The 498,430-nt window shown below is 42.7% G+C and overlaps 118 protein-coding genes and 1 non-coding gene across 119 annotated transcripts; 61 read left to right on the forward strand and 58 right to left on the reverse strand.

Annotated features, from left to right (window-relative positions):
• Nucleotides 1-2,055: 2,055 nt before the first annotated feature.
• INS49_015386 (uncharacterized protein) lies at nt 2,056-4,208 on the forward strand (the record flags this gene model as incomplete). Its single annotated transcript, XM_043176067.1, has 4 exons — nt 2,056-2,298; nt 2,461-2,693; nt 2,965-3,061; nt 3,264-4,208. The coding sequence occupies 4 exons, from the start codon at nt 2,056-2,058 to the stop codon at nt 4,206-4,208; spliced, it is 1,518 nt and encodes a 505-aa protein (XP_043019522.1).
• A 236-nt stretch (nt 4,209-4,444) lies between these two features.
• On the reverse strand, nt 4,445-5,864 carry INS49_015387 (uncharacterized protein; the record flags this gene model as incomplete). Its single annotated transcript, XM_043176068.1, has 3 exons — nt 4,445-4,682; nt 4,750-5,639; nt 5,772-5,864. 3 exons carry the CDS (start codon nt 5,862-5,864, stop codon nt 4,445-4,447), a joined length of 1,221 nt encoding a protein of 406 aa, XP_043019523.1.
• Nucleotides 5,865-7,688: 1,824 nt separating this feature from the next.
• INS49_015388 (uncharacterized protein) lies at nt 7,689-8,135 on the forward strand (the record flags this gene model as incomplete). Its single annotated transcript, XM_043176069.1, has 1 exon — nt 7,689-8,135. One exon carries the CDS (start codon nt 7,689-7,691, stop codon nt 8,133-8,135), a length of 447 nt encoding a protein of 148 aa, XP_043019524.1.
• Nucleotides 8,136-8,582: 447 nt separating this feature from the next.
• INS49_015389 (uncharacterized protein) lies at nt 8,583-10,213 on the reverse strand (the record flags this gene model as incomplete). Its single annotated transcript, XM_043176070.1, has 2 exons — nt 8,583-9,828; nt 9,906-10,213. 2 exons carry the CDS (start codon nt 10,211-10,213, stop codon nt 8,583-8,585), a joined length of 1,554 nt encoding a protein of 517 aa, XP_043019525.1.
• A 2,368-nt stretch (nt 10,214-12,581) lies between these two features.
• INS49_015390 (uncharacterized protein) lies at nt 12,582-14,851 on the forward strand (the record flags this gene model as incomplete). The annotated part of the gene is made up of 2 exons (XM_043176071.1): nt 12,582-14,157; nt 14,214-14,851. The coding sequence occupies 2 exons, from the start codon at nt 12,582-12,584 to the stop codon at nt 14,849-14,851; spliced, it is 2,214 nt and encodes a 737-aa protein (XP_043019526.1).
• A 374-nt stretch (nt 14,852-15,225) lies between these two features.
• Nucleotides 15,226-17,187, reverse strand: INS49_015391 (uncharacterized protein; the record flags this gene model as incomplete). The annotated part of the gene is made up of 4 exons (XM_043176072.1): nt 15,226-15,286; nt 15,358-15,421; nt 15,536-16,974; nt 17,036-17,187. The coding sequence occupies 4 exons, from the start codon at nt 17,185-17,187 to the stop codon at nt 15,226-15,228; spliced, it is 1,716 nt and encodes a 571-aa protein (XP_043019527.1).
• Nucleotides 17,188-20,167: 2,980 nt separating this feature from the next.
• Nucleotides 20,168-20,932, forward strand: INS49_015392 (uncharacterized protein; the record flags this gene model as incomplete). Its single annotated transcript, XM_043176073.1, has 1 exon — nt 20,168-20,932. One exon carries the CDS (start codon nt 20,168-20,170, stop codon nt 20,930-20,932), a length of 765 nt encoding a protein of 254 aa, XP_043019528.1.
• Nucleotides 20,933-22,176: 1,244 nt separating this feature from the next.
• Nucleotides 22,177-24,045, forward strand: INS49_015393 (uncharacterized protein; the record flags this gene model as incomplete). The annotated part of the gene is made up of 5 exons (XM_043176074.1): nt 22,177-22,594; nt 22,672-22,785; nt 22,869-23,651; nt 23,707-23,924; nt 23,986-24,045. 5 exons carry the CDS (start codon nt 22,177-22,179, stop codon nt 24,043-24,045), a joined length of 1,593 nt encoding a protein of 530 aa, XP_043019529.1.
• Nucleotides 24,046-24,725: 680 nt separating this feature from the next.
• Nucleotides 24,726-25,226, forward strand: INS49_015394 (uncharacterized protein; the record flags this gene model as incomplete). Its single annotated transcript, XM_043176075.1, has 1 exon — nt 24,726-25,226. The coding sequence occupies one exon, from the start codon at nt 24,726-24,728 to the stop codon at nt 25,224-25,226; it is 501 nt and encodes a 166-aa protein (XP_043019530.1).
• A 1,266-nt stretch (nt 25,227-26,492) lies between these two features.
• On the forward strand, nt 26,493-28,967 carry INS49_015395 (uncharacterized protein; the record flags this gene model as incomplete). Its single annotated transcript, XM_043176076.1, has 5 exons — nt 26,493-26,950; nt 27,018-27,245; nt 27,455-27,463; nt 27,540-27,617; nt 27,674-28,967. The coding sequence occupies 5 exons, from the start codon at nt 26,493-26,495 to the stop codon at nt 28,965-28,967; spliced, it is 2,067 nt and encodes a 688-aa protein (XP_043019531.1).
• A 777-nt stretch (nt 28,968-29,744) lies between these two features.
• INS49_015396 (uncharacterized protein) lies at nt 29,745-31,415 on the forward strand (the record flags this gene model as incomplete). Its single annotated transcript, XM_043176077.1, has 3 exons — nt 29,745-29,921; nt 29,989-30,244; nt 30,349-31,415. 3 exons carry the CDS (start codon nt 29,745-29,747, stop codon nt 31,413-31,415), a joined length of 1,500 nt encoding a protein of 499 aa, XP_043019532.1.
• A 387-nt stretch (nt 31,416-31,802) lies between these two features.
• INS49_015397 (uncharacterized protein) lies at nt 31,803-34,298 on the reverse strand (the record flags this gene model as incomplete). Its single annotated transcript, XM_043176078.1, has 7 exons — nt 31,803-31,970; nt 32,027-32,103; nt 32,303-32,789; nt 32,916-33,045; nt 33,132-33,286; nt 33,784-33,808; nt 34,276-34,298. The coding sequence occupies 7 exons, from the start codon at nt 34,296-34,298 to the stop codon at nt 31,803-31,805; spliced, it is 1,065 nt and encodes a 354-aa protein (XP_043019533.1).
• Nucleotides 34,299-34,985: 687 nt separating this feature from the next.
• Nucleotides 34,986-37,261, reverse strand: INS49_015398 (uncharacterized protein; the record flags this gene model as incomplete). The annotated part of the gene is made up of 2 exons (XM_043176079.1): nt 34,986-36,325; nt 36,400-37,261. The coding sequence occupies 2 exons, from the start codon at nt 37,259-37,261 to the stop codon at nt 34,986-34,988; spliced, it is 2,202 nt and encodes a 733-aa protein (XP_043019534.1).
• Nucleotides 37,262-40,972: 3,711 nt separating this feature from the next.
• Nucleotides 40,973-42,509, forward strand: INS49_015399 (uncharacterized protein; the record flags this gene model as incomplete). The annotated part of the gene is made up of 4 exons (XM_043176080.1): nt 40,973-41,011; nt 41,080-41,208; nt 41,276-42,373; nt 42,429-42,509. 4 exons carry the CDS (start codon nt 40,973-40,975, stop codon nt 42,507-42,509), a joined length of 1,347 nt encoding a protein of 448 aa, XP_043019535.1.
• A 19,963-nt stretch (nt 42,510-62,472) lies between these two features.
• Nucleotides 62,473-63,082, reverse strand: INS49_015400 (uncharacterized protein; the record flags this gene model as incomplete). The annotated part of the gene is made up of 2 exons (XM_043176081.1): nt 62,473-62,786; nt 62,872-63,082. 2 exons carry the CDS (start codon nt 63,080-63,082, stop codon nt 62,473-62,475), a joined length of 525 nt encoding a protein of 174 aa, XP_043019536.1.
• Nucleotides 63,083-64,318: 1,236 nt separating this feature from the next.
• Nucleotides 64,319-65,091, reverse strand: INS49_015401 (uncharacterized protein; the record flags this gene model as incomplete). The annotated part of the gene is made up of 3 exons (XM_043176082.1): nt 64,319-64,459; nt 64,541-64,708; nt 64,780-65,091. The coding sequence occupies 3 exons, from the start codon at nt 65,089-65,091 to the stop codon at nt 64,319-64,321; spliced, it is 621 nt and encodes a 206-aa protein (XP_043019537.1).
• A 1,201-nt stretch (nt 65,092-66,292) lies between these two features.
• Nucleotides 66,293-67,336, forward strand: INS49_015402 (uncharacterized protein; the record flags this gene model as incomplete). The annotated part of the gene is made up of 3 exons (XM_043176083.1): nt 66,293-66,593; nt 66,673-66,792; nt 66,867-67,336. 3 exons carry the CDS (start codon nt 66,293-66,295, stop codon nt 67,334-67,336), a joined length of 891 nt encoding a protein of 296 aa, XP_043019538.1.
• A 1,348-nt stretch (nt 67,337-68,684) lies between these two features.
• Nucleotides 68,685-73,730, forward strand: INS49_015403 (uncharacterized protein; the record flags this gene model as incomplete). Its single annotated transcript, XM_043176084.1, has 5 exons — nt 68,685-69,426; nt 69,701-70,470; nt 70,550-71,010; nt 73,181-73,275; nt 73,474-73,730. 5 exons carry the CDS (start codon nt 68,685-68,687, stop codon nt 73,728-73,730), a joined length of 2,325 nt encoding a protein of 774 aa, XP_043019539.1.
• A 799-nt stretch (nt 73,731-74,529) lies between these two features.
• INS49_015404 (uncharacterized protein) lies at nt 74,530-75,883 on the reverse strand (the record flags this gene model as incomplete). Its single annotated transcript, XM_043176085.1, has 3 exons — nt 74,530-74,990; nt 75,054-75,617; nt 75,730-75,883. 3 exons carry the CDS (start codon nt 75,881-75,883, stop codon nt 74,530-74,532), a joined length of 1,179 nt encoding a protein of 392 aa, XP_043019540.1.
• A 706-nt stretch (nt 75,884-76,589) lies between these two features.
• INS49_015405 (uncharacterized protein) lies at nt 76,590-77,810 on the reverse strand (the record flags this gene model as incomplete). Its single annotated transcript, XM_043176086.1, has 1 exon — nt 76,590-77,810. The coding sequence occupies one exon, from the start codon at nt 77,808-77,810 to the stop codon at nt 76,590-76,592; it is 1,221 nt and encodes a 406-aa protein (XP_043019541.1).
• A 3,623-nt stretch (nt 77,811-81,433) lies between these two features.
• INS49_015406 (uncharacterized protein) lies at nt 81,434-82,994 on the reverse strand (the record flags this gene model as incomplete). Its single annotated transcript, XM_043176087.1, has 2 exons — nt 81,434-81,673; nt 82,914-82,994. 2 exons carry the CDS (start codon nt 82,992-82,994, stop codon nt 81,434-81,436), a joined length of 321 nt encoding a protein of 106 aa, XP_043019542.1.
• Nucleotides 82,995-83,173: 179 nt separating this feature from the next.
• Nucleotides 83,174-83,914, forward strand: INS49_015407 (uncharacterized protein; the record flags this gene model as incomplete). Its single annotated transcript, XM_043176088.1, has 2 exons — nt 83,174-83,554; nt 83,720-83,914. The coding sequence occupies 2 exons, from the start codon at nt 83,174-83,176 to the stop codon at nt 83,912-83,914; spliced, it is 576 nt and encodes a 191-aa protein (XP_043019543.1).
• Nucleotides 83,915-85,205: 1,291 nt separating this feature from the next.
• On the forward strand, nt 85,206-87,664 carry INS49_015408 (uncharacterized protein; the record flags this gene model as incomplete). The annotated part of the gene is made up of 3 exons (XM_043176089.1): nt 85,206-85,432; nt 85,549-87,224; nt 87,348-87,664. The coding sequence occupies 3 exons, from the start codon at nt 85,206-85,208 to the stop codon at nt 87,662-87,664; spliced, it is 2,220 nt and encodes a 739-aa protein (XP_043019544.1).
• A 523-nt stretch (nt 87,665-88,187) lies between these two features.
• INS49_015409 (uncharacterized protein) lies at nt 88,188-90,318 on the reverse strand (the record flags this gene model as incomplete). The annotated part of the gene is made up of 2 exons (XM_043176090.1): nt 88,188-89,561; nt 89,620-90,318. The coding sequence occupies 2 exons, from the start codon at nt 90,316-90,318 to the stop codon at nt 88,188-88,190; spliced, it is 2,073 nt and encodes a 690-aa protein (XP_043019545.1).
• A 4,869-nt stretch (nt 90,319-95,187) lies between these two features.
• On the forward strand, nt 95,188-96,802 carry INS49_015410 (uncharacterized protein; the record flags this gene model as incomplete). Its single annotated transcript, XM_043176091.1, has 2 exons — nt 95,188-95,356; nt 95,430-96,802. 2 exons carry the CDS (start codon nt 95,188-95,190, stop codon nt 96,800-96,802), a joined length of 1,542 nt encoding a protein of 513 aa, XP_043019546.1.
• Nucleotides 96,803-98,400: 1,598 nt separating this feature from the next.
• INS49_015411 (uncharacterized protein) lies at nt 98,401-99,452 on the reverse strand (the record flags this gene model as incomplete). Its single annotated transcript, XM_043176092.1, has 3 exons — nt 98,401-98,406; nt 99,014-99,342; nt 99,413-99,452. 3 exons carry the CDS (start codon nt 99,450-99,452, stop codon nt 98,401-98,403), a joined length of 375 nt encoding a protein of 124 aa, XP_043019547.1.
• A 2,106-nt stretch (nt 99,453-101,558) lies between these two features.
• On the reverse strand, nt 101,559-101,821 carry INS49_015412 (uncharacterized protein; the record flags this gene model as incomplete). Its single annotated transcript, XM_043176093.1, has 2 exons — nt 101,559-101,586; nt 101,643-101,821. The coding sequence occupies 2 exons, from the start codon at nt 101,819-101,821 to the stop codon at nt 101,559-101,561; spliced, it is 207 nt and encodes a 68-aa protein (XP_043019548.1).
• A 4,867-nt stretch (nt 101,822-106,688) lies between these two features.
• On the forward strand, nt 106,689-108,744 carry INS49_015413 (uncharacterized protein; the record flags this gene model as incomplete). Its single annotated transcript, XM_043176094.1, has 3 exons — nt 106,689-106,980; nt 107,055-108,315; nt 108,387-108,744. 3 exons carry the CDS (start codon nt 106,689-106,691, stop codon nt 108,742-108,744), a joined length of 1,911 nt encoding a protein of 636 aa, XP_043019549.1.
• A 578-nt stretch (nt 108,745-109,322) lies between these two features.
• Nucleotides 109,323-112,160, reverse strand: INS49_015414 (uncharacterized protein; the record flags this gene model as incomplete). Its single annotated transcript, XM_043176095.1, has 1 exon — nt 109,323-112,160. One exon carries the CDS (start codon nt 112,158-112,160, stop codon nt 109,323-109,325), a length of 2,838 nt encoding a protein of 945 aa, XP_043019550.1.
• A 1,167-nt stretch (nt 112,161-113,327) lies between these two features.
• On the forward strand, nt 113,328-114,338 carry INS49_015415 (uncharacterized protein; the record flags this gene model as incomplete). Its single annotated transcript, XM_043176096.1, has 2 exons — nt 113,328-113,369; nt 113,448-114,338. The coding sequence occupies 2 exons, from the start codon at nt 113,328-113,330 to the stop codon at nt 114,336-114,338; spliced, it is 933 nt and encodes a 310-aa protein (XP_043019551.1).
• A 950-nt stretch (nt 114,339-115,288) lies between these two features.
• INS49_015416 (uncharacterized protein) lies at nt 115,289-115,648 on the forward strand (the record flags this gene model as incomplete). The annotated part of the gene is made up of 1 exon (XM_043176097.1): nt 115,289-115,648. One exon carries the CDS (start codon nt 115,289-115,291, stop codon nt 115,646-115,648), a length of 360 nt encoding a protein of 119 aa, XP_043019552.1.
• Nucleotides 115,649-116,727: 1,079 nt separating this feature from the next.
• Nucleotides 116,728-118,314, forward strand: INS49_015417 (uncharacterized protein; the record flags this gene model as incomplete). The annotated part of the gene is made up of 1 exon (XM_043176098.1): nt 116,728-118,314. The coding sequence occupies one exon, from the start codon at nt 116,728-116,730 to the stop codon at nt 118,312-118,314; it is 1,587 nt and encodes a 528-aa protein (XP_043019553.1).
• Nucleotides 118,315-119,687: 1,373 nt separating this feature from the next.
• INS49_015418 (uncharacterized protein) lies at nt 119,688-120,459 on the forward strand (the record flags this gene model as incomplete). The annotated part of the gene is made up of 2 exons (XM_043176099.1): nt 119,688-119,735; nt 119,863-120,459. 2 exons carry the CDS (start codon nt 119,688-119,690, stop codon nt 120,457-120,459), a joined length of 645 nt encoding a protein of 214 aa, XP_043019554.1.
• Nucleotides 120,460-151,611: 31,152 nt separating this feature from the next.
• Nucleotides 151,612-153,504, forward strand: INS49_015419 (uncharacterized protein; the record flags this gene model as incomplete). Its single annotated transcript, XM_043176100.1, has 3 exons — nt 151,612-151,687; nt 151,788-152,924; nt 152,984-153,504. 3 exons carry the CDS (start codon nt 151,612-151,614, stop codon nt 153,502-153,504), a joined length of 1,734 nt encoding a protein of 577 aa, XP_043019555.1.
• A 448-nt stretch (nt 153,505-153,952) lies between these two features.
• Nucleotides 153,953-154,405, reverse strand: INS49_015420 (uncharacterized protein; the record flags this gene model as incomplete). Its single annotated transcript, XM_043176101.1, has 2 exons — nt 153,953-153,957; nt 154,045-154,405. The coding sequence occupies 2 exons, from the start codon at nt 154,403-154,405 to the stop codon at nt 153,953-153,955; spliced, it is 366 nt and encodes a 121-aa protein (XP_043019556.1).
• Nucleotides 154,406-172,643: 18,238 nt separating this feature from the next.
• On the forward strand, nt 172,644-174,436 carry INS49_015421 (uncharacterized protein; the record flags this gene model as incomplete). The annotated part of the gene is made up of 4 exons (XM_043176102.1): nt 172,644-172,691; nt 172,748-172,897; nt 172,981-174,114; nt 174,173-174,436. The coding sequence occupies 4 exons, from the start codon at nt 172,644-172,646 to the stop codon at nt 174,434-174,436; spliced, it is 1,596 nt and encodes a 531-aa protein (XP_043019557.1).
• Nucleotides 174,437-174,682: 246 nt separating this feature from the next.
• INS49_015422 (uncharacterized protein) lies at nt 174,683-175,711 on the reverse strand (the record flags this gene model as incomplete). Its single annotated transcript, XM_043176103.1, has 1 exon — nt 174,683-175,711. The coding sequence occupies one exon, from the start codon at nt 175,709-175,711 to the stop codon at nt 174,683-174,685; it is 1,029 nt and encodes a 342-aa protein (XP_043019558.1).
• A 927-nt stretch (nt 175,712-176,638) lies between these two features.
• On the forward strand, nt 176,639-177,439 carry INS49_015423 (uncharacterized protein; the record flags this gene model as incomplete). The annotated part of the gene is made up of 2 exons (XM_043176104.1): nt 176,639-177,101; nt 177,201-177,439. 2 exons carry the CDS (start codon nt 176,639-176,641, stop codon nt 177,437-177,439), a joined length of 702 nt encoding a protein of 233 aa, XP_043019559.1.
• A 372-nt stretch (nt 177,440-177,811) lies between these two features.
• INS49_015424 (uncharacterized protein) lies at nt 177,812-180,008 on the reverse strand (the record flags this gene model as incomplete). The annotated part of the gene is made up of 4 exons (XM_043176105.1): nt 177,812-178,750; nt 178,812-179,134; nt 179,313-179,888; nt 179,960-180,008. The coding sequence occupies 4 exons, from the start codon at nt 180,006-180,008 to the stop codon at nt 177,812-177,814; spliced, it is 1,887 nt and encodes a 628-aa protein (XP_043019560.1).
• A 2,745-nt stretch (nt 180,009-182,753) lies between these two features.
• Nucleotides 182,754-183,866, forward strand: INS49_015425 (uncharacterized protein; the record flags this gene model as incomplete). Its single annotated transcript, XM_043176106.1, has 3 exons — nt 182,754-182,795; nt 182,854-183,732; nt 183,789-183,866. The coding sequence occupies 3 exons, from the start codon at nt 182,754-182,756 to the stop codon at nt 183,864-183,866; spliced, it is 999 nt and encodes a 332-aa protein (XP_043019561.1).
• An 841-nt stretch (nt 183,867-184,707) lies between these two features.
• Nucleotides 184,708-186,235, reverse strand: INS49_015426 (uncharacterized protein; the record flags this gene model as incomplete). Its single annotated transcript, XM_043176107.1, has 4 exons — nt 184,708-185,038; nt 185,100-185,199; nt 185,249-185,657; nt 185,702-186,235. The coding sequence occupies 4 exons, from the start codon at nt 186,233-186,235 to the stop codon at nt 184,708-184,710; spliced, it is 1,374 nt and encodes a 457-aa protein (XP_043019562.1).
• Nucleotides 186,236-187,235: 1,000 nt separating this feature from the next.
• Nucleotides 187,236-189,711, forward strand: INS49_015427 (uncharacterized protein; the record flags this gene model as incomplete). The annotated part of the gene is made up of 6 exons (XM_043176108.1): nt 187,236-188,222; nt 188,286-188,295; nt 188,466-188,526; nt 188,667-188,922; nt 188,989-189,049; nt 189,119-189,711. The coding sequence occupies 6 exons, from the start codon at nt 187,236-187,238 to the stop codon at nt 189,709-189,711; spliced, it is 1,968 nt and encodes a 655-aa protein (XP_043019563.1).
• A 2,376-nt stretch (nt 189,712-192,087) lies between these two features.
• Nucleotides 192,088-192,734, reverse strand: INS49_015428 (uncharacterized protein; the record flags this gene model as incomplete). The annotated part of the gene is made up of 2 exons (XM_043176109.1): nt 192,088-192,606; nt 192,663-192,734. The coding sequence occupies 2 exons, from the start codon at nt 192,732-192,734 to the stop codon at nt 192,088-192,090; spliced, it is 591 nt and encodes a 196-aa protein (XP_043019564.1).
• Nucleotides 192,735-196,341: 3,607 nt separating this feature from the next.
• On the reverse strand, nt 196,342-198,261 carry INS49_015429 (uncharacterized protein; the record flags this gene model as incomplete). Its single annotated transcript, XM_043176110.1, has 3 exons — nt 196,342-197,608; nt 197,661-197,732; nt 197,792-198,261. 3 exons carry the CDS (start codon nt 198,259-198,261, stop codon nt 196,342-196,344), a joined length of 1,809 nt encoding a protein of 602 aa, XP_043019565.1.
• A 27,191-nt stretch (nt 198,262-225,452) lies between these two features.
• On the forward strand, nt 225,453-226,859 carry INS49_015430 (uncharacterized protein; the record flags this gene model as incomplete). Its single annotated transcript, XM_043176111.1, has 1 exon — nt 225,453-226,859. The coding sequence occupies one exon, from the start codon at nt 225,453-225,455 to the stop codon at nt 226,857-226,859; it is 1,407 nt and encodes a 468-aa protein (XP_043019566.1).
• Nucleotides 226,860-227,092: 233 nt separating this feature from the next.
• Nucleotides 227,093-228,435, reverse strand: INS49_015431 (uncharacterized protein; the record flags this gene model as incomplete). The annotated part of the gene is made up of 4 exons (XM_043176112.1): nt 227,093-227,415; nt 227,469-227,529; nt 227,613-227,862; nt 227,963-228,435. 4 exons carry the CDS (start codon nt 228,433-228,435, stop codon nt 227,093-227,095), a joined length of 1,107 nt encoding a protein of 368 aa, XP_043019567.1.
• Nucleotides 228,436-229,050: 615 nt separating this feature from the next.
• On the reverse strand, nt 229,051-230,305 carry INS49_015432 (uncharacterized protein; the record flags this gene model as incomplete). Its single annotated transcript, XM_043176113.1, has 5 exons — nt 229,051-229,250; nt 229,434-229,628; nt 229,798-229,958; nt 230,010-230,115; nt 230,173-230,305. The coding sequence occupies 5 exons, from the start codon at nt 230,303-230,305 to the stop codon at nt 229,051-229,053; spliced, it is 795 nt and encodes a 264-aa protein (XP_043019568.1).
• Nucleotides 230,306-231,375: 1,070 nt separating this feature from the next.
• Nucleotides 231,376-233,323, reverse strand: INS49_015433 (uncharacterized protein; the record flags this gene model as incomplete). The annotated part of the gene is made up of 5 exons (XM_043176114.1): nt 231,376-232,597; nt 232,654-232,688; nt 232,751-232,865; nt 232,934-233,120; nt 233,197-233,323. 5 exons carry the CDS (start codon nt 233,321-233,323, stop codon nt 231,376-231,378), a joined length of 1,686 nt encoding a protein of 561 aa, XP_043019569.1.
• A 1,010-nt stretch (nt 233,324-234,333) lies between these two features.
• INS49_015434 (uncharacterized protein) lies at nt 234,334-237,317 on the reverse strand (the record flags this gene model as incomplete). The annotated part of the gene is made up of 5 exons (XM_043176115.1): nt 234,334-234,437; nt 234,546-235,630; nt 236,417-236,509; nt 236,572-236,921; nt 236,970-237,317. The coding sequence occupies 5 exons, from the start codon at nt 237,315-237,317 to the stop codon at nt 234,334-234,336; spliced, it is 1,980 nt and encodes a 659-aa protein (XP_043019570.1).
• Nucleotides 237,318-238,054: 737 nt separating this feature from the next.
• On the reverse strand, nt 238,055-239,853 carry INS49_015435 (uncharacterized protein; the record flags this gene model as incomplete). Its single annotated transcript, XM_043176116.1, has 2 exons — nt 238,055-238,294; nt 238,369-239,853. 2 exons carry the CDS (start codon nt 239,851-239,853, stop codon nt 238,055-238,057), a joined length of 1,725 nt encoding a protein of 574 aa, XP_043019571.1.
• A 2,029-nt stretch (nt 239,854-241,882) lies between these two features.
• INS49_015436 (uncharacterized protein) lies at nt 241,883-244,336 on the forward strand (the record flags this gene model as incomplete). The annotated part of the gene is made up of 8 exons (XM_043176117.1): nt 241,883-241,904; nt 242,075-242,158; nt 242,244-242,288; nt 242,342-242,820; nt 242,890-243,628; nt 243,735-243,841; nt 243,993-244,038; nt 244,200-244,336. The coding sequence occupies 8 exons, from the start codon at nt 241,883-241,885 to the stop codon at nt 244,334-244,336; spliced, it is 1,659 nt and encodes a 552-aa protein (XP_043019572.1).
• A 1,075-nt stretch (nt 244,337-245,411) lies between these two features.
• INS49_015437 (uncharacterized protein) lies at nt 245,412-246,438 on the forward strand (the record flags this gene model as incomplete). Its single annotated transcript, XM_043176118.1, has 2 exons — nt 245,412-246,311; nt 246,382-246,438. The coding sequence occupies 2 exons, from the start codon at nt 245,412-245,414 to the stop codon at nt 246,436-246,438; spliced, it is 957 nt and encodes a 318-aa protein (XP_043019573.1).
• A 3,152-nt stretch (nt 246,439-249,590) lies between these two features.
• On the forward strand, nt 249,591-252,210 carry INS49_015438 (uncharacterized protein; the record flags this gene model as incomplete). The annotated part of the gene is made up of 9 exons (XM_043176119.1): nt 249,591-249,912; nt 250,003-250,247; nt 250,315-250,323; nt 250,386-250,557; nt 250,655-250,758; nt 250,805-251,025; nt 251,084-251,376; nt 251,449-251,574; nt 251,636-252,210. 9 exons carry the CDS (start codon nt 249,591-249,593, stop codon nt 252,208-252,210), a joined length of 2,067 nt encoding a protein of 688 aa, XP_043019574.1.
• A 150-nt stretch (nt 252,211-252,360) lies between these two features.
• Nucleotides 252,361-253,023, forward strand: INS49_015439 (uncharacterized protein; the record flags this gene model as incomplete). Its single annotated transcript, XM_043176120.1, has 3 exons — nt 252,361-252,390; nt 252,450-252,543; nt 252,602-253,023. 3 exons carry the CDS (start codon nt 252,361-252,363, stop codon nt 253,021-253,023), a joined length of 546 nt encoding a protein of 181 aa, XP_043019575.1.
• A 1,541-nt stretch (nt 253,024-254,564) lies between these two features.
• Nucleotides 254,565-262,021, forward strand: INS49_015440 (uncharacterized protein; the record flags this gene model as incomplete). Its single annotated transcript, XM_043176121.1, has 10 exons — nt 254,565-254,979; nt 255,094-256,287; nt 256,701-257,305; nt 257,379-257,732; nt 258,323-259,168; nt 259,510-259,725; nt 260,738-261,355; nt 261,398-261,549; nt 261,599-261,887; nt 261,944-262,021. 10 exons carry the CDS (start codon nt 254,565-254,567, stop codon nt 262,019-262,021), a joined length of 4,767 nt encoding a protein of 1,588 aa, XP_043019576.1.
• Nucleotides 262,022-263,086: 1,065 nt separating this feature from the next.
• On the forward strand, nt 263,087-263,796 carry INS49_015441 (uncharacterized protein; the record flags this gene model as incomplete). Its single annotated transcript, XM_043176122.1, has 2 exons — nt 263,087-263,124; nt 263,181-263,796. 2 exons carry the CDS (start codon nt 263,087-263,089, stop codon nt 263,794-263,796), a joined length of 654 nt encoding a protein of 217 aa, XP_043019577.1.
• A 98-nt stretch (nt 263,797-263,894) lies between these two features.
• Nucleotides 263,895-264,870, reverse strand: INS49_015442 (uncharacterized protein; the record flags this gene model as incomplete). Its single annotated transcript, XM_043176123.1, has 4 exons — nt 263,895-264,258; nt 264,303-264,524; nt 264,609-264,622; nt 264,859-264,870. 4 exons carry the CDS (start codon nt 264,868-264,870, stop codon nt 263,895-263,897), a joined length of 612 nt encoding a protein of 203 aa, XP_043019578.1.
• Nucleotides 264,871-266,341: 1,471 nt separating this feature from the next.
• Nucleotides 266,342-267,941, forward strand: INS49_015443 (uncharacterized protein; the record flags this gene model as incomplete). The annotated part of the gene is made up of 2 exons (XM_043176124.1): nt 266,342-267,095; nt 267,172-267,941. 2 exons carry the CDS (start codon nt 266,342-266,344, stop codon nt 267,939-267,941), a joined length of 1,524 nt encoding a protein of 507 aa, XP_043019579.1.
• Nucleotides 267,942-271,489: 3,548 nt separating this feature from the next.
• On the forward strand, nt 271,490-271,814 carry INS49_015444 (uncharacterized protein; the record flags this gene model as incomplete). Its single annotated transcript, XM_043176125.1, has 2 exons — nt 271,490-271,501; nt 271,587-271,814. The coding sequence occupies 2 exons, from the start codon at nt 271,490-271,492 to the stop codon at nt 271,812-271,814; spliced, it is 240 nt and encodes a 79-aa protein (XP_043019580.1).
• Nucleotides 271,815-272,697: 883 nt separating this feature from the next.
• INS49_015445 (uncharacterized protein) lies at nt 272,698-274,703 on the reverse strand (the record flags this gene model as incomplete). Its single annotated transcript, XM_043176126.1, has 6 exons — nt 272,698-272,857; nt 272,922-273,004; nt 273,069-273,130; nt 273,317-274,217; nt 274,303-274,461; nt 274,536-274,703. The coding sequence occupies 6 exons, from the start codon at nt 274,701-274,703 to the stop codon at nt 272,698-272,700; spliced, it is 1,533 nt and encodes a 510-aa protein (XP_043019581.1).
• Nucleotides 274,704-298,623: 23,920 nt separating this feature from the next.
• INS49_015446 (uncharacterized protein) lies at nt 298,624-299,532 on the forward strand (the record flags this gene model as incomplete). Its single annotated transcript, XM_043176127.1, has 1 exon — nt 298,624-299,532. One exon carries the CDS (start codon nt 298,624-298,626, stop codon nt 299,530-299,532), a length of 909 nt encoding a protein of 302 aa, XP_043019582.1.
• A 615-nt stretch (nt 299,533-300,147) lies between these two features.
• Nucleotides 300,148-300,593, reverse strand: INS49_015447 (uncharacterized protein; the record flags this gene model as incomplete). Its single annotated transcript, XM_043176128.1, has 2 exons — nt 300,148-300,341; nt 300,410-300,593. The coding sequence occupies 2 exons, from the start codon at nt 300,591-300,593 to the stop codon at nt 300,148-300,150; spliced, it is 378 nt and encodes a 125-aa protein (XP_043019583.1).
• A 350-nt stretch (nt 300,594-300,943) lies between these two features.
• Nucleotides 300,944-302,288, forward strand: INS49_015448 (uncharacterized protein; the record flags this gene model as incomplete). Its single annotated transcript, XM_043176129.1, has 2 exons — nt 300,944-301,187; nt 301,321-302,288. 2 exons carry the CDS (start codon nt 300,944-300,946, stop codon nt 302,286-302,288), a joined length of 1,212 nt encoding a protein of 403 aa, XP_043019584.1.
• Nucleotides 302,289-302,877: 589 nt separating this feature from the next.
• Nucleotides 302,878-303,543, forward strand: INS49_015449 (uncharacterized protein; the record flags this gene model as incomplete). Its single annotated transcript, XM_043176130.1, has 2 exons — nt 302,878-302,966; nt 303,015-303,543. The coding sequence occupies 2 exons, from the start codon at nt 302,878-302,880 to the stop codon at nt 303,541-303,543; spliced, it is 618 nt and encodes a 205-aa protein (XP_043019585.1).
• A 1,165-nt stretch (nt 303,544-304,708) lies between these two features.
• On the forward strand, nt 304,709-307,213 carry INS49_015450 (uncharacterized protein; the record flags this gene model as incomplete). Its single annotated transcript, XM_043176131.1, has 1 exon — nt 304,709-307,213. One exon carries the CDS (start codon nt 304,709-304,711, stop codon nt 307,211-307,213), a length of 2,505 nt encoding a protein of 834 aa, XP_043019586.1.
• A 1,038-nt stretch (nt 307,214-308,251) lies between these two features.
• On the forward strand, nt 308,252-309,541 carry INS49_015451 (uncharacterized protein; the record flags this gene model as incomplete). Its single annotated transcript, XM_043176132.1, has 2 exons — nt 308,252-308,377; nt 308,918-309,541. The coding sequence occupies 2 exons, from the start codon at nt 308,252-308,254 to the stop codon at nt 309,539-309,541; spliced, it is 750 nt and encodes a 249-aa protein (XP_043019587.1).
• Nucleotides 309,542-310,527: 986 nt separating this feature from the next.
• On the forward strand, nt 310,528-312,478 carry INS49_015452 (uncharacterized protein; the record flags this gene model as incomplete). Its single annotated transcript, XM_043176133.1, has 3 exons — nt 310,528-310,696; nt 311,240-311,834; nt 312,109-312,478. 3 exons carry the CDS (start codon nt 310,528-310,530, stop codon nt 312,476-312,478), a joined length of 1,134 nt encoding a protein of 377 aa, XP_043019588.1.
• Nucleotides 312,479-314,888: 2,410 nt separating this feature from the next.
• Nucleotides 314,889-318,982, forward strand: INS49_015453 (uncharacterized protein; the record flags this gene model as incomplete). The annotated part of the gene is made up of 5 exons (XM_043176134.1): nt 314,889-314,997; nt 315,078-316,202; nt 316,791-316,935; nt 317,137-317,561; nt 317,625-318,982. The coding sequence occupies 5 exons, from the start codon at nt 314,889-314,891 to the stop codon at nt 318,980-318,982; spliced, it is 3,162 nt and encodes a 1,053-aa protein (XP_043019589.1).
• A 1,054-nt stretch (nt 318,983-320,036) lies between these two features.
• On the forward strand, nt 320,037-321,270 carry INS49_015454 (uncharacterized protein; the record flags this gene model as incomplete). The annotated part of the gene is made up of 2 exons (XM_043176135.1): nt 320,037-320,460; nt 320,594-321,270. 2 exons carry the CDS (start codon nt 320,037-320,039, stop codon nt 321,268-321,270), a joined length of 1,101 nt encoding a protein of 366 aa, XP_043019590.1.
• Nucleotides 321,271-321,742: 472 nt separating this feature from the next.
• INS49_015455 (uncharacterized protein) lies at nt 321,743-323,003 on the reverse strand (the record flags this gene model as incomplete). Its single annotated transcript, XM_043176136.1, has 3 exons — nt 321,743-322,179; nt 322,298-322,505; nt 322,581-323,003. 3 exons carry the CDS (start codon nt 323,001-323,003, stop codon nt 321,743-321,745), a joined length of 1,068 nt encoding a protein of 355 aa, XP_043019591.1.
• A 2,692-nt stretch (nt 323,004-325,695) lies between these two features.
• INS49_015456 (uncharacterized protein) lies at nt 325,696-326,779 on the reverse strand (the record flags this gene model as incomplete). Its single annotated transcript, XM_043176137.1, has 3 exons — nt 325,696-325,963; nt 326,034-326,496; nt 326,563-326,779. The coding sequence occupies 3 exons, from the start codon at nt 326,777-326,779 to the stop codon at nt 325,696-325,698; spliced, it is 948 nt and encodes a 315-aa protein (XP_043019592.1).
• A 1,544-nt stretch (nt 326,780-328,323) lies between these two features.
• Nucleotides 328,324-338,648, forward strand: INS49_015457 (uncharacterized protein; the record flags this gene model as incomplete). Its single annotated transcript, XM_043176138.1, has 16 exons — nt 328,324-328,378; nt 328,505-328,916; nt 328,987-329,019; nt 329,429-329,648; nt 329,721-329,844; nt 330,406-330,477; nt 330,547-330,822; nt 330,884-330,900; nt 331,007-331,966; nt 332,039-332,518; nt 332,643-332,682; nt 332,878-334,344; nt 335,384-336,289; nt 336,835-336,840; nt 337,425-337,606; nt 337,674-338,648. The coding sequence occupies 16 exons, from the start codon at nt 328,324-328,326 to the stop codon at nt 338,646-338,648; spliced, it is 6,225 nt and encodes a 2,074-aa protein (XP_043019593.1).
• A 510-nt stretch (nt 338,649-339,158) lies between these two features.
• On the reverse strand, nt 339,159-340,154 carry INS49_015458 (uncharacterized protein; the record flags this gene model as incomplete). Its single annotated transcript, XM_043176139.1, has 1 exon — nt 339,159-340,154. One exon carries the CDS (start codon nt 340,152-340,154, stop codon nt 339,159-339,161), a length of 996 nt encoding a protein of 331 aa, XP_043019594.1.
• Nucleotides 340,155-341,323: 1,169 nt separating this feature from the next.
• On the reverse strand, nt 341,324-344,565 carry INS49_015459 (uncharacterized protein; the record flags this gene model as incomplete). The annotated part of the gene is made up of 3 exons (XM_043176140.1): nt 341,324-343,375; nt 343,505-343,671; nt 343,839-344,565. 3 exons carry the CDS (start codon nt 344,563-344,565, stop codon nt 341,324-341,326), a joined length of 2,946 nt encoding a protein of 981 aa, XP_043019595.1.
• Nucleotides 344,566-345,404: 839 nt separating this feature from the next.
• Nucleotides 345,405-346,889, forward strand: INS49_015460 (uncharacterized protein; the record flags this gene model as incomplete). The annotated part of the gene is made up of 1 exon (XM_043176141.1): nt 345,405-346,889. One exon carries the CDS (start codon nt 345,405-345,407, stop codon nt 346,887-346,889), a length of 1,485 nt encoding a protein of 494 aa, XP_043019596.1.
• A 236-nt stretch (nt 346,890-347,125) lies between these two features.
• INS49_015461 (uncharacterized protein) lies at nt 347,126-347,740 on the reverse strand (the record flags this gene model as incomplete). The annotated part of the gene is made up of 1 exon (XM_043176142.1): nt 347,126-347,740. One exon carries the CDS (start codon nt 347,738-347,740, stop codon nt 347,126-347,128), a length of 615 nt encoding a protein of 204 aa, XP_043019597.1.
• Nucleotides 347,741-349,532: 1,792 nt separating this feature from the next.
• Nucleotides 349,533-349,766, forward strand: INS49_015462 (uncharacterized protein; the record flags this gene model as incomplete). Its single annotated transcript, XM_043176143.1, has 1 exon — nt 349,533-349,766. One exon carries the CDS (start codon nt 349,533-349,535, stop codon nt 349,764-349,766), a length of 234 nt encoding a protein of 77 aa, XP_043019598.1.
• An 866-nt stretch (nt 349,767-350,632) lies between these two features.
• Nucleotides 350,633-351,956, reverse strand: INS49_015463 (uncharacterized protein; the record flags this gene model as incomplete). Its single annotated transcript, XM_043176144.1, has 2 exons — nt 350,633-351,591; nt 351,689-351,956. The coding sequence occupies 2 exons, from the start codon at nt 351,954-351,956 to the stop codon at nt 350,633-350,635; spliced, it is 1,227 nt and encodes a 408-aa protein (XP_043019599.1).
• A 1,533-nt stretch (nt 351,957-353,489) lies between these two features.
• Nucleotides 353,490-357,592, reverse strand: INS49_015464 (uncharacterized protein; the record flags this gene model as incomplete). The annotated part of the gene is made up of 9 exons (XM_043176145.1): nt 353,490-353,933; nt 354,031-354,235; nt 354,306-354,461; nt 354,529-354,747; nt 354,823-354,955; nt 355,023-355,738; nt 356,495-357,120; nt 357,247-357,352; nt 357,435-357,592. 9 exons carry the CDS (start codon nt 357,590-357,592, stop codon nt 353,490-353,492), a joined length of 2,763 nt encoding a protein of 920 aa, XP_043019600.1.
• Nucleotides 357,593-358,472: 880 nt separating this feature from the next.
• Nucleotides 358,473-359,619, reverse strand: INS49_015465 (uncharacterized protein; the record flags this gene model as incomplete). Its single annotated transcript, XM_043176146.1, has 3 exons — nt 358,473-359,021; nt 359,091-359,354; nt 359,434-359,619. 3 exons carry the CDS (start codon nt 359,617-359,619, stop codon nt 358,473-358,475), a joined length of 999 nt encoding a protein of 332 aa, XP_043019601.1.
• Nucleotides 359,620-365,593: 5,974 nt separating this feature from the next.
• Nucleotides 365,594-367,042, forward strand: INS49_015466 (uncharacterized protein; the record flags this gene model as incomplete). The annotated part of the gene is made up of 2 exons (XM_043176147.1): nt 365,594-365,678; nt 365,832-367,042. 2 exons carry the CDS (start codon nt 365,594-365,596, stop codon nt 367,040-367,042), a joined length of 1,296 nt encoding a protein of 431 aa, XP_043019602.1.
• An 827-nt stretch (nt 367,043-367,869) lies between these two features.
• Nucleotides 367,870-369,020, forward strand: INS49_015467 (uncharacterized protein; the record flags this gene model as incomplete). Its single annotated transcript, XM_043176148.1, has 2 exons — nt 367,870-368,161; nt 368,323-369,020. 2 exons carry the CDS (start codon nt 367,870-367,872, stop codon nt 369,018-369,020), a joined length of 990 nt encoding a protein of 329 aa, XP_043019603.1.
• Nucleotides 369,021-369,573: 553 nt separating this feature from the next.
• On the reverse strand, nt 369,574-370,618 carry INS49_015468 (uncharacterized protein; the record flags this gene model as incomplete). Its single annotated transcript, XM_043176149.1, has 2 exons — nt 369,574-369,885; nt 369,971-370,618. 2 exons carry the CDS (start codon nt 370,616-370,618, stop codon nt 369,574-369,576), a joined length of 960 nt encoding a protein of 319 aa, XP_043019604.1.
• A 749-nt stretch (nt 370,619-371,367) lies between these two features.
• On the forward strand, nt 371,368-372,550 carry INS49_015469 (uncharacterized protein; the record flags this gene model as incomplete). Its single annotated transcript, XM_043176150.1, has 2 exons — nt 371,368-372,048; nt 372,128-372,550. 2 exons carry the CDS (start codon nt 371,368-371,370, stop codon nt 372,548-372,550), a joined length of 1,104 nt encoding a protein of 367 aa, XP_043019605.1.
• Nucleotides 372,551-374,775: 2,225 nt separating this feature from the next.
• On the forward strand, nt 374,776-375,582 carry INS49_015470 (uncharacterized protein; the record flags this gene model as incomplete). The annotated part of the gene is made up of 1 exon (XM_043176151.1): nt 374,776-375,582. One exon carries the CDS (start codon nt 374,776-374,778, stop codon nt 375,580-375,582), a length of 807 nt encoding a protein of 268 aa, XP_043019606.1.
• Nucleotides 375,583-376,873: 1,291 nt separating this feature from the next.
• INS49_015471 (uncharacterized protein) lies at nt 376,874-379,079 on the reverse strand (the record flags this gene model as incomplete). The annotated part of the gene is made up of 5 exons (XM_043176152.1): nt 376,874-376,893; nt 376,952-377,097; nt 377,160-378,035; nt 378,094-378,705; nt 378,823-379,079. The coding sequence occupies 5 exons, from the start codon at nt 379,077-379,079 to the stop codon at nt 376,874-376,876; spliced, it is 1,911 nt and encodes a 636-aa protein (XP_043019607.1).
• Nucleotides 379,080-380,620: 1,541 nt separating this feature from the next.
• INS49_015472 (uncharacterized protein) lies at nt 380,621-381,218 on the reverse strand (the record flags this gene model as incomplete). The annotated part of the gene is made up of 2 exons (XM_043176153.1): nt 380,621-381,019; nt 381,126-381,218. 2 exons carry the CDS (start codon nt 381,216-381,218, stop codon nt 380,621-380,623), a joined length of 492 nt encoding a protein of 163 aa, XP_043019608.1.
• Nucleotides 381,219-381,733: 515 nt separating this feature from the next.
• Nucleotides 381,734-382,717, forward strand: INS49_015473 (uncharacterized protein; the record flags this gene model as incomplete). Its single annotated transcript, XM_043176154.1, has 1 exon — nt 381,734-382,717. One exon carries the CDS (start codon nt 381,734-381,736, stop codon nt 382,715-382,717), a length of 984 nt encoding a protein of 327 aa, XP_043019609.1.
• Nucleotides 382,718-382,988: 271 nt separating this feature from the next.
• Nucleotides 382,989-383,229, reverse strand: INS49_015474 (uncharacterized protein; the record flags this gene model as incomplete). Its single annotated transcript, XM_043176155.1, has 2 exons — nt 382,989-383,027; nt 383,089-383,229. The coding sequence occupies 2 exons, from the start codon at nt 383,227-383,229 to the stop codon at nt 382,989-382,991; spliced, it is 180 nt and encodes a 59-aa protein (XP_043019610.1).
• A 70-nt stretch (nt 383,230-383,299) lies between these two features.
• On the reverse strand, nt 383,300-385,178 carry INS49_015475 (uncharacterized protein; the record flags this gene model as incomplete). Its single annotated transcript, XM_043176156.1, has 4 exons — nt 383,300-383,862; nt 383,918-384,370; nt 384,437-384,563; nt 384,618-385,178. The coding sequence occupies 4 exons, from the start codon at nt 385,176-385,178 to the stop codon at nt 383,300-383,302; spliced, it is 1,704 nt and encodes a 567-aa protein (XP_043019611.1).
• A 1,014-nt stretch (nt 385,179-386,192) lies between these two features.
• Nucleotides 386,193-387,831, reverse strand: INS49_015476 (uncharacterized protein; the record flags this gene model as incomplete). Its single annotated transcript, XM_043176157.1, has 3 exons — nt 386,193-387,019; nt 387,132-387,429; nt 387,610-387,831. 3 exons carry the CDS (start codon nt 387,829-387,831, stop codon nt 386,193-386,195), a joined length of 1,347 nt encoding a protein of 448 aa, XP_043019612.1.
• A 2,047-nt stretch (nt 387,832-389,878) lies between these two features.
• INS49_015477 (uncharacterized protein) lies at nt 389,879-390,597 on the reverse strand (the record flags this gene model as incomplete). The annotated part of the gene is made up of 2 exons (XM_043176158.1): nt 389,879-390,134; nt 390,197-390,597. The coding sequence occupies 2 exons, from the start codon at nt 390,595-390,597 to the stop codon at nt 389,879-389,881; spliced, it is 657 nt and encodes a 218-aa protein (XP_043019613.1).
• A 1,894-nt stretch (nt 390,598-392,491) lies between these two features.
• On the reverse strand, nt 392,492-393,798 carry INS49_015478 (uncharacterized protein; the record flags this gene model as incomplete). The annotated part of the gene is made up of 2 exons (XM_043176159.1): nt 392,492-393,306; nt 393,417-393,798. The coding sequence occupies 2 exons, from the start codon at nt 393,796-393,798 to the stop codon at nt 392,492-392,494; spliced, it is 1,197 nt and encodes a 398-aa protein (XP_043019614.1).
• A 929-nt stretch (nt 393,799-394,727) lies between these two features.
• On the reverse strand, nt 394,728-396,056 carry INS49_015479 (uncharacterized protein; the record flags this gene model as incomplete). Its single annotated transcript, XM_043176160.1, has 1 exon — nt 394,728-396,056. The coding sequence occupies one exon, from the start codon at nt 396,054-396,056 to the stop codon at nt 394,728-394,730; it is 1,329 nt and encodes a 442-aa protein (XP_043019615.1).
• Nucleotides 396,057-397,453: 1,397 nt separating this feature from the next.
• INS49_015480 (uncharacterized protein) lies at nt 397,454-398,937 on the forward strand (the record flags this gene model as incomplete). The annotated part of the gene is made up of 3 exons (XM_043176161.1): nt 397,454-397,575; nt 398,043-398,584; nt 398,642-398,937. 3 exons carry the CDS (start codon nt 397,454-397,456, stop codon nt 398,935-398,937), a joined length of 960 nt encoding a protein of 319 aa, XP_043019616.1.
• A 2,400-nt stretch (nt 398,938-401,337) lies between these two features.
• INS49_015481 (uncharacterized protein) lies at nt 401,338-403,521 on the forward strand (the record flags this gene model as incomplete). The annotated part of the gene is made up of 9 exons (XM_043176162.1): nt 401,338-401,622; nt 401,704-401,838; nt 401,888-401,937; nt 401,992-402,033; nt 402,084-402,216; nt 402,297-402,727; nt 402,781-403,076; nt 403,137-403,193; nt 403,250-403,521. 9 exons carry the CDS (start codon nt 401,338-401,340, stop codon nt 403,519-403,521), a joined length of 1,701 nt encoding a protein of 566 aa, XP_043019617.1.
• Nucleotides 403,522-404,799: 1,278 nt separating this feature from the next.
• On the reverse strand, nt 404,800-405,945 carry INS49_015482 (uncharacterized protein; the record flags this gene model as incomplete). The annotated part of the gene is made up of 2 exons (XM_043176163.1): nt 404,800-404,870; nt 404,967-405,945. 2 exons carry the CDS (start codon nt 405,943-405,945, stop codon nt 404,800-404,802), a joined length of 1,050 nt encoding a protein of 349 aa, XP_043019618.1.
• A 662-nt stretch (nt 405,946-406,607) lies between these two features.
• INS49_015483 (uncharacterized protein) lies at nt 406,608-409,384 on the forward strand (the record flags this gene model as incomplete). Its single annotated transcript, XM_043176164.1, has 2 exons — nt 406,608-406,896; nt 407,097-409,384. 2 exons carry the CDS (start codon nt 406,608-406,610, stop codon nt 409,382-409,384), a joined length of 2,577 nt encoding a protein of 858 aa, XP_043019619.1.
• Nucleotides 409,385-410,670: 1,286 nt separating this feature from the next.
• INS49_015484 (uncharacterized protein) lies at nt 410,671-413,568 on the reverse strand (the record flags this gene model as incomplete). Its single annotated transcript, XM_043176165.1, has 1 exon — nt 410,671-413,568. The coding sequence occupies one exon, from the start codon at nt 413,566-413,568 to the stop codon at nt 410,671-410,673; it is 2,898 nt and encodes a 965-aa protein (XP_043019620.1).
• A 2,271-nt stretch (nt 413,569-415,839) lies between these two features.
• On the forward strand, nt 415,840-419,995 carry INS49_015485 (uncharacterized protein; the record flags this gene model as incomplete). The annotated part of the gene is made up of 6 exons (XM_043176166.1): nt 415,840-416,041; nt 416,097-416,853; nt 416,915-417,990; nt 418,048-418,677; nt 419,389-419,888; nt 419,951-419,995. 6 exons carry the CDS (start codon nt 415,840-415,842, stop codon nt 419,993-419,995), a joined length of 3,210 nt encoding a protein of 1,069 aa, XP_043019621.1.
• A 24,704-nt stretch (nt 419,996-444,699) lies between these two features.
• Nucleotides 444,700-445,683, forward strand: INS49_015486 (uncharacterized protein; the record flags this gene model as incomplete). Its single annotated transcript, XM_043176167.1, has 2 exons — nt 444,700-444,926; nt 445,074-445,683. The coding sequence occupies 2 exons, from the start codon at nt 444,700-444,702 to the stop codon at nt 445,681-445,683; spliced, it is 837 nt and encodes a 278-aa protein (XP_043019622.1).
• Nucleotides 445,684-445,777: 94 nt separating this feature from the next.
• INS49_015487 (uncharacterized protein) lies at nt 445,778-449,059 on the reverse strand (the record flags this gene model as incomplete). Its single annotated transcript, XM_043176168.1, has 5 exons — nt 445,778-446,380; nt 446,461-446,797; nt 446,857-447,936; nt 448,059-448,519; nt 448,589-449,059. The coding sequence occupies 5 exons, from the start codon at nt 449,057-449,059 to the stop codon at nt 445,778-445,780; spliced, it is 2,952 nt and encodes a 983-aa protein (XP_043019623.1).
• Nucleotides 449,060-450,034: 975 nt separating this feature from the next.
• INS49_015488 (uncharacterized protein) lies at nt 450,035-451,956 on the reverse strand (the record flags this gene model as incomplete). Its single annotated transcript, XM_043176169.1, has 5 exons — nt 450,035-450,484; nt 450,554-450,856; nt 450,938-451,201; nt 451,266-451,666; nt 451,749-451,956. The coding sequence occupies 5 exons, from the start codon at nt 451,954-451,956 to the stop codon at nt 450,035-450,037; spliced, it is 1,626 nt and encodes a 541-aa protein (XP_043019624.1).
• A 3,825-nt stretch (nt 451,957-455,781) lies between these two features.
• INS49_015489 (uncharacterized protein) lies at nt 455,782-457,467 on the forward strand (the record flags this gene model as incomplete). The annotated part of the gene is made up of 5 exons (XM_043176170.1): nt 455,782-455,928; nt 456,016-456,459; nt 456,522-457,172; nt 457,222-457,301; nt 457,422-457,467. The coding sequence occupies 5 exons, from the start codon at nt 455,782-455,784 to the stop codon at nt 457,465-457,467; spliced, it is 1,368 nt and encodes a 455-aa protein (XP_043019625.1).
• An 881-nt stretch (nt 457,468-458,348) lies between these two features.
• Nucleotides 458,349-459,505, forward strand: INS49_015490 (uncharacterized protein; the record flags this gene model as incomplete). Its single annotated transcript, XM_043176171.1, has 3 exons — nt 458,349-458,610; nt 458,665-458,908; nt 458,968-459,505. 3 exons carry the CDS (start codon nt 458,349-458,351, stop codon nt 459,503-459,505), a joined length of 1,044 nt encoding a protein of 347 aa, XP_043019626.1.
• A 1,060-nt stretch (nt 459,506-460,565) lies between these two features.
• Nucleotides 460,566-461,356, forward strand: INS49_015491 (uncharacterized protein; the record flags this gene model as incomplete). The annotated part of the gene is made up of 4 exons (XM_043176172.1): nt 460,566-460,590; nt 460,661-460,799; nt 460,862-461,004; nt 461,058-461,356. The coding sequence occupies 4 exons, from the start codon at nt 460,566-460,568 to the stop codon at nt 461,354-461,356; spliced, it is 606 nt and encodes a 201-aa protein (XP_043019627.1).
• Nucleotides 461,357-461,575: 219 nt separating this feature from the next.
• Nucleotides 461,576-462,046, forward strand: INS49_015492 (uncharacterized protein; the record flags this gene model as incomplete). The annotated part of the gene is made up of 2 exons (XM_043176173.1): nt 461,576-461,787; nt 461,854-462,046. 2 exons carry the CDS (start codon nt 461,576-461,578, stop codon nt 462,044-462,046), a joined length of 405 nt encoding a protein of 134 aa, XP_043019628.1.
• Nucleotides 462,047-462,275: 229 nt separating this feature from the next.
• Nucleotides 462,276-464,293, reverse strand: INS49_015493 (uncharacterized protein; the record flags this gene model as incomplete). Its single annotated transcript, XM_043176174.1, has 7 exons — nt 462,276-462,457; nt 462,520-462,715; nt 462,786-463,217; nt 463,320-463,519; nt 463,586-463,728; nt 463,799-463,960; nt 464,022-464,293. The coding sequence occupies 7 exons, from the start codon at nt 464,291-464,293 to the stop codon at nt 462,276-462,278; spliced, it is 1,587 nt and encodes a 528-aa protein (XP_043019629.1).
• A 288-nt stretch (nt 464,294-464,581) lies between these two features.
• On the forward strand, nt 464,582-465,275 carry INS49_015494 (uncharacterized protein; the record flags this gene model as incomplete). The annotated part of the gene is made up of 2 exons (XM_043176175.1): nt 464,582-464,879; nt 465,235-465,275. 2 exons carry the CDS (start codon nt 464,582-464,584, stop codon nt 465,273-465,275), a joined length of 339 nt encoding a protein of 112 aa, XP_043019630.1.
• Nucleotides 465,276-466,047: 772 nt separating this feature from the next.
• INS49_015495 (uncharacterized protein) lies at nt 466,048-470,406 on the reverse strand (the record flags this gene model as incomplete). Its single annotated transcript, XM_043176176.1, has 7 exons — nt 466,048-467,757; nt 468,845-468,963; nt 469,023-469,275; nt 469,338-469,577; nt 469,669-469,755; nt 469,833-470,339; nt 470,398-470,406. 7 exons carry the CDS (start codon nt 470,404-470,406, stop codon nt 466,048-466,050), a joined length of 2,925 nt encoding a protein of 974 aa, XP_043019631.1.
• A 567-nt stretch (nt 470,407-470,973) lies between these two features.
• Nucleotides 470,974-471,879, reverse strand: INS49_015496 (uncharacterized protein; the record flags this gene model as incomplete). The annotated part of the gene is made up of 2 exons (XM_043176177.1): nt 470,974-471,436; nt 471,533-471,879. The coding sequence occupies 2 exons, from the start codon at nt 471,877-471,879 to the stop codon at nt 470,974-470,976; spliced, it is 810 nt and encodes a 269-aa protein (XP_043019632.1).
• A 697-nt stretch (nt 471,880-472,576) lies between these two features.
• INS49_015497 (uncharacterized protein) lies at nt 472,577-474,488 on the reverse strand (the record flags this gene model as incomplete). The annotated part of the gene is made up of 6 exons (XM_043176178.1): nt 472,577-472,758; nt 472,850-472,944; nt 473,014-473,407; nt 473,489-473,932; nt 474,088-474,324; nt 474,389-474,488. The coding sequence occupies 6 exons, from the start codon at nt 474,486-474,488 to the stop codon at nt 472,577-472,579; spliced, it is 1,452 nt and encodes a 483-aa protein (XP_043019633.1).
• Nucleotides 474,489-476,203: 1,715 nt separating this feature from the next.
• Nucleotides 476,204-476,636, reverse strand: INS49_015498 (uncharacterized protein; the record flags this gene model as incomplete). Its single annotated transcript, XM_043176179.1, has 2 exons — nt 476,204-476,322; nt 476,417-476,636. The coding sequence occupies 2 exons, from the start codon at nt 476,634-476,636 to the stop codon at nt 476,204-476,206; spliced, it is 339 nt and encodes a 112-aa protein (XP_043019634.1).
• Nucleotides 476,637-478,925: 2,289 nt separating this feature from the next.
• INS49_015499 (uncharacterized protein) lies at nt 478,926-480,416 on the forward strand (the record flags this gene model as incomplete). The annotated part of the gene is made up of 2 exons (XM_043176180.1): nt 478,926-478,971; nt 479,074-480,416. The coding sequence occupies 2 exons, from the start codon at nt 478,926-478,928 to the stop codon at nt 480,414-480,416; spliced, it is 1,389 nt and encodes a 462-aa protein (XP_043019635.1).
• Nucleotides 480,417-481,728: 1,312 nt separating this feature from the next.
• INS49_015500 (uncharacterized protein) lies at nt 481,729-483,905 on the reverse strand (the record flags this gene model as incomplete). Its single annotated transcript, XM_043176181.1, has 2 exons — nt 481,729-483,582; nt 483,645-483,905. The coding sequence occupies 2 exons, from the start codon at nt 483,903-483,905 to the stop codon at nt 481,729-481,731; spliced, it is 2,115 nt and encodes a 704-aa protein (XP_043019636.1).
• A 2,123-nt stretch (nt 483,906-486,028) lies between these two features.
• Nucleotides 486,029-487,120, reverse strand: INS49_015501 (uncharacterized protein; the record flags this gene model as incomplete). The annotated part of the gene is made up of 1 exon (XM_043176182.1): nt 486,029-487,120. The coding sequence occupies one exon, from the start codon at nt 487,118-487,120 to the stop codon at nt 486,029-486,031; it is 1,092 nt and encodes a 363-aa protein (XP_043019637.1).
• Nucleotides 487,121-487,998: 878 nt separating this feature from the next.
• On the forward strand, nt 487,999-489,679 carry INS49_015502 (uncharacterized protein; the record flags this gene model as incomplete). Its single annotated transcript, XM_043176183.1, has 2 exons — nt 487,999-488,367; nt 488,459-489,679. 2 exons carry the CDS (start codon nt 487,999-488,001, stop codon nt 489,677-489,679), a joined length of 1,590 nt encoding a protein of 529 aa, XP_043019638.1.
• Nucleotides 489,680-490,259: 580 nt separating this feature from the next.
• Nucleotides 490,260-493,176, reverse strand: INS49_015503 (uncharacterized protein; the record flags this gene model as incomplete). The annotated part of the gene is made up of 3 exons (XM_043176184.1): nt 490,260-490,699; nt 490,786-492,801; nt 492,858-493,176. The coding sequence occupies 3 exons, from the start codon at nt 493,174-493,176 to the stop codon at nt 490,260-490,262; spliced, it is 2,775 nt and encodes a 924-aa protein (XP_043019639.1).
• Nucleotides 493,177-493,914: 738 nt separating this feature from the next.
• On the reverse strand, nt 493,915-494,001 carry INS49_015504. The gene has a single exon. It is a non-coding gene; the product is annotated as a tRNA-Cys (tRNA).
• Between the last annotated feature and the right edge of the window lie 4,429 nt (nt 494,002-498,430).

The raw sequence follows: 498,430 nt of genomic DNA on the forward strand, positions 1-498,430 counted from the left end.
AGGCCAGCAGGCAGTCTCGCAGGTGACAGACGAAGAGTCAGGGATGTGCGTGAGAACAGAGCGAGATGTTACCGTCGCCGTCGCCGTCGCCGTCGCTGTCGCTGTGCCTTGACAACAGGAGGAGCAATGCAGGTTAGAAGAGGAAAGAGTCAAATCACCAGCAACGACGATTCAGCCGGACAGGCAGGCAGACGGCCAGAAAAAGACAGCGGCTGCTGCTGATCTATTCCGGGTGGTGGGCGTCCCTGTTGTCTGGGTAGCCGCCAGGGTGGGTTCATTGGCATCGTGATTCGAGGACGGCGCTTCGCACCTTGCCGGCACCCCTGGGCGTTCGTCCGATTCACGCGTTGGTGCAGCGCGCCTGCGGACGGGTGCCTGGTGCCAACCGCCCAAAGCGTCTCTCTGCCAGATCACCAGTCTGCCATAACAGCTTGTATTCTCCACTGCATCGCTGGCATGGCTCATACGGGCTGAGTATGCAGTGGATTGATTGAGTTGGGGAGGACATATCTAGACCGCAGTGCCACCCCGACGCGGCCTCGCGCTCATCCCGTGTTCTGCACCAAACATCGAACTAACTATCCCATCAAGGACTTCCTGCTTGCACCTACCTGTGCCCCCTCACTGGTACATTGTACTGCGGTAGCTGCGATCAAGGCCTCGAAGCTCTCAACGGTAAGCGGGGATACCTTGGGAATCTCCATGCTGGAGTGGACCGGATGTTCGTGGAGGCTGCCGTCACACAGATCAATCAGGCGCCTTTGCGTCTGATAGCGGTTGTCGAGGATGGTTGCAGCGCTCACGGCCTGGGTGGCGGTCGACTTTTGGGCCTGAAACTGGAGCGGGAGCTTAAACGCCAATCGCTCTGTTCCCTCGCATGTGCTTGGTATTGACCCCTGGTTGGCGACAGGGTGGTTATGTCAGCTCGATTGGCGTACCACTGAACGTCTGCCATCGGTCATGAAATTGCATGAGCACAAAGCATAAGTCAAATGTTTGAGAATTTTGCAGTCTACCTTTAACCACAGACCGTTTTCTTTTCATCTGACACATGTACAGACGAAAACACACAGTTGAGGTCGCTCCATACGCTCCATTGCTTGTGACAGGAATTTTGGGGGGGGGGGGGTTGTTATGTCTTGGATCCCATCTTGGAGAGGGTTCGGGTATGCCTCGACAGTCACACACCGGATGAGGTGAGTCGAGGCGAGCTGTGAGACATCACGGTTCAACGCTCTCCCAAGTGGTGACATCGAAGTCATGGTGCGAGTCACATCCTGGATTGGTCCAACTATCGCTGGGAGGATACGACGCACTTCGTACCACAGCAGTCGCTGAGCCATCCGGGTCAGTTACCCACGTCGATAAGTTGCCAGCGCCAGTCAGCGTCCTGCTAAGCAGGTCATCGCGGTGGCATGCTCCCTCATCGAGATCTAGCTGAGCTTTTCAACGGGATCACCAAACCGCCTTATCAATTTTGAGCTCCAAAACATCTTGTGTAGGCGGCGGTGACCACTTCTTCCTGTGATCACTACCGTGCCTGGTCCCTTGAATGTCGGATAGCCACGTTGTTTTACTGCCCGCGAACAGGTCATAGCCACATCATCATCAGCCCTGATGATCTCTTTGTCTTCCCTTCGTGAGCCTACATCCTGAACACTCAGAGTTGAGTAGTATAGACATACGCATAGATTATGACGTTTACTTGTCTCTTGTTTGGTGTGTGCCCTAATCGGGCCATGGACTCATGAGCCAGCTCCCTGCTTGAGCACGCCGCACTGAGGAATGCTCCTGTCTCAGACCCTTCCGCCCTCAACCACCAGTCGCTAAGACATTCCCTAGGAGCATCGCTTCCAACCTCATCACGGCTCGAGGTCACTGCTCGATCCGGAACTCATCACTATGAAAAACAATCTTTTTTGGGAGGGCTTCCCTCGAGCGGCGGGGCTCTCCCAATCTCCTTTCCTCTCGAGCTGGCGAGCGCTGCATCTCAAATCGGATGCTTTCTACAGCCTTGACATGTTGGGCCTGGTAAGTGATTGAGTGCTCAACAACATGGAAGTACAGTCACCATCGCCAACAGCCAGCACCTACGACTGTGTCTACGACAAGGACAGCGACCAATACGTCCTGGAGCAGTCCCCGTATGCGCCGCCCACGAAGCTGCACTGGGTCGTGCTCGCGAACCTGGTGCTGCTCTTCATCTTCTGCTTCATCACCATCCTCACATCCGGGCTCGTCTTCGGCCACAACGTCGCCTCGAACGACTGCCTCGGCCAGAGCTGGGTCATGTTCTCGGTACGTCACATCTCACAACGTCCCCGCGGCTGCTTTTGGATAAACCACACCACCCTGCATGAACAGCAGGCCGGACAACAAACGGCTGCATCCTGCATCCTGCAAGCCGTATGCTGTCTCACGGGGAAAAACTTTGGTTAACTAACCCCCTTTTGTAAACAGTCAATCATGGGCTTCCTGTATGTCGCCCTCCACCTGCACGCCGCGCGTAAGGGTGAGCTGGTCAGCCACGTCCACCATCCCACCTTCCAGCAACCCCTCCAGTCCTCCGCCATTGTCGTCGCGCGCATCGACATTGTCGCCTGGGCGGTTTCCCTCATCATCGTCTCTGTGTCCGTCTCAAAGGACGCCGCGGCCGTCTCCTGCGTGAATCTTGTTGCGTGTGCCTCTGCGACGTAAGTCCCACCTGCCTGCCCTACAGGGCTGTTTTTTGGGGGGGGAGATGGGGGCCAAAGCTTGTGATACAGTGGAATTGTGGATACTTGCATCTAGATCCCTGAGGAAGGCCCACCGGTTGATCCGGGGATGTCGATCATTGCAGCAGGCTGGGCTGGGCCTTGGCAACGGGCAACGGGCAAGCAAACGAGCAAATGGAGTGAATTAATATAAGATGGAGAAAGAGTGAGAGGGAGAAAAGGAAAGGCTAACAGACAAAATTCCTCACAGACCTACACTGATCTTCCTCATCTGCGTCGCGGAAAAAGCATCGCGACCGTTTGATCTCCCCTACATCACCGCACGGTACTCTCGAGCCCCGAGCGTCGTCACCTGCCGTGTCTCCGCCCTCATGGCAGCGATGGCGTCGATGCCCGAGGTCACCTCCGAAGACAGCATCTCCCGGCGCGGGTCGGCCGTCTCACGGCCCCGCAGCCAGAACAACATCCACGGCCAACGGGCAAACTCCCACACCCAGCACGCGGCAGCCATCGCGGCGGCGACCACCGCAACCAATGCTGGTGCCACAGCAGCAGCAGGGGCGGGAGGCCCACCTGGGCGGGCCGAGGGCTCCCCCGACGAGCCTGAAGGACTCCCGCTCCTGGTCCTTCACACGCTACGACGACAGGACCAAGAAGCAGCTCGCCGACTCGGTGAGCGAGGCGTCGCAGACCTCAGACACAAGGCCCCGCCTCGGTGGGCCGAGGCCGCTGGCCACAAGTGACATCGCGGTCAAGACGGGAGTGTTGCCGCCGCCGATGTGCACGGAGCCCAAAGAGGCACGGCAGCAACCTCAACAACAACAACAGCATCACCAGCAACAACAACAGCAACAATCGTACCAACAATACAGCACAGATCCCGAGAAAACAGGCTCGGAAAACGGCGGAGGCGGCGGCTGGAAGAGCGACTGGTGGGCCCTCCGGACGGTAGCGGGGTGGGTCAGCCCGGCGGGGAGCGGGGCCACGACGCCCGTGTCGACACCCGGGGTGGGGCCGGGCCCGGGGCCGCTGGGCAGTCGGTCGAGGGCGCGGCTGTCGACTGTGGCGGAGGACTGGGTGCCTGCGGGTGGTATCAGTGGTGGCGGTAGCGATGGCGGCAACGGGAGCTATCACCATGATGCCTCCTCGTCGCCTACCCGGCCTCCACTGCTGAGGCAACCGAGGGACCAGGGCCACTACGACGTGCACTCCGTGGACAGGGCGGCCATTCCGACGCCTCCCCCGCCTTCGGCGGTGGCGGGGACTGGTGGTAGCAGACCGGTGCGAGCGCCGACAGCAGCAAGGGTGAGGCTTATTCGGGCTCAGGAAGCGTTGAAGTCGCAGGCGAGGGCAAAGTCCGGGCCGACGGTGATGCTGACGAGGCCGGTGCATCTGACTGGTGACCGCAGAGGGGTTGGCGAGGAAGACCGACTGGCGCCCGCGAGACCGCCGCTGCAGAGTAGCTTGAGCATTCCGGGTTCGTACGTGGAGTAGGACCAAACCAGGCAGAATGTGAAGTCAAAACGGGGGAAGCAAATGGTGTGGTTTCGCAAAGCATAGCAACAAATAATTCCAGCCTCCGTGGTGATGGCTCTCTATAATCTATACCCATGACGCCGTGCAATGCTACAAACCAATCAACCACACAGCTGCAAAACCAAAAAAAAAAAACACAACAAGGCGAAGCATCCACCTGCCAGCCACCGTTTGACAATCGTGCCCACCATCACCTAGGTGAAGAAGTGCGACCCGTCCTGCAGCATGCCGATCTCGGGGCACCACTCCATGGCCTCCTTCTTCTGGTACTCGGTCAGCCAGCGGAAGGGCTGGTGGTAGCCGAGCGGCTTGTCATAGTAGACCGTCTCGACGGCGAAGGTCATGGCGACCTCCTGGTCCGGCAGGTGGGCGCCCCGCTCCTTGAGCTTCATGTACAGCCACTGGTCCTCGAACTTCATCCACGCCGGCTTCCTGGCTGGTGGTGGGGCTTCTTTGCCCTCTTCGCGCATCGCAACTTTGTCGTCTGCCCTGCCTTCACCCCGGCCTGAGCTCGGCTTCTTTCTTAGGGGGTTCATCCTTCTTGGGTTCTGCTTCCTTCTTTGGCGGCTCCCCCTTGGATGGTTCCTCCTTAGGCGGCTCTTCCTTCTTGGGTGGTTCTTCCTTCTTAGGCGGTTCCTCCGTCTTGGGCGCCTCCACCACCACCTCATCGGCAGAGTCCCTAGCAAAGTCATTCGCCGGGTCCCTCACGACCTCGAGCACCAGCTTCGGGTTCCGCAGGCTCAGCCCCCCGTTGTAGCCCACGCCGTACTGCGGCGCGACGGGGGCGCCGACGAGGTCCCACTCGAGGAAGTCGTCGATCGCGCGGCCGCTGTTCCCGCAGACGACGCTGTCGGCCTGGAAGACGAGCACGCGGCCGGCGCTCTCGAACTGCTCCCAGAACCAAGGGCGGGTCAGGAACACCGAGACGGATCGGTGGTCGGGGAAGGTCGTGTCCGCGGGCAGGAAGTAGATGTGCAGCCGCCGCTCGGCCATGAGGCGCCGCAAGGCAGGGCTCGCGGGCTCGACCCACTTGTCCTTGCGCGTCAGGAGGACCACCGGCCATTTGGGGCCCAGCACTGCTGCGAAGTGCAGGATCACGGGGACGAGGTTCGGCACGCGCGCTGGGTCGGTTTCCATTATCACGGCGACGTTGTCTGGGAATGGGACCTCAGGGGGAGGAGGCGGTGGGGGCGGCGGCGGTGGCGGAGGGGGGTTGAGGGCGTGGTGCAGGGCGTCGACCACGAAGAAGTCGTCGCCTGTGCCGACTATCGGGGGCCCTGGGGGAGGTGCAGTGTTGGTCGGGCTCGAGGTGGTCTCGGTGGTGGTTGTGTGTGAATCTTGCTGCTTGGCGCTGCTGCCGACGGGGATGAGGCGGAAGGTCGAGTTGGCCTGCGCATTGGGGTCGTGTCTGTTAGTATTGGTGATGACGGGCTTGTCAAGAGGGAGCGAAGGGGGGAAAGGGGGTCCCAAAAGGGGGGGGGGACGAACGCCAGAGTTGAAGAGTCGCGATGTTCCCAGGACCCAGATGACGACGAGGGCGGCTCCTGCCAGGACGACGAGCCTGAAGCCGCGGGTGCGGGCGACACTGAGGCCATACTCGTCCACGCCTACCATATTGTGCTGCGTCTTGTCATATCATGTCGTGCTGGACTGAGTTCGGATTGGAAGCCGTGAATGGTGTGGTTCTTCGAACACGTTGCTTGGATCTGCAGCGACGTAAGGTTTGGGGGGTGGTTTGGGTTCCGTACAGTGCTCGTGGCGGTCGGAGGATTGCGCGGCTTGTGAAAAGGGGTGGAGCTGTCCCTGTCGCATCAATCCCTCATCCAGCATCCATCAACCAAACCCACCCGGCCGCGGCCCGGGTAGCACGGCAGCACGGATGCTAATTTTGGATCATTATGGCCAACTGCGTCTTTGAAGATGAACTTATTAGTTCTTTTATTTTTCTCGTCCCTGCTCATTCACTATACCTTGGTATTCAAAGGTAACCCCTTATCCCGATTCTGTTTATGACATCTGCGGAGCAATATTCCTATCCCCGAGTCTTTCCCCTTGCTAATACAAAAAATTATATCAGTATGGTCTAGCTCGATAATCAATCTGTTGCCAGGCTCTAAATGAAATATATATGCTTCACGTGCACGTTAAATTATAAACTCCTCTGAGGTTCACAACTTCAGCAGCGTACCAGGTAGTCCAAGACACACGTCTTTATGGGCTGCGACCGACCGCAATATACATGCACGTATCATCCTGAGAAGGAGGGCAGACTGAGAATGTCCAAACTAGCCGTGACCTCAATTCTGACGGACCGGTGCCAGGTGCAAGTCTTGAAGTCAGGCGTAGTTCACGCCGCTCTGCCTGAAGCATGGGAGCAATGTAGACGATTTCGTAAGCGGATTCCAGCGCTGTCGCGAAAGAGCAGTATTCGAAAGGTATTTGGCATTACCTCGGTCAGGTGCTCAAGCTATTCGCTACGTGCAGGTCATAGTAATGGATTGTGAACAGACAGACAGGCCGTGTTGTTCAGCCCTTTTGCGCTGGAGCCATCCGTTAGCTTTGCTAGGTATCTGCTTCTATCTTCACGTCCTGACCGCAACGTTCTTCTTTAATTTCCATCGTGCAATCTCAACCATCAACCATTGCACAATCCTCTGGGGATACGCTGAGGAGATAGCACCGCCCATTCTCGAGCGTGTGGCACAGGGAGAAACGATGGGTGGGACATCTGTGCGGAGGATAACTAGAAGATTCGATGAGGAGGTCATTCCCCAGTCCCATCATCCTGTCCATTGGGTCGGCACTCCATCGTCAACTCATTCAGGAGCTCCCCTCCTCGAAGAACCTCCCACCAGCTACTCAACCTCGGCATTCACAGCTTGGAACCACTCCGCTAAATGGCACCGATCGCAAGCTCGGGTCTCTTTCCTGCTGCCTCTATTCGTCAAAATATTCGTCAGAGATCTCACAAGGTCATCGCGAAATCTAGTGACAGGGTCTGGTTTGGTAGGACTAGCGAGCGCTCGTATCAGGCACATAGCACCAGCAGGGCTGAACAGGTGAACCGCTCTCATAGTAACTCCCTAGTGAGCCATAGCGGAAATTGGCCGTGGCACCGGTAACTTTCGTCCATCCTCTCTGCGGCCTAGGCATATGTTTCGTCTGCTCGTATGCCTCTCTTTGGAGCCTGTCGAGGAGCGTATGCTAATGATAACAGCCCGCATGGACTCTGCATCGTCTGGACCCAAATGCAAACGGCGCTTTCTCCATAGCCGATGCTCGCCCATAGGCCACAAGTAAACAGACCGGAATCGAGTGACGACGCATATATAGATAACCGCTCTCCTCGTCGTCGTGAGTTTGATTTCTTCTGATCTCTATCCATCACTGTCTACTACAACTACGCTTTCCTCCTCTCGAAACATCCTTCTGTCCACCATGAAATCGTCTTCTATTCTTTCCACCTGTATGATGGCGTTGGCTGCCACTACAGCTGCTGCTCCCACCGATGCAGATGTTACCCCTGTGACTGTGCTCAATGCCACTGCCCTCGATGATCCTAACGACATCCCAGTTTGGTGCGAAAGGAAAAATAGTATGTTGGGACTCAGTTGGCGCTGGAACGTCTACATCAAAGGTGTCGACGATCAGCCTTGGCCCCCTCTGTGCGACAAGTTCTGGAAGAATCTCAAGAAGCATGCGTTCTTCTGCGGGGTCTCTCGTGGATACTGCGGACCTGCAGGGCACCCTCAAGACGGCTTGAACCACATTCTCAACTGGGCGTTCGACACCCCCCTTTTCTGCCAGTCGTGGCACGTTTCTGCTGCATATTGGGAGGCAACCGATGACAAATACGGAAAGATGGACGAGAGGAAGTGTAAATAGGCACCGTGGGGCCGAACAGATGCAGTCTCTTTAACACTGCAAGGCTACATACCGCCAAGACGGCACAAGCTGCAATACAGTTGTCGATCGCCTATCTTCCGAGGAGGAATGTGGGATACTATGGGAGTTGTGCCTGTACTTAGTTATGCTATATTAATAATATAATACAAAAAAAATATTGTGGTTTCTTTATGGTCTTACTTGAATAGTCCAGCACCTAGGCAGACATGAGACAGTAATCCGCTGGTTAGATGGGGTTACACTTGGTCGACGAGATGGACGAGATGGGATGAGGATTTTTGAGATGATCAGATGTGCAGCCCAACACCCAAGACAGACTATGGAGACGCCCAAAAGCAATGCACAAGTTAGATATGTACCAGAAACACCACCCCCTCCTCCAAAAGCATGCCAGACCATCCATCCACATCACCGCCCGCCCCAGCCCTAAGCCCGCCTCCTGACCCCAATCTCCAGCCCCAGGGGCTTCCTCAGGAACCCCTCGCGCGTCTCCATGACCTCCTGCCGCAGGAAGACGTCGTACCTCCTCGCCCACGTGGCCACGATCAGCTTCATCTCCATCTCGGCCACGTTGCGGCCCACGCAGGCCCGGGGGCCGTGGCTGAAGGGGATGAAGGCGTTCTTCTGCCGGGGCGTGACGGCGTCCCACCGCTCGGGCCTGAACTCGCCCGCGTCGGGGCCCCAGATCTCGCGCGAGTGGTGCATCGTGTACGAGGGGACGGACAGCACCGTCCCGGGCGGGAAGTAGTGGCCCCGGATGGTCACGCCGCGGGGCGCGTCGGCGGGGATCTGGCGGGGCAGCCCGATGCCGCTGGTCGAGTGGTGGCGCAGGGCCTCGTTGACGACGTTCTGCAGGTAGGGCAGGTGGGCGACCTGCTCGTACGTCGGCACCGTGTCCGGCCCGCCGGGGATGGCCTCGTCCAGCTCGGCCTGGAGCTTCTCGATCACGCCGGGCGTGCGCGCGACGTGGTACAGCAGGGCGCAGGACGAGTTGGAGGTGGTGTCGGAGCCGGCGATGAGCTGCGTCAGGGCCTCGGCGGTGAGCTCCTCGCGGCCCAGGGGCTCGCCCTTGTCGTCGCGGCCCTCCATCAGGCGCGCGAGCAGGTCCTTGCGGTCGATGGGTGGCGGGTTGTCCAGGCGGCCCTTGACGCGCGCGATGGCGATGCCCGCCAGCTGCTGCACGGCGGCGGCGCCCTGGCTGAAGAAGGGGTCGGGAAGCCAGGGCGCCCAGGGCTTGAGCTGCGGCAGGCAGCCCAGGGCGGCGCTGACCTCGCCGCGGCGGTTGAGGATCTCGATGGCGGGCGCGTAGATGGGCTCCGACTCGGGGCTCGCGCGCACCTCGGCCAGGTCCTCGCCGCGCTCCAGCATGCCGAAGGGGGCGCCGAAGGCCAGGTCGCCGATGACGTCGAAGGCGAGGTAGTTGAACCACTTGAGGCAGTCGAGGTGCGCCGTGGGTGTCTTTCCCGGGCTGCTGTTGTTGGCGTTGTTGGCGACGAGGTCGTCCCACCGCCTGACAAACAGCTCCAGGTTGGAGTGGATGTACGGCTCGAACTGCGAGATGGACTTGAGCGAGAAGGTGTGGCTGACGATCTTGCGCTTTCGCGAGTGCTCGTGCCTGTCGCGGGTGTTGAACAGCCCGCGCTGGATCGACACAAATGCGTCGTAGAAGTCGCTGTCGTGCACGGTGTGAGTGAGTGTGGGCTGTACATGAATCAAGACAAAAGGCACGCCGGATGAGATGCTCCTTACCTCTTCAGGAAGCCGTTGCCGTGGCCGTAGATGACCTGGATGGCCTCGTCGTCGGCCACACTGACATGATTGGGCTGGATGCGCACCACCGGTCCCAGCTTCTTGTGCAACTCATCGGCGGTCAGGTAGCGGTCGCCGCGCCGACACACATAGAGCAGCCAAAGGTTTGAGAACTGGGCGGGGAACGGCGCGGGGATGCCTCGAAGGTCGGCGTATGTGACAAGGTACGGATACAAGTACCAGGCGACGAGCAGGACTGGGGCTGCGAGGAGCGCCCACGGCGAAAGGAACAGGTTGACTATGGCCATCTCAAGTGTGGGAAGGGTATCTCAGGTGTGATGTGTCCGCCAGGAAACCATGCCGTCGAGATGGAATGGCTTTGGCGTTGGAGAAGACATCCGGGGCGCGTCAAGTATTTCAATACGGCTCAACCATCACGGCCCACCCCTGCTCCGCTCCGGGATCTGCAAATGGCTACCCGGGCCCCAGCCTTTTTCACCTGTCCCCTGAGTCGTCCCCATACCCCCAAAGCAGCGGTGTTTAGGCTGTCCGTCCAGTCAGAAGAGCGCTATTTGCACCATGACAGGTAACGTCTCGGGGGTTCAGCCCGTGGCTGTGGGAGCCTCTCGGGACCGGCAGCCAACAACGGCATCCAGCCACAGCATACGACGGCCACTCGCCCGTTCGGTCTTCGCCCTGCTCACATGCCACGACGTGCTTCGTAGCCTTCGATTCCACACACGCACACACGCACACACGCACACACGCATACGTTGTCTTTCTGCATGTTCTGCCAGCTGTGAGACGTCGGATTCGGATCGTGGCCCGCGGATGGCGCATCCGGAAGCTCTGGCACAGCCAGCAACCTCGAACAGAGTTGGAGGTGCGGGGGAGAATCGCCGGGCCCCACGGCCGGATCTGTCAAAAGGCACTTGGGCAGGCCTGTCCCGTGGGGTCTGGTCCCTTGGCCGCCCCAGCCCGGCATTCAGGTACGGTAGCTGGGAGGCGACGTATATAGGGATTTCGGTGGCTGTCGTGCACCGCCTCGCGACGCGAACATCCTTCGCTCGCGCTCTCGCTTTTTTAGCACTGTGTCCAGGCCCTCACTGACCGCCGCTGTTGGTATTTTTTGCGGCTCCACCCTCAAAGCCCTGATCGGTGAATTAGACTACGTGTAAGGCAAATGCTACATGACTACGTCATTTGGACGGGTGCTTCGTCGGGAGAGCGGCGCGCAGTAGCCAAAACGTGGGAAGGCCGATGCGTCGTTATTCCCGGAGCATTGAGCACTTGACAGGTGAATTGCCTCAACAAACACACCACCTTGTAGAATATTCATCTCAGTGCGACTTTTCAATTCATTCCACAATGCTGCACGGTCAATGGCCTGGACAGATCTATTGTCAGATTCAGTACCCATGGATTGAATTTTGTACCGCATGTGAACAAATCCTTAATTGGTACAATAAGCCCCAAGTCTGGTGACTGTGTCCCTCGGTGCAGATGCTATTTATACACAAAACTACTTTGTACAAGGATTAGACGTAGACATTTGCGGCTGTCTCAACGGCATACGCTCACGTGCAACTACTGTCGTGCTTTGCTCTTCCATACACTGGGTTTCTGCAGGAGTGGAGACGACTTCAGCTTCTCACTATTATACTCATTTTCCGTCATCAGACCCGCATGAAAGCCACGAGAGATCATGTGCATCGACGGAATATGCAGTAAGCAGCGCTCAGCAATTTGTTGTAGGGGCTGCTAAGCACATAAGATGAGTAGCATCCATGACTCGGATTGCACACATCATCTGCATTTTAGGTTCATCCATATATGTCGTTCGGGCCGTGATGTGTTGTAAAAGGGCCGAGACTAGGTAAATCGTATGCTTAGGGTGCTGTGGCATATTTGATAATCTCAGCGCTCAGCCAAATTGACACCATACAATCCATTCCAGAAGAGGCCAGCTCAGCAATTGGCGAAGCATATGAACACTGATCTTCACATCTGGTCAACATTTATGTGCCTGTAGTCCTCGGTTTTGCCAAACGGTCGCACTGCAGACGTGGAGAGATGTTCTCAGTTTAGGCTTGGCGAAAGAATTTCAATCTCCATGACTGTTGGGAACCATCACCGGAGCTCCGGGACCGAAGATGACCTGAGCGCGTCAGCTTGCGACACATAGCACGGTAGAAGTTAGAGGTGCGCAGCATGCTTTGATAGTTCGGACGGGATTCGTATAGCATGTGGTATCGGACAGTCCGCCATCCCACCAGACGTAGCGTCGCACCATCAAACCGACCAGCTCACCCCTGTGTTTGAGCCTCTAGCGGCCTCAGATGCACTCATCCATTGACAGTTGGCTAGTGCAGCGGCCAAGGAGGTCTCTTGTTTCCTGCGCCGAGGAGATTTTTAAGGTTCGCCCTTTCTCCAAGCTGGCCACACGTTTTGCTGTTGTGTTACCGGTACGCGACGCGGACGTGCTTCATGCATTAAATGCACACGCCTGCAGGCCCCGGTTTCCTTCGACGACGACATCTCATGCGGACCACACCGGGAATCAATGGAAACCCCCCTCGCGCCCACAACATACCCCCGAGGCCGTAAAGCACATAAACTCTTCCGCCTCTTCCGGGGCCGTCGCGGACCCCGCGGACATCAAGTCCAGACGCATTGATGGATCAGCCCGACCATAACGGCCCTGTCGATGCGACAGACGACCCGGAGACCATCCCGCGCTCCGAGTCGCGTCTTAAGAGGCTGTCCGGTGCGGCCGCGAACCGCCTGTCAATACCATTCTCTTTGTTCTCATTCAGGTCCTCCCGCACCTCAGATAGCGACGGCCAGAAGCTCTCCAAGCAGCAGAATGGCAGGGCCAAGAGCTCTCGACCGAGTGAGTCGTCCACCCGGTCGTCCACAGCAACCGCAGCCCAGCCAGACGAGCAAGATGCCGTCGGCTCGCTACCCGTCCTGCCGGTACTTGGGACGTCGCGCGGGGGCTACCTCAGATCGTTGCTGTCGTTATTCTCAGATGGGCACGACAACGACGGCACGTCTACCCAGACGGCTACGCCAGCATCAGAACAGACACCCATGACCGACATCAGCCCATGGCCACGGAGTCTCGGACTTTACGAGTATGACCTGAACTCACCCGTGATATACAGGTTCTCCAAGAACCACCAGCTCTACATCGGATGGCCTGATGTCGTGAACCCGCCAGCAGAGGCGCTCGTGGAATTCGAGACGGAGACTTTGCCGCTGCTGCAACAGGACCTGCAGGGGATCTGCGCACACCTCAGCCAGCAGGACATACGGATCACGTATGAGCTCCGCATGTCCGGCCACGCGAGCCCAGCGACCGGCACGGTGACCCTGGCACCCACGGTGTGGATCCTGTACAGGTCATGCACACTAGCAGGCAACGTCGTCACGGCCGCCGCGCTGAATCAGGTCGCCCTGGGCCTGGACTACCTGCAGACCGACATCGAGATCCACGAGGGCGGCGGGCGGATCGAGGCGAGCAGCGACAGGAAGCTGGTCGACGTGGACCTGGGCGACGCCAAGGACAGCATCCAGCTGTCGAACGGGGCCGTCCTCTCCGTGCACGTCGAGGACTGCCAGCAAAAGGACACGGCGTGCGGCGCGCTGGTGTGCGTCACAGTCCAAGAGGACAAGTTCCGCACGCAGCAAGGGCTCTGCCGCATGGGCGGGCTCCTCAAGGTCAACGGCAAGTACGTGCTGGGGGTGACGACGGCGCACGCGATGCTCGACAGCAGCGGCATCTTCAAGGACTCGTTCGACGGCGCGGCGGCGGGGGACGACGACCTGCGCACGCCCAAGGGCAAGGCCGTCGACCGCGACGCCATCGTCCTCGAGGTCAGTGATGTCGAGGGGTGGCAGGCGGCCACGCGCGATGCGGCTATCGACTTCCTGGGCATCTCCATGAACTCCCGCGGGGACGTCGCCCTCAACCGCTCGCGGCCCCAGAATGCTACCGACTTTGCCATGCTGCGCCTGCGCGACCTGCCCGGGTCTGTCCGCAACCGGTACGTGCCCCCTGGGTCGGAAGAGCCTGTCAGCATCAACTCGACCGCGTCGGCTAGCTCGTCCGCGCTTGACGAGGGGCCGGTGTATATCCTGTGTGGTGGGGGCCGCGTTGCTGACGCGCAGCTTGTATGGGGCTCGGTGTGCTTCATCATCCGGGGGAGGAATTTCCGTGTGCGGAGGGTGCAGACATCCCAGCCGCTCGGTACGTGTCTCGTCCCAAATATTCTCATTGTGATTATGCTAACCCGAGTTCCGTAGGCCCCGGTGCGTCGGGATCATGGGTAGTCAAAGGCGAAGTCCTATACGGCGTCATCATAGCCGTCTACAAAGACGAGCCCTTCGCCCTGATGATGACAGCAGAGAGGCTGTTCGAGAGCATCCTGGGCTCGGCCTTCTCCATCCGCACCGTCGAGCTCTGGGACGGCGTCCTGCCCGAGGCCGACAAGTCGGAGCGCGTGGGGCGGACGCGCTCCGCGACGACGACGGCGACGACGGAGGCCTCCTCCTCAAAGACCGTCGTCTCGAAGCGCGACTCGAGCACCCGCACCAACGGCACGGAGTCGTCCCGCCCCTCGACGCTGACGCGCAACTCGACGACGCAGGTGCGCGACTTCCAGATCAAGGAGGACGGGAGCGTCCAGGGCGAGGGCGCCGGCGGCGACCCGGCCGAGGTGCTGGGCTTGCACCCGGCGCTCCGGGGCCAGGACGCGCGGGAGAAGAGGGCGGCGAAGCGGGCTTCCAGGAGTAACAGGGCGAGCAGGATACTGGCCCCGACGGCGCAGGTCAGGAGCTACCTGGACAAGAAGCTGCCGATACTGGTGCGCCGGGCGAGCAAGGACAAGGGAAAGGGTAAAGGCAAGAAGGTCGCCCGCGGGACGCCGTCGGAAGGCACATGAGCGAACAGAGAGCGGCGACTAGGGATACCGGGAGTGCTTTGATGGTTTTTGATACCCATACCAGACGGGACCGTCGAGGTTTCCACCGGCAGTCTGTGTATTATTTGCAAAAAGGGTCAGGTTGCGATGTTTGTTTTCAATACTGCTTTCGAGTTGTTCAGTCTTGTTGGGGGCGGCGCAATACACCTTGACTCTATGGCGTTTGGGCTGTCAGGAAGTCGGGCCCTTGATACCATATGTGAGCAGCACCCGGCGGGGGGTGTAGGAATCAGGACAAAAAGTATATAACTATGCCAGGCCTTTCGAGCGAGCATTTACAATTTCAGAACTTTCTATGCTTTCTAGTTCTCTATATGGCACTCCTGACTGAGAATCTACTCCAGCTCCTGATCCTCGCCCCGAAACAGTAGAATGTAACCGGCGCGCAGAGCATCACTATGCACAAGAACGCTAGCAGTGAAGTCCCCCACGGTATGCCGAGATGATCGTACATGATGTTCGCCCACAGCGGGAACGAAGATGCAATCAGGGACCGGATGATGACATGTATCGACATGGCCGAGTTGGCGTCTAGCATGGGGTAAGTACGTGTTAATCACCTGCCACGGAGTCTAGAGCGGTGTATTTCGGACCGTCCAAAGCACAACAGACGGGGAAACGTAAAAGGAGAAGATTAGAGCTTACGATGTTGATAGACATCCACAAGGTACACGATGCCCGTGATGAAGATGAGCAGCAGGCCGTACCCGATCATGTAGCTCGCGATGACCTGGCATATCCAATGCACGTTCCCCGACCAGCCGAACCAGAACAAGGAAGGCGGGAGAAGACCAGCCCCGAGGACCATGGGAGGCAGACGCCACTCGGGCTCCGTCATGCCATTGTTTGCGATGACTCGCCTCTTGTAGTACGTCACTGTGTACAGCGAGCAGGTGAGGAACGCCGACACAACTCCCAGGAGCACCGCGAGGAACGGGACGTTGCTCATCGGGACGGACCAGCCCCGCTGCTGGTACGCGGCCGGGAAGGCCTGGAAGGACAGGTACAGGATCCCGTAGACCAGGGTGAGATAGGCCGTCAGGATGACCAAGATGGGCTCCTGCACGATGATGCGGACCGGCTTGGTGAGGTACCGCTGGATAATGTCGTGGAACTCGATGGGTGTCTCCTCGGACTTGGCGTGCAGTGCCCAGTTCCTCGTCTCGAAGCGCAGCCTCTTCGCCTTGAGCTGCAGGATCTTCCGGCTCGACGTCTCCCTGACGGTGAACAGCGCAGCGAGGCACAGGACCCCGGCGAAGATCAGGGTCACCCAGGCCGTCCACCGCCAGTGGGCCTCATAGGAGAGAAAGGCCCCGGCAACCGGAGCGATGGTGGCGCCGAGGTTGATGGACATGCCCGAGGAAGCCAGCGCCACGCCCCGGGGGATCGGCTCGTACAGCTCAAAGTACGTCCCAGACACAACAGCAAAGGCGCCGCTCCCGAACGCGCCCGAGAAGAACCGGCATGTCAACACGGTCCGCACGTTGCCGCCCAGCGCGATCGGGATCTGGAACACAGACATGCCCGCCACGGCGACGGCCAGCGGCAGCAGGTGGCCGAACAGCTCGGACACGGGCCCGAAGAAGATTGGGCCCGCGAAGAAGCCCAGGATCCAGAGCGCGACGCCCAGCTGGCCCACGACCAGGGGCACGCCGAAGGCCTCGGCGAAGACGTGCTCCGCGGGCGCGAAGACGCTCGACCCGAAGGAGACGCACGTGATCATCCCGGACGTGACCACCACGAAGAGGACCTTGCGGCGCGCGGGCCAGTTGCGCGGGCACTCTGGGTCGTCCGGCCCGTCCCAGCCGACGACGTCGCCGTCGCCGTCGCTGTTGGTGGTGCCGCCGTGGTGGCGGGGCTTCTCGGCTGGCGGGTGGGCGAGTTTGTTCTCGTCTGGTCCGTAGCCGGGCTCGGGGTCGTGATCGGACTCGCCAGCCGTGTCGGGGCTGGAATCGGCGGCATCGCTCAGGGGCTGACCGGCCGGGGGCGTGAGGTCTCCCGCTAGGGTCGGCGCGGCGGAAATCGGTGTGTCCATGGCGGCGGTGACTGCTTCATGGCCCGCTTCCTGGCAGGCGTCATTGAAGCTCTTCGACTGGGGATAAACCGTATAGCATTCTTGGAGCCTTGTTCGGCCCCCTTTCCCACCCAGGGGGACCAGTCGGCTTTTCTAGTCCGGCGATGTCGGTGGAGCCCCGGGTCGGCGGCAATGATTTGTGGAGCTCGGCGGGCGGGTTTGCCACGGGTATAATGGGGCATCGGACGTCATGCTCGTGATGTTGGAATGAGCTCATGAGCATCGTGTGATGTTAGTCTGTGGGATTCCTTGGGAGTCGAGGTACCGATGAGAAGAATCTGACAGAACCTCATGGGTTGATTGAGTCTTCTGTATACTTCAGCGTGGGTGTAAAATGTAAAACTGGGCCAAAAACTTTTTGCGAACTTCGCGTGTTCATGTGCAATCCTAGTTTACTTTTCGAGTAGGCCTCCAAGTGCCGAGTACTAGTAGATGCTTGGCTGCTGATCGACTTGTCGGCGCTACTGCTGCAGGTCCTCGAGCTCGCATCGAGTCACGCCGAGGTCACATATCGGAGCGGTATCGCAAGGACACAGCAGGCACTCAGGCAACTTCTTGGGGGGGCCAGACCGGCTCAATGTGATGATATCCGAACACTCATACCAAGGCTTTCAGCCAAGTCCGTGTCCACCACTAAAGTCCCTTGGGCAGTGACCGGCTTCATCGTGTTGGGCCTGTGGCAAGCCGTAAACAGCTAATGATGTGTCAACATAACCTTCATGAACTGAGATCTACAAGGTCAGCCGCCATGGCAAACGCTTGGCTTCAATACCGATTACAATGTAACTAGCAGCCGTCCGTCCCTACTCAAATAAATCTGTCATTCGCTCAAGACTAGACACGCGAGAGAATATCATAATGTCTTCAGTAGCAAGACTGACATGATCTGGAATAAAAGAAGGCAGCCCAACGTTGCCATCGGAATCAACACACGATGTGTCCGACATGCGGTGAGAGGTGGCACCTGGATCCGTTAGAAGAACGAATCTTAGCTCTGCGATGGTTCATGGAAACTTAGCATACTATTGGCGAGAGGATTCTCGTCGTCCTAGTTTAATTAAGCGGATTGTAACAGTCACTGGAACGTGCTGAGTGAAAGGGGTCTAGAGTCACTAGTTACAACAACCAAAATAGATGAACCAAAACCCGTTCCTCAGTTTCAGGACCTTGGGACATTGACTCAAAAGTGACCCAAGGCTCATTCATTGGCCTAGTCTTGACAGGATAGCTGATTTCATTTCTGTGGAGTACAGCTATGATAAGCGCTGGAAAGACATCTGATCATGTGAAATGAAGAGCTAGGGAGAAGCGGTGGGCTGTCATTCGAAAAGGTGAAACTGGTGCAGGTTCGTAGCTAGCGGCCGACAGTAGAACAATTCCTTCCTATGTCCCAACGCAGTTGAGTACGAAACATTTGCAACTAATGAAAATGCACTCTAAACATTGAAATCCAGAAAGATGTTCAAGCAGCATCGTGATCGATCAGCAGTAAGGTAGAGATGAGTTGGCAGCTGGTCTGTCTATGTTGAACCTGAGGAGAACAGCCATCCTCAAAAACTGTAACGTTACAAATCATTCACGTGGAAAGAAATTCCGTTCTGAAAATTGTCAGTGACTTACGCACTAGGATGCGATTGTCAACACTGGATAAGATCGTAAAAGTATTATAAGATTATCAGGATTGTGAACGGCACCACCTACAATTCCATGCCATGCTACACAGTCGAAACAAGCACGCAATTGTTTGTCACCTATTATTAGAGCCCTTGCCCTGGACCCAGTCGCCCCTTTCCCCTGCCCACAAGATAACCGAAACACGAAGGAGCTTAACCACAATTTGACTTGCCGGGGTTGAGATTGTCGAGCTCGGTGTTTGAAGCTGTGGCTGTGAGGTCGGCCGGCCCTGGCCAAAAGGACATCGCCGTATATGTAATGAAATGTATGGTTGCTGAGTGAATGGATTATCGTAGCATGTACAGATTACAAAGAAAATTCAATTACAAGTCGGAAGAAGACCATTGCGAGATCATCAGTGTCTCTCGTTTGAGCGCATATCGATCCTGTCAGTGCGTTCCTGGGACCCCGCTATTTTGGTCGTTGTAACGGTCCAGGCCTTCAGTGCTAAGCGACACAATATGTGTTTACATGCACACGAAGGCGAGATACGGCAAACTCGGAAGAAGGCCGCACGCCTCAGGGATAATGCTGTTTAATTGCGCCACAGCAGCGTGCACGCATAATCGGCTGTATAGGACCTTACCCCGGACTCTTCCATGTCCGCGATAGTCGGGGGCTTTTGCAGCCATGTGCACCGTATCTTGATCTCAGCCGAATGGTTCGTCTCCCATCGGATCTGTAATCTGACCGCTTTCAGTGCAGTTGGGCCCGAGTCAGTGCTCGGTGGTATCAGAGGCCTGAAACCTGAGAGCGGATCAGGGTGGTTCGTCTCAATGTCCTGGAAGGCTAAGAATGGCAGAAGATCTGGGGGGCGAGTCATTGGCCAACCTTAAAACAAGGCTGTGAGCCGGCCGACCCTAGCGTGCTTGAGTGGGCCCTACGCATGCCGGATCCCTGGGGGCAAGGTTCAGCGAGCCGGTCTGTTGGGAGCCCGCTCGATAGTGTACAAACCCGTTATCTGCGCCGGGCGCACGTTGTGAGCGACTCACGAGGCTTGCCCTCCCCACGCATCACATGGTCCTGGACCCCCCCTGGACCCCAAGGCTGAGCCCCAAGGGGCGAGTCCAAGGGGATCCCAGAGCACCAGAGCTCTCGTCCAACGACATTGGAGCTGCTGGAGGCGTGGTCGCTGGGAGCACGGGCATGACTCGATTCAAGATCTACGAAATGTGGGCAATAAGCAAGAGAGCTGTACGGAAGCGGGCAGGGAATGGAGCTGACAATGCCTTCATTTCGCGCTCTCGGGGTCAGCAGAGTCAGATGAGTTCTGTCAAGGATGTGAGCTTCGTCCGACCTTCTCCTTATTTAACGAGCCGGAGGGACGCATGGTTGATCGAGGCTTGTTTGATAGCCAAGCCGCCCTCTTCCATTCTCTAAAGATCACATTCTCTTCAGCATACAGTCTTTTTTGCTTGATTGCTAGGCAATTCACAGTCTTTCTCGGTCTGTGCATCACTCGATACCCCCTACCTCACGAACACATCCAACAGTAGCGCCAGCCGCAAAACCACACAAACATTCTCACGATGCTTTTCACGAACTCAGCCGCCATCTTGGCCCTGGTTGGCCTCGCCGCCGCGGCCCCGGCCAAGCAGGAGCCCAGGATCCTCTTCCACGATGATGTCATCCTCCCCCGTGCCGACGGTGGCTTCGACGTGATGAAGGACTGGGAGTATACCGACCTCGAGCGCCGCATGGAGAAGGAGGCGCGCGCCCGGGCCGAGGAGTACAAGCGCCGCGCCCTGGCCGGCGAGACCATCCCCATCGGAGCCAACGTCGGCGAGAACGAGATCGGCCTCGACCGCCGCTGCGACGAGCTCAACGAGATGCAGGTGCTGACCGACACCGAGTTCACCAACTGGGACGTCGCCATGTCGCCCGTCATCGGCGCGACCGGCGGCCAGGCCACCGTCGCCGTCACCAAGGGCTACTCGGTCTCCAACTCCATCACCGTCGGCACGGGCGCCGACTACACGGTCGAGAAGGACCTCTTCAAGGTCAGCATGAAGATCGACTACTCGCACTCGTGGACCACGTCGGACTCGCAGACCTTCACCTACTTCATCGTCCCGGGCCAGTACGGCGTGGTCGTCAGCAACCCCCTGACCAGGAGGATCACCGGCAACTTCGTCAAGGGCTGCACCGACTCCCCCACGTACGAGGCCTTCACCTCCGACTCGTACTCGGACCAGACGTACAGCGACATGACATGGGTCCAGGGCCCCATCAGGCTGTGCAACAGCACCACCTACCCTGTCCCCTTCTGCACCGGAAACGGCAAGCACAACTGAGTGTCTTTCTTGCTCTGACGGGCGCTGCGTGGCAAGGAGCAAAGACAGGAGTGGCTTTTTGATTTCTGCAGCATTTCACAAGCTGCTCCCTTGTCTATCTGTCTTGGGCGGATGAGGAGAACGATCACAACTTCACTTGGCAATATTCTTCAGCCAACATGTACATGGTTTTGATGCGTATGATGTATATATTCCCAGCCGGAGGCTGATATCAATGACATAGCAAGCAAGCAAGCAAGCATTTGTTTTCTGCATTCTAGTTACAATGGGTCCCTCCAGATGTCGTGATCTATGGTAAATGAAATTCCTCGGCGCAACACACGAACTGACTAGAGGTCGTCGGCTTGGCCCCACCCCGCAAAAGCTTGGTGTGGATATGGGACTATCACGCGTGCCTGCCTTTAATTTACTTGGTACCCCCCTCCGACCGGGTGGAGTGGGAGGGAGTTCATCCATTTGTCCATCTCCTGGAGTGATCCGGTTCCCGGGTCTTCCGCTGCCGTGTAGATCTCGGGCACTGAGCCTTTGGACCACACAGTGGTGACATCAAAAACCGGCATGTGAGAATCAGAGAATCTTGGAACTTGTGCTCCAATTTTCAACGATAGAATCAACATCGTAGTAGTGTAGAGATAACCGTTGCTCAAAAAAGCCAAGAAATGATCGACGCGCGGCGCATGAGTCCTGCCTGGATGGACCCCCTATGTCCCATGCTTGGATCCCCTGTCCTTCAGACGGCAGCTCCCCACCGGCGAGGCAAGGACAACCATCTCAACTTAGCATTGTCAAATATGAAGCTTGATTAAATATACGAAAAGAGCTTATGACGAGCGAACAGATCGTCCCATTTGAGTATGTTAACTCTGTGATCCCAATGTGGGTAATCTGCCTCGAGGTCTTGGAAAACGCGTACAAGACCTGCTCACTTGACAGGCCATGACTTGCAGGATCAGCCGTGACATGACTGGCTGCAAGCCGCATTAGCCGGCGCCTGGCAGAAGTGCCCCCACGGCGGGATGTTGCCCTGTGTGTGCCTGTGACCACACAGTGTAGCGCGTGGCGTCACCAGCGGGCCGGCCACCCGCAAACAGCTGACTCGGATCCGCGACACCGGCTGGAATAACTGCTGTCCTTTCAGGGCCTCACCACCTCCCGTCCGCCCGCGCCTGCGCCCCCCCCCCCCGGCCCTCTTTCCCTCAACTCTAATCCCCCGGTGCTACCTTGGCGGGCCCCCATGTGTGAGCATGGACGGGACAGCAATCACCGATACGGACGGCACCACCGCGGAAGAAGAAAACGAGACTCGGCGTGCCGGTGATCACGAGAGCGAGGACCGGTCCGCGGCGGCTGGGGATGGAGGAGTCGACGACGACGATGACGAGGGCGCCGGCGCCGGCGCCGGGTACCAGCCCCTCTGGGTCAGGCTGGCCTGCATCGGGCTCGACTTCCTCACGCAGACGTACGACCAGATAAGGATCGTGCCCGAGATCGTTCTCTTTGAGCAGTACGTCTGCCGATCCCACTACGCCGGCGACGGCGGTGGCGGTGGGCACGGCTCCCTCCCGGATGTGAGGATCCCGCACGAGCTGTGCAAGAACCCGGATGTCCAGTACCAGCTGGCGCGTCTCAGGAGCTGGAAGGCCCTCTTTGACGGAATTGCGAGTAAGCTTACTTGCGAACCCGGGTTTTGGCCCTCGGAAGGTGGCTGTCAAGTCAACTGACTGACAATTTTTCCGCAGTCCTTGTTACCGCCATACCCATGGGTGTCCTGGCTGACAGGGTCGGGCGAAAGAAGGTTATCGCGTCAAGCGTGCTGGGACCCATACTGCAATTATGCTGGATCCTCCTTGTCTGTAGGTCGATCTTTTCTGTTTCCGTACGGGGACGCGACTCCATGGCAAGCAAAGCAAGCAAGCTCACCACCACGGCACGCCAGGCATGGGAGGACTCCAGGAGCGAGGCATGAGTATGATCTGGGCCGGGTCGGCCTTCCTCCTCATGGGCAACCTGTCGTCCGCCAACGCCACCATATACGCCATGGCGGCAGACTCGTGCCCTCCCGCGCAGAGGAGCCGCTACTTCTACTACCTGTACTCGACCTTCCTCGTCTGCGAGCTGTTTGCCCCAGCCCTCGCCTCGGTCACCATCGAGAGGAATCTCCTGATCCCTTTCGGCGTCGGCCTTGCCTCTCTGCTAACATGCTTCCCGATCCTGCATGTAATGCCAGAGACGCACAAGGTGCGCGAGTCGCCGGTGACAACCAGCAGTCGGCGCTCCTCGAGCTCGTCAGACAAGGACCAGAGCGAAGCCCGCGAGACGGACCGGCTCCTGTCCTCCCCGGCGGACCCCGCAGGTGAGCCAGACGTGCGGCCCCGGAGGAGCCTCTTGTCGGTGGTCAGGAACAGGAACATCCTGCTCGCCCTCTTCGTGCTGTTCATCGGCGCCCTCAGGCAGGGGACCGTGTCGGTGCTGCTCCAGTACGCCGCGGTCCGGTTCGGGTGGCCGACGTCGCGGACGGCGATGCTGGTCTCGGTCATCGCTGCGAGCAACATCGTCCTGTTCCTCGTCATTCTCCCGCAGACTGTTGCCTTTCTCACATCCAGGTGGCATATCATGCCGCAGCTCATCGACTATAATGTTGTCTCCATCAGTCTCGTTATCCTGACGGTCGGCGCGACGTTCATGGGCCTCGCATCTTCGATGCACTGGCTCATCTGCGGTAGGTGGAAATTTGTATTGCGTGCCAGTTTTCGCATGGTACTCACACGGCTCAGCTACCCTTTTCTTCGCAACCGGATACGGGACCAGAGTCGCGGTGCTGTCCCTCGTCACGTCATGGACGGACGAGGACACCCGCGCGAGCACCTTTGGCATTGCTCAGATTGTCGAAGGCATCGGCAGAATGTGTGGCGACCCCATACTACTCAGGATATTTGCCAAATCCATGCGTATGGAAGGCCTCCTGCAAGGCTTGCCTTTCTACGTTGCCGCGGTAAGTACTTGCGCGTAAGCAATCAGCTTGTTCTGTGGACGGCGCTGATGACTATCAAAAGGTCGGTTTCGGTCTGGCTGCTGTAGCATGGCGTTTCGTGAGACTGGCATTGATAGCATAGGACAGTTAACGAGAACCAGACTCGGACATACTGTCACATACAATTCTGTGGCCCTTCAAGTATACCAGACATGTAGTTTATGTCGTATTGAAGCTGAACAGAGCTATAGAAAAGGTTGGTCACCGATCACAAACACAGTAATCAAGTGGCAATGTCAGTGCTATTTTGCAGTTCGACGAATTCCATTGGCCATGAAATCTAACCACGCATGTTCACCAAAGAATTATCGCTTCAAGTTATCCCTTGGTCCCAATCCGATTCATTCTCTTTCCTAGCCTTGTGTTATGCCTCGAGCTGGCTACCACGAGGCCGTTTTATTGGGCAAACGGACAGTGCTAGTTTATTCTAAATCTGTAGTGAATTTTGACCAGATCCGGGTCGCTAATTCGCGACATAAGGATTTCCCTACAGGGGAACAAAAAATTGAGTTCCCTGAACCCTTGACCTAGATGTACGTCGCAACTGCGAGCCGTCCAAACTGTGTCGAGTGTCCGGTTTCACCTGAAAGTTCGACGACGGAGCTCCCCCAAGCTCGCATCCGACCTCCCCGCCATCACTTATAAAGACCCCACGATGTTGCGGGACAAATTTGTGAAATTTGCAGCATGAACTCCATTTCTTGAACGTGAAGACAATTGATACGGAACAACATCAAGAAGAACTCTCGTATTTTCAGCACCATGAGCGGGACACTCGATCTCAGAGACCTTCCCGAAGTCTACTGCAAGGCCTGGGCTTCACGGGACCCGACAGAACTGCTTGCCCTCTTCTCTAAGGACTCGTTCATGACAGACCATGGCGCGCAGATCCACGTCCCCTTCCCCTACTTGGAACGCCACCACAAGCACTGGAACGGCGCCCATGACGACTTTGAGGTCTGGTTGGACAAGCAGTACCCCGTCTACTGGGCCGAGCTCGACGACCAGGGGAACGGGTACTGCAGCTTCAGGACGGTCAACAAGGGGGTGTTCGTCAACGACCTGGGAAGACGCAAGGCCACGGGATTACCGTTCCAGTATTCGGGCGTTATTGATCTGAAATTGAAGGGAGGCAAGATCGTGCAGGCTGATGAGTGGCTGAGGGTACCCTTTGAGGACAGCGTTTCACCGGACAAGTATATTACCATTTCGGAGGAGAGTTTGAAGGGTGTTATGAGGAAGGATCTCCATAAGTCCGAATAGGCTACAGCAGAGGGGCGTGCACAGTTCTGTATCAAGTTGGACTTTTATTCACATTTTCATAGGATCCTATCCCGGTATCAATGGTCTCTGTGTCACCGAAAACCGACGTTGAAATCCTTCCATTGGTTGAATAATCTCATCAGCCAAATGAAGAATTCAGCCTTAGGAATACTATCTCATTGGAAGATTCCGGCACGACTTTTTCGTAATACCAAAGCACCGATAGGGGATAACAACTCCGCTTGGAAGGCTAGGGATGAGCCCGTGGCAGGTAACGCGCGCTCGTCGCAGACGGCGCAATTCGGTACTCCCATACATGGTGGTGCCGAGCTTGTGCCACAATCACCCATGTTCCCGCTAATCTTCGGCCTCTTTGAACGCTCAGCGAGACCATCAGGGGCAGCTGCCTTGGACGACTGGCCGCTTGTAACTTCCCCAGTACTACGATTGAGTGACATGACCTCTTCAATCGTTCAGTTTGAAGGGCCTCAGTCAGAAAATGAGGATTCATTTTGATATGTTTTGGCATATCGACTTGCCAAAATGTGATGTGCTGACTTCTCACCGCTCTCTCTAGAGCGGTGGCAGACTTCTTTGTTCGGGTGCAGTTGCCTCAGCCAAATGCTCACCTTGACGTGGCCGCTTTTAGCTTGACTGATTTATGACTTATGACTGGGGTGGCCAGTCCGTCAGACCCTCTGGCGCTACAGAAATGCTGCGGCCCGTTCCATGCGACTTGTCTCTCCTGCTGGACCTACGTGAGCTTGTGGGGAAGACACGCGTGTCTCAGAACAAGGTGTTGATTCCGCTCAGCTGAACGCCAAAATGAAGATCGAACCCATTTCGGTCGGCTGAAATGTATGTCTTGACTGTCACCAGAGTGATTACGGCCGCCAGCAGGTAACAGGAATGCATGTAGTATCTTTATGAGCTGCGCCACGATGTGGTAACTCACCGAGACTGAAACACGATTGGTTCAAGAAATTGTCTTAATAACTGGAATGGCCTGATATGACTTGTTCCCGAGAGCTGAGCTGTGGGACTACATATCGATTCCGTTGGGAAAGCAATAATGAGGGGAAGAAGACAGTGTCGCTGAGACTCTTGTTGGGGGGGGGGGGGGGGGGGGGGCAGCTGAATTAATATAAGAAGGGGCAGTTTGGTTCCCCTCCTCTGAATGATGTTTGCATCGCTTCAAGTCATTGAGAAGGTTACCAGAGAGCAAAAGTATATCAATCAATTCCAAACAAACACACACCGTCCACCATGTCGCTCAATGACTCTTACAAGGCCCAATGGGCGCGGTACGTTGCCCGGCACAAGCTCCAGCGAGACCTGGAAGCCACGGTGGCGAGGGTGGATGAAGACCAAGAAAAGTTCGGGAGCCTGCCCCACAACTCGGTCTCGGCCCTCTCCAAACTCACGGAAGTTGCGACCGGCGGTGGCCTGATCCCGGAGCACCACGGCCGTTTCAAGGTCGGCATCGTCGGCGGAGGAGTCGCGGGGCTCTTCACCGCCCTCATCCTGGACTGGCTCAACAAGAACCTGGGAAAGGACAAGGGGGAGGAGTACCTTGACATTGACTACGAGATCCTGGAGGCTGCCGACGAGGACCGCCTGGGTGGTAGGCTGTATACGCACAGGTTCAGCGACCTTAAAGGGGGCGTTCACGACTATTACGACGTTGGCGCCATGCGCTTTCCCGAGAACGATGTCATGAAAAGGTGCGTGTCTTGTCCATACAGTCCCTTGACTTGTCTTGGGGTTGCCTACTGATGCTTCCTTGCCTAGAACTTTCCAACTCTTTGAGATGCTGGGCATCGAGAAAGGAAGATTGGGCGACAGGAAGAAAGCTGATGATCCGCCCAAACTCGTGCCTTACTCCCTCAAGGACGAAGAGCAGCCGTCATACTTCAATGATCTTCGTCGCGTAGGCGACCCATGGGAAGGACCACGGAAAATGGCTGACCCGTTCGAACTCAACAAGGGAGTGGCCGAGTGTGACCAGATTCCTACCCCGTACGTCTGCACATTCGGCATCTAGAGTTCAAAGGATTTCACACTGATTACATTCTAAAGCCTGCTGGGTGTAGATCCCGCGGCCTTGTTCGAGAAAGCTATCGAGAAGTACATCGAGACAGTGAAGAGTGGTCTTGATAGAGCCAAAAACACCAATGCCCCGACTTCTGAAGAGGAAAAGAAATTCTACCATATGCTGATGCTCTCAGACCGGATGAGTGCTCGCCAATTCCTTCTCTCGTAGGTCGAAACCCTTTGTGTTGTATGCTCAACTATTCTGACATGATCACACAGAACGAAGAACCCTGGAGGCATCCCAGATGGACCAGGGTATAACTACAGCACAATTCAGTGGATTGAGACGGCTACTTTGTGAGTCCTTCGTTATGGCTCAGCCGACAGAAAGCTCTAACCTCTGTGGTTTTCAGTGGTACTGGCTGGTATGACCAGTCCTTGACTGAGGCCGTTCTAGAGTCCCTCGACTTCAACACGCGCAAGGAGCCGAAGAAGGAGGAGTGGTGGTGTGTGGATGGGGGCGCTCAAAGAATCGCGGAGCGGATGCGGGGGAAGCTCGGAAAGCCCAATGCCATCAAGTTCAACACCCAGGTCACGGCAGTCGAGTCCAACTTCAAAATCAACAACACCGTCTCCGCGGAAATGACCTTGAAGGTCAAAGACACCAGCACAAAGAAGGAGGAGAAAGCCGATGTAAAGTGCCTCACCGTTCTGAACTCAACGACCCTCGGCTCCATGAACCACATGGACTTGTCCAAGACAGGTCTGTTTTGGGACACGAAACAGGCGATCCGCTGTCTTGGCTACGGTGCCTCGTGCAAAGTCGGGATGAAGTTCAAGACGGCCTGGTGGAGGGAGGCGCCGTATAACATCAAACAGGGCGGCCTGGCCCGCACCGACCTCCCGCTGCAGGTCTGCGTCTACCCTTCGTACAATGTCAACAACGAAGTTGACCCCGTCAAAGAGCCCAATGTCCTCCTCGTGTCGTACACCTGGGGCCAGACGGCACAGCGGCTGGCGAGCCTGATCCCGTCCAGTAAAGGCGATTCTGATGCCGAGAAGGAGCTCCGGAGCGTGCTCATCCACGACCTGACCCTCCTCCACTCCCAAGGCCCCAGCGACACGGAGGCGTACAAGAAGACGCGGGCCCGCATCGCCGGAGATCTCATGGAGGTGCACGGCTACGATTGGTACCGCGACCCCCATATGGCCGGCGCCTTCGCGTTCTTCGGCCCGTGCCAGTTTTGGGACCTGTACCCAGCCATCACCAAGCCCAACTCGTTTGGCCAGCTGTACTTTATCGGCGAGGCGGCCTCGGCCCACCACGCGTGGGTCGGCGCCCTCGAGAGCGTCGTGCGCGCCGTGTGGCTCATGTTTGACTGCCTGCACCAGGGCAGCAAGAATGACGCGAGGCGTGGTGCGAACAAGGACGAGGGCTTCGCGCCATACGCGGAGGCGATGAAGCTGCTGGAGGAAGGTCCAAAGTCTGCCCCGGAAATCCCGCTGCCCTTCTACCCCCTGCCAGCGGAACTGCCGAAGCGTTGTAAAGACACGGAGAAGAAGCGGGCTGATCAGCTAGTTGATCACCCTGAGCTGGACGACAACAGCCGCGAGGTCCCGATCAAGTATGGTGCTGCTGTTGTTGCTCTGAGCATGGTCGAATCGACACTGAATCACATCGCGAACAGTCCTCAGAAGAGCACTTAACAGGTAGTGTCATGGTCAGATTTTTTCTCCCTAAAGAGAATCAGACTGGAAACCATTCGCCATGAGAAGCTAAAGCCATGAACGATAATCCGACTTGATTTGAATCACAGTCACTCAAGACCCTGTGTGCCTGAGAGCAGAGAATCTATCCCCTCCCATCATACTGATATCGGCGGATCATAGAAGTTTGAGACTACGCAGAGATTCTGGGTATACCTTGAGTGGCTTTGAAGACTCTCGAAGTCGCAGATCAGTTGTGTGAGGCTGCTGTATCACCTTGTGAACGTATTTGTGTAGTCCGACAAATATCTTGTCCTTTCTGATAGTCGAGGATGGTGAAAGGGGCCAGGGATTAGCCTCGGCCATCTCCGGCCCACCAGCGCAGCGCTGATAAGCAGCAGCTAGCGGTGGATCTGGAGCCTGGGCAGTGGAACACACAACACACCACGGACCACTGACAGCACACCTTCCAGCAGCCGCAGCCGAGTTCCGGCGCGAGCCCAATCCGTGAATGGCCCAGGTGATAGCAGGGGAGAACGTTACGTCGGAGTCCGCTTCGGGTGTCTTGCCTCCGATGTCACGGAGCCGCGACCGACACAGAGATAACAGCAGGCCGGCCCGGCAAAACCTTGTGCTTGGACGATGGCAGCTGCTGAAAGATTTTCCTTTTTTCACCCCTCCAAATTCTGGCTGAACAGACGTCGACAGCCTGGCTACAGGTACGAACCACTTGTGGGAGAAGACCTCGACGACGAGCTATCACCGCCCGCAGACATTATGGTCAGCCAGCCCAGACACGGCGGCGATGGTGGCGATGCCGGTGCCATGGCCAAGCAGGTTCTCCGGAAGATTGACAGGAGACTTATCCCACTGCTGTTCGTGACCTACGCGCTCAACTTCATGGACAAGACCATCCTGTCCAGCGCATCGGTGTTCGGACTCAAAGATGACACAGTTCGTCCAATGCCCCATCACTGTGCTTCAATGGACCAAAAACCACCAGACTAACCATGGCCAACAGCACCTCCAAGGCCAAGACTACAGCTGGGTGTCGTCCGTCTTCTATTTTGGATATTTCGCCTGGACCTATCCCACCACTCTCCTCATCGCCCGCCTCCCTGTCGCGCGGTACATGACCGCCAACACGCTGTTCTGGGGCGTCATCGTCGGCGTGACAGCGGCATGCTCCAACTACGGCGGCCTGCTCACCGTCCGCTTCCTTCTCGGTGTCGCGGAGGCCACAATAACGCCCGCGTTCATGTTCATCACCACGTCGTGTTAGTACCATTCTTCTCCTGCTACACATCCCCGATCTTTGTGCTTTAGAATGTTCCAGAATGTATCACTTTGGGATCCGTAGCAGGTGACTAACAGGTACTAGGGTACACCCGCGATGAGATCCCCTTCCGCACCGGCATCTGGTTCTCGGGCAACTCGATCGGCGGGATGGTAGCGTCCCTCTTCGCCTTCGGCGTGGGACACATCGACGACTCCGTCGGGCCGTGGCGGTGGATGTTCGTCATCCTGGGCGTGGCCACGTTCCTCTGGGGCTTCGTCCTGTGGCTCGCCCTCCCCAACAGCATATCCACCGCGGGGTTCCTCACCGAGGAGGAGAGGCAGTTCGCCACGGACAGGGTCATCGTCGCGGGGACGGGCCGCACCGAGAGGACGGCCTGGGACTGGGCGCAGGCGCGCGAGTGCCTCGTCGACCCCAAGACGTGGTTCATCTTCGGCCTCGAGATCCTCACGCAGATCCCCAACGGCGGCACGCAGAACTTTGCGAACCTGGTCATCAAGTCCTTCGGCTTCACGAGCCTGCAGAGCACCCTCGTCAACATCCCCTACTCGCTCGTCTCGGGCGGCGTCATCATGTTCACGGGGTGGCTGGCGGGCAGGTTCCGGCAGGCCAACTGTATACTTGTCGCTTGTGTTGTGCTTCCCTGCATCGCCGGCTCCGCGCTCATCTACTCGCGCTCGCATGTCTCCGGGGGCGTGCAGCTGTTCGGCTATTTCCTGCTTTCGACGGGCCCCTCGGCCATGCCCCTTGCCTTGTCACTTGTCCAGGCGAACTACCGCGGCGTCACAAAGAAGATGACCATGACGGCGCTGCTCTTCCTCGCTTACTGTGCCGGAAATATTGCTGGCCCGCAGTTCTTCAAGAGCGCCGAGGCGCCAACGTACAATACTGCCTTCAAGACTATCATGATCTGCTACTCTCTGGTCGTGCTGCTGGCGCTGGGGCTGCGGACGTACCTTGGCTGGACAAATGCCAGGAGGGCGAGGCAGGAAGGGTTCGAAGGCAGTGCTGGGTCTGCTGGGGCGGTGGGCGGTGGCAAGGTCGTGGATATTGCCGGGGATGCGAATGCTGTGAACGAGGTTGAGCTGAGGAGTGAGGACTATGAAGATGTTACAGACTGGCAGACACCTGGGTTTAGATATCGTCTCTAAGGTATGACACATGTAGACGGGTTTGGAAGGAATCTAGGTCATGTATAACGTCAGCAGAGCAATGCCCGATATCCCACATTTTACACTACCTGTAGGCTCAGTGCCCTTGTGGTATTAGTCTGAACACCACCCAAATCACAAACTTTTCATCTCGGTTCGACGCATGACGAGTGATTTATATCTGTGCTCTATATAAGCGCAGGATTAAAGTATGTGCATTGTGTCTAGATTGTTCCATGTTGGTTTAATGTATATCCACCCATCGGGAGCATCGTCATAAGCAATATGTCAAACTATATACAACATCTTGAAAAACAAAGCATCGCAACCAAAGCACCACTATAATATATCCAAGAACGTCAAAAACAATTCACCAATAGAGCCGCCTCATACGTAGACGTAGCAGAAGTCGTTGGCGGTGGGGTCAAGCAGCTCGCCGAGCAGGTGCGCCTTGCCCTCGGCGACAAAGCCGAGGTCCTGGACGTCCTCGGCGGTGCCGTTGCGGTGCGGCGCGGCTCGGTCGAGTTGTTCATGGTGAAGGCGCCGTTGACGGCGCTGGTCCAGTCGGCGATGCGGGAGGCCGGGTCCTGCATCTGCCACAGCCACCACACGTGGTCGATCTGCCCGTGGTGCAGGTAGAAGGCCGGGTCGCCGGGGGAGACGAAGAAGTCCCTGCCGGGGTCGCCGCCTATGTGTGTTTATCGTCAGTGACGTGTTCTTCTTTTTCTCATCTGAGGACCAAAAAAGGGGGGTGGGGTCTTGGAGGGCGAGGGAACATGGCGCAAACTCACCCATCGAGAAGTGAATACCGCCGTGGACTCCCAGCTCCGGGTAGAGCGGGTCGCCCTACATGAGCCACTCGAACGACCAGATGTCCTGGGGCTCACGCAGGAGGGTGAGCACGGAGCTCGAGTTCGCGAAGCGCCTGTTGGCGTCGTCGGTGAGGCTGCGCTTCAGGCAGCGCGGGTTGTGCTTGTACGGGTAGCTCGAGTTGTCAGAGCCGCCGTTGATGGTCGTCAGGCCGCTGGGGCCCAGGTTGACGGTGTAGTTGACAAAGGGGCCCGAGGTGACGCAGCCGCCGCCGGTGCCGGCGGAGAGGTAGACGGCGGCGTCGCCCTGGTCCTCGTTGACGACGATGTAGTCGTCCTTGGTGTAGTTGAGCGAGACGCCCTTGCCGCTCATCGAGGTCGCGCTGCCGTCGAAGATGGGCGAGTTGGCCAGGCCCTCCTCGGCGGTGCGCGCCCAGTCCCAGTAGGGGAGGGCGCCCTTGTAGCGGCACTCGTTGCGCAGGGCCTGCTCATGCTCCCAGATGAACCACCGGTGCCATCCTAGAAAGCTGGCGGTCTGGTGGATGGTGAATGTCTGGTTGATATGCTAGTGGCGGAATACGTTAGCAGGAGCGCGCGCTTCTTTTTTTCCTATCAGATTGTGGGGGGAAATATAAGCCCGACTATATATGTGAGACCGTTCGGGCAGGGAAGACTATTCGTTCATGCATACCGTAACGACAAAGTCATCGAACCTGGACATGGCACCCTCGGCAAGGCTGGACGGCGTCTTGGCCTCCTTGCTCTGAAGGCACAACACGGCATCTGTATAGGCGATACGCTCTTCCGGGGTGAGATCGTGCCTGCATATGTAGAGGTTAACTCTAATCTTTCTCGCTGATCACCGACAGGGTTCATGGCACTTCTTCCCCCCTAGTGGAAAACTTACCAAGACTTGCGAACCGACACCTTATCAGCCGTGCATGTCGAGTTCGGAGACAACCGAGATAGAGCAACGCTGTGTGCGTGCTCGCCAAAGTCGCCGATCGAGGCGTTGAACCGGTTGAATCCTGCCTCCTGCCTCTTGACGAGCGCCGGACCTGCCTGCGAATTTTTAGACGTAGTCGCGGCTACTTTACGGAATCAGGTCCGGCCAGGGCGAGGGCCGCACCAAGGGCTTGCTGTGTGAGTTGCATCTCGAGAGCGGGTCTGCTAGCCTGGACACTGGCGATATGTTGTCTGCCAAAAGAACGAAGGACTGGGCTGGGCTAGACTAGACTGCAAGGCGACGGAGGCGAGACCGGGGAGGAACGGGGTGAGGAGGAAGACATGTTGAAGACATCGCTGGCATCACGCCTCGCTTATATATGAAATTACATTACGGCGCAGACTCTCCACAGGCAGGGCAGATTCTTCTCCCACCCCACAGGCCATGGACACGCTCTATATCCACGACGGCCAAGTCTAGGTGCAATGTCTATTTTAACAGCGGTGTTGGGGGCAGAGCGCCGGCGCCTGCTTGGGTGCGCCCGGGGGAGAAACACACTACTTAGTTGTTTCTTCTCTTGAGTCGTGCGCCCGGCGAAACATTGAATACAAACCAGGTTCCACCGGCCGCACTCAAAGCTTAGCATATCCGCTCGGGTCAGGGGCAGCCAGACGGGCGGGTCGGGTCGGCCACTTCTTCCCCCCCCCCCCCCCCCCCCCCAGGCGCAGAGCCGGCAAGAGCGCTCGCTCATTGGGATCGTCGCTTCTTCGCCGGGCCCTCGTCGTGTTGTGGGCGGCGAATATGGCGGAAGGCTTTGTCATGGGCCTGACAGGAGAGGGCTGTCCCTGGGGGCCTTCGGCTGTGCAAGTGGAGACCGAGGCCCGGCCAGATGTTCCCAGATAAGCTTGTGTGTTTAAATCCAAGGATCCAAGGCTTGGACTGGATGTGGAATTCTTCTTATTTTTTTATGGAGTCAAGACGCGTCCGACTCCCGGAGACTGGGCGAACTTCGGGCGAATTGTGACAGCAGCGAATAGGTCCCAGGACGGGATAAAACTGGTTGCGTCCGGATTCCAGAGCGCCTATACGCCTCGAAGAGTCTCACCTCGGACCCTCTTGCTTGGGCATTCGCGCTGGGGTGTGTGTATTAATAGGTGCCCTCGAAACGACTACTCACATGTCTGTCACACAAACCAATATGAACGTCGAGCCATCGCACCCCGAAGTTACACAGCGTTTCTTCAGTCCATTCATCCCGAGTTGACGTCAAGTGCCACGTGAACGAGGAGCTTGTTCCGGCCCAAGAGGGCCAATCACGACACATATGGCGGACATGGAAGGGGGAGGGGGATATGCCAGTACATGGTGGCTTCGTTCGGTCGATATAAACAACAGTGACACGCAACAAGACACACGTCGTGCGGTATCAGTATTTCCACGGGCTCGGTTCCGTATTCCGGCTCGTTCCTTCAACGACCTCGCGTATATGTATCCACAACAGTCAGACCCCTCCCGTGCATGCAGCCGTCCATTCCGCTCCATCCGCAGGGGAAACAGTGTCCCTGAGCCAGAGGTAGAAAGATCTTTTTTGTCTTTTCGGTTCGTAATAGATTTGTTTTTTTTGTCTTTGCCTCACTCTCCCCTCCCCTTTTCTTCGCTCCATAGGAGACGTTTCGCGAAAACAAAAGAGAACAGAATAAGGGTATGTTCGCAGTGAAAAAAGAGCTCAAGTCGTCATATATGCAGCAAGATCGCTTTCAAATCGTGGCGGTTGATTGTTCGTTATTCTCTTACCAGAGGTCTGGGAAAACAGTATCAGCCCATCTTGACATCACCATCGAAACCGACCCCAGCGAACGGGACAGTCTGTGGCTGCTGCTGTTGCTGATGCTGGTCCTGATTCTGCTCTTCCCCATGGCCCTCCGTTGGCTGGTTCTCATCCCTCTTCTTCCTGCCGAGCCGGTCACACCACTCTTCAGCGCTGACGATTGTGCCGTCGAGCACGCCGCTCACCTGCGCCATCATGTCCAGTCCTTCCTTGGCTAGGACCAGCACCCGCTGGGCGCCATCACGGACCTCCTGCTCCTTGCCCTCCTCAGATGACGAGGCCTGGTTGCTGTTGGCATTGCTGCCCGACTCTTGTGTAGCGATGCGGAACCGCTGCGGCAGAGAGGTGAGGTGTCTCCGGACCAGCGCTCGTGCGTTGTCTGGGAGTGCGCCGCCTGCGTACTTGGACACAGTCTCGATAACACCTTGCAGTGTCTTGAGAACTTCTGATCGCAGAGCATCGATCCGCGCTCCAATGGCGCGTCGCGCCTGTTCGTCGTCCCGTACTGCAGACGTGCCTGCCGCGTCGTTCATGGCGTGGTCCTCCAATTGAGGGTGGCTCTCATATTTGTCCAACGCATCTTTGAGGGCGCTGATCACCCTGCCGATGTGGTCGTTGGCCCATCGCAACCAGCCTAGACAGTACTTGAGGCTGCGCAGGCTTTCCTCACTCATAGCAATGCTTAGCCCAGAGGTGGACATGATGAGCCGGGACTGCCACGCCGTAGGGGTCGTAGATGACGGTCTCGAGGTTGTCGGTTCTGATTTCTCATTTTGAACTGCACCTGCGTCCTCTGTATAGGCCGGGCTCCGAGCGTCGTCATATGCCGGCAATGTGTCGACCGTGCTCATGGAGAGCCTCCGATCCTTGGTGGTGAAGCCGTAAGGGTCCATCTGGCCTTGCGTATCTGCACCATTTGTACTGTTGTAGGCAGGAACCCCAGAATCCCGCCGCGGGGCGGAAGTCGAATTACCCCTGCTGCCAACTTTTCTCCGCTTGTGGCTCTTCTCGCCCGTCTCCAGGTCCCCGGACGACTGATGGCGACCCTTACCGCGAAAGAACCACCTAACGCCGCCTTCTATACCGGTGAGATGAAGGCCGGAGCCGACGACGCCCTCGATGTAGTCAACAGGTGTTTTGATAAACCCGGGAGAAAAGTTCTTGGTCGTGTTATATGCGGAGACGGTGCCCTCGATTGGCTTCGCGAGTACAGAGCCCGACGTCATGACGAGCGACAAGAGCGGCTCGGGCGGACCAGGCGTGCCAAACATATTCGAGGGCGAGTTGGGCATTGGGGTATTCTTGTTCTGGGGAGACGAGACGAAATCTTGAGGCATGGCTTGTCAGAGATAGGGTTCCTACCGAGGGTGGGGAAGATGGGACGAATGATCATGCACTCACCGGCCTTGAGGTCCCCGAGGGCCTCGGCTGCCATTCGCACGTCCGGATCGTCCAGACTAACACTACTTGCTCGACCACCTACGGGCTCTGGGCTCAAGGGCCCCCTCGTACCACTGCTCAAGCTGTCGAGATCCATCTTCGCAGGCGAGCCAGCCGACTGGACATTATTTCCTGTATAATACGCCGAGTACGGGTTCCCAGAGGGCCACGGCCGTGGTCGTGCGGGAGGTGAGAAGGATGTGTCGCTTGCTCCTGTTGATGACGAGAACCTGAGGGAGGCCGACGTCGGCGGGCCTGCCAGATAGGCCAGCGAGGGTAAAGAGTTCACGCCGTGGTCGCTGCTGGCGTTTAACTGCAGAGGCGCAAGTTCGTTGGAAGGGGGCTGTGGGAAGCTCAAGGTCGTAGGGTCGTGGTTATGCTGGGCGAATGCGTACGAGGGCGGCGAGTAGGCTGGGAGTTGACTGAGGGGCCGAGGGGACAGGGAGGACGACTTCGAATGGCGGTGGGGGTGGTGGTTGTTGCTGTTGGCGGCGCTCGAGGCGTAGAAGGGGCTCGCGCTGGGGTTGGTGTACGGCGGAGACAGCGTCAAGGACGAGGAATGCGGTTGGTCGGGCGGCGGTTGAAATTGCTGGAGAGACTTGTGAAATATGGGGTCTATGGCGCTATGCGATGGGTTGCCGTTGCCGATGCTGTTGAAGTCAAAATCGACGGGAGGTGGGAGCCGCATGTGATTCTGACTCTGCGCCTGGGTCTGGGTCTGAGCTTGAGCCTGAGCCTGAGCCTGAGCCTGAGGAGTTTGGTGGTGAGGGAGTTGTTGGTGTTGGTGTTGCGGCTGCTGCTGCTGCTCCATTTCCATTTCCATGTTGGCCGCCTCTTGGTCCGCCCGTGCTTCAGCTGGTCTGGGCTCTTGCAACGAAGCAGCCGAGCCCAGCGAGATGCGAGGTCGGGTCCGTTGATTCAGGTTAGGCCAGGAACAGTCCGCCAAGGGGGGGTTTTCTGGTCACGACTAAGTCGTCATTTCAAGATGACAGGCGCGCTCGGTCGAGAATGGACGGAACCGAGGAAGCGCAAGGCACTGACTCGAGGATGCCTAGGTCGACGAACGATGAAGAACAGAGCAGAGCCGACCAAGGTCAGACCATACCAGAGTCGTGGGGAGAGAGGATAAAGTGCGTGCACCGTAGTGTGACAGTGGGAAGCGAGAACGAGCGCCCAAGGAAAAAAGGCTGCAAACGCAGAGCACACCACAACACAGTAGACCTAAAAGGTAGATAGGGTCAGGTAAGACACGCCAGACAGGGCCGAAGAGGCAAGGGAAGGATTTCTGGCGATAGCCGGCCAAAAAAGGTCCCAAGGGGTTTGTCAGGAGAGGTTCTGGCAGACTGGTGCTGCCCTGCCTTCGTTCTCCCACGAGCTGCCGATGCCGAGCAGGGCTATGCCGGGGAGGGGAGGGTCTGCATAAAACCGAGTCTAACCATGTGCCCGGTTGGCTGGAGCGGATGGTGGCGCAACGCAAGCACACGACGCTGCAGGCACTCACTCACTGACAGGAGAAGGAGTGAAGAAGAGGGAGAGAGAGAGCTTTTTTTTTTTTTTTTGGTCTGGCGCTGGTTCTGTGTCCCGAATACGGTGTTACAATATAATGTCAAGTCTTATGAGTTCAGGCAGTCAGCCCGATTTGGCGTGCTTGTCGCAGTTTTGACATCAGATAGACTACCCACGCACCCAGGTGCCTACTTCTAGTCAGTCAGTGCTGCCTCCCGAGGTCTGCTGGCTCTACCTGCCAGGCCTGTCCAAAGCCAATTGATGCGACACGCCCCTGCAGAGTGGGCTGAAGGCAAAACACGCAGTCGACCCTTCCCTGCCTCTTCACGGTCGACGGATGGCTGGCAGGTGCTGGGTGCGGGATCTGCTGTCTGCCATGGCGCAGATAGACTGACTTTAAGTTAGACAGATACAGTAATAGACAGACGGATGCAATAGTCGTCCTCCCCAGCCATTCCAGCCAGCCAGCACCCGTCATCCCCAATCTCCGGCTGGGTTCTGGGTGGGGTTTCGCTTTCGTCCCGGCTACTCACCGTCTGCCCGCCTGGCCCGCCTGCCATGGCACTCATGGATCACCCAGCTTGGGGCCTGTTTTTCCTCCCGCCTCCGCCCTAACAGGACTCCAGTCAGCGCCGGGCCGGCAGATGGGCCATCTTCTACGACCGCGTACCTTACAGCGCCGCATGACCATTCCAAGAATTTTTTTTCTTTCTCTGGGGCCGAGGCTGCCGTCATGGCCCCGCGATGTCAGACCAGCACTGATCCCATAAGCCAGTGAGTTGTCCTGCACATGCTGCGGATAAACCACAGGGCTTATCCGTACACAGGCGCGATCACATGCTTGCTGCTTGTTCACAGGTTGCACAAGGATTCGTGGACGGCACGGAACGGATATCTCCAACTCTGTTCGCATTGACGATGCAGAATCAAAGCCTGAACAGGAACTTAAGAAAAAGACCCGACGGCTGCTACACTGTCCCTGCGTGGCGACAGAGTTTGACCCCTTGCCGCAGGGGAGGGGAAGAGACGATGGAAGAGACGATGGACGTGGTTGTTGCGACGGGATGGGGGAATGGATTGGCAGACACGCACATGTCAGCACATGTCCAGCTGAGGGTGGGGGGTGGGCTGCCGTGGAAGAGATGATTTGGTGGCTGCAGACCCCTCTCACCATCCTCCGAAACAAAAACGGGCACCCCAGCACCAGAAGGAATCCTTCCCTTAGCCAAAATGGCCCGCTCTTCTGCCGTCACATGCTCGTCGGGAGCCGCCCGTCAAGGACGACCCTGTCTCACCGGCTGCAGAGCTTATTGGGTGCGCCCTGCTGGTCCTGGACCGATCTCAAGGCCCCTTGCCGACTTGCATATGATTTCCCAGGTGTGTCACAAGCAATTCTTGGGCACAGCTGCTTCTCTCTGTCCTTCTCGACCCCCCCTCCGCTCCACTGGGAGCCACTCGGGCTGAACTTCGGCTCCGGCGTTTGAACCAAAGTCTGTGTCACCAGGATCTAGACAGGAGTGGAGGATGAACATTTTTCAAGGTCGATGCCGCACACGCGCGCGCATGCCCGAGTCCGCGATTGCAAAAGATGCCCAATTGTCTCCGGTGATGGACGGCTTGTGATTGATCGGGGCGCCGTTGCTGCGAACAGACTGCAGAGTTTGACAATGCGCCATGTTAGGCCTACTGCACTCCGCAAACTACTACTTTGTTCAGCACTGGTTTTGATAGTGTAGACATACTGCACCCCCACGATGATGCCTGAAACATGGTTCATGTGATGTGATGATGTCAAAGTGCCAGCTAGGCGGGCCACCAGCAGGCTAAATGCAACAGGACGACCCCTTTGCACGTCAATCGTGGCGCCCACGAGCCCAGATTCGGGTCGGCGGCGTGAGCGGAGGCTGGAGAAGTTCGACGGGCTTGGACGGGCTGACTATAGACAGACTATCCGGCCATTGCCCGTCTCATCATCTTTCCCCTTTGGCACTGGGGCCGGCCCAGCCTGAGGAAAGATCTACCACCGTACTGCGTGTGACGAGTGACCCGTGACCAGAGGAGAAGCTGCTGTGCGACGCAACGGCGCAGAGAGCATCGGCATCAACCAACAGCCGGTGCAGGCACCTCACCGCTTGCAACAACCACACAACTGCATGTCACCCAGTCCAGCCCAGCCAAGCCCAACCCACCCCTTTCGGGCCGCCGGTTTGTTTGTTGAGCCCCGAGGTGCTGCCATGTGCTGCAGATACGTACTGTTTGTGTTTGCAGTGCACCTCAACCCAACCTGTCGGTGAGGCGACGTGAAATGTTCGGTGCCTCTGACACCGCCCAAACCACGGTAGAGTTTAACGTTTGGGCAGTTCTTAATGGCACCGCAGGGAATCCATCCTTCTCCGCCCCCATAATCGCAGAATTCACCAACGTCGGCACTGTTGATATCGAACAAGACGCCCGAATCTGGCGTGTCGCAATGTGATGGGCTGCACTGTCAAGAGGGGGCGTTGAGGGAGGAAGGGAAGCAGGTCGGAAGGAGAGAAGCAGCCGAATTTTCTTTTTGATGTCTTCGCTCCCCAACGCAAGATCGGAGGAAGGAGCCACCGTTCCGTTGTGCACGGACCACATAATGGCTCGTGCACACAGCAAGCTGAGACCTGGACGTGGACAGATGTCTGGACTGGACCTCCTGAGCCGCGCCCAGCTGCAGTCGTCCCCTGGAAGAGGCTTGGCTGGCCTTGCTTGGGAGGTCCATACCAAGCTAGGGTCGCGATAGCAGCCTCGAAATCCACTCCAAGTCAACATCAGCCCAAGTTGTCCATCACCATTGACGACAGTCCCGAGCTTGCTACTGCTCTACCCAATCCCGCGACGGCTCGCTAAATTTCCCATCCGCATGGTATAGGCCTCCGTAGCAGCCTGCTTCCTCTGGCCAGCGCGCCGTTCCTAATACTCTCGTGCCCCTCCCTGCCTTGTCCATCGCCTCGACGACGACACACACGCCCCCTCGATAAAAGCGACTCCAGCTTCCACCATGGCTTCTGCCATCTTTTTCCTGGACTTGAAGGGCAAGGTCCGTCCACCAGAGCTTCGGTACTTGTCCTGAGTCAATGTCTTGGAGCTGATAGCCATGCCTCGCAGACCCTCCTGGCCCGGAACTACAGAGGAGATATCCCCATGTCCGCCGTGGAGAAATTCCCTGTGCTGCTTAGCGAAGCAGAAGAGGAGTCATCAGCAGTACCGCCCTGCTTTTCACATGAGGGAATCAACGTATGCCGCCGCCCCTCGTGATCTGCCAGCTCCCCCAGGCCTGCGATTGACTGACAGTACGCTACAGTACCTTTACATCCGCCACAACAACCTCTACCTCCTCGCGCTGACGAAACGAAACACGAATGCCGCCGAGATACTTCTCTTCCTGCACAAGCTCGTCGATGTCTTCACAGAGTACTTCAAGGCCCTGGAGGAGGAATCCATCCGCGACAACTTCGTCATTATATACGAGCTCCTCGACGAAATGATGGACTTTGGTTACCCCCAGACGACCGAATCCAAGATCCTTCAGGAATACATCACCCAAGAGTCCCACAAGCTGGAGATACAGGCACGACCGCCCATTGCCGTTACGAACGCCGTGTCATGGAGATCCGAAGGAATTCGGTACCGCAAGAACGAGGTGTTCCTCGACGTCGTCGAGAGCCTCAACCTCCTCGTCTCTGCTAACGGCAACGTGCTGCGCTCCGAGATCCTCGGCGCCATCAAGATGAAGTGCTATCTGTCCGGCATGCCTGAACTGCGGTTGGGACTAAACGACAAGGTCATGTTCGAGACAACGGGGCGGACCACGCGAGGCAAGGCCATCGAGATGGAAGACGTCAAGTTCCACCAATGCGTTCGGCTATCACGATTCGAGAACGACCGCACCATCTCCTTTATTCCACCCGACGGCGAATTCGAGCTCATGTCCTACCGCCTCAACACCCAGGTCAAGCCCCTGATTTGGGTCGAGTGTGTGGTTGAGAGCCACTCGGGCAGCCGCGTAGAGTACATGGTCAAGGCTCGAGCACAGTTCAAGCGGCGCAGCACGGCAAACAACGTCGAGATCATTGTGCCTGTACCGGAGGATGCCGATTCACCCCGGTTCCGAACAAACATCGGCAGCGTACACTACGCACCAGAGCAGGCCGCCATTGTCTGGAAGATCAAGCAGTTTGGAGGCGCTAAGGAATTCCTCATGCGGGCGGAGCTAGGCCTTCCAAGCGTGCGCGGTGACGATGAGCATGGCGGTGGAATGACTGGTGGCTTCGGAGGAAGCATGGGTGGTGTAGGGGGCCCGGGTAAGGGTGCAAAGAGGCCAATCCAGGTCAAGTTTGAGATTCCTTACTTCACGACGAGTGGAATCCAAGTGCGCTATCTGAAGATCACGGAACCGAAGGTAAGATACCCCAGGAAGAGGTCCACTTTGAGGGCCAAGTTGACATGACCAACAGCTCCAATACCCGTCCTTGCCATGGGTCAGGTATATCACACAGTCAGGCGACATCGCAGTGAGATTGCCGGATGTTGTGTAGAGAAGACGTGAGATTTTGTCGCCACCCCTTCCCACAAACAATGGCCGACACTCGATACACGGTTCAAGCTGCGCCGCACGTCAGCGATCCGACTCGTCTCTCCCGGCCATAGCAGCCGCTAGAGAGTTGCATCCCCACTTAATATGGTTGGTCGCATCTACGTATTGGTCCTCGGCGGCAGTGGGACAGATGTTCGAGCAGATACACGCGAGGGGGATTCTGCTCGTGGGAAAGGCCGTTGTCGAAGCACAGTCAGGCGAACAGCGTTTCATTGACACGCAAAACATCTTACCATAAACACCAATGACGGTGATGATGGATCGGCGCCACTATGCAAGATTATTCATGAAAATGCGCTTAGAAATCAAGACCACGATTTACTGCTCCAAGGCAGTCCTCTGATCCTGCCTTCTCCGGGACACAAACTCCACAAGTAATGACTGCACACTTCCAAACCAACACCCTCTCATCCCTGCTGAGCTCTGAGGTTGATAAGCGTGCCTGGCCCGAATTCTCGCTGTCAACGCTTAGATCAGGGTTTATTGTTTAGAAGATTACTGAGCTCTGCAGCTGTCCAAATAGAGCAAACAAAAGCCCGCAAGTATTGTGGTCTCTGATAGTCCGAAGGCTAGAGCTCGCGGCGAGCCCACTCCGGCCCCGGACGCCCACTCGCAACGCCATGCTGTCGCCGAAGGTCTACGTGTAAAGGATGTTTGTACAGTGCCCAGCTGCTACACACAGACTTGCTCTGGCAGTCGAGAACCGTGCCCACAACCACAGCCCAGGTGGGCGGTCAGCACTGGCGAAGCCTTGGGGAGGGCATTGCAACGGTGTTTTGGGGCCCTCGCGGTTCTGGTAACGGAGGGGGAGGGGGCGGCACTGGTGGTGGGAGAGGAGTCGCCGCCTGATCTGCTTAAGATGTGTTCGAGCCTTGATCTCGGTGGCTGTTTGTTTTCGTTGCTCGATCTTGTTGTGTCAAGCACCGGGGCTCAGAAACCCATTGTGTGTTCCGTTGGGAGGTTATGGACTGGAAATTGGGGATCCCAGGATTTGTTTTTAGATTGAGAACTCGGTATCCGCGTAAAGGTGTCAATCATAAATGACCCTCCGGCCTGTTCGGGAACCAGTGTTCGTGGGTTCTTCGAGCTGCTAAATGAGTCATTGTCACTGAAGAAGTTGATAGATGTATGATAAGAGCCTGGGATCCTTCTTTACAAGTCAGGTGCCTCCGCTCAGACGAGGGTTTAGCGGTTGTCCAGGGGTAAAACATGTGGGATGCACGTGGAGTGTTGGGGGCATCTATGTGAGATAAGTAAAACCCATCACCCACTTTATGACACGTGAGATAAACTGATGCTGAAGGTGGAGCGGCGAATATCTGTATAAATATCTCTGAGCGATGAGGGTTGTCCGCGGGGTCCGTCGTAACAATGGCGATAGTTGTGCTCATGGTCGAGGCGCTTCTGCTCCTCCTGCATGTCCTTCACAATACACCCACATCTAAATCGTCCTCCATTGGATTTTCGCTGTCCATTCGTCCCGCAGGGAACAACATACTAGTAGCTGACAACACTAGCGGGAGGAACTCATTAACAGGGTTGATATTAGTTAAATTAGTTTAGTTAATTTTAAAAATTAATTAAATTAGTTTAGTTAATTTTAAAAACTAACTAATTTATTTTAATTAATCTTATTAATTAAAACTAAATTAACTAATTAAAAAACTAACTAAATTAACTAAAAAACTAAGAAAAAAAGCGGGGCTAATATTAATTAAAATTTTAAAAATATTTAAATAATTATAAGCCTATTAAATACTAAGAAGAATATTAAGAAAATATTAAAAAATATTAAAAGAATATTAAAAGAATTAAAAGAATTAAAAGAATTAAAAGAATTAAAAGAATTAAAAGAATTAAAAGAATTAAAAGAATTAAAGAATTAAAAGAATTAAAAGAATTAAAAGAATTAAAAGAATTAAAAGAATTAAAAGAATTAAAAGAATTAAAAGAATTAAAAAAAAAACTTAAAAAAAGTTGTTTTTAAGGTAATTTAAACCCTTAGCTATTAATATATTATACGGCATATAATCATAAGCAAGGGATTTACGTTGCATTTACATATTATAAGATTAATAAGCATTATTATAATTATCACGGGCAATTATTATGAATTTTATTAATGCTATATATTATTATATTATATATATTATAAAATTATAAAATATATATAATTTAGCTTTCTTATAAGTGCATATAATGTATAATATATAGCATATAATATATTTACGCCCCCCCTTTTCCCCCTTACCCTTAGCGTAACTACTTATATAAAGCGATTAGTTTCTTAATAAGTTTTTAGGCTAGCTATATAAAAAATATATAATTAAATTACTGTTTTCTTTTATATTATATATATAATATTTATAAAATAGCTTATCTTTTTAAAAAAATAAAAATTTTAATATAAATAAGATTTACCTTATATAAAGATATTAAATATATATTTATAAAATTATATAAGAATTTTAAAAAAAAATTTTAATTATAATAATATTATTTTTATATTTATATATAATTATTTAAAAATATTAAAAACACTTTTTTATTATATTTATTAAAATTTATATATTTTTATAAATACTTTAATTTTAAAAATAGCTATAAGGCTTATTTAAGCTTATTTACCCCTATAAATACTTTAACTTTAAAAGCAGCTATAGGGCTTATTTAAGCCTATTTGCCCCTATAAATACTTTAACTTTAAAAGCAGCCATAGGGCTTATTTAGGCTTATTTACCCTTATAAATACTTTAACTTTAAAAGTAATTATAAGGCTTATTTAAGCTTATTTACCCCTATAAATACTTATTTATTATATAAATTTAAATATTATATATTTATATTAAACCTTTTTAAATTAATAAAATAAAAATAGCTTTTTAACTTTTAAGGTAATTATTTATTTAAATTAAATAGTTTTAAAAGCTAAGATTTCATTATAAGAAATATATATATTATTTAATTTAAAATTATATATATTTAAATAAATATATAATAAATATATAAAAATTATCCTTAAATTAAGTTTTATTTATATATATATTAATATTATTTAATGTTATGGTTTGGGCTTTGCTCATTGTAATTAATTAGTGGGCTTTAGCCCTATAAGAATAAGCTTTAACGCAAGTATAAATGGAAAGCAAACCTTTTCCTTTATACTTTAAATATAAACCCTATTTAAATACTTTATAATAAATAACTTAAGGCTAGCTTATAATATATATTTAAAATCTTTTTGCATTATAAACTTATAATATAATTATATAAAACTTAATATAGCAAGATTTAAAAAGAATAATAATAGCCTATTAAGCTCTTCTTTATTTAAAAAAACTTTTATTTTAAGAATACTTAGTAACTTAGCTAATAAAGATAAAAATTAAGTTTATAATAAATAGGGAAGCAATTAATGCTAAAAGGGCTTAATTTTTTTATATATTTAATTAATTAAAAACTTTTTATAATTAATTTTTACCTTATATTAATTTTATAAAAATATTTAAGGAATAATTAAAAAGCTTTTTAAAAAAGGTTTGCTTTGCATTTAAAAACCCTTTTAAATAAAGGCATGCTAAGCTTAGCTTAATTGCATTATAATAATATTATAAAAAGGAAATAATAAAATTTTTTACTTAATTTAATTAATTAGCTTATATAATAAAGACTTAAAATTAATTAAATAAATATAAAATATTATTAATAATTAATAACTTAATCTTTATAATAAAAACTTAACTTAATTATAAGAAATAATTAAATATATTTAAAGCTTTTTATTTTATTTTATAATAATATAAGGGTATTTTTAATATTATAATAAGAAAGGATAATACTTAACCTTAAAATAATAAAGTAATAAATATTAATATTATAGTAATTTTAATAAGTAAAGTTAAGTATTTTATATATAATTAATTTAGCTATTATAAGCATAATTACCTTAATTATTATAAAAAAATAAAGATATAGTTTTTATTAATTAAGATTAATAAGGGAAAGGAGTTTATTTAAAGGGGTGTAAAATTTTTTTTATAAGATAAGGCTTAAAAATAATGCTAATTTAACGCTAACTTAAACTTAAAATAAATTAATTATATATTAGCTAATTTAATATTATAGAAATACTTAAAATTTAAGAAATTTTTGTTAATAAAGTAAATTGCTTATAATTAAGCATTAATTAATTATAAATTATATAATAAATTTATAGTTTTAAGGTTTTAAATAAGGAAGTTTATATAAAAGGCTTATATTAAAGGATTATAAAAATGCTATTAATTTAATCGCTAGCTTATACTTAAATAATTATTTTTTATTAGCTTATTTTAATTAATATATTAAATTATAAAGGCTAAGGTATATTAATTATAAATAATAAGCTAAGCCTTTAATGCAATTAAAAGGCGCTAAGATATAATTAAATAACTAGGTAAAGAGCAATATTTAATTTATAATTAAATTATAATATTCTTTATTTTTTATTATATAATTATTCTTTAAAGCCTGCTATAAAAACTTAAAAAAAAGAATATATTATAATTTAGGCTTTGCTTATTATAATTAATTAATAGGCTTTAACCTTATAAAAATAGGCTTTGGCATAAATATAAATAAAGAGTAAATCTTTTCCTTTGCATTTTAAATATAAACCCTATTTAAATACCTTATGGCAAACAACCCAAGGCTAGCCCATAATATTTAAAAACATTTTAATTTATTTATAAAATATAATATTATATATTTCTTTAAATAAATATTTAGCCTATTTAAAGGAATAAATTAGCCAATTCAAAAAAATAAACTATTTATATTTTTTTAATTTTTAATATATATAAACCTTTTTCTTTTTCCTTCCTTTCTCTCTTTTCTTTTCCTTTATTATTATTTTATCACCACCAAGAAAATTACTTACATCTTAATATTCACGCCTTAACATAAGGAATTCTTTTATTTTTAAATATTTTAAATATTTAAAATATCTTTTTTCCCTTTATCTCTTAAAAATTCTTCTTTAATAAGTCCATGTTTTATAAATAAATCTATAGCCTTTATTAAAAATAATATTTCTTTTTTTAAAGATACTTTATAAATATCTTAAAATAATAAATATAATTCTCTTAATTATTAACTCCCTTTATTTAAGCAAACAAGAATTTATATTTTTAAATATAAATTATTTACTTAAACTCTACTCCTTATTTAAGAAAATTAACCTTAAAGAATTAAAGTTAAGTATAATAAATAAGATATATATTTATTTTTCTTTAAAATATAATTTAATATAAATAAAATATATTATTATATATTTTATTTATATTTAATTATATATTATATTAAACTATGGTTAGCTAAGTATAGCATATAGCTATATTTTAAATTAATATTAATAATAAGAATATATTTAATAATATTCTTTAAAAATACCCTAATTATATAATTAATATATAATATATAATTTAAGAAAGATATTATATTTTTTAATAATATAATAATAACTTACTTAGTTTTTTAATTAATAAATTAATAATTATAATTATTTATAAAAAGATACTTTAAAGGGATTTTAAGCCTTTAATTATTAATGGCATTATAAAAGTAAATACTTAAATATTGCTTATAATAATATATTAATGGAAAATAAAAATAAAAGTAAGTTTTTCTTTAAAAAGAAATATTTTATAAAATAAAATTTAATTAATTATTATAAGGCTTAATAATATAGCTTTTCCTTTAAATTTCTTTACTCTTTTAAAAAAGAAAACCAAAGTTAAATTTATAAAAAATAATACTTATAAAAAGATTTTAAACTTTATTATTAAAAATAATTTAACTTTTAATATTTTAAGTTTTAAATCTTTTTAAAATTTATTATTATATTTAAATTTATATATATTTCTTTTCTTTTAATAAAAAGAAATAATTTAACTTTATTTTAAGGATGCTCTAAAGATAAATTATCTTAAAATTAAAAGTATTTTAAATAATACTTTTAATTTTAATTTAATGTATTTAAATTTAAATTTAAAAGAAAATATTATTAATAATGATAAATTTTCTTTTAATTTTAATATTTAAACTTTTAAATTTAATACAGCTTATATAAGAATAATAATTTCTTATATTAATTCTAAATTTCAATTAATTTATAAATTAATTAGATTTTAAGAATTAAAAGAGAGATATATTGGCTTAATTCTCTTTAAAGAATTTCAAAAGATTATTAAATATTATTTAAGTATAATATTTAATAGCATTTTTAAGTATTTAATTCTTTTTATATTTTAAATATAAATAATTAACTTTTTATTATAGCTTTATAAGAGATAATGCATTAAATAATGATATATTTATAATAGCTTTTAAAGAAGAATTTAATTTTAAATTAAACAAGCCGTTTAAAAACGATATTTATTATATAATATATATTATTAATTTAATAGCGCAAGATAGTTTAAAAGAATTTACTTTAAATTCCTAAATTAAAGAATTTTTTAAAGAATATTTAAGGGATTTAAATGCAGCCCTTTTTATAAATAATATTATTAAAAATAATAAATAATTTCATATATTAAATATTATAATATATTTATATATATTAACTTTTATTAAATCTTATTACTTATATAAAATAAATAATAATATTAACTTAATATAATATTAAGATTAATAATTTATTATTTAAGGGTATTAAAAAAGCTATATAAGCATAAGCCTTGCCAAAAAGCTATAAAATTACTTATATTTTACTTAGTATTTATTCCTTTTTTTTAAAAAACTATTTAATAAATATTTATTAATATTTCTTTAAATACTCTTACGCGCTGAAATTTTATATATAATATGTTAAAGGGTTTTTTAATTTTAAAAGAACCTTTAAATTATATTAATAGAAATACTTTTAATAATAAATATAAAGAAATATTCTTTAATTTATTAAAATTATTTATTTTAACGCAAATTATAAAGACTTTTAAAGTCTTTTTTAAGCTCTTTATTAAGTTATAAGGATAATTATATATAATTATTCTTAAGGGTTTATTATATATATATATTATATATAAAAACTTTAATAACTTAATAAAGAAGTATAAAAGAAAAAGAGAAAAAAACCTTAAGTTTATAAGTTTTTAATTTTTTTATTTATTTATTAATTTTATAACTAATTATATATATAAAAGAAATATTTATTTAACTTTATTAATGCTATTTATATTAACATTAAAAAATTAAAGAAATACTTTCCTTAGAAAATAATTAAAGAAAGAATAAAAAATTATAAACCTTTTATTCTTTCTTTAATTCTTAACCCTAGGATTAAAATAAGCCATTTTTAGCTTAATAGTTTATTACGCTTTTATTTTAATATAAAAATAAATATAAAAGCTTTTTTAAAAGCTAAATATTTTAAGTAAGTTTTTTTTTAAAAGTTTTATATTATATATAATTATATTAATAAATAATAGGCTTAAATTAAAGCTTTTTAGTTTATTAAAAAATAATATATATAATTCTTTTTTTAAGAATTATAATGGGCTTGGGCTATTGCCCAAGCCGTAATGCATGCCCGTGTTAGGCCTATATTGCACCCAACCCTTTTATATAATAAGGCATATACTTAAAAGATAAATTTAAAGTTAAGCCCTTTTAAGGCTTAACTTACTTTTTAAATATTGCAATTTATAACTTCTTTTAAATACCTTTTAGCAAATACTTAAGGCTAACTTATAATATTAAATTATAATTTTTAAATTATATTAAAAAGAATACTTATATTATAAAGGTAAATAACCTTATACTTAAGATATTAATCTTTTTATAAAATGTATAGCTAAGGATTTCTTAACTTATTTTAATATTAAGCTATAAAAATGCTTAAAAAGCGCCTTAGCCCTTTTAGCTATTTATAATAATGCTTATTAATATTAATAGCAATGCTACTATATTTTTTCTTATAGCAATACTTTATTAACTTATAAAGCTTAAAGTATATATAAATCCTTTTAATTTACCCTTAATTTAATATAAGTTGCTTTTAATTAAGCCCTTATTTAATAATAATTAAGATAGCTTTTTAGCTTAAAAGATTATAATATAATATAAGCTATAAATTAATATAAACTTTATTAAAAATTTTTAAAAATATTAAATCTTTTTATAAAGTTAATTATTTATTAAGGTATAATTATATATTATAGCATTTTATAAGTAAGATAAGCTTTAAAATAGCTTTAGCATAAATAAGTTTTTTAAATACTTAAAGCATTACTATAAAAACCTATATTAATAAATAATTACTTTAATTAAGCTTAAAATATTTTAAATATAAAATTATAATAGTTTTGCTTAATTTTATATTTAATTTAAATAATTAATAATATAAGTTAAGGGCCTTAAGTAATTAAGCAAAGTAAAGCTAAATTACTTTTATAGTTAGCTTTCTTTATAGCTTTATAATAAGGTTATTAAGGTATTAATTTTATATATAAATTATAATAAGGTAATAAATATATATTATTAAATTACTTATAAGCTAAAGGTATGAAACTTTAAGCATTAGCAGCATATAAGCTTAACCTTGCATTCCTTAAAGCTCTTAGCTTAAGAGTAATAAATAATAAGTTAAGATATAGTAATAATAAATATAGTTATAATAGGTATAATAAGGGGTTAAAATGCTAAGAATAAGGTATTATAAGGGTATTAAAGCGTTTTTTTCTTTTAATTAGCTAATAATTAAGCTAAGGCGCTTTAAATTTTTAAGTTTAAGAGAAAGGTTTAATAAGGGTATAAAGTATGTTTATATTATAGTTAATAAGGATACTTTATAATAAATTATAAATTTCTTTTTATAATTATATTAACTTAAGTTTAGGTTATAAAGTTAATTATATTTTATAAGGAGGATCTTATTAATTTTAAGGGAAAAAATTAGCTTTTAAGTAAAGTTTTGCTTAAAAGCATAAGCTTTTTTTATAAGCTTAATTTATATAAAAATAATATTAATAAGTATAAAATAAATTAAATAAATCTTTTTTTTTAATTCTTATTATTATAAATTATAAATATATTATTATTATTTAAGTAAATAATAAATATAATTATTATATTGCTATAAATAAGTAATAAGTATAAAAGATAAAATTAAAGTTAATAACTTTATTTATTTTAAGAAACTTAAGGATAGTTATTAGCTTATTATAAAGTTAATATATTATATATATAATATGGCTTTCCTTAAATATTAATATATAGCAAGCCTTTATCTTAGCTTATATAATTTTAAGCATAGTTTATCCCTTTTTATTAAGCTTGCCTTAATTATATTATTATAATGTTTTATTAAATTCAACTTATGGCTATATAATAATTAATATAGCTTAAGGAATGATTATAAAGGAAAAGGGTTGGTAAAATATAAGTAATTTAGCTTAGTTAATCTTTAAAATAGCTATAAAGATATAAATAAATTGCTTATCTTATAATAAGATAATAAACATTACCTTAATAAGAATAAACTTAAGTAAGGTTATATAAATTCTTTAAGTTATAGCTCCTTAAGAAAAAGATAATAATAATATAAAGTAGTATAAAGCTAAGCCTTTATTAAAAAAGGTATAAAACTTTATTAACCTTTTTAATAAGGATTAAGCTTTTACCCTTTTATTATATTAAGGTTAATTTAATTACTATATTTATTTATTATTAATAAAGAATAAATTTATATTAATATTATTATAGGGCTTATTATATAATATATTTTAAAATTAGCTACTTAAGTTATAAAAGTAAGTTATAAAACTTTGTAATAAGAGCTAGGTAAGGGTTAGCTCCTTACTTATAGCAGCCTTAATTCTCTTAGTATATAAGGTAAATAAAGGATAGCAATTTTATATAAATTATTATGCTCTTAATAAGATAACTTAATAAGATTATTACCCTTTTCTTTTTATTAAGGAAATATTATGCTTTTTTTTTAATGCTTAATAATTTATAAAGCTAAATATTTATATAGCCTTTTATTAAATATAAATAATAAAGAGGTAGGAATATTTAATAGCATTTTAAATTTAGTTTAAGTTATTTAAATAGCTAATTTACCCTTTTAGTTTATTTAATGCATTTATTATATTTTAATAATATATTAACTTAATCTTAATTAATATCTTAAAATACTATATAATGATATACTTAAATAATATATTAATATTTTTCTTAAGCTTAAAAAAAAACTATATAAAGAAGGTATAAAAAGTCTTATGCTACTTATAAAATGTTAAATTAAACCTAAATTAAGATAAATATAAGTTTATAATAAAGAAAGTAAAGTATTTAAGCTTTATTATTATAGCTAAAGTAAATATTTAAGTAAACTTAAAAAAGATTAAGGTAATTTAAAAGTAAAAGGCGCTATAAATAATTTATAGTATTTAAAGCTTTATAAGGTTTGCAAACTTTTATTATAACTTTATTAAAAACTTTTTTAAGATTATTAACCCTTTCCTTTATTTTACCATTAAGGGAACTTCTTTTTAATAAAAAAGTAAAAAGAATAAGGCTTTTTATTACCTTAAGGCAATATTTATAAAGGCATTAATTTTAACTAAATGAAACTTAAACCTAGGCATAGTTATAAAGGCGGATTGCTTAAAGATAGCTCTTAATATATACTTATTAATTTAAAAAAGGAAGGCCCTTTACTTAATTGCCTATTACTTTATAAAGCTTTCTTTAATGCAATAAAATTATATTATTTATAATAAAAAGCTATTAGCGATAATTAAGGCCTTAAAAGCATAATTACTTATGCTTTAAAGTATATTTTGCTTATTTATAATATTTATAAATTATAAAAGCCTTAAGTATTTTATTAACCCTTAACTCTTTTTAAAAAGGCAAACTTAATAAGCTAAAACTTTATCCCTTTTTCGCTATAATCTTTAATACTACCTAGGGATATAAATATAGTATTTTAATACATTATTATAATAAAAATAAAATAAAATAATCTTAAAGGAGAATTGCATAATTAAAATGCTTTAATTAATCTTAATAATAACTTTTAATGCTTATATTATTATGCTTATAAGGCTATAGCTATTTAATAAATTAGCATTAGCTATGCTTTAAGATAAGAAAGTTTAATAAAACCTATAATATAAAATTTATTATAAGGCAATTATATTTAGCTAATAGTAATTTCTTAAAAAGGCTAAAATAGCGATTTAAATTATTAATTATACTCTTAATATATATAGTGCGTTTTAATTTTAAGGCTAACTATGGCTTTTAAGTTAAGAATTGCTTATTATATTAATGCTATAATAAGCTTATAACTTTCTTATAATAAAGCATTTAAAATAAAAAAAAACCTTTTAAGTCTTTTTATATAACTTTTATTAAAATAATATATTATAAGCAATTTAACGTTTTATTTAAAACTATAATATATACCGCTAAACCCAGCTTAATTAATAGCTATAATAAAGCTTGCTTTGCTTTATTTCTTTTCTAAATTATTATTAATTCTAAATATTTATTAATTTTATAATAAACTTATTAACCCATAAAGACGGCTTATATTACCTAATAATTATTATAAACTGCTTTTTAAAATAAATTTTCTTAAAAGCAATGCACTTTATAACTATAAAAAATTATATATAATGCTTTATTACTTTATAATAGCGCTATTATAAGTTCCTTATATTTATTATTAGCAATTAAGGCTTTAATTAAATAAGGGCATTTTAAGCTTCTTTATACGCTTAAATAGGCATAAAATGCCTTTTATTTATAATATATTACCTTAAGATAAATGGCAACATAAAGCAAATAAATTAAAAAGTATAAAAGTACTTATGTAATATTATTATCTTCCTATAAAATAACTAAGTTAACTACCTTTTAGCTTATTAAATAACGCTAAATAATAGGGATTTAATAATAACTAGCTAAAGCTTAAATTAGCTAATAAATGGGTTTAATATATAGGCGGTTTTAAGCTCTTTAAATATAATGGCGTTTACAGCTAATCTTAAGGGTTGGACGGCTATATTCCTAAATTATTTCTAAATTAAAATAAATATTGCTTAGGCCGTTATTATTTTTACTTAGCAATAATAAAAGCAAGTAATTAATAAATATTGCTAAATAGCGAAAAGGTTTTGCATTAATAATTAAGTATAGCTATCCCTAAGGTACTTTTAAATTACTTAATTAATAAAGAAGCTTAATTAGCTATATTAAAAATATATTATAATAAATATCCCTATGCCTTAAATAATTATCTTAAATATATTAAGTTAAGTTTACCTTACCTTTTATATAAATTAAGTTAAGCATATTATAAAGGATTTACTATTTATTTAAATATTTATAAATACTTAATTAAGTATAGTGCTAATTTTAAATAAAATAAATAAAGGTTAAAATAAGAAATATCTTATAAAGGAAATCTTAGCAATTAAAAATGCATTAAGGTATTTATAAAATAGTTTCCTTAAAAAGCAAATTTACATTAAATAAAAAGATTAAGATATATTAATATAAAAACCCCTTGGAAACTTATAAAAATTAATAGCTTTTAACTTATTTAAGGCATAATAAGGAAATGCCATTACTTATAAGGAATTGCTTATTTAAGGTAATTATAAAACAAGCCTATATTAAGCTTAATAGGCTTATTTAAAGATATATTATAAAGTAATAAGGGTTATAAATAAAGATGGAATTAAAATAAGTAGGATTTTATTATATTATTATAAGCTATTTAAATAAGGCTATAAGGCAAGCCCTAAATATCTTTTATGCCTAAGCAAGGCGCGATAATAATGGAATTTAAACCCATAACCTTATTTATATATAAACGCTCTTAATTAATTAAAACTTATTATATACTTACTTAGTAAATAAACTAAATCCCCCTTTTATAAAAACTAAATAATATATTAAGCTAAAAGAAAACCAAGTTATATAGCCAGTTTCCCATAAAATAAGATTATATTAAGCATATTACCCTTTTAAAATTCCTTTACCATTATTTATTTAAATAAATATATTAAAAATATTTAATTATAAAACTAAAAATTGCAAGGATTAATAATAAGGCTATGGTAACTTAATAATAATAAAAGTTAAACTTATAAACTTTTTATTTAAAAATAAAGCTTTTAATTATTTAAATTTATTATAATTATAATAATAAGCTAAGCTAATTAATGCTTATAATAAGGGGTATTATAATTAAAAAAGGGCAAATTCTTAAAGTTTTCCTTTTTATTTTCTTGCTTTTCCTCCTTAAATTTATTGCAAGTATAATAATAACTTAAATCACGGCTATATTATTTAGCGTTAAAAACCTAGCTAGCAAGGGCATTTAAAGCGTTAATTATTGCATTAAACTCCTTATAATAACGGTCCTTAAATGCATTAAAGCATGCTTAAGGCTAAATTAATATAAATATAAGAAAAGAATAAAAAGAAATACTTATATTAAGAGCATGTATATTATTAGCATAATAATTAACCTTAGCTTTTTAATTATTATTAAGGGTTATAAAGGTATTTACTACTTCTTAAGTAAAGTAAGTTAATTAATAATTATTAGCATTAGCATTATTAATATAATACATAATTATATTAATATTAATAGGAAATAAGAATATATTAATAAGCTATAATAAGGTTAAAAGTATATTCTTAATAAGGTTAATAAGGGTATTAATTAAGGCTATATTATAAAAATAAGCATAATTACTTAAGTAAATAATAAGGGTAATAAAGAGTGGCTTTATTAGCATAATGCTTATAGCCTTATAGAAATTAGTAATAATGTGATTAAAGGCTAAGGTAAATATAGCTATATTGTTATAAACAAGGGTAGTAAACTTAATTTACTTAAGGATAAGGATATGGCCATTATTAATGGTAATTATTCCCTTTAAGCAATATTATGCATTTTATAATAGCGATAAATTAGTAAATATATGTATATATTAAATATATTTATGTTTATAATAATGATAATTAATATAAAATGCGCTGTAATTATTAGGGATATAGGTAGGCGGCTTGTTAATTTTATAAAAAGTTATAATGTATAGTTTATAAGGGAAGAATAATTACTTAATGAGCTGCTAATCCTTGTTATTAAAATTATTAAGCACTTAATATAATTTTATAACGTAATATTTTTATATTTAATTAATAAATATAATAAACTTATGTTAAGAAAGAAATAGAGTAACCTTAAGGGTTATATTATTAAGGCAATAAGGTAGCTTATTACCGCTATTATTACTAGCAATAATTATATTAAAGCTATTATGCTAATCATTAAAACTTATAATAAAAGCCATTTTTTATTTTTTTTTATATAATAAAAAGGGAATGGGTATTAATAAGCTAAAGAAAGAGTGCTTAATAAGTATAATATAGATAAAGAAGGGTATATTAAGAAGCCGTTAAGGGATTAAAAGAGTATTAATGCATTAAGGTAATGGCTTCTTAATAAAAAAGGGCAGCCATAGGGAAAGCGTAATAAGTGCAAGGGAAAATGGCTAAAGGATTGAATTGCAAGGAGGCTAAGAAATTATATAAATATTAATTACGCCAAGGAAGACTTCCTAGCTAAGGGCAAGATAGAGCTAAAAGGTAATTAATGCAAATAAAGAAATAATTATAAGGATAATAAGAAGGTTATACAAAGGCAATAAAACAATATATATAATAAGTGCATTATAATAATAATATAGTATTAAGAAGAAAGGAATTGCAAAGGAAAGTATAATTATAAGAAAGTTATCTTAGGTAATAATAATAAATATAATGCAAGAGTAATAGCCATAATAGGCAATATTAATGCACTAATAAAGGCATGCTATAGCTTAAGGCTAATAATATATATAGCCTATATATAACTATAATATATTAATAAAGAACTATATATATGGCAGCAATGTTATTATATTATAATAGCTTATAATATATATAATATGCATTTTATATTGCATTATATTAAGTATAATATATAAATATAGTTAATATAGGAATGAAATGAATAATTATTACTTTTAAGGCAAATAAATATAATTTTAAGATAAGTATGCAATAAGGGTAAATATATAATTAGCATAAAACCATAAAAGCCTTAAGTTTAATCCTTGCCGTATATAATATAAGAGTAGGAAGAGGGCTATATAATGAGCTTAGGCTATTACTTAAGCTATAATATATGCCTATGCCGGGCTTATATTACACTTAACCCTTTTATATAATAGGGTACATACTTAAAAGATAGATTTAAAGTTGGGCCCTTTTAAGGCCTAACTTACTTTTTAAATATTGTAATTCATAACTCCTTTTGGGTGCCTTTCAGCAAACGCTTAAGGCCAACCCATAACAAGAATCCCTTTAAGGATATATTTAATTTTAAAGATGAATTATTTATTAATTTATTTAAAAATAAAGAGGAAGAATATATACTTTATCTTTAAGAACCTTTCTTTAATTTCAAGGTAATTCTTCTTTATATATATAATATTAATTAAATTTATTAATTAATAATCTTTAGCTTAAACTATTAAATTATTAAAAAAATAATAAACTTTAATATTTAATAATAAGTTTATTAGCTTAAAGATATTTTGCTATTTTAGCTATTTTTATTATAATAAAAAGAATATTTTTTATTATTAATAATATTATTATTAAATTAAAAGTTAATCTTAATTTAAATATAATAAGGAAAATAATATTATTAAAAAATTGAAAATTTAATAGTATTTAAGAGTTAAAAAATAAGTTATTAAATTTAAAAGAGATAATAAAAGAATAATATTTATAATTTATTTTATAAGTAAAGTATAATTTATTTTATAATTTTAAATTATAATTTAATTTATTCTTTACTTATAATCTTTTTTATAATATAATTTAATATTATTTAACTTTTAAATATATATAATATATTTTTAAATATTAAATAATAAAAACTAAAAAAAATAAAATAATAAAATAAAAATATAATAAAGTATTAATAATTATTTTAAAATTATATTACTATTTAAAGAATAAATAATTAATTTATAAGGAAATAAATTATTTATTTTAAAAATAGCGTATAGTTAAAGCATTATATTAATAAACTAATAAATAACTCTATTCCTTAAAGTTTAATAATATAATAAGATTTAGATTATTAAGTCTTAAAATATCCTTTAAGGCCCTTAATAATTATAGAAATTTTATAATATTAACTATAGCTTTTAAAAGAAAATAAACTAATCTTTTTCTAATGATAACCTAAGTAATTACTATAATTATATGCTTTACCGCTAAATTATAATAACTACTTGCTTAAAAAAAAGATTATAAATTACGTTTAATATCTTAAAAAATATAAAACATATTAAATATTATTAAAGATAATTTTATTTATTAAAAGTATTTTATATTTTAATAATCTTTAAATTTTATTAAATTTAATAAAACTTTAAATAATTATTATATATTATTATATATAAAAATGCAAGGTTATAAAGTTTTATTATTATTATTAATATATAATTTATATAAGCTTATTAATTAAACCTACTTATTTTAAACCTTGTAAGTTTAATTCTAGGGTGTTACGGTTTGGGCTTTGCCCATTGTAATTAATTAGTGGGCTTTGGCCTTATAAGAATAGGCTTTAGCACGGATATAAATGGGGAGTAAACCTTTTCCTTTATACTTTAAATATAAACTTTATTTAAATACTTTATAATAAATAACTTAAGGCTAGCTTATAATATATATTTAAAGTCTTCTTATATTATAAACTTATAATATAATTATATAAAACTTAATATAATAAGACTTAAAAAAAATAATAATAGCTTATTAAGCCTTTTTTTATTTTAAGGAATTTTTATCTTAAAAATACTTAGTAACTTAACTAGTAAAAATAAAGGCTAAGTTTATAATAAATAAAAAGGCAATTAATATTAAAAAGGCTTAATTTTTTTATATATTTAATTAATTAAAAACTTTTTATAATTAATTTTTATTTTATATTAATTTTATAAAGATATTTAAAAAATAATTAAAAAACTTTTTAAAAAAGGTTTGCCTTATATTTAAAAACCTTTTTAAATAAAAGCATACTAAGCTTAGCTTAATTATATTATAATAATATTATAAAAAAAAATAATAAAATTTCTTATTTAATTTAATTAATTAACTTATATAATAAAGGCTTAAAATTAGCTAAATAAATATAAAATATTATTAATAATTAATAGCTTAATTTTTATAATAAGAATTTAGCTTAATTATAAAAAATAGCTAAATATATTTAAAGCTTTTTATTTTATTTTATAATAATATAAGGATATTTTTAATATTATAATAAGGAAAGATAATACTTAACTTTAAAATAATAAAGTAATAAATATTAATATTATAGCAATCTTAATAAGCAAAGTTAAATATTTTATATATAGCTAACTTAGCTATTATAAGCATAATTACCTTAATTATTATAAGAAAATAAGGATATAGCTTTTATTAATTAAGGTTAATAAGAAAAAAAAGTTTATTTAAGAAAGTATAAATTTTTTTTATAAAATAAAGCTTAAAAACATTACTAGCTTAATGCTAATTTAGGCTTAAAATAAGCTAGCTATATGCTAATTAATTTAGCGCTATAAAAATATTTAAAATTTAAGAAATTCTTATTAATAAAGTAAATTACTTATAATTAAGCATTAATTAATTATAAATTATATAATAAATCTATAATTTTAAGGTTTTAAGTAAAAAAGCTTATATAAAAGGCTTGCATTAAAAGATTATAAAAATGCTATTAATTTAATTATTAACTCATACTTAAATAATTATTTTTTATTAGCTTGCTTTAATTAATATATTAAATTATAAAAGCTAAGGTATATTAATTATAAATAATAAGTTAAGCCTTTAATATAATTAAAAAGCACTAAGGTATAATTAAATAGCTAGGTAAAAAGTAATATTTAATTTATAATTAAACTAAGGTATTCTTTATTTTTTATTATATAGCTGCCCTTTAAAACCTATTATAAAAACTTAGAAAAGGAGGATATATTATAATTTAAGCTTTGCTTATTATAATTAGTTAATAGGCTTTAGCCTTATAAGAATAGGCTTTAGCATAGATATAAATAAGGAGTGAACCTTTTCCTTTGCACTTTAAATATAAACCCCATTTAAACACCTTACGGCAAATAACTCAAGGCCAGCCCATAACATAGGGATATTTATTATATTTAAGCTTTAAAAAGAATTTTAAAATAAAGTATATATAAGGCTAAATAAGTTTAAAACAGCTTTATAATTAGTTTTTAAATTAAAGCATTAATAAGGGCAAATAAGCTTAATTAAGCCTTATAGCTAGTTTTTAAATTAAAGTATTTATAAGGGTAAATAAGCCTAATTAAGCCTTATAGCTGCTTTTAAATTAAAGTATTTATAAGGATAAATATATTTTAATAAATAAAAATAATAAAATTATATACAATAATTTTAAAGATTTTTTATAATATATAAAAGTAATATTATTATATTAAGAAAAAATTTATTATTATTATATAAATATATAAAGTATTATTTAATTTTTATGTATAAGGTAAAATTAAGATATCTTTTTATATTTATTTTTTTAAAAAGTAAATAATTTTTAATAATATTTCATTCCTTAAGTTAAGAATAAAGGTTATTTAAAAGTATTTTTATTATAATTTTAATTTTATTATATAAAAAGATATTAAAGGTTATATATAGGTAGTGATGTTAAGGGTAGGGGAGCATTGGGGGGGGGGTAGTTATGTTTTAAATAAGCAATTACTACTTAGCAGATTTAACATAAATAAATTGAAACCTTTCTTTTTAAAATGCTATAAGTATTTTAAAGAATTAGTTATATAAATAAAAATTATATTATAAGAAAAGTAAAATTTTATATAATTTAAAATAAATATTATATACCTTAAAATTAAAAGAATAAATAAAGAATAATTTAAAAACCTTAAAACAAAAGTTTATTTTATTATTATATAAAATATAATAAGCTAATAATAAATATTATACTTTTTAATAATAATTTATTTTAATTATATTACGTTTTATTTTTTAGAAATAAATTAATGTTATATATCGTTAAGTTATAATGGGGATTTAAGTTATTAGTTTTCTTTTTTTTAAAAAAATATATATATTTAAAACTTATTATTTAAATTAATTAAATATTTTTTAAGCTATTTTTAATTAATTTAATTTAATTAAAATTAATTTCTTATTTTTTTATTTTTTAAATTATTTTCTTAGTTAATTTAATTAAATTAAAATTAGTTTTAATTTTTTAGTTTTAGTTAATTTTAAAAACTAAAACTAATTTTAGTTTTTAGTTAATCTTATTAACTAAGATTAAATTAACTAACTAAGAAAACTAACTAAATTAACTAAAACTAAGAAACTAATTTACAACCCTGCTCATTAATATGTGCAGGTCTACCGAGGCATTTAACGTCAATAGAGCAAACAACGAGGGGTGTCAGTCGTTCCAGATGTCGAAATCGTATTGAAGTCGTGTCAGGTATTTGTGAGCCAGTATTGCAAATCCCCGGCACCAAAACCATCCATTCACCCGTCCGTCCTCCCATCCAGGCAGGCTGTGAGACTCCGCCCACATGAAACAGGAAACAACAATCAATCAAAGGCCGAATGGGCTTCAAGAGTCTTGACTGGAAGCCACACAAATATATGTACAAGAAGCGAAGAAAATGATATGTACGAGAAGTGAATTAATCCCCTCAACTCCACCCGAATGCTCGAAAGCGCCTCACATGCGGAGCCGCCAATGCCAGCTTGGGAGCTGTAATCTACTGCTCATCCTCACAGTAGTCATCATCCTCGGAGGCTGCAGCCGCGGTAGAAGTAGGTCTAGCTGAGACCGAAACCGTCACTGTCTCCTCCTCCTCGCAGTAGTCATCCTCATCGGAGGCTGCAGCTGCGGAAGGGGTGGGCCTGGACGACACAGAGGCGGTCCCGGTTTCTTCATCCTCGCAGTAGTCGTCCTCATCCTCCGCTGTGCCGGTGGGGGTCGCGACAGCGGATGAGGAAGCGGTGATGGTAACAAGGGTCGTGGGCCGGGCTGAGGCGGGGCCGGAGGCGAGCAGTGTGTTGATGTAGTCCGCTGTTTTGAGGTATGCATGTTGGTCACTAGAATAATAGTGGACGACACTTGAGGGGACACCGTGGAGGCACTCTTGTGAGCTTACCATTTGAGCCTGTAGCAGTCGCGTTGGTGTAGGCACCCTCAACGGCGACACATTGGTGGTAGAAATCGTTTTGGTCCTTGCAGTAGGAGCCGGCCTCGCACTCGGTAGGACCAGTCCAGTTGATGCCGCCACACTGGTGGTAGAGAGCGGCAACGCCTCCGGCGGAAACCGTGGTGTTGGAAGTGGGATAGGTGGCGTTAAGAGCGGACATTTTGGTGGATGAGCTTCTTCGAGAAGTGTGAAAGATTTGTAAGAACGGTTGAAGGCAAAGTTTTCAAGCTGGTTGAAATGAGAGTTAAGAAGCAGTCAATGCTCGTCTGGTGATAATTGAAAGAGAGAGTGGGTGTGATGGATGCTGGCTGGTCTGAAGAAAGCTCATCTTCCAGAATAGACTCGCCATCTTTATACCTGGGTGATTCTAGCGCTGACGCTGCATGGCCATGGCAATCACGCTTGATGGTGTATAGCTCAGGTGAGTGAAGTCTGTTCGGCCAGATACCCGGAGCCATTGAGTGGAGATCAATCTGGCAAGGCTGAGGGAAGTGGGCCTGAAAAGAGTCCACTTCCAACCCTGATCATGGAGGTGTAAATTTGAGAATCACCGCGCCGGTGGACCGGATCAGATGCGCCAAAAGCTTGGTATGGAATAGCGTGGACACATCTCTGCATATTTCGTCAGTATGGACAAACGATCAGGGGGAAGGGAGATCATGGTGGAATGTTGGGCTCATTTTAAAATGATATGTGAGCTCCGCTGGGAAAATCTCCGAGTGGCTGAATAGCGCACTTTCGGCCGGTACCCAGTTCTTGTTGCCTCGACTAACAACCGTTGGCCGCTTCTATACACCAGATTACGTTGCCTCTTGTATATTGACTTGTGATTTCACTCATATCGCTACCTGAATAGTATGGTTTTCAAACTCCTTCCTTTGTATATAGACTTTGTAATTGCGACTTTAGCAGCACCGCCTCAGTGATTTCTCCGTCGCTCATCTCCTTGGAAGGATTCACCGGAACAGGGATATGGGGCACTAGAAATTCTAGAATAAATCGCTCACCTGTAGGGAGATCGTTCCTGACAGCATCTCAGCCCAACTTCCCAGGCCAAAGGATTAGCAGTGTGGGAGGCTGCAACAAGCATGAAGCATTTGAGTCAAGGCTTCTGAGGGGGACAACAGATCAAGCATGGGAATTAAATTTAGTTTGATGATGGGATTGGACTTTTGGAGAAGCCTGAATGAAGTCATCATGAATATCATTGACTAGACTCAAGTCCGACAGTTACTACTCTCGCAATTGCCGCCAGCCGAGTCTTTCCACGGGCTATTCCAGTCGTGGTGGCCTCCACCTTCACAGACGTGGAAGGCTAATTTCCCCGACACTCCCTACTTTCATACTGTGCGACAGCCACCCCAAAGAGCTCGAATGACTCTCATCAAGGGCCGGCTCAACGTCGCTGGAACGTGAGTGGGTTCGAGTCCGGACCCGAAGAAAAGTCAAACTTCAACAGTGACAAGAAGTTGGGACCACGCATGACCTTGCAAGTCGACTTGTGTTTCTTGTCCGTCCAACCCTTGGCCTGGCACTCCTAGTTCCTGAAGTCAGTATGATCCATCAAGACAGTTTCTGGCCCGGGCTCTGTTAAGACAAATATAGAACACCCGCATACCTTGCTGCAGTAGGAGTAGACCTTGCACTCTCCGCAGCGGCTCATCTGACCAGTCGGCTTGCTGGTTTCACAGCCTTGGCACTTCCACTGCTTGCTCTCACTGTCCACGGCGTACTTGACCACGTCGTGACTAAGCTCTCGCAGTGCCTGCAGACCGATGGGGAACACCTAGGACACGAACCAGTCAGCTTATTTGCCTCTCCAAGATCGTCTAGGTTTGTATGCAACATTGGGCGTACGCAGACATCGTCCATGTCCTCGACCCTGACCCCGTGCGTTCCGTCGAGGAAATGGTGCGGCAGGGCATTCATGATCGCCAGCGTGCGACCACTCCTTAGCTGCTTGAAGTCGAAGCCGTCATCGTAGCTGTCCGGATAGAACGCCACGACAGACTCGGCGCCCTCATGGTCCCTGACAATGGTGCGGTAGCGCAGGAAGCCATCGCATTCTTGGATTTCTGCCAGGAAACAAGAGTGCGTGTCGGTGGCGATCGGGAGGTTACGCCAGGAGGGGAAGAGCTTGTCATCCCTCAGGTCAACGTAGGGCGCCATGATTCATTGGGTGTTTTCTCCGAAGAGGGCTAAATTGAGGGGGCAGAAATGAGAGGGTTGAAGATTGAACGAGAAAAAGAGGCTCAAGAAAGGGAGGACAACGTGAGCCGACCATGTTGGCGTACTTAAGGTCGACATTTCCTCGTTTGCACCTGGCCCGTGGTTCGCATTGCAAACGAAGGGCAGCGGCCGACCGAGACATGGACTACAGATGCAATTTGCATGGAAACTTGCAGAACGGCGGTGTGGCTTTATATGTTATTCCATTGGGGAGGGGTTGTATGCTATAGCAATTAAGCAACCTCCCTGTATGCACACCCTAGGAGCTGGTTTTTTTTTGACTTCCGGGGCCCTACAGCGATAGACACACCGTCTCTCGTATTGCCGTTTGTTGACCCCTCCTTTTGTCGCTGGAAACTGAAAGGCGTTTCAGAAACCTGGCATATGCAGGATCTTCCGTGGTCTTGGTGGTGGCGTTCCTTATTTTGGGAATTGCTCTACAGGTCTCGATAGATCTAGATCAGTAACTTGAACCTGGGGTCTCATGCGAGAACCCAACACTGCAAGGACTACTTGACGTGATTTCAGATGTTTCTTTACCCTACGCGAAAAGGCACCTCCTAGGGAGAATATCTCTTTCCAGGCCGAAACCTGCAATTTTGATCACTGTTAACAATTAACGATGCAGTCATACGGACAATATAGTAGCCTCTGATGACTGACTGATTCAATCGCGTTACAAAGTTTCCTCTTGTACTCAAAGTCCCATTTAATGTGAGACTCCAGTCGATTTAGAATGAGTGGTGTCAGCACCTGGGTGTGGGCTGACATCTTGTAAATCGATCCTAACAATCCATTTGATCAATTTAACCTTGCCCACAGTTGGGTGCCCAACTTTTGTTAGATTGACGCAGTGTGACTTGGGACCCGAATCATATCAGACGCAAGTTGTTTATCTCTGTCGGTATGTGTGGATCAGTACATATAGACTAACACTTTCGCCAGCAATTCCGGGGCTGCCCTGTTAAGGAACGCCGACGACTAGCTTCGCGTCTCAAGTAACCTCAAGAGGGTCTAGTGTTGTGTGAATCTCACCTCAGATCTGCGGGGCATACAAGGCAACTCCGATGAGTCAAAAGCTTGATACAGTTGGATCCTCGAGATATTGCCGCTTCTACGCAACTACATGACAAAAGACACGATGTCTGCTCAAGTGTTTACCCATCCAGACGGGCGCAAAACCGAGTACCTCGTCTCCGGCGCGCAGGATGGCTTTCCCCTCATCTACATCCACGGCACCCCGGGCTCGTACACCGTCGGCCCCAAGCTGAACACCACATGTGAGGGGAAGGGGTTCAAGCTGATCACGCTCTCGCGAGCGGGCTATGGTGACTCTACGCGGAATAAGGGCAGGCTGGTCGTTGACGCCGTGGCGGACATCCAGGCACTGCTTGAACACCTTGGCATCAAGAAGTGTGTCGTCGCTGGGAAAAGCGGTGGTGGTGAGTTTCTGTCCTGTTTACTGTACCGTGATTACAGCCAATCCAGGGATGACTGATACTGAACATGTCGGCAACACAGGACCGCACTCTCTGGCCTGCGCGGCTCGGCTACCAGGCTGCGTGGCCTCGCTGGTAATCGCAGGCGTGGGCCCGTTCAAAGCGGATGGGCTCGACTTCCTTGCTGGTCAAGGGCAAGGCAGTAAGTCGAAAACTCGGGCGACCAGGGCCTTAAGTGAGTCCCTTTGTTGAAGAGGCTGACGGAACCGTGTCCAGACATAGACGAATGGGCGGCCGCACTCAAGGGGGAGGAAGAACTACAAAAGTTCTGCCAGGCTGAGAGGCCTGGGATGATGGCGGCAGACGCGAAGGGGCTGACGGAGGCGCTGGCGACCCTCCTGCCCGAGGTAGACAAGAAGGCGATGCTGGAAGACGAGCACACGGGCGACGACATTGTCAAGTCAATGCAGGTGGCGCTGCGGGAGTCGTGCGACGGGTGGGTGGACGATGACCTTGCCTTCATCCGCCCATGGGGCTTCGATCTGGGCGAGATCAAGGTGCCCGTCTTCCTATACCAGGGCAGCGAGGACAAGATGGTTCCGCTGGCGCATGGGAAGTGGCTGGCTGGTCACCTCCCGGAGGACAAGGTGGAGGCGCGTCTTCTGGAAGGTGAGGGGCATATCTCCATCTTCTCCGCGTACATCGACGAGATGCTGGACAAATTGTTGGCTGTGGCGAGAGAATAGTCCAAGAACCTTGAATTGTGTGGTAGCTGGTCCAATTGGGTGGATGAATAAAGATGAGGGTTGTGAGGGTTATCTATGGCAGACCGCGGTACGGATGACAACAATGATGCAAGTTGTAGTGCAGGTGAGGTGACCGTTTGCCAACGCGCCCAGGGAGTGCCAAGGTTGGAAGTCGCATGTCCGCCTGTCAGTCTTGGCAGTGGCAGCAGGGGAGGGGGGATGAGGTCTTACCCCACATAGGCTACGGCACGCTGCAATGCTGCTGACCTTGACACGGAACAGACACAGAAGGAAGGGGCCCATCGAAGGAAAAGATGGGGAACCCTGAACAGCGAGCGGAAACACTGCACACCTCGTCACAGTTGCTCGACCACAGACAGCACGAGCTTGTCTATCTGCCGTCACTCTTCATAGCCATCTCTATTCCATCTACTGCACAGCTCAACCCATTGCCATTGACGGCCACCTGCTAGCACAGCACAGGGCCCGCTGTACCTGTCATCGGAGCGGCGACTGACCTACCGAATCCCGAGTCACGTCACCTCTCTCTCATCCACCAACGTCGGAGCCAGGTCAACCTCGACTTGTATTATCGTTGCTGAGACTTTCTTGCAGGCCACAGAATCGAAAGGCTCTTCATCGATAGCCCTGGGGGTAAATGATCCCGCTGCCACGCCGCCTGAAGCTACGCCTCCCTCGCCATCCCCGCCGTCATCAGCTCCGGCTTGAGCCCGATAATTGCCCGCAGCTTCCCGAGACCATCAACTCACCTCATGCGGCGCACGACGTTGCTGCAGGACGACGAGACGAGACGAGACCAGACAGGCCACAGGCCAGACGGCTACATCACGTTTGCTTCAAAAGCACAGTCCAGAGTCTACAGAATATTTGACCCGTCCGACTGCGCGGTGGAATCCGGCAGCTATCTGTCAGCAGCTCTGCCTCAGGCTGAGGCCACTCGTCCCACAGGGCCGTCAACTGTCTGCCCGCCCGCCCGGCCGTCCCCGTGTGTCTCCCAGAGCAAAGCTAAGAGCCGGAGGCCAAGCTTGTCTAGATTTGAAAAATTACGCGACGCCTGTTATTACTAAGGCTGCCCCACCATACCAGGTTCATCCGCCCTGCTGTTGACTCGCCGGCTCGGTTCCCAGTCCAGTCCAACCCAGTTCATTGCATTGCCCAGCGAGCCTAGCTAGCTGTTGGAACCGCTCTTCCGCCTCCGTTGAGCGGCGGCCCTCGAGAGACGTCACTCTATGAAGGGTTCCCCATCAGCCTCACCCGCGCCCTGAATCTCTCACTCCAGCCCCCGACCCGGTGATCATTGCCATACCCGCCCTCTCACTCATGATCCATGATCACTTCCAACCCGTCAAAGAAGCCTTCTAACACGTGCGTGACCTGTCGCGCACGCAAGGTCCGCTGCGATGGGCAACGCGACATCTGCAACAACTGCATGCGACTCTTCACCTGCTCCTATGACGACTCCATCCCTACCCACACCAACACAAGCCTCTCAGCCGCAGGCATGAATAGCGACGGCACCCCGGCGAGCGATGCTCTCACCATCCACGCCGTCGCCTCTCACCCCCCTCGCCGTCGCGTCCGCCAGGCTTGCCAGAGCTGCCATTCTAGGAAGGCAAAATGCAGCGGCACCATGCCCAAGTGCGACAGGTGTCGCACTCACAGCCTCGAGTGTGTCTACCGCCCCTCCAAGCGGTCCCGCCTCAGCGCCACTCCCGGCGCATCCTCATCTCAGCATGGACGCGACTCCCTCATCGGCGACGGCGCCTCTGGTATGCTCGCCTCAGGGGGCTCCGGCAGAGATGACTACCTCTCAGACCAGAGTCGGAGCGCATCCGACCATCTCGAGACCAATGGCCTCGCCGACCTTCGCCATCTTCCGCCACCCGAGGAATCCCTCATTATCCGCACTTTTGAAAAGTTCTTTCGCCACGTTCACCATATCGCGCTGTTTTCCTTTCTGCATCAGGCCTCTCTGATGCAGAGATACCACTCCGGTTCCATGGACCGACCTCTTCTCCTATCCTTGATCGGAATCACGTCGATCTTGACCGACCTCGGACCCGGTGCGCGTGAGTACGGCAACAGGTGCTCTGCAGCCGAGGGCCTCATCCAGCGTGACCTCGGTCGACCCACGGTGCTGAAGATCCAGGCCTTGGTTTCTCATCATCAAGCACCGTATTTTTTGCCGTCGCTTCTCGGATGCTTTCATGCTCACGGGGCTGGCATCCCGGTTCGCGGCTGCCTTGCAGCTTAACCACGAGCATCCTAGGCTCTGTTTCCTAGCCCAAGAGTCCCGGCGGCGCCTGATGTGGTCTCTCTTTATGATCGACATTGGGATGGCAGCTGGCCACCCTGACTTCACCCTGTGGGCCCACCGCCCCGAGTGCATAGACCTCAAGCTGCCGTGCAATGAACGGAACTTCGAGTATGACCTCCCAGAAGTCACGGAATCGCTGGTTCCGCCACCACGCCAGTCGGATGGCAGTTTGCCCCCACTGACTGATAAAGTTGGGTTTCTGGCTCTTCACATCCGCATCCAATGGATTCGCAGCAAGATACTGGCCTTCACCAAGACGCTCGTCCTTCCAAGGACCGGGGTTCTAGATCTGAAAGCACTGCCTCGCAAGTGCGAGGAGCTTCAAGATGACCTCAATGCGTTTGAGGGACGCTTGCCGCCTCAGTTCAAATGGAATGAGGCCAACCTTCGACTGCGGGCATATCACCCGCGTCTGTGTGTTTACCTGATGACACACATATGGTGGGAGCAATGCCACTGTGACCTGTACCGAATCGCGCTGGTGGGCAGGAGAGAGAGCCTCTCTAAGGAGGCGATCTCGAGGTTAGATCCTGCGTTTGTCAAATATTGTCAGCGGCAGTGTTTTGAGCACGCTAAGGCCATGGCTGAAATGCTCGATATGGTATTACAAAAGGGCGTCCCTGTATCAGACCTCGACCTTCCCGTGTTGGGTTACCAGTGCGCCAACACGCTGTACTACACACTTGCGTCCTGTGGAGATGAATACGGCCTTTCACACGCAAGTGTGGCAGAAATGGCAGCGACTTGCCTCAAAGTCGTGAAGCAATCCGCCCCTGGCCCTGCTGCTGCCGCCATTGTGAGTCTTGCCCATCTCTAGATGAAACCCTTGCATTTCAAACCAGGCCCAGGTGGCTGACCGATCGATTCATGCACAGGCCGAAGCTCTCGAAAAGCTCATCGAGTCCGGGTGGGTAAGACCAACCCTCCCGAGCAATGTGACCTCGCCTGTGTCCATGACACCTGCGAACCATGACGCGTTGGCGGTGGATCCGATGCTCCAACGAGACGCCCTCCAAGAAGCCGATGTCGCCCACCAGCTCTACAACCCATCGATACCACAAAATCTGCCGCCGCAGATCGAATCACCCGGCCAAGCAATGGCAGCCGAAGTACCGCAGCCACAGGCACCGATGCAACCACCGACACCCGCAGTGCTTCGCGACGACGAATCAATCCCCGTCGCCCAAGCGAACATGATGGCCGGGGTGACACCCAACCTCAGCAACGCCTTCGAGGGAGCCTTGGATGGCTCGAATTTTGGGATGGGCGGTTTGGAGCCCTTTGCGATGGATTCATCGAGCTGGTACACAGGGGACTGGTCGAACGGCGGGCTAATGTAGCATGAATCGGAAGTTCAGTTGTGAGGAAATGGAGTTGTGCAAAATAGCTGTGCAGGCTGCCTCAAAAAATGATGGCACGAAAGATGTGAACAAAATAGAGTACAGAAGCTCGGGCATGTATGTATATATAATTCTGGGAGGCGGGCGGCATCGCGTACATAAGAGCACCGCATGCAATAGCGATACCCGAACAAGGAAATCACGCAAATGCAGGCCTCGCCGTGGCCCCACACTGTTTCCCGCGAGACGTACCAAGGACACTTGCAACGCCTGGACCTATATGAACTCCTTCCATACTGTGTGTATCCTCCTTTCCCCTGCCTATCGCCTAGGGCTCCAGTCGAACAGGGCCACGGGGAGAGGGCATCATCAGGAGAGGCACCACATAAAGAACCCTGGTTTGACATCACGGCGCAGCTCGCTACAGCCCACATCGACCGTCTACCAGGGCCTGGAAAGATTGTATTGCCATCCTATCGCAAAGTGCATTCCCCTCCTTTTGACCCACGGGGCTTCTGGCGAGGCATGGCTACAAGGTCTGCTATTAGCAATGGTGCTGCGATTTTGAAAGGGAGGACGGGGAGGGGCGGTGGGTATGGGGTATGTGTGGTATGGCGAGACCGGCCCACTTAATGGTGACATCTGGCTTTGACCCTATTGAAGGGTCCGAAACTCAAATATCTGGATGGATAGGCGCATGCTGTTGTGGTCTGATTATGTTCAACTTTTGGGAAGACGGAGACCGAGGCAATGAGAAGGCGAACATGACCTTTTGTGTCTGTGTTAGCTTTTTTTTAACTAATTAAATTCTTCAGGTTGTTGTTGGGCTTGTGATATAATGCTATGTTCGGGTTGAGACCCCGATTAATTTGAATGAATTTAGCCACCGGGTGCTACAGTACAAAGTAGGCCCGGTGAAACCAGTGTTTTTTAGAGATGGGAGGAATGAATGTTGATTTTGTAGGGAAAATCGCGTGCATGGTAAAATGAAGACCTCCCCATTGATGAGAGATCAGAGGTACACAGAAATTTCAAGCGCATGGGAGTGGTGACTGAGACAGCAGGTTTTCCCTCTCACCAAATGTTTGATGAATTGATATGACGTTCTGAAGTCACTCAGGATACCGCTGCATGGCAAATTGAAGCGTTACAGTCGACGTCGAACATCGTTCTAACCGCCATCCCCCCGTCCCCACACCAACTCAGGTAATCTGCCACACTCGCGGCTTTCCTCACTATATTGAAATCAATAATCCGATTAAATCAACTAAGGCCACTCTTAGCTGGGTAATCAGGAAGCTACTAGCACGGGATGGCGCTGGTCCAAGGCACCAAGCCGTCATATCGACTGCCGCGAGCCTCCTCGTTCCATGATGATTGCTTCGCAAGTCTGCGTCATCAATACCTAGGCAAATGACCAGGGCATCGTAGCCGCAAATTTTGCCCCATCGTGATGTGCCCATCGTCATCTTGCTGGTCAAACATGACAAGGGGAGGGTAAAATTTCTGTCATTCTCCGTGTTCTCATGCGCTACGTCGTGGCTGAGACATTTATGTTTGACAGATCTTGAGCTACATGGGGGAACAGCTCTTGGCACTTGCTGCATATCTCGACTGATAGTATTGAAGTGCCGCTGGGACAGACATCACGTGAGGGATAGTCGGAGAATAGCCTGAATGGAGCGCTTCCGAACCTTCTCGGTGTAGTTTGCAAAGTGAATGACACACCAATGAATACCTTTTTGGCAAGGTGCCACTGGCAAAGACACACAAGATCTGGAGATGGTTGAGCCAGACTTGCGGTGCGACGGTGCTTCAGAGACATTCTCTCCTCGGTAATTAGGGTACTGGAAGAATCGCTGCCGTGGACGTAAAACACGTGTTGCCGTTCACACCGGCTCTACAAATATTCAGGAGAGATCCATTGGTCCTTCGACCAGGTATCATCACGGTCTCACCATACTTCAGAGCTCACCACGCGAGAAATCGATATCAACTTCAATTATTCGTCTCATGTTTTGTGCCTTTTACTGCGTTTACCTGGCTCGAACTCAAATACTCACTTGTAATAATGCTTAGCACATTCCTCCGAATCGTATCTTGTGCCCTATTTTTAAGATGCTCACATTCTACCCCTATTATCGACATTACGGATGTCGGGCCTAGTGTTCAACTGGATGAGTTCATTGACGGTGAGATCGTGTGCACCGGCCACCCGTTGGAGGACAACTTCGAAGACAACCTAGCCTCTGCTGCAGCCAGTAAGTAGTATAACCCTCGCTCATCAATCTACAATCGTACATAGGCATGATCGTCCTAGTCTAGTGGTCTGGAACGACTAAAAGAAAGGGGGAGACGGCCGAAAAGGCTAGGGCTGAAACCATCAGCCCCTGCACACACACACACACACAAATATTGCGTCCGACTACCTAGGCAACGATGTGCTCACCTGTCCACAGAGATGGACTTGGTATGCCTCGCCAATCTCGGCCTCTACTACTCAGATTACACCAATCCCTCGACGGGCACCGAGGGCAATACCATGATCTACGCATGCACGTACGGGGCAGTGGAATCGTGCAATTCCATCAGGTTCTTCGAGCTCAACCCCCGGTTCGACGAGGAATGTCCGGGGCAGGGCGCCTGGATGTACAATGAGACCAACTTGGCGAGCTATGGGCGGGATCCGGCAAAGACGGTAGAATGTTGGACGTGAGGGGCGCTCCGAGTGGGTGTCTGGTGCGATCGAAGGTGGGAACTCCGTGCAAGCATAGCTCGAGAGTATCGAGATTGTTGATCTGAGATTTGGTCCAGCACAAGGATTAAGTAGGCTTGGGGTGTGTTGCAATCCTGGGTCCTTTCGCAGGGAGATTTGGCAACCCAAAAGTCTAGATTGAGAAACACTGTGGTCTTCTTCTTTTCGTATCTTGGTCTGCAATGTGGCAAGGGCGATGAAGGCCCTTAAATTTCGACCGAGGTTCCGGAATTCGTGACTGACGACAGTACATCTTTCGATTAGCTCGCCCTCCTGAAGTCTGCAAAGACATTGCTGATCCAATAACTGGCCAACGAACCCCTGAGGAGACAGGATCCGATCATGTTCGACGCTTGCATAACCTTGAACAGCTGGCATGTGGAGGCCTCAATCCCTCCAGATTCGTTTTTATGTATCATTTGTGATTGGTTTGCGCAAAGTCATACAGGAAGACTGGAAACGAGATACCTAAATAGTCTCTCAAGATCGACAGTAATTTTGACAATGTGTGGCACATGTTGACCGTGACCTTCGGATACCCTATTAGCCCGCCGAAGAATCTAAGCGTGAGTTGCTGAATCATAGCTCGCTAGGGCAATTGGGTCTGTATTGTATAGGCCTAGAAAGCCAGACTCTACCAAGATGACACCTAGGCAGAAAAGAGTACTACTGAGACTACCTCTGATGTGATGTAGCATTACTTTGAGCTGCCGATAAGATTAAAATCCTCCGTCATGATGCGTGCCAAGACAGGCTCATTCTATCTTGTGCGCCCTTCCGGAGGCGGCGATGGTGATTTTGACCATGCTCTCCTGGATAGACCCATTTCCTCCCAGATTCTGTGGACCTCGTCACCGTCTCTGCGAGTTCTCTGACCAGCATCCTCCTGAGGTGGCGAGGTCACAGTGACTTCCGGCGGCTGCGCACCCAGGACACTTTTGCCTTCGGGAGCCCCTTGGCTCTGAGCAGCTCTGCCTTCTTCAGAGTCCGCAGCGACGATTCGACCGCTGGGGAGCTGGACGAGCTCAACCGGCTGAGCGACTTCATTGGCTGCATTAGGTCTTGGCGTCTTTGACTTAGTCGACGCCGCCCGGCTCGAGGTACTGGATCTGTGAGAAGCGACTTCGGATTGGAACATGACACGGATCACGGGGATGGTCTGGGCGATGATAAAGACAGCAGCCTCAGCCTGGTGGAAGCAGCACACTGCCACGACCCCATCTGTGGAAGGTCAGCAGATGATCGCGAGACAAGAAAAAGTCAAGATCGAAACTGGGAGCTTACAAGTATAGTCCACCTCTCCGTGTTTGTGCACCGGAATCATGCTGAATATGATGATCTTGGCGATTTCCACTAGTATAGCAAAACCCACGAGCCCCATAGCTGCAGCGACTCCCCACTTCTCCTTTGTCGGTATGTATGCGACCTGACTGATAATCCACCAGGGGTAACAAGTTAGGATGATATCGCAGACCAAGGAGTTGAGGGTGGCGCCGAGGTGAAGCCAAGTCGCAACAGACATTGGGATACACCGACCGGGCAGGTGCGAAAGATCGAACTGAGTGTCGCAAATATCCAGCCATGTCAGGATAAAGAGGGCCAGGTTGAACGTGTTGGTCAACACCATGACCAGCCACAGAAGTCCCTTGCTCCGCCATCCAGACGTTAACCGAAGCAGGGTGATGGCGAATGCTGTCTTGCTCAGGGCGATCGCGCCGTACATGAAGCTGACCGCGGTGAAGTGGATTGCCTGGCCACGGGGGCCCCCGTCGAGGACGTTGAAGCCGTACGCGGGCCCAGCTGCACCGAAACCGTTCGATATTAACAAACAAACCCAGGCTGCAATTACTGTAGAGAATAGTCATCAGTGAATTGCGCAAAATTTATATCTTAGTTACATTGTCCATGCGGTCCTGGTAGGTTTTGGCGGGACAAGAGGCTAAAGGGTGATGAAACTGACGAGTGTAGTCATCCCGCCATAATCCATGATAGTGCTGTACCCTGGCCCAAAGTCTGGTGAAGAGGAAGACCGTGGTGAGCGATCCACATGTCGAGTGGACTACCTTGGCCAACTCGACGTAACCTGAACGGAGCACAAAGGGTGCGACGGTCATTTTCGAGAATCCGACTTCTGCTGCAGCCGGAACAACGGAAACCGAACTTAGGCGACAAGGAGAATTATGGGCGTGCACAGAAAGACGACACCGGAGGACGAGAGTCATGGAAATAAGTGGCCATGCGCCCCTGCTTTTATCCCCAAGGAGCCGGGCCGCCCACTCAGGTTCCACTCTTGAGCGCAGTCATGGACGGTAAAGTACGAGGCCCCATAAGAATTTTGGCGAGAACATTGGCCAACAGGGCTCGGTACAGTAGACCAGGGGCTCACTACTGCACAACATTGAACCAACAGGTCTCCTCTAAAGCCCAAATAAGGACTTGATCCGCTTTGCCGAGCGAAAATTTCCTGAGCCTGCACATCTGCAACGCATGTAAATATAGAAGCCTGGCTCTAAGCAATGCTGGCTGCGTGGACCTTGACATGCGTTAAACGACCAAAAGCCGCTCATTTCTCATTCTACTATCGCAAGGTTTTGTGAACGTAATGGTACAAGCTCACGAAAGCATATCGGCTCTATACAGATCACACATAGAGGAAGCTTCACATGCGGATAAGGATCACTGACGACTGGAATAGTGTGGCATCATTCGATTTATTGAAGTGGTGGGTATCCCATGAAACTCCTCCGGTGCTATTTAGCCCCATGCAATGCTTGCTATCATTCCTCAACGACCAACTGATGGTCCCAGATGCACCAACTCTTAAACAACAATAACCGTCGTCAGCAAGCTGGGCCTATCGTCAACTGAGTAAACTTTTTCTTCCACGCTGGACATATCGTCATCACCTGGGTACACCTTTACTTCCACACTTGGCTTGCTCTTGCCCCCCTTTCCCGAAACCCTTTTCGGCCCGCTTTGGCCGGCGCTGGTCTTCAACTCCAGGAACTGGCCCACGAGGCTCTCGACCTGCTCGTCAAAGCCTTTGAACCGAAGGCCAAAGGTGTCTTCAGCCAAGCTCGCATCGATCTCGATCTCCGTGGTGCCTACGTTGCCGCTCTTTACTAGCAACCTCGTCTTCTCCGCAGCAGGGAACGACTTAGCCGCCATGTCCTTTGCGTCGTTCCACCTCGACTGCTGGCTGAGGATGTAGCTCTCGTTGCCGGGCACGTTCACCGTGTCGATGGCGGCGGCGACGTGGCACCGCGCGACGTCATCAACGTGCACCGTCGCGCCGGCAAATGGGCCGAACCGCTTGCCCAGGAGCATCGCGAGGACCATGGCGTTGGTGCCCTTCATGCATTGTGCTGTAGTGGAGGCCATGTCGTTGCGGCCCAGGACGAAGGACGGGTGCAGGTGGACGACGTCGAAGGCGGGCCGCATTGTCTCGCACCATGTCTCCGCGGCGTGGAGGGCGGCTATCTTGGAGTTGGCGTATGCTGCGAATTCCGAGTGGTACGGCCCCGATGTGAAGGGGACGCGGTCCGTGGGCCTGACCGGGCAGTCTTTGGGCCGTGGCTCGGTGCCTTCCATCTGGGCTACTGGGATGAGGGCCACGATCGAGGAGGTGATGACGACCCTCCTTACGGTGCCACAGCTTTCTGCTGCCTCGAGGAGGTTCCGTGTGCCGCGTACTGCGGGCCCGATGAAGTCCTCGGCCAGCTTGCTCTCGATGGGTGGTTGTTGGGACCCTGTCACCAGAGGGGAAGCAACATGGATGACATGTGTCACGTCGTTCATTGCATCGTCGTAGGCTCCGTCTGCGGTGATGTCGGAGACGATAGTGTAGGTGAGTCTTTGACGTTGCTTGCTGGTGATCTTCAAAGACAGGCGCCTAAGCAGCTGGCTTGCCTTGGCCTCTGATCTCACCGCGACACGGACGGTGAGATCAGTTCTGAGGGCATGGACCAGTGTTCTGAAGCCAACATGTCCAGTGGCGCCTGTGATGAGAACCAAGTTTGCCGAGGATGTTGACTGTGCCATGGTGAATTGTCGTTCGACTAGAATACCAGGGAAAGTAGTGGTATCAAATCTTCACCGAATATATCTTCGACTTAACCAGGTAGAAGATAAAGACGATAGAATAGGTAGCCAGGTTGTAAAAAAGTCAGCAGTGGAGATGGAGGACCTATATGGCACATGCCAATGTAACTGTGCACATGTGGGCTGACAGGGGCCCAGACCAGGATGAATGAATCCCACGAAGTCGCATCGTATCTCGACGTGCGGCTTTGACCGTGGCCCCGGCTGTGGGTCCAGGCCAATGGGAATAGGGGCCACGCATGATTTGTGCTAATCAGCCTTAAACAGGGGGCCTATGCGCGTCAGTCAAGATGACAATCATGCAGCAGACGCTTCTCCTGACTTGGGCCTGGGCCAGGTCAGCCGGCCGTGGCTGACACTGATTGCTGCATCTCGCCCCTGGATCGCGTGGTGGCGGGTACCAAGGGAAGTTTGTGGGTGGCTCTCGGGAGAGCTGGACCAGTGTCGCCTTTGGTCTAATGTGCTAGTCTCAATAGTGCTTGTGAGCGAGTAGAGCGCACAGATGGGGTGGGACAGTTCCCCGCTGAGCACGGATTGTCGCTCTCCCGCTTCTGACTGGTGGCCGCGCTGCCTGCGCGTTTGGCGCGCATATTGAGTTTCTTTGTGCACTTACTCGGCGCCGGCGGCAGGTGTGCAGTATCATCCCAAAGGCCTTCAGAATTCCCGCGGCTCTCAGTTGCCGAGCTAGCGATATTCCTTGCAGGTATGTTCGAGCAACCTTTACTACCGAGTGCACCGGATGCTCTTCCGAATTTGTTCTTCCAGCGAGACCCTGCGGAAGCTGAGAAGAGCCACTTCATCTGAAGTGGCACGGTCTAGATCTATCTCGCAGTAGATGGCACAAGCGCCATTCCAGAAAGCCGGGCCCAAACGGCTGGGGGAGATGGTCCAGACCCAAGCGACCAAGCCTCGTGGTCTTCAGTCTGAGATCTCGACCAAAGTCGAGACGGCCCAGCGCTAAGGCTCCCACTATGTTAGCTAGTTGGCGCCGGTCTAGACTTTCCTGCCGAATAGAGAGGCTGAAGAGGCAACCGTGGGTCTCCGGGTCTCCAGTCTCCCACTTGCCGTGGACGTGCTCAACGTGTGGCTTGCGTTACTGTCCTGAGCAATCAGATGCTGACATTGGGCGTCAGCGATGACTGGTCGAGCAACAATTCCCCGCAATCCGCTGAGGAGTTGAGACGATTGGCGCCTAGGAACCCCTTCACTTGTGTGGGTTCCGACGAGTAGCATGCTCTCACCCTCTGAAACCAACAGGATGTGGATGGTAGCCTTCGCGGCTGACTTACTGCGAGAGAAGGACCCGCAGGATTGTCTTCCTCTGACGTCTTCCCAAACGACCAAGTAGACGACCCACACTTCTGGATATGAACACGTGCGTCTACATCTTGGCCAAGACATGTGATGCGAGATTTCCGAGATGTCGTAGAAGGAAAGAAAAGGGGACACTAAAACTATCTTTGATTAAACTCATGCGTGGACTCTTCCTTTTCGCACTATTCCATTCCTGTGTGGTTTCTAGAGAATCGGCCATCCAAAATAAGCAAGCGAGACACTACCGAGTGCTTTAGTCGTCCGATCTCACGGACGCGGATTTACAGACTGAGAATAGTTCCTTCACCGAACCATCTGAACTTGTGATTCGTCAGTTTACTTGCTACTCGAACTGAGTCGAACCTCCGAACCGCTGCTCATCCTGATCCAACCCCGAGGAGGACTGCTCCCTTCATTGCCACTCATAATAGACCACTGTTCAATGGCAGTGCATTTCAGATTGAGGCAACTTGGGCCCTCGAGCCCATGACTCAAACAGGCACGTAGATCCGCAAGCAAGAATATCCACATTCTTCGCCCACACTGCCCAAAGGAGGGTGCATTGAGATTCTGACCACACCGCCTCTGTTTACTTAACTCACTTTTTATTTTAAATTTATCGCCTTTTTTCTTCTTCTGTTGAGTTGATCTATCAACTGCATCTTTGAGCATCTGTCTCAACATGGTATGTCCTCAATACCATTCTACCAACACGAACCACTAACTAGCGCCGAACCAGCTTGTTTACATACGCATTCGCAGTTGCGTTTGTGTGCAGTCAAATTAAACAACACAGCGGCCCGGATCTTTCCTACCACTAGGAAGGTAGGATGAACTCCGATCAGGGATCATTGGGCGATCTTGCAAGATTTCAATGCGTTTGGCATGCAGTTCTTCGGACATCTGGTTGTGTGATTGACGCTCTTGGAAAACGTGTTTGAGCTGGCAAAGTCGTATTCGCTCTCTAGCTCTCCGCACCCGCAAAGGTTGGTAACATGAACTGCGAGAAATGGCCTTTACTAGTGATTCAGCAAATTGATTGGTGGTCATATACACACGCAATGCTCGACGACCATTAAATTCCTCGGCAGCAATTGAATATGCGCATACGAAGTGCTCAAAATTACTGCTACGACACGAGCAATTGCTGTTCGCTCAGCAAAGCCAGGTGATGCTGGGAAACAACCTTGAAAAGAGTGGGAAGAGAGACGCGCCTCACCATAGCATTTAATGCTACTTCCCCCTACTGGCCGCCATTACCATCTCGCCTGGGATTAATTGGCTCGTAATGTGCCCAAAACTACAGTAGAATGCAGAAAAGGCTGCTTCCAGTGCCGGGCCAAGCCAATAATTCCAAAGGTAACCGGGAAAGTTTCTATCAGCTACGGCACATCCGAAGCTGCGCACAGGCTTGAGGCGGCCTCCAGCATAGTAGACCCCTAGATTCGATGTAATCATCATGGATTCCACCTTGTTGCGAAATCGTAACCTACCAGTCAGCTCCGCATTGAATAGAGCTAAGCCTATACCCACGAGGACAAAGAAAGTGTCCGTGGACTTCTCAGCGGCGAGCATGAGGATGACAAAGACCAGCTGCACGGTCGTGAACATCTCGATGAAGAGCCCCTGCGCGGCCCGATGTACCCCGCGCGAGGAAGGTGTTCAAAATTTGAAATAATTGGCTCCGAGCATCGCTCTGACGAGCTTTCCGCGCAAATTGATTCTAGTACCTGCGCAGGAACCAGCAAGGCCGTGCGGAGCCAGGACACTTGGGCAAATAGACTCAGGCCTAAGAAGACCTAGAGTAAGGTTAGCTCACGTTGTGCACTAGAAGGTGACGGACTGCCATCTACTAGTAGCCTTATCATTTACTGCAGGGTTAAACAGCCCGTCTGATATCTGGTAAATTGCCCATGCGTTGACTGACAGGGAAAGGCTATACACAAGCTCTGTATGAACGACTTTTTTGGTGCTGAGTCCGACCGTAATCGCACGAGCTGGGGCCCGGTTGAAGATCACGATCTGGCCTAAGTCGCCCGTCCACAGGAAGAAGAAGGCCCCAAAGAACTCTGCCGATGCAGCGATTAGGTGAGGTCCAAGAGGGCTGATGTGGCCGCCTCTGGCGCGAGGGGTGCTCGACTTGCGCGACCAGCTATCCAACGATTTCATGATGCTGACTGCCCTGCTACACGGACTGATTTGGAACCAAGATAGAACTTTCGCAGTAGGTCTGAATCTCCTTACAGGGATCATGCCAAATCCAAAGAGTCGAAGAGCTGGTCGGAGAGGTCCTTCTTCGTAGACTCGCCGAACTCGGGGAAACCAAACTCGGTGAGGACGATCGGGTAGCGGAACGTGTTCCACAGCCAGTTGAGGTAGGTGCGCAGGTACTTTGGCGTGATGTACACGTAGGACTGGGAGCGGTATCCGATGTTCCATGGACCCAGATCGTGTAAAGCGGTATGGACACCAGCACGCGATATCCGTTTCTGTAGTGACAATGGTATTCAGATAAATTAATTGAAAAGCCTGTTAATTCACGCAGATGTTGCTTTCGTAATGGAGGCCTGCTGTGACTTGCCCTCTAGTCGAGAACTTATGCTGCGCTGAAAATACATTCCCAGCAATTCGTAGTCACACCCTTGAACATAAGCAGGCCTCAGTACAGCTTACGCAGAACACTTGAACCGATGTGCGGCATTTGAATTATCACATTCCCCATGATCGATCTCCCGGTGTTTTCCATCTCATTAAGGTTTGCTTTTAAGGTCTTGGGGCCAACAATCAGAGTGTAAGTTACGTTTCTGTGCTCTCCCTTAGAGACCAGATCTGACGGTTGTGCGTTTTCCTCTTTTTCCCTTATGACATGAAAGTACGAATGAGGCAAAACTCTTCAGAGAGGGAGGAGGTGCTAATTGGGACCAACTCTCTCCTCTCTCATTATTCGCTTAACATGAAGACTGTAAGGATGATGACCAACACCTCCATGCTCTACGGACGCCTTGGAACACCAAGTGTTCTCTAGATCCCACCTCCCACCCAGCCTTTCCATTCTTTATCCCCCCTCTCATAAGTCGATGAACAGCTTCCAATAATGCGGGATTCTCACTCCAGTGCATTTCAGCAGATGATGCTTCATATGCAAGACGTGGTGCAGACTTATTCTGAGGAGTCCGGATCACTTTATGTGTGGCTTTCAAGACTTCCATCTATCGTAACCTCATGACCTCAGAGCCAATTCAAAATATCCCCTTATCTCATGCATCGAATCCGGTGGAAGCAAGTGTATCTCCAGGTCCACATCCTTGAACTGAGTATCGTACAGACAAGGGGAATTGAGGCAGGTGACCTCGAAAACCATCTGAACCTGACGGATGAACAGTTTGCCCATCACATCCGCATGCATGTTAAATTGTCAAGTAAGGCTCGAGTAGCGACCACTTTCTCTCATCAACATTTTCCCGCGAGAGGAAGGCGCACGAGTTATTTGGCCGACCGCCTACATGCTTGGGAGACCTCACAAGCAGTCAACAACATCCCCAGAGCTTGCAACCTAATGTGTCTTTCCCTCCTCAACTCTATCGAGATATCTGCCTCTACCAAGCATCAGTTCCAAGATCACAACAAATTTCAGGTTCGCTTCGACACGTTTGCTTCTCAGTCGCTGTTGTGTCAAACTCCCGGGACCATTCACAAACCAGGACTTGTGAAACTCTTCTCCGTACGTACAAAATTATGTCCAGAGTCAATTACGCCAAAGTCTGGCATTCCGCAGTCGACGTTCTTCAGATACACCCGACGCCCCATCATGATTAAGGTTCTTGGAAACCTAGAACGAGATCCTCACATCTAACCGCGATACATCTGCTCCTGTCTCGCAACCCCATCACAACGCATCTTCTCTTGACCACGTTATGAAAGACGAGGGACCAACTAACTTGCAACGGAAAGGAAATCCTCCCTGAATCAGAACCACACAATCCTTCAATATGCGCTCCTTCCAGACTGTCCTTGCCTTCCTCATAGTGGCCATGACCAACATGGCACTTGCTGGCCCCGTCATTCACGCCACGGCGATGATTCTGGCTACCACCCTCGTCGACACCGTCCTCTCCTCTGGTTTCCAGCACTCCGTGGTTGCCGCCCCTGACCGCATCCACTCCGGCCGAGCGTTTCCGTTCCGGACGAGCCACGAGACCAGCTGCTTCAACGCTTCCACCTTCACCCCCGCGGGAGGCGGCAACTCGACCTTGGTCCCATGGGCCGCCCTCGCGAACGAGAGTGACCCAGAGTCAGATCTCGCCGTGTTCTACGCGTTTACGGCCCTCTGCAAGAAGATCAGCGCCACGATCCTGACCCGTAACATACCGGTAAATGGTCCCCTTCGTCGGCCCCGTGCATTTCCTCAAATCAACCGTTAGAGTTCCTAACAGCCATTTTCTGTACCACGTGAATAGTACACCCACTGCGAGCCCGACACCTACACAAACGGCACGCACAGCATCATCGCGCAGCTGATGTACCTCGGCCCGCAGGACATCTTCGACATGCGCGGAAAGCACGATATCTGCATGGGGGCCATGAACCTGCCGCACGGTTGCACATACGGTGGCCTGTTCGAAGAGGTGCCGCTCTGGTACAACTCTCCTAATCACACGCAGTACTGCAACATCCAGGCACGACCCATCCTGGGCCCCTGCTCGGACTGCACCGGGGGCTTGCTTGCTTGAGATCCTTGGGAGGCCTTGAGCGTTGGGAGAGGACTGCGACGGGATAGGAGGTTTCAGTTTGGGGCTTGAGTGACGACTCGAAAGGATGGATGAGGTAACACGCTTCGGGCCGCTCTAGAGGCCCCAGTAGTAGATGAATTCATCCGGCGTTGCAATTTTCCGAAGACTTCCAGCCTCCATTGTGATATACTCTTTTCACATTTTGCCAAAGTGTTGTGGACTCCAAGGTCTGGGCATGCCAAACAGTAATCCGTACCCCGTGTCAATGTCTCGCCCACCCGGTCTAGAAAACAGTGCCGGGGTCGAACCCACGGAAAGCTACCGATTGGTGCCCGTACAGCGGAAGCGGGAGGTGATTGTGCCACCTCGGCTCGGTAGGGCAGCAGATTGCACCGCAGATGCTGCTACATGAGATGTGTGCTAGCGAGGCAGGATGATGAAATAGTAGTGCCAGAGCGATAATGTGCCGGTGGCATGCGGGCGCCAGGTGAGTCATGATCGTATGACTGGCTGGGCTATCACACACGCGGCCGATATTGTGGCAGCTCTGCCCTGTGAGACATGTCATGGCTTCTCCCGGTGGTGGCACCTCGAGTAATGGCCCTGCTCTGTCTCCTAATGGTCTTCTTCCCATATGCTGACGTAAACAGCATGAACGTATATCATCGGTGCGGCAGAATGAAGAAAGGCCCCCTTTTTCCCAAGTCGTCACGTTTGCCTTTGGTGATCACCCATTTGGTTTGCTACTGTGCTGCTAGTGGAGCTTGCAGCAACACATGAGAATATATGTATGGAGGGTTAATGTGCAGTGAGGACGACTGTTCAGATTGGAGCCGTCCAGTGGGTGGTGAGAAAGGCTTGTTGTGGGGGGTTTGGGGAGGAAGGAGGACGAGGGTTGCTTGGTGGCCACACTAGCTGCCACCATAGGCCCGTCCCGCGGTCATCGGTAGCTTCCGACAGGGGAAGCGGAACCCCCACACGGGGGGGTGTCGACGGGGGACCAGCAGTGAGCGACACAGGGACTCCGCACTTCAACAGGTCTCCACTGTGACACAATCACTGGCTGCAGCATGCATGCGAAAATCTGAGCTCGTCGTCAATGCCTCGGATGCATTTGCATTTCTCCGTCCCCATCCCAATCCACATCCCCTGCATCACATAAAGAGAAGCGGAAGCAGAAGCAACAAGCAGCAAACAGCAGGCCCACAGTGACATATCCCCTCCACCTGCTTCGCACCTTGCCCCCTCTCATCAAGTCGCGGTCCTATGCGGGCCTCGTGAGGAATCGAGAATGTCCAACGGAGCTTCGAGCCCGCTGGGCGGGAGCAGCGATGGCGACGTAGACATGGACACCGACACCCTCGTCAACGGCAACGAAGACGAGGCCACCCCGCGCCCCGAGCCCGTCAACGAGAATGCACCCGTCAACATAATGCCTCTCCTCGCAAGGCGGCAGCCCAAGACGGAGCGGCACGACGTGTGCATTGTCGGCGCCGGGCCGGCGGGCCTCATGCTCGGGTATGGAGAACCACCACCTAACTCTCACCCCGTCTTATCCAGTTGCGTCCCATCCCGGCACTGAATCCTGTCCATCCCGACAACCGCTCAAACACGCCCGTACTGACATGCACCAGCCTGGTTCTCGCCCGCTTCGGCATCATGCCGCTCATCCTCGATGAGCGCGCCGACCAGACCCCTGTAGGCCGCGCAGATGGCCTCCAGCCCAAGACCATCGAAACTCTCCGCATGCTCGGCTTGGCCGACACCCTGCTCCAGCAGAGCGTCAAGATCTACGACATCACCATGTGGCAGTCCCTGTCGCGGTCCGGCGAGTCCGAGCTCCGCCGGGTGGGTAGGGAGGTCCACTACCCTGCCTTCATCGTCGACCTGGTCGACCCCTTCGTCCTCATCGGCCATCAGGGCATGGTCGAGAAGGCCTTCGCCTCCGACCTCGCCAAGCGCGGCATCAACGTGCGGAGGTGCCACAAGCTGGACTCGGTCAGCGTCAAGGACGACGGCACCGTGGAGGTCCAGAGCCAGTTCAACGTCACGCGGGACCTGAGGGCCTTCGACGCCACCTACCTCGTCGGCTGCGACGGCGCCCACTCGCGGGTGCGGAAGATGATCGTCGGGCCGACGGATCCGGGCGCCAGGGACGACCCGGATGAGATGTCGGTCTGGGGTGTTCTCGACGGCGAGGTCGACACCAATTTCCCCGACATATGGACAAAGTGCGTCGTCTTCTCCGAGCAGCTTGGCAGCGTCTTGATCGTCCCGAGGGAGCGGGATATGACACGGCTGTACATCGAGATGAGGCCCGACGCCGACATAGGCGCGGCCGACTCGAACCCGGCCCGCGTGCAGGCCGCCATCATGCGCCGGGCCGCACAGATCATCGGTTCCGACGGAAGGGGCCCGTACCGGATCCGGTGGAGGCGGGTCGAGTGGTTCGGCCAGTACCGCGTCTCGCAGCGGGTCGCCCCCAGCTTCTCCTGCCCTGTACCCAAGCCGACAGAGTCAGCCAGACAGCAAACCCCCACACCCGACACCATCAACCAGGCCATCGACGATGCCGACAACGAGCACAGGATCTTCATCGCCGGCGACGCCGCCCACACACACTCGCCCAAGGCCGCACAGGGCATGAACACGGCCCTGCACGACAGCTGGAACCTGGCCTGGAAGCTCAACCTCGCGATCCGCGGCCTGGCCAAGCCCTCGGTCCTCCTCGAGTCGTACTCGTCCGAGCGGCAGAAGATCGCGCGCGACCTGGTCGCCTTCGACTTCGAGCACGCCCAGGAGATGTCGCGCGGCAACCCCGCCGCCCTGGCCGACAACTTCCGCAAGAACGTGCGCTTCATCTCCGGCGTGGGGTGCGAGTACGCGCCCAACGCGCTCAACCTGGAGCCCGAGGGCTTCGACGACGTCAAGAACGCCACCACGGAGGACGCGGGGGTGGCGGGCGGCGTCGGGCTCCCGCAGCTCGGCGCGCGGCCCGGGTGCACGCTGCCGCCGGGCAAGGTGTCGCGGTACATCGACGCCAACCCCGTCGACGTGCAGCTCGACATACCCGTGCTGGGCCAGTTCCGGCTGTACTTCTTCATCCCGGACATCCTGTCCCCGCCCGCGGCCGCCTTCCTGGTGTCGCTGTGCGGCGCCATCGCCGAGCCCGAGAGCCTCGTGAGCCGGCTGTCCGCCGCCGCGGGGAAGAGCTACCTCGAGAGGCCGCGGGTGCCGAGCAACGAGGACATCTTCAAGCGGCCGGAGAGATACATCGCCGTGAGCCAGTTGTTTGCGTTCGCGCTGATCAGTGAGTCTTCTATTCCTTCACCTGTCCCGACCCACCTCACCGTTCCAACAAATACAACCAAGCCGCAGGGTCCCATGACAATACTAGACACACTTCGCTAACATCAACCCTCCCCCCTTCCAGCATCAACATCAAAGCACCTCTTCGAGATCTCAGACCTGCCCGCCATCCTGGCCCGCTCGCCCTGGACAATCTACCTGGACGACATGCCCGACCTCGACACGCGCGGCCTGACCTGCACCGAGAAGTACCTCGGCGCGCCGCTGCAGGACGGCGAGGTCGCCATCGTCAACGTGCGGCCCGACGGCTACGTCGGCGCCGTGCGGAGGTGGGACATGAGCCTCGGCGCCGCGGCCGACGACGCCATCGAGACGGGCCGCGAGGCCGCGCGGTGGCTGGACGCGTACTTTGATGGGTTCTTGCAGGTGCCTGAGTCTTGATGACACGACGATGGCGACGACATCGACGGTGCTCGTGATGTGCATGGCCACCATGTCATGCTCACTCCCTGACTTTGTATCCGTCGGTGCTGGGTTTACAGTTGCTGACCTGAGCTGGAGTACTCGGCGTTGGAAATCCGGCGGTGGTGCAGGTATAGCCTCGCTGACACTCATGAGCTGAGACCCTGGAGACCCTGGAACCTCATCACGTCTCACCCGACAAACAAGTACACAGTATGGTAATAGACATAAAATTGGGCCCACTATGGAAAGCTCAGCTGACGAAAAAAGAAATACCTGCCATACATGAGTTCCAAAAAAAAGTCCTGTAAAAGTAGCAAAAGCACTTCCTGGGTTCATATGGTGCTGACACCAACCCAAGATTTTGTCTTCCCTCCAAAGTACCCACCCGAATGTTTTCCACGCCGAATCATGCAATGATACTGAGCAAGATGCACATTGCACAACAACCGTAAATGATGCACCGGCTGAGGACCAGGGATCTCCCATCCGCCACTTCCCCTCACACCTTGACCCGGAAGAGGTACCGAAGGCGTATCTGCGACACGTCATATGCAATGTACTCATTGTACTGCAAGTACGCTCCGAGTACCTTGGTCGGACCGGGCAGCTTTCGGCTCGTGTCGGGCATCTTGATGCCCTTCAGGGAGGAATGGACGCACTGCGCATCTTTCCACACCGGCGGACCCGTCAGGCCTTTTCCAAAGGTCGACCAGACTCCCTTAGCCTTGGCGTGACTCGCTGCATTATACTCAGCATTAGTGAGTTCTTGCATTGGTTTGCCCAGCTCGGCCTCGCACAGCAGGAGAAGCGCTGTGCCATCAGAGATACTGGGGACGCAATAGTTGATGCTCTTGCTGCTCATGTCTGCGAGGTAGATGCCTTTGTCAAACATGTATCCGGTGGCTGGCGCCTCTGGAGGTGCAATTCGGAGGCCTTGGCTCAAGATTCCACCGAAGTTGGTGGCGCGGGAGCCGTGCCACAGGAGACGGCGGTCAGAAATCTTGTCAGAGATAAATCGAGCCGTCTCGCCCTGACGCTCGATGCGGAAGATGTTCTCGATGCTGTAGTTCACCGCGTGCGTGTGACCTCGCGTGTTGACGAGGTACTCTTTCAGGTGCTTGAATTCGGTCCCGTTGGGGTCCAACGCTGTCATTTCCTCCATTCCGAGGCCACGATACTGTCTGTCCAGAGGATGCAGACTGTTGCGCTCATCAATCTCCGCCTTCAGGATGTTGGAGGCATCTTTCATGTCAGCCAAGGTCTCAAGAAGTTCTATTTCCCGCTTGACCGTCTCCTGATTATTGATGATCGGTGGGCGGTTGCGTCCGAAACTGTGTGGGATGAGAGAGTAATATCGGTTGGAGAGGTCTTCGACCGACATGGAGTTGCCAGCGGCGGTGGCAGCAGCAGGGTCATCCATGCGAACCGAGAGGTCCTTCAGAGTTTGAAAGCCACGCATGATGGTGGCCTTGCTGAGCTTTCCCAAGGGAAGTTTGTCCAGGTCATAGTTCATGTCAGTCATGGCTGCAGCAAAGTACTTTTGGTTGAAGATGAGCTGCATAAGCTGCTGGACGTCAGGCTCGAGGGTGCAAGGCGGCGGGCCTTCTCTTGTCGCTCCCTTGCCATCGGAGGGCTTGACGTCTTCCTCTAAGTCAGAGTCCGGCTGGTAGCTCTTCTCAAGGAAGACGTATTTCTTGGGAAGAGGTTCGTTCATGCGGTTTGCCCAGGACAGACCCGACTTGTCTCTGAACTTTTTCTCGAATTGGACCTTGGCATCGTGGAGGGAGCCGTCTCCAAGAATCATGTTCTTCCCACGTTCGCCAACGCGTCCCCACCTAGTCCAGGTTTTTGCATCTCCCGTGGAAACAAGGACCTACAGGAAGTTAGTCATGGGCCACGGCCAGGCCAGGTAAGAACACTTGAGCACGTACTTGAATTCGGTAGAATTTGTTATTGTTGGCTCCGGCATTGGTTTGGTTGAGGGAAGCGTCCCAGATGACACTATCTTCATCGACGTGCACACCATATCCAGCGAGAGAGCAGCCTTCATCAAGGGGTACCTGGACATCCCACGACTTCGCAATCTGCTCCTTTCCTATGACAGCAGCCTTGCCGTTTTGTGCGACTTGGTCGAGCTTCGTCTTTTTGGCATTGGGCTCGTGGCTCGAGTCCATGGCAACGGGGGATGCCTGCCGCTTCGTGGGAGGATTGTTTGTGGCAGCAGGAGGCTGTGCGGAGGGAGGATTGGTGGAAGGCGCAACGGTATTGTTGCCTTTCGTGGTTCCATTCTGGGAGGCATCATGAAAGAGGTACTGAGCTTCAGGTTGCTTTGCATTTGCCTGTTCAGAGTCAAGCAGCCACTCGAGGCTGACGATGAAAATGCCACGATCCTTGGCCTGCCAAACCTTGGTGCACAACTTGTCAAAATCGGATTGAGTCGTGACACAATGAGTGGTGTCTGCGGTGACGGACTTTGCGGGCTCCCCTCCCAAGCCGGCAACCTTATCCTCCAGAACGGACTGTCGATAGCCGGCGAACCTTCCACTAAAAGCGATCACACAGCTATCAAGTGCCAATGCTCCACTTGCTGGTGGGACTGAGGCTGCAGCCTTCTTTGCCTTGGGCGGCATGTTGGGTGTCCTGGCAACTGCGATGTGGGTCAGCAAGGTCAATCATACTGTATCCCCCTGACTAGAACAGCCATCGGACGAAGGGGCAGGATCAGGGTGCGAACCTTGAGAACAGTACGGGGATCCAATGGGTGGATGGTGAAATGGCGAATTGGCTGATCGGAGTCGATTCAATTGACCATGGGGACCGCTGTTGGCAGCTGCAGTGGGACCGGGCCCACGCAAGGGTAAGTAAAGGTGGCGAGGCCTTGCGAACGGAGAGCTCAACGGTCTCCAACACAGACAGGCTCGGGATGGTCGAGGGATCAAGTATGCAAAGTCAAAGAGAAGTGATTGGTATCGGGAGGGTGTGCAGAGAAGGGCACTTTTTAAAATGAGACAATGAGAGAGCCTGAGAAATTGCAGACGAGGTGTTGACATTCACCGTGACCGCGTTCCTGCCTGCAAGCTGCTGTGTGCAGCCCTTTCCCTTTCGGGCATTAAGTCTTAGGCTGCAGCAGGCAACAGCTCCCGCTACCCACTGTCTGTCTCAAACGAAGTGATGCCCCCCCCCTGTCGTTTTGATCAGCTATCCCCCCCCCATACCAAAATTTAGCTATAAACGCAGAATACATACTAAGATTCTTATAAACACCCTTATTAACGTTATTTAACGCACTTAATTTAATAAAAGAAAGGTTGTTATAATAAGTAGCTATTGCTTATTAAATATAAAATTATAAATATTGCAATTTTATTTATGCTTAAACTTATTGCCGTTAAATAAATAGCTATAAGCTAAATTTTAATGCAATAAAGCAATAATTTAATAATATTAAAAAAGAGTTATAATTATAAATATTATAACGCTAAGCATGCCCTTATTATTATTATTAAATGCCGTTAAATTAAAGCAATGGGCTTTAAAAATATATAATATTCTTTAGTATAATAGGCCTTTTAAGTATTATTAATGCCTTCTTATTACTATATAAGAGCTTAAAAATCTTTTCCTTAATAAGCTAAATATATACTTTAATAAAATGCAATGCTTTCTTACCAAGGTATATTAAATTAATTGCTTAATAAAAACTATTATAAAAGCCCTTAAGGTATGTAATTAAATTAATAAGCAGGTATATATATTAACCTAGCAATATAATAAAAACCTTTAAAGCTATTATTTTTTTAAAATCTTTAAGTTATAGCATATTATTAAGATATTTATTTTTTATAATAAATTAAAACTTAATAAATATAATAATATAAAAAGAATAGGCTAAGCATTATTAAAATATACTCCTTAAGTTAAAAATTTTTTTAAGCAAGGCACTTACTTTTATTTATTGCTAATAATTATAATTAGCAATCTTTTTAATATTATAATATATAAGGGGTATATTATAAAGAAGTTCTTTTTAATATAGCTTTTTAAAAAAGTTTTCCTTTAAATAAATGCCTATTTAAGCCCTTAATTAATCCTTATAATAAATAACGCCTTATAGTATTATAATTACGCTATTTATATAGCTATTAAAATAAGGAATATTTAGCTAATATATTTACCGCTATATTTCCTTAATTTTAACTTAATTAAAATATATTTTAAGGATTTAAAAAAGTATATTTATTATTAATATTAATATAAAATAAATAACTATAATAGCGATAAGAAATTTATAAGTTTTTTATACTTAAGCGCTTTAAAGATTGGCTAATATATAAAGGCAATTAAGAAATATTTCCATTATGCATATATGCTAAAGAAGAGATTTAAGAGTAGTAATAATAATAAAGGGCAATAAAAATACTATATAATTAAAAAAAGGGCAAAAGAAGCAGCATTAATAAAAAGGAAAGAGTATTATAATAAGGTTATTTATAGCAAGTTTTTTAATAATAAGAAAGTTAATAAAAAAAGAATATTATTAAAGCAATTAAAAAAAAATAATTAATAATTTACTATAAGAAATATATTTAATTTTCTTAATTAACTCTTTAAATACTTAAATAAATACTTTCTTTTTATATATAATTACTTTATTAACTCTTTTGCTAATTATATTATTCTTTCTCTTATAAATAACATTAATTAAATACTTAAAATTTATTAAAAAATACCTTAAATTTACTTTTTAATATTAATATATTATTAGCTAATGTTAAAAGGCTTTTTGCTTATTAAAAATTATAATTCTTATTTTACGCCGGCATTAACGGTAGCAGCAAGCCCTCCTTTTCCTTATTGCTTTTAAAAAACCTAAAAAAGTCTTTCCTTTCCTTTAGGTATAGCTTTATAAGCCTTTTAACTAATTTAATACCATTTAAGCCCTTTTTATTAAATTAAATATCCTTTTTTAAGTATAAGGCTTAAAAATTAACGCCCTTATGCTTTATAATCTTTTATAACTTTATTAATTACCTCCTTTTTGCTAATATATAAAAATGCTTTTATAAGGCCTTAAATATAAAGTCTTTATTAAGGGCCTTTTAATTATTAAATACTTATAATAATAATAATAAAAGCATAAGCAATTAATAATAATATATAGGGCTGCCTAGGTAAGAAGCTATTAGCGTTGATAATATTAGCAGCCTTTTAAAGCCCTTTAATGAATATGCTAATAAAGGCGCTAATAGCATTAATAATGGCATTGCTAAATACCTATATTTAAAGCTAAGGGCATAAAGATTAATTAATAAGTTAACCATTATATTAATACCGCTCTTCCTTTGCTTATTGCCCTTTCTAAGCTTTTTTTATTTGCATATAAGGCTAATATCATTATTACTAAGTTTTTTATTATTCTTATTAACTTTAATAGCATTTATTTACTTAATAAAAAGCTCTTTTAAAGGCCCTTAAATAGCAGCCTTGCTATTAATTATTACTTATACTTATATATTTAAATTAACATTAATAATATTTATATGCATATTATTTTTCTTAATATAGCATTATTATTATAAAAAATCCCTCTTATTATAATAATAATAATTAACCTTATAATAAGAACCCTTAAAGCATTATTATATTTGCATTAGCTTTTTATAAGCCTTAAAAATAAATAATTAATTGCTATTTATTATAATTACTATATAAATAATAATTAACTCTTTTTAAGGGCTTTAAAGTAATAATAACTTTTTTATTAAAAAGATACTTTTTAAGTACTTAGCTGTTAATAAATTATTTATTAAGCTAAGCATTAACTTTATTAATAAAAAAAGCTTAAAAATCTTAATATTTAATTGCCTTAGCGTTATAATGCTATAAAGCATTATTTATATTACTAAGAATATTACTTTATAAGTATATATAATTATAAAATAATAAAAACCCTTGCTTAATAAAAGTATCTTTATAATTTTATTGTTAAAAAGTTTTCCCTTAAGATGCCTTTTAATTCTTTTTATTATACTTAATTAAATTAAAAATATTTTTATTTATAGCTAATAATTTACCTTAAATAAAATTTATAATAACTTAATTATTATATTTTTTATATTAATAAGCTTAGCCTTAATTTAATTCTTTATCTTAAAAAAAGCTTATTAAGTAATAAATTAATATTAAAAGCCTTATATTTATTATTATTAAACTTAAAGCTTTATTGCTTTATTAATAGCATTAAAAAAGCCTTTATGTTAATAACTTTTATATATAATATTAAAAATGCTTTCTTTAGCAACTTTCTTAATAAGGAATGGCTTCTTAGCTTTTTAATATTGCTACTTTTAGCATTATTAATTAATAGCGATAATTTAAATATACTTAATATTTCTTAGCTAATATAAGCACTTTTAGCTTTATTTAAGCTGCTTAAAGCGTTATTTTTATTAAAAATGGCTTTAAGGGTAACCTTCTTAATATTCTTAATAATATGCTAAGCAATATATTAAGTAGCTATATTTATTTTAAAAGGGCTTTAATTAAGCTGCTAGCTTTTATTTTATAATAATAATAATCTTTATCTTTATTATTAACTTCTTTATATATAATAATGCTATTAATTAATTAATATATACTTTATTAATAAAGTAAATAACTTAATGTTATAAATAAATATATAATTGTAATAGCTAAGCTTTTACTTTTTAAGGGCCGTTAAAATAAGTTACTTATTAATTTAAGTAGGTTATAATTACCTTAAGCTAAGGCTAATAAAGCATATATCTCTTAATATAATAAGCTTAAATTAATTTTATTACTCTTAATTATTTTAAAGATATATATAAAATAGGGTTATTAATGCAGTCGCGAAATCTTCCGCTGCGCCAAAAGGGAGAGGGACCCACTGGTTGCCCAGGGGGCTCTTTTGCAGGCTTATTAAGGGCATAATAAGCCTACCACGCTAGGCTTCAGGGGCATACTGCATCAGTTATAATAACTTTTCTTTTGTTAAATTAAGTATATAATAACGTTAATAAAGGTATTTATAAGAATCTTAATGCGTATTTTGCGTTTATAGCCAAATTTTAATGCGAGGGGGGACAGCTAACCAAAACGACAAGGGGGGGGCATCACTTCGTTTGAGACAGACAGCAGTTCCCCCCTCACCCCTGCCTGGCAACAAAGACAGTGCTCCTTCCATTCACGTCACGTACTCACGTGTTCTGTCCTACATTCAGTGCAGCCACGGGTCGCTGCAGCCTTGTCCATCTTTGCCTGAAGTTTTGGGGTGAAGTGGGAATTTTATCACTTCCACCTGTACCTCCCAAAAACACTGTAACACAGCGACACCTTGGGTAATTATTATCTGTGCTCGCTCTCCTCTTCTGCACAAACTCTCCTCTGCCCACAACAAGGCCACCACTGGTCATCCTCTCAAAGCCCCTGCGAACCACTTTGTCCAGCTGCACCCCAAACACACTGCTTCCCACATCAAGATGGTGTCCCAGACTTCACAGCTTGTCAAGCTACCACGCGAGCTTCTGGACAACGTCACCAGCTCGTTGCCCACACAGGACTTCAACACACTTCGCCTCGCCTGCAAGGACCTCGAGACCCAACTCTTCGAATACTGGGCCAATTGCTTTTTCAAGAAGAGGCAGTTCAGTAAGCAACCATATCTTTGCGATCCCCCAACTATGTTTCTGAGTGCCAAATGCCAAGTACTGACCCATTGTAGTGATTGATGAATTCTCTCTGCAGACTCTTGTCGACATTTCACGTCATGATGCCCTGTCCAAGGTCATGACTCACCTCGTCATTGGTCTTGATGAGATGCGAGCTTTCAGCAGCCAATCATCACACCTGCATTCCTTCGTCGAGTTTGATCGATGGCGAGCTGCTGACTGTGCCCAGAAGGCCCTTCTTTATGGAGGTGGCGCAGCCGATCTTCTGTCACAAGCCTTTGTCAACCTACCGAATCTCAAGATCATTGATATTCGTGACTTCAACTCCAACACTCGCTATCGAGATGCCGCCCCTGGCAAAGGGGTGCCTCAATGGCGCTCCTATGGCTCATCCCACTATCAGCAGTGGTCCCGTGAAACGCCCTGGCTCATGAGTCTCAATTCTCCGACAAACTTCACTGACACAGTATTCCTTGTCGTTCTTACTGCCGTTTCCCGATGCTCAACAACGGTGCAGAATCTAGAAGTCATTCTACGCAATCGGCAGATTCATCTTGGAGACGATGCGTTCAGCATCTCTCGTGTTCCGGACAACCGCCTGGCCAACACCCTTCGTGGTCTTACCAAACTGCATCTTGACCTGGATGCGCGTGGCTCATGGATGTCTGGACGCCAATACCCTCTGAGAATGGTCATGCCTGAGCACGACTGGTTCGATCCACACACTGCATATCTGCGACGTTTCCTTGCGCTTACACCCAGCGTCACATGGCTCAGGCTGAACTTCACTCCCTACCATGGCAGCTCGTCAATCACCTCTCCCTCAAGGCTGATCGCGTGGCTGGGGCTGAAATCCGACTATGCCCCCCCATCAGATGCACCCTGGAGGGAAGGTAATCCGCCCCCTGTCACGCTCCCGTTACAAAGGTTGGACCTTGGAAATCTCACAACAACTTCGGCTACCCTTCGTGGACTGCTCAAAAAGTTTGAGAACCTCGAGCACATCAGCATGAGGGCTGTTTGGTTGCGAGATCCTGCGGCCACCTCTGACTCGCATCTGCACCACACAGACAACAATGGTGACTGTTTGTGGGCGAGAGTCATTCGCAGCCTCCATCACACCAACCCAAAACTGAAGCAGGTCGAACTGGATAACGTCTTGCAAGAAACATCTGGCAAACGCAACGCCATCGTTTTCTACAACGAAGACAAGCCTGCGGAGTATGCTGTTTCCACCAAAACCCGAGTCATTGATACCACAACCTTAGAGCGGCTCGCTGAAAACACCTGGACCGAAACCCGCTGGTACAAATCGCAACGAAATGGTGAAAGCATGGATGAGGATTCACTGGATGAGGACTCAGCGGACGTTGACATCGACGATGAACTAGAGATAGACACCGACGGAGGTGAGGCAGATGAGTGAGCATGCCACAAGAACACCTATCAGTACTGCACCACATTCTCATATCATGGAAGGATTGTCGTTATCTCGAGGATTATTTCTATGGTTTTGATGGCGACCACTCTACCCTCTTTCTTTGGCTCTCCTGACAGAAGAGCCCGTCAGTTCAGTGGGCGAGGAGATATTCTTGGAAGGGCTTGTTCAGGTAGCATCCCGTAGATTATCAACTGGGAGTATTTCCAGCGACACGCCATGTTCTTGTTGCTTTTGCGAATGTGCTAACCCACTTTGAGGCGTCAGGAGGGGTACCAGAGGGTTTAGGCCGTGGTTAGCATGTCTCCTGCACCCGCCTTAACATATCAAAATAAGCATGGTCAGATACATTCTTCCAGTGCAGAACGCTCCAGTATGTCATCACACCACTGACGCGGGCAAATCAATCAGCCGGTTGCCCGCTTGAGTATGGCAGGGTAAAGATCACCAATGACATCGTCACATTACAACATTTTCTTCAATGGTTTGGCTCCAAGATCCACCTTGACGATACGATGAAATCCATCGACAGAGGTGCACCATCACAGGAACATCGCGACCCACCAAAGTCAAGGTGGAGGAAATACCTGCGCGATGGCAGTCAGTCCCTATTAGTTAGCGATTAAGTGGCTACAGCACAGGGCGTTGATGAACGCGGATATGCCTTTCGGAAGCACCCGATTCTCAGTGGATGCATGCCGATGCGCAGAATGCAATGATGAAGGGGTTGCTCAGCTATGAGTTGGCCTGCAGGCGATACATCCAACTACTGCTGACAGAGCCCACGAAATGCAATGCCCAATGCGCTGACATTCGACTGAATCTCGTCCACCATGAGGTCTCCAAAACCGGTAGCCCGCTAGTGTATTTCGACAATACTGGAATCATGGGACATGTTTATCGACGAGTACAAGACGTTCGTGGTGGACAACACTTGGCTCGGTGCTCTAAGAGTAGTTTTATGTGTACCTCTAATCTTGAACGTTCCTCCGTAGAGATATCTTCAGCAGAGTGCTTGACTATGAAAACAAATCCTAGGTACGCAGGGTAAGTAAGTACAACCCATTTATGTCCAGCCTCTCTCGTATTCCGCATCATGCGCTTTCCATAAGACTCTGACCCAAACTTGATCCCGTGGCAGTTTGTGTATGGCATTGAGTTACAGTTGAGGATGAACAGCCTGGAGGCCGGCTTGCTAAACCTGACCTTTCAGTCAATGCCATGATGCAATTGTAATCGCTCTGGCCGACTATGCATCAAGTCAAAGTCAGATGATCTCATTCTTGCTCGCTACTTTTGCTCTACAAAATGCGCACCCAGCCTTGAGCACCTCGTCGTGTTCCATTTGCTACCTGCGTCTGAAATCCCGGTATTGCCGACTAGTTCTTTGCTGTCTTGTTAATTTGTGATCTTTCCGTCATTGGTCTCAACCTGGAGATCTAACTTCCTCTTATTGCCTCAAGTCTGGCCCCAAAGAAACCGAGCGAGAGACCAAGGCTCAGGCGACGGCGCCGGCGCAGGCGGGGGCTTTGAACGTAGCTTGATGATCTCAGCTTCAAAATGCAACAGCAGCTTGACCATCAGTGTCAATTCTGGAAGGTCAGCCCGGTGGGTGTGTGGGTTCACGAGGGGCAGCACGAGAGTGGCATCCCTGGCCGCCCACTCGATCACCTGCGACACATCGGAGACCAGCGCCTGCCACCCTTCCCTTGCCTCAGCTGAATCAGTCCAGGTTTCTAGTAGATCCCATTTATAAATAAGCCTGGCCCCTTCGATCAGACTCCATTCGACTGCAATCATTGTCAAGTAGAGCGCTGTGTTTGTGCACGAGCCCCAGCGGGCCTCCTTCGCTGTGCCTGCAGCATGGTAAAATGAGTAGCAAGCGGCTCGATTGCATGCTTTGCGTATTTCTGACAAGTGATTGCGCCACCAGGCACCAGGCCGACCAAACCATCCATCCCGACCAGACAATTCAGGGTACAAGGGAGGGTTCAACGGATTGTACAACGGAGTGCTCTGCCGGCGTGGTAATGCCAAGCAGGTGTAGGATATCCCTTTCACAGGGCCGTACACCAGGTATTCATAGTCAAATTCGAAGCGAGTATGGCCTTCCTTTCGGAGTGCGCGCACATGCAGAATTGCATTGCCATGATCGCGGCGAGATGTGTCGAAAACCCCAACATGACGATGGCGACGAACGAGCCCATCACGCCCACCCCATGAGTAGCGGATAGCAGTCTGGAAGTCGGCCGTCCACGAGCTGAAATGCGAAGCGATGTTCTTGTTTCCATAGAGGTGCCTATTTATCTCGGTTTGAAATGTTCCAAGCGACATTGAGTTGAGAGTCATTGGGCTCGGACCAGATAGGGTGTCTACGCCGGATCCGACCGATTTTTCATTTTTGATGTCCACGAACTTTCCAAGGAATGCGTGGGGAGTGATGGCTGTAGGGGTGTTCAGTTCTTTGTTGCCACCTGAGTACTCGTTGAAGCCCCTGAACAAGAATCGCGGGGTGGCTGAGTTCCAGGCTGTTCAGGTACATCAGTTTGCAAATCACACCATGAGAACACTGGGAAGCTATACAGTCGGTACACTTACCTCGGAGCTTCGTCAAATGGGGAGGTTCGTAGCTAGCCATTGTCGGTCTCTTGTGCTGTCTGGTCCGGTGATGGAGAGATCGAAATAGGGCTCAAGATTTGGTTTTCCGTAGCTTCTTATAATTGCGCTCACCAAAATCTTCGAATCCGGAATTGTTATTTCGAACATCGATTCTGACACACAGGCTACCTGAAAAGCTAGTTGGATATGATGATCCAGCCTGTGCAGTCACGGACAGAATGCAGTTGACAAACCCTGGCAACAAGACATTGTTCATGACTGAAAGCAATGTAAAAAAGTGGATTGCGGCCCTTCGATTTGGAAACCAGGTGATAAGGGCAGCCTACGGAGGCAATGTACAGTTGAGAATTTCCTCAGTAAACGGAAATGAGACTCAGGTCTCCTTCAGCTATGATGTCTGTCCGTGCTTGCCTCTTTGACGTCGAAATAGAGTGGAGCTCCGCAACTTGAATGGTCGAATTCCAAGTCAAAACAGTGAAAATATGCATCTATTGTTCCCTCGTATCGCGTTTCAAATTACCAACAAAGCCAGTACAGTCAACTTGGTATCAGCCTTGACTTTTTGATGATTAGAATAGATACATCGGCTTATATTCGGCATCAGCCGGACCAGCCCCAAATCGAGTCTGCCTGACTCCACACAAGGCAACCTTTGTATACACAATATGATTTATGTACTCGAAACCAGTGGTAGCCTAGAGGCCTGTGATGCGACGCCTTTTTGACCTTAATTAGTAAAATTGTAGGAAAAGATAAGGCGCCCTCACTCGCCTCCTTGACATCCCGAATGGGGTCGTCAATCGCAGCCATTACCTGAAGGTTGTCGTCAGCGGGGCCGGCCATTCCTCGAGCATGGGATCAGAAAGCTCCTTCAAATCATTCTGGCCGATGACCATCTACAGCCGCATCTTCTCAAACTTGTTGAGCATTGTGGATCTGTATCTACCAACCTCATGACATTTATCAAGCCAGGACACCCGACATCCGCGAGCATATTATGTGTTGTTTCATTCCAGAATGCGTTGGGTATCTCTTGCTTCGGGAATGTGGCCTCCCAAGCACTCATGATTTTGATAAGCCTGCTCTCCTCCCCAGCTCTAGTCATGATAGAAGCACCGAACGGGCACATGTTCGTGTTGCGGCACCCAATTGGCACGGTTGCAATCACATAGTCTTCTGAAAATTCAAATTGAAGCTTTTGTATGCACTCTCCGTTGTTAACACTGCTGAACGCCTGGACGGTGACTCGACGCAGGTATGTGAACAGCTGTGTGCAAATTTCTTAAGAATAGAGCCCATCGATGTTGGCGAAGAGATCTTCTCAAGGAACCCCTAGATTGCCTACTCATCGTACTTCATGGAGCGAGACGGTCTACCACATTCGAGACTGTTCATGTAAAGTATGGGCCGACTGGTCTTGTATAGTTCAGCTGTTGTCGCTTCGATGCTACCTAGGTAAGAATGCAATACTTCAGTATCATCATCATGATGGTCCTTGATCAGCAACTGAGTGCAGACCAGTTCGGTCTACTAGACTTCAGTCAGCACCCACTCAGGGTTGATCGCCTGAAGTAATTTGCCACATTGCAGCAGCTTCGCTCATAGATCTCATGGTTGCCTTGGTAGCTAAGCTCCCGGGCCTGTTGCATTTCCTTGTGCCTTGGTATGCCAACGTGACCGTGACGACACGAAAAAATTTCTTTCTTGGGAGGCGGGTTCGTTGAAAACGCTCACCGAGTGCTTCGAGGTATGAAACACAAACCTCTGCATTTCAGAGGTGTGAATGTCATGATCATCGCCCTCTAGATTGGCAACTGGATCAATATTGGGAAACGCAGGCCTGGTGGAGAACTGAAGATCCCGAGAAACAAACAAGCTGCTCGTGAGAATCGTCACAGGGAGCTCAAGGCGGGCACAGGAGTGGAGACTCCGTAGAGTGTGTGATGTGTCGTCGACGTGCGGAATGCCGCGAGTTATTAAATGCTGTCCAATTTACATGCTGGGGTCCCTCCAGGGCACCTCCTTTATTTTAATCGGTACAACTGACTTTAATTGTCCTCCCAGTGATGAAGCGTGTTATTAGTCTCAATAAGGTGACGCCCTCGATAATCCTTCAGACTGAATTTCATGACGAAAATGGATCGTCGGCGAAGCTATAATCACGCATGTTAGCAACTAGGGAGCGCTGTAATAAGAGGCAGATACTCACAAGGTGTTGCCTGTGCCATCGTCGCAGACCAATCGACCTTGAACAGGACTGCACTGAGCGCCATCAAGAACGACTCGCCCTCCGCTGTTGTCCTTGGCGGGAACGGATTGTGGTGTAGGAGCTGCCATCGCAATAGATGCGATGCTGGCGAAAATAAGCAGCATGGACTGAAAGTACATCATGGTTTACGTTGTGATATTCTGATGATCAAATTGTTGAATGAGGTGATTAATGTGAGGAGGGTTGCGATCGAATTTCCAAGTCGTATACTTTGGCAGAATTGAGAGTTGAAGAGATGAGTCCAATAAATGCTTCGAGGAATAACGAGGCCCCAATCAGTATTTAAGTTCGAAGATGCATTTCTCATTCGTACGAATTTGGTCAAAGGGGCGTGAACCTTGTTCTCCTTCGGTCGACATGAGACGAGCTCCTGAGGCGAGTGAAACGAGCACCCCGACCCCACACTCTCTTGGCCTTTTCTGTCTCAGAATTCTTCCACGATTCACTAGGCGAATGCACAGGTACGAGGTCCAATTCATTTCGGCTGTTCCAACCCTGCGAGACCACATAGTCGTTTCAGCACACATTAGTACACGCTTACCATGGTACAGTCAGTGGGTCTTTCCCAAGTTCCCCTGTACCTCTACCCTGCGTACTTGCACAAGCGTCTACACTACTGGATCTTGGAGTTGCACCGTTTCAATTGGAAGTAAGAAGTCACTTGCATAAAGATGCCTGTACTTCGCTTGCACACGATTGTCTATCCTGGGCGTCTTGCAGCCATCCGTCAAAGACAGCACCAATCAATGCTAAGCTGCGCCCCTCGAGAGGACTGCTGATGATTAAGTTGACCAAATAATGGGCTGCCAAGCCGTTCCAGGTGCAGGGAAATCTTGATGAGCCGGAAAAGCCACTTTCATTGACAGAAGGATACAGAGAGAGTATATCCTGTGATCTTAAACACATAGTATGACTGCATTGCGAGTATATGAAGTGGATAATAAGAGCGAAGGGACGGTTGAGATATAATTGTATTGCTATCACGACAACTGGTTCCGTGCACCTTGAGTAATCCCAAGCTCGCCTTGATGTGTAATGCCTGTGACGAGGTCCAGAGTTGCCGTTTGGTTGTTGGCTACACCTGGGGCCGTGCCGCTTGCATCAGCGAAAGGCCGCAAACCACGAGGCCACCCGCAATCTGGCCAAGCATAGTTGCCCCCCCCCTCTCCCCGTCCTCGCTCCCCCAAGCCCCCGGCCCTAGGTACTGGTGGCGATCTGCCTACCTTCGAGGAAGCCTGCCACATCTAGGGTGATGTGCAAGCCGTGATGTGTAGGTGCGTAAGTTACTAGTCTCTACCCAGGCTCCAATCTGGAGCCCGTCCGAGACTGGATACATCCGCCCAACTGGTACGTGGCAGACAGCTTATGCTCTCGATCCTAGCGATGCCTCGAGACCTATTCAGTCCAGCGAGCAGGAAGGTGATGGCCTTGTGGGGACTAGTCGCATCCGGAATTTACTCGGTCATATTCAGTAAGTGTATTCCAGGTCGTGTTTCAGTATGCTGATAGAGTAAAATGTAAATGAGAAGGGAGGTGTCTAAAATTGCGGGTCTTACTTGTTATGTTTTGACCTGCAATGCTTCTGTGTCCCTCTCATTCACTGACCAGTTGACCCTTGGGCGATCTTGCGTCCCTTTCCTCTTTTGACAGCATCGAGGTACCGCTAGGACCTTCTTTCCTGTATAATCTGCTGGGTCCACTTGAAACGGCAGATACGTGTTTGCATAATAACCATTATCATCATCCATTTCGATAATGTTGATCTGCAAGACTCCAGGATCGAGATCGTTGGGCGGGACTAGATGGTCAAACGTAACACCATAGTAGTCAATAGTATTGTTATCACAGAAGGCTTCCATTTTAGCTTACTACCAATATAAAGATAACAGATTACTGAGATTGAGATTGTAAATACCCACTTCTTTGGTACATTTCCTTCCATCACCCACCCCAAATATTCATCCCGGACGATTATATCACCAAGAACCTCTGGACGTATATCTATCCTGTATAGTGCCTGGTAGGTTAACTTTGCAAGCGCTTCCCCACCAGGCTGTGGGAATTCTTGTGATCCTGCTTTGAAGTGCCATGAACGGTCTGGGACAAGCTTCTGGATAGAAACTAGGGGGCCTTCAATCTGAACTCGCAAGGGCCGGTCCAGAGGCTGGGGGTGAAGAGCGTGGGCGGGGTCGTGAATGCATGGTGGGATGCAGAGCTTGAGAGCCATGGGGAGATGCGATAGAATGAGTGCGGCTCTTTGATTCAGAGTGTTGATTGTACTAGTAGGGGTGCAAACGCCGGGCGCGTGGATGCAGTGTATGTAGAGTGAATTTCAAGCAAAGAATGTTTGTAACGGGACCCCTTCCCCGCCCAACAATCTGCCCTGACGTATGCTTCAGGCGCCACGGCAATCAACCAGAGTGTAACTGTAAATATACCCCTGTCAAGAACAGTATTTTGGGACTGTGTTCTCGCAAGAAGCCTTTTCGCTCGTCGACCGATGCTGCCAGCATTGATCTGATCCCAGGCTGGTAATCGGATCACAGCGCTGCAGGCCCCAGGAAAACCCTGTAAATCAATGGAGTTGTACCCAGTGCCCCGCTGAAGGGAATGATGGCTTGATACTGAGAGGGAAGGGCGATGGGCAAGGCTCGAGTGGGATGCACATTTCGTGCAAGACATATTTTCTGCCAGGGATAACTTGTCGGGCACAAGCCACCTTCACAGTGTTGCAGCTACGCCGTATACAGAATATTGTGACATGTTTCCAGGCAGGAAACGGCCGTTTCTCCATCCCACCCAACTGGTGTTGGTGTGTGCTGAAATTCGAATAGTGGCGTACGTTGGAACATCATAAGCCAACACCAACACCAACACCAGGATGATTTCGACCATGAAATTGGCCAGTGATCCCAAAATCACAAAACCCACGTATGCTCTTGCCAAGATGTTGGTGAACCCCAAACTTAGATTGTTGGCATGCAGTCTTGTGCGATCGGTGGCACACCAGAAAGCAAAAGTGTTGTTGGTCAACCAGAATAAAGGCATTTTTGCCTTGTTAGAGGAACAATGGTAGGCACTGCATGAGAAATAAAATCCTCGGTAAATACTCATGTTTGATTTTCGTGGTCTGATGAAGTGGGGTTGTCATGATGGTTTAGATTTTGCTATCGATGCTGTACAGGAAACCGTCTCTGCTCTCACCTTGCCACACACATTTGAGGAATGCCCATGATTAGGCATCTGGAGATGCAGCCCATGATGGTCGGATTGTACCCGGAGTTTAACGATTGTGGTCGCGCAGGCAACTGGCACAGTAGCTGTCCACAACGTGCGGTATACTAGACACGGTATAGTTCGCACATGCCACACCTTCCCCTTCAAGTTCTAGACAAGGATCAAGGTACATTTCCTGCTTCCATACCCCAGCTGTATAAAAGTACCCGACTTTGTGGAAGCATTTGTACACCTTTGGGTGATCGGTACACATGTTTCCTGCTTACGGAAATCTGGGGTTTCGCGACAGACTTGTGTAAGGTGGTACACAGCTTTGATTACTGAGAGATGATCGTTGTCGAAGGTAATGAAAGAGCCTTCTATGAAGTGTGCTCGTGAGATATTTCCGTAGACCAACTGGTCTTTACCTGCCGATTTTGATGGATGGGCTGCTCTGTCTTGCTCTAAATTTTAGCTGAGCTCCCATCGCCTTTTCTTTAGTAGGGCTTACATTGGGTTGTTCTGTGCTTTGGCCTTCTCAGGTGTTGCTTAAGGAGTTTCTGACATTGGTATTTTCGTCTTGGTCGCTCATGAAGCAGGCTTTGTTGATGTTGGGGTATTTGAAAAGCAGTGAAGGACAGAGAGCCAGTGGCTGTCCACCTTTTTATATTTCCCCTGGAGACTGGACATCTTCTCATGAGACCCAATCACTCAGACGGGTTATAAACAATGGTATGTTGGTCAACATACCACGGAGTGCTTTTGGTGAGTTGGCCGTATTCGAAGTGACTGCCCTGTGGTCCGGATGTAGTGCAAATGACTGCTGAAAGTCAGTCACTTCTTGCCACATGGGACTCACACTGGAGCGCTCGGCTCCCAATCATATGAGATGAAAAAAAATGCGCAACTCATAAAGACACTGTGAGACAAGACAGGTGCCTCAGCCTGGGCTTCGGCTTCTGCCCTGACCCCAGCATACCATGCGGCCTTAGCTTGTAGTTAGGCTACCTCATCTGGGGCATCAAGTCACGAGCCAAGCCACGCCATGCCGGTATATTTTCATTTCTTTGAAATGGCGTGAACATGTTATTCAAGCTGGTCTCATGATTTTGCATCCGGTGGCTGTTGGGAATGGCCGTTGGTACCGGGTGTGAAACAGAGGTCGTGAGCACTATTCAACCACCTATTACAGGATCAATTTGGTTGGCGATTAATCAGTTGGACTTGGTTGCAGCTAAGATGCTCATCAGAATGAGGCACAGAAAAGTGCACACTGGTTCCGTTACTATTCGACGCTGAACTGGAAGAGTACCTGGTCGTACTGGGCACAGGTTTGGCCGCCGGATGTCGGCACCGAGGCTGGTGGTTGGCTGGTCCCCAAGCAATTCTAGACATTTCCAGTCCTCACCGTTGCAGCAAGTGGAGCAGGGTTCCGGGATTCCACGCATCATAGTCTTGTCATCTCGATTCCGCAGGCCGCCCTCCATCACAGGAAGTTTAAAATGGTCCTAATGCATAACCAAAGCGTTGAGCTCTCATTTTTATTTCTTCGCAATGTGACCTTGCTTGCTTTTGTTCTCTAACTGGACCTACTTTGGCCACTACAGAGTGGTGTCTGCACCCTGGACAGTATTTGAGGCTTCAGCCCTCCCTCGCTCTTTCTCCACCAGCATTGACTGCGAGCAGCGTGCTTAACTTGCACACCACATCTACCAAAACACCTAGTGTATCTAGACACTCTCATCCGTGACGGGTTGAGCAGAGTGAATCATGTCGTTGGCTCAACGCCGAACAGCGCCGGAGGGCATCGACACCGTGCCAGAGTACGATGTCCACGAGAATGGCAACCGCCAAATCTACGGGGACAACATCCACGACGATGACCGGAGAGGTGGCGATAGCACCCAAGACACGGCCGTACAGTTTACCAAAAACGACGAGATCTGGCGTACCATCAGCTACGACCCATTCGCGCCAAAGCCGCTTCAGCACTATGAATCATTCCCGCCTGAGGTGACGGAGAATAAAGCGGCGTACGAGGTATCCACTACCAAGAGGGCAGGTAAGTAATGAAATTTGTCGTGCTAGGCTTTCCCAAACGTCGTCTTCGGGGCGCAGACTGACATCACGTAACAGCCCAAGTCGCCTTGGCCGTGCTCTGCTGCGTCCTAGCATCAGGGACAGTGTGCGGGTTCGCAGCACTCAAACCGATTCTCATCGCCGAGGGGGTTTACCGCTCCCTCTGCCCGGCGGATTGGTCACCCTCGGACGGGGACGAAGGCCAGCTGCCCTGTCCAGAGCAGGACATGCGCCTGAATTTGATGTTCATCCTCGCCTCGATCACGCTGAACATTAGCAACATGCTGGGCGGCTGGGTCCTAGACAATCACGGGCGGCGCATGTGTTACGTCCTCGCGGCGGTGATCCTCTTCCTCGGCAGCGGTTGCATGGCCCTGGCCTTTCAACTGGGCGAGAGACTCGGCCACTTCGACGGGTACATCGTGGGCAACCTCCTCCTCGGGCTGGGCGGGACGTTCCTCTTCGTCAGCTCGTACCAACTGTCCCACGCCTTCCCAAGACATTCCGGGCTCATCGTGGCTCTGGTAACAGGCGCCTTCGATGCAAGCGCAGCAGTCTACCTCTTCTACCGACTCGCCTACGAGGCCACAGACCACGTAATCAAGCCGGCCTACTTCTTCGCCGCCTTCGCCGTCCTCATCCCCATCCTGATCCTCACGGGCGAGTTCACCATAATGCCGGCCACGAGCTACGTCACCCGCGGCGAGTACCAGGTCGCAATCCACCGCGCGCAGGACGAGACCCGCGACGTCCACGACAGCGACGACGAGATGTATGCAGATCAGCCCCGCGAGCTCCTGCGGGCGCGGGACCGCCGCGCCGCCCGCCGCGGGGCCCAGCTCGAGGCCATCGAGACGGTCGCGGGCAACGAGGAGGAGAGGGCGGCGGACCGGGCCGCCGCGCGCGGCCGCCAGGAGGCGTCGGGCGTGCAGGGCGCAGAGGTGCGCGACCTGCCGTTCGCGCGCCAGGTCACGACGCCGTGGTTCTGGCTGGTCCTGCTGCTTACGGTCCTGCAGATGATGCGGATGAACTACTTCATCGCGACCGTCCGCGCGCAGTACCGGTATATGCTTGGCGGAGAGGACCTCGCTGGCCGGGTGAACTCTTTCTTTGATGTTGCGTTGCCTGTTGCGGGTGTCATTACCACCCCCTTCATCGGGATTCTCCTCAATGAGGTGCCTGTGTGGGGGACTCAGGGCGTGTTGACGGTTCTTATCGTGGTGCTGGGGATGCTTAATGTGATCCCGGCTCTGTGGGCGGGCTATGCCACCGTCGTTGCGTTTGTGATATTCCGACCTCTCTACTACTCGGCAGTCTCGTGAGTTTCAACCCGTTCCGTTCCGTCTCGTCCACGAGATGAAGTGTCACTAACATCCCATGTTTGCACAGGGACTACACAACCAAAGTCTTCGGCTTCGCAACCTTTGGTCGAATCTACGGCAGCATCACTGCCGTCTCAGGCCTGGGCCAGTTCATCCAGCCCGCGCTGGACGCGCTCACCCACGGGCCCCTGCACGACAACCCGGTGCCCATCAACCTCGTCTTCGCGCTGGCCGGGAGCGTGATCAGCGCGGCCCTGACGGTCTTTGTGTACATCAAGACGAGGGAAACCGGCAGCGGATTGTTCGGCGGCAGCAAGGATTTGAGGTATGGGGAAGACCTGGCGGACGGGGAGCGTCGGGCTCTGTTGCATGATGGTGGCCGCGTGGAGGCATATGGTTCTGCCCTGAGGGAGCAGTCGCGTTGAGTGTGTTTTGGGCTGTCTTTTTACTTGTTTCGTTGAGACGCGGCGTGATGGTATAGAAAAAGCAAGCTACGAAGAGCTCTTGGGCTTGGGATGGGAAAGGTTATCAATAACAAATGAAGGAGTTGCTCAGTCTTTCATCTAGAGTAGACAAGTTGGGGGCAAGGACAGGGTTACTTGATGTAAAAGGCAACTATATGGCGTTTCGACTTTTGCCGACAGAATGATGTACTACCCTTTGTTCACATCAAATATGAGGCCGGAACAGCAAGTTCCAAGCCTTATAGGCCGGTAAGTCTGACCGAATTGCTCAAATTTATTGCAAGAAAGCAGCGATTCAAGTGATTCTCACAATCATCAAACCTTTGCAAGTGGCTAGGACCATTGGGATTAGAGGAATCGCTTATTAGTTTATTCATTCGGTGTACACTATTTCATGTTGATGCATTGCACTCATTATCCAACTTTAGCGACATAAGATGCTTTTTCTTTCCAAGAGACCCAGCCCAAACGCCACAGGCAATGCGGACAGCAATACCAATTCTAACTCCAGGTGATGGTTTCAACAATAGACATACATGTCAACGAAGCATATATGACAGGTCAGGCAATGCCCCCACAATACGGGCTACAGCGGCACTCTCCTCGTCGGGCTGAGCAAAGCTGACGCTCTTCGCAGGTGGAGGCATAGTCGCAGAATGCACGGTTGTGCTCATCGGTTTCGGGGAAGACGCCTTCGGGGTGATGACATGCTGTAAAGGTGATGGTCGACCCAAGCTAAGTGACGGTCGGTTTGAATGTTTGGGGGATGGCGGTTTAGAGATTTGGAATGCAGCGGGTGAGATTGGTCGGATGGGCTCCAAGGCTGGTTGCGAGCTAATAGATGACTTGGGCGTATGCTTTGACGAGGTCGAAACAGGAGGTGTGGGTGGTGGGGGCAGTTGGAATGAGGCTGGCGATGAAGTACTCGAGGATGCCATTGGGCCTGATGGTGTGGACGGAGTAGGCAGTTGGAAGGCTGATATCGGTGAACTAGTCCTCGAAGGCCCACTCAAAGCGGGAGACTGTAGCGGCGTGTCAAAGTCGAACTCTGGTTTCGAAGTGGTGGTGGCAGGGATGGCGGGTACGGTTGGAGCGACGGGTGAAAATGATGGAGCCAGGGTCGTGTCGAAGGCCGAGAAGTCCCACATGTCAGTCGAGGGTATGGGTGGCTGGTGTGCCTTTTGAGGAGCTTCGTCCTGTTCGAGCTTCGAGGCAACGGCAACGAGTGTTGCATCGGTGTCATTGATGGGTGCCGCCGGAGAGGGATCTTTTGTGGAGAGCTCGGCCATGGAGCTATTCAGCCCCGTGTCGAAAATCCGGCTGACAGGCCGACTGCTTCCCATCGGGGAGGCTACCATCTCCCCCCATTCCTCGTCATCCTCGTCTTCCACCAGTGCGTTTGAGCCCACTGATGGCGCTGAAGACGGAGGGGCCAGCTGCAGAGAAGGCCTGCTCTCTGGCTCATGGATGCTAGTATTGACGGCTGTGTTGCTGCCAAATCTCGACGATGTGACTTCGAGGGACTGCCTTACAGCTCGGCTAGGCGGGCGTGAAGATGCAGGAGTTCCCGACTCATCGGTCATGGTGCTCCAGCCAAAGGCGGGACTCTTCGGTGGGCCCGGGATGCTCATCGGTGATGGACATGGTAGACTGCTCACACCTGGAGATCGAGGAGGTAAGCTCTTGACGCCACCGGACAAGTTGCGGGAGTGAGCCGCGGCCGACCTCGGCTGTAGAGATAGAGGGCGAGGCACGTTGGCGGAAGCAACTTTTGGAGGCTGCGCGCTCTTCCTCTTGCCGAAGATCTGATCCATTGATAATGGTTCTGACTTCGTATCCCAGTTGAACGCCCCGCCTTTGATGGAATTACCACCGCCAAACGACGGACGACCTCCCGAGAACGAGCCCTCTTCCATCCACCGGCGCACGACCTTGTTGGTCTCTTCCCGCATTTTCGAAACCGGCCAAGTCACACGACGATAATTCTCATCGTCTCCCAGATCATGCCTTCGCATGGATCCAGGGCGAGAAATCCGGTACCAGGTTTTCCGTTCTGATACGGATGAGAAACTGTCCTTGATAATGCCCTCAACATCGAGACTGTAGTCCTTGGCGCTTGGCTGTTCTGCGTCCAGCTTCGCCATATCGAACAGTTTATCAACGCTTCCAAGATCTGGAGTGAACACAACAGGTCCAAACTTGGCGCGCAGGTCTTGGAACGTATGTGACCTCTCCTCGGGTATCGGCGCTGGGGCTGAAGGTTTCGCATTGAAGGCAGATCTCGCGGGACCAGCTCTGGAACTACCCGGACGGGGGGATCCGCCAACCGACGGTTTCCTCGACGGCGGGGCAGAACCAAGGCTTTCTGCATCTTCAAAGTCGCCGAACTCGCTGATGTCCTCCGTCCTCGTGCTGCGAATACTTGCCGCACCCCGACTGGTGCTGCGTTGTCTGCCACCAGGCGCCATAGGTACCGAGAGCGCGTTGTCCTTAGGCTTGACCATCCCGTCATACATGTGAACCAGCTCCTGGACCTTGACCGATGGTCTCCTGGGCATCTGAGGACGGTCCTTCGCATCCTCGTCCATGGAGGTGATTGGTGAGTCCGGCCGGTCGTCATGGTGGCTTTCAGCTGACATCGACGAATGCCGAGAATCGCTCAGAGACCTGGTATTTGTCCCCTCCTCATTTTCTCTCTTGGCCGCTTCATCGCCCGCATTTGTGACTTGGCCCACCTCTTCGTCCCGAGTCCTTTCTGAGGGCTGCGTAGTCTTAGAATCCTGGGTTGATGTGGCCTCTGGTGCAGCAACCTCAGCCTTCTCGTCTTCCTTGATCTTTGCCATGTCCTCTTCGTTCTCCTCTTCGTGTCTGTCTAGCGTAAAGAACGCAGCCTGCTCGGCCGAGACCAGAGCCGGGGTCGGGAGACTGAGTCGGTTCTCCGAGAACTCGACAGCCCACGGATCGGGGGAGGGCTGGCGGAATAGAGAGCGAGAACTGCTCCTGCGCGATATCGTCCTGGCTGGAGGAAGGCCCGGGGAGGCGGCAGCGGGCCACGAGGGACTATGCATTCCGAGACTCCCCTCCCGTGCCCTAGAGACAGGCGCGAGTGATGTCTGGCTCGAGTTTGGCGCATTTTCACCGCCCCATCCAGCCCAGATTGAACTTGACGTGGCGGCGGGGGTGGGCAATGCCAGGCCCGGGTCTGCAGCTGCCCAGTCATCGAAGCCATCGTCTTCGGCGGCCCACGGCGACGCTGTGGAAAAGGAGCGTTGCCTGGTGAGGGTGCGGCCGGGGAGCTCGAGGGTGGAACGAGGAATGGTCGGCTCAAGGGTTGTGTTGGTATCGGTCGCCCACGGCGAGCCCCATGGATCTTCCATGCTTTCGAGGACTCTTTCTCATGTTGAGGGGCACTATAAGTCGGTCATTGGCGATGCGTAGGTGGCCCTCTTGCAGGTTTGAACCTCGTCCAGCCGGGGTTCCCGAATCGAGCTGTTGATCGCAACTTCGCAAGAGTGCCGGGGAGTAGGGGTTGCTGGGCTCGTTGGTCGCGGGTGTTGAAGACCTTCGCAAGCTCTTGTTCTTCCTCACTGTCCGGGTGTTCGAAACAAAAGTATCCAAAATCGTGGTGGTGAGGTGATGGTAGTGTCGAAGGCTGGGCAGGGTGGTGTTTCGATTGTTGATGCAGATTTGAGGTTTGGAGCACGGCCAAGCCTTGGGGGTGGACGGTTTACACTCCCGAAAGTCGCGTCAGTGGGGAAAGTCAAAGTCCGCAGACAGCGGCTACCTTGTAGACCGTACTCTAGACCCAGCAGGCCCCAGGGTCTGAGCACCTGGCGTGTGTACCAGATACCTTAAATACGTGCTAGTGGAACATATGCTGAATGTAGGTGATGCACTTCGAAGGAGGATCTGTCGGCAGTCCAAAGTCCAAAGAGCTTCGAGAAGCTGTGTTATGGACAATTGGCATCTTGGGGATCCGAGATGGTCTTTTCTACTCATAGCATAGATTGGCTGTTGATTGCGAACGGGCCATCCACCGCAAGTCTGGCCAAGTCCTGACGTGACACTGGTGGTGGAGATCAGGAGCATCAGGGGCAAAAGTATCTCTACCCAGCGCGGTATGAGTCGTCTATACTGGGGTAAGTATCCCTACGGGGCAGACCGAGCGTGCCTGCTGGGCCTGGTGCAGGTTGACCGACAGGAGAATCAGGTTAGCAGTTGGGGGCAGAAGCACATGCTTATCTAACAACTGGCTGGGCTGCTCGCCTGCTTTATCAGCTTCCTGCCGAGATCGCTCCGATCAATTTTGGTCGATGACAAAATGCAGGCGCTGAATTGTCGCCAACTCTGAAGACGAGATGGCGGCGACAACTGAATTTATTCTCGATCAGTATCCCATTCTGGATTCTTTTTTTTCCCACCTTTCATTCTCCTTGACCCTGCTGTCAGGACGTTGAATTGCCCCCATCGAGCTGATCCTACCAAACTGTCTAACCCCTCAGTATCCACCCACAGAAACCAAGACCGACGACAGGGCAATAAACATGTCGAGCGCCAATCTCTCCAAGGTCAAGCATATTATACTGGTGAGTGATGCATATACGGAAAACTAATTCTCAGCATCATCTGGCCATTCCGGCTGACCATGGCTTCTACTCTTGCAGGTCCTCTCCGGCAAAGGCGGGGTGGGCAAGTCCTCCGTCACGACCCAGCTCGCCCTCTCCCTCTCACTAGCCGGCCACTCCGTAGGCGTTCTCGACATCGACCTCACCGGCCCCAACATCCCCCACATGTTTCGCGTCGAAGACAATGCCCGGATAACCCAGGGCCCAGGCGGCTGGATACCAGTCAGCATCCACGACGCCGACCCCTCTCGCAACCTCGGTTCCTTGCGGATAATGAGCCTCGGCTTTCTGGTCAAGCGCGGCGACTCGGTCGTGTGGCGGGGTCCGAAGAAGACGGCCATGATCAAACAGTTTCTTACTGACGTCTCCTGGGACGAGACGGACTACCTGCTGATCGACACCCCGCCCGGCACCAGCGACGAACACATTTCTGCAGTCGAGTATCTTCTCCAGCTGGCACGACCCGACCAGCTCGCTGGCGCAGTGTTGGTGACCATGCCACAGGACATGTCCACTGCTATGGTGCGAAAAGAGCTGGACTTCTGCCGGAAGACGGGCCTGAGCGTCATCGGCATCGTGGAGAACATGTGTGGCTTCGTTTGCCCGCACTGCTCAGAATGCACATACATCTTCAGCAAAGGCGGCGGTCAGGTCCTGGCGCAGGACTTTGAAACTGAGTTTCTGGGGAGTGTTCCTATCGATCCGCAATTCACCAAACTTATCACCTCGGGCAAAAGGCCTTGGTATCCGGACGGAACCATTCTCGACGGGCAGGACTTATCGAGCGCAACCGAGGCAGCCCCTGCGCCAAGTGAGGACTCAGTCAACGACGACAACGACCCCCTGGCCTTGAAATATAAGGACTGTGCATTGAGCACGGTGTTCAAGAGTATCACAGCCGGTGTGCTCAAAGCCGCTGGCAGCCCATGACGGGACAGGCGGTAATCAGAAAGCAAGCATAACGTCCTGGTAATTGCCCAGGCCGGATCGACACATATTCAATGCTTCAAATATCTCTGCGAAGACAGATGCTCCAAGGGTATCCGTGACAGGCGTTATGCCACAGATGTTTTTCTGAGGACATGTTCTCGAGACCTCTGTGGTAACTTGCCGCCAAGTCGTTTTCGACGGATACCTCACAAGCAAAATGAGGGGAATGCAGGCCAACACCAACCTCATTAGAGGCAACACCCAACGCTGGAATACAAAGACGGCAGTAATTCAGACCAAACTCGTCAATGAGGAGAATAATTGATCGGTCCTGAAGAGGAAGTAGACAACAGCCAGTCGGCCCCGACGGTACAACAACCGACTGCGTTTCCGAAATGGTTGGTTACAGCATCAAATCTCAAAGTGCAGCATAGCCTACGTGTGAATTAGCACCTGTTCCTGAATTATTCGCACATGAATTATGTTACTGATTTTATCCAATATGAGCTCCTCTTACAGACCCACATAATCATGTCTGTGCCTCTGCCCTGCAGCGACTGTGAGGCACTATTCTCCGTTCCCGTGCACAAACTGAGTCCTACTCGTTTTCAACCCACATTCAACATTGCTGTCTCATAAAGGCATACCATGGACGAAAGCGAAAGCACGAAACCACAGCCAATGGACGGTGAGGGTCCTGGCCATGAAAGTGATGGCGGGGAGGCTGGTGAGCCTTACAAGTACACGCCTCTACCCGAGCCTGGCAAAGGCCCTCTGCTGGTGCCGACCACGCTCTGAATACGATTGCTCACCATTCATCCTGGGGAGTACGACGATAGTTCAATTTTTCGGTGGATACGTGCTTGACTACTCACCGATTCTTCATTACCGAGGATAGGCTTATGGGGTGGGCACCGAAACAGGAGAGGCAGGGTGATCATATTGCCATCATGCTTGGGAACGAAACCCCCACGGTCCTCAGGCCAGTCTCGTCTCCGGAGACTGAGCAATATGAGGTGGTTGGGCCGTGCTACTTGCAAGGCTTTATGTTTGGCGAAGGCTTCTTGGGTCCCATCCCGGAAGGGTTGCGGCCTGTTGCGCATTACGAAGATGGACATGGAACACCGGCGCACTTTGAATTCCTCGATACCATATCGGGTGAGAGTTTTCCGCAGGACCTTCGTTTGGACGCGTTCCTCGACCCTGATCAAGCGTGGGCATGGCAAACAGAAGAGGTGCGGAACTGCAGAACGAAGGTTGAAGTCCTGCGATCCTTCGGGCTGGATATGCAGTACTTCGACCTCTTCTAAAGGCAGTAGACGGTAATGAGCATGTGGGAACTGTGAACACTTGGCAGACACAAAACGAAGCAGGTTGTGAATTGTGCCCAATATGTAGACTACCTAAAATAGTCCATACAACTAAAATTGATCCACTGCTCCATGTACTACCCCGATTTGTGAAATGTCGTTAATTCAACTCCTATTAAAGCCAACTCTTGAATACGCGCCAGAAATCGTCGTCCAAGCTTAGTAACGGTGTCAGTTATTTTTTTTCTTCTTTCCCCAAATAGTCCATAGTCCCAATGCACTACCTACTGTAGTCGCTGCTATGGGCTCGCCTGGGGTTCCTTGGGGGCCCTGTTCACCCGTTGGTTTCTGCCCGGGGTGTTAAGGTTTGGCGGTGGGTCCGCAGCTCCGGTTATCATTGGGTTCTGGTTCCTGGAGTAGCACCGACCTACGTAATGGTTGGGTTGCTATAAACGGTGACAGCCCAACCCCAAGAACCCCACCATTGACGGCTGCAAGACGCGAAAATTTCTAAACAAATATCTTGGAAGTCTTGGACTTTGCCGCACCCGACCTCAGCATCGTCAACACGCAACGCCTGGCTCTGCAACATCTACGAGCGCAGTACCGCAAGCTGTACTGATGCCCTCCTGAACCCTATAGCTCTGCAAACAATCAGCAGGAGCTTTAGCCAACACCGATACTCCACCACAGGTGTCGGCGGAAACTGTGACCCACGGGGCACACGACCACAAAACAGCCCACCATTCCGTCGTCGCAGGTCTTTCTTCTTCCTCTTCCCGCACGACCTCCCTAACGTCCCATCCGTGAGACGTTCAGACACCCCCCGCGACTTATTGCTGGCGTCCGCCAGCACTTACAGGCAACCACCGTCCTGTGGGCCTACCCTCTCAAACGGACGCCGCAAAGTCTGTTTGAGTTGGCAGTTAGTGTCCCGCGGAAGAACCTCCTCTTCCTTCGACCTACCGACCTCGCCTTCGTCCATCCCTCTCCTCCTCCTCCTCCTCCTCCTCCAGCCACCCCGACCGTCCCAGCTATCGCTGCTGTTGCTGCTGCTGTCCTGCAGAGAATAGACGGATATGGTCGATATTGAGGCCCCTATCAGCTCTGTCTTGTCGACATCGGAGGCCACTCCGCATCTGACTATCAATCATGATGTCGCCGACGATCTAGACTCTAGCAATGCCTTTGAAGGACCGGAGAAGCTGCTGGAGGTCTGGTTTGCCCCCAGCCCCTCGGCGCTTCCCGCTGGAGCCAACGAGAATGGCCTGATGGTTGTCCCCTCCCAGACCTGGAAGGAGATGCTTCAGCTCGTCCACTGCGAGGTTCTCTCGGTTGTCTCGTCCGAGCATATGGATGCCTACTTGCTCTCCGAGTCGAGCATGTTCGTCTTCCCTCATAAGCTGATCCTGAAGACTTGCGGGACTACCACCCTGCTCCTCGGGCTCAGGCGGCTCCTGCGCATCGCAGCTGTCGAGGCTGGGTTTCCCTTCCACAATGTTGCAGACATCAAGGATGAGGCCGCCATGGCCTCTCCGTACCGCGTCTTCTATAGCCGCAAGAACTTCCTGTTCCCGGACAAGCAGCGCGGTCCCCATCGCAGTTGGAACGACGAAGTCAAGTTCCTCGACAACCTCTTCGATGGCGGTAGCGCCTATCTCGTTGGGAAGATGAACGGCGACCACTGGTACCTTTACATCACCACTCCGGACCCGCAGATTACTCCCCCACGCACTCCGGGCAGTAGCAAGGAGAACAGCCCCACCCGTCCCTCCAAGATCCCTACGGGCATCATGTCTTCTTTCCCACAGGTCAGGGCCGGGGACGAGTACCAGGACGAGACGCTGGAGATCCTCATGACAGACCTCGACCCCGAAAATGCCAAGCAGTTCTATCTGTCGCACGCGAGTGCGGTCGCGCGCGAGCGGGTTCCTGTGCAGGCTGAAGAGGCGAGGAAGGAGGCATCGGATGTTCCCGGGGCCGACGACGCCCCTGACAATAAGAATGACGAAACTTTCGATGTGTTTGCCAATGGTGTCAACGCTGGTGGCGACCAAGCCCCCACTGCTGAGGTCGAGGAGCTCACCTCGGAGGGCCACGCCCTCGGAACCGTTGTTTCTCAGAACTGCGGCCTGTCCGAGGTCTACCCCACGTCCAAATACCCTGACGCGCGCGTTGACGCCTATTTGTTTTCCCCGTGCGGCTTCTCCGCCAACGCCGTCATTCCTGCCCCGGTCGACGCCGACGCAGAGGTTAATGACGCCGTCAAGAAGACCGCGGGCGCCACGCACTATTTCACCGTCCACGTGACGCCCGAGCCGAACTGCAGCTTCGCTTCGTTCGAGACCAATGTCCCCGGGGGGCAGAACGGCCGCGAGACGGGCGAGGTCATCGAGCACGTGGTCGGCATCTTCAAGCCGGGTCGCTTCATCGTCACACTGTTCGAGGCCAAGGGCGCCGGGGCGGCGCGCAGCCCGGACCCATACGGCCTGCGCAAGAACCGCAGCGAGGTTATCGGCGGGTACAGGCGCGTCGACCGCATCGTCCACCAGTTTGACGACTACGACCTTGTGTTTGGGTTCTTCCAGAGGGATGGCTGGGTCGATTTCGGCGGCGCCAGGGTCGGCGAGGAGTCGCCCCGCTCGTCTGTTCACATGGAGCTCTAGGGTGATGCTCTGAAACGCAAGGCTATCGGGTAATGAATCAGGATAACTTTCTTTGGGTGTCCCGACCTTTTGTTTTCAGATGTCATTGGGGACCGTGGGTTTCCTTTAGTAGTTGTTTGGTACACTTAAGGATTATGACTTACGCTTTGATGCCTTCCGCTCATATCGAGCACGGTGACGCGTGTGTGATCAACAGACATAATTCCATTTACAACCATAATGATATTTATTCTGAGAACGGTCGCTTCCGCTCGAACATTGTTGTACCTATCGCCCACGGACCGAACCTGTGAGATACTGGGTGTTCGGCACCCATAGATGTCCTAAGCGTTGCAACTCGACCCTGAGACCAAGCTTTGATCTTGTATCGTGACTATTGATTGAGTGTTTCACGAGCGGTTGCCATATGCCATCCCCATAGTATGCGCATGGTGCAATACCAAGAGGGTGTGGCCATGCTCATTTGAGGGCTTGTTTGTCATCCTTGTACAGACTTCAGTCATGTATCCATATAGTGTGAGCGAGATGCCACACGTTTGCTTCCTTAGCAGGGACGGTAGAGATCGTTGACTTCGAGACAGTCACACTGTTTCTTGTGTGATGGAGGGCTCAGACGCAAGCAGTCTAAGGTCGTCCACGACTAAAAGCATAGGGTTCTGCGATGGAAAGTGTTCCTGTAACGCTTTGGAGATTTTAAACCAGCATTGTTTCCCCAGACGCGACTGATAAGTTATATTGGTGGAGGTTGTAGCTGAAGCGGGAACGCCGGGCCGGATCGGTGTGCTATTAGGGGGCAGCCTGAACTCTTTCGCCCTTATTCTGCGTGTCGCTTTGGCAATGAGAATTAATACTCGAGGAAAAGATGTACCTACTTATCATTCTTCCTCATCGAGTATTTAACAGCGGCTAGCCAATTGAAGAGACAGCGCATCTTCAGAGGTAATAGACAGCCAATAGGAGCCAGCAAGACAAGACCATCATATAGAAGCTAGAGCTGACTAACTGACTACATAAGTTCTACCGCTTACTGAGGTGACATGGGAGCTTGGCCATCAAGGTTCTCAAACACCCTTCCGGGAGCCAAAAAGACATGTGAAGAGTTGTGGGGGGCGTGAGCAAGTATATGAGCAAGTATGAGCAACTTTTTTGTGATTGGCTCCATCGTGCGGACTGTCCTCACACAAACCCCACCACAGCTCATCAAGGTACATGCTTTGTCCCCTCGGAATCGGCAGTCGACGTATTCCGTACAGGTGTGAAAGCTCGATATATTTTCTCGATTAGCAATCCACGTCTCTGTTACTTTCCCCGCACCTTTTGCTAACATCCTCGATCGAATTCCCTCCTCACTCACAGCCCCGTTGATCTCAAAAATGGCGACACCTACATACGTCCTACCGCCCTTGCCATATGCCTACGATGTAAGACACCCAATCTAGCACACGCACATGGAAAAAAGTCGTACGCAAAGACGTTCCCGTTCTCCACATGTGTAGCAGTCTCCTAGGACGCCTCGATCTTCGGGACTCTGGACTAAGCTCTCCATAGGCCCTGGAGCCGAGTATTTCCAAGCAGATCATGGAACTCCACCATGACAAGCATCATCAAACTTATGTGACGAATCTTAACAAAGCGTTGCAAGTGTCCGCATCCGCGCTGGCCGAGGGCAATCTGCCGAACTCGGCCGCTCAGCTATCCGCCATCCGCTTCAACGGTGGCGGCCACATCAACCACTCACTCTTCTGGGAGAATCTGGCACCGTCCTCCTCGGCAGACTCGAAGGTTGACGCGGCTCCGAAGCTGTCGGCGGCAATCAACTCCACATGGGGGAGTCTGGAGAAGTTCAAGCAGGCATTCACGGCCGCCCTGCTGGGCATCCAGGGCAGCGGCTGGGGCTGGCTCGTCAAGGAGGCCGGCACCGGCCAGCTGAGGGTGGTGACGCTTGCCAACCAGGAGGCTGTCGTCGTCGGCGACACGCCTATTTTTGGTGTCGACATGTGGGAGCATGCTTACTACCTGCAATATCTTAATGGGAAAGCCGCCTACGTCGAGAACATCTGGGCGGTGATCAATTGGAAGACTGCTGAGTCACGGTTTGTGGGGGCTAGAGAGGACGCCTTCAAGTCGCTGAGGGCAAAGATGTGATGCCTCGGCCGAGATTGATAGGAAACCTCCGGGAGAACAGTCAACCAGATCCTACCAGAAACCCTGAAATATTGCGATTGATTGTACAGCCACATATGAAAGCTACTTCTGCGAGTGGCACAAAGCAAAAGCGGAGCAATCCTCTTGCGCATCTCTTCTCATCCTCGTCGTAAATTTGCTCAATTCGCAGGAAGACTTGTACCAATTCCTACGGAACACTGAATGTCGTCCACAAGCTTCTATACACCTTGCGCGTTTGTTAAAGATTGACTTTCCAGAGACTTCTTACATGACACTGTAGATATATAGACCAGGTTTGAGTGTAGGTATCACATCAGCATATCTGTGTGGGTATACATGCGATGGTAAGCAAGCTAGTTGTTGGTGTCCCCAACGCCTCTTTATTATTTTGTGGTTTAGGAATTTGTTCGATGCTTGAAGCAAAAATGACACACTACAAGACCGATGACGTGAGGGACGCCCTGGCGAGTGACCTGGTCGGGACCATTAGAATACCTTGCGCGTTGTGCAAGGTCGGAAAGTTACAATGATGACAGCAAAAATCAACATGCTGCGGGAAGACTGGGCGGAAACTCAAAGGCCTGGACATTCACAACCGAGCACTTGAGGAATTCCAGCATGGTTGCTTTTTTTCTTTCCTGGGACGATACTAAACACACTCCTCCTACACAATTTTATCTTGGCAGCTTTTGTTAAGGCAATTACCCAGCATATATTAAATTTATTAATACCTACTTAATAATAGCTATTTGCAAATAGCATTATAATAATAGCTTTGCCATTATCGCCAGGGCTTTATACCTTTAGGACCTTAATAAATGTAAAAGCTGCATTTCTTGCTAACTTTAATAATTTCCAAATTATTTAATATAATAAGCAATATTGCGCTAAGTTTATGCTTAACTTATTATTACTTAAAGAAGCTATATTAATTAAAAAGAATTTCTTTATATTTATAATAACTTTAATGCTTACCCTTATTAAGCTTTTTATAAAATTATATAAGCACTAAATAATGCTTTTTAATAATTTATTTTTAATATTTAGCTAAAAACTACTTATGAATTTTATACTAAGTTTAGCATATACTTTTAAAATATAATTATTAAGGAATTAGCTTTAATTCTTAATGCTTACTTTAAATGCATTACTTCCTTAATATCTACTTTATTTTTATTAATAAGGAGCTTTATTATTACGTTTTATATAAGGGTAATAGCAATTTCTTTATTTATAAAAGCCTTAATATCTTAATTAAAAATATAAAAGGTAAAGCTTACTTTTTTATATTATAAGGATATAAAGCTTAAGGAAAATTTATAAATCTTTTTTTACTTTAATAAATAATTACTTATTTAGTATTATAACTTTTATATGCTATATAATTTTATTTATAAATATATAAATTTATTGCTTATAAACCTGCTAAACGCTAATTAAGTTAATATAAAATAAGCTATAAAGCCTTAAAATAAACTTATTTATTAAGCGCTTTTTATATATAAAGATAAGCTTACTTAATTCTTAAAATATATTAAAGTAAAAGTTAGTATTACTTAGCATACTTATATCTTAGCTAATATTTTAATAAGGATTTAAAATTATAATAGCAAGAAAGTAAATATAATTAAAGTAATATAAGAAGAAACTTTTGCTTAAATTAACGCTTAATTAATTTCCTGCTATTTATTTTATTACTTTAATAAAAATCTTAATATTAACTTTTAAATTATTTTATTTATTAAGCCCCTTAATAAATGCTTTTGCCTTTTTAATTAAAGCTTACTTTTATAATTTTTAAAGAAAAAGTTTTAATTTTTTTAATGTATTAATTATTAAAACTTTTATAAAATTTATAATTATAAATATTATATTTATTATAATAATTATAATATAAGCGGTTATTATTATAATAATTATAACCTTTTATCTTAATATATTAATTATTATAGCCTTTATTATATTAATTTTAAGAAATGCCTTACTTAACTAAAGCTAATTAATAAAAACATTATTTACTTAATTAAATCTTAATAAAATAAAATTTACGTAAAAAAAAAAGAAGATTTATTATATAATAAACTTTAAGATAATTATTATTAAAGGAGCGAATAATATAAGTAAATATTAACCCTTTTTTTTCTTAGCTTTAAGGATAATTTATTTTTTAATATATAAATAAGTTGCATGCTTAAATAATAATTTAGTAAACTTAGTTATAAATATTAATATATAGGTATAAGGCCTACTTACCTTTATTTATGCCTTATTTTATAATTAAGAAATCTTCTCTTAAATATTAATAATTATAGCTTAATTGCTTAATATAAAATATTATATTTTAACTTAATATTAATAAAGGTATAAGAAATAGCATTATATATAATGTAGCTTTATAATTTATATAAGTTAATAAGTTTAATATTATAATAATTTAAGAACTTTAATTTTATATTTTCCTTAATAAAAAATATATAATAAAAACTTATATTAAATATAATTTTTTTCTCTTAACCTTTTGCTAAATTAACATTTTAAATAAGCTATATATTATAATATATATTTGCAAGAAATAAGGCTTTATTTTTAATTAAATCTTCTTAATAAAGATGCGGAATATTTATTAAGTTAAAGTAAATAAATGGATTTTTATTAATGCTTATAATTAACCTTACTTAATAAGTAAATAATTTAAAGTTAAAAAGATATTTATTAAGTAAACCCTTTTAGTAAATTATTTTATTAAAGGGGATTTTAATTTTATTTATTAATATTAATAATTTTTTAAATTTATTATAAGCATTAATGCTTTCTTAGTAAAATAAATAAATAAATATAACTTTAAATTTTTAAATAAGTATAATATTTTAATAAATAAATTTAATAATACTTTAAACTTAGCTTTTATAAATATTTACCTTAGCTCTTATAATATTAAAGAATATCTTAATATTAGCTTAAATTACTTTATATTTATTTTTAAGCTCCTTATATTATAAATAAGGTTAAAGTAAATTAAGCATATCTTTTATATTAATAATAAACTTAATAAGCTAATAAATATTATTTTAATAAAAATTTTAGCGTTCTTAATAATTAGTAAAACTATTTAGGAATTAAAAACTTATATTATAACTCTTTTAAAGCTTATTTATAATTTAGTAAAAGCTATTAGCTATTAAAGCAAGGGCATAAAGTATGCTTTACTTTAATAAATTAATAACCTTATTAAGCTATATAATAAGCTTATTTATAAATAAAAAGTTAATTATAATTAATTTAACTTTAACCTTTACTTAATAAGGATAAGGTTTTATATAGCAATATAATAAATTAAAAAAAATTAAAATAAAGAAATAATTACTAATTATATATTTTATAAGGATATATATCAAGTAGCTAATTAGCATTACTTATAAATAACAATAACCCCCTTACCCTTAACGATAAAAAACAAGGTTTTTACCTTTTAAAAAGATAAGGCCCAAGCATTTAATAAAGCAATGTTTTAGCAATACATTATTAAAGATAACATTACTAATCCTTAAATTCTCCTTATTACGCATTAATATATTTTATAAAACTTTATAATATTTATAAATAAAGCCGTTAATGCTATGCTTTAAATTAATAATATTACCCTTAATAAGGATATAATAATTATTAAAACTTTTTAAATAATTTAAAATATAGTTAGCAAAGCTATTTATATTCTTCTTAAATAAAGCCTTTAACTTAATTACTACCTATTAATCTTTTATATTATAATAATGGTTATAATTTTAAAAATTAATAAAAAAAACCTTATAAGTATTTATATATAGTAACTTATCGCTCTTATCTTTACTTTTAGCAAAGGCCTTAAAAAGCTAATTATTAAATGCCTTTTATACTTAGCATTAAATTATAAAGTTTTTTACCCTAATTAAATAAATGCGCTATTAAAATACTTAATAATAAACTTAATTTATGCCTTTATTTATAATATTTATTATACCCTTTTTATTAGCTAAGTAATTATACTTATTATAATTAATATTTAAAGCGCCTTTAATGCAATTCTTTATAACCGCCTTGCTCTATACATATATAAGCAAAGTTAATTTAATAACTTAATTTAATATATTATCTCTTTCCTTATAAATAAAATAATGCATATTTATTTATAATAAAATATAATAAATATTATTAAACTCTTATGCAGCCTTTTTTAAGGCTCCCCTTTTTTACTTATTTTCTTTTTGCTTTATATAAAATTAATTTACAAGCTTAATAAGCTATATTATTACTTTAAGTATACAAATAATATAGCTTTTATCTTAATTAAGTCTTTTTTAAAGGAAATTGCTAATATTATAATTAAAAAGCTTAATAAGCTTTTTGCTTAAGGTAAGGAAAACATTATTTAATTTAATTAAGCTAAAACAAAAGTTATATATATTTCCTATATTAAGAATAATTTATTAAATCCCTTAATATATTATAATGGCTTTTTATATATTATAAAAACATCTTTATGCTAACTTAATATTTACTTTAATTATTATCTTACCTTTACTTAATATATTAATATATAAATTGCTAAGATTAAAGTAATAGCAAATTATTTTAAAAGCCTTTATAATATAATTTTTAAATTACTTACTTACTTAATTTATTAAGCTATATAAGTATATATTAAGCTTATAGCTTTTTATAAAGCTAAGGTTTAATTTTATAAATATAATTACCTTAGCGTTAAACCTTTATTTAATATTATTTATATAAATAATAAAAAAATAATTAATAAAATTAATGCTTATCTTCATTCCACCTTACTCTTTATGCTTCCTATATATAAAATAATGCTTATAAACGCTTTTTATTAAGAAATTAATATTCTATATATTAATATCTTACTTATTATAATTAAAGATTGCTTTGCCTTTTAGCTAAGTATTTTTAACTTAATGCATTTATTAATAACTTAAATTTCACCCCTTAAAAGCCCTTAGCGGCTTGCTCCCTTTAACCTTAAGCATATTTCTAAGCTCTTGCTTATCTTCCCTTACCCTTTCTTATAACCTTATATATATTTAAAGTACTTGCACTTTTTAATTATTAAAATAAATAAGTAAATTGCTATAATAAATTATCTATTATAGCTTAAATTAATACCTTATTTAAACTTAATAATATACTTAAATAAATTAAAATAGGATATTAAAGCTATAAGCTAAGGCTTTACTTTTTATTATAATAATTTACTTATTTATTTTTTAAAAGGCTGCATAGGCAAAGCTAAGATCTTTAATGCAAAGGCTATTAAAACCCTAAAGGGGCTTAAATTTACTCTTTACACAACCAACCTTACTAATTACCCATTATTAATTAAAATTCATATTTATATTAATAATTCCTTAGTTATCTAATACTTATAAGGCACCTTATTAATATCCTCTTAAAAGGAATTCCATTAATTTTAAGAGCTGGCCAAGGCTTATAATAAAGTTTATACTTATTAAAGCCTTAGCTATTGCAATATTAAAGGGAATAAAAAAGCAAATAAGCTTGCTAAAAAAGCTTATAGCTTACCACTCTTACTTAATGCTTTAGCAATAATGATTAATATAAATGGGTTATGGTAAATCTATAGTAAATTTGCCGTAAATTCATAAGCACCTGTGAATTCATGGTACTTTCATAATAAATTTACCATAAATATATAGTTTCATGGTAAATTTACCACATATATATTTAAATAAAGAAATTCCTTGCAAATTTACTTTAAATTTATAAGGAATATTAACTTTTAAATCTTTATTTTCATTATTATAATAGCTATAATTATATATTTTAGCTATATAATTACCTTGTAAAAAAATTAAATAAATTATAGTTGCTATTATTATAATATTATAATATTTATAAATTAAGTTATAGAATTCTTAATAATTAATAAGTTAAGTAAGCATTAACTTAAGCCTTTTTAAACTATTAAGAAAAAGCAAAGCTTATTATAAATTTACGGTAAATATACTATAAATAAAATATAAACTTAATACATAATTTCCTTTTATATTTTCATTATTGCTTTTTAACTTTTAGCTAATAAAAGAGCATTAGTAATTACTTTAATTATAAGCAGCAATTTTTAAGTAAATAAATATTTTCTTACTTATTATATTTAAAGAAACGCAAAGTTTATTAAATATTATAGCAATATTTATTACTTAATAAATCCTTTATAATTATTATATTACTATATATAATTTATTAAAGCTATAAAATCTTTAATTTAAAGTAGCTAGGAATTAAGCAATAGCGAAAAGAAATATCTTAATTTTAAGGAATTAAGCGTTAAGCTTAACTTCCTTAAAGATATTTTAAGATAATCTTTAAGTTTAGCGTTTAATAAATGCAAATTTAATTAATAATTATAATTATTATTATTAATTATGTTAGCTAATAAAGTATAAAAGCCTAATTATTTATTAAAAACTATTAAATAAGATTTATTTAAGCTAATTTTAATTAAGATATATTAAGTTTTTATATAAGCTTTAATAAGCTATTATTTATTTAAATTATAAAGTATTAATTAAACGCTATTTCTAGCTATTAAGCTATATATATTATGCTTTATTAACTTATAATATATAAAACTTATATTTTATAAATTAATATCTTTATTATATAATTAAGAAAACTTAAAAGGGAATTAAAATTATAAGGCTTATTAAAAATCTTTAAAATCCCTTAAAATTAAGTTTAATACCTAAGTTATATTTAAAACTTTAATCCTTATACTTAAACCTAAGAAATTATAAGGAAATTTAAAGTATTAATATTATGCATGCTTATATAAAGCCTTTTTTAGCTTTTTATAAAACCTTAAAATTTATAGCCCTTGGTTTAATTAAAAAATATCTTTACTTATATAAAGTATAAGACTTTTTAAAAGGGATAAAGTTAAATTAATAGGTAGTTATATAAATAATATTATTTTAAGCCTTTTAAGCTAGCTAAGCTAGCCCTAAAGCTAATTAAAATGCTTGCAAATTTATTAAAGCTAAATCGCTATATCCTTTATAGCTATTTAATGCAAAACTAAGCTAAGTAATAAACTTAATTTTACTTAGGATATTTAGCTAAGGAAATGCCCCCTTTATTAATAGGGCCCTTTTAGCTAAAAAACCGCAAGATAGGAATTTAGCGATAAAAATTCCTTAATTAAATAACTATTATATTTACTTAAAATATTAATTAAAAGATAATAAAGAAAATTAATTATATAATTATAGCTAAAAGCATTAAAATTTATTAAATAATAATTATTTATTTAAGCTTAATAGTTTTTATAATAATTAAAACTTTAAAAATATTATTATTAGGTAATTTAAATTATATAAAAATTAAAATAATTTTTAAGATTTAATTTAAATATCTTAAGTTAATGGAAAAGTTATTGTTTAAAAAACCCCTTAAGGCTTTATTAATTAATATAAAATATACTTATAAAATAATATTTATTAAAAAGCTTAGCTAAGTTATAATTTACCTTTTTACTTATTAAGCATTGCTTATTTATAATTTTAAATAATACTTAATAAGAATAAGCGTTATAAATTAATTTAAGGAAGTTTAAAGGCTTGGATTTTATAAAAAAACTATTTATTAAATAACTTTTGCATTTTACAAAATACTATTAAAACCCTATTAAACCAGCAATATTATTCTTAAATAAATATATTTAATAATTAAAATATTTAAAAGTATATTTAATAAATTCATTAATTTATAATACTAGCTAAATAATTAGCTTTCTTTATAACTTAAAATATATAAAATTAAATTAATAAGGCATTAATTATCCCTTACTTTAACTACCTTTTTATTAATAAAGACTTTTATAAATTTAAAACTAAATTATAAAAGAAGTAAAAGATTTAGTACTTATAATAAAAGGATTAAATAATGATAAAAAGAGCTTTTTAAAAGATATAATTGCTATCCTGCCCTTTAGCCTTAATTAAGCCTATTTGCTTAACGCTCTCGTTAATATATATTAATATACTAAACCTTTACCCTTAAGCATTAAAGATAAACTAGCTGCATTAATAAATTTAATTATCCCATTTTAAAAACTATATTTTAAATTTTATATTTTAAAATATAACTTTAAAGTAATATTAAAAGTTATTTAATATTTATTAATAAATTTAAAATAAATAAAATAAATAAGCAAGCTTGCTTTAAGCTTAAAAATTATTAATTAATAATTTATAGCAAAGCTAAAATTAATTATAATAGCTTTAATAAGGTATGTAATTAAATTTATAGCTTTGCTAATGCTTTAATTAATAAGATAATATTAAAAACTTCTTAAACGTTATAATTTAAATATTTAATATAAATAATAATAAGTTTTAATATAACTTTTATTATAAGGATAAGCTAATTATTAAAGGTTATTTCCTTATAAATAATAAGCTAAAAGCTATAAAAAAAGAAATTTTTATTATAAAGAATAACTTAGCTTTTAAGGTACTTAACTTAAATAAAGGAATTAATAAGCTAATTACCTTAGCATTAAAAAATAACTATTATTTTATTAATAAATTAAATTTATATAACTTAATATAAATAAGCTTTAATATTTACTTTATTAATACTAATTTATACTTAAATAAATACCTTTATTTTAATTTTAGCTAAGTATATTATAAATATAATGCTGCTTTTATATTAAAATTATTGCTTAAGAGGTATTTAAAAGCTTGCTTAGTAATAAACCTTTATATATTTACTTATAAAATAGCTTAAAGTAAGTTAATATTATATATAAGCTAGCTATTAAAAATCTTATTATTATGCAATGAGTTATATACCTATGCTTATATATAAACTTAAGGAGCTATAAATAAACTATTATTTATAGTTTGCTATAATATTAAAGCCTTAAAATGCGCTATTTCCTGGGATTACTTAAAGTACTTTTCATAAGCCATAATAAACTAAGCTATAAAAATTAATATTTAAGGAATGGGTTATATTAAGGCTGCTAATTAAGTTAAGTTTAATATATTTTATTAAGCTATTATAAAAAACCGCTTAATAATTATTATTATATATATTAAAGTATAAATGCTTAATTGCTTAAATGTTAGCTTATTAATAAGCTAGGAGTTTATAATTTTTTATTAAATTAATATTTTAAATTTAAAAGGAGAAGTTACCTTTAAATGCTTTAATAATGCATTTATAAATACTACAATCTTTATTAAAGCCTTTAAATAAATATATATAGCTAAGATTAATATAAACATTATAATTTTATTATATTTATACTGGATTATATTAATGTTTATTATAAATTAAAAAAAATATAGCCTTTTTATTTTAGCTTAAGTAGAAAAGCTAGGTTAATAACTTAATAAGTTATAACTTTATAAATATTATTATAATAAATTAATTACTGCGTTTTATATATATTTATTAAAACTCTTATTTAAAAGTAATTACTTTTTTTATATATAATAATATAAGATTTTTTAATTAGAAAATTAAAGTAAAAGCCCTTATATATATAGCATTAATTATTTAAAATAAATCTTCCCTTTAATATTTAGCTTTATTTAACCTTATAAATCTTCTTAATAACTTAAATTAAGGCCTAAATTATATATTAATATAATATTAAAACACTTAATTAATGCCTTAATTAAATAATCTTCTTAAGGTATTATTATAAAATAATCTTTTAAAGTTTTAAGAATAACTTTAATTTAATAGTAAGTTAGGGATATTTAAATTTAAAGACTTATTAAAAATTAAATTATTAAATGATATTTATATTTACCAATTTTTTAACTTATTTATAAAAAGGGCTAGAAATTTTATTTAAGAATATTATTAAATATTTAAAGATAATAAATTAATTAATATATTAAAAAATTAATAAATAAAGATATTATTAATAAATAATTAACAAAACTATAAAATTAGCAAATATTTATATTACTTAAGTAAAAAGGATTAAAAGGTAATAAATAAATTTATAAATAGCTTTTATTAAAAAGAAAGAGTAAAATAAGTAATATTAGCCATCCCTTTTAAATTATTTATTTTTATTATTTAGCAAATTATTTATAATTAATATAAAGGTTAAATAATAATAAACTTAAAAGCATTAAATAAGGTTATTATTTTAAATATTTACTTTCTTTTTCTTTAATTTAATATTATATAATAAATATATAATAAAGGCTATTTATTTATAATAAATATTAATACTTTTTTTAATTAATTTATAATTTATAAGCTATATTAAAATAAATTTATTATTATAAGTTATTAAGGATAAAAATAATTTAAAGTAGTAATAATAGGATTTTATAACTTTTTTGCTTAAGTTTAAAGATATATAAATTATACTTTATAGCTATATAGCTTTTTTATTATTACCTTTATTAATAATATTATTATATTTTTTAATTTAATTATAAAATATTTATAGTATTTATAAATAATCTTTAGCTTATTTAAGGCTAAGAATTTATTTTTCTTCTTTAATAAATTCTTTTTAAGATATTTATTAATAAAATTACTTAGCTTTTATATTAATAATTTAGGAATATATAATATTGCTAATTAAATTTAAATTATTATAAAGTTATAATTTCCTTTTATTTTATAATAATTAAAAAAGTTTATTAAACTTATAAGATATTTTTAGCATTTTATTTTATGCTTTAGCTAAAGAATTAATTTATTATAATATAGAAAATTTTAAATATTTGCTATAATAAAAATTAAAGGCAAGCTATTTAAGGGTAACTTTAAAAAATAATATATAAGGAAAGCTAACTTTAATTTTATTATAAAGAAATTTTATGCCTTTATTAATCTTTAAATAGCTTTAGTAAATTTAAATGCTTTCTTTTATTATAACTTAAATAAATCATTATTTATTTAGCTTAATGTATTAAAGAAAGTTAATTTTTTAGGTATTTATTTTTAATTGGTAAAAAAATAAAAATAAAATAAATATTTATTAATATTAAGATTTTAAATATAGCTAATAATATATTTAAGCAAAATTATTAATATAGCTAAAAAGAAATATTAGCTAATTAAATTAAAGGTAATATGCTTTATATAGCTAGTTTAAAAGCTTTAAATTATAATTAAATTTAATTACTTGCAATTAATTTATATCTTAACTAATTATATTATAATTATTAAAATTATTAATTATACTTTTATAAAAATAATAAATAAGATAAAAATAAATCTTAAGCTTATTTTAGTTTTAAAATACTTTAATTAATATTAGCTTTTAATATATTATATATTAAGAATGATTAATATTATTATTAATGCATTATTATAATTGCTAATATATTAACTAGCTGTTAATAATAAAGGAATCTTAAATAAATTTCTTAATTTAGCTATTTATACCTTATTTAAAACTTAACTTAACTTAAACTTTAAAAATAAAATATTAAAGGTATATTTTAAAAATAAGAAATGGTTTAAAATTTAAAGCTAACTTTAATAATTAAGTATTAATGTTAATATATTATTTAAATTAAATAATAATAATCTCTTTTACTTTAAGGATTATAATAAAAAGCATTAATTATATATCCCTTTAAAAGTAGCAAAACTTATTATAGCTAATGCTTATAATTTTAAATATTACTTTAGGGAAGAAAAAGTTTATTAAAAACTAAGAAACTTATTTATTATTAAAAACTATTAATATAAGGTGTATAAATACTTAAATACTTATTTAATATACATTATAAATTAAAATAATAATTAAAAACTATAAAAAAAAATATAATTTATTCTCTTATCGCTAATATTATTTTATATTATTATTATAAACTTTATTATAAATTTCTTAAAAGTATTAGCAGTATATACCTTATAAGAAATATTATAAGCCCCTTTCTTTAACTTATTCCTATTTATTATAAATAAATATATTAAAGCTTCTTTTATTATTTTAAAAAATATTATATATATAGTAAAAAATTAAGTAAAAATTATATTAAAAACTCTTTACTTAAGCAATTAAAAAATCTTAAAATATATTATTTTTAATTAAAATTATAAATTCCTCTTTAAGTTTTAATAAGAACTTTAAAAAAGTTTAAACTTAAAACTTCTTTTTTTTATTATATAATACTTATAAATTAATAATTAATTTAAAATTAAGAATTAAATAATTAAAATAATAATATAAATAATAATAATTACTTATTTAAATTATAAATAAATAAATTTAATATTATTATTATAATTTAACCTTAATAATATATATAATATAATAATAAAATATTTTATTAATTAAATACTTTATAACTTTAATTTATTTATATTATTATTATTAATAAATTAAGGGCTTATTTAATTTTATAAGCTATATTAAGAAAAAGCTTAAATTATAATTATTAAGGCTTAAATAGCTATTAAGTAATAATATAATAAGAAGCATTATTAAATATAATTTTAATTAAGGAATTAAATATATATATTTTTAAGAAAAGAATATAACTTATTAAGGAAATTAATATATAAGTTTTCTTAATAATAAATAAAATTATTTAAGATTTAAGAAAAGATAGGTAAGCTTATATATTAATTAATGCTTTCGCTATATATAAATATATATATAATAATCTTAATTATTTAATTATTCCTAGCTTAGCTATTAAGCTTTAACTTATATAATTATAATCTTTTATTAATAAAAGCTATAAATATTATTAAAAATAAGGTTAAAGGCTTTAAAGCCTTTAAGCATTATAAAATAAAAAGAATTATTTAAAAGTAAGATTATAAAATAAGCTAAGGCTTAATAATTATTAAGTATTTTATTAAATAAATAAATTACTTATATTATTATAATATATAAATATTAGCTTATTATTTATAAGTTAATAAGTTAATTAAAAACTTTAAGATATAAAGGATTAAAATAAAGGCCCTTTATTAATAAGCTAGTTATTATATAATGATAAAGCCTTTGCTTTTTAAGCTAGGAGATATTCTTTAATTAGGCTTGCTTATTAAGTAAAAAAGGCTATTAAAAAGGAGGATTAATAATAGCTTTATTATTATAGCTTTATTATATTAAAGTAATATATAAGTTACTTAAAGGGTAATTACTTAAGTATAAATAATTTATTATAAATTTATAATAAATTAATGCATTTAATTAACCTTCTTAGCTATATTACTTTAATTATTTATAAATTTATAATATATCTTTTTAACTTTTATTAATATTATTTATTATTAAGTTTAAATAATTATTTTATTAATTAATTATTATTATATTATCTTAAAGGTTATTATTAATCTTATTATTTTATAATATTATTTATTTATAATAAGTTAATGTTATTATAATTATAAATTTATTAAGGTTAATAATTTTATTATATTAAACTTTTATGTAATTCCATACTTAATTAACTAAAACCCTAGCATAATATATTTATAATAAAGTTATATATTTAAGTATTATTACCTTATAGCTAAGTTATATAAGGTTAGCAAGCTATTAATAATTAGTTATTATTAAGCAGCTTATTTATATAAAGAAAACGAGTTACTTAAATAATAAGGAATAGGTTTTGCTAAACCCTTTTAAGGATAACTTAAGAAAAAGCTTTAATATAATAAAAAAGGAAGATAAAAATAAAAGTAAATTAAAAAAAAGGAAAAGATAAATATTTTAAAAATTCTTAAAAATAAGAAAAGCTTAATTAAAGCATTAAATATATAAAAAAAGAAAAAAATTAATTTCTTAAAAAGATATTTAAAATAAGCATAAAAGTTAATTTTTTATAATTAGCTAAAATTTAATGCAATATTATTTCTTATATAATTTCTTATACCCATTAATATACTTTTTTTTAAGTATTTTATAATAAATATTATAAAAATTATTAAAATAAAACTTTATTATTTTTAATTAAGCTTTTAAGTTTTAAAATTTACTTTATTATAATTTTAATTATTATTATTATTTTTAATTTCTTATTTACTTATCTTATTATAGCTTTTACTTTTTTATAAAAGCTTTAAATATTCTTAAGATTTATTTAATAATATATTTATTAATTATATTTTCTTAATTATTAAAGTTTACTTTAATAATTAATATTAACATAGCTATTAAAGATTTAAATATTTTTATAAAATAAAAAGTAAATTTATTCTTTCTTTTAATTATTATATTAAATATAACATATTAGCTTTATTAACTTTTACTTTTATTTCTTATAAAGCTTTTATTTTTACTTTTACTTTTTATAATATTTTTATTTTTAATATTTATGCTTTATATTTAATTACTTAGCTAACTTATTTATAAGCTTTTTAAATTATTTTTAAATAAACTTTATTATTATTTTAATTATTTTAAGTTAGCTAATATATTTTAAATTTTATTTATATTTATTATTAAAATAAATAAATAAAAAAAATCTTTATATATATTAAAGCAAGCATTTTTTATTAATTTTAAAATATTTTATAATATAATATTTAAATTAAAGGCTTATTTAATTAAAATTATATTTAGCTAATTTTAAATTATTTAAAAATTTATACCTTATTATATATTAAATATTTAAAATTAAGTTATTAAATTAATTTATATTAAAGATATTATTTCCCTTATATTCTTTTTATAATTAATAATAATCTTAATATATTATAATTTAAATAGCTATTATTAAATAATATTTCTTTATAATAAAAGCTTATTTCTTATTTTAATTACTTTTATGCTATTAATTTTAATAAAAGAAATTAATATAAGCATTTAAATAACTTTATTAATCTTATTAAGCTTTAATTAAATAATAAATATTTAAATAGTAATATTAATAATAGCTTTAAGCATTTTATAATATATAATTTTAATTAAAAAAGCCTTAGCTTAATCTTATACTTTTTAATTATTTTTTTTTTAATTTTCTTTAAAGTAATTTTTAATAAACTTAATAATATATTATTTATAAAATACTTTATTAATTTATTTTAATCTTAATATAAACTCTTTGCTAAAATTTTATATTTTATTTTTTAAAGTAATTATTAAATATTTATAAATAAGTACTTTAATATTTTTATTTATTTTACTTTTCTTATTTCTTAATATAAAATTATTTTATAATAAGTAATAATTTTTTATTTTATTAAAAATTATTATTATTTAATAATTAAATATATAAATAAGTATAATAATAAATTTATAATCTTTTATTAATTTATATTATTAATATTTTTTAAATAAGGTATAATTATAATATAAAGGTTTTTTAAGTAAAAATATAATATTTTAAAAGTTAAAAAGTTATTAAGTTATAAAAGCTATAATATATTAAGTTTTTAATTTTTTATATTTATAAAGCATTTTTTTTATATTAAAGAAATTAAAAGTAAGGAAAGCTTAATATTATTTTATTAAATTTATTAATTTAATTAATTTTCTTAATTTAAAGTAAAAATTAATACTTAAGAAATATTTTTATATTATCTTTATAAGCTTATTATTAAATATTATTTATTTTATATTAAAAAATAATAGTTAATTAAGAGTTTAAAATTATTAAATATTATTTAAATAAACTTTATTTTTATATAATTTTTATTTTAAAGAAATTTTTAAAAAAATTAATACTTACTTTTTAAATAAAGTTTTATTAATTTTAAATATTTATAATATTTAAGAATTATAATATTTTACTAAATAAATTTTTAAAGTTATTAAAATAAGAAAGTTTTATAATTATTTATATTAAATTATTCTTTCTTAAATTAATAGGCTTAATTATTAAAATTAAAGCATTAAGATTTTAAAGTATTTTATAATATAAAAATAATTAAAATTACTTTTTTACTTTATTTTTTTAGCTAAAAAATATCTTAGCTTTTAATTATAAAAAAAAAAGATAAAGAAAATAAATAATAAAGTAAAAAGTAAATAATAAAAGTTAAGTAATAAAAAGAGAAAGTATAATAATAAAAAAAGCTTTATACCTTTAAAAATTATTATATAAATAATTAAAATAAAGAAAGTTAAAAATAAAAAAGAAATATAATTAATATTTAATTATAGCTTAAAATAGCTTTTATAAATAATTATTACTTATTTTTAAATAAAAATTAAATAAGAAAAAAAATTAATATATTAAAAGTCTATTATTATTAAAATAGCTAAATAATAATTAATTTTTAACCTTTAATTAATAATAATATAAAGGTAAAAAGAAAAAGAAAAAAAGAAAGAAAAAGAAAGCTTAATTATAAATAAATAAATATAATAATATATATAAGCTAAAGTAATAAAAGCTAATAATTTATTGCTTTTAAGTTAAATAATTATATTAATTAAAAGGAAAGAATAATAAAAAGGCTTATAAGTTATTATTAAAAGCTATTAGTTTATTATTTTATTAATAATTAAAATAAAAGGATATATAATTTTTTATTTCTTTTAAATAATAGCTAATTATAAAATATTCCCTTTTTAATTTATAAGTTTATTAAGTATAAATTAAAATAAATTATTTAATTAAAATTTCTTTATAATAAAAAAATAAATAATTTCTTTATAAATAGGGAATTAAAAGTAAATAATTTCTTTTTAATAATAAATTAACCTTAATTAAAAGCAAGGTAATAAATTACTTCTTTTAATAATAAAATAGCTTATTATTAGCATTGCTTACCTTCTTTTATTATAATAACTTTATATATATAAATTTCCTTTTTTCCTTTAAGTTTCTTCTTTTCTTTTTCTTTTTTTAATATCCTTTTAATTTTAATTAACCTTTAAATTAAATTAAAATTAAAGCAAAATATTATAATTATTTTATTTTTTAATATTATTTTATAATAATATTTTTATTATTAAACCTTTCTTAATTAAAATTAAAAGGTTTAATATAAAAGAATTCTTTTTTTCCTTTTTAAGCTATTTATTATAACTTATAAGCTAAATAAATCTTAATTAAAGGTATTTATATCTTTTTTAAGCTAAAAGATATTTTTAATAAAGATTAATTTATTAAAATTATTCTTTATAATGCCTTTATAAAAGGCATTTATATATATAAGATTATTAATATTAAATAAAATTAATATTTTGCTTAATAACTTGCTAATCTTACCTTTAAAAAGGTAGTTAAGGAATTATTTAATAAATTTCTTAATAAGCTATAAAAAGAATAATTTTTAAATAATATTAAGAATTTAATTAAAAGCTATATAAATATTATTATTATTAAAGAAAGTAATAAAGCTTTTTATAAAAAGTATATAATAATAATATATAATTACTTTAATTATTATTATTAAGTAGCTTTACTTATAGCCTTTTATAATTATTAAAATACTTCCCTTTATAAATATTGCTTAAAATATATAAGTTATAATTTTTTCTTAATTATAAATAAAAATATTCTTATTATAATTCCTTTTTTTAATTATTACTTTTTATATAATTTTTATAATAATGCTTATATTAATTATATTTACTATATTAAAGGATTTAATTATACTTTTAATAAATATAATAATATAAAAAAAATATAAAAAGCTATAATAATTAAATAAATAAAGTTTAAGGGTATATTTAGCTTTATAATTATTATTAATAAAATAGCATAGCTTAAAGGAATAATTAACTTTAATATTATTTAAAATAAAAAGATTAACATTATTTAAGGCTAATAATTATAACCTTATAATATAAAATTCTTATTATATTAATTATAAAAATAAGCTTTTAATAAGGTATAAATAATAATTAAGGTAAAAAGAAAAAAAAAAAGTAAATTAAATTATTAAAAGAAAAAAAAAGTTTTTAATTTTAATAAGAAAATAATAAATAAATATATAATAAATTTTATAATATATTTTTTAAAAATATAATATTTTATATTTAAACTTAAGGTTAAATTTAATTAAGTAAATTACTATATATATAAAAAAAAAAGAAATTTTATATTATAATAAATATATATATATATATATATAAGAAAAGATAACCCCCCTTTTTAAGTAAATACTTAAGTTAAGATTTAAAAGTATTATTAAGTTAATTATATTAAGAATATTAAGGATTATTTAATTAAAGCAAAAGAATATTAATAAATTATAAAAACTTATTTTTTAAGTTTTTATATTTTATATATAAGCATATTATAAATTTAACATTTTAAATATTAAAGTTTAAAAAATTTAATAAGTTTAAGCTTATAAATAATTAATATACTTAAATAATAAATAAAGATATATTTAATTAATTTTAATAATAATTAAAGTTAAAATTATTTAAAATAAGGTTAAATAAGCTAAATTTTATTAAAATATTTAAAAAGGGGTTATTATTTATAATAGTTATAAAATTAATTTTTTAAAGTAAATAAAGTTTAAGTTTTTATATTTTAAAATAATTAATAAATATTTTTAATTATTTTAATAAAAATATATTTAAAAAGTAAATATTATTAAATATTTAAAATTTATAAATATTATTATAATAAATTTTATAAATAATAAAAGGATTAAATTAATAATAAATTAATTTTTAAAATAAGGAATAATTAACTTTTCTTTATTTATTAATAAGCAAAATTAAGTTATTTTTTTTAAGAAAATAAGTTAAGGGAAATTATAATATATATTTTATTATATAGCTTTTCTTTTATAATTAAAAATTAATTTAATTATTATCTTTATATTTTATAAGAAATTAAAAAGTAATTAAAGCTAAGAATTAAAAGTATTTTAAATAAATATATTTAAAGTTTAAGTTTAAATATATTATATAAAAATAATAATTTTAATTAAAATAATTAATTTAAAGTTATAAAAAAAATAAAAGAAACTTTTTTTATAAGATTTTTTAAATAAAGTTTAATTAATAAAGAAAGTATAAAATAAGATTTATACCTAACCTTTAATTTCTTTATTAAACATTTTTTTAAAAATAATTATAATAATAAAGTATTTATATTTAATAATATTATTAATATAAGAATTATATATTAAAATTATAATTTTTTTAACTTTAATTATTAAGAAATATTAAGCAAATTAACTTATATTTTTTTATTTCTTATTTATTATTATTTTTATTAAAAGCCCTTATTTAAAAAGAAATTTTTAAATAAAGAACTTTTTAATACTTTTTAAGTTAATTATTTTAAAAAGTATAATTTTAACTTATTTTATTAAGTTATATTATCTTTTAATTAACTTATTATATTTTTAATTAAAAAATAAATATTAAATATTAATATAAATTTTAATATTTAATTAATTTAATATAATTAAAATAATTTTATTATTATAAATTTAAATATTTTACTTATTATAATAAAAATAGCTAATAATAACTTTTTTAATATTAATATATATTTCTTTTTAATAATATATAGCTTAAATTTTAAAATAAATAATATTTCTTTTATAATATTTAAAAAAAACATAGTAATTCTTAATAATTTTTTATTTTTAATTAAGGTTATTAATAACTTATTATTATAATAAATCTTTTTTAAGTTATTTTTAAAAAGTTTTTTTATAAATAAAGAAATAATAAATCTTTTTATAAAAAAATAATTATTATTATAATATTAAGTTTTTAAAATAAATTTTATAATAAAAGTATTAAATAATTTTAAGTAATTTTTTTAATTAAAAATAATTATTAAATAATAATAATTCTTAATTAAATAATTAAGGTTAAAATAATTAATTAAGAAAAGTATTATATTAATTTTTAATATTTTTTTTAAATTTATAATTTACTTTATTTAATAATTTTAATAACTTTTTAAAAAGTATATTTATAATAATATTCTTAAAACCTTTAATATAATAAATAATAAAATTATATATTTTAATTATAATTAATTATTTTATAATATAAATACTTAATATATTTAAAGTAAATTTCTTTAATTATTAAATTAAAATATTTAAATTTATTTTTAAAATAAAGTAAATATTATAAATATAAAAATATAAATATTTAATTATATATAAAATAACTTTATATTTTTATTTTATTATATTATATAGCTTTTTAACCCTTATTTAAGTATTACTTTTATATTAAATTAAGTATTATAATTTATTTTTAATTTATATAAAATATATACTTTATTTTTTAAAACTTATATTTATTATAAAAGTAATTTTATTATTAAAATAATTAATATTAATTAAATATAACTTTAAAGTAATTATAGCTTTAAAAATATTTATAGCTTTTTAATAATTTAAAATTTATTAATAAGGTATATTCTTTTTAAAAAAATTAAATAATAATTTAATAATAATTTTATAAAAAGGTATTTATACTTTATAAAAGTTTAATAAGCTTAAAAAGAATTTAAGCTTAATTATATTTTTATAAATATTTTATTTATTAATTTTAATAATTTTCTTATTTAATAAAAATTAATTAAGTATTTTATAAATATAATTAATAATATTAATTTATTATTTATATTATTTTAATTTAATAATATTAATTACTTTTTTAATTAATTTAAAATTATAAAAAATATTATTAAAATTTTTAATATACTTAATTATATATTTTTAAATTTTTAATAAAATAAATATTTTTTTATTTTTATAATTTATTTTTAAATTTTTAATTATAATATTATTAAAAAAGAATTTATATATTATAAAAATTAAATTATAAAAAATTTAAATTATATATTATATAAATTAAATAATAAAATTTATAACTTTTATAAATAAGTTATATTATTAAAATAATTTAATTAAAATAAAAAAAATTATAATATTTTAACTTTTTTTATTTAATTTAATTTAATTATATTTTAAAAAAAAGTTTAAAAAAAATAATATTTTATATATTATAAATTCTTTAATAAACTTATTTATTAATAATAAAATAAAATATTTTTTAATTATAACTTTATTAATTTTTAAAATATTATTAATAAATTAATAATTAAAGTTTTTTTTTTATAAAAAATTATTAATTTTTATAAATAATATAAGATTTTTTAATAATTTTTTATTAATTTATTAATTTTAAGTATTTTAATAATTATTTTTTTTAAGGCTTTTAAAAATTAAATTATTTTTATTTAATATACTTTATAAGAAATTATTTAAATAAATTATAATAATATTATATTAATATTAATTTAAATAATATAAAATTAATTTTATATTAAAGATTTCTTTAATTAAAAAGTAAATAAATAAATATTTCTTTTTTTTATTTTAAAAAAAAGTTATAATTTTTTTTATAAAAAAGCATTTAATTAATTAAATATTAATTTTAATCCCTTATTAATTAAAAAAAAACTTAAGCTAAATTTAAGCATTATATTTATTTTTATAATTTTTATTTATAATTAATTTTATTTCTTTTTTATAAGTAAATTTTTAATTAATTATGCTTTTAAAAATAATATTATTAAAAAAATAATTATTTTATAAATAAACTTTAATATTTATTTATTTATAAAAAGTTTTAATTAAAAGTTAAAAGGTTTTATTAATTAATTTAATAATTATTAAAATAAAAGAAATTTTATTAATTTATTTTTTAATATATATAATTTTTTTTTATAAATAAATATTATAAATATAAGTTAATATTTATTAACCTTTTTCTTTAACTTAATAAATTTTTTAAATTTTAATTTAAAAGTTTTTTATAAATATAAAAATTAAACTTTTTATATCTTTATTTAAAAAAATATTTAAAATCTTTTTATTTTTTTTTTATTTTAATATTAAAATAAATTAATATAATTAATATATTAATTAATATTAAGTTTTAATTAAGGCTTAAAGAAAGTAAAGAAATATTTTTAAGAAACTTAAGCTTTCTTAAAAAAAGCTACTTTAAAGGGCTTTTAATTTTTTTATTTTAAATTATATATTATTTTAATATTAATAAGAATAAAATAAATATAAAAATATCTTTTTAATTATTTAAATATTAAATTTATATTTAAAAAAAAGAGCATTTTTAAAAAGATATAATATAAAATATTAAAAACTTTATTATTAATAATAAAAAGTATAATTTTAATTTTATTTAAATTAATATAAATTTATTTTTTTATAATTTTAATTAAAAATAAAAAATCCTTATTATATATTATTAAATTTATATTATTAAGCAAAGTATATAAATATTTATTATATTTATAATATAATAAAGATAAGAAATTTATTTTAATTTTAATATTTAAGAAAGTAAGCTATAAAAAGTAATTATTTATTTTTATATAAATTATTAAATAAGCCAAATTAAAATATTTTTAATTAATTATATTTATAATAAATATAATAATAAAGTTAATTTAATATTAAATAATTTATAATAAATTAATTAAAATATTAGCTTTAATATTATATTTTAAGAAAATAATTATATTAACTTTAAAAAATAAGTTTTTAATATAATTTTTAAGATATATTAACTTAAAAGGTATTTTTAATAAAATATATATTTTAAATTATATTATTAATAAATACTTAATTAAAATTAAATTAATATTATTAAGTATTAAAATATTTATAATATTTATTTTAATAATTATAATTAAAATTACTTAAATTACTTTTTTTTTAAATAATAAAAGTTATTAAATATATTTTTTTAATTTTAAGTTTATTATACTTATTAAGTTTATTTTTATTATAAAAAACTTAATATTTTTCTTTTAAGTTTAATTTTAATTAATAAATAAGTTTTTTTTTTCTTTATTTTTTTTATTTTTTAATTATAATTTATTATTAATAATTTAAAATTAATTATTTTTTATTTTTTTAAAGTTTTAAAATTAAATATAATTAATTTTTATAATTTTTATAACTTTATTTTAATTTTTAATATTTTTAATTATATACTTTTTTTTAATTATAATAATATTTATTTAAAAAAGCTTATTATTATTTATAATTATAAGCTTTTTTTTAATATAAATTATATAATTTATAAAATTTATAAATATTAAAATTAAGCTACTTTTTTTTAATTATTAAGTTTTTAAATTATTTTTAAGGCTTTTAATAAAGCCTTTTTTTTAAATAAAAAATTTATCTTAATAAGCTTATAATATTTAATTATATAAAATAAATTAAACCTTTCTTTTTTAAATAAAAACTTTAATTAATTATAAATATATCTTTTTAAATTATAATTACTTTAATTATAATATAATTAAATATAAATAAAATTTAAATATTTTAAAAAGTTAATTTAAATATCTTTAAATAAGTTAAGAAATATTAATAATTTTTTTAGCTTAAAAGTTATTAATAAATTATTTAAGAAAAGTTACTTAAGTTTATTATATTAATATATATTATAATTTTAAAAAATATAATTATAATAAACTTTAAATAATATATTTTTTTTAAAAAAAAATATTAAAATTATAATTTATATTTTATTATTATTAAGGTTATTTTAATTAAATTTTATTAAAGGCTATTAAATAAAATTTATAATTTTTAGCTTAATTATTTTAAAATTACTTTATTATTTATTATAAAAAAAAGCTTTAATATTTTATTAAAATAACTTAAATTTATTTTTAAACTTAATTAAATTAAATTTTAATTTTATAAATTTTTTAATAAGTTTATTTATATTTTATAAATTTTAATTATATTTTTTAATAATATTAATATAATTAAATTTAAATAAAAATTATTAAGTTTATAAATTTTTATTTTAAAAATAATTTAAAAAATTAAAATTATTTTAACTTTTTTAAAGGAAATTTAGCTTTTTTAAATTAAATAAATTTTAATTAAAATTATTTTATATAAATAAATACTTATTTTATTTAAAATATTTAAATTTTTAGTTAATAATTTTTAATAAAATATACTTAAAGTTTAATTAAAAAATATTTCTTATTAACTTATAAGTAATCTTTTTTTTTATTAATTATTTTTTTAAATATAATAAAAGTACTTTATAAAAAGGTTAAGTTATAATAAAAAAGATATTATTTATATTATTAAGTTTTTAATTATATTTTATAATTTTTCTTTTTTATACTTTTAAGTTATTATAAGGGTTATTATAAATAATATTTTTAATAATTATAATTAAGTTTATATATAATAAATTTTATTATTAAATTTATAAAAAGTAAAAAGCTTTTTTTTTTAATTTTTTTAAATAAATTATTTAATAATAATGCTTTTAATTACTTTTATTAAATTTAAAATAATATAATATTATTTAAGTAATTTTAAAATTTAATTATTTAAATAAGAAAATTAATAAATAATAATTTTAAAGCTATTTAAAATCTTAATAATATTAATTTTATTAAATTTTAAGGTATTTAAATTATAAATTATAAATAAAATTATTTATAATAAAATTATTATATTAATAAAAAGTAAAACTTTTAAAATATTAATTTAAATTCTTAATTTATTATTAATAATAAATTATAAAGTTTAATTAAAATAAGGTTAATATTTTAATTAATAATAAGTAAGATTAAATCTTTTTTTTTAATACATTTCTTAAGATTCTTTTCTTAGCTTTAAGTAAAAGAAAATAAATAATTTTTAAGGTTTTAAGATATTTTTAAAATAAAAGTAAATTAAAAAAAAACTTTAAGCTTAAGAATATAATATATATATTATAATAATTTTTATTAAAATAATAATAAAATAAAAAAATTTAAAAATAATAATATTTTTAATTAAAATAATTACTTTTAAGAAATTTATCTTTAATATTATTATAAAATACTTAAATTAAAGTTTAAAAAATAAAGGTATTAATAAATATAATAAATAAAATAAATTTAATAAAAAGATATTTTATTAAGAAATAAAAATTATAAAGTTATAATAAAGAAAGCTTTTTAAATTTATATTTAATACTTTATTTATTAATATTATATTAAATTCTTAATAAATTAAATTTAAATTTAATTAAAGCTTAAATAAGGTTATATTTTAAATTTAAGTTTTTTATATAATTTAATTAATATAAAAATATATAATATAATATTATTTATTAAACTTATAAATAAATAAAGTAAGCATTTTAATTTTATATTATAACTTTTTTTACTTTAAACTTAAAATTATAATAATAATAATAATATTAATTAAGAATTTAAAGCATTTTTAATTAATATTAAGTAATATTTATAAAATTTAAATTTATTATTTTAATTTTAAGTTTATATTATTATTATATTTTAAATATAATTTTTAATAAAAAACTTAAAATAAGTTTAAAGCTTAATAATATATTAATATAAGATTAAGGTAATATTTTATTTAAATATTAAAAGTATAAAAGGTATTTTAAAATTAAAAAATAATTTTAAGATATTTATAATATTATTATAAATTTAATTATATTTAATTCTTTTTTATAATAAATTAAAAATAAATATAAGCTTTAATTAAAGCTTTAAGTTAATATATAAAATAATTTAATAATATTTAATATAAAAATAAAAAGAAATAAAATTAATAAATAATTAGCTTATAGCTAACTTTTTATTTTTTTTATTATTAATTAAAAATATATAAAATTAAAATTATACTTAAGCTAAATTATTAATAAAAATAAGCTATTTAAATAATAAAGGATAAGTTTTACTAAATCCTTTTAAGGATAACTTAAAGAAAAGCTTTAATATAATAAAAAGGGAAAATAGGAATAAAAGGGAATTAAAAAAAAGGAAAAGATAAATATTTTAAAAATTCTTAAAAATAAGAAAAGCTTAATTAAAGCATTAAATATATAAAAAAAGAAAAGAGTTAATTTTTTAAAAAAATATTTAAAATAAGCATAAAAGCTAACTTTTTATAGCTAGCTAGAATTTAGCGCAGTATTATTTTTTACGTAATTCCTTATACCCGTTAATAATAGCAAAGAAATATATATATCCCTTTGCATATATATCATTATAACTTGCTATAATAATTTACTTGCTTATTATTAAGGTAATTATAAGGCTTTTTAATAAACCCTTTATAAAAAAAGATATAATAGCTTTTTTAATTGCAATATTAAATATAATATCTTTATTCCTTATAATTTCCTATTTAATTATTTCATTAAATACTTTATTATTAAGGCATAAGCTAAATTATTTATTAGTTAATACCTTATTCCTTACTAAATTAACTATAATAGCTTATTATATTATAGCTAAAATCTTTATAACGTTATATAAAAAAGCAAGTAAATATTAAAAGACTTAAGATTAATAAAGAAAGATAAATAAAAGCATATAATTAACTTTCTTACTTATAATTATTATAATAACCTATTAAGCTTATACTTATATAATCCATCCCTTAATATTTATTACTAAAGTATATTATAAAACTATTAATATAATATACTTTTTAAAGATTAAGCTTATAACTTATATAATTAATTTATTTATTAAGATAAGGAGATTTTAATTATTAATAAAAAGGTTATCGCTATTATTTTTATTATAGCCACCCTTACTTATATAATTAAGAATTTAAGCATATATTTAGCTAAGTAAACCATTAATGCTAAGATTAATAAGGCTGCTATTTTAATGCTAGCTATTAAGGTTAGCTAATTATTTAATAAAGTTTAAAAGCCTTAATCCCTTGCTAATATTTTTTATTACCTTAACTTTAGCCTTAGCTTATTTACCCTTCGCTATAAATATAAGGCAATCATTAGCCTTTTTAATAATAATAAAAATAATATTAAATTTATTTACTTAACTACCTTAAAGTTTAGTTTTAATAACTTATTTATATTTTTAATTAAGAAAAAGGTTAACGTTATTTAATTTAAAAAGGTAAATTTAATTATTATTGCTATACTTCTTAAGATTAAGAACTTTTATATAAATATTATTATATTTATAAGCAAGTTTAAAAAGATTATTAACCTTAAGTTTAACTTATATTATTTTATTATTATTAACTTTCTTAATAGCTATTTTATTTAATATAATAATATAATTAATATTAATAGCTAATGCATTATCGTTATCTTTATTTATAATAAATATATAATTATAACTTTAATCTTATATATTTTCTTTATTAATTTATATAAAGCTATTAATATTTTATGTTTTGCTAACTTAAATAATAAAATTAATTACATTCTTATTAGCTTTATTTTATATAAATTGCTATATATAAATTAAAACTTTAGCATTATTAAGATCCGCTATAATAAGGATAATTAAATTAACTGCTTAATTATTATTTATACTTAAAAGATTAAGTTTAATAACTTTTTAATTATTATTAGCTAAGATATTATATATAACTATATAATTAGCTTAATTAATTATATTAAAACTTATAATATAATAAAGTATTATATATTAATTAATAATAAGGTTAATTTAGTTACTATTAATATTATTAATAATGCAATTAATATAATTTAAAAAACCATTAATAATAATTATAGCGATAATAATGCTGCTAATATTAATTAAGTAAAACTAAATGCTAAAGATCTTATAATTATATAATTATACTTATATTTTACTATAATAAAAGTTAAAAGGAAATAATATTATTTTTATTTTGCTTTATTTTAAAAGGATTTATTATAAATAAAAGTAATTTAAGTTTTTTCTTTTAGTAATTAATATATTAATTAATTTATAAACTAATAATTTTATATTAATATAAAAGAATATTATAGAAATAAAATACGCTAATAGCTATAATATTTATATATATAGCTTAATCCACCTTATAAGCATATAATTATGCTTATTACTTTATTTATCTTATTTTAAGAATAATACTTAATGAATTTATAATAAATTTATAATAAATTTATAATAAATTTATAATAATAATTAAAACTTTTATTATAATATTATAAAGATAAATTAAACTTAAAACCTTATTGCATTTAGTTATTATATTCTTTATATTATAGCGCTACTTATATATATTCTTAGCTTAATTGCTTTATTATTAATTGCTTTAATAAATCCGCCTTATATAATTTACTTTATTATTATTAAATATAATAAAAATAAATTAGGTTTTATTAACATATTAAATTAAAGTATACTTTGCTATTTACTTAAGAATAAAAGTTAGCTTATTATATTATTTATAAAAAAGATTTTTTAATATTACTATTAATTACTTTTATTATATTAAATATCCTAGCTAAATTATAAATATATTTATATAATTATTTCTTTTTAATGTTTAAAGTTTATAATAATAGCTAGGATATCTTATTAAGAACTTTTATATTTTCTTTATTGCTTTTCGCCGCTATTAAGGCGGCTTTTAAGGTTTAAACTCCCTATTTATTGCCATTTCTTGGATTTACTTAAGTTTATATTATTTATTAATATTATAAAAAGATTATGCTTAAAAATAAATTATTTATAAGAAGGAATTTAATATAATATAAATAAATTATAATAAATTTATAATAAATTCGCTATAAATTTATAAGTATTTATAAATTTATAATACTTTTATAATAAATTTATTGTAAATATATGGTTTTATAGTGAATTTACTATATATATATTTAGATAGAGAAATTCCCCGTGAATTTACCTTGAATTCACGGGGGATATTGAATTTTAAACCTTTGTTTCCATTAAATAATAATGCTATTATTAATATGCAAAACTATTTATTAATAAATTAATAAGAACTTTTAAACTTAATAATTAAGCAATATATTAAAAAAATATAAGCTTCTTAGCCTTAGGGCTAAGATTACCATTCCCTTAAAGCTTAATATTTCCTATATATACTTATATTAATTATTAATAGCTAAGTTAAGCCATAGGGATTTCTTAAAGTATTATAAGAGGTTTAATTATTTTAATGCTAACATTTTATGTACTTATAATCTCTTAAAGTTGCCTAAATATATTTTTTAATGCATTAAAATCCCTAAATAATTTTAAAAAAAGCTAATACCTTTTCTTAAAGTTATTGTTAATTAAATAATTAGCATAAGCTTTAAATACTTTATTAATTTAGCAATACGCTTATATTTCTTTAATTACGCTGCTAAGTAACTTAATAAACTTTCTATTCCCTCTTTATATGTTTTTATCCCCTTTTATTTAGCCATTAAGCCTTAGCAATAAGTTTAATAATTCTCCCTTAAAAGATTGCTTTTTAAGCTTTTATAGCAAGTTCCCCTTATAGGTTACATTATTATTCTTTAGCATATATTTAACTAAAATAAAGTGCTTAAAAATAAATATTTATACGCTTTAAGCCTAATAATTTAATAATATAAGAATTAAGATAAGCTTAAAAAAAGAAAAGTTAAAAGAATAATAAGTAGAAAATAGGAATTAAGGGATTTTCTTTTTTAATAGGTTTAGCGCTATTTAATGCCTTTTCTTATTGCTTAGGTAACCCTATATTTCAAGGCCTTGCTTATTTATAATTAGGCTTTTTCTATCTTTTAAGTTTAACCCCCGTTCATTAACATGCCTTAATATCCCCATTAGTATAGGATAGGTTATAGGTTACTTGGCGGTGCCCTTATGGCACTGCCAGGGCCTACGGCCCTGGCGTCTATCAACTTCTCTCTCTAGGACGATACTAAGGTCAGCTCTGTGTCACATTCCCACTGTGGCTTGTACGGTAAACGGCTCTACCCCTGAAAGCGCGTCCGATCAATCAGCAGCAAGGGAGACGAAATGGCTTCTCAGACCCATCCTTGATGTCAAATTCTCAAAGGATGGGGATCCCAACGATCGGCGGTGCGTCTATCAACCGCCCTATATGGAGCAATCCACCCTCATTCTTGGTTCAAATAGCACAATTAACGATAAGGGTAGAATATCCAATTGAAAGTCACCCAGGATTGGGGCTGATAGAAGGACGAGGACGTGATCAACACGGCAGTACTCACTCACGCCTAATCGACACATACCATGCAACATCTCGGTTCGACTGATTACGGGAGAATTGGACTCGGTAAGTAAAAGTTTATTGTTTTCTATGTCTCTAATTCACCTTTCCAGATCCGGGCGACCTTTGGCTCCACTCCACCTGGCCAGTATCCCACTTAATTCTTAACAGCTTCTGAGAGCCGTTATATCCGGCTACGTGAAGCATAGTCTAAACCGTTCCCCCCTACAGTTTACCGTGACCGATTTGGGGTTGGCCATGTACTTCTGCAGCAATCTGCAGCAACGATCGACAGCAGTTCTTCAAAGTCTTGGCTGCACAGTAACGTCTAATGAGACCTCGCCACCACCAACTTTTAAATTGACATCTAGGTTCACCGGCCAGAACCGGTCTCCAGACCACGCCCTTGCCTACACATGCACAGATGTGCTCCACCGTGACCTCTTGGTGGCGTATGCTCGTGTGCTCACCATGATCCTCAGGCTGACCATCAGCCCATACAGTGAGCGTACATTTCTCCCCCGGGGCGCGCCACGCTAGTATCTTCGGAGCGGAGCCAAGGCTTTGTATTGAAGAGTTGCGCTGAGGCTGCAAGACGCCCACGATATCAAACTCCCACTCACATCCACAATCGAAACCGCGTGCTCCCACGCGGCACAGCCATTGGCTCCTGCACCCCCGCGAACCGGCTCCTTGGGCCGAACTTGGCATCTCCCGCCCAGCTTCCGCCCACTTCCGCCCAGGGCCTTGGCCGCTCGGCGGACGCTTAATATCCTGCTGTTGGCCTGCACCCTTGCGTCGGCTGCGGGCGAATAAGGCAAGGCTGTATGATGTCCCGGGTTTGTCCAGCAGGTTCAGCTGGTGAAAGAGGTTCACCAAGACTTGTCGAGATTTTCTAGTGTATGCCGTTGGCCCACAGCTTCCAAGAATCCAGGCCCGATTCCTAGATTCTCCCAAGACTTGGGAAAGGCAATAACGTCGCGCACATGCAAGATGTAACTCAGTTCATTGGTTCAGGGGCTTGTCATCCCGTGCGAGAAGCTTTGGTCATATTTCCTGCCTGCAGTTGTGGGACGGTATATAGACTCACGGACATTCTCCTGCATGGCATGCTGCATGGTTGCAGCGACATCCAAGTAGGCACGCCAGATTGTCAACTTCTGTTAGATACTCCAAGTGAACAAGATGGCTGCGCTTCCCCAGTTCGACTATCTTTTCGCTATTGGCACCATATTCTCGTTCCTCGATGCGTGGAACATCGGTATGTCTCCTCTGGGCCTAGAAAATCATGGCGTGGTGTTGCTTCTAGATTCTGTCCTTGTCATCGCCCCGAGAGGATTCCGTCTGACAGTGTATTTTAGGTGCCAATGATGTTGCCAACTCTTTCGCGACATCAGTCGCCTCCCGATCCCTTACGTTGAAGCAGGCCATGGTCATCGCTTCGTGTATGGAGTTCGCCGGTGCCATGGCCGTCGGTGCTCAGGTCACAGACACGATCCGCACCAAGGTCATCTCCACGAAGCTCTTCGAGTCCGACCCGTCCGTCCTCATGCTCGGTATGGTCTGCGCCATCGTGGGGTCGTCCGTATGGCTTACAATCGCAACTCGCTTCACCATGCCCGTCTCGACGACGCACTCCATCATGGGTGGCGTTATAGGCGTGGGTATTGCTGCTATCGGTGCCGACGGTGTCAACTGGGAGTGGGATGGTGTTTCCCAGGTCTTCGCGGCGTGGGCAATTGCGCCGGGCATTGCTGGGATCTTCGCGTCCATCATCTTCCTCGCAACGAAATATGGAGTCATGCGCAGGAAGAACCCGGTCAAGATGGCTTTTATCGCCGTTCCATTTTACTTTTTCCTCACATCGGCCCTGCTGACCATGCTTATCGTGTGGAAAGGTGGCTCGGCCAGGATCGATCTGGAGGACCGGGAGCTTCCTGGTCCCATTCTCGGTGTGGGTGCCGGTGTCGCGCTTCTCGTCGTCGTGTTCTTTATTCCGTATCTCTACCGCAAGATTCTCAAGGACGATTGGCAGTTGAAGGGGTGGCAAGTCATTGAAGGCCCTCTTCTACTCCGACGTCCCGATCCACCAGCTCGTCCCGAGGGTGTCCAAGAGGGTGGCATCCGAGACTATTACGAGGGACATTTGACCAGGGATGAGCTTGACGCCAGGAGAGCTGCCGCGGGACACTCCAACGATATCGAGAGACACCCGATAGGAGAGGGGGCCGATGCCAACGAGAAGGGTAGTTCTGCCTCAGACATCATCCCGGCGCCTCGAGCCAACGAGAACTCCACGCTGAAGGACAAGCCGATTGATCCCAAGCTCGCCGCCCCACCAGGACCCTTGTACGCACCAGCTGTTGCGTTCTTCTGGGCAAAGTACTGGTTCTGGCATGGTGTCGATCAGGAGGTCGTGTCGGCCCAGGGAAAGAGGGACTTCCTCTCGGGCGACATCGAAGCCATACACGCTACCGGCGAACACTTCAACAACGAAGGTAAGCAAGCACCTTTCACATGTGTTCATGTGTACCGGAAATATACTAATTCCTGCCAGCTGAATATACCTACTCCTTCCTCCAGATCCTCACCGCCTCCACCGCCTCCTTCGCACACGGCGCCAACGATGTGTCCAATGCAATCGGCCCCTACACCACAATCTATTTCATCTGGCAGACAGGAGAGATCAACTCCAAGGTCCCCGTGCCGACCTGGATCCTGGCCTTTGGCGGCGCGGCCATCGTCGTCGGCCTCTGGACGTACGGCTACAACATCATGCGCGCGCTCGGCAACAAGATCACCCTGCACTCGCCGTCGCGCGGCTTCTCGATGGAGCTCGGCGCCGCCATCACCATCATCATGGCCACCAAGCTCAAGCTGCCCGTCTCGACCACCCAGTGCATCTGCGGCGCGACCGTCGGCGTCGGCTTCTGCAACGGCACGTGGAGGAGCATCAACTGGCGGATGGTCGCGTGGATCTACATGGGCTGGTTCATCACGCTGCCTTGTGCTGGTCTGATCTCTGGCCTGCTCATGGGTATCGTCCTGAATGCTCCTCGATGGGGAACTGGTATTTAGGCGATTCTGCCTTGAGGCAACATCCGCGAAAAGGGGCCAGAAGGGCTGCGGAAAAGGCAAGGGACGAGAGACTTGTAGAACGAAAGAATGATTTAGAGCACCGGGCTGCCGCACTCTTTAGAATCCGAGCATGAGCGAGATTATATGCTTTCACTGATTCCACAATAATAAATTAGTTTATTGAAAACAAAAAAGCTCCTCCTCATAGTCTTGCTTCACCTAGCAGTTCCTGTTACACCGGGGCTGGGTTCCTTGTTCCTCCAATGATCCAAGTCAAGGTAAGACGTGAACATTTTTGTGCCTCCGGGGTCATGAGGACCACATATGCTGTAAAAGAGTGTAATATTCGGTGTTTAATGTAGCTCGACCTTCAATCTAACGTTGATCCTACTGGAAACCTAACCACAAGCAACACATATCCCCAAACTACCTCCCGCCTATTGACTCTCTAGTCTGCATGCCATGATTCTACTAGCTAGCAGCTGCATCCACAGTCCCCGCAAGGTTTAAGAGACTGCCCACAATCATAGCTGGTCTTACAGTCCTTGTCAGCGCCGCAGGTGTACCAGTCGCCGAACCCTCCGTTGCGGGCGGTCCAGCACCATGGCCCCTCGCCCGAGCCTTTACATTTCTTCCAGCAGTAGCCCTTGTCGCAGCCTTTGTCCTTGGAGCCGTAGTAGCACTCCCTCTTGTCAAGTGAGTGCTCGGGTGTCGTTTCATTACTAAGGGGATGATCGACGCAGGTTCGGACCTGGCTGGGGTCAACGCCAGGAGGCAGGGCGGTATCATTGTTGCCGGTGACGCCTAGGTCGCCGCATTTGGCGACTTCCGATGGGGTTGGAGGGGAAATTGCGTTGGCAGCCTGGGCCAGAGCCATGATGAGGGCAGCGTTGAACTTCATTTTGGAAGAATGAAAGCTGAGAGTCGGATTTAGCACGGAGGCCAGGTCTTCGTTGAACTCCAGGCACCCAAAATCGGCCACCAGGGAAAGACTTACTTGGATTGGATAGATATATCTTTGCTTCTTTGTGTAGCTGTAGAATGTATGAGTGAGTTGTGGATGAGAACATGGTTCTCTATCACATTAGAAAGACGATGAGCACGGCTAGATTTATACTTCTCAATCAAGTCGCCAAGAAGTCATCTCTACTCTGGCTAGATGCTGAAAAGCACATTGCTTCTGTTGGCATCATTTCACCTGGAGCTTACTCATTTGAGACGTGCCTTCTTCTTGGCAGTATTGAGGTCTTACAATTTGTACAGACTAAACAACATTCGGGATCATGGTGCCGCCTCTTCTACAACTGAACAGGCAAAGTGCTGCTGCCAATGGGAGCGGCGCCACTGGTCTGGTGATGCGAAATGAATCATAATCGGTCAACCGAGATCCTCAGACTCTGGAACATCGTTCGATATGTGAGCCTGGCCTTTAATGTCATGGGTTTAGTTCTGTACAATAGCCAATTTTAATCATACAAAAGGACTGAAGATCCGACACAAGGCTGGACGGTGCTGAGTGATGGCATCCATACCAACGGCGCCTTGGCTTTGAATACGAGCTGTCCTTCTGGAAAAGCTTCAGCTGGAATGTTAATTTGAACTAGACTGGCGGCAATATTTCTTAGTCATAGACCACAGTCCACCCAATGCGGACATATGTCTCAGTGCCTAACAGTCAGCAAGCAGCCATCCGTCTTATCCTTGCTACAAAACCGCCAACCTCTGTTCACCGAGTAAACATCCTTCGACGGCGATCTGACACTTGCCATGCTGGGTGTTTCTTGTCAGGCAGATTCTGCAAGCCCCTCTTGTCCGGCATCCCGGATCGGTCAGCTGGCGACCAGAGGACTTACACACTTCCATAATACATGGTACCCTAGAGGTTCCATAACCAGGTTGGTCATAGCCCTGTAGAAGGAGGAGTCCACGGACGAGGAAGGAAATCTCGAGACTCGTATTGAGTATAAAACGTTAGAGACAAAGCCACTGTCCGAAGAGCGAGGAATCAAGACAAAAAGAGAGAAAAAGAAAAAGGATCTAAACGTGACACACTTGCACGCTTCAAGAGCTTGAACAGTGTTTTCCTGATCATAGTGAACACTTTTAATTTATGAAAAATCTCAGAATCTTCGTCAATGTTGATAGCCCTGAGACTAAAAGCCCGCCACATTGTACAGCCGGCAATATTAAGAACTATGTCAAATATATATTCATAATTACTCAACCACATGGAGTGAAGCCATGACAAGTATGTCAGGGCAGAGCCTAACTTAGGCTTTCCACATACCACTGAGTCCCGTATAACGTCCCCGGCCCCGATCCCGGCCGCCTCCTGATCCCGGCCGGCCCATACCCGCGTATATGCATAAACGCGTTTATACCCACCCTATATTAACTCCTTAATATTTTTATAAGGAATTTTTTTTTAATTATTAAACTTCTTTTAAATATTATTCTTCTTATTATAAAGTAATACTTTAAAGATAATTTTATTAATGCCCTTATTGCTATAAGAAATAAAATATTAACTTAGCAAGCCTTTAAAATATAATATATCCTTTAAGCTATATTATTTAATTATCTTAATAGTATTTAAAGCTATTATATTATTATTAATTCTTAAAAGCTTTTTTAAATTATTAAAAGGCTTTATTAACTTTATTTATAATTAATTAAAGTAGCTTAAAATTAGCATTAATATAATTTAAAATAAGGGCTTTAAAAGCTTAATTAATCTTTTTAAATAAAAACTACCCTTTTCTTAAAAATAATTAATTAAAAGCTTTTCTTTTTTATTACTTTATTTTTAAAAATTAAAAAAGTTAATATATAAAGGCTATTTATCTTTCATTAATTATTAAAAAGAATATTAAGTTTTAATTTAACCTTTTTTAATTACTTATTATTAAATTTATTTAATTAGCTTATTATTAAAATATTAATAAGAAAGGGTTAATAAAAGGTTGCTTAAAAATGCCCTTATTTTTAGCTATTTAAATAATAATTCTTTATTATAAAAGAATTTTAATTTAAAAATATAAATTTCTTTTATAAAATATATATTTATTATAAATAAGTTCCTTAACTCTTTAATTATATTTAAGGAACTTAAGATATAATAATAATAATTTCTTATTACCTTTAAAAATTATAATAATTAGCAATTCATTATAATAAAAAAAGAATAAATAAAAAAGAAAATAGTTATTAAATAGCTTAAAAGGGTATTTATTTCTTAAATTACTTTTTTAAACTCTTTTAAGTAATAATTATTAATTATAAATAAGCATTATATATATATAATTATTAACTTTATATAAAAATACTTCTTATATTAAATATATATAGTTTTTTTACTTATATATACTTTTTATATATTATAGCTCCTTAATATATTAATATTCTTTTTATTAAAAATAATATTTTAAAAGTATTTATATTTAATAATATGGGAATAATACATATAAGCATTACATGCAGCATGCCCATGCAGTAAATGCGCTGCAGGCAATATATAAATTTAAAGGTATAAGGTTTAAACTAATCTTATTAATAATAGCTATCAGCTAATGCTAGCCGGCTACTAGCTAGCAATTATATACCCCGCATATAAACCACCATAGCTAGCTTATAGCTAAATAAGGAAAGGCTGCAGCTTTGCTATAACCTACCCTTTACATTATAGCCAAATTAATTACATACTTTATTTATTTATTACTAACCATATAAAAGCTAAATTAATATTAATTAATAATTATTAAGGTAATTATAAATAATTAAGTTTAAAGAAATAGCCTTGCTTTAATAGCAATTTAATTTCATTATTAATAGCAAACCATAAATATCTTTTCTTAATTAGCAATAGCCTTAAATAGCTAATTAAAAGCAATTATACTAATTAATAATTATTATATGCTGCAAATTTACATAGCGCAGTTTATAATATTAATAAATACTTAATATATAAAGAGGTAATTATTATAGCAAGAAACCATAGCAAACTCCCTTACCCTTAATATATATATATTTATCACACCTTAAGCAAAGCTAATAATAATAGCTTTTAAAGCTAATGATTAATCTTAAATAAAAGTATATATTAGCATTTACTTTTACTAACCTTTTTCAACCCCTTTATTAAGCATACTTAAAAACATTACATTAAACACTTTATTGCAACATTCTTAAGTAATCGCAACCTTCCCAGCTTATTAAAAGCCCTTTCACAATATCCTTACATTAAAAAGCCCTCCTCACGACAACCTCAAGAAGCCCTCGCTTGCGATTAGCACCCTTAAGAAGCCCTTGTTTGCAACCAACGCCCCTTAGGGCACCCACACGACACCCTTAAGGCCTATAACCCTCTAAAAACCCCCCCAAGTACTTAACAAAACACAAAGCGCTTAAATACTCTAAAGTATTAATAAAAAACGTTTCTTTTAAGCAATTTATACACTTAATTAATACCCTTAATCCAATACTTTAAAGTATTAATTAATAAATAAGCCATTAATACAATCATCTTATCTACTTAGTTAGCTTAAAACTATTAAAGGAAATAATTAATATTTACTATTAATTCAACTATATAAATAACTTAATTAAACCTTTAAAACATTTACCTTCCAACGATAATTAATATCTAATTAATAAGCACAACCTTCCCTTTTTTTAACGCCCTTTTTATCAATACCCTTTAACAAGATCTTAAGCATAAATTGCCCCAAAGCTAATAAAGGTTAATTTACCAAGCAGTAATAGCATTTAAGCACTATTACCTATAAATAAATAATTTAAAAGCTAATTATTAATTTATAAACACAACGCAAGAACATTCTCCCCTTCCCCTTTACCTTACAATTAATTATTACAAGATCTACCTTAATAACAACAACCTTAATAATAATAATACCTTACTATTAAATAAGAGTAATGCTTATCACTAAGTAAAAATAGCCTTATTACTAAGCAAAAATAGCCTTATTATTAAGCAAAAGTAGCCTTGCCATTAAATAAAAATAACCCTATCATTAAAAAAATAACAATTATTATTAAGTAAAAATAATATTTAACATTAACTATAAAAAAGAAGTTATTAAAGTAATAATTAATTAATTAAAGCATAATATTTAAATACTTTAAAGCTTTAAAGTATTATTAAATAAATAATTTAATTAAGTAATTTAAATAATTTAAGCATTTAAATCATTTAAGCATACTTACACTTAAATATTATTGGCGGGTGTAGGGAATTACGTAAGAAATGGTACCGCATTAAATTCCGGCTGGTTATAAAAAGCTAGCTTTTACGCTTATTTTAAATATTCTTTTAAAAAATTAACTTTTTTCTTTTTTTATATATTTAGTGCTTTAATTAAGCTTTTCTTATTTTTAAGAATTTTTAAAATATTTATCTTTTCTTTTTCTTTAATTCCTTTTTATTTTTATTTTCTTTTTTTATTGCATTAAAGCTTTTCCTTAAATTATTCTTAATAAGATTTAATAAAATTTATCCTTTATTATTTAAATAGCTTATTTTTATTAATAATTTAACTTAAGTATAATTTTAATCTTATATATCTTTAATTAATAATAAGAAAAATAAAAAATTAATTATAAGCTAATTATTTATTAATTTTATTTCTTTTTATTTTTATATTAAATATTATTAAATTATTTTATATATTAACTTAAAGCTTTAATTAAAGCTTATATTTATTTTTAATTTATTATAAAAAAGAATTAAATATAATTAAATTTATAATAATATTATAAATATCTTAAAATTATTTTTTAATTTTAAAATACCTTTTATACTTTTAATATTTAAATAAAATATTACCTTAATTTTATATTAATATATTATTAAGCTTTAAATTTATTTTAAGTTTTTTATTAAAGATTATACTTAAAATATAATAATAATATAAACTTAAAATTAAAATAATAAATTTAAACTTTATAAATATTACTTAATATTAATTAAAAATGCTTTAAATTCTTAATTAATATTTATTATTATTATTATAACCGTAAATTTAAAATAAAAAGGATTATAATATAAAATTAAAATACTTATTTTGCTTATTTATAAGTTTAATAAATAATATTATATTATATATTTTTATATTAATTAAATTATATAAAAAACTTAAATTTAAAGTATAACTTTACTTAAGCTTTAATTAAACTTAAATTTAATTTATTAAGGGTTTAATATAATATTAATAAGTAAGGCATTAAATATAAATTTAAAAGGCTTTTTTTATTATAACTTTATAATTTTTATTTCTTAATAAAATATTCTTTTATTAAATTTATTTTATTTATTATATTTATTAATATTTTTAATTTTTAAACTTTAATTTAAATATTTTATAATAATATTAAAAATAAATTCCTTAAAAGTAATTACTTTAATTAAAAATATTATTATTTTTAAGTTTTTTTATTTTATTATTATTTTAATAAAAATTATTATAGCATATATATTATATTTTTAAGCTTAAAGCTTTTTTAAATTTACTTTTACTTTAAAAATATCTTTAAACCTTAAAAATTATTTTTTTTTTTATTTAAAGCTAAAAAAGAAATCTTAAAAAACTTATTAAGAAAAAAGGAAGATTTAATTCTATTTATTATTAATTAAAGTATTAACCTTATTTTAATTAAACCTTATAATTTATTATTAATAATAAGTTAAGAATTTAAATTAATATTTTAAAAGTTTTACTTTTTATTAATATAATAATTTTATTATAAGTAGCTTTATTTATAATTTATAATTTAAATACCTTAAAATTTAATAAAATTAATATTATTAAAATTTTAAATAGCTTTAAAATTATTACTTATTAATTTTCTTATTTAAATAATTAAATTTTAAAATTATTTAAATAACATTATATTATTTTAAACTTAATAAAAGTAATTAAAAATATTATTATTAAATAATTTATTTAAAAAGATTAAAAGAAAAAGCTTTTTATTTTTTATAAATTTAATAATTAAACTTATTATATAAATTTAATTATAATTATTAAAGATATTATTTATAATAATTTTTATAATAACTTAAAAATATAAAAAGAAAAGATTATAAAATATAATTAAAAACTTAATAATATAAATAATATCTTTTTTATTATAACTTAATTCTTTTATAAAATATTTTTATTATATTTAAAAAAATAATTAATAAAAAAAGGGATTATTTATAAATTAATAAGGAATATTTTTTAGCTAAACTTTAAGCATATTTTATTAAAAGTTATTAATTAAAAATTTAAATATTTTAAATAAAATAAATATTTATTTATATAAAATAATTTTAATTAAAATTTACTTAATTTAAAAAGGCTAAATTTTCTTTAAAAAAGTTAAAATAATTTTAATTTTTTAAATTATCTTTAAAATAAAAACTTATAAGCTTAATAATTTTTATTTAAATTTAATTATATTAATATTATTAAAAAATATAATTAAGATTTATAAAATATAAATAAATTTATTAAAAGATTTATAAAGTTAAAATTTAATTTAATTAAATTTAAAAATAAATTTAAGTTATTTTAATAAAATATTAAAGCTTTTTCTTATAATAAATAATAAAATAATTTTAAAATAATTAAATTAAAGGCTATAAATTTTATTTAATAGCTTTTAATAAAACTTAATTAAAATAACCTTAATAATAATAAAGTATAAGCTATAATTTTAATATTTTTTTTAAAAAAAAATAAATTACTTAAAGTTTATTATAATTATACTTTTTAAAATTATAATATATATTAATATAATAAACTTAAATAACTTTCTTTAAATAGCTTATTAATAATTTTTAAGTTAAAGAAATTATTAATATTTTTTAACTTATTTAAAGATATTTAAGTTAACCTTTTAAAGTATTTAAATTTTATTTATATTTAATTATATTATAATTAAAGTAATTATAATTTAAAAAAATATATTTATAATTAATTAAAGTTTTTATTTAAAAAAAAAAGGTTTAATTTATCTTATATAATTAAATATTATAAGTTTATTAAAGTAAATCTTTTATTTAAAGAAAAGGCTTTATTAAAAGCTTTAAAAATAATTTAAAAGTTTAATAATTAAAAAAAGGTTAGCTTAATTTTAATATTTATAAATTTTATAAATTATATAATTTATATTAAAAAAAAGCTTATAATTATAAATAATAATAAGTATTTTTAAATAAATATTATTATAATTAAGAAAAAGTATATAATTAAAAATATTAAAAATTAAAATAAAGTTATAAAAATTATAAAGATTAATTATATTTAACTTAAAAACTTTAAAAAAATAAAAAATAATTAATTTTAAATTATTAATAATAAATTATAATTAAAAAATAAAAAAAAAGTAAAAAAAAGAAAAAACTTATTTATTAATTAAAATTAAACTTAAAAGAAAAATATTAAGTTTTTTATAATAAAAGTAAGTTTAATAAATATAATAAACTTAAAATTAAAAAAATATATTTAATAACCTTTATTATTTAAAAAAAAAATAGCTTAAATAATTTTAACTATAATTATTAAAATAAGTATTATAAATATTTTAATGCTTAATAATATTAATTTAACTTTAATTAAATATTTATTAATAATATAATTTAAAATATATACTTTATTAAAGATATTTTTTAAATTAATATATTTTAAAAATTATATTAAAAACTTATTTTTTAAAGTTAATATAATTATTTTTTTAAGAAATAATATTAAAATTAATATTTTAATTAATTTATTATAAATTATTTAATATTAAGTTAATTTTATTATTATATTTATTATAAATATAATTAATTAAAAATATTTTAATTTAATTTATTTAATAATTTATATAAAAATAAATAATTATTTTTTATAATTTACTTTCTTAAATATTAAAGCTAAAATAAATTTTTTATTTTTATTATATTATAAATATAATAAACTTAATAATATATAATAAAAATTCTTTATCTTTAATTAAAGTTATAAAAAAGTAAATTTATATTAATTTAAATAAAATTAAAGCTATATTCTTTATTATTAATAATAAGGCTTTTAATACTTTATATTATATTTTTTTAAAAATATTCTTTTTTTTAAATATAAACTTAATATTTAAATAATTAAAGGGATATTTTTATGCTTATTTTATTTTTAATATTATTAAAATAATATATAATTTAAAATAAAAAAATTAAAAGCCCTTTAAAATAACTTTTTTTAAAAAAGCTTAAGTTCCTTAAAAGTATTTATTAACTTTTAAAAGCATTTCTTTACTTTTTTTAAGCCTTAATTAAAGCTTAATATTAATTAATATATTAATAATATTAACTTATTTTAATATTAAAATAAAAAAAAATAAAAAGATTTTAAGCATTTTTTTAAATAAAAATATAAAAAGTTTAATTTTTATATTTATAAAAAACTTTTAAATTAAAATTTAAAGAATTTATTAAGCTAAAAAGAAAGATTAATAAATATTAACTTATATTTATAATGCTTATTTATAAAAAAGAGCTATATATATTAAAAATTAAATTAATAAGATTTTTTTTATTTTAATAATTATTAAATTAATTAATAAAACTTTTTATAAATAAATAAGCATTAAAGTTTATTTTATATAAATAATTATTCTTTTAATAATATTATTTTTAAAAGTATAATTAATTAAAAACTTATTTATAAAAAAGAAATAAAATTAATTATAAATAAAAATTATAAAAATAAATATAATATTTAAATTTAACTTAAGTTTTCTTTAATTAATAAGGAATTAAAATTAATGCTTAATTAATTAAATACTTTTTTATAAAAAAATTATAACTTTTTTTTAAAGCTAAAAAAAGAAATATTTACTTATTTACTTTTTAATTAAAAGAAATTTTTAATATAAAATTAATTTTATATTATTTAAATTAATATTAATATAATATTATTATAATTTATTTAAATAATTTTTTATAAGGTATATTAAATAAAAATAATTTAATTTTTAAAAGTTTTAAGGAAAATAATTATTAAAATACTTAAAGCTTAATAAGCTAATAAAGTTATTAAGAAATTTTATATTATTTATAAAAATTAATAATTTCTTATAAAAAAGAAAAACTTTAATTATTAATTTATTAATAATATTTTAAAAGTTAATAAAATTATAATTAAAAATGCCTTTATTTTATTATTAATAAATAAATTTATTAAGAAATTTATAATATATAAAATATTATTTTTTTTAATTTCTTTTTAAAATATAATTAAATTAAGTTAAATAAAAAAAGCTAAGATATTATAATTTTTTTTATTTTAATTAAATTATTTTAATAATATAATTTATTTATAAAAATTATAAATTTTATTACTTAATTTATATAATATATAATTTAAATTTTTTATAACTTAAGTTTTATAATATATAAATTTTTTTTTAATAATATTATAATTAAAAGTTTAAAAATAAATTATAAAAATAAAGAAATATTTATCTTATTAAGAGTTTAAAAATATATAATTAAATATATTAAGAATTTTAATAATATTTTTTATAATTTTAAGCTAATTAAAAAAGTAATTAATATTATTAAATTAAAATAATATAAATAATAAGTTAATATTATTAACTATATTTATAAAATACTTAATTAATTTTTATTAAATAAAAAAATTATTAAAATTAATAAATAAAATATTTATAAAAATATAATTAAGCTTAAATTCTTTTTAAATTTATTAAACTTTTATAAAATATAAATACTTTTTTATAAAATTATTATTAAGCTATTATTTAATTTTTTAAAAAAAAATATACTTTATTAATAAACTTTAAATTATTAAAAAGCTATAAATATTTTTAAAGTTATAATTATTTTAAAGTTATACTTAATTAATATTAATTATTTTAATAATAAAATTATTTTTATAATATATATAAATTTTAAAAAATAAAGTATATACCTTATATAAATTAAAAATAAATTATAATACTTAATTTAATATAAAAATAATATTTAAATAAGGATTAAAAAGCTATATAATATAATAAAATAAAAATATAAAGCTATTTTATATATAATTAAGCGCTTATATTTTTATATTTATAATATTTACTTTATCTTAAAAATAAATTTAAATATTTTAATTTAATAATTAAAAAAATTTACTTTAAATATATTAAGCGCTTATATTATAAAGTAGCTAATTATAATTAAGATATATAATTTTATTATTTATTATATTAAAAGTTTTAAAAATATTATTATAAATATACTTTTTAAAAAGTTATTAAAATTATTAAATAAGGTAAATTATAAATTTAAAAAAGATATTAAGAATTAATATAATACTTTCCTTAATTAATTATCTTAACCTTAATTATTTAATTAAAAATTATTATTACTTAATAATTATTTTTAATTAAAAGAATTATTTAAAATTATTTAATACCTTTATTATAAAATTTATCTTTAAAAATTTTTTTAATATTATAATAATAATTATTTTTTTATAAAAAAAGCTTATTATTTCTTTATTTATAAAGAAACTTTTTAAAAATAACTTAAAAAGGATTTATTATAATAATAAGTTATTAATAATTTTAATTAAAGGTAGGAAATTATTAAAAATTATTATACTTTTTTTAAGTATTATAAAAGAAATGTTATTTATTTTTAAATTTAAGCTATATATTATTAAAAAGGAATATATATTAATATTAAAAAAGTTATTTTTAATTATTATTATTATAATAAATAAAATATTTAAATTTATAATAATAAAATTATTTTAATTATATTAAATTAATTATTTATTAAGATTTATATTAATATTTAATATTTATCTTTTAATTAAAAATATAATAAGCTAATTAAAGAATAATATAACTTAATAAAATAAGTTAAAGCTATATTTTTTAAAATAGCTAACTTAAAAAGCATTAAGAAATTCTTTATTTAAAAATTCCTTTTTAAATAAAGGCTTTTAATAAAAATAATAATAAATAAAAAATAAGAAAATATAAATTAATTTACTTAATATATTTTAATAATTAAAGTTAAAAAAATTATAATCTTAATATATAATTTTTATATTAATAATATTATTAAATATAAGTACTTTATTATTATAATTATTATTAAAAAAATACTTAATAAAGGGATTAAAAGCTAAATATAAATCTTATTTTATATTTTCTTTATTAATTAAACTTTACTTAAAAGATTTTATAAAAAAAATTCTTTTTATCTTTTTTATAGCTTTAAATTAATTATTTTAATTAAAATTATTATTTTTATATAATATATTTAAACTTAAACTTTAAATATATTTACTTAAAATATTTTTAATTTATAACTTTAATTACTTTTTAATTTTTTATAAAATATAAGCGCAATAATTAAATTAATCTTAAATTATAAAAAGAAAGCTATATAGTAAAATATATATTATAGTTTTTCTTAACTTATTTCCTTAAAAAAGGATAACTTAATTTTACTTATTAATAAGTAAAGGAAAGTTAATTATTCCTTATTTTAAAAATTAATTTATTATTAATTTAATTTTTTTATTATTTATAATATTTATTATAATAATATTTATAAACTTTAAATATTTAATAATATTTACCTTTTAAATATATTTTTATTAAAATAATTAAAAAGATTTATTAATTATTTTAAAATATAGGAATTTAAACTTTATTTGCTTTAAGAAATTAATTTTATAGCTATTATAAATAATAACCCCTTTTTAAATATTTTAATAAAATTTAAACTTATTTAACCTTATCTTAAATAACCTTAATTTTAATTATTATTAAGATTAATTAAATATATCTTTATTTATTATTTAAGTATATTAATTATTTATAAATTTAAATTTATTAAATTCTTTAAACTTTAATATTTAAAATATTAAACTTATAATATATTTATATATAAAATAAAGAAACTTAAGAAATAAGCCTTTATAATTTATTAATATTTCTTTGCTTTAATTAAATAATCCTTAATATTTTTAATATAATTAGCTTAGCAATACTTTTAAATCTTAGCTTAAGTATTTATTTAAAGGGGGGGTTATCTTTTCTTATATATATATATATATATATTTATTATAATATAAAGTTTCTTTTTATATATATTTATTTACTTAATTAAATTTAGCCTTAAGTTTAAATATAAAATATTATATTTTTAAAAAATATATTGCAAAATTTATTATATACTTATTTATTATTTTCTTATTAAAATTAAAAACTTTCTTTTTCTTTTTAATAACTTAATTTACTTTTTTTCTTTTTTCTTTTATTTTAATTATTATTTATATCTTGCTAAAAGCTTATTTTTATAATTAATATAATAAGAATTTTATATTATAAGGTTATAATTATTAACTTTAAATAATATTAATCTTTTTATTTTAAATAATATTAAAGCTAATTATTCCTTTAAATTATATTATTTTATTAATAATAATTATAAAGCTAAGCATACTTTTAAACTTTACTTATTTAATTACTATAGCTTTTTATACTTTCTTTATATTATTATATTTATTAAAGGTATAATTAAATTTCTTAATATAATAAATATAGTTAATATAAGCATTATTATAAAAATTATATAAAAAGTAATAATTAAAAAAGGGGATTATAATAAGAATATTTTTATTTATAATTAAGAAAAAGTTGCAATTTATATGCTTTAAGCAATATTTATAAAGGGAAGTATTTTAATAATTATAAAAGGCTATAAGTAAAGCTACTTAATAATAATAATTAAAGTAATTATATATTATTATTATATACTTTTTATAAAAAGCTTTATTACTTTCTTTAATAATAATAATATTTATATAGCTTTTAATTAAATTCTTAATATTATTTAAAAATTATTCTTTTTATAGCTTATTAAGAAATTTATTAAATAATTCCTTAACTACCTTTTTAAAGGTAAGATTAGCAAGTTATTAAGCAAAATATTAATTTTATTTAATATTAATAATCTTATATATATAAATACCTTTTATAAAAGTATTATAAAGAATAATCTTAATAAATTAATCTTTATTAAAAATGCTTTTTAGCTTAAAAAAAGTATAAATACTTTTAATTAAAATTTATTTAACTTATAAGTTATAATAAATAGCTTAAAAAAAAAAAGAAAAATCCTTTTATATTAAACTTCCTAACTTTAATTAAAAAAGGTTTAATAATAAAAATATTATTATAAAAAAATATTAAAGAATAAAAGAATTATAATATTTTATTTTAATTTTAACTTAACTTAAAGGCTAATTAAAGTTAAAAGAATATTAAAAAAAAAGGAAAAAAAAGAAACTTAAAAGAGAAAAGGAAATTTATATATATAAAGTTGCTATAATAAGAAGAGGCAAGTAATGCTAATAATAAGCTACCTTATTATTAAAAAAAGTAATTTATTATTTTGCTTTTAATTAAGATTAATTTATTATTAAAAAGGAATTACTTATCTTTAATTCTTTATTTATAAAAAAGTTATTTATTTTTTTATTATAAAGAAATTTTAATTAAATAACTTATTTTAATTTATGCTTAATAAACTTATAAATTAAAAAGGGAGTACTTTATAATTAACTATTATAAGAAAAATAAAAAATTATATATTTTTTTATTTTAATTATTAATAAAATAATAAATTAATAGCTTTTAATAATAACTTATAAGCCTTCTTATTATTCTTTTTTTTTAATTAATATAATTATTTAATTTAAGGGTAATAAGTTATTAGCTTTTATTATTTTAACTTATATATATTATTATATTTATTTATTTATAATTAAGCCTTTTTCCTTTTTCTTTTTTTCTTTTTCTTTTTATTTTTATATTATTATTAATTAAAAGTTAAAGGTTAATTATTACTTAATTATTTTAATAATAATATATTTTTAATATATTAATCTTTTTTTTTATTTAATTTTTATTTAAAAATAAATAATAATTACTTATAAAAGCTACTTTAAGTTATAATTAAATATTAATTATATTTTTTTCTTATTTTTAACTCTTTTTATTTTAATTACTTATATAATAATTTCTAAGGATATAAGGCTCTTTTTATTATTATATTTCCTTTTTTTATTACTTAACTTTTATTATTTACTCTTTACTTTATTATTTATTTTCTTTATTTTCTTTTTTTATAATTAAAAGCTAAGATATTTTTTAATTAAAAAGATAAAGTAAAAAAGCAATTTTAATTATTTTTATATTATAAAATACCTTAAAATTTTAATGCTTTAATTTTAATAATTAAGCTTATTAATTTAAGAAAGAATAATTTAATGCTAATAATTATAAAACTTTTTTATTTTAATAACTTTAAAAATTTATTTAATAAAGCATTATAATTTTTAAATATTATAAATATTTAAAATTAATAAAACTTTGCTTAAAAAGTAAATATTAACTTTTTTAAAAATCCTTTTAAAATAAAAATTATTATAAATAAAGTTTATTTAAATAATATTTAATAATTTTAAATCCTTAATTAATTATTATTCTTTAATATAAAATAAATAATATTTAATAATAAGCTTATAAAAATAATATAAAAATATTTCTTAAGTATTAATTTTTATCTTAAGTTAAGAAAATTAATTAAATTAATAAATTTAATAAAATAATATTAAGCCTTTCTTACTTTTAATTTCTTTAATATAAAAGAAATGCTTTATAAATATAAAAAATTAAGAATTTAATATATTATAATTTTTATAATTTAATAACTTTTTAACTTTTAAAATATTATATTTTTACTTAAAAAATTTTTATATTATAATTATATCTTATTTAAGAAATATTAATAATATAAATTAATAAAAAATTATAAATTTATTATTATACTTATTTATATATTTAATTATTAAATAATAATAATTTTTAATAAAATAAAGAATTATTACTTATTATAAAATAATCTTATATTAAGAAATAAAAAAAATAAGATAAATAAAGATATTAAAGCGCTTATTTATAAATATTTAATAACTACTTTAAAAAATAAAATATAAGATTTTAATAAAAAGTTTATATTAAAATTAAAATAAATTAATAAAATATTTTATAAATAATATATTGCTAAGTTTATTAAAAATTACTTTAAGGAAAATTAAGAAAAGAATAATTAAAAAATATAAAACTAAGCTAAAACTTCTTTAATTAAAATTATATATTATAAAATGCTTAAAGCTATTATTAGCATTATTACTTAAATATTTATTATTTAATTAAAGCTTAATAAAATTAATAAAGTTATTTAAATGCTTATATTAATTCTTTTTATTAAAATTAATAATATAAAAGTAATTAAAGTAAAAAGTAAACTTTTATTATAAAGAAATATTATTTAATAATAATTATTTAAATTATAATATATTAAGATTATTATTAATTATAAAAAAAATATAAAGAAAATAATACCTTTAATATAAATTAATTTAATAACTTAATTTTAAATATTTAATATATAATAAGGCATAAACTTTTAAATAACTTAAAATTAATTAAGCATAACTTTAATTAAATAAGCCTTTAACTTAAATATTATGCTATAAAATATTTTAAAGTTAATAAAAAATATTTACTTTAATATATATAAAAATCTTTTTTATTTACTTATTTTAATAATAAATATAAATAAAACTTAAAGTATATTAATTAATTTAAAATAATTAAAATAATAATAAAGTTTATTTAAAAATAATTTAAAAGGCTTATAAATAAGTTAATTAAATAATTAAATATAAAATATAAATATTAAAAATAAAAATATTATAAAAAGTAAAAGTAAAAATAAAAGCTTTATAAAAAGTAAAAGTAAAAATTAATAAAGCTAATATATTATACTTAATATAATAATTAAAAAAAAATAAATTTATTTTCCATTTTATAAAGATATTTAAATTTTTAATAATTATATTAATATTAATTATTAAAGTAAATTTTAATAATTAAAAAATATAATTAATAAATATATTATTAAGTAAATCTTAAAAATATTTAAAGCTTTTATAAAAAAATAAAAGTTATAATAAAATAAATAAATAAGGAATTAAAAATAATAATAATAATTAAAATTATAATAAAATAAATTTTAAAATTTAAAGGCTTAATTAAAAATAATAAAATCTTATTTTAGCAATCTTTATAATATTTATTATAAAATGCTTAAAAAGAAATATATTAATAAATATAAGGAATTATATAAAAAATAATATTATATTAAATTTTAACTAATTATAAAAAGTTAGCTTTTATGCTTATTTTAAATATTCTTTTAAAAAATTAACTTTTTTCTTTTCTTATATATTTAATACTTTAATTAAGCTTTTCTTATTTTTAAGAATTTTTAAAATATTTATCTTTTCTTTTTTTTTAATTCCCTTTTATTCCTATCTTCCCTTTTTATCACGTTAAAGCTCTTTCTTAAGTTATCCTTAATAGGGTTTAGCAAAACCTATCCCCCATTATTTAGGTGGCTTGTTTTCAATACTCACACTTAACTTACTAAAGCAATAGCTATAAGGCACTTAACTTATTATAGCCCCCTAAAGAACAAGATATTTATATTAACTAAGCAATTTAATTAACTAAGCAACGATTTAAAGGAAAACATAATTTTAAAGCATATATATACATATATATAAAAAACTGCCAATATGGAAATAATATGTATAGGCATTATATATAGCGTGCCTATGCAATAGGTGCGCTGCAAGTAATGCATAAATTTAAAAATGCAAGGTTTAAACTAATTTTATTAATAGTAGCTGCCAGCTAATACTAGCTGGCTGTTAGCTAGCAGTTATATGCTCCGCGCATAAACCACCATAGCTAGCCTATAGCTAAATAAGAAAAGGCTATAGCTTTGCTACAACCTACCCTTTATACTATAGCTAAATTAATTACACACTTTATTTATTTATTACCAACCATACAAAAGCCAAACCAACAAATAAGATAATATAACTTTTTATTAATAATAATAAAGAAAAGATTTTTCTTTTATTATTATAAGGTATAAAGGAAGTATTTATAAAGTTAAATATATATTTAAGGTAAAAAGTAATAAGATTTTAATTAATATTTAAGCATAAGGTATTTAAAAGTTATTATATTCTTAAAAATTATTAAATTTAATATAAATTATTATAATTTAATATAATAAAAAGCTTTATTAAGTAATTCTTTATATTTAAGGTTTTTTTTTAATAATTAAAACTTATTTTTAAGATTTTTAAGTAATTATAAAAAGTATGTTAATTAATTATTTATTAATATTATAATAAATATTTAAGCTTTATATTATAAATATTTTTTAAAAAGCTTTTTAAAATATATAATAAGAAAAAAACTTAATTAATTATAACTTTATAAAAAAATTAATAACTAAAAGCTTAAATTAAAATTAACTAAAAAATTATAAAAAAAGAATTTAAATTAACTTAAATATAATTTTTATTAATATTAAAGCTATTTATAAGGCTTAAATAAAAATAGGGAAGATATTAAAAGAAAGCAATACCTTTAGAAAATTAAAAACATTAATAGAAAAGGGATTATGTATTATAATGGCGGGCAATTAACGTTAAAGAGAAGACGTGTGTGGGTGCCGAGGGCGGCCGGGGGCCGGGGACGTTAGTAAAAGATTCCACGCTGCCACCGTGCCTATACCGCCAGATCCAAATTTGGAGTTTGGGGAACAAGACCCCATACCCTGGAAACTCGTGCTAATGTGTTGTACCCTTTGGACTGGATGAACTACCGAACTGCGGGGAACCAACCCCAGTCCCAGCTGTCACTGTCTATTCCCAGAACAGGAAGATGTAAATGCGCGAGCGTCGCAGCCCGCGGTTTTGCACGGCATAGTCGCTACATGGACAAGGGCTCAGCTTGCGGGGGGCCTGCACACAACCGCAGCCAAGATGACCCCGATGTTTGGATTGGGGCAGATCGCCGCAATGATCACGGAAGTCAAAAATGTGAGCGGGCATATATAATGGACCCTTGAAGCCCAGAATGTAAGCTTACGTGCGTTCTCGTGCCTTTGACCATACTACCTCTTGCCGATACGCGTAGCCATGCCTTCAGACGCCAACTTGCCAGAGACGTCCTTGTGGGCGAACAGAGTAGGTTCCAGTCTACCTTGCAGCGGGGGCTGGCCGTGGTTGACTGGATTCGTTAGAAATGTCTCTTGATATGTGCCACCGTGGCCATTGCGAATATGCAGTATGGGCTAGATTCTGCGGTGATAGGAAGCCTGCAGGCTATGCCTGGCTTTTTGGTTGTGTTCGGATATCCAGATCCTGAAGCACCTGGTGGTTATTCCATTGGCGTAAGTGCTGCTCTGCGGCTTCCTCATGACCAACGGAATCCCGACAGCATTACTGCGAGGAGACTAACCCGTTAACATACCAGGGCACCTTTCAACAACTGATCAGCTCCCTACTGACGCTCGGCGCGTTCCTCAGCTCCCTCACCGCAGGCAGCTTCGCCCACTACTTCGGGCGCAAGACGGCCCTCTGGCTCGCCTGCCTGCTGACGGCCGTCGGCTGCGCCATCCAGATCAACACCACCGACAAGGCCGTCGTCTACGTCGGGCGGCTCATCCTCGGCATCGGCAACGGCTTCCTGGTCACCTTCTCCAACATATACACGGCTGAGGCCAGCCCGGCGCACCTGCGGGCGGTCATGGTGGCGCTGTTCTCGGAGTGGGTCAACATCGGGAGCATCGTCGGCGCGGTGGTCACCAACGCGACGCAGTCGCGCCTCGACAAGGCGAGCTACCAGATCCCCATCGGGATCCTGTTCGTCGTCCCCGTCGTGCTGGCCGCGGGGCTCTTGTTCGTGCCCGAGTCCCCGCGCTACCTGGTCAACAGGGGCAAGATGGACAAGGCAAGGCGCGCGCTCGAGTCGCTCAGGGGCGGGTCGCTGCGGCCCGAGGAGCTCGAGCTCGAGTGGGTCGAGATGGTCAAGGGCATCGAGGAGGAGAAGAAGCTCGCGAGCACCATAGGGCCCCTGGACCAGTACCGCGGCACAGACCTCCGCCGCACCCTGTTGTGCTACGGGGTCATCATGAGCCAGGTCGGGAGTGGCTCGTGGTTCGTCATCAGCTACAGTACCTACTTCCTCATCGTCGCCGGTCTTACTGTCCAGGAGGCCTTCAAGTATTCCATCCTGAACACCTGCCTTGGTCTGGTCGGTGTCAACTTCGGGATTTACCTCATGCGCCATGTGGTAGGACGTCGGACCATCCTCACCATGGGTGCCGCAATACAAGGATTGTGCATGCTTGGGATGGCAATTGGGGCAGGCAGCGTCAACCCAGTGGGCAGTGAGGCGGGCAGAAATTGCCTGATCGCTTTCTCTGCTCTGTACCTGTTCTCCTACAACGCTTTTGTTGGGGACGCGAGCTATCCGGTGAGTACGGAATTGGTCAGCACGAGACTAAGAAGTTGGTCGGTGGGTTCGGCCATTAGTCTTGGATACTTCTTCGCGTGGTTGACAGGGTTCTGCTCACCTTACTTCATCAACCCGGAGAACCTGAACTGGGTAAGCATTCATCCTCTACACTGTCGTTTTTTCATAACGCGGCTAATCCTGCAACCAGGGCGCCAAGTATGGTTACCTATGGGCCGGATCGAACTTTGCTTGCATGATCTTCTTCTTCCTTTTCATGCCCGAGTTGAAAGGGCGAACGCTTGAAGAGATTGATGAACTATTTGCGGAAAAGGTGCCGGCGTGGAAGTTCAAGAGCTACAAGACAACGATTCAGGAGAAGGCGATGGCTGAGGTCAGGATGCAGGAGGGCTCAGAAGCCAAAGGTCCGGTATCTGAGGTCGTCGAGGACGAGAAGATGGGCCCCGGCAGCTGAGTTCTCTGCTCATCGTCAATAGACAGGAGCATCAGCACGAGGGGTCCAGCTGAATGTGTCTATAGGCAGATGCTTAGATGGTCACCACGATGCGCACTGTGTGCTCAACCCTATCTTCAATATCACTGGGGTTCATAGCATTCCGATTGACCTAACTAGAAGCTCGGATAACTATCTTGAAATAGAGAGAGAGAGAGAGAGAGAGAGAGAGAGTACAGTCCTCGGCTATTCAATCCGTGAACAACTTTACAACGGCTTCGTCGTAACATACAACGAGTTGGAGAAGGCCTCGGGATATCTTCCACCCTTGACCTCGGCGTTCTCTATAGCCGCCCGGATCTTCTGCTCCTCCTCCTTCGAGATCTTAACCTTCAACGCGCCGATGTTGTCGTCAAAGTTCGGGATCCGTGTCGTTCCGGGGATGGGGATGATGTCGTCCCCCTGCGCCATCAGCCAAGCCAGCACGAGCTGCGATGGCGTGCAACCCTTGCTGTCGGCAACTGCCTTGATGCTGTCGACGAGCTCGAGGTTCTTGTGGAAGTTGTCCTTGGAGAAACGCGGGGCGAACGAGCGGAAATCTCCCTCCTCAAAATCATCCGGAGAGCGGATGCTGCCCGTAAGGAAACCTCGGCCGAGCGGTGAGTACGCAACCGTGGCGACGCCCAGCTCACGGCATGCGCGGAGCAGGTCGATCTCGGGGGACTCGATCTCGAGCGAGAAGGGCGAGTACTCAACCTGCACCGCGTCGATGTGCGCGACCTTGCAGGCGCGGCGCAGGCTCTCGGCGCTGCACTCGCTCAGGCCGAGGTAGCGCACCTTGCCGGCGTCCTGCAGCTTCTTCATCGCGGCCACCGTCGTCTCGATGGGCTGGTTGGCGTCCAGGCGGTGGCAGTAGTACAGGTCGACGTACGGCAGGCCGAGGCGCTTGAGCGACTTGTCGATGGCCTGCTGGATGTACTCTGGCTCGTTGCGCACGCTGCGCTCGCCCGTCTTGGGGTCGACGTAGTTGGCGAACTTGGTGGCCAAAAAGATGTTCTCGCGCTTGCCTGGGTTGCGCTTGAACCAGCGCCCCAGGAGGTCCTCGCTGTCCTGGTACATGTCGGCCGTGTCCCAGTTCAGGCAGCCTGATTCGTAGACGTGGTCCAGCACCGCATAGCGCTCCTCATCCGGCTTGGGCTTGCCGTAGAAGGCTGATAGGCCCATTGTACCATACCCGAGGGCGGTGACTTCAGGGCCATTCTTGCCCAGCTTGCGGGTTGGGAGTTTGGGGGCCATTGTGCAATCTGAGGAATTTGAATATCTGGTGGTGAAGTTCGCAATGTTGAAGTGTGCTAAGTATTGATGGACAGCTTACGTGAGTTGACGAGGTAGGGGCAGAGGTGATTGTTTTCACTTTGGAACACAGATGCGCTTCACCATCCACGGCTTATATAGATCACATCTTGATTTCGCCACCATTTACTATCAGACAGGCTAGTGGTTGATCTACCGATGTGGAGCTGGAATGGCCGGGTGCGGTTGTGCCATGTTTGTGGAGCTTGCTGCAACAGCTCGACCATGCCGGAGTTAAGGGCGTAAAAGCCTAAACCGTGTCCAGTGCTCCATGGAGATCGAAGCGCGGATCGGCGCCGAAAACACCATTACAAATTCGGACGGAGATAAGACACCAGCCTGCGCCTGCATTTCAATCCACCCCTGAACAAACGACGCTCTTCGCCGGACCAGCGGTATGATCTGTCGCATTTCATTCCCGTCGGTGTAACCCGCGATGGCTTCAACATTGAATCTGACTGAAGTCGTCTGTTGGCCTAAGGAATACTCATCGACCTGTTCATCAGGCACCCCGGAGATTGCTATGTAGGCCAACCTTAGTAGCTGGTCATTGTGGAGGCTCGCGTTCTGCGCTGCGAGTATAAGCATAGAAATCCTTAGACTCTTAATTATGACTGACTTCTCTATTAGATTTTGCTGTTGCAATGGGGACTCATTTTTTGGACTTTCTATCCCTTAGCCTAATGACTCACTTCCAATGCGCGGGAGTGCATCACAAGCTGGACCCCAAGTACTAACTATGACTCTTCGGGGCTTTTCCCTCACTCAAAAAAGCATCATGATGTGATAAATCCGCAAACGAAAGTAGACAGGTGTTTTCAATCGTACGAAAATACATCGTTCAGCAAAATATCGTGTATTCATCGCACAATGCCCCCGTCCGCCACCACCATCCTCCGCCGCGCCACGAGGGCGGACCTCCCCCGGATGGCCCGCGTCCTCGTAGACGCATTCGCCCCGGGGCCCTGGGGCAGGACTCTCTTCCCACCACACCTGAAAGTCAAGCCCGGCGACGGCGACGAGCTCGACTGGCGCCTGTACATGATATCCTCCGGCTTCGACAGCCCGGGGCGGGAGACCGTCGTGGCCTGCGAGGTGGAGGCGCAGAGGGAGGAGGAGATCGTCGGCTGGGCGCAGTGGATCGACCTGGCCGCCAGCCGGGAGGGTGGCGGGCCGAGCCCCGAGGAGATGAAGGCGAAGATGGAGAGGGACCTGGGCGCCAATCCGGCTGGGCTGGACGGCGAGGCTTTTGACAGGCTGCGCAGTGGTGGCCAGCAGCTCGAGAAGAGTTTTGAGGAGGTCCTCGGGACTGAGCGGTCCAGGGCGTCGTGGCGTGAGTCCCAAGTTGAGGCTTTCCCCCCTTTTTGAAAAAATATGACCAGAACACACATTGTCTTGGGAAGACATCGGCTGATTTGCTCAACACGAACAGATCTGAACTACCTGGTCGTCCACCCCAAACACCACCGGCAAGGCATCGGCCGGCTTCTAGCCAAGGAGGGCCTTGACCGAGCGGCCAGCCAAGGAAGAGACGTGTGCCTGCGGTCCACGCCCCAGGGCCGCCCATTGTACCTGGCTTTGGGCTTCGAGCAGATCCGCGAGCAGGAAGTCTTTGCGGAGAGCCAGTATGCCATGGTATGGAAAGCCTCCGACGACGCGCCAACTCCTTGATCCGGACGTTGCTGGTTTTCCTGATTCTGGATCACGGATAGAATATCAAAATCGTGCATTTGTTGTTTCAGAAAGTCCCACGATGTACTAGATTGGGGCTTGCACTGTTGTTTGGTCCCTTGGTATTTACCACATTTCTGCTAGCTTTTCTAGCTGGCGAGCACATGGCTTGCCTATTTCTGCAGGGTATCCATGGGCCATCGCGTCTTACGCAGTGATAAGCTATAGCCCCCATTTTTGCCCTAAACTACGGAGTTTACGATGCTTATCAGCTAAATTTATGAACAATCTCTGTGCATTCATCATTTGTACTGTGTTTCCTGACTGGTTCTGTCGTAAAGCCCGCCAAAGATATCCGATTCACCCTTTCATTCAAGATTTAGAATCATCAACCTTGACCTTCTTCTCCTTCTTCCTGGGATGCAACCAGTCCTCACACCCAATGGGCCAGTATACTCTTCCCAGCGGTCCACCCATTCCAAACTCCTCGGGGCTGACTGTCAAGCCAGGACCAGGAGCAGGAACAAATGCTTCAGGCGCTTCCGCATCGCCTTTGCCGGGATCTTCAGCATCCTCAGGAGGATCTTCACCGGCCTTGCGCTTCTTTTTCCGGTGTGCAGACTTCTTGGTGCTCTTCACCTTCTGCGGCGGCCTGTCCTGGTCGCCGCGCTCATGGGCCACCACGTCCGAGATCTTGTCGAAGCCGGGCAGCTTGAACCTGCGCATCAGCTCAAACACGGCCTGCTCCTTGTCCTTGGCCTCTATCATGAGGTCCGTGTCCGGAGGGCACGGTGGCAATGTGGCCACGCGAGGGCTGTGCTTCCTCCGATCACGCGCCGTGATGGCGCCATAACAGGGCTCTGAGTAATGCATCTTCTGATTGATGCCCTTCCTCGTCCAAGTCCTGGTTATGCGCTCCATAATCTCGGGTTGCGAGATATCGAAGGTGCCTTCTCGGACCTTGTCATCGTCGAATATTATGTTGTGATGGTGGTAGTCTAGGACCATGGGAATGTTCAATTCCTCGCAGATAGGCAGCAAGTCGTGAACTGACCACGACACGTCGTCATTCTCGAGAACAAGACGACGCTTGATAGAGTCTGACAGGAGCACGTAGTTTTGACGGAAGCGATCGAGAGTCGCTGGCTTGCCACCTGCCTCAGCGAACGTCCCTCCCATGTGGAGAATCATGATAGCATCCCGGTCCTGTTGAGGGGGCAATTTCAGGAGAGACAACAACTCGTCGTGGTATTCAAGATCCCGGATAGCGTTGCTGACAACTTGCTTTCGAGGCGACCCAAGCTGGGTGAACTGTTACGTATCAGCCAAGAATGATATAAGAAAAGAAATATTCGGTGATGTTGGTTCTCACCTGTCCAGGATGGGTTGTCAGACGGTGTCCCAGCTCTCCAGCGACCCTCCCAGCCTCGGCGAGAGCCTCAGATGCGAATGGGGCGAGCTTGTAGCCGTACTCTGCATGACTTGCAAAAGGGAACATCTCAGAGCTCAACCTCATGAACTTGATGCCGAATTTGTCGTTCCACCGAAGCATTTTGACGATGTCTCTTGCGTTAGCCAGGCCCAGACTCTCCACATACTTTTGGCCTAGCACGAGGTCGGCTTTCTTGGTCTTGTCTGGCCTGTTCTTGGTAGGATGCTCCGGTTGCGACGGGTCTGCAAGCGGATGCCGGTGTTCTAGGATAGATGCTATGCGGCATGTCCTTGAACTGAAGACCGGCGGCTTGGCGGTGCGTAGATAGGTATTCAGGCAAGCCTAGGTCGGACATCAGTACTTCGGCACTGTTATCGCCTCCTGAGATGGGAAAACTAACATAACCTAATCTTCCTTTCCATGGAAGTGGAAGGTAGTCACTGTTAACCGCTGGTGGGCGATTGGCTCCTTTGATGGTCTCGATAAGCTCATCGCCAGCCTCGCTTTCCGCGTCCTTCGTGGTCTCGCAAGCATGGCCTTTCTCTTCCCCCGGGGTGAGCAAGACGCGGTCTAGGTGGACTACATCACTATCCTGCGATGCAGCCGCCCTTCGCAGCTTCAAGGCAGGTGCCGATCTACCAGAATCGGCCCCTTTGACGATGCTCTGCTCGATCTGCAGCCTCCGTCTCTTGATGTCGTTTTTGAAGGCCGCCTCCATTTCCTCTAGGCGTCGTAGGGCGGAAGCGGAACCTTCATCGACACTCTCTAGTCGTTTCGCGACATCCTCCGCTGGCCTCGTGCGCGTCGATGATACATCAACATCCATTTCGTCGACGCGGCCTCGCTTCTTAGCGTTGCCAGCCCGATTCTCCTTGGTTAAGGGGGACTCCCGAGAGGAGGGCATCCGGCGGGACGACCTCCTTGGACCATTTGACGTGGCTTCAGGCGGATTTGGATCGTCAGTTACGTGGGTTGGCTGGTTGTCCTGAGCTTCCACTTGTGCGGATTCCCTCTTTTCTATTCCGCGGCGGCATTGTGGGGCTGGCGGTGGCGATATGACGTTTCGTGAGATGTTTTGAGGGGCTTACGTTGTCCTTGCTTGTCGGCAGGACTGTCTCGGAGAAAATCGTCCTGCATAAGTGAAAGTGGTTGCAGGATGATGTACGCAGCGGCCGGGAACTAGGATGAATGAGAGCGCGAATTTCAACGGCTCTTGGAAGAGTATGGGACCATAGGAACATGCAATAAGCTGCAGGTCAGGCCCAAGGTGGTAAGGTGGTGTGTGGGCAGAAAAGAAGAGACCGCAGGGTGGGTAGTACGGATAGAATATTTGTGCAGAACTTGGAGGGCCACGAACAAACAGAGAGTGTCTAGAGCCGTCGTGCGGCTGCGGAAGAAGCCGCTGGGCTCTAAGTGTCGAGTATACACGGCTGGGAAATCCGTGGGGCTGGATGTGCTGGTGGTTGTCGAAGGAGTATTGTGTTTTGACCAGACAATTGCAGCCAAGGGTCGCCCAGTTTGGGAAATTCAAGGTGTTGAGAACAAGGGTAGACGACTTGTGTGCTTGGGCACGAATAGCTCAAGACGGGCTGGCTGAGAGGAAAGGGAGAAAAGAGGAATGCGGCATGAAAGGAGTGGATGACTACATCAACACAATATCACCCGGTCGAGTGACGATGACGATGTGCTCCTTTGACCACCAGACTACCTAGTGGTCTGCTAGTCAATTCAGGGCCCAGGTACACGTAGAGAGAGACATTGACAGTGCCAGAGAGACGGGGCGCAAGGACAGGACCCTCGATGCGGCTGCAGAATGTGGCTTTACTTGGCTAAGCAGGCTGCAGGTGTGGCAGAGACAAATGGGCAAGGTCAGTTTGCGACAAGAGGTTGGATCGAGATGAGGCGGGAGGCAGACGTCATTGGAAGGGGCACGAGATGCCACGGCTCTCCCATCTCCCATCGCGCGGCTGGGCTGGTCGAGCGGCGGAAGAGGGCGTCCCGGAGACAGCTGGACAGACCAGGTAGAAGAAAGAGATGACACCGTAGACTAGGTGTCTAGTTCAGTTACAAAATGAGTGAGCGGGAGTCCCGTAGGCCAGACAGTCAGTCAGATCCTCCGCCACATCATAAAATAACAGAGATGGACATTGCAGGTGCCGCCGTCGACGTTTGACGCAGGCCATCAATCAATCGTTGCCGTAGACATGACGTCGACTGAGCCCCACCCCTGTCAGACCAGGGCGCGCTGGTCTCGATCCGCGCACTTTCGGGACGTGACGTGCGGCGTGCCTGACGTGAGTGGGTGTTCTCTTCCACAGGGCAGGAGCATTCTCTCCTTGTTGGACCCACCTTCTATGTCGTCTGCTCCGGCTACCGTTGCATTTCATTGTCCGCCTGCATGGTGCGACGAGGCCATCGACATCGTCCTCTCCATCACCATCAGCCAGCCGTATATCTGGGTATCCCATCCCAACTACCAGGCTCAAAACCCAATTCGAAATTTCGAATACGGGGACTCCAATCTCGATCCCCAAATCCCATACCCCAGCCCTGGTCGGGCATGGAATTGTTGCATGGCACTTTCGGTCCTTTCCCGCAGATGCAGATGCAGATGCAGATGCAATATGCAAACGCAAATGCAAATGCAAGTACTCACTGCTCAGGCTCATCCGCGCCAATCTCTTTCGGCCGAGTGGCCCGCATCGCAGTGTCACAACCTATTTCGCAACCCCGAGATCGATTCGATACGGGCCCGCCCCAGCCATGCCACGACAGGGGCAGGGGTGCACCATCTTTCGATGCTACCTCTGGCATGGATCAAGCAGAGAGCAATGGCATTCTAGGACATCGGTGCAAGAGCGCCACCTACGCAGCAGCGCATTCTCAGATGCACGTGCCACAGCACACCGCCAGGAACCGCTCGGTGAGCACGCGAGGAAATGTATAGTCTAGTCACCCGAGTTTGTTCAACACCGTCCGTGGGGATGAGCAACGGGGCGGGCCGCGCAGTCCGGCAGCTCACCACCGGCACCACGTCATCGCGCGCCTCCGATCCCCTAACATTCCTTCTCTGTCAAAACAGTTGACTCCGGCGTCGCGAATCCGTTGCCCTTGGTTTGGTTCTTGTCCTACCCAAGAGTCCTATTTACCCGACTTTTCTCTTCCATTACCATTGACCTCACTGCACTGCTGCAGGACGAGAAGAGTGCGAGTCACCAAACACACGCCACCACCTCGGCATGTGCCATAGCAAAAACACAAAGGCTACTCAGTAAGTCGGCGATGAGAACAGGACAACGAAACGCTGCAGTCATGAATTCTTAGGCCACTTTAAAATGAAAGCCTTGATCAGGGTTCCCGTTATTCTCAAATCCTTATCGACCTTGAACTGTCCCAGGCACAAGCCTAGAATATATCAAATCAATGATAACGCAGCCAAGTGCATTTTAGTTCGATGCGGACGTTGGCGCCGACTGCGGGAATTGATGACCAAGCATGTGTATCACACTCACTCCGAAGTCCCTTGGGGACGGTCAGATTCGGCATCTCACAAAGTGCGGAGAGTCCACAACTATCCCGAAAAGTCGTACGGAATGCGGCCTTTCTTCCAATGCATTATAAATATCAAAGTTGGTCGCTGGACCCACCTTCCGCTTACAACAACAACAATTACCAACAGCGGGCGAATGATCAGACCGATGTGCGATTGGCTTGAGACCAAACATGGAGCTTTGTATCAAAACAATTTTGGCACTTAAAGCCTCGATATATCTACATCGCCGGGAAACATGCCACTTTTAGTGAAAGCCTTCAATCGTCCCAAAAGGGCCCCCCAGAGTTTGAACATCGAAACAAAAGTTTACCGTCGAATAGATTTTCACAATGTCCAAGCTCATTGTTGTGGTGGGAGTCACCGGTGCTCAGGTGTGTAACTCCAGTCTCCAAATATACATAACTTTGAAACCTTCTAATCCGATCACAGGGAGGGTCTGTCGCCCGAACATTCTCGCAACTCCCTGAATGGCGCGTCCGCGGCATCACACGAAACCCTTCAGGCGATGCCGCCCAAGCCCTGGCATCAGAGGGAATTGAGATCGTGCAGGGGGACCTAGACGACAAGCAGTCCCTCGCCCGGGCATTCGAAGGCGCCACGGCCATCTTTTCCAACACCGACTTCTTCACCCACTTCTACGCCGCCCTGGACCCGGCCAACCTGCCCGCCGGGCTCTCGCCCGGCCAGCACGCGCACGACCGCGAGGTCGAGCAGGGGATGAACATGGCCGCGGCGGCCGCGGAGCCGGCGGTGCTCAGGACGCTCGAGCGCTTCGTCATGTCGAGCCTCTCGCACGCGAGCAGGTGGAGCGGCGGCAAGTACACGAGGATATACCACTTCGACTCCAAGGCCGAGATGATCCGGCTGACGCGCGAGCGCCACCCGGCCGTCGCCGCGCGCATGAGCACCCTCCAGATCGGGCACTACGTCACCAACTGGAAGCAGCTCGCGAGGCTGGCCCCGGAGAGGCAGGCCGACGGGAGCTTCGTCATGTCCCGGCCGACGTCGGCCGCTTTGAGGATGCCGTTTATCGTCACGGAGAGGGACACGGGCGCGCTCGTCAAGGCGCTGGTTGACCTCCCTCCCGGGAAGGACCTCATGGGCGTGTCGGAGTGGATGACCTTCCCGGAGTGGGTCGAGGTTTGGGGCCGTGTGCTGGGGGTGAAGGTCGGGTTTCGACAGATCTCGAAGGAGGAGATGTTTGAGGGTGTCCCTGAACCTATGGCGCAGGAGATTGGGGACAGTTTTGACTACATTGAGGAGTTCGGGTTTGCTGGGGGAGACCCGGAAGTGTTGGATCCCGAGCAGGTAAGACCGTTGCGCACTCATCCGTACTTTAGGAGGCTCGGCTAACATTCTTTCAGCTCGATTTCAAGATTCCTTTGACATCGATGGAGGAATACATCAGGAGCGAGGATTGGTCGTCTATTTTGGATGCTTGAAGAATAGCCTGGTATCCAGGGAAAGACTTCTTCAAGGCCAATTAGCTCCTGCCGCTCACCGTATCCCTTTCTTCTCGAGCACCATTTCCAAGGTCAATCTCTGTGGTAGATCTTTGAAACGGACCGCGATGACCTCGGCCATTGAGTGATGCAATGAACAATTATCTCAATCCGCTGCTGCCATTCCCAGGCAGAGTTATTCCTTCCTTTCCGAGACATCGTCATGGTCACCAGCATAACTGTCGACCTCGCATGAGACAAAGTTTGATGCCTTTATGTTGCGTGAAGAAGATGTCCAATTCCTGATAAGTCCTATCCTTCATCTCAGGAGGTTGAAAGTACATCCAAAGGAAACAAGGCGGCACCTCTGAGATCTTACGACTTGGGATTCGGGAAATTCGGCATTTTTGTTGAGTGTTGTTGTAAAATGACTTGACGCATTTCAATATCTGTGATTGTATTTGCAAGATGTATGTGAATCATTTACATTTTCTTACGAGACTGGAAATCTTCAGCCCTTCTTTCGCCGGAGTCGGTGAAATGATAGTAGTTCTATAAGTCGATTGACCTACTCATCACTCCAAGCTACCATCTCTGCTACCCAAGCTCAGAAAGCAGGTCTTTGGGTGTCATCCGGGGTGAATGATGTGGGCCCTGTGGTGACACTTGAAGAGAGTGAAGGGGTGTCTGACGTCTTGGCTTCAAAGAAACGCACCACTTGTACCTGATGTGTGGATCAGCGAATGCGGATTTACCATATCTGGCTCGGTACTCGTTCAGGAAGGGTACGCAATTGCGATAGCAATCGTACAGCTGGATGTGTGCTGTAGTCTTCTTGCCATCAGCAGGTCGTAACAAAATGATTTTTGGAGAGAACAACATTCGTCAGAAACTCATCCAGACCACCTTCACCAGCTGCGACTCTATCGTCTATGAACTGAACCCTGGTGTCGATGTTCGATCTCTTGACACCGAGGAATTTTTCGAGCTTCTGTACTATAGGCTCAACGAAGTCTGCGCATTCGCGTGAGTCGCGGAAGAAGTCTGCTGGATATGACAACTGCACTCTTGAGGAGAAGAGGCGCTTCGTCACATCGGAAACTGTCATGGCCTTTATTACGGAACTGGCCACCCGGGCATTGCGAGTGATCAATCCAACAGTATCCAATTCCCTGTATTTGATGTTCAGTATTTGCTGGTGCCCAAACAGGATCTTCTCGATAGCACACTGACTTGGAGACTGGAACCACGCCGGACGTCGAAACGATTCCAAGTGATGTGCGGAGCCCAAAAAGGCCGTGGATGGCGGCAGGGCTGATAATGCTTCCAAAAGCTGGAAACCAGTCAGCTACGGTAGCAGCTTCACCGATATGGAGACTCACTGTCAGTGGCAATAGAAATGTCAACCCAATCGTAGGCCGAGCAAGCAGTTGCGCTGCCTGCACTACTGCAGCCCGGATCTTGATATCCATCACCTCGTGGGCAAAATGGTGCGTGGTAGTCGAACCAGTCCTGGGCAGACTCTCCAGAAGCGAATTGTACCGTCTTCACTTTCCCGACTATGATGGCCCCAGCGGCCAATAGCTTTTCAACGCACGGGGCATTCCAGTCCCTAGCGCCATGTAATTCAGCGTAGGCTCTATTGCCCGCACTTTTTGGCACGCCAGAAATGTCGATGTTGTCCTTGATCGTAACTCTCATCCCAGACAGTGGCTTTTTCGGAGATGGGTCCTCGTAGAAACAGCGACTGGGTACAGGTATGCCGGCAGTGCCCAGGATTGCGAACCTGCTCTAAACTTAGCCTTGCCTATAAGCCTTGAACCGATGAGCCTCACCTGTTGGGATGGATCCTGCTCAGTAGGCACGACTGGAAACATGAAAGCCTGGTTGTTGTCGGTAAATAGCCTCCACGCGGGTCGAATTCCTGTCGAACAAGTGAAGTACGGTCCGGGAACCCAGATTTGGGTGCTCCCTGGAGACGACTCTGCAGGGACAAGATGAACTGAAGAGGTGCCCCATCCGTGTAGAAGATCGTCCAAGTCAGTACTGCTGCGGGTCTCAATGAAGTTGGCAATGTCCCCAGCATTGAACGATACCAGATATAGCCGCCTCAAGAATTCCACAGCGAAGACATCGTCTTTTTCCAACCATGATCTCAAGGTGCCATTAAGAGCAGTAATTAGAGAGCCAAGTCCCTGCTGAGCGACATCATCAAGCAGGAATATGCTTGAAGGCACAACATCGGAGACTGGATCGGGTGCCGAAGAAGACCATATCTGCCTCGTAGAAGCCGGAACTTCTGATGTTGTCGCCGGAGTGTAGTACGGCACTCCACCGATAGAAGTCAGCGACGAATTCGGAATGGCCATGGTCGGCTGGAATGACCTTCGACCTCAGGTGCGATGCAATGTTGAGTGGACGTGGTCTTCTCCGTTACCAAGGGTTGGCCGTAACGATGCCACGTGTGGCAGCTGCCTGGTGGACAGCTCAAGAAAACAAGCGACAGTTCCTTCAGTTGGAGGGGTTCCACAAAAGAGAGGAAAGAAAGCTATCTACAACTTCGCCGGCGCCGAATGGTGAAGGCAAAGGGTGCCAGCCATAGGGTTGACCCTAACCCTTCACACATCCCTTCTTGCCTGCCACACCTTCGGCGATACCTCCTGGTGCTTCTCCGCCTGGGGCCTGCTCCACCTACCTCGGAGGTCCTGTTAGGCTTAGAGACCATCCCTTATCGCTTGTGTTACTTGCAGGCCAGGCTTTACCAAGGGCCTGAGGCATTGGCTACAGCAGCACCGTTCAATGTTTGTGTACAGAGCCTCATTGCTTGGTATCGAAGCTTTCGTGTTGACCGTCCAGATGCTCATTGGTGCCACGCAAACAGTCCTGCAGGGTAATCAAGGCAACTGTCAGCATTGTACAACCACACACACATGCTGTGTAATTGTACCAGCAGCCTTACTGTCAATGTGCGTATGGTATTGGCTGAGTTAACCTTGGCATCCAAGTAGAAGCCAGGCAGCAGTACAAAAATGCTGATCTCCTGTTTCAAAACAAGACAAATCAGCCTTGCGAGGAGTAACGTTCGGAACGTGTGGCGCCATTTTACATATATTATCAGAGCCTGCACCGTGTCCTCCAAGTTCTGATTAATATTTCAACCACTTGTACCGGATTTCTCGTGTTCATTACTCTGACAATCAAGGCCGTTGGCGTGAGACACAGCGGTGGATCCCAAATTTAGAGCTCGCACTTCTAGCAGCGCCAACGACGAAGCGTCTTTGGACAATACTTGATCTTGAGCTACCGAAGATGCCCCAGAGGCTTCCCAGCCCCTCACAACCAGGCCTTGCGCCATACTACCCAGCGGGTATGCCGTCCTATACTGAACCTGTATCGTTCAATCCTGCCCTTCATTACCCACCACAAATCCATCACGGGGGTGTCATCACGGAATCTAGCAGTTCCTCAGGAGATTCACCAACGGAGGAAGAGACCATCCAAGACTCACAAGTGGGCATGACGGCGGAGTCCAAGAACCTCTATCGTGAAGACCCTCGACTGCCATGGCAAGAGTTATCACTAGAGGAGATCGGCATCGATGCCAACGCAATATCCGCTTCTAACAAATTTGCTCTGGTGGTCAGGCGTGAAAAGCGTATTGGCGACACTGACCAGCCCGCCATTTCTCTGCATTCCATTACCATACAAAGCCCCCTCATCAAAGCCTTGCTCGGTCCTGTTTTTGCCGACTATCAGGGTATCAACACGAGTCTGAAAAGGCTAGAGTTCATAGCTCCATTCCATGAGTTCTTCTACCGATGGACTGAGTTCACTAGAGTCAAGGGTACGCTGCAGGATGCAACTGAAGTTGCTCACTACGGACTTCTGTTCGATATTGTCAGCAACGAGATCACACCACACATTGAACAAGCTGGCGATCTGGTCAAAAATGGGGTGATTTCGTTCGAATACCTTTGGTCACTTTTCGAGCCAGGTACGGAAATCTACTCTAGGGTTGATGAACAGGACCGTCTCTACCTACTTCTTGCTTCCCGTTACGTGGACATCGGCCCGGGCATGAGGATCTTCAGCTTGACATGCCGCTACGTCGAAACAGATGGCACCAGTTTTGGATTCACGACCGCAAACTTGACCATCAGCAGCTTCGCCAACGTCAAGCCAATCTCAGACCTTAACGTCCTGCCAAGCCACCTCAAGTCGGACATAGATGGGATCCGGACAAGGCTATACGCCAGGGGCATGAAGTTCGAACAACTGAATGGATTTCATCACAAGTCCTACAATGGATTCTATAACTTCTTGGAAGTACCCTTTGGAGGTTCCAACAAGAGATATGTGAGTGTCCCACATTTCCGTCTTATGGTCTCCAGCTGAGCTAACAATCTTTTCTTCATGGAGGTTCAAAACGGTAGGGTTATCGTTGACTGTGGATCATTCATGCGATACAATGCAGACTCGCAGGTGAATCTTGCTCCGCTGAGCGGACCACCGCCATCAACTCACTTGGATCCTATGTCGTCCGTACTCGACATAGACGACAGGGACATGATAGATTATGCTTCACCAGCCATGCGACAGATGCAGCAGATGGCAAGAGTTTCGAGACGAAGATTTGCAGCTCCTCCATCAACATCTCAGAGTACGTTGTCCATCCCTCATGCAAGCTATGCGCCTAAACCCAATGTACTGCTTGTTACATCAAGAAATCCATGGGCTTTCCTTACTCACGCGTACGAAAATAGGCAAATCTCTATCCGAAGAACATTATGTCCTCTGCAGTCCCACAGTCAAAGGATTCTGCCTGAGGGCCAAGCAATGGGGTGTGTATAAGACCGGTGCCGTGGTCTTACCGAACAGAACTAATACCCTGGTAGTGATCCTCTACATTGACTCAATCGGCGAGATCGAATGGAGCAGCGATGCCTTCAAACAGCTTGTCCTGCCTCACGACTACAAGCGAATCGTGTGGGCGTTCGTCGAGGCCCAGATATCCCAGCAAGACACTTTCGATGACCTAGTCCGTGGCAAGGGCAAGGTAAGTCGTCTTATCAAGTAGCAATCATCGGTGTGGGGAAGGGCCTGCTAACTAATTCTGCACAAGGGGTTCATCATGCTCCTCAGCGGAGAACCGGGCACAGGCAAAACGTTGACCGCAGAGTCAGGTACGCAGAATCCTGGTCAAGTGTGAGATCAGCAGCGTGCCAAGCTAATCATTTGTCACGGCTCACAAGTTGCCGACGCAATGGAAAAACCCCTCTATTCAATGAGCGCTGGCGAGCTCGGGAACCAGGCCGTCGAGGTCGAGAGGAACCTGCAGCGGGTGCTCGAGCTGTCGACCAAGTGGGGAGCGGTACTGCTCCTAGATGAATGCGATGTATTCATGGTGAAGCGTTCCTCGTCCGACCTCCACCGGAACCAATTGGTATCCGTCTTCCTGAGGCTGTTGGAGTACTACGAAGGGGTGATGTTTCTCACCACCAACCGGATTGAGTCGTTCGACCCGGCTTTCGAGTCTCGCATCCACCTCACCATCAACTACCCCAAGCTGGATCAAAGCTCTAGGCTGCACATCTGGCGGACATTTGCCAGCCTGGGTGCTGTAGCTGGCTCCACGAGCGAGCTGGACGAGGAGAGTTTGCTGAGACTTGCGGAAGCTGAGCTCAACGGAAGGCAGATCAAGAATGTGGTGAAGACGGCACGCCTCCTCGCCGCTGGGGACAAAACACCCCTTCGCTTGGACCACATAGAGACAGTGATGCGTGTCAAACGAGGCGACCGTGCCTATGTTGGCGGCAACGGCTCGGAAGTGGAGGCAGAGTGTTAATCGCGTCACAGACTTCGTTGATAGAGAGAAGTCGGCACGCAACCATATGCGATGCACTTCAGCAGTCATAGTGTTGCAGTACAAATACTTGCTGATCCAGGTTACTTCATTTTCACGCTTGTGTATAACCTCCGAAACACACTCAATGTTGCTTAAACGCTCCGTAGAACAAGCCCAGCCCCGCACCCTCGCCCAATATTTGATGAGACTGGAATCGACATTTTGATCATCATTGTGCAGGCGTGAACGAAAGCTATGCTTGCAAGGAATACTTGTGCGATTCATGCATTTACCTCCACGTTTCCCTTGCCGTCAACAACCAGTCTAAGATTGACGTTGAAATTCATCGTATTGCCGCCAGCACCATTATTCATCCCGCTCAACTGAATAGGTATAGTGGTTGGGTTTCCAATTCGGCTATTGTTAGGGCCTACATTGACGTTTCTTATGTCGTTGATACGGTCACCGATCTCTATCACATTTCCATCCCCTATCGTATTGTTGCCGTCGCCAATATCAAAGTCATCCCCTGCAGGTACACCTCAGCTTTAGTCCGGACTCTAGCCTGAACTCCAATCCAAGGTAGGCTCATGAGTGTATGCACGGTGCAATAGTGAACACATACCAGTATCAATATCGTTGCCAGTTCCGGTAAATCCTACACCGTTGCCGTCTGACAGTTTGAGACCTTCGTGACTACCTGGGTTGATCGATCGTTGCGCTCTAATTACCAGTCGTGCAAGCCTCCTCTTCTGATTTCGCAGGCCTGTTGATTTCACAGTAGGACGGATTGCGGAGTGTATGGCAAGATACAATTGACATAAACAAGCCTATTGAACGCCCAATTGACAACAATCTTTGGTGCTGCGCACGGTTTTGCATATTCGAATATTTTATTCTGTCGAGTTCTTAGAGCAAGTGCTCCTTTAATGAATTGTCCAACCTCCCCCCCCCCCCGCCCCCTCCCCGGGCCGTCTATACGTGACTGAAACGAATGTGGCCATACCTTCAGAGAGCCCCACAACAAGTCTTCATTACAAAAGATGTCTCAGACTGGTCCAAATGTCCTACGACTGGACCGCTGATGATCATCTGGTGTCTCCTCCTGCATACACGTTTCCTCCAAATTCCTCAACCAGTCCCCCGATAGAGCTTCGTGTGTGTGCTTGAGGTGCATGCGGAAATGATCAACCCGGTAGAATTTCTTCGAGACGTTGCATTCACGAAATTTGTGATGATCCTGGAGGTGTGCAATGCGTTTCTCCCAGTCGTCGTCTGATGGGTATCGAGCGTACTTTGTTGTGGCTGTCCTGTCGAAATCGACACCGCAGAACCCACACGTGTCAGCCTGGCCCTGTCGAGATTTTGAGTCGTAGAATGCTCTGTCATAGCTGCCAAGCGCTGAGCAAGACCATGAGTGGCTGCGGGCATGCACCGAATTTGTATGAAGCTCTCCGTCATTCTTGTCACGGAACCGGTTCCCGCAGTAAGCACATTCGTACTGCTTTTCAGCTTCATGGGCACTGGGTTCATGCATTTAGCGTGGACAAAAATCAACAGATTCGGATCCGCTTCCTCGAGGAATGTGCCTTACCTAAGTTCTTCGCGAGTATCAAATTTCTTTGGCTTTTTTGGGCAACAGTCACACATGTAGAGACCCTGGACTTTTCCAGCTGCATTTGTTCCGAGTTTAGCTGAGCGTCGTCTAATCAGTTCATGAGCACTAATGGCGGATGGTTTGCCAGGGTGCTGCATGTTGTCGGGGGTGGTAGAGTGAGGGCTGCTGGACATCACCTTTGGTGACTGCCCACTGCCTGGCGAGTCCAAGGCTAGTGTTCCGTAGGCTGCATTTATGGACGAGAAAGAGTTCGTCGATGAGATAGAGTTCGCCCGGTCCGAAGTATTGTCTGCGGTTGACCAGAGGAGAGTAAAGTTGTCCGTGCTGAGTCTCCTCTCGTCATCCTCTTGCGGCGGCGATGTAGCTCTTCTTTTATTTGTCCCCGCTCTGTCGCCCCTCAAACTCTGCACCTCGTCCATGGGTGTAAGAAGAGAGACAGGAGGTGGCGTCATTTCCCTGCAGTCCCTCAAACTCTCCCACTCTTCAAACGGCCAGAAACTAGGAGGAGGGAGAGGAGGTGGAATGGAAATTTCCGTTTCAGAGTCATGATGCTTGACATGATCCGAAGTTGCGTGCTCAGAATCGCTGAAGTCTGGTGCTTGGCTCGCGTCGGGGATGAGCAATGCGGGTTGGGGTGTCATGGCCGCAGCAGAGTCCTTGGACGAGGTTCGTCTGGTCGAGATACGACGACGTACTCTCGTGCTCATATCCATACCAAACATGTTTTTTAGGAACTCAAAAGAGTCATGAATTCCATTTCACATGCGACCCTTGAATATCGCCTCACGTGCAACTTTGATGTGCTTGGATACCTTTTGATCGATGTCTGATCCTGATAGCAAGGGCTCAAGGTCCTCGTCGGAAGTGATCGGATCCCATCCAGCTGATGCGGCATCGAAGATGTTGATCGCTGTATAGCAGTACTGGGTACATTGAGTAGGGTCGGAATCCTTGACGAGGAGCCCGGAATTGGTCCCGGCCATAATCATGACAAGAGTCTGCCGAACGGGCGACTGGATTAGAAGGCTGTAGAAAACGGAAAGCCACCATCGTCGATCGCTTTGGAGTGCCTTCTTCCGGAAGAACACCTTAGACAGTTCCGATGTGTATTGCTGGATTCCATGCTGCAATTCTGCGAAGGATTTAAAATAGCAGCCATCTTCTCGGGTTGTAACACAGGACTCATGCATCCCACGGCAGAGAAGACCGTGACCGTGGAGCTTCCAGAGCTCCAGGCAAGGCCGTAAACAATCGAATGATGTAATGATGAGTTTGTCCTGTAGTCAGGAAGTCAGCCCTAACCAGGCGTATCGGTACAATTGTTATAACTCACCACATCTCCAGCTTCGGCGGCATATCTGCTGGCAGCTTTGAGAAGCTCCCTGATCTGAGATATTGACCCCATATTTAATTGCGGTACCAGAGTAGTCTTATGACGCATTTGCGGAAGTCATATTGGTGATACGTGGAGCTCGGGAATTGCAAGAGATGCAAGCACTCAGAGCAGCCAGAGCACGTTCGGCGTTTTGCTGGTTCATTCGCAGTGAAGGACGCTGTTCTGCCAATGTTGCTCACAATAACAAGACGTCTGCCTGTCTTTTCGACTCTCAAGGTCGGCGTTACACTCGAGCAGTTGGGATCTTCTTGTAAGTCTTGAGTTTGGAGATGGCATCGACGTGTTGCAGTTGCAAGGCAGTGGTTGATCCTTGTCTGCAATTGGTGCAAGGGAAATGGGCAATGAGATGATCCGGAAAGACAAGTCTTGATCTGCATCTCAAGTCGCCCTCGCTGGCACCCGATCAGTTGCCATGCAGTTTGACCGCCTCTGCGTGGACAGGCTCTGCAAGGCTGATCCACGTCGCACTTGAATTCGCGTGAGCAACATTGTCAAATTCTCCAATCGGGTTGTCAGGTTTTATAACTCACCTTCTTCCTAAGAATTTTACATCTCCAGCATGCACCCTTAGCATGCTTGAGTTCCTCCATTCCCTTCCGAACGAGATCACTCAGCCGCCCTTTCCTCCGAGGGGACGGAGATGGACAAGGAGCAGGGCGTCCGCCTGAGAGCAGAACCTCCGGGCGCTGACTGCGACCTCGTCCTGAATGCCAAGCTTTCTGTAGCCCGCCATCCTCGGGTACTTCATTATCCGATATCGAGTCGGGATAGTCCAGAAGCCCAGACGTGGCCCTTTCTGTGTTTCGAACCCCCGATTCTGGGGTCTCCTGGGTGGAGAGAGAACTTGGATGGCGTTGGGAACTCGTACTGGTGGTCTTTGCTTCGAGCAATTGGCCATCAAAGCCCTGAAAGTCATAGTCGTCGATAACGTATTCGTTAGAGATGCTCCCAAAGTCTCCGTCGACCCAGACATTGGTGTCCAACGAAGTCCAGTCAACCAGATCGCGCCAGGATGAGGATGGGTCCTGTTCAGCTTCCGTTTGAGTTGGTTCAAGCCCTGTGTCACAAGACGATGAGGGATTGCCAGCCCGTGAATCCATGTCTGTCGACTTGTGGTTCAGGAAACAGTCTCGCACCCCTCTAATCGCATTTACAGCTTTGGTTGAAACGATGGAATAGAGTTGCCCGCAAGTCCCGACGGCCAAAAGTGGGCTACAGAATGGGCTCTGATTGAGAATAATCTGTCTGTTTGTGTGTTGAACAGTCTAACGAGACCCTCGATTTCTCTATTGTAATGCTGATAGTTTCGAAGATTCTTCAGGCTTGTGCATGAATAGATGGAGGAAGGAAATTAAATTAACTCAAGCAGTCAGCACGAATGATATCTGTAGTCGTCAGATTTGCCTAGCCAATGAGGTTGGCTGGATCGGGCTGCCTGCTTGAGGACCGCCTCAACCCCTGCTGGATGCTGAGAGGCGGTCCCCCTAGGAGTGGTTCCTTGGCGACCTGCAGTAGTCCGGAGCAAACTTGGGATATTCGTGTGCAGCGATTTTGGTTGGCCAAGTATTACTTCTCCAATGTCCCACAACAAGCCACCACAATGTGGCAGTCTGTTTCCACGCTGTTCCACCTTTATGCTATGTATCATTGGCGGTCCAAGTTGGATTTGACCCTAGGTAGACAAGATCATGGCAGTCCTAGTTGGACCGCCAGATGGACCGCCAGATGGACCGCCAGTTGAGTGACGCGTCTGTCCCGTCCTCAAGGGTTCGTGATATCCTGGCTCCGGCCTCCACCTCACCTTATATAAGACGCGTCCTCGAAAGTTGTGTATAGGCCTACAAGGATCGCTGCGCAAAGGATAACGGTGCCCCTTCAGTCACATGACAATATGGCTTTACAAGCTCAATCTGCCCAAGAGCTTGACAAGCTGACCCTGTGTGAAAGCGGCTGGCCACTTTTTCAACAGCACTTACGGATCCTGGAGAACTCATCCAGCAACCAGATTCAACTCTCTAACTTCTTGGCCCCAGACACCACCTCTCTCGAAACTTACCTCCCCTTTGAGACATCAAATCCCCCACCCGCCATCACACACGATACTCTTGAGCCATTTCAGTGCACAGGTCACAACTTGCCTTTGCAGTTTGGTGATCCTCAACTTCCCGGACTATCCTATGATACTGGGTGCAACACCGTTGTTCCCAGTCCAGCTTCTGGAAAGTTCTATGGTGGTGGAAGTGCAGCCAGTGGCAGTCAATCGACACTCGACAGCCCCAATGTGTCAAGCCCTCTGCAAAACGCGTATTCTGCCATGCAGAGAAGCCATGATATCGCAGATATCGGGGCTACAATTTGTTCGCTGGTAGCAGAACACTTGAAGCGACTGAGCGGTCTGAGCAATACACCTGTACCGGGGATGTGGGGTCCTTCTAAACGGTTGTTGAGCGGTGCAATCACCGCTTAGGGGGTCTAAATCGCGGGCGTTTAGGAGGGGAAGTTGGACCGTTTAAATCTTTAAGCAATTTAAAATCTCTAAGTAATTTAAACTATAATTAATAATTTAATTATATATAAGTAATTTTAGCATAGTTTATTTAAATAAAAGGAAAAAATTACTCTTTTCATAATATTATTAACTTAATTAGCAAAGTAAAAAAGAGGGGAAGTAAAGAAAAGGAAAGGGAAGGGAAGAGAATTTTAAAAAGGAGCTCCAAAAGCAAAAGTAAAAGGGATTCCCAAAGGGAGGAAGGGATCTTAGAATTTAATTCTTTCTTAGCTAAAGTTAATGCCAAAGGCCCTTTTGCTAAAACACCCTCCTACTCTCTGCCAACCGCTCCTTCCTTTTAACTACTTAAGCAGGTTTAAACTGCTTAAAGATTTTAAACCGTTCAGAGATTTTAAACCGCTTAAAGATCTAAACGGTCCAACTTCCCCTCCCAATTTTAAACCGCTTACCTGCCCCCAGTCTAGCCGGTACAGACAGGCAACCACACCGCCCCGTCCCGCGAGAAATGATCCGCTTTCGCCACCTGATACCATGAATGCCAGCTGTATACTCGTCGACTCTCAAGGCTACAAGCCCAGCCACCGATCTAGAAAGACACGGAAAGTGGCAAACGTTGGGCTTGTTAAGCACGCCAAGGATAGAGTAGCGAGGTAAGGTACAGCCCAGATCCGTATACGAATGAACGCCTACGCTGACGATGCTTCGAAGATCTCGCAAGGAGCGTCGGGGAGACTTCACGTGTTCGCAACCTGGATGCACGACCAAAGCGTTGTCATCGAGACGTAACCTGCTGAGACACCAAGAGAATGTACATTCGACGCCTGTAGTCCTAGCTTGTGGTTCTGTGCAGAAGTACCGTCGAGACAACTTCGTCCGCCATCGCCGAAACTGCCAGAATTGTCAGGAAAGCAGTTCATGATCTTGTTGGACGAGAGTGTCGGTTGCTCAAGACGTTGTTGGGAGCATAAGCATATCAAGAAGTTGAAGGTAGTGAAAAGTCAGGATAGATGCGCGCACTCAGTTTGAAATCCTCCCTCTAGCTCTGTATACGTATCTACAAAACTTTCCAACCACTTGGCAGACAAGGACACACTAGTCAACATTATCTCACACAGGACTTGAGCAACTGAAACTTGTGGCAACCCCTGACTCGAAAGCACTCATAAGCTGGAGGATGGACGAGTAGCATCCCAAGCCGCATGCGGCGAGCGTGCCAAGAAGATAAATGAGGTTCCATGCGTGAAAGAACGGCCGCTTCATGAACCCACGCGCGAGCCGCCTCCACCCCTGGTCAATGCGGTTGTACGTCCGAGACGCCTCGTCGAAGACCTCGGAGTCCCTGACGACGGCATCCTCACGGATGAAGTAACCCAGGGCGCCCCATGCAGGCAGGATGTACGTGAAACCCAGCCCAAACAATGCACCCACCAGGCCCGAGATAGACGCAAGCTGTGGGATAGCCGCAGCCAGGACAAAGCCGATGCTCCAATAGATTGGAATCAGGCATGCCCACCAGATCTTGCCCATCGCCGATGTCAATGGCGGAAAGTTCAGCGGCTCCAGCACTTCCGCGTACGCAATCTTCAGCCCGACGTTGGAGTAAAGCCCAGTGGCAATCAGACCAGCCACCATTCCCAGGACGTTCAGACATGTTTGCCAACCATAGACCGAGATTCCCTGTGCGATGGGGATGAACGTGAACTGGCCTTGGAAGTGGTATACCACCATACCGAAGAACAGATACACAGAGGTCAGGAATGCCTGCGCGCAGATCATCCCCTTCCAGAAGTCCATCGGGTGCCGCATCTCTGCCATGAAGGCAGGGAAGAGCATGGCACCACCATAGGCAAACACGGCCTGCATGGCCCCGTTGACAGAGGCGACGAACCCCGAGCCGCCGGTGGCGAGGCCCATGGGCGGCGAGCCGGCGAACGTGCGGATCGGGCCGGGGACGCCAAAGTCCGGGCCGAAGGAGGCAGACAGGGCGGCGAAGTTGGGCGGGTAGTGCGCCACGAGGCCCATGACAATGAACATGCTCAGCAGGTTGATCCAGACCGAGAAGTTGGCCAGCCAGGAGAAGCGCTGCATCGTGCGGATCTGCCCGACGACCATGCCCGCGAGGGCGAAGACGAGCACGCACACGATGAAGCAGAGGCCCGGGCCGGTGCCGTTGACCTGCGAGATCTGGGAAATAGCCTGGCCATTGAGAAGAATAAGGAACGCGATGATGACGAGGAGCTGGACCGCCTGGGCGACGTGGACGAAGTAGCCCGACCATGGCCCGAAACACCGAAAGAAGAGATCGGCGTAGTTGCGGATCGGGTAGCGGTCCGAGTCGAGGCCAAGGAACATCTTCCACAGGATCCAGCCCGAGCTGTTCTCCTTGTCAGCAAAATGAGATCAAAACGGGTAATGTTGAGGCTCACTATGCGGAGAGAAGCCCAAAGGCAAAATATAGCGCGAAACCGGCACCGTAGCCCGTCTGAGCAAAGGCCCATCTAGGACAGTTATCAGTGGCAAGTTCAGTTTTCCTTTGGGGCGCGTGATGTGCACTTACGGAGTGTTCGATGGACCCAAGATGTCCGTGGTGATAAGGTAGAAGACGCTGCCCCATCCAGCGGTGCGAAGCGCCCTATTGGCGGTGTGCAACTCTGGATTGTCCACAGGGGAGGGAGGTGATCCTGTGTTGGGAGATGCTGCTTGAATGTTCTTCTCGTCCATCTCCTGACTCGCCCCTGTGCCCTGTCGATTGACTTTGTTCGCGGTGTTATGGCCCTTGGATGACGTCTGAAAACGGTCCAAAAAGAGTGACCTTATTGTTGATGGGCCTCGAGTGCTTCTGTATGCTTCGTCCGCAACTCTTTCCTCGGCGCGTGTGATGGACGCATAGTGCAAATATTCTTCAAAGCTAACTTTTAGCTCGAGTTGTTTCCCGGCAGAGAGATAGGTGTGAGCAGCGTTTGAGATGGTCGCGGGAGCCTCACTGCCCTTGACATTCAAGGGCCCTCCTATGGTTGGGGTGGCCATGCTTACTCGACAATGATTGTACGACCAATGATTGTACGGTCCAACCTGGACGAGGACAGACTGCGAAGTGAAGCAGGCGACGGCCCGGTTAAATATTCTGAGGAGATATCAGTTACTCATCAGATCATGACACCCCTGGCGAGTGGTTCTTCGGTCGAACGCCACCTGGGTGAGCACTGATGCCGCGTGCACTAGCAAGTCACAAAAGCAATGCGATAGGGTTCCTCGCACTCGACGCCAGTCTATGAGCCTGCAGTGCTACCCAAAACATGCACCTTGCATATCCCTGAACGAGCTAACTGCAGGGAGTAAGCTGGCCAAGGTGGCCAGTTGAGGTCTAGATGTCAGCATGGAACGGGCCGGGGTGGCTCACCAGTGCTTAGCATCTTACCTACCTAGGCAGGTATGTTGCACAAGTAGTGGCCATACATCTCCAGTCTCTTATGTTTTTGTGCTGGTCAACTATAATTCTGTATGGAGAGTGTCCCGTATATTCACCAAATATCTTCTTCTCCCTCCTCGTGGACAATTCTTCGTTGTGCTTTGCCCCTGGTCACGTCGCGGAATTGGGATAGAACGGGTGGGGCGCGTATACTAGACCCGGCAGATGGGTGTAAGTGGTGCTTACTCTCATATGCAATTAAACGTTCTATTTTGGCGTTAGTGGCCTGCATATAATACTTTATACTAAAAATTATATGCACTTGTTATGCTATGCTTTTTTTAATTATTAAGTATAATTATTTATTTTATAACCCTTATAATATTATACCTTTTGCTATATTATATATTTTAATTATTATAAATTAATTTATAGTAATTTTATAATTATATCTTATTATTTAATTTCTTTAAAGCTTTATATAATTTAGGAATTATTAAATATTAATTAAATAATAATATTATTATTATAAAGATTATAAAGTGCTTTAATTAATAAATTTAAAAGCTAAGAAAGAGAAATTTAATATTTAATATTATTATTAAGTTAAGCAACTTATATAAGGCTATTTAATTAATTAACTTTTATTATAATATATATTATTTAAGTTTTAAATATTTATTCTTTTTAATATATATTTTTATTATTTAAGCCTTTCTTAATTATTTTGCTTTAAAAAATAATTTATATTAAAATAAAATATAATAATAGTTATTAAATAACTTTAATTTAATTATTTTTTAAAGTATTATTAATTAAGTACTTAAAAAAGTTAAATAAAATAAAAAGATTATAAGTATAATTATTACTTAATAAGATTATTTTATTTAAGTTAATTAAATTATTAAAACTTAAAAACTTATATAAATTAGTTTATCTTTATTAATAAGTTTAATATAAATAAAGAAAATAAGCTATAATATATAAAATAATTATTAAAGAGTATTAAGCTAAAGAAATTTATATTTAGCAATAATAAAGATGGCAATATATAATATTAAGTGCTTTTAATATTTATAATTATAAATATATTTAGTTTATTTATATATAAGGGTAATATAAATAATTAAGGCTTTATTAACTTTATTAAAAATAAGGTTTTACTTAAAATATTGCTATTTTTAAGGCTTAACTTAATATTAATAATAAATAATGCTAATTTTTACTTTTATAAGGACCTTTAATAAATATATAATAAGGCTAGCGTTTAACTTAAGTATTTACCTTTATACTTACTTAATCTTAACTTAATTAAGGTATTCTTTAATAATTTAAAAAAGCATATTTATTGCTACTTTTAATATTATAAAAACTAATAATATATATAAGAGAATTAGCGGTAATTTCTTATTAACTTAATATATAAGGTTGCTTTAAATATAAAAGCAATTTAAGGTTACTTTTAAAAGGCTATGATTTTTAAATTAAAGCAAGCTTAAATTAATTAAATAGCTAATTAATTATATACTTTAATGCATGCATTAATAGCATATATATTTTTTAAGCTTTAATTATCATTATAAGCGTTATAATATATAAGTAATTTAAGTATTTTTAATAATATATATTGCTATACTTATTAATTAAGTTTATTATAATGCCTTAATTATAATATAATATATATTAATAATTATAAGATATATATTTATAAAAAGTATATTATAAAAGAAAGCTTAATTAAATAAATTAAATAATATATTATTTATTTTTAAATATTTATTAAAAGGTTTTTACTTTAAAGGTAATTAAATATACTTAATATATAAGATAATAATTTATTATATTAATATACTTAGCATTTAAATAATTAATTTTATATATTTATATCTTTATTAAAAAAAGTTATATATATAATATAATTTATATATTAAATAACCTTGTTTTTACGTTATTTAATAAGTGTTATTTTATATATATATAATATTGGGAAGGTGGTTACCTTAAGTAGTTAAAATACGAAGTATATATAAAAAATATATTAATTATAAGCTAGCTTAATGCTTAATTAATATACTTATAATTAAACTTATAACTTTTTTATTATATATTTAGTTTAATTATAGCTATTTTAATTAACTAATAAGCTAAATTAATAATTAATACATTTTATTAAAAAGTAATAGCTTTATAAATAAGGAAAGGTATAAGTTAATATTTATAGTAAAGTAGTTAAATAAGGGGCTAGCGTTAATATAAAATAATTAAGTTAAATTAGCTTTAATTTAAATAAAAAGTATATTAATTAATTATTAAATATTAAGGCTATTTATAAGTTATAATTATATCTTATAAAATTGCTTTATTAAGTATTAATAATATAAAAAGATAATAAGTAAATATTATTAAATAGTAAAAAAAAGTTTAATAATAATAACTTTTTTAATAATTTAAAGTAATAAAATTAAATTTATAACCTTTTAATTATATAATATATTTAATTATTATTATTTTAAAGCATTAAAGGCTCTTTATTGCTAAATAAAAGGTAATAAAAAAATAGTTTATATAATTAAGGAAGGTATAAGTTAAGGTAAATATAATGTATATATATATTAACTTTAAATTATTATAATATTATTAAAAACAATTATAAATATAATATAATTTTTATATTAAATAATTTAGCTTTTTATTTTTTTTATTTATAATATTATTATTATAATTAGCATAGAATTTATAAAAGAAATTAATATTTTATATTAAGATATAATAAGTATAAATAAGTTAAGTTAATTTATAAAATTTATTATATTACAAGCATTAATATTAACTTTATTACTTTTTATTTATTATTATTATAATAATGAAAGTAATACTTAAAATACGTTTTTATATATAATAAATAAGCTATAATTAATTACTTTTAATAATATTATTATTTTTATAGCTCTTAATTGCCTTTAAGGGTGTTAATAAACTTAATATACCCTTTTTTAATATATTATATTCCTATATAAAGTCCTTTATATATTAATAAAGAAAGCTTTTTAAGTTCTTCTTAAATTAATAATTAATAAATTATTTATTTAGCTATATTAAAAAGTTTTTAAGCATGCTTAAGCTTGCATTTTAAAGCTTTATAGTTAAGTAATTTATTTCTTGCTTTTCTTAATAATATTGCGCCTTTTAATAACATATATATTAAAGAAAGTTATTTAGTAATTTATTATCCTTAAGGTTATTAAGTATTATTAAGAATAATGAAAATATTAATAAATAATGTAGTAAAAGCAGCGTAACCTTTATTATTAGCATTTTAATAAAAGAAAGGGCTATAAATAGCGTATATATATATCCAGCTGCTTATAATGCTGGTGGTAATAAAGCTAATTATTAAGGCATTAAATAGCTATTAAGGGCATTTATAAATACTAATGCAAGCTAACTATTATTATTATTACCTCCATTAATATTAATAATATTCCCGTTATTTACACCACCCTTTCCTAGCTTAAGTATATTAGCTTTACTTAAGCGCTTTAATATAGCTAAAAAAATATTATTATTTAACTTAAGAGTTGAAAGAATATTAAATACTTTAGCTTAGCTACCTTGCTTTTAATTAATTAAGCAAAATAATACTTAATTATATATATTTTTAAGAATATAATTTAAAAAAGCCTTTTTTTACTTTTTTTTAATTAAATTAGCTTATTTAAGTAAGTCCTTATATATAAGGAATAAATATATTTTATCCCTCTTAATAAAGCATTATAATATTAATTTTAATTTCTTTTTATAATTAAGATAATGTCCTTTATTATAATATTTTAATTATTAACTTAATTAAGTAAATAGCTTAACTTTAACATTTCTTTAAGTAGTAATAACTTTTTATATAATATTAATTCTTATAAACCTTGCTAAGAAACTTAATTAATTGCTTAGCTAAGAAATATTATTAATCTTAACATTAAATTACTTAATTTAAAATGGGTTATTTTGTTTTATTTTTATAATAATAATATCTTTAATCTTATAAAAATTAAATATTAATAAAGCCCTTAAAGGTTAATAATAATATAATTAAACCCTGCTAGCGCTTTAAAATAATATAAAAAGTAAGAAATACTTAAAAAAAATATATAATAATTAAAATATATATTACTTTACCTTTAATTTGCTTTATAAGGTTATATATTAATATTTAAATAGTTTTAATATTTATATTTATTATTTATTAATTAAAGTATAAAAGTTTTAATATATTGCTTTTTTTAATTATATTATTATAATAAGGAATTTATGCTTTACTTAATAATCCTTAAGGTTATTAAAAACTTACTTTTTAAACTCCTTAAGCTATTTATTAAGCTAATTAAAAAAGAAGTTATTAAATTTATTATTATATTGGTGGGTGCAAGGAATTATGTAAGAAATGGTATTGCGTTGAATTCCGGCTGGCTATAAAAAGCTAGCTTTTACGTTTATTTTAAACATTCTTTTAAGAAATTAACTCTTCTCTTTTTTTATATATTTAATGCTTTAATTAAGCTTTTTTTATTTTTAAGAATTTTTAAAATATTTATCTTTTTTCTTTTTTTAATTCTTTTTTATTTTTATTTTCCTTTTTTATTATATTAAAGCTTTTTCTTAAGTTATTTTTAAAAAGGTTTAGCAAAACCTATTTTTTATTATTTAAGTAGCTTATTTTTATTAATAATTTAGCTTAAGTATAATTTTAATTTTATATATTTTTAATTAATAATAAGAAAAATAAAAAGTTAATTATAAGTTAATTATTTATTAATTTTATTTCTTTTTATTTTTATATTAAATATTACTAAATTATTTTATATATTAACTTAAAGCTTTAATTAAAGCTTATATTTATCTTTAACTTATTATAAAAAAAAATTAAATATAATTAAACTTATAATAATATTATAAATACTTTAAGATTATTTTTTAATTTTAAGGTACTTTTTATATTTTTAATATTTAAATAAAATATTATCTTAATTTTATATTAATATATTATTAAGTTTTAAATTTATTTTAAGTTTTTTACTAAAGATTATATTTAAAATATAATAATAATATAAATTTAAAATTAAAATAATAAATTTAAACTTTATAAATATTACTTAATATTAATTAAAAATAATTTAAATTCTTAATTAATATTTATTATTATTATTATAATCTTAAGTTTAAAGTAAAGAAAGCTATAATATAAAATTAAGGTATTTACTTTATTTACTTATAAGTTTAATAAATAATATTATATTATATATTTTTATATTAATTAAATTATATAAAAATTAAAATTTAAAGTATAACTTTATTTAAGCTTTAATTAAATTTAAATTTAATTTATTAAAAGTTTAATATAATATTAATAAGTAAGGTATTAAATATAAATTTAAGGGGCTTTTTTTATTATAATTTTATAATTTTTATTTTTTAATAAAATATTTTTTTATTAAGTTTATTTTATTTATTATATTTATTAATACCTTTATTCTTTAAATTTTAATTTAAGTATTTTATAATAATATTAAAAATAAATTCCTTAAAAGTAATTACTTTAATTAAAAATATTATTACTTTTAAGTTTTTTTTATTTTATTATTATTTTAATAAGAATTATTATAATATATATATTATACTTTTAAGCTTAAAGCTTTTTTAAATTTACTTTTATTTTAAAAGTATTTTTAAATCTTAAAAATTATTTATTTTCTTTTACTTAAAGTTAAAAAAGGAATCTTAAGAAACTTATTAAGAAAAAAGAAAAATTTAATTTTATTTATTATTAATTAAAGCATTAATTTTACTTTAATTAAACTTTATAATTTATTATTAATAATAAATTAAGAACTTAAATTAATATTTTAAAAGTTTTATTTTTTATTAATATAATAATTTTATTATAAATAACTTTATTTATAATTTATAATTTAAATACTTTAAAGTTTAATAAAATTAATATTATTAAGATTTTAAATAGCCTTAAAATTATTACTTATTAATTCTTTTATTTAAATAATTAAATTTTAAAATTATTTAAATAATGCTATATTATTTTAAATTTAATAAAAGTAATTAAAAATATTATTATTTAATAATTTATTTAAAAAGATTAAAAGGAAAAGCTTTTTACTTTTTATAAGTTTAATAATTAAATTTATTATATAAACTTAATTATAATTATTAAAAATATTATTTATAATAACTCTTATAATAATTTAAAAGCATAAAAAAAAAGATTATAAAATATAATTAAGAATTTAATAATATAAATAATATTTTTTTTATTATAACTTAGCCTTTTTATAAAGCACTTTTATTATATTTAAAAAAGTAATTAATAAAAAAAGAAATTATTTATAAATTAATAAAGAATATTTTTTAATTAAATTTTAAGTATATTTTATTAAAAGTTATTAATTAAAAATTTAAGTATTTTAAATAAAATAAATATTTATTTATATAAAATAATTTTAATTAAAATTTACTTAATTTAAAAAAATTAAATTTTTTTTAAAAAAGTTAAAATAATTTTAATTTTTTAAATTACCTTTAAAATAAAAATTTATAAGCTTAATAATTTTTATTTAAATTTAATTATATTAATATTATTAAAAAATATAATTAAAGTTTATAAAATATAAATAAATTTATTAAAAGGTTTATAAAATTAAAACTTAACTTAATTAAGTTTAAAAATAAATTTAAGTTATTTTAATAAAATATTAAAGCTTTTTTTTATAATAAATAATAAAGTAATTTTAAAATAATTAAATTAAAAATTATAAATTTTATTTAATAGCTTTTAATAAAACTTAATTAAAGTAATTTTAATAATAATAAAATAAATTATAATTTTAATGCTTTTTTTTTAAAAAAAATAAATTACTTAAAGTTTATTATAATTATATTTTTTAAAATTATAATATATATTAATATAATAAGCTTAAATAACTTTTTTTAAATAATTTATTAATAGCTTTTAAGCTAAAGAAATTATTAATATTTCTTAGCTTATTTAAAAATACTTAAATTAGCTTTTTAAAGTATTTAAATCTTATTTATATTTAATTATATTATAATTAAAGTAATTATAATTTAAAAAAATATATTTATAATTAATTAAAGTTTTTATTTAAGAAAAAAAGGTTTAATTTACTTTATATAATTAAATATTATAAGCTTATTAAGATAAATCTTTTATTTAAAGGAAAAGCTTTATTAAAAGCTTTAAAAATAATTTAAAAGCTTAATAATTAAAAGAAAATTAACTTAATTTTAATAATTATAAATCTTATAAATTATATAATTTATATTAAAGAAAAGCTTATAATTATAAATAATAATAAATTTTTTTAAATAAATATTATTATAATTAAAAAATAATATATAATTAAAAATATTAAAAATTAAAATAAAGTTATAAAAATTATAAAAGCTAATTATACTTAATTTAAAAATTTTAAAAAAATAAAAAATAATTAATTTTAAATTATTAATAATAAATTATAATTAAAAAATAAAAAAAAGATAAAGAAAAGAAAAAATTTATTTATTAATTAAGATTAAATTTAAAAGGAAAATATTAAGTTTCTTATAATAAAAGTAAACTTAATAAGTATAATAAATTTAAAATTAAAGAAATATATTTAATAACTTTTATTATTTAAAGAAAAAGTAACTTAAATAATTTTAATTATAATTATTAAAATAAATATTATAAATATTTTAATATTTAATAATATTAATTTAATTTTAATTAAGTATTTATTAATAATATAATTTAAAGTATATATTTTATTAAAGATATTTTTTAAGTTAATATATTTTAAAGATTATATTAAAAACTTATTTTTTAAAATTAATATAATACTTTTTTAAAAAATAATATTAAGATTAATACTTTAATTAATTTATTATAAATTATTTAATATTAAATTAACTTTATTATTATATTTATTATAAATATAATTAATTAAAAATATTTTAATTTAATTTATTTAATAATTTATATAAAGATAAATAATTATTTTTTATAGCTTACTTTTTTAAATATTAAAGCTAAAATAAATCTTTTACTTTTATTATATTATAAATATAATAAACTTTTATATATTTTACTTAATAATATAAATTTAATAATATATAATAAAAATTCCTTATCTTTAATTAAAATTATAAAAAAGTTAATTTATATTAATTTAAATAAAATTAAAGCTATATTCTTTATTATTAATAATAAGGCCTTTAATATTTTATATTATATTCTTTTAAAAATATTCTTTTTTTTAAATATAAATTTAATATTAAATAATTAAAGAAATATCTTTATATTTATTTTACTTTTAATAATATTAAAATAATATATAATTTAAAATAAAAAAATTAAAAGCCTTTTAAAGTAGCTTTATTTTAAAAAAACTTAAATTTTTTAAAAATACTTATTAACTTTTAAAAGCATTTCTTTATTTTTTTTAAATCTTAATTAAAGCTTAATATTAATTAATATATTAATTATATTAATTTATTTTAATATTAAAATAAAAAAAGATAAAAAGATTTTAAGTATTTTTTTAAATAAAAATATAAAAGGTTTAATTCTTATATTTATAAAAAACTTTTAAGCTAAAGTTTAAAAGATTTATTAAGCTAAAAAGGAAAATTAATAAATATTAATTTATATTTATAATATTTATTTATAAAAAAGAGCTATATATATTAAAAAATAAGTTAATAAAATTCCTTTTACTTTAATTATTATTAAATTAATTAATAAAATTATTTAATTTTTAATTAAAACTTTTTATAAATAAGTAAATATTAAAGTTTATTTTATAAATAATTATTTTTTTAATAATATTATTCTTAAAAGCATAATTAATTAAAAATTTACTTATAAAAAAAAATAAAATTAGCTATAAATAAAAATTATAAAAGTAAATATAATGCTTAAATTTAACCTAAATTTGTTTTAATTAATAAGGAATTAAAATTAATGCTTAATTAATTAAATAATCTTTTATAAAAAAATTATAATTCCTTTTTAAAGTAAGAAAAAGAAATATTTATTTATTTGCTTTTTAATTAAAAGAAATCTTTAATATAAAATTAATTTTATATTGCTTAAATTAATATTAATATAACGTTATTATAATTTATTTAAATAATTTCTTATAAAGCATATTAAGTAAAGATAATTTAATTTTTAAAAGCTTTAAGGGAAATAGCTATTAAAATACTTAAAAATTAATAAGCTAATAAAATTATTAAGGAATTTTATATTGCTTATAAAAATTAATAATTTCTTATAAAAAAAACTTTAATTATTAATTTATTAATAATATCTTAAAAGCTAATAAAGTTATAATTAAAAATATTTTTATTTTATTATTAATAAATAAGTTTATTAAGAAATTTATAATATATAAAATATTTTTTTTTTTAACTTCTTTTTAAGATATAATTAAATTAAGCTAAATAAGAAAAGTTAAAATATTATAACTTTTTTTTTTATTTTAATTAAATTATTTTAATAATATAGCTTATTTATAAAAGTTATAAATTTTATTACTTAATTTATATAATATATAATTTAAATTTTTTATAATTTAATTTTTATAATATATAAACTTTTTTTTAATAATATTATAATTAAAGATTTAAAAATAAATTATAAAAATAAAGAAATATTTATTTTATTAAGGGTTTAAAAATATATAGCTAAGTATATTAAGAATTTTAATAATATTTTTTATAATTTTAAGTTAATTAAAAAAGTAATTAATGCTATTAAATTAAAATAATATAAGTAATAAGTTAATATTATTAATTATATTTATAAAATACTTAATTAATTTTTATTAAATAAAAAAATTATTAAAATTAATAAGTAAAATATTTATAAAAATATAATTAAGCTTAAATTCTTTTTAAATTTATTAAACTTTTATAAAATATAAATATCTTTTTATAAAATTATTATTAAGCTATTATTTAACTTTTTAAAAAAAAATATATTTTATTAATAAACTTTAAATTATTAAAAAGCTATAAATACTTTTAAAGCTATAATTACTTTAAAGCTATACTTAGTTAATATTAATTATTTTAATAATAAAATTATTTTTATAATAAATATAAATCTTAAAAAATAAGGTATATACCTTATATAAATTAAAAATAAATTATAATATTTAATTTAATATAAAAATAATATTTAAATAAAAGCTAAAAAGCTATATAATATAATAAAATAAAAATATAAAGTTATCTTATATATAATTAAGTACTTATACTTTTATATTTATAATATTTACTTTACTTTAAAAATAAATTTAAATATTTTAATTTAATAATTAAAGAAATTTACCTTAAATATATTAAATACTTATATTATAAAGTAGCTAGCTATAATTAAAATATATAATTTTATTATTTATTATATTAAAGGTTTTAAGAATATTATTATAAATATATTTTTTAAAAAGCTATTAAGGCTATTAAATAAGGTAAATTATAAATTTAAAAAAAATATTAAAAATTAATATAATACTTTTCTTAATTAATTATTTTAACTTTAATTATTTAATTAAGAATTATTATTATTTAATAATTATTTTTTAATTAAAAGAATTACTTAAAATTACTTAATACCTTTATTATAAAACTTATTTTAAAAATTTAATATTATAATAGCAATTATTTTTTTATAAAAAGATTTATTATTTCTTTATTTATAAAGAAATTTTTTTAAAAATAACTTAAAAAGGATTTGCTATAATAATAAGTTATTAATAACTTTAATTAAAAGTAAGAAATTATTAAAAACTATTATACTCCTTTTAAGCATTATAAAAGAAATGCTACTTATTTTTAAAATTAAGCTATATATTATTAAAAAAACATATATGCTAATATTAAAAAAATTATTATTAGCTATTTTTATTATAATAAGTAAAATATTTAAATTTATAATAATAAAATTATTTTAATTATATTAAATTAATTATTTATTAAAATTTATATTAATATTTAATATTTATTTTTTAATTAAAAATATAATAAGCTAATTAAAAAATAATATAACTTAATAAAATAAGTTAAAGCTATATTTTTTAAAATAGCTAACTTAAAAAGTATTAAAGAATTTTTTATTTAAAAATTCCTTTTTAAATAAGGGCTTTTAATAAAGATAATAATAAATAAGGAATAAAAAAATATAAATTAATTTACTTAATATTTTTTAATAATTAAAGTTAAGAAAATTATAATTTTAATATATAATCCTTATATTAATAATATTATTAAATATAAATACTTTATTATTATAATTATTATTAAAAAAATGCTTAATAAAAGGATTAAAGGCTAAATATAAATTTTACTTTATATTTTTTTTATTAATTAAACTTTATTTAAAAAGTTTTATAAAAAAAGTTTTTTTTATCTTTTTTATAGCTTTAAATTAATTATTTTAATTAAAATTATTATTTTTATATAATATATTTAAACTTAAACTTTAAATATATTTCCTTAAAATATTTTTAATTCTTAGCTTTAATTACTTTTTAATTTCTTATAAAATATAAAGGTAATAATTAAATTAATTTTTAATTATAAAAGGAAAGCTATATAATGAAATATATATTATAATTTTCCTTAACTTATTCTTTTAAAAAAGAATAACTTAATTTTGCTTATTAATAAGCAAAGGAAAGCTAATTATTTCTTATTTTAAAAACTAATTTATTATTAATTTAATTTTTTTATTATTTATAAAATTTATTATAATAATATTTATAAACTTAAATACTTAATAATATTTATCTTTTAAGTATATTTTTATTAAAATAATTAAAAAGATTTATTAATTATTTTAAAATATAAAAATTTAAACCTTATTTGCTTTAGGAAATTAATTTTATAGCTATTAAAAATAATAACCCCTTTTTAAATATTTTAATAAAATTTAGCTTATTTAACTTTATTTTAAATAACCTTAACTTTAATTATTATTAAAATTAATTAAATATATCTTTATTTATTATTTAAGTATATTAATTATTTATAAGCTTAAATTTATTAAATTCTTTAAACTTTAATATTTAAAATACTAAATTTATAATATGCTTATATATAAAATAAAGAAATTTAAAAAATAAGCCTTTATAATTTATTAATATTCTTTTGCTTTAATTAAATAACTTTTAATATTCTTAATATAATTAGCTTAATAATACTTTTAAATCTTAACTTAAGTATTTATTTAAAGGGGGGGGTTATCTTTTCTTATATATATATATATATATATTTATTATAATATAAAATTTCTTTTTATATATATTTATTTACTTAATTAAATTTAGCCTTAAGTATAAATATAAAATATTATTTTTTTAAAAAATGCATTATAAAATTTATTATATACTTATTTATTATTTTCTTATTAAAATTAAAAACTTTCTTTTTTTTTTAATAACTTAATTTACTTTTCCCTTTTTCCTTTTATCTTAATTACTATTTATACCTTATTAAAAGCTTTCTTTTATAATTAATATAATAGGAATTCTGCATTATAAGGTTATAATTATTAACCTTAAATAATATTAACTTCCTTATTTTAAATAATATTAAAGTTAATTATTCCTTTAAGCTATATTATTTTATTAATAATAATTATAAAGCTAAATATATTCTTAAACTTTACTTATTTAGCTATTATAACCTTTTATATATTCTTTATAATATTATATTTATTAAAGATATAATTAAATCTCTTAATATAATAAATATAATTATAATGTGCTTAGGCTATTGCCTAAGCTGTAATGCATGCCCATATTAAGCTTACATTATACTTAACCCTTTTATATAATAAGGTATATACTTAAAAGATAAATTTAAAATTAAGCCATTTTAAGACTTAACTTACTTTTTAAATATTATAATTTATAATTCTTTTTAAGTACCTTTTAATAAATGCTTAAAGCTAACTTATAATATTAAATTATAATCTTTAAATTATATTAAGGAAGATATTTATATTATAAAGGTAAATAACCTTATATTTAAAATATTAACCTTTTTATAAAATGCATAGCTAGGAATTTCTTAATTTACTTTAATATTAAGCTATAAAAATGCTTAAAAAGCACCTTAACTTTTTTAGCTATTTATAGCAATACTTATTAATATTAATAATAATATCACTATATCTTTTCTTATAATAATACTTTATTAACTTATAAAGCTTAAAGTATATATAAACTTTTTTAATTTACCTTTAATTTAATATAAATTGCTTTTAATTAACCCTTTATTTAATAATAGCTAAAATAACTTTTTAACTTAAAAGATTATAATATAATATAAGCTATAAATTAATATAAACTTTATTAAAAGTTTTTAAAAATACTAAATCTTTTTATAAAGCTAGTTATTTATTAAGATATAATTATATATTATAATATTTTATAAGCAAGGTAGGTTTTAAAATAGCTTTAATATAAATAAGTTCTTTAAATACTTAAAGTATTATTATAAAAACTTATATTAATAAATAGCTATTTTAATTAAGCTTAAAATATTTTAAATATAAGATTATAATAACTTTATTTAATTTTATATTTAATTTAAATAATTAATAATATAAGTTAAAGGCCTTAAGTAATTAAGTAAAGTAAAGTTAAATTACTTTTATAATTAACTTTTTTCATAGCTTTATAATAAGGCTATTAAGGTATTAATTTTATATATAAATTATAATAAGGCAATAAATATATATTATTAAATTACTTATAAGCTAAAATTATAAAACCTTAAATGCTAATAATATATAAGCTTAATCTTATGCTTTTTAAAGCTTTTAACTTAAGAGTAATAAGCAATAAATTAAAATATAATAATAATAAATATAGCTATAATAGGTATAATAAGGGATTAAAATGCTAAAAATAAAGAATTATAAGGATATTAAAATATTTTTTTCTCTTAGCTAATTAATGGCTAAGTTAAGGCGCCTTAAATTTTTAAGTTTAAAAGGAAAGCTTAATAAGAATATAAGGCATGCTTATATTATAATTAATAAAGATACTTTATAATAAATTATAAACTTCTTTTTATAATTATATTAACTTAAGTTTAAATTATAAAGTTAGCTATATTTTATAAAAAGGACTTTATTAATTTTAAAGAAAAAGATTAATTTTTAAATAAAGTTTTATTTAAAAGCATAAGCCTTTTTTATAAGCTTAATTTATATAAAAATAATATTAATAAATATAAAATAAATTAAATAAGCTTTTTTTCTTAATTTTTATTATTATAAATTATAAGTATATTATTATTACTTAAGTAAATAATAAATATAGTTATTATATTATTATAAATAAATAATAAGCATAAAAAGTAAAATTAAAGCTAATAACTTTATTTATTTTAAGAAACTTAAAAATAATTATTAGCTTATTACAAAGCTAATATATTATATATATAATATAGCTTTCCTTAAATATTAATATATAGCAAGCTTTTATCTTAATTTATATAATTTTAAGTATAACTTATCCCCTTTTATTAAGCTTATCTTAATTATATTATTATAACGTTTTGCTAAATTTAACTTATAGCTATATAATAATTAATATAATTTAAAGGATAATTATAAAGAAGGAAGGCTAGCGAAATATAAGCAATTTAGCTTAGTTAATCTTTAGAATAATTATAAGGGTATAAATAAATTGCTTATTTTATAATAAAATAATAAATATTACTTTAATAAAAATAAATTTAAATAAGGTTATATAAATCCTTTAAGCTATAGTTTTTTAAGAAAAAAATAATAATAATATAAAATAATATAAAGCTAAGCCTTTATTAAAAAAGATATAAAACTTTATTAGCCTTTTTAATAAAAATTAAGCTTTTACTTTTTTATTATATTAAGATTAATTTAATTATTATATTTATTTATTATTAATAAAAGATAAGTTTATATTAATATTATTATAAAGTTTATTATATAATATATTTTAAAATTAATTATTTAAGCTATAAAAATAAGTTATAAAACTTTATAATAAGGGCTAAATAAGGGCTAGCTTTTTGCTTATAGCAGCCTTAATTTTCTTAATGCATAAGATAAATAAGAAATAATAGTTTTATATAAATTATTATACTTTTAATAAGATAACTTAATAAAATTATTACCCTTTCCTTTTTATTAAGGAAATATTATACTTTCTTTTTAATGCTTATTAATTTATAAAGCTAAATATTTATATAGCCTTTTATTAAATATAAATAATAAAAAAGTAGGAATACTTAATGGCATTTTAAACTTAATTTAAGTTATTTAAATAATTAATTTACCCCTTTAATTTATTTAATATGCTTATTATATTTTAATAATATATTAACTTAATTTTAGTTAATATTTTAAAAAATTATATAATAATATACTTAAATAATATATTAATATTTTCCTTAAGCTTAAAAAAGGATTATATAAAAAAGATATAAAAGGTTTTATATTATTTATAAAATATTAAATTAAACTTAAATTAAAATAAATATAAATTTATAATAAAGAAAGTAAAGTATTTAAGCTTTATTATTATAATTAAAGTAAGTATTTAAATAAACTTAAAAAAAATTAAGATAATTTAAAAATAAAAAGCATTATAAATAATTTATAATATTTAAAGCTTTATAAAGTTTATAAACTTTTATTATAACTTTATTAAGAACTTTTTTAAAATTATTAACTCTTTTTTTTATTTTATTATTAAGGGGATTTCTTTTTAATAAAAAAGTAAAAAGGATAAGGCCTTTTGCTATTTTAAGGTAATATTTATAAAGATATTAATCTTAGCTAAATAAGATTTAAATTTAAATATAATAATAAAGATAAATTGCTTAAAAATAGCTTTTAATGCATACTTATTAATTTAAAAAAAAAGGGCTCTTTATTTAATTACTTATTACTTTATAAAGCTTTCTTTAATATAATGAAATTATATTATTTATAATAAAAAGCTATTAATAATAATTAAGGCCTTAAAAATATAATTATTTATGCTTTAAAGTATATTTTGCTTATTTATAATATTTATAAATTATAAATATCTTAAATACTTTATTAGCTTTTAATTCTTTTTAAAAAGGTAAGCTTAATAAGCTAAAACTTTATCCCTTTTTTATTATAATCTTTAATATTGCTTAAGAATATAAGCATAGCATTTTAATATATTATTATAATAAAAATAAAATAAAATAACCTTAAAGGAAAATTATATAATTAAAATACTTTAATTAATTTTAATAATAATTTTTAATATTTATATTATTATGCTTATAAGGCTATAGTTATTAAATAAATTAATATTAATTATGCTTTAAAATAAGGAAGTTTAATAAAATTTATAATATAGAATTTATTATAAGGTAGTTATATTTAGCTAGCGGTAATTCTTTAAGGAGGCTAAAATAATAATTTAAATTATTAATTATACTTTTAGCATATATAATATATTTTAATTTTAAGGCTAGCTATGGCTTTTAAATTAAGAATTACTTATTATATTAATATTATAATAAGCTTATAATTCTTTTATAATAAGGTATTTAAGATAAAAAGAAACCTTTTAAGTCCTTTTATATAACTTTTATTAAGATAATATATTATAAGTAATTTAATATTTTATTTAAAATTATAATATATATTATTAAACTTAACTTAGTTAATAATTATAATAAGGCTTGCTTTACCTTATCCCTTCTTTAAATTATTATTAATTTTAAATATTTATTAACTTTATAATAAACTTATTAATTTATAAGGGCGGCTTATATTACTTAATAATTATTATAAATTACCTTTTAAAATAGGTTTTCTTAAAAGCAATATACTTTATAATTATAAAGAATTATATATAATGCTTTATTACTTTATAATAACGCTATTATAAGTTTTTTATATTTATTATTAATAATTAAAGCTTTAATTAAATAAGGGTATTATAAGCTTTTTTATATATTTAAGTAAATATAAAATGCCTTTTATTTATAGTATATTATCTTAAGATAAATAGTAACATAAAGTAAATAAATTAAAAAGTATAAAAGTACTTGCATAATATTATTACCTTTTTATAAAATAATTAAGCTAATTACCTTTTAGCTTATTAAATAGCGCTAAATAATAAGGATTTAATAATAATTAGCTAAAGCTTAAATTAATTAATAAATAAGTTTAATATATAGGTAGTTTTAAGCCCCTTAGATATAATGGTGTTTATGGCTAGTTTTAAGGGCTAGGTAGTTATATTTTTAAACTATCTTTAAATTAAAATAAATATTGCTTAAGCTGCTATTATTTTTATTTAATAATAATAAGAATAAGCAGTTAATAAATGCTATTAAATAATAAAAAGGTTTTGCATTAATAATTAAATATAACTATTTTTAAGGTATTTTTAAATTACTTAATTAATAAAAAAGCTTAATTAATTATATTAAAAATATATTATAATAAATATTTTTATATTTTAAATAATTATTTTAAATATATTAAGCTAAGTTTATTTTACTTTTAATATTAATTAAATTAAATATATTACAAAGGATTTATTACTTATTTAAATATTTATAAATATTTAGCTAAGTATTATATTAGTTTTAAATAAAATAAATAGGAGTTAAGATAAGGAGTATTTTATAAAGAAAATCTTAGTAATTAAGAATATGCTAAGGTATTTATAAAATAGTTTTCTTAAAAGGTAAGTTTATATTAAATAAAAAGACTAAGATATATTAATATAAAAACCTTTTAAGAATTTATAAAGATTAACAGCCCTTAATTTATTTACAATATAATAAGGGGATGCTGCTATTTATAAAGAATTATTTATTTAAGGTAATTATAAAGCAAGCTTATATTAGGCTTAATAAGCTTATTTAAAGGTAAGGTATAAGGTAATAAAAGTTATGAATAAAAATAAGATGGAAATAAGTAATTTATTTTTATTATATTATTTAATTAAAAAGGTAGCTTTACTTATATAAGCTTTAAATGAATTAAATAAAGTAAAGTAATAATAAGATTTAAACTTATAACTTTGCTTATAAATAAATGCTTTTAATTAATTAAGATTTATTATGCACTTATTTTAAGTTTAATTAGCTTCCTTTCTTAATATAACTTAAATTATAATAATATATATCTTTATATATTAATAGCTTATATAAAATTTAATGCAATACTTTAATTAAGTTATTTAAGAAATAAGAAATTTATAATCTTCTTAAAAAATTTTTATTTATTACTTTATTTAAGTAAATATAATGTATATTATTTTATTAAGGTGCTTTTAAGATAGCGCTAAAATAAGAGTAAGTTATATATATAATAATGGGAATTAAATCTATATTATTACTAATAAGATATAGCGCTTTTTATTACTTAAACTTATTATATATATAATTAAGGCTTATTTAATGATGATAATAATGGCGATGTTTGCGCTTCTTAAAAAGGGATAGCTTATATTTATTTAAATTGGGATTTAAGGTATAATTATAATAATAAGACTTACTTAAATTTAGCTAAGCGTTTTAATAAAGATATATAAAAAAGTTAATATAGCTTAGGCTAAATATAAAGCATAAGGAATAAAAAATTAAGTAAGTAATGACTTAAATGGCCTTAAGCATTATAATAAACTTTTAATAATAATAATTCTTAAAATGATTAAGGTGCTTTTATTTTTATTATTAATATAAGTTGGATTTATATAAGGGGTAAACTTTATTTTAAGATTTATTATAATGCATTTAATTTTTTATATATTATCTTAAAGTATATTAAAAGCATTAATTATATTTTAAATAATTTATTAAAGCTGGCTGCTTATTATAAATGCATTAAGGTTATAGCATATAATAGCATTATTATAAATAAGGGTTAAGAGCTTTATTATATTAAGCATATCTTAAGAAGTATAAGGAATTAAGGTAATATAATTATTATTAATAAGGTTAATAATAAAGGCTGGTTTATATATATAAATAGCTAAGGTAAGGATAGGTATAATTAACAGGGGTTTTTACTAGGTTAGGATAAGTAAATAGTTAAATATATGCATAATAACGTTAAAGGGAGCTATAAACTTAATAATATTGCCCTTAATTATATTAAGTTTACTTTTGCATTAAAATATATGCAAAATATACTTATAATTAGCATAATATATACTTAAAAGGGCATAAAAGGCGTTATATAGCATAGTTAATTTAGTAAATTCTTGCTTATATTAATAATAAGAGTTATAATAACGGCGGTAATTAATATATAAATCTTTATAAGCATTGTAAATATACTTAAGAAGGATATTAATATTAGCTAGGACTTAAATGCAACTCTTATATAAAAACTTTTTAATAATAAAAAGCTATTAATTATTATTATTATTATTACTTAAGATAAGGTAATTACTAATAATATAATAACCTTTTAAGCCTTAATTATTATTATTAAGAAAATAAAATAAGTTTTTTTTAACATTAATAATAATAATACCTTAGTTATTATAGTTTTTATTAAATTTATTAATAAATATTATCTTATTAATATTAAAATTATAGTAAAATTAATATATTTATATTATAAGCATGGGTTAAGTATAAGTTAAGTATAATAAGAATATTATTAAATATAAGTTAAGTATATTATAAGGTAAGTAAGTTGGTATAACGAGGAATTATATAAGTATTATTATTAATAATATAAGGGGGGTATTATTAATTAAAAAATTAGGTTTATAATATAGGTAATAAGGGATTATAAGGGTATTGCTAATTAATAGGAATGTTTTTACTAAGGTTATTAAGGCTATGTATTAAGTATAAGTTAAGAAAAGGATAGGGTGATAATAAAAGTAATTTATTTAATTAATAATAATAATTAAGGTAAGGTAAGGTAATATAAATATATAATAATAATAAGTAATTAATGCTATAGCTATATAATAAAGTTATTAAAGAAAGATTATAATATTTTATAATTACAATATAAAAGGAACTTAAATATAAAATGATTATATTATAATGTAAATTAAAATTAAAGAATTAATGGCTTATAATTATTATAATAAGTAAATAGTAATAAGCTAAGTATATGGTTAATATGCGCTGCATTTAGTGCATATTATAGTATAATGCTAACTTAACGCGATATAATATTATAAAGTGCATAAATGCTAATAAGGTAAGGTAAGAATATATAGCTTGTATCTTCTTAATTAAGTATAAATAGGCCTTAGCATAATTAATATATATAGCTTATATATAATTGCAATATATTAATAAAGGACTATATATATAGTAAATATGTAATTAGCATAAGATTGTAAAAGCCTTAAGTTTAATTCTTACTATACATAATATAAGAGTGGGAAGGGGGCTATATAATGGGCTTGAGCTATTGCTTAAGTTATAATATATGCTTATGTTAGGCCTATATTGCACTTAATCCTTTTATATAATAAAGTATATACTTAAAAGATAAATTTAAAGTTAAGCCCTTTTAAAGCTTAACTTACTTCTTAAATATTGCAATTTATAACTCCTTTTAGGTACCTTTTAGCAAACATTTAAGGCCAACCTATAATATATTTATTATAGGCTGGCCTTAAAGGGGCTGCAAGCTAGCTAGTGCCTTTTCCTATAAGCTGCAAAACAGCAACCATTTACGCCAAAAGATATATAATAATTCAAGCTCCCTTAAATTATCTAGCCATACTATATAAGGCTTAAGCAATAACCTAAGCCCATTACATAGCCCCCTCTTCTAGCTTAATATAGTAATATAATTACCCCTAAGGCTTACCCGTGATATTACCTTTTTAAGCTAAAGATCTTCTTTATAATTAAGTAAGACCATAACTTAAACTCTTAACCCTAAAGCTTGGATTATTTATTATAGGTTAGCTTTAAAGGGGCTGCAAGCTGGCTAGCGCCTTTTCCTATAAGCTGCAAAGCAGCAACCATTTGCGCTAAAAGGTATATAATAATTCAAGCTCCCTTGAATTATCTAGCCACACTATATAAGGCTTGGGCAATAGCTCAAGCCCATTACAATAGTTAATATAAGCATTATTATAAAAACTATATAAAGAGTGGTAATTAAAGAAGGGAATTATAATAAGAATATTCTTATTTATAATTAAGGAAAAATTGCAATTTATATACTTTAAATAATACTTATAAAAGAAAGCATTTTAATAATTATAAAAGGCTATAAGTAAAATTGCTTAATAATAATAATTAAAATAATTATATATTACTATTATATACTTTTTATAAAAAGCTTTATTACTTTTCTTAATAATAATAATATTTATATAGCTTTTAATTAAATTCTTAATATTATTTAAAAATCATTTTTTTTATAATTTATTAAGAAATCTATTAAATAATTCCTTAATTATCTTTTTAAAGGTAAGATTAATAAGTTATTAAGTAAAGTATTAATTTTATTTAATATTAATAATTTTATATATATAAATGCTTTTTATAAAGGCATTATAAAGAATAATCTTAATAAATTAACCTTTATTAAGGATGCCTTTTAATTTAAAAAAGGTATAAATACCCTTAATTAAGACTTACTTAGCTTATAAGTTATAATAAATAGCTTAAGAAGGGAAAGGGAAATTTTCTTACATTAAACTTCTTAACCTTAATTAAAAAGAATTTAATAATAAAGATGCTATTATAAAAAAATATTTAAGGATAAGAGGATTATAATATTTTGCTTTAATTTTAACTTAACTTAAAGGCTAATTAAAATTAAAAAAATATTAAGAAAAAAAAGGAAAAAAAAAAACTTAAAAAAAGAAAGGAAATTTATATATATAAAGTTGCTATAATAAGAAGAAATAAGCAATGCTAATAATAAGCTACCTTATTATTAAAAAAAATAATTTATTATTTTATTTTTAATTAAGATTAATTTATTACCAAGAAGAAGTTATTTACCTTTAATTTCTTACTTATAAAAAAGTTATTTATCTTTTTATTATAAAGAGATTTTAGCTAAGTAATTTATTTTAATTTATATTTAATAAACTTATAAATTAAAAAAAAAATATTTTATAATTAACTATTATTTAAGAGAAATAAGAAATTATACACCCTTTTACTTTAATTATTAACAAAATAATAAATTAATAACTTTTAATAATAACTTATAAGCCTCCTTATTACTTCTTTATTTTAATTAATATAACTATTTAACTTAAGAGTAGTAAGTTATTAGCTTTTGCTACTTTAACTTATATATATTACCATACCTATTTATTTATAATTAAACCCTCTTCCTACTTTTTTTTCTTCTTTTTCTTCTTCTTCCCACCTTTATATTATTATTAATTAAAGATTAAAGGTTAGCTGCTATTAAGCTATTTTAATAATAATATACTTTTAATATATTAATCTTTTCCTTTATTTAATTCTTATTTAAAGATAAGCAATAATTATTTATAAAAACTACCTTAAATTATAGCTAAATATTAATTATATTTCTTTTTTATTTTTAACCCTCTTTATCTTAATTACTTATATAGCAATTCTTAAAGATATAAAGCTCTTTTTATTATTATATTTTCCTTTTTTATTACTTAACTTTTATTATTTACTCTTTACTTTATTATTTATTTTCTTTACTTCCTTTCTTTATAATTAAAAGCTAAAATATTTTTTAATTAAAAAGATAAAGTAAAAAAGCATTTTTAATTACCTTTATATTATAAAATATCTTAAAACCTTAATACCTTAATTTTAATAATTAAGCTTATTAATTTAAAAAAGAATAATTTAATATTAATAATTATAAAACTTCCTTACTTTAATAACTTTAAAAACCTATTTAATAAAGCATTATAATTTTTAAATATTATAAATATTTAAAATTAATAAAACTTTGCTTAAAAAGTAAATATTAACTTTTTTAAAAATCTCTTTAAAATAAGAATTATTATAAATAAGGTTTGCTTAAATAATATTTAATAATTTTAAACTCTTAATTAACTATTATTTTTTAATATAAAATAAATAATATTTAATAATAAACTTATAAAAATAATATAAAAATATTTCTTAAGCATTAATTTTTATCTTAAGCTAAAAAAATTAGCTAAGTTAATAAATTTAATAAAATAATATTAAGCCTTTTTTACCTTTAATTTTTTTAATATAAAAAAAATACTTTATAAATATAAAAAACTAAAAACTTAGCATATTATAACCTTTATAATTTAATAGCTTTTTAATTTTTAAAATATTATATTCTTACTTAAAAAATCTTTATATTATAATTATATCTTACTTAAGTAATATTAATAATATAAATTAATAAAGAATTATAAATTTATTATTATATTTATTTATATGCTTAATTATTAAATAATAATAATTTTTAATAAAATAAAAAATTATTACTTATTATAAAATAATTTTATATTAAGAAATAAAAAAAGCAAGATAAATAAGAATGCTAAAACGCTTATTTATAAATATTTAATAATTATCTTAAAAAATAAAATGCAAGATTTTAATAAAGAGTTTGCATTAAGATTAAAATAAATTAATAAAGTATTTTATAAATAATATATTATTAAGTTTATTAAAAATTACTTTAAAGAGAATTAAGGAAAAAATAATTAAAAAATATAAAATTAAGTTAAAACTTCTTTAATTAAAATTATATATTTTAAAATATTTAAAGTTATTATTAATATTATTATTTAAATATTTATTATTTAATTAAAGCTTAATAAAATTAATAAAGCTATTTAAATACTTATATTAATTCCCTTTATTAAGATTAATAATATAAAAATAATTAAAATAAAAAATAAGCTTTTATTATAAAGGGATATTATTTAATAGCAGCTATTTAAATTATAATATATTAAGATTATTATTAATTATAAAAAAAGCATAAAGAAAATAATATTTTTAATATAAATTAATTTAATAATTTAATTTTAAATATTTAATATATAATAAAATATAAACTTTTAAATAACTTAAAATTAACTTAGCAAAACTTTAATTAAATAAGCCTTTAACTTAAATATTATATTATAAGATATTTTAAAGCTAATAAGAAATGCTTACTTTAATATATATAAGGATCTTTTTTATTTATTTATTTTAATAATAAATATAAATAAAATTTAAAGCGTATTAATTAACTTAAAATAATTAAAATAATAATAAAGTTTACTTAAAAATAATTTAAAAGGCTTATAAGTAAATTAATTAAGTAATTAAATATAAGATATAAATATTAAAAGCAAAAATATAATAAAAAGCAAAAGTAAAAATAAAAGCTTTATAAAAAATAAAAGTAAAAGTTAATAAAGCTAATATATTATGCTTAATGCAATAATTAAAAGAAAAAATAAATTTACTTTTTATTTTATAAAGATATTTAAATCTTTAATAACTATATTAATATTAATTATTAAAATAAACTTTAATAGCTAAGAAAATATAATTAATAAATATATTATTAAATAAATTTTAAAAATATTTAAAGTTTTTATAAAAAAATAAAAGCTATAATAAAATAAATAAATAAGGAATTAAAGATAATAATAATAATTAAAATTATAATAAAATAAATTTTAAAACTTAAAGGCTTAATTAAAAATAATAAAGTTTTATTTTAATAATTTTTATAATATTTATTATAAAATACTTAAAAAAAGGTATATTAATAAGTATAAAAAATTATATAAAAAATAATATTATATTAAATTTTAATTAGCTATAAAAAGCTAACTTTTATGCTTATTTTAAATATTCTTTTAAGAAATTAATTTTTTTTTTTTCTTATATATTTAATGCTTTAATTAAGCTTTTCTTATTTTTAAGAATTTTTAAAATATTTATCTTTTCCCTTTTTTTAATTCCCTTTTATTCCTATTTTCTCTCTTTATTACATTAAAGCTCCTCCTTAAGTTATCCTTAAGAAGGTTTAGCAAAACCTATCCCTTATTATTTAAGTAGCTCGTTTTTAATATTATTCTTTTAAATATTTTATTAAAGGGATAAGTAAAATAATATCCTTAAATTAATTAATTAAGTTAATTAAGAAAAAGGAAAATATAACTTTAATATTTATTTATAATTTAATCTTAATATCTTTATTAAAAAAGTTATTAGCAGCAGCCTTTTTAATGATTTCTTAAATATTATTATTTTTAATAATAAAGGAGTTAATAAAGAGGTTAGCAAAGAGGTTCTTATTATTATAAGGCAAGGAATTTAGCTTCTTTTTATTATTTTTAATAAGGTTGCTTTTTAATAATAATAATTGTAATAATAATTTTAAGAGTATTTTCTTTAATAGCGATGGCTTCCTTTTTATTAATAGCTTTTAAGTAAGCTTTATTAATAGTAATAAAGGAAGTTTTGCTTTTAGCTTAATGATAATTTAGATTTTCTTTATAGGAAGATTATTAAATGCTATAAATATAATATTTTTTTTATAAGTATTATACTTATTAGCTTTAAGGAATTGCTATTAAAGATAATATAATATTTAAGCTGGGATTATAATTAATAATAAGAGTTATAGTTTAAGGGCTTATAATTATTATATAAAATTAACTTTAAGGTATTAATAATAATAGCTTTATTTAAGGGCCTTATAGCATATAAATATTTTTATTAGCTATAATTATATATAAATAAATAATACTTAGCATTAATTATACCTTTTTAAAGTTTTAATAAGGTATTACCGGCTTTTATAAACTTTAATAATAGGTTAAAGGGTAAGAAATTATATTTAAGGGTAATTATTATATATGGTAATTTATATATAAGCTTTTAATAATGATAATAATCTTAATTAATGCATAAATTAATAATATTAAGGGTATTAATTAATGATATAATAAATATATATGATTTTTAATGTAAGGTATTATATGCAGGTTATTAGCGCTAAAATGGAACGTTTGATTGCATATGAGAGTATGTAACCACGATTACGGGCGCTACCACGTCGTTCTGAATAGTTACACTTTTAGCCGACCTGAATGTACTCCTGATATGCGCCCACTAAGTCCGATATTGAAATTGACTTCAGTGTCCCTCTCAGAAAATTGAAATGATTATGGCGAAAGTCGTAGACAGTATTCTGAAAGTAATAGATACACCGCGGCTTATTGGTGGCTTGAAACTCGACGAGGTGAGGCCCGAGCGTCTGCAGACCAACCTCAGAAACCTTGAGTACTCCGCGCACGCGTACGCGCTCTTCGTCTGTTTGCATTCTTCGTGCACGTTGTGAAACAGCCAGCTACTCTCTCAACCTCGCCCGCGTCTCTCGTTTGCCACCCATTTGCATGGTGTAAAGACATCACCTCCCCTCGGAGACTTTGTTGTTTCTTATTTGATATTCGAACAGCAGCAACTGATATCAAACCTGCTCAAACCCAATCTGCCAGTCATCACGGATTGAATAACTCAAAACTTCTCGCAACATCGCGAAGCAGCTCTGGACTGTCCATGAGAATATCAAACAAGGATCTCAGTTCGGCCCGACTTTAACACAATGGTCTCACCAGAAGCCAGTCTTGCTACCGCCGGCACACACCAGCCGTCATCTGATATCGCACTGAGAAAGCGCACTGCTGATGACGATGCTGCCGCCTAGTCACCAGGGACCAAGAGGGCTGCCATCAGTGCCAGAGGCCAGCTCACAATGCGCCGTTCTGGGGCGCCGGCTAGTTTCCATGGACTGATGAGGCCGAATATCCCGCCGGCTCAGAGCACTCTTATCCCTCGTCATGTTCCTCGACCTGGGCCACTTTCCTTGCCCACCCCGGCCAGCTTCAATTTCGCACCTACGCAGTCGTCCACGATCAAAAGCCAAGTTCTCTCCCCTGCCAGCTCTTCAAACTCTTCATTCTCAAGCGCGCCGTCCTCAATCGACAGCTTCCAGCTTCCCGCAGAGGTCAGACAAAGCCTGAACCGTTCTGCCCCTGCGACCTCTGACAGCAGACCATCTCCGCCGAAGGCCGCAGACCCTGCTGTTGGGCCGCAAAAGTTCATTCCTCGGTTCGGACCTGCTCACAGACTGCCTCCAGAGTCGGATCATGAGGAGGGTGACATGTCTGAGGCCAATACTGAGGCTGTCATACACATTGCGCACCAACCCCAGACATTTGACGACCGACTCGCTCAAGCTCAGGAGCAGTCCCAGGTCTGGGGTTATATCAAGGACAAACTCGAATTCGCCAACTTCACCTGCAAGAGCGAGCGCGAGGAGGGGGCATTTTTGGAGATACTACGCCTCCCCAAGCAGAATGAGCTTGACGACGAGCCCATGAGAGGGACTGACAGACACAAACGCCGATACTGTGTTATTATAGGCTCTATCTTGCAAGTAGTTGGTGTCAAGGGGCACTGTGACGCCTGTAAACCGCACTGTCGGATATACTGGCAGCACAGGCAAAAGACCTGCATCGGCCTCCCCCCAAGCGCGACCGGCCCGCAGTACCGGAACCTCATTGACTTCGTTGCAGGCCGGTGCAGCAACTGCATCCGCTCTACCTACTTGCCACCGTCGTGCCATTTCGCCGCGGGCGAGGCCCCCGCTGATGCGGAAGAAGAGGAGGAGGACCACGGTGTGACTGCCGACCACCACAGCAGCCCTGGCGATGCGGAAGACGCGGAAGTCTCCGTTGCAGGTGCAGACCCTGCCCCCGGGGACGCATTCTCACAGAATCGAGCCCCTGCTCAAGGTGACAGAGAGCCAACCCAAGACCGTCCCTCCCAGACTCCAGCCCCGGGTGAGGAGAAGGACCGGCCACCCTCCGCCGGCTCAAAGCCTCAAGCCCAGGCCTCAAGGGCACCAGATGCAGAAACTATTATCCGTGATGCCATCGTCGTCGGCTTTCGCGCAAGCACGCAGCTCCGGGCGGAAGAGCAGGAGAGCTTTCACGACTGGATGGCCGCGCTGTTCTCGCTCTCGTCCTCTTCGCCAGACCTGGAGGGCCAGGCCCTGGAGGCCCTCATGCGCCTCCGCCAGCTTTCCCCCGGCGCCCAGGTCGACATTCGGCGGCGGATTCTCCAGATGCTCCCGGGAGCTATGGGCCGGCCTGCATGAGCTCTGGGGGGCCCAGTCGCGTGGGCCTCTGTCCCATCGGCCGCAAGGGTTCGTTTGGCACGCACTCGAATCCATTTGGAGGATAAACTTTGCCCCACGTTGATGTGGTTCTCGTTGAACCTTAAGCACATGCTGTCAGGAGTCACTGTGGGACGTAGACAGATTTTGCAGCGGAGGCTTGGAGATTGGGCGACACATGGCGTGCTAAAATCGTGACGAGCATGGGGCGTGAATCATGTCTCAGTGATGTTGCTCTCCTGCCGCTCGAGCCATTTCTCCTGACTGACGCGGGAGCCCGATGACTCCCTGGTATTAGTGTATTGATTGTTACGGGTAGAGGTGCTGCCCGTCCCGATGTCTGCGCTCGTCTGTGTGCCAAAGGCTCGTTCCAGCGTCGAGTCCCATTCCCTCTGCAGGTCCGTCACAAGTTGGAATTCGGTGTTTAGTCTTCTCGAGCGGTTCGCAAAGTCGAGGAGCCGATTCAGGATGGTGATTTCACATTCTGCTCTTGTGTCAACCGCGTGGTACCGCGACGGCGGTGACGCGTCGGTGATGCCTTCTCGCGAAGCAAGGGACTGGTGCTCTGCGTCTGGATAGAAATTTACTTACGCAGCTTTACACTGTATACGAAAATCTTGTACCCCAGCTGGATCAAATACAACCCAGCGTGCTGGTGCGGCGCTGTCAGCAGTGGTTTCTGCATGGGTAGAAGGTACTTCAAGCCTGGGGAGTTTTAATCCAAAGGTTCTTTACCTCAAGTACCACTATCGTGATGTCCAGAAACAAAATGATAATGTTCACAATGATTAATTGTGTGAGAATGCTCTTCACAACTCGCAGCGACGTGCTGACCCTGGGACTCGCGTACTGCCGGATGCTGGGTTCTTCAGCAGCCCTGGGCTTTGAGTACCGGCCTAGCAAGTCGCGAGACTTCCACATGTACAGTCCGGATATCACGGTCTCTTGTGCAAAGAACACTGTGATATTGATTCTCTCGAATACGCTGTGTCCAGTCCTGCGTCAACATTCGTCCCTGGCATAACTAGCTGTTGTTTCTTTGGAGGGGGTGCGCTGACCTGTAAGCTTGTGTGAAGGGCACTGACTCTGGGCCCTTCAAACGAGTCCCGACGGTGAGGACGGTCCCGGTGACGTGGATGGTTACGCCGTTGATAATGATCATCCACAAGACCAGACGTAGCACCCTCGGGGTAATGGCCAGGAGATGGAGGCGCGAGTACAGTACCACTGACTGTCCCGAGACCATGAAAACCCATCCAACACAGCTCATGACGCCATTGATCATCGTATTCACCTGAGGTGTTGCGACGCTGATGATCTGTGAAGCCGAGCAGATGAGGATGCCGATGGTTGATAATATCATCGCCCAAAAGTAGAGCGTCCACAGCCTCTTGAACGTCAGGAAAATCATGGGAAACATCCCCACTGCGTTCCATATCGCGGCGCCGAGGAAGCAGGCAACGAGGAAGCGCTCCCCTGAAGACATTTGCCTCGTGTCCACGATGTTGTTGGTGTCTACTCGCCTCAGGAGCGACTCCATCGCAGGTGACGACCCCATCGCTGCAGCAGCTGGTGTGTAAAAAAATGAGCCCGGTGGCTTGTGGGGGAAGATCAAGACCTGGGTCAAAAGAAGGGCTGTCCGGAGCTTCTGTTGCAGGCTTTAGGTGTTCTAGTGCTTCCATTGCCCATGCGCCTCTGTAACCCTCCAATTGGGGGACCGCATCCAACTCGCGGTATCAAAACTTAAAATGCATAAACTCTGAGTGACGACAAATCACACGTCGGACCCCCGTCACAGCGTCATGGGTGGCCCGACATGAGGGGAAGACCCGATCATCTCCAGATGCAGCCTGACTCGGCCTTTGCCTAGTCTTGGGCGTATCAAGATCGCTATTGGGTTACATCCGATCGTTGCGCGAAGGTAGACCGCCTGGAAACGATGGTGCAAGGGATAAGACACAGCGTACGGCCTCAGTGGCCCAACACCGCAAAACCCGGTGCGGAACATGCCGGGATGAGGCGAACAGGTTCCATTGTTGCTGAAATGCGGTTATATATACCCAGGTTTCCTATGTACGTGCGGCTGGCCTGGTAACTGAACATACGATGGCACCTTGTACAAGGCGAACAATCGCCCTTCCTCCTATTTACACATGTGATACGAGCGCAACTCTTAGAAGTTGTTGAACCACCGGATGGCCTGCAGGAAGGCAGACTCCTTCGCAAACTTCTGAACCGGGTCTGAGACGTTCGCGCGAACTCCAAAACCGTGTTGGACGCCACTGTACAGGTTCACTTGATAAGGCGAGCTGATGTTGAGCAGCAGAGCTTCGAGTTCGGCCCTCAGGGACGCCGGCAGGAGACTGTCCTGGTCTGTGGCAAAAACATGTCAGCTTTCCCGTGCTCCGTCATCGCCCAGGTTTTATACTCTTCCACGTATAATGTGCACACAGGTTCGCACGAGTCATCGCAAGCGGCACCTCGAAAAGCCAAACCCTGGCAACCCTTGGACCTTGGCGAGGTATAAATGAGGGTGGCGGGGGGCGGGCAGCTTACCAGCAGTGGCCACCGCCGTGGCGGCCCCAATCGCACTGACTTCCCCGTCCACCCAGGCGCTCGGGTGCGCCGCGAACGCTACATCCGCCTTTACCGTCCTGGCGGCGTCGACGAAGCGGAACGAGTACCGCCCGCCGAAGCAGTAGCCCGTCACCGCGAGTTTGGTGACGTTCAGCGTGCTGCGAATGTAGTTGACTGGGGCTCTGTCAGTGGCTCACGCTCTCCCAAGACAGGTCATAAAGTTCACGACAAGGATAGAACCGAGATGAACTTAAGTAGGGCGACCTGCGACGCCGATCTGACCAGGGGACATGAACAAGACAGAGAGAGGAAGTCGGCGTCTTCCTGCAGGGGGTCAACTCACTGGTACCCTCGACGATCGGGTCCGTAACATCCGGGCCATGGGCGGCGAGGAACGCAGTCGTATTGAAGGTTGGGTCATTCAGGTCCGATGGTGCAGGACTCCCCTGGAACAAGTCAGGAGCGACAGTAACGAAACCGGCACGGGCGAACGAGTCGGCGAGACTTTGAGGCAATTAGATACGCGTACTCGGGGGTGGGTCTCAGCCTGCTCACAGCTTGTTCTCGGTAAGGTTAATTCCAAACACGTCGGTCAGGTACAACACCGCGGCGCCATTCGTGTCCGGTGCATCGGCACCCGGTTTGGTGATATAGTATGTCGCTAAAGTTTCACACATGTCAGCCAAATTCGTGGATCTCCTGGGGACACCGCACTGACTTCCATCGACGACTTCCTCGGTGCCGACAGGCTCTCCAGTGTGCGCAATGATGGACGTGTCTCCATCAATTGGACGGTCCGCGAGGGCAGTCGAGGCCAAGAGCGGGGCCAAAAAGAGGAAATGGGTCAACATCGTGGGCGATATGCTGCGGATTTGCTCTAGATTCAACGGCTAGGAGTGCAGTAAAGGGCTGCAAACTCGGACGAGACAGGCCGATCACTGATGTTTTAAAGTCGGGTCTCGAGGGAACCGGCAGTATTAGCCGTTAAGATACGCCATTCTTGGAATATATGTAGAGGATACGTCCCCATTAAAGACGGAGATGCCTTACGTCTTCGAGGTCGATATTGCTACCCATCCCTGTCTTGGTGCCAAGATAATCTCCGCCTCCCAATCGGTCCCTTGCACCGGACTGGGGAGGTGGTTCGCGCGATGATCCATTAGAGTTTTGATGGCCGCTAAAGCCGGGTGTGATTGCATCATCGAACACGGCAAATTAATTAGTAAACCAGCCGTTGGGCGACCCGTTCGTTTTTTTTGTTTTTGTTTTTTTTCAGGGGCAGTAGGCCAAAGGCCGAGCCCTCGGAGATAACGACCACACTTACCCGACCTCACATCCGGAGCTGCAGTTTGATTGTCTGTGCTTGACATTTCACCTCCAATCACCTAGCCAGATCCTAGGCTTGGTTGCCGGATGCCGTGGCGGAGCAGAGTATCATCGCTGATAAATACCCCGCGAGGTTGGTAATCTTCAACGGTCTCTCATCGAGTATCACTGTTCGTCGACATGGTGTCCTCGTGATTGAGTGAACACGCACAGGCAGGAGCTGTGGGCATGTTGCCGGCTGCGAGCGGCTCCACGAGCAACGGCAACGGCAGCTACCCTCTTCACTTACTCCCGACGGCACTCAATGTCCAGACGCAATTCAGTCAACCATCGGCCCAATAAAGGAGCGGCATTTCACAGCACGAATCTTGGTCTCGAAATTTCCAAGGTTCAGAAGAGCATGCAACGATAGCGAGCGCACACAGCCAGTGTTTCGGCGTACCACATCAGGGAGCAAAAGCGGCTTGTATTGATTCGTCGACTACAAGAGCAAGGACTGGCCCACTCTCCCCTTGAAAATGATCCACCCCACGTCCGCTGCGCTTGACATCGGAGCACAACGACAAATACCAGGAGACAGTCTGGAGACTTTTGCTCAGCAAGTATACTCAAGCTCCAAGTGCACCAGCGGTATCCCTTCAAATCCCGATGGAACCGCGAACGAAACATTGTGATAGAAATGATCCTGCAGTGTGCTCGTCGATGCTGTCACAGGCAACGCTTCTAAGCCCGGAGCAGACACATCAACACTCAAACACGGAAGATCCTCCAGTCCTGTGATTCCTTTCCCACTGAGTACCCAGCCAGGTGGAATGCCAGACACGGCAAATGTGAAGATGTCGGTGCCGTCCTGCGTCGTATTAGGATATGACACAGTCAGCGTCTTGGGGCCGGCAATGGCTTCAACAGTCGAGGCGGTCGGGTACAGAGAGAAGAAGCCAACATAGGGAGAGGGCGTTTTCTCCGGGTCCGATGCCCAGTGCACAATGGCGGGGACGAACTGATTTCCACGGTCTTCGGTCTCTGCCTGGGCTATACCACCAATCATCACATCCGCAGAAAGCCACGAGGTAGCCACTCGAACAACGTCCGTGTCAAGGGACTCACGGACAATTTTGTTGAGGAATCTCTCGCCCGACCATTGTCCTCTGGCTTTCAATGCCTCGTCTTCGGGGATGTACTTGAGCGCGGTGTCGGTGACAAGTGCGACAGCGGCGCCCTGGGCCACATCGAAGAGCAGGTCGGGCTCGCCGAGCGGCGGCTGGCCTCCGTACTCGCGGCCGAACATGCCCCACCACCACAGCGACAGGACAGAGGAGTGGCCAGTCATGTCCCGAGTATACGCGCGGTCGTAAGGCCCCACCATGTTCCGCAACAGGGGGTTGTAGTGGTCTGCGATGTCCTTCCATAGCTCGGTGAGGATGTACTCCGAGTTCGTGGTCATGGTCGCGTCTTTTGGCCCGTAGGCGATATTTGCTACGAGGGCCCAGGTGTCCATGCCGTAGTATGTTGGTGAGTTGTACTCGCCCAGGGTGTTGTAACCGTCTGCCTTGAACAGCTCGAGGAGCTGGTCTCCTTGCTCGTTGGCGTAGTCGATGAGTGCTGAGTTGTTGCGGCGGGCTCCGATCCAGCCCACAACCAGAGCGCGCATGAGTGCAGGGTTTGAGTACCCCAGGATCAGATTGTCATCTGAAGGGTACGTGCCGTTCCGCCGCATTGCACCCACCGCAGCCTTCTCCAGAGACTCCTCGATCTGGGAGACAAGATCATTGCCGAGGAGGTCTGAGGAGAGCTCAACGACCTGGATGAGTTGTGTCCTGTTGCGTGTCAATACCTGCTCAGAAAAGCGCGGCGGTTATGAACGCCGGCTCACCCAACAAATTCCCTCCAATTCGGGTCATATGTTGTCTGCAATATGATTTAGTTAGCCGAAAATGTAGACTTACAACGTTCCACCAGACATCACATACATATATCTTAGGTGGCCAGTAAGTAGAGTTCTCCGTTGGCTCGGGCGCGTCAAGTGACACTTTGTAAGTCCCATACCAAGCCGACTCGAATTCCGAAGTCATTTGAGCCGAGAGGCTGTTGGAATTTCACGTCAGTTCATGCCAGTCGATGCTCGAGAAACCCTCTAGGGACTTGCAACTGACACATTCGCAATGGCAGCTTTGGCATTGTCAACGTCACCGCCCTGATTTCTGTGGAGCAACCCAGCACAGTACCAAGCTGTGAACCTTGTGCTGACCTCTCCCTTCTCCTGATACCAGATGAACTTATAATAGTCATCAAACCTTGAATCTGAAACTTGCATCGAGTAGTCAAATAAGGTTTGGGCGGCTTTGGATGTGATCGTTAGCTCTGACGCACGTTGCGCAGCGGGCCGAAAGGCAATGCTTCTGAGTCAGCCTCGTACCTGTTGACAAAGATCCACTCGAGTTACTACGCACTACTTCGGTAGTAGCTGATCCAGAACCGCCGTACGAGAGCAAGCCGACCATGGCAAGGCTCAGGCCATTCTTACTCTTGTACAACAAACGCATGGTGATTGGAAGACAGGCGCGACGTCTGAACAGGAGGGTGGAACAGGCCTATGTGCCATTGGGCACACGTCCAGAGACCCAGGCGAATCTTATATAAGTACTACTAGTACTGACTTTCCACTGGATGCAAGCAACGTCCGGGGTACGCTTCTAGTCCCGACATATTGAGCCAAGTCTATGAATTGGCCGGTCATCGTCAGTTCCATGCTGCTTGTCAACACGCTATCCCGCGCATTTGAGGTCACACGGCGCGCCAACACTCCAGAATGGCAGTTCTTGGTGTTGATCCGCCAATAGGGTCGTCCGTAACGGCGAGATCCATTGAGTGATAGCTCGCAGTCAGTGGGTTCAAGTCGGCTAGTCTAGCTCCTTGTAGGAAATAGCGCTGCGGAGAAGCCTGTTAGACAGGGGCTATTTGATGTGTGACAGCTCTTCAGCCGGGAATAATTAATATCCTCTTAAAAGTGAACCGGGTGTAAGAAGAAAATGTCAAATGTGAGAATCAACATAGGCTGGAATTTGTGGATTAGCGACACCGTGGAATCCTATCCCCATTCGAAACCCTACAATTTAATAGAATTTCTGGAGTCGACATGCCGATGTGCCTGGGGGCTGCGATTCAAGTCGGCTCAATCGCGGGTTCTCCCACTGAGTCTTGGATGTACGATTTGGTCATATTCGGGCCGCACTCCCCCGAGTCCGCCGCATAGAAGAATTGGTATCCACACTAGAGCACATGCACGATGATTCCCCTGTCTAGTTATTCTCTTCGTCCACAGGATGTCCGAGAGCAATCACCACGGTCTCGCCAAGTTTAGGTGCCGGTAACAAATTCAGGTGGGGGCGCTTCCTGACCAAAGGCTGTGTCGGAAACATGTTCTCGGGACAAGCACATCATGTTTGGTTGGGGTTATCATCATTCATCTCATGACAGCGCTAAGGGAGACTGAACTTGCGCTACAAGTACGAAGTATTTCCTTTGGCTAATCTATGATAGCTACTAAAAAGCCCTACTTCTGCCGGCCAAACTCAGTGGTCAGCAACACCTTTAATCCTCCTGGAATTTTATGTTCGTGGAATTTCGCGTAACAATCAGAGACGTTCTCGAAATCATCTGTACCCCAAGCTTTCAGTATTTTACTTTCACGATGTTGGCCGCGTATAGTGTCAGGGGCAGAGATCTTACCTTCATGGGTGAACATCCAAGATGGATCATACTTACCTTGAACCACCAAGTCCAAGAGATACGGGTGATACCTCTGAGCCATAAGCTGTCCCCCGCGGAGAGTGATTGTCTTCTCCATTAGCATTCCAATAGGGAATGAGTGCGTCTCGAAGAAGAAATCGCCAATCAGGGCCACATTGCCACACTTTCTCGTAGACTTGATCACAGCCGCAATAGTGTCGCCGCTGTCTCTCTCAAGCATGGTGTCTCTCAAGAACCTATGCTTGGCGCTGACCGCGCTTCTGAACCCGCTCGCCTCGACGGCACGGTCCAGGCCACCGGGCTGGACAGACAAGATGTAGTCGGCGACGTCGTTGTGCTTGTTGACGTCGACCGGCTCCAGTCCAAACTTCTGGGCCAGCTCCAGTCTCTGCGAGTCAACATCAACAATGTAGACCTTCTTCGCGCCCCGCACATCCTTCGCAAGCCGGGCGATAGACAGTCCAATCGGCCCAGCGCCCCAGACACCGATGACATCCCCCTCGCACACCTCGGCCAGCTCGCAGCCGTGCCACGCAGTCGTCGTCACGTCCGTCAGGCCCACCAGCTTCTTCGCGTCGACATCGTGCGGCGCCTTGACGCACACCAGGTCCGCGTTAGGCACGCGGCAGTACTCGGCCTGGTCCCCGGGGTACCCGCCCGTCAGGTGCGAGTACCCAAAGATGCCGGCGAGCCGGTGGCCGTAGATGCCCTCCATCTCCTTGCTGGGGTTCGTCCTGTCGCACAGGGAGAACTCCGCCCTCTTGCAGTACTCGCAGTCGCCGCACGCAATCACGGGCAGGATGATGACGCGGTCGCCGGGGGACAGGTGCTTCACGTCCGGGCCGACCTCGTCGACTATCCCGATCGCCTCGTGGCCCATTACGTCGCCCTCCTGCATGGCGGCGTTCAGGTCGCCTGCGTACATGTGCAAGTCTGAGCCGCAGATGGTGCAGTGTGTGACCCGCACGATGGCGTCTGCTGGGGCTGTGATACCGGGGCGAGGTACGGTGCCCAGGGTGATGGACTTCTTGCCTGTCCATTGAGCGGCGTTCATCTGCTTGCCGCTGGGGTGCGGCTCGTAGCCGGTCGTGGCGATTTTGCTGTGAACAATTAGTGCTGCGAGCAAGAGTTTGCGTACTGTAAATTGCCATACCTAGAAACTTCTGCCATGTTGAACGCTTGTGGTGGAATTGTCGTGTTGAGTTGTCGTTTGTTTTGGCTTATGATTAGGTGAATTCAAGACTACTTGGAAACTTGAACCATGTGTATTTATATTCCCCAAACTTGTTGATCACTTGTAGTATGTGTCAGATAGATATATTCCGCAATATCCGTCCTGATCTTGTTGACTAGCACTTGGGCACCAGCTTTTTGGCCTACTTCATCATGTTTCTGAGCTTGCTTCGTCATTATCGGCCCATTTCGGTCGACTCGGGGGTTGTCTTCATTCTTATATCATGAGCCTTGGCACGAACTGGTCGGTGGGTCCAACTGCCTCAAACAGGAACTATACTTCAAGGCGGTGACCAATATCCCTATACTCAAGAAATCCGGGATGGGGATTTGAGAGCACACTTGTCTTTCCATTTTCACAATCTGACATGCGTCAATTCCATGAATGCAGCCTGTGGAGTTGCAAAAAGTTGCGGCGCAAGCGAGTGGGCAAAATTCTTCCACTCGTCCTTGACACCTAGCTTATTTACGCAAACGTAGGAGAAAGGCACTAATTCCATCAACGAGAAATTAGGGTCTCTTTCCTTATCATGTCTAAGTAGTTCGGTCCGCCGGAAAGCGGCTTCGGGTAGAAACAAGTGGATTCTTGAAGCATTCTAAGATTTCCACTTCAACGGTCGACACCGTTGACAACCTGCGAAGCTTAGAGCCACTTTTGATAGTCCGGGAAATACGTGTCATGTATCCTCTCAGCATACTCGACCACTACCGGATACCCTTTGACAATGCTCTGTGACTCGGGACCACTGTACGCGCATCCAGTCAGCCGAGAGCAAAGCAAATACCGGGAGATAGAGTGCAGACTCACGCAGTACTCAACAAAACAGACACGATGAACCCAAAAAGCGTCGTATCAACCTCGGTCGGCTCATCGCCCCCAAGGAACCAAAACGGCCGTCTCTTCGACTCGGCGCGCCCGGGCGATCCAGCAGCCTGCGACGATCGCACGGCAACCAGGACGCCGTTGATGCTGTCCCAGATCTCGCGCTTCGACGCCCTGATCTCCTCGTCCGACAGCCGCAGCGTCCCCTGCCCGTACAGCATCGCCTTGTGGTTGCGGTACACGATCTGGCCGATGAGCACACGCATGGGCCACGGTATCGAGGACAATGCGTGGTCGCGCATGACGTAGTAGTGGTCTAGCCACCTCTCTTTTGTCTGTCGGGGTTAGCACTGGAATCATTGACCACGGGCTCCGCAACATACATGATAGAAGCACAACTTCTCCTCCAGCAGCGCCCTTGTGGCCAGGTCCCGGGCGCGGTCCTCGGGGGACAGCTTCCCGTTGAGGTCCGGCAGGCCCGCCTCCTCGACGAAGTGCTTCGTGATGAGCGTCGAGTCTCCCATTTGTACAACGTCGTCCCCGCCTGACGGCTGAAACTCCACGTATGGGATCTTCCCCTTCGGGGCTCCCCTCGGGCCGCCTTCCCCCGTGGTATAAGGGACACTTGCGAAGCGTAGCCGGGCCTCGAGCTTGACGACGAACGGGGACCAGACGTGGGCCCCCTGGCCGGCCCAGCCTCTGTGTACTTTGAGGTCCTTGATTGAGCTCATTGTCCAAGAGCTGGATGATGGATTTGCACGTTGTTGTTGGATAGATGGCGCACTGGCGGCTGTTTTCCATGCACGCACGAATTGTTGACGGACTTTGAGACGTGGCAAAGGCAACATTGGTATTGAATGGTTGCATTGAGGTCTCAGGGATGATTCTTGCTCTCCCTTTATGTGCAGTTATCTTCCTGAAGGATCTAGCGTTGCTGGACCCAAACCCGCATGCTGCCTGGAGCTGGAGTCCGAGACACCGAATCTGGCCGCACGCTTATTACACAATCCCAAAACGCGCCGGATCGCGACGTTGTGCCAGGGCCGAGCGAGGGAGCGGCGCTAACATGGCGCGAGGTCACATGTCAAAGCAGCAAGCGAGACCCATCATCGTCTTCCTGATAAATCAGCAAGCATGCATGCGTGTGCCTGTGCATCCTCTGCGCAGGCTCTAGAGAACGCTCCGGTGACTCACAAATGGCTGCGATTGCAGTTGATAAGCCACTGATGACGACCGACTAGCTTGCACGGCCGACATAGAACGAACAGGAGATCGCGTCGCTTCGAAATGTGTTCATTGAATGTCATAAATATTTACACTTATAAGTCATCAGACATAACGCTCATCCGTGATATTAAATGTCCCCAAAATGGGTCATTGAGATCCAGTAAAACGAGCACTCGACCTCTATCCAAAACCTCTACTGAACCTGTGAGTGTGTGCCAGGCATCTGGAAGCCGGTCGCTGTTCACTTCGACTGTCGGCTCCCTTGGCTCTGCCTTTCCCGGTGTGAAGAGGCAATGTCGTGCTTGTACTGTTCCATGACGGAGCCCTCGACGCTCTCCTCAAAGGCGTCGATCTTGGCGGTCGCGAACTTGCGCGCCGGCACGCCCTGCTCGAAGAGCGTGTCCAGCTCGGCAAATGTGCGGCCGGTGGGCTCGGGGACACGGAAGTACGTGTAAACGATGCAGCAAAAGCAGATGCCGCCCTGTGGGAGTATGTTAGCTGACGTGATCGCCATTTCGGGTACGGGCGGGGTCGAGGAAGGGAGGCTGCGCTTACCCAGAAGAACCCGGCAAAGTTGCTCCAGTTCCAAGCGCTGGGGTTGAGCATGTAGGGCGTCAGCACGCTGCAAACGATGCCGACGATGATGTACAGCACACGTCCCAGCACGACGGTCTTGATCTGCAGGCGACGGGAAGACATCTCGGCCACAAGCGAGTAGCAGACCGTTCCGACAGTGAGCTGGTAGCATAGTGCCCAACCGAGCATGATGGACCCGGTGGCAATCGAAGCCTCGGTCTTGTGGGCGGCCGGTACGAGACCAAGGAAGCCTAGGACGAACAGCATGGTGCAGAGCCCGCAAAGTCCATACAGGTACAAGGATCGTCGACCAATGCCGAGGGTCATGAGGCCCCATGCACCAAACACGCCGACCATGTTCATGCCATATTGGCCCAGGGCGAAACCGTATGCCGAAGTGTCATCCAGACCAGCCGACTCGAGGAAGTATGTCGAGTAATTAGAGAAGGAGTTGCCCGAAAGGTTCTGAATAGCCCAAACCATGCACACGATCTCGGTACGACGCAGGTCGTGGCCCTTGAAGCAGTCGAGATAGCTCGCCCCCGACGTCGTCTTCTCCTCGAGGGCAGTGGTGTGCACCATCATTGCAATGGTCTCGTCGGCGTCAAAGTCGCTGTCGTGGGATTTGCTGGTAAGCCGGAGCAGTGATTTCTTGGCCTCCTCGCTACGACCCTTGCGCACGAGCCACCATGGAGATTCTGGCGCGAAGAAGATGCCAATGGCCAGCGGGACGGGCCACATCCACTGCAGGGCGTAGGGAATGCGGTACGCCCACTCGTCGTTGCGCTTGAGCATGGCCATGATGACGCCGATGCCGATCTCCTGGCCGAGGCCCCAGCAGAAGTTGACGTAGGTTGTCAGGTATCCTCGCATGGGAACAGGGCAGACCTCGGAAGCGTAGGTGACGGTAAGGGTCTGGAAGACACCCCACGGGATGCCGCAGAGAATCTCGGCGGCCAGAAGAGTCTGCACGTTCTGGGCGGTGAAAAACAGGGCGGTCCAGCAACAGATCAGGCCCAGGCACGCGATCACGGTCCACCTGTACCCGAAGCGTTCCGAGACAAAACCGTTGATGAGCAGACCGATCAGCTCGCCGACGTTGGCGCCATTGGACAGGCCTGCTTGCCACGCCGCGGGGACTTGGTATGTGCCGTCTGCGAGCTGGACGCCGTACTTGCGGTTGAACTGATTGAATGCGTAGAAGTTGTTGATGAGGCAGACGTCGTAGCCCTCCATGACAATGCAGGTTGAGATGAGCATGCTCCACAAGATGGCCTTGGGGTAGGTCTTGATGCCCTGCAGCAGGGTCATCTTCTGCTCCTTCGCGGTCGCGGACTTGGCGAAGTCGAGGATCTTGTCCATCTTGGCGTCGTAGACCTCTGCATTCTTCTCGGAGTCATAGTCGAGACCCGAGACGGGCACGGCCGCCCCGGACGAGATGATGTCCTGATCTGTCTTGGACATTTTGGCGTGTCTCCTCTCGGGGGTAGACTGCGATCGGCTTGATGGCGATATCGGGGACGCGATGACTATGGTGTTGTGCGTGTCCTGTCGTGGTGCTCGGGAGGAAAGTCCAGGCCAGACAAGCAGAGATTGATAAGGCGAGATGCGGGCGGTGAGGGTTGGTTGACGGGCTTTAGCTCTGGGCCGCGTGCAAAAAAGCGCGAAGAGTGGAAACCACTTTTCTGCCCGTGGACTGATTGAGTGCTGACGCCGAGTCGCCCATTCGCGATTTGAAGAATTTGTCGAGCCAGCAAGTCCACAGCGGCTGGAGTTGAGCAAGGGAGAAGTCGCCTTCTTATCGTTGCGTCAAACATATGACAAGCACCCCCAGGCCTCGTCCTTGGAGTTCTAGAATATCTCGCCCTGGTCGAACTGTCTGCTATTGCCATCTGGAGCCTCAAGGCCGGGCATGGTTTCCCTAGTGCAAAAGTGGAGCGTTAGCGGTGGTCGTCGACGGAAGCGTGACTAATTTTGTTCGAACCATCGAGCCCACCCGAGTCAAAAGGCGAACCAACGCGCGTGGCCTGTCTAGACCAAACAACGGCCGGGGCGACCGTTGTCAGCGCAAACCGGCCCCAAACTGCTGGCTCATCGTCCTTCAACGTCGGTCCAATGGCCTGTCTGTGAGTCTTGATGCTAGAGAGGCAGACGGCCCTTTTTTGTCCTGCAGGTGCGCCGCAACAGGCAAGGCCCGGTCACCCCGCAGCCGTCGGCACTCCACACAAGCTTTTCCGCCCAGGAACTACCCAGGCTCCCAAGATGCCTAGCCCGTGGTGAGGGATGCTCATGGCCAAATCTGTAGCCTTTTCCCGACGGCAGTGCGTGGGTGCACGACCGGCTTGGTGGTGGTTGAGTGACGGGCCAGTGGGCGCGGGTGTGGGGTTGCTGAAATGTCGGGATGGGATGCTGGCGGTGGCCCGTGCTAGCTCGGGTGGCCGGTGTGGGTGCTTGACAATCATCGGCTAGTGATTCGCTTGCTGGCTAGTGCGGGGTAAGCGCGGTGCTGGTTATTGGCCCACCAGTTGCGGGGGAGAGGAAACAAGACTTACCATGACGCCTGTTCCTGCCCTCCTTCCCCCATACTCTTCCAAGGTTCCCCAACTTTTCTGTCGCGTCGTACTTGCCTTGTCCTGCAAAGCACCTGCCCTGGCCCAGCGGGACGGTAAGAAGCAAGTGCTCAGTGCTCAGTGGCCAAGTCCCGGGGCTAACCAAGCGTGTGGCTGTCGGCTTGTCTCGTGGATTTTTACCCCCTTCATCCTTCTCCACTGAGCCTCCTTCACGCCTCAAGCACCATCGAGCCCTTGTCACAGCCGATTGTCCTCTTATTATTTCCCCTTCCTGCTCGGCTTGTCAATTGAATTGTGTCTCGCCCATTCGACTCATCGGAAATCACGCCTCTTTTGGGACATGACTCGGTCGCTTGTCTGCTCTTCGTTTTTCCATTGCGTGGCCCGCTTCGCATGCCCACCAGTCATCGCTGTCGTCGACGCCGCCATTGTCGCACCTCGTCTGCCACTCAGATGAGCCCACCGCGATCGGTGAATCCAGTCGAGTTCTAGTAGCTTCGTCGGGGCCGTAGAGGGTCTCGATTCGAGTCTGGGATCTGCTGTGCATCGGTTCGAGCCCAGCCTGTACGGACGTACTGCAGCATAATTCAGTGATGCCCTCGCCCAGTCCAAAGACAACCATTCGGCCCCAAGGTTTTGTGGCCCCAATTGGATGGTGAGTTCTCAGCCGCGTCGCCAGTTTCTTCTTTCTGAACTTTTGGTTTCCCCCCTTGTTCTTCGGTGACGGTCGTTACTTTTGTCCCAATCTGTCGGTATCAGGCCGTGCCTGATCTACACTACACGTGCAAGTTAGCTTTCCAGGATAGATCGTCCAAGCTAATCAGATCCTTGTCTTACCCGTGACCAGCCAGAGCTGCCGAGATCAACATCTCAAATGTGAGTTGCACAATTGTTCCGCGTCTTGGCCCCTGGCCCGGCTGCCAATGTCGGAGCACGACGATGCACGTACGGGAGTGGGCACGTGGAATCCCGGGCCTGGATTCCATCACATTCGGTGCCATCTCCGGACCCTCGCCCCACCCCTCCGGACACGCTGTCGTCCCACCCCCCAGGCCCACGTAGCACCCTCACAAGATCGTGCTTTTGCTGACAATCGGTGCTCTCTCTCCGATCAGGTGACCGAGTCACTCCTATTTGCGGGCGCTGTGCGTCCAACAACAAAGAGTGCACCAGAGGGTACAAGTTCCGTGTCAAAAATGGTGAGGTCTCCATTCGTTCCTGGGCTTCTTTCCACTTGTGCAGGCTCTGCGCACCATCGTGGCTTTCGCTGACACCGCTTCAAAGGCCCCTTCTCAAAAAGGCAGAGATGGATCAGGACACCCAAGAGATGTAAGTGGGCGTGAACAACGGCGGATTACCCTGTGGCTGACAAGAGTCTGCAGTGAAATTCGTGGATGAGACCGGTGCTGCCTCAGGCGATGGCGACGCAACGCCAGTTGTGGATGCCTTTCAAGATGACTGGCCCGACTCAATCTCAGATGACTCCGGCACCGCCATAACTGCCACTACCGCCACCACGGCCACAGATGGCAGCTGTGGTCTAGGACACCCGACCTCTGGTCAGCCCGTCCTTGCGGTAGGCGTGGGCCGGCAGCGGTCTCCCACAGATCGCTTCCTCATGCATGATGACCATTTGGTGTCTCCTGCGAGAGCCCTGCCGGGTTTCCAGAACCTTACGCTGGCTGTCTCGGATTCTATCCCGGCAACTATGCCCATGGTGATCCCATTTGAGATGGAGGCCGAAGACCCCGAAGTGCGCGCCATGCGAGCTCAGATATATCGTGACAAGGACATATGGCCTCTCGAGAGTCGAGAAGAAGCCATGCTATTTCGGCACTTCATCCAGAAACTTTCAATATGCGTGAGTACTCTGGCCGCCGCGCCTTGTTTCTCGAAACAGCGCTGACAAGTTCGTCTCGCGCCGTAATAGCTTGACGTCTGCGATCCGAATCAGTCCTTCGAGACCGTCGTTCCGCCGCGGGCAGGAACTTGCAAGATTCTGATGAACGCCATCCTGGCCCTGGCTGCCAAACACCTCCACAATACAGAGTCCTACGACCCGTATGCTTCCGATCGGTACCACCAAGAATGCCTGAATACGCTGATCCCAATCCTGAATCATGAGCACCACACCATGTCAGACGAGAATCTCTTCGCTGCCACAATCATTCTTCGAATGTGGGAAGAAATGGAAGTGAAGCACTCTGGCGTCGACGCGCACAGCTATCTGCTCGGAATCCAAGCATTCGTTCACCACAGCGTTGGCGGAGATGGGCCCTTGGGGACGCGTTATCTCATGCCTGGCTCGCTTAGCGGTGCAGCCTTCTGGGTAGGCCTCAGACAGGAGATATACAGCGCCATGATGAACCAGGAGCCCGTGCGCATCAATCTTGTGCACTCCCTCGTGGATAGGTCACTCGTGCCGACCGATGACTATGGCTGGGCAAACAGAGCATGTGTGCACTGCGCCGATGTGCTGAACTTTTGCTTCGGCGATGGTGCGGCGGTGTCGAGAGGGAGTGGCCTGCAGTGGTGGGCTGAGCTGGACGAGTACAACCGAGGGTGGACAGAAAGTCTACCCTCAAGCTTCACGCCGATATTCCGTCGTGAGGCAGCCACGGAGAAGGGGGAGGTCTTTCCAGAGGTCTGGTATCAGAGCGCTTGTCATGGTAAGTGGCTTCTGATATGTTCCCAAATGCGGAGCATCGTAGACCTCCGCCCTCCAGATCAGCTGATAATTGTTTGGGATGGCATGATGCTGATATAATGACGCAGCGCTCGGAGTACAACATCACTTGCTTGCGGAGCTCTTCCTAGTGAGCTTCGACCCCAAGACTCCCCGAATAGGCGGGCAGAGGAAAGAAGCGGCGAAGAGGACCAATGTGAGTAACGTGACCACGCGGCGGAGGTGTCCCGCCAAGTAATACCTTAGCCTTGTCGGCTAAGAATTCCGGCTGACAAGTCGAACCTTTTCCGCAGGAACGCATTCAATGCCTTGTACGCAAAGTATGCGGTATAGGATTATGCAATCAGTGGACGCCGCCGAGCATGTTCACGGCCTGTATGGCGATCGCAGCTTGTGAGTACTGCTCGCTTCCCTTTCCTCCCTACATCGAGAATCAGATCCAGCCTTCCCAAGACTTTCCGAACAGTGTCCGCGAATTCGCCGTAACCTCCAAACAGGGGACGGTTGGACGGACGGAACAGCCAAGAAGAGTGACTGACTTACAACCCATGCAGTTGGAGATCAATTTCAAGACCGCCGGGACCAGGAGGCCTGTATGGACCTCCTCAAGAGGACGGAGAAAGACCACGCACGCCCTACCGAGGCAGTGCAGCAGCAGATGATGAAGTCATGGGACTGGACGCCGGGCTAAAGAGAGCTCTGGCGGAACGGCAGGCGAAAAGATTTGCAAACAAAGGTTGCATACATTTCAAACGCAAGGGCCGCAGTAGCCCTGACACTGACACGGCTGGAGTGACGAAACGCTGCAGCCAAGCGAGAAGAGGGTAAGAATCTCCGGTACGGTGTGCAAAGGAGTTGTGCGTCGGTCCGTCTCGGGTGACGGGAAAAGCCCTGGCACCAATACCCCAAGGACCCTGAGCTCTTGCATCAGAGCCAAATCCCTGGCCAAGAGATGGGAGAGAGGAAGGAAAGGAGAATGCGGAGGATCGACGATGCGCAGGAAACAGCAGAACCTGCGGTCGTCTGTTCGGTGATGACCAGGTGTGGAGTGTCTCGGGCATTTTGACCATTTTTGAATCGGGAGCCAAATTCGGTCAATTGACTAAGGGATGATTGGCTTTCCGGGGCCCACGCCAGCAGGGATCAATCAGTTCGTGTATCCGAAAGAGGTCAAAATTGGCGATTGACACCCTGCCCACGCCGAGCCGTTCCCACCGTGCACGACATCCAAGATCCGAATTGTGGGGAAGGCCAGATCAGACTGATGGACATTTCCCCCGGAGAACGTACGACGTCAACGGCGCATCTGGAATTCCCATCCCCTAGAAACTGCCGGGGCGGGTGGATCGCTTGTGAGTTGGGGAAAGAGTGGACCAGACCACGACATGATGGCAGTCGGAAATGTAGCGCCTAACAGCTCGTGCCTGTCTGAGAGTGTGTCTCCGGTTAAGTTTCGTCCTTGGACTTGGCCTGGTCCGAGACGTCTCCAGTTCTGTCTTTGAAGGCAACTTTCTCCGCTTGTCAATACACGAGTTCTGAGAGGGCGAGACTATCCGATCACTCTTCGTCTACTGTGGTCTGTTGGATATTTAAACCCATCCTCACTTGGAACCTTGGAGCTGTCGTTTGTCAACACTCTACCTTATCCTTTCCATCCAAAAATATTGTCAAAGTCCCATGCTTCAAAGACCTTGAACAGAACAGTCCCCCCCATCCACAACCAGTTCCATTTTGTTTAAGCTTTTCCCCGCCCACAAACCTCCAAAATGGCTCCCGCCGCCACAACGGACTACGAGGTCAAGGATGGCGCCGCCCTGGAGGCGACCTCAGACGCCATCGACGCCGTCAACGTGCTCAAGGACCAGGCCAAGCAGGACATGGCCCAGAGGCTGGCCAACTACGACGACGAGTCCAAGTTCGACAGCGAGAAGGACAAGACCCAGTTCCGGGACTACGAGGCGGCGTGCGACCGGGTCAAGAACTTCTACCGGGAGCAGCACGAGAAGCAGACGGTGGCGTACAACCTGGCGGCGCGGCTGCGGTTCCACAGCGCGTCGCGGGTGCGGCCCGAGATGACCATCTGGCAGGCGATGGAGAAGCTGGACACGCTCATCGACGAGAGCGACCCGGACACGGAGCTGGGGCAGATCAACCACCTGCTGCAGAGCGCCGAGGCGATGCGGCGCGACGGCAAGCCGCGCTGGATGCAGCTGACGGGGCTCATCCACGACCTGGGCAAGCTGATGCTCTTCTGGGAGGGCTTCACGCAGGGCCAGTGGGACTGCGTCGGCGACACGTTCCCCGTCGGGTGCCGCTTCGACGAGGGCTGCATCTACCCGGACACCTTCAAGGGCAACCCGGACTACGACCACCCCGTCTACGGCACAAAGTTCGGCATCTACTCGCCCGGCGTCGGCCTCGACAACGTCATGCTCAGCTGGGGCCACGACGAGTACCTCTACCACGTCGTCAAGGACCAGAGCACCCTGCCCGACGAGGCCCTCGCCATGATCCGCTACCACAGCTTCTACCCCTGGCACAAGGAGGGCGCGTACCGCGAGCTCATGAGCGAGAAGGACCATGAGATGCTGAAGGCCGTCAAGGCCTTCAACCCTTATGACCTGTACTCCAAGAGCGACGGTATCCCCAGCGTCGAGGAGCTCAAGGTTAGTAATCATCTTACTTCTTCCCCTAATACCATCGTCTGATCATCTGCTAACTTGTCTTCCACTTTAGCCATACTACCTGGAGCTCATTGATGAGTACTTCCCACAGAAGGTCATCAAGTGGTAGATGCTACCCGGAGGGATTTTGATGAATGAACTTGGGTCATGATAGAAAGCGATTTGATTTTTGTTACACAGAGAATATCTAGAAGCCGGCCACAAATCCTGGGCTCGGTATTTCTTTTTCCATTATGATTGTCTATTTCTTTGGTACGGAATGGTTCAGGACGAAACCAAACAAGGTTATGCCCCAAGCTGGGCTCCTATATAAGTAGCGCCACAATGATCTGGCAGCGAATACATTTTATGATGTATATGTTACCCACATGTCCTTTATTTCTGTTGTGATTGATTCAAGTCTTAGAAGAACAGAGATTCGGTAAGTTAAGCGTCGAACAACGCGAGTTTGACCTGTAAATCTCATCATTCTAAGTTTCAAGCCACAATGGCTCCTAGGAGGCAACTACTCTTCAATTTACCTCCCGAGACACTTCAACTCGGTGTTTTCATATTTAATGCGCAATAATTCCCAGCCAATCTCAGATGACAGAATTATGTGTACAAGCTTCATCTTTTCTGAACGCATACTGCACACCATAGCCACAGGCTCTCCTCCATCGCATGCTATGGCCTGATTGATTCATTTCCGGTCTTGGAACCGCCGGGAAGGGCTAAAGAGGCCCGAGGACTCAAACTCAACAGAATTGTAAAGGGTCGTTGGGGTGGACTAATCTGTGGAAGGGATGAGAATCCTAACATCTGTCCAAGTGTGCTACGAGTGCGACACAAACACGAGTATCTGCAGGGGCTCTGTGTATGTGCAACCAGGCCCTACTTCCGAACTGCCGTGTTGTGCCGCCTGGCCTCAGCATCTGAATGGTCATGGCCTGTGCGACGAAGTTCATACGGCCCGAGTACGGCGGCATGCATCGTGACCGCGTTCGGCCTCGAGTGCCGTCAGGTGCTCAATCACTTGCACGGCTCTCGAGGTTGCCATAAGATCGACCAACTGCAGTACCACAGCGGCTTCTACGGCAAGCGCTACCCGCGTCTCGACTTCATCATGGCATTCTTGCAGTGGCAGATCTCTCGTAGGTCTCGCCGTCTCGCCTGTTATCGTCATACATGGGATGCACAATCCTACGCAGTTCATCAAGCCACCCGAGCTATTCCCTCATCTTCACCAGAAGAACGTCTCCCTCACCCGCGTCACCCCAGGCACAGCCTCCTTCTCTCTATAGTCAGTACGTACGCATATATCCCAAGGTTGTTCATGAGCCTAGCTTCTGACATTTTGCTGCCTGGCTCCTGCAGAAGAATGGAGTACATTCTATATACCGAGGCCTGCATCTCTGTCTTGTCATATCGAGGGTCCAGACAGAAGGGGAAAGAAACCTCATGAGCTCGAACATTAAGCTTCCCGTTCGATCGCTCATGAATATATGCCGGTACACATGCCCGTATATCGTTGACTAGTGCTCGCTGGTGTTTCTCGGGAGCGAGCTCGCTGCTATATCCTGTACGGAATCCCGTGGAGCCTCCAATTTGCCAGAAGTCACACTCACTGATGTCGTTGCCAGGTGGAAGTCCTTCTACTCAGGCCCCAAATTGACAGGTTGGTAATTTAAACATAACATTGCACGGTCTGCCTCGGCGGGCTTTCCCTCAGCTGCGGACACCACGGATCAAGTCGGATCGTGACCAGACGAGGGAGTCAGAAGACATTGAGTTCACTGAAAGATAAGTTCACGAGTAGGTATTCTGCTCCAAGTTTGGTGCGGATGAGGCGAGATTTAAAGACAGGTTTGCGACTCAGCTAAAACGAAGAGTATACAGCATAATGAGTTGAAGATCTGCCAAACCTTGGCCTTGCTTTAGTTTCAGCGACACCAACCTCAGGGTACACATATGTGCTGCACACAAACCTTTGGAAGCCTCAGGATGTCGCCATTGTTGAACAGGGTTTTTCATATGGCTACAACGAAGCATACATAGACAACTGGGCGCATTGCAAGTTACGAGACCTCGGACTGCGAGTCCGGGCTTAATCATTCTAAGGAGCGGAAAGATCTCCGCTAGTTACAAGTGCGAAACTTGGATGGTGCCTCTTGATAATATGTGCTCGGAACTTGTGGACCCATAGAGACTTCACTTTGGCGCAGTCAGCCGACATGTACAGCCCAATGCACTTACGCCAATCCGATCGGTCCCAATATGTCGTTGTAGCAGGCAGCACAAAGTTGTTACCATCAGCAAAAGTTCTGACAAATTCATCCAGCAGCATGGAGTTACCCGTGCCAACTTCAGCAGGTGGAACCCCGATCTTGGCAATACTTGCATATTGCTGTAGTTCGATTACGATGTCTGCATTGGGATCTGAGGTCAATCAGACCTGCGACAGGCTGCAGTTTGCACAGGCTGAACTTGTTGGCGTCGTACCGGCGCGCCTCGAAGTAAAGTGAGATGTTGAGGGCTGGCGAGGTGACTCTTTGCTCCAATTGAACGCCTGAGTAGGATGGGAGAGTCCTGAAAGGCAACTGCGCCAAGCGTGTTACCCAAACCAGGCACGTAGCCGATATTCTGAACGTTGAGGACGAGAGACAGAACAGGACAGGAGACTGAGAGGAGAAATTACTGTTACACTGCAATCTTCTGATGTGTTACCATTTGGTTCAAAAACTGAGGGGTCAGCTTTTTTGTGTTGCACCCATGCAGGTGGCTGGTTTGCATCCTTCCCGGTCTCCTGCAGCAGCTCAATATTACACGGCACCAGCAGTCATCTCCGAGTCCACACCGAAGCTGATTCGCCAAGCGTGGCGTTCACGGCGTAACTCCAAGAGTAGCGGCATGCGAGCTATCGTAAAATGGGAAAAGCAACGTTGATCAACCAGCGAGACACTGTGTAGCCCCCCACCTTAAGGACGCAATTATGCGGCCAATGGGCGCAGCCTTGACACGCACGCACGCACACATGCACACACACAAACACAACTTTTCTGACCAAATTGCGGCTGACTTCCATTGCGGCTGACAGTATCTTGCATTTGCCCCGCGGTGATGCTGATTAAGTTCCTGGTGAATGGCCCGGGGTGACGCAAGGCTCTGGGTCCCGAATATATAAGGCTCTGTCGCGTCCTTCCATGACTGATCGTTGATAATCGAAGTCGGTGAGGACTTCAAGAAAAGCCGATCTTTATTTTTCACCTTGCCCATCTCGATATGAGTCCTGACTCAAGTTCCAATATCGGCCAAGCACCGGGCCACACCGGCAAGAAACCAATCGGCGATAAGGAGGACGAGTGGGACACAAATAGTGTTACGAAAGGCTACTACCGAATGACGGCTAGCGACGCTCAGAAGTATGTCGAAGGCCTCCGACAGAAAGGTGCAACAAAGGAATTGGAGAAATTGGAAGATGATGAGCGTCGCATCATGAAAACTTGCGCAAGATTGTCCAAAAATACCAGCACGAAGAAGCTGCAGAAAGACTTGAAGAATTCGTTTCAGGAGTGGTGTAATGAAATGGCGGCCAAGGAGGAAGGTAAGAAAATGGGACACTTATGTGCTGGTCGGGAACGCCTAGTCAAACCGAAAATATGCTCTGGGCCAGGTCAGGCTCCTACGGAAGTAGGAGACGACGACGATCCTGCACATGACATGAAAGCCTATTTCATCTTCTTCGAGAAGATTGGAAAAGACTGGAAAGGCAAAACAAAACGGGACCCGGGCTTTCCGGAGTATGAGGAGTTTCCCGACCAAAGAATCTCCATCCACGACGCTCTAAACAGCGATACTCACAACCCATTCAAACCGACTCACGATGAGACCGGTAACCCATATTTGCGGTACATCCATATCCCAGCAAATCACACAGGGGTAAGCAAAGACGTGTTCGCCTCCGAGGATTCGACATATACTAACCTCATCAAATGACATCGAGCAGTGGATAGAGGTATGTCTGGTTCTGATGGCGCCTCCAATTGGAATCTTGTATCTAATTTTGACTTTGAGTAGAAAGCTATGGCTCGATACCACGAAGAGGACAGAGACATACCAGAGAAGCGGGTGAAGACCAACAAGACTCTATCACGCCAGTTCTGGAAAGGCCAGTTGCACGGCAGCGGACTGGGCAGAAATCCGATTCACGCGACACATATGAGATCTCGTTGTTCCGTCATTCCAGGAGGTATGCATACAGTTCGGAGTGCTGAAGCAACTGAATTCACCAATCCTACCACCTGTCAAGTAACGCGGCCACCAGAAAATATACTCACTTAACGCAGAAATACAATCACTATTTGGGGAGCAGAAAGAGAGCTCCAACATCGCGAGATCACAAGGCGGGGTGCAAGGAAAGAAGTCCCCAAGTAAAGATTTGGCTATATTTGTAAGTCATGATTGCTGCTACAGGAGTGATAGCTAACTCTTCTCAGATGCCATATCTTCATTGGGAGATGTCTGGCCGGAGAGCAAGGATGTCAAAGGCCGTGAAGGAAATGCTGGAAGAAGAGGAGACCAAGAATGAGAACTCAAGGTACCGTGCTAAAAGATCGGCAACAATAAAGCAAGACGTGGAAAGGTACAAGAATCTGTTCCAGGTCAAGGATCACGAGAATTATGTGATGGCGAGGAAGATGCTGAAGAAAACGATCAAGTAAGTCTGGACAGGCATGCCCCGAAAATTAGTCCAGTAGTGGCTGACCTTGGTGTAGCCCAACAAAGCTTGGTCAGTACCTTCTGAACCTGGCACGGCTATGGGACGCCATGGACATGGAACTCGATGAGAGGATGGTAAAACATGGCCTGATATCGCAGAATACCAAGGGTAGTGCCCCGGAACCATTGCTGCATATCCGCCGTACTCTAGACCAGTCCTACTTCCTCAACCTCAAGGACACTTCACAACGTGATCTAGACCAGGTTGTGTATCGAGCAACCAAGGGATACGGCAGCCACACCCGTGTTGTGATGGTTGACCAGTTGTGGCTCTGGGTCCTAGATGAACGTGAGTTGGTATCTATGTTTTATGCATGCTCACGATCCTTCAGCCTGACGAGAACTTACCATTAAATTTCAGATACCGTCATCACGTCCTTCCCGAAACGCTGGGGACGAAACAAACCTGACTCATCTGGGATCCATAAAAGCCTTCGAGAACGACTGGGTCAAGCCGATTGCAAAATCATGTCGGCCTGGCACTTGGGTAAGTCTGACCTACCCGAGAATGCGTGCTGTTGGAGAAAAAAGGACTCAGTTTTCCGTAGCATCCATCATCATCGACCAATGCTCCAACGTGTTCTTCGACCGGACAAAGCCCCTAGATCTCCGGCCTGAGGTGATGGACATCTTCGCCGAAACGCTTGGTGACGTCAACCATTACACTACAATTGCTTTCAAAGTATTCTGGCACAGCGTCGACGTATTTACCCGAAATCGCGACAATCGTACCTCACACCGGCAAAGCCAGAAATACCTCGACATCAACCCAGAGGGTACGTTGCTGAAGGAGGCTCAGGACATCGTGGAGGAATTGAAAATCATGATCGGCATCTTTTCACAACAGCTGGGCGTTGTCAAGAACTTCCAGAAATGCCTGGAACACATGAATGGAGACCCAACGACTCGTTCAAGAGCCCCTCACTTGACCAAAGCATTCCTACATCACGTGGCTGCTTGGGCAACGGAGCATGATTCGTCGTCTGAAGTGAGCAAGGAGAAGCCCGTTTCGTTGGCCGAAATGGAATTCCTGGAAGACTTGGTAGAGGAGGTGGAAAATCGGAAGTCAGAGATCATGGATTTGGAAAGTGCTGCACTTCAGACCTGCCACCAGGCGAGTTGATCACTAAATTTTCAGCGCCTCGTGTTGACCGCTAACACAAAAGCTTAGCTGCAAGACTTGTTGTCCCTCAAACAACAGCAAGCAAGCATAGTCGAAGCAAAAGCCGCACTTGACCGGGCAGACCAAAGTGTTGAACAGGGAAAGGCCATAATGGCGTTCACGATCATAACGATCATTTTCGTAAGATGAACTATGTGGGATGACGGAAGTTGCAGAATCTGACATACTTCATAATGCAGACACCCCTAGGATTCTTCACGTCTTTCTTCGGTATGAACCATTCGCTCACTGGCGCCGACTGGATGACACTTGCCAATCAGTGCATCTACATGTGTAAGTCTCTTTTACAAGGCTCTCAATTGTATAGAACCTGAAGCTCATGGCTCGGCAGTCTGCATCTCCGCAGCAATCATCATTTCCGCCCTGTCACTAGTGTTCAAAGGCAGCCAGCTTCGGCGTTTTCTGAACTCGTTGAGAGACCCGAAAGCCAGGTGGCATGACCTGGAAAGAGCATGGAAAGGCTGGAAAAGACGGCGGCACGACGAAGAACCCAAGCCTGGTGAGAAGACAGCCGGAAAGGAAGACTCGAGCCAACAAAATGGAACGAATGATGCGAGGGCTGTTGGGGACACAGACGAGGGCCGGCCAAATGAAACGAATGGCGCCATGCACTACTTCCGTCAATTCGGCCCGCTGAAAGGCTCCAGGTTGAGCAAACTGACCAGCCGCAACAGCCAGTTGAGAAATGACGTGGAGAATTCTATGTCCGAGCACAACCGTGAGACGGCAAGGCCCAAGACGGCATATGGATGAATAGTGGGCAAGCTGAGCATCCTCGTGATCTTCCGCACGTTAGGTTGGGCGTTTCCTTTTGTGGCATCATAATATAGAATCATTTCCCAGTGTTGTCGTCCTTGAAACATCGTTGCTCGTGTCCTGGTAGATCAGGAGGGTGTGTGCGTCTTGTATCCAGCACGATTGTGTGAAGACCCTTCGTCATCGCCATCCAATTGTCACAGAGTGTCACAGATACCTCTGCGTGTGCAAGGCGTCATGAGTCAAGAACAGCAGGAGGTGGTGTTGATTACCTGTGTGAGTTAAGATCTGCCCAGTGCCCACTCCAATATCGGTCCGAGCAGTCAACGAACCCCAAGATGTCCTTTTTGTCGATCGGTAGACAATCCATCAGACCTTTCTTGATTCATCACAACATTAAAGCACGTCATGCTTCTGATCTTCCGGGGCCAGGCTTGTTGGCCAATATATGTTCCGAAGGTTTCAGCCCTCCCCGTCTTGTTTCGAAACAATGGTCGAGTTCCTGATCTCGGAATGTACCGCAGTGTTATCACGGGTGAAAACTTATGCGCTGGCGTGACCAACCCCAACGGGCACAATAGTTATCCGTGAGATTCGGCAGGTGGTATTCGGCCGGGACCCAGCACACACTGCAGGCGTTCAAGGTGACGAGCCACGGTGTTCATCCGTTTACAGTATGTTTCTCCCGAGAGACCCTGGTAGCCCCGCAATTCATGCATAGTCTTGCCCCACAGCGTTCATGTACCCCAGCTATTAGCTTCCCCTATCGTGAGGAGAGAAAACTCGTTGGAACGCTAGATCTCCCGGACTTTTACCGGTACCTCGCAACAACCTTTAGAGGAAACACACATCGTCGAATCAAGAAAGTCACAGGGCTCCGCTAGATCTGAAGCGGCATCTCGACATCTGGACTCTACCGCCGTTAACCTTATCACTAGTGGTTATACTGGGCCGTTCAGCTGGACGGGCTCGAGTCGATCCCCGTACCCCGGCGGGCCCTTGCAGCCTTGGTCACTTGGCGGTTATTTGTTTCCCCCTGATTATCACCCTCCGATCGGTGGGAATGCCTGTTTCGGGACAAGCTGAGAAAACATCTGTCAAAAGGCACAACCCGAGGCTATGCCAATTTCGAGGCACATGTTGGAGTGGGGGAATTGGAGGGAAATACCATGGCAGGTGGGTGGCATACGCGTATTCATGCATGGGTTCACTCTTAGCTGGCTCGTCGCTTGCCGACACCAAGTACCGCCCCGATTCATTCAACCATGAGCCAGTGTTCTGGAGGGGAACCCCGGCCCCGTTTGAATGACTTGGGTCCCAAAAACTGGAGTTGTTAACCTGGGGAAAAGCGCCGACTCGGGGTTATTTTTCATTTGGGCATACGTCAGCTCTGGCGATCAACTGGCCCGAGCAGGGGGATAACTGCGGTCTTTAAGATGTTGTCATCCCAGCTTAAATGCTTTAGGTGCTGATTTTGAGATACCAAGCTTCTGCATCAAACCTACGATCACACAGCCGATCTACGGGAGATCTACAGGATGAAGTCTCAGCAGTACTTCGGCTCCTTGTCCAAGGGCGTGGCCTTGGTGACCTCTTTGGCTGCCAAGGTCGTGCTTGGTCAGAACAGCTCCGACTTCACGACCCAATGCACGAGCCTCGCCGACACCCTCGCCAGCACGATCCCCAACGCGACGGTCCAGTCCACCGTTCCAGTCACTGCCGGCACAAACCTCACATTCAACGTTGACCCTACCTGCGACCCGGCATACCAGGTCGTCGACAGTGATGTCTGCCGAGTGTCCCTGTTCGTGCCTACCTCTGACCGGTCCAACATCAGCATGGAGGTGTGGCTGCCCCCGGCCGAGGCTTGGTCAGGTCGTTTCCTGAGTACTGGTAACGGCGGCCTGGGTGGCTGCATACCGTATGAGGATTTGGCATACACGACTGCTCTTGGTGAGTCCCTTTGACAACCCTCATGCTTCCTTGTGACCTTGCGAAGGCGGTGATCTCAATCCATTACGTTGAGGTTCTCGCAACGCGTCTGAACGTCGACTGACAACCTCGAAGGTTTTGCCGCCGTCGGTACCAACAACGGCCACGATGGCAACAAGGGCGACGCGTTCTACAACAACGAGGAGGTCGTGCTTGATTTCGCCTACCGCGCGATGCACACTGGTGTTGTGCTGGGGAAGGAAGTCTCGGAGGCTTTCTATGGAAAGCCGCATGACCGGTCGTACTACCTCGGATGCTCTACCGGCGGTCGCCAGGGTTTCAAGGAAGCCCAGGATTTCCCAGATGACTTTGATGGTCTTGTCATTGGCGCTCCGGCCTTGGCATTCAACAACCTGTCCTCGTACTCTGGCTCTTTCTACGTCAAGACTGGCCCGGTGAACTCATCAACCTTTGTGCCACTGGACTTGTGGCCAACCATCCATGAGGACATTCTCCGGCAATGTGATGGTATTGATGGCTACGTTGACGGCATCCTTGAGGACCCATCTCTTTGCAACTACCGCCCCGAAGCCCTCATCTGCGCCGGCAACTCGACCAACTGCCTGACTGGCGAGCAAGCCAACACTGTCCGAGAGATCTTCACCCCCATCTATGGGTCAGATGGGCAGATCACATACCCAGCGATGCAGCCTGGCTCAGAGGACCTCGCCCCAAACATCTACTACAACGGCGAGCCCTTCAAGTACACAACCGGCTGGTTCCAGAATGCCATCTACAACGACAAGAACTGGGACGCAGCCACCCTCGGCCCCAAGGACTACGCCTTCGCACACGCCAAGAACCCCGGCAACGTCGAGACCTGGAAGGGCGACCTCTCCGCCGTGCGCGACAGGGGCTCCAAGATCCTGCACTACCACGGCGGCACGGACGCCATCATCTCCAGCTTCATCTCCCCCCGGTACTACGACCACGTCTCCCGGACCATGAACCTTCCCTCTTCGGCCCTGGACGAGTTCTACCGCTTCTTCCGCATCAGCGGCATGGGCCACTGCACGGGCGGAGTCGGCGCGTCGTTTATCGGGCAGAAGGCCGAGGCTAACGCCACCCTCGACCCGGATGGCAACGTCTTGATGGCGATGGTCCGCTGGGTCGAGGAGGGCCAGGCCCCTGATAGCATCTTGGGCACGGCGTATGTCAACGAGACCAAGGACTCTGGTGAGATTGCGTTCCAGAGGAGGCACTGCAAGTATCCTCTGCGGAATGTCTACTCGGGTACCGGGGACGCAACGAAGCCAGACAGCTGGAACTGTGTGTGATCCAAGGGCACCTTCCAATGTATTTCAAGAGCACTCGAAGCTGGGCGCAGTACATATGGCTTGTTGAATGGATAATATGGGGGCACTGGTTCGAAATCAACCTGTACATACTTCACAGTAGTTCTTCCATCACATTTTTCATGTGCTCATGAAAATGATTCTGAATCCTTTCTCAATACCTTAGCAGACACTGCCGATATGCCGAACAAAGACCGAGTCAGTGAGATGGGGCACCAATTTGGATCGATGGCTCCACCCGTTCCTGCAGGCCGGGTCTCCACAGGGACGCTGTACAATAGCAGCAGCTTTTCAATAGGCTGATTGAAAGCCCACTCTTTTCGACCTCACCTCTCGATTGTACAAGCCGCTTGCCCCCAGTAACAACCAGCATGTCCACCTCCACAGGCCCCAAACTCGTTGTCGTCGTCGGCGCAACCGGCAACCAAGGCGGCTCCGTCGCCCGGCGATTCCTCCGCGAGGGGCCCGACCGGTTCCGTGTCCGCAGCCTGACTCGGGACCCCGGCAGCGGCCCCGCCAGAGACCTAGCCGCCCTAGGCGCGGAGGTGGTCCGCGCCGATCTCAACGACGTCCAGTCCCTCGAGGCGGCCTTCAAGGGCGCCAACGTCATCTTCAGCGTCACGAACTACTGGGAGCCGTTCTTCCCGCCTAACATCGAGGCGAGCCGGGCGCAGGTCAAAGCGCTGGGGCTGGGTGGCGTGAGGGAGTATGCCGGCCGTGTGGAGCTGGCGCAGGGGAGGAACATCGCTGACGCCGCTGCTGCGACGGTGGACTCGCTGGATGCGAATGGGTTTATCGCCTCGACACTGAGTCATGCTGGGCGGTGTAGCGGTGGGCGGCTCAAGGAGCTGTACCACTTTGATGCCAAGGCTGAGGTTTTCCCTTACTACGCGAGGGAGAAGCATCCGGAACTGGCGGCCAAGATGAGCTGTGTCCAGACGGGGTATTTCATGACGAGCCACCGGATCCTGCCCAACTCGTACTTTGTCAAGGTTGGTCAGACCTGCTCCTCTGCTGGACCCGAGACGGCGCCGCAGATGCTGACCCAGACGGCCCATGTTACAGGTGCAGGACGGCAGCTTCGAGATGCGCTTTTGTACTGACCCAGGCCGGCTTGTGCCCCAACTAGACCCGGTCGCAGACATGGGTACCTTCGTCTATGCCGTGTACCAGATGTCCTCGTGGTGCGGCAAGGAGTACATGGCAGAAGGCACGACGTGTACCTGGCCTGAATGGATTGCCGCGTGGAGCAAGGCGACTGGCAAGCCGGCTAGATTTTGCGAGGTGACAAGAGAAGTCATGGTGAAGGCCTGTGGGGACGAGGACTTCGGAGGAGAGATTGCTGACATGTACGATTACGCATCTAATCCGGGGTATGCCGGAGGAAAGACATTGCTGAGGGCGGTGGATCTGCAAAAGGTAAGTGATCCGAGTCTCAAGCGTCACCAAAGGGAAATTCAGTGGTTAACGCAGCTTTAGGCCGGTGTTGATTGCCCCATGACGGATTTGCAACACTGGATGATGAAGCAAGACTGGTCAAGCGTCCTGGCCAAGTCGGCAGTCGACTCGGAGTGAAAATACCTTATAATGAGTGCTGATCGGCGATGATGGCCCTGAGCTTCAACCATAAAGTGGCAAGATCGGGAGATTGAGAAGAGATACTCATCCGAAAATTTACAACGGAATCGTAGCAAGATGAAATTGCCAGAGAAGATGATTTCCTGAAGTGTATCCACTTTGACCATTCCTCTCGATATCCAGTCACTGTTGGCATTCACAACATTCCACCTCCGCCCCACCTAGGTGTCAAGCAAAGCCTGTTGTATGGACATTTGCAGCTGTCTGCCCATGGGTAAGAAGGCTTCCACCTCATATTGCTGGGTCTCCTCCAGTGACGACGCTAAAGACTTGAAAGCATGCCAACGGGCTTTCCCAGAGTGGCTTGACTACAAACCACGGCAGATCCTCGGGACTCGTTGGCTAGACTGCCACGGCGCGTAGGACCAAAGCCCTCGCTACTCGCCGAAGATACCTCCACCGTCTTTGACTCCGAACTCACCGCCGAAACAAGCCCTGGGCGCTACGTTCATTCGCATGACGGCGTCGACGAGCACACCACTACCCAGTATGAGCCCTATGTCCGAATCACTGGATTTGGTATCGACTACACAGACTGCGACAATGTTACATTCCCTGGCTTTAGACCTATGCGACACTACTTGACTCGCGAAGCGGCCCGTTACTTGGTGTCTGAACGCCGTTGGTCTAACCAAGGCGATTCTGTCGACATCGTCGGCCAGAAGAACGTGATTATCATTTTCGCTTGCTTTGCCACAATCGAGGAGTGTTTGCTGGACGAGAAGTCCGAGGATGAGCTTCGGGTCGCTGGACCATTCAAGGCTCTGATGAGCCTGCTGGGTATCCGCCACACCCCCAATGGCCTCCCTCGTAGCCATATGTTCCTCTGTGGAATCCAAACAGCATTTGTCAAGAGTCGTTCTGCAGTGATCAATTTCCATCTGGAAAACGGCAATGGACCACCACCGGAGCCAAGCGATCTACCAGGACTGGGCAGGATGCTCCTTGATGTTATGGACAGACACATTGCATTCCTGCGGACCAAGAAACCACTGGCTCGTCTCCGCGGGTCGATGCCTTTCGAAGAGCTGTTCAGACTCCGTCTGGACCAGGTTAAGAACCAGCTGTGCAACAAAAAATGTGTTGAGCAGTGCTGCTTTACGACCTTTGTCCCCACCATTCCTGCTCACCAGCAGACATCTTGGCCACGAGCGGGGATGGCCACGTCATGGGAGGCTGCTCAGGCAAAGCTGATTGCAGAGCAGTCGAAACTGGCAGTCGACTCGAACCCCAGCGAGCATCCAGAATACCGCCAGCCTGCGGATTCAGAAGTACCCAGAAATGCACGCGGTTCCTCGGGGTCAGCCCCGATTTCAGCATCCCTGGCATCCCTGCAGACGGACCGGTGCGCTCTTTACAATCTGCTCTTAATTCAACAGCAGGTGACCGTGACACTGGACGCCCTGATGCTCTGTCTGGTTTGCGGATCTTCAAGACCGCTGCCCGCCAGGTCCACAGAGCTATCAAAGGCTCCAGAGACAGCATGGATTTCAGAAACTTCATTGGCCAGATTGAACATGAAGTCAAGCAGTTTCATGCTGAACTCCAAGTGGGACAGAATTTGCCCACGGCTGGCCCCACCGGCGTCACTGGCATTTTCGGAGCCGAGCCTGACGTGCTTCTGCAACGCCAAGATATTCGTTCTCTGATGACCATTGGCTTGTTGCTGATCCGCGACCAGTGGAACGTGCGACATCTTACCAACGACTCTCGCCAGAAGATCTTGGGCGACATCCAAGATGAGCTGCGCCTGATCGAAAACGCCGCTGACCGAGTCTGTTCAGACGAGTGTTGACCAGAAAGTGGTTAAATATGGTGGACATGTATCCATTACGCCGCGAACATACTAGCTGCCAAGCAGTAGCCGGAATGTTGTCAGCGGGTGGGAAGATGTCAAGTCTAAGGGCATGATTTCATGTACAACAAGATGGTTTTGACGGGGGTGTCCCTGTGATATTAATCGACTTCGAGAGGATCGGCGGATGTTGTGTGTTCTTGATGAGCAATTATAGAGCTGGACGGGTGCAAGAGATAAGCTTGACCCATGAAGCTGGCCGTGGTCATTCCCGAAAACACAGCCCTCTTCCTCCTTCCACTTGATGCCAAGGCTATGCACCAAATCCACCAGTAAAGGCACCTAATTAGTCTTGATCTCCCATGAGAAACAGACAAGGTAGAAGTCAATGATGTACAAACTGTCCCTTCTGTGGTTGTCATTCCTGTACCGGTCTGTAGCCAAATTCTTATCTTGACAGACTGTTTGCTGACGCATCTGAGCAGGCAAGCGTTTTAATCCTGCATTCGGTTATGACCGTGTAGCGGCGGAGCCATCGACCGCCGGCATCGCCAACTTAGACGGCTAGAGATCCGAGCCGCTGACGCGAGCTGCGGTTCGAGACGGCTCCAAAGAATCACCGCTCGCCCAGGTGGCGGGTCCAATGCAATCGACTACGTTAAGCCGGCTACCGCAAAAGCCCGGCGCAGGGCATACTGTGGCTTCCTCTGCATTATTCTCACCGAGGCCACCGTCCTCACCCGCGCTTCTACAAACTGACCCATCCCTAACGAATGGGACGGAGAATCCACCCGAAACCAGCCTCACTCTCTGCAATAGCGACACTGCATCCGACACCAGGGTTCCGGATATATCGGACCTTTCCCTCGGCGAGGATGTGGCCGACCCACATAGGTCTGGGTCGCGGCGCGATCCTGGGCCTCTCACATCGTCGCGCGGGGAGAACTCTCAGCCACGGGAGAACTCGGCGTGTCTTGACCTAGCCGACTAGGCCGACGAGTGGGACAAGAAACATCCACTTTCGCTTGAGGTGATCAGACGCCGCCTACACCGTCGTCGCGCCGACGAACTTAGCCCGCAGCGGACACGTAGCCCAGAGCGTTCTCCAACGCCTCCTGCTACAGCACCACCGCGGCGAGTGTCTGAGTCGCCGAGGGCTGTGCAGCAAGACGAGCCGGCTCCCAAGGGTAGGGCCTCATGCGAGGCAAAGCGGACACCCACTCCTGGGGGCGCCGCGTGTGGTAAAACCGCTGTGGGCATGGCCCCCACGACAGATGGAGCCTGCCGCATCAGCGATGCAACGGAGCCGTCAACAATACCGGAAGGCCTGCCGGGGCCACCTGGAGTGCAACGCCAAGAGCAGAATCCGTCAAATCCCGCCGACACCGCCTCATGTGAAGCGAGGCGGGCGTCAGAGGACACCACACGTAGCGCAACTGCTGAGATAGCCAACGCGGTATTGTCTGGGACTCGCCGCGAAATCGTCACCGTCGACGTGCAACGTCCTCCCGAAGGCATCGAAAGCGAGCAGGGCGGAGGAGACGTTGAAGCCACGCAGGCATCCAACGGCAAGCAAGGTTCTCCTCCCCCTCTGCGATGCCAGGACCCCGTGAGTGGAGAATTCAGCAATAATAAAAGCCAACAGTGTCAGGTCAAGCTCAGGCGAAGTCCAAGGAAGGCCGTGCCACGCCGCAGGATCACGGACTTGACCGAGGACGAGGACGCCGATATGGCGGGGACCGGCGGGGACCGGCGGCAAGAACAACTCTCGAACCGGTCTGCGCCACCGCCGTCGTCGTCACGGTCGCATCGAAACAGAGGGCATAGACATGTACCAGCCTTCTGAGGGCAGTGAAAAGGAGCAAGACAATGGCGGCGATGATATCCAACTACCACCGCGCAAGCGGCGCAGGACCGCTACTGGACGGCAGATTCGCTACGTCGGCAACACCCCCGGATCACGACTAGTTCACACATCACATCTCACCCAAGAGCACTCACGCCGCAACATCCCTAGTCTGCCATACTCTCAAGGCTCCGACAGTTCCGACAGTGAGACTCCCCAAGCAGCCTTCCAGCAATGGCCACTCAGCGATGCAGTTCTTAAACGCGCAGTGATAAACGGTAAAGCCACCTTCCAGGTTCAGTTCACCTGGGTCCCTTGCGTGAATCGCAAACATAAACCCAATATGGCCAGGAGCCTGCCGTCCAACACGCTAGCCAAAAGCCACCTTCCGAAGGGGCGAATGCGAACAAGGACTGCCTGGACACTTGAGGAGGAAAACCTTGTCGTCGAGCTGAAGGAACAGGGACTTGAGTGCAATACTATCTACCAACGATTTAAAGAAGTGTTTCCAGAGACGAACAGGCGTGTGGGAAATCTACAGGTGCGATATTGTACCAAGTTAAAGGAAAGACGATAGAGCATGAGCAGCCATTGATAGGAATGAGTTGAGGCCTAGAGTATGCTCCCATCCGTGCACGTTACACTTTGCGTGAAGTCTAACTATAATCCGTTAAGGTGCGCAGCTCGCTATGTTGCGCAGCTCTGGAAGCGTGAACAGGTGTCTTAAAGGTCTACTCCAGCTTTGATTCTAAGACGACATAAAGCTGAATGATTAAGTTTCGTGGCATATCATAATCTTGTAAAATAATGCCTCTTATTGCGTATGTGTTTGGTTCAGGTACCCAGTTGCTCAATCTAAGGGAATGGGATTGCCTCTCGAGCCAAGCGGTTCTTAACGCGCTCCGGTGTCCCCAAAGTCAGGAAGTGTGTGGGCTTTTAGCCACAACACGGTCCATTCAACGCACTTTCCCAAACGGCCAAAACCGGAAGAGGAAGTATGGGATGTTGCAGAAGCAAGGAGAGGACGCCTTTGCTAGAGAAACACAATCCGTGGTGGAAAATGTTTCAAAAAAGTACATAATGCGGCTCGAATCGCTTGGATTCTACCTTGACCGACGAGATTCCCTGCAAGATTAGACGAATCTGCTTTTGCGGCTCTGGACTGCGCATTGTACCTGCGGAACAATCTCCGAGACTGACGCTGGGCGGTGCGACTGTTGGTGAGGGGATCTGCTGCAGTGACTAAGGCAGGGTTCGCAGGACACATAAACTGTCCGCCTCAAGTCTCTCGAGCTTAAGGTAGAAACCGCCATTCTTGCCCGACGGATCTTCGGCACCTTCGTACCAGACGTATCGTTTAGGCAGAAGCTCGGTGAAGATTCGAGAACGGCTGGGCAAGAGCCTCTGCTTGTCTATGTTATGACTCGTATGCGGGGAATGAGCCGCCTGGACTTCATACTCGCACATGGCTTCCCAGAAAACTCACCCGAGAATATGGCCCGGCGCAAGAATCTGATTCAGGATGTTGCAAGGTCCGCCGTTAGCTTCTTGTCTATGCTGTGGGCTACGCTAATCTAACTTGACGCAGATTCTTTGCTCTTGCGTGGAAGGCGCCACAGGAAGTCGACCAAGCCTACCGCGATTGCATGGCTGAGACGTTCGAGAAGGAGCTGCAGATCTTGCTTGTTACCCTGCCCGACCGGTTTCACCCGATAACCCGCGCTACGCTAGCATCCCTACCGGGCATCATGTCTCTTCCTATGGTTCTCCTACATAAAGACTTTGGCGACTGCAACATCATGGTGGAGGAAGAGTCGTGCCATTTGGTTGGCGTCATTGATTGGGCTGAGGCGGAGATTGCCCCCTTCGGCACAAACCTCCATTCACTGCAGGATCTGATGAGTAAGTTGCACTTGAAGAATGGCTGGATCAGGTACGAGGACTACGATGACTTGGCGCGCTTGTTTTGGCAAACCTTTAGCGATATGGTTGGCGGACTAGGCGAGAACACCACCAAGGCTATCAAGGCGGCAAGGGTCCTAGGTCTGCTACGATCTTGGGGCTTTACCACCCGGCATGCGAATATGCCTAAGCCGGTACCAATCAAGGATGATGACGGCGGGAGGTATAGCATGATGATACTTGACGGGCTGCTGTTGAACCCAACTACCCGATTTGAGGGGCTTGATGAACAACTCAGATAGAGGGAATGGAAGCTGAACGTAAGCTAAGAAGGGATGAATTTGCGACTAGGTTACATGATACCAGCCTCGATAAGGGCAGCTTTGAGGTCGTCCACATTCTACAGCTTGGGCAGAGGCTTGCCTGCATTGAAAACCTTGTGATTCCCACTTGTCATTTTTGAATGTGTTTCGTTGCTCTGGCAAACGCGGGGACTGCCATCGAACGACTCGAACGTCCAGCCAGTAATACGGGTCGGCTGACAGTTCTTGACGAAAGAAGTGTCCAGCATGATGGTCCCTTGGTCCAGAATGAGCTCGGACATGCCGTAATTGTTGCCGGCTCCATTTCCGAGGACTTGAAGACCAATGAGCCCGACAAGGTTTTTGGCCGTAATGTAACGAGAGAACTCCACAAGGAAGTCCTGCTCGACGTTGGTGAGGTCAGGCAGAGGCCCGTCCTGAAACTGGTAGGCACGGAAGCCGCTGTCGGTGAGGACGAAGATGTGCCCACGGCATGGATCGAGGACCCTTCGAGCTTGTTGAAGTCTGTGATTTTGGCCCAGCGCATGTCGGGGTTCTGGAAGTTGGTTCCGACCATGACGGTACCTTCCGGGATTTGGAAGTGGCCGTGAATGAGGTGAATGCCGAAAATCTTCTCAGCGTGGTGGCGGACAAATAGGGCCGCAAGGTTCTGGATATGCTCATCCGCAACAACAGGCTGGGCATCGTCATCCTTGAGGCTGTTGTAGCTGGATGGAAAAACTATGTCAGCCAGGCTGTTGAGTTTGTGACGTATGCGCTGGGAGGGAGGGAGGGGAGGGGGGTGGACGTACAGCGCCCGACTTTGCTGGAAGTCATGAGCGTTTAGAGCCTGGTCAAGGGCTGGAAGCGTGGGACGGGTCGCCACTAGAGCTGCTATCGTGCTTGAAGAGATTTCGACAATAAACTTGCGTGGGGTGCTTGGTAGACTTGGCCGGTGCAGTGAGAAGCATCGATGCAAGATTAGGAAGGGGAGAAGAGAATCTCTTGGGGGGACGTCTCTTTATGTAACAGCTTGGGCTGTCGAACCCAGGTCGGACCTACCGAGAGCTGCATATAGTTGGATATGTTGGTGCATGAGACGCTCCAACAAGCGTGGCGCATATGTATGTGACACCCCCCCCCCCGCCTCCAAAGCAGGCAGCGACGTGAATTATGAAGGCGGCAACACTGGTCCTGGATGTAGGCCAACATGGCCTGTATGTATCTGGCACCCGTAATTGCACTTCTGTACAACCACTCGTGGCCGTTTGAGCAGTATTGCCTCCACCATCTTTCAAGGGATTTTCGACAATCTTTTCACTTCCGTCTGCTGGTACCAGCAAGTGGATCGGATAGCCTGAAATTGGTCGGTCCGGGGCTTGCACAATCGCGATGACAAACGGTTGTTTGGATTAGTGCGAGGAAACGGGTTCATTCCTACAGCTCCAGTCAGAGACAACTATTACCCAAGGCCTGCCCCTGTTTCTTCCGTCGACATGGAAGAAGCATTTCACTGCATCTCGTAACTGACAAGCCACATCAGAGGGTGTAGGTTAGGTGTTTGCGTGTTGGGTATGTGGGTGTGGGTGTGGGTGTGGGTGTGGGAATCGCCATACTCCAGTTCAAGATTTCCAGGGATGTGACTTGTTTCAGTCTACGACGGCTCCGGGGACTGGCCCAAATCCGCCAAAATATTCGGAATCAACGGCGCTGTCCAGTACTCTTGGTTGAAGATTCGTTTTCCAAAGGATCCGGAGCTGGCTATCCAAGATTTGTAGGACGGGACAAATATCGACAAGAACAACCTCAACATCGTAGCACTTGCTCAAGATATCTTGGACGTCAAGAATGCACACAACCGATCTCTTGATTGGAGCTAGTCTACTGAATCACTGCGTCGACATATTTCTAGAAATCCTTCTCGTATTGCAAATTCCTCATCGAATTGCGAACTTGTAAAACCTGCCTCAAGGAACTTAATTGTATTTTATGAGCAACATTCCCAATCTATGCTCTTTACACACCTGGACAAGCTGAGAGGAGGAGGGAGAGTTGACAGAACTTGCCCTCCCTGTTTAGCTTCAGTTAATTTTCCGATGGCCCATGTACAGTCTCCTAGGACAAAGTGAATTGTAGCATTTACAGACGCTAGTGAATCTACGGATGCCGAAATTCAGTGTGGGTGATGGCCATTCTCTATTTTGAACCACGAACAAGTACATTGTTTTCCGTATACGTCACGGCTAAGACGGCGGCCACAGTGAATAGTCTGTCGGCCATCAAGTGAATAGTTAAGGAACTTTCAGACCCCTCAACCTATTTAAGTCAACATGATGGCTTGCATTCTTCCTTTCCCACAACACAGGAAAACGATTTCGATCAAACTTCTTTTGCACTTGTTATCATACCACAACTGATACTTGAAGTTCTGGCAGCAGACTCACAACTTACTTTTCTATCTGTACCTCAATATCTCCAGAGGCTTCTCACGCCCCATGGGTGTCTACATTCAATCTCTACGACCCACCACACCACTGTCAACAACATGAATTCCACCGTCAGCACTCAGCAGCTGGTTATCATTGCGAAGCCTGGCCCTGACCAGCCCTACTGTCAACTTGCCACTGCTTTCCAGAACTGTTTGTGCCTTCAAAGCATTCTACACCCGTGTCTCAATACCTTGCGTGCTTTCTCCGACGAGCGCTACCGAGTTGGCATTCTTCAAGAACTCGCATTCGCTGCTGAGAACCAGCCTACCCACGCCGATTTGATGCTACCGGCCGACCGCTACTACCAGGCAAGCGAGCAGAAAGATGCCGATTACCGGTTTCCATACATCACCGCGACCCTGATCTCGAGCATGGCTTGTTGTGTGGGCCAAGAGCACAACTGCTATCGTTGTTCGCTGGAGGCGCCTTTCCATACCGTCCGCAATCCCTTCAGAGCTGCTCATGATCCCCTTTACAAGGATTGTAGCATGCCTGGAGACATCACAGTCGGCGTCATCGACATAACGGATCTGCGAAAGCTTCGATACTGCTTCCTCAACATGCCCATCTGGTGCGTCAAGTGCGGCCTGCGGAGCTACCACCCCGACAGCAAGACAATCATCGACACGTACGGTGGTGATCTGCCGGAGTGGGAGATGGCAGACTATACACCTTCAGACGGCGAGCCTATCTCGTACCGCATAGATTTCGATTCTAACGGCCAGCTCGGGCCTATGCGTGAGGGACCAGATGTCGGGGCATTGGAGATGTTGCGAGCATACCCTCTTATCGATGTTGCTACTCTTGCAAGTAAGTTTATATGTCCTGGTTCGTCCAGACCTTCAATCAGAAAAAGTTTATGTTGCTGACTACGTGCCCGCCACAGATTGCTGGCCAGCCGCTGCCTGGAAATTGCCCGAACAACCGACGGCGGATTCCAACCATGTCTCAGTCTATCTGGGTGCACCCAAGTGCGGAAGCAAGTCTCTTGGAGAGCTAGCACAGAATAAAATCCTCGACGCGGTCCTCCTCGGCCTCCTCGACGACCTCGAGCTGCTCGACTACCCGATGCTGATCCGCGGCTTCCAAAAGTCCTTCCTCGCCATATGCTCTGCGCGAGCCGACGAGCTCGCCGCCTCCGAGCACCAGGGTATTATCGCTGCAATGCTTGCCCGCCTCATGGACGGAGCAAATCACGTGGACCTTTACCCATTTCGCCAGCTTCCACTGAGTACGATCCGAGAAATTCTCTGCAGCGATCGCCTCAAAGACATGAAGATACTCAACCTGTCCGGACTTTTCGCCGAATGTCCTGAAGAGATCTGGACGACGCTCGACGCCATTCCCCACCAGCCGGAGGTGGTGTACCTGCTGAGCCCGCCGAGCGTGGACAGGACGGCCGAGAGGGCGGTAATAAAGAGGACCGTCCCGCATTACATTGCAGGAGGGAGGTGCAAGTTCTGGGACCGGGTGGGCTCCAAGAGGATCATCATGAGCGCGAGTATATCCACTGCGCTGATGTCGTACGCCTCCTCCCACCGAGGCAGTAATTTTCAGAGCAACCCCCAGTGGGAACGAACCTACCTCAACTACCTGCGCGAGCTGGTTCGGGGTGATACAATGCGTCTGCGGCTGTGGCCTTGGATGTGGTGGTGAAGAGGGCGTCAGGTTCTTCCTACTGTGAACATGTTCACGGGAACAACTCTATTTGCATCCTCAGCACATGCAACCACATTCACATTTTCTGCGAATGCACCTCCCAGAACCTGAAAGTCTGGCCGCCGATAGTGAGGGCTGGGCTTTTCTGGACTTCTCTACTCGCATATCTCCCACGCCTGTCAAGAAACTGGCAATTTTGCTTGCAAAACAGAGGATCAAGGGAGGATGTTCCACATAGATCTAACATCTAATCCAATTGTAAATGGGGCGGGAGGGGAAATGCGCAAAGGGGCTTGGCACCAAAGCCATATCAGCGATTGACGACTCGGAGTCTGCCCTGTTGACAAGAGCATTGGCGAATTCGGCAGAGCAGTATTTTCTAAAACGAAGAGGTGTTCTATTCGACTTTTTCCATTCGTGATTAAAGTGAAAACTAGAAACGTCTTCATAGATACATGCAGGAATGAATGCGATTCCAACATTCACCTTAAGCCCCACCATTGTTATCCAATCAAGTAGGAATGTGCCCCGATTAGAAGCCACTTCGGGCTGAATCGATAGACTCGGTAATATGTCATAGTTCTGCAAGTCCTCCTGTCCTGGCCATGAAAAGAGCGAGAGAAGAGCGAATTGTGGAAGATAAGATTCTTTAAAGTTTGCTATACGTTGCCAAAGCTTTGGCTTGTCTCCAATAAGAACAGTGGGATCTAGTCACGCAGTCAGTTTATCTCTAGTACGAATATGCATAGTTGCGCTTCAGATAACGAAGCATCAGATGCTTCATGAATGAATCACCTGACATAATCATGAGGGGCCATCTTATGAGAAGCTGTCTATAAGACAACTACGGACATCCGTCGCAGGGAATTCCACATTCCTTGCAGCTTTTCAACAACGGGCACCGTATAACCTTGAACCAGTTGCCCAGATCACACATGCAGAGTGGATCCATTTGCCTCTTCACATCACAGGACCACTTGTCGTCGCCCAACATGGATGAAACTGGTGTTGCCACAGCAGTAGCTGCCGTGTAGACAAGGAGCATGATTTGTGGTCGCATTTTCTAAATGTGGTAGACTGGTATCTTGGAATGGCTGATATGTTGTGTTGGATAAATTCAAGATGAAGATGAAGAATTTGAGCTACAGCCAAAGGTTCCAGGAGGTAGAAGGTGAGGCGAGCAAAGAGGAAGGGGGCAGTCATTTGTTTAATGCTTTTCGCTCGCCTTTTCATGTAGGTTCTGAGCAGAGCATTAACCTCGGGCTATGAGGCCAATGTTTGCTGGCGCTGCTCGCGCTCAAGGTGCTCGGATAATGTTGCATCATAAGGTGATCTAGTGTACCATTAGAGACTGCAACAGAGGCGCAATTGCATGCCGCCGCTCTGTGTTGACGTCAAACACATGTGGATAGCCGTATAGCCGGCTCCACGAGTGGGAAGCACGTGATTTATGAGTTTCAAGGCTCACTTCAACGCAAAAGATCTGACAGGCATAAAAAAAAAGACGTTTCATGGGCACTTATGAGATTTTCTGAGGGATCGTGACTATTCTCCACTTGTGGCAAAGCAATTATTTGAGGGGTCGTCCATACTTTTCCACCTCCAGCTATTTCAAATGTTCCATCACCTCATAAACATCACTGAGTCGTACTCGAATGCTACTCTAGAAGCCAAACGACAAGATTTGTGAGCCCATGATAAATTGGGCGTCTTCCCCAACTGCAGGCAGGTGGGCTGCAAAAATAACCCCCAAGTTGAATTTCAAGCCATCGGTTGCACGGTCGTGAACCGGCTGCTGATCTATATCTCGAAGCTGTTAGTCCCAGCCTAACTTGCGATGATGGCTCAAAATTTGACAGGAAAATAGACCCCGCAGCCCTAGAACTTAATTGCCTCGGCGATTCTTAGTAAGTCTAGGTAGGCATCAAGTCCATGCTGGTGGTCTTGTAGCGGGCCGCCAAAGGAGCGCACGTGTCTCTGATCCCAACCTCATGGAGGCCAGATAGACGGGAACAGTCGGAAAAGAAAATAGTCGGTGCTGGTTGTACAGCACCGGGGTCATTGAGAGCATCTCTCCAAATCTATAGTGGCGGACCAAAGCATACGGAATGCCTGTGCATAATCCCAGCTTCAATGAGGCCGCCTCGCACTCGGAATACGGAAACAAAATGTCGAGATGAGCCCCGAACCAATCTTCCTTCCTGTTCACCCACCCCATCCGGACTCTCACGGCTGTATTGGGTCATGGTGCCATTCTCAAAGAGTAGGGCGTCACTTGCAAAGCCGAAACATCTGGCATTTCTTCTGCGAGTCAAAGCGCATGTTCCCATGGCAGATTGCCCTGTATCGGATTCAGCATCATGACATCGCATCAGGTTCGCATGAGATGGAATTGCCCTTGGAGCAGGCCAGCAGCCAAAAAGGTTGCCATCCAGAAGCACTGTTGAGGAACCCATGACTGGGAAATCAAAACTGACCGCGCTAAACTTCGATGGCTCTCAATCTAAAACTCTGCGCTGTCGAAGCCTTTTCGTTTCAACCGCGAGGATACTATCAAATGAGAAAGAATCAGAAATGCCATGCCGCAGGAGCGTAGATGATGAGAACTCACTCTGTGCACTTGAAGTTCGCAAGTCGATTGCCATGTGCATCCGTTCGACGTGCCCAGAACCGCGGGACCTGATGCCTACTTCTGGAACTACCCAGCTCGAGTGGTGCGATTCGCTTTGCAGGGGTTGATGGGGGGATAGGAAGCTCGATGCAGCCGATGACGTGAAACTCTTTGATGCACAGTCAGGAATGCAATCAGGGGGAGAATCGGGCGAAGAATAAGAAGGAAAATACTCGTGAAGATCCATAGAGTTGGGGAGAGTTGGAGATTCTCTGTGGGACATTCCTTTCTTTGAGTCTTTGTATGATGGATTTCTGCTGCTTACTAGGCAACTGCAGTCTGGTCTCTATAAATACATCGCTTCTCTCCCTCTTGGGGAGAAGAGGAGAGTTCGATAAAGTAAGCAACCAATTCAAGCTGTCTCCTAATTGCGGCTCCTGAACTGACGCCATCATGATTATACGTGCAAACGATTACCCATGCAGTACAAAGACCGCGGTCCTGCCACCCACTGTAATTGGCGTTCGCGGTACGACAGGCGTTGCATGCCGTCACAGGCCGGCGCAAAAGTGGCCTTTGTCAGGCTTTGAAATCTAAATTTAAGCTACAAGTGTGGCGTTCGCCGGCAATACACCAAAGAAAAGTGTGGTACGAAGAAGAGCAATTAGGGCCGGGGTGGAATGCTGACTTGGAGACAAATGGTGTATAATAACTTTTCAGCGCAGCTCAACAATGCATAAGGATGCAGAGACCTCGAAAGTCTTGTTGGCTCATCCTCGGAAGTATCAATGTGCCATCCCCGGAATCAAATTGAACCACGGAATACACACGATTACTTCATGAATTTCAACAAGGGCACAGATGACATGGCAAGGGCGATCTGTCAAAAGAGTAGAACCCAAAACATATGAATCCCATCCGTTCCGCGGCAGCAATGTCTCTTCGTGTCCGCGCCAGTTACCGGTAGTCTCAAGTATCTTCTACTTCAATCACCTCAGCACAGAGTATCTAAATATCTTCCTGTCTATAAGTCTTTCCCGATATTCGGCGGCTCTGGCAGGATTGGAGGTGCCATCGTGAAAGCGCTGTCTGCGGAAGCACCAAACGCAAGCCTGAGACTTGTCGCCACCACACCAGAACAGGAAGAGGGGCTCAAGGCGAAATGGCCCAAATTCAGCACCTTTATCGCCAACTCTTACGATTTACCATCGCTCGATGAGGCCGTGAAGGATGTCGAGGCCAATTTTGTCGTCAGATGACGAATCTGGCCACCAGCCCAAAGAGGTCCACCAACAAGCTCATCGTCGTCATGCGCTTCGTGGGTATGTTCCCCGAGCTAACAAGAGACTGAGTCCGGAGCATCTCCGTGAGCTCCAAGGGACACCGCTTGCTATCCAGCATCAGCTTGCAAAGGAGGTCCTTCACGAGAGCATGCTCCCTGTGGTGTACATCAACAGCGGCGCCACATTTATGGAGAACTATTTCATCGCACAGAAAGTCATCCGAAAAGAACCGAATCATGTGGCCAAGCAGGACTGTGCCATTCATGGCCATCGACGATATTGGAGAGGTTGCGGCAAAGGTGCTTCTCTCTGGCGATCGTCGTCACATCGGCGCCTTTCATACAATCAACAACGGACATGATCTGCTGGATCCATTGGGTGCCGCTTGAGTCATGTCGGAGGTTTGGCGTAAGAGAATTGTCGCCGTGGACGACAAGGAGGTCTTTGTCTCTGAATACCGGCCTCTCATGGGGGAGCCCCCTCTGCAACAGACTGTTGAACTTTTTGAAGTTTGAAAAGGATCATGAGGCCATTTGGTCCCTTAACAACTTCGCTGAGAGGACACTAGGCTGCGAGCCTAAAACCCTGGCCCAGTGGGTGCAAGAGAATAAGGCTGCATTTGTTGCTTAAAATTATAAACTCTCTGAGAGTCATAAGCCATTGAACTTCATCAATGAAATTTGCAGACATCAAACGATCTGAAGTATTCAAATCAATACATTCAATTCCAGCTGTAGGTGCTGACTCTTCCTTGTATTGTTAAGCGTAGTCCAAGACCATTGATTCGACCTGAGCATCCCATCCAACCATCTCCAAGGCAACAAGGAATGTGTGGCCAGAATAGAATATGTAAACTCTTCTACAGATCCTTGTGAAAGGTTGGTGGTATCTGCCAGCTGGTGGCACGGATTCTCTCCCCGTAGAGTCTCAAAACCCCCATCGGCAGGATGAAGACCACAGTCAAGAGAGCAAAGACTAGCCAAGCGTACTGAAACCCTATCTTCTCCCCGAGTGGGATCCTGAACGACGTGCTTCAGTGAAAAGTCTCGATTATTCTTGGGGATAGAAGAGAGAACCACTTACACGTAAAACGAGAGGAAGGGGCTGAATATGTGCCGGAAAAGATTTAGAAGCGTCGATATCTCTGCACTTTGGGCTTTGTAGCACTTTGAAGGGCGGTTAGCTGCCTATATTCTCGCACAGCGGCTTGAGTAACACCCTAAGACGTACGTCGGTCGAGTAAGAGTAAGCCACCGTTGTGGCAACTTGCAATCCGCAGTTTGCAATTCCCACTGCAGCAAAAGGAGTTAGCCAGCAAAGAACCGAGGAAGTTTCATAAAAATATAGGGAGGACCAGGCCACTGCATAGCCATGGCTTATTTCAAACCCTGCAGCCTAATAATACCTTTAAGGTACAGGCTACGGATAGGAAAACGATGTTCCAGAGAGGGTAAAAATGGTATCCGGAAGCTGCTTACTCCCAAAGGCGTTGCCGACCCAACTTGTTGTTTTCGAATGGCTGATACACACACCCTGAATGATGGTCCCAATGGGCACCAGCAAGGCCAGCCAAAGAGCATCGAGCCGCGGTTCCGGTGGCCGACGGCCATCGTGGCGCAGGGAGTGTCTGTAGATCAAGAAGTCGATGAACCACCCCGCATTTGCCTCACCAATGAGGCAGCCGATTAACGTTGGGATGCTGAGGATGAGACCTGTCTGAATAAGGTTGAAATCATAAAGTGTCCGGAACACATACGCTCCCGAGGTAGCAAAGAGGATGCCTCCAAATGAGAAGGCTATCATGTAATACAAGACCGGGAAGAGGACGCATATGTATTTCAGCATCATGAATGGTCGAGTGAAGTCGATTAGACCGAGCCTGCGGTCGGGCAAATGTTTTGGCCGGAACAGAAGGCGGTCCACGTAGGAGCTTTCTCGGTATTCAGCAGGTGTGGCTTCCGTCTGACGGGAGTAAATTGTCTCTGGCAGGCAGAACAGATTGATGGCGAAGAAGGCGAATTGGACGTAGGATGGTATGGTGAAGCAATATCTCCAGCCCAAGTTCTGAGCCGTGAAACCACCAATTAACGGCGCGAAGTGTGGTCCGTTGTTCATGAATACGGCGAAAATGCCCATGAAGAAGCCCCTCTGGTGGAGGAAATATAGGTCACAGATCGTTGCGGCACCTATGGCTACAGTGCTGCCGGCCCCAAGGCCCGAGAAGGCTCTGGTGGCAAGAAGGCCGCTCCATGTAGAGCAATGTCCCGCCACAAGGTTCGAGATTGCGGCTAAGAGGTTGCCCGCCAGGTAGATCGGGCGTCTTCCGTAAATGTTGGCAAAGGGCACGACAAGAAGTGGTCCCACACCTCCAAAAAGTATCTGTGGCAAACCTTAGCGCCTTTTCTCACATACTTTGTGACTCTGTCAATGATAGCAAAAAGGAAAGAGAAAGTCGTAGACTCACATATATCGTCAGCTCATAAGATGCTTCGACGGGTGTGTTTCCGAAGGCTCGCCCCAAGGGGACGAAAGCAGGGTTGATGACAGCCGCGGACATTGGTCCTAACATGGCAAGGAGTGAGACCTGCAGGAGAACGGAGAATTTCAACGCAGGAGACCAATTCTCGAGTGGAGGGTTAGACATGGCCAGGGTTGAAACTTGATAGTATATCAAAGACGTTGTCATAGGAAACTCACCAAGGGGTCGTCTTTACGGTCTGAAGGCTGGGGGACTAGAGGAAGGCCATGCTTGTCGAGCTTGAGTGTCGGTGTGGATACTTCCCTGTTCTCATTAATGTCAAAAGTGTCTTTCTCATCTGTAAGGACTTGCTCTCCGTCTCCAACCTCACGAGCTGGAGGAGACATTGTACGTAGTAACGAATCTCGCAGAGTGGTTCAAGACGTAGCTAGGAATTGAGAAAACAATGTACAGGCACAGAAGACGACAGAGACGGAATAGACGTCTCTAAAGAGATAAATAAGATAGTGTGCTTTTCATTTTCCGTCAGCTTACCAACCCTAGCCAAAAGATAAAAGACCCGGGGAAGAGGGCCAATGAGTGACCTGTGGTCAGCATCGGGAAGATGCATTGCGACGTAGCTAAAATGCATGATAGTGGTAACACATGCGGATATTCCAGACGGCACTTATATAACACTGCGGAGAAGTGGAGAACCTACCGGACTTAAACCCCTTCCTACTCTCAGAAACATGTCTTGAGACTCAACTTAAATCCCTTTAGAGACTTCTCATGAGTATAATCGCCACCATCACTATTCCAGATAGCACATTTGAAGGGGGATGGTATTAGACGGATTATAAAATCGTCAGTGACAATGCTTGGCTGAATTTTTGCAAGAGGTTTTGACGGGAATCTCGGGTTGGTAGTCCAAAGCGCATGCTCAAAAAGCAAGCCTGCAGGAACCTGCATGAAGACAACGTTGATCCTATACTTCATAGGACGATCATTCTACTCGCGAAAAGGTCGCATCTTGGCATCAGCAATTCCCTGGTCTAGCAGCTGTTGTGATCAACCACTTTCAGAAGACTACGCTCCTGATGGTAGAGAAGGTAACCTCGTGATGACGACTTAAGGAGTTACACGGGCGCTTGCGCCGAATTTGCTCCAGTAAAAGACTTCCTACCCCATACACCAGAAGCGAACACGATTTCCGACACACTTCCCTCGGAGTGTACTTTGCCAATTCACATCACCTACTTATCTGTTGCCCACTGCTGCCGCAGCTAATCACGGCATCTTTTGATTTCGGTTATCGTCACCCATAACCACAGGTGCCGGAAGACAGGACAATACCCGGATGCTCTTGGTGAGGTGATGCTCCCCAAGGGGGATGGTCCCAAGTATTGCTCAGAAAAGCAACTTACATGGCAGATGGGGATAAACTCGAAGCCAGACGAATGTATCCGGCGATAATGAATTGGTGGTAGAATTTCTGATGACAGTACATTCTTCAGCACTATCAAGACATCACCAATAAATTGGACGACAGGTGGGCGCTTCGGGAGCCGACAAGCGAAAGATGAGAAATGCACCCGGACGATATCAGCACGCCAGATGAAAATCACAAGAAACTTCAGACCCAACAACGGGAGCGTGAAGTAATAAAGAATTAGCTGAGGAAAGCTCCAGCCTACTATCATAAATCGAGCAGGGTGATCACGGTATGGGTGGGGCTAACTGTTGGTAGGTCTCGTACGTATGATAATCATATGGGAAGCAATCATATATTAATATTATTCTGTTTAAGTTCTAAGAGGCTACGTGCCCCGGAGGGGATAACTAAAGTAGCCTTTTAAGTATAAAGGTTATACTTGCTAATACTTATAGTTTTTCTCTTCTTTTAATAAGTATATATAATCCTTATTATAATTAATAATCCTTATTATAATTAGCTTTAAAATTATAATTTATTATATATTAAGTATATATAATCTTTATTATAAGAAAGCATTATTAAAAAGGCTTAAAATTATAACTTATAAGTTTTAAAGCAAGTTTTAGCAATTCTTATTATTATATTACTCTTTAAACTTATAATCTTCGCTATTATATTACCCTTTAAACTTATAATTTTTGCTATTATATTACTCTTTAAACTTGCAACCATTATTATTATACTATTTCTTAAATATTATACTTATTATCCTTAATATTTAGCTTTTAAGGTTACTTCTTTATAAAGATTATTAACTTTTGCATAATAGCCTTAGTTTTAAATCTCTTTTTTATAAGGAAAGTTAATGCTTATAAAGTTAATGCTAAATCCTTTAGCTTGCATTTATTTTTATTTGTTATGGGCTCGGCCCCAAAGGGGCTGCAGGCTGGCTAGCGCCTTCTTCCATAAGCTGCAAAGCAGCAACCATTTGCGCCAAAAGGTACGTAATAATCCAAGCTCCCTTGGATTATCTAGCCACACTATATAAGGCTTGGGCAATAGCCCAAGCCCATCACATTATTATATATCTTTATAATATAAATATTATTATCTTTATTCTTATTCTTATTATTAAAATACACTTAGTATTGTTTTAAATTAATTTCCTTTAGCCATTTTTTATTCTTTTAAAATTAAGCATTATAAGCAGCTTAATTATTTATTATTTCTTTCTTTTGCTTTTTATTATTTTTTTTAATTTCCTTAATAGTTATCTTTTGCTTAAATTGCTTAAATAATAGCGCATATTTCTTAATAAATCTCTTTATATATAGGCCTTATATATATTTATTAATAGTTTAATGTAAAAAGTTTTAAAGTTAAGTTAGCATAGCAATTTAGTCTTTTAATAGCTAAATTTTTTTAATTTAATATATATAAAAAATACTTAAGATTAAAATTATTATTAAATTATTTATTATAAAGATTATAATAATTTAATATTTAAAATAGTAATTACTTTAATAATTCTTATTATTAAGGATGCTATATAATTTTATATTAAGAGTTTTAATGCTTTTAATGTAAATATATAGCTTTTTAATTATATTATTAAAAAATATTTACTTATTTTAATATTAAAAGTTATTAATAATTTAAATAATAGCTATTATAATAATATTATTTAGAAAAAGTATTTTAGCTTAGGTTATAGCTATAGCCTTTAGCTTATTAATTTTAATAATTCTTTAAGAGTTTATTTTAATAAATAGCTTACTTTTTTTAATGCTTAGCATAAAAGTAAAGTTAAAGGTGGTTTTTGCAATCTTTATTAAGGTTTTATTAGCTTAATTTTAATTATTTTTATTATTAATAATGATTGAATTGCTATTAATATTAAGCGGATAAGAGTTATTATTATTAACATCCTTATTAATATTTATTAAATAAGTAAGTAAATAAGAGTTATTATTATTAATATTCTTATTAATATTTATTAAATAAGCATTATTAATAATAACCTTGCTATAAGAATTAATAAAATTAATAAGCTTATCTTTATCCTTATTAATTAAGGCAATTTTAGCTCTTTTTATAGCCTTAGTAATAATTTTAATCTTTATCTTATTGCTTAATGGGAATATAGTTGCAATATTGAAAACGAGCCACCTAAACAAATAGGGGACAAGTTCTATTAAACCCTCTTAAGGATAACTTAAGGAAGAGCTTTAACGTAATAAAGAAGGAAGATAGGAATAAAAAGGAACCAAAGAAAGGGAAAAAATAAATATTTTAAAAATTCTTAAAAATTAGAAAAGCTTAATTAAAGCATTAAATATATAAGAAAAGAAAAGAGTTAATTTCTTAAAAGAATATTTAAAATAAGCATAAAAGCTAGCTTTTTATAGCTAACTAAAATTTAATGCAATATTATTTTTTATATAATTTTTTATACTTATTAATATACCTTTCTTTAAATACTTTGCAATAAGTATTATAAAAACTATTAAAATAAAATCTTGCTACTTTTAATTAAGCCTTTAAGTTTTAAAATTTACTTTGCTATAATCTTAATTATTATTATTATCTTTAATTCTTAGCTTACTTATTTTATTATAGCTTTTGCTTTTTTATAAAAGCTTTAAATATTTTTAAAACTTATTTAATAATATATTTATTAATTATATTCTTTTAGCTATTAAAGTTTACTTTAATAGCTAGCATTAATATAGCTATTAAAAATTTAAATATCTTTATAAAATAAAAAGTAAATTTATTCTTTTTTTTAATTATTATATTAAGTATAGCATATTAACTTTATTAATTTTTATTTTTGCTTTTTATAAAGCTTTTACTTTTACTTTTATTTCTTGCAATGCTTTTGCTTTTAATATTTATATCTTATATTTAATTACTTAACTAGCTTATTTATAAGCCTTTTAAATTATTTTTAAGTAAACTTTATTATTATTTTAATTATTTTAAGTTAATTAGCATGCTTTAAATTTTATTTATATTTATTATTAAAATAAATAAATAAAAAAGATCCTTATATATATTAAGATAAGCATTTTTTATTAGCTTTAAAATATTTTATAATATAATGCTTAAATTAAAAACTTATTTAATTAAAGTTTTACTTAATTAATTTTAAGCTATTTAAAAGTTTATATTTTATTATATATTAAATATTTAAAATTAAATTATTAAATTAATTTATATTAAAGGTATTATTTCCTTTACGCTCTTTTTATAATTAGCAGTAATTTTAATATATTATAATTTAAATAGCTATTATTAAATAATATCTCTTTATAATAAAAGCTTATTTTTTACTTTAATTACTTTTATATTATTAATCTTAATAAAGAAAATTAATATAAATATTTAAATAGCTTTATTAATTTCATTAAGCTTTAATTAAATAATAAATATTTAAGTAGCAATGCTAATAATAACTTTAAGCATTTTAAAATATATAGTTTTAATTAAAAAAGCCTTAGCTTAATTTTATACTTTTTAATTATTCTTTCTTAAATTCTTTTTAAAGTAATTTTTAATAAATTTAATAGCATATTATTTATAAAATATTTTATTAATTTATTTTAATTTTAATGCAAACTCTTTATTAAAATCTTATATTTTATTTTTTAAAATAGCTATTAAATATTTATAAATAAATACTTTAGCATTTTTATTTATTTTACTTTTCTTATTTTTTAATATAAAACTATTTTATAATAAGCAATAATTCTTTATTTTATTAAAATTTTTATTATTTAATAATTAAGTATATAAATAAGTATAATAATAAATTTATAATCCTTTATTAATTTATATTATTAATATTTTTTAAGTAAAGTATAATTATAATATAAAGGTTTTTTAAGTAAAAATATAATATTTTAAAAGTTAAAAAGCTATTAAATTATAAAAGCTATAATATACTAAGTTTTTAATTCTTTATATTTATAAAGTATTCCTTTTATATTAAAAAAATTAAAGGTAAGAAAGGCTTAATATTATTTTATTAAATTTATTAACTTAGCTAATTTTCTTAGCTTAAAATAAAAATTAATACTTAAAAAATATTCTTATATTATCTTTATAAGCTTATTATTAAACGCTATTTATTTTATATTAAAAAATAATAGTTAATTAAGGGTTTAAAATTGCTAAATATTATTTAAATAAACCTTATTTATAATAATTCTTATTTTAAAAAAATCTTTAAAAAAGTTAATATTTACTTTTTAAGTAAAGTTTTATTAATTTTAAATATTTATAATATTTAAAAATTATAATGCTTTATTAAATAGATTTTTAAAATTATTAAAGTAAAGAAATTTTATAATTATTAACGTTAAATTAATCTTTCTTAAATTAATAAGCTTAATTATTAAAATTAAAATATTAAGGTTTTAAGGTATTTTATAATATAAGAGTAATTAAAACTATTTCTTTATCTTATCTTTTTAATTAAAAGATATTTTAGCTTTTAATTATAAAGAAAGAAAGTAAAGAAAATAAATAATAAAGTAAAGAGTAAGTAATAAAAGTTAAGTAATAAAGAGAAAAGGTATAATAATAAAAAAGCCTTATATCTTTAAGGATTACTATATAAGTAATTAAGGTAAAAAAGGTTAAAAATAAGAAAGAAATATAATTAATATTTAGCTATAGCTTAAGGCAGCTTTTATAAATAATTATTATTTATTTTTAAATAAGAATTAAATAAAGGAAATAATTAATATATTAAAAGTATATTATTATTAAAATAGCTAAGTAATAGCTAATCTTTAACTTTTAATTAATAATAATATAAAGATAAAAAGAAAAAAAAGAAAAAAGAAAAAGAAAAAGGGCTTAGCTATAAATAAATAAATATAGTAATATATATAAGCTAAAATAATAAAAGCTAATAACTTACTACCCTTAAGTTAAATAATTATATTAATTAAAAGAAAAAAATAATAAAAAGGCTTATAAGTTATTATTAAAAGCTATTAATTTATTATTTTGCTAATAATTAAAATAAAAGAATATATAATTTTTTATTTTTCTTAAATAATAGCTAATTATAAAATACTCTCCTTTTAATTTATAAATTTATTAAGCATAAATTAAAATAAGTTACTTAACTAAAATTTCTTTATAATAAAAAGATAAATAACTTCTTTATAAGCAAGGAATTAAAAATAAATAACTTCTTTTAAGTAATAAATTAATTTTAATTAAAAGCAAAATAATAAATTACTTCTTTTAATAATAAGGTAGCTTATTATTAACATTACTTGCTTCTTTTTATTATAATAACTTTATATATATAAATTTTCTTTCTTCCCTTAAGTTTCTTTTTCCTTTTTCCTTTTCTTAATATTCTTTTAACTTTAATTAGCCTTTAAGTTAAATTATAATTAAAGCAAAATATTATAATTTTTTTATCCTTAAACATTTTTTTATAATAATATCTTTATTATTAAACCCTCCTTAATTAAGGTTAAAAAGTTTAATATAAAAGGATTCCCCTTCTTCTTTTTAAGCTATTTATTATAACTTATAAGCTAAGCAAGTTTTAATTAAAAGTATTTATATTTCCTTTAAATTAAAAGGCATTTTTAATAAAAATTAATTTATTAAAATTATTCTTTATAATGCTTTTATAAAAAGCATTTATATATATAAAATTATTAATATTAAATAAAATTAATATCTTACTTAATAGCTTATTAATCTTATCTTTAAAAAGATAATTAAGGAATTATTTAATAAATTTCTTAATAAGCTATAAAAAAAATAATTTTTAAATAATATTAAGAATTTAATTAAAAGCTATATAAATATTATTATTATTAAAAAAAGTAATAAAGCTTTTTATAAAAAGTATATAATAATAATATATAATTACTTTAATTACCGCCATTAAGCAGCTTTATTTATAGCCTTTTATAACTATTAAAATGCTTCTCTTTATAAATATTACTTAAAGTATATAAATTATAACTTTTCCTTAATTATAAATAAAAATATCCTTATTATAATTTTCTTTTTTAATTATTACTTTTTATATAATTTTTATAATAATACTTATACTAATTATATTTATTATATTAAAGGATTTAATTATACTTTTAATAAATATAATAATATAAAAAAGGTATAAAAAGTAATAATAATTAAGTAAGTAAAGTTTAAAAATATGCTTAGCTTTATAATTATTATTAATAAAATAATATAGCTTAAAGATATAATTAATTTTAATATTATTTAAAATAAGAAAGTTAGCATTATTTAAGGTTAATAATTATAACTTTATAATATAAAATTCTTATTATGCTAATTATAAAAATAAGCTTTTTAATAAGGTATAAATAATAATTAAAATAAAAAGAAAAAAGAAAAGTAAATTAAGTTATTAAAAGAAAAAGAAAGTTTTTAATCTTAATAAGAAAATAATAAATAAATATATAATAAATTTTATAATATATTTTTTAAAAATATAATATTTTATATTTAAACTTAAGGTTAAATTTAATTAAGTAAATAAATATATATAAAAAAAAAAGAAATTCTATATTATAATAAATATATATATATATATATATAAGAGAAAATAACCCCCCCCCCCCCTTAAATAAATACCTAAGCTAAGATTTAAAAGTATTGCTAAGCTAGTTATATTAAAAACATTAAGAGTTATTTAATTAAAGCAAAGGAATATTAATAAATTATAAAGGCTTATTTTTTAAATTCCTTTATTTTATGCATAAGCATATTATAAATTTAATATCTTAAATATTAAAGTTTAAAGAAATTTAATAAGTTTAAGCTTATAAATAATTAATATACTTAGGTAGCAAATAAAGATATATTTAATTAATTTTAATAATAATTAAAATTAAAGTTATTTAAGTTAAGGTTAAATAAATTAAAATTTATTAAAATATTTAAAAAGGGGTTATTATTATTTATAATATTCATAAGGTTAATTTCCCAAAGCAAATAAGGTTTAAGTTTTTATATTTTAAAATAATTAATAAATCTTTTTAATTATTTTAATAAAAATATACTTAAAAGGTAAATATTATTAAATATTTAAAGTTTATAAACATTATTATAATAAATTTTATAAATAATAAAAGAATTAAATTAATAATAAATTAATTTTTAAAATAAGGAATAATTAACTTTCCTTTACTTATTAATAAGCAAAACTAAATCATTCTTTTTTAAGGGAATAAATTAAGGGAAATTATAATATATATCTTATTATATAACTTTCCTCTTATAATTAAAGATTAATTTAATTACTACCTTTATATTTTATAAAAAATTAAAAAGTAATTAAAGCTAAGAATTAAAAACATCTTAAGTAAATATATTTAAAGTTTAAGTTTAAATATATTATATAAAAATAATAATTTTAATTAAAATAATTAATTTAAAGTTATAAAAAAAATAAAAGGAACTTTTTTTATAAAATCTTTTAAATAAAGTTTAATTAATAAAAAAAGTATAAAATAAGATTTATACTTAGTCTTTAATCCTTTTATTAAGTATCTTTTTAATAATAGCTATAATAATAAAATATTTATATTTAATAATATTATTAATATAAGGGTTATATATTAAAATTATAATCTTCTTAACTTTAATTATTAAAAAATATTAAGTAAATTAACTTATATTTTTTTATTCCTTATTTATTATTACCTTTATTAAAAGCCTTTATTTAAAAAGGAATTTTTAAATAAAGAACTTTTTAATACTTTTTAAATTAGCTACCTTAAGAAGTATAGCTTTAACTTATCTTATTAAGTTATATTATCCTTTAACTAGCTTATTATATTCTTAATTAAAAGATAAATATTAAATATTAATATAAATCTTAATAAATAGTTAATTTAATATAATTAAAATAATTTTATTATTATAAATTTAAATATCTTACTTATTATAATAAAGATAATTAATAATAGCATTTTTAATATTAACATATATTCTTTTTTAATAATATATAGCTTAAATTTAAAAATAAATAGCGTTCCTTTTATAATGCTTAAAAAAAGCATAACAATTCTTAATAATTTCTTACCTTTAATTAAGGTTATTAATAACTTATTATTATAATAAATTCTTTTTAAATTATCTTTAAAGAATTTCTTTATAAATAAAGAAATAATAAGCCTTTTTATAAAAAAATAATTATTATTATAATATTAAGTTTTTAAAATAAATTTTATAATAAAGATATTAAGCAATCTTAAGTAATTCTTTTAATTAAAAATAATTATTAAATAATAATAATTTTTAATTAAATAATTAAGTTTAAAATAATTAATTAAGAAAAGTATTATATTAGTTTTTAATATTTCTTTTAAATTTATAATTTACTTTATTTAATAACCTTAATAGCTTTTTAAAAAGTATATTTATAATAATGTTTTTAAAGTTTTTAATATAATAAATAATAAAATTATATATCTTAATTATAGCTAGCTATTTTATAATAAAAGTATTTAATATATTTAAGATAAATCCCTTTAATTATTAAATTAAAATATTTAAATTTATTTTTAAAATAAAGTAAATGCTATAAATATAAAAGTATAAGCATTTAATTATATATAAAATAGCTTTATATTTTTACTTTATTATATTATATAGCTTTTTAGCCTTTATTTAAGTATTACTTTTATATTAAACTAAGTATTATATTTTATCTTTAATTTATATAAAGCATATACCTTATTTCTTAAAACTTATATTTATTATAAAAATAATTTTATTATTAAAATAATTAATATTAATTAAATATAGCTTTAAAGTAATTATAGCTTTAAAAGCATTTATAACTTTTTAATATTTTAAGATTTATTAATAAAATATACCTTTTTTTTTAAAAGGTTAAATAATAACTTAATAATAATTTTATAAAAAAGCATTTATATTTTATAAAAGTTTAATAAGCTTAAAAAGAATTTAAATTTAATTATATTTTTATAAGTATTTTATTTATTAATTTTAATAATTTTCTTATTTAATAAAGATTAATTAAGTATTTTATAAATATAGCTAATAATATTAACTTATTACTTATATTATTTTAATTTAATAGCATTCATTACCCCTTTAATTAACTTAAAATTATAAAGAATATTATTAAGATTCTTAATATATTTAGCTATATATTTTTAAACCCTTAATAAAGTAAATATTTCTTTATTTTTATAACTTATTTTTAAACCCTTAATTATAATATTATTAAAAAAGAGTTTATATATTATAAGAATTAAATTATAAAAAATATAAACTATATATTATATAAATTAAGTAATAAAATTTATAGCTTTTATAAATAAGCTATATTATTAAAATAATTTAATTAAAATAAAAAATATTATAATATTTTAACTTTTCTTATTTAACTTAATTTAATTATATTTTAAGAAAAAGTTAAAAAGAAATAATATTTTATATATTATAAACTTTTTAATAAATTTATTTATTAATAATAAAATAAAAGCATTTTTAATTATAATTTTATTAGCTTTTAAGATATTATTAATAAGTTAATAATTAAAATCTTTCTTTTTTATAAGAAATTATTAATTTTTATAAGTAATATAAAATTTCTTAATAATTTTATTAGCTTATTAATTTTTAAGCATTTTAATAATTATTTTCTTTAAGGCTTTTAAAAGCTAAATTATTTTTACTTAATATACTTTATAAGGAATTATCTAAATAAATTATAATAGCGCTATATTAATATTAATTTAAGCAATATAAGATTAATTTTATATTAAAGATTTTTCTTAATTAAAAAGCAAATAAATAAATATTTCTTTTTCTTGCTTTAAAAAGAAATTATAGTTTTTTTATAAAAAAGTAATTAATTAATTAAGCATTAATTTTAATTCCTTATTAATTAAAAAAAACTTAAGCTAAATTTAAGTATTATATTTACTTTTATAATTCTTATTTATAGCTAATTTTATTCTTTCTTTATAAGTAAGTTTTTAATTAATTATGCTTTTAAAAATAGTATTATTAAAAGAATAATTATTTATAAAATAAACTTTAATGCTTATTTACTTATAAAAAGTCTTAATTAAAGGTTAAATAATTTTATTAATTAATTTAATAATAATTAAAGCAAAAGGAATTTTATTAACTTATTTTTTAATATATATAACTCTTTTTTATAAATAAGCATTATAAATATAAGTTAATATTTATTAACCTTTCTTTTTAACTTAATAAATCTTTTAAACTTTAACTTAAAAGTTTTTTATAAATATAAAAACTAAACTTTTTATATTTTTATTTAAAAAAATGCTTAAAACTTTTTTATCTTTTTTTATATTAATATTAAAATAAATTAATATAATTAATATATTAATTAATATTAAGCTTTAATTAAAACTTAAAAAAAGTAAAGAAATGCTTATAAAAGCTAATAAGTATTTTTAAGAAACTTAAATTCCCTTAAATAAAGCTATTTTAAAGGGCTTTTAATTCTTTTATCTTAAATTATATATTACCTTAATATTATTAAAAATAAAATAAGTATAAAAGTATCCTTTTAATTATTTAAATATTAAGTTTATATTTAAAAAAAAAGCATTTTTAAAAGAATATAATATAAAATATTAAGGGCTTTATTATTAATAATAAAGAATATAGCTTTAATTTTATTTAAATTAATGCAAACTTATTCTTTTATAACTTTAATTAAAAATAAGAAATCCTTATTATATATTATTAAGTTTATATTATTAAGTAAAATATATAAAAGTTTATTATATTTATAATATAATAAAAGTAAGAAATTTATTTTAGCTTTAATATTTAAGAAAATAAGTTATAAAGAGTAATTATTTGCTTTTATATAAATTATTAAATAAGCTAAATTAAAATATTCTTAATTAATTATTCTTATAATAAATATAGCAATAAAGTTAATTTAATATTAAATAATTTATAATAAATTAATTAAAGTATTAATCTTAATATTATTTTTTAAAAAAGTAATTATATTAACTTTAAGAAATAAGTTTTTAATATAATTTTTAAGATATATTAATTTAAAAAATACCTTTAATAAAATATATATCTTAAATTATATTATTAATAAATACTTAATTAAAGTTAAATTAATATTATTAAGTATTAAAATATTTATAGCATTTATTTTAATAATTATAGCTAAAATTATTTAAATTACTTTTTCTTTAAGTAATAAGGGTTATTAAATATATTTTTTTAATTTTAAGTTTATTATATTTATTAAGCTTGCTTTTATTATAAGAAATTTAATGTTTTCCTTTTAAGTTTAATCTTAATTAATAAATAGGTTTTTCCTTTCCTTTACTTTCTTTTTATTCTTTAATTATAACTTATTATTAATAATTTAAAATTAATTATCTTTTATTTCTTTAAAATCTTTAAGTTAAGTATAATTAGCTTTTATAATTTTTATAACTTTATCTTAATTTTTAATATTCTTAATTATATACTTTTTCTTAATTATAATAATATTTATTTAAAAAAGCTTATTATTACTTATAATTATAAGCTTTTCTTTAATATAAATTATATAATTTATAAAATTTATAAATATTAAAATTAAGTTAATTTTTTTTTAATTATTAAGCTTTTAAATTATTTTTAAAGCTTTTAATAAGGCCTTTTCTTTAAATAAAGAATTTACTTTAATAAACTTATAATATTTAATTATATAAGGTAAATTAAACCTTTTTTTTTTAAATAAAAACTTTAATTAATTATAAATATATCTTTTTAAATTATAGTTATTTTAATTATAATATAATTAAATGCAATTAAAATTTAAATACTTTAAAAGGCTAGCTTAAGTATCTTTAAATAAGCTAAGGAATATTAATAACCTTTTTAATTTAAAAATTATTAATAAGCTATTTAAGGAAAGTTACTTAAGCTTATTATATTAATATATATTATAATCTTAAGAAGTATAGCTATAATAAACTTTAAGTAACCTATTCTTTTTAAAAGAAAAAGCATTAAAATTATAGCTTTTACTTTATTATTATTAAAGTTACTTTAATTAAGTTTTATTAAAAATTATTAAATAAAATTTATAACCCTTAGCTTAATTATTTTAAGATTGCTTTATTATTTATTATAAAAAAAAGCTTTAATATTTTATTAAAATAATTTAAATTTATCTTTAAACTTAATTAAGTTAAGTTTTAACTTTATAAACCTTTTAATAAGTTTATTTATATTTTATAAATTTTAATTTTATTTTTTAATAATATTAATATAATTAAATTTAAATAAAAATTATTAAGCTTATAAGTTTTTATTTTAAAAGTAATTTAAAGAATTAAAATTATTTTAATTTTCTTAAAGAAAATTTAGCCTTTTTAAATTAAATAAGTTTTAATTAAAATTATTTTATATAAATAAATACTTATCTTACTTAAAATACTTAAGTTTTTAATTAATAACTTTTAATAAAATATACTTAAAATTTAGCTAAAAAATATTTCTTATTAACTTATAAGTAATTTCTTTTCTTATTAACTACTTTTTTAAATATAATAAAAGCATTTTATAAAAGAGTTAAATTATAATAAGAAAAATATTATTTATATTATTAAGTTTTTAATTATATTTTATAATTTTCCCTTTTTATGCTTTTAAATTATTATAAAGGTTATTATAAATAATATCTTTAATAATTATAATTAAGTTTATATAATAAATTTAATTATTAAATTTATAAAAAGTAAAAAGCTTTTCCTTTTAATTTTTTTAAATAAATTATTTAATAATAATATTTTTAATTATTTTTGCTAAGTTTAAAATAATATAATATTACTTAAGTAATTTTAAAATTTAATTATTTAAATAAAAAAATTAATAAATAATAATTTTAAGGCTATTTAAAATCTTAATAATATTAATTTTATTAAATTTTAAAGTATTTAAATTATAAATTATAAATAAAGCTATTTATAATAAAATTATTGCATTAATAAAAAATAAAACTTTTAAAATATTAATTTAAGTTCTTAACTTATTATTAATAATAAATTATAAAGTTTAATTAAAATAAGGCTAATATTTTAATTAATAATAAGTAAAATTAAATTTCCCTTTTTCTTTAATAAATTTCTTAAAATTCCTTTTTTAACTTTAAATAAAAAAAAATAAATAGTTTTTAAGATTTAAAAATACTTTTAAAATAAAAGCAGATTTAAAAGGGCTTTAAGCTTAAAAGTATAGCATATATATTATAATAATTCTTATTAAGATAATAGTAAAATAAAGAAACTTAAAAGTAATAATATCTTTAATTAAAGTAATTACTTTTAAAAAATATATCTTTAATATTATTATAAAATACTTAAATTAAAGTTTAAAAAATAAAGGTATTAATAAATATAATAAATAAAATAAATTTAATAAAAAAATATTTTATTAAAAAATAAAAATTATAAAATTATAATAAAGAAAGCCTTTTAAATTTATATTTAATGCTTTACTTATTAATATTATATTAAACTCTTAATAAATTAAATTTAAGTTTAATTAAAGCTTAAGTAAAATTATACTTTAAGTTTAAGTTTTTTATATAATTTAATTAATATAAAAATATATAATATAATGCTATTTATTAAACTTATAAATAAATAAAATAAATACCTTAATTTTATATTATAACCTTTTTTACTTTAAACTTAAGGTTATAATAATAATAATAAATATTAATTAAGAATTTAAAGCATTTTTAATTAATATTAAGTAATATTTATAAAGTTTAAATTTATTATTTTAATTTTAAGTTTATATTATTACTATATTTTAAGCATAATCTTTGGCAAGAAATTTAAAATAAATTTAAAGCTTAATAGCATATTAATATAAAATTAAGATAGTATTTTATTTAAATATTAAGAGCATAAAAGATATTTTAAAATTAGAAAATAATTTTAAGGTATTTATAATATTATTATAAATTTAATTATACTTAATTTCTTTTTATAATAAGTTAAAGATAAATATAAGCTTTAATTAAAGCTTTAAGCTAAGATATAAAATAATTTAATAATATTTAATATAAAAATAAGAAAAAAAATAAAATTAATAAATAATTAACTTATAGCTAACTTTTTATTCTTTTTATTATTAATTAAAGATATATAAAATTAAAATCGCACTTAAGTTAAATTATTAGTAAAAATAAGCTACTTAAATAAATAAAGGATAAGTTTTGCTAAACTTTCTTAAGGATAACTTAAAGAAGAGCTTTAATGTAATAAAGAGGGAAGATAAAAATAAAAGGGAATTAAAAAAAGGGAAAAGATAAATATTTTAAAAATTCTTAAAAATAAGAAAAGCTTAATTAAAGTATTAAATATATAAGAAAAGAAAAGAGTTAATTTCTTAAAAGAATATTTAAAATAAGTATAAAAGCTAGCTTTTTATAGCTAGCCGGAATTTAACGCGGTATTATTTCTTACGTAATTCCTTATACCCGCTAACAATATTTATTTTATTAATTAGGGCTATAGTTATAATGTTTGTAGGGAAATCTTGATTTTATTTAAGGGTTGTAATAGGGCTATCTTTAATATTAGTTATATTAATAATAGCTATAATGATGATTATACTAAGTATATCCTTAGCGCGGGAAGTAAATATAATATTTGCTAAATAATTCTGCTTACTATTATCATCCTTATAAGGTATATTAATAAAAGTATTAAATAACTCTTGCAAGTTATTATTAATATTCTTTATTATAATAAAAAGGAAAAGATTTTATAAGAATTTAATAATTAAAATAAATATTTATAATATAAAACTTTATAATTATTATATAATAATTATTAATTTATTTTTTAATTATAAGAAAAGTTAATAAGTTATAAATAAATTTAATAAAAGTTAATTTTAATATTATTATTAATAAATAATAATAAAAGGTAATAATAATAATAAGGTTAACTTTAAAATAATAATTATTAATAATATTAATAATTATAAGGTTATCTTTATATATAATAAAGTATTAAAAAGATTTTAATTAAAATATAAAAGGTTAAAGTTTATATTAAAAGTTTAAGTTTAAAAAGTATAAGGTTTTATAATTAATGGCAATAAGATTAAAAAAGAAAAGATATTAGCAATAAGTTGCTTCTTTTTTAATAAAAAGAAGCTACTTTAAGTTTCTTAATTAATCCATTTATTTATATATAAAGCTTATTATTATTAATAAGCTTTTATAATATAATATTTAAAGTTAATTTTATTATTACATTAATAAGGTTATCTTTCTTATTTATTTACTTTACTTTAATAAATTTTTTTATTTTATATAATTTTTATAATAATATAATATTAATTATAAAATGCTTTTTCTTTATTATTTTTAGCTTTATAAGGTATTTATATAGGCTATATAAATTTATATAAATAATTAAAGGTATATTTAATAATAAGAGTTATTTTATAGCTATTTTAATTATTATGGCTAAAGAAATTTTAATATTTACTTTATTTATTATATTATAAATTTTATTTATTAATATGCTTTAAATAATATATTTATATTTTATTAATAATTAATAAAAAATATTACTTATTATTATAAATTCCTTAATTTCTTTATAAGTTTTATTTATAAAAATAATAATATATTTAAGTTAAGATATTAAGTTTTAATTATTTATAAATAATTTATTTATAAATATAAAAAGTTTCATTATTTTAAAATTAAGGAATATATATTTAATTCCTTACATAGCATTATTTATTTATCATAATAATTATATATTTAAGCTTTTATAATCTCCTACCTTTAGGCTTTGCACTTATATAACTATTAAAAGATTATATAAAGCTTTTAATTAATAAATTAAAGCTATATATGCTTTATAAGCTCTTTATTTAAGATATCTTTAAAAAGCATTTTTAATTATTACATTAATAAGGGCAAGTTTATTAACTTATTCCTTTTATTAAGTAATAATTAAGTTAATAATATTTATAATTATATAAGCTTTATTATAATTTATTAAATTTTTAAATATTAACTTTTATTTTAATTTTTCTTATAGTTTTATAGCTTTTATTTTAATTTTCTCCTTATTTTAAAATTTTAACATAAATAAAATTAATATATTATTTATTTATATATTTATTATTTTAAAGAGTTATACAAGCTTTATAATTATTAAATAAGAATTATATATAAAGCAATTTATTTTAAGCTTTTATTAATAATATTTTTAATATATATTAAATTAATAAATGCTAAATTTTATTATATTATATAAAGATTAAATAATATAAATAATTATACTTAAAGGGTATTTATTTTTTAATTCCTTTAATAGCTTTATAAAAATTATTTTATATAATTTTAATTTTACTTAAAAATAAGCTTAAATAATATCTTAAAGTATAAGAATTATACTTTTTGCTTAAATTAATAAAAAGGTAAATATAAAAATTATTTATTAACTTATTTTTTAAATAATTAAGCTTTATATTAAAATTAATTCCTTTTTATTATTATTATAACCTTAAATAATAAATTAAGATTTCTTATATAATTTTATAATTTTACTTTTTACCTTTTATATTATGCAAAACTTAAAGAAATAATATTTATTATATTATTTTATTAACCATTTCTTAATTTAAAAAATACTTTTAATAATAAAATTATTAATTTCCATTTTATTAAACTTTTTAAATAATAAGCTTAATATTATAATAACTTTATTTTATCTTAATTTAATTATTAAGTTATAATTTTTATTTTCTTTTTTTAAAATATATAATATAATAATATAATTTTTATTTTTAATAATAATAATTACATAATAAATTATATTTAAAGTTTTATAGCTAAGTTTTTTATTTATAAGGGTTGCATTTCCTTATTATTATCTTAATAATATAATTAAATAACTATTAATTTAAATATTATAACTTTATTTAATATATTTAAGGTTATATTATAGCTATTTATAATAATAACTTTATATAAATCCTTTTATCCTTTTTTTTCTCTTTATATATAAACTTTATATTATAATAAATATTTTATATTAAAAATAAGTTTAACCTTAATATTTAATATATTTTATATTTATTATTTAACTATAGTTTTTTATAGCATCTTTATAGCCTTTAAAATAGCTTTTACTTACTTTTATATTAATAATAATAATAATAACTTATATAATACTTATAAGTAAACATTAAAAATTAAAAGCATAAAAATTAATTTATTTAATTTAATAATATTATTAATAGCTTTTATAATTATTTATAAAATAGCATTATTATTTATATTATTATATAATTTAATATATAAAATTTTATATATTTATTTAAAGATTTAATAATATTTTTTAACTTTCCTAATAAATTAATATATTTTTATAAAAATTTATTTATATTTAATTCCCATTATTTATGCCTTTAAATAAAATTTTAAAAATATAAAGTTTATTCTTACATTATATTTAATAATATTTAATAATTCTTAATATATATTAATTTAAAGCATTTATAGTATTTATTATATAGTTTTTATAAATATAAATTTTAAAAATTTCGCTCCCTAAAAAGCTATAGCTTAATTTATAATATAAAGAATTAAGCATTTGCTTAAATACATTATATTAACTAAGATTTTATAATTAAATTCATAATTATTATATAATATAAACTTAAAACGCTTAAGTATAGGTTTATTCATTTAATAATAATAATATATCTTCTTAATTTTTATTATTACTTATTTATTAATATTTAAATTACTAGCTTTTTTAAGCATTCAGCATAATTAATTTATTAATAAATATTTAAAGCAATAATAAAGTTTCTTTATTTTTATTTTTAAAAGGAAATATATAATATTAATAATTTAATTTAAGAAAAACCATAAATAACCTTATTTTTTAAGTATTAATATAATAATTATATTATTAAAAAAAACCATTTTATTTATAATATTATTATAATATACTTAAAGTTTATTTATATTTATTAAGTAAAGCAAAAATAAGGTTTATATTTAAATAATATAAAAGTTAATATAATTAATTAAGGTAAAAACTTTTATTATACTAAGTAAATTAATAATTATTTTATTATTAAATTTAACTTTAGCTTTTTTTATAATAATTATATTAATTTAATATTTTAAGTCTTTTTATTATAATATAAAAAATTACTTATATTTAACTATAAATATTAATAATGCTTTTATATTTAATAAGATTTCTTAAAAATAAATTTAATTATATTTAATTTTTAAGATAAATTAATTAATTATAATAATTATCTTTATTTAAAAGATATTATTTTTAATAATTTAATATATAAATGCTTTATTAACTAAAAAATTAATATTTATATAATAAACTTTTTTATTAAGTTTTATCTTTATAATATAAGCATTATCATTATAATTATTATCTTAATCTTATTTATCTTTATATTTATAAAATTTATTTTTATTATTTATTTTATATTCTTTAAACTTACTTAAAAAAGTATTAAAATTATTATTATAACCTTTATATTTATATTATATTAAATAACTTCTTTTTATTAAATATTATTTATTAACTAAATATTTAATTAATTAATATCCCTACTTCTTATAAATATAATATCTTTTCTTTTAAGGTTATTCTTTTCCTTCTTTATAAGCATTATTACTTTAAGCTTTATAGTTAATACTATAAGATCTTAATTACTTAAAGCTTAAATAACTTAAGTTTAATTAATTAAACTTTTAATTTCCTTAAAACGCTTAAAATTATAATTATTATCTTTTCCTTAGCTTTTAACTATTATATTTATAATTAATATAATATTAATTTAAAATTTTATTTATAATATAAATTATAATTATATAACTAAGCTATATTTTTATTATAAATTTTAAGTTTAAAAATAATTCTTTATATAGTTAAGCTAATTTAAAAAGAATTATTTTTAACTTAAGAACTTTTTTATAAGCTTTAATTATTATTATTTTTAAATTATTTTTTTTAATATAATCTTAGCTTAATGCTTATTAATAAAGTTATAATTTATTAAATATTAAATATAAAACCTTATATAAGTTTTTATTTAAGTTTTATGCTTTTATTTTTATAAATATTATTATTATTTAATTTATATAATAATATTAATAATTAAGGTTTATATTAATATATATCTTAATTTTAAGGTATGTTATTATAAATATATTAATTTAATTTATAAAATAAAGATAATAAATCTTAGCTTAATCTTTAAGTATTTTAAGAAAAATTATATAGAATTAACTTAATTAAATTTTAATATAATAATAAATATTAAAAAATATCTTTATTTTATTATTTAATAAGTTATATAAATTCTTAATATATTTATAAAAGTTATTAAAAGTTTTTATAAATTATATTAATTTTACTAAATTTAAGTATTTATTAAAAATATATTGTAAGGAAAGAGTTTTATATAAGTTATACTTTTTATTTAATAAAGATATTCTTAAGGTAGCTTAAGGTTATGCTAAATATAATATATATTTTTAATATAAGCTTTATCTTTATCTTTTTGCTGGTAATAATAGGCCTTGCTGGCCATATTAGTTTTTAATGGATTGCATTACTAGGTTTGGGTTTTGTGATTACGCGCCTGGAGCTTGCGCGCCTGGAGCCGGCGGCGGCGGTAGAAGTTATCCCGGGGACTGCCCTCTTGGCGATTGTTGTTGTTTAAAGCCTGCCTGTGATTTTTGTGGGGGCTGTGCTTGTGGTTGCTGTTGCTGTTTCTGGAATTGCATGCAATATTTATTTATGCTTAATTCTAGGGCTAATGGGGCATTATAAAGCTTATTATTAATTTATTCCAATCTTTCTTTAGCTTAAGCCATAGCAATTAACTATAATGCTATAAGTTAATTATTGCATTTTATATAAATACTTTATATTTAAAGAAAGACTTTTAAGCATTATTAGCAAGGATTTAGTAATGCTTTAAATATTACCTATATTTACGTTATGTAATCCTTATAATAAATAATGAAAAGGTTGTTATTATAAAGGTTTTATTATATATAGCTTATTAAAGTATTTATTAAATAAATAATTAAGTATTTTATTAATGCTTTTTATATAAGGGCTGTAAATTATAATTTTAAATTAATATATTTATAATAAGCTAAGTTAATTAAAGTTTAAGCAAGCATTTTATTAATTATATACTTTTTAATAAAAGTTAATGGCTTTTTAATATTATTAGCTATGCTTATAAGTTTTTATAATAAATATTATAAGGAGTAAAATTAATGAAATAAAGAGATATTAATAAAATAGGTAATGCTTAAGAGTAAGTTAATGATGGTAGTTTGGTGGTAAGCAAGTTGTAGTTGTTAGGCTTTTAGGCCTTAAAAGCTAGGGCTTTTTCCCATTATTAAGTCCTTCCATATTAGCCGGAAGTATAGTGTATAACTTACGCTTATTTATAATATAGCATTGCATTAACTTTAATAGTTATAATAATTGCAAGCTTTATTTATTTAGTAATTATAATAATTGCAAGCTTTATTTATTAATAAAATGGAGCTTTATTGGGTTTTGTTAGGTTTTAAAAAGGATTTGAAAATAAGTTTATTTTTAATAAAGTTTTATATATAATAAATGCATATCTTTTAAATAGCAATAAATATATATATAGATATTATAGGGAATGCTACTTAATTTATTTAATTTTTATAATATTTGCTTAGGGAGTTTAATAATATAAAAAGGCTTAAAGAAGTAGTTATTACTATATAGTGCTTGCTAATAAGGAAGATATGATTTTTAGGTTAGGGAAATCCTTATGAAGTTGCTTTTTTTACCTTATTAATTTATAATACTTATAATTATTAATTAGTATTGATAGGTTTCTTATATGTATAATAATTATATGGGAAGTAATTATGTATTGGTATTGTTTTATTTAAGTTTTAAGAGGCTATGTGCCCTGGAGGGGATAACTAAAGTAGCCTTTCAAGTGCAAGGGTTGTACTTGCCAACACTAACATTGTCGTTGAGCAGTTGGTCTACATGCATTTCAGGAATGAGCAATTGGACACCGGGTGCACATGTGTACTAGTATAATGAGATTATTCCATAGGAGATTATCACATAAGAGATTATCCTACAGAAGGTTATCCCATAGGAGATTATCCTACAGAAGGTTAGGAGATCACCCCGTAGGAGGCTATCCTACAGGAGATATCTCATAGGAGGTCATATTACAGGAGTTTATCCCACTGGAATATATCCTCTCGGAGGCTATTCTATGGGAAGGTATCCTACGGGAGGCTGGTCAAGGCCCAGATGAGAATTTATTTGATGAGAACGAGGCTGTCAGAAATAGTTGTGGGTGGACCATTTCGGTCAACGGGAAGGATTCCAAGTGGACGGCGTGTGAAGCATTGCAACTTCTACTGGAAGGATACTACATGGATTGTAGTTCAAGAGATATGGGCTACCATAGTATGGGAACTTTGCATGCGAGGAGCGGAGAGGGAGATAGTTGGGGACAGTCAAAGCCTCACGTGGGAACGCCTAGCCTGGAGCTCACCTCCCAGAAGCTTAACCCAACTCGACACAACAGAGGTGCTCGGCTGTTAGGGATGACAAGCGTTGCACTAAACGAGTGATGTCACCCCATATGCAGTAGTTCACGCCCCAACATGGCATTCTGCGAATGATGCATCTTGCCATTCGGTGCGATCGCAGCGGCCATCGCCGTTTGGATCAAATCCCCTGCTTTGTTGCACTAAATCCAGCAAGGTTCTTTCTCGTTCGTAACCTTCTCTCAAGTAGATTCTCGCGGAGCAAAGGACCAATTGTCCCGGCTGCATAAGAAGCCCAGCCGCCCAACCATGCAGCTGCATCGCCCGGTTGGGCATCACATGCTGCTGTCTCCTGATATGTCGCCCTAGCTTCGCCAGCGGGTGGCAGGTGGCTGACTTGTCTCTAAGGCTGCTGACACTGACATCAGGATCAGCGTGGCCACATTCGCCGTTCGGATTTTGCTCAGGCAGAGAGAGGGTATGGAAAAGGTGATGACCTGGGTCCACGCGCACACCCGTCGAGGAATGGGCGGCCTCGAGGGTTCGGATGAGATCCGGCGTGTCTAGATCAGTTGCTCCCTGGCCATGATCATCAGCCTGTATCAGGTATCAGGAGGTTATCCATAGAAGATCACCCCATAGGAGGCTATCCTATAGGAGGTTATCCCGTAGGAGGTTATCCCATAGCAGGTTATCCCATAGGTTATCCGCGCTGGTGGCAGGTTCCGATCAGTGAGGTGACTCGCCCAGACTTGCCAGCTGCTTTCATATACAAGATCTCTACGAACCAGATAGACGGTTGGCCATAGCCAAGTCAATCTACCTGGCGTAAAGCCCATCACGTATTCCAAGGCAGAACGCTCTCCCGCTCGTGGTTGGCTTTGGCCACTGAACTCTCTCAGTAGAAGGAAGTCCCGACTTTCCACAGCTGGTCCGCTCTAGCAGTTGGACCCCAACAACCTGGTCCTCCCCCCCCCCCCGGCAGTTTGCACCACTGGCCCCACTCCAGACAGAACCCCACCGAAAGACCCATCCAGTCCTGCCTGTCAAGCTCCAGGGAGGGCAATCCAGCCATCGTCATTGTCATTCCTTGACATCACAACAACAAATCAAAACATCACACGATACCCAACACACGTCTTACAACAACACAGCGCACAACACAGGGAGGGAACCCACCGTACTCTCTCAACTCTCATCATCTCGCTCCACATACCACCGCCAAACAAGTATTTCAACAGCAACCGCAGCCATGGCCGAGGTCGTCGAGATCACGGATGCCGTCTCGCACTCCCCTCCTCCGCCCAACGCCAAGCGCCCAAAGGGCATCCTCAAGAACTCCTCGTACCAGGGCCGCTCGCCACCCATCTCCCCTGTCGCCGTCGCTTCCAACAGCCATGCCGTCGACCCCACCACGCCAGATCCCAGCCTCAGCGACAAGGAGGTCACCATCCAAAATACCCAGATCAATGCAGGCCACCGCCGTTCCTCGTCCGCGGCTAGGCCCGTCGGCTCGCGTCGCCAGAGCTCGCGCACCCCTTCTGTCACCGACCCGGCCGAAGAGGCCGACCCCCGCATCAAGTGGGACGAGGCGAACCTCTACCTCACCGAGCAGGAGCGCACCAGCACCATGAAGATCACGGAGCCCAAGACCCCCTACGCGAAGCACTACGACCCCGCCGAGGACCCCAGCGACGACGATGACATCAACGCCCCCGGCGAGGGCTCCAGTGGTATCAACATCAGGAAGCGCAAGGAAGGCAGCCACCACGGCAAGGGCCAGAACGAGGACGACATACCTGGCCTGTCGCTGGGCGAGCCCGAGGAGGCGGTCCCGGATGTCCCGGCCGACGAGGTCGAGCTGAAGCGCCAGCACCGTGGCAGCGGTAGCGCCGTCCACATCGACGGCGCCGCCCAGGACGAGGCCGGCCTGTCGCCCGAGGAGCTCGAGAAGCACCGCCGGTTTGAGGAGATGCGCAAGAAACACTACAAGATGACCTCGGTCGTCCACACACTCGGCCACCCCGAGGAGATCGACACCCTCGCGGCCGAGGACGACGACGACGACGACGAGGATGGCCCGCAGGGAGGCGCGTCTAATGGTGCAGCTGTTCCGCCTGTGCCTCCTCTGCCGTCTGGTATTAATGGCCGGTCGGCTTAGATGGAGCAGGCGCTACTGGCCCTCACTACTGATTGGTAGACGGACGAAGAAACTGGGAAATGAAGATCTTTGGGGGTGGGAGGTCGTATTGGAGACTGTTGGGATTTTCCCAAGCCAGAACAGCGATCCAAGGCTATCGACCAGCTCGTAGAGTAGGAAGGTTGTCGGACTTCCGCAGCGATACAGTCTTTACGGCTGACTTTACGACTTGCACCGTGTCACACTCGTCACGGCAAGGGGGGATACGGGGGATGCGGGGGGTTAAGAGGCACGGCGGTAACATGTCAGGGCACAGACTGGTCCAAGGCGTTTTCGAGGAGTTGTGATCACTTTTTTCGCAGCTTCAGCTCTTTGTTTCCCTTGTTTCATACATACCACGAACATCGCAGGCGCGCGCAAATGGCGGGTTGGTCTCAAGGCATAGTCAGGTCACAAGTAATCCATAGTATTTCCTACGGTGGCCTCTTTTCTCCTGTTTTCTCCAGCGCAGATATTGACGGGTAGGATCTGTGGGTACACAGCCTGAGTTACCCAGTAGGCCCCTCGTTCGACCGTTCCCCTTAACCGTGACAGATGCTGTGCTCCTCTATACCTGGCATGGCCATGTACACCATTTCACAGCAGCCCCTTCCTCGCCAGCTCGACCTTCCTAGCCGCCTCCCCGGCCTTAAACCCTCCTTTTGAAACGCAGATGCGCTGACCGTCCGCCAATTCGAACTTGTCCTCGTGGCTGGGCCAAGCGCAGGGGCAATGGTGTGGGAAGTGCACGCACGCGAGCGTGTCTGGGCAGAGGTAGTTCTCACAGTGGGCTGTCATGCCGTCGTTGTTAGCCATGGCCTTTTCTTACAGAATAACTAGAAAATGTGGCTGCTAATACCTCTGTCAACCTGTGACCTGTACCAGGATGAGTCGGAAGGAGCGTTCTGTTGTTGCTGTTGGTGGTGGTGATGTCCTCCTCCACCACCTTGTTGGCCCCCGAACATCTGCTCGAAGAAGTTGAACTGCGCCGACACCGTGCCCAGTAGGGCAAAGAGAAGCGAAAGGAGGAACTGTTGACGCATTGTGTTCTATGCAGGCAGACAAGATTCAGGAGAAAACGAGAGGCTAGAGTTGGGGCAATTTCTCAAGTGCCTCCTCGCTAATATATGGAGCTGACAAGAGGTTAATTGTCCTCGAGTTGAATCAGTGCAGCTATGCCCACTCCCGGCCGAACCCCCTTCGTCAGCGGCCAAGCTGTCCAAATTCACGGCCGGCCAACCCCTGCAACAGCCTTATCGTTATCATCAGCCAGATGACTAAGCCAATCAACGTCCGGGCAGCAATTTTCTGGATGAGCGCATCGAAAGCGGCCTCGAACGGAGCTCTATCTCGCCAGCACGGAGCTCGCAACACCCCACAGCGACCCCCAGATATGATGCGGCTCGGTCAATTGCAACGGCCATTACAAGCCGTTGCTGTGGCGGGCTCTTGCCGACCAACCCTCGCCACATTCGCCCTGCCGTCCCGGCCAGCAGTGCAGGCGACGCCGGCGCAAGCGCACCCGTCAGATGGCGGCGTGGAAGGGAGGAGGTATGCCAGTGTCAAGTCCCAGGGAGCATACAGGATACCAAACAAGAAGACGATAGCCAAGAAGCTGGGCGCAAAGAAGAGCGGTGGTAGGTTTATACCCACTGTTGCTACCGTCTAACGCCTACTGTCCTCGCATCGGGAATGGCACGCGGACGGAGGTTGTTGGAGCGAGATTTTGGAGTAATTGAGCTGACAGCCTCGTCTTACTTTGCCTCCCAGACCAACATGTCATCCCCGGGAACATCATCTTCAAACAGCGAGGCACAATGTGGCACCCCGGCGAGAATGCCCTCAAGGGCCGTGACCACACAATCCATGCCGCCGTCGAGGGCTACGTGAAGTATTACCGCGATCCCCAACTACACGCGACAAGACAATACATCGGCGTCGCATTCAACCGAGACGACACCCTCCCCTACCCGAAGGACGCACCCCGGCGGCGCAAGCTCGGCATGGTGGCCGTACCGCGCAAGGTCCACGAGAAGAAGGACGCCATCTCCGCGAGCGGTATTCCAAGACGAGTCGTGCGGCAGGCTGGAATATTCGACATCGAGGCCCTGGAGCAGCGACTCTGGTCGCGGGACAAGGCACGCGAACTAGAGGAAGCCAGGAAGGCGGCAGCATCATCAGCAACCGCGTCCGGGGCAAACGCAGCAGCCGAGGCAGCCGCGGCCGCCGGGGAGACGGAGCCGACGCCCATAACGGGCGCGGAGGAGGGCAAGGCGGAGGCGGGCGCCGCCAAGGGGAAGAAGCGGACGCGGTCGCAGCAGCGGCGGCTGGTGCACCCGCTGGCGTTCATCCAGAAGCGGTGGCTGGAGCGGCGGCGGACGCGGACGCTGCACCTGAACCCGCGCAGCTACAGCTACACCGAGACCAACGCGGCGATCGGGCGGCTGGCGTCGCGGACCATGTACACGCCGCCGTGGAAGCTGGGCGGGCGCAAGGCGCGGTTCAGGGCCCGCCGGGGCCGCCGCGAGGAGCGCATCAAGCAGATCGCCGCGAACCGCAAGCTGGTCAAGGCCGAGAAGGAGAAGGAGCGCATCGCTGAGGAGGCCAAGAGGGCGCGCATGCTTGCTAAGCAGAGGGCTAAGGGCCAGGGGCGCACGCAGAAGGAGGGGGTGAAGGAGGGGCCTAAGGAAGGGGAGAACGGCGGTGGGAAGGAGGGTGAGAAGAAGGTCGATGCGTGAGGTGGGCTGTCTGTATGATACTGAGAGGTGGTGTGTCAATACAAAAAAAACATTGGAAAGCGGGCCTGTTCAGATGTTGAGATATACCGGAAGCAACTGATATAAGCTGTGTTCGACACGTCCAGCAGGTGCAGGTGTCTCCCCTGGGTCTGGCAGTGCGTCCAGAGCATGACAAACACCAGGGCCGCTGATTGAGAAATTCAAGTGACTGCCGCGATCTAGGTACACGTCTACAGGTTCCTGGGTGCTCTACACCCATGCCCAGATAACGAGGCGTTGTCCTGTTAGTACAACGGCGCTGTCAGTCGAATCTGCCTCTGGCATGGACGCATGGAAAACAGTATCGTGGCGGTATAGGAACGCACGTTATTGGTGACAGCCGAGTGCGAGTCCTACCTGCGGATACATAAGTCAGGCTGAGCCCGCTTCGCCTCGGGCTGAGCAGCAGCTCCTACGGCATATCATGCTGGTGCTGACCTTGCTTCCATAATTTCTCATTAAGGATAGTTGTCGCGGTCGCCCGCTTTTCTAGCTCTTTCCCCCTCATGGCACCTCAACTAAGCTTCTTCGCTGCCAGCTGTCATTCTCCATGGCTGCCCCAGGCTTCGGATTTTCTGCGGGCGACTTCATCGCCGCTGTAGACCTTGTCAAGAAACTCATTCGCTCCACAATCCAGGTGTGAGTGCTACCATATGGAGACTGTATACAGCCTGCTGACTTTGCTAGGTCCGCCACCAATCTGCAAGAACAACGCCTAGACAACTGCACGCTGTTGTTGCAAGAGGTATGCGATGACACGAAGGAATCGAATTCCTGCGCCGAACAGAACAGTCAGACACTCGAGACCCATACCGGCATTATGGAAACAATTTCACGCGTTGTCTCAGGCTTGGTGTTTGGGACACAAGAGGATGGGCTCTTGTTACTTGTCCATAAGGGCCTGCAGTGGCACATCAGAATCTTCGACACCGTCACTCAGATGCAGCAGCTTTTGTGCAGTATACCACCCCGGATCGAGCGCGAACAACCCGTCCTTTTTGAGGACGCACCTAGGAGGCTTACAACGTTCCATGTTGAGTTCATAAATTCCTATAATGCCTTCCAGGCCGTTCTTGAGGCTCGCTTTGAGAACATGCCTGGACTGGCGAAAGTCCGAAATCTGGAGTACGCCATGCAGGATACACGGTTCAAGCGCATACTTGATCTTTCCGATCCTTGGGAAACATCATTCGACCCGGGAGAAAGTTTGTTATGAGCATGGTCTTTCAACTGCCTAACGCAGTGGAATCATCTTGCCCAGGCTGCTCTAAAGAAACATATAATCGCATCGTGAACGAAGGCTCAGACGTTCAGTGGTACGAAGGAGTCCCTTTTATTCCACTTTCTGAGGCAAGTGCCTCAGCACTGATCTGACAAAACGGTAGTGAGAATCCTGACTGCCGTATTTTCTATCGCTACGTCCCAGATGCCCATGATTCGAAACTAGGCAAGAGAAAACAATCAGAGCCATGCAGCAGTCCCGCCAAGAGAATGAAGCATGGGCAGAAAGATAACGGTACTGGTGAGGATGACCAGGACGAAATACGCGAGTTCCGTCGCGTACAGATTATGCATGGGGAATTCAACAGCTCTTTAGAGCGACTCCCGTTCCCCGAAGACACGACAAGAAGATGCATCAAAGAAATCTACCACAACGTCTACGATAACAGCGAGAGCGACATCACTGAACAATTCCATGCTTGTCGCCAGGATCACATATGTAGCGATCCTATCGTACGCGAGTACGACCGCAAGATCAGTCCCCGTGGATCGCAACTAATTGACTCAAGGGATCTCGGATGTCCAGATGATACAACAAATATTGAAGAGTGTACTGATTAATATTAATCTGATGTCTCTGTGCTTGGCAATTATACATTCTTCCTAGGTAGCATGATGAAGTGTGTTTCTAAAGGCACAAGGCCACGCAGGTGGGGCAGTATCTGAGCCTAGACCTGATTATAGACGGTTGAGACAACGTGTTAGCACTGGACTGTGCACCTTTGAATTACCCTAGTGGATGCTACAGCTACGGCTTTGGGCCAGGTGTTAAGGCGGCCAGATCCCCTAAAAGCTCTGTACAGGATGAGCAATAATTGAGTAACCACCTTATTAAAACAACTTAAACATTTTCTATTGCCTCTTAACTTACTAATTTAATATAAAAAGTATGAAAGCTAGAAGTTATATATATTAGCTAATTTCATCCTGATTTATACCCTTATCTTTAATGCATAGAGTGGTGATAGGCCTTAATCAGCTAGCTGTGTTTTACATCCTAGAAGGAGCTATGACAGTTTGGTTTGAGCTGCAGTTCAACCGTACCATCCCTATCGCCAGCCATCACCACCGGCCAGCTTGGCTCAACAAGGACAGCAACCATGCAGGGTCGAGCTGATGGAGATGGGGGGAGGGCAAAGGGCAACGCCAAGAAACGCGACCTGGACGACGCGCTCAAGGTTGGTCTTGGCACGCGAGACTCTGACGCGAAGCGAAGGCACACAGCCGGTGGACCAGGTCACCAACACGACGAGAGCACGCCTAACAGTTCCAGCTTCCACTCTGATGGGCGAGATGTCAAGAGAAACGGCACATCGAATTCCTTCAAGTCCCAACGCGATACACTTCCGTTCTCATCGCGCCCGTTCGGCTTGCCTGCACAACAGGCACACCGTTCCCTGAGACCGCCCAACAGTGGTGACTCAGCGCCTAAGGCTTCAAGGGCTTCAGGGGCTTCACAGGGTACCCGGGGTGCCAAACCAGGCCTGCTAGGTGGTCTCTTCAGCGGCTTTGGTCACTACAAGTCGAAGCAAAACCCCGTGCCTAATGGACCACCAACCTCGTCAAGCACGTGGTCGGACGCGTCCTCCGTTCCCGCCGGCTCGACTGAGGCCTTGAACGCCGAGATATGGAATGAAATACCTCGGACACCTTGGCACTCCTTGAGGTATGGGCACAAGCCTGCGGACCGGGCAGCTGGAGGGGAGGGCAAGCCACAGAGCTATGACAGGCCCGCCCAGGGAGCCCGATCCCGCAACGCCGACCACGCCGTCACTGGCTCGCAACGCCGGCAGTCTGATACGCAAGACAATACACTACCTGCTTCTCGACTCAAGGGGAAAAGAAGAGCTCAGTACGATGACAATCTAAGCTACGATGTTTTGTACCTCGAGGACGATGACGAGGACAGCGATGAGAAGGACGACGAGCACGCCACTGCTTTCCCCAAAACCCGGCAAGGCAGCGCTCGTCTTGGAGCTCGCGGCAGCAGTGGCAGTCTCTTGAAGGGTAATCCCGATGCTGGCTCAAACGGCGAGCGCAAACCCCGACAGCTTTCCTACGACAAGACACCGTCTGGATCTGGGCTGCGTCTTCATAGCTCGTCATCTTCTGTGGATGCTGAGCAGGACAGTACCTCCACGAATCCCTCCGATCTTGACCGCGCCATGGCCGAATCCAAAGTCTGGGCTTACGTAGCTCCGTTCGTACCGCAGAATTGGACTACATCTTTTACTGACCGCCTGGAGACGAGCGCATTCATCCAGGCCATCTCCTTGCCACTCAGGAACAAGATGGATATGGAATGGCTCTCCGGAACAAAGAAGTCCCATCAAAGAGCATACCGTGCCCTGATGAGTGTCATCTTCCAGGCCATCGGAGTTGAGGCTCGCTGTAAGCCATGCGAGTCAAAGATCCTGGAAAGACGGCGCAACTGTAAGGTCCTGCCCCCAGAAGCTGAGGGGATGCGGGAGCTCCAGGAGGTCTGCGGGTCGCAGTGCGTGAACTGCTACTTTTTTCACGCGACGAAGCCTTGCGAATTCCCGCCATCGTCAACCACGACCAAGCAGACCCCAATCCCTGTTCCAACCCCACCGGTCACGCGTCCCATGCCAATTGTTGAGCGCGCTTTGGATCCGCCTTCTGTCGTTCGTCCTCTCCCAGCAGCCATACGCCCACATGCTCCTACGTACTCGTCGTACAAGGCCACGAAAGCGGAGAAACCCATTTCAGAGAGCCCTGTTCCGATCCCATTGTTTGCAATCCGAGGTCCAAACCGTCAAGGCCAGTCGACACAAATGTCGAATGTGTCTTCAGAGATATCACCCTCGGGAGTTTTACTCAAGGTTCGTCGGTCGAATAGGGTCTCCAAGACAGACAATCAGTCCGGTGATAGCAGCATTTTCAAGGGCAGTGGCAACACGGGCGAAGCGGAATCACATTCAGCCGTATCGAACGCCGGGTCTTCGGAAGCTGCATCGGCCTCTGGCGGATTGGCGTCTGGTAGACCTAGCACCAAGGAGTCGACGGCAACCGCTTCGAATGCGTCTGCCGATGAGATCTCCAGCTCACAGCTGGCAGGGAGAGCATTCAGCTTGTTTGGCGACATGAGCCGGCTCCCTGTTGAGGAGCAGGCTGTATTGTGGAACCAGATGCAGCAGATGGCCGGGATTCTGCAGACGGGCACAGTGACGAGGATCTCCATAACCAAAAGCACACCCCCAAACCTACCTCCCGGTCCCCGGGTGGCGGCTGCGGAGTGGGAGATCGCCCCCGGCAGGCTCATCGTTGACGACAAGCACCTAGCGTTCTCCACGTCCTTCCTCAGCCGTGAGATCGTCAGCCTAAAGGCTGCGCAACAACTCAGCCCGACTCAGAGTGTCCTGAACAAGGGCATCGCGGCTCTCAACCAGCTTAGCGTGGGCCAGGAAGAGGGCTGGGACTGCACGTGCTCGGTGATCAGAGGTGTGCTCAAGATGATGGTCGGAGACTTGGAGGCGACGATCGGGCAGGGTGGCGTGATTGTCATCGAGAAGGAGTGCATCATCACGAACATATCTCACAAGGAGGCGAGAATCCAAGTGTGGTGGAGGAAGGCGGATGGCTGAATTTCCAACTCTCCGGACCTGCGTATGAGGTTGGTATGCTCTGGTGCAGCAGCGGTGGTGCCATGGATTCCGCTGCTCACTGCCAACCGCGTGGGTATGTGCTTGTTGGTTTGAAGCAGATATTCGATTCTCTCCGGCTCATACGCAAAGTAGCTAGTTGCTCCTCCCTATTTCTGTGCCAGATACCGTGCCATCAGGCGAGGTCCACGGTTTCGGTCAGCAATGACAAGGTATAGACCCTGCAGATACCAATGGCTGAATTTTGAAGGCTACATCAACATCACCGCAGTCATGATATTTGAGGCGTTTCAAACGCCGCCTTGCCACCAGAGGTATTCTCGGAGTGGACTTTCTGTCAGCACTGGGAGCTTTGCCGATCGAAGCGAGTCGTCATTCTGTTGTAGTCACTTAGAAGATGATCGGTGCAGCTTCTCCCTGTTCCAAGAAGACCCGCATTCATCTTGGCCCCAGGTCAGGGATTCTTGCGCTGGAGATTGGTATGCGAGGCTCGAGGACGGCGAAGCTGATAAAAGTCTGAGGAGACCCAATCATGACCGAACCTCTGGATCGAATCTGAGGCCGCGAATGCAGCAGAAGTAATTAATGGGTCCGGATACTGGCCGCCATATAAGGTCCAGGCCGCACATGATAACCTCAACGGCGATATTGGTCTATTCCAGAATGTTATATTGATCATTTGGTCTTTACATTTGCAAGACATCTCCGCCAATCTCGCGGTCCAACAACAGCTGACAAAGGTCAACATGCTACGCCTTCCTACATTAAGCGTAAGCAGGGCCCGAATGCGGCAACTATAGCAGGCTGTTGGTTCCAAGGTGTTATTCGCTGCACTCTTGCAATCCTGCAGTCCTTAGTGTGGGGTCCTCGTGGCTGGAAGCGGTACTGTTGGCGCTAGCTAGGTAAGCTACGTCCGTAGGATGCTATGGTGCCTGGATCTGTCGATACTTCGTAAGCAGCCCAACGACATCAGCTCATCACTTTCCAACAATCTGCTCCATCAAGCCCAACCAAATCACCATGGCGGCGGTAAGCTCAGGTTCCACTGCCGATTCTCTATCGTCGCGCGCTGCAGAGTATCTTGCACAAGACCGATTCCATCAACGGTTCACACTGCCTGCCACAGCAGAGCACGGCGAGCTCCAAGTTAGTTACGCAGACGTCGGACGCACTCCGAAACAAGGTGACGATGGCACTCATTGTCCGACGGTGCTATTCATTCCAGGAATGTTTGCATCTCGCTATCTCAGTGTCTGGATGCATGCTATCGCAGAAAAGCTGGGCGTCCGGGTTCTGATTGTGGACAGGTAGGTGTGGCCTCTCACAATGCGGCTCGTTGATCCCGATTAGCTGACGGACTTGTCTCCATCCAGGCCGGGTATGGGCCACTCGACCAGTATACCGCTTCAGCAGCGAGTCAGTGTTTGGATTGAAGTGGTGCCTCCCCTTCTGGCCCATTTACAGATAGCGCATGTCGCCTTGGCATCCCACAGTTCAGGCACCATTTACCTTCTCAACACTCTTGTTCGTTGTCGTGGTATCCTTGACCCAGATAGGCCAATGGTTGCCTTGGTAGGTACGGCCATCTTCCCATCCACGAATAACGCAAGGTGGTGAGGCACACGAATTAACTGGACGACAGCACCGTGGGTTGACCCGGCTCATTCTCATGTCATGTCCATGCAGATGGCGAAGAACCTGCCTACCAGTATATTTGGCGCTTGGCATCACATGCCCAAGATTGTATCGGCTGGTGGGACAGCGTTCAACAAAATCTCTAAACTACTGCCTTCGAGCAGCGGTGTCAACGCTGCGGAGACGCCACCGCTGGAGAGAAACCGCCAGAGGATAGAGCGCGACTATGGGCTGCCGGTGGAGCTGCAGAAGGAGCTGCAAACCCTGACACTTAAGGCTATTTTCAGCGAGAGCATGGTCGGCGCAGATAGCGAGGCACTGTGTTGCCTCCGGAAAGGGCCTGCTGGGTTGTGGGCCGACTGCGATGACTATGCGCTCTTTGTCAGGAAGCTGGCCGAGCTTGAGAGAGGCCGACGAGCAGAAGATGGCGGTGATAACAGAGAAAAGCTGAGAATAAGTGCTTACTTTGCCGAGACCGATTCTATGATTGGTAAAAGAGGCCAAAGCTACATGGAGGATTGCTGGAAAGGTAGTGGGGAAGGCGAGTTTCAGGACGTGCTGGATTTCACGACCACGACAGTCAGAGAGACAGATCACGACAGTGTCGTACAGTCCGTCGAGGTTTTGGAGCAGATATTTCTCGATGCTGGTGGTGCTGCGCCATCAAGCCTTTAATGTGGAGTTACAAACCTTCAAAACATGGGGTCTATCTCTTGGAAGCCAGCCAAAATTTCTTGCCTATCAGATGCATTCGCGGAGTGCAGTGATCTGGCAGCACCCATACTCGCATCCGTCGGCAATTTCTTGCCCAGTTCTGAAAGTTAAACAAACACTGATATGAAGGAAAAGGTTGGGCATGGTCCTAATGTCATGGCTCTCTTCACTCGCTGAACATGGGTACCCTCGCGCACCATTGGTAGATAGCCTTGAGAGCAAGTAACAACCTCAGCCACATTTCCGCATTCCTTCCTTAGATTCCCGGTCTATCCCTTTCCTACCTAGGTATCCTAAGATGAATGGGTCAGTAGCAAAATCGCGTTAGAAGTAATGAGCATGATTCGTTTATTTCTGAGCGCTATACAGGAGGCCACATTGTGAAGATGATCTGAAGTATAGTGCAATCTTTAAGAAAAATAGATACTCCCCAGAATCATAGTTACCATTTGATCACTGAGCCTCGGGAGCCAAATTCTGACATGTGGGCACTGGTGCTTTTGGACCCGGCCCACGCACGTTTACCACCCACCCGTTTGCATAAAAGTTTGTCAACCCAACAAGCTCATAATTTTAAGAAGAAGCTCAACTATCACCTGCTTCTTTTCATCAGCTTAAGCTTCCCATTCCCTTTCAATGAGCCCCCAAAGCTTAGCTACCAGCTTTCTACCAGCAACCACCTTCTTGCACACCCACTTGTTTGCACCCCCGCCCCCGCGCCCGTTTGCACAAAAGTTTGTTTCCCCAATAATCCCATACTTTGGAAGAAGCTTAACTGCCATCTACTTCTTCTCATCAGCTCAAGCTTCTTATTCCCTTTCAGCAAGCTCCCACAGTTTAGCTACCAGCTTTCTACCAGCAACCACCTCCCTGCATCACCTGCCACTGATCCAGACCTTTGCACGCTTTCTACCAGCATACGTGTTATCAAATTCCCGCTCTCCAAGATGTCCGCCTATCAATCTCCCAAGACCGGCAACAAGAGGAAGCGGCCCAGTGTGGACTCTGAGCGCCCCTACCGCCCTACTGGTCCCCAGCTGCGTCTTTCTTCGCCTCGTGGACACAGGAACGTCCAAGCCATGGCCCAGAATCAATCCATGCCCTTCCTGACTAGAGGTTCGCGCGAAGGTGCTGATGATGATAGTGTATCACTGTCAAGCGGATCAGATACTTCCATCCCACCCGGCAACTCTTTCCAGGCTCGTCGCTCTGAGTCACTGCGATTGAGGGTTGAGCTCAGGAACGATCGCTCTGGAGACTAGCAACCACAAGACGATCATTCTGGTACTCGGGCCCATTTAAACCACGGAAATAATGATCACTCACCCGGCCGTCAGGATTCCGAGGACACAATCGATGTTCACTCAACTCCGGAGCGGAGCAGAGGCAGCAAGACCAGTCGTAGACAGGTTCAGAGCGCCAACATAAAGTCTGCTAAAAGCAATGATCATGAGAAGATTTCCAATGACCAGGCATTACCACGATCACATACGGGCAGGCCTTACCTTCAATTTAAAAGTATGTTCATGTCACCACCTTCTCTATGTAAAGTTTACTTATTTTTCCAAGTCATACATCTATCTCATGTCTTCTGCTTTGTAAATTATCCTGAATTATCAGGTTAATGATCAAACTAACTAATCACAGTGCATGCGCAAGGCGCTCTGATCCCAGACAAGTGGGAGGATGCACGCCAGAATTTGCCGGGCAATGACAATCTCGACGGCACCCTCTCAATCATAGGCACACGATCGCGAGGCCAAGACGGCTGCGTTGACATTTCACGAAACCCTCGGTCCTCTGAAGACAGACCACCTGATGCGCTCCAGCCGGACACGCCGTCGATTAAGCCGTCCCAGAAAGCTGCACCAGGCGTTGCCAGCTCCTCTGGAGTTCTGAAACAGTCACACCAGATTGCGAGACCCATCGCCGAGGTTGGGGATCGACGAACAGTGGAGAGCGATATCGAGCCCGCAGAGACGACCGCGGATGCTGCATACAACGCCTATACTTGCCTGGGGAAGGCTCACCCAAAGCTCCCGTACAGCGACGTTATGGTTTTCCTCTCTGAATTGCCCTCTGCAGAAGGCGCCCTGGACATCAATTCCACGCCGCAAACACAGGTTGGGCGAACCACGCAGATGGTCTTCGAGCTCCCTAGACGCAAAGGCAAGTCCTTTCCGATCAAAAGCACTGCCAGGGGGATCGCCCGTGTGAAAGCCGCGTTGGCTCAGTCCCACGGGATCGTATCTGAGTAAGTGACATATAAAGGGGCTGTTGAGTACATGTACTAAGATGGATGCTTGCAGGTCCCCGTGTGCACATTGTGCTGCTGGAAAAGGCCTTTGGAAAACCTGTATGCGAGCGCCTGCGATGCCTGGCGACGATCAGGACGTGTTCAAGGGGGCCTGCCCTTCTTGCTACTACTTTGGCAGGGGCCATATCTGCCGGTCCGAACCAAACGTTCAACAGGGTATAGCTTCCGCTACACCGGCGATTAGATCCTCCTCTCCTCCTCTCAAAGACAGACGCGAGCGGAATCGAAGCAAAGCTGGTCAGGAGGCCTCAGGTGCTCAGGAGGACTCAGCTTCTCCCCACCGTGTGGGAGAGGACCGAGCCAAGAGTGTGTCCGCCGATGGACAGAACTCGCAGGATCCTATGCACAATTTTCAGGATCTAGCCATCAAAGTTGGCCTCCGCGCCCGAAAATTGCCTCCTGAGGAGCAGCAGGCTACGCTCGAGAGGGTTGAGTCTCTTCTTGCGATCGATGGCCTCGAGCTTGATGAATTGGACATGGCACGCTGTATCCTTGAATCACCTATTGAACAGAAGATCGAAGCCGCGCAGATGATGCTCCGGATTTTGCGGCCCATGTTGAGCCGAAAGCCCACCAGCTAAGGATTTGGTCCGAAGAAAGCTGCTCATGTTGATGCAAGTGGCATCCCTCTGGGCTATGGGCTTTGATACTTGGCGTCGCCAAACAGAACAACGAAGGGAAACGTCCTGTGGATATTCTGCGAGATAAAGTCACATGGACTCTTGGGTTCTTGTGTGAGGTTGGGGATTGGCACAAGTGAGACTGTCATTCTGGCAGGGCTGATGCTCACAAGACCAGATCGATATTGTATGGAAATTAGACCATAGTCCCTCTCTGACAGAGGCTAGATTGAATGCAAATGAAACCGCACACCTGTAACGCTCTGATATAAATAAATTTCTTCCTCTTCGTTACCATGACAGCCAGTTCATAGAGTTAATTCTTCAGGATGCGATCCTCCAAGACCTTGCCAATTGCTTCCGTCTGGGCTGGCATGACCGTAGCTCCCTGTTGTCGTCACCATCACCTTCCCTCATGAAAGCCACACCTTCTTCGTCATTTGAACCCTGCGCATTCTCCGTCGTATCTTCTCTAGACTCTTGAGGATCCTTTTCCTGTTGTATGTTGAAGCTCCGATGACACATATAATGACAATGTTCATGATAATTTTGGTGATAGTAGCAATGAGGATCAGTGTTTCATTCATTTTGTGTTAAGCATAAACTCGGCTTTAGCAATTTTTAATATTATAAACATTGGTACAGTGAGTTTTAACATCAGAAAATGTTGATTAATGCTAGTTATTAATTTACTTGCAATTCTCTATTATGGATGATTTAATACTGAATCAGCGGAAGATTTGCAAAGTACGATCTTATGAGATTAGTTGCAGTTCTCAAAAGACTCGCAAGCTTAAACCACGCCAGGAATACATAGCAGTGTCAGCCCAAATATACCTGGCCAAGATAAGGCCTGCAGGCCTACAGGGGAAGGGGTTGTTGATTCTAACCAAACGTGGCTCAACAGAGTTAAGTACATGCACAGCACTTGCAGCATGAGCCGGCATATGCGACCACATTGCGTTGTTGGTCTTGCGATGTTGCAGGAGCTTTGCCGCTGGCTGCCAGTATTGATAATGAGAACGGATAGTCACATAGAAAGAAATGGCTGGTATACAGATACATTACACCCCTAGTGCACTCACACCCAACACACCCACGCCCAACACGCCCACACCCAATTCACATACCTAAATCCAGTTCACATACCTGATTCCCACACTTATATACTTATATAATGTGCAAGTTAGGCATATAAATTAGGTATAGGTGTATGAATTAGGTGTGTGTAAATTGGGCGTGGGTGTGGGTGTGGGTGTTATGCTCTGATCAGCCGGGGGAACACTATTGAAGAGCTATCCGTGTAACATCCATTTCCTTCTGTATGAATATCCATTCTCTTGATGATACATTTGCATGTAGAAAAACGACCACGTCCGGAAGACGGCGACCTTGCAAATATCAGAGGATAATACAGATCATACCACTACCTGATTAGTTCAGAGCAGACAGAAGAAAGTCGGTGCTTGTCGCAGGGGACTGATCCCAAATGCCCCAGGGCGTGTAACTCTGGCGACCTTCCAGGCTAGCTTCGGTGCATCCCTTCGCAGTGATACCTCAATTGGTAGAAAATATTCCCGTATTAAGTAGACCTGTGGCTGGTCGAGTTCCGTGTTCATCGTTGGTGCCACCCACCCAAATTCAGCTATGCACGCTTGTGGCGCAGTGGAGGGTCAGTTGGAGGGGGCCAAATGCATGGGTCTTCCAGTACAGAAGCTGGAAAATTTCTCCGAGCCCAAGGCTCCGTGACTCTGCTACTGGTACGGGTTGCAACCCTTGCATGCAGTCCAGCTTGCTTGGGCATGGCGTGACGAGCGGAGGTGAGACTGGTTTGCTACTGGTGTCAATCCTGGCAGCCACTGACGGATCCTTCGCTATCGGAAAAGGCTTACTGCGTGTTAGCGGTGGTCAAACGCTGTCTGCTCATCACCAAAAAGCTGAGACCCGAACCGACAGGTTACATGCATGCAACCGAGTATGCATACATGGGCAGCCAGCTACTTACAGTAGCGTTCGTCGGCGCAAGTATAGACGGAGATTACCCCATGACGCCACCCCTCAGCGGAGCCTCGCCAGCTGGCGGTAGTCGACTTGCTCATTTTTCATTCACTCGAGGAAATATTCAAGCTTTTCGATACCGCCCAACCATGAAGCCCAGAGAAGTTAAGACTGTCTTCCCGCTCCGTGTCGATTCTTCTGGAAATGGCCGCAGCCGACGTCAACCATGGGCCGGCGGCACCCGTGAAATTGAGTAATATCCCACAGATCAACCTGCAAAGCGACAGCCCCGATTTATCGCGCTCCACGTCGTTTCAAGCAGACCCGGGATACGACCCAAGCAGTCATGAGGTCTCGAGCACGCCGACAACAAATGGCCTCGCCGGGACTGGCCGGCAACAAGATGGTCACCCCAGGAAACCACAGTTCGTGGCACGAGATGGTGCAATTGGCGGGAAATCTCATAATGAGACAAATGTCGAGTACGTTTGACGGTTAATGAAAGCGCAGTCGACTGCCTTAACTGACTTGGAGTGTAGTGTGGTATTGGTTCCGTGTCCAGGTGCTGATCCTCACGACACGTGGATGCGCGAGCCTCTGTCCAAAGATGTCTTCAAGAGGCCGCCAACTTTCCACCACGGCAAAGCGCCGAAGTGGACCGAGTCACAGGTTGCGAAAGAGCCTACGCCTACTACACCTTTGCCCTCCAGCCTGGGTAAAGATCAAAAGCCCGCAGCGTCATGGGCTCGAAGCGGGGTCAGGCACGAAGCCAACACGGCCCGGGTTCTGACTTACGATCATGGAGATATGACACCAGACAGGAATTTGAAAACCATGGCGGACGACCTCCTGTCCTCAATATGCACAGAGACGGCAGGAAAAATCGCGAGGAGGCCATTGTTCTTCATCTGCCACAGCATAGGTGGCCTGGTGGTGAAGTTGGCCTTGACGCAAGCCAGCCGCAGTTCCAAATATCGCCCCATCCTTGAGGACTGCTACGGCATTACTTTCTTCGCTACCCCCCACCGAGGATCCAGCTATCTATCTATCATCGACTTTGGCATGTGCATCCAGCAGCTACTCCACCTGTCTCAGCCGCTGACGCCCAAGTTGAGAGGCGAATTGAAGCTAGACCACCCACCGCTTCTGAAGATAGACGATGACTTCAAACAGCTGTCCAGTGAGTTCCGGGTGTGGAGCTTCCATGAGACAGAAGATTCAAGCCTGTCAAGGATCGGGTTCGCTGGACCAACAGACATACCATTCAAAGCCCCTGTCACATCGATGCGATCAGCGATCCTCGGAGTCAGACATGAGAAGGTCTACGCATTGCAAAGCACCCACGCAAATTGCGCCTCGTTTGGCATGAAGAACGCGCAGACTCTGAGGCTGTACCTGTCAGATCTAGGCGCTGCAATCCAAAACGCAGAACAACTGAACCAAAGCACACCCCATGTACCTCTGAGGTTAGAGCAGAAGGTCACTATTGAGGTTCACGGATTTTACGAAAGTGGGTCGATACATGAGTCTCCAGGTGAGACTAGTATCCGGCTTTTCTCAACCAAGGATCATTCACTGGAGGCATTCTGGGATGAGGGCCCAGACAGACTGCTGGAGAAAAGGCTCAATGATATTCGATCGGAGTCGCAAAATGACCCCCAGGACACCCAATTCTTCGGTCAAAAAGGTAGGGCGCCGTCTCTCAGACCGCCGGGTGAAGTGGCCACGGGCACGGACGAGCGCCCAAGGAAGGCACGACGCCCTTCAGTAACTATCGTACCTCCTGGAACCTCGAATACATCATCAGACGCGAGGCTTACCGAGTCGCCAAAACCATCCTCACTCATTCAAGATCACGCAGTACCTAAAACTGCAAATGATGGCGACCGGTCTCCAGAGACCCAGTCACAATCAAGTCCAGAAGCTGCTCAAAATGGCTCGTTGTCTACCGAAAACCCAGGGAATATTTCTCCTAGGATGCTCTCTCCTCAACAGGAAGAAGGAGTTTCATCTATGAGCCGATCCACAACAGGGAGCGAGACTCTTGTGTCTCAAACATCATTTGGCACTGGTCCTTTGCGGCCTCAACCCGTACATCGCGCCTCAAGCCAGCGAACGGTCCGCCAGTATTTGAAACCAAATGGCCCTACCGCAAGGGAACGTCGGGGGAGCGAGACAACATTCATTCAGGATTCGAGACTAGGCTCCACTGTCTCGAAGCCCAGCAGCAAGACACGCAAATTTGTTTGGATCCACACCCCTTTTAACAACCCAGTGTGGGTGAAGAAGGTTTTCGACACGATATCGTTGGAGGAGAGACAGGACTACTCTGAGCTGTTCTCCTCAGAACACTGGACTTCCAGGCATGAGAGGGGCCGCCACGCTCAACATCACGCTTGCTTCCTGAGGCCGGCTTGCGGGTATGTATCTCTCAAATCCAGACAACTATCGATGTTCGGACAACCAGCGTCCGGCGCCCGGGTTTTGCAACGCACCGACAGTTCATCGCCTCGCCAAGGCTGTCTATATTTATATTTCCCCTTCTTACATTTCGATTCATACAAGATGTTGGTGAAACGCCGCGACATTATCAAAAGGCGAGTTGCCCAGGGTCGCACCAGACCAGTGCCTTCTGAGGTTGCCAAGGAGACGTCCCTTGAATCGAGAGTCATATGGGAGTATCTGGGACACGACCCACCATTTAACTGCCGGCGAACCCTCGACCAGTACCGCTACCCTTCTCTGCACGATACACGAGCTAGAGATGATGATCAGATGTTGTACAAGATGACTAAGGAGAGGGTCTATCTGAACGGCAAGCCAACTGTCGCTTCTCTTGGCCCCGCATTGAGAGGCGAGGAAAGGACTCCCACACACTATGATCGAGGGGACGCCGCTGGTTTCGGAGACGACGATGAAGATCAGGAACATTTGGATTCAGAGAGTGAAAGCAATGAGGACGAGTTTGATGCTAAGCCAGAAGACGACGTTCTGGATGGCAACGTTCTGATGGTGGATCAGTTGTGGTTGTGGGCAGCAGACTCCAGTAAGTCTTTCAACTTTGTACTGTTCCCTCTCAATTTCAATCCAAGCTGACGCATCGTATCAGAAACACTGGTTACGTTCTTTCCATCCAGGGAAGGTAACCCAATGGAGGGTCCGTTGCATCAGCAAGCAGACCTCCGTGACAGCGTGTTCAACGAAATCAACGACGATCTCACCCGACCGTGTGAAAACGCCCTCGACCTGGCTGCGCTGACGGTTCTTCATGCGGTAACAGCTCTCATAGAGCGTTCGTCGCACCCAGATCTAGAAATATTTCGGATTTTCGAAGAAGCGATCAGCGTTCTGACCGAGAAGATGACATCTTCGCTGAAGCGATTTCGCACGACAGGTTTCAGAAACAGAAACGGAGAAGACGATGAGTTGAAGCTAAACTCGTCTTCCATACGCGCACGGCACAAGAGAGAAGACGAAAAGGCAGAAAAGGAGAACCGCGACAACACGTCAGCCCTCCTAGAGCTCCGAGACATCGAAGATGAGCTATCCACACTCAACCATTTGTTCGGAGAGCAAGAGGAGCAGATAAATCAGATGATGGCCATCTACAGCGGTAGCAGCACATTCAGCTCTCCGCCCACCAGCCCACCTCCACCGGCCTCTGCCTGGGGCCAACCAATCAACAGTCCCCCGGAGAACAACAGCACCGGCACTCTCCCCCTGTACATGTCCCCTCTCACCACCAACGGGAGGTTCTTCCTGCAGGAAGCCCTAAGCAGACTCAAGTCCTACCGCGCACAGTCCAAGGACATGATCGAGCGCGTGAAGACGACCCGGCAAGACTTCGACAAGCTCCTCGAGACGGTGCAGCGGCAGGCGCAGATCGACGAGGTGCGGCTCTCCCGGCAGCAGGCGGACCTGGCCAGCGCGCAGAACCGCTCCGTCATGATCTTCACCGTCTTCACCGTCATCTTCCTCCCGCTGTCCTTCTTCACCTCCCTCTTCGGCATGAACACGCGCGAGTGGGGCGGCGGCAACAACACCCCCCTGCGCACGATCGGGTCGATCGCGCTCCCCGCGTCGGCGCTGCTGGTGGTCAGCGCCTTGTTTGTTGCGTGGAGCACGTCCGTGCGGAAGGCGTTCAAGTCGCTAAGCAAGAGGGTGCGGCGGGCTAAGAACCGCGCCAGGCGGTGGTGGAAGAGGCAGCTGGCGGCGCTGTGGAAGAGGAATGACGACAGGCCGCGCACGAGGCTCGGTATGCGCAAGATGCGTCGGAAGCGGGAGGCGATGGAGGTGAAGAGGCAGAAGAACAGGATGAAGCGCGAGATGACGATGCACGACTTTTGGGAGCGCCACCAGCTGGACAGGGAGACCAAGTACGAAATTCCATCGAGAAATCGGAAGAGCATCAGTCTAGCCCGGGCAAAGGCCAAGGCTAGGAAAGAAGAAAAGGAGCGGAGGGGATGAGCTCGTATACACGACGGCAGAAATGGCACAAAATAACACGGTAGATACTGTGGAATCGTTGACGGATGGGTTCTTCCAATCCCTAGACAAACAGATACGTAATTATGTGATATCTTTAATCTCTTGCCCAGTACATTACACAACACAGCTCAATGATTCTGCATCGAAACAGTCGGTCTAGTACACAGCTACCCCCACTAATGTCCTTACGTGCCGTCCGGCCCGTTCCTCACCCTCTGACTCGTCGTCCCGGATCAAACTTTGAGAAGTCCGAGCGCGATCGACACCGGACCAGAAATTAGTTTCAACCTTATTTTGACGTTCATCCATTTCTACGGTTCAATAGTGTTTATAGCCAGAGCACGGGATGTTATCATATCTGGTAATTTTCTGCTTCAGAATAAAAAGCGATGGATAAGCAGACTGACCTAAATCTGGTGTCTGACATATGCTTCTTTAGAGGTACCCTTTCATAGATAACAGTTCATGATAAACCTCAGGTTTTCCTTTTCTGGTAATGCGGTTCTTGGTAATTCGGTGATTGATAATGTGCTGATTGATTGGTAACCCCAGAAATCGTCTGTGGTACCAACTCCCTCTCCTTGGGTCTGTTGGTTCCAACAAGTGAACGTGGGTCTCTCTCGAGCTAACCTTTTCGAGTTCTTCCATACTGCTGCGAGGGAGAATCGCCCGTGCAACGACGCGTAGTCGAGGCGATGGCATAAGTTCCCCCAGAATCTGCATCGGTATACTGAATTGAGTAATGCTATTAATTGGTTGAAGCTGTAAAATTGAGCTACAGATGAGGAAGATTGGTTTACCTAACGCGAAGAACAAATCGACGAAAGAAATCTGTAATCTAATATACGCGTCTTGTCCATTCCTGGCGAACATGGGTGACAAGGCTTTCGAATGAGAAATACAAACAAAATCGGACCTTCTGGCCAAATACTGGCATACAAGCCATCCAAACTGTACCACTTCTGCAGCTTAATGAGCTTGTTAACTTGAAAGAGTGTGACATTTGCTGCTCATTTACACGCATTTCAATACCATGTTTTCCACTCAGCCTGATGAAGGTCCGGAGACCATGGGAAATAGCCAAGGTCAAAACACCGAGAAGGACGAGACACGAAACGAATGGCCCCAGGGAGAATCCAGCGCCGAGTCCGAGTCGGACGAAAAGAAGAGGACAATACGTGGCTTCCGCTGGGTCCTCGTCTGCGTCTCGCTGTACGTTACGTGCTTCCTGTACGGCCTCGATACCACCATCGCCGCAGATGTCCAGGGCCTTGTGACAGAGGCTTTCGGCCAGGTCGACCAGCTCGCCTGGATCGGGGCAGGATTCCCGCTGGGATCCGTCTGTGTCATTCTGCTGCTGGGCACGCTCTACAACTCCTTCAATATCAAATGGGTCTCCATTGCAACCGTGGTGCTCTTTGAGGCCGGCTCGGCTCTCTGTGGCGGCGCTCCGAACGGTAAGCCTTCTCCAACGAATTTCTCAAAAGCCTTCGACATGACAGCCCAAAGGCCCCCCTCCCCTCCTCCCAAAAGAAAAGATGTGTTCAAATCTCTCCCTGATTTATTCGTTTCCGATTAACAACGTCTCAGTGAACGCACTCATAGTCGGTCGTGTCATCGCCGGCGCCGGCGGCAGCGGAATCTACCTTGGGTCACTGCAGTACTATGTAGTCATGACCGAGGAGAAGGAGCGCGGCTTCTACATGTCCCTCATTGGCGGCGCGTTTTCAGATTCGGCAGCAACCTGGAGATGGGCCTTCTATATCAACCTCGTCATCGGCGCCATCTCGGCTCCAGCTTTCCTCTTCTACCTCCCATCGATCCACCCAGTGCAGGGTCTTAGCATCCGTGCCCGTCTAGCCCCTATTGACTTTCTCGGCTTGCTCCTCGGTGCCGGAGTCTGGGTTAGCTTCCTCCTGGCTTTCACCGTGGCCGGTGGTCAGTGGCCGTGGGCCGATGGGCGTACCATCGCTATTTTCGTTGTGTTCGGGGTGCTTCTCATCACCTATGTCTTGCAACAGTATTTCGCCATCTTTACAACACCGTCCCGCCGCGCATTTCCGGGTCACCTGCTGCGCGATCGGACACAAGTCCTTTTGTACGTGGTGGCAGCAGCCGGCACCACGACACTGTTCGTCGTCGTCTACTACCTCCCAATCTACTTCCAGTTCGTCAACAACGACGAGGCTCTGATGGCAGCCGTGCGTCTCCTGCTATTTGTAGTCATCGCCGTCACAGTCAATCTCGTCTCGGGTTCTTGTGTATGAAGCGGGAGAGGCTCTTTGGGCGGGTCGTTGCCGTCGGTGCCTAGGACAGACGAGATGGATTATTATATTGGCCAGAAAGGTTAGACGTGTCGAGTCTCCATGGATTGGAGAGTTTTTTTATTCGATGGTGCACCACACCTTTGGGATCCCGGCCGGCCACTTTTGCATATCTCACGTACTACTCCAGGGCTGCGACTGGCTGGGGCTTAACTTGGGGAGGGCCTGCTGAGTTTCATTTTGGATCATTGGAGTCACTCATGGATGCAGCAAATCCCCGATTTCATTTCTTTTGTGCTGTCTCTTGCTCACTCATACAACGGAGCGTCTGCAACATAACATTTTAGAGTTTAGACAATCTGTCCGTATCGTCCGAAGCTCAATACTCTTGCTCTCATGAGTTGGTGTTGCTCTCGTTACGAACAGCTGTGACAATACAGTACTGCTTTCATCATCAACGCCTCATCCCGATGATTCAAACTTGAACGACCATCTTTCCGAATTTCTTCCCGGTCCACATGTCAACCAGGGCCTGGGGCGCATTCTCGATCCCAACCACCACATGCTCTTTAGTCTTAATCTTGCCCTGCGCAATCCACCCAATCATATCCCGAGCGAAAGTCGGCATGTACTTCTGGATCAAGTGAGGGTCTGAGCAAATGAACCCTTGAACCGTAAGACGCCTCAAAAAGATCTCCATGAGAGTCCGTACGCCGTATTTTTCTTCATCTGGTGTTCCATAAACAGCCACCATGCCGCTTGAAATCACCGTACCAAAGTCCTTCATGTGCTTCAAAGCTGCCTCTAGCTGCTCACCACCAACGTTGTCGTAGTAGACATCGAGACCCTCAGGGGCATATTTAGCTAGGGCTTCGCTCGTTTTCTCCGTCTTGTAGTTCCAAGCAGCGTCATCTTTGAACCGTGAAATTAGCAACTTAGCAGCACCAACAGCTGTTCTTGGGTCTTTTGCTAGCATGTAACAACCAAGCGTTTCCAGGGACGTGGCATCTTTGCGGGACTGATGACTTACACCCTAGCTCCTTTACCACAAAATCGACCTTTTCCTGGCTCCCAGTGCTGCCGATGACCTTCATGCCATGCATTTTCGCCAGCTGACCGACGAATTGGCCCACAGCACCGCTTGCCGCCGTAATAAATATAGTCTTGCCCTCGCGAGGCTCTTTGACATATTCAAAGAAGCTCTCATATGCTGACAGGCCCGGGACTCCGAGGGCGCTCTATTCGGAAAGTCAACATCGGCCTGAAGAAGTGTGTGTGGGGCTGGAGCGGGTGGGGGAGGGAGGCCAACTCACCAAGATCCTCGAAGGGGGGAGTAGCTCAGGCGGCACGCCCTCCGGAAGAGCCAAGACCTGAACCAAAGGCAACTGGTCGGCAGTAATGGTGGTGTACTCTGCAGCGGCGCCGACAGTGAAAGCCAGGATGAGGTCGCCCGGCTTGAAGCCAGCGTTATCAGACTGAATGACGCTGCCGAGTGTGGTCACTCGAGCAGGCTGGCCCAGGACCCATGGCACGGCGTAGCTGTAGGTCTCATATGGCTTGTACATCTGCCCACGATGGGAGGGATCTAGTGACAAGAACAGGTTCTTGACGCTCAGTCCACCAGCGGGAGGGGCTGCCTTGGGGTCAAATGGCCGGTCCTCCACGGTGAGATGCTCACCTGGCACCGGGAGGTAGAGCGTTTCGGCCTTGTAGATGAGGGATTTGTTGGGTTCCATGATGATTGAGCAGAGTAAGGGCAGAGTTCGAGAATTGCCTCAGAGACGAAGGATTTGATGGGGTCGAATGATCCAGGGCAGAGACAACGCTTTTAGGAACGAGCAAGTGCTTCACCATGGGTGATTGCACAGCCAGATTATGTATTCCCCTGACAATGTTACGCTTATTGGTTGGCTCGCTTCGGGTAGGAACATACACGGTACAGTAAGCACCGGTTGCAGCCGCGACGCCAAGTCTTTAGGGCACAGTGTTGGTGCCGCTGTGTTGGTACAATAAACAGGTGGGTTGCATTGCAGCTGTCTTATCTCAATTCCTTGGGGGCTGCTCTCGCCGTGTTGCAGAAGTACGTTTGGCAAGTTGATGTTGGTATGGGGCCTGGCCCAAACAGATAGCATTGATGTTCTTGAGAGAGGTCTAGGTCTCTACTTACCTCAAAAGTTCAGGTGTCCATCTAACACATTAGTTCTAGGGGCCTAAGCGTTCTTAGTAATCTATATGGCTGGTATGGCAATACGGAATAAACGCGTTAAATAGATATTTAAAATTAAAATATAAGAAAATTATAATTTAAATATTAACTTATATGGCTTGTTAAAAACACCTTTTAAATATTCCTTAATTATATTATCTTTTTAGCTAGTTATTTTAATGTAAATAAAATGCTAAATTAAAGAATTAATCAAATTTTATTTTAATGCTTTTATTTCCTAAATTTTCTTTATTTTATAAAACACAATATAATTAATTAATTAAATATAATTAAGAAGCTTTTTAAGCTTTAATAATTACTTATATTTTATTTTCCAGCTTTTTTAATATAAATAATGCAATTTATAAAGGATTAATTAACAATTAATTTTAAATTTTAAAAGGGTATTTACTTTAATTATAAATTCTTTTTTAGAAAATAAGATAAGTTAAAAAGAAAATTTATTATTAAGGAGGTAAGGGCATGTCTTAATCCTTATATATATTATAGTTTAATTATAAACTATTTTCGCTCCCTTAATATTCTTACCCTTAACTCCGCCATATTTAAGTAATTCCTCTTAAATGCGGAATCAACCCTAAAACAATCAAGGGTTTATAAGTGTTCTATGTGTTAGAGATAAGTCTCTGCCCTGTTCCAACAATTGTTACAAATACCCCGATCGTTGGTATAACACCCGTGGACACCTTCTGCCCCACACTGTCTGTGCCGCAGCCAGGTCCTTTGGTAGCCCTACCGCTCCACTGCAGCTAGAGTCGGCCCGGCCACCCAGTCGACCCACCGATCTCTTTGTTTCCGCCCACCCAGCTCTCTTTTGGCTTGGGATCAGGCTGAGCACGTTCCATCGAGGACCAGTAGCTGCCGATCTCAGTCAGTTGTAAAAGTCAATGACCCACTAGCGCGAACCAATATCACGCATAGCTCCCGTTTCTGATCTTAATCCCTGTCTTCGACCTTCATCATCCCCGTGAGTTGCTGAGGACGCGCAGTAGCTTCTTGCAGTCCAGATCTACTGCCAGCCTTGCTTATTTCTCTTTTCTTGTGACCCTTTTCTCACATCTTTTTCCAACCCGTACATTATTACATACTCTTATTACTTCCTCTGTGGATATAATCACCATAAAAAATCACAGATATTATATTTATTTTAAGTAGCTTAAGTTAATTAAAAAAAAATTATTAATATTTAGCTGTAATTATTATATTTTTAATAATTTTTATATAAAGTAAATCTTATAATAATTATTAAATAATTTAAACTTTAAGATAGTGTTAATTTTAATTCTTTTAAATAAAAATTATGTAAAGGTTTTTTTTTATATTATTATATATTTTTAAATTAAAATATAAATAATTAAAAATATAAAGTATAATTTTACATTATTTTTCTTTCTCTTTAATATAAGCTATGTAATATAATTTAAAAAATAAACAAGATTTTTATTACATGTTAGCTACTTTATACTACTAAACCACGCTAACATTAATTGGTCGGTACGAAACAAGTTAGGCTCAGTAATCAGGCTGCCGGGTCATGAGACGCATGAGACATCTCCTGGGAATCTGCAGCTTTCCAACAGTTGGAGCTTACCAACAGTGGCAACCGCCTGAAGGAATGCAGATGTCGGACGATCTATCTCCACTTCACTGCGTCAACAGCAGCAGGCTACAGGCGCAGCAGGCTGCTTCGGTCACCAACCAACCGTAGCACAGCTGTACCGGTAGGCCGTACCACGCTGATTACTCACTGCGTTCCATTCTGCAGCAAATCCGACCCGCTTCGTGTTAGGCTCCCAACGGCAAGATTACTCGGATCTCGGAAAGACCTGACAGTGACACCATCCCGCCAAGTGCCTGACTCAGGACCTGGTAGGGCTAGGACGCCCGATTGGCATCTGCATCATCGGATCTTCTCGTGCATCGAAGGATGCTGTTGTGGACTCTCATTACTCGAGCTCGTCTGCGTGAACAGCATTTCCCCGATAGGACGCACGACGGCGGCTGCGGACGAATTGAAGTGTTACGGATCGTGCACGGGGGACACGGTCTCAGTTCCGGTACAGAACAACAGTACACTGTGGTCAAACTGGACGTGACATTGGTCGCAAGCTACAATTAAGGTAATTATCGTATCCACATCTTCAGGGCTGACAGTCCTCTTCGGCCCCTTCGCGACTCCGATACAGACCCGGTGCCTCGGGCTAGACTAACTCTATGTACGCCTCGCTTTCTCCGGTGTTCTGGGCGCCGTAGCTCCCAGTGGACTTGCTTTTGGCTGAAAAGCTGGTCGTGACGAGCTTCTTCATGCTGGTGAAAAGGGGGCGGAGAGCTGGAAGGCAAGAGGCTATCAAGTAGCACCCAGGTTCGACTATTGACCAGACACAAATGTCCGCCGAAACATAAGTTCCATCACTAAGTGAATCGAACCGGAATGTGGCTGTCAGGCGAATGATGCTGGCAACCATGCCACTATAAACCGGTCAGTGGAGGCTCCCCAAGGCTGCCGCGGAGAATGGTTCAGGTCATAACCGCCACTTACAAACTGCCGAGGAGGAAGACCCCTACGAGAGCAAGCTTCTGCCGTCTCGGAAGCTGCAAACGCCACAACACCGGCCAGGGCAGCACAAGCATCAAGAGATCAGTGACGATGTTGGGGAACGCCATGCCTTGCCAGAAGTGTGCGGAATTTATACAATGGGTGTCTACCAGCGTAAAGTCCCAGCGGGCAGAGAAAGGCCGGCAGGACGCCAGAGACGTGACGACTCCTGTAAAGGCTGTAGCAACAACAACTCCACCGATTGTGTAAGCTGCTATGCGATGCTTCTTTTCGACGAAAATCCGGAGATAGCTGGCCAGGACCGATAGCTTTGGCGATGCTACGGCGATAAAATAGACCACTTCGATGGCATAGCCGCACTTAACCCAGTTGACGGCTTTCTCAGTTTCGCCACCGTACAAGAGAACTAGGAGGTGTCGGCCAATGCCCGCAATGTGCACCTCGACTGAGGGGTACGAGCCTCGTGTCAGCAGTCGGGCAAAAGCAGCGGATATTAGGGGAGTAGACTCACCTATCCCAATGACACAGACTCCGAGGCAGAAGAGCAAGGCTGGTGCCATGAAGTAGTCATCGACGCCCCATTTTCCGGCGAACCTCCATCGAGTTAGGCAGCGTAGGCCAACGATCACGATCTCAAGGGGAATGAATAAGTAAGCTGCAATGAGAACTCTTCGACTGATATCCTCCTCGACATAGCCAGGAGGAAAATCCGGTACAGTTGTTGCCATTGCTTAAATTCCTCTGGGGACTTAAGGCAGAGCCGCCGACGTGAAAAGCTTTGAGCGCGCGAGAGACCGAGAACAGTCCGCGTCGAGCTTTTCACTCCGGGCTGTCAGAGGGAGACGCCCAATGCAAATTTTCAAGGATCGTCGAGGAGCGACGAAATTACCCGAAGAATTCACGACCCGAACAGTCCAATGATGGATGCATGGATCAAATGCTACCAAAACACCCTGGGGTAATCTGATTTGACATTAATCAGGGGTGTCAGCCTACTTTCATTCTTATTCGGAAGGTTGAGGGAGCGATCTAATAAAACACACACCACCTTCACGACCTGCGGGAAGACGTTGGCTGCGATGTGTGGGACAAGGCTCGACATCTGACCCACTCTCGGTGAGGGGGTTTCCTTCTGGGCACCTCTGCTCATCACATTTCTGACAGCATGAAGTGACGCGGCTTCCTTGGAGCATCCGTTGGTGCCATGCACCTCATCCTTGCCGACATGTAATATTGGCTGTTGGCGTAAGCTGACGAGCTCTGGACTCGGTAAAGATAACCCTGAAGGAGGGTAGCACCACTTTTCTGCTGTGCCTGAGGTAGTGCAAGCCACATCAGGATTGGCGGCCCACCTTAATCCTTCTGACTGCGTCTACAGTGCTCCCCCTTGCGTCCCGCGAGTAAAGCACAATGTGCTCCGTGAAACCACTCCGTAAGCGCCCGAGGGTCGAGTTACTGCTTGCCCAGGTAGCCGCTTCGAAGGGATGTGACACATTGTGAAAATTCCAGCGGGCTGCAGATATGGTCACCGGGTGATTTTCCCTTGACTCCATAGTATTTCCGGAGGACTGTACCTGCTCACTGCTAAGATTTATCTAACCCTCTTTAGATTTAAAACCAACAAACCCCCTTATTTAAGCATGCTTAAAAAGTTAATAACCTTAAACTAGTAGTTTAAATAAGAATATTGGATTTTTTTAAAATAATAATTAAATTTTATTATTTTTATTAAAAGTAATTATTTATTATAAAGTTATTTAACTCACCGTTTAATTTTATAATATATATATTTAATCTTATTATATATAAATTAATGTTAAAAGCATTAAGTATATGTTTTTTTTTGAATAAGTTTATAGCAGTTTAATTCTAGATTCAAGTGTACTAGGTCATATAGTGTGCACACTGGTGAGGGTCTATAGCATCATCTATGGAGCGTTGGTTGTCAAGGCAAGGCCAGTGGTTCTGCATTTTTGGCCCCCATGGTGATCGGTCGAGTGTTGTTTGTCAAGGCCACTGGTTTCGCGTTTCTGGCCCCCATGGAGTTCGGTTCCCGATCAGACAAACAGTGACGAGAACTCATGATTTACGAGCCCTATCGCACCTATGACACGCTAAGCCCTTGTCTGCAGCATCTGGTCCTATAAAGCTGGCTCTGCCTCACATGTATTGGAATTTTTGCAGACTCGCAGACCCCTCTGCCTTCCAGTCTCTCTACACCAAGAAGCCAAGAAAATCAGTCGTAACTTCTGTGCTGTGAAAGCTCGCGACAATGGGCTCCCAGGCAACGTGGGATGGCCAAGAGCCAATAGCAATTGTTGGACTTGGTAAGTACTTTAACCACCGCTATCTACATTATTTCCCCGACGAAGTTATTAACTGCCCTTTAGGTTGCCGTATGCCAGGGCATGTCCGAAATCCCCGAGACTTCTGGAATCTTATGATGTCTAAAGGTATCGGTAATAGTACCAAAGTCCCGAGCTCACGGTTCAATATTGATGCATACTACCACCCGAGCAAGGAACGTCCTGGAAGCTTCAATATTTCTGGTGGCTATTTCCTGGACGATGACCTAGAGGGGTTCGACCCTGGAATGTTCAAGCTTTCGCCGCTTGAAGCCATTAACATGGATCCCCAACAGCGAAAACTTCTCGAAGTAGTGTACGAGACCTTCGAGAATGCCGGAATATCTCTGGAGCAGGTTGGCCTCAGAAAAACAGGCTGCTTCGCTGCCACCTTCTCCCAAGACTATCTGCATATGAACACAAAGGAGCCTGACTTCCGACTGGTGTATGCAGGTGTTGGGGTCGATAACGGTATGCTGGCAAATCGCATGAGCTATTGTTTTGACTTGAGAGGACCGAGGTGAGTTTCCTTCGACTCCGCCTGTCTGCCGTGTCGTGGCCTCCAGAACCCTTTCTAACACCACATACAGTGTGATGCTCAATACGGCGTGCTCCTCCAGCATGTATGCAATCCATCTTGCGTGCCAATCCATGGCCGCGGGAGACTGCGATGGTGCCATCATTGGGGCGACGAATTTGATATTGAGTGTGGACCAGCAAATGAATACAGCCAAATTGGGCACTCTCTCTCCAACGAATCAATGCCACTCATTCGACCAAGCAGCGGACGGTTACGGGAGGGCAGAGAGTGTGGGCGCCCTTTATATCAGACCTCTCAGTTCTGCTATCAGAGACGGGGACCCCATTCGAGCTGTGATTCGAGGCACTGCTGCCAATTGGTGAGTAATGTTGCATTTGAGAGACGGTGAAAGTCTTGATTGTTCTATTATGGAGTTAGAGGCCTCTTTATGACCACAAACTCTCAATTCGACAGGAATTGCGTTTCACTGACTTGAATCTGCGGATTGGCAGTAACGGGATACAGGACGACCTCATAGCACACCCTGGCGTCGATGGTCAAGTTGATGTGATCTTGTCCGCGTACCAGCGAGCGAATTTGCCTTTGAACGAGACCTCATATTTTGAATGCCATGGCACAGGCACTCCGGTCGGCGATCCGATCGAGGTCAAGGCCATTCATAAGGCTATGAATGTTTCAGGTTGTGGCAATCATCCTTTACTTGTCGGCAGCGTATGTACCGCACACACCATAGTATATTTTTGGCCTCCCTTAAGCTCAGCATTTGCTGACCTTCTCCGACAGGTGAAACCAAATATCGGGCACAGTGAGCCTGTCAGTAGCATCGCGACACTGATCAAAGCTACATTGGCATTGGAACAAGGATTGATCCCACCAACTGCTGGAATATCTGTGCTCAATCCGAAAAGTCAGTCCTCCATGCTTTCACCCAATCATGTCCATTTGGGATTATTTCTCTGGATTCTAACATAATTGTGAACTGATTCAGTTCCCTGGGAGGAGTATGGCATCAAGGTTGTTCAAGAAGCTACCTCATCGTCAATGTTGCCCGCCCCTCTGAGACGCATCAGTGTCAATGCATTCGGATACGGAGGAACCAATTCTCATACTATCTTGGAGAGCGCACATTCATTCCTTCCAGCTGCTGGGTCCTCCCATCGCTCCTTGATTTCCTTGCCCGATTCCGCTGCCGTGGCGAAGACGTCAAAGGCCGAAAGCCCCGTGCATGCAGCACACGAACAATTCGTTCTACCGCCAGAATCTCACAAAACTGATGATTCACCGCATCTCCTCGTGTTCTCGGCCCATGATGAACCGACTCTACGAAACATGGTGCAGGAATATGCCACTCTGAACTTCAAAGACTCGAAAGACTTGCTAGATTTGGCTTATACATTGGGAACTCATCGTTCAAAGTTCTCTTGGAAAGCTTTTTCCATCGGGAAAAAACGATCTTTCGACTCATCAGTCCTAGCGGCTGTCAAAGAGACCCGTTTTGTCGAGGCCGACAAAATCGCCAAACCAGCATTCGTGTTCACAGGTACGCGCTATTTCATAACCACCTCGATCGCCTTTATCCAAGACTTCTGCTAAATGAATTTGGCACCAGGCCAGGGCGCACAGTGGGCCCAAATGGGAATATCTTTATTGCAATCCTACCCGTGCATAGTGGGATCGTCTATTCAAAAACTTGAGAATCATCTCAAGGAATTGGACCCGCCACCGTCATGGGCAATAAAGTCACTATTACGACAGGCCGAATCTGCCAGTGTCGTCAACGAGGCTGAATTCTCCCAGCCTCTCTGCACAGCGGTGCAAATAGCACTCGTAGATCTGCTTTTCCATTGGGGAGTTCGTCCGCTGGCAACAGTTGGACATTCATCTGGTACGTTGTTGATCCTTCTGATTGTTGAATACGAGATTGACCCATTATTTCTCATCTCTAGGTGAAATTGCAGCAGCGGTGAGTCTTCTAGACTTTTCAGTCATCATCACTTTGCTTTCTGTTTCTTCGGCATGTCTGACCCGTTATCATTGAGCAAACGCTAATTTATGAGTACCAATTGCAGTATGCTTCAGGAAAGATCTCAGCGAAAAGTGCTATCAGGGCTGCGTACTTCCGTGGGAAGACAGCAGCGTCACTCCAAAAGGACGGAGCCATGCTTGCCGTCGGCCTTGGGTCTACAGAGATCTCTGCCAAGTATCTCGATCGTCCGGAGACTCGAGACGGAGTGGTCGTTGCGTGCCACAATTCCCCCAACTCCACAACACTTAGTGGAGACAAGAAGGCTATCGAGCGGTTGAAGGTCATCCTGGATGAGGCTCATGTCTTCAATCGTACGCTCAAGACGGACGGCAGAGCCTACCACTCGCACCACGTCAAAGAGGCTGCTAAAGAGTACCTGCAGCAGCTTCAAGATTCATCGTCGCAATCTACGGCGTCGAGCGGGCAAGGTCTGCTGCCTGAGGTGCCCATGTTTTCCACGGTTAAGAATACCGACTTGGAGGCCGATGAGGTCTCAGATTCATACTGGGCCTCTAATCTCTCAAGCCCTGTTCTATTCGATGAGGGTGTCCGTCTCTTGCTCAACAGCAAGCCTGAGGTCAACACTTTGATCGAGATTGGGCCTCACTCTGCCCTTGCTGGTCCGATCCGACAGATCCTGTCGGCAAATGGCAGGGTTCAAGATGTGACATACTTGCCAACGCTTAAACGTGGAGAGCATGACGCGGAGCAGCTTCTCAGATTGGCAGGTAACCTTTGGGCTGGGAATGGGTCAATCGATATGCAGGCTGTCCTAGAACGTGCCGATACTCTCAGGATCGACACCTCCGGTAATGCGAAGTCAGTCGATACCACGTACGCCTCGCTGTTAGTCGACCTACCACCTTACCGCTGGACGTACACCAAATCCTGGTGGGACGAGTCACGCTCGAGCAAAGAGCACCGCCAGATGCTGGAGCCACGGCATGATATCCTCGGCCGCCGGCTTCATGGAGCATCTCCACTGGAGCCTATGTGGCGGAACGTGAGTTTTGATAGTCATCCAGTCCTTTGATACTGAGAAGGTTTTATCTTCCTTTTGCTGACAAACAACCAGATTTTGAGACAGAAAGATCTACCGTGGTTATGCCATCATCGCCTTGCTGGCGAGGTCTTGTTCCCAGGCACTGGATATCTTGCGCTCGCGATCGAGGCCGTCACTCAGATTAATGACCACCTGGATGAGCCGATTGACATCAAGAGCTATACTGTCCGAGATGTTGTCTGCTCCACCGCGACGGTGATACCCGACGACGATTCCGGAACGGAGACACTCTTCCGGATGCAGCCCGTACAAGGCAAATCCACGACAGGAAATCTGTGGTACAATTGGACGGCAAGCAGCTGTTCCTACGGCACATGGAAAGAGGCGGCAAGGGGATCTGTTGCCGTCAACATCGAGAACAAGGCACGCCCGCGGCCTCTCCCCACCCACGACGCGTCGTGGCGCAAGACTAAACACCTCGATTGGATCGAGAAGCTGAGATCCGTCGGCGTGGAATATGGACCGACCTTCCGCCATACAGAAGACGTCTTCGTCTGTCCAGACCAGCGTTGCTCACAGCGATATGGTGTACAGTCGGGAATGCGGGCTCATAGAGGGTGAATCCCGCTACCTGCTGCACCCTGGCTTCATAGACGCTTGCATGCAGACCACTCAGGCTACATTCTACGACGGCAATCCGGACAACCTGCGCTGTGGTACGGTTCTCACTCATATCGACGAGGCCAGCTTCTTTGTTCCCTCTGAAGATTTGAGCCGCCCGTGCCAAATGAGAATATGGACCGACTCACCTCTAGCCAATCGTTCCTTTACGTCACACGGGCAACTTATCTCGCCAGATGGTCTGGTCTTGTTTGGATTGTCAGGCCTGAGACAGCTTCGGTACAGGACAGCGATTCCCGAGGAGCTGAAGGGTCCCATGAAACGGGATTTGTTCCTCCGAGAAGAATGGAAAGCGGACGCGGATTATCTCGACGAGACTTCACGATATACCATCCCCGCCATTGTGGACATTATGGTCCATAAAAATCCAAAGGCGGGCCGGATGCTTCTCCTGGAGCCGGCACTTCTTGCTCAGTTCTTACCTGTGCCATTTGGCTTGGTTTTAACCATCGCTGTTCCCTCGACGGCTGTCAGGCACGAGCTCGAGGAGAAATACAGAGACTACAAGACAATTGCCTTTCTCGAAATAGATCTCAATGCCTCCAGGGTTGCTGAGACTTGTGGAGAACATGAAGAGTTCGATTTGATCATTTCTGGTCTCCCTGTACACCGGCATGCCCCCAGCCTCAGGATCATTTCAGAACTGCTCAGCTCTAGCGGAGCGCTCATTTTTCAGAAACACGGCGACACCCTGCAGGATATACAGGCAGCTTTGGAACTTGAGGGAAGCATGAGTGCACCCGTCCGTCCGATCTCTGAAGATGTTTTGCTCGCTCGCACAGGTTCTCATGACAAGGTTGTGGATGTCAACGGCGAGAGCAGTGGCAGCAGCGAAGCCGCTACTCCCAAACATGTCATGTTGGTCTATCAAAATGAGGCTGAGACCGCCCTCGTTGACAGTATCTCGAGCCACCTTGCAGAACTAGGCTGGAGTGTCGAGTCGTCGTCCTTGGAAAAGGTCGACATCACCATTGCGAAGAGCGAAGAGACAAAAGTGGTTGTCCTGGACACTACCCCAGACACCGGCTCGCTCCTCACGCGTATCAATGACTTACAGTTGCAGGCTGTCATCAGACTTATGGAGTCCACATCGTCCATGACATGGGTGACATCCGGTGGCCTCTTGACCGGCGATTGCCCCGAGTTCGCTTTGATCGTCGGCGCTGCACGCACTATTCGCAAAGAAAAGCGTTCACTTGACCTGGTAACTCTTGACTACGATGCCGAGACCACTTCGAATCAGCGACTAGCCGCCATAGCTTCCGATATCCTCGAGAGACAACACACCCAAGGAGGCCGCAACGGCGAGACCGAATACTGCGTCCAAGGCGGGGTCGTACATGTTGGCCGGGTACTGCCGCACACTGAAGTCAATAGCGAGCTCGTGCCTGACTCCGGCATTACCAAGATGGCGCGACAACAAGACGGACCACCTGCTGTGGTTGCTCAGCTGGCAGGGGCAACAGGAGATCTGGTCTTCTCTCGCGATGAAGATGTCGGACGGCCCCTCCAGCCAGATGAGGTAGAGGTACAAACTCTCGCTATTGGCCTGACAGCCGAAGATGGTGCAGATGATACAACATTCCTCAGCCACCAGATGGCAGGCAAAGTGTCGCGTGCCGGTGACTCTGTGAAGGCGGAATTCCCGCCAGGTTCGCTGGTCGCGGGTCTTGTTGCATCCTTTGACGGCCATTTGAGTACGTTCCAGCGCACTACTGCGTCACTCCTGTTCGCAGTTACTGGGAAAGAACAGCAGGAGAATATGATTGCCATGGCTACCATACCTTCAGCATTCGCTACAGCCATTTATGCTCTAGAAGAGCTTGCGCAGGTGGATCATGGTCAGCATGTGGTTATTGTAGATGGGTTGGGGGCTGTTGGCATGGCTGCTTTGCAGATCTGCAAGGCACTCGGCGTCAACGTCACCGTTATAACAACGTCTGAAGCGACAGCCCACCTGCTTCAGCAGCGTGGTTTGGTTTCATCGTCGTGCAGGGTCATTCGCTGGGACCATGCAAATCAAGAGGGCGAACAGGGCCTTCGGGGCTCACTGGCTGATGAGCTCGACGGACATTGCCAAGTTGACGCAATTCTCTGCTCTGAGACAGTGGGAGACACATCCATCCTTGAAAGTCTCACCCAATGCTTTGCCAGAAACTCCAGTCTCGTCGCTATTGAGAATCCGAGTGGCAACAGCGAAGCTAGAAGCAAGCTTCTGTCCTCGATAGCATTCATCAGAGGGATGTCCTTCTTCCAGCTATCGTTGAAACAACTGGCCACCCGTCATCCACGAAAGGTCTCAAAGTAAGTCAGGATTCTTTTCAAGGGAAACTTCATTTCCTACCACATCAAGCTTCGGAAGCTGTGCTTCTGCCACTGGGCGTCCACTGACATCAAATTTGTAATTTAGAGCGGTCCGACGTTGCGAAAGCCTCTTGCGTGAAGGCAAGATCGGCCCAATTAGCCCAAAAAAGAACGTTTCACCTGGCAAAGCATTCGATCTTCCAGTCCCGGAAGACATGGGATCGGGCGTTCATGTCGTCTCCTACGCTGACGCCTCGTTCGATGTTGTTGGCCCACATTCGCGAAGACTCCCCCTTCAATTCAAAGAAAATGCAACTTACCTCCTTGTTGGCTGTTTAGGAGGACTTGGCAGAAGCGTGGCAGCGTGGATGGCAGCCAGAGGAGCCAAGCATCTTGCCTTCCTTTCACGAACCGGTACGACTGGTAGTGCAGAAGCAGCCGAATTTGTCGAGCACCTCCAAGACCGCGGGGTTAGAGTCATGGTCCTGCGCGCAGATGTCACCCGTCTCGCTGAACTAGAGGATGCGGTGGAGAAAATCAGGTCTTCCTCAAGAGGACAAAACTTCCCTCCCATTCGAGGAGTGCTCAATGCTGCCGCCATCATTCAGGATGGGCTCTTCGTGAATCAATCCTCGGAAGCTTGGCACAAGGTGGTCCAGCCGAAGTTGCAAGGCTGCTTGAATCTGGACCGCGTCTTCTCCGGCACGGGTGCCACAACTGCAGGTCTTCAGCCACAGCCTGAGCTCGACTTCTTTGTTATGACGAGCTCAGTGGCCGCTACCATGGGCTCAGCCGGTCAGTCCAGCTACGCCGCGGCGAACGCATTCCTCGACGGTCTCGCGCGACGTCGGCGAGCACGGGGGCTTCCTGGGGTCTCGATTGTACTGCCGCCAATTTTCGGCATCGGATACATCGCACAACATCGTGAGATCGAACGTGCCGTGACAGGAAAGGGCATGACGGGCATACTAGAGCCAGAAATGCTCGAGGCTTTCGAAGTCGCCATGCTGCCCCAGACGGTGCATGATGATCTAGTGGGCGATCACATCATTGCCGGCGCGCAACCAAGGCGATGGGGCGCCACTATCCGAGCCGCGGGAATCGACCCTCCGTGGGCCGACGACCCACGGTTCAGCTGGGTCCAGGTTGCGGTCGAGGAACAGAGTGGCCACAGCGACACAAACGGAAAAAGTTCGGCTTCTCAGCAGCCTATCACTCAGACCATTCGTGAGGCTTCCGATCAAGCTGCGACCGAGAATATCGTGCTGGAGTACGTGGCCACTCGTTTGTCACGGCTCTTGATGCTGGACGAGGTCAAGTACAATGCGGCACTTTCGAGTCAAGGACTCGATAGCATGATAGGTGCTGAATTCCGGAACTGGCTGTTGCGGGAATTTGGCGTGAACGTACCCTTTCAGCAACTCCTGAGTGGTAACCTGAGCGTGGCAGAGCTGGCTCAACTTTTGTGCCAACAGGTGTGGGAGCAGCAACGTGAAGCTACCACGACTACCGGAACTGGGTAATTCAGACTTCGATGAGTCATACCGAACCAGATGACGATTAGAATTGATTTTCCGATACAGACATGTGAGCAGGCCTTTTGCTGGAAAGGTGTGGGAGAGGTTTCCTAGTCTACTTAGAGAAATTTTCTGTTGGCTGCATAGTCTAGTTTTTGAGAGAGAAAGAACCTGAGAAACGCTTCCTTACGAGATAAACGAGAAACAAGAAACAAAATTACAGATGACAGTCACGCATACGTTTCTCGGTACCTGGTGTGGTTGAACAGACTAAGCGGCCTGTGGCCGCGGCCGACACGCCCCTTTCCGTCAGTGCAGCGCCGTGGAGTTGGTTCAGGCGAACATAACGATTACTGAATTAATTAGACGTGCGTATGTCCGGTCGAAGGACATCGAGTATCTCGTGGAGTTCTCTTTGGACGGCCTGCACTGTTGGGTTGGATGAAGTCTTGTCGAAGGAGACCTCGGACGAAGAGTGCACATCAACTGGGATCGCCGACTGACTCAATCCACGCAGGACTTAGGGATCGATTTCCTCTCTTCTGGCAGATGGCGATTGATCTTCTGTCTGTTCCTGCTATGTCTCCGGAATTCGAGAGGGTCTTCGGCCAGGGGAAACTCACGCGGCGTTGAGTCGTCACTTTGGATCGGCTTTCAAAGGATTCGGGTGCAATTTAGCAACCCGACCACGCGCATTCGTATTCGTGTTGCGTGCCGGCCAGCAAGCGTATTCGCGTCGACTTACACGAACAGGTCAGTATTCGGTTTCACGATATCAACGAGATGCAGTTTAAATAAAGGCATCGGCTGGCTGCGAAGACGCTCGGTCGAAATTAGATTCTCAGCCAGTCCAATAGGATATTTCCAATTCCAATCCAGTTCAACGGCTTTTCTGCTCGAAGTCTGCACGCAAGCCTCAGTTGCAATTATCCTTGACGCAATGGCACCCGGACAAGATGTTGCCCTGGCGAGGGACATGACATTCGAAAACATCATGCACAAGAAAACAGCCACAACACACGAGGGTTTCTCAGCCATGCTCAATAAAGACAAGGAAGCCCAGCAGGCGGCCGTCAACGAGTACTTCCAGCACTGGGATAATAAGGAGGCAAAGGGGGAGACGGAGGCAGACAGAGCAGTGAGTCCCGCCCTACGTTTGCCAGTCAAATTACATGATCATACACAGGCACTAAACTCCAACACAGGCACGCACAAAAGACTACGCCAGCCTGACCCGCCAGTACTACAACCTAGCGACCGACTTCTACGAGTACGGGTGGAGCCAGTCCTTCCACTTCTGCCGCTTCGGCGCCCGCGAGGCCTTCGGCGCCGCCATCGCCCGGCACGAGCACTACCTCGCGCACAGCATCGGCATCCGCAAGGGGCACAAGGTCCTGGACGTCGGGTGCGGCGTCGGCGGCCCCGCGCGCGAGATCGCAAAGTTCACGGGCGCGTACGTCACGGGCATCACCATCAACGAGTACCAGGTGCAGCGCGCGGCGCGGTACGCGGAGCAGGACGGGCTGGCGGGCAACTGCCGGTTCGTCCAGGGAGACTTTATGGACCTGCCGTTTGACGAGGGCACGTTTGATGCTGTTTATGCCATCGAGGCGACGGTGCATGCGCCCAGCCTTGAGGGGGTTTACAGCCAGGTGTTCAAGGTGCTGAAGCCGGGCGGCGTGTTTGGAGTGTACGAGTGGGTCATGACGGACGCGTATGACAACGATAACCTGCATCACCGCCGGATCCGACTCGATATCGAGCAGGGAGATGGCATCGCCAATATGGTGAAGGCTGAGGAGGCGCTGCGTGCCATCAAGGCCGCGGGCTTCGAGCTGATGGAGGCAGAGGATCTTGCTGAGCGATTCCAGGAGGGCGCAGAGGGATCCGATCCAGCGCCGTGGTACTGGCCTCTCGACGGGGCTGGCTGGAGGTATGCAAACACTATTGGCGATTTGGTTGGCACCATCAGGATGACGCGATGGGGCCGTTGGGCTGCGCATAACTTCATGGCTGCTCTTGAGATGTTGAGGCTCGCGCCGCCTGGAACGAAGAAGACGGGAGACAGCTTGTCTAAGGCCGCGGAGGCCTTAGTGTTGGGGGGAAAGGAGAGGCTTTTCACGCCAATGTTCTTGATGGTGGCTCGGAAGCCACTCGAGACGCCGGGAGCACTTATATGATCATGAACTGCAGAGAAAAGTAACGCACAGTGTATATCCAGATCTTGAACAGGGTGCTTGCTAATTATTATCAGTCCGTAGACTGGACAGTCCCTGTATTTCCCTTTTTACCCACGCATGTGGATCCAGTTCCTTGACGTCGTACGTGGTCTTGAGCTTTGACGCGAGGTGGTTAAGGAACCTTGGGCGAGCGTTGTGCGTTGCTTATGAATTTTTTATTAGAAGTTAAGCCTTTACTACTTGGAGAGAAATTAGACTAACACAAGGCTAACACGGGATGTATATTCGCTTAGGTTCCTGCTATGTAAGTGGAACATGAACATGCCAGCTATAAGCGTTATGGACAAAAGTTCCCCGAGAAAAGGAAAGGAAAGGAGAAGAGCACAAGAAAGAGACCAAGCTCGCGGCCACGTTTGTAAAATCTCCTCAACGCGCATCCTGGGTCTGACCCGTCACAAAAACTACCCAGGTAGGAACTTGTTCCGGCCAGCTTGACAATAGTGACAACGCTTAGCGTAGTTCTTCGATGACGAGCGTCGATGGCTGTTTCTTCGTGTTCTTTTGGCCCTGGCCGAGCATCTCGTCGTTCTCCCTTAGGCCGTCCGAGCCCGAGTCCGTAGCCGGGGAGCCCTTCAGACACGCGATTTCAAATGAGAGCAAAGCGCACGCAACAACTGCACTCCCAAAATATCTGAACAAGCAGTTGCGAGCATCGCCTTGGCCGGTAAGCAGAGACCCAGACAACATGATTGTTCCCAAGACAACCTGTAACGTCGGTGCAATTGACAGAATCCACGCCGTCACAAGCAGCGACAGAGCTAGCAGCGGGGGCCGTTTCCCAAGGTCCCGCTCTCTCAGTGGTAGTGAGGTGCTCTTGTTGTAAGCAGCTGGCGTTAACTCGTGATAAAGCCACCGTGGAAGCCAGGTAGGCTCTTCCCTTTTCACCTCATCATCGCTATGTCCATTGGATCCGGGCCTGTGGAATTGTAGATAAATCCCGAGGACCCCCACCATGTGAATGAAAAGCGCGTTGTACGTCCATAGGACTGGGTCGTAAATGTTGTTCGCCGACGAAAAGAACGCCCAATGGCCGAGCTGGTAAGCCAGTGACGCCACGTTCGCTGCCGCGCCCAGGGCCATCACATACTCGACCAACGAGACGACAGATGCCATGACTCCGATGGGCACATTCTGACGCTCGGTCCGGATAAACGAGACCAAGGACAGTTCCATCGCACTCTGTGGAGTTGAGTATATGGTGTTGTCCGGGTTACTCGGCCAGGGTGAGGAGATGGCGAGCAGCGACGCAAGAACAGGCCGACGCACGAACAACAGGCTTGTCTGCGAGGTGTTTGGCCCAATGCTCTGGAGAAGCATTGGAGCTAGACCAAGTGTGAGCGCAGCGGCTGCTGCTTCTGCTTTTCGCGTCTCTGAGAACTGATCAAGCACGCAGTCGACCAATTTCCATCTCTCGTCACCCATGGGACTTCTATTGTAAGCGACCATCTCTTGGGTGCAATTGTCCCTGAGGTATCCTGAAATAAGTCCATCCCATGCTGGGAAGAATTGTTGGAATTGATTCTGGGCGAGAGCTGAGGGGATGTTTGCGACGACAGCAAGGACACAACGCCAAATTCGTCCCCCGCCAACACCACTCGCAAAAGTTAAACGCTGGCGCCCAGGCGTAGAGCTATACATGTTGTAAACAGGGTATCGGTGGATAAAAAGCCGTTAGCAGCGCTGTGGAAAGGCTTCAAGCTGTGTGGGGGAGGAGCAGCTTGTTGTGCTAGAAATAAAAAGGTTCGAAGGAATGAAGAGATAATGAGACTCTGCCAAGAGTGGGGACACAATCCCAGAGGCGCTCCTGCTGAACACCTGCCAAACTAAACGAGGCGTAGGCAGTAATATTGTGAGGCAGAAAGAAAGAAGGATTCACGCCCAAGGTCGCACAGCATGTGCGCTTTCCCCATTCGAGGCTCTGGGAACTGAGCGTCTCCATATTCCCATGCACGCGTGATTCAAGTAAGCAGTATTTAAACAAATACAATAATATTAGGGATGTTTTAAGGATTCAGCTGATGTCATAACATAAATTGTTATCAGCAAAAATTTCACTATTGTGGATGCAGCAAAGAGAGAGGAGTAGTTGACACCCCTCACCCTTGAGGTCTTTATCAAAAACCGTGGCCACATCCCCTAGGAGTGCAGCGTCCCTCTCCCATTCGTCTATACGAAAATCTGTGGACGCTGTCTATAATTCGGTCGTCAGTGCTGATCAAGTCTCTGCAATGAATCCTTTACACTGCATGTCATGCATATCTTCTGCTTTCCTCCAAGGGTTTGGTGTAAGGGTCCACTGAGGCTCCCAATATTGGACTCTCAAAGTAGTCGCCAGAATCTCTTACATCTGCGATTAAGTCGTCTGTCTCGTCCGTCTCCTCCCTCTCAGCCTTGTACTCGCTGTGTTCTCGCCTCATGAGAGTTCTCAGTGATTAGCCAGTTTATAAAGTAAACCCATTTATGCACGAGGTTGTGGGAGAAACTTACTTTTAAAGTTATATAAGTGAAGTCGTAGTGTTTATGTAGCTATTGGAAAATTTAGCTATCCCGCATCACGGGGTACCCTGAATCATGAGGGCCCATGACAGCTGATATTCCAGGTGGAAACTTTGTAATTAACGTGTCCGCCCGCGCTTCAATTCCTCCCCAGCCCTCCTCTCAGCTTCCATGCGCTCCCGCTCCTCCCTCTTCGCAGCGATCTTGTCCTCGTACGCCCGCACGGCTTCGGCCCTGAGCTCGGCATCCTCAGCCTCCCTCCGTGCCCTCTCCTCGGCCGCCCTGGCCTCGGCCGCTGCCCTGGCCTCCTCCTGGGCCTTCACCTCCGCGGCGAGCTCCCTACGCAGCTCGGCCTCCATCAGTGCCCTCTGCTTCTCCACGCGCGCTTTTTGCTCGGCCTCGGCCTTCATCTCCTCTTTGATCCTCTCCCTGGTTTGACGTTCGGCCTGGGCCATTATCTCTGCGTGCTCCCTCCCGCGGTCCTCCTTGGCCTTCAGAGCAGCTTCGTACTTTTCTTTAGCATCCCGCTCGGCCTTTGCCATCGTCTCTGCGTGCTGCCTCTGGCGCTCGGCCTCGGCCTTGCGCTCTTCCTCAATGCGCTCCCGGGCGGCTCTCTCGGCTGCGATTTTGGCACGCTCGATCTCCTTCTTGGCCTCTTCCTGCGCCCGCTGCATCTCCTCCATCCTGATCTTGAAGGCGCGCTCGGCGTCCTCCCTGATTCTCTTCTCCATATCAGCTTGCTTTTTCGACTCTTCCTGTTGCTTGCGTTCCGCCTGCAGGAGCTCCAATTGCTTCTTCATCTGCACCATTTGAGGGTTCTCCTCTCTCGGCGCTGGAGTCTTAGGCGGGCCGGGCGCCTCGGTAGGGGGAGGCGGCGGCGCTGGGTACATGTATTGCGCAACGTGTGGCGGGATGCCGTAGTAGGGCAAAGGGCCCGAGTAGAAGCCCGGCGCGGCCGGCTGGTGGTTGCTTTTGGACTGGTCCTTGTCCCCGACTCTGGAGGCACCAATTTTGACGTTGCGGGACGTGGTGTTGTTCTCGGGGCTCTCCTGTGGCTCGTCTTCACTCTCAGAGCTCTGCTCCACGCGCAAGGTCTCTGTTGGTGGACGAAGTTCTTCACCGGTATCAGCAAGTCGGGGCCGTGGTAAGTGTCGAAAGATGGATTTGAAAGGTTCTGGTAAGTGTAAAGAGTACCTGGAAGCCGACATGATGCTTGGGCTGGGACTCCTTGCCGAGCCTCTTGAGAGCGCATGCTGGAGAACATCCCGGGCGGCCGCCTCAGTCGGCACGATGAGATCAGACGCCTCTTTCCACGACCCGAAGCTATTGAGGTCATCTAGCAATGCTTCTTTCGACTCATCATCCCGGCATATCAGATATCTGGTCAGGCACGTGCTCAAGAAGCCGGCCATGTTGTTTTGCTTCTTCTGAAGCTGGCCCAGCTGCTGGAAATACGCACGAGGGTCTTTTGTACCGAGTGCCAGCTGATTCAGGCATAGCGCTTCTGTTTGGTAGTCCTGCATATCTCGAGATGTCTTGAGTGTCACCTCCAGAACATCGCGGGCAGCCGGAGTTAGGTCTCGAGGCACCCAGCCGGGATTTTCTTGACGAATGGGGATGTAGTAAGGCAGCCCCGCCGCAGACTTGGGACAGATCGCCAGTCCGGCATAGTCTGAAAGATACGCGAACTGCTCGGGAGCATTCTTCACCACAGCCTTGGAAACCAACCATTGAATGAAGGGTCGGCTGTGAACTGCCTGGGGAAACCTGTCCAACAGTGAGTTACCGATTGGCTCGGCTAGGCGTAAACAATCTTCGGCTAGACTGCCATCGTCCAGAGATTGGCCGCTGTTGAGAGCTATGAAGGAGAGCAGGTCCAGCAATGCCAGCTCCGTAGACTCATCCGGCGTGCCTGTCTGCCAGTCTGCAACCATACCTTCTATGGGGGAGGCATGGTCCAAGAAAGCACTCAGCGCTTGGTCCGTGTCGTAGGATACGCAGGCCTCAATTAGGACGTCCCTGAAATCCCATATCCTCTGCTCAGCAAGAAGTTGCCTGTATATGCTCTTCCAATCGGCCCAGCCACTCAGACCTCTCTCTCTCAGGCTGCGCGAGATAGTTCGATCAGGTGCGAGGCATGTCAGACGCATGCCCAGGCTGAAAACCCTCAGCTACAGTGGCGAATTAGTTGTGCAATTGTACCGGGCCGTGTGTGGTGATTACTTGAAACTTGCCTCAGTAGATCCAATGCCCGACGTCTTGGAAAGACCATGCAACTGTGTTTTAATACCGCTCCATACCTTCTCCAACTCATTCTGGCTATGTGATAAAGCCATTGCTCGTACTAGCATCCAATTCATCTCAAGCGGTTCCTTGGACTCGGACTTTTCTGGATCTTTGCGGCCGGGGAAGCCTCGCCTTCCAAACACAGAATCGCCATCCAGAAGTAAGAGAGACTTGAGGTCCCCTTTATCGAGAAGCATCTCGGCATATTGTACAAATATGGAAGGGTCGCTACTCATGTATTACTTCAGGTATGATTCGAAGAAAGCATCCGCTGCTGCGAAGTTTCCCATCCGCGCCAGCCGGTTGAACTCCTCCAGCTCATCGTCTACGTCTCTGAACAGGTCGAACTCGAGATGGACGCTGAGGTCTCTTGCGTCGGCAGAGTTATAAACCGCGTCGACATCGGCAGGCAGTCGCAGGACGGCCGCATCGTCTCCCGATTTCCCTGAGCCTTTGCCAGGACGTCCTTGGTCCGCGACGGGCCCTGAACTGACAGAGGTTTTTCCTTCCCCTTGCGGGACTGTTTGAGAAACCGGCGGGATTTCCTCTCAACAGGTGCGGCAGGTGGTGGCCCAGCGCCCTGTGCTGGGGCGAATGGATTCCACATCTGGTAAGGCATCATCTCTTTTCCCTCCTCGTAGGGTCGGCGCTGCCAGTAGGGCGCCGCGAAGCGGTCCTGGTTGGGAGGCATGTAGCCAGCATTGCCATAATAAGGCGCGGGCGGGAATGCCCACCCGGCCACGCCTTGTGGACCTGGCCCGGGGAAGCCACTGTAAGGATAGGGATACACTTGTGGACCCACAGCACCAGATTCCATGTAGACGGAACTCGGCACAGACTGAGGTTGTTGCCGCCGGTGCTGGTGATGGTGCTGCTGCGGGACACTCTTTTGGTGAGAGGCTCTGTGCTTGGTGCGGTGGTCGGGCGGTTGCTTTGCAGTAGCAGAGACAGAATCGTCAGGATCGATCTCGTCCCAGTCTACCTCTTCATAATCGTCCGCGCTACTACTGGAGGATGAATCGTCCGCAGCCAGTTCATAGTAGGCGCCCCCATCCTGCGGGTTCTTTGTTCCCATCGCGGATGCGCTCTGCGCTGTCTGTTGTCGTTTGGAGCTAGTGTCATGGACAAACTTGAAGGGCTCTGAGCCTTTTTCGCTGGGCTCCGTGTATCTCGGAACTGCATGTTTGCTTGCACTTCTGATGTCAAGGATGAGGCAGCCCTCATTGTCAGCTTGGACTGTATAGAGCCATATGATCAAAATTATGCGTGGTAATTACGGGGGAGATTGGGCATTCAAGGAGTGACCCGGCGATGTGGACGAAAATCAAGGACGAAAGGCTTATGGCGCAGAGGGGATAGCTTCATAGCAGATGATTAAGGATGCTGACTCAGATTGACAAGACTCCAGATGAGTAGTTATAGATGGTAATGCGTTTTGATCAGTCTCACTGTCTTTTCCTGAGAGTGGGAGTGGGACAGGGTTTACTTAGATACTAATAGCAGGCGTACGTGTGATAGGAATCAGGACAGCAATCTAAAGTTGCCAGTGCCGTGACGCTTGCTGCTGCGAACCTCAGCCCCTCATTTGGATCAAATCTGTGCAATAATCCTGCAGGATGCGCCCCTCTAGTGCCCCGTCCCTCGTCCCATTCGGTAGCAGCCAGGCATGCCTATCGTGAAACCAGGGTTATGATAGGCGCCCGTGGCAGCGGGGAAGTAGACTAAGCAGTTCGCGCGAACCTCAGCCGCACATTTAAACAAGGCAACCTCTGCTTGACTCAAATTAGTTAGATGATCTTGTGCTGTGTAGCTAGTGAACAAAAACCTCAGACTGATTGTCTTCCAGCCGTAGAACTAGGAACCTCACGTCCTTTCCAAGAATTATTCCACGGGCTTCGTTCACAGGCAAGCACAATGCCTGGACCGGTACGCGAGCCTGAGGGTAGGCCTCATCCCAAACTCATGAGCTCATTCCGACGGTTTGGAAGGTCCGATAGCTTCAAGCCTGTGGGGGCTTCATCAGCCAGCATCGGTTCGAAATCCCTGGGCAAAATCAACATCGATTGCCAATTTCTCTTCAAAGAATCTCAATGGGGCACATTCGAAGGACGGCCTGGGGGCATCATTTATTTGAACCTGAACTTCGGGCCTCCTCAGAACTGCCGAGTGCAGGAGGCCACAGTTACCATCACCTTGGACGAGGAAGATCCTTGCCTGGAACCCTTCAACACGACCCAACGCCTTCGTGTCCTGCATGAATCCGGCATTGAGGCTCAGATGACACCATGGTTCGGACCGCAAGTCCTGGGAGGGGAGAAGAAGTCTGCGGAGATTACATCGACGACAAAAGCTGTTCCGGAGGCGAACGTTTTCGGCTACGGCGGGGGCGGGATTGGCCACGAGCGATCCAAGGTGTTCAAACAAGAGGCCCGCTGGTCCTTCTACGGACAGTTGCTACGAAGGAAACGAACAAGCACCTACGCCTCCCTAAGATGGCATCTGAACGAGAACGAGCTCGAGGGCCAAACTTTCCACAACCCAAAATTCCGTACCGCCTTTGCTTTTGAGCATTGCGGTAAGCCCTTCCTCATAAAGGTGGACATTGAGGACAGGCTCGAGAAGTGGCACCATCAAGTCAAGTCGAAGCTAAAGTTCGGCGCGAACGGGGCAAGGGAAGGTAAAGTGGTCACACTTGTCGACTTTGAGGACTACCGCAGATTCTCGCGTGATCTTGAAGCTATAGCAAGGGGCCTTCCGAGGACCATGGAGATGAGAAACCTTGAAGAGGTCCCAATGGAAGTACAGGATTCCATACCAGGTGCGACGTTCCACCAGGCTTCGCCAGCTCCTTCGAGCCAATCGGCCCCGTCTGAGGTGCTGCAGACTCCTGTTCAGCAGCAGCAGCAGCAGCAGAACTACACTTCGAGTCCTCAGGTCTTGGATCAATGCGAAGAGCAACCGCTGCTTCAGGAGTCAAGCCAGGCGCAAAGCACGGGTATCGAAGTACCACAGATCGAACGAGGAGAGGGTGAACTTTCCGAAGCCGAAAACTACAGACAACTTCTCTCAGCGCTTTCACGTCCGAAGGTGCAAGAAGTTGTCCGTGAAAATGCGATGGACACTACATTGAGCTACACGAGCACCTTGGTCGGTGTGGAAAACACAACAAATTCGTCAAATGAGACGCAAGGTTCAGGAGATTTCGATAGCCAGACAACGGAAACAGACCGAAGCCGGAGTGGGATAGTGCAGACCACGTTAGCCGCAGATCAAGATACCATGCTGAGAACCCTGGGTATACCTGGCATGCTGGCCTTTCTGCATTTTCTTGCCAGTATTATGGGTTTTCTGGGCTTCAGCTCAACAAGAAAGAGGCTTACGGAAGAGGCTAGAGGATAGAGATCTATATGAGATAAAACTTTGAGTCTGGATGCTCGTGTGAGAGGCAAAGCTGCAACAATGGAACGAATCCTGAGTTTCCTGAATCATGGGGCCTATTGTAGCTGCTGGCCCAGCTGGAAAATTAGTAGATACATGATCTTCGCGATATCTGTTCATCCAGCCGGTACACGAAAGTCGTCACAGAAGAAGTCGTTAGGTACATTCAATAACGTTGCCAAGTCCTGAGGTCTGCTTTATTTGTTGGCGGCCTTCGCAGCTTCCAAATATGCTCGAGTGAATCGCCATACCAAAGAAGTATTCCCGGCGGCTGGATGGCCTTCCGAATTCACCTGTTTCTCTTCCTTTGCGCCAAGCCCGAATGATTGCATGAGTCCTCTCCATGGCTCATTCGCGGTGTTTGTATCGCAAGAAATCTGTACTGGCCCCAAATCATTGAACGCATATTCCAGCATCGCGACGAAGGCCTCTCGCGCATACCCTTGCCGCCAATATCTGTGGTCGATTTGCGCGCCGATTTCCACCTCCAAAACATCCTTCCTATCCTCGGTTTGGTCGCCGGAAAGATTGATCCAACGGAACTCATTGTAGCCACCGAAACCAATCAGCCTCCCGGAGTCCCGGAGCAGGATCACCAGGAACGCATAGCGGCCTTCTGCATTTGCTTTCTGCCACCTTGAAATACGACCCATGCAGACCTCCGGATCATTGGAGTCTGCGCCCCCATAGGGGTTGTTCTCCCGGTCACCGCGGAGTGCGGCAATGTCTAGCGCATCCCCATATACGGCAGTGCGGATGATAAGACGCTGGATTTCGATTCTGTGTGCCTCACGTCGAGTGGGGTCTTCCATTATCTCCCAAAATTTGGTTCAATGCGACGCTCAGGCATATATGCGAGCTGGCAAAAAGGAAAATAGGTATGAAGACCCTTGGGCATGAATCAAGGAAAATGGGCAGGGCATGCAGCGGGTATTTGTACACGGTCACTGACTTGCCTACATAGGCAGGTCACCGCGCCATTGCACGCCAACGCGGACACCAGGAGTTCTTCCGGCTGCAGGTTGGTGATAGCCCTTTTTGGGAGTCATATCAGCCTAGGAAACGCACTGGTGCACGAAACACGTATCTTGCAGGATGTATCTATCCAGTTGCGGACTGACAGGTCAAAACACACACAGGAGGGACATCCATTGCATCTGAATGGGCCTCGGGCCGACTTTGTCGGTGAGCGGGCCTGATAGCCTGCCCTTCCGACTGCATCCTGCGAATATGCTGCTTTACAGACAACAGCCCAGGAACTTGCTTTGGCGCCCAACACCCATCCTCACCAAGCGAATACGCTGCCATCAAATGATGCAGTACAGGGGGCCGCAAGCCCACGGCTTTGCCCAGGTTCACGCAGATGAGCTGTGACCGCGCTCGCACGCCTATTAAGAGTGGTATCTACACCGGTGGATGTCTCGGCTTACCGTTACCTCTACGTACATACCTGACACAGGAAGGAGCCCGATCACCGGGCATGATGGTCTGGCAATAGCCAATGCATTATGCAAACATGCTCGTGCAGCGATAAGAAATGCGTTCTGCTTCAGCAATGGCCAGAAGACTCCGAGGTATGCGGAATCAAAATGCTTGAGATGAGTGGCATGGTTGCCTGGTACTCATGTAGGTACCTAGGTACCCTAACTAATCAATCTGTCCACCTCGTCCGCCCAGCTCCGGGTGAACGTCTTCAGATCGAGGCGCGACTCCTCCTCTCAACCTCGCTGTTGTTATATCTCAACATGGTGGTGATTAGGTTGCTGCAGCCACAGACTTGGTTTCACCGCGAGTGGCCTGATCTTGGCACATGTGACCAGAGCGTGGCGTAAAGCTGAGGGCAAAGGACATTCCCGTCAGTAGAAGTGGCGCGCAACTGACTCTGGGGGTTCTCTTTACTCGGAATAGGGCCGTTAGTCATTATCACTCATCCCGAGTCACAGCCATCAAGCCCTTGAGAGGTGTCCGTGGCGAAGGTAGGATTCAGCTGGTGCTCGCGCCTTAGCGATGGCGGCTAGGACTGGACGAGGTGATGCTAGGATATTTACGGCTTTCATGACCCTGCCGATCCCAAAGCATCCAATTCAGATGCGGGATGTCAGGGCAAGACTGATGGCGATGGATCCAGCCCAATTTCCAGCCAAAGTTTCAGCTGATTATCGGCGTAGAACAACTATGACATACTTAGGTCTGGGTACTTACTCAGCCTGTGTACTTTTTCAGTCTAGATATCTCAGCCTCAAGAAGTGACGGTTGAAGTCTAAGACTGGTGGTAATTCCAATGTTGGTACTTTTGAGGGGCCCTCGATCTAATGTATGAGCATTTGAATCGAGAGTCCGTAATTCAAAATGAGGGGGTAGAGGGGGGGGGGGAGAACACGACCCGAACAGACATAAAAAGGAGGCTCTGGCCCAGTGTCTTTGAATGAAATCTGGGGGTCACGGACAAGCGGTTCTGTTGCCTCCCAAGTTCCAGGTAGGGATAACCTAGCAAGTCACTTTGTCGAATTATACAAGAGACTAATTAAACTCGAGAACAGGATCTTCCGGTTTCTCAATTCGATCCTTCAATACCGACATCTGCACAGGCCTTCAAATAACAGTATGAAGACCAACAACGCGATCAATGTCTTGGTTGCAGCCCTAGTTACCGGCGTCACGTCGACGGCAATAGACACAGCAGACGCCGAATGCGGCAGCCTGGGCGTGATGGTGGACGACGGCAAGCTCCCCGAGGGCGTCGACCCGACGCGGCTGCGCGACTGCGTCGACCACCCGCTGAGGAAGGAGGCCGACTTGGAGCCGGCGCGGCGAGGAGCAGGCAGAGACGGCCGATAACGCGCTGGTCGAGCGTGCCTGTGCCTTGGACGCTTGGTACGGGTGCAGCAGTGGGTACTGCTGGGCCAGGTGTGGCGAGCAGGAGCGCGGCGCCTGGTGCTGGCTTGCGGCCAACTATGGCTACGGCGACTGGCTGAGATGCTCGAGTTGGAAAAACTGCAGTCCACATGATTCGTGTGGTGTGGCCAGTGGCAACCAGCCCTGCAGTGCGTGCGGTTGCAGCTGTTGAGTTGGGTAGCAGTCATTTGCTGGAATACTGTCTTTGAGAATTGTGCATTTTTGAAAAATGGAATGGGGCACACAAGAAATTTCGTCAGGCTTCTGAGTCCACCGGTGCCTAGGTAAGATCTAATTTTGCATTGTTGCAGCGCTCAGGGCCATGGGCAGGAGGGCAGTTCGCTCAAGTAATCGTGCTCGGATCAGTGGCTATAAAAGCCGTTTTCTGTTGTTTTCAGACACAGTCTTTACCTAGAAAACAATCCAGTCCACTCATTCGTTTTCTATATATTTGGTCTTCGAAAGTAAGTGCACAATGTGTCTACGTTTATGACTTTACGCCGATGCCACAAATGCAGAGTCGGAGCCTCAAACCACGCGGCAATCAAGACGCTGACATGGGAGTCGCATGAGCCCATCAGAAGAGGCTGTCGAATAGAACCATGCCCAACGCTTAAATGGCCACTATCAGGATGTTACAACTATGCATTCAGTCGAGTCGCCGTTGACGGGGTGTTCCCTGGTCTGGGAGTCTAATCTCGAAATGTCCTCGCAGTATCTCCTCCTGGACACAATAGACCCTTCCAAATCCAGATGGTAGACAGCTGCATCCCTTTCCCTGAGATCTTCGTGGGTAAGACTTCTGACCCTCATTCCTCAGCCCTTTCGTTCAGATCCCTCAGTATCAACATTGCTTTGGCCAAGTCTTCCTGGTACCTCGAAGGGCCAGCCCTCCACATCCAGCCCATGATGTGGACGGCGTTCTCCGCAGCCAGTAGCATTTGCACCTCGAACATAAGTGCCTGCGAGTGTTCCGTGCTCATGTCTGGCACAGCCAGAGAGATGCGCCTGGCGTCGTCGCGTGTTGCCAACCCCTGCAAATCATCCCTAGCGTAGAAGAGGAACCCAGAAATGTCTGGATAGCTGAGAGAGTCCGTCATCCCCTTCAGAAGTTGGGCAGCCCGGTCCCCGACGAATCTAGCCGTGAGCATCAGTATCTTATCCAAACCGGTTTTACGGGGCTGCAGGGCCTTTGCAAGGTCCCTAGAAGCCTCGACCGCCCCACGCTCGATGAGTGAGATGCGGTCATCTCCGAATGATGCGGTGTCACCGGCTTCATCCCAGTTGATGATTTCGAGCACTCGCGTAGTGCGTAGTAGCTCCTTTACTGAGACACAGTGGTAGTTGGGTCCGCTGACAGGTCCGTAGATGAGATATTCGTCAGTGAACCCCTCTATACACAAACCCGAGGCATACAAGTCAGCGCTGAGCCAGACGTGCTCCACCATGGACTTGGTGTCGAGCACCGCGATTGTGGAGGAGGAGTCCCAGTCAGGAGGGCAGAGTGCGAAGCTGCGGGCGAAGTCAAGGGCCGTTACCAGCATTTGAGTCCAGGAGCTGAAGTGCGTGTGTCGCACTGGGATGTTCGCGAGGTGGTCAATGATCTCGTCGCTGACAGTAGGAATGTCCCACATTTCCGTTGGTTCCTCGCCGTTCAGAAACCCATGCGGTATTATTCCATCCTTCGAATTCAGCTTTGCATCATGGCCTCCGCCAGACTTGGAGTTAAAACCTCTGAACAGAAGCCTCGGTGTGCCGCTCGCGTTGCCTACGGAGAATACAGAGTCAGAAAGGGCGCTGAGTACATATGTAGAGCCTCACTTATAATCTGGGTGTTCCAAATCCTTGTCTCGGAGACTACTTACAAAACAAAAATCTCTTTGCGTCATCCAATTCTTCCTGTGTCTCGATTTCGTCCGCCAGAGTTGAATCGCCTCTGAATTGAGGGTCCTCCAATTCTTCCCGTGTCTCGATTTCGTCCGCCAGAGTTGAATCGCCTATGAATTGAGGGTCCATGTCGCCAGCATCTCGGAGAAAAAGGGGGAAGCCGTCGGTGTCGGTGGTCAGCGTTCCAGACATCTTGCTGAGGTATACTGCCATTGGATCTTGATCGTTATCGTCGTCGTCGCTCATACTCTCATATCCGTCACTTGTGCCGGCAGTGGCAAGTGTAGATGAGGGTGAGCCCGGTTGGTAAGCGACGGTTCAGTGTAATCAGGCTGCTCATCGAAATTCCATCGTTGCTATGTCTTCCAGCACAGACATGATGGAGGCTCTTTTCGTCTAGTGCTCTTGTACTTGGGCTGGGTACCAGTGACGGCGTCGTAGTGTGCTGTCTGGCTTTGGGTGGAGTAGAGGTGATGGAACATGGATTTAGGAGGGGGCAGAGTGTATTTTACGCTGAGAAATTATGAACGTCAGTCAAGCTCAGGCAACGACGATGGCCTCGCCCATCAGTTTGCACAGTGGGAAGCCTTGGGTGTCTTGGGCGCTCACCATGCTCAGACGTTCTATGGTAGGGGGCTAGGTCAACCGGTAAAGTCCATGAAGAGGCTTTGCTGAATGTTAAAGAGGTCAAGATGGAGGATTGCTGTTTCTGAAAGAAAGGAAGCAGGGAAAGAAGTCCAAAGGCAGCGCTTGAAAATAAATTTCTGACTCATTCCGCCTGGTTCCGCGCAAACAGTTCTAATATCACTAGACTGATTACTTTTTGAATAGCACTGTGACATTCAGGCTGCACAGTGGGGCGTGTTTGGCGAGGGCGTTCAGACCATGTACGCATTGAGACGTGCTTATGGCTCATGAAGTGCAACAATTCGTTGAAAAATGGCTTGACATCACTACAACAAACTGTCACTTTCTCTCTTGCTACTTCTTGGGTAGTTTGGTGGATGGGTAGGTTTGTGGAACAAGATCACCCCTTGTGTATCAGAATTGCTTGTCTATCTCTGATGAATTTGACCTGCTGTGTGTACGAGTCTGCCAGTAAGCTGTCTTCGGGCTGCAGATGTTGGTGAACGAAAATGTCTGTGGCTTTGTAATTGGAGTGGGATACAGGAACATGTAAGGGAGCTTGTTTGTCTCATGGACTGTGCCCATTTTAATTGGACACAAGGCTTTTCACTGTTGGAGATGTGAGGTCTTTATATCCACGCGAGCACGAAGAACCTATCCTTCTTGGACCCAGTACCGGCACACTGGGCCCCCCTTGGGACGGAAGTGCTCGTTTCTCGGAGTTAAGGTGCTGGGTCTTGGGACGGGAGGTTTTGAATTTTGGGACGGAATCTGCTGAATTCGGGGCGCAAGGGGCGCGCTTCTGGGACGGAAGACGCCCGCTTATATGCCAAAAGCTTGGGTCTAGCTATATGATGAGCTCAGTAAGTTTGTTTGTCAAAGACTTGCTTGTTTGTGATTGAGTCATTCATACAAGACAATCTCTTATAGCCACATGATGCTAACAGGACAATTAAACCCCCTCGGACTTAGCCTCTGCCTTCTTCTCCGCATTCTGCAATGCTTAGTTGAAGGGTTTGTTATAATTATTCTTCAATCCGCCTTCAAGGACGTGAGACTCCAAGTGGCCCACGTGTCTGTCCCTGGCCGAATATGAACAAACTGCATTTGGCCTGTATCACTCATCGCCGTTTGATCCCTTACGTTGCTTTCTCACTCTTCAACGGCATTGAAGATATCATATGCACTTTCCACCAGCCAGTCCTTCACTAGACTGTCCATATACTGACCTGGGGTGGCAGCATCAAAGAGGAACGCGAGTGCGTCATCTTGATCATCACCCTCCAAGTCTAGTCCCGCCTGTGGAGGCCCTCGTGGCCCGTCATCTGCGAGCCCTGCTGCCCCGGACGGGCCACCGCAACTCTGCAGCTGTGAGACGTCCTCGCACTGATACCACTCCCGCGCCAACAGCCGCACAGCCCTCAGCGCCCGGTCGCTCCACGTGCACCATGCCGTGCGGAGGTCCTGCAGCACATCGACGCACGTCTGGAGATTCCTGATTCCCTGCGACCTGTTGGGATTCGACGGCTGGGCGTCTATGAGGTGGATCACGGCGGCTGCGAAACACAGGTGTACTGCTGCGATGGGAATCCGGCGCTGTAGGGCACAGTCAGCACAGAAGTTGTCGGAGTACAGGCGAATAACAATGATATTGATGTAATATGATTGAATTCCTGGGAGGCCCAGAACGTACCAAGGTATATTGGTGCTTGTATGTGCGCAACAGCCGTGCGATTTCTGCTGCGGAGTGACAACATATAGCCATATGCCGGTTCTCATAATCATCTCCCTTGGTGCTCCCATCATCGGCGGATGTATCGACGCTCGTGGAGCTCCTCCTTCCCTTGCTGCGGATGAGCGGTCTGTGTAAGAGAATCAAGTGTGCATGATACTGAATGCTGTAGTCAGGGATCCAATCAGTTTTGTTCAAGAATTAGGCGGATATCACGATGGCCTGGAGGAACGTACTGGAAGAGGCAGATGTGAGGAAGCATCGGCACTTTGGGTGAAGCCGGCAGGCGCAGGTGGCTCGGCAGCTCTCTAAAGTGTGTCCGCAATTCCAGGTCTGCTTTGCTAACGACATCTTCCAGCTGTCGGGTCGATAATTTACTGTTGGCAGCATAGCTATGTGATGTTAGCTAAAGTCTCCAAGAAACTGGCCCATGGTGGGCCCTTGTCAGTGTTTCCCTACATTATGTCCATGGCTTCGCAGGCAATGGTATAGGTTTCTGAGACATGGCAGGCTGTCGAAGAGATGTGCGAGTGCATACCTAGTGTGGTCTCCAGAGACGACGCATCAGATGTCGGCAACCAGGGCGTGAACTCCTCATTAGTATCTATGCTAGGCTTCAGACAAGAGATCGTCGATTTTGGGGTGCTACTCGGGCGGCCTAGGCCAACGGAGAAGAGTCTTTGGTTGTCAGTAATTTCTCGGCGGACTCTGGTGCCTGTTGCAAGCAGTTGTCTCAACGGGTAAGCTACTCACTTATCAACGACATAGCATCCCCACCACGTCACTTTCCGTGCTTCGGCCTCTTCTTCTGGCACCAAGGCTGTTGTGGTCCACTTTGAAGAGTCCAAGTGCAGGCCCAGATTATGTGCCATCCTTGTCGCGTTGCCTATAGAAGAGTCGTTTAGATCTAAGATAACCAAACACTCCGGCATGACGGGGACCTGTGTACTTACCCGCGTACAACCAACCTAGAGCCTCCTTCCCATCCGACATGATTCTTAAAGCCAGAAGACAAGCAGCCTGTACCGTGGTGATGCTCGGAGCCTCAGCTTCATAAAGCATCAATATCTTGGCGTGCTCGCAGAATGCATCACCGGCAGTGCTTGGATCGTCCGGCACCGAGCGTAGCTCGGGGCGGTCGGAATACCGCGCTGCTATCGCAAATATCGAGCAAAGCAAGAGTGGCGAACAGAACTTGCCGTCATGCTCCCCACTGAAGCTTTTCAAGAACGCACCCTTGTGGATCACGTAGTTCCACGGGTTCTGCCACCGCCAGTATAGATCGAGGAGATGGTTCTGGAGCTCGTCGGTGACGTTGGCCGTCTTCCCGAGCTGGGCGGCGGCAATTAGGCCTTGCATCTGTGCCTTGAGTGATGGCTCATGGGGGTCCGTCTCGCTCATAGGCTCATGGACGAGATGATATGAACTCTGGGATCCAAAATAATGCACCTGCCCATCGTCGATGACATTAAGACGGCCGACTAGACCGGCCAGATCTGATAGGGGACCTTCCTCGTCTGCCCCGGTCGAGTCATCTTCTTCTTCATACTCGGGTGCCAAGTCTAAATTGCCAGAGGTGTCTGCAGGCTTAGAGCCTAGTGATATGACCTGGGCTTCCAAGTGACGGATCCGGGCCTGCAGGGATTCGACATACTTCTTGCTGGGTGGTCTGAATTGTTGCCAGTAATTAATCTTTCAAATCTCGTCCGAGCCGTATGCATTTATATTTATGAGACATGCCGTTAAGACGACAGGGAGGTAGGGGGCTGGCTGACCTGCGCTTGTTCTCTGCATGTTGGAACTTGCACTCTGTTCCTCGACTTGCGCATGAGCCGCAAATGGGCTGCTGCCCGTCACACTAAGCCAGAGTTAGACTTGACCAAAGAACAGGGGTTCTTGGAACTCACACGCATGCGCTTATGACGACATGCGAGGCACGCGAGCGAGACCCGCTGCCTCTTCCTGCCATCCGGCTGCGGTACGGAGCTCGACATGGTATATATGTGCTGTCGATCGTGAATATGGCGTCGCTTCTCGGCATTTGAAGATTCTCTGATGGCATGTCACACGTCCTCAACATGTCTAATGAACACGATGCTGGCAAGATATTGAAGCGGAGAATGCATACTATGATCAAGCCCGTGAAGCTGTGGTGAACAGACATGGACATGACTAGGACCGAAAAGAAGACCCCGCATTTAATTACTGACCCTATCTGTCGCACTAGATGTGAAGGGTAAGCCACCTTTGATGCACAGATAAACCCCAAAGATAGCGCCGCAAGCGCTGCCATATTACTGTCCACTTGTACGTTCCCGAAAGCGAACGTGCCCAAGAACCTGCCAAAACAATTCCTACATTTACATGATCCCTCCGGCCCATCGCTCAAGGGTCGGCCGCATAAAAAACAGGTCGTGCAGGGTACTTGTTGACGCGCAGACTCAGCTGATCAGGCCGGCAGTAGTGGCCCACAATGTCGAGGTTCTGCTTCGCCTTGGCCTTCTCCGCAAGATCGACATCGGCGTAGAGGATGCACTCCTCGCCGGGGTGAGGACGCTCGACGAGCTCATCGCCCATCGGGGAGTAAATCATGCTGAATCCGCCACCGCTGCCAGGCGTGCAGTTCGCGTACCCAAAGTCCGCGATCCTGCATTTCTTCTTGCCCTCCTCGCTGACCACCTGCGTGCAGACCATCACGAAGCAGGCCCCCTCGAGGGCGACGATCTGCGAGAATCGCATGCTCATCACGTCCGTGATGTGGCCCGGCCAGTCCGCCTCCTTGGCACCGTTCTTATCGGTCGGGTGCGCCCAGAGGACGGGCCAGCTCGAGACGTGCAGGTCGACGTCCTGCTCGTACTCGTAGTACCGCAACATGACCTGGGTGTGTTCCCAGCAGTTGAGGCCGCCGATCTTGACGTCCGGGTGGGCTGTGCTAGGGATCACGGTCTGGAGGGACTCGCCCTGGCCGTCGCCCCAGTAGGCGCGCTCGACGTGAGTGGGCTTGATCTTGCGGCGATGGTGGACGATAACGCCATTCTCGTCGATGAAGGACTGGTCGAAAAGTCAGCTCCGCGTGGGAAGGGATCATGAGATGCGAGTGCTTGCCTGGGCGATGTACAAGGTGTTCTTGTACCGCTCGCTGTACCCGAGGACGACAAAGATTCCAGCTTCCTTGACGGCGGCGCAGATCCGCTTCATCTCATCCGAGTCCTTCACAAGGGAGTTTCGGAAGTATTCGTCCATGAAGCCGGCGTTTTCCGTGGGAGACCTGGCCCAGATGCTCCTTTGGACGTAAGCAATTAGCTAAACACCTAAACAATAACCCAAGCGAGGACGGCATTGAAAGCCGTGACGCAACTACATACCATGGATATCCGGGGATGAAGACCTCTGGGAATCCCACAACATTGGCGCCCTTACTAGCAGCCTCCTCGATGAGGGCAATTGACTTGTTAACGCCGCCCTCGAGGTCTTGCCAAACGGGCTCGGCCTGAATTGCTGCGATCTTAAGCTTAGGAGCCATGACTGTTTGCTTTGGTGAATACTCAAGACTATTGATGCGTGTTCAGAGTAGGGAATCAATTTGTGTTGGGAAGCCTGTGTTGCATTTGTCTCGTGCGGGCAGATTCTCTCTCTGTTATAGCATTTGAAGTAGATGGCATGTTTCGCACTCCTTCTACGGGCCATTAGTATCCTATCTGGTATTTAGAGATCTTCATCCTCGTATGCCACTATCACTGCATTCATCTTATGCACTAGGCTTCCCCAGATTTAGGACGGGTGAGCATTATCCTATCAGCCCCTCTCTCAGCTTCGAATCTCCGAAAGCTTATTGGGTTAGGGGTGATGATCATGACCTGGGCGTTTATCACCGGGTAAGCACTACCCTATCTGCTACCACCTTCAGAACTACACTCACCACCTCAAAAAAGAAATGGGAGATGCAAGCATCTGTCTCAATGTGAATCGGGGATGAATGAACGCAATATCGAATGCCTGGGAAACCCTCTACTTGCTTGATAGGAAAAGTCCTGACTTTGTAGCAAATACTTGATAAAGGGAAGGAGAGCATACCAATGGCTTGGTGGTAACAACCAGACGACACATGGTTGAGCAAGCGGTGGAGTGGATAAACATCTATATTCGGGCTGTTAGAAAAATTCCACAAAGCATTGCATAATCACAGACAACCATGCGTTCGTTCGAGCCGATTAAGCAATGTTGCACTGCTGGGACATGCGCCAGAGGAAGGCTCAATATCTGGTGTCATTCACACACGAGAGACGGCAGGGATATAATTCAGCTACACATCCAATACTAATATGTACAATCAGAAAGCTGCCTAACTAGTCACCTCTCTCCTTTTGTTTTGTGGCTTCCTTGATCTAGAACACCTAAGCATCCTAAGCAGGGACATACTTCTTCAACAGACTATCGTAGTACTGGTATGCAGTTCCACTGGGCGGCTCAAAGCTCGAATACGTGGACGCCGGCCACCAGGGCCCTGCAGCCCACCACAGCGCTCCCTGCCAAACATCCGAGTTGGCCTTCAGGTGGTCCAGAAGCCCCGTCACGGCAGAGAGACACTGGCTGTTCGGTCCCCCGGCGAACTCGCCCAGGACGCCGAGCTTTCCGTTGGCCCTAAGCCAGTTGGTGGCGCCGACGATACGGTCGACACCTATAGTGCCCGAGACGCAGTCGCCACTGGAGCCGGAGCCGTCCGAGTTCAGGTATTGGTGCATCTCGTACACGAGCTTGTTGTTGGGGTCTTTGAGGCCCTTCAGGTTGTCGTTGGTCGTGTTCCACGTCCAAGCCCCTGTCCACGAGTTTCCCTCGGCGAATATGTACTGCGAGGTTGCGCCGGTCCCTCGAATCGCGGTGATGGCGGCTTGGTTGAGGTTCAGTACCAGGGTCTGGTCCATGTCGTGATATTCATTGTTGATATCGAAGATCTAGTGTAGAAATCAACCCATTAGACCGACGCGGACTCGTCAGATTGTTTTGGCTGGTGAACCACTTACGACATTGGCATTGCTCTTGAATTGCGTGGCAAGGTTCTTCCAGAATGTGCCGAAAGCAGACGTGTCTGTAATAACTGCGCCATTGTATCTACCGTAGTTGTGGGCGTCAAGGACGGCAAATTTGCCCTTCCCGGTGATGTGAGTAACGACGCTGGTGAGATTGTTGAGGTACCCGCTGTCCAGCTGCGCAGTGATGCTTCCACGAGCCATACGCTCGAGTAAAAATGGAATGCGGAAGATGTTATAGCCCTCACTGATCAAAGTCTGGTGGAATTCTCTGGTCAGCAAGTGCGTATCTAAGTAACCTTGGAAATCATAATGAAAACATTCGGGTCGGTCGTACGTCAATCGTTGTGGTCGAGGGGAAATAGAAGTCCACGCCCCAGGTCCCGGGTAAGGCTGTCCCGAACTCAGCAACAGACTCGCTAACACCGAGCCATTTAAGCCCAGATGCAGCAGCCGCCTGAGGCACAACCGCCGCCTGCGCAACGGCAGCGACGGTGACAGAGAGAAGAATCGAAGGTCTCATGGTGAGTGGGATGAGTGCTTTCAGTGTTGGTAGCCAACCCAATCATAAGGGCCGAAACGACAGCGACGGAAATTAGTGGTTTATAAACATTTGAAAAGTCGCTGACGCCCAAGTCGAATCGTCCCCCCCCCCTCCGGAGGGTCCTTGTGGCTTTGAAGCGTACTCTACGATTCGACTCTTTGACATTTTGGCCCGTCCGGCCTTGACATGAGTGATGGCTCGGTACTATCTCCGTCCCCAAAACGGCAATATGGTACTAGGAGGCCATAGAGATTCTCCTTTGTGGGAATATGCCCACGCCACCTCACGGCCTTTTAGGGGGTAGCACCAGCCAGGGATTGCTAGTCCAGAAGTTCGAGTCAGTGGCCAATCATCCACTAGCATGATTCTTCCTTCTGGGATATCACATTCTCATGAATTGAACCGCCGGGGAAAGGGATGCTGGGTGAGCATAAGCCTCGAAGGAGATATATTACCATGTCACCCTGCGCGAGCCATGTCCTAGATGTTCACACCTCTTCGGGACTGGAGACGCGGCACTGTCAGAAAATGTGAGATCTATAGGGGCAGCTCGGCCTATTTCACGGCACATAGCGCGCCAAGACAGCGTGACAATATGGTCATTGCCGGGTCCGCGTAGGATACAACCTCCGCGAACTAGACCATTCGCGGTGGGGACATGACTTTGTTCATGGATACCATCGTACATTCGTTGCATTGGTCGAAGCTTTCTGAATTCCTGTCCAATGGTATGGCCATTTTTATTGTGAGGTGTGCCTCCGCTGACCCGTCGGCTTCGTCCGCTCCGCCCACATTGACAGCACTGCAGGGACGGCGGCAACGGCGGGCCTGATTTCTTTCGGCTCTCCGTGGTGATCAAAGACTGGTCGTCACCATCTAAGATGTCACAGAGCCCCGAAGTTCCACTGCCTCGATTGTGAGCACCACGGAGCAGCACGCAGAGGGCTTCCACTGACATGCCTGTCATGGCGGAATTGCATACCGCGTAACTATTCCAGTAGGATCTGAAGTGACTAGAAGAGAGGAGCAGAACGCACGGGAGAAGAAAAGGCAAGCAGACAAATGATATAATAGCGACCTTTACACAAACTCCTACGTAATCATCAGCGAACTTGTTAGCGCCACTGCGCACAAACGACCAGGAATGCTCTCTGGCGGAGAGGGACCTATACACTTGTCCACACAAGGACGGGAATTAAAAACACACTCGAGGTAATCTAGCTTGAGAGACGCCTTGGCGACTTATCTCATTTACGCCATGGCTTAGTGTCCCGAGCGTTTGCGCACGTCGACCTTTTCCTTCCGCAAAGCCTCAAGAAACAAGCTTCCGCAGTTCATTCACATGCCCGTAGACCTTCCAATCAGCACCTGATCTGGCTCACGATCAAGGACTGATTGCCACCTTGTACATATATATATCTAAATAGAGGAAAGAGGGTGCCAAATCAAAGGTGCAATCAAGTACATGATGAAAGAGACTAGACTGACTGTTGTAGGATTACTTTTTCAACTCACAAAGTAAACTACCACTGCTCCTCAAACGTTTTGCTACAAATCTTTCCATAAATATCGAATCGCTGATTTCATATCGTATCTGGATCATCCTATCCCACAAAGGTCAATATATGGGAAAGCCACCTTGACCGTTGCTACGATCTGATCACTAATATACTGTTGCAAAAATAAAGAGAATTAGGGACAGTTGGCGGTGGGAGGAGAGCATGGAACTTAATTCTTATTTTGAAATACACTGTTAATGTACTGGTATGAATACCAATACACTTGGTCCTTTATCTTTATGGCAAGATGGCAAGACAGAGGTTCTAATCACTCCATGGTGTGACATTGCTAATGTATGTGTGTGTGTGTGTGTGTGCTGGACCCCATTGAAAGACATATCTGCCTTAAGCATTCCAAATTTGAAATTAAGGTATGTTTTCTCTTCTCGTGTGATGTTTATGGTCTAGCTGAACGCAAACCAGCCGTATACTACATCGAAATTTCATCATGTGTCGTATCAACATCACCTTGTACAAGTATTGCAACTACGATGAGGCGGAAGTCAGACTCCCGACGGGCAGTGATGGCGAATGTACAATGGCAAGTGCAAACACGACCACAGTAAGGGGCAACAGCGCTTGCCCATATCATCTAGCCGCAGCGCAAGCGAGTTGGGGAAGAGGATCTGGTGGCCGGGAGGTTGGTTGAAGGGACCCGGGTCGCCGACACCACACCAGACGTTAGATCAAGCATTCATGAGGCATTACTATCACACGGATTGCAATTCAGGCTGACCCTTGATTGCTATTTGGTATAGAAAGTTAAGATTATGGTTAAAAATCCAATAGAATTGCAGGTCGTTTCGAATTGCAAAGGATCAGTATCCTCCGACCCACAACACTGTTCCAGTAACATCCCTACGCGTGTTCTGCCCATTTCTATCGTTGCGCAGCACTAATACATGTATTGATGGTATCCCTCCGTGCTGTATCTACTTCCACTGCATGAAACACAACATTACCGTCAATCTCCTCATCTGCTGTGAGCTCCAGTAACTTGGGATTGGGGTCCTCCTCAGTGACATGATGGTCAAAACAGATCCCCATGTAATGATTGGCCCTGTTTTCGGGACCATCAGGTCCCATAAACGCCTTCGACCATCCGAAACCCATCTCCAGCTTGGAAAACTCGGCACCAAATAGCGCCCTGCCTACGTCGCGGGTCATCTGGTTAATGGCAGCTCTCCCTTTCCGTCCAACTCTAGAAAAGCCATCACCTTCCTCCAACGGGACCATGGAAGGGTCAATGAATTTCAACAGATCCCGGTTAATTCGCACTGAGATACGAGTGGGTCCTTCCCCAAGGGGAAAAAGACTGGTCGGCGCGACGGAGATAGGCATAATGGTCGTCTGTCCACTTGTGTTAAAAGGCCAAAATTTCAATGGCGATCACTGATAGACGTAGCTTGACTGATTGTTGATGAACTGACTGTCTTGTTTTTGGCAAGCTGTCAAAACTTTTGGAAGGGTCCGAAAGGAGTTCAAGGCGTCAGTGCTGGCGGTGGGGTTCGCCTTACACCAACTGCATAACCATTTGTGCCCGGCTATTCAATGCGCATGACACGTTACAGACGACCGTGTTTGCGGCCTTCTCGCCAATGCATGGATTGAAAAATCACGCCAGGCTTCAAAGCCCTTGTTTTGTTCGACAATGTCTTTAAGGGCAATTCGATGCTGGTCTTGGTGTTTGTTGGGTCTGGAGTGGTGGTCAAGGTGGTTTATACACTGAGCATTGCTGTACACAGCTTATGAAAAACTTGGCCAGGTTCAAGTCGTAGTAAGGCAATATAAAGAGCCACGAGTGTTACCCATCTTAATTATCGGATATCTGTATGAGGGAAGGCCTCGACACGTTGCCAGGTGCCAGAGGTCACTTGTGTCTTGGGTCATCAGTTAAGCCGCATACTGAGTTATATCTCAAATTGTCCTTGAAGCCTTCAGTCATCACGATTTTGCAAGTGTCCCACGATGTCTGGCATGCGACGCAACCTCGTCTCGTTCGACTTTCGGCACACCTGTCTTGCTGATCCCTTGTGGCAACTGTTGAAGCTCGTCCGTGCATCTAGAGCTCCAAGCCTGAGATGACGGCGTGGTACTGCCGGCTTGCAATTATACTGCTCCGTCATACTACCGTCTGCCATTTTGAAGTGCTCCAGTACAAAATATGTACGAATGAAGCCTGCCTGCATTGGACACGATGGCTAAGTGGAAGTGTTCTCGTCTGCCAATCTGCTTATACAAGTCCCCCGCTTACGTTCGGCCATAAAGAGGAAGACGGCACGGTGGCGCGAACCTGTCATGTCCTTGACGCGGTGCAGCGCGACTCCACTCCTCCCCATGCTTTGCGCAGACGTGATGATTGGCTGCTCACGGATACGTCTCACTTGAAACACAGCCAATCCCCCCACCTGGCCGCCGTGTGCTGTGCACATGTGCTTGCTGCTGCACCTGCGCAGTAGTGTGTGGTCTACCGCAGTCCATGGCTTCCTGCCCCTGCAGCTGGCTTCTGCACCTCTTCCCGCCAGCCCGCCCACTCAGTACAGTAGTCTACAACTCGACGAGGAGGAGACTGCCGTTCCCAGTCTGATCTCCCCAATACATCCTCCTCTTGGTGATCCTGTGTTGCCGTCTTCAGACTTGTCAATCAGGAGAAGCAAACGTACAGATAGCTTCTAGACAATCTGCAGTCCCTTTTCATACGAGGCCTGGGTTTGCCTGTCCGGATATCGACGGGCTGAGCAGTCACCATCCTTCCGTCCTTCCTGCTTGATTATCGAGCTGCCCCTCCTCGTCCTTTCCGCGCCTCTCCCTCACTTCCAAGGCGCCAACTTGTCAGCCGTTCAGGCAGTCGATCAATCAATCAGTCAATCCCTCAGACGCCGGGGCGTCCTCCCTGCATCATTGTCTGATTATCTCCTGCATTTGTCCCATTCCAAAACAGACCAATCTGCGGCGCAGTCCAGGCGTTTTGTCGGGCACTTTTCTCTTGGATCCTTCCAACCGGCAATTTTCCACTTTACGCGATCGGCTCAATCACGAAAGTTCGCGTCACCCGTCACCCGTCAATCCGCCCGGGATTGCCTTTTCCTTCTTCCATCTTTTATCACTATCTCACCCCGGCACAAGCAAGGTCCCAGGGGACTCCACGTGGAACTCCTCCAGACCTCCACGAGATCCATCTCCGGCCCATCAGTTGCACCGCTGTAACTGGCCCGTTGCTTGCTTGTTCGGTAAGTCTGCAGACCCCGGCTGCTGGATGCTGTAGTGCGTGCAGCAGCAGGGCAGATCTTCCCCCCACCCGAGCTGCCAGCTTCCAAACCTGCCAACCTGCCCCAAGCTTCCTCCTCCTCCTTGTCGCGCGACATTTGATCCCCCCGATCACACCCCCTTCGACCCAATCAAGCCCTCACTTCCATCTCTTCCCCCCTTCGCCTCACCGCACCTCACCTCACCTGCCCGACCAACCAACCTACCTTACTCAACCTTATCGCCAATTGAATTCCTGGCCCACGATCCCAGAAAGAACCGACCGTGGTGTGGCTCTGAACCAGCTTCTCGGCCCTGGGCGGGACAAGGGAAATGCCGGTCTAACAGCGCATAAGAAGCAGGATTGTCTCCCCGCCCTATCAGGCTCTCGAACTCGAACAGCCGCCCGCCTAAACACCTGCGAGACGGGACCGACCACTGGTCGCACACCACACCACCTCCTGCTTGTCACCTTGTACCAATCCCAATCTCCGAATACTACCATACGACTAGTCCCGGGCTGCTGGCGCAGCTCGTCGCATGAAGCATTAACCGCACCTGGCCTCGTCGACTTGGGCCACCCCCCCTCTTGAGACCTCTCCAGTCACCTCGCGCCGATCTACCACCGCCACCCCTTCCCAAGTACCACACGGCAACCCGCACGCCAGCGAACTTGGTGTAATAAGACAATACCCGCCCACACCTTTTCTCTCTCTCTTTGCCTGAGGCCTTTCCCCCCTCTTCTCCTCTTTTCCAATCTCAGTTCCAATTCCATTCCAACCTGACCGATTCAATCATTTGTATCTCGGTCCGAAAGACACTGGGAAGAAAGCTCGAAGTTGCGGCTCCACAATCCCGGCCGAGTCGCTTCTCACCGGGCAGAAGTTGATCCCCTCTCATTGGCTCCACACCACCAGCGAGGAGCACAATTCGGCCCCTCTCGACCTGTCAAGCACATCAGACAATCTGCAGCTTGACGCTCCGACCTCCCAAACCTAATTCGACACCCATTGGGCGGGAATCGGTAACTTGAACATCCCCATCGCATCGTGCATCGGTCTAGTAACAGGCTCCTCCGGCTTCAAGCTTGCCTGACGTGTCCTGCGACCGTGTTTGTTTGTTTGTCGGCGGTCCGCCCCCTCCGCACAATGGCAGCTGTCACACGTCAGCCGTTTGCGCCCCTTGACGGGACACGACTGCAGAGCTTGACAAGCGCCAGGAACCAGCAAGCTTGTGAGTTGCTGCCCACCAAAGACCTGCAATTTCCTCACCCCAACCTCGCTATTGGCTTGTATTCCTGAGTGAGCTCTGCGATTGGAGCCCGTCTTGTCCTATCGTGTTGCCATCGTCGTACAGGACAGTGAATCAGTGCTAATGAATCAGCAGCACTGTCATCTCCTGGAAAGCGCAAGGTCGCTGACTTTCTCAACATCGATGATTTCGAGAATGTCGACCCTGCACTCCTGTTCTCTAAAAGGTCGAAGGCCAGCTCGTCCGATAGCTCCAGCAAAAACTTCTTCAAGCCACCCTCACTCATCATCACCAAGTCCTCTTCCACCCCGGCATTACCCAGCGGCAAGGATGGGATCTCTGCTTCAGTCTTCAGCAGTCCTCTCAAGGGCGCATCGCCACGTCCGCGGTCCATTCTGAACCCAAAGTCACCGGCCAAGAAGCTCAGCAGTCTCTCTCGCGGCTCAATCACCCCGATGTCCGCACCAGCAGGCCGCTCCCCAACCCGAGGTAACAAGCGGATCGGTATCCTCAACAGACGGCGAACAGAGACTTTTACTCGAATCGATCCACCGACATTCAGCCTCTCGTCGACACCATTCTCGCTCGAGGCTGCCATCAAGGGTACAGTGCCAAGCTATGCCGCGAAGACGCCATCCTCCACCAAGGCCGGTTCCTCTGCATCGTCGTCCCTGTCACTGTCGAATTCAGAAGATTTCTATGGCTCGAATTTGAAATCTTCGTGGGAATTCGATATTCATGAGGACACCCCCGAGCAGGAAATGACCAACCTCCTGCAGCACAGCACATGTCGGCTTGATATCAGCAGCGACGAGGAGTGCGAGCGGAAGTTGGGCCGGGAGAAGGCCGAGGACCGGGGCAAGGAGAACGTCCCGCCTGCTGATGATGTTTCTCAAACCTCGGCCCGGAGAGCGACCACAATGAGCGAGGGCGGAATGGAGTACGAGAAACCCCGCACAGCTCTCGGTGACCTGAATGTAGAAGACTTCTACGCCGAGGGCTGCGATCTTACGTCAGTGTTCATTGTCCCAGAGGACGAGGATGACGGCACAGTCGTGGATGGGGAACAGCCGGAGAAGCCCCAGGATGAGGCACGCGCCGTGCTACACGATGGCGCTACCTCAGAGTTGAGCCTCGAAATCAAGGCCGACGCTGAGGCAACGCCCGAGCCAGAGGAACCCGAGGAGCATGTGAAACTGGCGACTCTTCAGCCTGTAGAGGGCACAGGCGAGAGCTTCGACCTATGGGAGAGCTCAAGTGCCAAGGAGGAGGGAGACGGCGCGCCGAGCCCGATGCCCGCTTCTCCTGCTTCAGAAACGGGCGAGGACTTTGGTGATGAGGGTTGAATACTCGCCCTACTTCCGGTTTCTCTATTGCTTTGACTTGTTGCGTTTCCAGGAGTTATATTGGATAAGGCCAGGGGAGAAGCCATTGGAGTACATGGCTATCTCAGGTGGTATTTCAAGCGCTTGATTGATGTTTATTCTCGAAGATTTGCTTTTGCTGGGTCGTTCGGTATGGTTTGGCCGGGTCAGGATTGCCGGTCGGGTCGGTTACGGTTACGGTAACGGGAGGGTTCAAGGCGTATGAGTGGGTGAGGTGCGGACCTGCGCCAGTAAACGCTCTTTTGACAGAGCCCAAAGGGGGCTTACGCTGCTGTAAATGGTAATAGAAGATATTGTTCAGATCCAAACATTCGCTGTGTCGACCTGCCCGGGGTACCAAAGCCGACCGTGCAGTTGGGATGTCAGGCCCCTACGATGTGCTCGCAGCATCAAGTCCTGGAAGTGACGTGTCCGTCATTGCTCAACAACGGACCTGTAGGTTGATAAATGAAGGGAGCTTGGGATGCAACATGAGCTATCATTCGTATGAGAAATGGTTTCTCAAGATGTTTTGTGTGGATGACAAGGAGTAGCACTGTTCATGCCGACAGCTTCGACGCGGAAAAGCCCCACCAAGAGACGGCAGTGCCTGCAAGCGTGCTAAGCCAAGCCCAAGGAGCCTCAACCCCAACTTATAACAAGCGGTAGTCACCGACTCGGAGATCGACCAACTCATCCCGTCTCTTATATTCGGATTATCGAAATCCGATTAGTCGTATTGCTGAGAAGGAATACCGGATACTCTCCCTCTCGCGCCTCTTTATCCCCCTCACCAGCGGTATTCGACCATGGCCGCGACGAACGGTCCCGCCGCGTCTGCTTCATCGCTACCAAACGCGTCTTCTGCAATGGGGTCCTCGTCCACCACCACAACCCCTGTGATCAGCACCGTCAGCGATGCCACGGTCCCCTCAGCGGGAGGGTCGCAAGGGTTAGAGGAGCAGGAGGGCCCCGCTGTCGCGCGCGGCGCGTTCGTCGTGCTCGAGGGCCTGGACAGGAGCGGCAAGACGACGCAGGTCAAGCTGCTGCAGAGCAGGCTCATCGAGGCGGGGAGGAGGGTGCAGCTGATGAGATTTCCTGGTGAGTTTTTTATGTGTTCTTATATGTGTGCTGGTGGCGATGGGTTCATTCTGGAGCGGTGGTGTCTGGCATGGGAGACTCTAGGATGCACATCGGACAGATCAGATGGGACTGGCCATACGGAGTTGAATATTCACTGACCGGGATTGTGGTTGAAGTAGCTCAAGTGAGCAGTTCTTCTCAAATCACCCATTTCAAGAAGCTGAATGCCTCATTCATCATCATGTACAAGTCCTGCGATCCGTTCCAAGATCTCATCTCGGCCCTCACCGGCCCGGGCGGGACCAGCTCACTGACATTCTTCCCAGACCGCACAACGCCCACAGGCCAGATAATAAACCAGTACCTCTCCTCCTCGGCCACCCTCCCAGACCAATCAATCCACCTCCTCTTCACCGCCAACAGGTGGGAGGCCGCCCCCACCATCGCCGCGCTCCTGGCGCAGGGCGTCACCGTCGTCTGCGACAGGTACTACTACTCGGGGATGGTCTACAGCGCCGCGAAAGGCAACCCCTCCCTGGGGCTGCCCTGGGCGCGCGCCCCCGAGGCGGGGCTGCCGCGACCGGACGCCGTTGTTTTCCTGGACCTGGACGAGAAAAAGGCCCGCGAGCGCGGCGGGTTCGGTGAGGAGAGGTATGAGACGGCGGAGATGCAGCGGCGGGTGCGGGGGTTGTTCTGGGGCTTGAAGAAGGGTGATGTCGGAGGGGTGCCGTTTGTTGAGGAGGCCGAGGACCTGGTCGTTGTTGATGCTGGGGGGAGCGTGGAGGAGGTTGCGGAGGCGATTTGGGGGGCTGTGAGGCCGAAGGTTGAGGGGGTCGAGAAGGGGGAGTCAGGGGCGGAGGTCAGGAGGGTGTCATGACGCATCGGCCGCTTGTGATCAAGATGGCATGGATTCTTGGAGGTCACTGTATAGACATGTCGGTCTTGGAGCACTACCAGACGTGTTCACGTTAGATGGCTCACGAAGTATGAGCACGCGTCTGGGGGCACATAGGAGTGGTAATATTCGCTCTGAGGGCATTCCCAATTGCCGTAAAATTATGCTTTTGGATGAGTACAGGAGGAGTTGAGCCCACAAACGCCAGTCTTCCGCACAGCTAGCCGACCCCCATTCCCAAATGAATGCTTCGATGTTGAATACCATAGGCGGGCATGATGAATGCCATGTTGCGCCCGATCTACCGCCCTGTCCGAATTTTCCCAAACGCCGAGATTCGTATGCAAAACCAGACATGCTCAATGCTGAAGCGCGAGCATGTTGGGGCGTTGCCGCTTCTTGTAATGAGTTGATCATCCAGCCTTCCCACCGAAGGCACCTTGTACACGTCGTATACCATGAGACATAACTGAAGGGAAAAAAATGCCAGCTGCCACCTCTCAATTACGTCCCCGAACGCCACAAGATTAGTTCATTAGACCCGGCGGTTGACGCTGATCAGGTTCAGGAACTCATTCCTCGTCTTCTCCTTGCGCTCGAAGCAACCCAAGACACAACTCGTGATGGTGCTCGTGCTGGTCTTCTCGACACCCCTCATGACCATGCACAGGTGGCTGGACTCCATGACGACCGCGACACCCTGGGGCTTGAGGACTTCCATGATCGCATTGGCGACCTCCTTAGTCAGCCGCTCCTGGATCTGCAGCCGGCGGGCGAACAGCTCTGCGATTCGGGGCAGTTTCGAGATGCCGATGACGGACTGGTTTGGAATGTACCCGATATGCATCTACCAACGGGCGTCAGCTCCCCCTATTCCAAGAGAAGCGCATATACACCGCCCACACGCGACCAATGGACCCCGGAGAACTTACCTTCCCGGTGAACGGCACCAGGTGGTGCTCGCACATGCTGAAGACCTCGATGTCCTTGACGATGACCATCTCGTTGTGGCCCTCCTCGAAGATGGCGCCGTTGACGATGTCGCGCACGTTCTGCTGGTACCCCTTTGTGAAGAACAGCATGGCCTTGGCGTACCGCTCCGGGGTGGCCAGCAGGCCCTCGCGGTCGGCGTCCTCGCCCACGCACTCGAGTATCGTCCGCACGGCGCCGCACATGCGGGCCAGCCGCTTGTCCGCCTGCTCCTTGGTCTCCTCCAGCCGCTCGCGCGTGCCCGAGCTGGGCCGCGACAGCCCGTCGAAGTCGATCACGGGGCTCGGCGACCGCGTCACCGTCCCGCTCGTGGCGGCGGCGGCGGCGCCTGTGGTGGAGGTGGTCGTTGTCGTGGTGGCCTCGGTGGTGGCGGTGGTGTGCGGCGTGGAGGACTTCTTGGACTTCTTCTTCTTGGGGCGGTCGGGGATGTCTCGGGGGTCTCGCGCGGGGGCGCTGATGCTGTCTCGCCTCTCGTGGGCGCCGTTGACCTTGTGGTGTTTGCGCTTCTTGTTGCTGGATCGCTCCTCGCCCGAGTGGTGCGCGTTGCGCCGCCCGCCGGAGGACGAGCTGGTGATGCTTGCTGTGTCCATTTTTTCTGCGGATGGCATTGGAAAAAGTCCAGCGTCTGCCTGTCTCCTTGTCCTGTCCTGTCCGCCTGCCTATCCTGCTGGTATATATATATATATGTATATTCGCTATTCGTTTGCTTTCATGCAGGTCTGAGAAATCGTGAAAGAGAAAAAAGGAATCAGGCAAGCATGTGCTATTTGTCGCTTGACAATCGATCATGTAGGTACAGAGACAATGGGGAGCCCCGTAGAAAGGTCAATTGAGGGCTACAGGAATGAGTCGATTCCCCCTCGAAGGATTGTTCGGCCTCCGATGCAGCTGACCGAGGAGAGGGAGAATCGGTCTAATACATCGTAGTCGCAGGCAAATTTGCTGCGATGGCTGACTGACACTGACTCTCGGCAGTCTGGCGCTGGCCGCCGCGGTCGGGGCAGCTTGTCAGGGTCCTGCAGCGGTGACTTAACTGGAGCTTGCCTGCCCGCCCGTCCTTATCTTATCAGTCCTGGTGGAGCTTCCAGCAACTCCCAGCTGTCCGGGGTTGTGCTACTGCAGCAGTGGGCCATCGACTGTCGACTCGACTTCAACGCTTCGGCGCAAACGTCACCTTTGGCATCTGCTCCCTCGTCGCGACCTCTTTTTGTTTCTCACCCCATCAACAGGTCCTTCAACACAACCACTTCTAGCTGTCAGCCGACTCGCAACGGCCTGGCCTATCTTTTCATTACGGGGCCGACACACGACGTAATTTCAGTCACATTACGTTGTCAAGATGAGCTCGCCGCCGTATCAAAGCCAAACCTCTCCTCCTGCGCACTCTCCTCCCTATCCATCGCACTCCCAGCTCCCAACCCTCAACACCCTCGCAAATGGCGCCGGATCATCGAAGAAGCGCTCGGCTGGTGATGGCGGCCCTTCTCCCTCCATGAAGCGCAGGAAGCCCTCCACAATGTCCGTCACTTCAGTTGGCTCCGCCCATCCGCTCCGACAAACGTCCTTTCCGCCAGACGAGTCTCCTTTCGCGGCCCGATCACCGAGTGTGGGGTTCGACAATGACAACGTCAGTATGGTTTCCGGCTCCGCTGTCTCGGTTAGTGCGCCCGCGAAGAAGAAGCGCGGTCGTAAAAGCAAAGCCGATAAGGCTCGCGAGGCTGCCGAGAAGGAGGGAACACCTAGCGCGGTCGGAGGCAGGGCCATGACGGCGGCCAGTGGCAGGAGTGGCGCGGGCAGAGGCGCAGCGAGCGCTGTGGGGGATGACGGCGCAGATGACGAGGAGGAGGATGACAAGGATATCAAGACCAAGATGGGAGTGGCACAGTTCGAGAGGAGCAGGGAGGAGCGAGAGGAGGAGAAAAAGCTGCGATTCATGCTCGTCCAGCAGATGGATAGGGACCAGACTGAGAGGTACGAGATGTGGCACGCCGCGAAGTTGACCGAAAGCGTCGTCAAGAGGGTAAGCACTTGGGAACCAACAACCCGTTTCCTGCCAATTTTGTCACCATGGGAACAAACACTGATTATGCCTACTACAGATCGTCAATGCTGCTGTCTCGCAATCTGTGCCCGCCAATGTCACAAAAGCCATGCAGTCGGTCGCCAAGGTCTTCGTCGGCGACATCATCGAGGAGTCACGAAGGGTGCAGTCAGAGTGGGTAGACAAGTCGGGCGAGACACAAGCCGAGGAGGGCGTGTCATTTCCTCCATGGCCCTACGAGGAAGAGGAGCACTGGGATGAGCCTGAGGACGGCCGGCCGAGAGCGACACACCCCAAGGTCAAACCCAAGGAGCCGCCCAAGGGTGCTCTACGTCCAGATCACGTGCGCGAGGCATGGAGACGGTACAAGCAAGGAGCCGAGGGCGGTAATGTTGGTGCGCTGGGTTTGTGGCACCTGCAACAGAGCAGTGGTGTCGAGAGGTTTGGTGTGAAGTCCCGTGGCCGTCGCTTGTTCAAGTAATCAGCTTGACAAGGTGGACAGTCACGACCGCTTGCCAACAATTGTGGTGTTTGTTACTTGGTCAAAGCACCAATCACTTAACACGCACATTCACGTCCAGGTTTCCAGTCATACAGTACGACATCGCGCAGTTAGAAGAAGCGCGTTCTCACTTCGCTCCCGGGAAGGTTGCGAGAGTGCGCCTTTTCAGACAGTCTCGGGGAGACGGAGAAAGCAGAGCCAGCAATGATGATACCCAGTCGGAGGCCTGTGAACTCCGAGATAATTCAGCAGTGATTACACCGAACAAATTGAACAGATCACCTGACAACCCGCGGTCCAAGGGATTCCATCTGGTGTTTTGGCTTGAGTGACGAAATATGGCCGGGCCAACCTGATCGCGAACGATCAGCTGCAGATACGAGGCCGAACATGCGCGCGATGTACTCCCAACGGCGGGGACTAATGCGTAGAGGCTGCAGCATCCGCACACACACCGAGATGAGATGGATCGCATAGTGCAAAAGAAGGGAGCATTCGTCATCTCCAGCAACAATGTTCCGTTCCCACCCTCCACTTCGTGGCCACTGCCCCAATTCCCCAGATTCTTGGCGGACCTAGCCGCTCGTGGGGAATCAGACTATGCCTCGGCGAAAAGCTGTCCACATGCCACTGCAAGGGTCGCCGTTCGGCAACGGCCAACTGAGGCTTGAAGGAGTGGTGTCGTGCAATTAGAGTTCCCCGTATCCACCTCTGCTAATCCCTCCCGGGCGGTCCCATGCGAGAGTCCAATTTTATCTGGGTCTGGGGAAGGGTAACATTGCGAAGATCTGAGATCTACCGGGTGAATGGGCTATGGACCAGGGTCGAATTGGCCTTGTTGTCCAGCCCGCCTGCCAGCGTGCTTGCTGCGTGTCACACACGACGATGGTGGCACTCTGCGATACATGGGCGTGTTGGCACGCACGAGTTTTCCTTCTTGGACAAGTCTCGTCACCCGTTTCATTTTATTTATGGCGAATGGCGGCGGGAGGAGGCGGGCAAGACAGGCCCGAATGGGGAAGAGGGCGCCGACTAACACAACTGCGGGGGATCGCCTCTGGGGGGTGCTTGGACGATTCTGACTGGAAGTCTACTGCAGTGCCGTCTACACATGCGGTAAGTGAAGCGTACCGCAGTTTCAAGAATCCCACCCTATCCTGGAATCGAGCACAGCTCTTGCGCGAGGCTGGCCAACACAGCTGCCCGGCCTGTCCTTTCCCCCTCAGCACACATCATCATATGCAGATCCCCGGCCTACCAACAGGATGACCGGGTTAATAGCAAAACCTGCTAAGCCTCTCCTCCTTGTTTCGGCCTCTTCCAGCGCAAGAGTGCAGCGCGCCACAGCGATTGGTGGTTCACACATCCCGATTCCCTGCGCCGGTGCTTTCGACTCACGTTTCTTTGCTTGCTTGCAACGTCGGGCGTCATCTGGAGGCAGGGAAATCTGCGCAAGACTTGGTATCGAATGACATGCTGTCACCCCTTCTCTGAGACTCGCATGAGTTCATCCCTCTGGATGTGCCCTCGGACCATCGCAATTATCGAGCTGTCGACCTATTACCTAACAACGTCACAGCCAGTGGCATCCCCTTGGCTTGTATCCCCGTACCTCAGATCGAGCTCTGGATCCTTCTCTGGCGGTGTTTGGCCCGGCGGGCCCGTGTTGACGATGCAGCCATCGGCCATCTAGCCCGCTCTGGACTGTGCAGTAGTCACCTGTCAGCTCAGGCACGGCTCTACCTGCCCTCCCTCCCGAATGGTGAGGATGGGCTGGAAGCTCGGGGAAATTTGGATTGGCAACCCCCCGTTGCCTCAACTGTAAGGTCCTTGGCTACTTGCAGGCAGTCTCCAAATGTGGACGCTTGCTTCTGAGGGTTTCAAGGATGCCATCTCCAGGAGCCCAGGGTGGCGGAGGTGTAAGTGTGAGACGATGGCTGGCTGGGATGGGCCTTCCGTCATTCCCATCACTCACATCACAGCAATGGACGAGGGTATCGGCCGAGGGAGTGGCACACCCAAAGCTTGTGATGGGCTCTGTTATGTCTATATGAACTGACGTACCCCCCTCCAGCCATTACTCCCCGGCATAAATCTGGAGTCAACCAAAGGGACGAATTCTATTGTCATAAGTTTCTTACCAACCCAGTCTACACAAACCCAACACTCGTTGTCGACGGAAGTCAACCCTTCACATATTCATCATGAAGTACTCACTCACCCTCGCCGCCATGGCCGCAGGCGCATGCGCCACCAACCTCCCGAGGGTCGTCCTCGAGCGTGACCTGGCCACCATCCAGGGTGTGATCGGCGACGTCTCCACCAAGCTGACGGCCCTCAACGACGCGGCCCAGAGCTTCAGCGGCGACGCCGGCGCCCTGACGTCCGCGTCCAGCGACCTGTCCAGCACCATCAAGTCGGGCACCAGCACCGTGCAAGGCACCGACCAGCTGACGCTCACCGACGCCGTGTCGCTGCAGTCGACCGTGCAGGGCCTGCAGTCCAACGCCCAGACGCTCGTCGATAACCTGGCGTCCAAGAAGTCCGCCATCGAGCAGGCCGGCCTCTGCGACACCGTCCTGCAGCAGTCCCAGAGCCTGTCGACCGACTCCCAGTCCCTCATCGACGCCGTCGTCTCAAAGGTGCCCCAGGAGGCCCAGTCCATCGCCCAGAATCTCGTCGCCGGCTTCACCGCCAGCCTCCAGCAGAACCAGGCCAACTTCGCCCAGGGCAACTGCACCAACGCGAGCGGTGGCGGCGGCGGCGGTGGCGGCTCCGCCCCCTCCAGCACCGGCAGCGGTGGCTCCTCGCCGTCCAGCAGCTCCAGGTCTTCTGCAACCGCGACTGCTACTAGCGGCGGTGGCTCCTCCGGCGGCGGCGGCAACGCTACCCACACTGGCAGCGGCGGCGCTTCCCCGACCACGTCTAGCCCGACCCAGTTCACCGGTGCGGCCGTCGCGAACGGCGTCCCCATGGCCGGTCTCCTCGGTCTCCTCGCTTTCCTCTTCTAAGCGACGAGCTACCGTTTGGGGTGTATGTCATGGGAAGTTGAGAAGGGGAGGAGAGATGGTCTGTGTAGGTTAGCAGAGGCATTGTTGGTGATTGGATGTTGGGGGCGGTCTGGCACTGCATCGGTGTGAGAGACAGAGAGAGAAAGGGCACTTTTTAACTTCACAAGTGTTTCTAATCGTCGGTTGACCAGGGTTGCTCTAATGGGATCACTTGCGGCTCTTGGGCGCCGTCTTTTTATTTTGTGAAAACGTAAATACCGAGAATACACATACACACACCAAAATGATTCTTACTGCAGAACATCAACGCAGATCGCCATTGCGCGGTGCTCAACTTGCGCGTTCATGCGAGTGGCCGTGATGACTTGACCGAAAATGGATGCCGAGGGGTGGGCTGGTGAGTGAGATTGTCGAAACACTTCCTGCAGGGTCTCGCGACAGTACTGTATCCGGCACTTGGCGCATTATGCCTCCCAATGCTACGAAGGGTAAGAGGCCTACTGGGGTGTTGTTAATTCTAGACCTTGTGAGCCACAGTGCTGTCCTTTGAGACTCAATGTGCTGGCGTGCTTTCTATGCAACCGTAGCTCTACAGGAGACTGGCATTAGCTCAAAACTTTCTTTTATGGAAGCCATCTGACACACTGGCAGTGGTGGAAGTCTAATTCGTTAAAGCTACTTGCGCCCGCATTGCCAACTCGTGCAAGCCTGCCAAGGTGGCTGGTTTCTACCAGGTTTACATAGCTTCCTATATCCTTGGCATTGAACGACAGCTCACCTCAGCCTGTTTTTGACGGAATGTTGTCTTTCTATGAAGGCAGGTTCTGAGCTGAAATCGTCACATTTTAGAACCCGGCCATGAGCTGGCTCCTACAGTATCTATGAGAATCAAGCAAGACACCTGGCTCAAATCATGATTTGCGCAAGCCAACATCAAATGCTGGACGAGATAAAATACTGATGACTAATTCGACGATAGAAAGAAATCTGCCCGCCAGTCGGACATCAATCGCATCAAGAACAATAACACTTAAAGCCCAAGACAAGCCCTCCCTGCGCTCAGGACAAGCCTCCTGTCTTCTGACGATTATTCAAGTTCGTGCACATTGCTGCACCTGGGCGACCCAACGGCTTCCCAACGTCATTGTAACGCCCGCGCCACCCCAATGCTGAGGCGGCGTAGGACTCTATCCCACAGGAGGTTTATCCCCCATGATGTTGTCCCGTAAGAAGCTATCCCACAGGGGGTGGAGGATTGTCCCACAGGAATTTATCCTACAGAAGACTAGTGTCATCTAGGGTCGGTGGTAGCTGTGTTCAAAGTTAGAGATTAGTCATTCTGGGCCAAGATTCATGAACAACTACTTACACATGCTGACACGAGACTGTGCCTGCTTCCATCTCGCGTCTGTCTCGCGCCCAAGGAAGGGCTGGGAGGCATCCGGACCGTGGTACTCCTCAACGTTCGACCGCGGCACGGGGTTGTATTTCCTTGCGCGCCTCTTGCAACATAGCCTGCAGTAGTTGAACAACGTTAGCCAAGAATCTCACGTCCAGAGGGATGCGGCAGCACGTACCAAATGCCAGCGATGACACAGACAATGAACGCGCCGCCCAGGCCAGCAGACAGCCCGATGACGAGCCTCTTGAAGTCCTCGGACATTCCATTGTACTCGTCCTTGGCATCATCAATAACACCCGAGATCCCATCCCCGATACTTGAGCCGTCAGTCTCGACGGGAGGCACAAAGGAGACGGGGCTGCCGCTCGAGCCCTTGAGCTTCTGGACGGCCTCGCCGAAGGCAGAAACGGCGGCGACTGCGGCGGTCGTCGCCGTGGCAGGGAAGACCGGAGCCTCCCCCTCGGCCACCGACACGATCGCCGTAGAGGTCGTGGTCACTTGGACCGTGGTCTGCAGGGAGGCCGGGCAGTTCCTCAGCCCCGCCTGTTGGCAGACGATGTTGGTGATCGTGACGACGCTGGTGGCTTCGGTCGGGGTCAGGTCGGCGCGCTCGGCCAGCAGAGCCGGTGCTGTTTGCCTCGCCTCAACGGACGAGGTTGCAGAAGCCGGGTCGATAGCGCAGGCAGAATACAGCGTGGTGTAGTAAATCTGGATGCTCGTGTTGGGCGTGGGGCCCCATTTCTCGTCTCTGAACTGGACGAAAGCCCCCGCCAGGGCGCCGAGGCCGAACTCGTAGGACTCGACCACTGGCATGAGGCAGTCGTCGTCCCTGGTGGCCAGTTCCAGGGCCTCTGGCGTGGTGATGTTCGTGGTGAACCGCGCAAGGTCGGCGTACACCGTTGCCGACGACCCGGCGGCCAGCTTGATGAAGTCTTTGCCGAGGTCTTGAGACATGTTCAGGCCGGCGGTGACGCCGAGGCGGAGGGTCGCGTCGAGCACGATACCGCTTGAGCCTACTGTCACTGGGAGGAACTCAAATGAACCGCCCGTACTGTGAGGACGTTAGTGATTTCGTGGCGGGAATGCATGTTGCGGAGGGGAAGACTCACAGTGTGATGCCCGAGACATCACTGCCAAACATGGCGATTTGCATTGCCAGACCGTCGTCAAATTTGACGTGCACACCTGTGCTGATACTTGCCTCTGTGCTCAACGTCAAAAGCAGTTCCAGAGTTATGACAACGCCAACCAATTGATCCCCAATTTTTATTCCGGCTGGTTGGAACCACTCTGGAGGATACAAGTTGACCTTGTAGGTCTGGTCTGCGTCCAAGGTGGCCTCGAGCTCCAGGTAAAGCTCCAGGTCATCAAATTCGAGGCTCAGTGTTGTTTCCGGGATGTTGGTCAGGTTCATCTCAAAATCCACGTCGAGGGTGGGGAGGGCGTAGGCACTCCAGTCAATATCGAGCTCATCGAAATCGCCGGTCTGGAAGAATGAGACGACGTTGTCTCCGACTGTGTCGGTGACGTTATCGGCAACGTAATGAGACCAATTCTTGAACTGGTCCCAGACCTCGATGCTGATATTCTTGACCTCGGGCCAGAATTGATCGTGAAACTCCGTCAGGGCCTGGGTGAAGTTGAAATCGCCGTCGACAACCAGGCTTGCGTACGCTGTGCCCTTGACGTAGCAGCTGACGCATGATATAGACAGAGATTTACTTCGTAGTTGAGAAGAGGAGTCAGCGCGTGAGGTCGATATAAAAAAGGGCGTCACACCTCCCCCTTCCCGGCCCCCAAACAAAAAAATAGAAAAAGGAAAACAAAAGGAAACTCACTAGCTGAAGAAAGTCGCGTCGTTCCACATCAAATCCAGAGACCCATTGGTCTTGTAGAGTTGAGTGTCCGAATCACGCTGCTTGAGACCCGCCGTTACCAGATCTCTTTGCAAGCCTTGCAGAGCCTCATTTCCAATGGGTGCCACGTCGCGACGGGTCTCGAGAACTTGAACCGGAGCCGAGGGACTCTGAGGACTCCCTACGGCGAATTCAAGAGCGAGTGCCACAACTGCGGTAGAACTCCAGCGACAGAGCATCTTGAAAATAGTTTCGACTGATGGCTGTTGTCACCTGGAAGTAGAGCAGAGACCCGTCGAGGTCCAGACAACAAAGTCAGGCTGATGAGGACGACGAGCCATGGCGACGCTGAGGAGCTGGTATGGGAGATATTATACCGACCCACCGGAAGATTAAAGGGCCTCAAGGATGCAGTGGGCATAAGACCCGAGATGCACGTTGGGAGGGCTGTACGCATGTGCGAGGCGCGGGTGGGCGCGGGCTGGGTCCGAGGTGGTGTGCTGCGGCGTAGAATATGCAGTTGGTTCTAAAATGTCAACACATACAATCCTATTGTCACATCCGACCATGGTTCCATCCCAGCCCGTGTGCTTCAGCCGCACTGGATTTTGACTGTTGGTTGTCGCGTGCACCTTGTCCCCCAACGCGTGAAAAGTGATGGCATTATTGTCAAATGCCTTCCGAGGCGCACCGGATTTCGGATATCTCTTGAGGTCTTTGCGACAGACGGCCGAAGCTGCAGTATTTCAACCTTCACACGCTTGTATTGAGACAGGTCAGTGAGGTTCTCGATAAACTCCTCCCCTGCTGACTCTCTGTTAGGAACAACCCGGTATGTGCCAGCCTATTGTGACGTGTAATTGCATCATCTGCAGAAATGCACCTCACATAGCTCCTGGCAGTCTTGGCCAACTGTGACCTACATTTAGGATTCCCAGGGCTGCTGAAGCTGAAAGATCAAGTAGAGTTTGTGAGTGATCATCCCAGGGATTTTGCCCTTTTTATCTCAGCAACGTGCCAACGGAAATGTCTGCAAGGGTGTTAACTTCGTTCGTGACTCACGCCACCGGTCCCTTCTGAGCCAAGAAAATGGGAATTCTGTTGGTTTTTGCTGTGCCTTGCAGCCTGCTGAAATACGTGGCTGCTAGGTATCAGTCTGGAGCACGAGCTAGTGTGGGAGACCCTTCGCCTCACCCAATTTAGATCATCCTGGAATGAGAGCCGTGTGTCTTGTTTATTTTGACTGGTCAACTACCAGCATCACTCAGTCGCAGCAACCTCCCCTGTCCTGTGATAAGCCGTCCTCGGCCAGCCTCTTCTAGTATAACCTCTTCTGGATCACCCTCCTCTGGGGTACCCTCTTCTGGGATAAGCCTGGGAAGACTTCCTCTGGGCACCCTTCCGTGTGATAATCTCTAGTGGGATAACCTCCTCTTTCCTCGAGGATAGCCGAGCCCCCGCAAGGACCATCCCCTTTAGGACAACCTCATGTGTGTCTTTCTCTGGATGCTCTCATCTTGTACAGGTCTCTGTGGGAAAAAGAAAGAAAGCACAAGCGGCCTCGTACTTTGGTCTCGAGTCCCGGCGCAACTCCATGAAGCACTTGTTACATTTTTACACAGCCTGCGAAACCCAGAAACAGACTCGTGATATTTCAACCGGGAGAGTCAAGGAGACAGTGCCGCCGGAATTCGCAAAAACAGGCAACCATCGAGTCTCTTTTCGGAGGTTTCAGGACGTGTCTGCACTCTTATTTGAAGGGCAATGCTGTCCCTACCCGTCACTGCTTTTTCATGTCCTTCTCCACCCAGTGCATATCACCCCTGTTCGGCTTGCCATCCTCGCCATGGTGAGCTACGACACCCTTGAACCGTTTGTTCTGGTTGGTGATTCCTCGAATGTGGCCGGGGTTTTCCCTGGGCTTCTTTTGATAATTGCAGGTTTGGTTGTCCGAGAACACTGGATACTCGTACAGGGAAGTGGTGCTGCTCGGGGCGCTATCGGTTCTGACCAGCTGCGAGATCTGCGTCTCTCCAGGCTCGTTGTAGAATTTGTGTGGATAGCCGGACTTTCCAGTGTCTCGCGGGCTTGGTGCGTTGGCTAGCTGTCTGGCGATGGCCTTTACTCCGACTCGGTTGCCTGACTCCTTGCTCACTAACTTGGTCTTCGCTTGGTAGTACTGTGTTCATGAGATTTCAATGAGAATCGCAATCGAAATATAAGGAAGAAACGAGGGTGCTGTTTGTCCAGGGGAGCTTGTGACCACTGATGTACATCGTACTTACCTCTTCATTAGGGTCAGGCACCTCGTTGTTCTTGTACGGATTTGAGGAGAGCTTCTGCTGGCATGTCTTCTTGGGAGGTGCCATTCTGAACATTCAGGTCATTTGCTGTGACAGCTTCTCAAAAAGCAGTGAGCGAGTGTAAGGCAGGTATTAGGCTGCTGTTGCAGTTCGAAAAGACCCATTTTGAGACATGGACACTGACTGCACAACCACTTACTGGTGAATCAACTTCCAGTGAATGAGAAGACCGTTTGTCTGTCATTGATGAGAGGCCGCAAAACGTCTACCTGAGTTAACCAGCAAACGGAATTCATCCCAGTGATTCATACCTGATAGCAGTTGCGATTATGGGTCTTTCCAAGTGAAAGTAACCTGAGCAAGTGCCCACTCACAAACGGACCCTTCGACTTCGACCCAACTCAAAACGCCTGCGACCTGCCTCGACCAGCAAAATTCTGGTTCTTGCTTCTACAACTCTCCCACAGTTGCCAATGTCTTGAGAATCGACGACACCAGCAACATCCTCTAGCCCCGAATTGTGGTGCATTCATTTGAGAACAACTACCCATCAAAAAGTCCTTGTCACTGTCAACTACCCGCCAGACATCATGGGCCTCTCACTTTCTACAAACCGACGCCCTCTCAAGAAGCACCCTCTAAACTTCACCATCGACACCCTTCACAACGATGACGACCCATGGCCTATCGAGTGGATGATGTTCAACATCCTTAATGATTACCTGCAGCCTGACAGCAAACTCTCTGACAACGAAGCTGCGCGATGCCTTGATGCCATCATGCCCGAGAATCGACCTGATCAGCTCAACGAAAAGAAGGAGCCTGCTGACGACTGGATGCTCGAGCTCTCCGACCTCATCTGGGACATCGCCCAGCAAATTCCCTGCGACCATGAGGGCCAGGACAAGCTCGTCCAGCTTCTTCATGCGCTGAAGCGACTCCCTATCACCCAGACGATTGAGAACTACCAAGGAGAGCAACTGCCCGCATGGAACGGATTCAGTCACTGGGATGACAGCATGCGCCACGCCCACGGCTACCCTGAGAAGAGAAGGGAGCCCAACAAACAAACATGCGACCAGTACGTCAACGCCTCCGCCTTCGCTGCACGAGTCCACGCGGCAGGGATGCAGTCTCCTCTCCAATCCCGTGCCTTTGTCACCATCGGGATCGCCGTCGAGGGGGTCATCCCCGACGATGAGCTTCTACCTTGTCACGTCATCGCCGGCGCTCAGTGGATTGTCCTGGCAACTGAGTGGCTGTGGGGCCTCATCCGATGGGGAATGGTCGACTACCACAAGCTCAGAGAGGACGGAAGTAAGTACTTAGCATTTCCGCCTGCGCGATGGGTGCGATGGCTACACGGATTCCAGGAGGCGGCGGCCACTGGCGAGGGAGATGAGGTCAAGTACTGGGCTGGTCTGGCAGTCGCAAAGATGGAGGGGATGATACGCAGTCAAGGATTCACTGATGAGATGATGGAGAACTGGGATCCAGAGAAGCGATCGCTGCGGGCTGACATATGGACGGATGAGAAGTATGCGCACCTGTTCAAGGTTCCGGAGAAGGACTAAGGACTTTGGTATCGGGAAACATTTTGATTTGTGCCTGGGGCAGCCAGAATTATGCGACCAGAGCAGCTTGACGGATATGAGAACATCACTCCTGGCTTCCAAGTGACAATGAGGGCACGTATGCGCAGCGGTATCTAATCCCTTTCCACCACTCCGTGATGAATATTGTGTTGTGTGAGCTCGTTGCGCCAGGAGCGCATGATGAATGGATACTGTTTGCCCCACTGGCACTGGTCTTGGTACGGCATCAACAAAGCTATGTTCCTCAGAATTATTCAAGACCATACTCATTCTTGATCATATCGGCGAGCTTTTACCGAAGATGTCAGCGCGTTTTCTAAAAACACCGATGGAAAGGGCAAGACTCTTACCATCTCCGCCGAAGCGTACACCGTCGCACTCGGGGCCCCATTGAGCGGCATGGGCCAGAAGCTGATATCTGCAACTCGCAGGCCCTCGACCCCGTACACCTTCAGCTGATCATCAACAACACCCCCAAGATCCTTCAGCATCATCGCCGCAGTGCAACACTCGTGTCCATTAGAAGGATTAAAAGTCTGTCGAACAGCCTCCTTGATCTCATCATCTGTCTGCACCCCTGGGCCCAAACGGAGCCACCTCTGTCGGCCCCAGCACCCTCATCGACGGCGCGTCCATGATTTCCCGTGCCTTTTGTACAAGAGCCACGGCCATGTCTAGGTCAGTCGGGTCGGTGGCCGCGCGGAAGTCGACGAGGGGGTTCGCCAGGGGGTCTGTCGAGTTGATGTTGACTGTGCCGCGGCTGAAGGGCTTGAAGAGGTACAGCGTGCCGGTGTCCGCGGTTCCCCAGTGCAGACCACCGATGGAGACGTCGTTTTCGAGCTGGTCGAGCATGATCTCTCGCTGCCTTGTGTATCCTGCGACCACGGTGGGGTCTGTGTCTGGTGGTAGAAAAGCACTGGGGCTCCCAATGTTGCGAGCGGTTTCGATGATGTCAGCATAGTCTGAAGTCAAGTTTTGCAACGGGAGAGATATGAAATTTGTGCTAAGTGTTCGTGTGATTGTGTACGGGCCCTGGCGGGAAGCGTTGTAGAGGGCAAACTGCTCGGCGTCGTAAGTAGCATTTCCGAGCAGGCTTTTCCAGTTCGGCTTCACGTTGTTGCTGACTATCAAGCTGTCAGCCTTACGGATCTCAACATCAGACAATCATTGGATACTTACAGTTGTACGACATCGTGATGGTGGGCTGATCCTGGAAATTCTGTCCTACTCCAGGCAGGTGGGAAATGACATCAATGCCAAAGCTGGCCAGCAGAGACTGGGGTCCAACTCCAGAGAGCTGAAGAATCTGTGGTGTATGAAGGCCTCCTGCCGCCAGTATCACCTCCTTCGATGCGCGAACAGTCGTGGAGTTTCCTCCCGTCGTGGGTAAGAAGTCGATGCCAGTGGTTTTCTTGCCTTCAAAGAGAACTTTGGCAACGGTAGTATCTGGAAGGAGGTGGTAGTTGGGTCTTGAAGAAATTACTCGGTCGTAATGGTTGATTCGAGCGTGATTCCGGTGTCTCGTCTCGGCGTCCTCCGAAAGGCGAAGCCAAAAGATGCCTTTGACGTTGCCAGCATTGGGATCGGGGCATGGGGTGACTCCAGTATATTCTGCCGCCGTCCACCAGTTCCCTAGACGGTATCAGAAACCCATTCGACATGCATGGAACAAAATCAAATTTGTTTGGGCATTCTTACCACTGCCAGGGAAGAAGTAATTCGGATACGTGTTTTGAACAGGACCTTCGAAACCATGAACAGAGTCAATCCAAGAGATATTTCCCGCAGCTGCGAATGCCGCATCGGGTGCAGTGAAGTTCTCGCTCTACATCATCTAGTGGGTCAATACCATATGGCTGTCTTGCAGTGGATGACAGACCTTCTTGAAATATGGGAGCAGGCTGTCCCACGACCAACCCTCGTTGCCCAAAGCGGTCCACCCTTCATAATCTTCAACATCACCTCGCAAGAAGATCATTGCATTGATAGTACTCCCGCCCCCTACAACACGCGCACATGTTGCGAGGCGGACGCTATTATTCAGCTCTGTCTGAGGCACCGAGACCATCGGCCAGAAATACGTGGCTGGGTTGTAAGCTCCTGGCACAAGGACGGCGTTCTCTCCGCCATCCAGTGGGCCGGCTTCGACCACCAGGACGGACACTAGGAGTGTCGAATAAGCTTCTAGTCGACGCAAAGGCTCGGTCACGAGTTCTTCTGGATTACTAATACCGTCTGGGTTCTCTGTCAAGCGATCTGCAAGCGTGAGACCTGCGATTCCGCCTCCGGCGATGATAAAATCATAGCTCTTGGTGGCATTGGCCAGCTCTCGAGAGATCACTGTTGCGTGGTGGGGGAATGCCTGCGCCTGCAAGACGAATCGCCTGACACAAGCGATTAACGCAAAAAGATGGAAACTGAACTTGAACGATGGTGTCATTTTGGCGACTTGTCGCAGTTGATCCAAGATGCGTGATCCAAAGAGGTGGATTGAATCATGGGCAGAATGTCGTGGATATGGAGCATCGTAAGATGACAGAAGCCAATGCGACTCTAATAAGCTAGTCCTGCTTATTTGTTTACGCGATGCAAGCTTCTTGCATATCGAGCTATCCCATTCAAGGACGAGCTCCGAGGCTTGAAGTGGACCGTAAGCTGATGCAGCAAGCCTCGGAGACGCGGCCGGACGTTAGGCTGTTGTCGAACCAGTGTGACAAGCTTTGCATACTGAGAAGCACTACTTAAACATACTAGTCCTTGCTCTTCAATGTAGACTGAATAAGGTCGCCGGTGGTCAGACATCATAAGGAGCTATTCTCTTTTCAGACTGCGATTTCCTCGAAGTTGTTCGAGCGGTGCATGCACGTGGGGTCAGGGTGGTTTCTTCACAAGATTTTCAGGGTTGAGACCATTCCCAACCAAAACACCGCAGGGCTTATAGTCTCATTGATTATTCAATTTCATGAAAGAAAGGGTAGTTGATACGGCATGCCTTAATTCTATCGCCTGACGATAATCCAATATACATCGTTCGAATCGCAAATCGTTAAATGCGTTGACAGAAGTGGACAGTGTGCTATTGTCTTTGTTAGGTGGCTTGAAATACTGATATGACCACACAATGGACATTGTGGGACATCCCAAACTTCTTAATCTCTCAGGGGGGAGTTACGTTTCATGTGTCAAAACTGTAGCAAGAACGAAGCCAATGAAGCTTGGCGATGAGAAGTAGAAGAGTTGTGATGCTGTCTTCAATTATCTGTGGATATAAAATGTAAGATCCAATAGAATCAAAGTAAACATTCCCTCCTCCAAGCCAGTTCAAAGTGCTCATGGACACAAATTGGTCCTCATTTGAGCAAAATATTGTTTGAATGTAGCTAAAGGCTCGAGCCGCCTTCTTGCCAGAAGCCTAATAAATTCAATACCGAGAAAGAAGCCAATAACCCTTGCCTTAGTTTCCCTTAGCCGGAAATTTGAGTGAGCCATAGACAGTCCTCCGTCTCTCACGCATGAGATTCGGATCATCCCATCTCCTTTGCAGCATTTGCTTTCTTGACCTCCTCCGATTCTGTATAGTCCCCTGCATAGCCCTCCTCTCGCTCGCGTTCCGCGCAGGGTACATCTGGGAGTCACGCTCCCGGTATTCATCCCCTGGGATAACCCTGACGAACGTGCACAGCAGCTTACATTTGCGCATGAGGAAACTTTTATCGCTCAAGCCCTTTCTCCACGCCTCGGGAATCGCGTCATAACCAAGGTAGGCGCCGAGCAGGGCGCCCGCGAAGGCAGCGTTGGCCTGCGCCGCGCCGCCCTCTTTAATAAGGGCATCGATGAGTTCTGCGAACAGGACCTTCCGCGTGTCCTCGCGCTGCCGGCCAGAAAGACTTTCGAGGCGGGTCATGACGGTGCGGAGGCAATAAACTCCCGCGCCCAGGCACTTCCATACATCTCCTCGGTCTTGGCCGCTGTCGAGCTGCAGGTCTTGCAGTGACTTGGCAGTCAGGAGGCGGCTGAGCTCAGCGCTATTACTGACTGCAAAATATGCCCCACGGTCGTCGCCAGGGTTGTCGACATTCCGTGCCCAAAAGTCTATGTGCCTTTTGCATCTCTGGATGAGCGGGTTGATCTGCTGCTCTGTCTGCACCTCTTGGCGTAGTAGTCCACGAAGGAGCGCAATCGCGATCACGACAGAGACGTTGCAACGCGAGTCCACGTGAGTGACTCTGCAGTTGTCAGCTGCATTACTCATGGTCCAATTCAGGTTATGTTCAATGGCAACTGTTGAGGTTCCATGTCAGCCCCCGAGGTTTGTGCAAACACGATTATTGGATCCCGCCCGGACAAGGCACAATTATCTGGAGTCTAAGACAACTGGGAAAAGATTGCTTACCGGCCGCTACAGGGTGAATTCTTATAAGCGGAGCATTCGATCCGTTCCTGTCCCTGATGCCGCGCTCCTTGGCCCTCCACCGTTGCAGCGCAGCCCCTGTGGTGTCGGATATATAATTGGCGGATTCCACGATATCCTTTGTCGGCTGTCCCAAGTCCAGAGGCAACAGACCATAAGCTCTGTTTCCATCGCGCGACAACTGACGTAGCCGCCTGGGGAGCCGGCCGGGGTTGGGATCGTGCACGTAACTGAAAAGAGAGCAGAGCGCCATCTCGGTGACCTCCGACCAGTCTCCATCCTATACCCACTCAGGTCAGCTATTGAGAACCGCATGAGCGATGTTTGCGGAGGGAGTTCTGGACGGGCGGTCCTTCCGCAGCGAGCTATCTCACAAGCAAAGGCCGCGGTGAGAAGTCTCAGCCGGCCCCCGACGTATCATGCGCTGTGCTTCCGCCATTGCGAGCCAGAAACTACTTACTTGGTACTTCGCCCGGTGATCATCGGGATAATGGACCGTGAGCTCGTTGGCCTTGTAGCTTGCCAGGATCCTGGGACGCCCATACACAGTCTCGACCTCGGCCTTGGTGAGACCATCAGTGTATATCCCCGCGGCATCTGCCACGGCCGACCCAACCATCATCCCCACGATACGATTCTCCCCATCGTTGACAGCTGCACTGGCAGTGGGATCTTCAGCCATTTTTCGCAGTTGGTAGGAGCGGTTGCGCCTGCTGTTTGATTCCGAGATCCCAGTTGTGGCGTGTGTTCTGTCTCAGATGGACCGGTATCTTGCTGGCGTATTCAAAATTTGACGGAATCGGATCGAGGCTTGAAATGGGAAAGATCGGGCTTTGTTTCAGACACTACTAGTACGCCAGCGTGTTTGTCTGTCAGTAACATGCACATGCAATTCAGGAAAACAACAAGTGGCGAGCGTCCGGATCTGCAGAAGTCGTGTCCTAGCACTTGGCATTGCTTTGAGGTCGAACAAAGCAATGGGTTCAAATACGCCGGAATCGGGACTCATATAACAATTCTTGGTGAATGAAGTAAGATAGACCAAGAATTTACATTTGACGGCTAGACGCACGGGCTGGCGGCGGCAAATGCACCTCGTGGAACCTGCAGATAAAATGTCCCAAAGTGGCTGCAATCCCTTCTCTGATAGACTCGTACCAGTCAAGAGTCTTTCCCTGTATATTCATATGCAGTCAAATTAGATACAAGCAGATTGTTTGACCCGCGTCCCTGCATAGCATCTAAGCCGCCTAGATTGACTTCAAGCAGTGAACGGACCCTATGAATCTCCCAACATTTCATCCTTAATCCGCCTTGCTGTATGTGTCCCCCATATATGGTGACCTAGTAAAAATTGTTCCCATAAGCAGCACGTTTGATTTCATATCGAAATTGCATCCCCGCTCGGTTGTTACCACCACGGCGACCTGTCAGTTTCCTTCACTCCAGGCACTTGAAATGCTCGTCGGTATCGCAATAGTGATTCATCAGCTCGATGGTGGCTGAGGGAGGTACGGACTTGTCCGTGATGCATCATCTAAATCCGGCGTGGCCCTTCCGTGGATTTCTGTTGCTATTATGGGCTGACACGGTCCAAGAGTAGAGGGCCACACAAAGGCAGCGAGCAGAACTCGAGGAATTCTCATGATCAAGTAGGTGGTATAATGAGCGTCTGTGCGCGGCTTCGTTGTCGAAAGATGCAGTTTTCTTTTTCACCCAAAGGAGTAATGTGTTGTACAAGAGATGTCCTGGAATTGAATTTTCAACGAGAGACGTGGCTGATTTTAAATATTTTGGTGGTTATCTACGACTTGATGAACTCAATTGTCGCCTGTGGTATGAGGTTTCGCTTTGCATTACTCGGTCCCCAGACAGCAAACAAGCTCCGTGTCAACCCAGAAGGTTCACATGTATCAAATCAACTTCCTGCCAAGTTCAGCTGACGCTCGGGCAGCCCGAGCGACTGATTAAGCCCAGCCCTGTTCCTTAGAACTTGCTGGTCTCCATAGTCCCACATTTGAACATATACAGTGGTGCCGAAGCTGCAGTGGTCCTTCATACTATATTACAAGTCTTCGAAGGGAGTTCGGACAAGTGGCAACCTTCTCAATCGCTTTGAGATGCCAAGATACCAGGGTTTCAAGCATCTTTGCGCACGTTAGTCGGACTGACCAGTACGAAGAAGCTTCCTGGGGGCCCACAGTTTCAGGTCAAAACTTATAACATTTACGATGAAGTATTTCGGGCGATCTGGGCGCTCATCTCCTCTGGAGTAAGGCTTCAGCTGAAGAAGGCAACCGTTCATATTTATATCCTTTAGATGCAAATACGAGCAAGCCGAATAGGGCACTTTGTTCACAACTTTTTAGAATCAAGGTTATTATGATCTGGACATGCTGATGTTTTTAAAGATGGCGACAGTCTTTCACTCAACCTTCAAAGCCCGAAAGAGTGGTCTTTTTGCAATAAATAGGTTCTCAGGAATTTACAGGCCATCCCCGGATTTCCTGGATATGGATCAGCACCATTCTACAAGTCTTGGTTGATACTAAACTTCATGCATCTGATATTAAGTATTCAAATTATCAAAGATAGAATGCTAGGCTCTGGCTTCTCAACAACGTCGGTTGCAACATGGCGTCCCTTCCTCTTGACAGTGAAATCACGGAATGGATTCAAATAGTGAGCTAAAGATGTCTGGTCCGTGATCATTCAGCCACAATCATCTATCACACCCGATCAGCCGCGAGCTGGGCACATGATCCAGCAGCCTTCGGCTCTTCTTTGTCTGGAAGACTGGACGTGCTCACACTTCTGCGTGCTGCAGCAGGCATCGCGTCCAGCTCGGCCTCCAGAGGTTCACGGTTGGCAACGAACGGGGCGCCTTGTCCAGGGATGTAGTACATCGTTTTCGGGACGCCCTTCGACAGTCTGCGCTGGTGGACCTCGATGCAGCTGCGGACGAAAAGGACGGAGTGGAGGATCCTGTCAAAACACGGCGTGTCAGTCGTGGAAGCCAAGATTTCTCAGGGCCATGGTCAACTTACATCAAGGCCACCACAAAGATGATGATGAAAGCCTCGACGACGAAATTGCGGGGCCTCTTGCGAGAATTTGCCATTTCATCGCCGTACATTACCGCGGCAAACAGATAAGCTGGCGGGAAGAGGGTGTCGAGAACTAGGTGCGCAATCGGGTGGATGCCGCGTTTCTTGGCCCTTCGAATGGCGAGGGCGATAAATTCTGTGACAGTCCAGGCGACATCGGCTATCACGATCGGCCCCAGGCCTATTGCATATATGATTGACAGGAAGCATAGGCCATAGGAGAGGGCACAAAGGCAAATAATTAGAATACGAATTATGATCTTTGCATGGTGCCATCGCTGACTGTAAGGGACGAGGCGGGCGGCCGCCGTTTCGTTCGGGGATTCGTAGTTTTGAGACATTGTTTTCGATTAATTTCGATTTACACCTCGACTTATCGAGGAATTGACTTCGGTTCGAATGCGTTTTATATATAAGAAAAGGGAGATGCTTTTTTGGCTGACAAGCTCCGATGTTCCAAGCTGCACGGCCAACTCAGGCTCTGGTATCCGGCCGCATAATCAGGCAGCACAATTCTTTTCGGGCGCAGACACCGCTGATCATGCTGCGGTCCTACCACCATTGCCATAGTGTGAGGCACACTTGAGTCGTACAGGTCGAGCACCTCCTCACTAGAACGGCTTCGCCTCGTGACCCCTTTTTTCTGGGGCCTTGGTGCATGCTGGCAATCCTTCCGAGGTCAGAACCCGAGACCATGCACCCAATTGGCCAACACGAGTCTTGACAGCTTGGTGTTGACTTATGGGCTCGGAGTGTCCACAGCCTAATATTCGCGCGTCAGCTGTCATATTTCCAGTCTTGTATACCGGCGCTTGATGGAAGAGACACAATATGACACTATGATCCACCACAAGGACTGGAAGCCTTTCAAGAAAATCCCGTGGAAAATTCCGCGGTCGCGAATCACAACTACTACTTCACAGTTGTGTGGCAATACTGCTGTATCCCGTGGAAGATAATTTTACCTGGTGCCTTGCCGTGCTTAAAAAAAAAAGCAACTGAGGGTCCGCCTTTCCGTAATTCAACAACATGCCTGGAACGAACGGTCCTGAGCGAGTCTTATGCCCTTTACGGGTTTGCCACCGGGCCGGGTAAAGAGATGGAAGGTAATGATTTGCAAGGCACTGCCTGCAGGCTTAATCAAACATGATTTTCAAATTTCAAGTTGCCGAGACACGAATGCCACATGCCACATGGAGGAAGATCGCTCATAATACGAACTTCTACTCCATCGCTGGCCCCAACCCTGTTAAAAGGAAGGCGGGACGATTGGAAGTATTTGGGTCACATTCAGCGAGTCTGGGAGTCAGATCGTCCTGGAGATAATTGCTTGTGCGACGGTTGGCCTCCCTTGTTGATCTTGCCTCAACATCTATCAGACCTCAACTGGTGGATGTCTGCCTCCCACGCAGTCACGGTGCAGGTCTACTGGGAGCTCACGAGGAGCAACAGAGCGGCCCTGACGGCATACAAGTCTATTGAAATGGAAAAATACAACCAATCAAGATACGTGAAATTTGCAGGGGTTTCTGCTCTTCTGGCAGCGAATGCTTTCAAAGTCGAGGATTCAAGAATCTGAACGCAGACTCATTACGTCTGGCTTCACAGTACTTTGCTCAGAGCTGTATTATATATAGGTGACCTTTTGTTTCCGAGATATCATTTCCTGGGGCTGGGAGACATATTCCTGTACTCTTTTTTTTTTTAATGCTCGATGCTCGTATTTAGGGGCTCGATATGACCTCTCAAAACATCCACCAGAGCATCATGGTCTGACGTTTAGGCAGCCACTTTCGAGGCAGCAGAAGCGGACATGATCTCCGTCTCGCAGCACCGGATGTCCGCATTGCACGTCACACTACCACCTCGGAGCTCAGTTCAGGATCAAATTTAGGGATCAATTTTGTCCTGCCACGCTAATCCTGCAGACCACGGCGTCCTCATGCGATGCAGTTAAACCAACAGTTCGGCAGAGAATACCCTGGGCCTGTTTCTGCCTTTGCGCGATCGGGACTAGCCAGAATTTCGACTTCAACGAGCCAGATTTCTGTGCGCCTAGATGGTTTCTTCATCTAGCAGAAAGGACCTTGAAATCAAATGTAAGCGGGTATAGGCTGGAAGGCCCGCATGCTGCAAGAGGGCATTTCTTACTGAGCAGAAGGCCAATGAACTTTCTTCAAACTCTAGATAAGAAAGCTCTTGTTCGACTCTCTTTCTGTTTCGACGATGGATTCCTCAGCTCACAGGCGCCACTTTACCAGCCATCTCGTAGACCGCCTTCTCAAACTCGAGCTCGATATCGACATAAGTCGGGTCACCACTAGGCAACAACGCCGCGCCAAAGAAACCACATAGGCCCTTCTCACGGTCAATAAACCACTTGATATTCGGCGCACCACCCCACATGACCGTCCCCCTACCCCTTCCCCAAGGCTGTCCCTCGACGTCCACGTTCCCGCACAGCGAGTGGTCCATCGTGCCCCTCTTCACCCCGCGGGCGGCGGTGCGCTCGAACGGCGGCGCCGTGTACATGAGCCCGTTGTTGATCGAGGTCCTCTGCTCCGGGGTGAGCTGCGCCCGGAGCATCTCCGCCGCCGCCGCGGGGCCGAGAAGCTTGCCGTCGTCGGCCAACAGGCTCCGCAGGACCTTTATGGGAGCGCCGCCGCGCACAAACCCACCGTGGCCGCCGTAGCAGAAACTCTCGCCCTTTGCCGGCAGCGGCGGGATCCCCTGGTCACCCGGGGTAAACCCGCCGTCCTCGGTGCGCTGCGCCATCGTCGCCACGCGCGCGGAGGCGGGGAGGTCCAGCGGGAAGAAGGTCAGGTCTTCGGGCTCCACGCCCGCGGGCGCGAGGATCTGCTGGAGGTACGCGCTCAGCGTCGTGCCGACTGTCCTCTCGACGGCCAGCCCCGCCCAGTCCAGGCCGCACGAGTACTCCCAGGACGTGCCCGGTTCGGAGATGAGGGGGTAGCCGAACCTGCTGGGGACGTCGCCGCCGGGGGTGGGGTGCTGCATCTTCCATGCTATCGTGTGCGGGTGGTGGAAGAAGTCTAGCATACGTGTTAATCACCTGCTACGGGACCCAAAGTAATACATTCTGGAGCATTGCAAAACATGGCAGACGGGGGAACCGTGAAAGGACAACAACAATGGTGCTTACAGGTGAGACCAGACGTGTGCGAGAGGAGCTGGCGGTAGGTGATCTTGCTCTCCGGGTCCTTGTACTCCCAGGGCGGCTGCTTGTTGGTGAGGATCTTGAGCGCGGCAAGCTCGGGGAGGAGGGCGTCAACTGCGTCATCGAGGCTGAGGCGGCCCTCCTCAACCAGCTTCATGACCGCGATGCTGACATAGATCTTGGTGGATGAGGCTGCCCAGAGGTAGACATCTTCAGTGAGGGGTGGCGAGCCGGGGACGGGGGACGAGGAGCCGAAGGCGCTGTGGTATGAGAGGTCGCCCGTTGCGTCGCTGGCGTAGAGGATCGCGTTGGGGATTTTCTTTGTGTCGACCAGCTCCTGAAGATGTCTTTCGAGATCAGCGGCCATGGCGATGTGATGCACGTGACACACGTGTTAGTCTCCGGTATCCCTTGATGGTGGAGTGTCTGCGCAGATAATTGAGAATGGTTCAGTTCTTGGCTGAACGAGAAGACGATGTGATGAGGCCATCGCCAGGAAATATATAATACCCAAGCTTAGCCTTGCCCTAAAAAAGACATCATGAATCCTCTCGCGGCGAGCCTGATTCGTCACGGCGAAGGTGGTCAGCCCGAAGCCGCCCAAGGAAGCTAGCGGTAGGATTTTCGGCGTGCCAAAACGGGATACAATGCTGCCCTCTTGCCAGGATTACGACCATCCGTATTTATTGTAGAGCGATGAGAAGTCCGAGGATTGTTGCCTACTGCTCAGCAGTGGGCTAGGATATGTTCGCTCGCAGTATCAGCGCTCGAGGATTTACTGGCCAACCCTGATGCGAGCGGGCGAGTTCAGCTCCGAAGTCTGCTTACACTAGCCCGTAACGGCAGATCGCCTTCGCAGCTGTTGAAGTCAAAAGAAGATCGTGGCATCGGCGACAACATTGTCTCACATCGTCTGCGATGGACCAGTTGAGCAGCTCCGATGAAAGAATACGCAACATCTCGTGATAGACAATTGTCGAGCTGAGCGTGAATTTTGAGGGGCATATGCCACAGGGTTGCAGGTGTCAGGTTGTGTGCCAGCCTCGCGCGGAGACGTCCGACGACAACTTCAGCAGTAGAATCACGGGCAGGTTACAGACGCGGCCATATCGGCGGCTGCAAAAGAATAATGAGTAGATAGCCATGCTACGCCTATTGCTATGCCAAAACCAAGTAAATGCAGAACGCCATGCCCAATCCCATGCCATGCTGTGTGTCTCTCGCTGCATGCAGTCTACAGTGTAGGAAACGAGAAAAAGGGTTCTGTGGTCCCAATAAAGACATTAATCCAACGGCTCAAGATGTCCGGCCCTCATCCCAGTCGCTCCACCTCTTGATAGCCTCGTCGACCCTCATGACACCATTCTTAGAGGCATCCACCTCGAACCACTCCTTGTGTTCCCTCCCGCAAGCCTCACACGGGCCCCTAGAGGCGACGCGCAGGCCGAGGCCCTCGAGCTCCATGTGGATCAGCTTCTCGACCTTGTGGCTGTGCGGCATCTTCCTGGGCTCCACGACGGAGCCGGTCTGGACGTAGGGGTAGTAGCGGATGAGCGACAGGTCGTAGCCGCACTGCCGCTTCCACTCGTTCATGCGCCGCTGGACGTTGTTGGCGCGCCCGATCTTGAGCAGCAGCGTCTTCTTGTCGTCGCCGCTGCTGAGCCCGCGGCTGCGGGTCGTCGTGGGGCTGCGCGTGCCGATCGAGTCGGCCTGGTCCGCGAAGGAGCGGAGGATGTCGCTAGGTCTCCGCTCGTGGCCGGTGGGACGCGCCGGGACGGATGGGTCCAGAATCGAGCGGGTGTTTGTCTCCGTGTCGGGCAGCGCGCGGGCAGTCTCGTCGAGGAAAGAACGGGCCTTCTGCGTGGGAGGCGAGGAGAGCTCCGACTCGGGTTGCAGCCAGAAGATGTAGATGTAGCCCGCTTCGTCTCTCTGGGACAGAGGCTTGGCAAGCTCGCCCATCAACTGAGACGCCGTCTGTGGTGGGGCATCTTGTGGGATGAGCGAAAGGTATTGCGAAGTCTGAGAACCACCTGAGGGTGTCTGACTGGCCAGACTCGGCCGGCTTGATTTCGATGGTTTGGCGGAAGTAGGTCCGAGATACTGGTTCGATGAAGGCTTCTGAGGCTTCGGAGACCCGGACGGCTGCACGGGGTAGGAGTGAGGTCGAGGCGGTGGCGACGGCTCTTCCTCGATGAAGTCGAGAGGAATGCGGAAGCAGCAGAAGGACAGCTCCTTGGAGGGCTTCTCGGGCCGCCCGGAGGAGCCAGAGCTGTTATGCGGACGGGAAGGCTTCTCGGGACGGGACGTGTTCGTCGACAAGAGGCCAAGCCGGCCAGTCAAGGTGTCTACGCTCGTCCGCCCTTCGGGGATCGGCCCGTTGGCCTGCGGCCCTGGGCTGGAAGTTGCTTGGTCTTTGTGCCGCCAACAGTAGCTCTCCGGGTCGGAAGGGTCGGGGAGAGCGCGTGCCTTCTTCCGCGACTTGGGCTTGGGCGCAGGCTTGTCAGACGGCGCGAGGGCATTCCTGCATGGTCGTCCGCTGGAGGTGATGCCTCGACAGGTGGTGGAGGGGTTCTTGGAGTCGGTCCGCTTGACGAGGGACTCTGGTGTGTTGGCTACGAAGGGCATGGCGATGGGACGAAGGTCAGGCTCGAGCAATGTCGTGGCAGTGGGCCCTCGTGGGGAGGAAGCTATTGGGAGGTCAATTGAAGTGTCGGCTGCTTCGAGAAGAATAGTCAGAAAAGAATGAAGTGAAGCAGGAAGAAGTCAACGGCAGGGACGGCAGAGCGGTGGGTCAGAGGGCGATTGGTGACGACCAAGGCCAGCGAAGCGAGGTCGTCGACGTGGGCCTCGACGTCAGAAACCAAGTCGTGTCGTGCTGGGCGTGTCTTGTCTTGACCTTCTTCGCTGGGCCCCTGAGAGCCTGCAGCGTGGTACGGTGCGGTGCGGCCCCATCTGCATGGGCCACCAGCGCACGCGCGCTGTCAGGAATAGACCTTGGAAACGACTGGCTGTCATGACTCCATTGTCGGTCGAGGGTCGCGAAATGGGTGGGGCTGGGGTATGCATCCGCCTCAAGCAAGAACCGCATGGCCGGCAATATCGTGAGGCTGGGGCGTGGCTGCCTGTCCCAAAGCGTGCGAGACCATCCCCAAAATGGAGGTAGGCACTGCCACAGCCTGCAAGTTGCCTCCAGAGGCGAAGCGGCAGCCACCTGTCTCAACTCAGCATCGGCGAGGCAGATTGAGGACAGAGCATGGTCTGAAATCAAAATGTCATGATTCTTGAAGCCGACAATGGCTCTAGGTCTTGGACAGGAGTTGTGATGTCGTTGTGGTGTTGTGCCCAGTTTAACGTGCAACGGCAGAGGGAGAAATCCAAACAGGGAATTCCAAGGTTGTTAGTGCATCGATACACAAGCCACCTCCCAGGCCCGCGCGACGAACTCGACGTGACATCGGTGCCGATCCCTGCTTCCTGACCTTGTCTACAATTTTCTTCTTACGCAGCAACTCACGATGACTGCCCACAGAGTCGTCACTGATTCTGTCCCTGACATGTCCCAACCGGCTGACCTACGCATCTTGTAGTTGGCGACCCAGCTTATTTCGCCTGCAGCTTTGTATACCCACAGCTTTCTCCCCCATGCCCTGCATGTCATCCCATGGCGTCTTATCCCACGGCGAGTTAGCCTATAGTAGGTTATCCCACGGGAGGCTATCACACAGTAGATTGTACTGCAGCAGTTTATCCCACAACCAGTTATCCTACTCCGAGTGACCTGTAGGTTATGATCTTGTCGATTTCGACCATGGTATCGTCCGAGTCGGTGGCACTACGCTCTGTGGTGTTCGGTGTATAAACTAAATCATCTCGACCATGCCCATGGCCCAACAGACGCTAGTACTCCGTACTTTCTAGATAGCTTCCCATTCCCAGCCTATGCGCACATTTATTTTGCACTCTGAGAAATTCAGCCACTGCACTCGTTAGTTAGAGTCATTATCTTGAACCAAGCTTTCACAATGGCATATACTTGGGTGACATCACCTCCGGCCATCGTTGGGTTCGTTTTGAGCCATGTTGCTCGAGAAGCAGCATTGGATCACACCCTCGCCCGGTACGCTGCAGTCAACAGGGACTGGCGGTATGTATTCGAACAGTTCACTTTCAGAACCCTCAACCTTGGCCAAGACGACCTACCTGGATTTGAAGCCATGGTATCGATTCACAGTGAACGTCGGAAATGGCTCCGGTCAGTGTCATTCCATGTCGTTGACTGCGGCTGTGCTCAAGTTGACGATGGACCTGCAAAACCACGACCGGAGCACAAAGTCTCTCAAGCTGTATCCCCGCTGTTGCGCCAGCTCAAGAAATGGGATACGGATGCCAAACTACGTCTTGCACTCTGCCTTTCTGCACCCGCCGCTCGCAGTCCTGGAAGTAAAAAGGGTCCAAGATTTCATCGAAATCTGCTGCCCTCCACTCTGTCGACAGGCTTCGTCAGCCTGAGAAGGGTGGTCTTGGTCACATCGTTGGCCAAATCCCAGCAATCAAGAGCTTCTCGATTCGATACCAATAGGAGCAATTAATCAGTTCTTGCGGAGTTATTAGCCTATGTTCGAAACTCCCTGAACTGGAGGAGCTCTGCCTTCAAGATGTGCATTATCACAACGAGCACACCAAACACCTCCAGATCGCAGAACTCACCCCGAGACTCCCTACCAACCTGAGGCGCCTGCATGTACTGGGTCAAGGCGGCAGAGATCCCAAGGGCGTGTGTCGATTTCTCGTACAACGCTTGGTATGGTTCGGCGTAACGACACGACTGCAGGAGCTCTCTATAACCACGAGCGGAAATGCTGCAGAGGAATTCTTCGAATGTCTCAGGAATTTGGTACCTGGCTCCTCGGCCAGAGGGACCTGCCACTGGTCGGCGCTGCAGTTCCTCACCCTCACTTGTTCTCTCCTGGAGCCAGGCGCTGCGCACGCTGCTGTCAACCGCCTACTCCACCAAGCTGGAATGACGGCTCTTGGTCTGCCGAGATTGCGGGAGTTGCGGCTGTTGAGCTACAATATAATGGAATGGGGTGAGCTCGATGGCTTCTTGCGATACGTCGCCAAAGGGCAGGAGAAAGATGTCACTACATACTTTGGTGAGTCAGCGCAGTATAGTTGAAGAGCGTGCCCCCTGTCGCTAACAGATATCATAGCATCTGAACATATTCGTATGGGGCGACTGGTCACGGACACCTGGAGAAATGTCGCATGGGAGAGCCACCGGTCCGTATTACGATTGTCATCGAGCGCAACTCCCCCGTCGCCATCCCTTGCAGTTGAAGGCCTCTTTGGTGAGCATGGAGGGTCTGCGTTTGAGAACACTCAGTACCCACGGCCCCATTGGACCGCAAGTGAGGTCATGTGGAACCTATTAGGCGCTTTTGTATTCTTTGTGGCATTGGTTTCGTTGTTATCACTGCTGGTTACGCAGATACCATCAAAAGTGTAGGTTGGGGGGAACAGCGTAGCGCACAAGTGGCGCGGATGGTGATGGGGTTCTTCATCTCTAGACTATATAGTTCACCATGAACTATTTGTATCCTTTGAGTTCATTTACTAAGTCAGAACAACAACGACTGTCCTAGCAGAGAAGAGACCGTATTGTAAGCAGTTACAGTCGTTTTAGCTTTGCAAGGCTTTAGACAGTGATTATCCAATCTTCTGCAAACCTGTTCTCATGATTCCCTGTATTCAGGAGTATTCACTTTGGAATGAGTCTTTACCAGACTGCAACCCTGTCTTGTGGGCTGGCAGCCGGCAACCAGACCCCTTGCCTGAAGCTACGGCCCTGAGCCAAGCACTGGCCTGTATCATGGCCTGAGAAACTGCCTCATGAAAGTCGTCCCAGCTGCATTGGAGATTGCGATGAGCATTTGGTCTGCAATCAAGTAAGACTACTGAAATCAGCTTGGTTGATGTCAAGCCGTCGAGATGCCTCCGAATGACGAAGTGAAGTTATGCTGCCTGGAGCAGGCCTTACTTGTTTCCAGATTTGTGCTCTTCCAGCATGTGTACCAAGTAGCTAAAATCCATTCAGATATACATAATGTACGTACTTGTGTTATAGCTTACTATGAGCCATACAGGACGCAAAAGTCTGAGACATTCGGATTATGATGGAGCTCCGTCAGTGTTCATCAACGGCCGAACCAGATGCAGCAGTGAGGTCCCTGTAGTGCAGCAGGGCCGAAATCTGATCCTTCAAGCACGCAATCTGCATGTTGGACGACGCCTTCAGCTAGAGGACCGACATCCGCGCACGGAGCCGCCGACCAGGCTCTCCCGTGGCTCTGTAGCACTGCAGATGCAGAGCTAGCGTGCGGCAAGTTGCCCAGACGGTCAGCACCGGAGGCGCATGGCGCACCTGCCTTGACGTCACAGGGATCAGGCTGTCTTGTGGCTTCTGGATGTCGCAAAGCCGGATCCAGTAATGATGGGAATCTCAATCATTCACCTAAAGGCTGTTGTCAGCTTTTGGGGTGGAGGGTTTCTTTGCTGGTCCCTTGGCGTGTCTGCATGTCTGCATGTGTGGAGCGGTGGAATGCCCCAGCTTGCGTGGGCCCTCCACACTTCGCCCCATCATCAATCATATTGCAGGATTCTTGTCAGGTCAGGTCAGTTGCGTCCAAGGCCAAGAGAATGGCTGCACGTTGTGCCCCTCGCTTCCGTACTGGTAAAAAAGCTTGACGGAGCTTGATCTGAGATGGGCCTTCTTGGCTGTCTAAATGCCGTCTTGGTCTCTTTTTTTGTGACTGATGACTGGTGACGGCTGCACAACGTCAACCGAGCTATCACAATCACCACCGAATGGGAATTGGTACAAAATCTCATGGACGAACTGCACTCACAGGATGGATTTTCAACGGAAACGGAGTGGGTCGGCAGCACCTGCACTGCACCGCGACGGGGCCGGGCGATGGACATTGCATGCATTTGCTTCTAGTCAGGGCCAGGGTCCTACCGGTTCTCGTCCGTCCCCATTCTAGCGCTACGCTCTTGCTGAACCACTGTGACGGAGCATTTCACGGTGGCGAGTGGGGTCAAACCTTAGCAGGTGCCAGAGCCAAATATTGTACTGCATCACCCTGAAGTGGTGCACATCTACTTCGGCCGGATTAGCAGGGACAGACAGCCGGAGCAGGTCCATCGGCGCCAGCACCACCTGGGCAATCCCGTGCATGACGCCCGAGGCTTTCGACCACGAATACCTCTCAATTTACGTGGTACAGAGAAGTGAATGGTTTGGTTCGCTTTGGGATCGCCTCGCACAAGCGCAGAACAGGCGCAGGTGTGGGGCACGCCTTGCTTGCCTTCTAACCCCCACATTCTTCCGCATCCTGCTCAGCCCGGAGCCTTTTTATCGACGTTATTTATCGACCTGAATTGATCGAATTAACTCGGCTCCCTCACTCACTCCCAGCGTCACATTGCCTCCTGCGGTTACCAGATCCTTGGTGCCACCGCCCATCCCATCCATACCCATGTCCTTGCTCTCATCTCACCCCGTGCCGCTTCTCCTCCCCTTGGGACCTAAAACTTAGGTAAACCCTACTACTTACTTACTTGCTTCTGGACTTGATCTTCTTCCTCTTCCCGACCCGACTCGACTGGAACCGCCTCCTTCTCATCGCTCATCCTCGTAGATGACCCTATTACTATTCTCTTTCCCTCCACATACGCCAGACCAAACGTCCTCTCTGGCCCGGCCCGTCTGGACTCGGTCTGACTCGCCCCAGTCCATCTCCTCGGACGTTGTCAACAGCAGCGGGCGCGCTCATATCCTTAGGACACGCCAGCTCCTGCCCCGCGTATCATTCTAGCCCCGATCCCGCTTACTCAACGGACCGCCATGTCGGGAAAGCTATCGGACCGGGACTCGCCCCGAGGGGTGTCTCCCGTCGGCAAGAGCCACGTCGACCGGACCAACGTCGACGTCGAGGCTGCGGCGCCCCGAGGTTTCGCCCAGTGGTTCGGAGGGCCCAAGACCACCGTCGGCCCTCGCATCGGGCCCGTTCTGGACAGCATCACCATCGCCGCCGAGGACTCCGATGACAGCGCGAGCGCCATCTTGCACAGGCAGAAGGAGGCTGAGCAGGGCGCTGATATCCAGTATCGAAGCTGTAGTTGGCAGATGGTATGGCCCTCTCCCCGAATCGCCGAAACCTCCTGGCGCACAATTCCCGGGTGTCCTGGCTGGTGCTAATCGTGACTTTAGACTGCCGCCCTGCTCTTCTCCGAGTATATATGTCTGGTCAGTATCCCCAACCTCCCGCGCAGCCATGGTGCTGCTCTTGTGGCCCCCTATCTGAGCAACAGTCTCAAGTGGCGCAGGGCCGCGTTCTGTATTGGCGTGCACAAACCGCGAAACACCGGAGCTCTTGCTGACCGAGCCCCCGCAGGCTATCATGAGCTTCCCTTGGTCATATAGCATATTGGGACTTTTCCCTGGGTGAGTCGACTTTTTCTGCAGCCACATACCCTGCCATTGCTGACTTGTGCACAGCCTGCTTCTCACCGTGGTGGTGTCTATGCTTGTGCTCTATACGTAAGTTGCTCGATCACGCGGCCCAATCTGGTCTCTAACAACGACTGCAGTTCTCTGATCCTGTGGGAATTTTGTCTCCGTCATCCCGAGGTTCGTGATGTTTGCGACATAGGTCAGATGATCTTCTGGAATCAGAAGTGGGCATGGTGGTTCACGGCCGTCATGTTCCTGCTGAACAATACTGTATGTCTGCTGTTTCATGCCCTACCGACTCTTTTCAGGCTTGGTGAGGGGAATCTCCGACCAAAACTAACTCCCGCTAGTTCATCCAAGGGCTCCACGTCCTGGTCGGCGCAAAGTATCTCAACACCATGACGGCCGCCGATGACAACGTCGCCTGCCGAACCGTCAGCTATTCGGTCATCATGCTCATCATCTGCTGGATTTGTTCTCTGCCCCGAACGTTCGAGGCGCTCTCGAAGCTCGGCGCCGCTTCCGCGGGGTTCACGTTCATCTCGGTGCTGCTAGCCACCATCTTCGCCGGAGTCGAGAAGCACCCAGCCGGCTACGATCCCCGGCCCACCTACACCACAGCCGCGGGCAAGGACGCTGTCGGAGGTGACCCACTCTGGACTGCATTGCCTGTTGCTGGGACCACTTTCGTCGCTGGCATGAGCGCGTTCCTTAACATTAGCTATACTTTCATCGGCCAGATCACTCTGCCTAGCTTCATTGCTGAGATGAAGGAACCAAGGTATGGACAGCTATGGCATTGTGTCTTTTCCACTGGCTGACACGCGATTGTAGGGATTTCCCCAAGGCGCTTTGGGCCTGCACCATTGCCGAGATCATTGTCTTCGGCCTGGTCGGATCCATCATCTACGTCTACACGGGCAACCAGTACATGACTGCACCCGCATTCGGCTCTCTTGAGGACGTCTACAAGAAGGTCTCCTTCTCCTTCATGATCCCAACTCTGATCTTCCTTGGAGTACTCTACGCGTCGGTGTCAGCTCGATTTGTGTTCTTCCGCATCTTCCAGAACTCCCGCCACAAGAGCGAGCACACCCTCATCGGTTGGGGAACGTGGGCCTTGATCCTTCGTGAGTCTACCTGAGCCCCATGCGATATTAATACACCTCTGATGCTAACTGTACATGTAGTGATCACCTGGATCGTCGCATTCATCATCTCTCAGATCATCCCCTTCTTCTCCGACCGTAAGCTACGCCATATAATCAACGCAGATGAAATCCTACTGACAAACAAACTCCAGTTCTCTCCCTCATGTCTGCCCTGTTCGACAGCTTCTTCGGCTTCATATTCTGGGGCGTCGCCTACTTCCGCATGCGCAAGGTCGACGGCAGCCTGGCGCTCATGAAGCAGCGCGGAATCTGGGGCTACGCCGAAGCAGGCTTGAACATCCTCATTATCCTCACAGGCATTCTTTTCCTCGGACCTGGCACGTACGCCAGTGTTGAGAGCATTTTGCTGGACTTTGATCCCTCGTCAGGCGGTGTCTTTAGCTGTGCCAGCAATGGACTATGAGCGATCCCAGCGTCAAACAGATTTGGTATTTGTCGAACAGCCCAGTTTGTACCAAGCATATTTTGGAGATATTAGTAATGGAGGACGGGACAGGATAATCAGATACCCTTTTTGTACTTGTTCTGGACATATTCTTTGCGGAAAGGTCGGCTTCGGAGACTGAGTTAAGCAACTTCGGCTGTTCTGTTGGCGGAATGTTCAGGACCAATCCAGAAATATGAGGCTATGAGCACTTGGAGGTCAACTGAATCACCAAAAGAGACTGGTGAAACGAGGCTACACACATGCCAGTCAGCGCTTCTCGCGAAGACCGACTTGGTTCACGGACGCAAGAGAAAAGAGAAAGCATTCAGCACCATATGCAAACACCTCTGTGCTGGTCATTGAACATCGCACCGTCCAAATCTTCCCTCCTCCAGACAGTCCCTGGAGGGCATCTTCGCTTCACAAGCTTATATTACATCAGATGCTCAAACACCAGACGATGACAGGTGCGTCATCCTCCAAGCTCTCCTTTCCTCAACACCATATCACGACCGTTTAGATAAGTGAATGCGTGTGAAGGTGACTTTGGTTGAAATGGTACATGGAGGGCGGCGGACCCAACGAAGCAAGCACATCTGTCTCGGACATCGCTAGGGGGGCACAGGACATGCTAGCAGAAGGTCTGACTGAGCCTCTGCCGAAACCAGCATTTGGACGTCCTGCCAAATATGGGCAGGAGTTGGAAAGAAGGTTTCCTAGCCATTGTGATTGCACAGCGATTTATGACAGCATACCCGTTTTATGACTGTTTACATGACTCACATTGTGACTCAGTATATGACTGACATATGAGTAATTCTGGGCTGTTACAAAGTTATAAAAGAGGAGAGCTTTCCCCTCTTAATGGTCACATAGAAGAATGCAACTCATCTGTTTCCTCTCGACGACGATTTTTTGCCGATGTATCAAAATGTAGGTCAACGCGTATCGACACGTGGCTTAGCGTGGCCTCAGGGCAAGGTGTGAGACTCTTCAGCTATCGCCTCAGAAACAACAGAGCAAAAGACACTTCCAAACCTTTCAAAGGCATTACAGACGGCCGTTGAGAGACTTTCCAGCACCTTGTTTGCCTATAACCCCATCTCAACAGCTCCCTCCCAGATGATAACTCTGGTAGCCGTGATGAACAGCACAGTTCTTGTGTACGTTAAACCCCGTGTATCCCTCTAAGGCCTCCCAGAACGCCATTCCCGGTCTAGTTTACCGTTGTCACCATCACTTGCCCATAACCGATCACAGATGCTCAGCGATCTCGTCAAACCACACGCCGACCTTCTCGGCCACCGTCTCACTGTCTTTTATTGCTTGTATCCAAGTTAGCACACTGGTCCACACTTCGTTTGATTGTCCCAGGGAACAGGCGACGTAGAAGGCCGCCGAGAAAGGAGAGCAAGACTTACTGGTACAAAAGTCATGAGGCAAGTTTCCCTCGTCGATCTGGATCCTCGTGCGGGCCCTCTTGTGTTTCGGTGCGTCTTCCCGCGAGGCGTGCTCCTCCCGCTTGACGATGAACTCGTCTCGGTACTTGTTCGCAACCCAGTGATCCTTCTTCCCGAAAAAGATATAGAACTTCGGCACATCAGTGTTATGCGCAACGGCCTCGTCGCCAATCTCCCACAGCTCCTCCGCCCACGCCTCCTCGGAGATGACAGCCATCTCGTCCATGCCCAGGTAGAGCGCCTGGTGGACGCCATCGCGGCTGGTCAGGAACCGCGTCGTGACCGCGGCGGCGTGCGGGTCCATGCCCAGCACGCGCGACGTCACGAAGCGCAGCAGCGCCGCGGGCAGCAGCGACAGGAACCCCCTCGCGACGATCGGCGCGTACCGGCCCACCAGCGGCGTGCGGCGCATCAGGTCCAGCTGCACGCCCTTGGGCGACTTGGCCAGGTGCGCGACGGTGGCGAAGAGCAGGACCCCCGAGCGCAGGTTCAGGCCCGGCATCGCCGAGGGGTCGTGCATGTGCCGGTGGAAGAGCTCCAGCGCCAGGTACGTGCCCAGCGAGTGGCCGACGAGCACGACGTCGTCGAAGGGCTCGCCCGCGCGGGGGCGGCCGGCGGGCACGGCGTTGGCGGCGGCGAGGTGCTTCGCGCACGACTGCAGCTGGTGCTCCACGTTGTGCGGCGGGTTGTCGCCCGTGTTGAAGGGCCGGTCGTGGTCCGCGTCGTCGAAGCCCGCGAGGTTGCGGCCGTAGACGTGGAAGGCCACCTTGTGCTTCCTCTTGGCCTCGATGGCGTCCAGGTGGCCGCGCAGCTGCCGCAGGAAGGGCTCGTAGTAGTCGATCAGGCCCGGGTTGCCCGTGAGGAAGTAGACGAGGCACTCCCGGGTGTTGGCCCCGTCCTGGCTCGCGTGGGGGGACGGAAATGAGAGCTCCATGGCCATTTTGAGGAACGGGTGCTCCTATGATCCACAGATTGGGTGACACAGCTTCCTGGTTGTTCTTGGGATTTCTGGTTGGTGGTTGTTGTGGACGAGGATGAGATGTGTGAGCTCGGCTGGAGGTTGGAGAACAGATAAGTACTAACAAGGGTTGAACCCCCTGATTGGCCTTACCTGTTTGGGAGGAGTCAACTATTCCATACTAACATGGTGGACAGGCCCCTACGAACCTGCAAAATTCTGGAGACACCTCTGCACTCTTTGTAACTCTCTCGAAGCAATAGAGAGGAATAGAAGAGAATAAGTGAAGATGTGAGGGAATCTGCCGGAATGCCACGGAAACCCGGTGAATTTTGTTAGTTGTCAGTGTTGACGAGGATCTGACTCGGCACTTTCTCCCACGCCTGAACACAGGGAGGGTGGACCTCGCCAGCTAATCCTCGTCAGGGACTAGCCCCCACCGTAAAGCCGGCCAGCAGCTTGTAAGTGAACGGTCTTGCACGGAGGGGACAAATCAAAACAACACACAAAACTCGATACAAGAGTTGAGCTGCCAGATTTTTTTTCTGTTTTATTTCAATGGCAATCGACACACACACACACACAACATACACACCCGCTCGACAGACACACACAAACACACACAACTGTCACTGTCATCCAAGATGGACCCTCGCGGAAAATACCAACTTGACCTATGCGGTTCTCCAACTGCAACCTTGCTTGTGTCCGATGGAGTTGTGCTTGAAAACAATCCATTCTACCCCAGGCTCGAGATCGAGATCCAGCAAGAAGATGCCCAGCGTCTAGCTCAAGGCATGTCCAGGAGGATATTCACCAGTCACACGGAGTTGCGAGCTATCCTCGACAGACATGAGGAAACTATCCAAAAGCGATGGATCAAGAAGACCAACGCACAGCGTCAAGCCATGCTCCTCAAGGTTTGGCCTAAAAGTAAGTACCTTCTAATGTCATCCTCAGTCATCTCTCGGTCTACATCTCCTACATCCAATGGCTGTCTAACGGCGTGCCCAAAAGCCGTTTGTTGGATGCATTTTGTAGGGAAAGCTTAAAGGAGTTGGCATATAAATCAGCCCGTTCTGGAACAAATTTCTTAGTTGGTATCTGGTTGGCTGACTCTGAGTACCGCAAAGTGGCTCTAGAACGCCATGCAGACTTCGCTGCCCTCAAGACCCTTTGCCGACAGAGACGCAATGACAGATGGGACAAGGCCAGGCATAGAGACCCCTTCATGTGGCCATACATCAACCAGGAAGACCTCTCCAAGCCCAAGGCCTTGCTGCTGCTCCTGAACGCCCGCGGCCGTCACAACCCCTGCGACTTTGCCGCCGCCGATGGTGAGGCACTCCGGCTTGGCAAAACCTCAAATGCCATCGTTCCCATCTGCATCAAGTCAAATACCCTGATCTTGATTGGAGCTACCATAATCCCGAATGGAGCTACCATGATCCTGAATGGAGCAACTGGACCGGACGAATACGGCAGATTGTTGGCATGGCAAAAACATCCTCACGTCTTCGACTGGTTGAGAAGTGGAAAACAGTTTCAGCCGCAGGAGGGGTTCATGATCCTGGAGGCACAGGAGGGACTCTTGTCCTTCTTAGTGGACTGCTGCAAGAACATATTACATGACATTTCGGAAGACGCTACCGTCAGCGACAAATACCAGATCAAAGAAGAGCCGCAGCTCAAGAGCGAGGCCGAAACAACAGGTTTCGACTCTCTCGCTGTCATGATGGCTGAGGAACCCTACCGCGTCCCAGCACACCTTGATCTCGAACGCATGGAGGTTCTACTTGCTGCCAGAGCTTCAGCTGCCGAGGATCATCTCTGGGCACTCCGCGAGGACCCGGGCTACTTCACAGAGACTCTCTGGGATATCTCGGAACATCGAGTGGAAATGTTCAAGGACGAATCGCGCAGAGCCCATCCAGCGCTCGACAGGGAGAACAGGAGCATCTTCTGGGCCCGCGTTGTCGGTGAAGTGCTCTTCAATGCGTACTATGAACTTGAGATATTCTCAGAGCTTCATAGGCAGGCGCAGGAGTTGCGGATGGCACAATTGAAGCATGCCGACGCCATATCACCGACAGAAGACCTCCCCACAGACTACCTCCGCGCCATATTCAAGTTCCGCCACTTCTTGGACAGAGCAAGTATGATGCCTATAAGTCAACTTCGGGATTACATCAAGGTTTCTCCATCTTTCCGGAAAATTCACTATTTTACAACAACGGGTGACGCCATGTCATCTGAGGGGTGGGTAAAGGAGAGGCCAGTCAAGAAGACCAAGTTTGAGAGTGAGCTGCTCCACCTGTTGAAGGCTTTGTGGGAAGAAGGAGGTCAAATGTACAGTACCATGAGAATGTCAGTCGTAATGGATGAATTGGAGCGTCTCCTAGATTCGGACCCAAAAGCAAAGGATCTCGTCTCTCAGTGCGTCGCTGGCGTTATAGGCGACCTCTCCATCCTCTCACAGTGCTTCAAGCAACTCGAGAGCTACCAGCCGTGGGCCAGGGGCTTCGATGAAGCCATGCCGGGCTATATGGACGGGATCATGAAGGATGTTGAAGCCAAGAGGCAGCCGTGGAACGCTTCAGCTTCAGTGGAGCTCCGCGCATTGAGAGACCAAACAAACATGAGCCAAGCGCTCAGAACTGGTGATATCTCTGGTGGAAGGCTTGCGTACCCCATCGACAAGCGACGTACTAGGGAGAACGTTAGGGTTTTGCGGCAATCCGAGGCAAGCCTGGACACATTCTGGGCCTTCGTTGACCGGCTGTACCATTATGCAGCCGGGACACCAAATGACTCCGCTGTCTCGAGGATGCTGTCACAGAAGCGGACAATGCAGCGCACTCCAGAATGGGTGGAACCCATCAAGGAGCCCAAGAAGGCGGAAACTTCATCGGCCACTGACCAGGATGTCAAGGCTTTGCACAAGCCCTTGTCTGCGCTGTCATTTGGTCCCACCCCCAGCAAATCCGATGTCGCCAACGAGAACCTGACGAAGACTAAGGTGAAGACCAAGGGTACCGCCAATGCACCACCAGCCGCTGCAGCAGATGATCCCCCTGAGGACCCAACCGCGTCCGACTCGCAACCGACCATCCCTGTTGATACGCGAGCCCTCAAGGTCTTCCGCACCATCTTCCATAACCCCTCATCTGCGACGGCACAGGGCGAGATCCCTTGGCAAGACTTCCTGCATGCCATGGCATCTATCGGCTTCGCTGCCGAGAAGCTATATGGCTCGGCTTGGCAGTTCCGCCCTGTGTCGCTGGATGTCGACCGAAATATCCAGTTTCACGAACCACATCCGCGGGGCAAGGTGCCCTTCCTGATTGCGCGACGAATGGGCAGGAGATTGAGCAGGGCCTATGGCTGGAATCTGGAGATGTTCACCTTGAAGGGGAAGTGATTGTGGCATAGGAACCATGGGTGGATGTGGCTACTTATCCAGGTAACTTATCCGGGCAGCTTCTCCGGGTTGTGGCATTCGGGGCTGTGTTGGTGTGCTATACACAGGCACACTGTGGTATTCCCGGGGTGTAGGATAGGTCCTTGATTTTGTATCATAAAAGACTCTCTATGTGGACATCGTTCTTGAGGACCAAGTTGTTTGTGAAAGTGATTCTAAGGTTTGTGCGGCGGGCAGTGAGCTTGACTTGAAACTGCTCACTGAAAGAACGACGAACTAGTTCTGGGTAGTTCCTCTGAAAGGAGCGTCGTCGTGGAATTGACTTCGTCCCATATTTGAGCCATTTGCCTCACAAAATCTCTCGCTGTATGTGGCTCACCATAGAATCTTCGTCATGTCCCAGATATTTGTGCTAATCACCATCTCCTCACATCACGTTACAGAGGCTGGCAGCAGCTCCCCCGACACCGCCAACAGCACTGGCTCCTGCGACAGACTTGCACAGAGAAGAGCAGGCACCCTTCTCCAACGCCTTTCTGAAAGTGAGTTCTATTCCACTTCCAGTGGATTTATACGTCGTCCTGTCCAACACCTTCTCTAAGTCATGCAGTTTGCTCCCCACGAACTCCAAGATGCAGGCCATGCTTTGATCTGCAAGGCTTTTTCCAATGTCAGAAGTCAGAAGGATAATTTGAAAATCCAGACTCTGGAAACAGGACTGCTGACCTCGGTCGTGGAGGACTGAGCTCACGAGGCACTTTCGGTTAGGGCATGTGTATTATGTAGGGTGGAGGGGACGCAAGCAAGACCTCTGTTTTGTCCTTTGGGTTGAGTGGGAACACAATCTGATCTTAGGAAATGCAGAAGCTTTGGAGGAATTCCGAATTCTAACTTGACCATCTATTCTGTAATACTGCGTTCTAAAGAGCAACTGGAATTAAACCAACTGTACTTTCCAACTAAAGCGAAAGTCTCCCAAGTTTCTACTCCTCTGTATCTCAACATCAATAGTACGTGCAAAACTGCGCGGAAAAATTGCATAACACGCTGATCCGGAATCAGTAAAAACTCAGAGATATCGTCTGCAACTTGCTGTGTTCTAGAAACTGCAGATCAAAGATCCTAGAGTATCCCGTGAGGACATCCGGATATGCCCCGAGATACTTGAAGTATCAACCATGATTTATCGAGTCCAGGAAGTCAGAAAAGACATGTAGAGTATGCCAAAAAAAAAAAAAAGCCTTCCAGTCATCCCTCGGACGTTGGTGTGCGAATTGTTGTAGAACTTAGCCCTGCGCGGAGGGCACCGGCTTCGTCCCGTCGTACAAGTAACCTCCTGTACCGGGTGGTGCTGGTTCCAAGGTTGGTGTCAAGGATTGCGTGCCATTGTGCGCGCCATTGTGCATGCCTTGGTTCGTGCTGGATGGTGTCGGCCTCACTGCATCAGTCGGCAGCGAGGGGACGCCGGTAACGCGGTCACCACCGCGCCGATATGGAAACGACGTGAACCTGGAAGACCACTCTTCTGGTGGGGGGCCAATCGCAAGGAGGTTCGCCAGGCTATCCATGTCTGAAGAATCAGTTTCGTTGACCTCCATCTTGTTCAAGGTGTCCCAAGCAAGCCAAGGGATAATGTGCCAGAAGTTGAAGGTAGCTCCCACGACATCAAAAGCAGCCTGGGCAGGAGAGACAGGCGGTGCAGGGTTGCTCATGCGCTCGTACGGCGGGGAAGCAGCACTTGCGATAATCTCGGAGGCGGCGTTGATGGCGTCAGATCTCGAACCACTGTTGGCCGACATAGCAGCACCAACGGCAGCGGCAGTGGCGCCCAGGGCATCTGTGGGAACACCTGCGGCTGAGAGAGCCGGCGCGAGTGATGAACCAGAGGCACCATCCCAAGCCGCACCAGCGGCCAAGCCCGAGGGGGAGGCAGCGTTCGAGATGACATTGATCGCGTCAATGACAGGGTCGGACCCGGAGGCCGCGGCTGCTTGGATCGCTTCGGTCACGGCCGCGGCAGTGGCGTCCGCAGCAGACGCAGGAACACCAGCGGCGCCGAGAGACGCTGCGAGACCTGGGCCGGTAGCACCTTTAACTGCGGCTTTGGCTGCCTCAGCACCAGCCATGCCTGCAGAGGTGACAGAGCTTGAGATGACTCCTAGAGCAGCATTGTAGGCGGGCCTTCCAATCCAGCCTTTGCCTGCTGTATTGACAGAGTGAGAGACAGCTTCCGCGGTGGATGAGACGGCCTCGGCGGGGACGCCGGCCTTCAGCAGGGAATCAGCTATCTCTCCGATGCTCGATCCGGGAGTTGACGCCACCTGCGCGGCCGCTTGGACACCCCACGAATTGAGCGCCGAAGGATTCGCGAAGGACCTGCCGGCAGCAGCATTGACCGCAGACTCAACCCCAACAGGTTCGTTGGCCATTGCAGCCTCTGCCGCAGCCATGTCGGCCTTGAAGTTGTTGATGATCTCGGCTGCCTGCTCGCCCGTGTTACCGTTTCGGCACAAATCATCGTACCACTCGTCGACGGACTCGGCCACCTCGCTTTCTGGGGTACCCCCTCCAGGCCGACCTGGAGCCCCAGGACGACCTGGGGGGCTGAAGTTGAAGTGCGGAATCATATCCATCTTGAAGGTCGTCAGGGCCCGCATCACCGAGGTATACACCTTGCTACTCTTCGCAACTGTGCTGAGCGTGTGGAAAAAGGTGCCCAACCATCGAACGAGACCAGCGCTGGGGATTCCGGCACCCAAGCCAATGCTGAGGCCCAGTGCCAGGTGCTTCTTGTGCTTATCGTCGGGCCCGAGAGCATCGACCACGGCGGTTAGGTGGGGATCAAGCTCTTCCGTAGGGAGTCCATTGGCATCAGTTAAGCTTGTTTTCGATGATGCTCCCGGGCTCGTTTTTGAGTCCGTGTTTGGTGTTAAAGATAAAGCCGGGCTCGTCTCGGGTTCTGCTAAGCTTGGTTTTGATGGCGAAGTGATCCTCGTCTCGGGTTCTGCTGAGCTGGGGTTTGATGGTGAAGTTATACTTGTCTCGGGTGCTGCTGTGCTTGATTTGGACGATGAGGCTGTACCAGTCTCGGATGCCTTGTTGGTCCTAGACGACGACGAGTCCTTGAGGCCGAGCGAAGTGGAACCGGATGAGCTAATGGTGCCAGAAGATCTTGTGACGCTAGACGAGTGGGTGCTACGGACATCAGAAGAACTGGTAGTGCTGGGCAAGCTGGTGATGCCGGATGGCACCATGGTACCAGAGTGGGTGGTGCCGGGTGAGGTTATAGTGCTCGAGGGGCTGGTAACGATAGGCGAGCTGGTAGTGTCGGTACTTGAACGGGACGGCGAGTCTGTAGGTTGTGCCGCGGATGATGTAGGGCCAGGTATATGAAACAGACTGAACGAGTGGGTGGCGCTAGGCGAGATTGTAGTGCTCGGGGAGCTGTTGACAATGGGCGAGCTGGTAACGACAGGCAAGCTGGTGGCAACGGCACTTGAATGGGACGACGAGACCATATAGTGGGCCTCAGATGAGGTGGAGCCAGGTATATGAGACGAGCTGGACCAGTCGGTGGTTGTTGCACTCGAATGTGATGTCGGGACAGGGGTCAAAGAGGAGGTACGAGGTGTAGAATAAGGCGACGGTCCTGACGAGGGTGTTATCAGGTACGGTGAGGAGGTAAAGGGGACCGAGAAGACTGGGTGAGAAGAAACCACTGTCGCGGTCTCCACAGTACGCGTCTCTTTGGGCCACGGCACATCGTGGCTCGTTTCTTCGGTGGGCGGCACATCGGGGCTCGTCCAGTTTTCAGGATCATCTGAGGGAAACGGGGCCGGAAGTAATGTCGTCGACGGATCCTCTGAAGGCTGTTGTGGGTCTTCAAGAGAATCGGTTTGGCCGATATGCGGCACATGACCACCGATAGTAACATAGCAATGTGGGATGCGGCGGCCTTTGGACTCACATTCCACGTCGAAGTCGGGGTCCAGTTCCGGAAGAGCTGGGATGATGACAGCGTGCTCCTTGCCCGTGACGTGACACTCAGGACGGAAGGGAGGAAACATGTTGAAGGCACAGCCTGCTTGGATCTGCTCTTGAGTCAGGCCGCCTAGTTGGGCAACCACCGGGTCTGCGAAGACAGGGACAGACCCGTCAGGGGTGAAAAGAAGTCTCTTGGCCATCCTGGCGATGTGTAAATGCAGTCAAGAAGGTTGGGTGCATTCGTGGTCGGACGGAAAATTAGAGAGAGGTAAGGATTAAGAAACAATTGTACATTGTGCAAGCAGAGGACCCATAACATATATGAAGACATTATTTCTTGCAATTCATTCTATTCTGCTCAATTTTCTTTTTCAGTGAGTTGCACTATCCACCAAGATGAACTAAAGTCTTTTTCACCCCAATACTATCCTCCCGCTATTGTCTTTGACATAGTGCTTGATGGTGTCAAGCTAGTTGACTAGAAATAGCTTCGACCTGGATATCTTGATGGCCTGACAGCGCGGACACGAATGGGCACGGCCTGGCGCTAAGACTTTTGCTGCAAAATGGTAGCTTCTGACACAATACTGGTATAGAAGATTGAACAGTCACTGTCTAAAGCCTTGTGCAGTGTAATTATCTATCGTCATCACTTGTCCCACTAGGATAATCATTGTTGTCGTAGCTTAGTCAAGGAACTCAAAGAATACAACTAGTTTGGACTTTCTGATTCCTATATGAAATAGCCAAAAAAGATTACGCTAGAGTGGCTGTAGCTTACAAATGTCATCCAAAGCCTATTTTACAAAATGAAGAAAACATGAAAGTTTACTCTGTGTGCTCTGCTGGCCGTGGAAATGTGTTGACGGCAAATGTTGCTCATCTGTTTTTCGGACGCTTGGTTCTCATGACACAGAAATCTTTGAATGGCGCGCTTCTAATTACATCCCTATTAAAATGATCATATGCTCTTACGTCGGTATAGTATCAAAGTCACCATGGCAGACGGCAAACCTCAATCCATAGATATGTTCCCATCATGAACTTTGCCCATTCACAAACAAGTTCTTAATGGCAACTTTATATAATTTATGGAAATGTAACTTTGGGGCCACCTGATATTTGTTAGAATCGCTGAGTTGCAAATTTTAAATTTAGAAATGGGAATACAGCCCGTGAAGCTGTAATAACTGCAGTCGGCCACCCAGACGTTAGGCAGATCATAAAAGCCTTTCAGGAAAGGGGTCTCCATGTCAACTCCCTACACGGCTATCATGAAACGGTGCTCAATGCGGCCATCGGATTCGATGATGAGCTTTAATCTATCTTCTCCCTCAGGGCGCAGATTCAAATTATTACTACCAAGGTATGTCACCACTCAACAACGCAGCCGTAGACCGGGAAGTCCTAGCATCAATACTCACTAAGCTCCTTGCACACAGCGCCAAAACGTAGCAGCATGCCGCCTTGCACTGGGCAGCAGCAGCGGCCCAATCTAGAAGGCAAGTATATTGCTCTCGTACAGCATGGGCGTGAAGGCGCTACGAGAGGGCCTTACGACAGGATCATGATGGCAAAAGGATTTGCACTGCAGAGGCGGTTAGCTCGCACTGTGCGAAGGCAAGGAAGCAGAGGCTGAGTCCGATGGAATAGGATTGGGAAGAGCAGGAGCAACCTGTCAAGTTGCTGCCCAATGCGAGAGCTGACCCACAGGGCAAAGACGATCAGGGGAGAAGGCCGGAGGATTGGGTGGTGAATGTGCCTGGCTTCAAGGAACCCGCGTGCAAGCGTTTAGCGAAGTCCGACGGGACCACTTTTGACGAGGAGAAACAGATAGAGCAAATCAAGACGCTACTGTGGAACGTGAAAAATGACAAGCCCGATGCGAAAGAGGCTTGATGGTGGGTACGAAGCGCGAATATGTTGGTTGAGTCTTCGTGTACATATCATAGAAATGTCAATTGAACCATGATTTGCGCCGACTCTTTCTATATGAGCCCCTACCGAGCTTGAATAACGCCATTCCATATCCGTGAGCGTATACGAGCATCAGGTTTTCCCCAGCTGCTATGGCTGTGAACAATATGATGTTGTCAAGTGATGGACCACTGGAGCCAGATCATCCTGTAGGCGATTACCAAAACGCTAACGAGACAGGTTATGGCTGCGGAATTAGAGTGGAACAAAGTCGAGAATTCATTCCAGGTCGTTGTAATATGCAGGTTGGTTATGTAGTTAGAGCACATTGCATTTCTGGTGTCAGTGGCTGCTTACTTGCATACATGGCGGGGTTTGCGGCCTGATGGCTGAAGTCAGCTTCAACCTCTTTTGTCAACGACCTGTTGGTTGGTATCTTCTAGCGGTTATCGCAACCAGAACCTTGCTTTCCGCTTGCCATGGCCGATCTTGTGGATCATGAGAGAACAATTCAAGGGGAGGCCAGGGAGTGCCGAAACTTGTTGGCAGACACAATGGCCCATCTATCACGACATGATCCCCTCTCCATACATATCGAGTTGCAAGATGAGTTGGGACGATTCAACCTGTGGGCTGGGAACATTGGCGTGTTCGCCCCGCTGCAAGCGTCTCTGGACTTTCGCCTCATCGATGTTCCTGATATCAGGGCCCAATTCTTGAGGCAGCTGGACACACTAAGCATAACTCTTACCCAGCGTGCGCAGGTTCACTTCCGGCCCCAGGAACTCGAGAGCTGACAAAGACGTCACAGTAAACGAAGCAGCTGTCCAAGCCAGCACGGATGAAAATGAAGATTCACACGACGAGAATGCCACTAGGGAAGCGGACGGTTCACTGGTATCGGAGCATGACATCTTCGACCTTGTTCAATCTATCCATGTGACCATTGATTGGCTTCACAGGCTCTCTAATCTCGTACGAAAGGCGAGCTTCGGCAGCCAGAATCAGAGAGCCGCCAGGTTCCCCCTGGAAGATGAGGCCGGCAACGACATCACCGAATGTCTAGCAGAGATGTTTAAACATCTGATTAAACGAGAGTGTTGTGATATCTCGGACCAGATCTTAAATCGGCTGGCGCAGACAATGATCATCAGACGTCGTCGAGTGCTTTACAGGCGGTCGCGTCAGAAGCGTTGGGTTTTGCAACAAGAAGCATATCGACCGCGACATTTGGACCCACCAGCACAGCTAGCCCCGTTGCAAGAAGAAGAATATTCCGGAGAGGACCACGAAAGAAGTGAAGTGACTGAGGAGGTCGAATTTGAACCCGAAAATCGTGTCAAAGTTGCACCCAGCGGGATGACTGTCACAACTCTTGATCAGCAAAAATATAGAAAGCTGGCAGCCCCTTCTCGGATATCTCGCGCAACAACCGCGCCACTCCAGCACGATGAGAAACTTCTTGTTCCACCGCGGCCCCATCTGGCGAAATATGGAAAGGAATTTGTTTGTGACTACTGCTGCCTTATCCTACCCAGCAGCGAGGCTGCCGATCAAGACACCTGGGCGTAAGTGGTCACTCCATACAGAAGCCTGCACTTGAGTTGACTAACTTGTTTGAATTCAAAGAAATCATGTCAAAAAGGATCTGGATCCTTACATTTGTGTATTCGATGACTGCACACAGCCCTATCAGATCTTCTCGTCCAGCAAAGAGTGGCTGGCACACATGCGGTCGGAACACCGCATGAGCTGGCGATGTGTTGTCAGAGATCATCCTCCGCAGATATTCGAGACCCCCGAAGCTTTTTTGAATCACATGACAGATGCCCACCCGGGAAAGTTTCGAAAAGATCAGCTGCCTTTCATCGCGGAGAGCAGTGCGCGGGCTCTCAGCCCTACCGTGCCTGCGTGTCCATTCTGCGATGAGGACTCCGGCGACCTTGAGAATCATGTGGGAAAACACCTCTGTCATTTTGCACTCCAGTCCCTGCCGTGGCCAGACCACTTGTACCAACACTCCGAGATTATGAGCGAGCCGGAAATGAACAGCTCCAGCTCCGAGGATGTCGAGCGAGAAACTATCAAGGACGACTTGGACGATAGCCTCGGTTTCATTGACGTTGAATGGATCCATTCTCTCGATACAGAGCCAGAGCCTTTGTTGGATATGCCTGTGTCTTGGCCCATCATTCAAAAGACTTTCCCCGAGCCGGATCAGGTCTTGAGTGAACTCGCAGCGCACGTCGCCAGACGCGCGACCATTGGCGCAAAGGACATCCATGGAAAGCCAGAGACACTTGATGAAGAGCTTTTCCAAGTCAGAGAGCAGCTTCCTAACGTCGTGTTGATCGGTGCTGACACGGATACCCGCGCTTTCTCAACCGCCGTCTCAGGAGCCTTAACCACCTATGCCGAATCTCAAAGACCAAAGCCGATAGGCCCTAGGCTCGGGAGACGCCCTAAGCTCGGGCCAGGCCCGTTTCCTGAGAAGGAATGGTTGTCGGCGTATTTGGGCCATTCGCAGAGCCATTCGGAAGGCCATTCGCAAGACCGTATGCTTCGTGCTTCACTGCGAGGACCCTGGGGTTTCGAAGGGGAGCACATTGTGCTCAATGTCGAGGTCGCTGTCCCTGACGCTTACCCCGAAGCTCAGGCCCCCAGTTTCACAATTGAGGAAGATGAACATATGCCTGAAAGGATACGTGACATGTTGCAGCGAGATGTCCATAGGATTTGTCAACTGTACTTACAACGAAAAGAGGCTTGTCTCGGAGCGGTTTTCTCGTACTTGCTAGGAGAGCGCGATCTGACTTCCATCATCGACATGTTCAAGAACGAGAGGGGACATGCGATTCCGGTTGGAGATGTGGACGAGGATAAGCCCCCAGCTTCTCCAATCTCACAGACAGACGGACTCAAATTCGCAAAGGTCGCCCACAAACATGGATCAACGGAACCGAAGACGGAAGCTCAGCCCAAATCTGGCTACTTGGCCAAGAGAGGAAAGAATTTCGGTGCCTGGAAATCCAGATTCTACGTAGTCGAAGGCCCGCAACTGGAGTACTACGACGCGGCAGGAGGAGCCCAGCTGGGATCTATCAATCTCCAGGGCGCGCAGATTGGCAGGCAGCAACCTCGGGTTGACACACAGTATCGCCATTCTCTGTTGATTCTGGAGCCCAAGAAAGGTTCCAGTACGATAAGACACGTGCTGTGCGCTGAGAGTGATGAAGAACGCGATCTCTGGCTTGAGGCTTTGTTGCCCTGGACCAACCACACGGATTCCGGCGAGATGCCCTCAAGCGAGCATGATCCATCCGGAGCGTCTGAATCACAGACGGCCATTCCCCAACTCCACACGTTTCTCATACAAGAGAATGGGAAATCGGGTCAGTTTCGTCCAGTCGACCTCCACGCACCCCACATCAGCATTGCGTCCGCATCCATTGGCACTTCCCAGATCGATTGCCGGCTTCACCCCTCCAAAAGCAGATTTGGAACCTTAGAGGGCCTGCCAGCGGGTGTTATATATATGGATATCTCTATCGCTATTCCACAGAGCAGTGTACAAAGTGTCACCGTTACGGTAATCCTCGATGACGAGACGCCCAAGCTCCATCAAGCAATCCAGGGTGAGCCAGGCCGCACTTCAGGGAGCTTAGCCAATCCAGTGAGGATGACGGAATTCTATGGGCCCAAAACCATGGTGATAAGTGGAGGTAAGGATGTGGAGACTCGAAGTCCACGTTCCAAGCTCGAGGTCAAAGGTACAGGCATAGCTCTTGGGGGGGGTGGAGCTGAACCGCAAACAAGTATTACTACAGAGGCTCAAGCATGGAAGTTTTCAGGCCAATCCATTCCCGAAAAGGATTCACCGCTACATCGCACCCTACGCTGGCACCTCTCTAGCAGTTCAGCTGTGCCCTTATTGCGCGACATGTGTATACATACCGGCTTCTTGTTTCAGGGTACAGCCGAAGCATTCTTTCTGACTGCTGAAATCGAGGGGAAAGCTTCGAAACTCTCAGATCGCATCAGGCAAGCATCACAACAGCTTGGAAGAGCCAGTCGAAATTCATCTAAGCGGGGAAAGATACTAGTCAATATGGGCAATGAACACCCATACCGGCGGCTTGACGAGCTTGCAAGGACTTTACCCGAGGCTATGTACAGGGCGAACGAGCTGGAGCTTCATCTGATGATCCCTGAGGCGCATTCCGTCCAGCCTAGTGGTATGCCAAGTGGGCATGGACTGGACAGATACGTGGACACCCAAGAAAACATCGATCCCAGCAGCGGGGGTGCACTGCGCCATGCCTTCGACGGGACATCCCATGAATCTCAGCCTCGGGAAAGCGTCAATGTTGATGACACGGAAAACATTGGTCCTAGCAGTTCAGTGCAATACACGCCGCCGCCGGAAGATGCTGATTTGGTCGACCAGTCTGCCGGCCCTTCCAGCAATGCCAAAGACAGCCAACAACATGGACACAGCGTTGACCGTGATTCTTTCACAGCATTGCCAGTGGGAGGAGGGACGTTGCGCAAGGGCTCCAAGAAAAAGGGCAAGGACAAGCACTCCCAATCTCGATCGGAAGTTGTGAGACTTTGGACATGTGTTCGTGCCCCTTTGCCCCTTGATTGGTACTATAACTCTAACAGCTCTCCGTTCTTAGTGTTATTGCCACAATGCAGGTAACTCATTAAACGATTACGCATGTTACAACTGTCATGTCCAACGCTGCAGCAACTGTGTTGCCTACCAAACTACTGTATACCCTAGCCGTGTTCGGAGGTAATCCAACGTACCCGCACTGTTTTTTAAGGCTGTTCAATATTATATTTATCAATTCGAAATATTCTTTAAAATGAGAAGTTTACGTGGTTAATGTATAGTTAAAGTAAATTACGGTAATACTCGACTTAGATTAAATTCAATCTTTTATAAGGTTTATATTTTCCTGTATTATATATGTATAAATACGTTATTTCCTGTGTAACTGCTACTTTCCTGCACCTAGAAACCAGACAAGTTTACAATTATGATTCTTACGTGCTTAGTGCAATGAATCTGTTGGAAGGTGCGAGGGTTGTATGCCCATACGCTAGCGCTAGCCTATAAATAGGCTCCTTCTAAGCGTTTAATAGCGAGGAGATTTCTCTCCTTAATAATAATAATTAACTATTATTTGCTTAATTGCTTTATTAAGTTATAAGCTTAGCATTGCTTAAAATATCTTAAAACGTTAGGAAATATTAATACCTTTATTTCTATAATTATTTTTATACCTAAATCATTAAGATTTTAATATTGCTAGCCTTTATTTATATAACATGGTTTACCAGGAAGTAGCGGATATTAAGAAGTAACAGATTTTTACAACTTTAGCCAACTTTAGCTAGCCATAGCACCCACCTAATGTAAAAAGATTTATAAGATTTAGCACTAATTAATACTAACTATAATTAAACTCTTATTTTTAATTAATTTTATTAATTTAAAGACATTAATGTAATTATAATGCTAATTTAAACTAATTAACTTTTAATAAAAAATATGCATTTAGCATTATTTAATGCTAACTATATCCTTAAAAAGTTAATTTACTATAAATTATTAATACCTATATATTTATATTAATTAATGCTAACTAAGCTAAATTTACTATAATATAATTAAAATTTAATTAAATAAACCCTTTTTTATCTTTCTTATAAGTTCTTATATTATATTTAATCTTATTATAATTACTATATCATCTTTTAATTAATTCATTATAAACCAACTCCTTAATATTATCATTAATTTTATTAACTAATTACTTTCCTTTTTATTTTTCTTAAATAAAAGCATAAAATTCCTTAATAATAAATACTTCTTTAAGCTATACTTAAGTTCTTTTAGCCCTTTAATATTTTATAAATATTATATTAACCTCTTAAAGTATATAAATTTACTTACTTATTATAATAAGTAAATGCATTATTACTTATATACTCTTTATTAATTAATTAATAATATTTATAATTAATATAAAAAAGCTTTTTTAATAAGCAAAGATTTTATCCTTAATAAAACTTAATTATTAAATAATTTATTAAGCATTTAATAATATTTAAAACTCTTATTTTTAAAAAGAAATAAAAAGGGATTATATAAAAGTTTATAAGTAAATATTAAGCTTAAAAATTATAAAATTAAGGTCTTAAGAAGAAATTTTAACTTTTTTAAATGCAAACTTAATATTTTTTATTATAAAAATCTTATTATAGGCTGCCTTAAATATAAGAAAAAACTTAAATTTAATAATATAATTAATAAAGGCTTAAATAAAAAGATTAATTTAATTATTATATACATGCTTTAAAAATAAATATAATGCAATATTTAATAGTTAAAGTAAATAAGATAAATATAATAATATATTAATAATAATAATCTTATTATCCTTATAATATTAATTAAACTTAATTAATATATAGCTTTTATAATTATTTATAATTAATATTTAATAATTAGCATTTTTCTTTAATTTAATATATTTATTAAAGTATTAAATTTATTTTAAATTAATCTTATTATTTATTTATTTATTAAAAATAAGCTTAATAACTTAATTATTTAAAAAACCTAATTTTATTACTTAGCTAGTAAAGTAATAAGCGCCTTAAATAATTATAAATAATAAAATCTATAATTTACTTATATTAATATATTTAATAACAATTATTTATTTTTAATTACTAAGCTAATTAATTTAACCTTTTTATATTTATTAATATATATAATAATTATTAATATAGCAATTATGCTTATTATAAAGCTAGTTTTATTAAAGTTATAAAGGTTATTATTAATAATTTAATATTTAATTATTATATTATAAAGTAATTTAAATTAATTCTTAATAATCTTTAAATCTTTATAAAGGGCCCTTTAATAATTATAAAAATAATTAAATTTAATCTTAAGGCTAAATTATTAATCTATAAAGCATTAAGCTTAATGCTTATTAATAAGTTTAATATCTTGCAATATTAATAAAAGGTTAACTATATCCTTTATATTAAAAAGTTATAAGGGAAATCCTTAAATATCTTAATTAATAATATATTAAATAAGCATTTACTTTTTAATTTAATTAAGTTTATGCTTATTAATATATAATTCTTTATATAAATATTATTAATTTATCTTATAATGTAATATAATTTTAAAAACGTTAAAGATATTAGTAGCTTAAATTATAAGCATAAGTTTTATATTATTTTTCTTTAAGTTTTTAATTACTTATATAGCTAAAAGAATTTTATCTTCTTTAAATAAAGAATATATTAATAATTATTAATTTTTAACGTATTAAATATTTAATTAAGCGAATTAAAGTAAGATTAATGTGAAAAACTAAGATGCGATTTGCATTAAAATAAGTCCCCCTTACTAAAAGTTAATTATTTTAAACTTAAATATAACCATATTAATCCCTTTAAATTAATTAAATTAATTAAAAATAAGGTTATCAAAACAATTAGCATTAATTAATGTTAAATTCAATTAAATTATTTATATTAAATAAGTGCTATGGCTAGCTAAAGTTAGCTAAAGTTGCAAAAATCCGCCACTTCCTAATATCCACCACTTCCTAGTAAACCACATTACCATTATTATACCTTATAATAGCTATTATAGCTAATAATAACTTATAATAATTTAGCATTCCTACCTTATTTAATATTTTAACTACTTACTCTTTTTTATTTATTTACCTATATTAATTAATGCTAACCACTATAAATAAATAAAAATATATAAATATTATTTAAAATATACCTAAAAATATATAAATATTATTTAAAAAATATTAAATATACTTAACTTTAAGCTTAATTTATTATTTCTCCTAAAGTTAAACTTAAAAAGGGAAAACTTTTTAAATTAAAGGATAATATAAAGTTATGGCTTTTAATTTATTAGCCTTAGCAAATATATTATAAGCATTAAAGAATAATTAAATAAAAATATAGCCTTTGTAAAATAAAAAAAGCTTAATAATTAAGCCTTTATTATGCTTTTAAGCTTAATATATCTAAGCCTTATAATATTTATTATATTATATAGAAAATTTTTTAATACTTAAAAAATATTAATTAATTAATTTAATTATAATATTAGCAACTTAACTATTTATTTCTTTTATTAATTAATAAACTTATAATATAAGGATAGCTTTAACTTATAAGGTTATTTAAATGCCTTTTAAAATCTTTAAATAAAACTTTATATTAAAACCTTAATATTAAAATAATTAATTAAAAGGTTAATAAAGTTACTTTTTAAAAGTAATAAAATTAAAAGCTTCTTTTTCTTAATAATGCTATTAAATATTATAAATAATATTATTAATAATTTAAGCAGTTAAAACCTTATAATGTTTTTTAAAATTAAACCTAAGATAATAAATATTATTTTTTATATAAAGATTAAATAATTTAAAACCTATTTTACCTTTATTTAAAAAAGGTTAGCATTAAAAAGTATAAAAAAGGCTATAAAGTTTATATTAATAAATATTAACTTTATATTAAGTAATAAAGAATATATTTAATGTTATGCATTAAACTTTATATTTATTAACTATTTATATATTAATTATATAAAGCTTATTAAACATAAAGTTAATTAAAAATAAAAAAAGGGTAAGAAATAAGCTATTATAAATTAAACTATAAATAAAAAAGTTATTAAAATTTTTAATAATAATAAGAAAGATATAATAGCATTATATATTAATATTTTAATATATATAATAAAGCTGCTAATAATTATAAGTACTTTAATATTATAAATGTTTAATTTTAATGCTTTAAAGCATATAATAAAATATATAAAAGACTTTAATTTTTTTTATAATTATATTTAAGTATAATTATTATTATAAGCAGTAATTAACTTATTATAAAAGGCATTAGCTTTATAAAAAAATTTTTGCAATTATTAAATGAATTAATTATTAAAAGCGTCTTTATTAATGTTTTATATAATTATGCGTTAAGGAATATTTATTTATTTAGCTAAACTATAGTTTAAAAGAAATTTCAACTAAATGTATAAGGAAACGATATCTTTTTATTATTAAAAGATAATAAATTTTATAAGATATTATAAGTAAAGTTTTAATATAAAAATTTTAAAATTTAAATAATAAAAAATAACTTTGCAATATTTGCAATATATAGCGAATTTTATAAAGCTTTTAATTATAGCAATTTATTAAAATTAATTGCTTAATGCTTATATAAAAATAAAAATGTTATATTAAATAAATTAATGAATTTTTATTATAAACCATACTAACTTATAAAGTTTATTAAGAAATGCCCGCAATTATTATTAAAATGATAATTCATGTAGCCATTTAAGTATATTTAATTTAATTTATTAAGTAAATTTTTAATAGCATTATTAAAAGGTTCTTAATACTTTATTTTATTTATTAATAATTATACTTAGTTTTATTAAGTTTACTTTATTGCTTAAAAGGATAATATTTTAAATATTATTAAGAGATTTTTAAATATAGTTAAAATTTAATTTAATGCAAAAGTTAAGATATTTAATTTAAATAATAAGGGTAAATATATAAATAAGATAATTATTATAATATTTTAAAAACGCGGAATTATCTATAAGAAATTACCCTTTTACCACTATAAATTAAATAATATATTTAAAAGGTTTATATATATTATTATTATTAACGCTTATATAATAATTTATAATAAAAATTATTTATTTCTATGGCTTAAAGCGATTTCTTATATAATATATTTATAAAATTAAAAATTATACTTAGCCTTATTATGCTAAATAATGCTATTTAAGGCATTTTATAAATAAAAGCTTAATATTAAATATTTCTAATTATACTTTTGCCTTGCATATCTTTATATATTTATTAAAACTTGTAAATTAAAAATAAAATTATTAAATAAGGCTGAAAAGGCATACTTTATAGAATTTAAGGCTAAAGATAAAACTATCTTTTATTTATTTATGCTACTTTAAAAAGTTATTATAATTATAATATTAAGCTATATTACTTAATTTAATTTAGTAATGAAAATTGCATAAATAATTAATTAATTAAATAAAAATATGCTACTTAAGATAAAGGTATTATTAATGTCTTAGTTAATAAAACCTATTAATAATGCGGAACTTGCAAACGAACTTGCCAATGGATTGCTTAAACTTGTAAGACCTGTTAATAAATTACTTAAACTTGCAAAACCTATATAATTATATAGTTCTTAAGGATAATGGATTTAGCCTTTATAAAAAGTAAAAGAAAATGTAAATATTATTATAAAATATTTTAAAGATTTTAATAACTTAGCATTAATTAATGCAAACTTTATATTAAATCTTGCTTAATTAGCATTAATTAATGCTAATTACCTTAATTAAATCTTTACTTAAGCATTACTTATTAACATAGCAAATATTAATAATATCCTTAATATATATATATAAGCTATAAAGAATAATAAAGGGGATGCTTAGCGATAAGCTATTAAAAGGAAACTTAAATTAGTTTAATATTAAAATAGCATACTTGCATAGCCATTTAAAATATAATGTTTATATATAATTATTATAAGGATATTAAATATTATTTAATAATTAATAAGTTATTTTAAAACTTCTTAATGCCTTATATAAACTTAAATAATTAAGCCGTAAATAATTTAATACTTTTAAAAAGGAATTAATTAAATATTTAATAAAAACAATATTTAACCCTTGCGTTTTTATTAAAAACTAAATTATTATCACTATTTATATTAATAACATTCTTATTATTAAAAGTCCCTCTTAAGTTAATAAACTTTACATTAAGCTTATATAACGTTTTAAGTATAAGGATTTTAATCTTTGCAAATACTTGCTTAAATTAAAAATTATATAAATTAATAATAAGATTTGCATTTCTTAAAAGAAATATGCTTAATAAATTTTAAAATGTTTTAATATATTTAATTATAATTAAAAATAAATTTTTATAAATTTAAATTTATTTTTATAATAAAAGAAACTTAATGATATTATAATAAATATAATAATATATTAATTATTTATTAAATTTATTAATTTTCTCGTTATTAAAATAAAACTTAATCTTGCATTTTTATATGCAATGCTCTTAATATTTAATGCAAAGCTCGTAATTTATTATTTAAATATTATAAAGAAAATGCTTTAATATATTTAATATATATTAAAGTATGCCTTATAATTTTTAAAATAAATATCGTTATTTTAATTCGCTATACTTAATATATATGTTAATGCTTTTTATAATATTAATTTAAATAATTTAAAAGCGTTTAATAAATATATATAACTTTTTAATAATAGCTTAATTGCTTAATTATTAAAGCGTTAATTTATTATTGCAAAATTTACTTATAAGGTGAAATATATAGCATATTTATTAATATTATTATATCTTTATTAAATAATTTAAGCATTAAAAAATTTAAATATTAATTATATTAAATATTTACTTATTTTATATATTAATAATTAGCTAATAAAAACAAGCTACTTAAATAATAAAGGATAGGTTTTGCTAAACCCTCTTAAGGATAACTTAAGAAGGAGCTTTAATGCAATAAAGAAAGAAAATAGGAATAAAAGGAAATTAAAGAAAGAAAAAAGATAAATATTTTAAAAATTCTTAAAAATAAGAAAAGCTTACTTAAAGCATTAAATATATAAAAAAAGAAAAAAGTTAATTTCTTAAAAAAATATTTAAAATAAGTATAAAAATTAGCTTTTTATAATTAATTAAAATTTAATATAATATTATTTTTTATATAATTCCTTATATTTATTATTATATTTCTTTTTAAGTACTTTATAATAAATATTATAAAAATTATTAAAATAAAACTTTATTATTTTTAATTAAGCCTTTAAGTTTTAAAATTTACTTTATTATAATCTTAATTATTATTATTATTTTTAATTCTTTATTTACTTATTTTATTATAGCTTTTACTTTTTTATAAAAGCTTTAAATATTCTTAAAACTTATTTAATAATATATTTATTAATTATATTTTTTTAGCTATTAAAGTTTGCTTTAATAATTAATATTAATATAGCTATTAAAAATTTAAATATTTTTATAAAATAAAAAGTAAATTTATTTTTTTTTTAATTATTGCATAAAGTATAATATATTAGCTTTATTAACTTTTGCTTTTACTTTTTATAAAGCTTTTATTTTTACTTTTACTTTTTATAATATTTTTGCTTTTAATATTTATATTTTATATTTAATTACTTAATTAGCTTATTTATAAGCCTTTTAAATTATTTTTAAATAAACTTTATTATTATTTTAATTATTTTAAGTTAATTAATATACTTTAAGTTTTATTTATATTTATTATTAAAATAAATAAATAAAAAAGATCTTTATATATATTAAGATAAATATTTTTTATTAACTTTAAAATATTTTATAATATAATGCTTAAGTTAAAGGCTTATTTAATTAAAATTATACTTAATTAGTTTTAAGTTATTTAAAAGTTTATACTTTATTATATATTAAATATTTAAAATTAAGTTATTAAATTAATTTATATTAAAGGTATTATTTCTTTTATATTCTTTTTATAATTAATAATAATCTTAATATATTATAATTTAAATAACTATTATTAAATAATATTCTTTTATAATAAAAGCTTACTTTTTATTTTAATTACTTTTATATTATTAATTTTAATAAAGGGAATTAATATAAGTATTTAAATAACTTTATTAATTTTATTAAGCTTTAATTAAATAATAAATATTTAAATAATAATATTAATAATAACTTTAAGTATTTTATAATATATAATTTTAATTAAAAAAGCCTTAACTTAATTCTATATCTTTTAATTATTTTTTTCTTAATTTTCTTTAAAATAATTTTTAATAAACTTAATAATATGCTATTTATAAAATATTTTATTAATTTATTTTAATTTTAATATAAATTATTTATTAAAATCTTATATTTTATTTTTTAAAATAATTATTAAATATTTATAAATAAATGCTTTAATATTTTTATTTATTTTATTCTTTTTATCTTTTAATATAAAATTATTTTATAATAAGCAATAATTCTTTATTTTATTAAAAATTATTATTATTTAATAATTAAGCATATAAATAAATATAATAATAAATTTATAATTTTTTATTAATTTATATTATTAATATTTTTTAAGTAAGGTATAATTATAATATAAAAATTCTTTAAGTAAAAATATAATATTTTAAAAGTTAAAAAGCTATTAAGTTATAAGGGCTATAATATATTAAGTTTTTAATTCTTTATATTTATAAAGCATTTCTTTTATATTAAAGAAATTAAAAATAAAAAAGGCTTAATATTATTTTATTAAGTTTATTAATTTAATTAATTTTCTTAACTTAAAATAAAAATTAATATTTAAAAAATATTTTTATATTATCTTTATAAGCTTATTATTAAACGCTATTTATTTTATATTAAAGAATAATAATTAATTAAGGATTTAAGAATATTAAATATTATTTAAGCAAACTTTATTTATAATAATTTTTATTTTAAAAAAATCTTTAAAAAAGTTAATATTTACTTTTTAAGCAAAATTTTATTAATTTTAAATATTTATAATATTTAAAAATTATAATATTTTGCTAAATAAGTTTTTAAAATTATTAAAATAAAAAAGTTTTATAATTATTAATGCTAAATTATTCTTTTTTAAATTAATAAGCTTAATTATTAAAATTAAAATATTAAAATTTTAAGGTATTTTATAATATAAAGATAATTAAAATTACTTTTTTACTTTATCTTTTTAATTAAAAAATATTTTAATTTTTAATTATAAAGAAAGAAAGCAAAGAAAATAAATAATAAAATAAAAAGTAAGTAATAAAAGTTAAGTAATAAAAAAGAAAGGTATAATAATAAAAAAAGCCTTATACCTTTAAAAATTATTATATAAGTAATTAAAATAAAGAAAGTTAAAAATAAAAAAAAAATATAATTAATATTTAATTATAGCTTAAAGTAGCTTTTATAAATAATTATTACTTATTTTTAAATAAAAATTAAATAAAGAAAAAAATTAATATATTAAAAGTATATTATTATTAAAATAGCTAAGTAATAATTAATCTTTAATTTTTAATTAATAATAATATAAAAATAAAAAAAAAAGAAAAGAGAAAAAGGAAAAGGGCTTAACTATAAATAAATAAATATAGCAATATATATAAGCTAAAATAATAAAAGCTAATAACTTACTACCTTTAAGTTAAATAATTACATTAATTAAAAAAAATAATAATAAAAAGGCTTATAAGTTATTATTAAAAACTATTAATTTATTATTTTATTAATAATTAAAATAAAAGAATATATAATTTTCTATTTTTCTTAAATAATAACTAATTATAAAGTATTTTTTTTTTAATTTATAAGTTTATTAAGCATAAATTAAAATAAATTACTTAGCCAAAATTTCTTTATAATAAAAAAATAAATAATTTTTTTATAAATAAGAAATTAAAAATAAATAACTTCTTTTTAATAATAAACTAACCTTAATTAAAAGTAAAGTAATAAATTAATTTTTTTAATAATAAAGTAGCTTATTATTAATATTACCTATTTTCTTTTATTATAATAACTTTATATATATAAATTTCTTCTTTTTTTTTAAGTTTTTTCTTTTTCCTTTCTTTTTTTAATATCCTTTTAACTTTAATTAATCTTTAAGTTAAGCTAAAATTAAAGTAAAATATTATAATCTTCTTATTTTTTAATATCTTTTTATAATAATATTTTTATTATTAAACCCTTTTTAATTAAAATTAAAAAGTTTAATATAAAAGGATTTTTCTTCCCCTTTTTAAGCTATTTATTATAATTTATAAGTTAAGTAAGTTTTAATTAAAAGTATTTATATATTCTTTAAGCTAAAAAATATTTTTAATAAAAATTAATTTATTAAAATTATCCTTTATAATGCTTTTATAAAAAATATTTATATATATAAAATTATTAATATTAAATAAAATTAATACCTTACTTAGCAATTTATTAATCTAACCTTTAAAAAGGTAATTAAGAAATTATTTAATAAATTTCTTAATAAGCTATAAAAAAATAATTTTTAAATAATATTAAGAATTTAATTAAAAGCTATATAAATATTATTATTATTAAAAAAAGTAATAAGGCTTTTTATAAAAAGTATATAATAATAATATATAATTATTTTAATTATTGCTATTAAATAGCTTTACTTATAGCTTTTTATAATTATTAAAATACTTTTTTTTATAAGTATTGCTTAAAATATATAAATTATAACTTTTTTTTAATTATAAATAAAAATATTTTTATTATAATTCCTTTCTTTAATTACTATTCTTTATATAGTTTTTATAATAATGCTTATATTAATTATATTTATTATATTAAGGAATTTAATTATACTTTTAATAAATATAATAATATAAAGAAGGTATAAAAGGTTATAATAATTAAATAAATAAAGTTTAAGAGTATGCTTAGCTTTATAATTATTATTAATAAAATAATATAACTTAAAGAAATAATTAGCTTTAATATTATTTAAAATAAAAAGGCTAATATTATTTAAGGCTAATAATTATAACTTTATAATGTAAAATTTTTATTATATTAATTATAAAAGTAAGCTTTTAATAAGGTATAAATAATAATTAAAGCAAAAAAAAAAAAAAAAGTAAATTAAGTTATTAAAAGAAAAAGAAAGTTTTTAATCTTAGCAAGAAAATAATAAATAAATATATAGTAAATTTTATAATACATTTTTTAAAAATATAATATTTTATATTTAAACTTAAGGCTAAATTTAATTAAGTAAATTAATATATATAAAAAAAAAGAAATTTCATATTATAATAAATATATATATATATATATATATATAAGAAAAGATAACCCTTTTTCTTAAATAAATACCCAAGCTAAAATTTAAAAGTATCGCTAAGCTAATTATATTAAAAACGTTAAAAGTTATTTAATTAAAGCAAAGAAATATTAATAAACTATAAAAACTTATTTTTTAAGTTCCTTTGCTTTATATATAAGTATATTATAAGTTTAGCATTTTAAATATTAAAGTTTAAAGAATTTAATAAGTTTAAGCTTATAAATAATTAATATACTTAAATAATAAATAAAGATATATTTAATTAATCTTAATAATAATTAAAATTAAGGTTATTTAAAATAAAGTTAAATAAGCTAAATTTTATTAAAATATTTAAAAAGGGGTTATTATTTATAATAACTATAAGATTAGTTTTCCAAAGTAAATAAAGTTTAAGTTCCTATATTTTAAAATAATTAATAAATCTCTTTAATCATTTTAATAAAAATATGCTTAAAAGGTAAATATTATTAAGTATTTAAAGTTTATAAATATTATTATAATAAATTTTATAAATAATAAAAGAATTAAATTAATAATAAATTAATTTTTAAAATAAGGAATAATTAGCTTTCCTTTATTTATTAATAAGCAAAATTAAGTTATTCTTTTTTAAGAAAATAAATTAAGGGAAACTATAATATATATTTTATTATATAGCTTTCTTCTTATAATTTAAGATTAATTTAATTATTATATTTATATTATTAGCGGGTGCAGGGAATTACGTAAGAAATGATATTGCATTAAATTCCGGCTAGTTATAAAAAGCTAGCTTTTACGCTTATTTTAAACATTCTTTTAAGAAATTAACTCTTTTTTTTTTATATATATTTAGTGCTTTAATTAAGCTTTTCTTATTTTTAAAAATTTTTAAAATATTTATCTTTTCCCTTTTTTTAATTTCCTTTTATTCCTATTTTTTTTCTTTATTGCGTTAAAGCTCTTCCTTAAGTTACCCTTAAAAGGGTTTAACAAAACTTATTCCTTATTATTTAAGTGGCTTGTTTTCACTGGTAATTTAGCCTGGGCTAATTTTAGTTTTATGCATCTTTAATTAATAATAAGAAAAACAGGAAGTTGGCTATAAAGAAGAGTTGGGTATAATCAGACTCGCAATAATATTATAAGTGCCTTAGGATTATTTTCCGGTTTTAAGGTACTTCTTATGCTTTTAATATTTAAATAAAATATTATCTTAGTTTTATATTAATATATTATTAAGCTTTAAACTTATTTTAAGTTTCTTGCTAAAAATTATACTTAAAATATAATAATAATATAAACTTAAGATTAAAATAATAAATTTAAACTTTATAAATATTACTTAATATTAATTAAAAATGCTTTAAACTTTTAATTAATATTTATTATTATTATTATAACCTTAAATTTAAAATAAAGAAAGCTATAATATAAAATTAAAATACTTACCTTGCTTGCTTATAAATTTAATAAATAGCATTATATTATATATTTTTATATTAATTAAATTATATAAAAAACTTAAATTTAAAGTATAATTTTGCTTAAGCTTTAATTAAACTTAAATTTAATTTATTAAGGGTTTAATATAATATTAATAAATAAAGCATTAAATATAAATTTAAAGAGCTTTCTTTATTATAACCTTATAATTTTTATTTTTTAATAAAATATCCTTTTATTAAATTTATTTTATTTATTATATTTATTAATACCTTTATTTTTTAAACTTTAATTTAAGTATTTTATAATAATATTAAAAATAAATTTTTTAAAAATAATTATTTTAATTAAAAATATTATTACTTTTAAGTTTTTTTATTTTATTATTATTTTAATAAGAATTATTATAATATATATATTATACTTTTAAACTTAAAGTCCTTTTAAACCTACTTTTATTTTAAAAGTACTTTTAAACCTTAAAAATTATTTATTTTTTTTTATTTAAAATTAAAAAAGGAATTTTAAGAAATTTATTAAAAAAAAAGGAAGATTTAATCTTACTTATTATTAATTAAAATATTAACTTTATTTTAATTAAACTTTATAATTTATTATTAATAATAAATTAAGAATTTAAATTAATATTTTAAAAGTTTTACTTTTTATTAATATAATAATTTTATTATAAATAACTTTATTTATAATTTATAATTTAAATACCTTAAAGTTTAATAAAATTAATATTATTAAGGTTTTAAATAACCTTAAGATTATTATTTATTAATTCTCTTACTTAAATAATTAAATTTTAAAATTATTTAAATAATATTATATTATTTTAAATTTAGTAAAAATAATTAAAAATATTATTATTAAATAATTTATTTAAAAAAATTAAAAAAAAAAGCTTTTTATTTTTTATAAATTTAATAATTAAATTTATTATATAAACTTAATTATAATTATTAAAGATATTATTTATAATAACTCTTATAATAATTTAAAAATATAAAAAAAAAAGATTATAAAATATAATTAAGAATTTAATAATATAAATAATATTTTTTTTATTATAACTTAGCCCTTTTATAAAATGCTTTTATTATATTTAAAAAAATAGCTAATAAAGAAAGAAATTACTTATAAATTAATAAGGAATATTTTTTAATTAAACTTTAAATATACTTTATTAAAAATTATTAATTAAAAATTTAAGTATTTTAAGTAAAATAAGTATTTATTTATATAAAATAATTTTAATTAAAATTTACTTAATTTAAAAAAGCTAAATTTCTTTTAAAAAAGTTAAAATAATTTTAATTTTTTAAATTACCTTTAAAATAAAAACTTATAAGCTTAATAATTTTTATTTAAATTTAATTATATTAATATTATTAAAAAATATAATTAAAATTTATAAAATATAAATAAATTTATTAAAAAGTTTATAAAATTAAAATTTAACTTAATTAAGTTTAAAAATAAATTTAAATTATTTTAATAAAATATTAAAGCTTTTTTTTATAATAAATAATAAAATAATTTTAAAATAATTAAATTAAAGATTATAAATTTTATTTAATAGCCTTTAATAAAACCTAATTAAAGTAATTTTAATAATAATAAGGTATAAGCTATAATTTTAATACTTTTCTTTAAAAAAAATAAATTATTTAAAATTTATTATAATTATATTTTTTAAAATTATAATATATATTAATATAATAAGCTTAAATAACTTTCCTTAAATAATTTATTAATAATTTTTAAATTAAAGAAATTATTAATATTCTTTAGCTTATTTAAAGATATTTAAGCTAACCTTTTAAAATATTTAAATCTTATTTATATTTAATTATATTATAATTAAAGTAATTATAATTTAAAAAGATATATTTATAATTAATTAAAGTTTTTATTTAAAAAAAAAAAGTTTAATTTACTTTATATAATTAAATATTATAAGCTTATTAAAATAAATTCTTTATTTAAAGAAAAGGCTTTATTAAAAGCCTTAAAAGTAATTTAAAAGCTTAATAATTAAAAGAATATTAGCTTAATTTTAATAATTATAAATTTTATAAATTATATAATTTATATTAAAGAAAAGCTTATAATTATAAATAATAATAAGCTTTTTTAAATAAATATTATTATAATTAAAAAAAAGTATATAGCTAAAAATATTAAAAATTAAAATAAAGTTATAAAAATTATAAAAGCTAATTATATTTAACTTAAAGATTTTAAAAAAATAAAAAATAATTAATTTTAAATTATTAATAATAAATTATAATTAAAAAATAAAAAGAAAATAAAGAAAAGAAAAAATTTATTTATTAATTAAAATTAAACTTAAAAAGAAAATGCTAAGTTTTTTATAATAAAAATAAGCTTAATAAATATAATAAACTTAAAATTAAAAAAGTATATTATATAACTTTTATTATTTAAAAAAAAAGTAGCTTAAATAATTTTAATTATAATTATTAAAATAAATATTATAAATATTTTAATACTTAATAATATTAATTTAACTTTAATTAAGTATTTATTAATAATATAATTTAAAGTATATATTTTATTAAAAATATCTTTTAAGTTAATATATTTTAAGAATTATATTAAAAACTTATTTTTTAAAATTAATATAATTACTTTTTTAAAAAATAATATTAAGATTAATATTTTAATTAATTTATTATAAATTATTTAATATTAAGTTAACTTTATTATTATATTTATTATAAATATAATTAATTAAAAATATTTTAATTTAATTTACTTAATAATTTATATAAAGATAAATAATTATTTTTTATAGCTTATTTTTTTAAATATTAAAGTTAAAATAAATTTTTTGCTTTTATTATAATATAAATATAATAAACTTTTATATACTTTACTTAATAATATAAACTTAATAATATATAATAAGGATTTTTTATTTTTAATTAAAATTATAAAAAAGTAAATTTATATTAATTTAAATAAAATTAAAATTATATTCTTTATTATTAATAATAAAATTCTTAATATTTTATATTATATTCTTTTAAAAATGCTCTTTTTCTTAAATATAAACTTAATATTTAAATAATTAAAGGAATATCTTTATACTTATTTTATTTTTAATAATATTAAAATAATATATAATTTAAAATAAAAAAATTAAAAGCTCTTTAAAATAGCTTTACTTAAGAAAGCTTAAGTTTCTTAAAAATATTTATTAACTTTTAAAAGCATTTTTTTATTTTCTTTAAGCCTTAATTAAAGCTTAATATTAATTAATATATTAATTATATTAATTTATCTTAATATTAAAATAAAAAAAAATAAAAAGATTTTAAATATTCTTTTAAATAAAAATATAAGAAGTTTAGTTTTTATATTTATAAAAAACTTTTAAGCTAAAATTTAAAAAATTTATTAAATTAAAAAGAAAGATTAATAAATATTAACTTATATTTATAATGCTTATTTATTAAAAAAAATTATATATATTAAAAAATAAATTAATAAAATTCCTTTTACTTTAATTATTATTAAATTAATTAATAAAATTATTTAACTTTTAATTAAGACTTTTTATAAATAAATAAGCATTAAAATTTATTTTATAAATAATTATTCTTTTAATAATATTATTTTTAAAGATATAATTAATTAAAAACTTACTTATAAAAAAAAAGTAAAATTAATTATAAATAAGAATTATAAAAATAAATATAATACTTAAATTTAACTTAAGTTTTCTTTAATTAATAAAGAATTAAAATTAATACTTAATTAATTAAATATTTTTTTATAAAAAAATTATAATTCCTTTTTAAAATAAAAAAAAGAAATATTTATTTATTTACTTTTTAATTAAAAGAAATCTTTAATATAAAATTAATTTTATATTACTTAAATTAATATTAATATAGCATTATTATAATTTATTTAAATAATTTCTTATAAAGTATATTAAGTAAAAATAATTTAACTTTTAAGAGCCTTAAGGAAAATAATTATTAAAATGCTTAAGAATTAATAAGCTAATAAAGTTATTAAAAAATTTTATATTACTTATAAAAATTAATAATTTCTTATAAAAAAAAAAACTTTAATTATTAATTTATTAATAATATTTTAAAAGCTAATAAAGTTATAATTAAAAATATCTTTATTTTATTATTAATAAATAAATTTATTAAAAAATTTATAATATATAAAATATTATTTCTTTTTAATTTTTTTTTAAAATATAATTAAATTAAGTTAAATAAAAAAAGTTAAAATATTATAACCTTTTTTATTTTAATTAAATTATTTTAATAATATAACTTATTTATAAAAGTTATAAATTTTATTATTTAATTTATATAATATATAATTTAAATTTTTTATAACTTAATTCTTATAATATATAAATCCTTTTTTAATAATATTATAATTAAAAATTTAAAAATAAATTATAAAAATAAAAAAATATTTACCTTATTAAGAGTTTAAAAATATATAACTAAGTATATTAAGAATTTTAATAATATTCTTTATAATTTTAAGTTAATTAAAAAAGTAATTAATATTACTAAATTAAAATAATATAAATAATAAGTTAATATTATTAATTATATTTATAAAATATTTAATTAATCTTTATTAAATAAAAAAATTATTAAAATTAATAAATAAAATATTTATAAAAATATAATTAAGTTTAAATTCTTTTTAAACTTATTAAACTTTTATAAAGTATAAATATCTTTTTATAAAATTATTATTAAGTTATTATTTAATTTTTTAAAAAAAAGTATGCTTTATTAATAAACTTTAAATTATTAAAAAATTATAAATACTTTTAAAGCTATAATTATTTTAAAGCTATATTTAATTAATATTAATTATTTTAATAATAAGATTATTTTTATAATAAATATAAGTTTTAAGAAATAAAGTATATATTTTATATAAATTAAAAATAAATTATAATACTTAATTTAATATAAAAATAATACTTAAATAAAAATTAAAAAGCTATATAATATAATAAAATAAAAATATAAAATTATTTTATATATAATTAAGTATTTATGCTTTTATATTTATAATATTTACTTTATTTTAAAAATAAATTTAAATATTTTAATTTAATAATTAAAGGAATTTACTTTAAATATATTAAGCGCTTATATTATAAGGTAGCTAGCTATAATTAAAATATATAATTTTATTATTTATTATATTAAAGGTTTTAAGAATATTATTATAAATATACTTTTTAAAAAATTATTAAGGTTATTAAATAAAGTAAATTATAAATTTAAAGAAAATATTAAGAATTAATATAATGCTTTCCTTAATTAATTATTTTAACCTTAATTATTTAATTAAGAATTATTATTATTTAATAATTATTTTTAATTAAAAAAATTACTTAAGATTGCTTAATACCTTTATTATAAAACTTATCTTAAAAACTTAATATTATAATAATAATTATTTTTTTATAAAAAGGCTTATTATTTCTTTATTTATAAAGAAACTTTTTAAAGATAACTTAAAAAGGATTTATTATAATAATAAGTTATTAATAACTTTAATTAAAAGTAGGAAATTATTAAAAATTGCTATATTTTTTTTAAGTATTATAAAAGAAATATTATTTATTTTTAGATTTAAGCTATATATTATTAAAAAGGAATATATATTAATATTAAAAAGGTTATTATTAATTATCTTTATTATAATAAATAAAATATTTAAATTTATAATAATAAAATTATTTTAATTATATTAAATTAATTATTTATTAAGATTTATATTAATATTTAATATTTATCTTTTAATTAAAGATATAATAAGCTAATTAAAAAATAATATAACTTAATAAGATAAATTAAAGTTATGCCTTTTAAGATAATTAACTTAAAAAGTATTAAGAAGTTCTTTATTTAAAAATTTCTTTTTAAATAAGGGCTTTTAATAAAGATAATAATAAATAAAAAATAAGAAAATATAAGTTAATTTACTTAATATTTTTTAATAATTAAAGTTAAAAAAATTATAATCTTAATATATAATTCTTATATTAATAATATTATTAAATATAAATATTTTATTATTATTATTATTATTAAAAAAATACTTAATAAAGGGATTAAAGGCTAAATATAAATCTTACTTTATACCCTTTTTATTAATTAAACTTTACTTAAAAAATTTTATAAAAAGAGTTTTTTTTATCTTTTTTATAGCTTTAAATTAATTATTTTAATTAAAATTATTATTTTTATATAATATATTTAAACTTAAACTTTAAATATATTTACTTAAAATGCTTTTAATTCCTAACTTTAATTACTTTTTAATTTTTTATAAAATATAAAGATAATAATTAAATTAATCTTAAATTATAAAAAGAAAGTTATATAATAAGATATATATTATAATTTCCCTTAATTTATTTCTTTAAAAAAAAATAACTTAATTTTGCTTATTAATAAATAAAAAAAAGCTAATTATTCCTTATTTTAAAAATTAATTTATTATTAATTTAATTTTTTTATTATTTATAAAATTTATTATAATAATATTTATAAACTTTAAATACTTAATAATATTTACCTTTTAAGTATATTTTTATTAAAATAATTAAAAAGATTTATTAATTATTTTAAGATATAAAAATTTAAACCTTATTTATTTTAAGAAATTAACCTTATAAGTATTATAAATAATAACCCTTTTAAATATTTTAATAAATTTTAATTTATTTAACCTTATTTTAAATAATTTTAACTTTAATTATTATTAAGATTAATTAAGTATATCTTTATTTATTATTTAAATATATTAATTATTTATAACTTTAAACTTATTAAATTTTTTAAACTTTAATATTTAAAATATTAAACTTATAATATATTTATATATAAAATAAAGAAATTTAGGAAATAAGTTTTTATAATTTATTAACATTTTTTTGCTTTAATTAAATAATCTTTAATATTCTTAATATAATTAGCTTAATAATACTTTTAAATCTTAATTTAGGTATTTATTTAAGAAGGGGGGGGGGTTGTCTTTTCTTATATATGCATATATATATATTTATTATAATATGGAATTTCTTTTTTTTTTTTTTTTTTTTTTGCATGCATTTATTTACTTAATTAAATTTAGCCTTAAGTTTAAATATAAAATATTATATTTTTAAAAAACGCATTATAAAATTTACTATATACTTATTTATTATTTTCTTATTAAGATTAAAAACTTTCTTTTTCTTTTAATAATTTAATTTACTTTTTCCTTTTTCCTTTTACCTTAATTATTATTTATACCTTATTAAAAGCTTACTTTTATAATTAATATAATAAGAATTTTATATTATAAGGTTATAATTATTAGCTTTAAATAATATTAATCTTTTTATTTTAAATAATATTAAAGCTAATTATTTCTTTAAATTAAGCTATTTTATTAATAATAATTATAAAGCTAAGTATATCTTTAAACTTTATTTATTTAATTATTATAATTTTTTATACCTTTTTTATATTATTATATTTATTAAAGGTATAATTAAATTTCTTAATATAATAAATATAATTAATATAAGCATTATTATAAAAATTATATAAAAAATAATAATTAAAAAAGGAAATTATAATAAAAATGTTTTTATTTATAATTAAGGAAAAATTATAATTTATATACTTTAAGTAATACTTATAAGGAAAAGCATTTTAATAATTATAAAAGGTTATAAGCAAAGCTATTTAATAATAATAATTAAAGTAATTATATATTATTATTATATACTTTTTATAAAAAGCTTTATTACTTTCTTTAATAATAATAATATTTATATAGCTTTTAATTAAATTCTTAATATTATTTAAAAATTATTTTTTTTATAACTTATTAAGAAACTTATTAAATAATTCCTTAATTACTTTTTTAAAGGTAAAATTAATAAATTATTAAATAAGGTATTAATTTTATTTAATATTAATAATTTTATATATATAAATACCTTTTATAAAAGCATTATAAAGAATAATTTTAATAAATTAATTTTTATTAAAAATGCTTTTTAACTTAAAGAAAATATAAATATCTTTAATTAAAATTTACTTAGCTTATAAGTTATAATAAATAACTTAAGAAGGGAAAGAAAAATCCTTTTATATTAAACTTTTTAATCTTAACTAAGAAAGATTTAATAATAAAAATATTATTATAAAAAGATATTTAAGAATAAGAAGATTATAATATTTTATTTTAATTTTAGCTTAATTTAAAGATTAATTAAAATTAAAAAAATATTAAGAAAAGAAAGAAGGAAGAAGAAATTTAAAAAAGGAAAGGAAATTTATATATATAAAGTTATTATAATAAAAAGAGGTAGGTAATATTAATAATAAGCTACCTTATTATTAAAAGAAATAATTTATTACTTTGCTTTTAATTAAGATTAATTTATTATTAAGAAGGAGTTACTTACTTTTAATTTTTTTTTTATAAAAAAGTTATTTATTTTTTTATTATAAAGGAATTTTAGCTAAATAACTTATTTTAATTTATATTTAATAAACTTATAAATTAAAAAAAAAGTATTTTATAATTAATTATTATTTAAGAGAAATAGGAAATTGCATATTTTTTTATTTTAATTATTAATAAAATAATAAATTAATGGCTTTTAATAATAACTTATAAGCTTTTTTATTACTTCTTTTTTTTAATTAATATAATTATTTAATTTAAGGGTAATAAATTATTAGCTTTTATTATTTTAGCTTATATATATTATTATACTTATTTATTTATAGCTAAGCTCTTTTTTTTCCTTTCTTTTTCTTTTTTTTTTTACTTTTATATTATTATTAATTAAAGGTTAAAGGTTGGCTGCTATTTAGCTATTTTAATAATAATGCGCTTTTAATATATTAATCTTTTCCTTTATTTAATTCTTATTTAAGAATAAGCAATAATTATTTGCAAAAGCTACCTTAAGCTATAATTAAATATTAATTATATTTCTTTTTTATTTTTAACCTTTTTTATTTTAATTATTTATATAGCAATCCTTAAAAATGCAAGGCTTTTCTTATTATTATACCTTTTCTTTTTATTATTTAACTTTTATTACTTATTCTTTATTTTATTATTTATTTTCTTTACTTCCTTTCTTTATAATTAAAAGCTAAGATATCTTTTAACTAAAAAAATAAGATAAAGAAGTGCTTTTAATTATCTTTATATTATAAAATATTTTAAAATCTTAATGCCTTAATTTTAATAATTAAGCTTATTAATTTAAGAAAGAATAATTTAGCATTAATAATTTTAAAATTTCTTTACTTTAATAACTTTAAAAACTTACTTAGTAAAGTATTATAATTTTTAAATATTATAAATATTTAAAATTAATAAAACTTTATTTAAAAAATAAATATTAACTTTTTTAAAAATCTTTTTAAAATAAGAATTATTATAAATAAGGTTTGCTTAAATAATATTTAATAATTTTAAATTCTTAATTAGCTATTATTTTTTAATATAAAATAAATAATATTTAATAATAAGCTTATAAAAACAATATAAAAATATTTCTTAAATATTAATTTTTACTTTAAGCTAAGAAAATTAATTAAGTTAATAAATTTAATAAAATAATATTAAGCCTTTCTTACTTTTAATTTTTTTAATATAAAAAGGATGCTTTATAAATGCAAAGAATTAAGAATTTAATATATTATAGCTTTTATAACTTAATAACTTTTTATTTTTAAAATATTATATTTTTACTTAAAAAATCTTTATATTATAATTATATTTTACTTAAGAAATATTAATAATATAAATTAATAAAGAATTATAAATTTATTATTATATTTATTTATATATTTAATTATTAAATAATAGCAATTTTTAATAAAATAAAAAATTATTGCTTATTATAAAATAATTTTATATTAAAAGATAGGAAAAGCAAAATAAATAAAAATGTTAAAGCGCTTATTTATAAATATTTAATAATTATCTTAAAAGATAAAATATAAAATTTTAATAAAAAGTTTGCATTAAGATTAAAATAAATTAATAAAATATTTTATAAATAATATATTATTAAGTTTATTAAAAACTACTTTAAAAAGAATTAAGGAAAGAATAATTAAAAGGTATAAAATTAAGTTAAGGTTTTTTTAATTAAAATTATATATTATAAAATACCTAAAGCTATTATTAGCATTATTACTTAAATATTTACTATTTAATTAAAGCTTAATAAAATTAATAAAGCTATTTAAATACTTATATTAATTCCCCTTATTAAAATTAATAATATAAAAGTAATTAAAATAAGAAATAAGCTTTTATTATAAAAGGATATTATTTAATAATAATTATTTAAATTATAATATATTAAGATTATTATTAATTATAAAAAAAGTATAAAGAAAATAATACTTTTAATATAAATTAATTTAATAACTTAATTTTAAATATTTAATATATAATAAGGTATAAATTTTTAAATAGCTTAAAATTAATTAAGTATAACTTTAATTAAATAAGCCTTTAACTTAAATATTGCATTATAAAATATTTTAAAGTTAATAAGAAATACTTATCTTAATATATATAAAGATCTTTTTTATTTATTTATTTTAATAATAAATATAAATAAAATTTAAAGTATATTAGTTAATTTAAAATAATTAAAATAATAATAAAATTTACTTAAAGATAATTTAAAATGTTTATAAGTAAGCTAGCTAAGTAATTAAATATAAGGCATAAATATTAAAAGCAGAAGTATTATAAAAAGTAAAAATAAAAGCAAAAGCTTTATAAAAAATAAAAGCAAAAGTTAATAAAGCTAATATATTATACTTAATATAATAATTAAAAGAAAAAATAAATTTACTTTTTATTTTATAAAAATATTTAAATTTTTAATAGCTATATTAATGCTAGCTATTAAAATAAACTTTAATAATTAAAAAAATATAATTAATAAATATATTATTAAGCAAATCTTAGGAATATTTAAAGCTTTTATAAAAGAATAAAAGCTATAATAAGATAAGTAAGTAAGGAATTAAAGATAATAATAATAATTAAGATTAAAATAAAATAAATTTTAAAACTTATAAGCTTAATTAAAAATAATAAAGTCTTATTTTAATAATTTTTATAATATTTATTATAAAATACCTGGAAAAGGGTATATTAATAAGTATAAAGAATTATATAAAAAATAATATTATATTAAATTTTAATTAATTATAAAAAGCTAGCTTTTATGCTTATTTTAAATATTCTTTTAAAAAATTAACTTTTTTCTTTTTATATATATTTAATGCTTTAATTAAGCTTTTTATATTTTTAAGAATTTTTAAAATATTTATCTTTTTCTTTTCTTTAATTCCCTTTTATTTTTATCTTCCCTCTTTATTATATTAAAGCTCCTTTTTAAGTTACCCTTAAGAGGGTTTAGCAAAACCTATTTCCCATTATTTAAGTGGCTCGTTTTTAATATTTCTTATTATTATTAGGATAATAATACTTATAATAAGGGGTGTATTAAAAGGTACAAGGGTTGTATGCCTATATATTAGCGCTAGCCTATAAATAGGCTCCTTTTAAGCGTTTAATAGCGGGGAGATTTCTCTCCTTAATAACAACAATTAACTATCGTTTGCTTAATTGCTTCATCAGAATCCTCTTGGAGCTTGGGAATTCTTTGGGACACGCGTCATTGGTGTAACAACTCCATTCGAGACGTCCGGTTGGTGGCTTTGCCACCTGATGTCAGCTCTAAACCTCTTCTGCCAAACCTGCATGACCCGGGGTTTCAGCAGGATCTGACCTTATGGAACCTCACAGGCGGACACCGAAGATCAAGTTGTCGATATGCTCGCTTAACCAGCACAATGGCAAACCAAATCAAGCAGTATTTCCTTGCTCCAAGTTGGGATTATCCTCCCAAAGGATCCATCGTTCTCGGCAACATCATCGTCTCACCCACCCGGCCGGTGCCACCCCTCATCGCTGTCGCGTCTGCTGCCGGGTCACAGGGTCTGATTTCCTCCACCAAGCATGGTGTGGAGTGGCAAAAGGGCAAGACAAGTGCACACAAGTTCGGAATATGGACCAAATTGTTCGTCACCTCCTCGCGCCTCCCCTACCCTCTCCCCAAGGCCGGTCGCGAAGCGCAGGCAAAGCATACGCACCCGTGCTCTATTACTCGCCTCGTTGTCTAAAATCCACGTCCGCTCGCTTTCAGGTTTTACTGACACTCCAGTAGCATCGACTTCCTTGGTATCAATGTCGGAATTGACGTGTCCTCGGGCTCTGATGACACCTTCCGCTTCGAGAAGATGCGCACAGAAGAGTTCTTTCCCGACGGAGAGTACATCAACACGCTTCTCAAGAGAAGCCCCGTTGCGACCAGAATGTTGACCAAGCAGCACAAAGACCTCTTCGTCATCGTAGGTGTGAAGACGGTCTCCGGCGCGGCAGTGAAGCGAGCTCACTCCGGCAATGCCGGCGGGTCTCTGGACATCAGCATCGATGCGACAGTTGCCGGGTCGCCCGTTCCGGCCTCAATAGGACCATCGGTGGTGTCTTCGTCGGAAGACAATGAGAGTGTTTCGTTCGAAGGATCCGATGACTTCGTCTTTGCTTTCAGGGTGCAGAAGTTGCGAGTGAAGAGACGTGAGGAGAATGTACGTCAGGAAGACTACGCCAAAGGCGCCCTGTTCGAGTATGGTGCTGGCAGGCGGAAAGAGCCTGAAGCTTTGGAAATCAGCGAGCTAAACTCATCTGATGGGCTTGATGGTTTTTTGAGTCAAGGTGTCGATGACGAAGGTGACCAGGCTGTTGTATACGTGCCCAAAACCATGCCTCAGGCTTAGAGGAAGTAGATTTCACTAAGAAGGAATGGAATACTTTGCTGTCCCAAGTTGTGAGCCGCTCGCTGGCATTTTCCTCGCTATAGGATCAAGCTGTCTACCTATTCAATTCGTTTTCTATCCTGCTGAGCACTTCTGTTACCGCGGCCTCACCTCGAGAAAAGTCATACAGCGGATTGACCAGACGGTAAGCACCATCCCTCCTCTGAGACAGCGCATTAAATATAGCGCGGATCCCACGGTAACTCCTCAGAGGAGTTAGCCAGCCCGCATGCTCCGGAGCGTTCTTCTCCACAAAGTCTAGCATGAATGCAGCAACAGCGACACCTACTGGGGTAGCGAACGACGTCCCCGACATGCGGCGCACACCTTGGTACTGAGCCTGTCCAGAGGGCCATGCAGCCTCGATGTCCTCGCCAACGACGCAAAAGTTATCGGTCCCTTCGACAGCCGTAGGGTTGAATTTTGACCGATTTCCTAATCCGTCAGCCGAATGAACGCATATAACCCTATCGTGGCTGGCTGGGTATGCTCGGGGCGTGTTTGACGCGTCGTTCGATGCTGCTGCGAGGATAATTACGTTGGAATCTGGGGATACGGCATTGTCGATGGCCCTCTGAATCGATGGGATGCCACGATGGAAGCCAAAAGACAAAGATATCATGTCGACATTCCACTCCTGACACGCAAAGGTGATCGCCTGTATTCGAACATCGGTTAGTCCTGATACGAGGCTGAGGAGGAAAGGTGTTGACAGTATATTAGAAGAGAACCACCTACATCTGAAACGCGATCCGTATCATCAAGCACATTGTTTTCAGTGACCTTCGCAATGTACACGTCGACATTACTGGTGAGACTGAGAATGGTGCTCGCAATGTGTGTGCCGTGGCCTGAGGCATCTTCGTCCGCCGGTGAACCAGTCCAACTTTTGCGCTCCCGTACTCGTTCGTCACCAAGAATTTCTGGATGATTTATGTCAATGCCTGTGTCCAGGATGGCAACTCTAAGTCGACTAGAGTTTTGCTCCTCAGGTGACCGATCCTTGTCATTGTCGACGCAGAATTGATTGACGAGCCGTACAAATCGCTCGATCCAGTCATCAGTCGCGGTATGCCTACTAAGATTTAGCCTCGGATCATTTCATCAGTAGCTATTATAATGCACGGAACTCACATGTCCGACGGTGGCTCTGTCGTCTTGCTTTCGTTGCTGAATAACTCGAAGCTTTGCGGCACGACTGATGGTGAGCACGACCGAGCCCTCCATGCACCTCTTACAACTCGAGGTACGGATCCAGGAATTTCGAGTTTGTTATACTTCATCTGGCCACTCCGAACTTGCCCCCCTTGGCCAACTATCTCTCCTAACAATGGCCCGAGATTCGGCGATTGGAGTGGTAGTTTAATTTTGGTTGATGCTTCATCGTCCAAGGAATCAATGGAGATGAATTCCTGAAATGCCCGCTCCAGTTCCTCTTCCAGTGGTTGGACAACAGAATCGAAGATTTTGCTGCGCAGCTCGTCGTCTCCTGGATCCTCAATACCAAGATCCATGTTGAAATCCGGCTGCAAGCAGCTTTCGACTGCATATCGTAAGCCCCGCGAGATGATGTCCAACTTCTTCTTGTCATATACCTCTGAAGCAGCGGCAAAGTATTCATCTATGGACACGATGTCCTGATCCCGTCCGAGCATCCGTTCGAGGCTCTGTCCGAAATGAATTTCTAATAGCATGATGCCGAGTTCCAAGAATTCCGGGTATCTGTGGAAGCTCACAAATTCATCCTGCGATTGAGATTTATCCGATGGTGACCTCGCTGAAGGCACCTTCAGAAACGGTCGCATTGGTATGACATTGCCATCGGCGAAGAACACAATGTTTTCTCGCTTCCATCCCCCTCTCGCCCAAGATCCACCGTAAAGGTAGAATATCGAGTAGGCTAGGAACACCGACAGGGTCATCTTCGCTATTCCGGACATTGTTGAGCCGGTCGGTGATATCAGCTGTTTGAGATTGATCTGGTTTTCCAAGGCGGCGGGTAGAAGAGCACGTTTATCGGCCCAGCACTTGGAAATTTTGGAGTCGTGCAGAAGGATATTGAGTCGCCAAAATTCAGGACGAAATCCAGGCTTGTAACGGTCACAGATGAATGCCATGGGGTCTAACGGGAAGTACGGCCATCGTGTTGGGCTGGGCTGGCCCTGAGAGCAAGAGTCGGTGACACACTTGCAATTTCCCGCTTGACGTTCGATCCTGGTAGAACATCAGCTGCCTGCCTCATGAACGATAATTACATAGATTGTATGTATTCTTCATAAACAAGGCCAGTCTCACAGAAACGCGAACTTCTCGAAGAATACTCAAGCTATGCTCACCTAATCTCATGACAGCTGTGGACTTGGATTTCACCCCATTGCCTCAGTGGCCCTTGTTCCTCCTTTGCTAAAACAGTGACGATTCCCGGGAGCGCATTGGCGTTTGGTCCTTTGTATGTACAAAGACGGAGACCCAGTTCACGGACAGACTGCAAGTTGCAGTTACAGGCCATCACGGAGAAAGTATGGCCGATGAACTCCCCAACTCCTGGAAGTGGCCGTCGGAGGATGGTAGCGCGGTCCTGTTCGAGTTTCTCTTCTTTGACATCATGGCCCACGCACTGCAGCTGATCTGTCAATGTGGCCAGTGATTGCGAGAAGTCCTTCCAGTCTTCAATCCCACGGGAATCAAGATTTTGCTGTGCCAAGTTCAAAAGGACTTCCGTGTTCTTAGATGGCGTCTGGGACTGGGCCCCCAGATCACGTAGTAGGTCATATGAGACGGCAGTTTCAGGATTTCCCTGCATCTCATCAGCGATACTGTCTGGCCATAGATTGAGCGTCAATTTTGTAGTGCGAGGTTCTCTTACCAACATTGACTCAAGACATTGGGCAAGCTGAGTGATGGTGTTTTTGAATTCATCGGCTTGTCCACTCTCCTGTATACTGGCGAGGTGCTTTTCCAGGAGACTGATAGCTGCTGAGGCACGGCCCAAGTATGCAAATTTTGGACTCCTGCGGTAAGATGCGCCGTTTCGAACGGCTTGATCGTTGCTGTGGTCCTCACACCGCCCGATCAGCTCTTTGATGATGGGAAGAGCATCGAGTAGAACATCAACTCTGCTAAAGTCGCGCCTATCTGACTGGCTGTCCGACTTTGAAGCTCCCGAGAGGAAGCTCTTCGAAACCAAGACTTCTGGCGGCTGAAGATGTAGTCGCGGTTTGTGGGCAGCCAGTGTCTCGAGGATTGGGGGTGTCTCAGCCTGGGCGGCCGGGACTGCGGTGATTTTGCTCGAAATTCTTTTCGAGAACAGCTTCCTTTTTATGTTGGTCAGGCCCATGGCTCTATATGTTGATGAACATCCTCGGCCGATGCCCTCTGGGACCTGGTCCGGCTGGGGCAGAGGTACGCGTGGCAACCGTTCGCTCAACGGCAGCGGGTGATCGGCGCTGTTGTGACGGTCCACTGACCGCGTCAAGTACAGGCGTTGCAGATCGAAGGAATTGAACGAGTGTTGAGACGTGGACGTGGACGTCGTTCGAATAAGCCAGCCCGGTGTGTTTCAAGCAGGTCTCGCAGGTAGTCAGATCACGGGCTCATATTTTGTCAGCCGCCCAAGGAGGGGTACTGCGTGGGGGCCAAATGTGCAACACTGCAGGCTCTGATATCCCAAATGGGTAGAGGTTACACCACAGTAGCGGCCAGCCACAGCTGAAAGCCATGATCGACATTCTTCAAGGGCCTCAGAGACAGAAAGTCAAGATTAATTATTCGCAGATGATTGCAAATCTGTCCTTTTATGATTTGTTTGAAAATCATGTAGATTGTCAGTGTATAGTGTTTTGTAATGCTTTATAGTATACGAGGGATCAATTGTTGACACTTGATACCACGAGACTCGCACTTGTTGCATCATCTATGTGCATCTTCGAGCCTGGTCCAGGTTGATCACTGTTCCTTGTCACTTCGCCATAGTCAAAGCCTCGTCAACCCATCCCCTTGGTCTTGCAAAGCGATCCAGGGGCAAGGAAAGCTCAGCCGAACTTTCATATTCTCTCAATCGATGCATGTGGATAGTTGTGAGCATTGACAGCAATGAATTGTAATATCTACCAGAATCGAAAGGCCTATGTACATGGCGCCTATCTGCAAACGACCGAATCCCATCTTTCCAACACTGAGGCCTGCCATGCCCTATTCTGAAAGGCGAATGCAGCATAGCAGGGCAGATCTACCTCTATCAAAGCCCATTTATGTACGAAAGAAGGGAAACTCAAAAGGTCTTTTCCCACGGCACCCCTAATCGTCCTCCTGCTTACAGGCACTGAGAGTAGTACTGGTTGCTGACCTTGCAAGTGCTCCCGGAGGCACAGCAGGTAGATCCGGTCCAGCCTGTGCCACCGCACTGGGCATACTTGGCCTGGCAGTTGGTGCCGGGCGCGGAGGTGGTCGGGCTCGAGGACGTGGTGGTCGAGGTCCGGGTGGAGGTGGTGATGGTGCTCGACCTGGTCGAGGTGGAGACCCTGCTGGTGCTGGACGAGACGGAAGATGAGGAGCCCGGGCTTCCTCCTCCCGCAGGCGCGTTGAAGGTCGAGCCGATGGGGCCGAACTTGATGTTGGAGTAGACCACGTTGGAGTTGGGTGCCGACTTCTCGATCTCGGCCGGGACGCCAGATGTAGTCGGGCAGGAGCCGCGGGCGGCGCCGGGGGAGCCGGCCTTGTCGACGGGGAAGGTCGAGTCGAGCCAGAGCATGTTGACCGCGTGCTGGAGGGGCGTTGTGTCAGTATGGGGTGGTCTGAGACCCGGTAGACAGAGAGAGTATGGGGCACTTACGTCGTCCCAGACGGAAAGCACGAGCACCATGGGGGCGGCGACGGCCTTGCCCATCTGGGCGAGACCTCCCTTCTGAGCGAAGACGTTGGTATCGCCGAAAGCCGTCTTCTGAGCGTTGCAGTAGTCGGTGGTGATGGAGTTACCAGGGTTGCCGGCGACGGCTGACTGGGAGTTCTCGAAGACCTTGCCGTTCTGGACGTAGAACCGCTTGATCTCGCCCAGGTTTCCGTCGCTACCCTTGAGGAACTGGGTCACCACAGTGAGCTTCTTGGTAGTGTCGAGGGTGAATCCAGAGCCGGGGCCCTATGGCATTTCGGGTTAGTAACAGACACAGTATGGTCAATGACGCTGCCAGGAGAGTCAAGGACGGGCAAATCAACATACATAGAAGGTGGTGTTCCCCTGGCGGTAGGAGTTGAAGTCACACCCGTCAGGGTCACAGGTGCCGGCATATCTGTCTGTCGCAAATGTGCCTCCACAGTCATCGCCCTCGCACCGCTCCTGGCCGACAGTTCCGCAAGGGTGAGGAGTGTAAGCAGTGCTGATCTGGTTGGCCTCCCAGATATCCATTTCTGAGCAGCATGACCCATAGTTGCCGTGGCCGGCATTGGGGTCGTTGGTTGATGCGCCCCAGCCTTCAGCATTGGCCTGGATCGAAGTCAGATAATGGTGCCTCCTCGGATAGACCAGGACTTGTTCAGGGGTGACTTACTTGACCGTTGATGAACTTCAGGTCGCGAGGGCACTGAGAGTCGCAGTATCCAGTACCGTACTTGGCTCCGGCCTTGTTGGTAGGGTACTTGGAGGCACCACCATCCTGGTCCATGGACACGAAGTACAGGGCTCCGTTCAAGCCACAGGGCAGGTTGCTCACATCAACGTCGAAGGTGAACTCGTTGCCGAGCAGTGTGAACATCTGATACTTGGTGTCTGACTCCATGAGGTAGGTACGAGAACCAATGTTGGCGTTGGCACCTGTGGTGACGAACTTGAGGTTCAGGGCGTTTCCTGACGTGGTAATACCATAGGTGCCGCTGTAGTCTGAGCCATCCACGCAGCAGTTCGTCGCGCAAGCTGCGTTGTCTGAACATATGGTCGAGTTCCATTCGTTGCCTGCGCCGTTAGCATAGTCCATATTGACATTGTGATCACTGGAGTAAACAGAGAGTCCGTGTAGAGACTGTTCAAGTCTTACCAGTGTAGCAGTTGGTGTACCCGGAGGTAGTGTGGACCCATCGCCAGTTGGCGTCGATGGTCACGGACCCGGCGACGTTGGTGCAAGTACCACCAGCTGCGCACTTGGCCCAGGTCAGGGGAGGATGAGTCTCCGTTGTCAAAGTGCAAGCGCCTTGGGCTGAGACCGTGGCCACAAGGGCCGAGATAGTCGCAAGTTCGCGGTACATGGTCGTGGAGTTTGGGGAAATCAGGGACGAGGAGGCGATGCTAGAGGTTGACGAGTAGATGGCATGGAGATGCTCAAAGCTGGACAAACGCTCTTTTATAGGAGTCCCGAGACACGAAAGCCTCAAGTTGAGGCGCGGAGACAGATTCCGGAGGCATCACATAGCCTAAGATGCCAATGTTTTCGTGAAGTCGCCACGGCCCGTGGCTCAGCGCGACGCTATCCAAGTCTTCACGCGGGGCCCCACGGGGGCTGGATCATCGTGACCCTTCATCCTTGGCCCTTTCCTGAAATGAGATAAGTAACGACGGTTCGCGGGCCGTGGAGTGTGGTCAAGCAAGGAGGCTAGTGTTCTCTGGGGGGTCACATGGAGTCTACCCAGATGTCTGCTCAAAAAGTCTGGCCACTGCTGCGCGGCTTGCAGCTCACGAACTTCCTTCTTTCCGCAGAAGCGCACTGATGATAGGAGAGTGACGCGCCGTGGAGGATCTGTCTAGATTCTCAGCCCGGACGTCTGGCTCGAGGTGAGCAAGCTGGGCAGAACCGGGATCGTCGCCACCCTCTTGGGACGTCGTTGCTTAGTGGAGTAGCACAAAAGTCTACGCAAGTGGGGACCTGATCAGGCCCTCGAAGCTGACAATGCCACTTTTCCAACGGGCGCTAGACCGGGGAAAGTCCGGACTGTGGGACCAGATGATGGATTAAGCTTAACAAGTTGGATGAGGCTCTGAAGGTCTGGAGCGGTACCGGGCTAGTCGGCCGGGGTCATAGCCGCATGTGGACAAACGGAGACGCTCCGCCGAGGAAGATAGGAGCTAGATGTATGTAGCCGTGTCCAGTCCCACGGGCTAGACTACATATAGCCGCCGAGCACTGTCAGGGTCGTATTAGGCGTTCGCAATCGCCCCTGTCCATCATTTTGGATGCAAGACAGCTGCAGAACCAACGCCCTCGTGATGACAGGGTCGCCTGTGACTGCTAAGTCGGAGTAAGCTTCCACAAGACTGCTTGACGTTGATTTGGTGAGAATCTCACTACTTGGCGCCTTAGCCACGGAAAAGCGGTGCGAACAGCAACAGTCTCCCTTCCTTCCGTCCCTGCTCTGGTCGGGTCTCGGGCGGGCACCTACATCCAGGACTTGGTCGAAACATGGCGCTAGAAATAAATCGGACTCCTGAATTGGCTATGCCTATACTGAATTGGGCGATGTTGAGGCCCCGTCCCCGCAAGTGATGCCACATCCTGAACACATAGACACTGCAGCCCCCACACGTGCTCGCAATCGAGGTCGGATGGTGATTTGTGAAATATGATCAATGACACCCTGCGGCTGGACACAATCTTCGGATGCTGCCGGATCACCACAACTTTTTCATTTACAGCAATGCACACCGAATGCTACCCACCAGCATCGTGCGTCGTCCGCCAAGGACGACCCAATTTATTCATATTAACCGTGAACCGGCCGCATGGGTCTCCGGAATCCCTTCCGGCCCACGAAGATGCCCTCCACTCACTCGTGGGGCCCTCACGATGCGTCTCCTCAGGCACGAGTGCTTTTCACGGACCGCACGCCACCTTGCCCTTTGGACCGTTCCAAGCGGAACTCCTGCCGACTTGTCTCCCATGTGAGCACTTTTCAAAGGGTAAGTGCCAGAGTCCCTTCCTGTACTGCAGTGTCTCCTTGGTATTGTTTGTCTCAGCTCCTGGTATTGCTTACTTCTCCGCTGTGCCAGGTAATGTGGCTTTGCCGCCTTCCTTTTCCCTCAGAGTTTGCTAGGCTGCCAGTACAATCGCAGCAATCTCTTGTTCTTTTGGGCCCATTCAGGACAGTGGTGCAACCTTCTTCCGGATAAGTGTTACGTCGCTACAGAAACTGGGCGGAGTGAGACGGTAGCAGACTCACACCTACCGCTTCCTTCTAGCCGTGACTGTTATCTCCAGGGGCACAGATGTTGCAACGCTGCATTTCAAATGTTGTCGCCACTGTAGGGCACGCTTGCGGCCCCAAACCCTGCACTTCTACCTCTGTACCCGAAATTCCGCCGGCTGCGCTGATCAGCACAATGTGGCTGTTGGTTTTCAAGAGGCTGCTGCTATTCACTTCTCCCCGCTGTGGTGCCTCGCTGTCGAATCTGAACTGTGACACAGATTTGAGTGATCGGTTCCCTCGAGCTTCATGGTGAGAAATGATTCTGAATTCTCTTCGTAGCGAGACAGGCTCTACCAAACTTTTTTTCTACTTCGACATCCCCCACATGGTCCCTCTCCTCAATCCCACCCACCTTTGTAAGGAAGCATGGGCATGACTTCCTGAGGGGCGCCGCGTCGGCCCGCCTGGTGTTACCCAACCGGAACATCTCCAACTGCAAGATGAGGTTGCAGCAAGTTGAGACAGGTGATCAAAGGCGTGGTGGGCTATATTGAGCCCAACGCGTTAGCAAATTGCTCACATGAAAGATGGAAATGCGTTCCTCTATAGGTCGACAACCCGTCACGTGTCTGTTGCAAGTTTTGCAGTAAATAAGATTGATTTTGAAAATAACATGTGAAGGAACGGCACGCTGTCAGTGTCCAACAGTCTCTCCGGACGGTCTGTTCACTACGGAGCTATTGAAGCCTTCTAATATGCTAAGACTTTTGTTGTCCTAATAATTGGCAGTATTGCAATTTCAAACATATTGTATGGTCGTTGAAGTTCATGATCTATGCTTGCAGCTTTTGCACTGTTTCGTCGTTGCGATAAGGTCGATGCAATGTTTGCTGAAGAATATCAGTTGAAAGAGGCGGTCACAAGAGCACATAATCACAGAGTGCTGTTGTGGTGTGGATCACTCTTCAGCTGCAAAAATGGGTCTAATGTCAGATACCTTGTTCGAGATCTTAACCGATGGAACAGCTGATAAACACTGTTTTATCCGGAGTGTATGTGCAAAAACCACAGAGATACTTTCTCCTTTGTGGGCTCTCCACTTGGTAGTGGTTATGTCTATCTTCCCTTCCGGTAAATGTGATGTCTTTCTGCAGCTGCATCATCCCTGAAGATTTGCGATGAATTCTTACAGAACTGTGACATTCTCAAGTTTTGACAGCAAACTCCAGGTAGATTGCTGCATTAGAAGTCAGAGATTGCATTGAGATCCTTTGCAAAAAGTTGCAGCATCTGCTGTTTATTGTTGAAGGTACCTAGACCATGTGTCATAGAGCACAAGTTCCAAATTATACTACCACTGACTTATGCTCTTGATTTTGAACTGCTTTGTTGAAATTGTGCCCAACTCATCAACTAAAATGACGCTAAGCTAATAATGTCCATAAGTGCTCACTTTTGATTGTCACATGCACCTGTGTGTGCATTTGTGCGGTCCGCTATAATGTTGGATTGGAAACGGGGCTTTGGTAGCTAGAAACCACAGCAAAGTGTGAAGATGGTGCGGTGCTATTGCTGCTACAAAGCCTCTGCCCCAGGAAGCATTTGCCCCAAAAATTTGATTTTTATGCAAAATCGTCTGACGTTCTCCTGCACATCAATTAATACAGTACGTGCAGCCATCCGATCTATTAAACAAGCAAAGGTTGCAGGTAATGCTGGTCAGGGATATTGGCCATTCACAACAATTCAAGACTTCAAGGTTCTGCCGCCTTGCCCTTGCTGGGACGTCATAGCGAGACGGGTTCGCACAGGTGCTGGAAGTCAGTGCATCAGTGCTTTAAGTTCCCCGCAGGCCACCTCCGGTATTTAAGTTTGAGGGGCGCCACACCACAAGCCAAGACTTTCGACGCCTGGCTCGGTGCTCATTATTGCTCTTCACCTCTCAAATCAATCATGCCACGACAAGTCCTTCGGCGGCTGGTAGCTGCCGCCCTGTCCGCCACGTCGGCGGCGCAGTCATGGCCCAACGGGCCGTTTGTCACGGAGGGATCGTCGATTCGCGACGCGAGCGGCAACCCAGTCACGTACGCTGGTGTAAATGTAGGTCAATCCCCAGCTTCAGCGACAGGCTCCAGGAGACGCTCACAATGAATCGTTTGGGGCTGCTGGCTGACTCCATTAACATAGTGGCCGGGAGCCGCCGAGACCATGGTCCCGGAAGGCTTGCAGTACCAGTCCATCGAAACCATCGTGTCCAAGATCAAGAGCTTGGGCATGAACTCGATACGGCTGACGTACGCTACCGAGTTGATCGATCAGATCTACACGAACAACATGACGGACGTTCCGATCCAGCAGTCATTCATCAACGCCTTAGGCCAGGACAACGGCACCGATATCTTCAACAAAGTGACTGCCAAGAATCCGTCATTCAGCTCCAATACAACAAGACTCCAGGTCTACGACGCCATTGCGGAGGAATGCGCTCGGCAGAACATCTACGTCCACCTGGACAACCATGTCTCAATGGCATCGTGGTGCTGTACCCCGTTTGATGGAAACGCTTGGTGGGGCGACACCTTTTTCTCTCCTACAAACTGGACCCGAGGTCTTGCCTACATGGCTGAGCATGTATGTCTATGTTCCACCTGTTTCTCCCTCTAAGTTCAACTCGATGTCCTAATGATTTGCAGGGTAGAAACTGGCCAAATCTGATGTCCATGTCTCTATATAATGAGCTGCGCCCTCCCTTCTCCAGTCCTGAACCGCCAACTGCTGAGAATTACACTTGGGAAGTTTGGTACGACCAGGTAAAAAAGGGCTCAAAAGCGATCAACTCTGCTAACCCAGACGTGCTTGTTTTTCTCTCGGGAGTCAACGGGGGCGTCGACCTGTCCACGGTCGTCAACGGTGAAGCCTTCGAGCCAAGCAACCAGACATTCAACAGGTCCGACTTCGCCGGCTACGAGAACAAGCTGGTCCTGGAGCTGCACAGCTACAACATCATCTTCTCAGTGGACAACTGCCCCCTCTACAACGAGAACCTCTTCGACGCGGGGTACTCCGCGGTAAGAGACAACGCGACAAACAGGTTCCCCGTGATGATGACCGAGTTCGGTTTCACCAACGACGCCACGACGTGGCAGAACGACACGTACGCCCAGTGCGTGCAGGCGTTCCTCAAGGACCAGGTGCCGGACCAGGGGTGGATGATCTGGGTGATATCGGGCAGCTACTACGTCAGGCAGGGGAGGCAGGACGCCGACGAGACGTGGGGGCTGCTGAACCACGACTGGTCGGACTGGAGGTCGCCCGAGTTCATCGACGGCGGCCTCAAGCCCCTGGTGAGTAGCACCCTCCGTCAGGATTCCCGAAGCTAAGAAGTCCCTTGAGATCTCGACAACGCTGTCGGCTGTCAACTCTTCGGCGCCTTCCGATGGGACGAACGGCTCGGCGAGCGCCCCGGGCTCTGAGTCAGTGGCATCGGCCGCTCGGATGAGTGTTTTGCAGATTGCCGTATCGACCTTGGGAGTTTGCATGCTCGGAACCTTATTTTGAGCGAATCCGAGTTATCAAGTTGATCTAATGCTAAGCATGCGCGAGTCGTACATCTGGACAACCTTTGGGGAGATCCGCTGATTGGTTGGGATGCTCCGATGCTGTTTCATCGGCGCATTGTGGTCAATTTCTCGGGGTTGGATGGATATCACGTGTATTATACCCAAGGCCGTTGCTACCTTTTTTTTCTTCATATTCTAGAAGTTAGATTCTTTAAGTGCCCAAGACATGAGCACCAGTAACGGGCTGTTCCAGACCAGAACATGACCTTTCATGTCTTCCAGGTGATAGTCAAGCAGTTGATCACCGAAACCAAAGGATATCAGTGAGACTCGTTGTTAGTTTCGTAGGATTAATAGTAGGCGTGTTATGGCTGTGCAGTAACCGGCGTGTCCTTCAGCCGCCCTGAGCACATGACAGTTCATGTGCCTTGACAACCGGATCCGGAAAGGCCGTGATGGCTCATCGTATTGGCAGAAGTGGGCCCAAGGCCCGCGAGTCAACGGGTTTCACTTCCGGATATAACTTTTTCGACGGCGCCCGTCAACCTCCCAAGCCCGAACTTCATTTTGGAAGAAGCTGCAGTACTCCACTATCCTTGTCGAATCCCACGTGCTTGCGTGTCAGCAGGATCTCATGGCATTGGGGATCAATACATCATTGCTTACACTGGCATATTTAAACCGTCGGACATAACTAGGAGCGGAGAACCAACAGGTCTCCGGGCCCTGTCCCAGGCCAATTAGAGCTAGGAAAGGGGCGGGCCCACTTCAGGATTTCTTGCTATGTGTATCGTTTGGTTCCCACGTTGGCAAAGGCTCACCTGCATCACCTTGGCCAGCCAAGTCGTCACGACCAGGTCGTCACCTTCCAGCCCTCAGGCTTACTAGAGCTTAAGGGAGGCTGCAACGTCGACTTGTCCATCAATGTAGCCTTCTAGGCTTTTCTCCCCTCTGCTTACGATGAGCAACCACCCTCCCGGAGTTCCCGAGGCGCCGTCACCGACAGAAACAGAAGCTGCAGGAAGCCCCGGCCGAGAAGCTTTGGCCGAGGGTTCCACGGCCCAGGACGCGCATGATGATGGACAAGATCATGACCTCGACTCGGACAGCGTTGCCGACTCGGCAGTCGAGACTGACATTCTGTCAACAATGACAGCGCCGGACGAATTCTTTACATTTATCGAGGAAAATGGCAGGACATACCACAGCTATAAAGCTTCAAGTAAGGTTGCATTATGTCAGATCGCACACAATTGCTGACCAAGACCCCCGCCAGAATACTTACTTCCAAACGATGTGAGAGAACAGGAGAGAATGGACCTGCAGCATCTCTTGTATCTGGAAACGACACATGGGAAGTTGTTCCTTGCCCCACTGCGCGAGGACCCGAGGAGGTGTCTGGACCTGATGACAGGAACGGGGAACTGGGCGATTGACTTTGCCGACGCATTTCCGATGTGCGACGTGTTGGGCACGGATCTCAGCCCGATACAACCGCAATACGTCCCTGTCAACTGCCGGTATGTTTAACTGCGCGTCGAACAAAAATTTCACCCTCTGACGGATGGACTGCAACAAGATTCGAAGTAGACGACGCCGAGGACCAGTGGAACTTCCGGAGCCGGTTCGACCTCATCCACGCCCGAGCATCGGTTCTCTGCTGGCGCAACTATGCCGCTTTCGTCGGTGAGGCCTACCAGGCATTGGAGCCCGGCGGTTGGCTGGAGATGCAGGAGTTCACCCACAGGCCGGTGTTCTACGGCGAGGTCTCGAACAGAAGCGCGATCAAAAGGTACTGCGATCTGATTGTGCAGGGCTTTCAGAGCCAGGGCATCAACGTCGCCGGTTTCAGGGACATGAAAAGCCTGATGACAGCAAGAGGGTTTGTGAACATTGAGGAAAAGAAATTCATATGGCCGCTTGGGACATGGGCCAAAGGGCGTCACCATCGGAATCTAGGAATCCTGTTGAAGCAGGACTTCCTGATGGTCGTCGAGGCCCTTGCCCTCCGGCCTCTGTCCCATCTCGGGTGGTCTCAAGAAGAGATCCAGGTCCTACTGGCGGAGGTGCGGCGAGAGCTTCAAGACAACAGCGTCGATGGCGCTGCAGAAATGTAGGACCTACAACACCACCCGATCCCTTAGCCGATGTACTCACCCTGACTAATGTACTCAATAGTGTCTTTATTTATGGCCAAAAGCCCCCAGGCTGATCTCTCAGAATCGTGAGGCGCCATCGCGGGGAACTCACATCATCTGCAACCAGAGGTGTCTCGAGACGCCCTACCGTCAGCCTCAGTCATCAGAGCTCTAGAGAGCACTTGATTAATATAACAAAGCGACAAGCGCGACACAGACACGTCATGTCTGATTGGGCCCAAGTGCGCGGCACTTTTGGTGGTAATGAAGGAGCTTGCGGATGAAGCCGCACAGTGGGGGATAAAATCAAACGTCAATAAACATCAACATACAAATGCAATAAGCACAGCGCAAAGCGCCGATTTTCCCTCGCCCGAACTTTCACCCGCCCCCGAACTCACATGCAAGCCCGACCGCCGACATGTCTCCTAAATTGGCAACTTTAACTCAATGCTCGCTGAAACCGTGTTTCGCCTGGTCCCGCAAACCTTATTGAGCCACTGGCGGGGAACAGAGTGCCAATGGCTCGATCCGGATGGACACGGCATCATACGGGGACCGCTACAGCAGATGCGTGGCAGTGTTGCTTTAAGTAACACCTTGTCTGCAGTACGAGTACGATTACGATTGATTCAAGGTGTACATAGAACACACTTGATCCGCCTTCGACCGGTCAAGGAGCTTCCTCATTCCGTCGTCTCCATCGAATGGGTCTGCCAAAATGATTCAACTGCAGTATCTCCGACTCCCAGGTGCGGCGGGCTTTGTTTGGCTCGCTCTGGGTACTGTAAGGCGGAGTGGCCCAGTCTCCGTGGTGTCAAATTGCTGAATCCATCTACAGACTGTCTTATATTGTGTCGCGCGATGTGTCTACCTGCTCTACTTCCATCCTCTGGCCAAATTCCCAGGGCCCAGAGCCGCCGCTTTGACTGAGGCCAGTATTCCCACCGCCAGAGCGCAAGCGAGGCAACCCGTGTTGACGCTTTTGCTGTAGCTATGGAAATGGAAGTCATCAATGTCCGGAAAGCACGTCTTCCACATGCTAGAGCAACACAAGAAGTACGGTGCGTTGAATGACCTCAATACCCTCTCTCCGTCTTTATGACAGGCAGCATCCCTAATCATGAACCCCAGGCGACGTCATACGCCTCGCACCTAACGAGTTGACTTTCGCATCCGTCCAGGCCTACCGTGATATCTACGGCCACGTGACCACGGGCAAGGAGCGGTTTCTGAAGTCAGATGCCTACGACACCGAGGAGCCCCGAATCTCGTCCGTGAGGGACCCTGCTGTGCACGCGCTTCGCAGCGCAAGGCTTTGTCCCATGCCTTCAGTGCCCGGGCTCTGCGGGACCAGGAAGACGTGGTGCATCAGTACGTCGACCTCCTCGTGAAGCAGCTTGGGAATTTCGGCGCGGGCGGGCTGAAGCCTATCAACGTTACCGAGGCGTACAACTGGCTTACTTTTGATGTCATTGGTGAGCTTGAATCCAGCGACTATTCGGAACTATGCCCTAATCGCTTTTGCTAGGTGATCTCTCCTTCGGGGAACCATTTGGCGCCTTGAAGGACGGCTCGGACCATTGGGTTAACCTGGTCCTGGACTCAGTGATATTTGAAGGCCTTTCTATGAGGTTCAAACGCCGGCTCTGGCTGAAGTTCGCCATCCGTTTCTTCTTAGGCTCCAAGAAGATAGAGCAGATGAAAAGGAACTGCGTTGAGCATATGACTTTGTCGAGGGAGAAGGCCAGGAAACGCATGGAGATGGGAGACTCCTTGACACGGCAAGACTTCTTCGGCCACCTGATCAAGAGGAAGGAGATCAGCTAGGAATACCTCATGGGGAATGCGCAGGTCCTTCTCGTTGCAGGCTCGGAAACGACGGCGACTTCTCTTGCGGGTACGACGTGGTACTTGCTCAAGAACCAGGACTGCCTCCGGACACTGACAGAGGAGATTCGGGCTTCCTTCAAGTCTGTGGAGGACATCACTGGCGATTCCACCGCCAGGTGCGAGTATCTCCATGGAGTCATAGAAGAGGGCCTAAGGATGTTCCCTCCAGTTGCCGCCGGGCTACCTCGCGTCTGCCCCGGCGCCGTGATTGATGGCCAGTATGTCCCGGCGGGCTATATTGTCTCGTGTGAGAACTACCCACTGGCTAGAGACCCTCGCTATTGGGTCAACCCGGACGACTTCCGACCGGAGCAGTGGATTGGGCAGGGTCTCGGAGACGACAAGCGAGCCTTCCAACCGTTTTCCAGGTGAGTAGAAATGTGTAACACCGAGACACCGGTGCGACCATAGGTTTAGCTAAGAACTTTGGACAGTGGGCCGCGCGCCTGTTTGGGGATCAACTTGGCGTATCTTGAGCCCCGAATCACTCTCGCAAAGATCATCTTTGCTTATGACCTGGAGCTGGTTTCCCGAGAGATCGAGGACTGGAACCGCTCATGCACATCGTTTGGTCTTTGGAGGAAGCCTGGACTGCTAGTGAAATTTCATCCCCGTAATGGCGCCTAATTGTGCTCGCTCGATGCCTGTAGGGCAACATGATTCGAGTGTCAGGACGGTTTTCAGGCGAAAATGCGGTTGTCTTCAACGGCGACCGGAGGTGCCTGCGGCCCGATTAAAAATGGGTATCGTTGCAATACATTCTCTCATGGCATTAACAGGTGCTTTGAGTTCGCAGAGAAAGTTTCTACGAGCACATGTGGCTGGCTCTTCTCACTACCTCGCATCAATCTTCTCTCTAGATCAGCTGATTCTTGTCCGCCCGAGCCAACACGTTGTCAACCTGTCTACTATCGAGAGCCGTGTCCTCATTGTAATCAGACAAATCTTCAATTCGAAGCGTCTGGTATGGAAATGCAAGACTCAGTGCCAGATATATACCCGTCGATATGAACGTTGCTGTCAACCACGATGCTTTGTCTGCGGCTGGTATTAGCCAATTCGTCAGGACTGGTGATCACTGTGGTAGAAGAAAGTCTCACAAAAGTATGAGTAGTTCCCGATGTCGACTTTAGCATCGATAGCGTGGATAAGGCCCGGAAGGTTGACGGGAATCGCTACCAGCAAAGCGACCAAGGCTCGCCAGTTGACGCCGTATGAGTATCTATAGATTCCGTCGTTCTGATACAACATGGGAATGTGGAGCTTGCGAGAACGGAGAATCCAGTAATCGGAGATCTGCGATTTGGCATGAGCATTGGCTTCGATACTACGCTACTCCCCTTGTTCAAGACTGAAGCTCGCTCACCATTATAGCCACCACTGGAGCAAGTACAATTATATACCCGCTGAGGAACGTTGTTAAACTCTTGGCGCTGGCCTGAATTTCCCACGGACAGGTCACCCAGCCTCCGATAAAGGCGGTGACGACCGCTCCTCTCCGGATATTCAGCCACCGTGGTAGTAGGAATGCCAGGTCATTGCTTGTTGCGATAGAGTTTGTAGAGATATTCGTGCCCAACGTCGCGAGGCCAAATGCGAAAGCGCAGAAGAATGCAGCAGCACGATTTGTCCAGAGACCGATGATAGAGGTTGGATCCCAGTACAAAGTGCCGTAGATAGACTGGCCGGCTGATGCGATGACTATGCCGATGAAGGAGAACGACCAGTAGACGACGGGAATGAAGAGAAGTTGCCAGTATGCCACTGATGGCTTGTTCCCGTAGCGAGTGAGGTCAGACTATGGCAAGGGCATTCAGTTAGCTCATCCCCATCGGTCAGAACATGTCTGGGAGCTCGCTCAACTTGCAATATTCAAGGCTAGTGTAGTCTTGCCACTGACAGCCACGTTTATACTCATCACCCAAGCCCACCTTTTGGCATTGCCGGATACGCTTGAAGGCTGCGAGAAAACAGGGCCAGCTCCGCCCGTCTTGACTGCCCAACCGAGCATAGCGAAGGCAGCTACCACAGCGCAGACTGATTTGGTCAAGAAGAGCCACTTCATCTTCCTCGGGTTTATCAGCAACAGAGGGAACTGGACTGGATGATGAATCAGCTGAGCAGCTTCGTGGTATGGATATCGCCAACTTTCTCAAAGGTACTCACAGATCCAAAAGACAAAGTAAGCAATCATCTTATTGCTGGAAATGCTTGAGGATACCGCCAACGTGTTTGGGAGTTCTCTAAGGCTCGGCCAAATGGACTCGAGCATGATGAGCATGCACGAGGCTCCGATGTAGGTGTTGATGCTGCAAGAATTGTGATCAATAAGTTGCGCCGTTCATCACCTCACATTTACCCGTACGAAGAGACACATACCCAAAGTATATCAAACCAAGCACAAGTCGAGATACCACAGCAAAGTACGAAAAGTAGAAGCCCATCGACGCTCTCGAGGCAATCGAGAAGGGAACATGGTGGATGGATCCGATGGCACCATTCAAGGCCACGGTCAAGGCGATAAGGATGTTCCCAATAGCACTGTTGATCGCCAGGGAGATTAGTTTCATGCATTTCAACTATCTGTGCCACCTTGACTGACATTGCTGCAGATGCTTCACGCCAACTGAGTCCCAAAGCAAGAATTGACCCGGCCTGCTGCATTGTCCCCACGTTTGCACCGTCTGCCAGCCACAGCCAGAGGTAATCGATTTCTCTCCATGTTCTCTTATCAGGCGCCACCACATCGACGTCTTCGTTCGACCAGCCGTCCCGTGTTGCAAAGGATGCCCGCGGCGTCTCGAGTCTCCAATAGCCCAGATTCAACCTGGTCTTGGGCTTGTGATCGGGGTTGTGGTCGGACCGCGTATCCATTGTGAGAAAGACGGCTTGAGAGATTAATGCTGGCCTAGGAGAAAAGTCCGCCAGAGGTGAAAAAGCCGCGAGCTCGAACACGGGGAATATTCTTCTGCAGCGATGCGTGTCTCGCCCTGGCAATGATGAGGCCACTCGAGGCCGGAGGAGCTCGCGGATGCCGGCTTCGCCGAACCGGCAACGACTTTGTGTAACCGCCAGAAATCGACAAGCGCATTATCTCACCCTGCCTCGACCATCACTCCACCTTGACTCGCTGTTGTAGCTTCCCGGGCATATCATCAAAGCATGGCCCCTAGCTTCGTCTCCCTGGGCATGGTGGTCCTAGACGAGCTGCACTTCCCGCACGCGGCGACCATGCACGACGTACCGGGCGGCTCCGGCGCCTTCAGCACGCTGGGTGCGCGCCTGGTTGCCGGCACGGAGCGATCCCACGAGGTTGGGTGTGTCATCATGGCTGGCGATGACTTTCCAGAGAGGACGATTGCTCAATTCGAAAGCTGGGGCGTGGATCTGATGGTGTCGAGAAAGCCGGGGAGACAGTCCACCCGAGGATTGCTGGTGTACGAGGATAGAGAGTTCGGACGTAGGTCATTGCTTTAGGGTCAAGTCGCATTTGTGAGTTAACTCATCCTAGATAAGACGTTCCAATACACGACAAAGCGCCTTCAACCAATGCCGAGCGATCTGGCTTCATCATCTCTGTTGGGCTCTTCGGCTGTCCACCTCCTCGCGAGTCCTGATCTCGCACAGGAGCAGATTGAACAGCTTCTCGACCTCAGAGAAAGCAAGAACATAGAAGCTCGCCCACTGATTGTTTGGGAGCCTTTGCCGGGTGCCTGCAGATCAGACCTGAGGGACGAGCATTTCACCGCAGGGAAGCTCGTGGACGTTTTCTCACCCAACCATCTTGAGTTCCAGGCACTTTTCGAAGATTCCAGTCGACCCTCTGGAGGCAGACTCCTCGACCGGCAACTACTAGAAAGGTACACTGAAATTTTCCTTGACCGTGGCATTGGCCCAGATGGCAGAGGCGCTGTCATCATCCGCGCTGGTGGGGATGGTTGCCTCGTTTCCTCAAATTCGATACCCGGACGACATAAATGGCTACCAGCCTTTTGCGACAACGACTCTGCAATCGTTGATCCTACAGGTGCCGGTAACACCTTTCTTGGCGCCCTTGCTTTTGCTATGTCAGCCCGTGGCGAAGACGTCCTCGAGGCCTCAGCTTTGGCTTCCGTAGCGGCTAGCTTTTCGCTCCAACAGATCGGGCTGCCCAGTCTCTGCATGGAAATCGAAAATCAAGATCATTGGAATGAAGACACTTTTACTAGAAGATGCGAGATATACCGAGATAGACTTTCACGTTGATGTAGCCTGCATAGTGGTGAGACCTCACAGTCAAAGCCCTTCGGAGCAACTCCATCTTATCATCTGACGAGAAACGAATTGGGGGACTTAAGCTTGTTAATTTAGTTAAACCGTGTCAAGGATGAGCAAATTTAATTAAAAGCCGGATCAAAAAATCGAATCAAAATTGGATCCATGGCAGTGGTTGCTGCCGTTCAACAAAGGACAGCAGCATCTAGAGATGGAAAGACTAATTAAATGTGACCGCGCAGTTCTAGAAACCACATAGATCCATAGTATTACTTCCCTGAGCCCTGCGATACATACCTGACTGGGTTTGTACTGAATGCATTAAGCAAGGGGGCTCAGACACACTTGCGTAAGGAACGCTGCGCATGATGCCTTCACGCCTCACTTTTAGGCTCTTCAGTATCAACATTCCTTGACCTTTCCACATTTTCGAGACCAAATTCCGTGTCCAGTGTCACCCGCATGTCGACGTGTTTCTCGATGAACACGAGCAACAAGCCCACCAGTGCAAAAACAAGTCCCACGAGCCAAACGATACGTAGTGCCTCCTCGTACACGTGGAGTGTCTGCTGCAGTGTCTGTCCCGTCAAGTTCCTGACGTTGAGCGCGTAGCTGTACGCACCTCCGTTGGAGAGGGCGGCCCGTACCTTGGAGTCGTTGATACATCCGAGCCCGGCTTCTATGCGGCTGTTGAAGACGATGGACGGGATGGTAGTGCCCCATACAAAGCCGAAGGACCGGATAAACGAGTAGGTGCTGGTTGAGATCGCAGTGTCGGCCTCGGGGAGTACTGCCTGGATTGCGGGGAGCTGAGTCGTCAGGGGGAGGCCGATGCCGATGCCCGCGATAATTTCGAACGAGGCCCAGGCTACGGTACTGGTGGACGGGGACAACATTGAGAATAGGCCGCACGAGATGGCGAGCACGCTGAATCCGGCCCAGTGGAGGGGCTTGTATTGGCCGATCTTGGTGAGAATGGCGCCGGCGACTGCGCCAGTCGGAATCATGAATGCGTTTATTGGCAGGATATTGATCCCCGAGTCGAGTGCAGAGTCGGCTAGCATGGACTGGAAGTACAGAGGTAGTATATAAATACACCATTGGAGAAGTATCGAGACAACGAAGTCTTGCAGATAGACGGACGCCGAGGTACGATGGGCAAACAGGCGCAGCGGCATCGTGGGCTCCTTGCAATAGCCCTGTTGGACGAAGAACACGGCCCATCCTACCACTCCGATCACGAGTGGAAGGATGATCGGCCTTGAGCCCCAGGGATAGACAACACCACCTTGTATAAGACTAATCAGGATCGACGTGATAGATCCGACGAAGATAGTGTTGCCCAGGTAGTCGATGCGGGTCAGCGAATGCATCCAAGGCGGTGATCTGTTCCATGAAAGGCGCAGAAAAGGCACCATGATTGCCAATGTCAGCGCACACACAGGCAAGTTGATCCAGAAGGCCCATCTCCAGGTCGTGCGGCTGACGATTGCACCACCAATGACAGGGCCAACAAGACTCCCAACGGCGCACGCTCCAAGGACGCTGCCGAGGTATGTGCTGCGCTCTCTCAATGGGACCAGGTCACAGACAATAAGGTCAATAAGCATCACCATGCCGCCAGCACCCAACCCTTGCACCAGGCGGCCGGCGATGAACATGGCCGAGGTGCTCGCCCCGCCAGCAACACCACTGCCTAGAGCAAAGAGTACCACCGACACGATCATGGGATAGCGCCGGCCGAAGATGTTGGAGAGCTGGCCATAGAGGGGCTGTATCGCCGTGGACGCGAAGACGTACGCGTTGGCCAGCCAGATGTACGTGTAGTCCCCCTCGCCGCCAAGGTCGTTCGAGATGGTGGGCAGCGCGGTGAAGATGATCGTGGCATCGGTGGCACTGACGAACCCGGCGAAGCAGAGGCCAAGGAAAACCAGCCAGAATCCCAGGCCCTTACGGCTTGTTGACTCCGTCTCTATTGATTCCTGACCAGCAGGGCAAGGGCCCTCCGTCGCCGGACGGCGGACGCGACTGTTTTCCTCGGTCATGGGCGAGGCGGTTGATAATGATGTGATGTGTGCAACGGCCTCAGGGAGAGGTCTCAGCCACAAGCCAATTACTCCTTTAGAACACTGACGCGTTGTATCACGAGAACGAAAAGTCCTGAGCCGTAGTCAACGCAGAGCAGACTGACTTGAGGCCTTCGAGGATGCCGTATTAGTAGAGGTGATAGCTTTCAGCTTGATTATGAAAAATGAGAAGAATCCTTGTCCAGCATCGTCTCTGCTGAACTTCAATACAAGGGCTGACAATTCCAGTGGCAGACCAACAGTCTTGACATGGTAGTTGGCTTATAAAGATTCCACTACGCTAACAACCAACTGCATCCTATTCTAATGCAAATTGGTCATGGACACCAACAGTCCGTCATGTTTTGCCCCTGAATGGTCATGTAACCTCAATTCTCGCATGCAGCTGGTGCAGGGCACACACACTGTGGGTTGGAAACATTGTCTGCATGTACATTCAATTGTTCCAAGACTACGTTAGACGAAGAAGAGGGTGAGAGCATGTCAAATTCGACACATACGATCTTGGTTAAACAATAAACAAGCTGTTCTAAGATTCATCACAAGTAAGCGCATGGAAGCATGAGAACTTCAGATTGACGCCACATTGTTCTGCAGGTACGCAAATTGTGTAGATAAAGCCACAGTGGTCGCGAGCCCTACGGGTTTCACAGAGGTACGACGAGATATTTGTCAATTGCCATAATACAACCACGACTGAGAAAGCCCACACGGCGCGAGAGATTCGTATGGAATGGTCGAGGTAGGCACGTCTCGAGACACTGTTGCCTGAAAGCAAAAGCCGCTCGAATGAATTACCGGCTTCGTAGACCCTTCCCACCATTTACTTTTCAGTTTCTCGCCGAGGTCATCAACGGGCCAGCCAGCCCGTTGGCGGCAGCCAGCGAGCAGATTCAGAACTGTGACTCTCTGGCCGCTGTCTTCTAACGGGCCGCCGGCTGTGATTTTCACGAGGTAGCAATTTAGCCGAGAACGAGGTTTGCGGTCGAGAGTTTAGACGCGGCGGGGACATACCAATAAACAAGCACTGCGAACACATGACACTCGAAGCGAAGTCTTTCAACGTCATTGCAATTCCGCATACTGCGTTTATGCATTCTCTCAGGCTTCTTCGCTGTTGTGCGTACACCTCGGGCCCGCCCAGCATGGGCTGGTGGAGCAGAAAGAGGATGTGGGAACAGTAGTACAGTTTCATCGCCACAGCTGCGCCAGACGCTTCGTCAGATGCAGAACGCCCTTGGATGACTTGGATATAGACTTACCAAAAGCTGTTGGATGGATCCAGATAGGCTCAAAGGCATCCTCGGCCGAGCGCGGCTGGGGCAGAGGTTCAAACTCAGCAGTCAGGTACGTCTTCCAGTCTTCCAGCATACTCCTGAGCTCCGCAGCCCTGGCTATCCGGGCTAAGGGCTCCATCGCGCCGTCCTCCATGTTCTCTCTCGAGCAGTACCCGACCCCCTGTGCAAACAGGTACACGGACCGAGCTGCAAGGTCAGAGGGCTCCAGGGCCTCCGCCTCTCGCGGTACGCAGCCCAAACATCCTGGCAGAGCCATGCCTACCAAACTCCCTGACGCACGCCCATGGAATCGCCGTGTATGACCTGCGAGCGCTGAATTAGGAAGACGCCGTGGAGGTGCCTCTCCCAGTCTTGGCTGGATCCGTCCAGCATCTCGAAGGTAGAGACAATAAGTGAGGTAGCGAGCAACTCCAGGCTGGTCTTGTACGTGTTGTACTGCATGGCCTTCTGGACGTAGCGCAGTGTCTTGTAGTAATAGGGAAGGGCATCATTTGGGTCGTAGAAGGAAGCCTCGTTGGGCTGGCTACTCAGGGATAGGTGGCGTGAGGAAAGAGCCCAGATGGCATTCATCAGTCCTACATTATGCATCTGGCTCCTTTTAACGGCTTACAGGCACGCGAGAATTTTGGGTGAGACCACTTGCCGCCAAGTGTGGTACCAGAGTCGCAAAGGGTATCCGTGGGTCGAACAGATCCAACTAGAATAATCAATAGAATTCAGCAAGACGGGACAACTCGAACAATAGAGGGAACACAAAAGGATGGCGCAGCTCACCCATTGGCTAAGTTGTCGCACAAAATGCTGGAACAGCGCAACCTCCGAAGTAGTTAGCGAAATGGGCGAGGCCGATTGCCATTCCTTCTTCTCCAAAGCTTCGAACGCTATGACGCTGGTAGTCCGCTCTTGAAGAAGTGGGTTCGATGATGCGGGCGATTGTCCAGCCTCCTCAGGCACTGCATACGCCCCAGTTGGTCTGGTCTCGAAGTGACTAGGAGACTGCACGAGCGAGTCGTCAAGTATGCCGATACCCTCCAAGTCTATATCGACGTTTTCTGGACGGTCGGCTTGCAGCGCGGCGTCGTGTAAAAGCAAGTCGACCCAGATAGAGGTCGCGTTATCCACGTTGGCCCGGGAGGAGCCAAACGACGCTCGCGGTTGACGGTCTTGCGGGGTTGACGTATCAGTACACAACGTGCCGTGCTCGAGTTCGGGCTGTGGTGTTAACAAGGTCGGCTGCGTGGAGACATCGATGTGTGACAAGGGCGAGATGGCATCTCCATCCTGTGGTCTTCCTCAGGCCCCTCCCTCTAGATTGCCTTCCCCTAGTGAAAGTGCGCACGGGAGGCATGTTGCCTGGCAATCAAGATTTGAAGCGTGCGGAGCAAGTTTCGAGCTTCACACTGGCTTGAAATGGGCTCGAGTCGAGGAGCTACCTACTGCAGTAGGTAAAGCACCCGAGGTATCATGGGACGCAGAAGTGGGAAGTTGGAACGGAGACCGATTGGGTGACTGAAGTAGGCCCGCAGGCTTATGTAAGCGAGTACTCAGGGAGCACCACACATGTCCCAGGGTATTTACATGAGCCAACGCCCGTTTTAGGTGGTTGGTCTTTTTTGGTCATCACCCAGATTCAGTAGACCACCACTTATTCGAGTTCTCCTAGTCCATACAGGCTGCATTCAAGCTGACAGAGACCCGAATACACAAACTAGAGTTTCTGTACGCTGTCACTCACATAGGGAGGAGCACGAAACAGGATGGCCATGAATCCACGACAGGCAGCCTTTGGTTGCTATTCATTTCCGGGCATCAATTGCCGTTCTACTCCTGGCTTCTGCTTTTGCACTGACGCCCTAGAGAGCCCAAAAGACACACCAGAGGGAATCTAAATGTATCGAGTCGTGTGTGGCTTGAGTCACTGCAGGTGGACAAACATTCCACCATCCACTAATATCTGCGACCCAGTCATGAATCCACTCAGTTGCTCGCAGCCCAGGAACACCGCCGGCCCAGCCAGATCCTCTGGTCTGCCCACCCGTCCCATGGGAATCCGATGCTCTAGGTACTTGCGCTTGACATCATTTGCCATGTCCTCATCCGCCAGCTGCGTGTGGATTGTCCCGGGCAGCAGGGCGTTGCACCTGATCTTGTCCTTTGCAAGCGCAATAGCCATTGACTGAATCATCGACAGTACAGCCGCCTTGGTTGGCGTGTAATGTACTTGAAGGCCGCCTCCTTGTAACGCACTGATCGAGGAAATGCCTATTATCGATCCGCCACGGCCTTGCTTTTTCATCTGACGTGCTGCCGCCTGGCATGTGTAGAGCGTTCCGTTGACGTTGACTTTTATAGACTGGTCAAATATATCTTCGTCGATTCTAGTTCAGAAAAAAATGCGTGAATTAGCATCATGTATGATCTTGAACGTGGTAAGGAACCAGAGGCGTTGCAGTTCTTACCAGAGGAACTCGCACGCTTTGAAAATGCCAGCGTTCGCAACAAAGATATCAATGCCACCCCAGTTTTTCACGGCTTCTTCGACCAGATTGTGACCCGTTTTCGGCTTGGTGATGTCTCCAGGCACCTCAATGAGCTCTCCAGCCGGCAGACCTTCGCTGGCGCCTCGGCTCCTGATCTCCTTCGCCGTTTCCAGTAGGCTGTGCTTGTGTTTTGCGTCTTGGAGGAGATCTAGGTGATTCACGGCGACATTGGCGCCTTGTCGTAGGTATTCTAACGCTATTTCTCGGCCAATGCCTGTTGTGTCGCCGGTGCTGCAGGCCGTCTTCCCACGGAGCAAACGCCACGATGCCAGCGCAGACATATTTACTCTGTCTACCGTGGAAACTTCAATGAAGACAGATGGGATGGGATTGCACTCTTGCTGGACATGAGAGCGTTCTTTGTTGTCGTGTCCACGGTGAGCTTTCAAAATATTTCAATTCACAGGTTGGTTGGGCCTGGCTCTGGAATTTGGTTTCCCTAGTGAGAGCCAAGAAAATGCGAAGCGTCTGGAGTAGGACGTGTGGCAGGCAGGGCAGCCCCGGAGCCGGCTCGCGTCTTGGGCGTAACTCGTCTCGAGGGCACACGCGAATCGGAACCGCAGCATCTTCCCCAGAATTACCCCATGCTGATCAAGCGGCATGGCAACCCTGGGTTTTAAAATGGGTTTCTCGTCCACGCGTCTCGCCCCTGGATCTTGAGTTACACATGCTGCTGCGAAACAAATTGTGATGACTTGCTTTTGACCTGTAAATGATGCCCCTAATGTTCTGAAATTCTGATCTCCTGTTAAGAAACGTCCTGTGCTATACTGCCACGGTTATACGCGCCGCCATATATGATTTAATGGCCGATATTTATTCTGGTAGGTTGAATCGTGCTCATACAGACATGGCAAAATGAAGTATCTTTAGCGAGTACCTACAAGATTGAAAGGCACGAAATATACCGTAGCTTCAGTTACATTGTCGAGCAATCGTCATGCGGTCTTGACGTCAAACCAGGCAATTTTCTCAGTCCTACTCATGGTGGGTCATCGCTGCATCCGCTACCTTGGCCTCCAAATATTCACGACCATCATGTCTTGCAGCACCACCAAGGCCAGGGTTCTGCTCTTTCAGCATTGCAAACGTCTTTTCTGCGTCCCAAGCCCAAGGAGTATCTGCCGCGCGAAGAGCAAGTCCATCTCTTCCAGTGTGCGCTGATTAGATTCGGGGTAAAGTGCCCAGACTGCGGCGTGTTAGCGGTCTCGTGCATTATGTAGTTACATGATAATTCCGTCGCTGGCTCACCAATAGGAATGCTGATGATATTGACTGCTCCAAAAATGTACATCATCTTCTCGCTTATGGCACTGACAATGTACGGCAGAACTAGAGTCAGTGTGCTAGCCGGGCGTCAGCTCTTTGTACGGAGAAACAAGTCGTCGTGTGCGGATCGCGTTTATAGCACTCACCCATTGCCAATGCTCCAGCCAACGACTCCAAAGCTGTTTCCCTTGGCCCGTACCTGCAGAGGGAAAATCTCTGCTGGGTATAGCCACGGTACTGTGAGCCAAGTGGCACCGAAGATGAAGGTATACACAAATACAAAGGACGCCGCAGTAGCGCCCCATTGGTTTGCTGTGTCGATGTTGCCCTGAGCTCTTGCGTCAAGGCCAGCTCGCGAGAGGCCACCGACCAAGAACATGGCGATCCCTTGCCCGACCGATCCCCAGTATAAAGTCCAGCGGCGGCCGATTCGATCGATCGTGAAAGCGCAGACAAGTGTCGCGAAGGTGTAGGTGATGTTGTTCAGCCCAGAGACCCATTGGGACTTGTCAGAGTTGAATCCGGCGATGCTGAAGATGGCTGTAGAAGTCACACAAGCAGGTTAGTAAGAGTTGAGAACCCTAGAAAGAGAGACAAACAAGGTGCATGGATGCAACTTACTCGGACCATACATGGTGACGCCAGCTATTCCGGTCCAGCACTGCATAATCTGGAGCCAAATAACCAATTGGACTCGTCGGGCCGTGTGCAGCTTGCCGGACCTGAGGCCGAAAAGCATCGCGATGTACGAAGTCCCGTCTGTCTTCTTCTCTAGCTGTACCACCCCTTTGATATTAGCAAGTTCGGCCTCGGCCAGTCCAGCGTCGGGTCCAGTCGTTTCTCGAAGGCGCTGCAGAATATACAGTGCCTCATCGTCTCGCCCGACTCTAGCCAACCATCTGGGAGACTCTGGAAACAGCCAACACCCGACAAGTAGGAACAGGAGGGGAATGATCTGGAATGCAATAGGAAAGCGCCATCGGACCGGTGAGTTCCCGTTGTCGATGAACCGCACAGCGTAGCCGAGCCAGTAGGCGACGACCACACCGATATGTTCAGTGTGAACTCCATCGCGATGAATGTTCCCCGAGAAGTATAATCCGCCAGCTCGGAGGCCCACGCGGGAACGATTCCGTTCAAGATACCGGTTCCGATGCCGTTGACGAGTCGCGCGCAAATCATCCAGCTGGGGTTCATGGCCGAACACTAGAGCGCCGCACCGAGGATACCCCATAGGGCACCGGCCCCGATCGCCTTGATCCGCCCGTAGCCATCTCCCAAGGAGCCCCCCATGAGGCAGCCCAGAAGGGTTCCAAGGTAGTAGACGCACATGATGCCGCCTTGGAGGAGAGTGTCGGTGATTACCGGGTTGCCTTCGTCGGTGACATGGCCGAGGCCCATGAGGTCAATGTAGTCTCGAGATTCGTTGACGCCTCCCATCATCCCCTGGTCGTAGCCTTGGGGGCGTCAGTCTTTCCATCCCTACCACCTTCAGGGTGACCACATTCCGCCTAAGCTTACCGAAGAAGAAGATAGACAATCCGGCAAGGGAGTTGATGGCAACGAGCAGAGCTTTCTTTTCAAGCTTGCCATGTACCATCCATCGATGTCGTTGATCCATTGTGTCAAGTCCTGCCGAAGCCTGTCGAATCTGGATGAACTCCTGCGTTTCGTCTCTTCAACAGCAAAAGAATTATCAGATGCGATGCGTCGCCCAACACAAAAAACCTATTTATTGGGGGAATACATGGTGTGTAACATCAGAGCAGTGCAGAGTATTTATGTTTCGCCGTGAAGTTTAATTAATCTCGACTCTAGCCCAGACATCCGGACCAACTAAGAGCGCCCAAGTAATTTCTCCCAATGACGCCGCAGCCATGCAAGGCGCATCAACGATCCTCAGAACATGTGTCAGGATTTCCAGTAATGTGCACGCGCCCTTGGCCCTGGGGTAACGTAGTTCAGCACGAGAGGCATGGGTCCTTGCGGGGCGAAGCCTGGGGCAACATTGACAGTGCCCATCCATCCCGGGCACGGGACCCCATGGGGGATTGACGGACGGGAGCGCGGGGAAATGTCCGAAATGTCGTATGAGATACTGATTGCCGGAGGTTTGTTCGCTCACGAAGCGAGTCAGCCCTCGAAACGATGTGCTCATCTTGCTAATCCCACGTCGTTGGCCTAGCGTGGCGCGTGTGTGCTCGTCTCGAGGGCAGGACTTGGCACAGCCATGCTATGCGCCTTGGGTAACAGGCTAGATGGCACCAGGAACGTGGCGAGAAACTGACGGCGCAGAGGTCAGGATGTCGAGTTTTTCCGAAAAGCTTGATTCTAACATGCTGCAGAAATAGCAGTAACGAAACTCACAACAACTACACGCCACATCACGTCGTTGACCAAGCTTCAATACTTTATGTCAGCGACCTGGAATGGTCAACCAAGGTATTCGCATTCGGCAGCACGTAAAGAGACTTTATTGATGCTAAACTCCATAAATGGGGTTTCTTTATTCACCGCTGTGTTTATGGCGACGACGAGGCATGGCAGAGCTATATGGAACACTTTCAGGCAATATTGTTGTGTTCCTGAGAGACGGAGAAGGGGACGCACTGGTATACGTGACATCCCTTTGTAAAGCTGGCTGCCCGCTTCCCCTCTTTCAACCCTTCTCCTAAATTTATCACATGAATTAAAGATACCAAAATACGTCACACGGATGGCCGTAGAAGACCAAGACTTTCTGGATGGTGCTAGGATTGATGCGCCGGTGCGCGAGACGTTGTCGAACAACGCGACACGCACCAAGGTTGAGCTTCCAGAAATTGATCGATCATATCATTCATTCCAGTCAATAGCATGTGCTCTCTTCACGTGCCTGGTCATGTGGTCAGGTCGCGCGAACGTCTTGCCACAAGACTTGACTGGACATGGAGAGGTGAGCACAGGAATTCCCATGTTATCTGCAGACTTGGGGTGATGGACCCTGTAATGTCGATTCAAGTCTCGTTTGAACCTCGCTCTGTAATCGCAAACGGAGCATTGCTCTTGTGGATCATCATGTCGTCTTTTCTGATGCTTTCTATGTCATGTAATTAGCCCTTACCCACCCAGACTCAAGATCACGTTGAAGGCTTTATGTTTTGCGGCAGCGTTGTGCTTATGCAGATTCCACTCACCTCAATTCCCCTGGTGTTTCCGTTTTGATGTTGCAGTAACGACATGTAATGTCTTCTTCTGGATAAAGTTTCGTCCTCCTTTTCGCGGTTCTCGCTTTCTCTGGTGTCTTATCATCAGAAGGATGTTGTAAACCCGTTCCTACCCTGGGTTTGCGTGGTGCTAGTACTGGCAGAATTCTCTGCTGCTGTTGTGGATCATCGTCGTGAGGCTGCCAGTGGGGAACGGAATGCTCGAACAGTCGCTGACTTCCTTCAGGCAAGCCAAGTTGCATCCGGTAGCTGTTGTCCACAATTTGTAAGTTGAGTTGTGGTAGATTTACTGTGGCTGGCTCCAGATTTTCCTGCCGTTCGCCTGGCCAGTCTAGCTCTGCACCTGAAGGCTGGACACCAGAAGCATTCATGGCATTGTCGAGATCAATGGGCGGCAAGGAGTTGAGGAGGGGTTCGGACGGGTCCAGAAGAGTTTCGAAGAAGGCATTGTTTCCTGGTCCAAAGTCTAAGAACTCGGAGTAGAAGTCGTCATTCAGGTCTGGCTCGAAGGGCATTGACAGGTCGTCAAGGCGACTCTTTTGCTCGTGGGTTGTTGATGTCATGATTTCATAAGGCTCTCGTAATTTACTGCTCTCGCATCAGGGAAGTAAATCCCTGATGGGCTGTCTTGTGTACGGTAGAGTCCTGTCTAGTGATCAGCAGAGTAGGCATTGTTTCATCTGAAAGGCATCAACTCGCTCGAGGGCTAACGTATAGACAAAGCCGACCCCATCTCTCATGCTCCCGAGCGGCATCCTGCTGAAATGAACCCAGCCCTCCTGTTGGAGTCCAGATAGTAGTTGTCTAGTATACTGGTCTCCAACACTCCTGTACGAGATGCGCCAGCATCGTGGTTACACGGAGGGCTTTACCGCCTACATCCCCTGCTGTAAAGGCAACGATAGAATGTGGAATGGACACCATTTGGTATCCGCTAGGACCCAGACCAAGACCATACTCTGTCCTCAAAGAGCCATTTCAGGATGGTCTTGGTCTGGGTCCTAGCAGATACCAAATGGTGTCCGCTCCACATTCCAGCTTTGTCTAAACAACTCGAACTCATTCCTTCCGATGCTGGGCGCGCACCTCATACAGGAATTGTAGGATCACCATGGTCGCAGTTTGCCGGGAGCTGGGGTGAAATACGAGATTCAGCGTCAGCCCGAGGATCAGGCTGACGCTGAGAGTAAATGAAGAGGTGGAGAAAACACTAAATAGCGGGATGGTCACGTCGTTAGATAGACGTGAAGGGCATGGTGAGCGCGATGCGACTCATAAAGGGGTTGTTGTTCACAGCTGAGAAATCTGTGTCATGAAAGCCAGTCTCGAGCAGCCCTTTATATTCGACAGCTTCAGTACACTCAAGTGCTGCGATAAGGTTACTTCAAGTGTACAACAACCCAGCAGTTGCGGACTTTGGTAGAACTTTGTGTACTAAGTAGAGCCGTGGTACTGCAGTATCAGGTCCGCCGGACGCACCTATTGGCCAATGTAGAGGCCTTCCTACTAAGCCCCCTACTATCAATATGATACTGCGGCTGGGATACATGCACGGACAGTACGTTCCGTGGCGTCTTGCAACCCCGCATCTTGACGTCTAATTTTAGAGTTCGTTCTCTCTCGTCCATTATCCCTCCGACAAGGCCAACTTCATCGGCTGCTACTTGACCTCGTTCGAATGCATCTCCGTGGACCATCATTACGAGTAAGCCGAGCTGTTCTCGAACATGAAAAGGGCGGCGGACCAAATAAGTGACGAATGCTGACGGCTTCAAGATTAGCCACTCGAAAGACAAGGCGTCTCGGTACCAGTCCCGCTTGGCTGCTTCATGCCCTCTCTTATCAGCATGTGTTGACTCCGGTGTGCTTTCAATCTATAAAGTTGTGGCTCCGTACGATGAAACTCTGGGAGCCTGCCACCCATTTAGTGTCTTACGAGATCATTGCTATCATCTCCACCCTTGATCATTATTGTGCCACCTGCCCACCTTTTCAGATTTAAGAATTTACTGGCCTGTATTTTCGAGCCTTGTGCCAGCCTCATTTCAAACACGCCAACAGCTGCCGTCATGGCTATGACGCTTACCAATGCCAATCTATGATGGGACTCTTCTTGCTTCTGAAATCAAGTCATCGATAGCTTGCTTTCCGTGGACGTGCTGACCTCATCGCACAGTTGCTCACCCGACCTATTCTCCACGCTTTACACGACATCATACTCATGGCTTTGCAGCTATGCTGGCATAGAGGCTGGCCGTTCATTCGAGTGGCTGTTTGACAACTTCACACGCTTGAATCACTGCTCAAATCCCATCTCGGCGCGGAACTACTCGACATCGTCGTGACGGCTTGAGATTTTTCCCAACAAAAAGTTCATAGATTTGTGGAGGACATACATGACCCGATGGTAGCGGCTCAAGCCCGCAAAGCACCGGGGGCAAAGGCTTTCTAGTCTTTTTTGATCTCTTCTCGACTACCTCGAGGCATGTGTAGTCAGTCACTGTAACAGAGTGATAACAAACCTCGTCCCAAGTTCGGACCCATGAGAGTCACTTATCTGACATCTCGAATCACAGCAATCTCCCTTGCTCAGAGCTTACGAGACATGTTGTAAAGTGACTTGTCCATGTTATAAACTTGCCGCTCCTTGCCAATGGAACTCACTCAACGCAGTGACACCGCTCTCGCTCTTCCTGATCTCCCGCCACTACTATTTAAATGGGGTTTCCTGGAACCTTCCCCTGTGCAAAATTTCGACCAAGAGCAACTCTTTCCACGGGCCCATCACCAGAAGCAAAAACATAACACAGGCGCCTCAACACAAAAGCAGTTTCGCGGGACATTTGATCAAGATGAGCAATTCCAGCTTTTTGCCTCAAAAACACATGGATCCCCTTGGTATGATCGAACAGTTTGGGGGAAATCCAGGCAGTGTTTTGGGGGGTAATTAATGTTTTCTCAACAAGAGTGTTGCAGATTTGCTGACCTAACTCTGCGCAGACGAGGACCCGGACAAGGACGGTGAAGACTCCGTTGCTGCAAAGAAATCAAGCTCAGCCGCTACGCACATCGACTCCACGTTGAGAACCTTCCCTCGATTCAGCGATCTGCCTGCACATCTTCGGGCAAAAGTCTGGAGAATGGCCTGGCTCCCGCGCCGAGTCATACCGTTTGGTAGCAAGCCTGCACCCAAATTCAACATCTGCAACAAACCTCAACGCTGCGAGTGTTGCGCATCCGTGAACTTCAGGCCGCAGACCAGCGCTCCAGCGATAATGTACGCTTGCCGTGAGGCCCGAAGCGAAACACAAAAGATCTCGAGGCCTTTGTCGACGTGGTTCTGGGAGCTGTGGCTGCCTAGGAATCTCTCCCGTGCCTGGAGCAAGGCCCAGTATCAGGAATTTTGGGAAGAGGTGTGCTACAGGGACGAGATGCTCCGTATGATAACATGGTTCAACCCGACTACCGATCAAGTCTTCATAGGGCCAGAATCCGTTTTGCGTATGTCGGAACAAGTCGGCCCACCAAACCATGATGATGTCTTGCAGGCAGCCCTCGATCCCGCGTTAGTTTTGATGCTCTCTGCAGGCCTTTTCGAAGAACACGAGAAACTGGAGGCTGAGTTTGAGGTACTGAGGTCTGGGCTGCGGGCTCTCTACGATCGATATCTCAAGCCAAGGGATCATATCTACATCTGCGAAGCTGGCTTAAACTTCCTCTTGACTGACGAAGGTCTGCAAAAGGCCATTCAAGAAGGCCTTTTTTCAGGTGAAGACGAAGAGCAGCGGCTAGTTTCTGCCAGCGATGAGGTTCTCATCAAGAAATACGAAGCCTTAAAACTTTTCAACCACAAACACACAAACATCAATGCCTCCCAGACCCTGAGGACATGGAGAGATACTCTGAATACATGGCACACCAGGAGATCTCAAGCTCGACATGTTCGGCTTAGGGCTGAAGGCCGGGCGGGGTCCACATCATCTCGAAAATCTGCATCCATTCGAGTCCCCATATCGGATTCACAGATGTTGATGATAAAGATAGCCGACTTCTTGATGTGGGATCAAGGCCTGGGCTTCTTTAGGGGGTTGGAGATCATGGATCTGACTGGCCACCTCAAGAAAGATCACCCACTGGTACGGGAACATGGATTCAAATTGCCAGACTTTGCCCAGGGAAAATTTGCCAAACATGATGCTATTCATGCTTCGAAGGAAATATTGTTTGATGAGTCTCTTGTGAAGATCTCGCTAAAACTTCGCGTCAACAGAGAAGACATTTTAGGGGATCTAGGGGTGGTACCTCAGACATGTTCTGAGAAAAGCACACAGGCGAGGGACTAGTTACTGATAGTCTACGTACACTAGCGAGTAGTCATTTGGAGACTGCCAAAGCATCATCTTTGGACGTGAGCAATTCCACGGGATGGTATGCATCCAGAATAGATTTTTGGCTGATCAGAGAATCCTCATGTTAATTTCCGTTTCTTCTCCCCAGCGGTTCATCAATTACTTCTTCTGAGATTGTCGCCACAGGCCTTTTGGGATTATGACGCAATATGTGAGCCGTCGTCAACTTTGGAAGTTCACAGACATGTACGAATACAGTCTAATCCGCAACGCCTTGGGCGGATGTCCAGATTTGCGGGGGACAGAACAGCGGTCCGCGAGCTGTGCCTGACACAGGCGCATGCCAATGGAATTTCTCTTGGCCAGGTCAGCCGTTCGCCAGATACCAGACCAGGCGCCAATACGTGTTTACAGCAATATGGCGACCATGGAATCGGGCACAGTTCCAGGAAGCACTATACAGCATATTTGGGTGAACAGCAAAGGAAGACCCAGAATTAGTATCTTCCAGAAGTTCAGGATTAATTGGTGTTTATCGTTAGGTACTTTCTCAACCTTAGTCCCGTGAGGCAGTAGGACTCCCAGGCTAATGTACATCCTGCCAGCCTGTGGTTCCACCTCAGTTATCTAGCCCAAGTCAGTTCCATCGCGTCCTGCTGCAATAGGAGAAAATAAATCGGAAAGCCCGAAGCCGAATCGCGTTGTATATTCCCATAAAAGACGGAAGAACTCACGGGGATAGAGGTCCTAACAAGGCATACGGTGCCGCAAGGCATACGGTGCCGCAAGGCATACGGTGCCGCAAGGCATACGGTGCCGCAAGGCTCGATGAGAGCAGGGAGCACCAAGACAGACATGAAGAGACCGTATAGTTCCAGTGCCTCCATGAGTAGGCCAATCATGATGTTGGGCTTACGACTAAGGAGGGAAACTTCTGAAGATCATCCGGAGATAAGAGCTTCGCTGCAAAAGGTCAGAGCAGGGTGCCTGAGTGGAGTGAGAATCATTCGATCACCTTTGACAGCATGGTCATTTCATTTCAAAGGGGAAAGGAACAAGTTATGTGCATCTTCAAAACGTGAAATTCATTATCGTCTACTAGGATTGTGCTGAAAAGAGGCAATCCTTTCCTCTTGAGATACTACTACAGTACATCCAGGCTGAAGGACGACATTACCGCTCGTGTAGCGACCTGCCAAGTATGAGGTGTCAAAACCCGAAGAGACCCGTGCCAAACTCCTGTAACCACTTTTTAATGCGATCGCCTATCCTGCACTCCCATTTGCCCATTCCGTGACCGATTGATTTAGTCGACCTCCTCCATGGCGCTGTCGCCAGTCTCGGCGGCAGGCGTGGAGTCGGAAGCGGCAGGAGCATCAGCGGCAGCCTCAGGCTCCTCGTCCAGGTTCAGGCCAAGAGACACCAGCTTGTGGATACGCTCGGCGAAGCCAGCGGGCTCATCGATGGTGAAGCCAGAGACCAGCAGGGAGGTCTCAAACAGGAGCTGGACGATGGACTTGACAGTCTTGTCGTTCTCGCCGTCGGCCTCGACCTTCTTCTTGAGCTCCTTGACGATGGGGCTCTTGGGAGAGATCTCGAAGGTCTTCTTGGAAGACATGTAGCTGGACATGGAGGTGTCACGGAGGGCCTGGGCCTTCATGATACGCTCCATGTTGGCAGACCAACCGAACTGGCCGGTGCGGATGGCGCAAGGGGAGCCGACAAGCTTGTGGGAGACGACGACCTTCTCAACCTTGTCGCCGAGGACGTTCTTGAGAGCCTTGGTCAGGTCCTCGTACTCCTTCTCCTCCTCCTCACGCTGCTTCTTCTCCTCCTCGGTCTCCTCGAGCTCGAAGTCCTTGGTGATGTCAACGAGCTTCTTGCCCTCGAACTCCTTCAGCTGCGTCATGGCGTACTCGTCGATGGGGTCAACCAGGAACAGAACCTCGAAGTCCTTGGCCTTGAGAGCGTCAAGGAAGGGGGACTTGGCAACAGCGGCGAGAGACTCGCCGGTGATGTAGTACATGTTCTTCTGGTGCTCGGGCATGCGAGTGACGTAGTCGGCCAGAGAGGTCTGCTCGTCGCCAGACTTGGTGGAGTTGAAGCGCAGGAGCTTGGCCAGGATCTGGCGGTTCTGGGAGTCCTCGTGGATGCCGAGCTTCAAGTTCTTGGAGAAGGCAGTGTAGAACTTGTCGAACTGCTCCTTGTCCTCAGCGATCTCCTGGAAGAGCTCGAGAGCCTTCTTGACGATGTTCTTCTTGATGACCTTCATAATCTTGTTCTGCTGCAGGGTCTCACGAGACAGGTTGAGGGGCAGGTCCTCAGAGTCGACGACGCCCTTGACGAAGCTGAGCCACTCGGGAATGAGCTCGGTGGCATCGTCGGTGATGAAGACACGGCGAACATAGAGCTTGATGTTGTTCTTGGTCTTCTTGGTCTCGAACAGGTCGAAGGGAGCGCGCTTGGGCACGAAGAGAATGGCGCGGAACTCAAGCTGACCCTCGACAGAGAAGTGCTTGACGGCCAGGTGGTCCTCCCAGTCGTTGGACAGGGACTTGTAGAAGGCAGCGTACTCCTCCTGGTTGATGTCGGAGGGGTTACGAGTCCAGATGGGCTTCTGCTTGTTCAGCTCCTCCTCTTCGATCTTGGTCTCCTTGACCTTCTTGGTCTTGGGCTTCTTCTCCTTGTCCTCCTCCTCGTCGTCGACCTCCTCGATCTTGGGCTTCTTGTCGTCACCCTCCTCGGTGGTCTCAGTGGCCTCCTCGTCAGGGACCTCCTTCTCCTCCTCCTTCGTGACGTGGAGGTAGATGGGGTATGAGATGAACTCGGAGTGCTTCTTGATGACCTCCTTGATCTTGGACTCGTTGAGGTAGTCAACCTGCTCATCCTTCAGGTGGAGGATGATCTTGGTACCACGGCCGATCTGCTCGCCCTCGGTGTCGGTGGTGATGGTGAAGGTACCACCAGCGCTGGACTCCCAGACGTACTGCTCGTCATCGTTGTTCTTGGACACGACCGTGACACGGTCGGCCACAAGGTAGGCAGAGTAGAAACCAACACCGAACTGGCCAATCATGGAGATGTCAGCACCTGCGGTCAGGGCCTCCATGAACTGCTTTGTGCCAGAGCGGGCGATTGTGCCGAGGTTGTTGACGAGGTCCTGCGAGCAAGTTAGTCATCTGTGTTTGTAAAACGATCTTAGCTGGTAGAGCTATCACTTACAGCCTTGGTCATGCCGATACCAGTGTCGCGGATGGTCAGAGTCTTGCTCTCCTTGTCGGGGATGATGTCGACACGGAGGTCCTTGCCCGAGTCCAGCTTGCTGGGGTCGGACAAGGCCTCGTATCGGATCTTGTCGAGGGCATCTGATGCGTTGGAGACGAGCTCTCGCAGGAAGATCTCCTTGTTTGAGTAGACGGTGTTGATGATCAGCGAGAGCAGCTGAGAGATCTCAGCCTGGAACTCGAAGGTTTCGCCAGACATCTTGAAGGTTTCGTAACGTCGTCAATTACTGAAGAATCAACAGTTAGCGAATGTGAGGTTTGCTTGTGCGGACCGAAGATTCGGAAAAGGACAATGTAATGAATGCAGCGCAGTGCAGTTGGGTGTATTAATGTAGAAGGGGGCAAACTTTGGTGGGTCGCTGTGGAAACGAGAACAAACGGAAGCCTTGCTTGTTTGCTCCAAAGCCACCTGCTCCCTGCAATTGAGAGCCACGGCGGATGGATTCCAACAGGGAGATGCAGTGCGCATGCGTTTCCAGTCAAGGAGATCAGGTCGCCATCTCCCTTGGAAACATAAGGCTGGAGGGATCTCGCTCAGGCGCAGGCCAGGCTGAGGGCGGGGATGGGAATTGTACAGCTGATTCAGGTGGTGGTGGGGTCTTTGGGTCTGCTTACCTTTGGGTATCACTGAAAGCGAAGGGGAAAGAAAACTTTGTCAGATCGAATCTTGCGATGCGATGTCTGAGAGGGAAGAGAGAAGAGGTTTTTGGCAGTTGATGAAGATGGGAAGTGGTGAAATCTGTGAGGTTGGGAAGAAGAGGTTGGCGTTGCAGAGCAGCAGGCAGAGGGGAGCTCAAATACGTACATGGAGGCTTCGCCCATGGAAATTCTAAGAGTTTCTATGGCGCCTTCCCCCTTTTGATTGGCCGGACAGGGGTTGTGCAGACCCACTACGTTCTGGAGGGACCCTGCAAATGCAAAAATATCGATGCGTCTTGCTCGCCGCAGCCGTCCGACCTGCAGAGATCAGAAATCCGAAAAGAAGGGCAGATCGGATCTGGAAGAGGGTCTATTCCTGATCCAACGGGCATGGAAACGTCCATCGGCGCCGTGGAATGATCTGGGGCTCGCTGGACAGGCTCAGAATGCCCCAGAAGCTGCCCGTTTGCGTTCATAGCTCTGCGGTGCTCCAACGGCAGCCTCACCTGCAACTCGAGGCAGCTACCCTGAGGTCAGGGGCCGCAGCTCGGTCCGTGCCATTTTACCTCTGCCTAGCAACGCCCGCCTGGGGAAGTGAGGCTGAAAAGCTCCATTCGGCAGGCAGACAACGTACGTAATTGCCGCTGTGGTCGCCTCACCTGCGCTTCAACAATATTAGCCACAGCCACATCTTTTCTTATTGTCGAGTCTACCATGTACCTCACGTTTCATACCGCAGAGATCATCTTCGGGCTTCACGCATCTGATCAAGCGCTTATCGGGTTCCTATGCATGTACAGCTAGCTAGGCTGATTGATAGGCAAATTCGGAACTCAAGAGGGGAGGCTGAGTTCAATCCAGCCATGTTGCCTTGCATGAACCTGATCTAGGCACCTATCTGCTAAGTGCCCAACTAGGTATCTTGTAGATTTGGGTATGCCGTATCAATTCACCACATGGCCGACTATCTAGGTACCTAGGTATCTCCAATACAGGCATTGTGCAGACTGACAAGCCGCCCCGTAAAGAAGCTTCTGGGTGAGGCGTTACACACGTATATTCGCCCATCCAGAATATTCTATGAGATGCGGATAGCACGACAGACTAACCACGTATGGTATGGACAGGCGTCTTGTCGTGAGCCATGGTCATCTTCGTATATGAGCAGATGAGCAGTGGTCAATTGAAGAGAAGATTAAGTATTGTAATATCTTCTTCGATGTAGGAAGCCCATGTGGAAGCAAGGGATTTTTTGCATGGCTTACGCATGCTGGGTGCGCGCGCAGTCCTCAGTACTTGCAGCTCAAGGGGCCGTATCCCTCCTTCTAGCATCTACCTAGGTACTGATAGTGCGGTTGATCTCTTTTGTAGCCTTCGGCTATATAACGTCTGTTCTTCAGTGACAGTTTGTCCAAGACCGTCGCTTCTTAGACGTCTCAGTCTCCAGCCGCCAGTAATCGAGCTTCAGTGCGGGTCTGAAGGCCTCCAACAGTGATCATCCCATAGGTGGCACACACGCCTGGAAAGTCCCCTGATAATTGGATATAGGGACGGCCTGCTGTTCTCGGGACGTGTTCGAGTGTGTCTCTCTGACGTAAGACTTGCGATTTTGCTTCTCGTCGCAGATAGCATCACGAGATGGACTTTGTCGTAGTTTGATAGCAATTTTTGATTCTAATGGCTTCAGTCCCCGCTTATCTTTGCGTGTCTGAAGTATTTCATGCCCACCCACGCGATAACAACCCACACCCAGGCCATCACACACGTCAGTATGATCAAGGCCGGATAATACCCCGTGATGGGCAGCGTGGGGTCATCCTCCAGCTCGGGCGGTGCGTACGGCGTCGTGCCGACGTCCCAAGCCCAGTTCCAGATGCTGAAGCACGAGCCCATACCGATCACAAACACCACCCATGTGACGACCAAGATCACCCAGCCCCACCACTCCGTCTCCGAGTAGTCCCAGTCGTCGTCCGTAGGGAGCAGAGGCGTAGATGCCAGCCCAGAAAGGCTCAGAGGTGACCTAGCCCGGCTGATTGTCCGTCGGCGCGGCAAGGAACAAAAGTAGCCGTCTGACCCGGAGCTCAGGCTCGCCAGCTCTGGCCCCTTCCTGCTGCCCGCGTTCCTCCCTATGTGCAGCATGTCCTCGTCGTCCGTCGTGGTGTAGCTCATCGTGGGGCTTGTGGGCGTCGGCTCGTCGACCTCGACTTTGGGCTTCGGCAGGGTCTGGGCAGCGGATGCCCCGGGCGCCGCGCCGTCGCGCAGCAGGTTGGTGGCGGCCGTCACGGCGGGCGCGTTGCGGCTCGCGTAGCCGTCCATCGAGGGCCGGGGTGTGATATCGGATATGCCTAGCCCGAAGGAGCCGCCCTCCTCCGTGGGTGTGCTCATGCTGTATGTCTCTGCCTGCTTCACATCGATGCTCAGGCTGGCGCGGTGGGCCTCGCGCCGCTCGCGCTGGGCGCCGCGGCCAAGGAGGGCCACTTTTCTGAGGGATCCGCGGCGGCGCCTCGTCTTCTGCTGCTGCAGTGCGGTGGCAATCGAGGATGGCGGCCGCGGGATGGGCATGTATATGGTAGACGCAGGAGATCGGTTCTCCTTCTCGCGCTGCTGGCCTGGGCCGTCGTGCTCGTGGTGTTCGGAGGGATGGGCGCGCATGAAGGAGAGTTTAGAGAGGAGGCCGCCGCCAGAAGACATGCGTCTGTGGCCGGGGCGACTCGGATCTGTGGCACCAGCAGCACCTTGGTGGGTGTCTTGGGTGGAGGGTAGCGGTTCCATGATGGCTCGGTGGCGGCGCAGATGGTCCGCCCGGGCCGGACTGGCAGACAGCTTCGAACCACAGACCACAAGAGGGCTGATGTCAGATGTCAGATGTCAGAAATGGGGTCAAGAGAGAGAAGCTTCCGCCCCACATGTTTGGGATTGGAACATGTGAAAACCCAGGTAGTGGTCAATTCTGGTGGAGGAAGATGGGAATGCCTGGGGCATATGCAGCAAGAATAATTGGCAGCATGGTAATCTTCGAGCGCGATGGGTGTGTGGCGCCTGGAGGAAATCTGCAACCAGGGAAAGAAGCAAGCAATTCAATGCGACTCTATGTCCGCACTTATTGTAGCTAGCTGCAGTAAGTACAGCAGGCTACGGTAGGCTACCTGGGTAGCGTACGTACCGGTCTCGAATACTGTCCTAGAACCAGAATGCCTGCCGAGAGAACCTGTCAAGACCCCTGACTTAGCGGCCAGTTCCCCTGAATCCTTGCACCTGGCCCGGCAAAGCAGCAATGAAAGTGAAGTCAATGCACGCAGGGAGGCATTCATCATGCCAGTCTGAGTGCCCGCTTGCGCGGGGTGGGCGCGACGAGCGTCGACATTCGACCCTCTCCGTCCAGCCTCACGGTCTGGTCCTGAGCCTTGCCAGATTCTCTCTGTGACATCCGGATCTTCAACAGCACAATTGATAGTTTCTTCAACACACAAGCTCCCGTCGCCTAACGAGCATATCTGCAGATCGCCGCCCATAGTTGCAATGCGCTAGGCTGGATTCAGCAGTTGGGCTGCTTCTTCCAAGGCCCACTATCCCCAGACCGATCGCGACCGCGACCGTCATCAAAGAGATAGAGCCGCCTCTTGTGCCTTCTCTCCGTCCTCGACAGGCACATGGCTTCTGGCCTGTCGTCAGCCCTCCCGCCGCCCTCCCCAACTCCTCCCCTTCTCGTCGAGCCACCCCCTGAGGACGACAACCCCGACGCCGATATCGAAATCGACCTCGACTGTGCACTCGACCGCCCACTCTCGCGTTCCAGCGCCACCAGCAGCACCGCCAACTGGAATGACATAGGCGGCCTGCTGCCCTTCCGGAACAGCGCCGCCCTGCTCAGCCCCGACACGCCACGGAGCATCCGCCGGCCAGCCAGCAGCATGTCGACCGAATCAGCCCTCTCCGAGAATGGGCTCGTCCCAGCGGCCCCGGCCCCGGGGCCCTTCAACTTCCAGACTCAGTCCATGTCCACCTCGCCCGTGAGGTCGGTATGTATTCCCCCTCTTCCCAATCCCCCACACACCGATACACACAAATATGTACGGGCCAAGCTTGACTGACACTGACGGCGACGTGCAGAATATCGGCCAGCGTCGAGGTCACCGCTACAAGCACTCCTCCATAAGCGCCCAGCACCAGATCTTCCAGGAGCCACCACCGCGACCGCCGCCTGTCCTCCCCGCCTCCCTCCCCGTGCCCACTCTCAAGGAAGCCTGGGGCTCGATGCACAAGGAGCAGCGAGCCCGGCTGTACTGGAGCCTGTGCCACGCCTGCGTGGCTGGGTACGTCTTCTTCAGCGCGGGCGGCTCACTCGCCATGACGGCGCTATCCCACCTGGTCTTCTTCGACGTCGGGTCCGCCGCCATCTGCGTGTGCGTTGACGTGCTGGGCAACTTCGAGGTGTGGCGGCGCAGTTCCATACGGCACCCATTCGGCCTACAGCGCGTCGAGGTGCTAGCCGGCTTCGCCATGAGCGTCTTCCTGGTTTTCGGCGGGTTCGACCTGCTGAGCCACAATTTCAAGCACGTCCTCGAGAGCATGGGTTCGCATGCGCCGCATCATCCACACGGTCACAGCCATGGCCACGGAGGGGGAGAGGGCGAGGGCGCCGTCAGCGCCGGCACCGTCGACCTGGCCACCCTCGCCGCAGTGCTGAGCACCCTGGTGTCGGCGTACGGGCTCAAGAACCACGCGCGCATCCGCCGCGTCATGCGGCCCAGCTACTTCTCGTCCTTCCTGCCCGAGATCCTCGCCAACCCCTTCCACTCACTCACGCTCTTCTTCAGCTTCCTGATGCTGCTGCTCCCCGCGCTGCCGGTAGGGTCATTCGCCTGGCTGGACAAGCTCATCTGCGTCGCCATCGCCGTGTCCATGTTCGTGCTCGGCATGCGCCTTGCCGTGGCCCAGGGCCTGATGCTGCTCATGTCGTACAACGGCCGGCAACACAGGTCCACCAGCAGTGCCTCCTCTTCTGCAGCGGTAGCGACGACAACAGCCCTCGGTATCGGCGGCGGGAAGAACAGCAACAGCGGCGGCAGCGACGCCGACGCGGTCGTGCGCGAGATCGAGTCCGAGCCCAACGTCGCGCGCGTCGAGGAGGCCCAGTTCTGGCAGGTCCACTACGGCCTGTGCATGGCCACGCTCAAGCTGTGCGTCGCGCGCGGCTGCGACGACGCTGCCCTCAGCCTGCTGCGCCAGCGTGTCGCCCGCATCGTGCAGAACAGGCTGGGCGAGGGGTACGGCAAGGGAGGGGCGCTCCGGTGGGAGGTTACGCTGCAGACGAGTACGGACGCGGCGTGAGTGGAACGGGGCATACAGATTTTCATTTGTCTTCCATTCTCCTTTTTTGGTAGCAAGCGTTAGAAGTGTATGAGGTATTATCATGAATGACAATTTGCATCTTGACGGGCCAAATAGACGTTTATGCTGAAAGGTGGTCCAGCTATTAAGGGGTCGCTTGTGAGTGAGGCCTCGGAAGCGAAAAGCATACATTTCTTGACTGGCATGACATGTCGATGAGGACAACAGATTTCATATGTTCTACAGACTCGTAAGCCCAGACGACCACGCCATACATGTACGACCCTGAGGTTGAGTATCTTTCTATTTGCTCGCAGCTTCAAATGTATACATGTGGTGTAAGTAAAAGTAAGCTGGGTGGGAAGGAGGAGCCCAAACATTTCAACTCAATGAACGACGACCACCGGCCACAGAAACTCCTGCCCGCAAAAACAACCCCACCGCTGTGATGAGATGTATACATCATAAGTCATGGCGCCCAACGAACCAACACCAGGCATGTCTGTTCTTCCGCGGATGAATCAGACACGCCTACCCGAGGTCGGTTTCAGATCAATCGGTCAGTCAGTCAGTCAGTTAATCAGAACAAACCCCACCGCCCGCCCTTCTCCTTCCTCCCCTCGCGTTCCTTCTTGGCCCCGCCGCCGCCGCGCGGGCCCTCGAGCTGCCTGAGGCTCTCCATCTTGTCGAGGACGAGCTCGAGCAGCTCCTTACGGCGGATGACCTCGAGGTGGCGCTTGATCTTGGGGTCCTCCTTGGCGAAGCGCTCGATCTGGTCGTCTGAGAGGTGGCGGCCCAGGCGCGCGTCGAGCTCGCGCGGGAAGTTGTAGTAGAACTCGGACAGCAGCTCCACGTTGAGGAACAGCACCGCCGTCTGCGCCAGCTTGGTCGCCGCCGCGTCCAGGAACACCTCCGGACAGTAGTACTTGTTCTTGAGGTCCTTGCACTGCCGTGACTTGACCGCCAGCAGCCGCATGTTGATGATGTCTGCGCGGTCCCGCAGGAAGACTGCCTCTCGGCCTGGGTGTGCGTGGTGTGTCAGCTTAATTGGATTCGCAGGGAAAGGGGGCAAAAGAGGGAGTCCAGTTTTTCTTCAGTCGACTTACCCTTCTCCAGTAATGCGGCACTGAACCCGCCCGCGCCGATCCTCCCGTCGCCCTCGACAATGATATCTCCCTTTCGGCACTTATCCACGAAGCCCATGACCTCCTTCATCTTCCTGCGCCCACCAACCGCCTTCTCGAGGTTGGTCAGGGCGCTCTGACATGCGTCCAGCTCACCCTTGAGCACACCGCCGACGTGCTCCCGGCCGGTGGTCCACTCCCTGTCCTCGACATCGATCTCGAACTTGTACGGCTTAATACAGTTCTCCACCTGGTCACTCGTGCTGTAGAATCTCTCGTTCAGAATGCTCGACGCGGCATTGGTGATCGCCTCGCGTGCAAAGGGGTGGTTCGCGAACGTTGACTGCGCAATCAACTGCTCGATGTGCTGCTGGATCGTCGTGGCCACGGCACTGGTAGCCAGACGACCCACACCAAGCTTTGTGAGCGACGCCGTGGAGGCGTCGAGCTGGCGGTGCCAGTAGGGGTTGTTAGGGTCGGCTTTGGGTAGGTCGGCGAGGGTGTCTACCTCAGGTGGTGGTTGCGAGAGGTCGGTGATGGGCTTGTTCCAGTAGCGGAGAGCGAGCAGATCCAGGACGCGCTGATCGAGCTCCTTCTTCAGTATTTCCTTCATTTGCGGGCGGCCGAATTCCTCGGTGAACTGCTTGAAAGAGTGCTTGAAGGCGTCGAGGCTTTCTGCAAGGTACGACTCTGCTGACAGCGGCCGGTCATTGTACTGGACCTTGAATTCGTAGGTGGCCTCCTCGAGTTCCTGTTTTATCGCATCGTGCGTGCTCTGCAGGCTGGCAGACATGGTTTGCTCGAGCACGTGCATCAACTTCTTCCGCAGGGTCAGTGTGCCTAGGCTCAGGCCGACGTCGGGACCGAATTCCAAGGGGTGTGACGAGAAAAAGGCATTCTCGTTCTTGGCGATTGTGGTAGTGAGGTTGCTGCCCAATCCCTTGTTGAACAGCGTCTTCACGCCAGGTGCGCGAGAGACAACCCCAACATATCCAAGCCTGAGGGGATACTGCTTATCTGACAGTATGGCCGCGCCCCGTATCGGGTCCACCAGATCCATCTTGGTGACGACGCCGATCGTTCTCTCGCCCCTAGGGTCTACCCTCCTGCTCGCCCGTAACGCTGTGGAATTGGCCAGGTCGACATCTGCCGCAGATATTGCGAGGATGACATTGGGCGCTTGGATGTATTTGTCGCATAATTCTGCGATCTTCGACTTGAGTTCCAGGGGTTGGTTTTGGCCGACGACCTGGATGTAGCCCGGTAGGTCGATCAAAGAAAGATCTGGCACACTGGGAGAGTAGATGCTCAGTCTGATGGGGTCGTCAGAGACACACTCGCTGTCCGGGACCGCCAGGTTGAGGTCCGTAAGTGTCCTTTGAACGGAGGAGAAGTCGGATGTCTTCAAGCCCAGGTCCGGGAACTCGCCGTACTCGGACTTGGAATCGGGGGTGTTGACCAAAGTGAGCTCGATCGGCCGTCTTGTGACCATGTTTGAGCCCTTGGGCAGGAACTCATGGCCCACAATGGCCTCGAGAACCGAACTCTTCCCTGAGGATTGCGACCCGATGACAACAATAGACGGCAGTGTGAGGGCACTGGACTGGCCGACGTTGGAGAGGATATTCCGAATCTCGATCATTTTCTTGGTGAGGACCATCATCTGATCGTCGTTGGCGATTTCCTCTCCTTCTCTCTCGTCGTCCACGATCTGGGTCCACGCGCCTGCTGCGGCCGCACCGGTCATGACCTTGCCAGACCTGCTGTGTTTTGGCGGCTCGTCTCCGGGGTCTGGTCCTCCTTTGCCCGTGCCTATATCCTCTTGTAACCGAAGCACCTTCTGCATCCACTCTGGGAGCTCGACCGACTCTTTCGTATTGTCCCATCCTCTCCCTATTTGGCTGGCGATGTCCTTCGCACCGCCAAAGATATCTGATGCGGTGTCGGCCGCGGTCGCCTTCATGTTCTTGTACATTTCGGACGCCGAGTTGCTGACCTCTGTGCCCACGTTAGCACCCAGCTCCACAAGCCTCGTTGTCCATGTCCAATCTTACGTATCGCCTGGTATTGCACCCACGCGACTCCGCCTATCATCAGCCCACCAAACATGGCGGGTATCCTCACGAACTTGACCAGCAGCCTGGGCAGGAGCCTCGCGAACGAGGCGTTCCGCACGATGACGGCATTGTGGAAGGCACTGCTGGGGGGCCAGACGCGCTGCCTCGTCGCGTGGATGGCTGCGTCGGCGCGTTGAAGGCCTCCGGTGGGGAGCCGGAAGCGGTGGTAGTGTCGGACGGCGGCTTCAGGGAGGGCGGCGGCGACGCGGCGCGTGGTAAGGGGCAGTATCCCCGCTGCCAGGAGCCGTCCACTCATGGTGGTGGCGGTTGAAGAGGACGCAGGGAGGTTGGAGATGGCATAAAAAGCTTGGAGACGATGAACGTTTGGCTGACTTGTCCACTTGGTTTCCCTGGGGGGGAGGGAAAGCAGAGGTCTTCAACAGCAGTTGTAAAGGTGTTGCATGAATGAATGCAGCCAGCAAATGCGGTCACAAGTGGCGTGTGGAGCTAGCTACGCAGACGCATAATACACACCAGCCCAGAGGTGCCGTGGGGGTTCGGTGAACATGGGACACTCGGCACCCAATTTCGGCGGGGCTTTCTACTCTTCCCTCAACACAGCAAGCATTATCCATTCCTGGGCTGGCCTCACCCCATTTACCACCTCTTGGAATCATACAAGTGCCTACGTTCTGTATCTCACATTGGTGTGGCTTTTCCAGTTGCACATAATAACGACAGCAATACTCATGGAACCAACTAAAACAGATCATCAGAACCCACGCACGTCCATGCATTGAATGCAACCCTCTAGCCAAGTATTATCAAGTTCCACACAGGGTTCTGCATGTCCATATCCAATGCCTGACAATTTATTAGTCCGCATGAGCGTGTTTTTGGTCGCCGCCGCCGTTGAGCGAAAAGTCCCGGCACGCACGCCGTGGTCGCCCCACTCCGAACCCCAACCCTCTCCGGGCCCAAATACCCCCTCCCCCCTTCCGTCCATCCATCCCGGGCCAACATCTTCAGCATCCGGGAACAAAAAAACAAAAAGAGGAACCGCCGTGGTTCGAACACGGGACCCCAAGATGTATACCAGATTGGATTGCAATCTTATGCTCTACCGCTGAGCTACGGTTCCACTGTGACAAACTTTCCATGATTGAATTATTCATATTGATTCAAAATCCCTTTGGGAGAAGCCATCCCGGAATCCACGGCCGCCCCCAAGGTAGTATCACCCGGACAGAAATTCATCCAGCTAGGCAACCAGGTCAAGAGTCCGTTAGCCTTCCCATCTGACTTCATCTGAACTATCTCCAATGGATTTTGAAATGCATGCTGCCGCTGTCAAACTGCCATTGGGGACAGCCCCGACTTCCACTTCGGTCGCACACACGGGTTTGGCGATGACGGGTGCTCTGCTCCTTGTGCGACAAATAAGATCGAGATTGTCATTCTGCAAGTGCAGGAAGCTTACTTCAGTGACGGCTTGTGAGTTCCAACTGACTCTGCTGACAGGCTGTCCATGTCGGGCTTTGACGAGACTATCCTCAACTCCCGCAACACATTTATCCTCAAAAGCTATGTCCAGAGATACGGGAACGCGTACGTGGACTACGTCGTCAATGAGACGCGGTACATCACTCGCACCATAGGTACAGCAAATTATCTAGATAGAGCGCATCACCCAGGCTTAGTTCACACACTTACCACCCAACACCCACACCCAAATACCCATACACTTAGCACCCACACGCTTACACACCCAGCACTTACACACCCAACTCCCACACACCCAACTCTTACACATCCAACTCTTACACACCTACACATCCAACACCTACATACCCAACTCTTGCACACCTATCACCTACACACCTAATACTTACACGCCTAATTCGCACAACTAGTTTATACACCTAGGGATAATTAGATAAGCTAATTGGGTATGCGAATAAGGTGTTGAGTGTGGGAATTCTCACATGGTTTAGTGCTGGCGATGTATTAATGTTACCCCCTTTTTGCAGTGCGAATCTCTGATTGCAATAATAATACAAATCAGTCTTTCTCCAGTCCGAACACTGGTAATGCTTCCGTATTGCCTGTAGTCTGGTAACCCGCTCTCAGACGATGCATTCCAAACAGTGCTACTCCCACAACATACATATTCTTTTAGACTATCAGAAAACCAGGCACCCTCAATGAAACATCAAATTGCCTGCTCCGGACTTGCATTAAAGTGAAGCCATATTATCCAAATCAAGAGCTCTTGACTGGCTCGCATACCCTACCTAGGTAGCATGTCTACTGTGTCATTTGTGCCACTGCTTGGTCGCAGAAGTGTTGAACCAGACCCAAATTTTATGATGTGCCTTGCATCTACTGGAAAGGCGTTATGAGTTCTTCTGAACGCTTCTCATACGGCAGTGAAAATGGTCCTGCACCGAATTCAGTCCTGAGTGGGGACACTACTACAAGAGACTGAAATTAGACCAGACTCAACACCATGAGTTACGAGTTACGAGGCTGCTGTAGAAGTAGTATACGAGGAGGAAATTGAGCGGAAATGTGGAAGTATTAGCTGGCATTCAGTCGACCTTGCTACCTGTACCTGGGGTATTAGATGGTAGGTTTGATGTTTCTACAAACGTGGACCCAGGACAGGTTTCTTTCAATCACGAACAACGATAGGTGTCCTGGTGGACACAATGATCAATGTTGACCCAGCCATCACAGATTCATCCACCATATGCGCTTGATATTGGACAGCACTGGAACAGATAGATCATCGATGGAGTGCCAGAAGATCTGACGGCCCATGTGACAACGTTTATGGGACTTCCACGTACGTTGCTTTACAGCAGGAAAGATTCGAGAGGTCCTCCATCCAGTACCCTGTTACGCCTTTTTCCAAAGTCGGCTCGTGATTTAGGAATGAGGAAAGCACCAGCGCATCGACGACTAGAAGCAAGCGCCGAAATAAAAGACTCTGTATCAAGAGCAACGGGTGAAACCATAGGATTTTGCTGTTCATGGACTCAGAACAGGTGAGCAGACCATATTTTGTGACGGCTCACAGAGACATGGCAGACGTGACAGTCCTTTCCGTCCCCTGGGCAGCCATGAACATCATCAAAGGTGTCCATTGAAACTCGGACGTTTCCCCGTGACTCACCGGTTATTGTGTTCCACACTGGCGTATTCTTGTCATCCTTTTTGTTACCTGAAGCTATGTGGAGTGGCAATACCCAATACGATTCTCCTCCAATAGGATCGATCTCTCCCATCGATGATACTTTGCCCTTGAATCTTGGAGCATTGTCACTTAAGCACAGAGACATGACCTGAAGCCGGTGATGCCTTTCGCTGGACGGTATCTCATGTGCTCGGGTCAGAGAGGAACAAACTGCTTTGAGCAAGCTGAGCCCACCTGTCACGAAACCTCATCGCTGGTCCTGGCGACCCGCGACTCAAGGGGAGGCAGTGCATCTACCCGCAGCACACACCGCCGACAAAACGCGGTAAGAGGGAGCATCCCACCCGACAAGCTGGAACTGCCAGCCGACGTAGCGCCACCTGCCCGGCAGATCCGAGCATGCCCACCAAAGGAAGCCACGATCACCACTCGGTGACGACGACGGGTGCCATCTCTGCACAGAGCACCGCGCCAATCTCAAAAAGCACATCTCTCGCTCTCGCTGAGCACGGGGCGAAATGTGAGCTATCCCATCGCGCGCGACTCATGGCACATGAGGGCAGCGCCAAGCTTTCCTGGCAGCCGACCCAGAAGGCGGGCGAAGGTGGCGGCGATCATACTGGCGACGCCGAGCCCGGAACGGGGCCTGGCCTGGGCAGGAGCAGGAGCAGCCCGCCCGGTCGCCCTCGCGCTCCGTGCTGTCGAGCCCAACGGCGCTGCAGCCCCGCGGGGCAGATGCGGCAAATATCGCCTGTGATGCTGCGAGGCGGTGCTAGCCGAACAGCCGTGAAAAAAAAAGGGGGGGGGGGGGGGGTTTACTACACGTGTAGGTAGTACATGTAGGTTATGGTTGTGGTTGTTGTAATGTGGGCGTAACGTTGGTGGGCGCTGTCATGTGTTGCGCAAGCTACGGGATGCTCATCTCGGTGCAATATGAGGGCTCCTGGGTTTGTGCGTTGGATGGGCACATGCGTACCCACTTTGTCATCCCGAGGAGTATCTTGCACCGCTGCTCGCAGGAGGCTGCCGTCACTTGTTGCATGATCAAGTCGGGTTTGCTCCGGAGGGCAATTGGCGCTAGCTGGCCATTATTAGTATGTAGGGCATAGCATGACATATTGCAAAAGGGGATGGGGTCGACAGAGAGAGAGAGAAAGAGAAAGAGAAAGAGAGGCCTGCGTATGAGAAAAGTGGTCTGGTCGAGTCAGGGGACGAAGTGAGGGCTGTGCAGCGACATTGGCTGTCATCTTTAACCGGCTAGCTCCATGCTGGGAATGAGAATAGCATCAAATGAGTGCCGGAAATAGGTGGTGTCTTGTCGTGGGCGGCAAAATGGTCAATCAGCCGGCGTTCCATCCTGCCAAGAGGAGGAAACTGTGGCTGGCGGGCGCGAAAGTGGCCTCGGAAAGTTCCCCCTTCCACAACGACGGAGGTGGCAACCAGCAGTCTGACGATAGATGATGGGAACGTGGAACGTGGAGCGTGCAGTATTGCGCACAGAGATGCTGGAGATCGGTCGTGAGCCGAGCAGGCAACTTTAGGGTCCGTCCCCCCTGGCGCCCCGTCCCATAAGCCCTCACCTCGACTAACAGGGGACACCCCACAGCCATCCCGGGTGCTGGGCAAGGGTGCAAAAAGGGGAGGAGTGGTGGTGATTGGCCGCGTCGGCCCTATGAAACGCGTTCACAAAGCTTGGCACAGCCTTCTCCTGCCAACATGAGGGCCGGGCTGGCTGTGCCGGGCTTGACAGTCGCCCCTTTCTCATTTAGACGCACCCATGTGTACCGTGAGAGCTGACGCACATCGTCCGAACTTGTGCTTGTTGCCGGCAATGCTATTGTTGAGCCTGTTTCTATCTGCCCATCTATCTCTTATTTTTGCGCCCGGCGATTGACATTACAGGTTCGTCTCGTGATGCCCTATCGGAGGCAACCATTATCGACAGGGTCTCAATCTTGCGAGGGACAGCCCCTGGCCTGTGTTTGCCAGGCGCCGTCTTGTGTGTGGTCCGACCTCCTTCAAACAGACAGGCAGCCAGACAGGCAAGGTACTGGTGTAATAAGAGTGCCACCGAGTACCGAGCACATGTCTCTGAGACATCATGTCTCCGGGAGAAGCTGGCTGGTGCCAGGTGCCGGTGCCGGTGCCAGTGCCAATGCCAGACGCTGTGGCGGGGGAGGGAGGTGAACATGAGATTGTGGTCAGACAGCCCGGGCACAGGCGTGCGGGATAGATACACTACAGATTGGGTACAGATTACAAGACCGTCGTCGCATCTCCGTCTTGTATCCATCTGATGAGGCACTAGCACGACCACGGCTCTGCCAGCCCTGCCAGCTCTCCTAATGACGGGCTGCTGGATCTGGTCGGC

Source organism: Diaporthe citri, assembly GCF_014595645.1.
Source record: "Diaporthe citri strain NFHF-8-4 chromosome Unknown scaffold_9, whole genome shotgun sequence".
Taxonomy (NCBI): Eukaryota; Fungi; Ascomycota; class Sordariomycetes; order Diaporthales; family Diaporthaceae; genus Diaporthe; species Diaporthe citri.